This window comes from Mauremys mutica, chromosome 5 (assembly GCF_020497125.1).
Source record: "Mauremys mutica isolate MM-2020 ecotype Southern chromosome 5, ASM2049712v1, whole genome shotgun sequence".
Taxonomy (NCBI): domain Eukaryota; kingdom Metazoa; phylum Chordata; order Testudines; family Geoemydidae; genus Mauremys; species Mauremys mutica.
Window position 1 is genome coordinate 95,754,569 of NC_059076.1, and position 540,220 is coordinate 96,294,788.

Genomic DNA, 540,220 nt, shown 5'->3' on the forward strand with positions numbered 1-540,220 from the left:
TTTGCCCACTCTGAATTGATTCCCGACTGACCGGTAGCACTCAGGTGATGCAAGCTTCCACAGGGCTATCGCCACTCGCTTCTCAACTGTCAGGGCAGGTCTCATCTTGGTATTCCTGTGCTTCAGGGTGGGGGAAAGCAACTCACACAGTTCCATGAAAGTGGCCTTACTCATGCGAAAGTTTCGCAGCCACTGGGAATCATCCTGTATCTGCAACATTATGCAGTCCCACCAGTCTGTGCTTGTTTGCTGGGCCCAGAATCGGCGTGCCACTGTATCAACCTGCCCCACTGCTGCCATGATGTCTGAATTGCCACATCCCATGCTTTCAGGAATGTCTGTGTCCATGTCCTCCTCGCAATCATCCTCGTTCTGGCGTCTCCTAGCCAGGTTCTGCACATACTGCAGGATAATGCGCGAGGTGTTTACAAAGCTCACAACAGCAGTGGTGAGCTGAGTGGGCTCCATGCTTGCCGTGCTATGGCGTCTGCATGGGTAACCCAGGAAAAAAGGCACAGAACGATTGTTTGCCGTTGCTTTCAGAGAGGGAGGGAGGATGGGGAAACTGATGACATGTACCCAAAATCACCCACGATAATGTTTTTGCCCCATCAGGTATTGGGAGCTTAACCCAGAATTCCAGTGGGCACTGTGGGATAGCTACCCACAGTGCACCACTCTGTGAGTCGATGCTAGTCACGGTATTGAGGATGCATTCCACCAACCTACTGCGCTTAGTGGGGACATACATGATCGACTGTAAAAAATTGCTTTCTAAAGATTGATGTTTATAAAATCGACCCAATTTCAAAAACGATAAAATGTTTGGAAAACCTGACTTATGAGGAAAGGTTAAAAAACCCAGATGTTTAATCTTGAGGAAAGAAGATTGAGGGGGGACCTGATAAATCTTCAAGTACATTAAGGGCAATTATAAAGAAGGATGATGATTAATTGTTCTCCAGGTTCACAGAAGGTAGGATAAGAAATAACGGGCTTAATCTGTGGCAAGGGAGATTTTAGGTTAGATATTAGGAAAAACTTGCTAACTATAAGGGTAGTTAAGCACTGGAATAGGTTTCCAAGGAGGTTGTGGAATCCCCATCACTGGAGGTTTTTAGGAAGAGGTTTGACCGGGATTGTCTAGGAATACTTGGTCCTGCCTCAGGGCAGGGTGCTGGACATGATGAGCAATCAAGGTCCCTTCCAGCCCTACATTTCTAATGTTGTGTGTGCCAGGATGTTACAAAACATAGTGTTGTATTAAAAAAAAATGAAGTCTATAGAAAGTAGAGAATGAAGTCTGAGGGGTTTGGAAATGGCAAGTAGCAGTTGCTGTTGTACTTGTACTAGGTTCAGTACATGTTTGTCTGATTTGAACACCACGCATTATTCAGTGGTACCTGTGTTTTGTGCATTTTGGATTTACAAGAAAAGCCATGTTTTATCACTCTGTACCTCAGCTTAACTCAAACATTTTCGAGACATGTCGCTGATAGCACGTAATTTTTCTGTGTTTTGTATGCCTTACTGATAGAATGTTATCACATCCCAAAGCAGTCTTGATACTTACTATGAAAATAGTCTTTAGCAAAACAGCCTGAAAACCCTGTATTGGCTTGTAGTGGGGCGGCTGCCCCACTCCCTGAGAATTTAGGCTGCAGCAGGCCAGTGGGCCTGCGCAGATAAACAACCAATAAGAAAAAGGCTTGGGAGCCAATTGGGGCCCAGATTGGAGACAGCCAATCAGGGCCAGGCTCAGCCATATATAAAGGCTGCCCAGAACAGCAGCAGGCAGTCTATCCCAGGCCTTTGACTGTCTCCAGAGTGGGGAGACTAGCACCAGAGACAGTGTAGTGCTGGGCAGGCCCGCAGCCTGGTGTCTGCCAGGCTGCAGGCCCTGAGGGGAAGGGCGTAGCCGGTGCGAGGGGCCGAAGGGGAAGCGGCCCAGGGATGTGGACAGATGGAGGGAGAGAAGGAGGATAGGATGGCTGCCACTAGAGGGTCCCTGGGTTGGGACCCAGAGTAGTGGGCGGGCCTGTGTCCCCCACCCTTCCCTCCTTGCAGTACACCCTGCCATCGGCCGCGGGGAGCAGCCATCACAGACTATGCCAGATCCCTGACTGGAGGGATTAGACTTTGGGGTGTGTGGTTGGACATGGTGGCTGGGGTGTAGAGAGACTGCTGAACCCCCCCCCCGGAAGGGGATGTGGATGGACTAAGGGGCACTGCCAGAGGGCAGTAGTCCAGAAGAGGATGCCACAAGCTGAAGAGTGACACGGGCTCAGGCGCCAAGCAAGGGTGAGACAACGGGTGGGACACCACCAGGAGAGGGCGCTCCACTGGACTGAGCTAATTCCTGGAGCAACTAGCAGGAGGCGCTGTGATAGTGAGTCCCAACCTTGTCACAGCTAAAGTCTGTAATTTTGGGTGAAAGGAAGCACTATATGTTGATTTTCATTTCTCATTGCTAAGGCAATGCAAGCTTTCACTGTTTAAAAAAATCATCTGGAGTTATTTTAGGCTGGGGGGCTGGCTACAGAGTTCATATTTATGATCAGAAGTGATATTTTGATTTGGGCTGTATTTATCGATATCAATTTGCACAAAATGTCAGGTTTTACTGGATTGCATCCTTTTTTTTTAGTCTTGTGTGTGTTTTGCTGTAAAAACGACAATAAACTCAGCAAAGCTCTTCTGTTGCAATAGTAACTAGTCCAGGCCATCCACAGTTAGGATTTTTACTTTCAGAGACTCCATTACATGTCGGGTTGCCAACTTTCTAACTGCACAAACCAAACACCCTAGCTCCACCCCTTCCCCGAGGCCCTGTGCCCCGCTCACTACATTCACCCTCCCTCGGTGGCTCGTTCTCCCCCACCCTCACTCACTTTCACTGGGCTGGGGCAGCGGTTGGGGGTGCAGGCAGGGGCTCAGGGTTGAGGCGGGGCTGGGGGTGTGGGCTCTGGGGTGGGGCCGGGGCTAAGTGGTTTGGGGTGTGGGAGGGAGCTCTGGGTTTGGGGGGGCTCAGGGCTGGGGCTTGAGGTTGGGGCATGGGCTTACCTTGGGTGGCTCCTGATCTGCAGCACAGTGAGGCTAAGGCAGGCTCCCTACCTATCCTGGCACCGCGCTGCGCCCCAGAAATGGCCAGCAGGTCAGGCTCCTACACGGGGAGGGGGAAGGGGACAGGAGGCTCTGTGTGCTGCTCTTGCCCACAGGCACCGCCCCCCAGCTCCCATTGGCTGTGGTTCCCGGCCAATGGGAGTGCAGAGCTGGTGCGATCGGTGGAGACAGCGTGTGGAGGCCCATGGCCCCCCTACCTAGGAGCCAGACCTGCTGGCTGTTTCCGGGGCACAGTGCGGTGTCAGAGCAGGTAGGGACTAGCCTGCCTTAGACCCGCAGCACTGCTGACCAGACTTTTAACAGCCTGGTTGGTGGTGCTGACCGGCGCCGCCAGGGTCCCTTTTTGACCGGGCGTTCCATTTGAAAACTGGACACCTGGCAACCCTAATTACATGTTCTGCTTTTTTGTGGTTGATGGGTAAGATGTAGGTTTGGGGCCTGATATTGTGCTGCACCTCTCAGAAGTCACAACAAAGAAGATGCAGTCCAGGAGGACTGATTGCAAAGGTGACTTTAGGCCACCTCTGTGCTTGGAATTTTGGATGCTCTGGGGTTGCAGTAGCCTCAAGGGCGACTTTGACTTAGTGCTGCCTCCACAGTCCAGAATTGCTCTAGCATAGCAGGCTACAGACACTTCTGCCTCTGATGTGGCCCTTCTCTGCCCGGTAATCTATGGCTGTGTATAACCCATACCTCTCCTGCAGCTGGGGAATTCCTCAGAGGGCCACAGGACAGGAGCCTGTTCTCTGGACTGGAAGAAGGGTCGATCCTTAAGATGAACGTCAAAAAATAATAATGACAAGGCAATCTAAAAAACGAGAACCATACTAAATGACATAATGTCAACTGGTGGTAAAGCCGCCAGATTGAGAATACGAATCCATTCCAGTTCAGTGGAGATCAGCTTTTAGCTGGCTCCTATTAAGGGTCATCTTTGTTAGCCACCCGCTTTTTAACTACCTGTGGTATTTATCTCAATATTTGTTTTGATTAGTATGAATGGCAGGTGACGTAATCTTCATAGTTATGCAGCATTGCTCAGCCTGTGCATCTTGCTTTCCTAAAAACACGATGAAATTTTTCCATCACAAAAGGAAGATTAACATACATTGTCTTCCTGAAGTAGAGCTGTTGTACTAAGCAGCCAAGTAAAACAAGGGGGAAAATATGAAGCAATCCCTAAATAAAGGGAGAGATGAGGCAAAATCTCCCTCAGTTTAGACTATTCCTTTAGTAGAATGGTTAGTAGCTACCTAGAATTAATCCATTTAATATTTTTTTTACTACAAAATTCCAAATTACAAAACGTTGTTTTCGATTCTCTACTTCACTCCTTCATGGAAATAACAGAGTGCCAGGTCAGACCAGATCAGCCATTTGCCTGATAGAATTTCAATGGGATTTGGGCCAGGAGCGGTGGAAGCTCCCTAGAAGTGGGAAGCCACTGGTGCCTGAACCATGGCCCCGCCCCCACACGGCTCTTCCCCCTGAAACTCTTCCCTCTGTCACTCCCACTTTTTACTGGCTGTAAGGGGGAGTGCATAGCTTTTAAAAGTGATGGAACAAGGGCCCTCTGGCCTCCAGTTCCAGCGACCCTAATTTGGGCACCTAGCTCCCTTATGCTCCTTTGAAAATTCTAGCTTTATGGAAAATAATAGTTGGGACTTATGTACCCTTGACTGGTACTTCCTGCAAACATTGTCAAAGGCCAGCGCTAGCATAAGTACTCATTTTTGAATAGTACTTTATGTAAAGTAGATACAGTCTTTACAACAGGTATTTTTCCACGTGTCTTTGAGTCCTGTTTATGCTGGAAAGCTGTAACTTGTCAAGTGCCCAATTTGAGACACTATTACAGCCTTGTTTGACAAGTGGTGTTCTACCAGAATGTGGTGGAAAATAAGACAATCTTTTATTTAACTTAAAAAAATCCAGATTAAAAAAAAGTAGGAAAAGATCATGGAAGATGCACAATTTTTTTGGATAAGTAAAGGAATATCACTTATTTCCTTGTTGAAGTTGCTCTTTGAGAACAGATCTCTAATAATAATATGCTGGAGTAGACACTGTAGTTTTCTGAAGTGAACATGGTTAAATTGTTTTTTGTTTTTTTTTTAAACAAGAACTGTTCAATGGCTGAGTATCTTACCTTGGAAATGTAGCATTATGGCTACTGCAGTCCTGGAGAGTTAACAAAATGAAGGGAAGAAAATAAATCTAGGGATGAGATGATCAGTGCATACATTAGTGGATATAGTAAAGCCAATAAACTACATTGAAAATAATGAATGTGATAGGAAAGACCATCCTTGACCATTTGTCTATAGAATTAACATCTGTCAGATCTGGGATTTTGACTCTGAGCTGTGATGCCCTTCTCCGTAAGTTCCCCTTTTTATGAACCATATGCCTGTCCAAAGTGCTTCTGCTGTAGAGTTCTCTGCTTGAGATGGGTCTTCTATACTGGATGCTGGCACTGTCATATGAATACATGGTGGCTCTTGGGTCACTGATACCTGTGAACACTTCTGAGCCGCTGATCTCATTTCGTAATTCCAGAGTCGTAAGAAGAATGTTTCCATGGGCATCAACCTGTGGCAAGAAAGGAATATAGTTTAGATAATTTATCTAATTAGTTATCATTGCATCAGCATATTTTTTTCCTCTTGCAAATTTGCAAATCTCACTTGATTTTACAAATGAGGAAGCTGCTTTAGGAGCAGCGACAATATCAGAAAGGGTAGAACATCAATACAATTAAAGAGAATAAGTATTACCTGAAGATATTGTTACTGTTCCCCATCTGCCTGATGCTAAAGATGAAATGACTTGTTCAGTGGTTAAATAAATTTTATCATGAGACAGTATCTTGCTTTGGGGATTGCTTCATTCAATTATAGGGCACAGTTGCTCCCCTTACTAAAATTCTGCTAGTTTTACCTTTAAGGCTCAATCTTTGTTATAAAAATGTGACATCCACTTAACATAGGGTGTCAGGTTACCCTGGCATTGTCATGCATTTATGCTGAAAATACAATTTTTCTGTCTCTTTGTTTGCTTTACAGTTTCAGGGCTGTGTGCTCATTTCTAAAACTTACTGTTGCTATGTTCATGATAGTGGGCTTCCTTCCCAGGAAAAATGTCCCAGGCTATGGATGCATCTCATCAACCAGCCCCAGCAGAATGCATATTAATCATCTTTTGTAGTGATAGAAATAAGTATTAATTTATATTGTCCTGCATAGATTTAAAGTCTGGGTATTAAAATACATAGGCTGCCAATGTATGGGTCAGGTGAGCTGTCTGTGTGAATTAGCGTGAACAAACTTCAGTTTTGTTTTACAAATGTACTAATATGTTCAATGGATGTTTAATGTGGATGCATTTCAACCTGTTGCTGAATTAGTTGTTTCAACTGTATTTTCACTTATTTGATATTCATTATTTATGCTGTTATGATTGGTCACCAACAGTACATAGCATTGTTGCTGCTCCCAGATTAGGTGACCAGAAATTTACAAACAGAGTGAGAACTTCTGGAACAAATAACAAATACTACAGCTGTATATGCACCTCAGAACACTTGTTCATGTTGGTAACATAGTCCTTTGCAAGCCACCTTCCAACCTGGTTGTGAATGAAAAGCAAATAAAATGGAGTGCAGCTGGGCCAAATTGAATAGTTGATTTTATACTCACTAAAATAGTCACAAATGACACCCTCCCACACTCTTCACCCTTCTCAAGTTTGCATGTACTCCTGGGTGGTAAAACTTCTGTTGGTGTAGGAATGCTTTTGGCCTCTCCAGGATAATGTCCTAATTTTGGAAAGTCTCAGGAATATAAATATCTGAGAAATCTCCTGTAATAGTTCATATTAGACAAGGATTCATTCTAGGATTGCCAACTTTGTAATATTTAAAAACCAGACACTCCAACAGGAGTGCCAGAACCTCCCATGCCCCGCACCTTCTCCCTGAGGACAAGACTCCACTCCTGCCCCACCCCTTCCCCCCAAGGTCCTGCCCCCTGTTTGCTCCTCTTTCCCGCTCCTTCCATTGCTTACTGCCTTTCCCCTCTCCCCACTCCCTGAGTGGGTCGGGAGGGACTTGCCTGCAGAGCTGGGGCTGGGAGCTGCAGCTGCTCAGTGCAGGTAGGAGGCGGCCTTGGCTGAGTAGGGGTTGGCAAGGGTGATGACTCAGCCCCTCCCTGCTTCTCCTGCCTGCAGTAACCAGACTTTGGGTGTCCAGTCAGTAGATCTGACTGGACACCAGCAGGTCCCCTTTTCAACCAGACTTTTCGGTTAAAAAACGAACACCTGGCCACCCTAATTCATTCAGGAAATACACATCAGACATACGATTTTTGAAATCTCTTCTTTCAGCTTTGAGATCAAAGCTATTCTCTTCCCACTGATTGACCAGGGACCCAACCTACATTGTTTCCTTGGAACACTCAGAAACACATTTCTTCAATTCCTACAGGTCACTCCAATATTCCTAAAGATTAGGGCAGAGGCTCCCAAATTGGTCAGTGGACTATTGGTGATCTGTGGCGCAACATCTGGTGGTCTGCAGAGAACTGGCTAGTCACTTAGGGCCTGGCCTTCAGTGGGAGTCTTATAATTGATGCCAGTAGGTAACGGTCCACAGTGTTGGGTTTGCTTATTTCCAGTCATTAAAAGATAACAAAATACATTAAATATATCCTTAATATTATTTTTCCATGATAGCAATTGCTGTAGTTGCTGCAGAAGTATCATGTAGTTGTGAATCAGTGCACAGTCTGTGGAGTAGTTAAAGTCAAGGAAAGGTATCCCCAAGAAAATCTATTTTTTTTAAGGTGTGGGCCTCACAATAGAAAGGTCAGTGAACCTCTATTAGGAACTTCAAACACCTCTTATGAAATACCAGTTGCACAAAGAGGCTATCAATCAGTTCTTGCATTGTTTCTAAATAATGGATGCTGTTCTCACAGTTTTTCTTTTGGATCCTCGTCCTAGACTTTTCTAACATGTTAAAATATAATTTTAAAGTTTACATTCAATAGCTGATCCTGTTGCATGTAGCTATAGATTATGATTTTATCACTATTTGAAGAATATTTCCAAAGTGAAACTCTTTCCCAGTGTCATGCTAAGTTATTTGTTCATGCTGTAATCACCTCAAGGCAAGACTTTTCCCTAGCTGGAGTGCAGTATTTGATAAATCCACAGGAGTGCAATTATGGCTGAATGACTACTTTCTAGCTTTAAATTATTAAGGCACATCATCCCCATCCATCCTCTTCTTCTTCTGCATTGACTTCCCATCATGTTTCATAGTCATCTTAAAATACTTGACTTTTAAAAGACTCAAGGACTCGAGATACTCATATAATAGAAGTTTAGGGACCTCGAGAGCTCCTTGTACTGAGACAGGACCAAGTAAACCAAGATCATCCCTGACAGGTGTTTTTTCAACCCATTCTTAAACACCTCCAGTGGGAGGATTCCACAACCTTCCCTGGTAGCCTATTCTGGTATTTAAGTACCCAGTATAGTTAGACCATAGATATCTAACCTAAATCTCCCTTGTTGCAGATTAAGCCCATTACTACTTGTCCTACCCAACTTTAAGCCATAAAGTTGCCATAAAGAATTGGAAGTTTTGGATTCTGTTTTTCATCATGGAATTTCTTGAAGGAGGAAAGAGATGCAAATATCAGAGAAGGAAGAATCCACCAAAAGTGAAAAGTGGTTATGTCTGGACTTAAGGAAATGTCATCCAGAAATTACTTATTTCAAGAAATCCATTATAAATATAAGAGTAAAAAATTAGAGTATGGATGGCTCAGGCAGGAATTCTATGCATTTAGTAGTTTAAAAAAGAAGTGATTTTTAAACTATTACAATTAGGAGCCAATTTTGGAGTTGTGAAGAGAGACCATATGATCTGGGGGAGAGGGAAGAGGAGGGAAAGGGTGATAACATTCTACTAGTCCACAATGCTGTTAGTTTGCCTCAATTATTTTAAACGTCTTTTCAAAGGTGGTATCTAATTTTCTTTGTATAATTTTTTTCCAACTGAGAAGTTATATTTTTGCCTGTTCTTCAAAAACCAATAAGAGGCTCTAGTTGCCATTAACAATTATTTATCAACATAAATAAAGATGAAACCCAGCAGCAATCTCCATGATATTCTTTAAAGAAGAAATGGTGAGAAAAATGCCATTTCCTCCCCTCCATAAAAATGATGGGCTTTTCCCCGAAGGGCAACATGTTCTGGCTGTATCAGATCAAGTTAAGGAGTGAACTGCAAGTTCAGGACACAGTTACATAGAGAATGATCTGCCACTAGCTCCCTCTGTTTTTACTAGAGGAGCCTTCTGCTTCAGAGTCACCACTAACTGCAGTAGTATGACATGGAGAGTGAAGCAGTCTCTCAGACAGGTTCTAGGACATGTAGGGCTTAATTCCTGTAAGGCAAAACCAACACTTAAACTCCACCCAGAAATCCACAAAAAGCTAGTCCAGATCATAAAGCAGGAGTGGTATGTGGCTGCAGGTATATCACCTGCTTAACAATCAGGCTGTCTTATCCTACTCCAACTTCTGCTTCTGAGTGGGTTTCAGAAATAGGCCCTAGTTGAGCACATTGCAGAAATCTAGTCCTCGCGTGACACAGTAGCAAGGTCTATTTGAAATATCATAAGTTGTAACTTCCTGGTCAGAGGCAAATGATGAAAGGCTGTCTTAATGGCTGATCATCCAACCATAAGTGGAAATCTAATCAGAATCCCAAGTTGTGAAGACAATGATAAGTAGTGGATAACCACCCTCAATAAAAGGGGACGGTACAACCTTTACCATATCTTCCACTTCCTTCCACTAGCCCTCTGTCACTTCTGTTTAATCTGGATTGAGCATCATCTAGCTGTTTGTCATCCATGTCCCAGTCTCAACCAGACACTGAGGAAAGCGATCTGCATCATTTGAATGAGAAGATACAGCTGAATGTCATCTGCAAACTGATGACACTAAAACCTATGCAAGGTACTTTCAGTCAAAAAGGAAGATAAAGTCCCTGTCCCAAGGAGCTAATAGTCTGACTGAGAACTAGACACAAGAAAACCTTTGGAGGGAGGAAAAATATGAATGTATATTAAACCGGGAAATAAAGCCTCACAGGGCATGTATCTCATGGCTGTTTGTTACTGTATAATCCTATATGTAAATTAAGGGTTTCTGAGTTGTGTAATATAGAATCAGTTGCAACAGTAGTGTAAGCATCATTAAGTTACGCTATTATAGCTTCTCCTTATAAAGACAAATAACTCGTAAGTGCTTACAATTTAAATTGATTCATATGGGTGCTTCCTTGTAAACTAATATACGCTCACAGTATATTTGCAAGCCAAGTGCCATATGAATTGGTGCTTTAATTTAAGTGTTATGATCTTGTTACATTTTTAAATGAGTTTTTAAATCATTTTAAGCTTGCTGATTTGAATAAATCAGCAAAACAATTCACCATTTTAGAATTATAGGTTTACAATTCATAGCAAAATGTTTATGATGATTTCTAAGAAAAATATCCAAAAGAGAAGCAAATAAGTTTATATATCATATCATTCAATGAAAGATTATATATATATATCTTTGATTGAATGATATGGAACTAGGTCATCAGAGGATTTGACCCTTGTGTCTTTAATAGTCATTTCAGGGTGTACTAAACTTCAGATCAAAATACCGTTTAAAAAAAAAATCAGAAGTATAGCAGACGTTTAATTCCTGAGGTATAACAAGAATCTTGAAAAAATAGGCAACCGCCAAAAGAAATCTCCTCCAAAAAAGGCTTGTTTGCAGAACTGTCACCCCTGACTACAGAGAGACAAGGTAGGTAGGTGAGGCAATCTTTTACTTAAAAGTATCTTAACTCAGACACTCTGCTTCCATCCCCAGACCTGAAGAAGAGTTCTGTGTAGCTCAAAAGCTTGTACCTTCCACCAACAGAAGTTGGTCCAATAAAAGATATTACCTCAGCCAACTTGTCTCACATATCCTGGTACCAACATGGCTACGACGACACTGCAGATAATCCCTGACTACATTAATTTTAGATGGAAATATTTGTTATAAATTTCAAATTAAAACTATGTAGATTTAGTGTTTCGTTAAAAAAATAAAAAAATCTTACCACCACCAAGACCTAACACCGGACAACGCTTGGTTGTGCCTGGGGTAATGTGTGGTCCCAAGAGCAGCCTAGGAAGCAGATTCTGACTTGGTCACAATCTGCCTTTCAATTTTGGAGAACACATCCCAGCCCTATACCTAGTGCAGACTACATCCTCTGGTGCACAGGCACATTTGTGCTGGCCAGAATACTAGAGGTTGTGGGGATGCAACCAAAGCTCTGTCCACTCCACGTTTCTACCTGCCCACTCTTTCACCCACCTGTAAGAGAGAGTGAGTACACCCCACCCCCTTACTCTCCTGAATGGATATGCAGGATGTACCATGAACATTTCTTTATAGTGAAAACATTGCTTTTTGTCTTGGCTGAATTTACAATTTCTTTAGTCTGCTCTGTTTTTCACTTTAAGAAAGCTTCAGTGAAGCTGCTTGAGACCTAAATCACGATAGACCGCATATGCATGAATCTTCATTAGTAATCCCTTGGGGGTGACTGCTCAGTAAAGATTAAAGAAACTCAAGCTAGTACATTTATCTAGAGGATTACGAATGCTGTATCATGCTTCGTGACTTTTAAGCAACACTGAAAGACAATGCAAAATAGTTTTGGCTGCAAGTAATACACATATGCAAAATATATTGCTGATGGCTTGTAAAGGGTACCCGGACATCTATAGGAACAACCCAATATGGTTCTCTCATTGCAATTTATTGTCAGAGGACTAGCTTCAGAAACTTCATTTCATGTAAATGATTGAAGGACGTAATACATTTTTCTTTGAGTTCTGAGACAAAAGTTTAGGACCATAATATGCAGTTAGGCACAAAAATAGTTCACATTATAGTCAGTGTGTAAAGGTGTTGCAATCTGCCCCTACACTGTGATAAAAGACCCGTGGCATGGCCACAGCTGGCCTGGGTCAGCTGACTCAGGCTTGCAGCGTTTGGGCTGCGGGGCTATAATATTGCTGTGTAGACATTTGGGCTCTGGGACTCTCCCCCCGCATGGGGATCTCAGAGCCCAGGCTCCAGTCCAAGCCCAGAGGTCTACAGAGCAATTTTATAGACCTGCAGCCCAAGTCAGCTGATCCAGGCCAGCCATGGGTCTTCTGTTGCAGTGTAGACAGAGAATGGTGATGAGAATATGAGCTGAGCTTCAAAGGGAGACATCCTTTTGAAGTTTTTTTTTAACAGTTATTCATCTGCAAATAGAAACATACACTTTTGTGTATGGGGACCCTACAAGTGTGTTACACCTTTGGCTGTTATAACTAGCTCTCCATGAAAAGACAATAAGAGGACAGGGAGATATAAGGATTTAAAAATATTTTATCATCAAAAATAGAACCAAGAACATGAGAGCTTATCTGTAATGAATAAAAAAATTTCCTTCATGTATAAAAATGTTAAAATAAAAAAATAAAAATGGCACATTGATGTAGGACTATGGTGGTCCTGGAGTCCTCCTCTGTCAGGTTGTGGAAGCAAAAACATCATGTGTGGAACATTACATGGTCATTATCTGCATCCAGTTTGTCTTCCAGGTGCTGGTTCAATTTCATAATCAGTTCATTGCATGTCTGTCAGCATATCTAATAGCATAGTATCTACTGAAGGAAGAAACTCATCCTCCTTACCCAGGGCACATCTCAGGTAGAAATAAGTAGCACTATTAACCTGGAGAAAAGGAGAAGAACTACTGTTACGTGTACATCACAGTTGTTTACAGTGGTAACGTATATGGATATATGACATGGGTCAATATGGTAGAGGAAGCCACACCTTGTGATTTTTACATACTTACTGCTGCTCTTCTCTCACCCTCTGAAAGCAGCTTCCTGTATTTTGGTACTGACCATTAGGGCACCACTGAAATATGAAAGATACGAGGAAATTCTGTAGATTAGAGATCAGATGAGGTACTCCAGCTCCACCAGTCCCATTAGCTTCCAACCTGCAGCTCTGATCATGTATTCTTCCTATGTAAAACTGAAAGATAAAGCCCACCTTAGAACATCAATATTTTCCATACTGCAAGCCAAAAGGATACTTATGGGATCATGCATGCAGTATGTCTACAGTCACCAATGCAACAACAAAATCATTAATTGACAGAACTCCTTAACAATTAATTTAAATGTTTATGTGTCACAGGCATATGTTGAGTATGTGCAAAAGGCAATTCAATTAAGCAATTGTCTGATACAGATGTTCTTAATTTCTGTAATATTTCTGCAAGTTACAATCAAAGTGAAAGTTTTAAACTGGCTTTGGTGAACCTCAGCAAGATGTAACCTGTCTCCCCAAATCTGTAGGAAAAAATGTAACTTACCTCCATTCCATGGACCACCTACAGAGTCATCTGCTCATGTACCAGGGTCCACACAGCCAAGGCTGATGCTGGAGAAGAGGTGCTTCTCTATTTTCTTCATGGATCCTTACTATCCACCTTCCACCTGGATCAGAATAGCTTTGGGGTGTTTGAGCAGAGGTGTGAGTATTTGAAACTGGCCTCTATTAACTTGTTTTCCCCCTCATCTCATCTGAAAGCAGCATAGGTATGAACAGCATCTCCAGCGAACAATCCATAAAGGGATGGCTTATGCCCTTAACAGTGTAGGGGTAACACTTTGTGGAGTACCTGTAGGGTGTCAGGGTCCTGAACTGTATTTCCATGTAGCATAATAGGTCACTCTGTATGATTTTGGACAACAGATAAATGTAGGTAGGTATTTTTATCTGGCCATGTAGTACAGTGAGGATGATGAGTTCATTGGCACTGAGAGCAATGTGGCACCATATTTTAGTTGAAGACAGGCACTATAGTTTAGTTGCAGTAATTCCCTTATTATATATTAAGTTCTTTGGAAAAAATTTGTTAATGCTTTCATTTATGGGTGCCTTGCCCTATTAGAAATAAAAATATATGAAATATTAGCTTGAATCAATTACCTGGACTTTATTCATCTCTGGTTTGCCCTTCTCATCAGTAGCCTTCTCAGCTGCCTTTTTTTGACGGTGAGGGCCTTTCCCAAAGAATATGTAGTTTACAAAGGCATATTCCAGCAAGGCCAGAAATACAAACACAAAGCATCCCATTAGGTAAATATCTATTGCCTTTACATAGGGAATCTTTGGCAGTGTCTCCCTGAGATGAGTGCTGATTGTGGTCATGGTCAACACAGTTGTGATTCCTGTGAAGTTAAAAAAAATGTTGATAAGGCAACTCTGACACGTTGTTCGTCACTTTGAAGGCATAAAAGCTGCATCATTGCTCAAACACATTGCCATTGAGTTTATGACATAGTTGGCTTAATTATTTAATGAGAGATTCCTAACCATTAAGGGAATGCATTTGTCATCTAGCAAAAAAAATATTACCGGGAATCAAGACAGTATGTTCTATGTAACATGCTAGGTTTATGTACATAAACTGGTAGTGAAGGGAGCCAGTGAGGTGGAAAGTGGAAAATTTGAAACAGCAGGTGCCTTAAGTGACATATTAAATTGCATGCTCTGCAGGCATTTGGGCCAACCCCCTTGCCTTTTCCATAGCAGGAGGGACAATCAGTTACCTGAACACTCTATTCTTCTCCAGTTGCCTGTCTCATTAGTAGCCTACCCTGCTTATTTTTTTTTAAATATACTTAAGACCCTTTCCAAAGAATATGTGGTTTACAAAGGCACATTCCAGTGCTGACTGATGTAGTCACTACAGAACAGGGATGTTATGGAGAAGACACTTCCTCTTGTCAGGTGAGGGAACACTGCTAACTTGATTCTTAAAGTAGCCATTCTGCCTGATCCCTATAGTGGAATTAAATTTACCAGTGTTCTTGGAGTCAGAGTAAGTATCCTAGCCAGAGGAAAGGTATTAGGACTAATATTGACTGAGGATAAGAGAGTTGAGGGGATAAATGGAGGCTCCAGAACAGAATCATGGGCATTGGTGTAGGGAAGTTGGTGGTGCCATCATAATAGGCCTCTTCACTATTTTTCAAAGGGATTACTTCATTCTATGAGGTGAAACTTTTCCAGCTCATGGCTTTGTAATCTATTAACCACAATGTGATTAATTTTTGATGTTGGTCTATGAGAATGAAACCATTTTCTATTCTATTATAATCACAGGCCATTAATATATCTAAAGAATAGCTCTAGACTCATTCAGTCATAAGGAGCTCCAATTAAATGAGACTGGGGACAACATGATTTACTGCAGTTAGCCTTTGAAAAGATTATAGGCTTAAACCACAGACAGTCCTTATAAACGATGCTAACAGGCTGAGGCCCTCCTTTCAGATTGCTCAGGTAAAATTGTAGCACGTAGCATAGTATCACAATATGAACTGGCATCAGGTCAAATTTTCAGTTACTGTAAATCAACATAGTCCCATTGACTGTGGGGCCATGATGAGTTACACAACTCAGTACTCAAGCCACTTTAATAGCTTTGAAAATAAATTACCTAGGGCAACTCTTGCAGCAGAGGCATCATAGTTGATCCAAAAAGATACCCACGATAGAATTGTGATCAACGTGGAAGGCATGTAGGTTTGCAAAATGAAGTAACCAATATTTCGTTTAAGCCGAAAACTAAGTGATAATCGAGGATATGCCCCTGAAAGAAGGATGAAAGTGACGTTATGAAAACTTCAGCCATTGATACTTCTGTGTCAGGTGCACTTTTTGAGCTAGTCAGTGCTTACCTGTTGTAAATTCCACTTTTTTTGATACCATCTTGTAATCAACAATTGAGAACTGTGGGAGCTCAATATTATTAACTCCTGTTACTGCAGATTCCCCTCCATTCCAGTAAAACTCAATATCATCAGTGGTGTATCCATCTAAAACAAAGAAACACAATTTGACTATTGTTGGTTTGGGTGTTTTTTGGTCAGCTGGTTTTCCAAGCCACACTTTTTAATGAGGAAGGAGCCATCATCTATTTATTCTCAGTTTGAAGTGCTTGTTTTAAAAAATGTAGCTACTTGAATCATGAGTTCAATGTGCTGTTACATGAATTCCAAGTTACACACAAGTCGTTGTTTTCTTTTTAGTAATTGGCAATATCTAAGAGAATGGATATGCAGAAGATTATAAATAAAAATACAGAAATAAGATGAAAAATTATAGGAGAAGCTGATAGTATTGCTTGTAATTAAGGTTGCCCAACACTTCCCACTAGACCCTGTTTTCAGTACTTACAATTTTGCCAAACTTTAATTGTTCAGGTTAACATTTTGTTGCTGGGTGTTTGCCTCAGGCAAAATTTTTTTGGAGAGCTTCATCAAAAATGGTGTAGCCACTTCTGAGAATAGTTTGGGAAATAGTTTAGTCCCCTTGTGCATTATAATGTAGTCTTTACATGATCACTATATTTAACATAGGACCCATGCCTCATTTAAGGCACTTGATGAACCTGCTCTGGGAATGAATCAGGGTTGTGCAGTGAAGGAGGCTGTCTGTAGGACACCTGCCTTTGTTGTGGAGGTTGGAAGGTGTGTGGTGAATGAGGCTGGGTATTACAGGAGGCAAGAAAAGGCAGCCTCATGGTTAAGGCAGGGGAATGTGGGAGAATCCCTGCCTCTGGCACAGGGGTTTTGTGTGATGCCAGTCAAGTCTCTTAAAGCAAACCTTTTACAGGTGACCACTAACTGTGTCCTTATTTTTTTGAGTACCCAACTTGAAACATCTTGTCTGATCTGTGGAAGTGCTGAGCTCTCACATGTACAGCTGACATGAATGGGAGCTGTACTTAGAACACACAAAGTGCTGTATAAGCTAAGTACTCTGAAAAAACAAGCCGTAGGTGTCTTAAATTAGGATCTCACGATTAGTGGACACCTTTCTAACTTTAATCTCTGTGCCTCAGTTCCTCATCTGTAAAATGGAGATGATACCCTCCACCTTATGGGGAGTCATGAAAATTAATTGTTTGTGAAGCACTCAAATACTACAGTGATGAGTGCAATAGAAAAGCCTAGGAGGAAATGAAAAGCTCTGTCTTCAGAGCAGGGTTTGAATAGTGTGCAGGTAAATAAGGCCTAAGGCTACACACTGAACAATGAGGAAGAAACACGACCAATAGCACTTTTTTGTGATATATATTATATAATTGCTAGAGCCAGGGCAATTTTTTGGGCCAAAACCTTTTTTGCTTGGAGCAGGGATATGAACCTAGGTATTTCACATCCCTAGTGTGAGGTAATAGTCTGGTGATCTCTGCCAATTGAGCTACTGGAGTAACTGATGGCAATAATAAGTTGTCTACCTCTATGTGGACCAGCATTAAAAAATGATAAACACAAATTTTGCCAGCGGATTTCACAGGTACTTGATCGTGGAGAGACAGTGAGATTTGGGAATCCTGGGTTTCATTGCAGGCTCTGGAGGGGAATGTGCTCTAGTGGTCACACTCTTTTGCCCCCTATGTGACCTCTTGTACCAATTCTCGCTCTTCCCCAACCCTGGCTCCTCATCCCAGTCTCATTTTCCTCGTCCTGCCAATCAGTCTCCACTCCTCAGGCTTCTCATTCTGGCCCCCATCTGTGTGTCCAGAAAGCACCAGTCTCAATTCTCTGGTCTCATTGTTCCAATACCAGTGTCGTTCTCCTTGCCCGTGGCCAACCCCAGTTCCTTCCTCCTGGCTTCTCTTCCAATTTACTTCTCTCATCATCCTGGTCTCTGGTTAACCTCCCTTTCTGCATCCCTACTGGCTCCTCAACCCCAATCTCTGCTACCTGACTCCTTGTCTCAGTCGTAGTTCTCCCTTTGCACCTCAGCTATTTATCAGAGCTGTCTCCCCCTCTCTCCTCAACTTCTTCCATCCCCCTCCACTGCTTCTTAATTCCATGTTCTTTGCCCAGCCAGTCCCAGGCTCTCCCCTCACCCCAACTCTGTTCCCAGTTTTCCTCTCCTCCCTCCCCCACCCCAGCCTCTATTCTGAGGCTCCCTTGTACCACTCTAATCCCCCTGCATTTGGAACAGGCAACTTCCTCCTTCATGCTGCCTGGGCCTGCAAGATGGTGGTGGTGGAGTGTCATTGCACACGTTGGAGAGAGAGGCTCCCTGCTCTCAGTTCTGGTATCCTAACATGGACCTGGCACAGCTTGCAGCAGCCCAGTGGACAGTGTCTTTGGGGAATCTAGCTGCTAAAATCTAAGAAGTCTCCCTTGAACTGGTACAAATTGAGATTTTTCAAAGGCTTATAACAGGGGTTGGCAACCTCTGGCACACTGCTCGCTAGGGTAAGCACCCTGGTGGGCCGGGACAGTTTATCTGCTGCGTCGGCAGGTTCGGCTGATCGCGGCTCCCACTGGCCGCGGTTCGCCGTCCCAGGCCAATGGGGGAGGCAGGAAGCCGCAGCCAGCACATCCCTTGGCCATGCCGCTTCCCACCGCCCCCGTTGGCCTGGGACGGCAAACTGCGGCCAGTGAGAGCTGCGGTCGGCCGAACTCACCGACGCGGCAGGTAAACAAACTGGCCCAGCCCGCCAGGGTGCTTACCCTGGCGAGCCATGTGGCAGAGGTTGCCAACCACTGGCTTATAACGTGGACACATTTGGGTGAATTTCCATGGGGACAGAAAAAGGCACATCCCTGACACAAAGGCCACCCCCTGCCAAACTTCAATTCCCTTTTTCAAAGAAGTTGCCAGAATTTTTTGACATGGGCAAAAGGTGTTTACCCTCATCTCATTCTTGCAAACAGCCAAATTGTGTTAGCTGAAGTTTTCCAAAGATTTTCAGCCTGAAGCAGACATACAGCATGGAAAATTTCAGCCCAACTGTTTAAAGTTTTTTGCAAAGTTATAAGAAACTGAAAACAGGGTCTTTGAATGGGAAACATCAGGCAACCGTAATAGGGAGTGATATTGGCTCTGCCTATAATACAGTAATTGGACAGGGACTTTATTATTTGTTTGTATAGGATCATAACTCAGAGTCCTTATTCTGATTGGGGCCTCTTTTTATATCAGTATTAAATATGTGATGTATGTGAGCAATACATGTTTCAATGCGATGAGGTTCACCTTGTGTTATTGCCTTACATTATGGTATATATGCATTTCAATAGATGTGTCAATGGCACTGCTGTCATGAATAAGGGCTTGTCTGCACTTACTGGGAGATCGACATGTGGCAATTGATGCATCAACGGTTGTTTTAGCGGGTCTAATGAAGACCCTCTAAATCAACCGCAGATCGCTCTCTCGTCAGTGTACTGCACCTAAACGAGAAGCGCAAGGGGAGTCGACGAGAGAGAGTGTCTCCAGTCAACATAGCATAGTGTGGACCCCGTGGTAAGTAGATCTAAGTACGTCGACTTCAGCTACATTATTCACATAGCTGAAGTTGTGTAACTTAGATCAATCTCCCCCTGTAGTGTAGACAAGACCTACAGATTACTCACATTAGCAGGGTTTTGAAGAATCAGCCCAATATTTGATAAGAGGTTTGTGGTTTGGAAAGAACAAGACATTCAAAAAGAGAAACTGAGCTAGCACAGATAATCATTGCATTGCCCTGCTAAAGTGGATGTGCCTTTTAATTCATGGTGAAGAGCGTTAGTAACATAAAATAAGAAATATACAGTGTGGAGCAGCTACTATTTCTGGCTAGCAAATAATAAACAACTCTCATTTCTGGCAGTGTCATGTTCTAACCTTCCCAAGCCCAGAATAGCCATAAAAATGATAGAAAATTGGTACTAGTGTGGGCTAAACATGGCTCTAAAATATGCTGATTGTTCACTGAACTTCTATACTGTACACATTCCTTCAGCAGCTGTTCTTCTCGATGGTGTGATTTCTCTTGCCCATATGCCTGTCACTATTTATAATGGTGGAATTTTTTTGTAATAGAAAAAGTAGTATTCATAATCCAGACAATATTTATGCTGCTTCCCAAACAAAATCTAATGAAATCCTTAATTTATTTTAAAAAAAGTCAAAAACTGGGAATCTGAAGTCCCAAGTAATGGTTTTTAGTCATAATTACACTGTGTCTGTGTCTGTGTGTGAGATTGAGATCAGTAATATTTAACTATATTACGCATTCAGCTTAATTGAATCCTATTTATTCAATTACGTTCTGCTCCCTAAGATCAGAATATGCAACTCTGAACACAAATCTTCTTCATCCCAGTCCAGGTGTATTCTTCCAAATAGGGAAAAACAAAAACTGACTTTACTTGAGCCAATACATGAACACAAAGTATTTTAAAATGCATTTAAAGAATGTTAAACACAGGACTTGCAAGTATTTAACAAACTTAGAAATCTTATTCCATCATCATCATCATCATCATCATCATCTCTATCTCTTCTCTTTGATTAGCTGAGCATTACCAGATGAAATAGAGCACAAGGGGGCACTCAAGATCTGCTAAAGTTAGTTGCATCCATGCAGTCCCTGAAGGTTTGGGATCTAGTTTCATTTATCCTTCACACTTAATCAAACATTTCATTCCATGTGTGAATTTAGGATCACTCACCCTTACAAAGTTTGTATCATAGAGGATTACTCATGCGAGCTAATTTTGCACAATAGCAGTTAGCATACATTAGCAAAAAGCAGGATTTCAGGATGAAAATGTAAGTTTAATATGTGAAATTGTAACTAATCATAAGGCTACATGTAGAAGATTAATTTGGTGTTTAATAAATTTCCTAGATGCTGTCAGAGAATGTGGCCTGTTTTTACACTGACACCTGTAACAGGCTAGCCCATATTAATCATTCAACAGATTCACCTAGTTTTAACACTTTTTGTCCATGTAAAGAATGAAAAGGGTTTTAGGCTGTTTAGAAAAAGTGTGCTCCTACAGAAACAAAGGCCTGGTCTACACTAGGCGTTTAAATCGGTTTTAGGAGCATAAAACCGATTTAACGCCAAAACCGTCCACACTAGGAGGCACCTTATATCGATTTTAATGGCTCTTTAAACCGGTTTCTGTACTCCTCCCTAACGAGAGGAGTAACGCTAGTATCGGTATTAACATATCGGAGTAGGGTTAGTGTGGACGCTGATCGACGGTATTGGCCTCCGGGAGCTATCCCACAGTGCACCAGTGACCGCTCTGGACCGCAATCTGAACTCGGATGCAGTGGTCAGGTAAACAGGAAAAGCCCCGCGAACTTTTGAATATTTCCTGTTTGCCCAGCGTGGAGCTCCGATCAGCACGGGTGGCGATGCAGTCCGAAATCAAAATAAAAAAAAGAGCTCCCGCATGGACCATGCGGATGTGATTGCTGTAAGGGCAGGCAAATCCGTTCTATCCGTTCTATCAGTGCTCCGTTACAGAAGATGAAATTCAGAATCCTTTTTTAAAAATCTCCAGACAGACGCCATAGCAGGGACTCAGCGCACTGCAGCGTGACAAGCGTAACGGAAAGCCAAAGAATCAAATGGATGCGCATGGACTGGAGGACTGAAGCTATCCCACAGTTCCTGCAGCCTCCTAAAATTATTTGCATTCTTGGCTGAGCTCCAAATGCTTCTAGGGTCAAACACAGTGCCCGCGGGTCAGGGCATAGCTTGGCAATCTACTCACCCACCCCCCCACCCACCCCCAGAAGCGAAAGGTAAAACAATCCTCTGACTCTTTTACATGTCACCCTATCTTTACTGAATGCTGCAGATAGACGCGATAGTGCAGCACTCAACACCAACATCCTTGCTCCCCCCCCCGCCATGGGCGGCTGATGGTACAAAAGGATGGAAATCCATCTTCATCATCAGCATAAGCTGATCGTGCAAAAAGATGGAAATCCATTCTCATCATCAGCCTCAGCTGATGGTACAAAAGGACTGGTAACCGTCCTCGTCATCAGCCTATTGGCCCTAATTTTTTCTGGTGGATGGATGGTGCAATATGGCTGGTAACCATCCTCATCATAGCAACAGGGGGCTGAGCTCCATCAGCCCCCACCCTTCATGTGTAAAGAAAAGATTCAGTTGCCCCTGGACTAGCAGTGGGATGCTGGGCTTCTCTCCTACACACTGCTTAATGTCCTGTCTGGACTATCATAGCAGCTGGAGGCTGCCTTCCACTCATTTCTCACTAACAAGTCAGTGTGTCTTATTCCTGCATTCTTTATTAATTCATCACACAAGTGGGGGGACAATGCTACGGTAGCCAAGAAAGGCTGGGGGAAGAACGGAATCAACAGGTAGGGTTGTTACAGGAGCACCCCCTGTGAATAGCATACAGATAATAATTTCTGCCGGCTCTGACACAGAGCAGGTGGTTCTCTAACACACTTGCCTATATTAGGCAGCACTGATTCTATTTTTAGATACCAAAAAGGAGGGATTGACTCAGGGAGTCATTCCCAATTTTTGCTTTTGCGCCCCTGGCTGATTGGCCAGGGGCACTTATGACAGCAGCCAATGGTACAGGCTAGTAACCACTTTTGGCTTTTGTGCCCCTGGCTGATTGACCAGGGGCACTAGCAGCAAATGGTACAAAAGGACTGGTAGCCATGATCATCCTCAGTTCCAATTTATGGAAGGGTTTGGATGGTGCAATATGGCTAGTAACCATCTCTGCTGTCATGCAAAAGCAAAAGCATGCTTCTGTGTAGCGCTGCTGAATCGCCTCTGTGAGCGGCATCTAGTACACATACGGTGAGAGTCACAAACGGCAAAAAAAGCTCCATGATTGCCATGCTATGGCATCTGCCAGGGCAATCCAGGGGAAAAAGGCGCGAAATGCTTGTCTGCCGTTGCTTTCCCAGCGGAAGGAGTGACTGACGACATTTACCCAGAACCACCCGCGACAATGATTTTTGCCCCATCAGGCACTGGGATCTCAACCCGGAAGTTCCAAGGGGCGGGGGAGGCTGCGGGAACTATGGGATAGCTAGGGAATAGCTACCCACAGTGCAACGCTCCAGAAATCGACGCTAGCCTCGGACCATGGACGCACACCACCGATTTAATGTGTTTAGTGTGGCCGCGCGCACTCGATTTTATAAAATCTGTTTTACAAAACCGGTTTATGCAAATTCGGAATAGTCCCGTAGTGTAGACGTACCCAAACAGATATACTGAAGCCTCCTGCCTTGTTTAAGAGTTAATTTGCTGGAGGAAAAAATCTTTTTCCAGCTCCAATATCTCTGTAGAAATAGCAGAATTGATATTCTGACTTCAATATTTTCAATTCAGCTATGTAGACAAAAGAAAAGCGATTGTATAGGTACAATACAATACTGCATCTTTGTATTGTCAGCAATTGTCAATGCAACACAGCACTGTCAATCCAGCTGCTTTACATTTCCTTAGATCAACATCTGAGAAGTTATTTAGCATGGATATAGACACAAGTTCCATATGTCTAAAAAGTAAGAGTACTTAAATAGGTTGTGAAAGAAGTAAGGTACAAATCTTACTATTCCAAGAACAATTGCTATAGAAGGAGTTTTACTATCAACATGAGAAAGCAAATGAGCGATGTGTTAGAGATTACTCCATTTCCTGATATAATTGGGCTCTTTTTCCTTCTCTGCCACTTATGTGTCATGACCCCTTACAGGATAAAATAATGCAAAGTCTACATTTACCTCTCAGATCCATTCCTATTTTATCTTAGTAACGCTCAACTGAGACACTCTGCCCCAAGGTGGTGGTGGGGTGCTCACAATCTAAATAGACAAGTCGGATAACAGAAGTATTTAATATCCCTGTTTTACAGATGGGGGAACTGAGGCACAAACAGATTCATAGAACTTAAGATCAGAAGGGACCATTATGATCATCTAGTCTGACCTCCCGCAAGATGCAGGCCACAAAAGCTGACCCACCCACTCCTGAAATAATTCTCTCCCTTGACTCAGCTGTTGAAGTCCCCAAATCCGGATTTAAAGACTTCAAGTAGCAGATAATCCTCCAGCAAGCGACCACTGCCCCATGCTGCGGAGGAAGGCGAAAAACCTCCAGGGCCACTGCCAATCTACCCTGGAGGAAAATTCCTTCCCGACTCCAAATATGGCAATCAGCTGAACCCCGAGCATGCGGGCAAGACTCTCCAGCCAGACACTCAGGAAAAAGACTTTCAATATCCCAACATTGACCCTCGGTACTAATTACCAGTGGTGGCACGTTATTGACCTATTGACTAAATCACGTTATCCTAGCAAACCATTCCCTCCATAAACTTATCAAGCTTAATCTTAAAGCCAGAGAGGTCCTTCACCCCCACTGTTTCCCTCGGTAGGCTGTTCCAGAATTTCACTCCCCTGATGGTTAGAAACCTTCGTCTAATTTCAAGCCTAAACTTCCCGACTGCCAATTTATATCCATTTGTTCTCGAGTCCACATTAGTACTGAGCTGAAATAATTCCTCTCCCTCCCTGGTATTTAGTGATTAACCTGTGGTTGCTTTGTTGCAGAGCAAAGAACTTATCCAGATCTCCTGAGGCCTTTCAGATGCCTTAACCATCAGACCATCAGTGCTTCCTGTCAGTGCTCTATTGCTTGGAATTCCAGCAGACTCTCTCATTCTGATCTTTGCTGCCAGTTACATTTTTACAGTATTTCCTTATTTTACCTAGTTACCACCATCATGACTCCATTCTGCCATTAATACATCTCAAAACACTTGCCACTGGGAGAAAATGGCTCATACACTGATACAATGAACAGCACTGCCGCTCCCCAAAACATGACCAAGAAATCAAAGATCTAATAGATTCAGTTTGGAAAGCAAAGCCCAAAGCTGTTTTTAAACTGGTATTACCCCACATAGCCTGCTCAGAGATTTGTTTTAGGACTGGCCTATTTATCTACGAATGTATGGAGCGTATGTGCTTTTTTCATTAAGAAGTTTGGACAAGTTGATAGTAAGGAAGACTTCCTGTAATATCTAATGACAGATGGTGGTTTGGAATTGAGGACTTAAGTCAGAACTTGGGACAGCATTGCCTCAAACAGATGCTGATGGAGGGCACTTGGCAGATGCCCAGAATCTGACAAGGAAAAAAACATTGTATTTTTTGAACAATAATCCATCAAACAAATACCATGTGTGATGTTCCAGCTGGGGGCATTCCATTCTGTAGCTGTCTATTAAAAACACACAGTAACTGTTACTACCGCATGTTGTCTAAGGTCACCCATACAGCATGCCAATCTAGGCTTAATATCTGTTCGCTACCTAGCACAGTGGGGATCTGGTCAAAGTCTCTAAGGGAGAGATCCACAAAGGAATTTAAGTGCCTGACTGAAACTTTAGGTGCCTAAATTCCATCTGACCAGTTGTTGTTTGTTGTTGGGTCCTTCCCCCCTGATAACTTTTACCCCAGAGGTTAGAAGACTTGCTCAGGGTATGGGAGACCTGGGTTCAATTCCCCCCTTCTGCCTGATGTGGAGAAGGGAGTTGAACTTGGGGTTGCCCCGCTACTAGGAGAGTGCCATAATCACATGGCTATAGAGTATTCTGGAGGCTGGTTGCTCTCAGTCTCTCTTGTTGAAGCTGTTCCATTGTGCATAAATTAAGTGAACTGTAATGGGGAGACTGGAACCTGGGTTTCCCACCTCTCAGGTGCTCTAACCACTGGGCTATAGAGTCATTCTCACGCTTGCTTTTGCCTAATGCAAATATAATTATTTATAGACAGTGGAACAGCTTCAACAGGGCAGACAGAGAGAGACCTGCCCCAACATACCCCATAGCCCAGTGTTTTGGACACACTCTCAGGAGGGGAGAGACCCAAGTTCAAATTCCTTCTCCATACTGGCGTTGGGGAGAGGGATACTCCATACTGGCGTTGGGGAGAACCTGGGTCCAGGGCTGGCTCCAGGCACCAGCTGACCAAGCACGTGCTTGGGGCGGCACTGGAGGGTTTTTTTGTTTGTTTGTTTTTGTTTCAGCTGGGCGGTGCTCAGGGGAAGGGGGCTGTGGGTTTGGGCGGTGCGGCGCTTGGGGGAGCGGGGGCTTTGGCGGCGCTCGGGGAGGGGTTCGGCGCCGCTCGCGGGCAGGGGCTGTTATGGCGGGGTGGCGCTTTTTTTTTTTTTTTTTTTGCTTGGGGTGGCAAAAAAGTTAGTGCTGGCCCTGCCTGAGTCTCCACATCCAGATGAGTGCTCTAACTACTGGGCTAAAGTAATAAGGAGTGCACCCCCTCCTGTTACTTTTGCAAGAAAGGGTTTAGGCATATGATTCCAGGAGAGGGTTCACAGCTGTGAAACCTGAGCAGAAGGTGGCTTCTCCCTCTGGCCTAGAGTTAGATGCCTAAGTCTCTTTGAAGGGCAGGATTTATGAACCACCCCTCTTTTCGGCATTTCTCCTTGACTATTTCTAGGCACCTCCCTGCTCAGTATGTTGGCTTTTGTGGATCCCATTCTTAGGTGCCTAACTTAGGCACCCAACTGCAGGACTGTGGATTCCACTAGGTGTCAGAGTGCCTAAAAGTTACTCAGCATTGCAATTCTAAGTCCCCTTTATCAATCTAGTTCTAGGTGGTGGTGTAATCATAATAATTGAGCTATAGATAGAAACTTTACATAGCAGAAGATTTACACTACATTCTTGGTACAATTTGTATGAATCTCCAAAGTAACACTTGTGGCATTCCATGAAAATACTGGGTCTGATACATCCCTCCATTACTCTGGATTTATGCCAGTGACTTCAATGGAATGCCACCAGCGTAAAACAGACAGATGTAAGGGAGAGGACAGCCAGGACCTACATACTGCTATTTTTTAATCTGCTAAGGTATTCAAGTATGGGGGATGCCCACATTGATCACTATAGGACACCTTGATGATCTTAATTACTTCCTTGCCATTCTTTCCCCCTTAAATTTCTCCCTGTTCAACAGTACATAACTTCTCTACTGGCTCCTTTTTCCTTTGCAATGATGCATTCAAACATCAAATATTGTTCTTGCTGCAATTTCCTATTTCCAAGAATGCAATCATATATGTACAGGAGTGTTATACAGTATCATGATATGACCCATTGCTAACTAGATTGTTGTCAGTTTTATCTTTGGCCTTTGTAAACCACATTTTCACTATTGCTCTGTCTAAGCTGACTTTTAACCAGTTCTCCAGAGCTCTTATTTCCTCAATTTTTGTGTGTGTAATTCACTTAAGTTTAAGTTCTATTTCTAAAATCCTGTTGGTTCTCAAATTCTGCTTATCAATGAAGAGACTTGATTTTAATTATCATCATAATCCAGCAGGTGAAAGATGCCTGAAATCTCAAGTTCATTTAAATGTGGGAAGAGGAGAATCTTTCTGCAAATATTGTCCATTATTTAACTTCCATTTCAAAGACATTTTGATGGTTACTCTCCCAAAATTAACAGCAGTGATATTGACAGCTTTCTTTGGGTCTTTATTTTTAAACAAATCAGGCATGCATTTTTGCCTCTCTTTAGTAGAAAAACTTACCATTCTGTCTTGCACAAACTGGATACTGTGTATGTAACTGAAGTAATTGTATATGCAATATTTGTGCACAGATGCACACTTGACATTTAAAAATTAGCCCTTATATGTGCAATCTTCATCCACTAGTTCCTACAAATTTGAGCCAGCTGCTCAGCTGGTAATTTGGTATAGCTCCAGTGATTTCAATATGTACTTCCGTGGAGCGACACAAATTTATACCAGACAAAGTTCTAGCCCTTTGACTCTATCCTTTGTTTCAAAATCTTCCTTTCTCTGTATGTTATACAGCCAATAGAAATAATTGCTTTCCCCCAGCATTGGCCCCCTTAGTTCATCTTTTATTCCCCATTTTGGACTGCCATACTCCCCTAGTGTTTGTAATGTGTGGTTATGTCATTGCTGGACCATAATCCTGGAAGTTTTTCCAACTTCAAATGCTTTAGAAATTTAAAAACAAAACTAAACCAAACCTATTTGTAAGCACATTAGGTCAACATTGGCTACAGATGTCCAGCTGATTAGCATTCATTTAATGTAGTCCATTCAATATTGCATGGTACATAGTTTTGTCTACTCATATTGTAAACACATCTTGCCTTTGAGCATTCATTTCTTCTGACTGCTTAAGATCTACTTCTAAGCACACCCATTTTGTTCCCAGGCAGATTCCTCCAAATTTAGATGTGACTATTTTTATTCTTCATGATGCAGACATTGGGAATACAGGTCCACCTGTGCTGTGTTCTATGGTATTTAGGGCCAAAACTGGGTTCCATTTAAGTCAACAGAGTTTTGATTTCAGTGAGACCAGGATTAATTGGTGATTGATCCAATATATGAACCAATGCACAACACTGAATGTTTACTCATGTCATAATATAAAATATGTCTGCCTAACCTATTTTCATGTAGTGTTAGTGTTACCATGATCATGATAGAGAAGACAGTTTTATTTTAATCCTAATACGGATTTGACTAAAAGGTTACCCTTTAGGTTGATACTTTTCCTATGTCCTACTAACCCAAGGGTGACCTATAATAAAGAACTAATAAAAATAACATGAAAACTTCAGTGTTGATGCAATGACCACACATTCTAATATATATCTATTTGACCTCTGTTTTCAAATGCTTTTTTTCATCTAGTTGATCTTTGTGACCACAGTTAAAGATTAATCAAGCACTTTTACAATTACTAGAAGCAAAGAAAAGCCTGTTCAGAGCACCAGACCTGAAAATTAGGGAAGATCAGATCCTGATTAAAATCCAGATCCAAATCACATCTACTGTTATAATAGGATAAATCAAAATTCAGTTCTGACCTCAGTTCCATGGGGGAGACCTTGTGTAGATGAGCCAGCCCCATTTTAAACACCTTTTTCATCTAGCCCAGTTCAGAGCTGGGCTAATGATTACAGTGGATGAAATGCTGGTGGCCCATCTACGGTAGGTTCTCAACTTTGCTAACTGTGGGGAGCAGAGTTGGTGCTAGCAATGGTGGGGAAAATTTTGCAAAATTATAGTAGAGAAAAATTAAAAGTCCTATTCTCCATTGCAGTGGTTTAGAGGAAATGTGTCCAAATACCAGCAAAATGAGGCTGAGTGTTTAAAGGTGAGGGGTGGAAGTTCTGGGTACACTCCGCTGCTCATGTTACCAGTGGTCTTTCTGCATGAACAATGTGCATATGACATTGCACATCTGACTTATTTTTTTAAAGGGATGTGGTCAAATGTAAAGGGGAGAACTGGGGAGCAGGAAGTTGAGGCGTCATGATTTCTTTAGAACACAACATACTATCTAGTAACTCAACCTAAAGGAAAATTTCACACTGAAAAGTCAAAATGAGAAGCCAATGAAAGGAGAGGGTTATAATGGAAAGTTTTAGGCCTTACTAGCCTAATAGGTGTCACTACTGTACAGCCTATAATAGTGATTACAATTAGAGAGATAGATGGTGTTCAGAGCAGTGTTAACTTTCAAACATTGGCTTCTATGCCCATTGAAGTCAGGAGCAGAGTGTGGCCATACATTGGGAGAGAGCGGGGTACTACTGGTATCATGTCCACCAAGCTGGTCAAGCTACTGTGGCCATCTTGGCTGTCAACATGGGATTGAACTGGGGGCCTTCAGAGCTAAAAGCATGAGCTGCTACAGCTTGAGCTAAAGTTCCTTAGCGGCGGGCTGTAATAATTCATATTTTCTGTGGGTCAGAAAGATGGGATCCTTGCTTACCAGTGGGTTACACTACCAGATATCAGAGTAGTGGGTGGACTGTAAGGCCAACAGAAGGGCAGGCATTCCACACAAAGAAGCTCCAACAGCTGCAGGACTTGGGCCAGATTTCCTTACTGATCCTTAAACTCTGCACAAATTCTACCCTATGCCCCTAGCCTGACTAACATGAAACCTGCCTATGTGGAAGCATGTGACATGTTTGAATTAATATCCCTGTTGCATGGGGTTTTCAATGGAATGTGAGATCCTTTGGCACTAAAACTTGAATTCAAGTCCAGAAAGTGATCCTGAGTGGCTGGGCATGGAAGTAAGGGGATCTTTTGAATAACATTGAATTTTCTTAGGGAGAGTTCTCTGCAGATAACAATAGGATTTAGGGGAAGTCTTGTCCTTTTGGTAGTAGAGAAGGTCATATCTATTTTTAAGACAGGAGTATGAGGGAACTAGATGGGTTGAGATATATTTGGGGTTGGACTTGGCTCTCACAACCTGAACCGAATCAATAGACATATGAATCTTTAAATTCATCTTGGGTTTTGATTATCTAGATTTTAAGCAGCTGTTCACACCTTGGCAGAAAACCAGTAAATGCATAAACTGTGCTAAAGGCCATAAAATACCACAACGATTGTATTAACTCAAAACAGTGCATGCCTGGTCTTCCAAAATGTGAAATGACAAGGTTCAGAGCTTATTTTGACTGCCTCTAACTAAAGAGATTTAATATTTCCCTTTTCAACTGAAAAGTTGCCAAGAGCTATTGCAACATAGCAGTAATCTTGAGTCCTGGTGACATCATTGTGTAGGGCTTCTTTTCCATCTTTGTGGATGTGAATGTTAGAACTTGTATAATGTGAGAATGCTTGAGGCACTTAGGTATTTCTGGCAAAACTCTATAGCTCACAACGATTTAATAGTTGGCTATCATTTTGGTACCTAATGAGCAGTGGAACTACAACAATTAAAACACCCTTAGAATGCCATCTGGAGATAATGCAGTCTGAAAAATATTGGGCAGGATTTTGATCTCAGGTGCATATGTATATCTCCAAATGAATTCAATGGGAATCCTTTAAGCTAATTTAAGAGTAGAATCTGGACCAGATTCTCAAGATTCACAAAAGGACTTGTGCAATGAGTTAGAATACATTTCCAATTAGTCTTTAATCCCTTGTGCAGGGGAACAATATATCTCTTGTTCAAGTCCATACCTCCCTCCCTCCACCAGAACTTCAGTTCTGAGTAACAGGCTGCGTTTTTCCTCTCAACCTAGCATTAGCCTTATGACATAACATAACATCTTAATTCTTGGGCCTGACTGAGCTGGTATGGAAAGGTTTCTGTGCCAGCTTTTGTTGCTGCTGGGGCCATCAAGAGACAGTTCAGGCCAGTGTAAGTTAGAGCAGTCCTGAGGCTACTCTAATTTATGCTAGTGAGTGGTAATGGGTCCCAAGGGGCCGTTAGCCAACCAGGGAACACTGGAACATTGCAGCAAAATGGCCAGACCTCTTCCCTGGGATGCATTCCCAGCATGCTCCCTATGCTGTGATTACAGCAACTATGCCGCCCAGAGAAATCCTCAACTATCTGGTTAGGACAGATTAACAGTCCCTTGCACTGCTAGAGCAGCGCATAGAGACTGCATTGGGGGCAAGAGTCTGTCTCAGTCTCCAGTGCTTTCCTGCTGAACCCCCTAGCTTTGTAGCAAATTACTTATGCAAATGAAAGGTAGACACAATGGTTATTACAATTATTTCTTCTATCAGTTTCTATCAGCACCTAAGGGTGAGCTAGGCACCTTCAGAAACAGAAAACTTGATTGCTGCTCCAACAAGCATACAAAGTAAATTAGACATGATGTTACAAAAGTGGAGAGAGGAGACTCATAGACTTAAAGGCCAGAAAGAATCATCATGATCATCTAGTCTGACCTCCTGCACATTGCCCACCCACTCCTGTCATAGACCCCCTAACTTCTGGCTGAGTTATTGAAGTCCTCAAATCATTGTTTAAAGACTTCAAGTTATAGAGAATTCACCATTTACACTAATTTAAACTTGCAAGTGACCTGCACCTCTTTCTGCAGAGGAAGGAGAAAACCCCCTGGGTCTCTGCCAATCTGACCGGGGGAAAATTCCTTCTTGACTCCAAATATGGTGATCAGTTAAACCCTGAGCATGCGGGCAAAACCCACCAGCCAGACACCTGAGAAAGAATTCTCTGTAGTAACTCAGAGTCCTCCCCCTCTAGTGTTCCTTTGAGGGGGTCAACAAGCATGTGGACAAGGGGGATCCAGTGGATATAGTGCACTTAGATTTTCAGAAGGCCTTTGACAAGGTCCCTCGCCAAAGGCTCTTAAGCAAAATGGGATAAGAGGGAAGATCCTCTCTTGGTAACTGGTTAAAAGATAGGAAACAAAGGATAGGAATAAATGGTCAGTTTTCAGAATGGAGAGAGGTAAATAGTGGTGTCCCCCAGGGGTCTGTACTGGGACCAATCCTAGTCAACATACTCATAAATGATCTGGAAAAAGGGGTAAACTGTGAGGTGGCAAAATTTGCAGATGATACAAAACTACTCAAGATAGTTATGTCCCAGGCAGACTGTGAAGAGCTACAAAAGGATCTCATGAAACTGGGTGACTGGGCAACAAAATGACAGATGAAATTCAGTGTTGATAAATGCAAAGTAATGCATATCGTCTGTGTTCGGTTTTCTGAAATTAGAAAGTTGGCAACCCCAAACCCCGCCCTCTTCTGTGGCCTCGGCCAGGCTGCGAGTTGAAGCGGGGTCATAGTAAGAGTTGGCCAGTGAGCCCAGGCCACAGTGGGGAGCCCTGGACTCTTGACCTTCCCTAGGTGCAGGGCTGGGGTACCTGACAGCAGCCCCCAGCCTGTGTTCCCAAGCCCGGGGTGCACTGCCCAGGGCAAGTGAAGGGTCTGGGATTCCACACAGCAGCCTGGACTCCCTGGGCAGCTCTTACTACTGCCTGCCTCCTGGCCTAGCTGGAGGAGAGGAGGAGCAGGGTCTGGGGCCTTGTGGCAAGGGGGTCTAAGGCCTACCTCACATCCCACCCCCACTGGGAAGAGGCTGGCACCACCCCTGAACTTCAGTGAATCTGGGACACCTGCTGTCCCGGAGTCATTCAGTCCAGGACTGGGACTTGAACTCTGCATTTCAGGACTGTCCTGCCCAATTCAGGATGGGTGTTCACCCTATTAGATGTGATTGGTGCGTCAGGCACTTAAGTACTAAATTTCTTGTGTCTGCTGACAAGCAGGTCCCCCTATATAGGAAGGCTTGAATTTAAGACAGTTTTTCGGCTCTAATAAGAAAACCTTTTACTCTGAAGCACAGGTTCCTACCACCCATGTAGTTCAAATGCAATCCTATTCCAGATCAATGCAATCTTGTCTCAAGTGGGGAGCTGTGATAAATCTGTTCAAATCTCATTCTGTCACAACACTGTGCGCCAACAGAAAAGATAATGAAAGTTTAGGTATGAACATGGTTCTTCTTTCCTGACAACAAACCACCTATAGAGGCTAGTGGACTATCTCATTGATTCACTCTAATATTACTTGAAATTGATTGCTGTTTCATTCAAGCATTACATGTATTTAGTGTTATGGTTGTCTCTCTTTTGTACAGAAATAGACATAGAAACAATGGAGAATAACAGACTGTTTTCTCAACGGGGGATGCCTTTTCTCATGCTGTAGCTGGCTTAATAAAACACTACTCTCCATTCCTCCCACCCCTTTCTAATGAGGTTTGGGGAATAGTTTTCATTGGGTCTGCTCAATCCTACCACATTGATTATGGTTACAAAAGGAAAGCTCCTGACGTGGTTAAAACATAATTCAGTGTTATGTAGAAGAGTCTAAACCATATTTTAATTTCATTCTTGAACTATGCTGCAGCCTTAAATTTGTCACAGCTTTTTAAGGTCTGAAGGGACCATTCTGATCATCAATTCAGACCTTCTGCATAACACAGACTATAGAACCTTACCCCAAATTTTCTGCATCAAGTCCATAATTCTGCAGAGTAGACACACAGTTTACTCCTGTCTGACTTGCAATAGCGAGCCACGTTTCAGCCATGTTGCTGAAATATAGTAGGACATACAAATGAAGCAGAGCCCTTTCCCCACCCTTTATTTTGCTGAGTGCAGGTGTAACACCAACAGACCCTGGTCGTTGGCAAGTGGGATCGAACCTGTGACCTCAGTGTATGAGCCTCTACTGTATGAGCTAAAAGCCAACTGGCTGTTAGCTAAAGCTGTAGAGCAGACTCCTTAATCTCTCTCTCTCTGCCAGCCAGCCAGGACAGAACATCACACCCAGGAGGTGTGTGTGTTACACAGGCTGGCAGAAATGTGGTCCTTAAGCTCCTGCCATGACCGAAAACCCCAAAGAGTGGAAAAAGTAGGGCATTGGTATATCCGCTTTAGTCCTGTCCTCCCTTATGCACTGGCTAGCAGAGCTAGGTCATCATATATGTTGGCAGTGCAGCATGCTAAAGGTGAACTGCAGCAGTTGGGGCTGCTGTGTGCACTGCCTAAGTGCTCTGGTAAGTCACTACTGAGTATATGTTACAAGTCGCTCTCTATGCCAGTCCACAGAGGATATGAGTTGTTGCTGTCCCAAGTAGGGAACACTGACTTTATGCTCATGCTGGAGCAGCTCATGGTTTTAGCTCTGGAGGTCCCTGATTTAATCTCTTGTGTCAGCCAAGATGGTGGCTGTCACTCTCTGAGGCATGATGACATCTCAGAGCAGCTTTCTCCCTTTAAAAACTCAGGATTTAGTGAACAAATTGAGTATAGATCATATAATTCTGGGTACAGAAACATGCATAAATTAATCATCTTTTCTGTGCCTAAACAGGCACATTTCTCTGTTTGGTAGCTGTGCAGATTATGGACTAATGGAAATAGTGGCCTGCACAGATACAAGTAAGAAAATTAAAAAAAAACTGACTTTGAAAAGCTTTATAAAAATACCAAAATAATCTGCTGGCTAATTCTATTTCTCTTCCTCTGCTCTGCTGGAGGCATGATACTACAGTCAACTTCTGTTCCTATCCAGTGCGGCTGTTTTAACAGTTTTCCATAACATATTGCATTTACTAAATAGTAAATAATGAGAGTGTGAATTCTCAGCCTTTATATAGCAATTTACATCTTCGGAGCATTGTAATTAGCTAATTCTCCCAACCTCTCTGTGAGACTGAATGACTCACTGGCCCTGTTTATATTGACACCCTGTGATATATTTGTCTCTTCTATAGATAGTTTAGGAATACGTTATTTGTTGTGCAGCCTAATTCCTATGGGGCTTCTAAATTGGAGGGAAGATCACTGCTGAAATGGCATGAAAGTAATTCACGTACCTCCAGTTTCCCTAGGTAGGGCTAGATTGTGGGGTTAAAGTACAGGTCTGCATTGGGGCTGGTGCAAAGCTGCATTGCCCCAGTGAATGCACTAGGAAGCATTGAACCGGGGGAAGGGGAACCAAATGCCTCCCAGAACTCCTGGGCACACAGGGAACCCTTAGGAGGGTGAAGCATTTGTCCTGTTTTGCTCCCAGCTAGTTCAGCTGACCAGTGGGCTGAGATGACATGAGGGATGGCCAGTCTCTTTACTCCCTCCCTTTGGGGTGTCTGTACTCAGGAAACCATGAGCTGCAGCTGTAGCTATTTCACATAGGGAAGGGAGGGAAAGGATTGCTCCAGCATCCTCCCCGCTGGTGCACTCCCACGTGCAGCGCCCAGTCACAATCTGACCCACAATTAATATGTAAATTATTAATCCAGGTGTAAGACAAAACTAACCCAATGTGGAGGTGACAGGATGCAGTGTGAGATGCTTCTGTGAACATAAGTCTAAAACATCCATCTTCTCTTAGCAGTCAGCTGAGTTCTGCAAAATCAGTGTTGTTTAAGGAGCTATCCAGCAGCACTAATTTCCCTGATCATGGGACTAGATGAGCATGTTAAAAAAAAATCATGAATCATTCAAAGTTCAATTTCCTTCTCTTTGTTGGCATTTAACATCTGTGAATAGCATGTGTGAGGATCAGATGCTATTTTTAGTGCCAATCTGAAATAGTGATCTGATACCCTGCCATTAGTAAAGCAGTCTAAGGCTTTTGTTTGCAATCGTTAGCTCATACAAATGCAGTTATATAAATATATAGTATGTGAACTCCCCCAAACCTTGTTTCATCTACGAGTGAATTTAGATCAGTGTAGTTGTTGCTCCTGGGGAAAAAAAATCCCTCTAAATTGAGACTATAGTTCTCTAAAGACATAGCATTTAGACGTTAAACATGTTTATCTTGCATCCCTCATCATGTTCTTTACATTTTTAATTGTCATGCAAGTTTCCTGTTTAATTTTGGATGCTGCAGGATAATTTAGATTATCAGTCAGGTAAATAGCAGTGCACAGGTTGTCCTAAACTTCTCTTAATATTTCATCCTGTTTCCAAAATGACTTTTACTATATCTCCTGTTTGGTCAGTCTAAGGGGGGCGGGGGTTTGAGACCTAGTGCCCAGTGGTGGCCCAACACTTAGAGAGCATGCTAAAATGGGTGAATAAAGAACACAAGGCAGATTATCAGCTGGTGTAAATTAAGTGAGCTCCTCTGATTTTTAAATGGGGCTATGCCAGTTTACATCATCTGAGGAGCTGGACCATTAAGTTTATTTGAATTACATGCTACTGAGTGCTGTACACTTAGTGGTTCATTCTAGCGCTGAGTGGGGATATTGCTATCTGCATTTCTTTCATTTAGTTACCTGGTTTTCATGTCTATCCTACACGTGTGGAGGGTACACTGATATATCAATAGCATCAGGGATGATGATAACTCTCAGGATGGTGGGGCTGGGTGAGAGATACTTAAAAAGTTAAGTATCAGATGGGTAATGGTGTTAGTTTGGATCTGTAAAAGCAGCAAAGAGTCCTGTGGCACCTTATAGACTAACAGACGTATTGGAGCATGCATCCGACGAAGTGGGTATTCACCCACGAAAGCTCATGCTCCAATACGTCTGTTAGTCTATAAGGTGCCACAGGACTCTTTGCTGCTTAAAAAGTTAAGGGATTTTCAAAAGCAGTCAGCATTAGGCTAACTCTGCTCCCTAGGGTGACCAGATGTCCCGATTTTATAGGGACCATCCCGATTTTTGAGTCTTTTTCTTATATAGGTTCTTATTACCCCCCACCCCCGTCCCGATTTTTCACACTTGCTATCTGGTCACCCTACTGCTCCCACTGAAGTCAATGGGAGCTTTAGTAGCAAAAGAAGAAAGATAATGACAATCGGGAGCTTGTCATCCCAAAGTGGGCCGTGATGGCTATTCAGTGAGGATTTCCATGCTCCATGTTGCCCCTGAACTCTGTCCCAAATGTATTAATTCTTGCAACTGTAGAACAGAGTGTAAAATTGAGAAGAAACACTTTCCAGTTGTCTGGAATGGGTGGCTTGATAAATCATGTAGTGTGAGATTTCTACATGGTGGTGAATGCCACAGTTCATTGGTACTCAGGCTATTTCAACTTGCTTAATGCAGTTTGAAGTTTGATTTCCCAACAACCCTCAGATTCAATAATCAAATTCTTCTCTGACTTCCCATGTAATCCCATTGGGACTGTTTAGTGATTTTTCTTAACACTGGAATAAGATTATGAAAAGGATAAATCTTTGTTCTAAGATTTTAAAAAGTGACATTATTAGCCCCTGATTTTGAAAAGTGAGGGAGGCCAGCAGTTCCCAGTGAAGTTGATATGAGCAATTGAGTGCTCAGCACTTTTGAAAATCAGGCTTCTTATTTAATTGCCAAAATTAAAACATGGATTATGGAGCCAAATTTTTGGCATAATTTTTTTAAATTTTTTTGATCATATAGCTGTATTTTCTGTAGCACTGCCTATTATTCTGAGTTCTTAAAATTTATTTAGAGACGCTATATCCATTATTCTAAAAGGTTAGTATATCTGAGACAGTACACCAAGGAGAAACTATTATAATGTTAGACATTTCTGAGGGAGATTTTCAAAGGCAAAAAACAGCACTGTGGTATCTGAACGCATTGGCTTTCAGAGGGAGTTACGTCTTGCAGTGTAATTTGTGCCTTTTGAAAATCACTCCCTTAATTTTTAGTAGAGCTGGTCTACCTACTGATTGAAAACAATGTATTCAGCAATTTTGCAAAACAGATCAGTTTTTAAAGATTTTGTCAATTTGAAACTGCTTAGCAAATATTATAAACACACTGAAACTCTGAGTTCAGTAGAATATTTGACATTCTTTAGTTAAGGTTTGTCAATGGTTGCTTAAGTAACATGGTATTGTCTGTTTCCTGATTAGATTTGAATTAATCTTTATCACCTGATTCTAATATTTTTGTTTCTTGATTACACAGATCTCAGCTACATAACTGAATGCTCGTGACAGTTGTATGAAGGCTCTCAAACAGTAAATAATGAAGTATGAACAGACCAAATTACAAACTGGTTTCTAATTCCCTAGACTCTTTACAAACAAGATTTTATATTTGTTGATCAGCTCTAGTCATTAATGCTAATGACTGGGCTTGATTATTCAAGTGCTTCTCTAGCAAAGAGGACTGGGGAGCTCATTTAATTACTATTACTATGTATCCTATATATTTATATTAACTCACAGTGCTAGTAGTTATTGCAGATAAGGTGACCCTTTATTGAGAGTCCAGGGATGAATTGTTCTCCAAATGTACTGACTGCAGGGCTTTTTAATCACAAACCAGGAGATGAGCCCAGCAGCAAGTAGCATTACGGCATTTTGTGCCAGAAAGATGGTGAGCTGGGACTGCAAAGTCTGAAGTAGCAGAGCTACCAACCATTATGTGCAGCTTTGCGGCTTATGAAAGAAGTTTCCAGTTACAGTACTGTATTACAACACTTCCTGGGAGTTTCACAAAAAAGCAGAAATAAATACTAGTTACAGTAAGAGGTTAACACACTGCTACACTTAATTTACAAAAGTTATAATGTGACAACTGGAATTATTTCATAGAAACTGCTGCAACGTCCTATTTGAGATATTCTGCTTCGTAAGTTTTTAATCAGATATATTGAGCTAATGTGCTCTATGTTGCCAATGGATTCCATTTTGACTTTAATAACATTGCAAGTATACAAGCACCATTCCATAAATTTCGCCATAGAGTTTTTTGTGATTCTCCTATCTGTAGAGAAATATTAAGATACGAGGAAGAAGAATTTAATCTTACAGAGCTTGAAACTATGCCCATTGAAGACAATGGCAAAGCTCCCATGGGCTTTAATGATATAGGATCCAGGACCTCATTTTTATAGTGTCTTTCATCGGAGGTTCTAAAAGTGCTTTGCAAATGTTAATATTAGTGTTACTTTTTAGATGAATAAATTGAGGTGAGGTGACTTTCCCAAGATAAGATACTATGGTGAGCAGGTGACGGAGAAGGCAATAGCTCTGACTCAGGGCTCTGATCTAACCATTACACAGCACTCCCTCCTTTAGGCAAGAGACCTTCACAGAAATTTGATAGTCTTGGATCAGCAAAATAATGTGAATTAAATGTGGCTCACTTATGCAATTTATTTCATTTAATGCATTTATATAGTTTCTATACACAAACCAGACTGATAAGAATATAGTAGGGCTCTGAATTCTGTTCTAGACCAACTATAAACTTTACTTAACCAACAAATTATTTTCAATTCAAAGATGCAGTGTGGCCAACCCTCTCCCTCCCACAACTTACAACTTTCAATTTCTAGTGTGCAGTTTTGTTCATCCAGAGGGTATCTGCGTAGATCCATCATGCAAGCAGCTGTAGTTGTAATCCTATAAGAAGGAAAAAGATGGCTTCATGAAAAAAGTCCCTGGATATGGTATCTGTGACAAAATATTTTACTGTTTTAATGAGCAGCTTCTTTTACAGCCGCTAGCCACATCACCAGGCTCTGTGTCTTACAATTAAATATTTGCTATTCTGTATGTCTGGTAACCATATGTTCCATAAAGAGAATCTATTGAATATTAAAATACATTAGCAAAATTCCTACTGAGAAAGAACTGCAGCTCAACACATAAGAGAAGCTCTGATGCTTTAGTGAAAATTCTACTTGGGTGTCTCATTTTAAGATTGGCAGTCAAGGTCTCTTCAAATTTATATTATAAACATTTTTCTTTATAACCTATGTATTGAGTGCTGCCTAAAATGAAAACTTTCTGATCTATCTTTACTTACTGTTATTGTACATTTATATTTAACACTTCTATAACAATTTTCATCCAAGCTTTAAATATTAGTGAAGGAAGAGTTTTAAATAATAGATGGTGAACTAGCATATGCTTTCATAAATCAATCCATCATTTATCAGTGATAAATAGACTAGACCTCCCCAAAATAGAGCTATGCTATCAAAAAATGATGCACTGTAACATAAAGATAACATGTTCTCCTCCAAACAACTGTTCTCTGTGATAATAGCCACAATATGGGCTACATTCTCCTTCTTACTAATTAAAGCAGTCCTAGAGAAGCGATTGTGGCATTGAAAATGAGACTAGACATAACACCAGTGATTCTACTGGAAGGAACAATCCTGCATATATGGGGATGTGTACTGGATGATTTAGGAGGCCTTTACCATTTTTCACTTTTATGGTTCGGTAGTTCAGAAAGGATGAATTCTTATCTCTAAGCTGGAGAAATGTTTCTAAGCGCTACCAAGCAGGAAATTGGCACAGAACTGAAATGGGAAAATAGCAAAAGGTAGCAGTGAAATGAGGGACCACTATATTTTTATGATTGTAGGGGAACCAGCTCCCTTCCTGGACTTTGGTTAGATCCCAGTTCTGCAGAGAACTTCAGCAGGTGCTTAATTTTCAGCACATGAAGCCAATGGGAGTGTTGTCAATGGGAGGCAGGATTAATCACTGGGCTTAACCAGGAAATTGGGGTTCAAATCTTAAACTTGCTCATAGACTTCCTGTCTAGCCTTGGGTAAGTCAGTTGGTGTTTTTGAAAATGTTACCCCATGTGAATTAGTAGCCTAAGTCCTATTGACTTTCAATGAGACTTAAGCTCTTAAATGCCTAAATCACTTTTGAAAATGAGATTTAGGTACTTGTGAAAATTTTACCTTTAATATCTCAATGGTCAGTTCCAATCTGTAAAATGGGGATAATACCTAACATGGGTATTGTGAGAATAAGATTAATTAATAATTTTAAAGCACTCAAATATGGTGGTGATGAATGCCATAGACATACCTAGGAAGACATACAGAAATTTATTACTGGTGTGCTGAAAGTTAAGCAACAATCTAAGTACTGTCCAGAACTGGGGCAATAATCTGCTACAACTAAAAATATGCTGCATACTTTCGTGTCACAGTGTGTTTAAAGTTTCTTAGTTATAAAAATTATATATATACACACATGGTTTTAAACTCTATACTTAAGGACTAATTAAAGATAGCATTGTTATCTGGGTCATATCACAATACATTGGAATATTTCAGATTATCTGTTTCAGGTACAATGCAAACATATACTCTGAACAAACTGCATTCTTCCTGGAAGGCTGGTTTTGAGAGCCACATGATTTTGCATATTAAACTGAATTGCTTCTCTTAATAGGGCTGTGTTTGTTGTGAACGTCAAGGACTTCAATGAAGATATGAGCTAGTTTGTATCGTCCTTGTGGCAGAGAAACCTTCTGCCAAAGGACTTATTGAGAATGCACAGTAAGAAAGGCATTTATTCTTTCCTGCTTAATTCTATACACAACAGCATATATTAGTGTTAGTCCAGTTAAATGCTTTTTTATGAAGATTCCAAACAGCATTTTTTTTGTTCCCAGTTAATCAGCCTTAACTTAGCTCATTTGCAGTAGATTGATTCAGAAAGATTGCAAAACCCATAGACATCAGTACAAAATTTCCTGGATGGTGCAGTGATCATAGCACTATAGTTGCCAGCTTGCTTTCTTATGATTATAAGTTAGGATTTTCAAAAGCATCTAAGTGACAAGGGGAGCAAATGTCCTGTGACTGATGATGGGCCTTGTGCTCACTTTTGAAAATTCCATCCTATACATAGTCATAATTTTTTTATACCAGTTCACTTCATAGTTTCAAGGATTTTATGTTGCTGCAAATAATCCACTGTAAAAATGAAATCATGGTGGTTGGTCAATTTATTCTATAAACCTTAGTTTCAAATGTTCCACTGAGCAACTTTTTTATTCAATTACTCTGTAAAGCAGAATTAACTCTTTTGGGCAGGGGCCATCTTTTCATTTTATGCATGTACAGTCCCTAACACAGTGGGACCCAATCCCTAATGGAGGCTTCTAAGCACTACTGCAATACAAATAAAGAAATAGCAATGTCCTGCAGTTTCTGTGGTAAAACACTATATTATTACTGTATTTGGAATTTGAGTGGAGTTTGCAAGAGAGTGCTTAATAGGTAGCTTTCCTCTGCTGCATAAACCAAATTCTTGGTTTCAGTGGTAGCTTATGGTAGTGAATCTCACAAGTTATCTCCAGTGCATATCTCCTTATGTAGGATTTAAATTTGGTGCCCTTAATTTTCATTACATATCCTCTTGCTCTCGTAATTTGAGAGAGGGTAAATAGCAGCATTGGACTTACTTTCTCTACACCATTCATTCTGTAACCTCTATCATGCCTCAAGACATGGTATCATACATACCATTTGGTGTATTTGGGGGAAAGGGTTGATGAGCAGCCCAAAGGGGGGAGGGATAGCTCAATGGTTTGAGCATTGGCCTGCTAAACCCAGGGATGTGAATTCAATCCTTGAGGGGGCCACTTAGGGATCAGGGGCAAAAATTGGTCCTGCTAGTGAAGGCAGGGGGCTGGACTCAATGACCTTTCAAGGTCCCTTCCAGTTGTAGGAGATAGGTATATCTCCTATTATTATTATTATATTTTTTATTATTTAAAGCACAGTTAAATTGGTTTTCTGCTCTCTACTCCTTTTGCCTCTTGTTTTCTTTCCTCCTTTCTGCTATAACAGCAGCACTGAATGCTAATGAGACAATCCTTGATGCAATACCAGGCAGTCATTTTCAGGTAATTAGTTGCATACTGAACACAATGTAAATGGGCTCATTATTATGCATTTCTACTGAGTCTGAATGATTCATGAACCACTTTAAGAAGCTGAAAAACAGTTAGTGAATTAGAGGGAAAAAGAAACAAAATAAAAAATTGCAAGAAAATTATCAGTCTTGGCTGAGCTCCCCCTTGTGGCTGCTCACCCGACAGCTGTGTTTGGACCCGTGTGCTGGATCTGTGTGTTTCTACACTCCCCTGGTTCTGGGTAGGCTCCAGCCTCTGGCCTCTCAGACATACCTTCTGGGCACAGACCGTGTCTGGTGTCACTTCTAAGGAATGGGCTCCAGGACTAGTGTGACCCTCCAATACACCGTCACCAGAGCTCCACCCCCATGGGTACTCTGATTTATATTTCAGTGATTCCCAAATTTTAACAGCCTGCGAACCCCTTTCACTAGCACGTCAAGTCTCGCGAACCCCCTCTTAAAAAAGGAATACATCCAGGGATTTTCTCCTTTACCTGAGTATAAATTATAAAAGCAGTGATCTTGGAAATATACCATTTGTTTTTATGACATGCTTATTACACACTGTTTATCATTACAGTATTTTTATTACATTATGAAAACGGCAACACTCTTCCAAGATCTCACTTTTGTAGCTTGTATCACTTTGAATAAGCCTGTTATAAGACAAGGCTCCTATATTTCATCAAGGAGTATTAGATGTGAAACAGCATGAAGGTATTTAAAAAGCCAACTCAAAAGAGTTCCTCCTACACAAGCATTCAGGTCTTGAGCAGTCCAGGCAAACAGCACACGTTACAACAAAGCTTAAACTTGTTCTTCATCATAATTTTAAAAACAATACTAGCTGCCTATTTAATTTAAAAAACAGCAAAAAATATTCACCTCCCTTTCCATTTCTTATAATGAGTCTTGAAGTTTAAATCTCCTCAGTGTGATAGATATGCTTGCTTTGATCTGCTTAGCTCTTGGAAGTCCTGGGGCTCCGTGCTGCTGGCCCCGTGCTGCCCGGGGTCCCTAGGGACAGCTCTGTCTGCCATTCGGGAATTTTTTCCTGAGAACCCCCTGTAACATTTCACGAACCCCCAGGGGTTCACAAACCCCAGTTGGGAACCACTGTTATATTTTAACCCTTCCGGGAACGTGACAGTTGAAGTAAGACACACACTATGCAGAGGAATTTCTAAATCAATAATTCATTACTCATAGACAAAGCACAGGAGACACACAGATATAGGAAAAATCAGAAATGCCAGTATGCAATTCCCTTCCTCAGAGTCCTCACCATTCTTGAACATTCTATGGGTTTTGGTCAGTGCCCTCAGGGGTCCCAGGTCCTCTCTTCTGGATCTCACTTCTCTGGCTCAGTCTTCTGTTCCTGATCATGAAGCCCCCTCTGATTCCTGCAACAAGCTCCCCTCAGCTTGTTTGGATCCAGCAGTCAAAATGTTTCCCAGCTCAGAGAGATGTCCCAGAGACTGTTAAGTGTCAGTTTGGAGGGCTTGTATGTATACACATGGACTTGTTTCAATGGGTTGTTTCTTTTTTTTGCTAGGAATTTTCCACTGCTTCAGCTTCTGGCAGGCAACCTGGGTGGAATTGGTTTTCTTGTAGGCTGCAGCGGTCCCATTGCTCAAAGGTGCTCCCATTTGAATGGAAAGCTATTCAGGTTAATGACTTTCAATTGTTCCTGCTCAGAGACATCCGTGATACCAGCCCTGGCATGAAATGGCTAATTCAGTATACACTGAGGCATTCAATGATACAGAAATTTTTGTATCCTTTTCATCCTTTTTCAGATTTCATCCTTGCAGTGGGCATCTAGTTGAGTTAGTAGGCCAGAAAATATACTCTGAGCTTTGTGGGTTTTAGTTTTATTGTCAACTCAAATTGGGCCCAATACTTAGGTTTCTTAAAACAAGTTTTTATCAAATCTAAGACCAATATAAATATAGCTGATTTTCTCTTAACTCCAAAGGAAACAGCTGCTAGCATTACAGACAAGTTTGAATTGTCTTATAAATAGCTAATATGTGGGAACTGCTATGATACAGAGTTTGTGATGACTTGTGAAAAATGTAGTTTTGGACTGATACTGGCCCCGTTGACTTCAGTGGAAGAAAGATCAGATACTGCATGTGAGATTCTGTGCACAACCATTCTTGGGAGATTGTGTGTTCTAATGGCACTGGACTGGGAGTCTGGAGACCTGGGTTCCAGTGACCTGCTGCATGACTTTGATCAAGTGACTTCGCCTATCTGTGCCTGTTTCCGATTCTGTTCCCTCACCCCTCTTGTCTGTGTTGACGACAAACTCTTCAGGGAAGGGACCGTCTCTTACATGTTTTGTACAATGCCTAGCATACTGGGATCTCAGCTGAAGACTCTAGGTATTACCATAATACAGAATTTCTCTGCATGAAGCAACATGTATTGTGATACAGTTTTAATTGATTTTTCCATAGAATTTCCTAAATTGTCTCCGGGGAGATTGTACTACTTAATAGACTGTATTAGAATTATGTAATTTTTGTATTTCTCAGTCAGACAAAAGAAAAGGACAAGCTGCAAGAATTTTGTAGGCAGGAAGATTATCCCTAAAAACCTCATTGAACAGGCATCTCTCATGACGATACTGAATTGTGGCAAGGTGCTGTGAACATTTACACATGTGACCAGTCCTGTTATCTTCAATGGAACTAGTCGTGTGTGTAAAAGTTGGATTGGTTTCCCCTTCCACCCTTTGCCTGCTGTTTCTATTTAGATGGCAAGTTCTGGGACTCTCTCTTACTATGGGTATGTCTACACTGCAATTAAAAACCCGCAGCTGGCCTGTGCCAGCTGGCTTGGGCTGCAGGACTGTTTAATTGCAGTATAGACTACCAGTGTTAAAATAAACACAGAGGCAGGAGCATGAAGTGTAGCTATTGCTTAATACTTGGTCAGAGTATTTCACCACAACAGCATTGCCAAAAAGCTGTTGTCTATTCTTCAGAGTTCTCTATAGAGGGGAAAAAAGCAATATTTAACCTAGCATGAAAGATTAAATATAGAGAGGACCCAAAGCTAAATGATACAAATCCTGTCATGAAAAGTCTTGTCCCACTTGGAGAAGAAGTAATAAAATTTTAATGTGTTCTGGCTGCCTCTTTCAGCCAGCATAGTATAAATTATAAATGTGAACAACAGTATGAACTGGGGAAGACTAGCGTTTTTGTTTTTTAAGTCTCTTGTGCATACTGTAAAAACTCAGCCTGAACTGCAGTTTGAAAGTGAACTTTTACACCAGAGGGAAAAGTTCCTCTTCCTGATCTTGTATCAGTTGTACACATTAACTTTGGAGTAACTCCATCACAGTGCTGTGAGATCAGAATCTGGCCCAGGATTCATCTCTGAAAATAGCTGCTCAATTTTTCTGTTTAAAATGTAAGTCTAAGACAACCTGTTTTATGCTTGGGTTTCGGGACGACAACTTGTTGCAAAATTATTACAAGAAACATAGAATTTTAGAATCCTAGGACTGGAAGGGACCTCAAGAGGTCATCTAGTCCAGTCCCCTGCACTCATGGCAGGACTAAGTATTATCTAAACCATTCCTGACAGGTGCTTGTCTAACCTGCTCTTAAAAAATCTCCAGTGATGGAAATTCCTCAACCTCCCTAGGCAATTTATTCCAATGCTTAACCACCCTGAGAGTTAGGAAGTTTTTCCTATTGTCCAACCTAAATCTCCCTTGCTGCAATTTAAGCCCATTGCTGCGTCTCCTATCCTCAGAGGTTAAAAAGAACAATTTTTCTTCCCCCTCCCAACCTTGTAACAACCTTTTATGTACTTGAAAACTATTATCATGTCCCCTCTCAGTCTTCTCTTCTCCAGACTAAACAAAACCAGTTTTTTCAATCTTCCCTCATAGGTCATGTTTTCTAGATCTTTAATCATTTTTGTTGCTCTTCTCTGGACTTTCTCCAATTTGTCCACATTTTTCCTGAAATATGGTTCCCAGAACTGGACACAATACTTCAGTTGAGGCCTAAATCAGTGTGGAGTAGAGCGGAAGAATTACTTCTTGTGTCTTGCTTACAACACACCTGCTAATGCATCCCAGAATGATGTTCACTTTTTTTTGCAAGTGTTACACTGTTGACTCATATTTAGCTTGTGGTCCACTATGACCTCCAGATCCCTTTCTGTAATACTCCTTCCTAGGCAGTCATTTCCTATTTTGTATGTGTGCAACTGATTGTTCCTTCCTAAATGGAGTACTTTGCATAAGAGAAAATGATGCATGTGGTTTACAGTATAAAACCAACATCCTTTACCTATACATGCCTCATGTAAGGCTTTAATTCCAGAGAATCTAGTGACATCATACATTACAAAAGCAAAGCCTGAGCACTTTGTTCATGGCCACCAGAAACCCAGGATTGATAATAGGCTCTGATCCTGAAAACATGACTCTGCTGAACTTCATGCACTGTGAGTATTCCGATTTACTTCTATGTGCTGCACATATGCTTGGAGTTAATTGAAGTTTGCTGGATCAAACATTATTTTAATATATGGTTACAAAATCAACTTCCCTCAGTATCTATCTGGTCACATTATATGAAAAGTACAGTTATAAATAGCTTATAAAGGATTAATACATGAATAATGGATGTTATAAGCATGATACAGAATTTTCAGACTAAGTGATTTAGGATGCTGTCTCATTGACAGTTGGGAAAATGTGATGTAGGTTCCCAAGTCACTTAAGCGCTTTTGAAAGTTTTGTGTAGTGTGTTATAGATGGTTATAAATGCATCAGTAGAAGTTCTTATAAGCCACTGTTACATAAAACCTGTTGGGTTCTGTAACTATCTATCACCATAGTTTTACTATTTATTAAAATGTCTGTTAATCATTTATTATCCTCTTATAAACTCTTTAGAAATAGAACTTTAATATAAAGTGTAACCTCTAATCCAGGGGTTCCCAAACTGGATCTGTGAGCTTGATGTTCAATCCATTCACTTCACAACAATTTTTTAAGAAGGTGGGACATGAACCAGTAAAGTTTAGGAGCCAATGCCTAATCCCATTTCTTGTATCCTAAGCCACCCTTCATGTGCCTTTTGCTTCCTCCCCATTCCCCTCTGGGTTTCCAGTCCTTATATTTCTCACCTGCACTGCCAGACAACTTTATTAAAAAAATATATATTTTCAAGATGTGGAATATCCATGAACCCAAAGTCACTTGTCAAAAACTTGTGAAAACTGTTTTAATTATTTTTAAGTAACGTTGCTGTCCCGAATGAGTCATTGGTGCCATAATGAACAAAGTCAAAATAACCAGCAGTCACTCAGGTAGGTTTTGAGCAAGTATTTGCTGAGTAGGGCTGTATGAATGACTGAACATTTAGTTTTGGTGCATGTCCAAAAAATATATTTATTCCAGGTTAACATGAATGAAAATGTTTTAAAATTTTTGGCAAATTGAAATGCCGATAAAAGCTCTTTGGGTTGAATGAAATGTTTTTATTGACACAAAAATAAATGTTTCAATTTCAAGGGTTTTAAAAACATTTTAACTGTTTTTAAATGAAATGGATGGAAATTCCAAAATGCAACTTCTTTTTGAAACAGTGGAACATTTTCTTCTGGAACGTTTGATTTTTTTTTTCCGAACCAAAACAATTAACTGAAATCAATATGAATTTGTTTACTCTTTTGGCTGACCCAAACCTGCAATTTTGACGAAAAAAGGTTTTGCACAAAAAATTTCCACTCTATTGTTGAGCAATTTGCTCAGTAATGACTAAGCAAGTAAATACAGACCACCATCTGCTGCACAAGCCAATAGAAGAGTGGTGGGCATATAGGGAATGTGTGCTGAGATGCCATTCAAAGTAGAAACTTCATTTCTAATGGGAAAAAAGTTTCTTGGTGGCCAGGAGGAGGAGGTTAATACTGAGAAAATCAGAAAAAAGAACCTCTTAAAAAAAGTAGTAAAATATAGTTGTATCCTGTACTGATGTAATAGAGCTCAAACTGAATCCTGAGGGATTCATTTTGAGTTTCTTATCAGTTCTCATACACCCAATAATGTTCATAGGAGGAATACATTTCTTGTCAAATGTAAATAGGGACATGAAAAGTTAATATACAATGAGTCAAGTCAATCAGCTGAACTGGCTTGAAATAAGAAAATTGTTTATAAAAGTCATTGCTGCATCTGACCCTGTTACCATGTTTATACATGCACATTCTCCTCAGAGAAGTCTATTAACTGCTTTATGGAATCAAGTGCCTAAAAGTAAAGCACAATCTAAGAGAAGCTGGAGGATGGGAGGGGTGATGGCCAGACATCCTAATTTTGTAAGTCCCGTCCAACCCCAAACCAAGATTCATTAGAAAATATGCAGCATTTAAAGTTTTTTTTTAAAGTAAACTCAGAGGCTCAGAAAACACTTAGTACAAAATTTCAGATGTTCCTTAGCATGCAACAGAAGTTGTAGCTATTTACCATGCTTTATCCCCAAATCCGATCCGCAAGCTCACTGACGCTACAGTTAAATGATCCCACTGAAAGGTCCAGTCATGCAAGCTCTTAACCACCTGAGTGGTCCCACTGAAGTCCATAGACCTGTTCTTGGGAGCGAGGGCTAGCTGTGTCAGTAAAGCTTTGCAGGGTCAGGGCCCATAGTCTGTACAGTGAAGCATGACAGATAGATAAATGTACCATGTCTGTCTTATTACTTCAACGATACTTGTCAATTAATCCCTGCATAAACTACAATAATGAGATCATATATAGGATGAGATGTGGACCTTCCCATGTGCCAAGATCAGAAAAATTCACAACTCATTCATAGTTAATCTTATACATCATAGATAAAGAAAATACTGGCAAGGGTAATGCAAGAGTAGAAAGGTAATGGTGTAGACGCCTAAGCAGGAGCATTTAGGAGCACCCTTGAAATTTTGTACTAAGTGTCTTCTGAGCCCCTGCTAACCCATTGCAACACCACTCTCTGGGGCGCTGTAACTAATTGGAAGGAATGTTACTGCACTTCATTTCACTTTGAATTGTTACTCTAAAATTGTGTCCTCCAAATATATCTTTCAGGGGTTAAGTATAAACCGGTACAAGACATGTTACACCCCAAATTAAAACACGGACATATCTTTATCTGGACAGAAAGGGAATTGAATTCAAGTAGAAATTTTCACTCCAGCCCCCCACTAAAGATTTATTTTCATGTTTATTTGAGAGCTGTATTTAGGAAAGTCAATAACCCTGCAACTGGTGCATAATTTCATTGGAGTTTGAATAATTTTTATTGATTGCATTGGGCCCATAGTGAAGTGTTAAAATCAAAGTCCACTGAAGTCAGGAAAGACTCCCGTTGATTTCAGGGGGCTTTGGCCCAGGCCATATGAGTTAAATAAAACAGCTGTAACCCAGGGGCTAGTCAAGCCCTCCACAAATACAAACGACAGTACTTATTAGTACTTTTGTTATATTTGACATAATGCAAGAGCTGGCAACATGTTTCATCATGAGTCTTGCCATATTTGTTTTTTTTCTTAAATCCCCAGTTCCCAGAGACAGACGATTAGGTGACAATCTCAGTTTTCATTTTAAAAAGAGGTACATTTATAGTCCTCATGGTTGTGGAGAAAAGCTTGAAAATGTGATCTAAGAGCACCCTAAAGGCGACAAAGAACATGATTGTGATCTCTTTGGGACAGGGGCCATCTTTTTATTCTGTGTCTGTACAATGACTAGCACAGTGGGGTACTGGTCAAGGACTGCTGCTCCTAGGTGCTTCTGCAATACAAATAATATATATTAGCAAAATATCATTTGCTAGGGACTGACTGAGTTTTGAATGCTTGGGTTTGGCAATAATACAGAGTGGATCAGATTTTTCAGTTAGGCTTGCATAACTGGAGACCTATTTGGGCACCAAACTTATATTTGCAGAGACCCAGTCTGCACACACACTTTGGGTATCTGCACACGTGCATGGCCACTTAGTGTGAATGGGTGTTTGTCTGTAAAACAAGAGTTCAATTTTGTGTTTCTGAGTTTGAAAATGTGGCCCTATGTATACTCTGCAGTCCATACTTTCCTTGGAGAATAGGAGAAAAGAAGGAATAAGCAATGGCCATATCTTTAATCCTCTTCCACTTTTTCATTTGTTTTATTTAAATCCTAGCACAGTCACTCCTTGTGAGAGCAAAGCTGCATATCTGGAACTATAATAATTAGGTAAAATATTTGTATAATTGCAGCTATCAGTTGCATAACTATTCTTTTCTTTTTAATCAAAAAACATAAATAATCTTGAGGTAATCTGCAATTTTTTGTTTAAGTGTCTTACATCTGTAAGGGGGCAAATATCTTGTTTCTCAATCCTGCACAGTTTGTGTCTAAAATGGATCCTAATCCAGAAAATTTCTGCCTTTTCCGATAGATGATTGTTTCCTGGACATTCCAGAATATGTTTTGGGTGCTAATCCTGAATTTGGATGGGCGTACAAATGCTTTCATAATTTTCCTTTTGAGGAACATAATTTTGTTTATGGGGATCCTGGATCCCCTCTTGGCATATATCAAAAGTCTGCATTAGAGAAGACCGTTATTTTCTTAGTACACTATTTTTCTTTCTTTTTTTTTCAATCTACCATACGTGTCTGGTCTTTGTTTTGAAGGACTGTGTGCTAGAAAAAGTCACTGCTGTTCTTAGGATTAGAAATGATTAGAGGCCCTTTCAAAGTCAAGACTTTGAACTTTTGCTAGATCTCCAGGGATTTGGTCTATCAAACTCTGAGTTTTGATATTGTATGGCTATGTCTACACTTGCAGAGTTTTTGGGCTGTCTGTTTCAGAGGTGATAGTGAACAACGCTTTTCTTTCACTGGGTTTGTGAACTCACTTACTTCCACAGGCATGAGAGTGTTTTTACATTTGCAGCACTTCCATCGCCAATGAGAGCAGCTTACTGAGAGCAGCTATCCCACAGTGCAGCTCTCTCCATTTTGACGACGGGTCTTGTGGTAAGTGGGGTGCGGTGATTGTTGGGCATCTTGGTCCCCTGGTCAGATGATAAGTGAGGACTTGCCAAGAAAACAGAAAGGGGAGTTTCAAAGTTCTGAGTTTCACCGCAAAAAGTCATTGACAAGTGTAGACGCTCTCACGGTTTTTGTGCAAAAAAGGGACTTTTTCCACTTTAAATGGCAAGTGTAGACATGCCCTGAGTCTAAACATTGGTCCATTAGTTGCATGCTAGTGATCTGCAGGAAAGTGCTGAATGAGAACTACCAATGGCAAACTGAAATTGTCTAACTTACAAATAAATCATTACCGGTAAGTTCTTCTTTTTAAACTTTACAAAAGCCACTCATTAGCAAGTCATCTACAGGTGTGTGCTTGGACAACGAGGGTCAGCAATGGGCTAGGCAATTGAGGTAAAGGTTAGATTTTGTTCCTCCTCTTTGGCCTTACCAGGCCCTCTTCAGCTTTACTTAGAGTTGGGTGAAATTTTTTGACCAAAACTTTTTTTCCAGCAAAAAATGCAGATTGAGTGCCATTGGGAACATTTTGTGAATTCACATTTTTTCCAAATTGTTCATTTTTTGGGAAAAAGCCCCAGATTTCCCCTCCCCCCCATCAAAACATTTTGCTTCAACACTTTTAAAATGAAATGTTTTGGTTCCTTTGATTTAAAACAACTTTTGACTTTAAAGTTTCTTTTAATGTTAAAATAATATTAAAAATGCTCAATCAAAATAAAACATATTTCATTTGACCCAAACCTAGCTAGCTTCTGTCTTTCTGGAATTGCTAGCAAACCAAAAAATGTTGGAATGGTCTTAAGCCATAACATTTGGATTGAGTTCCATATCTCGCATAGTTGGAGGAAGGGAGGAGGTTTGGATCTAGGGTTTTGGCTCAGGACCATATCTACTCTGACTATTACTGGAGATAAACAAGATAGGTGAGGTAATATCTTTTACTGGACCAACTTTCAAGCTTCACAGAGCTCTTCTTCAGGTCGGGGAAAGGAAACCTAAGTGTCTGAGCTGAATACAAACTGGGACAGATTAAACACAAAGGTTTAACATATGTGTTAATAGAGATCTCATTTTTAACTACAGTTAAAATCTATCCTTGATCACCACCTGCTTACTTGCCTGTGGTAGTGATTTCAAATGTGCCCTTTGGGTTTTTACTGTTAATGTTAAAGGGAAATAATAAAAGTAATGAATGTTGTTAATTTGTGTGTATTGTATCTGAGATAAGATTTAGCCTCTCTTTAGCACTTTGTTATATCTTCAAAGTGCATTGCAATCTCTAATTAATACTCATTAGATACTTGCAGGAGTTCCTAATTCTATATTCAGAGGAGCTGAAATTGGTTTTAGAATCTTGATTCCCTCTTACATATAGAATTTAATTAAATAATCTGACACATGAAGCCCAGTCTTGTGGTGATATGAGGATTTGAGGGTAAGTCCTGGAGCCAGTAAATGGAGGCCAGGGATAACAAAACAGATAATAGACCAACCTGCAGTGCCAGCCAGCCACTCCCTGGAAGTGCAGGATATCTTTGAGTTGAGAGGACCTGGGCCAACATCATTAGGAATGAGAAATCTTGGGGAAAACTCATTCTTGGGGAAGGGAGGTGCAGTATTAACAGTTTAAGCCCCCATTGTAACTGCTTGAGCTCTTGGGAGAAAGTGATCATGCCCTGATCGCCTATTTCACTGGAAGGAATCATGGATGGACTTGTTTAGGAACTGCTCGGCTATCATAGGAGACTTCCACTCCTACTTGTGTCTGTGGCTGCAGTGTTACTGGAAAGAGGTTTGAGTTTAACTATGTTAAAAGTCTGCAAATAGGTGTATGCTGGAGACCTTTCTGAGTCCTTACAAAGGGAAAACAAACACCTGCATCATACACTTAAGGAGAGCTCCAATGACTCTGATCATATCTCTTCTCCCCTTGAGGCTTTCAGCCTCCTTCATAAATACCTCATCTTCAATATCAAGCCTTTTGCTAATTCCTGCCACCATCTCTGCCTTTGTCTCCTACTGTATCCTCTTGCTCATCTTACGCTCTATCTTTGTGTACCTAGATACCCCCTTCTCTCCTTGAGTGCACAATTCCATGACCTTCTCCATGATGTCTTAGGCAGTTTCCCCCCTCCTGTGCCTCCTTCTTCAAAACTCACTCCTCTCATCAAACATCCCAGTAGTAATCTGCCCAGGCCTCATCATCTAGCTCATGACAGTCCACATTGGATTTTAAAACCTGCAGCTGAAACAACAAAGCAAAAATAGCTCTCCTAAGAGCCTTTCCCCCTCTCCTCCTCTGTTAAGTTACTCAGCTCGCCTCCATCCCCACACCTTATGTATTGTGGCTGCAAGCCAGCAAAGTGTCCATCTTTTAACCAACACCTGAGCTTTTTGATTCAGGAAGCAGCAGGGTGTGTATGTGACATGGTGGTCAGGGCACTCACTGGGGCATGTGGGACACCAAGGTTCAAGACCATGCTCTGCCTACTTCAAATCAGAATTTTTCATCCCAGATCACTCTGAATCAGGAAGAGCAGGGACTTGAATCTAGGTCTCCCACATCCCAGGGCCCTAATCACTGGGAAATACAGTGCAAGAGAGGCTCTGTTGCTCCCTGTGCTGATGAAAACTCTGTTGATACTGATGTCTCCAAAAACTTTCAGCTTCTACGAAACAGAAAAACTTTATTTTACCACAGATGTTCTGACCAGGTCTAGTGAGAAGTGGTGCCTCTGAACCTTCACTATCCACTCTCCCTTCAGAGGAGTGAAGTTCTAGATCCTCTTCCAAGGGGAGTAATGGGGGCAAAACACCTAACCTATTTCAAGACTGAGTTTGATGGTGTGATGCGGTTGCACACCATGGTGTATGGCCTATTGGCAGCTACTCTTAGCAAAAATCTCCAATGGCTGGAGGTGGGAGGGTTCAGAGTTACTACAGAGAGTTCTTTCCCGGATGTCTGTCTGTCTGTCTGGTGGGTATCATCCACATCCTCAGGGTCCAACTGGTTGCCATATTTGGGGTCACGAAGGAATTTCCCCCCAGGTCAGATTGTCAGAGACCCAGGAGCAGGTTTTGCCACCTTCTGCAGCATGGAGCATGGGTCATCTGCTGGTTTGAACTAGAGTAAATGGTAGATTGTGTGTAACTTGATGTTTTAAAATCAAGATTAGAAGACTTCAGGAACTCAGCCAGAGGCTGTGGGCCTATTGGAGGAGTGGATGTGGCCTGAGATGCGCAGGAGGTCATGGTGATCATGATGGTCCTGGTCTTAAAGTATGAGTCTATGAGAAGAGACTAGAGCTGGGGGGCAGGGGGTGATTGCCAGTTAAGAACATAAGAACTAGTCAATGGCTCCTGCAGGAATCATGCTGCCAGAGAGAAAGGGTCCAGTGGAACCACATTTGAGCCAAGAGCCACTTCAGTTTTCTGCTTTTCTGGTCTGCTCCTGTAGGTTTTTTTCAATGTGGGGAGTGAACCAGTTTTCTAGCAGTCAGAAATGGTTTGAAAAGGGGAGATCCACTATCGCTAAGCCTTTACTGAGTATACAGAATGGTTATTTTAAAAGAGAAGTGAACTGAATGTTCTAAACTCTCATGGTTGGCATGGAAACCTTTTCAATAGTTTTATAATTCAACACAATTTTTTTACTATTTCCCGTTCTGTCAAATATAAGTAGAAGACAGGATTATGGTTTTGAATTACTAACAATAGAATGCCCGATTATTGGTATTAAGCCATTACTGACGGTTGTTTCACTTGTGTTTGTTTCTAATAATTTCCTGAAGAGTGCATATAAAGGCAAGACACTAATTCTTATACTAAAGTCATGGCAATTTTGGAGCATAGAAAAATCATTCCCCAATGGACTTCATTATAGTTATTTTAAAGTCTGTAGATCAAGGTCAAAATGCAGTAGAGTATTAACACATGCAGTTGTGTGATGTTTTAATCCTGTTTGTCTTTTTTTAAAAGTATTTAAGGTCTAGTTGATTTGAAACAAAATGTGGTCCATGATTTGATTTAGTTTTTGGGAAAATGCAGTGATGGGATGGAGCGGATCCTTATAGGCGTGGCTCAGGTGTACCTCATGCTCCTCACTGGTGGTGTCCAGTTGTGAGGAGCATGGGTCTGAACTGTGTGTGGTATTTTCACTTTCCTCTGGATGTGTGATTGGGCTGATTTGTGTAAGCGAGGATGCTGTGTTTAGCAGCCACTGGCTGCTCAGCCTTGAGTAGCTGAGCAATGAATTCCAGAGGAGCCATCTTGAATCAGTGTAGTGTCCTGCTGCCAGAGCCTTTCCTCGCTGCAGTGAAAGGGTCCACCAGGGAGGGAAACAGTGCAGAAAGGGTCCGGCAGCTTCTTGCTGCTGGAGCCTTCCCCTGCTGCAGGGAGCTGCTGGAACCTTTCCTTTGTGGCTTCCCCCTGTCAGAGCCTTTCACTGCCCTGTGTAGCTGTACATCACAGTGTGAACACAGCCTGCTTTTCACTGTGGCGTGTAGCTACAGGTACCTTACATATCACCATAAGTGTAGATGAGTCCTTACTCATGTTGAACAGTACCTTATTCAGCAAGTAGTCTCCCTGATTTCAGTAGGATTAGTCCCGGAATAGGAGACTAATCAACACTGGTAACAGTGGTAGAATTTAGCCCTCAGTGATTGCAGTTTGCATGGTTTCATCTGAACCTTTTCTTTGGCTGTGATTCACAGGAGTTTTTGCCGGGTGTGGGTGGGTGTGTGAGAGAGAAAAAAGAAGAGAAAGATGTCAGAAGGAGCAAAAAGTCCAGGACACAGCTTGGAGAAGCACTGTGAGAATGTGACCCTGAGAAAAAGTATAGAAAGAACTTTTGGGCTCAGTGCTGGCTGAAGGAGGCTTGGGACTTGTGAGTAAAAAACTGTTTTCTCCTGTTTCATTCCTACTGTATTCAGGGAAATAGGACTTTGTAAATAACTTCCCAAATGCATGGAATGTGTGACAACCAGATGAGCTGATGTGTTTGATATTGGAGAGTACGAGGTTGCATTTGAGGTTTTATATTGACAGCAAATTTTGTTGGAATGCTGGAACCCTTGAATGCAGCATGGTGAGGAGATGGTCTTGGAACGGTGGTGAAAGGGTAGATTGGGACAAGAGGCTGGGTGGGAATGGGATGAGGAGTCAAGGGTGATGTTGTATCAACCGGGCAAGGTACTAACAAACTTCAACAGGACTTTATTTTTAAAGTGGAAACCTCTTTACCAAGCTGCTGCTGCACCCTCTGTAACTCTCACTCTGCCTCCTCAACTCCTCCCCCACCTTTCTGTTTCCTGTCCTTTCAGACTCCCAACAGTCAGTGCTCCCACTTCTAATAATTACAAGCAACATCTAAACACCACAGGTGATGGGGTGGGACTGCGACATGGAGTGGGGGTTGGGATGGAGAGACTGAGACAAAGACAGGCTGTAGGTGCCAGGGGAAAAAGGGTCAGGCTTGTCGGGGATGTTCTGCAGGATGAATGATGCAGTCCATCTGTTTCATCTGTGTAATCTCTTTGTTTTCATATTATGCCATCAATTACGCCCGTACCAACCCCATTAACCTCAGTGTACTTGAACAGGAGTAACAGAGGTTAATCTGAAAACAGTAGCGTTACGCAGATGTGTGGACTCAATCCTGCAACGTGTTGCTGAATACTCTGGCCCTGATCCAGCAAAGCTGCTTTCCTTCAAGTACGTAAAGAGTCCCACATCCCATTCAGTGACCAGATGAATCCCCATCTCACCAGCACTGCATGAGTTCTCAGAGATTGAACTGGTATTTTGAATTACCTACATCTCTCGTAGCATACCTGTAATGTACCTGTGTGTACAAGAAGCAAGTACCATCATGTATATAGGAACTCAGCCATGTCCTTTACAACCCAATTATGATAAAAAAATAGACCTTTTGTTTTCAATGGAGCATTGCAAAACGAACTAAGATGAGGTAGTGAATAACCAGAGCAAATTGTCTCTGAAGGAAAAAAATAAATGAGATGGAAATAACGCATTCAATTATTTCTCCTGATTTTTGTGACAGACGGTAATGTTTAGATGATAGAGCTGCTATTTCTCAGAATGTTAAAACACTGAGTTAAGATTTAAGCTCTATTAAGTTCTTATGAACAGCCTCATTTATTTTCCATTAAAAGTTTTCCATCACCCTGAGGAAAATCTTCAGCTAAAACCAACACAGAGGATGTTTACAATGTTTATCTCACTCTGTGTCGTTCCATCTCATCTCTGGTGCTATTTCATGCCTTGCAGAAGTATGAGAGGGGTATTTAAAGGATTTTGCTTGTTTTTCCTCCATGAACAGGATAGTGATGTGAAATGAAAAGCTGCTGCCCAACCATGGAATAGTATTGCCTTCTCGGTTTCAAGATTCAGCAATTCTCCTCCTCCCCCTGATTTTGAAAAGTTGAACCACAAAGAAAGATGTGATCATTTTATATGGGCGTGCTTTCACTAGGACAATGCTTTAACACACACTATTAAGAATTCATTAAAGAAATCGTTGACATCTCTTTCCTCCCTCACTTGTATAGTTATGACCTTCCTACCTGTGTCCTATCTAAATTTAGACTGCAAGCTCTTAAGACAGGGAACATGACCTGCCTTGTTTCTGTGAAGTACCTAACACGCTGTTGGCACTCAAAAATAATACTAGCAGGGACTACAATAATGGTGCATAGCCTTTATAAGGGATTACCTTCTGAACTGTACCTTTTCATCTCTCTCTTTCTGCGGAGAATAGAGTGGCTTATTTAAAAAATGATTAAGATAAGAACTGAATGCGTAATTTGTAGACAGTTATTTACACTGAATGTAGCTCCTTTTTCTGCTTCTGGAACTTCTTTGAGAAGGCCATGATTTCCTCAAATGCACTTGTTCAAAATTGCTTGTAGGGGTTTCCCTCTGTGGATTGATTGTAAGCAGTTCACTATAAATATCCATAAAATGGTACTGAAATCCAAACGGTTGGTTAATTGTCATGGTCACACAAATCACATGGAATGATTTCTTCCTTGATTGGATGTTGAATTCCTATAACCAAAGAGGGTTTGGAATCTTTCTGGGAGTGGTAGCTGATAGCTCGGATTAGGATATTTTAACCTCTTTTATTCTGGATCACACAATAAGTCTTAATTTATTTTCTCTTTGTCACTTTGATGCAGAATAACAGCATGTATGGTTTTGGCTGTGAAGACTGTGGTAAGTTCCTTGCCTGGCACTTTTAATTGTCTTTTTGCCAGGGCTCTGATAAGGAGTTTTGAGTATCCTCACCACCATATTGAATCAGAGGAATCAGTCCCATCCAGCATAAAACATGTCCCTAACTGAGTTACATGAATGATCTCGCAGCCACTCATGAACCAATTGGCTCTGGCCAATTTCCCCCAGCCTTGCACCCCAGAACTGTACCATCCTGCACTGGTCACAAGCCTGGCCAGTGTAAGTATATTACTCAGTTTGCCCCTCCCTCAATGTAGAGATGACGCACAATAACCTTTGTAAGCTCAGCTGAGATTTCCCAAGCACTTCAACCAAAACATGCTGTTTTACATAAAATAGAAAACAGATTTATTAATTAGAGAGAGACAGATTTTAAGTGATTAAAAGTAGCAAGCATAGAGATCAAAGTTGGTTACCTAAGAAATAAAAATAAGTTTGCAGCCTAAGTTCTACAAACTAAACAGGATTTAAATCAAGCTGTGACTCACCCTGAAAGATGGTACAAACAGGTCACAGATTCTCAATACACAGACTGGAAATGCATTCCAGCCCAGGACCACCCTCCCTCAGTTCAAAGTTTTTGTCCTCCAGACGTTTCTTCCAGGTGTTGAGTGGGGGTAGGGGGAATAGGCTAAGTGATGATGTCACTTCCCCTCTTTTATATGTTCTTGCTGGAAAGATATTTTGCTGTGACGAGGGGATCATGCAGTCCCCATTGGTCAAGCAGTCTCCATTGTATACATGCTCCCTCTGAGGAGTCTCTGGGATGGCCCTTGGGAGTATTGATTACCTTTAATGGCCATCAGTGCTGTCTGGCTACTCCATTGTTGTATGTGAAAGGCTGGTTGTGGGTGTTCCCAACATCACAATATATTTCAGTGACACACATAGCAAACTTCATAACTTCACATACAATGATAGCACAGGATATTAATATTCAACAGATCAAGAGTTTTAAAATGATACCTCACAAGGTATACTTTGTACAAAACATATCCTAATTATATGACAGTGGTGAATATGGGGATTTCAGGGTGCTGCTCGGAGGTACAGAGTGTCACAGTTTCATAGATATTTGGTGACAGCAAAGGAATGGTGAGATGTAAAAATCATGGATCTTCCCACTCTGATTCATTGTTAGATCTGTCTCTCCCCCCTCACCTCTTTCCTTCTGCCCCACTGGTTCTCAGTACCAGTCTCCTCCGAGGGTAGACTAGATGACTAATGGCCACTACTTGCTTTAAAATCTGGGTATCTATTGATTTTCCAAGCTCCCCCACCCTGTTGCCCAGGCAGTCCCAGTCTTCCCCACTATCCCAGTCCTAGTTTCCCTTTCTCTCCCTGCCAGCTTCTAGTCCCAGTTGTGTGTTCTCTCCAGGCTCCTTGTCCTAATCCTCTTTCCCCAAGTTATGGCTCATATCCCTGCCCTGCATTCAAATCAAGCAGTTTGCTCTTCCATGTGTAACTTTTCTGCCCCTCTGAGTTGGCAGCAACCAGGGCTGGGTTCAGTATCCAGGGGTTCCGTTTCAATAACGCTAATGCAAAACCGGCTCAAGCCCCCACCCAGTGACCTGGGACAATTACATAGCACCCCCATGGCGCCTCTAGGAGACAATACTTCCTCTCTCGCAAGCACAGAGTCTGAGTGTAGCAAAATCCTTTTAATAAAGGAGGGAAACAATGTGGCATCATATTGGGGAAACACCACACACAGGATTCATAATGTAAACCATGAGCAAAAGATCCACCAAGTAAGTTTTGGCAATGTCCTTTTCCCCTTAGGGTCTTAAGTCCAATCACCCCAAAGTCCAACAACCCAAAAGTCTCTGTCTCTGGTCAGTGCCACCCCAGAGTTCAAAAGTTTATCTGCAGAGTTTTACCCCCCCAGCCTGGGTGGAAATGGGGGGGCACACACAGGGTGTTAAGGGGCACCTTACATGGGCCGGGGCTGACTGCTCCGCCTCTCCGTGGAGTTCTGCTGCAGCCTTCACCACGACCAGCTCCACTCCACCAGCTGTGCTGCTCCAGCCGTCCCCGCAAACCGCTCCACTCCGCTCCCTGTTCCGTGGGCTGCTCCAACGTGTTGCAAACTGCTCCGCTCTGCCAGCCGCTTAGCGATAGATCTTCAGGCTCCCCCACTAGTTAACACAGCACTCAGTGATCTCAGCTCAGCAAGCTTAGCTCTTTTAGTGATTTTAGCTCTTTTAGTGATTTCAGCTTGTAGTAGGGGAGCCCCGGTGCTGGTGCACCATTGGCCCAAACTGAATTCAGCTCAGCAGCTTCTAGATGGACTCCTAATGGAATCAAAATTAGCTCTGCTCTTCAACAGTGGAGAGAGGAGGCTGTGCAATTGGTGTTCCAGGCCCTCAAAAGGGGCCCATACCATCAAGTACACAAACCAGTCCCCAACCTCTCTCAAGTCACTGGGTTTTGGCACCCATGTCCCTTGTCTAGTGAGTGCTACTTAATTGATGGTGCAACTCTCTGTCATAAAGCAATCTCATAGTTCCTCATTCACATAATCAGGGTGACAACACTTTATTCCTCCTGCCCGAATAACAAAGAAATTGGGGATCCCAGAGCTGTCAAAATAACCATCCCAGGCTGCCGTGGTCTATACTAGGTGGGATGGGTGTGCCAATGCAAATACCTGAAATTCCTTTCCACACTCCCCATAATTCACCACCAGATGTCAGGGTAGAGCTCATCCTGACTCTGCTTACATATGTTATGTGGGCACTACCAGGGGAAGCATTGAAAGCACAGGACAGAGTCTCCTGACTTTCAGCTCTGGTGTCCAGCTCCAGCCCACAGCAGCCCAGTTCTGCAATTTCAGGGAAAGTCTGATCAGCTCCTTGAGCCCCCAGGATGGAGCAAACTCAGTGTGGATGGAATCTTTGGAATTTTTAGTTGTGAAGCTCTAGAAAATTGGTCATAAGCATGTGCAGATTAAGATTTTTCCCAAAGATTTATAAATTGGTCAAATTTGGGTGGATTTTCACAGGTATGGCAAAAGGCACAAAAGTTCCCATCTGCCAACTGTGAAGTACCTGTTCCAAAAGATATGTTTTTTAACATGGGAAAAGCCGTGTATTTTCAGTAGCCTCATTTTCAAATGGCGAATCATTTTGTCTTAAATGAAAAAAAATTGGGCTTGAAGCAGACACCCAATAGGGGAAATTTCAGCTCAGGTAGTTAGTTTGGCAAAAGACATAAGAGAATGAAAATAGGTTCTGAATGGGAAGTGTTGGGCAACCTCAGTAATAATGCTACTAGCTTTATAATTCTCTTTATAAGGAACTCTTCTACAGATAGGTGTCAGCATGGCAATATGCACAGTAAATTACAGGAGAAAGCAAGAATAAGCTCTGGTCACTATAGCACTAGAGTCATGAGCTGAGATTTTGTGAAGCTATTTGTGGGATTTAGACTCTTAATTCTCATTAAAAGTAATGGGATTTGGGTGTCTAAATCCCCATGGCAGATCTGAAGATCTCAGCCATGGTGTGTCAGGTTTGAGGCTCTCAGGAGTCAAGTTTGTCAGGAGAGTAGGCAGAGCATTTAATTGCATAAGAACTCATTTCAGACTGAGTTAGCACAGGTTTCTGGAATCATCTTGTTTACTCTGGGCACACTCAATGCTTTAATGCAGAAATTAGCTTATTCACTCCCATACTAGTATTACATCGTCTCATTTGCATAGCCACTCACATACTAACCTGTACTGTGGCCTTTAATATTTCTTTGAGTAAACAATAAATGATCCCCACTGACTTGCATGCAATTTACTGTGCTGAAACCGTGTCTCAGAAGTGTTCATTGTATCAGGTTCATTCACTGGGTTCCAGTAGTGGAAGCCAGGTTGTGGGTCTCAAGCAGGCCTCACTTCTCATGGAGTCCAGGAACCAGTGGTGCAAGCTGCTTATTATCCCTCCTCCTAAGCAGGCCTGCAGCTGGCTTTCAGAGCCCACAAAATAGTAATAATAATATACTGTTAACATTTGAGAACACCCAGATACCACAGTGATGAGCACTACAGAAATGTGTACATATAACATAGTTTAACTAGTGTCAAGGGAACTGGATGAGTCTGAGGCATGGAATAGACAGTTGTTTCTTTTGCTGCACAGGGATTCGCTTATGTAAAGCGAAGGATTCAGTCAATCCAATGGACAACACACCATATGTACCATATTTAATTATTACTGAAACATCTGTGGTATTTATACCTTCATACTGACCCTTTCTTTGCATGCTTCATGAAGGCAGATTCCCAGCAGGGGACTCCCAGGTTACCTTGAGAAATCTTGAGTAATCTTAACTCATAACAGCAGCTAGCATTTGCATAGAAGTTGTGTATTTAAAATGTCCAGGTATTGAGTTAAGCTATGGTACACAGCTAATAGATTTAATAAAAAATAAAAGAAATGAATAAAAGTGTGCCATAAAATCAGTTTAAATGTTGCTTTGCTAATTCCTTTGAGGATTCCAGAGCACTGGATCAAAGCTTCATTTTTTACACTGTCTTCTTATCGTGACACTGGTGACTCTGTTCTTAACATAATTAGTGCAGCCTCATCTTAATGTACAAAAGTTAAAAACCAATTGTACTGAGTCACTGAAATTTAAACTATCCCAAGCAATTTCTGAGATATTACATGAAATCTAGTCCAAACTGGCAGGAGAGCCATATTGGGCCAGATTTTCAAAAGAGCTTGGCTTCTTTGCTAAGTCTAATAACAAATCTGGGTGGTAATATGGCCAGAACAGTACTCTTACTAGGAAATGGACTGAGATAACAAGCTCAGTTCGCATAGGTCACAAAATAGTTTTGTACTGCTTTACTGAGTTAAACATGATTCCTACTCCTCTGTTAATCTGGTTCTTTTGTCTCCTCAGGTAATATTATTATTTTAGTTAGATGCAATTTCACTTCACATATAGTGATATGTATAAATACTATCAGGACATTCGGCCTCTACGGGTGGTGTGATGTGAGATTTAATTGCCAGCTTTCACACGTGTTTAGGAAAGTCTGTGGTGTTAGTATGACTTTGTAAATTAAATGGGACCATTGTAAAGGAGTTAGAAAAACTAGAGTGATTTTATGGTTTTTGAATAATAGAAAGGAATATGAGGATATTTTGGCCTGAAACTAATGAAATCCTGTCTTTAATATATCAGAGAAAATAAATGAAAGTTCATCTGACATTCCACTCTATTATTCCACTCATTATTCTGCTCTAGTGCTGGCTATTGCTCCGGGTAGCAAAAAGTTAAAATAACACTTTGCCTTTCCTCCAGCTATTTATATACTGGAAAAATAGACCAAGTATATGCAAGAAGAGAAGTCAAACTCTGACATTGTCACTCTCAGGCAGTGTTACTGAGGAAGAGTAGCAGTAGGTAAGAGGGATGAACATTGTCCAAGGGTGTCATTTCTGTGCACAGTACTAGTATTACTATGTTCTGTGGTTAAGTACTTATAGATCTTTGCTCACAGATTACACACAGGATGGCAAGCAACTTTTCTAGTGATACAGATAACTACTACACACCTGATAGGGTGTCTTCAGTGCCATGGATCACAGAGCAAGTAACAGCAGCATTGGTTTATTGGCTTTCTTAATTTATTGAAAGTCTGACAAGCCAGCAGCTTCAACGAGTCCCCATTTTTTATTTATTTAGGTTGGCCTGTCAGGATTTATGAAGGCATTTGACTGAACCTATGTCCCCATGTTGCGCCTCTTCAGAGAATCAGTTGTCTTAGCATCCATAAAGCACCATCATTCAGTATTGTGACTGCATCAGAATAGCATTATTCATGCTGTATAGTTCTCAGCTTTGTGGATCCCTTCTGTGATAACCCCTAAGGACTAAAAATATCAGAGCTGGACACAGGCAAAATCCATTCGTCTGTCACAGTCATCTGAATGGTATCTGTTTCTAATGTTATCTATTCATGCAAGAGTTCTGAAGGAACTCAGATATGAACTTGCAGAACTACTAACTGTGGTATGTAATCTGTCATTTTAAATCCGCTTCTGAACCAGGTGATTGGAGGATAGCTAACGTGATACCTATTTTTAAAAAAGGCGCCAGAGGTGATACCAACAATTATAGGCCAGTAAACCTACCTTCAAATTTGAAACTATAGTAAGAAACAGAATTATCAGACACACAGATGAACACAATTTGTAGGGGAAGAGTCAACATGGTTTTTGTAAAGGGAAATCATGTCTCACCAGTCTATTAGAATTCTTTGAAGGGGTCAACAAACATGTGGACAAGGGTGATCCAGTGGATATAGTATACTTGGACTTTCAGAAAGCCTTTGACAAAGTTTCTCACCAAAGGCTCTTAAGCAAAATAAGAAGTCATGGGATAAGAGGGAAGATCCTCTTGTGGATCAGTAGCTAGTTAAAAGATAGGAAACAAAGGCCAGTAGAATAAATGGCCAGTTTATTCTGAAAAATGGAGAGCAGTAAATAGTGGTGTCCCCCCAGGTCTGTACTGGGACCAGTGCTGTTCAACATATTAATAAATGATCTGGACAAAGGGGTCAACACAGTGAGGTGGCAAAATTTGCAGGTGATACAAAGCTACTCAAGATAGTTAAGGTGAAAGCATACTGTGAAGAGTTACAAAGGGATCTCACAAAACTGGGTGACTGGGCAACAAAATGCCTGAAATTCAATGTTGATAAATGCAGAATAATGCATATTGGAAAACTAGACCCCATCATTTTGTATTGGGATTATAATTAGCTGTTACCACTAAGAGAGAGATCTTGGAGTCATTGTGGATAGTTTTCTGAAAACGTTTGCTCATTGTGCAGTGGCAGTCAAAAAATCTAACAGAATATTAGGAACTGTTAGGAAAGGAATAGAGAATGAGGAAAAATAGCATAATGCCTCTGTATAAATCCCTGGTATGCCCACCTCTTGAATATTGTGTGCAGATCTGGACACCCAATCTCAAAACACAGATTAAAATTGGAAAAAATGCATAGAAGGGCAACAAAAGTGATTAGAGGTATGGAACAGATTCAGTATGAGGAGAGATTTAAAAAGCCGGGGACTGCTCAGCTTAGAAAAGAGAGGACTAAGGGAGGAGATGATAGAGGTCTATAAAATCTTGACCAGTGTGGAGAAAGTGAATAAGGACATCTTTTTTACTTCACATAATATAAGAACTAGAGTTCACCAAATGAAATTACAAGCCAGCAGGTTTAAAACAAACAAAATAAAGTACTTCACACAACACACAGTCAACCTGTGGAACTCTTTGCCAGAGGATGTTGTGAAGGCCAAGACTATAACAAGGTTCAAAAAGACGAACTAGATAAGTTCATGGAGGATAGGTCCATCAATGGCTATCAGCTAGGATGGGCAGAGATTTGTTTCCTTATTTCCTCGTGCTGGTATCAACAGAGCCAGATGTGTACCCAGAAACCTCCTGCTGCAAGACAACCCCAAGAAAGAAACCAACAGAACTCCACTGGCCATCACCTACAGTCCTCAGCTAAAACCTCCAATGCATCAACAGTGATCTACAACCCATCCTGGACAACAATGCCTCGCTTTCACAGGCCTTGGGAGGCAGGCCAGTCCTTGCCCATAGACAAGCCACAAACCTTAAGCATATTCTCACCAGCAACCACACACCACACCATAGTAACTCTAACTCAGGATCCAATCCATGCAACAAACCTCGATGCCAACTCTGCCCACATATTTACACCAGCGACACCATCACAGGACCTAACCAGATCAGCCACATCACCAGTTCATTCACCTGCACGTCCACCAATGTAATATACGCCATCATGTGCCAGCAATGCCCCTCTATGTACATCGGCCAAACTGGACAATCCCTACGTAAAAGGACAAATGGACACAATTCAGATATTAGGAATGGTAATCTACAAAAACCCGTAGGAGAAAACTTCAGCCTCCCTGGACTCACAATAGCAGATTTAAAGGTAGCCATCCTGCAGCAAAAAAACTTCAGGACCAGACTCCAAAGAGAAACTGCTGAGCTTCAGTTCATCTGCAAATTTGACACCATCAGCTCAGGATTAAACAAAGACTGTGAATGGCTTGCCAACTACAAAAGCAGTTTCTCCTCCCTTGGTGTTCACACCTCAACTGCTAGAAGAGGGCCTCATCCTCCCTGATTGAACTGACCTCGTTATCTCTAGACTGATTCTTGCCTGCATATTTATACCTGCTTCTGGAAATTTCCACCACATGCGTCTGACGAAGTGGGTATTCACCCACGAAAGCTCATGCCCCAATACGTCTGTTAGTCTATACGGTGCCACAGGAGTCTTTGTCAGTATTTATACAGTTCCTTAAATGTGCTTTAATATAAATGCCTACCAAATATTAAGAGCCTGACAAACTTTTGAGCTACATAGAGTAGTTCTTTGGGTCTGAGCTGAAGAAGAGCTCTGTGTAGCTCAAAAGCTTGTCTCTCTCACCAACAGAAGTTGGTCCAATAAAAGATATTACCTCACCCACCTTGTCTATGTAATATGTTGGGACTGACTCGGCTACAGTTACTCTGCATGCCAAATGTCAATGCATTTCCAAAAAATTCTGCAGGTCTAAAGAATATCAAATCAAGAAAGGCAACCTTAATGCAGATTGGATTAATAGTGAGAGAGAATAATTTCAAATAATTGGATAGACAATTTCTCTAGTAGAGGTGAAATGGATGACTAACCTGGGTCAGATTGCATCTCTAGAAAACAATTTATAAAGTATAGGATGGGGGAGATCTACCTGAAAATATGTGGAAACCCGTTCCAAATTATATTGATGATGAATAAAAACTTAATGTACCTATCCTGTATGAAAATATATAATTCTCTTTTGTAAGATGTCTTCACCATAAAAATAACTTCTGCGCTATAACTTCCATTTTCATCGCATTTTTTTTCTTAGTCTTGTTTTGTATGACTTCATTGTTCTTGGGGTGGATTTAAAATTGTTAACAATTGGGTCATTAAGCAATGAACCACTTCAGTTATAAGGATTATGGACTTGATCCAAAACTTGTTGGAGACCATGACTAATTTCAGTGCACCTTGTATTTGGCCTTATGACTTTTGTTCAGCAAAATACTTAAGGCTTGATTCTACAAGGTGTTCAGCGTTATGGTCTCAGTCCCACAGAGCTCCTAAAGCACATGATTAACTTTAAGCACATGACTAGTCCAGTTGACTTCAGTTAGACCAGTTGATTGCTGGGGGACTAGAGACTAAATGTGTTTACAAGTGTGATTGTAAAGGCTTTTTCAGATTGGGACCTATATGTGATTCTCTCTTAGCACTGTATTCTGTAAAACATTGTATTTAAAATGTATTCTGCCCCAAAGTTTTGCTGCATTGCACTATGTTTTGGTTGGAATGGGACAATAAGATTTTAGTCTGGAAATCACTGATTCCAAAATGGCCTCAAAGAATGACTGGGCCTGGCACTGTTCTGTGATGAAATTTCTTAACACAATGTTAAGACACAAACCACTTCAGGAAAACACACAATGTTGTTGCTTCCTTTGAGGGGGCAGGGAAGTATTTTTGAGGCAAGACTATTAGTAAATCTGGACAAAAAGCCCCCAAACATTCTTTATGAACATTCACAGGAGTTTAAAAGTGAATTTTTATTTCAGCTTTGCTCCTGCCCTCTGTGTTCATTTTCTGTGAAATCTGTAGGATTATTCCTGTGAATAAATATTATTCAATGGGAACAGGCATTGCTGAATTAGGCAATGCCCTATATGAGCCTTTTTTCCCATTTGATTCTGGAAAATCTGAAAGATACTCCATTAACAATTAAAACAAGAACTGGACACTATCATCACCTTTCCACCCTTTTGGACTTGTAAGTTCATAACACCTTTAGCCCTGATATAGATTCCAAACATTTTACTTCAGTCCAGGGCGAGAACCTTTCATACATAGGGACGTTCTTTATCTATCCTGTCTGTATCATGTTCTTCCATTTTGCTTTCCTTACTGTCCTGTATTCTGCTGTACTGTTGTGTAGCCTTTATTGATATGGCTGCCATCATGCTTTCAGCAAAGGCAAGTGGGTGCTGCACACTATCAAATTTTTGGTGTGTGGAGTCCATTACTTTTCTCAGGGAAATGTCTTAAAAGCAGGCCTGCTCCCGATTATGAGGCCACTGTTACGAAGTAAGATGGAGGGACTTGCTGTCATTTACACCAAGGCCTTGTTTATACTTCCAAAGAGGTATAAAAGGATTTTAGTGTAATGAAGTTCACTAAATGAAATTCAGATCCAGACTCTCATACAGTGAAAGTTTTAAAGTCCAGGAGAGTTGTTTTCAGTTTCCTCCTCATGTTTAGATTTATGTTATTTATGATCTACAACTTTACTTTGTAAGCTCCCCATGTCTCTGTCCTGTGTTTGACTCAGAGAATAGCCTTGGAATTGAGAGCACAAGGGAGTGATATTTTGATTTGGAAATGGTAGCCCATGAAGAGTTATTGGTTTTCTCTATTTTGCATTGAGTAGTAAAGATCCACATTATGCTGCACACCCCTATGAGTCTTAAACTAGATTTTAGCCTCAACTTCTGCAGTTAGCGGATATATATTTTTTCATTTGTAATCCCCTGCAGTTATATTTCACTCAAGAGTATTCCCTTCCCTCTTCACCAAATGATGGCATTTAAACTATAAAGCTGCATTTATGAATACATTATGTCCTATTTACCTTACTTTATGAAAAGTTATGTGCAGTGGTAGTGAGGTAACTTTCATGTTCTCAATAGATATTACATACAAAACGGTATTAAAAGAAAATATTAATGTGCAAAGTCAAGGAAATGCCAGAATTAAGGTTGCTTGTGCAGCTACCAGCTCCATCTCTAATGACAAAATAATAAACATGTCAGATGACTCCAGGTAATCATAGTAGGTATATCATAAAGCAACATGTATATTAATTTTGTTACCAGTGCCCACTTATATATTGGAAGAGTAAAATGTTGATGAATGGAGCCATAGAAAGAAGGCAGTGAACTTTGCATAATTTCCAATTGTTTCTGCAGTCATTGTCATGCAATAGCATTAATGCTGTGCCTTTTCCAATCTTTGGTTTAGTTTACTGGGGTACTAAGTGTCCAACATCACATATTTTTAATTAGAGACTAAATGTAATTTAATTTGATTCTGAATCTGTAAAATGAAGAGAACTAGCAGAATTTCCAAAGTGATGGTGAAGGGTCCAGGCACTTTCAATGAACAGTATGAGAACAGATAGAAGTAGTTCATCAAATTAACTTTCTCAAACCTGTTAATCAGAACTTGCCTTAGTATTTTTATGTAAGCATGAGAAACATTATTCCAGGCCCACCTTTCAGCAAATGTAACCAATTGATGTCCACTATAATAAGATTAGGATTTGTTCTAGGATTATGGAAATGATTTGGGGCTCTTCCCCAGGGACAATTCTCAGAAAAAATGTGGGTCTTAGAACAAGTAGGCCCCAGCCATTGGCGTGCTGTGTGCATTCTGCAGAATTTTAACACTTATACAGTAACACTTCCCAACAATTAACTAACTGATCATCACCCGGTGAGGTAAGTGTGCTGCAGGTGGACCAGGTGACAGCTCAGGCCAAAGCCCCTGGTCAATTCACTTGTGTATTAGTATAGATCAAAGTAATTATTAAATGTATAAGAGTGTATTTTGTGTTTAAATGTCATGAAAATGAACAGGATATTAGTTGCATTGTTTTTACTTATCTGTATCCAGTTATGGTCTAATAGCAAACATTTACCTTGTGTATACCCTGAAACTAAATAACCCATCAAACAGGAACAGGTCTTGTGGAATGCAAATGAAGAATAACAGAAAAGTGCTAATGTCAAAGCAAGTGGCCATTGTGTGTGCTGATCAGAGGTCAAAGACTGTAAATGCATTCCTCACTCTCTGTCATCAAATGAAAAGCCAACATGGGAGATCTCTAGAGACAATCTCGGTACCCTAAAAAGATTTTTGGGAAACTGGCAGTTTATTACATTGCTGACAACATTTGGAATCACAAACTATGACTCACTTGTGCATATATTTTACCCGCTTTAACCTCCCAATAACTCATTTTCTTTTCCTAGCTAATAAGCCTTCAGTTAATTTACTATAGAATTGGCTACCAGTGTTGTCTCTAAGATCTAGAGAACCAATTAATCTGGGGTAAGTGACTGGTCTTTTGAGACTGGGAGCAACCTGATTTGATGTGATTTTTGGTATAAGTGACCTTTTTATCACAAAGTCCAGTTTGTCTGAGTGGTAAGATAAACTGAAGAGTCTGAGGGGACTGTCTGTGGCAAGCCTGGTATAGCGATCCAGGAGTTCACGTTTGTTCCTGGATTGTGAAATCTAATTATAGAACACATTACCAGTTTGGGGTGTTTGCCCTGAGGTAGGCACTCACAGTCATCAGCCACTCCAGACATCATGACAGTATGTATGTATCATCTCCATTTTATAGGGAGGGAACAGACAGAAAGGTTAAGGACAATTTTCTAAAGAGGGCACTATTTCTGGGTGCATCCATCTTGGGGTCCTCAATTTTGAAACACCTAAACCGAGACCCAAACAATGAGGCACTCACTCTATTGAACAAGTAGGCTTAACTGGTTTGAGTCAGTGAGAGCACTGGTATTGGAATGCAGGAGTCCCTTGCTGTCAGTAAAACTGCTGCTGTTTGTTTAGATTTGTACACACCGCCACTAAAAAAAGAGCACCTATCTCTTGAGCTAGGTGCTCCTGCACAATTCCAAACATGTACAACTATAAAATAGACCACTCCTATTATCCCCCTTCTATCTTTAGTCAGCATATGAACAACCATACCTCTCAATCTGCAAACCTGCCAATGTGAGAGACAAGCCACTGAAATGAAAAGCACAACACCTGTATTTTGGTGCACATCATGCACTAAGTGACAGACTCTAACTTTTTAAATTAGGAAAACTTGTTTTTCCACACTGTCTGCATTAGGTAAACCAGCTTTGCAATTTGTAACAGGTTAACTGGTGTGTGTATATGGCAGGGGGTAGCCTGGTAAAAATAGTAAGATGAACAGCCTAAAAAATGAGTTTTATAGTTTTTATATATTGCAATGCATAATCAAACGCCAGGTGTTCCATGTTTTGACTAGTTTGGAGGAGGAATCCTTGCCTGGGCTGCTGCGGGGAGGGGCTGGGCTTCTTATGGGGCCCCAGTGCAGGGTTAGGTGCAGACACCCCGTACAATTAAGCTCCCCAATGCAACCTGTGGTACAATTCATATTGCCCCATACACAGATCCAGTTAAGGCTGGCTGCTTTCACTCCATAGACTAATACCAGCTGCCAACCCCTGTGACACTTCCCTAGGGCATCCAGGGATGTGAGGCACCTTGCTATCACTTTCCCTGAGAGTGAGAGCCTGTTCTGTGCCTTCCAGCGGTCAGCTCCCCAGTTAGTGATTAGCACACTCCAACCTCTGATTGTCTCCCTGGAGCATGGTGCACCTGAACCACTGGTTGCTCACTGTGTTCACAGATTCACTGCTTCCAAGGAAGCAGTACACCCCAGCTTACCAGTTACACTTAAGATCACTCTGAGCTTGACACACAGCACTTAGATACGTTTATATTGGAAACACGTAAAAGTTAATTTAGCAAAGTATAGAGATTCCAGTGATAGCAAGTAGAAGTATTGGAAACAAAGGGTTACATATTACATAAAATCATAACAAGCATTCTAGAGAACAGAATTAATAAGACATTGTTCGCCAGTGCTTTCCAGCCAGGCTGTGATATCTTTTTCATGAGACAACACATGTTGTCAGCATGTCTCCTAGGTGAAGAACACAAGGGGTCTCTTGATACCCTTAGCTATATTAGGACAGTCCTTTGTTCTTCTTCATAAATATCCTCGGATGATTGCTTTTTCCTGTGGCTTGCCTCTCTTGTTAATCTTTTGATCAGCATCAGACTCAGTATTCAAATAGACCACCAATGTGAAGCGGGCAATACACAATGACCAGACAGAGAGAAGTGTCTTTTATCCCATGTCTGAAAGGAACCTGTTCAAGGAATGTCACTTCCTGGTGACCTGCTTTCCCTGAAGAACATACTTTTCAGGATAGATGGCTAACTTCTTAAATATTATCCTTATATACATTTCACAATTATTATGATGACCAGCAGGGTACTGCTTCTCAGTAGCGATCTTACATGTCACCCTTTGGTAAACTAATATGTATATACCCGACCCAGGGGATGCCTGTAAAACTCTGTCCCCCTTGTGGTCTCTGCCAGAGGTTCCAGGGTCACAACCACCCAACTAATTACAGTGTTGCCTCCCTCTTCTCCCCCACCCCCACCTTTAGCGTTGCTGCAACCGCTGATCTCCTTTTCCCTTCTCTCCGAGAAGCACAGAGAGGCCAGTGAGCCCTGGGGCTGCCGAAGAGGAGATGACAGACTCTCGATAGGAGAGAGGTGAGGAGGGAGCAAGCTATGTGAGTGAGGGCCCGTGGATGGGAAGGGAAGGCAGAGGGAGGGAACAGAAAAAGCCCAATAGCTCAAGGCTGGATCTGCTTCTTGTTCTCTCTCTTTCCTGTTGTGAATGTGTTGGCCCACCAACTTCATCTTGTTCAACCCTCCCCTCTCTGAATGCTCCTGTTGACACATGGCAGCTGTCCCTCACCAGCCTCACAGGAGTAGGGGAGAAGAGCGGAGAGGGTCCAGAGCTAGCCTACAGGAGAGGCATCTTCTCCTTACCCCACTAGTCAGCCGTTGGCCCCTGTCCTGTAGGACACCACCTATGTCTGGGGTAGCATGCACAGCCTTTAATACCAGTGCAGCTGAGAGCTCTGACACCAACCAGCTGGAACATATTTAAACTCTCCCTCCACAGTTTTCCCACTTCCTTGCAGTTATGGAGAACAAATGCACCTTAGACCCTCATTAGCCTGGACCTCTTGTGATCGGGGCCATGCTGGCTGCTCAGCACACAAATTGGCTCATTTAAAAGCAGCCAGCTGGAACAAAGCTTGCAGCAACTCTAATACCACCTGCAGCAGCCTATATGGCACCCACAACTTGGAATGGGAAACCCCCACCTCCTGAACCATAAACTGGGGGGCAGACCAGTCACCTGATTCATGGGCTCCAAAAGCTAGCACTGTAATAGGGACCGTTAATAACCTGTGAGCTGTAGGAAAAATCAGAGTGGCAAATATTCAGCCCTAGGAACAGCCTTAAAAATATAAATCAATCTTACATTTATAGGTTTGCAAAATAAAGGAAGCCTGACACCAACTTTTATGGCCCTCCCCCCACCCAAACCAGATAATTGTACAACATGAGCATACTAAATGGAAGAATGTAAATCTTTCCTGGTTCAACTATAATTTCTTGTTCCTCCTTGGATGCTGTAGCGCAACATGATTCTTAATTATGTTAAGCTGCTTGCTACCACTATATCTGTTGGCACTGCTATATGGAAGATGAGAGATAGCTAGTTGGCTCATTTTCAAAGCTACTTTATCACCTCATAAAAGAATGCACAGCATGTTGCCCTGTGTTTTTCTACAGAGTGAAGTAAAAGTAGCTTTTTATATATTACTTTTACCTTATTTTTTAAAACTACAGTCTCTTTTGAATAGAATTCTGTAGCACAAAAGGAAATACATAATGCTTGAATATTAGCAATAGCAGACTCCCTACATTGCTACGATGGCCTACCCTCAGCAAAGGCTCAACATCCTCAGTCCCTTAAAGACATTGCAGGGGACGAGGGGTGAAATCCACACAACGCTATGAAGTTCCACTGCACTAAAAGACTTGTGCTGTGGATTATTCGAATTCTTTAATGTTGCTGACAGGTGTGTTACTAAAGTAGAATGAGCCAGTCAGAGACAGTGCTGTTTGAAAATTTGGCTATGAAGTGCAAAGTGGGGAATAACTGGCTAGGCAGAGGTACTGCAGAAAAGGATCTAGGGGTTGTTACGGTGGATTGCAAATTGAATATGAGTCAGAAATTTTGCTGTTGTGAAAAATACAAGCATCATTCTGGAATATATTAATAGGAGTGTCATATGTAAGACACAGGAGCTAATGGTTCCTCTATACTCTGTACTGGTGAGGTCTCAGCTGGAATTTTGTATCCAGTCCTGGGAACTATACTTTAAGAATTGTGTAAACAAACTGGAGAAAGTCCAGAGGAGAGCAACAAAAATAAGAGGTTTAGAAAACCTGACCCATGAGGAAAGGTTGAAAGAAATGGGCATGTTTAGTTTAGAGAAGATCAAATGGGGGATATAACAGATTTCAACTATGTAAAAGGTTGTTCTAAAGAGGATGGTGATCAATTGCCTTTCGTGTCCACCCAGGGTAGGACAAGCAATAATTAGCTTAATTTGCAGCAAGGGAAATTCAGGTTTGATATTAGGAAAAACTTTCTAACTACAAGGACAGTTAAACACTGGAACAGGTTATCCAAGATGTCTATAGAATCCTCGTATTTAAGAATAGCTTAGACAGACAACTGTGAGGCATGGCAAAGGCATACTTCATCCTGCCAGTTCTACGTTTGTAAGATTCTGTGAATATGGTTATAGTATTTGCTGGCAAAACTAGATTCTGTGAATATACCTGTTATATTTGCTGGCAAAACTATTTTCATGTTTTTTAAAAAACAGTACCCACACTCACAAAATAGGGAACTGAGAGTTCAAATACTACCTTGCCTGTACCACTACTCATTTTGGCTAGGTTGTGCTAGTCTGACTTCAGTGGCACTTGTGTGAATAAGTGGATAGCACAATGAGAATTGTTGCACAATCTAAACCTTTGTATGCAAAAATCGATATCTGCAAATTTTGTTGGTGCAGTTAAGGGAGGCCGTTTGAAAACGCGACCGTAATGTACACATTGAAAACTTTTAAATCCATCACAGCGTTACTACTGATTGCTGGAATTCTAAGCAGATCAATAATGTGCACACTACAGACATGTCATATGCACTGTGTGGATAGAAAACTTCTCTGCCAGAACATTTATGCTACATGGCCCCTACATAAATAACAAGCTATAGGATTGTGAACGTTCTGGAGCAGGGACTGTCTTCTTCATTTATGTTGTACAGTGCCTAGCACAACTGTATTGTGCGTTATTACAATACAAATAATAAATTAGAAAAACATGGGATGGCTAAAAGCAAACACTAACAAATTGTGACTGATCTGAGCCAGCCTTTTGCATCTGTCTTAAACTGTGCCCAGTCCAATTGTATCGACGTCAATTGAAAGACTCCCACTGACATCAATGCAAGTTAGATCAGGACCTAAGAAAACAGAAAACACTGCTAGAGTGTGAATATGCAGTTTCAGTAATAATTGCCTTGCACTTGTGAAGTTAAAATGAACTTTTAAACAGAAGCTGACACTTCTGAGGTACGTGCAGTGTGTTAATTCTTAAAATACACTGGACAAAATTCTATTCTCGTTTATCAATTAAAGTTGTCGTTGTAATAGGCAACACTAAAAATATTTGAGGTTCACTTCAGATACATATATCCAAATATATTTCCTCTGAAAATCTTGCAAATTAGAGTAATGATATTGCTGGTACTTCCAGAGGTGAACCAGATGGAAAAACTAGTAATAGTTGGGAGTATTTGCTCCCAGGAAGTACTGAGGGGTGTGTGTGTGTGTGTGTCACTTCATTTGAACCTGATTTGTGTGTGTGTGTGTGTGTGTGTCTCTCTCTCTCTCTCTCACACACACACACACACACACACACACACACACACACACACACACACACATATATATCCCTCTACACAAATCAGGTTCATTTTGGTCAGAGGCTTGAGCCTATTTTCCTTTTGTGATCTGAATTGGTTCACATATCCACAGATTGTAGCATAGTCCAAAACCAAGTACTTCACTGTAAAGAACTGGATCTGGTTATAATGGTGAAAGAATGGAGAACAGCACGTGATGTCAGGTAATAATATTGAAATGTTGCAAAGAGTTCAAGGAAAGGGGTGGGAGGGCTACTGAAAATAGGATCTTTTACATGAAAGCTTTCATTTTGATACTGTGTAGGAAGTTGTATGAAACACCACCACCACAAGTTAACAAAAAACCCTTAAAAGTATAGTTAACTACAGAGTTGCTCTCCTGGGTCCTACAGGAACTTACATATGAGAGTGTGAAAGTAAACGTTTGTGATTTCAGGAATCTGAGCTTTGAAAAATCAAAGGAGAAAATAATTTTAGACATAGGGTCCAAAAGGATTGTTTAATTTTCCCTGAATTGCTGCTTTAAAAAAAAATCCTGAAAAAAGTTAATGTTCACCAGAAAAGGAAAAATACAGAGGCCTGAAATATAAACTGGGTCTGTTACTAACTTATAGCAAGAATATTGGACAATAAAGTACAACATAAGAAATAAGTTAGCAATATTGCTATAAGATATGAACTTAGTAAGACACTAACTGCCGTATTCAATAAAAATGTAAGCATAAATATATCTAGATGTGTGTAAATATTTTATACACATATAAGGTCATAGATATTGCATATGCATAAAAATATTTGGTCAAAACATCTGACATGTTTTCAGTTGAAATCAGTGGGATTAAAATTAAGCACATGCATAGGTCTTTCCAGGATTGTGACTTTAGATGGAGCAGTTATTTAAATACTGTTACCAGCGTGTTACACCTCATTATGGCTAATCATTTTCAGAAGTAGTAGTTGCACAGGGAGATAGATAACAGTAAGTCAGTGAGTTGGAGAGTTCAGAAATATTCAACACTGGACTTGAGTAGCTAAATGCCCGTACATGTCTGTCTTGAACCAACTCTATTATGGCAGTTGAATGTTGTAAAATAATGGCTCAAGGGCCTTCTTGTAGAGTTATGTTAAATAAGAGAAGTACTACTATGTAATAAACACATAGTGAAGCCGTTGAGTCTCAGAAAGATAATCTAATGCCATATTAATGTATTCTGTTTATATTTGTATTTATTCATGGGGAACTGAATTATTAATCTTGCTTTGTTTTTCTTTGCATTTAAACTGTACATTGTATTAATTCCAAACTGCCTACCTCTGAGATGCAGACAAAATGTTATTTAGAACTTTGAGTATTCCAGCTTCCCATTTAAGAAGTGCCAGCAATTTTTCATATCTGAGTCTGAAAATAAATCTTTGAATCTGGACTGAAAATGGAAATAGAAGGCCTTGGGGAAATCAAGCATTAAAATCATGTTATAGATACAGTTTAAAAACCTGTCTGAGAGAACTAATGATTTGTAGGGAATTCAAATCTTGTTTGCAGCATGATTAGGGTTGTCTTGTTCAAGCAATGCCTAGCTGATGTTTCATTTTCAGTAATGAAGTGAAACTTGCAGGTCATTGCATCTCTCTGAGAGGCTTGATGATAGTCTATTTACACTCATGTACTGTACAGCAGCTGCTAAATGCTCACTAATATATTGCAATGCTTGGTTTTTACCCAGGAGACTAACTTTGGAGACTCTGCTGTATTCTCATGAAAGAATCACTTATCTGTTAGCACCTTTCTCTCCAATTCTTTGTTCTTCTTTCCTCTCTTTCATGAGGTATTTACCATATGTCATTCAGTGCATGCCCTTTCATATGAAATCCTCATTCATATGATCTATAAACAATGTAGGATGAATGGCCATAACAGAACTATTATCATCAAGAAAGGTGGCCACTAGGAGTTACTGATATAATTTAATTTTGCTTGTTTTATCTCTTCAAAAAATTATTCCACCTATGAAACATGTTCCTGTAGCCATTCCTCTGTCAGTTTGTCACCTTCACGTGTTGTATCTTGTCTTAAATCTGGTCTGATGTGGGCAGAAGGGTCCTCCTGCATGCCATGACTTGCAGGAATGGGGCTTTAGACTGTAAGCATCTGGGAGCAGGGATTGTCCATAACTATCTGTTTCTGCAGTTTGTTGCCCAGAGCAATGGAAAGCTGAGTTTTATTGGGATCTCTAATAAATGATCAGTTGTTATTATTTAACTAGGTGAGCTCATGACTGATTAGTGTATATGCAGATATAACTATGCGGTGGCCCCCATCTTGGCTGGCACTCTGGTGATTTAACCAGGGACTTCCAGAGCTAAAAGCATGAGCTGCCACAGCTTGGGCTAAAGAGCCAAAAGTACTTAGCTGGGACAGTGACAGACTCATCTCCTCTTTGAATGAGGCACAGAGTGGGACCTGTAACACACTCACCAGTGAGTTCAGCTAATCTGAATATCACTGCTGAAGGTACATAAGTTTCCCATATATTCTGATTTTAAAGGACTGAAATTATGAATAGTTCTTTACACAAAGAGAGGTAGGCAAATCCATTACCTATTTTCAAACAACATTTTAGAAGGTTTTCTTTAAGAAATTCTCTAAGCATAACTCACCTCATAAGCTGATTTTCAGCAGTTAGTTTGACAGAAGGGAATTGCAGACATATGAAGTCTGAAGGCATATGGAAACACATTCTCCACTTGCACTGTTAAACAAATAAAAACCACATTCTTCAAGCTCACAGCCATTTCCTTATGGGTGCGTTGTTCTCTCTTTCACAATTGAAGTACCAGTTTGGCACTAACAGAATACATCTCTCTATATCAGGAAGTCCTAGTATTCCCTGATAGACTTGATATAGTTTTTGTAGTATCCACCCAGCTGTTGGTTTGAAGAGTGTGACAGGAAACTCATGATGGGTCAAAATAATCAATAAACAAATATTAAATATCTGTTTTTCCTGCCAATATACCTTAAGCCTGATTTTGATAAGTGGAAACATGTTACACCTCTACGCCGATATAACAGGGACCCGATATAACATGAATTCGGATATAATGCGGTAAAGCAGCGCTCCAGGGTGTGGGGCTGTGCGCTCCGGCAGATCAAAACAAGTTCGATATAGTGCGGTTTCACCTGGTACTGGTATAACGCAGTAAGATTTTTTGGCTCCAGAGGACAGCGTTATTTCGGAGTAGAGGTGTACTTTGTATATCTGTATAGAGGTATATTTTACTAGTTTTCAAGTTACTGTATTTGGCTATATAGTCAGAGAACCAATGTGATATTTGAGGTTTTGTTTTGCACAGATTAAGCCATTGTTAAGATGTTCAGAAATTGATCCCTTTTTTGGACTGTGAAGCAATTTGTGTTGCTTGTCAATCCTATCTTATCCACATTTTTAAAAAATGTACCAAATGGAGCCAAGATACATTGTGTATTATGTCTTCTTTTTTTTTTTCAGGTTGACTGAATTATGCTTTTCACTCTGTTCTCTTGCCATTATTTCCACAACTATGGGCAAAGTTTGTCGCAAGTAGCCAACTTTCTTCCTGGCAAAGTCCCCTCTCTCTTGGAAACTGTACAAATCCTAGTAAAATAGATTTTGCTGCTATCTCAACATAAGGAATAACATGATCTAGCCCTTTAATTTTAGATTTGCATATTTGAGACTTTAGATTGTATTTAACCATAACTTTAAAAATGTTCCCCCTACAATGGTGGACTATAAAATACATTGTACAGAACTGGTGAACTTCTGGTGTTGCAAGGCAATAAAAAACCAAGTTATATTTGACCAGATGGAATTAATGCTCACATAATTGGATAATCTTTAAATAATATACATTGATCCAAAATTTTGAATGGTATTTTGTTTTTATTTCAAAATTGTTTTAAGATTTCTTCCTTCTCTTCCTGAAATAATTTTCAAAAGTTGGTTATATTCCTTCAGGTAGGGTGACCAGATCACAAGAGTGAAATATCAGGACACATTGGGCGAGCGGGTGGGGGGGGAGACAATGACGATAAACACAGGTGCACAGCCCTGACCAGAGCCATGAGAGGGGGCACACAGCCCTAGGAAGCTGTGAGAGGGGTTGTACAGCCCCTGCTGCAGCCCACACCACAAGCCACATGGCAAGGACTCATGGCCCCAGCTCCAGCCCCCAGTAGAAGCCATGGGGCCAGGGTTCCAGCTCCAGCCCCCAGCTGAAGCTGCAGGACAGGGGCACAGAATCCTGGTTGCAAAGTCAGATCCAGTTGCAGGGCAGGGGAGCAAAGGGTCCCGGTTCTAGCTCTGGCTCCAGCCGCAGTCACAGAGGGGAGGCCCCCAGTCCTGCCTTCAGCTCCAGCTTCAGCCACTGACAGCTGAAGCAAACTACATCACACAGGTCTGGAATCAGTGAGTCTAAATTATAGACTTAGTCATAATACATATTTAAACATACAGATTTATTTGTACACTAAACAAACAACAGGGGTAAAGGGCCGGGTTTTTTATTCAGTCAATAAATCAACTTCCCAATTTGCAGACCTCTCAGATATGCCAGAAGTCTAGTACTTCTTGGATGACTTTGCCATAGTCATGACTTGCTTCTGGGCAATCACAAAGCTGTAGAAGTCCTTGCAACTCATCCAGAAATTCATTTTGACAAGGGTTTCACTCCACACCAAGTCTATGCTGCTTCGATTCCGGACATCAGTCCATGCACCTTTCATGATTGAAAATACACGCTCTGAGTATGCATTGCTTACGGGTATACTGAGCACGTATGACACCAGCTTTGCCATGTTCAGGAATTCAGTGCTACTGTCCTTGTTTCTCAGCACTTGAGACCAGAGTTCCCCAACTGAATAGTTTCCAGGCTCCATCTTGGAGTTGATGTCTTTGATGATACAGTATTCATCATAGAGCTGATCAAGATCCACTGTTTTCTGAAGGTTTACAGCTGTCACGGCCGCAGACAGATCCTTGTATTCGAATACCCTATTAACTTTGATGTTCAAGCACTGGGTATTGAACAAGTAGCCAGTTGTTGAAAAATCAAACCATTTCTCCAAATATAGGATCGACACATCGTAAAATTTCATGAAGTCTTTCTGGAGACATGCAGCAGTGACAGGCAGCATCTCAGTTAATGCACTTTCAACTTTGGAGCCAAAGAATATGTCATTTTTCCGTTGCTGAAGTTTAATTCTCAGAGTATTCATTATGGCATACACTTCACATGCTGTCATACTCTCATTTTCCAAACAGAGCACAGTATCATTGAAGATTTTCAGGACATTCTGGAGGAAAAACAGATGAACCTCAACTTTGCTAGGCCCCTCACCTTGTTCACCATTTTCCCTGTCTGAGAACAGCATCCATAGAAATTTTGGGCACTTCTCACTGCCCAGAGAAACAAAGTAGCACTTAACAGCCTGCCACATATTTACAAGCCTGTTTACAGCTGGGAAAAGACTCAACCAGCGCGTTGGAACATGGCACAGTAAAGTGGCATACTCCATATCCACAAAGTCAAACATATCCTTCAATGCTGCTACTCTCTTAGCGGAACTGCTGAAATGATTGAACATCTTAATCACCAGAGTCTCAATGTCAACTTGTAGGGTATTGCTAGCATGTTTCACGGCGTTGTGCACAACATGGGCAGGGCAGTTTGCTGGCAAGATATTTTCATTTTGTTTTTTTAAATTCTGGTACACGGATTGTCGCTTTCCATAATTCACGTTTGCATTATCAGCACAGTAGGAAGACACTTTGTTTAGGTCTAGTTTGTGTGTCGCAAGTTTTTCAAGTAATGTGGTGCTTATTGCCTCTGCAGTCTCTTCACTTTGCTCATAGAAGTCTAACAGTTTATCTTGGACCCCATGTTCAGGTGTCCAGTATCTCAGTGATAAGGGGAAAGTTTTCACATTGCCCTTGTTAGATGCATCTGTGGCAACTGAGAAATAGGGACCATCTGGTTTGTTGAGGTCTTTTAAAAATTCTGTTGAGAGCGGTGACAGCACATTTTTGATCAATGCCTCCGCTTTAGTCCGGCCACAGCTGACGTGCTTCGCAATCGTTGAATCTGGATACAAGGTAGGCGCCAGTTTAAGTTCACAGTCACATGAGCGATAGGAGTGTTGATGGACTACTGTGTGGTAAACTTGAGTTAGCTCAGTAGCGATAACCTTGTTATTGAAGGATTCATTTGGCTTGCTGAAAAAATGTGAGACCAGGGTATTGCTCTTGTGAGTCTGGGTGTTTTGTCCATGATTTTTTGATTCAGCATGATGCTTAACATCAGACTCACCACCATGGCAAATGCTAAATTCCTTCCTGCATGCTTTACAAAAGGCTTTTGCATCACTCATAGGATTTCCGAATCCAGGTGTAAGTGGCTTCCCATTCTGTCCTGTATCTGCACTGTCTTTTTTGTTTTTTGGTAGTTCGCTCCTCCCTTGCCGTTGCCATTTCAGGTGGGGTTTTCGGCTGAAGACCGTTAGCTAGATAGCTAGCCACTGAAAAGAACTGCATCTGAAGAAAAGAACTGAGCAGTCTCTGTGCTTCTTACGTGTTATTACGTGCTCACTGTAGTTTGTCCTACGGTATGCACTGTGGTTCAGAACTGTAAACTACATATTCCTACTGTAAATTTGTGTTACACCGGAAAACAACCTGAAAAACCAAAATTGCCAGTAGATAACCGATCACAATCGGGTTTAATGGGACATTCCCAATCAACTAATTTTCTATTTCACTACCAAATGTAAAATTTTACCTGAATATCGGGACAAATGGTTGTACATCAAGCAGATGTACACTGCCAGGTGCAATCCCTGCTTGCTAATGTGGGTAAGTGAACTGGGCAGCAGCTTAGCAGTTCTCAGCCCCAGCCTGCCCTGTGTAGAATCAGCATGTGCAGAGGCAGGTGCCTCCTTTCCTTAGCTCTGCCATGAGCAAGGTGGACCGGTCTGCACACACTCTGCTGTGGAGGAGGATGCAGCCTCTGACACTTACCTCAGGGACCTGCCGGCCGTTTCCTGGGAGCCACCTCAAGTAAGCACTGCCGGGACCCACGCCTGCATTCCCTACCCCCGCCTTCAGTTGAGGAGGTGAGCAGCAGGAAAGGCAGGGCCGGCCAGGGGAAATGGGGCATGCATGGCGTGGCCAGAGGCACACTGGTCCGGCTGGCCCTGTGCTACCAGCATGCCCCTTCCTGTTGGGGGTGGGCCCATGCTGCGCCACACAGCTCCCCTGCCCAGTGCCCCCTGGATCCATTATGACTTGCACCCCCTGAACCCACTATGCCCAGAGCTCCCCCACAACAAATGCACAGTGTTGTGCACACCACCACCCTTACTCAGCACCCCCCACCCATAGCCCCACCACAGCTGCCCAGCACCCCACACAGAACACCCCCACTTGCTAGTTTCCCAATACATACAGATTTCCCCTCCCTGTGCCCTTCCCCACAGCCCCACCACCACAACTACACAATGCCCCACACAGATCCCCCCTGCCCAGTGACACACACAGATCTCCCCCACTTCCCAGCACCCCAACAGGCCCCCACTGCCTAGCACCCCAAAACACACAAACCTCCCCCACTGCCCAGCGCCCTCCACACCCTCACAGCCCAGCATCCCCACACACACCTCCTAGACACTCACCATCACACCCTGCCCCCTTCCCTGGCTGCACTCACCAGCCCTGCTGGGAGGTGTCTGGCTCCTAGGGTGAGAGCGGCAAATGGAGTCTGCAGACTCTCCACGTGCTGCACCCGCCACAAGCACGAGCTCCGTGGCTGTGGCTCCCATTGGCCAGGAAAGGCGCCAATGGGAGCTGCTGGAGCCGCGGAGCGGGGCTTGCAGGCACCAGCAGCATGCAGAGCCCCTCCCTCCCCTCGAGGGACCTGCCAAGGAGCAAGGTGAGTCACAGCGGGTGCTTACCTGGAGTGGCTCCCGGGAAGCATCCGGCAGGCAGGTCCCTCTGGCTCCTAGGGTTGCGGGTCAGGTCGGGTCGAGGAGGGAAGGCGGGGCGGGGCGGGGCGGGGGAAGAAAGCGGCGCGGTGGAGCTGCCGCCGATCGCGGTCGCGGCTTTTTATTTTATTTTTTTTCTTTTCCCCCTCTCCTGCGCTTGGGGTGGCAAAACCGTGGAGCTGGCCCTGCTGCTGCCGGCGCCTGCAAGCCCCGCCCCCGCAGCACGCGGCGGAGACCTCCTCGCCTGCCTTGAGCTGCACTGCAGGCTCCTGCCGGGGGGCGCGCCCGCCGGGAGCTGCCCCAGGGAGGTGAGCCAGCGGCGCCAGTGGCAGCTTGCAGACGGTTCTAGCCAGACGGTCCCGATATCGGGACAAAGTGCGTCCCGACCGATGTAAGGTCGGGACGCGGGACAAGTCCCCTAAAATCGGGACTGTCCCGATAATATCGGGACGTCTGGTCACCCTACCTTCAGGTGAACACAATTTATATATGGTATAATACTATTATAGGCTAGGTGAAATGTTGGGTTGAGATTAATGGGTGTGAATGTGCTCTTCAGTTAACATAACTGAAGGTATAAGTTAATTACAAGCTCCCTCTCCCCAAAGACAAAAGGGTGATGTGAACCTGCCCAGGAGTTTTGGACTGTGTGAGTGGACAGGTTTTTGCTGACGATTGTTTATGGGTGAGAGTGTCTGTGTGTGAACAGGCAGGACACAGAGCCTACAAGAGAGAGATTCAGGGCTGGTCTACATTACGGGGGGAGGTCGATCTAAGTTAAGCAACTTCAGCTAAATGAATAATGTAGCTGAAGTCGAGGTACTTAGATCTACTTACCACGGTGTCTTCACTGCAGTGTGTCGATGGGAGACGCTCTCCCATTGATTCCCCTTGTGCTTCTCATTGAGGTGGAGTACTGGAGTTGATGCTAGAGCGATCAGTGGTTGATTTGTCACATCTATACTAGACACAATAAATTGACACCCGCTGGATCAATTGCTGCCCTTCGATCTGGCCAATAGTGTAGAAGGCTAAGCTGCAGCCTGAAAGCATAGTGTGACCCTGGAGAAGCCTAGAGCAAGATTCTGGATCGACTGTGGTGGTTGAAAGAAGCTTGGGCTGTAAGCAAAGAAGTTGTCCCTTGGTTTTTGGTTTCTCCTCCACTGGGAGAAACAGGACTTCTACATTCCTTGTAAATAAGATTGCATCAAAGAAAATACCAGACTCCATCACCAATTTCTACTCCTTCCCGGAATATCCTCAGGGCTCTGAACTTTGACAAGCCACTAGGGTCAAAAGGAGTAAAAATACATTGTTCTAAAGATCTACTGTGAAACACTGGAAAGCAATTAAATGTCTAAGTTATGACTAGCACTGAATTTTTTTCTGTTCCAAAGCAAAATGAAAACAAAAAATGTCAAAATACTTTGACTTGTTTTTCCCCCTGTGCTTGCTTTAAGAACTTCCTGCAGTACTGTACTTAGAATTTAGAATATATGGTATACCTTGTTCTCTGTCAGAAAACAAATTCCTCACATGTATAACATCTAATGTTAGGGGCAATAAGTAAAGTCTTTCTTACCTTCTATTACTAACATTATTTACAAGCATGATGCCTGTGACTGTCTGCTGTTCTTGCAAATCAGTGTCACTGGCATCTAAATACCCTTTGGTCTCTTGGCCTATTCTTTGCAAATTAAGAGAAGATGATATTACTAAACTCTAGATGGTGTGAGCTGTGTGTTTACCCCCAGTTGCCTTCCAGAGAGCTCTAGAGTGCTGGCCGTGTAGGAATCTTAGTCTCTGTAAAGGAACTTGGTGATTTAAATTAAACTAAATATACATATTCACAGACATCAAATGAAAGAGGTGAATTTACACTTGAAGACAATTACTTAGGGTGAGTGGAGGGTACTTGTGAAATGTAACTCCTAGTAGTAGAAATTTTATTAGTTCCTTAGGAGAAGAACTGAAAACCGTTCAAGTCCAAGTACTGCTGCTTCTTAATGTACTCTAATCCATCCAGGTCTTTATTATGACACTTATCACTGAAGTATCTGAACATCTCTCAAAAAGTTAAAAAAAAAAGCCTGTGGATTAATTTTTCCTCCTTACTTCTCTTGAGACATTAGGACAGAGTGTTTTTCTGCTCAGCCCCCTTTCTTCTCCTACCCCCATTGATACTCTTTATCATGTAAGATGCTTTTAAAGGCTTAAAATTTTGCTTTTAAATTAATTTAGTTGAAAAGAAAGGTGCCAATGGACAGATCAGGTGCCTGAAGTCCTCTATGTCCAGAAGAGGTACATCATGAATATCCTTGTATTGCCCTGCTTCCATGATGACCTGGACTGACTGCTTCAGGGAGTCAGAAAGTTGTTGGATTTCCGTGTCCATTCAGTCCTTAGCCTTTCTAATGAAATTACCAACAATAGTGCTAGCTGGGACCAATTGTGCTAGTGGTCTTGGGAAATGTGGATACTTTTCTGTTAGTAACTGGAATGAGAGCATCTACTTGGGACAGTTCTCAGTTCCTTATCTGCAGTACTATCTCCTAGCCAGTTATTTCCCATTTTGTAGTTGTGCAGTTGAATTTTTCCTTCCTAAATTAAGTACTTTGCACTTGTATCTATTGAAATTCATCTTGTTGATTTCAGACCAATTCTCTAATTTGTCAAGCTCATTTTGAGTTCTAATCCCCCCCCCCCAAAGTGCTTACAGTCCCTCCCAGCTTGGAATCATTTGCCAATTCTATAAGCACATTCTCCACTTCATTATCCAAGTCATTAATGAAAATATTGAACAGTATTGGACCCAGAACTGGCCCTATAGTCATCTTTAGGCACATAAATACCTCAGTAAATCTGGCCCGCCATTGTTAAAGATCCTTGGATGGTGTAAATTGGAGTGTCATGAAAGTCCGTTTACAGCAGCCAATAATCTGGCCTCTTGCGAGTTTAAAGAAAGCTCCGGAAAATCAATGTTTGAAAACTTTTTTGTTAAAGTATATAGAAGTGTTTTTTGTGACTATGTTCTTCCCGTATTTCTCCACTTCTAAGTTTGTCTTTTTGATGTTCAAGCTTCATGTGTCTCTCCTTTCCCTGCCCCACTCAACACACTGGGAACCACCCCCTGACAATCATTTTCAGAATAAGATGATTACATGGTGCCTTTCACTTGGAACATTCTTATGGTTTCAATAGTGGTCCCTGGCTTTTACATTGTCAACAGCAGGATGTTGTCTGTCAGCTCTGCAGCTCCAGCAGAAGCCTCTTTGTGGCTGGTGCCAAAGGAGTGTTTCAATGAGAGGAAGGCCTCCTTCAGGACTTCACAGGTGAAAGATCCAGGCTTGTCAAAAGGAGGCTGCATCTTCCACCTTGTATAGCAGTGCAGTTTATTTGCATAAGCAAGGCCTGATACTTTTATATAGACACTTTACTGAGATGAAGAATAAAAGAACAATCAAAACAGCTTTTTTCTCTGAACAGATGCTGTTTGATACTTTATGTTCAGCATTTGTTGTATTATGTTCAGTGCTGGGGACAGAAATATAAATAATCAAAAGGAAGTGAATTTGTAGCTGCTGTTGAGTATGTTAACATTTAAAGTATGATGATGTTGTCTACACCATTATCAAATAATACAGTCTCTTGAAAATAATTGGAAAAAGTAAGACATTAACATTTTATCTCTGTGAAAGGACATCAGTGTGTTACTGTTTCTCTATATGCACCACTACATTTCCATGTACAGTTTTTTGTACATACATTCACTGATCTGTTGCATGCAATGTTGGTGTAGGCTGTGTTGGTTCCAGAATATTTAGAGACAAGGTGTTGAGGAAATATAATTTATTGGACCATTTTATGTTGGTGAAAGAGAGAAGCTTTTTAGCTTACACAGAGCTCTTCTTCAGGTTTGGGACAGGTACACAATGTCGCAGTTAAATACAAGGGTGGAACATATAAGGAATTAACACAAGTTGCAAGAGACCATTCAAGATGACGTGGACACAGGACAAAGGAGAGTTAGTGGGTTACAGACTGTTGTAATGAGCCATAAATCCAGTGTCTTTATTAAGTCCATGATTGTTGGTGTCTAGCAGAGCTATGAATTAAAGCACTCAGGCTAGTCTTTTGAAGGTATTGTACAGGTTTCCTTTGAGGACGAGGACTAAGAGGTCAGATATGAAATGATGGTTTTATAAAAAGTGTTCACCAATAGTTGATATGGTGTTCTTGTCTTTTATTGCTTTTCTGTGAGTCCATTTGATAGAATGGTGATTCTCATTTTACCCACATAGTTGATACTGGGGCATTTAATGGATGAGGTCTGCCGTGTGTTGTAGGAGGCACATGTAGGACCCCTGGATCGTGAAAGGTGTGTTGTGGGAGGTGCTGATCATCATAGCCATGGAGATATTTCTGTTCTGTTTAAACAAATCCCCAGGATCATCAAGCTCATCATCAGAAGCAAGCGCTTCACTGACCAGGACACACCAACTCAAAGCTGCACCAAACTCTGCCCTAACAACCAATGCAATACCCGCAGATGTATCCCCACTGCTATGGTGTTCAACACCCCCCCCCCAACACACTTTTCAAAATCCGTGGGTCCTTCTCATGTCTATCCTAACGTGGTATACCTCATCAGTGCACTAAATGCCCCAATAACTATAATGGGTGAAACCAGTCATTCACTACACTCTTGAATGAACTCTCACAGAAAAGTAAGACAAAAACACCCTTTCACTCAGGGTGTAGCCTAGGAGGAATAGGACATAATGCCACTTCTGTGCCATATGGAAGCTGGGATGCTGTGGGCACTGAAACAGTTGCTGGCATAATTTAGAGCAGCCTGCAGGGCTTCTCCAAAGCTGCCTATGCAGCCCAGAATCCCTATAGCAGCACAACTCCTTTCTCCAGCCCTGTCCCAATGCCAGGGCACGTACCTGAGCCCTATGCCACTTTGCACCAGGAGAATCCTCATCTAGCCAGCTATGGCACCTTTTTACTGATGGAACAAAGAGTGGGGAGCAAAAACAGGCCAGAATCTGGTCCAATCTGCCTACTAGCATAGAAGATGTAATTAGATATAGAGCAGTATGTTAATAAAAACACTTATGGACCTTGCTAGTTACAAGTTAAAATAAAAGCTGTGTGGTAAATAATTCACACCTGAATACATCTAGGTTTCCAAGAAAATATTTACAAATAATTGAAAATGTCCTGTGACGTGTCCACAGGATGGATGAACTATCCTTGTATGCTTTAACAACTCTCATACCTCCTTACTTACTGATTTTTGAGTGGATCTTATCCACGTCTCCCAAACCCAGTTCTTTTGACTTGGTGAAGTCCATTAACTACCTCCTCTCTCAGTGCTTGCAAGATACTGATGACTCCAGTTGATATGCATGCTTGTAGTTCACTAAGAACATATTCCGGTGGGGATGAGCAAATGGGTCAGGAAATCCACGTTAAATGATAAAGCCAAACACACATGAAAAAATCCATCACTGGAGAGCATGGAATAGTGCATATTGGGATTAGCTAATTTTTGTACTTTTTCACCTACCTCCTGATTTTAGATCATTGCACACTTACTAAGCAATACTCAGCTCTAAAACTCATTCCAGTCAATTCATTGTTTGAGTAACACAGTAATGCCAGACTCCTTAGCAGCACCAACATGCTCAGAAGAGCCAAAAGATGTGGAGGCATTAAGCTTTCTCATCAGTCATAGTTAAATACATAAATGGTAGTGGTGTTGTGTTGTGGAAAATACCTGGAGGCTAAGTATGGTTCCTATGCTGTAGGTAGATATTTTAGTTACTTCAACCTATAGCCCCAGTGAACTTGAGTAAAGCTTTCAGAATAAGCCAAAATAAAGGAAAATATGTTGGTGATACAGCATGACTTATGGCTACTACAGTGTTGTGTACAATTATTCCAAAAAGACATGAAATATAAAGTAAAATACTACATACCGTAGGCCATAAAGGACTGTTCCATCAGGATGTAGTCGAATCATTCGATTTTTCACTGTAACCCCATGAACATATGACTTCTTGTCATTTTGGAAGTATGTGTCTGGCACCCAGAGCTGGTCAGCTACTCTATTGTCCAAAGTTAGGTTCAAAGGTATTCCAGAGTAAGACAGCCTTTTGTCCCTCCAGGACTGCTGGAAATACATTGTGAGCGTGTAGTCCTGGAAGCAAAAAGAAAAGATATTTTAGTAGTTGTGTATTTTGCACAATAGTTAATGTATCCATAAGTATTGAACTTAAATTATCAACACTAAAATTAAGTATTGAATACATTTGTATTAATATTAACAGCACACTTGAAAGTTTAAGGATCACTGAAACTTTGTAGCAAACGTAGATCTCTATTCAGTAACCACATCTGTGGCTCTTGAACTGTATATGTTAATGTTGAGCTTCCTTCTGATTACAGCTGGTGAACTGAAATATCCTTGCAGTTGCTGGAAATGGCAATAGGCCTCAGTATCTCCTCCCACATCTAATAGAGTAGTGGTTTCAACCAGGGGTACATGGCGGTAGGCAGAGGTCTTCCAAGGGGTACATCAACTCATCTAGATATTTGTCTAGTTTTACAACAGGCTACATAAAAAGCACTAGCAAAGTCAGCATAAACTAAAATTTCATACAGACAATGACTTGTTTATACTGCTCTATATACCAGGGATTGACAACCTTTGGCACGTGGCTTGCCAGGGTAAGCACCCTGGTGGGCAGGCCGGTTTGTTTACCTGCCGTGTCCACAGGTTCAACCGATCATGGCTCCCACTGGCCGCGGTTCGCTGCTCCAGGCCAATGAGGGCGGTGGCCAGCACATCCCTTGTCCCGCGCTGCTTCCCGCCACCCCCATTGGCCTGAAGCGTCGAACCGCGGCCAGTGGGAGCTGTGATTGGCTGAACCTGCCAATGTGGCAGGTAAACAAACTGGCCCGGCCCACCAGGGTGCTTACTCTGGCGAGCCACGTGCCAAAGGTTGCCGATCCCTGGTATATACTATACACTGAAATGTAAGTACAATATTTATATCTCGACTGATTTATTTTATAATTACATGGTAAAAATGAGAAAGTAAGCAATTTTTCAATAATAGTGTGCTGAGACACTTTTTTGTATTTTTGTGTCTGATTTTATAAGCAAGTAGTTTTGAAGTGAGGTTAACTTGGGGGTATGCAAGACAAATCAGACTCCTGAAAGGGGTACAGTAGTCTGGAAAGGTTGAAAGCCACTGAAATAGAATACTTGGCACTCATGCATTAGGGAGTAACATTAAGGGACTCCTGTCCATAAATCATGTGTTACATGTTTCTTGAGATTTATCCTCAACCTGAAGAGAGCTGCTTTTGCCTGATCTCAGCCAATAGCCAAGCCGGGCACTTGCAGAGCTCTTGTTGATGTGTTCTCTCATCTTCCACATTCCACTCTACAACAATCCAAGAGGGTATGCTGTCCCTACACCCTTTAGTAGATAGTAAATATTTAATCTCAAAGCACAAGATCAGGTACTTTTCCAACAGTGTTTATTAAGGCCATCAATCCCAATTCACCATTTATAGTCATGTAGGATTCACTTTGGTCCTGAGACTTTTCCGGGCCTGGAAACTAAGGGCTTGTCTATGCTTAAAATGCTACAGAGGCACACCTGTAGTGCTTCAGTGTAGATGCTACCTATGCCGATGGGAGGGATTCTCCCATTGGTGCAAGAAATCCACCTCCATGAGGGGCAGTAGCTAGGTCGATGGAAGAATTCTTCCGTTGACTTAGCACTGTCTACACAGGGATTTAGGTTGGCTTAACTATGGATTTTTCTTGTGGAGATCAGGCCAGAGCATCTGTGTGAAGTGAATTCTTATCTTTTATTTACTATCAGATTGTGGCCCAGGGGAGACTGCATTTACATAGGCTTTTGGTCTTCTACTCAGCTTGATGTGGAAAGAAAATTGTTTCAAAAAGCTTCTGAACACCATCTGATTTCCCCCCACCTCGGAATCTGCTGATTTTTAAGTGTAGTCAGTTTTTTAAAGTGGAAAGCCCCAAGAATTGTGTACTTAATGGAGCTCTTAAAAGATAACTATAGCTGCAGCATGTGGACTGTTAAAGTTTCCCTCCCCCCCATTCCAAGTGCCTGGTGATTTTTCTCACTGCCATAACTGTGTAACAAAATTATAGAGACTGTGCCAAACAGATTGCGAGAGGAGAATTTTCTCTACTCTGAGAGAAGGCCTTATGCCTGTCAGACTACCAAATCCGAACTTGGACTGTAAATTTTTGAAGAAATGAAAGGCACCATAAACTCTTCAATGTGGTGTTTGCACTCTTTATCTACAAGGACCTCTTAATGCACAGTTATGAAGAGTATTAAAAGTATATGGCCAACTTGCAAATCATTTTTCTGTCTGAAAATGTTGTGCCTGCTAGAGCTACAAATGACAAGATGACTACAACTGAGAGAAGTTAATGAAAACATTTTTCTTTTCCATTGTACTCTTGACAGCAATTTGTATAGTCAGTCTCTGTTTTGTTGGCAGTCAAGTTGCATGTCTTGTCTCTTGCACCGGCATAACAGCATCACACTTGTGCACCATTCTGTGTGGAGATCAGATTCCCAAGGCCATTCAAGAGTGGTGCTTACAAATAACAAAATGACAGGTTTCAGAGTAGCAGCCGTGTTAGTCTATATCTGCAAAAAGAACAGGAGTACTTGTGGTACCTTAGAGACTAACAAATTTATTTCAGCATAAGCTTTCATGGGCTACAGCTCACTTCTTCAGATGCATAGAATGGAACACACAGACAGGAGATATTTATACATACAGAGAACATGAAAAGGTGGAAGTATGCATACCAACTGGAAGAGTCCAATCAATTGAGATGAGCTATCGTTAGCAGGAGAAAAAAAACCTTTGAAATGATAATTGAGATGACCCACAGAAGATGTGAGGAGAACTTAACATAGGGAAGTAGAATCAATTAGTGTAATGACCCAGCCATTCCCAGTCTGTTTAAACCTAAGTTAATTGTATCTAATTTGCATATTAATTCAAGTTCAGCAGTCTCTCTTTGGAGTCTGTTTTTGAAGTTTTTTTGTTGCAGAATTGCCACCTTCAAGTCTGTCACTGAGTGGTTAGAGAGGTTGAAGTGTTCTCCCACTGGTTTTTGAATGTTATGATTCCTGATGTCAGATTTGTGTGAATAAATGTCTCTCCATGATATTTCTTGTATGAGAAATTCAAAAATTAAAATATTAATTCAATGAATTTCTGCAGCATTGATCTTTCATGTCTTGAACCATTTCTCTTGTAGAATGTAGAACTATTTATTTAGCAGGCTAAAATGATGTTGAATTTCATAATAATTGCAAGATCCTGTCAGATTGCGCTGAAATTATGGCATTCCAGTTCTTATTTATAGTATTCTGGTAGACTCCACAATGTGCTAGGTAATGTCCATGCACACAGGAAGAGTCCCTGCCTCAAAGACTTTGCTGTATTGGCATCTCTGAATGATGATAGTTAATGGATACTGATTTCCTATGGGCCTATAGCTCCCACCATCCCTCATGTGAACCAAAAAGGTACTGTATATTTGACTGTTAGCTTATTTATGGTCTCCATTATGGAGTAATGGTCTCAAGTTGCAGAGGGGGAGGTTTAGGTTGGATATTAGGAAAAACTTTTTCACTAGTAGGGTGGTGAAGAACTGGAATGGGTTACTTAGGGAGGTAGTGGAATCTCCTTCCTTAGAGGTTTTTAAGGTCAGGCTTGACAAAGCCCTGGCTGGGATGACTTAGTTGGGTTTGGTCCTGCTTTGAGCAGGGGGTTGGACTAGATGACCTCCTGAGGTCCCTTCCAACCCTGAGATTCTATGATTATTGGCCAAAGTTCCCAAAAAAGTATTGCTGCAAAGTAATGCTAAAAGAGAGACAATACAGAATTACTAATATATATATTTGCGCTATAAGCAATATCTAAGTTCATGACAAACTTTCATAGCTTACTTTTAAAGTAGAAAACAGTGCTTGTGATTGGCAAATGAAATTATAATGGGAACCACATGAAAAGGCATATATAATGGAAATCTGCAAAGGAACATGATTCACTTTATAGGTATATACCCTCAATATGACATTAACATATGATTGGGTAATATATAAAATGTAACCAACCGCAAAAAGCAAAATTTCATGATTGGTTGAAAAGTGTTACTTGGAATCTAGTATGGTCTCTGTTGTTGAATAGGCCAAAATTGTTGTGATCTTTTGTACTTTGGAAATTTGGCATGTATTGCGACATAATGGAATATGTAACTATCTAGATGATTGACCTCAAGAGCGAAATCTGATGGTGATTGGTGGTGATAACAGTATAGCTCACTGCAAATTTATAGAATGAAGTAAACACATAGGGTATTAAAAACCTATGAAATGATTACCAACTTGGACCTAAGAAATGCTGCAACCTGGATTCCCAGGAAGGGTGACTAGAGATTTTTCCTTTTTGCGTTTGTGCTGATTAATCCTAGATGTCTAAACTTTGATTAATAAAAAGCAATTGAGCATAACCATTTGATGTCTCCTTAATTAATGAACTGAACAGAACCCATTACGAAGTGTGTATCCATATTTGCTAACAAAGTTTAATTAATCAAGTTACAAAAAGATAACAGTGCTTGGTATGTGTTCTTGTCACTAGAAAATGGGCCAATATAAAAGCAGAAAGGGATAGGACCAGATGGGCAAATACAAGTATTTTAAATTTTTAGGATAAACACGTAACTCACATTTTGTGGCTTGAGAGCCATGGACATTTTCCCCTTCTGGTAAATCAGGTTTCTGCAAACTCTCTGTAGCAGTCTGGACCAATAGGTTTTTTTGTTTTGTATCATTTCACAAAGGTTAATCTCCAGATTTCCTTTGAAAGCAAACTTCCCAATGAGGATGGGATCAAATGAGTTATTCTGTAGCTCTTAAAACTTTACACTATTTGGATAAGACAACAAATGATTCAAACAAGGATATTGACAAATATTGACATATTAACAGGCTGTGTCACTGACAGGTTCCAGATTAGGAAATGGAGACTTTGAAGAATTCCAGTTTATGGTACAGAACATCTCTTCCTCCTCTTCTTCACCAGTCAGGAATCTGGACTCATAAGCTCTAAGTAGCAATGCCCACTGGAACCTATTTTTTAGGTAATTAAGTAATGTTACTTAATTACCCTTTTATGGGTGGGGGCAGGGAGTTGATTAGGTTTTTTTGTGGTGGTAATGTTTGGCTTACGGTATTGATAGGCTCAGGTTACAGAGAAGAGAATTATGCCAGGTATGTATACCTGTCTCCTGTCATCTATAATATGACTAGAATGCATTGCATCAAGCAATGAATATTAGGTGCTAGGAGGAAACTTTTTCCTGGTGGCAGGTTATCCCATAACAACCTACTGACTGATCTATTTTTGCACCTTCCTCTGTAATATATGGCCCTGGCCACTGTAGATGACAGGATAAAAATATAAAAATGGCTATACTAGGTCAGACCAATGGTCCATCCAGCCTAGTATCCTGTCTTCTGACAATGGCCAATGCTAGGTGCTTCAGAGGAAATGAACAGAACAGGCAATTACCAAGTGATCCATTCCCTGTTGTCCGTTCCCAGCATCTGACAGTCAGAGGCTTAGCCATCTTGGCTAATAGCCATTGATAGACCTATTCTCGATGAATGTATCTAATTATTTTTAACCCACTTATACTTTTGACCTCCACAACATCCCCTGGCAATGAGATCCACAGGTTTACTGGGTGTTGTGTGAAGAAGTATTTCCTTATATTTTAAATCTGCTGCCTATTAATTTCATTAGATGACCCCCGGTACTTCTGTTATGTGAAGGGGTAAATAACACTTCTTTAGTCACCTCTTCTACACCATTCATGATTTTGTAGACCTCTATCATATCCCCACCGCTTTGTTCTGTTTAGAAAAGAGATAACTTTCCAGTCTTTTTCATCTCTCCTCATATGGAAGCTGTTCCATACCCCTAATCTTTTTCCCCTTTTGCCCTTCTCTGTAATTTTTCCAGTTCTAATATATGTTTTTTGAGATGAGGCGACCAGAACAGCACACAGTATGCAAGGTGTGGCTGTACCATGGATTTTTATATAGTGGCATTATGATATTTTCTGTCTTATTATCTATCCCTTTCCTAATGAGTCACAACATTCTTTAATTGCCAGGATTGCCTCTTTTTTTAAAAAAAATGGTGTCATGTCAACTATCCTCCAGACATCTGGTACAGAGTCTGATTTAAGCAAGAGGTTACATACCACAATACTGAAATTTCATATTTGAGTTCCTTCAGAACACTTGGGTGAATACCATCTGGTCCTGTTAACTTATTATTGTTTAGTTTTATTGTTTTGTTTGAAAGCCTCCTCTATTGACACGTCAAACTGGGGCAGTTCCTCAGATTTGTCACCTAAAAAGCATGGCTCAGGTGTGGGAATCTCCCTCACATCCTCTGCACTGAAGACTGATGCAAAGAATTTATTTAGCTTCTCAGCAATGGCCTTTTCTATTCCATACTGGAATAGGCGGGCCATTAGTCTAATCAAATATCACAGTTCCTTTATTTCCTGAGTGGTTAGAACCACACTGAGCAGTGTGCACAATTTGGAGATTCATTTCAAACTCAAACCTTAGTCCAGATTCATAGAAAGGTTCACTAAGAATGACAATGCTTTTGAAGGACACTGACCCCAGTTCTGAATAAAGCCGGGTCAGCTTATGATTTTTCAGTGAAATCCATACTTTTGCATGGTTTCAACACCAAACCTGCTTTAAATAAATGGGATAGTGGTGGAAATGACAGAGATCTCTCATTGACTTGGTTCTCAGATGGCATTTGAGCAAAATGCACTAGTAAATGTCATTCCAGAATCCTGATGCTACAGTAAATTGAAGACAATCCTGTAGTAAAATGCAAATTACTTTCACTTTTAGATCAGTAGCAGTTTCTTAAAATGTGGGGCCACTTGGTTAATAGTTTGAAAGAAACATATATTTTATATATTTCTGCTCAAGTAACAGTCCCTGTACAGACATCAGTGATCAAGAACATAGGTAAGTAGGGCAATTTCTGGATGATTTCAGTTATATTAAAATAACACCGGCACAGATATAATCCTGGTTCTCTTATATGTTTCATGTAATTTAAGTCAATCTGCTCATTTTCCTCAAATCAGCTTTTTGAAAATAAGGAAAAAAGGTTATTTTTAGTGCAAATAAACCCAAACACACATTAAAATTAATTTGGCATCATTTTATGAAATGTCATACTTCTTGGATGAGCAAATAAGCTACAATTTTAACTAGTTTTGAATGCCATGTGTGGTAGAACACAGCAGAGCAGAATTTTTGTATATCCAAAATGCAAAACAGGATTGCAGCATTTTGTGGCATATGGCAGGAATAGCAGTTACAAATGGGATAAGAAAGCCCCTCTTTGGTTTAAAAAAAAATTAGTCAAGTGAAAACCAAGGATATGTATGTGATAAATTGCTTGAAACCCTTCTTGTATGGATCCTAACCTCTAGGTGACTATGTAAGCCATGTCAGAAACAGAGCAGCTGACAGGGACAAATCTTTTGGGCTGCTCATTATTATTCATTATTTGCATTACTGTAGCTCCTAGGAGCCCTAGGCATGGACCAGGACTCCATTGTGCTAAGCATTGTACAAAGACAGAACAGAAATATTTCTCTGCTCCAAAGATTGTTTGTCAAGGGCAGAGAAAATAAATGTTGCAGTAATTGAGTCTCAAGATGAGAGCTTGGATGAGAGTGTTTGAGTGGTCCCTCAGCACAAACTTCATCAACTTCCCATGAGCTGATGATTGTCCTGGTTAAAAGTTGCTCTGTGAACATTTAGTGAATAAGAGAACCTATTCTGTTGGGCAGCTAGAACAAAATGCCTTGAACCAACAAACTTTTTCTAAATCTGTCTCTAGGCACAGAGCTAACTATTGGCTGAACACTGATTGATTATGAGTTCAGAGAATGAAGATATGGAAATCTTCCACAGCCAGATCTGCACAGCAACATACTTCTGTGCACATGTGGACATTCAATAACTTTGTTTGGAGAGCATCTCAATATTAGAATTTGGCCCTGGCTTCAAATACTGGTTTTGATTAAACAAAAAATGGTGTGGTCTTTTAATAGCACAAAAATCATGAGTGCACATTATATACATTAGAGAGACAAGGTGTGTGTGGTAATATCTTTTATTGCACCATCTTCTGTTGGTGAAGACACAAGTTTTCAAGCTTTTTCAGGTCTGGGAAAGGTACACAGTGTTACAGCTAAATACAAGGTGGAACAGATTGTTTAGCATAAGTAGTTAACACACATTCTAAGATCATTCAAAGTGACATGTCCCATTAACTGCAGTCATAGGACAGAAAATGGGGGGTTGTGGGTTACAGATTGTTGTAATAAGCCATACATTTAGTGTGCTTATTAAGACCATGCTTTTTAGTGTCTAGCAAAGTTATGGATTTAAGCGTCCAGGCTTGTCTTTTGAAGGTGTTGTACCTGTTTCCTTTGAGGATGAGATCTCACCTGTCAGATATGGAGTGATTGCTTTCTGAAAAGTGTTCACTCGTAGGTGATATGATGTTTTTGTCTTATTTTTTTTCTGTGGGAATTCATTCAAGAGTGTAGTGATTGTCTGGTTTCACCCACATAGGTCATTTAGAGCACTGGATGAAGTACGCCACATATTGTGATAGGCATGTGTAGAATCCATGGTATTGATCACTATAGCAGTGGAGATATGTCTGCAAATTTTGCATTTATTGTTATGGCAGGGTCTGGTGCTCCTTTGAGTTGATTGGTCCTGGTCTGTGGGGAGCTTGCGTCTGATGATGAGCTTGGAGAGTTTGGGGGTTGTTTGAAGGCCAGAAGAGGGGGTTCAGGAAAGGTTCTTTCAGAATGTGGTCCCCCTCAAGTATTGATTGCAATTGTTTAATGATACCCCATATGGGTTTCAGTATGGGGTAGTAACTGACGATTAGGGATATGTGGTCAGAGTTTTCCCCCACACCCTGTATTGAAGCAGGTTCTCTTGGGGTATTTGGGTGACCCATTCCATGATGTGATCTACTTCTCTGGTGGAGTTTCCTTGTTTGGTGAAGGTGGTTTTAAGTATGTTAAGGTGTGTATTCCACATGTTCTCCTCTGTGGTATCTGAGTGCCTAGCTATAGATAACAGATTGTTTTGTTGGGATGGTTACTGGATCTGTGAGGTAAATATGATGATCTGTGGGTTTCTTGTATACAGTTGTCTGTAAAGTTCCATTGTTGAAGCTGATCATGGTTTCCAGAAATTTTATGCTAGTGCAGGAGTGTTCTAGAGCGAGAGTGATGAATGGGTGGTGGTGGTTGAAGCTGTAGTGGAAATCTGAAAGAGTTTAGGTCCTCCGTCCATAGGATGAAAATATCATCAATGTATCTCAGGTATATAATTTGGTTTTGTGATGCATTTGTCCAGAAATTCTTCCTCAAGGTGGCCCAGGAAGAGGTTGGCATATTGGGGAGCCATCTTAGTACCCATGGCTCTTCCTGTGGTTTGAACAAAGTGTTTTGTCATTGAATGTAAAATTGTTATGGGTGAGGATGAAATGGATCATTTGGCAATGTATTTGGGGTGGATATCTAAGGGTTGTCCATTGTATTGTAGATATTTGAGGCAGGCAGCGATGCTGTCATTGTGATGGATGTTGGTGTATAGGGAATTGACATCCATGGTGGCAAGGATGGTGTTCTGGTTATTAAGGTTGCAGAGTAGCTAGAGGACATCAGTTGTGTCTTGGAGGAAGCTGGCTGTTGCTGTGGTGAGTGGTTTGAAGATGGTTTCTGTAAATCCTCATATTTCTTCAGTAAGAGTGCCATGGCCAGATATGATGTGTCTGCCTGGGTTCTCTTATTTGTATATCTTGGGAAGCATGTAGAAGGTCCCTGGGATGGGGATTCATGGGGGATGAGGTTGTAGAGTTTCTCTTGGAGTTGTTTGGGGAAGGATTTGGTGATATCCTTAAATTCTTGGGTGAATTGTGGTGTGGTATCTTCTTTGAGTTCTTTATAGTAGATAGTATTGGGGAGTTGTCAGTTGGCCTAGTTGATGTAATCATCACAGTTGAGAACTATGATGGTATGCTCTTTGTCTGCTGTTTTTATCACTATCTGGTGGTTGGATTTCAGGGACGATATAGCTGTCCTCTCAGTGGTGGAGAGATGTGGTGGATGTGATGTTTGTTAAGGATTTCACAGTCACTTTTCTTCCTGAAGCAACAAATATAATGATCAAATGTGTGGTTTCGTCCATTGTGGGGTATCCAGTCAGATTATTCTTTTTTCTTATGACTCTCAGTGGAGACGTGGTAGTTGTGGGTGGTGTCGTCATTATTTTGGAAATAATTCTTTGAGGTGGAGTCAGTGAAATAATTCTTCCAGTTCTTCACATGTTAATATGCGATCTGGTTCTGTGGTGGGGCAGAAGTTCAGTCTTTTGGAGAGTACAGATCATTTAGCTCTGCTTAGGGGGAGTCTTGATAAATGGATGATTTGGTCTTGTGTACTGTCCATGTGTTGCGTACATGGTTTCTCCTAGAGGTCATGGTCGGTGGGTTGTGGAGCTGTGTTGGTTCCACTTTTTGTTTTTGTTTTGGATGGCTATCATCAGGCTTTTTGATAGCTGTTTTGGGTTTCTTTCCAGTTCACCAGGTAGTTTTCCTGTTTTCCCCTTCCAGTGTGTGGGAGTATGTGATGTTTTCTTGTTTGAGGTGGTCCCTTCTGGAGTATGTGAAGTGCAGGAGGTGATTTCTCAGTTTTTTGGAAGTCCTTCTGCTGAGCTATTCAGCATATTTGGAGTTCTATGTAGTGATCAGAGGATTAGAGATGGTGAGTCCTTTGGGAATGAAGTTTTGTTTCTTGCATTTGCTTGGGAAGTAGATGCCACTGTTATGTTGTGCTTCCTTTTTCTTTGTGCTGTGGAGGTTTCATTTCAGAAAGCCAAATTTGATGTCTTCCATTGCTGTTTGCAGTACATAAGAACATAAGAACGGCCATATCGGGTCAGACCAAAGGTCCATCTAGCCCAGTATCCTATCTTCCGACAATGGCCAGTACCAGGTGCCCCAGAGGGAATGAACAGAACAGGTAATCATCAAGTGATCCATCCCCTGTCACCCATTCCCAGTTTCTGACAGTGTTGGTATAGCTGTGTTGATTCCAGGATATTAGAGAGACACGGTGGGTAAGATAATATCTTTTATTGGACCAACTGCTGCTGGTGAAAAAGCTAAGCTTTTGAGCTACACAGAGCTCATCTTCAGGTCTGGGAAACTTAGTATGTCACAGCTAAATACAATGTGAAATAGATTGTTTATCCTAAGTAGTTAACATGTTTTCTAAGGGGCCATTCAAGGTCAGTGTCCCATTAACACCTCTGCAGTCATAGGACAAAAAAGGGGTTAGTGGGTTACAGATTGTTGTAATAAGCCATAAATCCAGTGTCTTTATTAAGCTTATGATTTTTAGCGTCTAGCTAAGTTATGAATGTAAGCTCCCAAACTCATCTTTTGAAGATGTTGTGCAGGTTTCCTTTGAGAATGAGGACTGACAGGTTAGATATGGAGTGATCATTTTGTAAAAACTGTCCATCCAATTTATCAAGACCTGACTGAACCTGAAGTATCTGTACTCTCCAAGAGACTGAGCTTCTGCCCAACCATAAAACCTGGTACCCTACTAGCATGTGGAGAGCTAAAATAATTGGTTTCACTGATGCTGCCTCAAATAACTTATTCCTGTATTTTAGTTGTTTCATAGTGTATGATTGATGTGTAACTTATATGTAATTTAAGACTAACACTTCTGATAGATCCATAGCAGCTCACTGAAGTTAATATATTTGTGTGTATTACATTGTTAAAATACTACTACTTTGTGATCATAGACTTTAAGGTCAGAAGGGACCATCATGACCATCTAGTCTGACCTCCTGCACATTGCAGGCCACAGAACCTCACCCACCCATTCCTGTAGTAAACTCCTAATCTCTGGCTGAGTTACTGAAGTCCTCAAATCATGGTTTAAAGACTTCAAGGTATAGAGAATCCTCCATTTACACTAGTTAAACCTGCAAGTGACCTGTACCCGATGCTGCAGAAGACGGCAACCCCCCGTCCAGGGTCTCTCTCAATCTGACACAGAGGAAAATTCTTTCCTGACCCCAAATATGGTGATCAGTTAGACTCTGAGCATGTGGGCAAGATCCAGCAGTCAGACATCTGGGAAAGAATTCTCTGTAGTAACTCAGAGCCCTCCTGATTTGATCATATGTTTTCAGTAGAAATCTGAAATTTTCTAATGCGGACACTCTTGTAATTTCTACTATGTGGTGTTTTGTCACAGTATGTCAACTCCTCTCATGTCATTCCACCATGACAGAACAGAATAATTTGTAGAAAATACCACAAAAGAATCTGGCCTGCTAGGCCATATGGTTACATAAATGAGGACATGAAACCCTCACCAGCTCAGTATAGACAGTAGTAGAATAAGTGACTAAAGTAATGACTGTAATATTTCCAGACTGGCACATGCTGATATTCGACAGATTTTATAGACACACGTATCTGTTTAAAAGAAAAATTTGGAATAATTTTGTTTTCAACATCCAGCAATTTGGTCTAAATGACCTTTGATCCCTTCTGCTTTGCTCTTAAGCCCTGGTCTACACTAGGACTTTAATTCGAATTTATCAGCGTTAATTCGAACTAACCGCTCAACCGTCCACACCAGGAAGCCATTTAATTCGAACTAGAGGGCTCTTTAGTTCGAATTTGGTACTCCACCCCGGCAGGTGGAGTAACGCTAAATTCGCACTTGCTAGCTCGAATTAGGCTTGGTGTGGATGCTAATCGAACTTAGCAGCTCCGGGAGCTATCCCACAGTTCACCACTCTGTTGACGCTCTGGACAGCATTCCGAGCTTGGATTCTCTGGCCAGCCACACAGGAAATGACCCGCGAAAATTTGAATTCATTTTCCTGTCTGGGCGGTTTGAATCTGACGTTCTGGTTGCACATCGGGGCGAGCTCCGCAGCACCTGCAACGATGCAGAGCTCTCCAGCAGAGGAGTCCGGGCAATCCCAGAATAGAAAGAGGTCCCCAGCATGGACTGACCGGGAAGTCCAGGATCTGATCGCTGTGTGGGGCGAGGAGTCTGTGCTCTCGGAGCTGCGCTCCAACAAGCGGAACGCGAAGACCTTCGAGAAGGTCTCTAAAGCCATGAAAGACAAAGGATACAGCCGGGATGCGATGCAGTGCCGCGTGAAAGTGAAGGACCTAAGACAAGGGTATCAAAAAGTCAGAGCGGCAAACGGACGCTCCGGAGCCCAGCCCCAGACATGCCGCTTCTACGAGGCACTGCATGCCATTCTAGGTGGGTCTGCCACCAGTGCCCCACCAGTGACGGTGGACTCCGAGGACGGAATAGTGTACCGGGACAGTTCCCCCTCCCTGTTCGCCGATGGGGAAGATGAGGAAGGGTCTGTTGAGGACGGCGCAGGCGACATCGAACCCACTCCCGCTTTCCCTGATAGCCAGGATCTCTTCATCACCCTCACAGAGATCCCCTACCAACTGTCCCCGCCCGTTAACCCGGACTCGGAATCAGGGGAAGGATCAGGCGGTAAGTGCTACAAACAGGGATACATTTATTTTTTTAAGAAACAGGGATATATATAAAAAATAGAAATACTATATAACAATTTTTAAATATGAAACTAGACAAACAGCAGGTCTACACAAACAGCAATGGAGCAATAGTCCTCTGGGGATAGTTCAAAAAAGCTCTCAGAGAGCAGCTGGAAAAGCCTCAGCAAGAGGTTTCTTGGGAGAGGTGCTTTATTGGGTGCTCCGTTGAAGCACACTCTTCCGCGCCAGACCATCCTCAGGTACAGGGGGACCATCGCCTCGACGAGCATGGCAGCGTATGGTCCTGGTCTGTGCAGGGCTTCTGTTAGCATCCGCTCTCTCTGTGTGCGCCTGACACGCCTCAGGGTGATGTCGTTGTGGAAGTGCTGCATCTAATTAGTGGAATTAGTGTACTGTTACTATTGTGCATGGTAGACTTTTACTTTGCATAAGAATGACCCTCGCTTAACAGCCACGTGTTGCAGGCCACAGAGGAAACGCATACAGGGGTCTTTCCCGTTCACTGGCGGGAGGTGCCGCATAACGCTCATCTTTTCTGCTTTGCACATTGCCTCCAGCAGGAGAGCACAGCTAAGCAGTAACTGATAAGCACTCTGTACTGTAAGGCTTACCAGGACTTTGTGCAAGAGGGATGCAGCTGTCTCTCCTCGCTTGTGCACTATCCAGTGCAATCGCGCCGCCAATGAGAGCGTATTCCGAAATCTCGGACTAGTTCCGAGATCTCCTGAGACTTGGTTCCCTGTTTGGTCTTCTTAACTGAAACTGACTAGACTGTGTTTACTGTTGGAAAACATGTATTTGTTCAAGGAAATCACCTACTTTTTCGCATCACACAGCTTCGGGTCCTTCCCGGACTGCCCCGCCATCCCCCTCGCAGAGGCTGGCTCAGATTAGACGCCGAAAGAAAAAGACAAGGGACGACATGTTCCAGGAACTGATGGCCAGCTCCAGAGCGGAGGCGGCAGAGCAGAGACAGTCGAGGGAGAGCCTGTGTCAGCAGCATCGCACACACATGGAACGGGAGGATAGGTGGCGGCAGGAAGACCAGCAGGCGACTCAAACGCTGCTTGGTCTAATGAGGGAGCAAACGGACACGCTCCGGCGCCTTGTAGATGTTCTGCAAGACCGCAGTCAGGAGGAGAGAGCCCCCCTGCAGTGCATCTGCAACCGCCCTCCAACGCCAAGAAGTCCTGTCCCCCCCTCACCCAAAGTGACAAGACGGAGGGGCGGTAGGGGCCGTGAGAACTGTCCCTGCATCGCAGCACACCGATAATGTTCGAGACAACTGTCGCGCTGTAAATTTGTACAAGCTCTTTCCTTAAAGCATCAACCAGTCCCAACTCCAAGTTTAAACCCCCCACTGTGTACTACATTATTAAAAGCGGTTTTGTGTTACTGACTGTTTCCGTCATGTTTCTGGTGTCAGAAGACTTTCTGTTGTTCTGTAGGGGGGGGGGGGGGGTTGTAATTTCACTGCATAGCCCACAGTGCCATGCTACAGACTTGGCTGCAGGGTCAACTGCAGGGCACACACAGACTGCAGTCACTAGGCACCAGGGACAGTCTGTGTGGTGTATGCTGCCCCGGGTCTTTCCTTGATGTGTATGCTTGTGCAGGGTCCTGGTGCCTGACATCCCAGAATGTAAAGGCAGGCTTCCCTTCACATGCACTTGGACCGTAGTCACGATCCTCCCCGGTGCCCTGAGCCCCAAAAAGAGACCTCATCCAGGGGCAGATACTCACCCTTCCCCCACACCCCTCACCCCTTCCAACGCCCAAACCCACAGCCGTCATGTTAACCCCTATCCAAAGACGGCACCCTCGCCCCTTCCTGCAAACCCACCCATCAGTGCACACCTTAACCAGCACAGAGTGCTTCCATGTTTCAACGAAGAAAGAGAAATGCAAAGTCAACGAAAGATTTATTATTAATTACTAAAACATGTCCTTAGTTTTAAAACGTCCTTCGGAACTGGGGGAAACTTGGTTTATGATCAGGCTCTCTTAAAATCAAGTGGACAGTCACAGGTTACCCTGCTCTGCGAGGAAACTCGCTTTCAAAGCCTCCCTGATGCATATCGCTTCCCGCTGGGATATTCTCTCAGCACGGGTGTCTGGCTGATCGTAAACAGCAGCCAGGCGATTTGCCTCAACCTCCCAAGCGGCCAAAAAGGTCTCGCCCTTGCTCTCACAGAGATTGTGGAGCACACAGCAAGCAGCAATCACTACGGGGATATTCTTTTCGCTGATGTCCGAGTGAGTCAGTAAGGTCCGCCATCTCCCCTTGAGACGTCCGAAAGCACACTCCACCACCATTCTGCACTTGCTCAGCCGGTAGTTGAAGAGTTCCTTGTCTCTGTCCAAGGCGCCTGTATAGGGCTTCATGAGCCAGGGCATTAGCGGGTAGGCCGGGTCCCCGAGGATCACTGTAGGCATCTGCACATCCCCAACCATTATTTTGTGGTCCGGGAAGAAAGTGCCTGCCTGGAGGCGTCTAAACAGACCAGAGTTCCTGAACACACGCGCGTCATGAACCTTGCCCGCCCACCCGACGTTGATGTTGGTAAAACGTCCCCTATGGTCCACCACAGCTTGCAGCACCATTGAAAAGTAGCCCTTTCGGTTAATGTACTCGCTGGCCTGGTGGGCTGGTGCCAGGATAGGGATGTGAGTCCCATCTATAGCCCCACCGCAGTTTGGGAATCCCATCGCGGCGAAGCCATCTATGATGACCTGGACATTTCCGAGAGTCACTACCTTTGAGAACAGTTGCTCAACGATTGCGTGGGCTACTTGAATGACAGCAATCCCCACGGTAGATTTGCCCAGGCCAAAGTGGTTCGCTACTGACCGGTAGCTGTCTGGCGTGGCAAGTTTCCAGAGGGCTATGGCCACTCGCTTCTGCACACTCAGGGCTGCTCGCATCCTTGTGTCCTGGCGCTTCAGGGCAGGGGACAGCAAGTCACACAGTTCAAGGAAAGTGCCCTTACGCATCCTGAAGTTTCGCAGCCACTCTGTGTCATCCCAGACCTGCAGCACTATGCGGTCCCACCAGTCTGTGCTTGTTTCCCGGGCCCAGAATCGCCGTTCCACACCATGAACTTGACCCATTGCCACCATGATCTCCACTGCCCGGCGTACCCTGCTTTCTGAGAGGTCTGCGCCACTCTCCTCACCGTGCTGCCGGAGCCTCCTCGCCCGGTTTCTCAGCATCTGACTGTGGAAGAGGTGGACGATAACGTGCGAGGAGTTGACAACGGCCATAAGTGCAGCGATGATCGCAGCGGGCTCCATGCTCGCAGTGCTGTGGCGTCCGCGCTGTAACCGACCAGACAAGGGCGCGAACAGATTTCCCGCCGGCGCTTTCAAGGAAGACAGGGAGGGCGGGATTGACGGTTCAATGACGACACATTTTTTCCCCCAGCATGCATTGGGGGGAAATCCCACAATTCCAATGGGCAGCGGGGAGTGCGGGAACTGTGGGATAGCTTCCCACAGTGCACCGCTTCCAAAGTCGAAGCTGGCCCCGTGAATGTGGACTCAGAAGTTCGAATTTGTGTATTTAGTATGGATACACAAATTCGACTTCATAAGGTCGAATCCACAAATTCGACTTAAGTAGATTCGAAATAGTCCTGTAGTGTAGACAAGCCCTAAGACTTAAATGTATTCTTTATTACAACAGTAATTGTTCCATGAATTGCAGGAGTTGCTTAATGCATTCATGACAAATCTTTAAATAGTAACTGAAAACCAAAGCATCTTCACAAAGTCTTACCAGCTGAAACACGAGGCTGTGAAGGCAATTCTTAGTAAAAGTTGGTAAATGCAAAAATGTGCTTGCAAATCTTTCTTGGTGAAAATGATGTTACCTGTTACAGTTCTAGCTGAGTCCAAAAATGGCTATAATTGCACAATTGACTGGTAAAAATGCAGTGGGTAGGCATCTCGTCATTAAAAATATGTACCATTTTAATTTGGTAAATGTATCATTTGTCCAGTTTCACTTTCACTTGCCCTTGTATCAGGAAGAATTAGTAAGGTAGATCATCAAGGTTCTGGTGAAGTCACCAATGTGCTGCTTCGGTGTGCAAATGAGACTTAAAGCTACCTTAATCAGACTGCTGAGAATTCCTTCACCAGGGCCACCCAGAGGATTCAGCAGGCCTGGGGCAAAGCAATTTCGGGGTCCCCTTCCATAAAAAAAAGTTGCAATACTATAGAATGCTATATTCTCACAGGGGCCCCTGCAGGGTCCGGGGCCTGGGGAAAAATGCCCCACTTGCCCCCCCCCCCCCCCGGGCAGCCCTGTCCTTCACTGTGGGGGAACACTTGCTGACATTAACAAATATTTATTCAGGAATCAAGCACAGGGTTAAAACAAACCCCCAAACTCTTGAGTTCTCATATTGCAATAAATCAGGGTTTCTCAAACTGGGGTCTGTGGACCTGTGGGGGGTCTGTGAGTGCACTCCAGGGGGTCCGCGAGTCATGTCTGGGGCTGCTGGCCCCGCTGATAAACTCCTCCCCCTCCCTCCCAGTGCCTCCTGCATGCCGGGGAACAGCTGTTCAGCAGTGGATAGGAGGTGCTGGGAGGGAGGGGGAGGAATGGGGACAGGGTGTGCTCAAGGGAGGGGGCAGAAAGAGGTGAGGAAAAGGAGGGGCAAGAGTGGAGTGGGGATGGGAAGAGTTGGGGCAGGAGTGGGGCCTTGGGGGAAGGGGTGGAGAGGGGGCAGGGCTTGGGGGTCCGCAAAATTTTTTAAATTAAAATGGGGGTCCTCGGGTTGCTAAAGTTTGAGAACTGCTGCAATAACTAAATAAGAGGCAGCAGCCATCATGTTAATTGAATATTGGAGTTCTATTATACCAAGATTGTACTGTGCTATAAAATAAATATAATACATGTAGGACATCAATAAAATACTTTTGATAGATCAGAGTACCTCATGTGCATATGTACACGTGAGGAATGCATACAAAAACTGCCTTGAATTTAAATATCCTACAGAAACATCCAATAATTAAATATCTGGAGGTACTGCAGAAAATGAGATGCAATGCAACTCAAATATATGTATAACTTAATCAGTGCAAACGTAATTGAAATGACAATTTAAGATGAAATATAGAGTGATGCGAATACTAATATTGATAGAAATGGGGCTAAATACTGTGATACACCAACATATGTAAATCCTGCTGTGATTGCAAGCTATGATTAATTGGAAAAAAGATTATTTTTCAAATGTATTGGACACAAAACAGGGTGGGAAGGGTAAGGTTTTGAGAGGATGTGTTAATAGCTGGAAGTGCAATTTTGAAAATGGCATATTAACTCATAAGTTACTGGCTTGCCTGGATGTCAAAAAAAGTGTTAGTTCCAAGCTGGCAACAGAATCACATTGATTCTTACCACTGATCTATCTAGGAACTCCTGGGGAATATCCGAAAGTATATAAATAATGTACTATAAATAATGTATATTAAGAATGGGTTGTTGCCTAGAATTAAATCCTGTACTTCCCAGCAACCCCCAGCTATTTCCCCATAAATAGTTGGGCTTGATGCAGGGTATTAGGCAGGACTATGAGAAAGTAATGTTCTCACTCTCAGCACACGATGGAGCAAAAGTAACAGACCTACTCCAAGGCCTTTACTGTCATACGTTATAGCACAGTCTGGCTGCTGAGAGCGTCTTCCTTGTGAGTATGCTGCAGTCTCTGTATTTCAGGAACACAGAGTGAGACCGGGATATAATGCTGAAACCACAACTCATTTAGATATGTAACAAGATGGTTCCTACAGACTATGCAGTGAAGTGTCCCCAGTGATGCACCAATACTTGCATAATCATAGAAAAAAAGTCCTTTCTGTTGATGTATTCTGTGGTAAGGTGATCTGATGCCAAGATAGGGATGTGCCACTGCACCACAGTTCAGGAATGCCACTGCTGCAAGTCCATCCATTATGTCCTGGACATTGCCAAGAGCCACAGTTCTGCATAGCAGAAAACAATTAATGGCCCCGCATGCTTGCATGACAATAGCCGCTTGCAGTGGATTTTCCAATTCCAAAATGATTTCCCACTGTCTGGCAGCAATTCAGTATTGTAAGTTTCCACAATGTGATCACCACTCACTGCTCCACTGCTCATGCAGCTCTCATTCTGGTGTTCCTGCGCTGGAGGGTTGGGATGAGTTTGGCACACAGATCTAGGAATGTGGCCTTGTGCATCTGAAAATTTTGCAGCTACTGCTCATCATCCTAAGCCTGCTTTACAGTGTGATCCCACCCATCAGTGCTCATTTCTAGGGCCCAGAAATAGCACTCTACCATTTATCACAGCAATCTGACCTTCAGGAAATTGTCATGTTCCTTGCTGGTCTTCCTGTGCCTCTGCAAATACCGGAGGATTGTATGCCCTGTGCTTTCAATGCTCATGACAATAGTGCAGATCTCTGCGGGCTCCACATTTGTCAGAGATGGTGGACAGTGACAAGTCCCATGTGGGTGTGTAGGATTTTCGAAATAGGCATGAAAATTATGGAATGGATATGTCATTAGGGGGTGGAGAAAATCGTATGATAGGAATTTAACCATACAGTCTCAGTCACCCCTGTGGGACTGATTTCTGCCCCACCATGCACTGCCAAACCTTCTCAAAAGTCAGTGTGCTGGATGGTGGTGAATTGCACACTGGAATACCTACCCATGATGCACTGCATAGTGCTCCGAAACACAAGTGATGAGTATGCACAGCACTGATACAAGGAGCCAAGTATGCACTTACATAAGCAATATGCTAACTGTGACGGCTTTACGCTGACATAACTTGTGTTGGCAAAAATGTGTAGTGTAGACATGCCTTAGAAATGGGTCTGAACCATGAACCATAGTAGAGAATGGAGGCCTAAATTACAACTCCCATAAGGTAATGTGCTGATAGGGAAATTTAAAGTTTTTTGTTGAACTAATTTGAAACAAAACAGTTCAAAGAATGAAATATTCTGATCTGGATCAAATTGACTCAACATGAAATATTTCATTTTGATTTTCCTGACAGAAAATTGAAAAATGTCCATAGAATGAAATTTATCACACAGAAAATTTTGATTTTATGGAAACTGCATTTTTCTTCATGGAAAACCATTCTGACAGAAAATTCCTGACCATCTCTACAAATGAGAAACGGTCTTCTTTCATAGAAATCTTAGAATACTATTTTTTAAATTTTATTTAATCTGTGTAGTAATTCTGGTGGTTAGTAAAGTGTTCTGCATTTAACAGAAACCTGGCTCCATTTTCTAAGCAACATTGACAGTCTTTATTCAAAATTACCACTCAGAAGAAAAATTGCTGATTACTTATTCTCCAGAGAAATTAATCATAAACATTGTTGGCACTTACAACTTCACAATTAAATTAAGCGCACAGCATGGAGTCATGTCTTTAAAAAAAGAAAAAAAGGGGGGGTGTAAAAATCTGGCAGGAGTTACAAAGGCTGTAAAGATGCTCTTTATTGCTCTAAACACAGTCAGAAATAAAATAAGACTCATTATAAATATATAAGGATGTGGCAAATGAAAGACCTAATCATTTCTATATTGGGACCCAATGTTGCTCCCTTAGCAGTCAATGGAATTGAGTGCAATGGAAACAGGATGTCACCCCATTGTCTCGAATTGTTATTAACAAAATAAAAATTCAGGCCTGTTAACAGAATACTATGTACTTGGCTACATTTTGCATAATGTTTTAGCACATCAATATATCTAGACTGCTTATAGTTTTATATTTTCATAGTTTATAATAGCAGTAACACTCCCTGGATTAAGCATTTCTTGGAATTTGGTGGGTTATGGTCTGACTTAATCTTTTCCAGCTAGTCTCCAAGGGTGTGGAGAGACTTCCATTGGGCTTTGGATCAGGCTCTAACTGCCAGGGATTACTTTCCTTGCTCTTTGTTATTGCTTAACTGTTTGAGCTGTCCTACAAAGTGGATTAAAGTCTGAACATCCTATTTGTTTGTTTGCACTGGGAGATCAAGGAGTACCATTTCTGCTAAAATGAAACTTCTGCTCATGTGGAATTTTTTGATTGGGAAGTGGCTTCAGTAAATTAATAGGAAAATAAGATCCCAACACACTGGCTTGTGAATATTAATATCCTGTTGTGTTTTTAATAATATTCTCCTTGAAGCCTTCTTTAAACAATGCATTTTCTTTTACAAGCACACTTGAAATTACTATAGCCAGAGCCATCCCTAGGGTAGGGCGAATTGGGGTGACTACTCCGGGCCCCATGTTTTGACATCATGGTGTCAGATACAATACTTTGCACACACCCATCAGAGTGTGCATGTGTGTTGCTCAGGGGGCTGGCGGATCCCGGGGGACTGGTGGCAATCTGTGGGGGGACCCTGGCGGTGGTTCTTGGGTTTGCCCCACAGTGCTGGAGGTGGCAGTGATTGCCCCTGCGTGGGCCTTGTGGATGGTTGCCCCAGAGATGGGGGTCTGTGGCAGTGGTGGGATCAGAGGCAGGAGGCGGTGCTGGGTAAGTGCAGGGCAGGCGGCAGGGAGTGCATCTGTGGGGGCGTCCCACAGGCCGAGACCTCCCAGCCCCATCTCGTGGAGGTTCCTGGCCCTGCCTGCTGGTAGCAAGGTCGCGGGAAGGCCCCGGTTCTGGGAGCCTGTGAGAGACCCGTTCACGGCTGGTTATTTCTGTGTGGGGCAGGGAGCTGGTCCAGCCCGCCGGGTCTTGGCCCATGAGTTCCCCGCGGGGGTGCAGAGTGGCTCGGACACTGGTTCCCAGCTAAAGGGTCCATGCACAGCTCATTTCTGGGGCAGGGTTGCTCCATGAGGAGTTTTTTTTAATTATATGAACTTCATTATAATTATACATAAGAACTACAATATAATTAATTATACAGCTGGGCGCTATCAATATTTAACCTGCAGCTGCACTTGAAGTTCACTGCAACCAGATTTCACCTGTATAAAAATTTTTAAGGGGGGGCCCATACAGGCTGATTTGTCCCAGGCCCTGCACCCCCCCTAGGGAATGCCGACTATAGCATTTCCAGCTTCACTTAACTTTCATACTATATAGTCACTGTATGGGCAGATAGGAGTAAATAATGTGGTAGTGGGGGGTGTTATGCAAATGAGATGATGTAATGTTTGAATAAAGGAACAGAACTCCAAGCCCCGCCCCCTGCCCTTTTATGGAGTTGCGTCTCCATCCTTCCTCGACTACAGCAGCAGCCCTGCTGGAGGACGGGGCTAGGGATGGTACAGAGGCTGGAGTAGCTGCCGGCATTCTGCTCCTTTCCCTGCTGCCCCTCCCAACGGGGAAAGGACCAGAACACCCAGCCCTGCCCCCCAGCTCTCTCCTCTGGTGGGGCTGCTGCTGTGTCTTTCCAGTACGCTGTACTAGCTATAAATATCAGAGGGGTAGCCGTGTTAGTCTGGTTCTGCTATAAATAGCTTCCTGGTACGGTGTACCAGAGCATAACAGCTTACTTGCACTGCTGACTAGTGTATGCAGAAGCTTGAGAGGCATGGAAGTGAGATGAGTGCCTGTGTAGTTGAAAAATGCTGGTCTTTAAAACTCTGGACACAAATGGAGAAAATGAATATGGCACCTAGTGTGTGGGTATTGTAAGGTGCTTAAGGGAAGCCATATTGCAGTGTGTGCCTGGGGAAACAAATACATTGAAGTATAAAAATGTGTATGATATGAGTACATCCTGTTGGTCCTGAGTTGTGTTTATAAATGAAATACTCTTACACAGGGCAAAATATTAAACAATACTCTTCATATTTTGGATCTGCGTGGGACACCTGGGACTAAACAAAGACCAAAGCAGAGATTGAAGTAAATTGATCCAGACCTAGATATATGTGTTAGAACAAATGTAAGCATAAATCAGAGAGACACATTTCCTGTAAAATGTTGTGATTTGAGAAGTCTCGGAGGGTGTCTTCGGGCCTGTAGTATTAGCATTGGTGATCCAAACTTGGGACTCAGCACCTAGGTTAGTCTAACCTGGATGTGAGCAGCCACCCTGCAGAGTCATACCCAAGTTACTGTCCTCACTGGTGCTGTTCATCTCTCTGTGTTAGGACTTTTGGGGGCACAGCCCATAGACTCATAGGACTGGAAAGGACCTCGAGTGGTCATCTAGTCCAGTGCCCTGCACTCATGGCGCGACTAAGTATTATCTAGACCATTCCTGAGAGGTATTTGTCTAACCTACTCTTAAAAATCTCCAGTGATGGAGATTCCACAACCTCCTTAGGCAATTTATTCCAGTGCTTAACCACCCTGACAGTTAGGTTTCCTAATGTCCAACCTAAACCTCCCTTGCTGCAATTTAAGCCCATTGCTTCTCATTCTATCCTCAGAGTTTAAGCAGAACAATTCTTCCCCCTCTTCCTTGTAGCAACTTTTTATGTACTTGAGAACTGTCATCAGGTCTTCTATTTTCCAGACTAAATAAGCCCAATTTTTTCAATCTTCCCTCATAGGTCATGTTTTCTAGACCTGTAATAATTTTTGTTGCTCTTCTCTGTACTTTCTCTAATTTGTCCTAATCTTTCCTGAAATGTGGCACCCAGAACTGGACACAATACTCCAGATGAGGCCTAATCAGAACGGAGTAGAGCGGAAGAATTCTCGTGTCTTACTTATAACACTCCTGCTAATACATCCCAGAATGATGTTTGCTTTTTTTGCAACAGTGTTACATTGTTGACTCATATTTAGCTTGTGGTCCACTCTGACCCCCAGATCCCTTTCTGTAGTATTCCTTCCTAGGCTGTCATTTCCCATTTTGTATGCGTGCTACTAATTGTTCCTTCCTAAATGGAATACTTTGCATTTGTCCTTATTGAATTTCATCCTATTTAGTTCAGACCATTTCTCCAGTTTGTCCAGATCACTTTGTATTTTAATCCTATCCTCCAAAGCACTTGCAACCCCTCCCAGCTTGGTATCGTCCACAAACTTTATAATGTACTCTCTATGCCATTATCTAAATCATTGACGATATTGAACAGAACCTGACCCAGAACTGATCCCTGCGGGACCCCACTCGATATGCCCTGCCAGCATGACTGTGAACCACTGATAACTACTCTCTGGGAACAATTTTCCAACCAGTTTTGCACACACCTTATAGTACCTCCATCTAGGTGGCATTTCTGTAGTTTGTTTATGAGAAGGTCATGCGAGACAGTATCAAAAGCTTTACTAAAGTCAAGATATACCAGGTTCCTCCTAACCACAAGGCTTGTTACCCTGTCAAAGAAAGCTATCAGGTTGTTTTGACACAATTTGTTCTTGACAAATCCATGCTGACTGTTACTTATCACCTTATTATCTTCTAGATGTTTGCAAATTGATTGCTTAATTATTTGCTCCATTATCTTTCCCAGTACAGAAGTTAATCTGACTGGTCTGTAATTCTCCAGGTTGTCCTTATTTCCCTTTTTATAGATGGACACTATATTTGCCCTTTTCCAGTCATCGGGAATCTCTCCCGTCTTCCATGACTTTTCAAAGATAATTGCTAATGACTCAGATATCTCCTCAGTCAGCTCCCTGAGTATTCTAGGATGCCTTTCATCAGGCCCTGCTGACTTGAAGATATCTAACTTGTCTAAGTAATTTTTAACTTGTTCTTTTCCTATTTTAGCTTCTGATCCTACCTCATTTTCACTGACATTCACTACGTTAGACGTCCAATCGCCACCAACCTTCTTGGTGAAAACCAAAATGAAGTCATTAAGCACCTCTGCCATTTCCACATTTTCTGTTATTATTTCCACCCCCTCATTGAGTAACGGGCCTACCTTGTCCTTGTTCTTCCTCTTGCTTCTAATTTATTTGTAGAATGTTTCCTTGTTACCCTGTATGTCTCTAGCTAGTTTGATCTTATTTTGTGCCTTGGCCTTTCTATTTTTCTCCCTACATACTTGTGTTTTTTGTTTATATTCATCCTTTGTAATTTGACCTAGTTTCCACTTTTTGTAGGACACTTTTTTGATTTTTTAGATCATTGAGGATTTCCTGGTTAAGACAGGGTGCTCTCTTGCCATACTTCCTATCTTTCCTACGCAGTGGGATAGTTTGCTCTTGTGCCCTTAATAATTTCTCTTTGAAAAACTGCCAACTGTCTTCAATTGTTTTTCCCCTTAGATTTGCTTCCCATGGGATCTTACCTACCAACTCCCAGAGTTTGGTAAGGTCTGTCTTCTTGAAATCCTTCGTCTTTATTTTGCTGTTCTCCCTCCTACCATTCCTTAGAATCATGAACTCTACCATTTCCTGATCACTTTCACCTAAGCTGCCTTCTATTTTGTGATTCTTTGTGCTGCAGTAAGATGAACTACTCTGATTCTTTCCCAGTGAATTATGGGAGAACTTGTCTGTCATTCTGGGCACTTGTCGGGGGGGGTGGTGGTTGTGGGAAGGCACTGGAGGACTATCTGCACTCAAATCATTTAGCCTGCATCCTGACTGTATAGTGGCCAGGTTGAACCTGGGTGAAAGCAGAACCTGGGCTCTAACCCACACCCCCAGCCAGGTGAGCCAGCCTGGGTTGAAAGCACCATTTAACTAAAGGGAGATGTTTTTGTATGTGTGGGAGGAGGGTTAGAGGTGGTGCCCAAGTAAAAGCCTGGACTAACATTACAGAGAAGACAGCAGTTATAAATCAGTATTATCTATTTTTTGCCAGTTTATTTTTTTACAAAGATTAGGGGTTGTTTTATTTTTACAAATGGTAGTGCTGATTTAAATAGAGTCAACTGGGAAAAAATCAGATTATATTTCACTTCTGACTTTTAGTTCGGTTCTTAATTTTACCCACTGTTTTCTTCTGGGTTTGAAACAGGCTCATGGAGGTCAAAGTGATTTGCCTAGAGACATGCAATGTGTTAGAGGCTTTTCCTGGAATAAAAACAGCAGTCCACTTGGCTGCCACTTCTTTACTCTCGACTACACAAACACCTTATTTAATTGTTGCCCTGTGTTTAACCATTGTTTCAATTTGTTAGTTTTGTTCTGATCCCTTTTGAACTTTCTGATGATTTTTTGTTGTTGCTGATGTATTATATATGAATCAGACTGTGTTAGATGCTGCTGGTGATGATGAATGTGGTCATGTTGCTATAGAGATTTCTTGTTTATATGTTATTGGCATCCTGGGTGTCTCTCATAATGCTAAGCTGTAAATCATCAGAATGGAGGCTTCTTTTCTATGTAGACATAGGAAGAGTCATAACATCTTGTTCTGTACTAATCTGAAAGTGGGGGAGAAAGGGGCATTATCAAATTAATCTTTACATAATGTCGTTCATACTTTAGATCCCAAAGCACTTTGCGATAGTGGGACAGATACTGCTAGTGCAGCTATGTTCATAACTTCTAAGATATCAACCATTATTTATTGAGAGGGGGTTATACTGTCCAGGATTCCAAGGCTATCCCTAGTTTTTTTTAGGAATATTTATATATCTTTAATTTCAATCTCTTCAGCCACAAGTGGCCAGAAGGAACCCAAGTTTAATATCTCAGCGGAGGGATGGCACCTCCAGCAGGACCCAGTCTCACATTCCTTATGGAGGCAAAACTCCCATTGACTTTATCAAGAGTTTAGACAGTTTTGTTTGTATGAAGAATGTAGGATTCGGCTGTTTGTAATAAAACTGAGTATGCATGCAACTGTGATGGACTTAAAAACTACAATCCTACAGTATTAAAAAAAACCCACAAAAACAAAAATAAACCACTGGGCCAAAACATTACAGCTTGCAGTAGAGTTGCTGCAGAGCCCAATCCTGCAGTCTGTGCTCAGGACTGGATTAACACTCCTGTGGTCCTGGGTCTATTAGATTTTGTGGGGGCCCTGTATACAAGTCTTTTTCCTAATTTAAAACAAAATTATCACAATTATGGCATCGAGGCTATCAATGCTATACTAAACTTGGCTTTTAATTAACATAAAGCCGTTCTGTGGTTACATTTCAGTCTTAAAACATGTAGAATATAGCTAAGGTAATTCAAAATAGCCTACTCCTTACCTTAGATCAGCTGTTATATTTGTTTCTTTCTGGGAGGGAGTTTGGGTGCAGGAGGGGGCTCCAGACTGGCGTTGAGTGTTGGGGTGCAGGGTGCGGGCTCTGGGAGGGAGTTTGGTGTAGGAGGGGATTCTGACCTGAGGCTGAAGGGGGGTGCAGGAGGGCTGTGGGGTCCGGGAGGGAGTTTGGGTGCAGGAGGGGATTTCTGACATGGGGCAGGGCATTGGGGTACAGGCGGGGGTGCAACGTGCAGTCTCCAGCCAGGAGGCACTTACCACAGATGGCTCCTGGACAAAGGCGCAGTAGGGGTCAGGCAGGCTGCCTGCCTGCCTGCTGTAGCCCCTCGCTGCTCCCAGAAGTGGCCAGCTGCTGGCACATCTCTGCACGCCCTTGGGGGAAGGGGGACAGCGTGTCTCCGTGTGCTGTCCGCGCCGGCAAGCGCCATCCCCGCAGCTTCCAGAAACTGTGATTTTTAGAGAGATTTCAATGCTTTATCAAGCTCTTGGTGTAGAGTGTGGAGCAGCAGTTAAACTCGACTTGTTGCTGAACAGTATGTCCCCTTATTAAAATAATCCTCCAGCGACATCTATAACCCAGCATTTTTTAAAGAATCATGTTTGAATGATTCAGCCTTGGGGTTGCCATGGCAATTCATTTTAATTGCTTAAGAGGTAGTGGCCTCATGATGTCACCACTGAACTATAACAATTCCAGAAGGATTTTGAAGTCACTTTGTATTAAAATCTTCTGGAAGTTAAATGTGGCTGTTTTCATTTTTCACAGTTTCAGGGGGGCTTGAGCTATTTTCTTTTTCAGTCTCATTTTGTAAAGACTCTATAAATAGTCATTTTGTATCCAGTCTGTTTCTATCAGAGTACAAAAGACACTTCCACAAAGAGCTTCCTCTTGCGACTTCCCACAAGCAGTGCAATTTAAATATTAATCTTCTTACATAATGATACATAATGAGTTTACATGCCTGATGCAGATTTTCTATTGAAAATTTGCTTTAGGCATCCACAAGAGAACCAATTTTCCTTGAGGATGCATGATTCATGTATAAAGTGTATCACTGGCTTTGGCAAAATGCAAGCTATTTTTAGAGCATTGAAAATAAGAAATTGTTTTATTTTTAACTTTGAAATAGCATAACTTAATTGGGTAACTAACTGGAATTGGTCTATTTAATATGATTAATCTGATTAAAACATGAGAATCCGGTGTCGTTGCCAGTATCACAGAATTCCACATTTCAAAGTATTTTTCAAGATATCTGGGCATTTTAAGAAGGGTAAAAACAAACAAGAACAACAACAAAGAAATCACCAGTCAGTTTGAAATCCATGTGACTTATGCTCTCTATTCAAACCATGGCATGAAAAGATATTATGTCTCTTTTGTGTAGTTCCAGGGTACATGGTGTTTTGTCATGGAACAGGGGTTCATATGCTCAGGTATTTTAATGGTAGGATAAATGTATAAAATAAACAGTAGCCAGACTAACAGTTGAGCTAGTGTCTCCAGGTCACTAGCTGAAAACAGGTGACTTCTGTAGGTGGATGAACTTTGATCTACTACAGCACCTTTCCTGTGCATACACATTAGCTCATTTGCATACAGTGGGTCAAATTGTGACCTTCAGCTACAGGACGGTGAGAGAGGGTACTCTGGAAAGGACTGGTCTTTGGGAGACTCAGTCCCTTCCAGATCTTCCAGGAAGGTGGGGGGAGTGTGTCTACTGAGCTATCCATTAGGATCATGTAGTATGCTCCCCCGGTAATTGTCTTGCCTCTTCCCTGTGGTATTACATTGATAACTGAATCAGGTTTGGAGATAACTTATGTATTTGACTAACTGTTAATATAATATAATAATATAATATATAATCAGGGATCGGCAACCTTTCAGAAGTGGTGTGCCAAGTCTTCATTTATTCACTCTAATTTAAGGTTTCGCGTGCCAGTAATACATTTTAACGTTTTTAGAAGGTCTCTTTTTCTATATAACTAAACTATTGTTGTATGTAAAGTAAATAAGATTTTTAAAATGTTTAAGAAGTTTCATTTAAAATTAAATTAAAATGCAGAGCCCCCTGGACCGGTGGCCAGGACCTGGGTAGTGTGAGTGCCACTGAAAATCAGCTCACGTGCCGCCTTTGGCACACATGCCATAGGTTGCCTGTAATATCCTATCATATCATATATCCTATCGTGACGCTGAGTCAGTGAGGGTTAAGCAACTAAAAGGCTAAAGTAACCCTTTAGAACATATTAGAGTAGTCTTGAAATCGTAATTGGGACAAAATACAACATGGTTTTACAAAAGGTAGATCATGCCAAACCAACCTGATCTCCTTCTTTGATTTTTTTAGACAAAGGAAATGCAATGGATTTAATTTACCTCAATTTCAGTCAGGCATTTGATATGATTCCACATGGGGATTTATTAGCTAAATTGGAAAAGATGGGGATCAATATGAAAATTGAAAGATGGATAAGGAACTGATTAAAGGGGACACTACAACAGGTCATACTGAAAGGTGAATTGTCAGGCTGGAGGGAGGTTACTAATGGAGTTCCTCAGGGATCGGTTTTGGACCAATCTTATTTAATCTTTTTATTACTGACCTTGGCACAAAAACTGGGAATGTGCTAATAAAGTTTGTGGATGACACAAAGCTGGGAGGTATTGCCAATACAGAGACGGACTGGGATATCCTACAAGAAGATCTGGATGACCTTGTAAACTGGAAAAGCAGCAAAGAATCCTGTGGCACCTTATAGACTAACAGACGTTTTGGAGCATGAGCTTTCATGGGTGAATACCCACTTCGTCAGATGCATGTAGGGAAATTTCCACTACATGCATCCGACGAAGTGGGTATTCACCCACAAAAGCTCATGCTCCAAAACGTCTGTTAGTCTATAAGGTGCCACAGGATTCTTTGCTGCTTTTACAGATCCAGACTAACACGGCTACCCCTCTGATACTTGTAAACTGGAGTAATAGTAATAGGATGAAATTTAATAGTGAAAAGTGCAAGGTCATGCATTTAGGGATTTATAACAAGAACTATTGTTAAAAGCTGGGGAGGCATCAGTTGGAAGTAACAGAGGAGGAGCAGGACCTCGGAGTATTGGTTGATCACAGGATGACTATGAGCCGCCAATGTGATATGGCTGTGAAAAAAGCTAATGCGGTCTTGGGAAGCATCAGGCGAGGTATTTCCAGTAGAGATAAGGAGGTATTAATACCATTATACAAGGCACTGGTGAGACCTCATCTGGAATACTGTGTGCAATTCTGGTCTCCCATGTTTAAGAAGGATGAATTCAAACTGGAACAGGTTCAGAGAAGGGCTACTAGGATGATCCGAGGAATGGAAAATCTGTCATATGAAAGGAGACTCAAAGAGCTTGGCTTGTTTAGCCTAACCAAAAGAAAGTTGAGGGAGGATATGATTGCTCTCTATAAATATATCGGAGGAATAAATACCAGGGAGGGAGAGGAATTATTTAAGCTTAGTACCAATGTGGACACAAGAACAAATGGATATAAACTGAACACTAGGAAGTTTAGACTTGAAATTAGACGAAGGTTTCTAACCATTAGAGGAGTGAAGTTCTGGAACAGCCTTCCAAGGGGAGTAGTGGGGGCAAAAGACATATCTGGCTTCAAGACTAAGCTTGATAAGTTTATGGAGGGGATGGTATAATGGGATAGCCTAATTTTGGCAATTAATTGATCTTTGACTACTAGCGGTAAATGGCTTGTGATGGGATGTTAGATGGGGTAGGATCTGAGTTACTACAGAGAATTCTTTCCTGGCTGGTGAATCTTGATCATAATGGTCCCTTTGGACCTTAAAGTCTGTGATTCTTGTATACAGTTATCAAAGCCTTGTTAGACGGACCAGAGTGTTTGAAATGCAAATTTGTATTGTCGGAGAATTAGAAGGAAATACTAATCGTATTTGTCTGAGTTTACCTATATCTGGTAGAAGCTTCTCAATGTGATCTCATTAACTGGTAGATGATAAACTTCTCTTCCTGTCTGTTACTATGTTCTATTGATTCAGAGATCAAAAGGGAATATTAACATTTAGATGAAACTTGGGTGTAATAATATCATTGTCTATATTTCTTGTTGAAGTTTGTAGTAAACTATGAATGCTTGAATGGATAATTACCTTATGCTGATGAATGCAACTAATTACCTGTGTATATCTAGGAGATATGAAAGAGGATTGCTTCAAAGTAACAACGTATGTTACCTATTCTTCATCCAAGGATACCTGCTGTGTTCATCTGCTGTCAAGAGGCTATCATAGCCTACCAGAGATCTATGAAAGAACTCTAGGGTCTGATCCTCTCCTCTCTGATCTGCTTAAACTTTATCAGGGGAAGTTCGAGCTGCAAGACTGAGTTCTCCAAGTACCCTGGATTGCCCTGGCAAATTTTATGAAAGGATTTGAACAAAGTGTATACATGGACTGCCTATTGGACTATAACCTATGGAATTGATTCTGAAAGAACTTTCCTAAAAATCAGCATCTCTACTATGAAACTGATCTGAGAACTTTACTCATATCTGTATGTATAATGATATTTAACCATAATAACTCTTTCTTTTCTCTTTTTTAATAAATCCTAGTTTAGTTGATAAAAATTGGCTGTAAGTGTGTGTATTTGGGTAAGATCTGAAATATTCAATGACCTGGTGGGTAATGTGTCCGGTCTCTTGGGACTGGAATTTTAAGTAATCCTCACCATATTTGACTTAGCTGTCTGGGTGGGAGCCCAGAGATGGATTGCTTAAGGGAAACTGTATTTTTGGGCTTCTTGGTAACCAGTAGGGCATGGGTAAATCTAATTATAGAAAGGACCACCAGTTTTGGGGAACATCTGCCCCATTCTTTGCAATTTGTCCTGATTGAGCATTCTTGGTGTGGCCTCTCTCCGAGCACCATGGTCACTATACTATACTATACTATACTATACTATACTATACTATACTATACTATACTATAAATGCAGTGTTGATGCTGCTGTGATATAGGCTGGCTATATTTACCATCTCAGGCCATGACTGTACTACAAACAACTGCTGGCATAGTTATGTCAGTCAGGGGTGTGAAGAGGTGTGGTTCCTGACTGATGTAGCTGTGCTGGCAGATTGCCCCAGTGTATACCCAGCTATATCTGCAAAACTGCATGTTTACCTATATAGCTTATTTCGCTTGGAGGTGTGTTGCAGCGCAGGCGTGCATGGACAGAGCTCGACCATCAATATGATTGAAAGCAAAGTCATTTTATTTCTCTCCAGCATACATCTTTATACACTTAAAGCAAGCAATCAAGCAATTGCTAATTGGTTAATAAAATACACACAGGCAGCAGCTGTAACTTCATTGGGTAACATCATTCTAGACAGCTTTTTAATTTATTATCCTATTACTGCCTCCCAGCAGATAAGAACGAGCCTCATCCTTGAGACTTGCATGTCAGTTTCCCACACTCTTATGCAAAACAATCCGACAGAGGTGGGCTTCGGTGAGGGGTTGGGGAGGCTGGAATAAACTATACCAGCAAAAGTGTAATTTTACCGGTATGAAACTGCATCCACACTAGGTGTGCTTGGCTGGTGTAGTATACCACTATAGCTAAAAGTGCTCCTCGTGTAAACTTGGCCTCAGTTTCTGTGGTTGGTTTGAGCATGAGAGTCAAGCCAGGCTGTCTGGCACTGCCCAGTGTCCTGAAGGATATGAGGCAACTTTAATCCTCCTGTTCATCTGCAACCCTTCTAACACACTCCTCCTTCCTGTTGGGGATATTTTGTGCCTCAAGGAGTGCCAAGGGAGAGCAGTCACTACAGCTGGAGAATGTAATCTCTGCAATTGTGGCATGCCTTTGTGAGATGGGATGGGTATTAAAGGGGGGGGGGGGAGATTGCTTGCAATCTCTTTCTCCCTTGCACAGCCATGAAATGGCCAGTTACAATTAGGCCCATTCTCATGGTGAAATGCCATCTCTGCTCTAGATACATTTTAGCAGCTCTTTCTGTTCAAAGATTGCCTTTTGTAATTGCTCTAAAATCTGCATGCTTTTTTGTATTGTCTTGACATTTTCTGTGCCCAGTGCGGGTCCTGGGTAATGTTAGTGGCCCAAAAGTTGGGGCATTTGAGCAAAGGGTTTCTGAGATACAGCCTCATTGTTTTATCCTCTCAAAGAGCATCACTTTTACAAAATCAACTGGTTCTCATCACATTCTTTTGCACGCAACTGGAGCTCTAACTATAGCTCTGATTGTCCTCAACTGATCTCAGTCACTCAACATTTATCTCAGCTTGTGTACGGCACCTGCTGCCCCTTTGGGAAACATTATTTTAAAAATTATTGAGCTTAGAGTTTGGTTCTCAAGAATGGCACTTGCTAAAACTCACAAGCCAATAGAGATTGAGCATATGGACTAAGGCTAAGGGAAGAGGGTTTTCAGGTAGCCTATGTTCACAATAATCAGGTGGCTCAAGGGAACATGCTGTGGTCATTGAATCTAAGCTGCACCAATGTACTGTGAATGCAAACACTACCCTGGGTAGAAAGGTGAGAATGATCTATAAGTATGTTACTAGGATCTGCCGCTGTTACGGAGGGTTTATGCTTTTGTGAAATGTGCCCTGGTGATTTAGAAAGGGTTCAACTATTTTTTCCTCCTCCCTGAAAGATAATAAATTACACATGCTCTGTCCCCTATCTCTGGCACTGGCCTGTACAGAGCTTCAGGGAGAGTGTAGAGAACAGGGCAATTAAGGAATGATCCACTCCTGTCTTCCATTCCTAGTTTTTGGTTGTCAGTGGTTTAGGGTTGCCCCAAGCATGGGGTTGCATCCTTGGCCATCTTGATTAATATCCATTGATGGACCTTTCCTCCATGAACTTATTTAGTTCTCTGTTTGAACCCAGTTATACTTTTGGTTGTCAGTGGTTTAGGGTTGCCCCAAGCATGGGGTTGCATCCTTGGCCATCTTGATTAATATCCATTGATGGACCTTTCCTCCATGAACTTATTTAGTTCTCTGTTTGAACCCAGTTATACTTTTGGTTTTCACACCATCCATAGCAATGAGTTCCACAGGTTTATTGTGCATGGTGTGAAAAAGTACTTCTTGTTTGTATTAAACCTGTTGCTTATTAATGTCTTCAGATGTCCCCTGGGTTTTGTATTGTGAGAAAGGGTAAATAACACTTCTCTATTCACTTTCTCCACGCCATTCATTATTTTATCGTCCCCTATCATATTGCCCTCCTCCCCACCCGTAGTCATCTCTTGTTAAGCTGAACAGCCCTAATCTTTTTAGTCTCTCCTTGTGTGGAAGCCATTCCATATCCTTGATCATCTCTTTTGTCTTTCTCTGAACATTTCTCAGTTCCACTGTATCCTTTTTGAGATGGGGTGACCAGAACTGGACACACAATTCAAAGTGTGGGTGCACCATGAATATGTATAGTGGCATTATTATATTTTCTGTCTTATCTCCTATCCCTTTCCTAATGGTTTCCACCGTACCAGTAGCCTTTTTGGCCATTGTTGAACATTGAGTGGAAGTTTTCAGAGAACTATCCAGGGCCGCCCAGGGGATTCAGGGGGCCTGGGGCAAAGCAATTTCAGGGGCCCCTGCCATAAAAAAAAGTTGCAATACTATAGAATACTATATTCTCGTGGGGGCCCTTGCGAGGCCCGGGGCCTGGGGCAAATTGCCCCACTTGCTCCCCCCTCTGGGCAGCCCTGGATCTATCCACAGTGACTTCTTGGGTGGTAATAGTCACTGAGAACCCATCAGTGTATATGTATAGTTTTCCAATGTGCATTACTTTGCCCTTATCAATGTTAAATTTCATCTGCCCTTTTGTTGCCCCATCAGTCAATTTTGTGAGATCCCTCCAGCAGTGCAAGTAAGCTGGTCCGGTCTGGTATGCCATGCCAGCAAGCTATTTATAGCCAATACGGTGTACTGGAAAGACACCGTACCGCCCCCAGCCCCTCCACAGAGCTGCCTCTCAGGAGAACAGGGGTGGGGGACCTGGGAGCGGTGCGGCAGCCAGAGGAGCTGCCAGTGCTCTGCTCCTTTCCCTGCACACAGCTGCCCCTCGCAGAGGGGAAAGGAGCAGAACCCCCAGCCCTGTCCTCCGGCAGGACTGCCGCTGTACGGAGCAGGAGGATAAGCAGCTCCATGGAAGCGTAGGGAGCGGGGCTGGGAGTTCTTCTGCTCCTTTCCTCACTGGGAGGGGCAGCAATGCATGGGGAAAAGGGCAGAATGCGGGTAGCTCCTCTGGTTGCCTTACAGCTCCCAGTCTCCCCTGCCCCCAGGTAACGTGGGAAGGGGAGGAGAAGAGCAGGGGGCCCCAGGCTGGGGTTGTAATCATGTGGTTGGGGGTCATGTGGGTAAGTCATCCCTCCCGTTAGTTGGTGTGCCCCCCACCCTCATACCGGGAAGAAAATAATTTTACTTGCACCACTGGATCCCTCTTAACTCCTCACAGTCTGCTTTGAACTTAACTATCTTGAATAATTTTGTATCATCTGCAACTGTTCACCCTGTTTTCTACATTATTAAAGAATATGTTGAACAACACAGGTCCCAGTATAGGTCCTTGGGGGACCTCACTGTTCACCTCACCACACTGTGAAAACTGACCATTTATTCCTGTCCTTTGTTTCCCATCTTTCAGCCAGTTACTGATCCATGACAGGACCTTCCCTCTTATGCCATGGCTACTTAGTTTTCTTAAGATCCTTTGGTGTGGGACCTTGTCAAAGGCTTTCTGAAAGTCCAAGTACACTGTATTGACTGGGCCACCCTTATTCACATGCTTGTTGAAACCTTCAGAGAATTCTACTAGATTGGCGAGACATGAGGAGTTGAGAATGGGGATGCTTGGGGTATGGCATAGGCTCCTGGGCACTGACATTGGGAAGTGGGGGAGGATGAGAACATCCATTGAGTTTACATGTCTCAAAGCTATTGTTTCCAGCTGTATTCATTGCTGTGTTCTCATGCAGTGCAGAACATCTGATTGAGATGAATGGGCCAATTCGCACCTCTCTGAGCTTCTTACGCTGCAGAGGGATGCATAGAGCCCCTTCCCCATACACTAGGCCCAGATCTGGGACAGAGACTTTGCATCTCCATTTTCCTGCCTCCTCACAGCCCCCAGTTCCCCATGGTCCTCCCAAGCTTACCAGGGGCATGGAATGGCAAGGAGGAGGGTGGAGCTTGTGTGTGTGTGTTGTGCTAAAAGTAGTGGGGATGTGTGTGAGGGGACTTAGAGGAATGGACAGTGGTGTGTCTTGGAGCAATGGGCATGACAGAGGGAATGTTGGAGCAGCGATGGGAAGTCTGAACAGTTGGAGAGAATATGGGGATCAGACTATTGAGGGGGAGTTTGGGAACATTGCAGGGAAGAGTGGGTAGAAAGGAGGGGTTGGAGCTATGCAGTGGAAGATGTTGGGGGCTTTAGTTCTGTCCCCCATCACCTCCAGATCCATCAATCAATCAATGATAGGTATTTATATGGTCCCGATCACTGTAGTATCTGAGTGGCTCACCCTGTGGGTTACACACTGATGCCTGTCTCTCCGTAGGGATGGGGGCTGAATGGGGAGAACTAAGCTGTGCTGGACAGGCAGAGGGAAGGGAGATGATGCAGAGGCAGTGAGGAGACCAACATGCAGCTAGTGCATTCTGTAGCCAGGGTAATCATTGCCAAGTAGCTAAAGGCAGTGGAGGGGGAGATCTGGGCTTTGGTAAATGGGGGTGCTTGATGTTATTTAAAAAAAAAAAACAAGGAAATTAAATGCACCAAAAACGACATACATGCAGAGTTAAGGCTGCACAATGCTGCTGTGTGCCTTTCCAGAATGTGGAGTGTAGTGAAACATAAACCTCTGACAACCAGGAAATGAAGAGATACGGTACGCGCCAATGCAATCTTAACTCTGCCCATCATGTCCATAACACACACAGTAATTTTCTGCCCTTGCAAAAAATGCAAAACAATCAGGGAATAGGGCTCAGTGTAGGACAGAGTCCAACACCTTCTCTTTTGCCTTAGCAAACTTCTGTTTAGGTGAGCTCTACGCCTGCCCTACAGTCAAACACTAGGCCTACTCCACAGAAACAACCTTACATTGGCTACATTTTACAAACCTTTTGCTCTTTCCCACAGGATCCCATCTAACACTATACTTTCACTTACCCTTCATTAAACCCACAGACCACTCTCGTATCCCACCTCACTGCTGACAGTCCCCATGGTAAGAAACCCATGTGCACTGCTAGTGACACAACCCATTTAAGCACTGAAGTGAGGCATGCTGGATTTTTTTCCTTCATTCACAGACACTGGATGGGGCACACAGGGAGAGGGACTCAGACCCACTCAGAGGGCAGGCCCCTTAACCCCCGAATCTCCTCATACCACAACCATGGCTTTATCAAGCTGCTCCTGCTAATCCTGCCACCATTCCATACAGCTAGCTGTATTCTCCACTTATGTCAGTGCAAATCAGGAGTAACTCCATTGAAGTCTGGTATAAAACTGATGTAAGTGAGAGGAGAATCAGGCCCGAAGTCCTTATGTATATACATGTTTTGTGGGGAGGAGTACAACATACATGATAAGCAGCAATAGCAGTTAATCTACAATTTCTTGCTCACTGAGAGGAGATTGGGTCTGACACCAGCCCACAGAGAGTGACCGGCTATAGCCACCTCACACATGTGAGTCATTCCATTTGCATACTCAGATCAAACTACTATTATGTCATCCAAGTAGGCATATTAAAAAAGTGGAGAAGCATGTGTAGTAGATGAAAAGGGTTGTGTTGGTGTAATGGAAAAAACAGCCAAAAAAAATCACTTATCCATTAATAATATCTAGCACTTGCATAGTGTGTGTCACCCCTAGATCTCAAAGTGCTTTACAAAAATTAGTAGTGGTATTGTATCACATTTTCCAATGGTGAAACTGAGGCAGAGAGGGGTTAGCTGACGTGTTGAGCATCATAGACCGAGTCATGGCCACAGCTGGCTATAGAACCTAGCTCTCCAGACTCCCAGTCTGGTGCCCTACCTGCAGCATCATACTATCTTTAATAATTAATATTTTCCCAATATTATAATATCCAATACTCAGAGCAGTGAGCACACTTTGCAGCTAGTAGTTTGTCTAGGTTAATTTGCCCTCATTTATTTTCACAGTAGCAGGGCAAAGAAGTAGGTAAGAGTAAAATTAGAGTTAGAATTTTAATTAACAAAAGGAAGGAAATTTAGACTTAAGGCTGATATTTATGCCTTAACTCACTTAATACTGCAAGACCACACTACAGAATGATGAGGCACTGCTGAGACCCATCTTACAACACTGTGCCATTTATAGAGGACAGATTGGCAGCCTTTCCAGTAGATATTTTTATTCGTTTTCTTGTTTTGGTTATCAACAAAGTCTGTCATAGAGTTTTCAGTCGAAATACATGTAGCAATGCCTGAGGTACTCTCTCAGATACAGAGTTTCACCCTACCTCATTCCAGCCTAAAAGCACAGTGGCACGGAGGGAAAGTTACAGTTAAAACATCTCCCAGTGACCCATTACCTGAAGATCAGTGACATGGAAGACATGGATTTAGGAAACCTTCCTATGGAGTATTGACATTATACAGGCTAAAGGCACTATACAGAACTATCGCATCAGTGGCTACCCAAGAATCCTGAGTCCATGAATCGTTGTCCAGTCAATGTTTGCCTGAGGAGTCTTTAATCCTGGGATCAGTGCATGTGTTCTAACTCGGACTGCTAAAAATCTTTATGATTTTTTGGATGAAAAATACTTGCTGCCCATGAACATTTGTTACTTTGGAAAATGAAATCACATATAGGGATTTAAATTCAGTGTGTTCACAGGCATAACAAACTTTTCAGACTGCTTCTGCATTTTGACTCTCTCAGGTAGGAGAATTCCAATAAAAATGATTGTTTCAATTTGGTCTTCTCAGGATGCCTCCTTTCTGAGTGTAGGACCCCTCTCTTGCTCTACAGCAGGGGGAGTCAATTATTTTTTGTCAAGGTCTAAATTTCTTGGTCAAGCTATAATCAAGGTCCAGCCTCCAGAGAAATATTTTTCACACCACAATAACAGTAACGATAAATAAAAAGATTTTGTGGTCCATTCAAAAGTGTTTGGCAGTCAGGATTCGGCCCGTAGTCCACCTATTGACTACCCCTGCTCTGCAGTGCCCTCACAGTTGGCCAGAAAAGGTAATGTGACAAACTATTTGAAAAGTAGATCTTTGCCACTTCCTTCAGGAAGTTGTAACACTCTCCCAGAAAACCAGCTATGGATTGTGGTGATGTTGGGTCAGCATATTTAGAACCCCACCAAAGGCCTAGGAGTAGGGTGACCAGGTGTCTGGTTTTTTTACTGGAACACCTGGTCGAAAAGGGAACCTGGCAGCTTTGGTCAGCACCGCCAACGGGTTCGTTAAAAGTCCGGTTGGCGATGCTGCAAGTCTAAGGCAGGCTAGTCCCTACCTGTCCTGGGGGTGGGGCACCATGCTGCATCCCGGAAGTGGCCAGCAGGTCCGGGTCCTAGGCAGGGTGGGGTGTGTGTATGTGACAGGGCTCCACATGCTGCCCCTGCCCTAAGCACTGGCTCCACACTCCCATTGCCCGGGAACCGGCCAATGGGAGATGGAGGGGGGGCGGTGCCTGAGGGTGAGAATAGCATAGCCATGTCGAATTTAGCGCTACTCCCCTCGTCGGGGAGGAGTACAGAATTCGAACTAAAGAGCCCTCTAGGTCGAACTAATTAGCTTCCTGGTGTGGACGGGTGCACGGTTAAGTCAAATTAATGCTGCTAAATTCAACATAAACTCCTAGTGTAGACCAGGCCTTAGTGTGGACGGGTGTGGCGTTAAATCGGTTTAATGCTCCTAAAACCGGTTTAAACACGTAGTGTAGACCAGGCCTCATTGGAGTCACTGAAACTACTTGCAGAAGTAAGGATTTCACGGATGAGCCCCCATGATTTTGTAACTTGACAGTATCTCTTTAAGTATTAATGTGAACAAAGCATTAAAATAGTCTAACATTTGTTTTGAATTTGTTGTGCAATTAAAAATTAATCGTATTATTTAGTAGGACTTGTTTTAGGAGGCACTTTCATATTTTCAGTCATAACAGTCTGTTGCATGTGCTGTGTTTTACTATAAACATTCTAGCTACAGCTGGGTGAATTTAGAATTGCCTGTTCTAAAGCTGTAGGCTAACATAGTTTTCTATGGTAGATTTGCATGCTGTAGATAAAACCCCCAAAACTCTCGCACTTTATTAATTATTATCATTAGATTAGTGCTGAAGCTTAATAAGAGACAACTCCTCTCTAAAGACCGTACAATTTAAATAGACAGACAAAGGGTTGGGGAAGGGATATAACACACCCATGTGGCAAACAATATGATGGTCTGTGAACGTCATGTTAGAGCTCCCTTTTTTGATATGTTTATGACCATGTTGAATAGGACTGGTCCCAGGGGTCTGTTCTGGGATCTGTCCTATTCAACATGTTTATAAATGATCTCGAAAAAGGGGTAAACAGTAAGGTGGCAAAATTTGCAGATGATACAAAACTACTCAAAATAGTTAAGTCCAAAGCAGACTGCAAAGAGCTACAAAAGGATCTCTCAAAACTGGGTGACTGAGCAACAAAATGGCAGATGAAGTTTAATGTTGATAAATGCAAAGTAATGCACATTGGAAAGCATAATCCCAACTACTGTATACATATAAAATGATGGGGTCTAAATTAGCTGTTACCACTCAAGAAAGAGAACTTGGAGTCATGGTGGATAATTATCTGAAAACATCCACTCAATGTGCAGCAGCAGTCAAAAAAGCGAACAGAATGCTGAGAATAATTAATAAAGGGATAGATAATAGGACAGAAAATATAATGTTGTCGCTATATAAATTCATGGTATGCCCACATCTTGAATACCGTGTACAGATGTGGTCACCCCATTTCAAAAAAGATGTATGGGAATTGGAAAAGGTTCAGAAAATGGCAACAAAAATGATTAGGGGTATGGAACGGCTTCCGTATGAGGAGAGATTAATAAAACTGGGGCTTTTCAGCTAGGAAAAGAGATGGCTAAGGGGAGATATGATTGATGTCTATAAAATCATGACTGGTGTAGAGAAAGTAGATAAGGAAGTGTTATTTACTACTTCTCATAACACAAGAACTAGGGGTCACCAAATGAAATTAATAGGCAGCCGGTTTAAAACAAATAAAAGGAAGTATTTCATCACACAACGCACAGTCAACCTGTGGAACTCCTTGCCAGAGGATGTTGTGAAGGCCAAGACCATAACAGGGTTCAAAAAAGAACTAGGTAAATTCATGGATGATTGGTCCATCAACGGCTATTAGCCAGGATGGGCAGGAATGGTGTTCCTAGCGTCTGTTTGCCAGAAGCTGGGACTGAGTGACAGGGGATGGATCACTTGATGATTACCTGTTCTGTTCATTCCCTCTGGGGCACCTGGTGCTGGCCACTGTCGGAAGACAGGATACTGGGCTAGATAGACCCCATTGGTCTGACCCAGTAGGGACATTCTTATGTTTGTTTCTTTTTAAAAATGTTTTGGGTAGGATTTTGTTGAGAGAGGCTTTGCTAAACAAAGACAAAGGAGGGAATGTTGAAGAGCAAAAATGGGAAGGAATGGCCATTTTGGAAGAGGGCAATTCTTCCTGGAATTCTCTGTAGAAAAGCATTATTTATCAGCATTTGTTGACTGGTCAACTTCATTCATTTAAAACTATGAGTTATGAAATTGTTATTGTATCATTTATTTTCTGTACAATGTTATGTTATAGGGTGCTCTAAACCACATAATGTTGTTTCAGCTTTATAAACTGAGTGTTGCTTTTATCCCCATCAGAAACAGCTGCAGAACTTGGTATTATTCCATCAATACTTACAAGTTAAAAAATGTGAAAAATGCAGTCAATTCTTTTTTTTTTATTTATTTAGATCATGTTGCTCCCAGGCTACAGCCCCTGAAGGTCTTCCTGCCAGTACCTGCATTACTATAAAGACAGACTGCTCAGTGCCTCTGGTCCTTCTGGTACTGCTGTATTGTAATAACTCAAAATCAGTACATTGTGTGAGAGTCATTTCAAAGTTCATTAAGACAGAACCATGGGCATCCAAATACCCACCACTTCAGTAAGCTCAGAGAAATCTTACAGATAGATATTCCTCCCTCTGCATATGAGCTATTGGTTTTTAAAATCAGGTTATGAAGACTATAGTATCTAGAACTGAGACTGTTACTTAAAAAAGTAGTAAAAGAGACTAATCCTTAAACAAAACAAAACAAAACAAACAAAAAAAAAGCCTAACAATTGTGTAGGGTTACTACGGAAATATATTGCAGGGCTGTGTAGTTTCACAAGTACAGGTATATGTAGCAGCACTGTTATGCTGACAAATGATCTCCTTGTAAACTGCATGACACCAAATATTTACCAGGTGATTTTTGCCCATGACTTTGACTTATTCTCCATCACAAACAATAGTATACAGCCTTTATTTAAAGCAAAGTGTCTGTGTATTGGCACTCAGATGTAAGCCACTCAGCAAGCTGTTTCTTCATTTCTTTGAAAGAGTTTAGAGACAACTCCTTACCTGAGGAGGTTGTGAAGGCTAGGACTATAACAATGTTTAAAAGGGAACTGGATAAATTCATGGTGGCTAAGTCCATAAATGGCTATTAGCTAGGATGGGTAAGGATGGTGTCCCTAGCCTCTGTTCGTCTGAGGATGGAGATGGATGGCAGGAGAGAGATCACTTGATAATTGCCTGTTAGGTTCACTCCCTCTGGGGCACCTGGCATTGGCCACTCTCGGTAGACAGATACTGGGCTAGATGGACCTTTGGTCTGACCTGGTACGGCCGTTCTTATGTTCTTAATGTGATCTGTAACAAATCTCTTTTCTGAGGGGGAAACTGGTCATGGTCGTTTTTGGTCATGGGGAAACTGCCTATCTCATAAACTTTGCTGTGCATAGAAAAATTGTCCTGGGGAATGTCTGCAGGGGTAGCTGTATCCTGCAGGGGCAGATGTAGCCTCCTAAACTAATGAGTGCATTCAAGAATGGTCCACAGTGACTACGCCAGCATAACTGGATACTGTCCAAGATTAAAGAAAAATCTGAAGGAAAATGAAATTTTAGTAAATTGAATTAAATCAAAGGAAAATAGAATAACAGCATATCTAGTAGGCCACAGCGAAGGTAGGGTAGGTTAAATCTTATAGCTACAGCCCTGGTGAATTGGAGGTTACAGTCCTAGCATTCTGTGTGTGTCTTTCTCTCTCCAGCTATCATGGGCTCTGCCTATATCCCAACATCCCATTGCCTGAGGTCATAACTGCCAGTGAGATTCTATTCCAATCCCCTCCTCTAAGGGTCTGTCGCTTATACTCTCAGTTCCTTTGAAGTTTAGATATGAATGCTATTACCTGGTGACTGCTAATCCGGCATAGATGATGCAATGGACTTTGAAGCCACAATGTGCCAATTGTATAATTGTAATTATTTAGTAATAAAGAGGATTCCACTTTCATGAGCAAAGACTTTCATCTCTTGCTTATGTAATATATGTTACTTATAACACCAGGAACTTTTACCATACCACGTGATTATGATGACTGTAATGCAGGTCTATTTTTGTAATGAAGAATAAAAGGGGGTGGGGGCCAGAGAGGGTCCAGGCTGTGGGGCTGAGGTGTTGATGGGAGGACAGAGAAGGCCCAGGTTGGTCTCCCCAAGGTATTTCCTCCTAGCATGTCACTGTAATTTCACATTAGTTAATGGACACTTAAAGAAGCGATGAAATTTTTACTGTGCCGTCAGGTAGAGACATAAACTATCACAATTAAGTTTTTCTTACAGAACTAAGTCTCTGCTGTGTTGCTATAACTGTATACACACACTGCACAAGAGGCTGATTATACCAAACTCTTGTACAGTGCGTGATACAGTTGTAGCAACACAGCGGCGAGTTAGTTCAGTGTAAGAAAACTTAAATCCGATTATTACAACAGTTAGAAACCCAGGAAAGAAGGAACCCCTGCCTACCCCCTTGTGAGCCTTATACCCCCTTCCCTTCCCCTCCCCAGGAGCCTCAGCTCTCAACCCCTACTGTGTCCCTTCCCAGGAGCCTCTCCCTGCCCCAACCCTGTTCTTTACCTTACCTGGTTTCTTCGGGGAAGAGGGTTAAGGGTTGTCCCTTCTCTGCTCCACATCTAGCCCTGCTTCCCTCCCACCTTCTGGGATCCCTGAGAGGGAGTTGCCATTGCAACCTGGAACGGGCAGGAGCTCACAGGCCGGCATCCCTGCCCCAGCAGTGGTGGCACAGGCTCCCCCTCTCCCCACACTGCAGCTCTCTGGCAGGCCAGACAAGCAGAACAGTCTGGCTTGTCTCCATTACACCTCCATTTCTGTCAGTCCCTGGTGCTGAGACAAGCAGCCATGGGTTCAGGCAAGGGGGCCAGCAGGCACAGTGGGACCCGGGTGCCAGTCAGGCTCCCTCCCAAGAGGAGCACTCCCTGCCTCATCCCACTCCTTACTCCTCCCTTCTGGCTTGAGGCTTCTCGCTGGTCCCCAGCCCTGGAGCCGCTAGGGATTCCAGCAAGTGGCGTGGGACCCAGGTGGCAGCCACACTCCCAGCCATGTGAGATCCATATCTGGACCTGATTTTTGTGGATGCAATTGCAGTTTGTGATGCACATTGTCCTTGCTGGACCTCTCTGTGGAAGTGTTTTTAGCCTGTCACAATTAAGCTGCAGAGCTTCTGGCTCAGCATACTTCTCACTTCTGTACATTCCAACTGGGGGAATAAGCCATGGAGCTGCTCTATTAGCCACTTCTGCTAGCAACTGCCTGGTTTATACAGTGGAATAGCCCTTGATAACATTGGCTAGATGCTGGATTGCATTTTGGGAGCACTTGCTGATGCGACACAAAAGGGCAGGCCTAAGGGGAGTTCATTGGTGACATACTGGACAGCCATGATGAATTCCACAATTAGTGCATATTCTCGCTCAGATGCAGGACAGATAGCATGGTATAATGGGACCAGATTGTCATGCAGGCCTAGAAAAACTAGTGGTGGCTCCAGAGCTTCCATGCGAGGCAACAGACCTTCTTGGAGTCGTGTGAAGAGCCCACCTTGACCCTCCAGCACAAACACTCAACTGAGGGAGGCCATACCAGCACTGAAATGGGTTGCAATTGCTATCTGGAAGCTGGCTACCCCAGACTGTTACAGGTCTGTGTGGCAGTAAGCACAGTAGTGTACCCATGGGTGGTGGGCATAAGAAATGTACCTGAAATAACAGCTGGCTTATAGGGCTAGGGGAAATCAATGGCACACATCCACCCGTAGCTTGCCCACCAGAAGGAGCTAGTGAATGTCAGCCAAAAGGTCACTGCTCCCTTGTTCAGCAGACCGTGGCTCGACCACAGAGACAGGTCAATGAATGCCAAGTACTGGCAAGGTATATGATGCCAGGGTTCTTAGGAGATCTGGTGTTTACCTGCTGGGAGAAGCAGGGACATTATTTCCTCCTAATGACATTGTTACTAATAGGGTGTCAGACCCCACCAACCCACTCCGGCCATGGCTCAAGAAACCATCTGCTAACCTCAGAGGACCTGGTAAGAGAAGGTTCAATTACATGCTGAGCTGTTGCAGGATGGTGATGTGTGGTGCACATTTGGCAGGCTGAAGGCAAGATGCCTACAGAAACATTTGGAGGCCAATGTGACCAATATCATCTGTGTGATTGTGGCCTGCTGCATCCTATACAATGCCTGCAAGGCTAAAGGCAAATATTTTCACATGGAGTGATCTCAAGACACTGCTGGTTTGCAGGCCTGGTACATGAAACCTGAAAGAACCCTCATCATCACTGGGCCTGTGTTCAGGCAGGCAAAGGAAATGAGGGTACAGAAGCCATCCCTGAGCTTTGAAAAGCAAGATGATGTGAGATGTGATGCTGTGATAGGGGGCCTGTAATGGTTTGAACAGTTCATAGACTTTTTTCCTTCTTTAATATACATCTGTCAGTATGCTATAGGTGTTCTGTGACTATACATATATATGTTCTGTTATATGGTTTATACATTTGAGAGACTTTTATAACTTTATTAAAATGTAAATACACTTCTTCCTGGCTCTTACTCCCTTCCTTCTGCAAAGAGCAACCAGTTGTACAACCAAACAACTTTAATAACACAACCAACCAATCCAGGGGAAAAAAACACGTAGTAATGGTATTAAAGGCATGCCAACTGCCTGTTCACAAATAAAAAATAACAAATATGTTATGTGCAGGTAAGTGTAAGTGCAAAAACACCCCTGTAAACCAGTGCAAAAAATCTGAACACTTATGAGGCCATTCTCAGTTGTTCCTCTTGTTCTCCTTCTCCCTGACAGAATGTCTTGCCCATACTACACATGGCTGCACAAGAGGTATGGGTTGTACAGGGGTGGCATGCACAGGGTATGCCTGTCCTCGCCATTTCGTGGAGGTGTCCATTGCCCACTCAACCCCTGAATTTTCCAATGCTGCACTGACTTCAGGATGTGGGTTCAAAAAAGAACTAGATAAATTCATGGAGGATAGGGCCATCAGTGGCTATTAGTCAGGATGGGCAGGGATGGTGTCCCTAGCCTCTGTTTGCCAGAAACTGGGAATGGGCAAAAGGGGATGGATCACTTGATGATTACCTGTTCTGTTCATTCCCTCTGGGGCACCTGGCATTGGCCACTGTCGGAAGACAGAATACTGGTCTAGATGGATCTTTGGTCTGAGCCAGTAGGGCCATTCTTATGTGGTACCATGGAGGAGTGTTTAGGAACACTTGTGCTGGCTCAGGCACTGGGGCAGGAGCTGTTGGATGTAGTTGCGGTAGCTGCTGGAGCAGGCAGCTGCATCCTGTGGGACACCAGAGCCATACTCCACCAGACCCATACTCCTTGAGCATGCAATCCTGCTCTCTAGTCATCCACTTTTCCAGAGGGAACTCGTCCAGCTGTCGCTCCTCCAACTGCATGACCAGTTCATCCTTTGCCCTGTTGTATGCCAAGGACGCTTCACTCTGGTGTTGCATTTTGCCAAACAGCTAATCCCTGCTCTCTTGTTTTTTTCTGCACTTCTGGATAGTCCTGACGCCCATAATGCTTGCTGGGAGGGATGGCCCATCTGACGTGGAAATATCTGCCGAGGCAATGAAAGACAGAGTGCGCATACGTGTGCGTGTGTGTGACGTTTTTGTCATGGGAAGAAAATGAAAATTCCCTCACTTTGCCACAGTTTGCAACTTTTATCATTTTGGAAGGCTTATATTATTCCTCTGTGAATTCTTCAGCTGCTAACATTGGAAGCCTGCAGAGACATATTATGGTAAGAACAATAAATTAATTTAATTTAGAAAAATTAAAAAAGATGTTGAGCCTGGCTGAGGGAGGATGGAGTGAATTCCTGAGAAGGGCATTGTTACCAGGATTGGTGCAAACTTTGTTTCAGACCAGGGAAGTCCAGGAGGATATAAATCTTGGAACTACCAGAATTGAAGAAGGAAGTCATTTTTTCAGGCCAGAGGGAGGGATTCTATCTGTCTATACAAAGGAGATATTTTGGTGTCTGAACAATGTCAGCAAGCGGAGAGGTTTAGTAAGTTACCTGGGTGGCCCAGGAAAGTTTGTCTTTCCCAGGAATCTGGGAATTCTGGCTGCATGAAAAATTTTCAAGCATCACCTACTAGGAGTGGAAGAAGATTCTGATGAAAATTAACAGGCTCCTGGGCAAGGATGCAGAGGACAGCCAGCAATGGAGCACCCAACTCCCTCTCCCCTGCCACAGCCTGGAAAGCATCTCATGAACAGACAGAGCAAGACGAAAAAGCAATAAGGGCCAGAAAGGAAGGACTTTACCACTTTCTGCACCCTTGTGGATTTATAATCCATGCTGTATGCAGCAATGACTAGTTAGCCAAGGTAAATCGACATCATTACATCGGTAGGACTGAAGTTACCAAAGGGCTGCATTGCAAAGATATGCACTCATGCCTGCCAGGCCTGTAAGCCTTTGATTGTTTTGCAAGCAATAATTCCAAAGGTAGCTTGAAAGAGTAACTAGTTGTGTGTTTAATTTTTTTACCCTTCCACTTGGCATCCATCTTGGATTGCACATGGAAGGGGATGAGGAGGAAGGGCATAGGGAAGAGGAAAGCAGACTGTAGAAATGTCATGGCTTCTGCCTCAGCTGATGCTAAACCCAACCCATTGGATGCATTAGTCTCCATAATAATTTTATCGGTAATAACCCAGAAAGTCCTTCCTCTTGAAAATAAATTTTCCAATATGACAACAAACATGGCAGGCAGCACTTACCGAGCTGCAGATCTGTCCCCTGGCCCTGCTCTGCTTCCCTCTCCAGGTTGTTACCTGAGTCCATCCATGAATATGTCCTCGAAAAATGGGCCAAAGATATCTGCTAGTGTGCGCTAGTCCACAGCCTCCAGCATCCAGGAATTGTGCCTCCTGTTCCACAGGTCTGAAAATAAAAGTCCCTGCTTCCAGGATGTCATGGGAGATGATGAGTGCTGTGCTTGGCGTGGTAGCAAGCATCTGATTTAGTTCCTCATAAAGGGGCATGTAGAGGGCATGCTGCCAGACCTGCCATTTGCATCCTTGGCCTTGTGGTACAGCTGCTTCAGGTATCAATCTGCTCTCTGCTCTGCACACCAGTCTGGCGATGCTCGCCTTAACCATTCTCTTCAAGTTGGTCTAGTAGAGGCGGATATTTCTGGAGCTAAAATCATGGTCCTGTTTATTTACACCAGAGGTCAACAATAACTCTGGCATGCTCGAGCTAGCCAGCTAGTAGTATGAGGGATGGGCATCTGTGCAAAATGGCTGGACAAAGCTGAACTAAAGTAAGCAAATGGAGTAGGCCGTGGAAAATGAAAGGTTAAACATCAAGCAAGGACTCAATAGGTAGCTTCTGGTGCATTGCACTCAAGGGGGAAATGAGCAGGTAGAAGGGCCAGAAGATGCATGTACAGGGAATTGTGGGAATGGCAGTGGAGGACCATGTAGACTTGAGGCCAAGTACCCATCCCTTTGCTACCTCCACACTACATGGTGGGTGGTTGGGTCACAGATCAACACATGCTCTGACCCATAACCAGATGAACACACCAGCTTGGGTTTAACTCATGTGTGTAAGGGCTTTGAATGTGGTTATGGGCAAAAATGTGTGGCACGTCACACAGAAAGCCTCCAGTTTAGACATCCTTAATAAGAGCTGTGTCTTAACCACTTTGTGAAAGCTGGCAAATATCTCATGTGCTGCAGGGGACACACATGTATTATAGCCACCAGCTAAAACAGGAAATTGTTACTATGGGAAATCCACCAAAGAGCCACAAGGCTCCTTGAGCAATGCAAATCAGTGTACTAGCATGCAAAGGAGAAATCCATAAAAGCAGGTGGTGCAGGCCTTTGAAAACGGATGCTCATTTCTGGCAAACAACAAAGACGTCTGACAAATGCATTAATTCATACTAGGTGGTAGTGTCAGCCTCTAGGCAAGTTCCCCAATTTCACAAGGAATCTCTTACATTTCACAGCTGCTGAAATCTGAATTTGGCTTTTTATACCACATTAGATCAGTGTTTTAAGGCAACCTGTACAAACCAGCCTTAAAGAATACTGAGTACTGCATGTTAAGCCTGGTCTACACTAGGCGTTTAAATCGGTTTTAGGAGCGTAAAACCGATTTAACGCCAAAACCGTCCACACTAGGAGGCACCTTATATCGATTTTAATGGCTCTTTAAACCGGTTTCTGTACTCCTCCCTAACGAGAGGAGTAACGCTAGTATCGGTATTAACATATCGGATTAGGGTTAGTGTGGACGCTGATCGACGGTATTGGCCTCCGGGAGCTATCCCACAGTGCACCAGTGACCGCTCTGGACCGCAATCTGAACTCGGATGCAGTGGTCAGGTAAACAGGAAAAGCCCCGCGAACTTTTGAATATTTCCTGTTTGCCCAGCGTGGATCTCCGATCAGCACGGGTGGCGATGCAGTCCGAAATCAAAATAAAAAAAAGAGCTCCCGCATGGACCATGCGGATGTGATCGCTGTAAGGGCAGGCAAATCCGTTCTATCCGTTCTATCAGCGCTCCGTTACAGAAGATGAAATTCAGAATCCTTTTTTAAAAATCTCCAGACAGACGCCATAGCAGGGACTCAGCGCACTGCAGCGTGACAAGCGTAACGGAAAGCCAAAGAATCAAATGGATGCGCATGGACTGGAGGACTGAAGCTATCCCACAGTTCCTGCAGCCTCCTAAAATTATTTGCATTCTTGGCTGAGCTCCAAATGCTTCTAGGGTCAAACACAGTGCCCGCGGGTCAGGGCATAGCTTGGCAATCTACTCACCCACCCCCCACACCACACCAGAAGCGAAAGGTAAAACAATCCTCTGACTCTTTTACATGTCACCCTATCTTTACTGAATGCTGCAGATAGACGCGATAGTGCAGCACTCAACACCAACATCCTTGCTCCCCCCCCCGCGATGGGCGGCTGATGGTACAAAAGGATGGAAATCCATCCTCATCATCAGCATAAGCTGATCGTACAAAATGATGGAAATCCATCCTCATCATCAGCCTCAGCTGATGGTACAAAAGGACTGGTAACCGTCCTCGTCATCAGCCTATTGGCCCTAATTTTTTCTGGTGGATGGATGGTGCAATATGGCTGGTAACCATCCTCATCATAGCAACAGGGGGCTGAGCTCCATCAGCCCCCACCCTTCATGTGTAAAGAAAAGATTCAGTTGCCCCTGGACTAGCAGTGGGATGCTGGGCTTCTCTCCTACACACTGCTTAATGTCCTGTCTGGACTATCATAGCAGCTGGAGGCTGCCTTCCACTCATTTCTCACTAACAAGTCAGTGTGTCTTATTCCTGCATTCTTTATTAATTCATCACACAAGTGGGGGGACAATGCTACGGTAGCCAAGAAAGGCTGGGGGAAGAACGGAATCAACAGGTGGGGTTGTTACAGGAGCACCCCCTGTGAATAGCATACAGATAATAATTTCTGCGGGCTCTGACACAGAGCAGGTGGTTCTCTAGCACACTTGCCTATATTAGGCAGCACTGATTCTATTTTTAGATACCAAAAAGGAGGGATTGACTCAGGGAGTCATTCCCAATTTTTGCTTTTGCGCCCCTGGCTGATTCGGCCAGGGGCACTTATGACAGCAGCCAATGGTACAAAACGATGGAAGGTGCAATATGGCTAGTAACCACTCTTGGCTTTTGCGCCCCTGGCTGATTGACCAGGGGCACTAGCAGCAAATGGTACAAAAGGACTGGTAGCCATGATCATCCTCAGTTCCAATTTATGGAAGGGTTTGGATGGTGCAATATGGCTAGTAACCATCTCTGCTGTCATGCAAAAGCAAAAGCATGCTTCTGTGTAGCGCTGCTGAATCGCCTCTGTGAGCGGCATCTAGTACACATACGGTGAGAGTCACAAACGGCAAAAAAAGCTCCATGATTGCCATGCTATGGCATCTGCCAGGGCAATCCAGGGGAAAAAGGCGCGAAATGCTTGTCTGCCGTTGCTTTCCCAGACGAAGGAGTGACTGACGACATTTACCCAGAACCACCCGCGACAATGATTTTTGCCCCATCAGGCACTGGGATCTCAACCTGAAAGTTCCAAGGGGCGGGGGAGGCTGCGGGAACTATGGGATAGCTAGGGAATAGCTACCCACAGTGCAACGCTCCAGAAATCGACGCTAGCCACGGACCATGGACGCACACCACCGATTTAATGTGCTTAGTATGGCCGCGCTCCACCCGATTTTATAAATTCTGTTTTACAAAACCGGTTTATGCAAATTCGGAATAATCCCGTAGTGTAGACGTACCCTTAGCTTTCTGCTTTGCCACTACAAATACCATCCAAACTGCTTAGTAAGTGACAGGACTGGGCAGCCTCTCTGAGATATTGTTACAGAATCCAAATCTAAACCTTGTAATTACTAGCACTAGCCTTCTGACAACTGTTGTGCATTTTCCCTCTGAAACATTCCCCTCATAATTTTTAATGTAGATTATTCATAGATAAAAATCGACGCCAATTCTGAGCACTTTTGAAAATCTCACTTTGTGTGACCTCAATGTCTAATCAAAACTATTATCCCATCCCAACTATATATCCAGATCAGTGTTAGTGGCCAACATTATTCAGTGAGTTATCTTTTCAGTAATGAATACACTAGAGAAAATTATAATCTGCTTATGCACAATTTATGAAGAGAAAGAGGCAGCAGGCATTACTGAATATTTTGTTCACTGTAAATTATATGTTTAGCTATAACAATAACACTATGGCTGATAATGAACTGTAAAGCAAAAATGAAAGCTGTTAAACTTAGAACTATATTGTCAGTGTCCTCACTAAATAGGCTGTAAGGAGACTTGGCAAAAAAAATACATTTTTGGTAACCTTTTCAAAATTCCTTCCTGACCCCCCCCCTTTGTATATGGAAGATGTCACTGTATAGCAGTGGTTCTCAACCCTTCCAGACTATTGTATCCCTTTCAGGAGTCTGATTTGTCTTGTGTACCCCAAGTTTCATCTCACTTAAAAACTCCCCAGCCGCCTAGCTCTGAAGGCAGTGCCACTGTCAGCAGCAGTGGAGAAGTAAGGGTGGCAATACCATACTGTGCCATCCTTCTGTGTTGCTGCTGATGGCGGCGCTGCCTTCAGAGCTGGGTGGCTGGAGATCAGTGGCTGCTGGCCAGAGCATTCATGTTGTTTGCAGCACGGGAGGACTATTTTTTAATCCTGCTTCTGCCCCGTGATACCCACTCCCACCCGTTCCCACATTGTTTGTTGAATTTTTATCCCTTTCCTGCTGTTATGGCAGTGAGTCTTGTGGTATCCCAGTCCTGCTGCTGGGCTCTAGAGCCTGTTGTAAAACGAGGCAAATAAAATGAGTTGACAAACCCCCTGGAAGACCTCTGTGTATCCACAGGGATACACTTACCCCTGGTTGAGAACCACCGTTGTATAGTATATAATTTAACAGAACTCTTGTGATCCATGCAGTCCATGGTGTTTGCAAAATCACACCATAATGTATTCTGACATCTTGAATAAACCAGGAAGTAGGAGGTGAAAAAATGTACAAAAAGTCCTCTCTCAAACTCATGTCATCTCAGTTTTATTGTTTGTGAGACCACAGTAAAAACTCAAAGCACCCAAGTTCTGTGCTGAATTTCCCAACAGCCTGGTTTGTGGGGGGAGTTGGCCTACATTTCTAGGCTAAACTCATTTTTCATTAGTTTGCTTTCAGTGTGCTTTGTAAGTCATTATCATTCCTTCATAGCAATGACTTTCATTTTAGTGAAGTGTACTTATAAATAGACTAGACAGCTTTCACACAGGGCCAAGGATCTGCTATTGTTCTATGGAAGGGAAAAACCCTCCAAATAACCCTGTAGTAGATAGGTGTGTTTTACAAAGGCAGCACTCAATAGGCTTTGTTTTTGGGTCAAAACAGTATGCTCTGTTGACTAAAAGGGCCCCAGATGGGGTATTGCTCTTCATTGCAACATCAATCATTTTTTTTCTCAGTTGGTCCAACAGTTCTCTCCTCGTTTTTAATGTTGCATCATAAAAATAATCCCCATATAAAAATGTATTAGAGCATGAAGAATACCTAAAATCTGCTTATTGTAGATAATTTTGTCACGAAGGCTAGCAGGGTTGTACAAACAAAAAGAAATGGTTCTTGGGGTTTTACGCCTTTTTGAGCCTAACATTTGAATTCTTTGAGTTCCTTACTCTCTCCTTTCAGTTACTTTCAGCCTCCCTTCCCAGCTCACGACTCAGTCAAATTTTGTTCGCTCTCAGCCTTTTATTACGTATGCTAGTCTAAACATGCTTATTTGTCAGAGAGATTACTGTTTTCTAGGCAAGAAAGCTGATCATTGAGCCTATGGCTTTTTCAAGTTCCTTCATAATGATTTGTCTTGTGACAGGTATCAGGGAAGAAAAAAGGAAATCAGAGAGAAAAAAGATAGTAGGAGCTATTTTAGGGCCTGAACCAAGATACAGCACCACAGAACAAAAGCAAACTGTGTGTGAGTCACGAATTGTATGGTGTAAGCACAGGCCACAAGGACGGTTCCTTATCCCCAGTGAAGCTGAACTCTCTTACTAAAGTTTGGCAAAAATGATTTTTTGGCTTGCTGGCAATTGGAAAAAAAATATTTTCAAGTCAAACAACACATTTGATTTGACCCAAAACAAAATCTTTTGATTTTTGGGTTTTTAAACCTTTTTTAAAAAAAGAAGGAAATTTTGAAACAAAAAGTCATTCTATATCCATACATTGAAATATTCTGTTTTGAAAATGTCACAATGAAATGTTACAGGGTTTGGGGGATTTTTTTTCTTTTTTTCAAACTAAAACAGTTTTGGAAAATTTGATACATTTGTGAAATGTTTCAGCTGATCTGAATCCGCATTTTTCTCTCCCCTCCTCCCCCACACATGTTGGTCAAAAATGTCACCCGGCTTTAACCCTTATTCACCTGACACATTGGTCTTGCATCTGTGCTTAGAGAATTTCAGTGTCCTGAAAGCATTTGTACTGGCCTGCCAAAGAATTTCTTTGGCCTGCCAAATCACAAAACATTGGCCCTTTAAAGCATGAGTGTTATAACATTTATTAATGTATTTTTATTGTTATTGAATGTTAGTTTTGTAAAATTTCAGTATCTTAAAAAAGGAAGCGAGCTGAGTTATTAGATTTGACTGGACATTAATTGAAGCTGGTTAAAAAGTTAAACATTTTGATTTTTTTTCAACAAAAAGGGACACAATTTTTCATCAGATTTTTCATGAGAAATGTTTCCCTTCTTTTGACCAGCACTAGATAATATTTATTCCATTGCTGTGATTTCCCTCTCCAAGCAAAGTCTAAGAAGCTGTATGAGTCCTTTGTGGCTGCTATTGAGGTAATCAGCAATGCCTGCTTCCACCTTTGAGAGAAACTAGAGCAGCCCAATGAAATTCAGTGGATTTGATAACATAAGAACAGCCAACGGGTCAGACCATAGGTTCATCTAGCCCAGTATCCTGTCTTCCGACAGTGGTCAATGCCAGGTGCCCCAGAGGTAATCTAAATAGGTAATCATCAAGTGATCCATCCCCTTTTGCCCATTCCCAGCTTCTGGCAAACAGAGGCTAGGGACACCATCCCTGCCCATCCTGGCTAATAGCCCTTGATGGATCTTTCCTCCATGAACTTATCTAGTTCTTTTTTGAACCGTGTTATAGTCTTGGCCTTCACAACATCCTCTGGCAAGGAATTTCAGAGATTGACTGTTCGTTGTGTGAAAAAATACTTCCTTTTGTTTGTTTTAAACCTGTTGCCTATTAATTTCATTTGATGACCCCTAGTTTTTGTGTTATGAGAAGGAGTAAATAACACTTCCTATTTACTTTCCACACTGTCAAGATTTTATAGACCTCTATTGTATCCCCCTTTAGCAGTCTCTTTTCCAAGCTGAAAAGTCCCAGTCTTATTAATCTCTCCTCATAAAAAGCCGTTCCATACCCCTAATCATTTTTGTTGCCCTTTTCTGAATCCTCCCATTCAATATATCTCTTCTGAGATGGGCGACCACATTTGCACTCAGTGTTCCAGGTGTGGGCGTACCATGGATTTAAATGGAGGCGATATGATATTTTCTGTCTTCTAATGATTCCCAATATTCTGTTCACCTTTTTGACTACCGCTGCATATTGAGTGGATGTTTTCAGAGAACTATCCACAATGACTCCAAAATCTCTTTCTTGAGTGGTAACAGCTAATTTAGACCCCATCATTTGATAGGCATAGTTGGGATTATGTTTTCCAATATGCTTTACTTTGCATTTCTCAATATTGCCATTATGTTGCCCAGTCACCCAGTTTTGTGAGATCCTTTTGTAGCTCTTCGCAGTCTGCTTGTGACTTAATCCTCTGTGCTCCTGGCCTGGTGTTGGCATTTTCTCCACTTAGTGGACTGTAGTACCTTCTTGAGAGTGTGGAAATACAAAATGCTCATATCATCATCAGCCTATGATTTAAACCAAATACTTAGGTGACGCTTATACTTTAAAATCAGGTGATTCGGATTGCCATCTTTTTCTTTTCCCCTCCATCCTCACCCCCACAAACACTTTATCTTTAGCATGATTTTAATAGCCAGTATTCTCACAAGCACATAGATTAAGTTCCAATATTAATGATGTAATTCTAAGCGGAATTTTGGGAACCGGAAAAGCTGCTTCTCTCCACATGACCTATTGCCACATTGAATGTAGCTCAGGCTGGCGCCTCCTGGAAATAAATGAAAGGGGGCTGCTGGCAGGAACTTCTTGGTGAGGGGTCCTGAGTTTTGGGATTTGTATTCCCCTGCCCCTTGGTCCACCAGGGCCAAGATTTGTTAACTTTCTGGGCACAATGCAAAGGGCATCATTTCTTGGGCTATTGAGGGGGCAGTGGGCTTACGGCAGGAGTGTATATTCTTAGGTAGTCCTTGGTCAAAACACATGTAAAAGAACAGGCTTCTGCAACGTAGGGATGGGAGCGTATATCTGTATTTAATGAACTGCAATAAATAAATAACGAAAGCAGCAGATTTGAGCTGTGCAGCTTTTGCAGTCACATGGAGGATGTGTGAGTCACTGTTTTCATGCTTGCTGGGCCCCCATATGGCACTGGGCTAGCCCTGCTTAAACATTTACTTTGCTATAATTCAGAGCTTTCCACAAGTTTTAATTTTTCTTTTTGATGAAAGCTGTTTGCTCCTAAATTTATGGTTTTGATTTATTTATGTACAACTGAAATCTTATTTAAATAACAGTATCATTTAAAAAAAATTAAATGGACACCTAAATGTTGATCTGTGTCTCTACCTTCTCTTGCCACATTTTTGTCTGCTCCATTGAATCCTTCTTTATCATTCCCAGCAGACTGCAGTTAATAAACACTTGCTTCAGATGTCCAGCTCAACAACATGTTTTCCAGCTGGCATATCTGAGTTTACACCTAGCTAGTTTTTTGGCAAGTTGCTTAATTTCCTGTCTTTACTGGGTGTGCTGGATGCTGTATAAATGTCATGGGGGTTGTTGTTTCACCCAGGAGGACTCTAAGCATGTTGCTCTTGGTTCACCTTTGATCCTTAAGAAATGTTTAGTTGTGCTGGGTTTGAAATGACTTCTGATACTGAGTTGAGGAAGAAATAAGTCTTTGCAGTATCTTAACTTATACTTTAAAAATATCTCAGTAGCTGGCTGTTGTTTTAGTAGTTATATATGTATAAAGTCTTGAGTCTTACAGTCACAATATAATTTGATCAACAGGCTGTATAATTTAACTTTCAAAGTGGCCAATCTATGAGTTTACCTAGCGCTATTAGCTTGCATACAGTTAACCTCACCCTGTGGTTTTGTAGGACAAATTACTTCCCATACTGTGTGGACAATGAGTTCTATGCTTCATTTTCCTCTGGCTTACATGTATATTTACCAACACAATAAATAAGGGCCTGATTCTGCCACTCTTGCTCACAATGAATAGATTATTCCACAAACAGTCCACTGAAACCCTACATCAGTGGTGCTACTCATGGAGTAAGGCTGAACTCCAGGTGTGTAAGGTTGGCAGAGCTGTAACAAAAAGGAGATACTCCATTTGTGAGTCAGCTGTGCCTTTAAGGAGCAACCACGCCTTGGGGTGGGATGAAGCTACACTGCCTCCAGTGGGGCAGCAGGCAGGTAAAATGCCTTCTGAAGAGCTTTCCAGTGCCCAGGAGAACCACACCTTAGAATCATAGAATATTAGGGTTGGAAGAGACCTTAGGAGGTCATCTAGTCCAACCCCCTGCTCAAAGCAGGACCAACCCCAACTAAATCATCCCAGCCAGGGCTTTGTCAAGCTGGGCCTTAAAAACCTCTAAGGATGGAGATTCCACTACCTTCCTAGGTAACCCATTCCAGTGCTTCACCACCCTTCTAGTGAAATAGTTTTTCCTAATATGCAACCTAGACCTCCCGCACTTCAACTTGAGACTATTGCTTCTTGTTCTGTCATCTGCCACCACTGAGAACAGCCTAGCTCCATCCTCTTTGTAACCTCCCTCTGGGTAGTTGAAGGCATCTATCAAATCCCCGCTTATTCTTCTCTTCTATAGACTAAATAAGCCCAGTTCCCTGAGCCTCTTCTCATAAGTTATGTGCCTCAGCCCCCTAATAATTTTTGTTGCCCTTCACTAGACTTTCTCCAATTTGTCCACAGCCTTTTCGTAGTGGCGGGCCCAAAACTGAATGCAATACTGCAGATATGGCCTCATCAGTGCTGAATAGAGGGGAATAATCACTTCCCTCGATCTGCTGGCAATGCTCATACTAATGCAGCCCAATATGCCATTAGCCATCTTAGCAACAAGGGCACACTGCTGACTCATATCCAGCTTCTTGTTCACAGTAATCCCCAGGTCCTTTTCTGCAGAACTGCTGCTTAGCCAGTTGGTCCACAGCCTGTAGAAGTGCATAGGATTCTTCCATCCTAAGTGCAGGACTCTGAACTTGTCCTTGTTGAACCTCATCAGATTTCTTCTGGCCCAATCCTCCAATTTGTCTAGGTCACTCTGGACCCTATCCCTGCCCTCCAGTGTTTCTACCTCTCTCCCCAGCGTAGTGTCATCCATGAACTTGCTGAGGGTGCAATCCATCCTATCATGCAGATCATTAATGAAGCTATTGAACAAAACCGACCCCTGGGGCACTCCGCTTGATACTGGCTGCCCCTAGACATTGAGCCGTTGATCACGAGCCGTTGACCCCGACAATCTAGCTAGCTTTCTATCCACCTTATAGTCCATTCACCCAATCCATACTTCTTTAACTTGCTGGCAAGAATACTATGGGAGATTGTATCGAAAGCTTTGCTAAAGTCTGCTGCACTTCTTTATGGGGTTCACCATTCTCTCTGTTGAACACCAGTTAGGTGCTCCAGGGGCCTGTGTGGAGAGACGGGTGAAGCCTGCCTTCTCCCCACACTCCTATCCCTTTCTGGCACTTTGCACCTCCAGGGCAGAAAAAGGGCTGGAGTGAGAACAGAGTCTGCAATTGTGCCTGGCCCTTCCACCTGTCATGCAGGACAGCATGAAAGGTTTTCTGTGCCTTCCTGCCACAGTGCACACCTGCTCCAGTGACAGGCACAATCTGGTCCTTCATGAGGAGCTAAAAGAGGAGGAAACATAACAAATGCAAGTGTGAGCGGCTACAGTTCATCTAGTAGTAAACTATTCTTTATTAACATATGTTTGCTAGAAGGAAAATTAGAGATTCACTGCACTCACAACTCACCAGAAATAGTTTAGGAACCTCATTAAAGTACTTTCGAGTGGGTGGAATTTAAGACACCCTTCTTTTACCTGTGGACGAAAGAAATTGAAACAAGGCACCAGAACTAGATGCACTGTCATCTAGCCTCAGTTTTAAAGTCATTTACAAATTACCACCAAAGGTTCCAAGGAGCGTTTACTGACTCAGCAGACGTTTCATCTAACTAAGGCCAAACCCTGTAGCCTCACACTGGCAAAACTCCTGTTGACTTCAGTGGGTGTTTGGACTGCAGCAGAAATAGATGCTCAAGCCATAAAAATGTAGGCGTTAAGGAACTAAAAAATTGCTTAAATCCCTCCCACCCAAAAAATCCCCCCAAAATGAGATTAATAAACCTCAGAAAACAGCAGCCCTAAGCATATTTGTATTTGCACAGCAGCTTCCATACAAACTGCTTCTCAGGATTAAAATAAAACAGTATGTGAAGCTCCGATACTTGGATTGTAAACTCCTTTCAGGCAGGGACTGTTTTTGTTTTGTTTGTTCAGCATCTAGCACAATGGGGTCCTGCTCCATGCCTGGGGCTCATAGGCACTGTGGTAATACAATAAATAAATAATAATAACCCTGTATCAAAATGGGCTAATATGAACACCTCTGACCATGTAGAGTCTCAAGGAAGTTCATGGGGTCCATGCTTCTGGATTCTCATGCTGGATCATGAATTTAATAAAAAATGGGGGGAGTGAAATAAGTCTGAAAAGAGAGATTCTTAAATGAGATTTAGGAAGAATGGGAAAAGGCAGAGGCACATGGGAGGGATCTTCCAGATGGCAGAAAAATAGGTTCATGTGTAGTAGAGAGAGAATGTGAGAGGAGACCAAGAAGGCTGATTATAGGTGAGGATGACAGGGGAGTCACATCTTACGCGGGGGTTAGGTTCTAAAGGCAGGCGTAAGGTGAAAATCGCGTATAGTCAAAATTACCCTTGAAAATCCCTTAAATCGCCCATAAAGTACAGTATATTGTACATGGTTTTGTGTACACAACCCTGTACAGTAATATTGTATGTATAAATGTATAATGTATACAGTATTGTAAGCATATAATGGAGTACATACTGTATGCAAAATATAATTTTACAGTATTTTTAATTACATAAAAGAGAGAGAGAGATGGAAGAATGAAAGAATAAAAAAGAAAACAGTAAACCTAACCACTCCATTCATCTTGTATATTCTTGCTAGTCTATGATGATGATGATAATGGTGATACGATGACTATGACAATGGTGATGCGATAACGATGAATGATGATGATGATTAGTACAGCGCCTGTATGATGAACGATGAGGCAATGAAGATGGGTGCTGTACACATTCTGATGATTTGTCTTCCTCTTCCCCTGACAACATAATTGGGGGGGGTCGTCAGGGCTTGATGTTGATCCAGGAGATGGAGGTGATGGAGAGCGAGTCGTAGACGAAGTGGTTGGCTCTGGTTCAGCTCGAGAAGTTGATTGCTGCTGGTTGTTTTTTCTTGAAAAACATGATGATCAGCAACTGTCGCTGTTGTCTCTTGAGCTGCTCAAACATTTCTTGATACGGTCTCAAATCGTCCGTAATACTACGTGTGATTTTGAGGCTTCATTCCATAGAGGGATCATATTCAGAAATTAAATCATTCAAGTGTTTTGCTGCTTGGAACACTTCAGCAAATTTGCCTTTTTGGGCATGGGGATTTGCAACCCTGTAGAGCAAGCCTGGCTTTATTAAATGACCAGACGCATTGCCACAAAACAATACAGTCACATGGTCTTTAGCTGCTTTGAAGCCAGGGGCTTGTCTTTCTGATTTCAAAGTGTAAGTGCGGTTGGGCATTTTTTCCAGAAGAGCCCAGTCTTGTCAGCATTAAAAACTTGTTCTGGAAGATAGCCCTTTTCTTCTATGATTTTCTTTAATTGTTCGGGGTAGGCTTTTGCTGCCCCTTCATTGGCAGATGCATCTTTACCAGTAGTCTGCACATTTTCAAGGTTGAAGCGGTTCCTAAAACTGTTAAGCCAACCTTGGCTGGTTTTGAATTCCTTCTCATCAGAAGGTTGTCCCTCTTCGGTGGGAGGTTTGAACAGCACATAGAGGCTAAGAGCCTTTTCTCGCAATGTGTTGCTATCGATAGGCACATGTTTACGGTTCATGTCTTCCAGCCATAAGTTTATGCCTTTTCATTCTTCACTAAAATCTTATCATGCACCTGGCTCATCACCTTAGCAGATATTGGAGCACTTGATGCCACGGCTTGATGAATTTCTCTCTCTCTCTAATCTTGATGGCACGGATGCTAGATTCATTTTGGCCATATTTACACGCCATATTGGAGACCAACATACCGTCTCTCAATAAGTCCAACACAGTTTTTCCTCCAGCATTGGAACAGATCGCTGTTTCTTCAGTTGAGCACCAGATGAGGTAGTTGGCTTGTGTTTAGGGGCCATGTTGTACGAAAAATACGTATCTTTAAACACTAGAATCACACTCAGCGCAGCGAGATGCTCACACTATGAGAGGCACGCAGGAACTGAGACCAACTGAGGGAACAGCAGATTCACATCTCCCATCTCATACTCACTCTGGGTCATACACTTATTGAGTGGAATGGTGGGCAGAATCGCCCGCACTACTGTATTCAAATTATTTTTCTTTTTTTTTTTGCCGAGCGCGTATAGTTGAATTCGTGTAAGTTAAATGCGCATATGATGTGACTCCACTGTACAGAGAAAGAGTCCACATGGCAGGTTGCAGGAATCCCTCTGAGGGCTTTACAAACAAGGAGGGCATTTCTGAATATGCTTATGACATATTTTGTTTAATAAGAATCAGAAAATGCAAAAACCAAGGCTCAGAAAAATAGCCAATAAATATGGCATAATTGAACAATATTTTAATAACAAATATTTCCTAAGAGTTAGTATTGACTGTGTGTGACATTCTTCTTTAATAGTAGATGTGGCTTGTGCCAGAATCCCAAACTGAAACACCCCTTCACCCATTTCCAAACTTTGAAAAAGTTAAGATTTAACTGACTTCAGTGGGAGCAGTTGAGATGTTAGCACTTTTGAAAATCAGGTCACTTATTTTGGGACCTAAACACAGACGTAGAATCCTAACTTTAAGCTCTGGGGTTTAAACATCCTGGTCCCCCCTTTTCATTCAAAGTACATTTCTGTATGTATCTAAAATATCTTTTGTGTCCTGTAGTTAATGTTATAGCTTGGGCCAGAGACTATATTTTTCAGTATATGTGAGTTCAGTGCCTCTTCAATCCCTTATTGGGGCATCTAGGTGCTACCTCAATACAAATAAATAAATAATAACTAATTTATTTTTTATGGTGCTCATCACCATGATAGCAGAGCCCCTCACAGACATTAGCATCGGATTTATCCTCACAACACAAGGGAAGTTGCCTTAGAAACAGTGGTTGCCATATCAACCTGATGATGATGATCCTATGGCATCCTAAAGTAGTTTTATGAAAGGGCATTAATGGATTTTATTCTTTCTCTTTAATTCTTAGAAATATTCTATATGACATTACATTTAACCCTCCCTATTTAGTTTGTAAATACTTGTCACTTAACAACGTAAACATTCTTTAAAATCTTTATTGTAATTGTGTTTGCTATAGAAATGAGAGATGAAGAGGAGCTGTCAGAATCAGAGACAATGGGCCAGATCCTGCAACTCTTATGCATGAGAATAGTCTATTAAAAAAGGATTGCTCTTGTGAGTAAGGGCTGCAGGATTGACCTTAGTGTTAGCAAACTCTGTATATGCTTCCCCAGACATCCCTTCTACTGCCTGGCCACTTTGGCTTGTATGCCATTGCCATTGTAATCCTGGACCTTTCCTGAGCAGACACTGAGAACTGTGAGTGCGTAACAGAGAAGTTGAGAGAACAATAAGTAAACCTGTAAAACCTAGGAAAGACAAAGAGCAGAACTGGACACCACTATGCTGGTCTTAATTACTGTGGGTCTGGTTCAAAGCCCTCTGAAGTTGATGGAAATGACTTCAAAAGACTTTGGATCAGGAACTGTGAGCTAAGTCATACCCCTGAGAGCCCTCCAAACTAAGGAGGGCTCAGTGACCTCCCATGGCAGTACCCTTCCTCCCAGACTGTATGAAAAGCAGTCTACATGGCTCTGAGGAGCTACATTGGGGAAGTGGTTGGGCTATGAACTAGACAGAGCATAGCCAGGTGAGACACGCATTTTCTCTAGTGTTGGCTCCATAGAGTTTAGTGTGGAAATGCAATACACCTGTTCTAATGCAGAACCTCAAGAGTACCCTAGTAATGTTAAAGCAGAGTACATTTCCAGATGTATGGAACTTGTGACAGTCAGATGTTCTGATTTCCTGCTTTGAGACCGCATGAGGTTGTTGGCTTTTTATTAGAATGGGAGTTTCATGAAGTTGGGGTACATGGTGCTTTTGGGTATCTGTTGGAGATGGAAGTGAATGCCTTATGAAATGTTGGAGTGTGTTATTGGCAGTGTTGAAGGCAATGGGAAGATGGCAAGGAATGCTGGAGGATTTTCCCTTCACTTCTTATTTTCCTCCTTTTGGGAGGTGGGGCATGTCCTCTAGCAACCTTAACTTGCCAAACAAAGGACGTTTTTTTGTGCTAATATGTGGTAAGAGAAATGATGGAAATGCTCATTAGGAACTAGGAACTTTTACCCAAATTTAAATTTGAATCCAAGGATGAAATCCTGGCCCCTTTGAAGTCCATGTCAAAACTCCCTCTGATGCTAATAGAGTCAGGATTTCACCCCAAGCCTCTAAAGGAAAAAAACAAACAAAAAGCAAACCTCAGGGACAACTCACAGTGCCACCCTCTCCTACCTATTATTTGAAGCACTCTACTGAAATATTCATAGAACAAAGAATCATAGCTGGGTTGAGTTCATTTTTATGCTCTTTTTTGTCAGGTTTTAGCTCTAAGCAGTAGAGCTCAGTTTTAAACCTTATAGCAGAGTTAACAAAACAGGATAACATATAATTTCATTTACACATATCCATTATGTGCACCAGGGTAGGAAATAATCTACTGTCATAAATGCAGATTCCATTTAATTGAAATGTCTAGTTAAAAATCAAATAAAATGGAGGAAATAACTGTTTGATAAAAGTGGTTATTACTTACAGTGTCCACAAAGGGCATTACATGCATCATGGTGGCATAAGTGCCACTTCAGGATGCATCATTACTGCTTGCCAACAGTTTCTGACCCCAGTTCAGAGAAGCACTTGAGCCCCACTGACTTTAGTGGGACTTAAACTTGTGTTAAAAGTTAAGCACATGCATAAGGATTGTCCTTGAATTGAGATCTATAACAATAATACTCCTTCAAATCCCCCCTTAAGATCCACTTTACAGGTTGAGGGACAGTTAGGCATAGGAGATGTGTATTTATTTAACAACAAAAAATAGAACAAAAACCCCTATGTATATAAAACTGGACATATTTTGTTTGTATTCACAACTTGATATGTTGCTCGTCTCCTTAAAGGGTAAGCTCCATGGGGCAGGGCCTTCCTGTGAATGTGGACATTGCCTCATATTTTATGGGTGCTACAAAAATACAAATAAATGGCAGTAAAAATAATAATCCACTACACTTACAGCACCTTCTGTCTGAAGATCTCAACGAGTTGTACAAATATTAATGAATTCCAATACCTCAGTGATGGTGGTATTTTCCTTGTTTTACACATGACCTAACTGAAAGCACAGAGCAATTAATAGTACATCAACACTGGAAAAAAAAAAGCCCAATCCTGTGACAGCAAGTCTCTGAGCCCAGGTCAACTGACCAGGCTTGTTGGGCTTGTGCTCTGGGCTCCAGCCCTAGCGGGAAGGTCTACACTGCTATTTTTAGCCCTGTAGCCTGAATCAGTTGACCTGGGCTCTGAGACTCACCACCACAGTGTTTTTTTCCCTTTATGGTCACACGAAGAGATCTGTGGCAGAGCCTGGGCTATAGACTAAGTCCTCCAGGAAGTGTTGAGATGCTGGACTTCCTGTACGCACTTCATGCAGTCTTTGGTTTCTGGTGACACGCTTCTTGGGGTGAACAGTGTATTCTTGAGTAGTCGGGAGTTTTGTTACCTCATTGCTGTCCACAGTTCCTGTTTATAATGAAAGGTTTATCTTGACTCTGGTCTGCCCATCAGTGAGATATTGCAAAACCTGGAGCCCCTGATATCCGGTCCTGTACACTGTCCACAAGATTATCCTTCCTCTCTTTCATGGGCAATGGAAATGTAATGGTAGACAGTTCCTCTGTAGCAAAATGGATTTATTACCTACTACTTAGGGCATAAGTGAGCATTCTATCTGACACACTGAACTGAAGAAAGTTCTTTCTTGTAATACTGTGGCTAATGGACTGTGTTTTTGAGAAAAGGTGCAGATGAAATTGAATGTGCCTGTATCAAGAAAAGAACTTTAACTGGATGAAATTCATATCTGTAATGGGATAAATAATAATAACCCAATCTTGTTTTCTATAGAAATTGCACATCCATTGCTTAGGTTGTGATTTCCATCCATTTTCAGTGTATTGGGAAATACAACTGACATTTTGTTGGTTCCTAATCTCATGTAGTCAACGATTCGTGAGGCCAGGTATGAATCAAATAGTCTCTTATTCTATAGTGGTAGCAATTTCAGCAACTAACTAACTAAAGCTGAGTTATCTTGGTAATTTTTCACCTAGGCTGAGAAGGTCCATAGGCTGCGTGCACACAGCTAATTGACTCATTGGGCTCTTGATATTATTTCACAAACATAATCAATCGAGCTGCTATGATTTCCTTTTCATGGTATTCCATGTATACCAGTGTGGCCAAACTTATCAACCCTCTGAAGACCCATCAATCTTCAGAATTTTGAGAGTTGAGGTGCACCTGCCAGGGCTTGGAGCTTCAGTAGGATTCACAAAACTGAACACCCCTGCCCCACCCCTTCTCTGAAGCCCTGTCCCTGACCTGCCCCTTCTCTGAGGCCCTACCCCTGCTCACTCCATCCCCCCTCCCTCCATTGCTTGTTCTCCCCCACCCTCACTCACTTTCACCGAGCTGGGGCAGGGGGTTGGGGTGCAGAAGGGGTGTGAGGGCTCTGGTTGGGGGTGCGGGCTCTGCGGTGGGGCCAGAAATGAGGGGTTCAGAATGCAGGAGAGGGCTCTGGACTGGGGCAGAGGGTTGGGTTGTGTGTGGGGGGTGAGGGTTCTGGCTGGGGGTGCAGGCTCTGGGGTAGGGCTGGGGATGAGGGATTTGGAGTGTGGCAGGGGACTCAGCTGGGGCAAAGGGTTGGGGTGTGGTGGGGGTACAGGTTCTAGGATGGGGGTGGGGATGAGGGATTTGGGGTGCAGGAGTGGGCTCTGGGCTGGAGCACAGGTTTGGGGTGTGAGGGGTTTGTGAGTGCTCCGGCTAGGGGTGTGGGTTGGGGGGGCAGGGCTGGGGTGTTGGGGGGCATGCAAAGTGATGGCTCTGGGAGGGAATTTGGGTGCAGGAGAGGACTCCGGGCTGGGGCAGGGGGTTGTGGTGTGGGAGGGGATTCAGGGTGTGGGGTTCTGGCAGCACTTACCACGGCTCCCAGTAAGCAGCTGCCAGGTCTCTGCGGCCCCTAGGCACATGGGCAGCCAAGGAGGCTCCACGTGCTGCCCTCCCACCAGCAGGCACCGCCCCCGCAGCTCTCATTGGTTGCCGTTCCCAGCCAATGGGAGTTGCAGAGCCAACACTCAAGGTGGGAGCAGTGCACAGAGCCTCCCTGGCTGCCCATTCACCTAGGGGCTGCAGGGACCTGGTGGCCGCTTCTGGGAGCCATGTGTAGCCAGGGCAGGCAGGGAGACCTGCCTTAGCCCCGGGCCCCTCTGCGCTGCCAACTGGACATTTAATGGCCCAGTCAGCGGTGCCGACTGGAGCTCCCAGGGTCCCTTTTCAACTGGGTGTTCCGGTCAAAAACCAGGCACCTGGCAACCCTAGGCTTCAGCCCTGTGGGAGGCACCTGATAGGGCTTGGGGCTTCAGCCCTGCTCCTACTGAAGCCCTGAGCCCCAGCAGGTGATCCCCAAGGGGCTGAAGCCCTGAGAACCTCCCTCCCTGCTGGGCAGAAGCCCCTAACCTACCACCGCATTACAAGGCAGAGGTCCTGAGGCCCCCACCCCCAATCTGGTAGGTGGAGAAAGGTGGGGTGCGTGGAAGGGCTCCACCCACTGCATTTTAATGGCAAAAGAGCCTCCTGTGGCTTGTGAGCCACAGTTTGGCCACCTCTGATTTATACATTCCTTTTTCATTATTGAGTGAAGACTATGCATATGTTTATTTTTGGATAAAATTTTCCCCATTTAGATAATAGAATGATCAACATTTTTCAGTCAAACCAATTTTTTTAAACCAGAAAATGTTTTTTTGCAAAGCAGAAGTTTTTGCTAAATATGTCCATTTCCAACAACATAAAATGTTCGGGGTTTTGATTTCTCAATGAAAACTTAAAAAATTTCCAGAAACCTATAGCAGATATGTGAATATATATTTTTCACTTTCATCACATTTTTGGGGTGGGGGAGGGTAATCCTGACTGGCTCTATTAACTTACCTCCTTGGCCCCTTTGACATGGCCTCTACGCTGCTGGGGGAGTCGGGGAGAAGCACAGATGTACCCTGTACCTGGGGAATTTTTTTCTGGGGGTCTGCAGCCAGATTACTGCCCCTTCGCACCACTGCAGTGGAATAAAGGGGCCATAATCCAGTTAATGAGGCTGGCCCATACTTTTTCCACCTTAACTACTGAATGGGTCCATGGGTCCATGAGTCATGATCTTGATTTTATAATATTCAAAAAGCTCCTGCTTAATGTTTCCTCTTATTTTCAAATCTGAATCTCCTTTTTCTAAAGTGAGGATTAGCTGAAAGACAATACCTTGCATATTGAAATAGGTCTCAATCCAGTGCCCATAAAGTCAATGGTGGTCATTTAATTGACTTCTAATAACTTTCTATCAGCCCCATATGAGCAATTTCTCTTTCCCTTGAATTCCATTCTGAGTGTATATTGATTGAGTCAGATGAGAATTTATGCTCACTTGGAATGTTTGGTAATATGTGTTACCTTCTGGCAATATGAGATACTGAAAATATTTAATATTTATTTTTGAATGCAGCAACTGAATTCTTACAGTGCTTTCTGCTATTTGTCAGTGTAGCACAAACTTAATATCATCAAAAAGTTATCTGTTTCCTTGAGACTGATTCTTCCCCATTCTGTGCTTGAGCTCACTTATTATGGGAAAAGGAGAAATGCTAAGGAGTAAGGCTGGTGGCATTCGCACAGGTGAATACTAATACCCAAAGAAAATGTGTTATCTGTGGAAAAAAATCAATGAACCCACCAACCTTTATAGAATTACTTTTCAAGTGCTTGTGGAAATTTGTCTGGAGGGACTCTGAAATGCAGTGGCAGCCGTGCAGAAGTATAAAAGATTGATGGCATGTGGTGAATGTAAAATTAGGCAAGCAAGACATATTCCAAATGGAGTCATTTAAACTGGGAAAGGGAGGGATAGTGATCTTGGATCACATCAAATGAAATCACTGGTTTCCAGGTTATGGAAAACAAGCCAAGGATTTGGCATCAGCCTTCAGGAAATTCCATTAGCCTCTCTCTGTTTCCTCCATCATTCTTAAGTGCCAAATGCTAATTAAAATTTATTTCCTTCTAAAGTGAAACTCCAAAGCCCTTTTAGCTGCCCTAAAATGCCAAGAGATTTTAAAAGGTATGGAGCATTGGCAGCAGTGTGTAACACACTCCAGTGTTCTTGGCTGTTCCACTTATTTATTTGCTTTACTCACTGTAATCACCTCTTCAGTCCTTTCAAAACCTTGTCCTAAAAGAACTGGTCGGACCTGATATAGAATTCAGGAAATATATATATTGGTAAGATGTCAGCATTATCTCATTAATTGTGAAATAGGTAGATAATACTGATTTGGGCCATGAGTGAGTCATCGTCTCCTTTTTCTCCATGGCTAGCATTTTCAGAAGTGTTACTTTTGTGTGCCTCAGTTTCTGGGTACTCCTCTTGAGACATCTTGTGCCTGATATCAAGAGGTGCTCAAGGACCCAAATCTCACATCCAGTTGGAGCGATGGGTCCTAAGCACCTCTGAAAAATCACATATGATGTCTCTTCTATTCTACATTGTTTTCATATTGCACTCATCACATCTGAGCTCCTTTTAATAGTTCATTAAGCAATGTGACTACACATCTATCATGTTTTGTTTGTTCTCTCATCCTCTCCACAGAGCAAGAAGCATGTGTGAGGGAGTGTCTCGTTTTGCTGGGTTTTTCGTTGTTGTGGTGATTTTTTAATATGCATACCTATTGCTATGTGTTTATGCTAGAGAATGAAAGATCAGAGAAATGCACCTTGCACTTGGAGCAGGAGGTGATGAGTCTGTGATGGTCCCTAGTTCCAACAGTGCAGCTAAACGAAAGAACTTTACAATATTCATGCAAAAGCAGTGATGGTTGTCAGATTGTCTTCGGTACTCTTACTTGCTTCTCCCTGACACTAATATCTCTGTGCCTTAGTTTATTCACTGTAAAAGGTGGATAATAATAGCCTTATTTATCTCATTAGGGGTCTTGGAGTCTTAATTAATTAATCTCCTAGTAAAGAGCTATAATTGTTACAGTCTTCATGTATAAAATGTCACAGCAATACTTAAAAAAGCATATAAATAGTATCTCACCTCTTGATGGGAGGAGAGTGGGATTTATGTTTGTGGTGCCCATTGTACAAGGTTCCCTTAACTCTCTTGTAAATTGTTAGTACTAATTAATGCTTGGTCTGGAGAAATCAGTAGGGCAGCTGTTTTATTGAGAATTTCACACAAATCATTTTAAGCAAGTGTATTAAAACTAAAATATAAATCTATCCATCTATCTGTCCCCAAATAGTATCATTCTGTCATTAGCATTAATATGAAGGATGGGAATCCAAGTATTGGAACCAGGCAGCTAATCTATAATCTAAATAAAATCTATGTGCTGAATCCATTGGAAAACAATAGTTTTGGGACTTGGCAACATCATGTTTTTGAAGAGTACCCTTTCGGAAGATCTTCTTTGTTTTAAAACCCAGGTAAGGGCTATTTGACATCGCCTGAGGAACTGAGTCCACATGACTCAATAACTTTAATCAGGGGTTCTAGTAGATTTCCACTCAGAACTTTTTCACAGATTTGAAATCCCAAGAGATTTCTAGCTTGCTTAGAAAGGAAATGGCCTTTTGATTCTTTAAATTAGTTAAAAAATGTAAAGATGACTCACAAACCCATTGTCATCAGTTATTTAAGACCCTTCCTGCTACCTCCCCCACAAAATGACGATACAGATTTAGCACTGGCAAAGAAATATGCAGTTCCTTGATATACAGTCAAAAAGGGAACCTAATTTTAGTAAGAAGGTTTTAGATACTTTTAATAATACATTACAAATGAAATTATTTTGTTTAAATTAATGAGTGCTCGTTTAGAGCTAAGTGCTCCAGAAGGCTCTGAACAAATCAGATCTGACATAGTTCCATGGCACAGAGAGAAGTAAGGTGCAAAGAAGCGATGAAGGGAGTCACTTGGGCCCATGGGTTACAGCACACAGCTTCAGGGTGGTTGCCACTGCAGGTTCATGGTGAAAAGATTTGCAGAGAAAGGCTGGCCAGGAAAATAATAGAGGGGTGGCAATTAATGGTATAGCTACACTGAAATCAGGGTGTGTGTTTGCAGCATGTGCAGACATACTGAAGCTAGCTTTAATCTAGTTAGCTCAAATAACAATAGTAGTGAAGCTGCAGCAGTATGGACTTGGGCATGGTCTTCAGTGAGGGCTATACAAGTTCACCCAAGACCTGGGAATGTATTCAGGTGGCTAGCCTGAGTTGAAATCCATTCCGCCATGGCTTCATTGCTATTGGGCCTGAGCTAACTAGAGTAAAGCTATCTTGGATATGTTTACATGTGCTGCAATCACACCTCCCGAATGCAGTGTAGACACACCAAAAGTATATGTGAATCCAGTGGCTCTTTGCAGCAACAGAGGGGTTGCACTGATAGTCTGTGTCCTGCCCCTAGGCTGGGGTTAGGATAAATTACTTTACCCTGGGAGTGCATTCACCATTTATCAAAAGTTTGCAATTTGAGGGTCTGGCTACTTCTGGATGCTCAGATAGCCACAAATGGTTTTCCATCTCTCCCTGATGAAAAGACTATGGTATTTCCTTTGGATGCCAATCTTTCTAGAGTTATCCTTTATCAATTTAGGACTAGACTACTAACAAAGTGTAGATGGGATCATATACTGAGACTGTCTGGAAGCTAAAATCAGGGCTGAATGTCTCTTGACCTAAGGAGTGCTTCACCCAGAGAACACATCATGCCAGTATTTTGTAGTCTGTACTAGCTGCCAGTTAGCATCCCTGCTAGAGTTTAAAGTGTGGGTCATAGCTTATAAAATTCTGAATGTTTTGGGACCTGGTTATCGGAGGGAACTGTCTTCCCCCTTCTGACTCTACTGCAGTCACAAGCAGTGGGAATGTTCAAACTAACAGCACTCTAGCTTAAAGGGGAGAGGATTGAGCAGAAACCTCTTGCAGGCTCTAGCAGATGTAGAGCTGGCATAGCCAGCTCCCATACCTACCTCCCTGCGGCACACAGCAGCTTGGGAATGGGGAGGGGCAAGCAGGTGAAGTGGCTGGAGCATGACCAGCTCCGCAAATCCCCAGCTGGGTGGTGGCTCTAGGAAAACCTACCATGGAGAACTTATGGTATCTGCACCAAACATGGAAACATAGTTTCCCAGCATAAATTCTCTGGAGAGCTGGCAAATAGGGAGAACAACATTCATAACCATGTGTTTGAATGTTTAAATAAATTATCTTCAACCATGTGTTTTTATGTTTGTTTTCTGTAACATTCCAGCTTACTGGCACAAATGGTCACTGGAACTGGGAATATTAAATGGGTTTTGCAGAATATTTGCAGAAATTCATAATCATAAACGCTCACAAAATAAACCTGATTCTAAGAGTAATGCTCATCCCATCAGCAAACAGAAATGTACCATGTGACCAGTCCCAAGCATTCCACTGCAAACATCATATGCTCGAAACAATACTTGCAGCAAACAGTTTGAAGGGACTCTATAAGTTGAAGGTATGCATGCATAAAATATTCATCAGACAATTTTGAACAATAGTTGGTGGAAATTGTCACCTGTCTGCAGATAAATCACCAGAAAGAAAACAGAAGGATGGAATTGTTCTCTGTGATAGCTCAGCCAGCTCCAGTTCTCTGTTTTGAGCATCAGTGCAGAACAAATACAGATTTTCTTTTGATTTGGACATGACTTGTCTGGCTTAAGAGGAACCTGGATTTGACCTTGTATCAATAAACATGAAAATCTGAATAAAACTAAGACAAAGGTGTCAGCTAAATTTGGTTTGTGATCACCGAAAAAATTCCCCCTCTTGTCCAGTGAAGACCTATGGGGTGGACAGCAACAGAGCAAGCGCTCTCATCCTCCTTTCCAATATGCCTCAGTCTTGCAGATAGCACTTCTGTGGTTCACGGAGAGCTACTGTGACAATCTCCCTACCCATTCCATCCTTGGTGTTTAAAGTCTATTAAGAATGAACTAACTGTGTCAGTGGTTTTTATTATATGGACTGTTGAATACTAGGAATCAGATACTCCCGTCTTACTTCACAGAGGTCTACAGGCAACCATTGGATAGTAATGACTTTTGGTTACTACTGACCTGAAGCAGATTTGAACCAGTGACCTAGAGATAAATAATTCCAAATGGTATTCACCAAACCCAGCCCATATGCTGACAGAGTGAACTTGCTCCCAGAGTTTCTACTGACTTTGCTGTTACATGTTCTAATGTATTACTCTGAAATAGGTTTTAAAAAAATCAGACCAGTAGAAACCTTTAAAGTAAGAGTGCCAAACCATACTATATATGGAGACCCACAAAGTAAGAGAGCAAGATTGATGGGTAAAGATTTTTATTAATAATGCAAGGTTATGAGTGTTCAATGAAATTAAAATGACATTGAAATAAGTCCAGTGAAGAATAAATTCAATACCAAGTCAGATAAAATGTATCAAAATCATATTCCGGCATCAGCAGTTGTGTTAGTATGGAAAAGCCTTGACTAGACTGTGTTGCAAAATGAAATATACTTTAATACACAGCATTCACCCAATAGTGAAAAAGCAGGAAATTAGGAGAGGCTTGGTATGGGATTTGGTGTGTATGCAATTTGTTTTCAAAATAAAAATAATGGAATTGCCAGAGTAAGATGTACAATTGTATTAAATAGAAATCTCTGGTTGTGTGCAGATTATCTGAATACCCACATCACCAAATCTGTTACAACTGAAACTAGCACAGCAGTGGCACCTGATGAAAGAGACTTAATAATGCGATAAAAAAGAACAGCATGTCAGCAGCGAGAATCCGAGTAAATCTACAACTGTGATGGATAATAGGACATGACTAAGAAATAATTCTTTACATTTAGATAAAATAAAAGCCAGGGGTAAGTAGAAAATTAATTCAGAACTCCTGAGAAATGTAGCGACTCTGTTTTCTTTGAACTTTTCCATCTGTTATAATATCCCTGAAAAAGCTTAAGGTGAAAATCTGTGAACAATTTTATTTATTCAGCTTGAGTAGAATTTGTCTTTGTAGGTTAGAAGAAACAGAAATTCAAACCACAATAGGATATGACAAAGGTATTAATCTATCACACCATATGCCAAAAGCATTTTGAAATTACTGAATTTGCTTGATATGGAGAATATGAGGTTAATCTGTAATAATTTGATGAATATGTAACCTAGCTTTTATGGTAGTCAATGTATGGCAGTGTTGAGCTGTGGGAATGTAAGGGTTCAGGGTAAAGGCAGGCTGTTGGAAAAACAAGCAGGGAGGCAACACAATAAATCCCAGATGAAGAACAGCACAGCAAAACCTTGAAAGACAGTAAGTGAGCTCTCAGCTGTGAAGAGATGACTTCCAGGCTCCAAAACAAATGCCCAATTACTTTGCTAAGATGATGAGAGCAAAAGGACCTTAAACAGTTAAAAAGACCCCCTGGGGAAAGGAGGTGGAGATGAGCTGTCAGCAGCTGCTTCAGGGGAGATGCTGAAGGAGAGCAGAGTCTATAGCAAGGCAGTCTTTCTCCCAGCCCAGAGCTGGGGGCATCTGGGTTTATTGGAATTTAGAAGTATTTGTAAGAGAGGGTTAAGGTTGAGGTAGGATCAGATGCATGTAGGCTTGTGTTGTTTTAACCCTTCCACCTGCTTGCTGTGTATCTTTGGGTGAATATACAACACGTTTGTTTTGAAGAAGATGTTTGGAATCACTTTAGTCAGCTGCTGGTCAGAGGCTCCAGGAGGGATGAGGCACCAGGCCCAAATACAGTTGGGCCTGGTGAGTTGATATGGTTGGAAACAGGGGCCGGCACCTTGGGATTCAGTGTAAGAGTGGTAGAACTGGCAAGGTTCCACCCAGAGAAAGGGGAACGTCATGAACCCTGTCTCCTAAGAGGTGTGCTTGTGAGGGATGCTGAAGAGGTCTAAGGTACAGCTCATCCTGTAATCGTGATGGCCCAGTTAGTGAAACATTGGCATTGTATCTGGGTGATCCAGTCTCAAATGGGGTGAGTGGCAAGTTTCCACTCTGGGAGAAGTGCAGGTAAAGGCTTGTCACTTGGAAAGAGGACTGGGGAAGAGATCCTATTTGCATTTCACTCCTGAACCACGATACTAGGTATAAGGGGAAAAAGGTGTAATGGAACTTGCATTCCTATCCAGATATCTATTGGTTTTACAGAGTCTTGTATGTAGATTGCCTAGTTTCAGTGCTAGAGAATATGAACAGAGTATTGTGCAATACATCCAGAATAGAATAAAATAGCAATGTTGTTGTTACATAACTTGGAAGAAAGAGCCCAGTTATAGCCATATTTTCAAGAACATTTGGTCACAGGCAAGTAGTTAACAAGAATCAAGCTGGAGATATGTCTTAGCTAGGGCTGACCTGAAATTGCCACAGGTAAAGAGTATTAATTAGAAAAGCACATCCTAGTGCCAGGCAGGTAGGGGATTATTCACACCAGTTGAAATAGGAGAATAACCGGAACGGCATTTTTGTATCCATTTGCAAAGGATCCCCCCTAAGGAGAATGCACTTGTTAGGAGCTAACTGCATAATATTCCTGCCAGGGTGTGGGGTGGCAAGGGAGAAAGCAAGAGAAGCTGAGTCATTTTTTCTCCCCCATCCCTTGCTTCCTGGGGCAGAGTGCCAGCACAAATTTAGTGATTGCTCTTCTGTCAGTACCTAATTTCCATGCCTGTTGCTTGTGCTCCTAGGAATCCCAAAGGAGGTGGAATGGGTAAAGTCACAGCCCCACCTTCCTTCCTGACAAAGAGCTGGGTCAGCGTGTGGGGAATGCCTGCAGCAATGCACCTTGGTTAACAGGTGGAACAGATGAACCTGCTGAGGGTGCTCCCTATGTGCCCCCTCTCAGAGGCTTTGTGCCCAGCTCAAGAGAAAGGCCTGTGGGAACTGCTGGTGGTGTGCCATCCCTCCTTCACCTCCACAGTGGGTGACAAAGTCTAGCCCTAGGAATTCTAATTTAGGAGAGACACACAAGTCTAGGATGTATTGTTTGCTCCACTTATTAAAAGAACCCAACCAAACCAATCACCCCAAGAAGCCACCATCACCAACAATGCTCCTCTTAGCATTGCTATGTGTAGAGACTCTGTCAGGCCCCTAATAACCCTCCACCTTTGTGCAGGATGATGGAGAATGGGCAGAGCTGTGGCCCTCAATGTATAGCCACAGGACCTGAGATGGTAAAAAGAGGCCTCTGGTAGGGGCCAGTAGCTCATTATTCCCCCCCTGGAGCAAGGGGAGGAGGGGACCAAGGAGGGAATGGTGATTCTGAGTCACAGTTCTTTCCTTGGGCTGCTCCTGGGATGGCATAGACCCTTCATATGAGCTGGGAGCAACGTCTTATTTTAGCTCAAAGTGTTAGAATCTCAGATGTTTATTTCACAGGTAGAAGAAAACACAAGTGGAAGTACAGTAAAATAAATGTTTGTTCTACTATCTTTTAACAGACATATACTGCACTCAGCACAATGACAGCCCAATTCTGAGTGGAGATCCTGGGTGCTAATGGCATATAAATAATCATGATGATAATAATAATAATAATGATTAAAGATCTTAGTGCTCAACGATTCACCTCTCTCTAATCTTTGTATACTAGTTAAATTCATTCTGATGGAACTCAAATAGTAGAGTGTTGCAAGTATGGGCTTTTAAAATTCCTTTTCTTCCAAACATCTCTCAAAGAATTTGGAAACTCCAGTGATATATGTAAGTTTTTCCTAATGTCACATGCTGATAGATCTACTGCAGCATAATATAACATAAATAAATAAATTATTATAAATATTATATGCAAAGAAGCCCACTCTGACTCTTGCACAGTTGAATTCCTAATTGGTCTGTCTTCCCTCTACAGTTGGCGGACGGAGTATGGCAGCTCCTACTGCAATATGTATTAATCAGTAGGTTTCTTTTTAATTTGATGTGTGTAACACACTGGGCTTTCCCCCTTTGATTCTAGCACAGTACAAGCAGTTCACTAGGCAATGTTTTCCCTGTCTCTTCTCAAAGCTGCCAGACATCAGAGTTTTAAGTACTTTGCTATAAAAAAAACAACACCGCAGTGTTTTTAAATTAGAATACAACAGTGGTTTAATACAATAGTAAAAAAGCAGAAGCCTGATCCATGAACCCTTTTTTTGTGAGTAAAAGCACTGAGCTGAGGTTAGTATGAATCAAGAGATTGTTATTCTTTACTTGTGAATCTTCATGAACAACTGCAGGGTATTTGTGAAAGTGATTGCAAATCTCAAAATTTCATAAATTGATTTCAATGGGAGCTAAAATCCCACTAGGTACCTTGGTTTGACCTATATGGAACCAGAAATATGTAGATGGCTAGAAATATGTAGATGGCTCTGTAGAAGATACAAATAGACAGTCCCAGCCCCAAGGAGCTTATTATCTTAGATGAAGACTGAGTTTTGTGGGGAATTAAGGCTTAAAAACTGCAGTAACACAGTAGTGAACTGGGCCTTTAGTATTCCTACATTCTAGACTCAGATACGTCACCTCAGAAAGACTGAATAAAGGGTTGGAGTCTCTATTTTCTGAAATTCAGCAAGTCTAACTATCTAGAGTGAACGATTAAGTCAGTTAATTTAGTCTCTCTTCCTATTCACAAATTATCAGTGAATGGTCTTGGATTTTCATTAATCGGTTTGTTATTGGAAATATGTTTGGATACTGTGTTCATTGAACAGTTTCAGCCTAAGGGATATTCATGAATTTTCTGCTATTTGTGATAAGTGGCTGCTCACCTAAGTCCTTCTACTCCTATTTCTACTCCTTCAATGAGTGACTGAAACTGTTAACTTGTATAATGGATGCTTTTATAATGGGAGTCTTGGATTTTGAGGTCACACTTCTGGCTTCCTTACTGGCTCCCCAGCCCTTCTCCTCTGCAAGTAAAATTCACTAGAAACTCCATGAGAAGAACCTTGCTGCATTTCTTGGGCCCTCTGTCCCCTTTCATGAGTTTCCAATGTTGGAGAGGGTAAGATTGTGACACTTCCCAGGGGCACCAAGGGTTGCAAGGCACCTCGCTACCACCTGCTCTTCGTGTGAGGAAGCCTTGTCTGGCTTGCTGTGGGCCAACTCCACTGCCCATGGACAACACTAGCACTCTGATTGAGGCCTTGCTGATACTGTACAGTTCAGCGATTGACATGCTCCAACCCCTGAGCTCTCTAAGCATCTCCCTGGAGTGTCCAGCCCCTGTTCTACTGGATACTCACAGTATTCATAGATTTGCTGCCAGCTCACCAGTTCCACCTCAGATCACTGCTCTGCTTAACACACAGCATTTAGATATGTTTACAGTGAAATCAAGTATATGTTTATTTAAAGAAAGCATAGAGATTCAAGTAATAGCAAGCAGAGGTATTGGAAACAAATGGCTACATATAAAATAAAATCATAACATGCATTCTAGAGCCTAGTCTTAACAAGATACTCTCATGTTATGTAGAGTATTGCTTCCCCCACAGTCCTTGCAGTGCTTTACAGCCATGCCAAGACAAACAGACTGTCAGCTGCCTCCCAGATGAAGGATTCTCTGTGTTTCCTTGCAACTCAAGATACACCAGACCAATCATCTGTCTTTATTCATAAACAGGGCATCCCCTGCTGTTCTTTTTATCCTTTAAATTTTCTCTCTTGTAGATTTTTCCGTCCTGCCCTACTCAGTGTGCGGCATACAGTGCACACTTGGCCAGACAGGGAGATAGGTGTCTGTTACCTCCTGCCCGAAAGGAACATTTCAGAGGTATGTCACCAGCTGTTGACCTGCCTCAACTCCAAGACCTTAAGAACATATAAGGTATAGATACATACATTTTGCAATTACTCTGTTGACCAGTGGGCTACTAGCTCTCAGTACAGACCTCACATGCCACCCTTCGGTGAACTATTATGCATATTTCTGGGCCAGGGATCCCTGCAAAACCTGTGCCAGTTGGCACTAAGGGGTCCCAGAGTCACAAAGATGTAACCCCATCATGATATGCGGGGGGAAATCTGTCTTTAGCAAATTTTCTTATCAGGACATTTCCTTATTATCTTTAGCCAATGCTGTCAGATTTCTTTCTCCAATAGGAAAATAATTACTGATATGATTGGAAAAATATTATTAATGTCATACCATGGGCTGCCCATTGACTAGGCAATTGAAAATAAACTGATAACTTTTATATCACATAAAATAATATAGCTGTAAGACACAATCAGTTTCATGCAATGGAAAATGGTTAATAAACTAGTCTTCCTTCCCAATGCAAGAGCCCAGAATTTCACGACTTTGGTGCCTTTGTAATTTCTACACAGATTTTAGAGCAGGGGTTTTAAGTAGCTCAAGATTTCACCCATTTTAAACCTATTTTTACATATGTTTATATTTTTCTACTTTGGCTGTCAAAATTGACTTTGCATTCAGGTGCATGAGTTTTTACCAGGTGGGCAGTGGGTAAACATCCTAAACGCTGCAGTTCTGAAGGCAATGAGACATAAGGTTTGCTGCTCTTATCTTTTCCTGCTACTTTTTACTCCACATCTTTCTTTGTATCTAGAGCATCAGCAGAGCCAAAGTGTATAATAATATCTGATTCCATCATCAGTACAATGCATTATGAGGCCCATCAGAAAATATAGGTCACATTGTATTTTTTGCATCTATTTATTTACATATTGAATAACAAAAGTATGCAATAATTGAAGGCATCCTGACATTATTTGAAATATCGCAGTAATAAAAATAGCCCAGCCAAAATAACCCAGAAAGACCAACCTTCATAATTAGGTCCTGCCAAATTCACAGTCCATTATGACCAATTTCACGGCTATAGGATTTGAAAACTGGTAAATTTCACATTTTCAGATGTTCAAATCTGAAATTTCACGGTGTTGTAACCGTGGAGGGATTGTGCAGGAGTCACAAACCTGTTGTGTGTGGGGGCGGTCACGGGATTGCCACCCTCACTTCTGTGCTGCCTTCAGAGCTGGACTCTGAGGGCAGCAACTATGGAGTTTCCTGCAGTCTCAAGAGGTTCCTGGAAGTGGAGGTGGATCTGAGCTCCCCCCGAGAGTGGCTGTGCAGGGAATAGACAAGTCCTATCCCTCCCCAGCCTGAGCTAGGAGCCCTCGGCTGGGGTGCTCCTACCAACAGTGGAAGATTGGACCCACCTTCACAAGCCTCCTCCAGCTACAGGAACCTCTGGGGCTGCTGCCCAGTCCCAGAGTGTCCTGCAGCAGGGGGAGGCACTTGGAGGTGGGTCTAAACTCCCCCTGAGGGCAGCTGTGCAGGGGATGGACAAGTCCTGTCTCTCCTCAGCCCAGCCTGGGTGGGGTGCTCCTAGCAGCAGAGGGAGATCAGATTTCACAGGGAAGGACTTATTTCACAGTCTGTGACATGTTTTTTGTGGCTGCGAAATTGGTATGGTTCTATTCCTCCCTTCTCCCTGCTCGCTTGTTTGTTTTATCCAATTGTTATATCAAATGCCTCTTATGGAAAATGCCCTGCCAGCAGCAGAAGTTGTTTAATTGATCACTAGCTGATTTTCAATTACAATTTAATAGTGATTACATTTCCTGTGTGAACACTCAACCATAACAGGGTCCATTCTTCTAGTAAAATATAGAGTAGGAAACATCTATAAACTTCCATCGATTCAGCTCAGTATTATAGGGACTTATCTACCTATACTTAGATTTGGTATTAAACATTTCCTAGAAACATATAATCCCATGATAATTTCTCTTAATATTTAAAAGGAATTGTATTAATGAAATACACTATGTTAAAATAAGATTGAGTCTAGCGGAAACCCATAAACTTAAGCAAGGGAATTTGTATTTAAGATTTAAAATCTAGTCTGACATGTTTCCTGTAACTTTTATTATTTGTAAGGAAGTGCAATACTTCCCACTAGTTCCATCACAAGACCTGGGTGAAATATTTTGGCAAAAAATGCAGATTTGCTACACTGAAATGTTTCATGAATTTGTGTCAATTTCACCAAATTGTTTTGGGGGAAACAAACAAACACCAATTCCAAAAATGTTAAAACTCCTCATTTTAACTTTTTTTTAATGAAATGTTTCAATTTTGGGGGTCAAAATAGCTTTTCATTTTGAAATTTCTTTTTTGTTTTTTTTAATTTTAATAATAAAATTAATAGAGCTTGGAATTGAAATGAAATGTTTTGTTTCAGGTTGGAAGAAATGTTTTTTTCAACCCAAGGAAATTTTTTTTTCTATATTGATTGCCCGAAAGTTTAAAAAATGTGATTTCTAGATGATTTTTAAAATGGTTTTTCCAGAACTGTTAGTGAACCAAAAATCTGTCATTCACAAAGCTCCTACCCAGTACCTCCTGAGTGCTTTGGAGAAATCAGAGTTGACTTGGACGTGACTTAGGAAACTAAAGGCAGTGCCCTGCAGACCAGTTATAGGCTACATCTTTACTATCTATTTATTCAGACCAATTATGTGACTAGCATTAGAGCTGTTCAAAAGAAGGACTTTTTCTTTTAATGGGAAGCTGATATTTCACAATTACTTTCCTTTCCAAATTGGGATGAAAAGTTGAAATATTGAAATTGTTTGTGAAACAAGAAGAATCCTAAGAGTTTGGAATCAGAAAAGTCAAAATGGAAAATTTCACTGTTTCTGAATGAAATTAAATGAAAATATCAGCAAAACCACATTTGCCAATGGGAAAATTCTTCAGTTGAAAATGTACAACCAGCTCTACTCAGCATTGTACAATATACAATAATGACAGTCTCTATCTCAAACAGCTGATAATCTCGTTAAGTGCATAGAAGATGAGAGACATTTGGAAATCCAAAGTGCAAATACTTTAGTGTTCCTATAGGCATCAGGGTATCCTCAAACTCTTACCATATTCTTAGGGTCATTTGGGGATAACATCAGGTATTAGCTACTGAGAACAATCTAATAAGGAAAAGTTATTTACTTATTCCCATAATACAAGAACTAGGGGTCACCAAATGAAATTAATAGGCAGCAGGTTTAAAACAAATAAAAGGAAGTTCTTCACGCAGCGCACAGTCAACTTGTGGAACTCCTTACCTGAGGAGGTTGTGAAGGCTAGGACTATAACAATGTTTAAAAGGGGACTGGATAAATTCATGGTGGCTAAGTCCATAAATGGCTATTAGCTAGGATGGGTAAGAATGGTGTCCCTAGCCTCTGTTCGTCAGAGGATGGAGATGGATGGCAGGAGAGAGATCACTTGATCATTGCCTGTTAGGTTCACTCCCTCTGGGGCACCTGGCATTGGCCACTGTCGGTAGACAGATACTGGGCTAGATGGACCTTTGGTCTGACCCGGTACGGCCGTTCTTATGTTATGTACTGGGACAAGATAATTTGTCTGCTAAGTGAAAACCAGACCTTGTAATATTCCCATACAACAGTGACAGGGTCCACAGACGTAGATACCTACTGACCAGTCTGAAAGATTTTATGTATGTTTATGGGTTTTAAAGGATTAAGTGAACCAGCTATACAATTTAAAGCCATATATATATATATTTTAATGAATGGAGTGCTTCATAGGAGATGAGCAGCCTCAGAGCTAATGATTTACAGTGGTATAACTTATTTAATAAGTAACTAAACATTTACTATACACTAGTTTTTACCATTGATTTCAGTGAGAACAAATTTAGGCCAACACTGAGAGCTTCTGAAAATCCATGATGCCTGATGGCACAGTTTATGTTTACATTAAAGTGGAGGCCTTTACAGACTAGTTTTCAGAGGAAGTTGTAGACTGTTTATCCTGGACAAGGTAAATTGAGAGAGACCCAATGATTTGATCACAGTGTGAGATCATCTGGGGAAACTGATATAATATTCAGAGTGGAGGATTATTAAATTAGAAATACACCAGCTGGTATGGGGAATTATACCAGGACAGAGGGGAAAAAGCTTTAGAAGCAATTCAGACATATTGGTCAGCTAGAAGCCAAAGAAACTTACAGGAAACATGTTCAGAATTTTAAAAGGGGAGAGAATTACAGGAGATTCTTGGCCCAGTCTTGCTTCCACTGAATCAGTGCTCAAAATGCTCACAGCCTTCAAAGGAAGCAGGCTCATATGCTATGGAATGTCTCTCATAGTGAAACATTATCTTGTGTACATTCCTCTAGGGGTTGATTGTCTAATAGAAGTCTTTTTGTAACTTCTTTCAGCACATATAAGAAGCACTGCATTGTTTTGTAATAATTCAGTGAGTCTGGCTTTCAGTTTTTTCAGAATCCACATTTGGCAATTCTGAAGATTTATCAGTAGATGTGCATTGGCATCACTTGGTTAACCAAGAGTCACCTAGTGTTTACATAGAGAGCCCAGCTAAGGTGCTGCAGAATTATAATTACTGTCCACTATAATTTTATTATATATGTTTCCATTCCTGTATTGTACAAGTTAATATTTTTGTTATACAATTTGTATTATTTCTGGCTTTACTATGTGAACATTGCCACAGGTCTCTTGATGGCCAACATCCTCAATGCTGCAAACTTCATCCACATAAAGCTTGAATGGTCGGACTTTATATGGCTGAACTGAATTTAATCCTAAATGCACAAAGAAAACAGTCTCATTTCTGAATTCAGCAGTATCACATGCCCCTAAGCCTTGGCACTCTTGTGGCTTAATTACACATATAAAATATACAGATTAACTGTGACAATATATACTGAGTGGTAAATAGTGGAAAACATACCATCTTGCATGGCTTACTAGAAGTGAATGTAAATGTAGAATATTCTCCATCACTGGAAATTTTTAAATCAAGCTAGGAGGTTTTTCTAGAAGATCTGCTCTAGGAATTATTCTGGGGGATTTCTCTACCCTGTGTCATACAGAAGATCAGACTAGATCTTCCGGCATTGGAATCTATGAGTGCATATTGTACAAACACATCAAACAACAGTGTGGGACCATTTCCTCCCTTTGTGTGTTCAAGAACTTACTGTGTTGCTAACCAGTATTGTCATAAGATACAATTAAATATTAGCATTTTGTAAATAAACAGAAAACAAATTGATCATGTATTGCAGTAAGCAAAGGAGGACATGTTCCGTTTTTGCACTCTCTGTACATCTGCATTTAGAGTCACCCATGTGGAATACAAGACTGAAAAGTAATTAGTAATATTATATACCTATATCTATATATCTATATATATAGATATTCCTTTGGTGCTAAATATTAATGGGTTACGTTTTAAAAGCTAGGCATATACAACTTTAAGTGTACCTTTGCTCACTCCTGACATGCACGTGCAAATTAGAGGGCGTCACCTTAGCTGCTGTAAGTTATCAGTGCCATTGCAGTCAATGGCTCTATGGAAATTTACACCAGCTGAGGCTCTGTCTCCAGTTTGTTTCTGGAGGGACTTAGTCATTTGGGCCCCCGATTAGCCATGTATGTGTATACATACGTGCAAGAGACATAGTACACTGCAACAAATAAAAGGTGTATCCTTCTGTACATCAGTTGTTCTCAAGTTCCCACAGAGAGCAGGGCAGCTGTATATTTCCTTTTAGTCTGGGCTGTGTTCAGTTTGCCCAGTCTCAGTCAATGGGAGCAGGCCAGGCCCTGGCCCTACGATTAAGATGCTGGTGGTTGTGGGTTCCGGTCCAGCTCAATCTCACTCTGAAAGGTTGCCTCCAATTCCCCCAGCTGTCAAGTAGTACCTGATACATAGGGTTAGAACAGTCAAAGGTGGTTGGCTGTGATGCTGGCCACATCACTCCCTTGTGTATCATTGGTTATGAAAACTGATGAGCCTTAAACCACATCAGTCTATGAGCCATCTGAAGCTCAGTGCAGACATTGAATTTCGAAATTTCTATTAGTTGTATTAGAAACAGCACCTGAGATTTTTTTCAGACCAAATAGGGTGCCACCTCCCAAGATCTCTGAATAGTGAATTTGGACAGTCCTTTGTGGCAGTAGTGCTGGATTTTTTTTCTCAGTGCAGTTGGCTGTGGCTTCTACCCCACAATTGTATCTATATAGGTCTGTTTGATAGCACACTGCCTGTTAAGTGTTGAGGATGAAGTAAATCCCGTTCCATGTAAGTCTTAAGAACTGAAGCTCGGCACAAGGGAAATGCACAGGTAAAAAGATGACAAATCATCTCTGAAAATCAGGGGGTGAGAACAGAGCCACTCTGCAGCCATTTTGGGCTGCAAGTTCCTCAGTGCTTTTTGCACCACCTCCTACAGTAGAGGGATGGCTAGTAAAAACATGTGTTTGTGGGTTCACCAGCTCCACTCCTGCATTCTTGACTCACCCTGAACACTTCCTCTGCAGCAATGTGGAAGAAGCCACGTGGAGGTGGCCTCTGTGCCACATAGGACATATGCACCCCCAGTCATAGTCTCTGGCTGTCCACACTAGAATTTCTAGCTATCAGATCTATCTAGATACTTACCCAGATACTTATATCATGTCTATTACTTCAGTATCTGAGTTTCCACTTCAGGCAAAGACAGGATATCTATCTTTCCAATTGATCTGTCTAGACAATGATCAATATCTAAGAACCTGACATGCCATAAAGTACATATTAATGTGTTTTCTCTGACCGTGATGCAGACTGGTGGAGATCTGTCTAAACAGAGACATGTGTGTTTGTGTTTTGTGGGACCTTACTCTTATTTTTAAGTTTTTCAAGAAACTTGTTTAAACTAAAACACCTTACAATACTGACACTAAAAAGATTTTAAAAATCAAAGGTATTTTGCAATATTCCAGCAGTCAGTGACAGGCTCAGCACACTGGGAGGGCAGTTGCCATCCAAAGGAAGCAGTAGACGGCGGCCATGCCCTCTTGCCAACTACTGGTATAAAGGATACAGACACTGGAGGGGTGGAGGCAATTAAGAAGGCAGAAACAGAGGGAGGTGTAGAGAGGGAGATATAGGTTAGGAGGGCTTTTTAGGTTGAAGGCAAAAAGGATAGAGTAGGGCAGAGGGGAGTTTGGGGTTGAGATCTATGTGAATGTTGTTTTCCCTGTACACTCCATTCAGGAAACACAACTCAGTGAAGTCCAAGTCAGCTTAATTGTGCCTTTGCGGAATGGTGCCCATTTTAAATGATCAAATCAGTGACAACTCCCTTGGTGCACAAGTAACAATTATGATTTCTAATCACTAGATCTTAATGCGGATGGTGCAGGTACTTCCTTAGGAAGTACATTGTTGACATTACTACAGAAGAGAGAAATCCCCAAAGGTCACTTGCAGATTTCCCTCCTTGTGTAAAGTAACCTTCCAAAGTTGATGTTGTCTATTTTAATTCTACTCAGATGAACATGTTTTACACCCAAAAACAGAAAGAGGGAGTTAGTCATACTTTACTGGTATGCACAAGGAGGCATGAAATTAGCCACAACACGCAAAGCATCTTCAGAAGAAAAACATTAATTTTCTGTGCTCTTACTTATCAAGGGAACACTCACCCTTACTCTTGTAAGCACAGATACATGTGTATCCTTTCCTTCTTTTCCAGACAATTACGATGTAACTGGGGAAGGGCTCCAAAAATGCTGTCTACAATATACTCTCTTGGGTCTAAATATGGGGGAGAGGGGAGGAAATGGTATGTGTAAAAATTAAAGTTGAAAATTTAGAGGCTGAGTTAAAGCCCCTTTAATCATGTGGCTGTGGCAGATGTAGTAGATGTTATGGACACATGGGTTATTCAAAGACTATTGTATCAACTGAGTGTTATGTGTATCTTTATGCGTTGGCTAGTGATTGTGTTCCTGGCTCAGTTGGTGAGCTAAATATATTTCTTATACTTGGGAGTAATTAATAAAAATACCTAATGCAGGTATCAAGTCTGGAGATGTTTCACCTCCTGGGGAAGTAACATATCCTGGTTTGACCTGGCTGAAGAGGCTGGCAAACAAAGAACTGTAAACTCTATATATCTATCTCACCTTGATTAGGGAAAAAGGTCACAGACTCTCCAAGAACTGAAAGACCAGAGCCTATGACCAAACACAGGCCCTGAGGTACTTAGGAACCTGCCAGGGTCTCCATGCTGTAGATGGTAAGTTGGACATACCTATACATGGTTTATTTGTTTTCAAGATATGTTTTTTCTATACCGCCTTTGTTCTGAAAATTTAGTACTTTGCTTTATGAGGGCTGGTTGGTCACTGAATAACCCTCTAATTGTTCATGAGACTGCAGTCAGATTTGCTGAGATAATCACAGTGAATTGCCAGAGTCTGCAGCCTGAGGCCCAGGTCTAGAGGGAGAGAGTCGGAGGACTGCCCCCAGAAAGGTGATGACTAGAAACCTGAGACCTAAGTAGGTTATCCTTGGGGAGGCCATGAAGGGATCATGTTACCTCAGGGCTGGTCTACACTGGCGGCGGGTGGGCAGGGAATTGATCTAAGATACGCAACTTCAGCTATGCTATTTGCGTAGCTGAAGTCGAAGTATCTTAGTTCGACTTACATGGCTATCCTCACGGCGGCAAGTCAACTGCCACGGCTCCTCCGTCGATGCTGCTTACTCCTCCTGCTGAGGTGGAGTATGGGCGTTGATTTGCGGATCAATTTATCACGTCTAGACGAGATGCGATAAATCGATCCTCGATAGATTGATTACTACCCGCTGATCCGGTGGGTAATATAGACGTACCCTCAGGAACTGTGCAGTTACCTCAGGAACTGTGCCAAATATTTTAGTCCCAAATGTAATTGCATGACACAGTAAGGATTACATCTCATAGCTCCATTGCCATAAACACTTTTAAAACAGTCCTTAAGCTCCATAGTAGATCCCTTAGGTTTAATTGTAAATTTTAACCATGAGAAAAAAAGTTCCTAAACTTTTCTCCCTCTGTCTTTCTCTCCTATAGCAACATTTCCTGTCTTTCTAAATTGTTTTATATTAAAATTTGGTGACTTATATGTTGTCTGTATTTATGCAAGAGAAATGGAATAGGTCTATTGACTCTAATTACAGATGCTTATTCTTCTGGAAAGGACACCGATAATTTAAAATAACACTTCTGCTTGAAATATCTTTAATTTACGGTGATCTGTACTTGAAACAATAGCAGGTAAAGAGAGTAGAGAAAAAAAGTCAATATTTTAGTTTGCATAGTTTTGTGCATTTGACAGTAACCTGAATCTAATCAGCTTCACCGTTTCCCCCATGCAGTCATTTGGGTTCTGATTCTGCCAGCTGCTCTATATTTGGTAGCACGTCAATGAGCCTTGTCATTTCCCCATCATGTCAGAGTTGGTTTTTCACACAGCAACAGGAAAAAACTTTTGTAAAGATAAGAAAATGTGATTGTAAACCCACAGTGATTGGCAGGGGAATGCAAGGACAGTATTTGAAAGTACTTTAAACTCTTCCTTTGAAGCTGAGCATGTTTCAAACTGACTGTCCCTCTAAAGACATCCCATTTTAAAGATAAGCCAACCTTGTCTTTCCTTCAGCCCTCTTCCCCTTGCTGCTAGTGCTGCTGTAGTTGTCTTTCAGCAATAGACTTCCTGCTGAATGCTGCCCCCCAGCAGGGAGTCTCTCTGCTGAAGGCTCCCTGCAGGGCCACCCAGGGGGATGGGCAAGTGGGGCAATTTGCCCCGGGCCCTGCGAGCCCTGGCTTGGTGGTGGTCCGGGTCTTCGGCAGCGGGGGGGGCCTTCAGTGCTGCCAAAGACGTGGAGTGACTGAAGGGCCCCCCGCCGCCGAAGACCCAGACCGCTGGATGAGTACAAGTGCCGCAGCTCCCCTACTTTGCTCCAGGCCCCCTGAATCCTCTGGGAAGCCTTGGCTCCCTGCAGGAGTGGAGGGCACAATGGGTATGTCTACGCTGCAATTAGACACCCGTGACTGGCCTGTGCTCTGGGAACCTCCCACCTCACAGGGTCCCAGAGCCCAGGCTCCAGCCCAGGCCTGGAAGTCTACACTCCAATTAAACATTCCCACAGCCCGAGCCCTGTGAGCCTGACTCAGCTGGCATAGTTTTTAATTGCAGTGTAGACACTCCCTCTGGCTCCCAGCCCTGATTGAAGCAGCAACATCAGATGCAAACCCATAGATAAGACACAGATTAATTTTAAGCCTAGGTTAATAGTTTCTTAAATCCCTCCCTCCAGCCCCCTAAACGGGCATATTGCTTATTTTTTTCCCCCAAATACTCATGTTTTCCCCAGGAACTCTTCCTGGCTCCCCAAGGGACCATGGCTCACAGTTTGGGAAGCACTGTTCTAGCATTATGTGACAAGTTTACATAGGAGGCTGAATCAGTAGAACACTTGAGTGGGTTCAGGGTTCTCTTGCAACCTCAAACATTATCCCAGTTTCACAAACGGGTAGGGAATATGGGCTGAAAATGTTTGCACGGACCCAGTGACAGATTTTACACTCAGCAAAGTTAGCAAATGCTTAATGGGCCCCACCTGGTCTGGGCCACCTGTCTCCTTCTCCTATCTGCCAGTGGCAGAGGAACAGAAAGAACCCCCCCCCCCACCTGCCATCACATGTCCCATATTTAAATAAACTCTCACTTCCCTCAGCCCCTCCCACCCCCTTGTCCCACCCTCTACACTCCGAGTGCCCCCCCTCCAACTCCCTGCGGTGCCATCTGCTCCCTCTGGCCTGGGCCCTGCATCAGAGCTGCTACCATAAGAGCCATTGTCACTACTCCCACCAAAGCCAGAACTGCTGTCGTGGGAGCCAGAGCCATGAGTTGCCACAGCTGCCGCCGGAGCAAGAGTCAGAGTTTTTAGGAAAAAGAACAGGAGTACTTGTGGCACCTTAAAGACTAACAAATTTATTTTAGCACGAGCTTTCGTGAGCTACAGCTCACTTCTTCGGATGCATAGAATGGAACACACAGACAGGAGATATTTATAAATATATTTATATCTCCTGTCTGTGTGTTCCATTCTATGCATCCGAAGAAGTGAGCTGTAGCTCACGAAAGCTCATGCTAAAATAAATTTGTTAGTCTTTAAGGTGCCACAAGTACTCCTGTTCTTTTTACGGATACAGACTAACACGGCTGCTACTCTGAAACCAGTTTTTAGGAAGAGGATTATGCCGGTTCCTGTTGCCTGAATTTGAATTTGAAATGGGAGGGGAGGAAGGGCCTCCAACCCAAATGGAGGCTCTACCATTTGCAGTCCCACTAATCAGAGTTCATGGCAGAGCCACCATTTTGGAGGTCCCCTCCCTGGGCACATTCAAATGTGGGCAGTGAGGACCAACACGTTTCTCTTCCTAGAGGTTCCAGCAGGCCACAAGCAATGGCCTCAGCTTGCACTGGGCATATGTTGTATGGCTGAGCAGCTCTAAGCCTCCAGGGCCCCTCCAAGTGCATGGGCCCTTGAGCAGCTGCAATAACTATTGCTGTGCCACTGTCCTCTGCCCCGACTCAATTCTGCTCCCCCTCACAAGGAACTGAGTCAGTCACCATGGCAAAGGGCCCCCTTACTGCCTCAGGGATGCTGCATCCCTGGGATGGATTCATGTGTTGAATGTTGCCCTAGGCCCTCAGCTCCCATTTTTATAGGGGTCCCACACCCACCTGTCCTAAAATGCCTTGGCAAAATCCCACCGCATTTGAGCATGCACAGCAATGGCTGGTAGTAGTAGAAGTTTCCTAATAAACTCCGCAGGGGTCACTGGGTATTCTCCAGTGCTGAAGGGGCTATTGTTGGGAAATATAATTTGTTTTCATACCCTCCATATCCTCCTCTTGCTGTGAGACCCTAGGGTGACCAGATGTCCTGATAAAATCAGGACCGTCCCGATATTTAGCTGGTTGTCCCGCGTCCCGACTGATCTTCGGTCAGGCTGCAATTTGTCCCGATATTTCGCTCCGCTGGCAGCACTCGGCTTTTTTTTTTCCTCTGCTGGTGGACCCTGCCCCCCATGTGTCCCAATATTTTCTCCCTCTCATCTGGTCACCCTATGAGACCCTGAGAAAGATGTGTCTGCTTGCCCTGGCATCTCCCCACCAACAGTACTCTCCCCAGCTTGCTCCACTCTAGTTCTGCCTATCTCTGCTAGATTCTGCACAGAAAAATCAACATTTTTTATAAAGATTACCTCACAACTGAAGGATAAAGTAAGCAGCACAATAATACACTTTAATTAGGCCTATACTTTCAACTTATTCTCATACTGGAAAATATCTGAAAATGAAAGCCATCAGTACAAATCCTGGTTTTAGAAAATGAAAAGAAAAAGATTTTGTTATTGCAAACTGCCTCCAAAGAGCCTAAGCAGCAGAAACTGTCATTTTGTAAACTTCCCGATCAACTCCTACAGTCACGAACTGCCTCTCAATTCAGCAAGCGTGAATCTGTCATTGTGTCAAGGCTTAAGTCAGGAAAATGATTTGTGCAGTACCCATATAGTACTGATGATATTTCCAGAGAAACTGCTTGAAACAAGCACAGTGGAAGAGCCTACAAACCAACAAAGCCAAAGATCCGGTACATGATCTTAAAACCAAAAAAACCCCAAATGCCCTGTAGGTGAACTTGAAAAGGAGCAAAACTAAAGACCCTGTAGTTGAGCAGGTCAGAAATGAAACAGGTCAAAAGCAGTCTTCCTGCTGAAATAGGTTTGACGTTCCCATTTGATGTCACTTTCAAGATTCAGTTTTATCAGCTGAGCAATTGCATATGCTTGTGCAGAGTTGTCCTTGCCAGCCCATTCTCCTACAAATCACCATTTTTAAATCTTGATTTCACAGAATGAAAAATGCACCTCATGAAGATTTGCTTGTCAAGTGGCTTAGCATATCTTTCAGCTTATGAATACTGTCACATCTGTTGATTGTTCAGGGATACAGGAACTTGAAAATCAACATGGTTAACAGAGATGGGAAGAATACACTAAAGTCAATGTCTTGTCATGGAAGGAGCAAACAACATGTGCAGCACATGGGGAAGCTCTCCAATTTTTAAAGGGTCACAGGATCAATGCCTGTTTTGATAAACAAGCATCTGAAAATAGTAAGAAATGGCAAGATGTACAAAAAATATTGCTTGATAGTCAAAATTTTAGCTAGTTTAACTAGTCCCCTTCCATAGTCACTATGATGTGTTAGAGAGCAACAGTTGTGGTTAGCTACTTGTCAGACATAACACAACTTTTGCCTATCATTCCAGTGGCACCATGAGAATCAAATACTTGAGCAAGACAGTTACTAATAAATGTATGTCTTTCAGCACCAGAAACCAGGAGGTGCATACTTAATAGCTGTCTAGAAGCTAGGTGGGTTTTTTTACTATCATTGCAGATGCAACCATGGATATTAGCCATGTTGATCAAACGGGCAATTTGCTTTGCTTTGTTAATATTGATTGTGTTGAAGGAAAAGTAGATATAAAAGAGCATTTTGTAAGCTTTGTGGCAATAAAGTTAACTATGTTTTATTCTGCAAGTATGTGTTAGACCCCAAATACATGTCTGGACAGAGATAGGATGGGACAGGTGTTATGGCCAGTGTTTGTGAAGGATTGCAAGCAAAAATGAGAGAATATCTTTCAGGCCAAAGGAGACAACATGTATGTACCATACATCCATTGCCCAGCACATCAAATTAACTTAGTTTTGATGCATGCTGCTGAAGATAAGGCCAGTCCAGACCTGAAGATTTTTTTCACAGCTTTGCAGGAAATATATAAATATTTTGCACACTCTCACTGTCCAGGGGAAAAACTAATGATTAAGACTAAAAATAATCTTATCTTCAAACTTCAAGAGAGTACAGTTTTGCAAACTTGATGGTAAATTCAGGCCCCTGAAGCAGTTGACAGGATTGATGCAGCAGATGAAATTGAACAGGTTTCTGAAGAATGAAGGAGACCTTCACATCTAAAGGCACTCTGCAAGGCTAGATGGGCAGCTTAAATGAAAGCCACTGAGGCAATGTTAGTAAATGTTCAGAGTACAATTGAATGTTTAGAAGATGAAACTGTCGCTGAGCACAGAAAGAGTGGGGACATAGGTTGCTTTTTGCTCAACCATTTTTTGATGGCTTGGATGTTCTATCTCAATCTGTTATGGTGGCATAGGATCTCAGTTATAGCTGCAGGGGCGGCTCCAGGCACCAGCACGCCAAGCACGTGCCTGGGGCGGCAAGCCACGGGGGGCGCTCTGCTGGTCGCCGCAAGGGCGGCAGGCAGGTTGCCTTTGGCGGCATGCCTGCAGAGGGTCCGCTGGTCCCACGGCTTCAGCAGACCTCCCGCAGGTGTGCCGCCAAATCCATGGGACTGGGGACCTCCCACAGGCAAGCCGCTGAAGGCAGCCTGCCTGCCGTGCTTGGGGCGGCAAAATACCTAGAGCCGCCCCTGTATAGCTGCAACCTCTGGAATCTTTCAGTCAAAGACAAATGACCTGTTCCAAGTCCTCTGGAGATTTGAGAGCACAGTGGGTGAGCTCAGAAAACTCAGATCTGAAGAAAAGTATGGGGGAATAGTAAAAGAGTCTCACAACAAGTGCAAAGCAATAAGTTTTGAAAATGCAGACTATCTAAGCTACAGGAGACGTGTACCCCTCATAGATGATGAATTTGCATACACTTTTGTGTTAGAAGCAACAGATAACCATTGAAGAAAATATTTCAAAGTCTTAGACAACATAATCAAAGAACTAACATCTTGATGTGAGGAATTTCAAGAGGTACCTACTCTATTTAGTTTCTTCCATCCCAGGTGACTCCAAAATATAAATAGAGAAGAGTCAAAAGCAGTAGTTCTTAAACTCATGGGAAATACTCATATTTTTCTTTAGGCTTGGTTCATGAGACTGTCTTTCAAGATGTACTATTTCACAAAGGACACAGAGGTGTTCATTTTGTCTCTTGGAGTCCAGAGCTAGCTTGATGATGTTTTATCAGAAATGGAAATATTGTGTCGACTTTTTCTCGCCAAACGAGTTGGAGTGGCTGGTGCTGAATGTACAATGAGCACATTAAGATGTGTCAAAAACTACATGCATTCAACACATTATCACAGGCATGGTAGCAAGGTTGGAGCTGGGTAGCATCATAGAACAATTTGCCAAGGAAAGTGTCACTGTTGTGTGATGGTCCGGTAACCAGAAATACACAAGCCAACACAATTTTGGGTGAGATTCCACTTTTGGTTAGGCCCATGATTTTTGTTCTATGTTTAAACCCGCCCCCCCCCCCCAAAAAACCTGTTTTATCTTTAAAAAAGCCTCAGGTGACATGATCAATGGGCCCCATACTGCATGTTTGCTGACCATGCTCTGACCCTTAAATCTGCCTCTGCACAGAACAGCATGTTATCCTTTGGAAAAATGTTCCCATTTGTGCCCTAGATGCTGGAGGAGGAGCATTTGAATAGTCAATTTTCATATGTATTGCACTGCTTTGTGAGCGTCTCCTGAGCAGCGGGCGAAAGGCTGCCCCCTACAGCTCCTGATTATATTAACAAAGAGAAGCGGGATCAGTAATTAATGTGAGGGGAGCAGACCAACAGTAGAACTACTAAACTTAGGCAATTGATATTTCTCATGGGTCTTTCTGATAGTCACTAGGTTTGAATTAGCTCTTGGACGTGCCAGCTTTAGTTTTCCATTGGTGGCTACACAGGAGGTGAGTCAGTGGAGCATCATACCATTTGTAAGCAGGGTCTGAATGAATGCTTCCCTGAAAGCTAGCTGGGAGGGGGAGAGACTCTGGGTGTGGTTATGTAAATATAGTTTGCTCCTGCTTTGCTTAGATATTCAGCAGATGGAGCGGTGTTTTGCTCATAGTAATCAACTTGGCTGGTGTTGGGTTACAAATCACGTTAGTACTGAATGCAGGGGTAGTGAAATGCTCTTACCAATGTTGTGATTATTGTGGGAATGCAGCAAAGCAGGACTGTGCTTAACCTGTTCCAAATGGAGGGGGCGCCCTTAGTGACTGACTGATGTGAATGCATGTCTAAGTGAGGGGAGAGATTATTAAAGATTGTAACACTGGTGCAATGCATCTGGTGGTGGATTGTCCACCAAAGGTGGCTCTGCTGGCAAATGTGTAAAACCCTGACTTCACTGTGGGGTTTGTGGATGGCTATAGCAGGCTCCAAACTAGCAGGCACTGGCAAAGGAGGATATTTTTGCAGGGTAAGTGGGGAATGTACTAATTCAACTAATCCCGGCAGATGAAATCTTCCCTGTCCTGGTGGAATCCCTAGGGAGGAGGACAGTGCAAACACCTGCAGAGAGGGAGAGTAAATGAGTCTCAACTTATGGAGTTTCCTCTGCATTCTTTTTTTTCAACTATGTGTTCTTGTCCCTCCTTTGGGAAATGCCAGGGTTATAATCCTTATAACATAGATCTTGGGGGATGCCCCTTGTGTCCATTCTGAAGACTTCCCTCTCCTCCACCCACCCCAGGCTCCTGTCTGCCCTTGTATGTAATGGTTTCTGCAGCCATGATTCCAGGGTGTGCTAGTGAAGGAGTTTACACAACACCAAGAGGAAGCAGCACAGATTAATGCAGCCCGGAGGTTTGGGTGGGGAGAAATCAGAGGACCCTAAATCCCTCTCATTTCATGATTTACCTTGTCAATAAACCTACCTGGAACTAGAGCGGTACCTGAACCAAACCATGGATCTAATACTTCCAACCTTTGGGGAAATTCCAGTCTAGGCCTGGATCTAAATTTGCCAATCTTTATTTGGGACTGCATAAAAGTTTGGTAGTTTAATCCAGGAACGCTTCCTGACGTATATTGTTATCCAAATATGGCCAACAATTCATTGCAAAAAATAAACAATTCTTGCTCTGAAGCCTGAACTATGAGAGAAGTTTTTGGGCCTGATTCTCTACTGCCTGTCCCCTTGTGTAGTTACTTACACTTGCACAAAATATGGGCAAATGACTACCTCTCTTACATCCACATGGCACAGGTGTAAATGACTAGACAAAGTGAAAGGCAGGGGGAAATTAGGACCTTACTTTGTGTGCATGACTCTGTGTGACAAAAATTATACAAGTTTATAACACTGGAAGGAGAATTAGCTTTTGCGGCCAGGCTCCCTTCTTCATCCACACTCCTCAGTGGGATGTCCCACCCACCAGAACCATGACATAGGGAATTAAAGTATGGTTGGAAGGTTTTCCACAAGGGCACAACCACCTGCATTGACATAGAGTTTTAAGACAGATGTACGTTTACAGTAGAACTTGCTTTACTACACCTATAAATCTGAGTACTTGGAGATAGGATAATTATGGAATTATACTGTTATCTAACTGGAATACGACTGTAAATACCGGTGTTCTTAGCTAGTTTCAGATTTCCAACAAACAATGAATACTCACTGTATGTAATTTCCCCTCTTAAAAATCTGACTATTCTTCCACTCAGTTCTGAATTCACCATTCCCTTGGACTAAATATATATTTTAAATAATGCAAAGTGGATGCAAAATACTACCATTCTGATTTGGTGCAAATGACTCAAGAGAGTGCAAGGAGTGGAGACCTGGGCATTAAATTTAGTCTGTTTAGAATGAGATGCTGTAGAATATTTGCATCTATTTTCAAAGATGCAATAAACAGCATGGCTGCACTAGTTAGTGTCATTAACTGTTTGAATTAGTAGAATTACTGCTGGCAGGCTTTGGTAATAAATTAGAGCAATTCTAATCTATTCCATTAGAGTAATTCTTGGCAGTGTGAATATAGTGAAGAGTCACAGCTATTCAACCGAAGGAAACTTGGAATATGAATCCTCAGCCCATAATGGCCTTTTCTTTGCTTTTCTTTTCTTTTCATTTCTTTTCTTTTCTGTCAGGTCTGTATGATTATTTTTAGTTAGAAAGCCATAAAATTGCTGTTCAGCTGTTCAGGGTTTTTTGCTGGTTTTCAATATGGAAGTTGCTTGGTTCATATGTTATTTTAAAATCACATAGGAGTTTGGTCATCGACTTCCAACAAGAACAAAACAGGGCCCCAAATTTGAAAAACTCTACTTTATTCAGTACTACACTGCAGACTCTATAAAACCGCAGAGTTTTCTGGCCAATGTATAGCACAAATACTATGCAAACCATCAAAATGCTCTAAGGAAGCCAATATTATGCCAATATAGTTATTGCATATGATTCTGATTTAACTTATGCTGGTTTAACTCCATTGACTTCAGTGGAGTTACTCCTGATATACACAGAAGAATTAGGTCCTATTGGTCTGTTCAGCCCGGGCTAGATTCTCTCTCTTGCACAAGATATACTCAGTGTAGGAGAGTGGGGGGCTTTCAGGATGGTCTAAAACCCAACAGAACCCATAAATAGTATATTGTCCCATGAAAAATTAAATAGTAGCATCTGCTCAAACGTCTTGTTTTTGGATACAGCATTTCATGCATCTGGCATGAAAAAAAACCACAAAAAATAGTAATCTCACCTTCTCAACAGACATTCCCTGGGAAACATTGAGTATATCGGATAAATAAGAGCAATCCAAACAGGGCCCTCTTATTTCTTCAAATATGTCTCAGCAATAAAAAGGAGATCTGATAGTTCACCTTGCTGGCATCTCCAAATGAGTGCAATTGAAGAACTGTAGTTGCCACAGCTTGGTACTCATGCAGCTGCAGTCATGGTTGTGCACAGTGACGAGCTGCCAAAGTCTTAAGAACCAGTTCCCTACCGGTTCTTTGGCGGCACTTCAGCGGCGGGTCCTTGACTCACTCCGCATCTTTGGCGGCATGTCGGTGGCCAGCCCTTCAGAGTGGTCGAAGACCTGGAGTGAGTGAAGGACCCGCCACCGAAGACACGGTAGGGAACCACCTGGTGAGTACAAGCTCCCTGTCCCTCCCCATCCGACCCTCACCTGACCCCCACCAACATCCTGCCCCCGACTGTCCCCCTCAGAACCCTCAACCCATCAACTCCCCACCCCTGTTCCTTGTCCCCTGACTCCCCCCTCCCAGAACCCCCCACCCTAACTGCCCCCCAAGACCCACGAACCTCTGGCCCCTCCAACCACTCCCTGCCCCTTATCCAACCCCTCCTCCCAGCCCCCTTACCATGCTGCTCAGGGCAGTGTATTTGGATGTCACGTGGCCCACTAGAGCTCGCAGCCCCCCGCCCTTACCACACCGCTCAAAGTGGCAGGAGCTGCAGAGCTGCTCAGGAGTGGTCCAGAGCACTGGCGCTGGGCTCTGCAAGAGGGGAGGAAGGCGGAGGAGGGGCCGGGGGAGCCTCCCCAGCCAGGAGCTCAGGTGAGCCAGATGTGGCCCGTGGGCCAGTGTAACAACACAAAACCTCCCTTTCCCAATTGCCCACCCCTTTAACAACTGGTTCTAAACCGGCTTCTAAATTTAACAACTGGTTCGTGCGAACCGGTGTGAACTGGCTCCAGCTCACCACTGGTTGTGCATAATATGTTCCTTCTATTTCCTTCCCAACAACTAACATCATAGTCTCACCAACACAGACAAACTCAGCTTCGTAGTAGACTTTGCACAAGTCGTAGAGGCACCGTCCTCATTCTGACTGATTACAAGGGAATATAGAGAAAAGAGGGCCACTGCGGAGCTGAAGAGGAGCAAGGGAGCTTACCTTGAAAGCCTGAACAAAGTTAATTGAACTGTAGGGAGCCCTAGATCCCCAACTCACGCCCCCAGTTCCTTCACAGAACCAACCAAAAAGTGAACTAGGTAGAGTGCCAGGGGAGATGACCTAATAGAAAAAATCTAGAGGATGTAACACAGTGCCCAAAACCTAGCTACCATACCAATGGATTGTGCTCTTCATCTGCTACATTAAGGATGAAATGCTGGTCCCATTCAAGTCCACAGCAACACCCCGATTGAATAAAGGGGGCAGAATTTCACCCTAGGTCACCAAGGCACTAGGTATCCAGTGAGACCCATACTGAATAAAAGATGAGCGTGAAAAGTGATGTGAGCAAGAACAGATGCAGCTGACAAGCTCTTTTGTAGCAGGGTTGGGGAAAGCACTTGGTGAAGCAAAAATCTCATTTTTCCATGATGTCCTTTCATGAATTTCCTGGCCCCACTAATAAATGATGAACACAACACTTCTTCCCTTCTTTCTCTATCCTCCCACAACCTCAGGGGCATAGGGCATCCACCAGTTTTTGTCATTCATTTAGTCTTTTGCTGGTCTGCTCTGCTCAGACTTCTGAGTGTCATGTTGATGGATTTGGTTTCTTTCTCTATAGTTCTGCAAAATGTTTCTCTAGGTCGCCCTCTTTTTCTCCTTTCAGGTGGTGTCTGTGTTATCACTTTCTATGGAAGTTGTTTTGATGGCATCCTTTAAGGTGGTCTAACATATTTCCATCATCTTATCACATTTGATGCTTTTGATTGGTTTGCTTTACTTAGAATTTTTGATGTTGCAAGAAACTCTTTCCATTGGACTCTGAAGATCTTCTGCAGGCATTTACTTTAGAATGAGTTGATCTGCTTATCAATTTCCATGATTCTGCTGGTGTTAAAATATTTTTTATTTTTGAGTCAGTGGCAATCAAGTTACTTTTCCAGATCTTTTAAAGTTTATGAAAGTAGTGTGCTGCTTTTGATATTTGTTGTTTGACATCTAGCATGCTGTCACCATCATTGCACATCACTCTCCCTAGATAGGTAAAATGATGTATTTCTTTTAGAGTTTCTTCATCTAATGGCTACTTTTCGGACACTAACAGTCATATATTTCCGTCTGCCCCATGTTGATGAATAGAACAACTTGTTTTGCTGTATCTGCCAAAAACTGAGTGTTGTCTTTTCTTCCATTAAGCAATGTATGAAGTAAGCAGGACAATATCATAAGCAAAAATAAAATCAGTCAATTGTGCTTTATCATTTGTCTATAATATTCCTTGGTTGCCTTCTGCAATTACTTTCCTCGTGTCCTAGTCAATATCAGTGCAAACACTAGTGGGGAATCAATATACCCTTTCCTTTCTCCAGTTGTCACTGCAAAGTATTGGCTGATGATGTCACACTTATGTCACTAGATGCTTGCCAAGGAGGTGACCTTACAATCTTGCATAAGACAATAAAACTAACAGGAAACTTTATTAGTACTGGTGGCCATATTAAAGATGCAACTGCAAAGACTCTTAGTATAGAAGAAGAGCAAAGAAAAAGATGGGCAGAGTATTTTCTGGCTCTTTTAAATAGACCAAGTATAAGCCAACTACTAGAAATACGTGATGAGACCTATACTAGAACTTGATATTGATTTAGGAGGTATTACAATGGAACACAGCACGTGGCAAAATTGAAAAAAATCTCATTTTCTGCAAACATTTGAACAAAAATGTTTTTTCCCCCCCCAGAAATTAGTGACTTGAATTAAGTGTCTCAGAAGGAGCATTGAAAGAAGCTCTCCAGAGATCTGAAAAAGTTGGAAGCAAGTGTTCCTTTTGCCTGGGAGCACACATGCATATGCACACACACGTTACACAGAGCATTAAATCACACGACATGATGTGTCTGTACCAATTTTATTAGGCTAGCCTAGTTTTAAAAAGAAATCATTGGTGCTTCCTATATAATCTCATCACTAAATTGTAGTCTTGTGTTTTAGCAATAAATCCATTGGATATTATCATAGCTGCTAACACAGATAAGCTCAGAGAACACAGAGCAAGTAAAGAAACTGAATGTGCTTTAGCAAACAGAGATGTTAGAGCCAGACAAAGATAATTGTAATGTTGTGTTCTTCCCCAGATTAGTTTTCTCTAGTGCATTTTCTGTAACTGAATATTTTTAAAATAGTCTAATTAAAAGTGGAGCTATTGAGACGATCCATATATTTTAAGTTTAGTACATGATTTAAACTAATTTACTGAATAGACTTTTTATATATTTACCCCATTCTGCTATCACTGTACTTCATTGCTACAATGGCACGTTAACACATTGTATTGCAGTAGCACCTACAGGCCCACCAAGACAGGGACTCCATTGTGCTAGGCACCAAACAAACACTGCACGTGAAACAGACCCAGGCCTGCTGAGCTTACAAACTACATAGACATGACAGACAGAAGGTGCTAGAAAAGAATTATCATCATCCCCATTTTAGTGATGAGAATTAAAAGAGACTGAGAGGAAGCCTGTGGCACAACTGTGAATTGAAACCAGATCTCCAATGCCTTAGCCACAAAGCCATCCTTCCTTTCTAATAGATGGTAATGAAAGGGACCCATAATCTGGGGAAGCTTTTCTTAACCAACTCAGCTGCAAATTAAATTCCATGAACTCGCACACACTATTTTCTTGTGAGGTTGTTTTATCTGTGTATCTATGTATCTCCCAAATTTAAACAGAAATAATCATCTCTCCCTTTCTTCCTATCTGTAGGAGAAATAGCTTGATTAGCTTATAAGGTAGGTGAGTGAAGAATGCATATAGGGCAATGAATTTTGCATTTAATTCTGAACATGGTTAAGTCTATGGTCAATCTTATCTCTGGTTGAAGTCATTTCCGTAGTATAGCTTTTGCTCCCGTAAGAATTTTGTCTACCACACTCAGGAGCCTTCACCTATTGGTCAATAGTTCCATTGTTCTAGTGGAATATAGCTGTCATGGAAGGTCAGGAACAGAATCAGCAGTTCCTGGAGCTTGTCCTGGAGCTTCCCCCAACTTGAGCTGGTCATCCCTGGACAACAAGAGAGGGGATGCCAGTTAGAGAAGGTAACAGGAGTGTTGTGTATTTGGTTGTCATGGTTTTTGTTGCTATGGCAACTGAGTTAGATTATTATGGGTTAGCTCAGCCAGCTTCAGCAGGCTGAGTGAGTTCTCTGAGTCTGTAAATAAAATGGTGGTTTTGTTAGCTGTCTGCTGTCTGGCCTCAAGTGATTTCTTCCTAAACCGGCTGCCCCCAAGGATATAACAAGGAGAGTCTCAGGAAGAAAAGAACCTGGACATGAGATTGTGGAAGGGCCTTTTGCTTTGGGCCTGAAGAACAGCTGTCACCACAGTCACATAAAGAGCAGGTTTAAAACCCCAAGGATGGTGCTTAGATCATTGTTATATTATGGCATTATCTCAAATTTGTTCCAGAATGGAAACTCACTAGTTTTCATCATGAAACACCATGAATGTTGGCAGGAATTATGAGTTATGCTATTTTGACCACAGTTGCTCATTTGTATGGTTTTTTTTTAAATCCTTGATAGTCATATCAATACTGATGGGAAAAATATCTAGTTCTACACAGGTCTATTTATTATCAATCTCTTTGACTATACTGTTCAATTTACAACATGATGAGGAAAGGAAAAAATATTGAACTACAAGAGTCTGAAGCATCCCTGAGAGCCTGGCTGTTTCTTTACTTTGTCTGGATTAGAATACTGTGATCCTTTCTATTCATAATCTAGGTGGTACATTTGTGTTGAATCAACTGAGTCTATTTGTGGCACTACATAGCAGTACTGTGCCATTTTGAGCCAAAATGGTGCAGAGGAAAAGGAGAAACAACGGGAAGTGAAAATCTGAACGATAGGTCACTCTAGTGTTCTGACTCTGATAGGGTTTGTTTAAGACCCTTTGACCTGGATATAACTTCTAATTATTCACACAGAAATAGTTTTTCAAACATACTCTAAATCAAATCAACTGATTATGATGATTTTGTTTACAAATGGAATAGATCAAATTCTGTTCTCTGTTACACCTGTTCAACATTTGTTGCACGCTTCTGGGTGGATAATATAGTAAAGAAAGGTCTGGGAGCATACTGTACTAATGAGACCTCTTCATACATCAATTCTGTGAATCAGTGGAGTTACACAAGGGAAGAATTTAGACATGTGTGTTTTAGCTGATTGATGGGTTGTATGAACCTAGTTCACACTTATCCTGTATCTTGTGTAGCCATTACCTGAATGAAAAATGGGTTAAAAAGGCTACTATTCTGATTTGTTAACCTTTAACACCCACTTTGCTTTCACTTTGCACTGGTGCAAGACAAGGATGAATGGGACCTGTATTCAAATCCACATAGTGTATATACAACAAATCTTAGCTTGATGTTATATTCAAACGTGGTTAAATACAAACAATACCTCTGCAATGTGTTAATTTCTCTCTCTCTCTCTCTCTCAATAACCCCACAAAAACTAATCCGCCCCTCACATCCATGTCAACTGGGAATAGCCCTCTTGTCATCACTGCAGCTACACAAATAAGTAAAATAAGTGTGAGCGGAGAATCAGATTCTCAATAGCTGAAGCTGAGAGAAATGGTGACTCCCCATGAAAATCTAGTCTGGTTTAAAGCTTGAAACAGCAGAAAACACATTTTCCAATCAAGTTGCTTTCTTTATGAGCAGATCTGGTTGAAAATTTTCTAGTGGAACATTGTTCCATTAGAAAATGCTGAAACTGCATAGAATGAACTGCAACTGACACATTTCATGGGGTTGTGTGAATTTTGACAAAATTTAATTTAGAAAGAATTGGGGAGGGAGAAGCATTTTGGTAATATCAAAATGTTCTGTTTCAACATTTTCAGAATGGAATAATTTGATTTTTCATTTCAAAACTACTTTGTTTAGAAAAATTATTTTGTTATAAAAATGTAAGTCAGAATTGAAATGACATGTATCCATTAATGCTAAACATTTTTCTTTAAAATTTTGTTTCATAGAAAATTTCAAAGTTCTTTGCTTTTGTTCCGATTCTGAACAAAATCAAATTTTATAACTGTGGAAATTTTAAAACTGTGGAAATGTTAAAATGGAAATTCCGGTTCCCGCACAGCTCTACTGGTGAGCACAGTGCTGTTTGTATTAATTATACTGTGGTACTTTTACTTTGCAGCATAGCATGAACAAAATCAATCACATCTGATAACAAATTAATTTTCTGGGACAGGATGCGTGAAGATGACATGTCAGGGAACAGCTTTAGTGTTATCATCCCACAAAATGAATCAACAAATCCCTATTACCAAAGGAGGTGATGCTTGTAAAGAGATAATACACTTTGAACCTAAATTCTGCTTTAAGATACCCTGTTCACATAAATCTTATGTTTACATCTGCATGTCAATGGCTCATGCAAACAGAGTAAACTTGAATTTCCTTATTTCTTTTCCTGACCATCACCACATATTGCTTACCCCCCAAGTTATACACATTAAGCTATGATTATCCAGCAAAATTTGGAATCAGCTCCTAGATAAGATCTGCTTGGTTCAGGATTTCAGCTCATACATCAACATTAAAAAGACACAGACTGGTTTTACAAAAAAGTACAAGTGCATGACTTTAACCTACTTAGAACAGATCCAGTGTATAACCTTGCCCTTGAGTATTCATGACATTAAATGCTATTCCACTATTATCAAAGGACCTAATCTCTCAGCGGAAAGACTGAACCCAAGCTATACTTATTTGGCTCTTTTGTTAAGATAATTTGCCGGTTTTGTTTTGATCATGTAGTGACATATTGACAGACAGATTCCATGCAAACTCTTATTTGAGATATCTATGTTTTAGGGATAGTGATGAGACAAAAATATTTTTTGTTCTGTGACTAAATGTAACAGGACATTTAAATTAAATCTGTCTTTCATGATGATTCCCAGTGATAAACATTGTCTCATGGTCTCTAACTTGCAGGGTTTACAAGGGCTGGGAGATAGGATAAAGACTCCAAGCTCAGCCTTTGTGGAAGGTACACTGATTTGAACAGCAACTCCTTGGGCTAGGGCAGGAGTGGCATTGATAAAGTTCTCTTGGAAGGCCTATCTTCTCCATTTTCATAAGCATATGGACCACAATTCAACTTCCTGTGCAGCTGGTGGGCTATATAAAGTATGAAAAAACAAAAAGGAGGGAAATGAGGGAAGCTCAATGCCTTAATGAAGGATGTGGAGGATCTCTTAAAATTCTTTTATTCATGTGCAACAAACACACCTTTACCAAGCAAGCCCAACTCCTGCCTCCACCATTTAGTGCGGGCACACCTAATATACACTGACTGCACCTGGAGCATATGCAGATGATTCCCATTGGCCAGCTCCAGGGGAACAGAGACACTTCCCACACCCCTTTTTGTCCTTTAATAGTGTGAGATGGGATTCCGTGGGTGAGAGTGAATGGGTTGTAAAAGGAGATGAAGAGCTTGTCCATTTCACCAACTGGGGGGTTGACAGAGTAAAGGTAGGTGTATTAATGGGGCATAGTGGGGCATTGCTAAAAGAGAGAGCAGGGTTAAGGTTTCATGGGCAATGTTAACTGTGCATTTTTCCTGGTCTTCAGAAGTATGAGTTTTCCTCAACTCAGCGTTCTGCAAGGGGACAATGTACCACCAAGCAACCTTCACTCTGCAATAACAGGGTTTTTTTGCCATTTAATTGTGTTATGGTAATGCCTGTTGGCACCAGCCCTATTGTGCTATGCACCGTAGGAACATGTAACAAAAAGACACTCCCTGCCCCAAGGAGATTACAGTCTAATTATAAGAAGATAAGACAACAAGTGGATGAGGGGAGCAAGTGGTAACAAATATAGGACTTTGAATTCAGTGTATGGGGTTAACATGGCTATTTCTAAAACTTATCAATTGTTTGGAAGGTGGTTTTTTTTTTTAAGCATTGTCTCCAGAGGCCATACTATCCAGTGTTCATTGTGTTCTGTTCTGGGGTGTTCAGATATTTAACTTGCAGCTGTACATTCTTGGTGAAATATTTTGCATTCACTGTCCCACATGCAGTAATAATGTCACTTTGCAAATTGAGCTCTCACTATGGCTTGGTCTACACTACGAGTTTAGGTCGAATTTAGCAGCATGAGATCGATTTTACATTGCACTGGTTCACACGACGCAGCCATTTCTGTCGTCTTAAAGGGCTCATAAAATCAATTTCGGGACTCCTACCTGAGGGGATTAGCGCTGAAATCGACCTTGCTGGGTCAATTTTGGGGTAGTGTGGACGCAATTTGACGGTATTGGCCTCCGGGAGCTATCCCAGAGTGCTCCATTGTGACCACTCTGGACAGCACTCTCAACTCCAATGCACTGGCCAGGTAGACAGGAAAAGCCCCGCGAACTTTTGAATTTCATTTCCTATTTGCCCAGCATGGAGAGCTGATCAGCACAGGTGACCATGGAGTCCCAGAATCGCAAAAGAGCTCCAGCATGAACCAAACGGGAAGTACTGTATCTGATCGCTGTATGGGGAGATGAATCCGTGCTATCCAAACTCCGTTCCAAAAGGCAAAATGCCGGAATATTTGAAAAAATCTCAAAGGGCATGAAGGACAGAGGCCATAACAGGGACCCGCAGCAGTGCCGCGTGAAACTTAAGGAGCTGAGGCAAGCCTACCAAAAAAACAGAGCTGCAAACGGCTGCTCTGGGGCAGAGCCCCAGACATGCTGCTTCTATTATAACTTGCATGCCATTCTAGGGGGTGCCCCTACAACTACCCCACCCCTGTGCTTTGACTCTGTCAATGGACTCTCATGCAACGGGGATGCGGATTTAGGGAACGAGGAAGAGGAGGAGGATGTTGAAGTTAGCGCACAGCAAGGAAGCGGAGAAAATGTTTTCCCTGACAGCCAGAAACTGTTTATCACCCTGGAGCCAGTACCCTCCCAACCCACCCAAGGCAGGCTCACGGACCTTGAAGGCAGCGAAGGCACCTCTGGTGAGTGTACCTTTGTAAATATTGTACATGGTTTAAAAGCAAATGTGTTTAATGATTAATTTGCCCTGAAGACTTGGGATGCATTCACGGCCAGTACAGCTACTGGAAAAGTCTGTTAACGTGTATGGGGATGGAGTGGAAATCCTCCAGGGACATCTCAGTGAAGCTCTCCTGGAGGTACTCCCAAAGCAAAAGGTTTCTGGGGAGGGCAGCCTTATTCCGTCCTCCATTACCACAGCAGGCCAGTAGCGTGTAGTCTGAAATCATTGCATAACAAAGCATGGCAGCGTATGGCCCCAGTGTTTTCTGGCATTCAAACAACATCTGTTCTTTATCCTCAGGAGACTGATATAATTCATGGTCACCTGGTTGAAATAGGGGAATTTTATTAAGGGGTCATGCTGTTTACAGTGCTCATAAGTGCTGCGGTGATCTGAGTGGGCTCCATGCTTGCCATGCTATGGCCTCTGTGCGGAAAAAAGGCACAAAATGATTCTCAGCCATTGCTCTCAGTGAGGGAGGGGCGACTGACGACTGTATCTATCCCACAGTCCCCGCAGTCTCCACCAACCATTGAAATTCTAGGTTGAGCTCCCAATGCCTGATGGGTCAAAAACATTGTCGCGGGTGGTTCTGGGTGTTCATCAGCTCCCGTGAAAGCAATGGGAAAAAATCATTTCTCGCCTGTTTTCACTGTCACCATATGTCTCCTGGGTGCTGCTGGCAGACAAGGTACTGCAGAGCTACACAGCAGCATCCCCTTGTCTTGGCTTTGGACAGCGGACAGGACAGTTGAGTGGTAGCCATCTGGAGGCTTCTGCCTCAGGCTGCTCTCCCAGTTGGCAGCACCGCGCGGTTGCACTTACCCCAGCCCACCCCTTGCTCCCATGGCTCATGAAGCCTGGACAGTAGTACGGAGCAGTCCAACTATAGGCTGAGCAAGTGCAGAATGGTGGTTCACTCTACTTCCCTGTAAGCCAGCCGCCCTCCCCTCCCCCCTTTGATCTCTGCTTGCAGAGGCAATAAAGTCATTGTTGTTTCAAATTCATGCATTCTTTATTAATTCGTCACACAAATGGGGGGATAATTGCCAAGGCAGACCAGTAGGGGTGAGGGAGGAGGGAAGCAACGGGTGGGGTTGTTGTAGGGGCACCCCCTAGAATTGCATGCAGCTAATCATTTCTGCAGGATGTCTGGGGCTCTGACCTGGTGCGGCCGTTTGCCTCTCTGGTTCTTTAGTAGGCTTGCCTGATATTCCAGGCAGGACTGAATCTCCATTAGAAAAACTTAAAGAAGAGAATGACCTGGGGAGTCATTCCCATTTTTGTCCAGGCGCCCCCGACTGACCTCACTGAGGCCAGCCAGGAGCACCCACGGGACGACGATGATGGCTACCAGTCACTCTGTACCGTCTGCCGTCCACAAGACAAGGCAATGGGATGCTGCTGTGTAGCACTGCAGCACTCACTGAGGCCGGCCAGGAGCACCCATGACAGGAGCAGACAGTACAGTATGACTGGTAACCATCTTTGCCAATTTGCAAAGCAGCAGACGGTACAGTATGACTGGTAACTGTCTTTGCCAACTTGCAAAGCAGCAGACGGTACAGTATGACTGGTAACCGTCTTTGCCAACTTGCAAAGGCAAGGAGCTGCTGCTGTGTAGCACTGCAGTACCACATCTGCCAGCAGCACCCAGGAGACGTACGGTGACAGTGAGCTGAGCGGGCTCCATGCTTGCCATGGTATGTCATCTGCCCGGGTAACCCAGGAAAAAAGGCGAGAAACGATTTTTTGCCATTGCTTTCCCGGGGTGGGTGGGTGGGGGGAAGGGGGCTGACGACATGTACCCAGAACCACCCGCAACAATGTTTTTGCCCCATCAGGCATTGGGAGCACAACCCAGAATTCCAATGGGGGCAGAGACTGCGGGAACTGTGGGATAGCTACCCACAGTGCAACGCTCCGAAAGTTGATGCAAGCCTTGGTACTGTGGGCGCACACCACTGACTTAATCCGCTTAGTGGGGACACACACAAATGACAGTATCAAATTGATTTCTAAAAAATCGACTTCTATTAAATCGAACTAATTTCGTAGCGTAGACATACCCTGAAACTGGGTTGTCTAAAGGCTGTGAAAGAACTGAGAAATTGCCTAAGTCCCATACCAAGCCAGTAGATCAACCCCTGCTAAAAAGGGAAACATATGCTAATTTGATATAGGTAATTCGCCTGTATAGGAACATCTCTCCTCCTGTAACTCTGAGACATGCTGGAGATGAGAGAGTGCTTTTTATTTATTAGTTGGGAGCTGTATTATGCTCTGCTGATTGGGCTTAAAGCTTATTCCCTTTTTGTCTTCTCTGCATCCACTGCCATTTTAAAATGTCATAATTTTCTCCCCGGGGCTAGATAAAACTCTTGAATGTCATCCAAAATGTCTCACTGAGTGCACGCCAACTTTAGCAAACCCATAACTAACATCCAGCTGGATCTCTTCTTACACCCTGCCAGAGTTCTTCCTTCTCCTTTGCCATGCAGGTGTTCAATTCTCCCTCCTGTGCTAATGAGCCAGCCACCTGGCCAATTTTAATATCAGGTCAGTTCAAAATATGAAGCTAAAAGTTTTGCTTCATACTGCAGGGCTTGCTACTGCCAATGCAAGATACTACAGAGCGATGTATCTCAACAGTTCCCTAGGTACCCAGTCTTTCCCCAGATATTGTTCTTGGGGGCAGATGTAGGCCTTCAATAGAAATCAGAAAGGGAAAAGGTATTAATATTAATTCTTTTACAAGCCAGCACTTTTGTGGGGAATTTTCACAAGATAAGGAAAACTCCTGGCCTCCTGTTAAAGATGGTTCCCATTGCCAAGGACATCAGCATCAGTCCTCAGTCCACCAGATGGTGAAAACAGCATGCACAGCGCTGGTAAAGAGCAGCTGCACAGCCAGCTGTGTTCCCAGTACCAGTTGCTAATTTGCAATCAGTCTTCAGAATCTCAGGTCAAAACATGGACAGCAGCCTCTCCCCAGAAGATAACACTAAGTAAGATTGGGATCCTGATACTATCTCTGCTATGAAGTTGTCAGACTTAGGAAAGTTTAATTTTCACATCACACCCAAATCCAGGTTCACCCAGCACTGTGTAAAGCATGGAGGCAGAGATTTTCCTCAAAATCTTGAAGTGAAAAAAATATATTTCTTCATTATTTTTTGAATTTCCTCAGTAAACATTTTCCTTCCTACAGTCACTTTCCTGTCTATAACCAGCTCCTTCCCACAAATGCCATCTATTAAGCCACTGATTTATTCGAAACAAGTATTTATTTTAAAAAATGATCAAATATTAATCTGAAGATGATGCAGACATGAATTATTTAGACAAGTTTATTCCATAGGCAATGCCTTCATTTCCTTTACAAGACTTGGTCCAATGGTTCACACAGTTTGTATTCTGAAATCCTACCAGGAGGGTAGCTAGAGATGATGGAGGCTGGAAGGACCAACCACCAAGTACAAGATGAGCAGGAACATCATTTTTTATGGGGCCTGAGGGTCAGCCTCTTTTTTGATTTGCCCCCCACCCACCTGGCTTTTTAGTATATAATATAATATATATATATATTATATACTATATACTGACACCATTTTTGCCCCCTCCCCAACCAGAATTTTTCTGAAATGATGCTCCTGTTGCACAGGAAATAGTCTGAAGCCCCAGTTCTACAAACTGCTCTGTGTGGGTGGAACCCAGTGCTCACATGGAAACCCATCAACATCAGTCGGGTTCTGCACAGGCAGCCCATGCAGAGCAGTTGTCAGGATCAGGACCTACCTCTTCTCACCATATTTAAAACAAAAGAACATATGAGGCCAAATTCTTCTCTCAGTTTTGACTCAGTGTGGCATCTCTAGATATACATGAGTGGGACCACATAAACCCATTTACCTGCAAATATACACAGGATATGCAATCTGATCTTTCTGATCAGGCTTATGGATTGTTTTCCTGGGAGTGGGAGGGAGGCTTATGGATGTAGATGGGTGTTTGTGCTAAAGCAAGGCAGGGGATCTCCAGCCCTATTGGTTACTTTTCTTCTTTCTATTCAAATGTTTAAAATAATGGACAGTTCAGCATGATTTTATTGGAAGGGATGAAAAAATTGAGTGTTACATACTGAACTGAAAATACAGTGAATCAGCCACGCTCAGTGGGATGTGAATATTAAGGAGAATCTTTAATGGTTGATTTCGAAGCCAGATCTTCTGTGAACAGTTCAACGAGAATTCAAATGCAGATAAAGAAACATGGGTTTGTAGGAAAAACAAAGAACTGGTCCTTGTTCTCTCAAACATACACTCTCCTCCATTACATCCATATGGGTTGCAGACAGCTTGGTTTTTCTTACAGCTATTTTATATTTCCCTGCTACTACATCTATCCATCCATCCTAAGATACCATTTAAATGTTGATTTAAGAGGCTATCACTCCTTCTGACAGTAATCTGACACCTCATTCTCTCTGCTCTCCATATAAGCAACTCCCACTGAAGCCCAGATAATCAGACCATCTACCTAGCCATCATTTTTATATCATGTCCACGACTGTGGTATCAGAGTGCCCTATAAGCTTTAAAAGACATGGTAACAATCTCTCTCCATATTGCTTAAGAACATAAGAACAGCCGGATTGGGTCAGACCAAATGTCCTTCTAGCCACCCAGTATCCTGTCTTCCGACAGTGCCAGGTGCTTCAGAGGGAATGAACAGACGAGGTAATCATCAAGTGATCCTTGCTCCAAAGGTATGAGTCATTGGCTGGAGTTCATTATATTAGTATTGAGTATCAGAGGGGTAGCCATGTAAGTCTGGATCTGTAAAAGCAGCAAAGAATCCTGTGGCACCTTATAGACTAATAGACGTTTTGGAGCATGAGCTTTTGTGGGTGAATACCCACTTTGTCGGATGCAAGATGAAGTGAGTATTCACCCACGAAAGCTCATGCTCCAAAACGTCTGTTAGTCTATAAGGTGCCACAGGATTCTTTGCTGCTATATTACTATTTTCATTTTTAAATAAAAAATAAGGATAAGCTCACAATATGAGTTTTGCATGTCGTTCTGAACATGGTGAGATCTGTGGGTGGTAACTCTTTTCTTTCAGGTGAGTTTTTTTTTAGTCTCCTATGATCACGTCACCCTTGGTGGTCAACACTTTTATTGTCACAGTAGAACAAAACTTACATGGGAGGTCACAGTCACAAAGGGAGAGGCGGTATTTTAGAGATCTTGGGCCAGTCCCATGAAGAGCTTGAAAAGCAACACAGAGACTTGAGATTTGACTTTGCATTCAGTGGAAAGCACCACCCATCAGAACTCAAGCCACCAATCAAAGTGGTTGTATATGATGGTATTTTGAAAGGAGGGCAGATTGGGGAGCAATAAAGGATGTGCTCATGGTTGAAGCACTGTTTGGAGACCTGGGTTCAATTTCCAGTACTTCTACAGATTTTCTGTGCCTCAATTCTTCATCTGTTAAAAGTGGATATTATTATTTCCCTACCTCATAGGGATATCCAGGGGATAAATTCATTATCATTTTTATACACTCCGCTAGTCCAGTGATGGGGCCACATAAATTCCTAAATATACAGTGAGTGCATGTTTGCCTGCATTGGGTTGTAGGGTGGTTGTCTGCCTGCACTCGAAGAAAGAATGTCCCGAATGGCCTGTACTCGTAGTGGAACACCATGACCCAGCCAGTCTGTTCCTGCAGCTGTACCACAGTATTCCTACAGCACTGACAGGAATTCATTTCTGACTTACCGTGTGAGAAATCCCAAGACAGCACAAGATGTTCCATGGTAATTACACTTTATTCAGTGGGATTACTGAGTGACATATTGTTGTGAGATATCAAGAGGCAACTGTGAAGTTAACTTGAATCGCCACACTTGTCTCTTTGTCCACTGCATTATGTTTACAGCTAAACACAATATGAATGTGTAGATAAAAGGAAGTTGCTAGATAGTTCACAGTATCATGCATGGTCTGTTGGTATTAGCCTTTAAAACAAGCATACTTGCTCTTTCACTCTTTTCTCTTCAGAAACTTGTGTATTCATAATTTATTTAGTTTATATATTGGTTTTAATATTTAAGGCTATACTGTTTTCAGGACCGATTCACAGGCGAATGCAGTACTGATACACATTTGAGATATGATTCAAATATGCCATAGTATAAAACATGTTATTTCTTTCTATTTGTTCTTTAAATCTAAAATTTCTGATGCCAGTAAATGCAGAGAGTATTTCTGGTCAGTACCTGAACAAGCAAGGGAACAAATATGATGTGGCTATTCTGTACAAGGTCTAAAACATTTTATCAAAGATCTGGTCATATTTGCACAAATTATAGAACATTATACTGGTAGCAGCAAGGACAGAAAGTCTTGCTAATAATTAACATTTGGACTGATTTGTATCCCTCCATGGTCTCTCTGTCTTTGGCTTCCAGACAGTTCCTATCACCATGGTTATGTAGAGCTGCAAAATATTAAAGAGAACAAAAGACTGGAGCAAAAGATGTTTTCCTCCTTCTCTTCCTGAAGGGCAGAGGAGCTTGACTTTGTGTGTGAGAAGGATTCTTATTATTTATTTATTTTAAGCACTTTAGTGCATAGTGTCACACTATGTCCTTCCTCCTCCCTGATGTGGGGCTTTTAAGAACATGGATTTTCATAAATACAGTGGTCTGTGTCCTGACCTGCTACTCATGCTACTATGTCTTGCAAGGCCCACTCAGCTGAGTTATAGCTTACTCTGTGAACAACAGTGTTGAAGTCTAGCCCCAAGGGAGTTGGCTCTTCAGTAATTTCAGTTGTACAGCTGGGCAGATCAGCGGACCTGATCCTGGGAGGTGCTGAGTACCCTCAACTGCCGTTGACTTTCAGCACTTGCAGAATAGGGCATATAGGCCCAGATCTTCAAAGGGTATTGATTTCACTGGGAGTTAGACATCTTCTGAAGATCTGGGCCTAGTGTCCTGTGTGAGTTGCATCTGCCTTGCTTCACATATTACCTTTTAAATACAAAGAACTTCACTTTATTTGCCCAGTGCAGCTCAGCTATATTGGTATAGAGGTGCCTCTAAACTTACAGTTACCCGAGCAGTTCCAGAATACAAATTAGAGCAAGCTAAGGGCTGCTCTATGTTGCATAGCTGATAGCTGGGGATTGACGGGATGTAGTGGCTCTTCAGCCAAACTTCCTTTTTCTTGACCATATCTCCTGCCTTGGAGCAACAGGAGATATTATGCCAGCCCTATGCCATCTGGGAATTTTCCCATGCTGAGGGACTCCTTGGGTAGCTGATTACATTGGGGTCTGTAGCTGCCTTACAGAGAAGGACCAGTACTAAGCAGCCTGAGTAAGGATGAGAATCTGGCTCATGATGTATAAAAACTTATCATAACCAGAGAAGAATTGTTATAGCCATAAACAGAGAAGTATAGAAACATTCAAACTAGTGACTCCTTTAAGTCATCTAGACATTCCCCTGGAGTCCAGTGCAGGACTTTCCCTACTGTACATTTTCTATTATTTTCTCCAGGCTAGTTTAAAATGTCCCAAGAGATCGGATTGGGAGACAACTGCACACCCTAATACATCTCAGTGTCAGGATGTTTCCTCCCTCTTTGACATTTAACGTAAAGGTTAAAATTAGGAAAAATATTACCCCTCATTATACCCTTACATACCATTCTAAAATAATTACATCCCCCAGTATTTACACCTTTCAGATAAATATAGCTGGTTGTTATGTCCCTCCATTTGGTACCATTTTAGACTAAAGAAATTCAGTTTACTCAGACTTTGTCATAAATCACATTCTTAAACCCCTGTGCCATTTTGGTTGCCTATCCTTGAAACTTTTCTATCTTTATATCTATTTTAAAGTGAGTGAAGCAGAATTCTGCATATTATTCCAGATGTCAGCCAATGTAAAGAGATACTATAAGCTGTTGTATGCAGACTTACCAATGCATTCTACAAACCACTTTGACACATTGGGTCTGATTCTCCTCTCATTTACACTATTATACATCAGGAGTCATTCCACTGAAGTCAATGTCCAGGTGAAACCAGTGTAAGTGAGAGAAGAATTAGGCCCACTATATCTTGCAAGGCCCACTATCTGTTCTATATATAAACATCCCAGAATAGAGCTTTTTCATATTCTTTGGATGTGACATGAATTCATATTATCATCCCCAAACCCCTCTCTCTTTCCCCATGACTACTTCTTATACAACACATCTCTAATTCACACTTATGCTGTGGGTTCTAGTTCCCCAGCTGTATTATCATGCATTTCCTTATACCAAAGCACTCTCACTTGAGTCCAGGCAGTCACCTAAGTCATCAGGCAACACCTGTTTTTAACTTGCTGCATTCACTAAACCTCCTAGCTGTGTTTCATCCAGAGGGCGAGTGCAGTGCTCGGGAAGTGCTGGGACACAATATAGAAAATATCACAAGAAGCCATTCTGGCTCCAAGAAAAAGTACTGGAATAACATTCTGGACTGTTCTGGCATGACTCAAGCATTGGTGTCATCCTATAGATTGGTCAGTGTTGAAGTAAGCTTCACTTAGGTCATTAATTAATATATTGACTAGTCCTGGTCTAACCCTGAGAGACCCCACATAACATATCCTCCAATCCTACGCTATGCTGAACATCTCCGGCCAGGTGCTGCATGCCTCCAGTTCCCCCTGAAGTCATTGAGGGCACTCAGTGTCTTGCGGGATACTGTCCATAAAGAGCAGCTGAACCACACTGAGCTAAGGGTAGGACAGTAAGTAATTTATACAAAATTCCTCAAAGAACAGAGCTAAGACCAGCCAGGGTCATATCACATAAGATGTTCTACAGGCATAAATCATTCCTGTGAGATTTCCAGTCACTCTTATTAAGGCAATATTTAAACCAATGTCTTTGAGATAAGAAAAGGGGTTAAACTCTTTAGCCACTCAGTCTACATTTTATTGCTGATGTAAATGAAATATGTTCTCCCTGAAGATACAATACATTTTACAGTATGTACCTTAAGGTAGATGGCTTTTTCTACGTTGCTGTCTATGTTGAAAACGTAGCCTGATGCATATTCATTTTCAAGCAAACATGAGTACAAAGTATGTAATAAAAAGTTAAGGAATCTCACACTTTATAAAGTGAGCAATTCAGTTCCCTTTCTTGGCGTAGGACTTTGCACTGTGTTTATAGCAGCAGGCAGTCATCACATGAAATTTGTTTTTCAGACCATTGAACATGTCATTCAATATCTTCTTCTTCCGACAGATCAGATATGCATGATGGGATGGGGGCTGGGAGGCAGGGGTTCTCCAGGTGGCTGGCTCATTAGCACAGGAGGGAGAATGGAACACCTGCATGGCAAAGGAGAAGGAAGAACTCTGGCAGTTCTCTGGTCGGATTCCAGGCAGGCTCTAGGTGAAAGCTATATGGTAAAGTAGAAAGAGACAGTGTAGTTTTAGGGACTACATGGTTTTGCTTAGTCTAATAAAATTCCTTGCTCAGCATTTGAAGGAAGTGACTCTGTGAGTCTTTACCATTGTGATATGATAACAGTTCAATGTCAGTTTGAGATCTGCCTGTACATGAAGTAATTTGATGGCTCATCCATGCTGCATGCCTCTGCCATAACTTAGTCACTACTGGGAGTGACAGTTTGTACTGAAGTTAGTCTTTATAGATTGCTGCAGAAAAGGATAAATTGAAAACCTCTCATCATAAGGCTCACTGTGTATAAGGCTGTGTCTGATAAAATACCACTGCATTGTGAGTGCATGGTTCCTCACTTCACTAGGAGCCTGTTGAACATTTAACCAGCGAAGGAGTGACAAGCTGAAACCTTCTACTTCAGAGGAGATCCCAGCATGTTATTGATCAGTTGTAGCTTCCTCTTTTTTTTTCCTGCTCAATCCTGACACAGTGGATAAAATAACCAGAGACTTTACAGATGTCTGCTAATATGTTTTCAGTGTTAAAGTTCCCTCAGAGGAATCTAGTGATGTTGCTACATTGCCTGTGAAGCATGGTGTATGTGTGAAGTAGAGCAGGTTGGAAAATTTTTGTCAAAACAGCTTTCCATTGCAAAATGCCGCTTTGAGAAAATTGATTTTTTTTTTCACAAAATCATGTAGATTTTGATGCAATTTTCCATAAAAATATTGAAATGGAAAATGATTCCAGGATAACACAAAGAAATTGAAAACAGCTGCTCATCTAATTAGTACGCTTAGTGCTTTATCTTATTTTCTAGCTCAAAGGGTCAAACTGTTTAACAACAACACAAACAGGAGACATTTTGATCTAGAAATTAAGATAAGGCATTTCCATTAGTACTATACACAGCTGCCTTTAATGATTTTAAAAACAGAACAACATGGAATAATAGAATACTTATCTTGATGTCATATTATGCACTAGTGGTGACATGCCATAACAATGTAAAAGTAATATAAAAATGAAAAAATGAAACTTCAATTTAAAAAAAATACAATATAGAATGTTTTTAGACTTTTCATTTCATGGAAAGTTTCAAAAAATATTTTTGTTTCGTACTGGAATGAAAATGTTCAAATTCCCCAGCTGTCTAGTATGAAGCCACTAGCTCTGAAATGCATGTTTGCACCACTGCCTGGTGCGTGAACATTAGTGCTAAAAATATTCAGAGTAAATTGTTTGCAAAAGTGTGGGCCAAAGAAACTCCTCCACTTTTAGGGTGTAAAAAGTGGATATGTTCTAGCTGATGATCCCATGGATGAGCAGGGGGAGGGACTGTGAGTAGGGTCCCATATTATCCTCTCACACTGATGTAAATCGGGAGTAACTCCACTGATGTCAGTTGTGTTACAGAATTGTAAAACTGATGTAAGGCAGAGGGCTTATCCTGCAAGTTGCTGAGCACCCGGGCCCTGATCCAGCAAAACAACAGAGTATGAGGAAAGCAGATGAAATTCACATGCTTAGTGTTAAACACATATTCAAGTGCTTTCCTGGATTTGGGCCAAAGAGTTCAGCATCTTGCAGGAGCAGCCCATAGTTAATAAAACCCTAATTCAGTTCCATTGTATACATCTGTGATCATATGTCTGCAGGTGACTAGAATTCATTTTTCTTCTGATGCTGTTAAGAGTCTCATCAATTTGAAATCCAGGGAAAACAAATCACTATTACTTTAATATGATTAAGATGCTGAACAATATTTAGACACTCTGTGTATCTATTTCAGTGATATCAACTTTGTTGGCACTTGAGTGCTTTCTATTCTAACAGAGACAATTAAAAAAGACACTACCGAGAGCCTTCAATCTCAGCCCAACGGATTGCTGCATTTTAATGGAGAACATTTATTCCAACCTGTAATTACATTTGGCAGTCTGAAATCATTCATCCTTTGTTTTGAAGCCAGGCTCTCTCTCTCTAACATTTTATTTTAAAAAACCTTCCCAATCATCGCCATGCCCTGTTACAAGGTGAATATACATATGCTATTGGATGTTTATGCAGAATCACAACACTGTATTTCTAGAAGCTGCATTTGTGTCTTCACCTTTCCTTTGTTCATAACACAACAGAAGCCGTCAAAGCTTTGCTAAAACGGAGATGGAGAAAACTGACATTACTTAGGCCAAGCAAACTTTTAAACCCTTTCAAGGTTGAGGGGATGAAATTTGACCTACCTTTCTACCCTAGTCCATGTAATTCTTTACACGGGACTACTGCTTGAAAAATTGTGGAACAAACTGCATTAGTTGGCCATATGCCACCATAACATACAGTAGCTGACATTAAGGAATACCTTGTGGCTATATTTTAAGCTTTAAAAGCTTTGGGGTGAAGAAGGCTGTTTAAAATGCCTTTTTGAGCACTGGCCACATAAGAGGAGGAATTTAAAATGGGAGAAATTTTACAAGGTTTAAAGTGCCTGTGTGAGCTCCAGAAGTCTTTTTTTATAAAAAGAAAAATGATCCTTATTGAGCTTTAAAAGCATCCGCAAGGTGTCTCTCTATTGGCTGCCATCTTGGACTCTCTTATCCGGTAAGAGCTACATTTCATACTTTGCTGTCACTTTGAAAGTGCATCATACTGTGGGGTCCCACAAGATTTAACATCCTGCAATTGTCTCTAGTGCCACATTAGCAGCATACCTCAGCGGGAGCCTCTTGAAAATCTTTGGTTTTGATTTAGCAAAGTGAACTCAGTGTACACTAAGGAGAGTGCATCTGAGAGGGATGTGTGTGTGTTGGGGGAACTTTTTGGGTTCTATAGTGTGAAGCAGAGCTGGTCAAAACATGGTCAGTATGTTTCACAAAAAAAATGAGATGTTTAAAGTCTTCTGATATTATTGGTATTGGAGTTTTAGTTTTAGTTTTCCTCCTTTCTCTTGCTTGTTAAATGACAAAATGGAAAGAGATTGGGGAGTGTGGGAGGAAAAGGGCAGAGAAAGTAGAAAAAAATAAATTTGACCCCAATCCCCCAAATTTTGGGGCTTGACAACTGAGAACATTTGAAAAAAAAAAACCCTGAAAATTTATTCTAGAAAAAGGACAATTTTTGTTGAAAATTTTTTTTGAATGACAAATTTTGACGCGCTCTAATATTAAGGGATCTGGAAGTGTCTTGATTTTAGGGGTCCTGGATAGTCTCAGAAGGATAGTGTCACTGAATCAGTCAGTTATGTGTGCAGTAACAGAGGACAAGTACTGTTCGAACCAGCAGACGTTTTTCAGCGGGCATGCCCATGTGTACAAATGCTGGAGGAGGTGGGCAGGATGGGGAGTGCCAGGGACAAGTTGTTACTACTCTGGAGATGATCCTCTAACTGTAATTGCAAATCAAACACATTCTCACTGCTCTTCCACCCCCCTGCTGCCATCAAAGTCAAAGGGAAAATTCCTGTTAACATTAAGAGAGCCAGGATTTCACACAATATTTTATATGCACTTGAATCTCTGGTTACATCTGTGGTGGTAGTAGCTATAGCCACCAAGAATTACACCTGAATGAAGAAATGTGCTAGCAGCATGACCCAGAAATTGTGCCTGAATTGGCACACTTCTTAAGGTTGCCAGACCCAGGCAGATGGTCCCTTGGCATCAGATTTTTGCCTCTGTGGCACAGCAATAGCAACAAGATTCCCGTTCCATTTGTCCAACTTCAGGTTCAAGAAAAAAAAGGGGGGGTGAACAATGAGGAGGAGGTGGCCCACAGGAAAAAAAAATCTACTCACTCCAGTCATTTTCTTTTCCATTCGCATTATCACAAGGATTTGTGTATCTTATACTATTTGGCAACATTCTCAGCACATTATTTATACAAAAAGGAGGCTTTACCATTTTATATTCTTCCTTCAGCAATGTACTCTGTGATGTTATAATATTTGGCTGAAGCCCAAGAGTGTCAGGAAGCTCTGGGACTAGGGGTTAATGTAAAGGGACTAGAAGCAGCTGGAAGCCAAAAGCCTAAACTGAAACCAAACGCGAAATCAAGGGTAGGTTGGTGAGTGTGGCTAGAGAGCCAAACAGTTACTCTGAGCTTCAGGGTGGGAGCTCTGAGGTAACAGAGTTTTATTTGCTTCACACCTTATTGAAAGGGTGTTTATGACTTTTATTTGCTTTGAACCCTGAAGCCAGGGAATTTGCTTCTGTTTGCGTGGCTCAGAATTTGGAATAGTTTGCTTTAACCCTGAAGCCAGAGAGCTTTGGAACAAAGTGTTTGTCTACATGGGGAAACTTACTGACCTAGCCATTCTAGTGTAATTATATCAGCTTAGCTATATCGGTAAATTTCCCTGTGTAGACAAGCCTTCCGTTTATTCAAGCTCTGAAAAAAAATTGATTAAGTCCCCTTTCAGGGGCATACAGAAGGACCTTTGTTTGAGTATTGCTTTATTCATTTTGCCTGGGTCCGTTTCACTGAAGGATCATTTACCCATTTAGATAAATGAAAAATAAGCTAAAAAGCTTTCCAGTAACAGTGACTCAGTGGTTTAACCTCAAGCTGCCTACTTAAGAATGCATTCTGTGCCTCACTCTTAATATAATTCTCCATTTTTGAATGGACAGTGATAAAAGGATTTGACCTTTATGAATTATTGCTTAATTTCTTTTTCTGTATTTGCTAGAAAAATTAAAATCAGGTGCTGAACATTCTCATTAGTATTCATTTCAAATATTCTTGCATGTCCTTCATCCCTTTCAACACAGAGTTGATATATAATATAAATGTGCCTCTTTCTACATCTTCTGCACTAGAGCTTGGGGAGCTTTTCATTGTGAATGGTTTATTGGATGAATTTTGTCTCCTTTTCAGTTCCAAACAATTTTTGATCTTTATGAATTTGTTCATGCAAGCACATTTCAACCTGTGATATGCTCATAAGCGGTTTGCTACCTGCAATTACTATTACCACCATTCTGTGTCTGCTCACGGTATTGTTTCTGTTCCTTCTTTGGATGAGTAATAGATTAGGGAATTTTTAGATAACATTAAACCTCTCTCTTTCTGGGAACTTTGCATTATGCTGAGTCAGCACTCCTATAAAAATTAAGCTAGTGTAGTATTATAGGCCAAATTAGAGCTGAGATTAACTTTCTTGACTTGCATTCACTCGTAGAAATTGTGTGTTTATTCTGAGCACAAAAGGCATGATCAGATTGTTGTTCCTGTTATTTCCTTGTAGGGCAGAGTCCTGGCTAAGGTCTTTTGCATGACCCTTGTTGAGTAAGTTTCAGTCATTTAGAGTATGTTTACACAGCAATGTAACAGCCTTGGCGGGCCTGGGTCAGCTGATTCAGGCTTGTGGGGCTGTAAAATTGCTGTGTAGACATTTGAGCTCGGGCTGGAGCCTCAGCTCTGGGACCCTGTGAAGGGGGCAGGTCCCAGAGCCCAGACTCCAGCCCAAACCCGAATGTCTACACAGCAGTTCTTAGCCCCATGAGCCCAAGTCAGCTGACCTGGGCCAGCCACCATGCTACGGGTCTCTTATTCCGGTGTAGTTGTATGTCTTCACTGCAGCATTTACAACCTCACTGCTAGAGAAACATGGGCCAAGCACACAGTCTGATCAGCCACTCTGAGACCTGGCAAACTTATACCAGTGTCAGGCTGATTAGGGCATTTCTTTTAGCCTCTCTGGGCATGGGCTCACAGTAGTGTTGCAAAAGATGCAATCTAGGACAGCTAAATCACATTCTTATTAAACAGAAGCAAAAAGAAAAATAGGAAAGAGAAGAAATAAAATGGGGAAGGAAAATGACAGTAGAAACCAAAGACTCTCATCCCAGAGGTGGTCAGGATTTAGCTGGCGCCGGTGGAGGTGGCAATACCATTTGGTCCCTCTCTCTGGCCTGGCCATCTCTCAGGATCAGGGTGATGAAGGCCCAGTGGTATCATGGTGGAATCTGGGGTTGCTAGAGATGGTTGAGGTGGCAGCCAGGATGGTAAAGCTTGCTCCTTTCAGTCCACCTGGTTCCCAGCCAGCAGCTAATTTGATCCTCCTACTGAAATATTTTTTAAGGACTCCAAAAGGGAATGATAGGTGGAATAGCCCATTCTCCTATTATTCTGCTCACCAATTAGGTCTCATTTATGACATACCAAGTCTGGTCCATTGATTTTCAATCTCACACTTCTCTAATTTACTAGACATGATCTCACCACAGTCATTGGGTTGTATCAGTAGGCCTCTTTGTTTGGATGAACCCAGTCTTTTGTCTCCTTTTTGTACCTCTCCCATAAGTATTTATTATTATAGGTGATTGGATCATTTTATTAACTTTTATCAGTTTTCCCTCAGTTGAGCTCACAATTGGGGCAGGCCTTCTAGACCCAAATTATTAAAACAGGCTCCATGCAATCCTGGAGCAGCTATAACCGGGGGGTGAGAATAGAGCAGTATTCTTTCCCGTCCCAGGAACCCTGCACATGGCACCAATAGCCCATTCCCCTCCCATTCAGGGAAAACACATGGGCCAGCCCATCTCTTCATCCCCCTCTCCCACCCACAGACAAACAAACAGTCTTCTTTTGCTGCCTTTTGCTCCTCTAGCTCAAGTTGTAGCAGTCTGTGTTAGTGTTGAAGATTTGACTTCAAAACGGGATTTGTGAGGGGAGAGGGTTTGTGACCGTTGCACTGCATAGAATTTATTTTTAACTTTAAAAACCAATCCAAAGGAAATTACTCCCCAAAACCCCTACATGAAAAGAGCGTTATTTAAGTTGTCAAGCCAAGCACTGGAAAGTTCAGAAAAATCAGATATATAGTTCTCCATGCAACCTTAATTCAGCCCCCTTATGAGTCTGCGGTATGATGTAATCTTTAATTACGTGATCACATACTATTTGTTTTTCCACAGAACTCCTGCCCTCATTCAGTATGCAAGTTGGATACATAGTCTGGAGGCAGAGTCAAGTTGCATAGGCAGCCATAAATCTGGCATGTCCTAACTTTCTAGTGCTTGACTTTGCTTCTTACATAACTAATTTAACATGTGTTTTGTGTATAATAAAAGTACAAAGGATTTCTGTTTAATAAATTTTTATACAATTCTCCCAGCTGTTCTGCAGAAGATCATTTGTTATCTCACACATTAGTCCAGTGATTCTCAGACTGTGGCTCGGGACCCCAAAGTGGCTCGTGGCCCTGTTTTAATGGGGTCACCAGGGCTGGTGTTAGACTTGCTGGGGCCTGGGGCTGAAGCCAAGGCCCAAGCCCCACTGTCCTTGGGATTTGGCTTTGGCACCCTGCCCAGGGCGGCGAGGCTTGGGCTTCAGTTTTAGACCCCCACATGGGGAAGTGAGCCTTGGGCTGGCTCAGGCTTCAGTCCCCCAAACTGAGGTCGTGTACTAATTTTTGTTCTCAGAAGGGGACCGCGATGCAATGAAGTTTGAGAACCACTGTATTAGTCTCTCTTAGTTTTTCAGACTGCTCCTGGATGCTACCAAGTACTCTCACCCCATAGCACTTCCTTGGTTTTGATGCATTTGGTCTCACATTCCTCCCCAATGGTGATTCCATCTAGTTACTCAATTTACTATTCCCTGTTTCCACCCTTTGCCTAATATGAAAGTCAATTTCAAATCTGAATTGTCTTAATCTTTATAAGTGCGTATCAGAATTTCTCCATTCACTAAGGGCTTTGTGACCCAACCCTATGGGGCTGCATAGTAGAGACTAAGACCCATACACAGCTATTTTGCCATTTGAGCTGAGCAATTTTTTTAGGCAAATACTAAATTACCTCCCCCCCCCAATGCATTTTTCAGGGTGTCAGGGTTGAATCTCCACTCTGTCACTCTGAGTGCAGAAGGTGGAGGCCTGCAAGGATTCTACAAATTAATACACTGGCCACTCCAGGCTTGTATTACACTCCCGAGGATACAGCTTTTCTCTGATCGTGGCTTGGTAAACGTTGCCATCCCACACAAATGCAAACAAAAACAAACAAAAACAAAAAATTAACCCTTTGAACCCAGGAAGGAGCACTTGGGAATTCCTCGAGCCCTTTCACCCACTCTGGGGAAGAACTGAGAAAGAAAAAGGAAATTAGCTGTGGCTACCAGCTCATCAAACATGCACAAACCTCTTAGGACACCAAAAATACAATCCTGTTCTTAAAAAGAGGTAAAATTTATTAAAAACAACAAGAAAGGAAATACATTTGTTACTTAGGCATTTTGCTAGATCATAAAAGAAACAGTTGCAAAAATTAAGCATCAAGATAACTTTCTTGAGGTTCAGCTTAAAGGTTACAAGCAAAACAAAAACATCTGGGGTTAGCACAGAGGAGATCCACAAGCCAAAATAAACCTGATCGCATCTATTTAAACATGCCCTGTCCAGTAATTTCTTCTAGGTATGGAAGATGAATTTTCATACCTGGTTCAAGCATTACACAGCATTCCTGCTGCTCCGTCTCTCCAGAGAACAAACCAAGGGAAAGTTTCTTTCCCATTTTAAGAAATTTTAGCCCTCCCATTGGCTCTTTTGGTCAGGTGCTCACTTTTTTTTTTTTTAAAAAACCTGTGGGCTTGTTAACCTTTTACAGGTAAAGCAAGTAGAGAACAGCTACTAAGAGGAATTTTATAGCTAACTGGCTGGGTGTCCATAAATGGGAGCTACCCCACCACTTTATTTATCACACAGGGCATCAGAACTATTTGTGGATTTGGGTCAAATTTGGCCGAAAAAAGACCTGGATTTTTTTTAAATTTGTGAAGTGTTTTGATATTTTGATTTGAAATGATGTTTGATTTAGAAATATAGTACTTTTTTTTTTCTTTTAGAAAATGGTGAAAAACACCCCAAACCAAAACACACACAAAATAATAAAATTGGAAGGGGTTCAACTAAATGTTTAATTTGACTCCAAACCAAAATTTTGTGTGTTGGCTTTTGTTTTAATGAGCAAAAACTTAAACAGATCAGTTTTTGTTTGACCTGAACTGACATTTTCTTAAGGACTTTTTTGTTCTGCCCCAAACCAAAAAATTCATTTGCTCAGTTCTAGTTGCCATTTCCCTCATTATGGCTGCAAGCCTGGGAGTGGGTGGAGGGGTAGAGCAGGGTCTGTGTGCCTCTTCTTCGCCTCACATGTCCCTTGAGCAGGTAGGCACAAAGGTGTGGGAATAGGCTGAGCCTCAGCTACACTCTCCATAACATGTCTACCAGCAGGGCTGAGCTGACACAAGATGGGGAATAATCTACATTCAGTAAAGGGCTGCAATAAATTATTCTCCTTTGGGAACAAGGGGAACCAGGGGGTCTCTGAATCACTCTTTCTGTGCTACTCAGCCTAATGGCTCAGTCTAGGTCTAAATTCCTTCTGTTCCCCATCTATCTATACACCCCTTTTGTGTACACTCCCTTGTTCTAAAGGAATGTATAGCATGATATACTCTTTTACTCTCCGTCACAGAGCCTTCATCTCTTCCTTCCCCTACCAATATTCACTAAACAGGATGCTTTTTGGGTGACCTGCTTCTTTTGTAGGCCCTGAGGCAAAATAATTAGGTTAGTTTGGTGATTACACCTTCCCTGGCTGTAATAAATCATTTGAATGAGACTCATAACTATAAAAGATAGATACAGTATAAGTATCATGAGGTTGTATGTTCATGCTGGTGCACTTTCAATGAAATAAGAGATAAATGTGCATGAGAGTTCTCTATTTTTTTAAAAGCTTGACTACAGGATAAAACTGAGATATTTGCTGAGGTAACTAATGAGAATTTTCACATCAGAACTTCAAGCTTCTTTTTTGCTACCAGTTAATCATTATTGCTGTTTATGATTTGTTACGCATGCTTGGTGATATCTGTGATAGATGTAGTTGTCTGTCCCATGCAGCTTACAGTTAGAGCTGGTTGAAATGGTTTGTTTTGGGGGGCGGGGTTAATGGAGGAGAAGAGAATGAAATTTTGAAAAGCCAATAAAAATATGAAGAGTTTTTGCAAAATTTTTACTATTTTTTAACCAGATCTACTTACAATCTAACTAATGATCATAGTAGTTACTTATTTGATAGTATTAGAGATACTGGACTGGTAATATTATAAACACATCCAAAATAGCAAATCAAAACTAGTCTCTATTACTTCAATTGTGTTTCCTCCCCAAATAGTTTACAGAATAATTGTATTTTTTTTGTTTTGTTTTGTTTTTAACTTGCTGAGACTTCAAGTTCTTAGTGACGAAGTGCTAGCTTGGAACTCAGGAGACTCAGATTCGGTTCCTTGCTCTGTCAGGCCACCTATTCTACAGACAGGTCAGCCTGATGCACTAGGGTAAACACCCACGCCACAGGTGAAAGTTTGAGTTATACAAGGGAACAAGACATGTAAAGAGTAATACCTCATGGTCCTGGGACTCTTCTCCCCTGCTAGGACCACAGTATCTATAATAGTTACCACAGCCATAGTGCTGTACTAATTACTACTGTGTGGTCCCAGACCTTGTTGTTGTTTTTTAAATAAGTAACAGTGTAGTTGTTGAGAGAAGTATTTTTGCCATCCAAAATTCTGCCTGGGAAGACTAGAAGTTGGCTCAAGTTCCTAGTCTCTGGATAAGATAGTATCTCCTTTGCTGGAAATGAGAATCCTGACTCCTTTAATCAGTGATATTGTTGAAAGGGGAGCGATGTGGTGGAATCTTCAACCCAATGGGCCTTATCTCTGTGCTAACAGCATCAGCTCCATACTGAAATTTTCAACTGGGACACTTCCATTTCAGATGTTCAACTTTAGAGTGCTATTATTAGCAGTAAAGGTCCGGAAAGAAATGGCCCCTTCATAGATTTTAAGGCTGAAAGAGACCATTATGATCATCTAGCCTGATTTCCTGTATAACATAGGCTCAAAGAATTTCACCATGTTAATCCTGTATCGAGAGTTCCTTCTTCTTCAAAAGATGGGCTTCTTCAACAGATTTAGTCATATCTGCTTAATTTTCTGGCAAAGATTTTTATTCCACTTCTCTCTGCTAAGCTGCTGTACCACTGTGAATTAAATTCTTCTTGAAGAAGCTTTAGTGACTGTGATAAAAGAGCCAACAAGAACTCCATTGGAAGTTTGGAATGCAGGCCGAGTTTGCATGACTGGCAGTTATGAAAAGCATCTTTTTAGTTTGTAAACTGAGCACATTTGCTATGGAGTCACTGAAAGATAAAAATCATGGGACCTCACAATGCCATCTTTACTGCCACTTTTCAGGACAGAGTCAAACATTAAAAAATCACTCCTGTCAATCAGCCCTGGAGGGACTCATCTTGTAAGGTATCAGGGAATGTGAGTTGTGTGGTCAGTACATCTGTCAAGTGATTCTCGATGATTCACTAAAAATATACAGCAATGAGACAGGACGGAGTCTATAACTCTACCTCTGGGCAGGGGCACCTGGCATTGGCCACTCTCGGAAGACAGAATACTGGGCTAGATGGACTTTTTGTCTGATCCAGTATGCCTGTTTTTATGTTCTTATGACCAGGCCCAGTCTTTCAGCTCTCTTCACATGGAAGCTGTTCCATACCTCAAGTCATTTTTGTTTCCCTTCTCTGTAGTTTTCCCAATTCTAATACATCTTTTTGAGATGGGGCAACCAGATTTGCATATAGTATTCAAGGTGTGGGCGTAGCATAGATTTATATAATAGCATTATGATAGTTTCCTTATTATCTGTCCCTTTCCTAATGGTTCCTAGCATTCTGTAAGGTAGTGGCTAGTATTCCAGTGAGGAATTCTTGCCAACTGAAAAGACCAGTCCAGTTTTATGCCCTAGGAACCCACTTATTAGATAAGGTTAGCCCCAATGGCTTGAGGTTAGTCATTCCGTGGCTTAGGTTAGACACACAAGGTCCCTTAAGCGTATACTTAATAACATAAGACCCCTGAAAGCATCCTCCTTCATTCTGATGGCACAGTTTCCTTCATGGGTGCTGCCAGACTTAAACAGTGCTACTCGTGTGCTTAGGTGCTTTGCTAGATCAGGACCATGTACCAGTATAGAAGTTCTAGCATGAGAGTATTTGCAGTGTGGTAGATCAGGAACTGAACCCTACAAACTATGGAAACAGGTTTTTATTTGGTTGTTGTATAAGCAAGTCTGTGACTGTTTTTATATCATACGTGAGTTTTCAGATCTTTACAAGCACATGCAACTAAGATTTTTGCTACTCTTGTAATGCTTTGACCCCTGTGCCACTGAATGGAGACTGTTGGGGAAAGCTTTTGGAGGTAACATTTTAACTCATTTATTGCATGTGAATGATTCTTTCTGAGGCCCACTTCTTAGGCCTGGTCTACACTAGGACTTTAAGTCGAATTTAGCAGCATTAATTCGAATTAACCGCTCAACCGTCCACACCAGGAAGCCATTTAATTCGAACTAGAGGGCTCTTTAGTTCGAATTTGGTACTCCACCCCGACAGGTGGAGTAGCGCTAAATTCGACATGGCTAGCTCGAATTAGGCTAGGTGTGGATGCTAATCGAACTTAGTAGCTCCGGGAGCTATCCCACACTGCACCACTGTGTTGACGCTCTGGACAGCAGTCCGAGCTTGGATGCTCTGACCAGCCACACAGGAAACGACCCGGGAAAATTTGAATTCCTTTTCCTGTCTGGGCACTTTGAATCTGACGTCCTGGTTGGACATCGGGGTGAGCTCCGCAGCACCTGCAACGATGCAGAGCTCTCCAGCAGAGGAGTCCGGGCAATCCAAGAATAGAAAGAGGTCCCCAGCATGGACTGACCGGGAAGTCATGGATCTGATCGCTGTGTGGGGCGAGGAGTCTGTGCTCTCGGAGCTGTGCTCCAACAAGCGGAATGCAAAGACCTTCGAGAAGGTCTCAAAGCCATGATAGACAAAGGATACAGCCGGGATGCGATGCAGTGCCGCGTGAAAGTCAAGGACCTGAGACAAGGTTACCAAAAAGTCAGAGCGGCAAACGGACGCTCCGGAGCACAGCCCCAGACATGCCGCTTCTACGAGGCACTGCATGCCATTCTCGGTGGGTCTGCCACCACTGCCCCACCAGTGACCGTGGACTCTGAGGATGGCATAGTGTACCTGGACAGTTCCTCGGCGATGTTCGCCGATGGGGAAGATGAGGAAGGGTTTGTGGAGGACGGCGCAGGCGACAGCGAACACAATACCGCTTGCCCTGACAGCCAGGATCTCTTCATCACCCTCACAGAGATCCCCTACCAACCGTCCCCGCCCGTTAACCCGGACTCAGAATCAGGGGAAGGATCAGGCGGTAAGTGCTATAAACATGGAAACATTTATTTTTTAAAAAACAGATATAGAAAAAATAGAAATCCTATATAAAAAATTTTAAATGTCAAACTATATAAATAGTAGGTCCACACATATAGGGATTGAACAATAATCCTCTTGGGACAGTTCAACAAAGCTCTCAGAGAGCTGCTCGAAAAGCCTCCGCAGGAGGTTCCTGGGGAGAGGTGCCTTATTGGGTGCTCCGTGGAAGCACACTCTTCCGTGCCAGGACATCCTAATGCAGAGAGGAATCATCGCCTCCACCAGCATTGCTGCATATGGTCCTGGTCTGTGCAGGGCTTCCCTTAGCATCCGCTCTCTCTGACTCCGAGTGACCCGCCTCAGGGTGATGTCGTTCTGGACAGGCTGCATCTAAGTAGGGCAATTAGTGTATTGTTACTATTGTTAATGGTTTAAAATTAGATTGCATAACAACGACCCTCGCTTAACAGCCATGTACTGGAGGCCACAGAGAACAAGCATACATTGATCTTTCCCGTGCACTGGCGGGAGGGGCTGGAAAAGGCTCAGCCTTTCTGCTTTCCAGATTGCCTTTAGCAGGAGAGCACAGCTATCCACTAACTGATAAGCATTATCTACTTTAAGGCTTACCAGGACTGTCTGCAAGACGGATTCAGCTGTCTCTCCCCGCTTGTCCTCTCTCCTGTGCAATGGCGTCGCCAATGAGAGCGTATTCCGAAATCTCGAACTTGTCCTGAGATCTCGTGGAACTTGGTGCCCTGTATGGTCTTGTTCAGAGAAACTGACTAGACTGTGTTCACTGTTCGCAAACATGTATCTGTTCAAGGAAATCACTTACTGTTTCCCATCACACAGCTTCTGCTCTTTCCCGGACTGCCCCGGCATCCCCCTCGCAGAGGCTGGCTCAGATTAGGCGGCGAAAGAAAAAGACTCGGGATGAGATGTTCGCGGAACTGATGGCCTGCTCCAGAGCCGAGGCGGCCCAGCAGAGCCAGTGGAGGGAGACCCTCTCTCAGCAGCAGCGCTCACACAGCGAACGGGAGGACAGGTGGCGGCAGGAAGACCAGCAGGCGACTCAAACGCTGCTTGGGCTAATGAGGGAGCAAACGGACACGCTCCGGCGCCTTGTTGATGTTCTGCAGGACCGCAGGCAGGAGGAGAGAGCCCCCCTGCACTGTATCTGCAACCACCCTCCAACGCCAAGAAGTCCTGTCCCCCCCTCACCGAAAATTACAAGACGGAGGGGCGGTAGGGGCCGTGAGAACTGTCACTGCACCACAGCTGAGCGCTAATGTACCACACACCTCTGACGCTATAACTGTGTAGAAGCGCTTCCCTTACAGGATCACCCAGTCCCAAATCCAAGTTTTATCACCCCACTATGTAGTAGATTAATAAAAGCTGTTTGCTGTTGTTCACTCTTTCCGTCACGTCTTTCGTGTCAGAAGACTGTGTATGTAGGGGGGGGCAGGGGATTTATAATTGCACGGGATAGCCTACATTAGCAGGGTACAGACTATCGGGGGCAGGATCAACTGCAGGGCACACACAGACTGCAGTCAGTAGTCACCAGTGTCACTCTGTGTGGTGTATGCTGCCCCGGGTCATTCTGTGATGTGTACGCTTGTCCACGGTCCTAGCGCCTGCCACCCCCTAATGTTAAGGCATGCTGCCCTTACCATGCACTTCCACCGTAGGCGCGATCCTCTCCGCTGCCCTGAGCCCCAACAAGAGCCCTCATCCACGGACAGATACTCACCCTTCCCCCACACCCCTCACCCCTTCCTACGCCCAAACCCACAGCCCAGAGCCTGCATCCAAATCCCTATCCAAAGACGGCACCACTCGCCCCTTCCTGCAAACCCACCCCTACATGCACAACCACTTGAAACCGTCCCCCACCCCAGAGACCTATGTAGGAGCAGGAGGCTGTCCGTCCTGTATTGTACAAGCGGTCTGTACATCAGTGCACACCGTACCCAGCACAGTATGCGTCCATATTTCAAACCCTGAACAGAAATGCAAAGTAAAAGAAAGATTTATTAACAATAACTGTTCCGTTTAATTTGTTTTAAAACGTGTTTTGGAAGTGGGGGAAACTTGGAGAACGGGGTATGTAACCGCAGATCTCACTCAACACATAGAGACACAGGCCCAGGATCAGCTTCTCTTAAAATCAAGTGGAGAGTCATAGGTTACCCTGCTCTCCGAGGAAACTTGCTTTCAAAGCCTCCCGGATACACAGCGCTTCCCGCTGGGATATTCTTTCGGCACGGGTGTCTGGCTGAGCGTAAATAGCAGCCAGGCGATTTGTCTCAACCTCCCATCCGGCCAAAAAGGTCTCGCCCTTGCTCTCACAGACATTGTGGAGCACACAGCAAGCAGCAATAACTACGGGGATATTCTTTTCGCTGATGTCCGAGCAAGTCAGTAAGCTCCACCACCTCCCCTTAAGACGTCCGAAAGCACACTCCACCACCATTCTGCACTTGCTCAGCCGGTAGTTGAAGAGTTCCTTCTCACTGTCCAAGGCGCCTGTATAGGGCTTCATGAGCCAGGGCATTAGCGGGTAGGCTGGGTCCTCGAGGATCACTGTAGGCATCTGCACATCCCCAACCGTTATTTTGTGGTCCGGGAAGAAAGTTCCTGCCTGGAGGCGTCTAAACAGACCAGAGTTCCTGAACACACGCGCGTCATGAACCTTGCCTGCCCACCCGACGAAGATGTTGGTAAAACGTCCCCTATGGTCCACCAGTGCTTGCAGCACCATTGAAAAGTAGCCCTTTCGGTTAATATACTGGCTGGCCTGGTGGGCTGGTGCCAGGATAGGGATGTGAGTCCCATCTATAGCCCCACCGCAGTTTGGGAATCCCATCGCGGCGAAGCCATCTATGACGACCTGGACGTTTCCCAGAGTCACTACCTTTGAGAGCAGTTGCTCAACGATTGCGTGGGCTACTTGAATCACAGCAACCCCCACGGTAGATTTGCCCATGCCAAAGTGGTTCGCTACTGACCGGTAGCTGTCTGGCGTTGCAAGTTTCCAGAGGGCTATGGCCACTCGCTTCTGCACACTCAGGGCTGCTCGCATCCGTGTGTCCTGGCGCTTCAGGGCAGGGGCCAGCAAGTCACAGAGTTCAAGGAAAGTGCCCTTACGCATCCTGAAGTTTCGCAGCCACTGTGATTCATCCCAGACCTGCAGGACTATGCGGTCCCACCAGTCCGTGCTTGTTTCCCGGGCCCAGAATCGCCATTCCACACCATGAACTTGACCCATTGCCACCATGATCTCCACTGCGCGGCGTACCCTGCTTTCTGAGAGGTCTGCGCCACTCTCCTCACCGCACTGCCGGAGCCTCCTCGCCCGATTTCTCAGCAGCTGACTGTGGAAGAGGTGGACGATAAGGTGCGAGGAGTTGACAACGGCCATAAGTGCAGCGATGATCGCAGCGGGCTCCATGCTCGCAGTGCTGTGGCGTCCGCGCTGTAACCGACCAGAAAAGTGCGCGAACAGATTTCCCGCCAGCGCTTTCATGGAGGGAGGGCGTGATTGACGGTTCGATGACGACAGTTACCCAAAACCACCCTCGACACATTTTTTCCCCCAGCAGGCATTGGGAGCTCTACCCAGCATTCCAATGGGCAGCGGGTACTGCGGGAACTGTGGGATAGCTTCCCACAGTGCACCGCTTCGAAAGTCGATGCCGGCCCTGTTAATGTGGACTCGGAAATTCGAATTAGTGTATTTACTGTGGATACACAAATTCGACTTAAGTAGATTCGAAATAGTCTTGTAGTGTAGACAAGGCCTTAGTGACCATCTTCTGGTAGATATGGATATACACTCTTCATTTGTTTGCCCTGAAGCTTGAACACAGCTACCATGCATCATACTACCCAGACGTATTCTTTGGCATCTTCTATAGGCTGCCTGTTTTGTTAACTTGGGTCAAGGTATTGCAGTAAACCAGACAAATCATGTCACAGAAACTTAATAAATTTTGTCATAGCATGGTTCCTAATGAACTCATTTCATATTCATGTAAAGGTCTAATATACTTTCATAAGAATTCTGTCATGGTGGAAAATTAGTCAAACATCATTAACTGAGACAAAGCAAAAGGGTCACCTTGTAGTTTTGAAAGGAAACACTTTGTAAATTTCAATTACTATAACAAAGATGCAAAAATAAACCTATTAACCCTGTCTCATGGTACATTAGGGAAGGAGGGAGTGTGTACAATGACTAGAACAGGGGAATGAGGCCAGTACTACTGGTCCCACTTTGGCGTCTGCCATTGATTTGCTGATTAATATAAGGCAAGTCATATATTCTCCTGGAGCCGGAGTCTACCAACCTGTAAAATGAGTATAACACAACAAACCTACGTCCCAAACAGGGAGGTCCTGAGAATGAATGCTTGGATTAAACCTTTACGTGAAAGTCACTGTAAAAGCTCAGTGCAGTAGCATTAGTAATAAACTACTAAACACAATAACTATAAAACAATGCAGTCCAAAGAAGCTGAGTAGACATAAAATAAATAATTGGGGGAAAATACCAGCAGGGTGGATTACAAGGGTGGGTGAGTTTCAATACCCAAATGGGTGAGATGTTTCACAATAGAAGGGTATATTTTTAAAAGGCTCCATCATTGGGCTAGCTGCACAAACAGTCTATTATTCCTGATGGTATTCATAGAGTTCACAGCAGTCCTTTTTCTAGAGTCTAAGCTAAAGTTGCAGCAAGTCTGGGGACAGGATTCACGCAGATACAGAAACCAGGCTGTTAGCCCCACAGTGATGGTAAGTCCATCAAGGGCAAATTCAGCACAGTGCCAGCTGCCCAAACATGGCTCCACTAAGGGTCAGATTGTCAGAGGAACTCCATTCCAATTTAAGTGCCAAAATAAACATCTAGGTTGAAAATCTGGCCTCGCTGGTGGGTGCTGAGCGCTTCAAAATCTGGCCCTCTGGTTTTGAAAATATGGTTCCATGTGGAGAAAGTCAGCCAGCTGACATGCTGCTTCAGTGCATTTCCTGGGGAAACTCCTTCAACAGGGAACATGTGGAATCCAGACAAAAAAAAATGCCTCTTGCACTGGCAGAGTGCTTTCACCTGGCGAGGAGGAGGGCTGGCAGTGCTGCCACCTGTCCTTCTAGGTCAATGAATGGCTCCAGCAGCACAGGTGCCCAGTAGGTAGCAGAAGGTGTAACTTGCATCCTCTTGTGCCTTTTGTGATTCTGGCCCAGAAACTCTGAGAGCAGTGTCAGCTCCTTTTAAATAAAACTAAACTAAAATACACAAACACACACACACCACTAATGTGTTTAATAGAAAATGAATGGTGCCTAGTAAAACAAAAGGAGAGGTTCAGTTCAAGAGCCAAGGTGATGTAGTAGCCAGCCTATCATGGCTGTGATTCACAGACCCAGGATCACATTCTTCTACTGGGCAGGCCATATTTCACTTAAGCAGAGCTATAGACTCCTTAATTACTGTAATAACAATGGTGGACCAAATTCATTCCTTTTGTCCCAGTAGGAGCTCTGTAGCTGATTCTGTAGTCAGTGGTGGTACACATTAAGGGCCCAGTCCGACAATCCTTACACATGCAAACTAGTCCCATTGAAGTCAATCAGTGAGGACTACTCACATGAATAAGGGTTGCAGGCCTTACTTTCATATTCTTCATGTGAGACTGTCTGAGCCACATTACCCTAAATGGGGGAAGAGTTAATGTGCCTTGAGGGATTGTGTTATGATACGCTGTTAATAGCATCATTAACAAAATACAATTGTTCTGTACATCTTACTTCACACTTTATAGTCTCATCTCCGTGTCCTGTGTTCAAAATGATTGTTGTCTTTCAGCAATGGAGCAATTTCCCCATCATAAAGATCTCTTGGAATATAATGGAGACCAAAGTTTGCAAATAAGTTTTCATTGTTTTCATAGCACAGTGATTGCAAGCATGTTTAAGCAGATGGCAAGAAAATTAACAGGCAGCAACATTTTTCATTCTGAACAAATAAAGGAGCTGAATTTCACAGACACTGAGTATTTGCAGCTCCCACCGAAACTAATGGGAGTGGTTCGTGCTTGGGACCAGATAATGGGAGTTAAGTGCTGTAGACTAGTGGACTCACCCCTGCGGCACCTCCTGCTGGTGACTCCTGGGAATTAGCTCAGTTCCAGCTCCGGAGCACCCTCTGCAGGCCAGTGATCCACCTGTCCTCTGGCCCCCGTGTCCCTCCCTGGACCCGGTGCCCTTTTACATGGGCTGCTGCCCCCTGGCAGTAACCCCTTTCTCTCAGTCTTAGGGTCTCCCCTCCCTGGGGAACCCCCACCCACTATCCCCACCTTGCCTCAGTATATGGCTACTGCCAGTCATTGTCTAGCCCCCATGCCCTGGGGCAGACTGCAGTATCAGCCTACTCATCATTGACAAGGTTGGGTTTGGACCTGCTGCCTTGGCCTACCCCGAGCTGCCCTCTGCAACCCCCAGTACCTGTTAGCCCCATGCTAGGCCACAGCCTAGGGTTTTCCAGGCTGGAGCTCCCCAGCCTTTCCCCAGCCCTGCTTCACTCAAGTACCCTGTGTCCAGCTCCCTGCAGCCAGGCCCATCTCACTCTACAACTAGAGAGAGACTTCTGTCTACTTCTGGCTTCTCTGCCCTTATAGGGCCAACTGAGTCTGTTTGGGGCGTCGCCCCAGCTGCAGCCACTTCCCCCAATCAGCCCAGCCTAAAAGCTGCTTTCTCCAGCCACAGCTCCCTCCCAAGGCTGTTTTTACCCCTTCAGGGCAGGAGCAGGGGTCCACCCCACTACAAGTGCCTAAATACTTTTGAAGATCTGGACCTCAGTGCCTTTAAAAACGAGGGTGAAACTATATACATTTTACTCTCAATATTTAAGGACATTTTCAAAATAGTTTTGACTGTTCTGCTTGTGGTCCAGATTGTGACAGGCTTGTACTTGGGCACACAGAGGGGGAGGAGGCTGTGGTTTTAATTGCTTTGGCAACACTTGTATAACTTGTCATGCCAATAACATCTCATGGAGCTTGGGAGAAAAAAAAGTGCAGAACCAGACACAGTTGCAGACTTGCACTGGAAAGAGCACAGAGACTGCTCTCTCAGTGCAGCCCCAAGGTGCCCAGCGCTAGAAAGGAAGTGAGGCAGGAAGGAGGTGGGTGCAGGGCCCTGCAGCATAAGTGGAGGAGACTGCACCAATCTAAAGCACAGTGTAGTCTCCACAATGACACCAGAGGCTTAACCCTTCCCTGAACACCTCCTGTGGCAGTGAGGCTACAAACAGTCTGTTACTGAGGGTGGTGGCTAAATATCACCATTTGGCTCCATTTAGATTAGAAATGTGTATTACAAAGTCATATATTGATATATATTACATGGGCTTTCCTCCACTTCAGTGGCCTTTGGATCAGGGCTGTAGCCTAGGTTTAGATTCCAGCAGTAATACTACTCTTAGGCTATAATTAAATTCCCCAGTGAAAAAGCTACCTGAGGCGTAACAATTCCTAACAGGGAAACGTCATTGCTGCTGCTTTGTAAACAGATAAACCAACAACAACAACAACAAATGCTGGTTCTTATTATGCTAGAAATGTTTTTTAATAGCTTTTAAAGTAGGTGTATATAAATAAGTAATTTAGCAAGGGGAAGCAGCAGCAGAGGGAATGGAAAGGGGGCATGGGGTCAGAAGTTAGCTAATGAGGCTGAAGCATTTTGAAAATGTGAAGAGGGCCACCTTGTTGGCCTTGGAAATGTAATGAAAACGAAAGGTTTGAAGCATTTGTCAGTATATCAGTTAGTATTTCCTACGCGTAAATAGAAAGAGGAAGTGAAGGTTTGGATCAGGTTGTAAAAACTTGGTACCTAAAGCAAGGTACCTAAGTGGCTTGATTTGCAGAAGTGCTGAGTCCCAGGCTAGCACTGTAACCATTGCACCATCCGTACGTTAATTTAAGTTTATTTCACTATAGTAAACCAGCTTGCAAAGTACATCTCTGTGATGGTAAAGCAAGACAGAAATAGGAAAGTAGGAAAGCCAACGTTTGAGTGAAAGGTTTCTAGTCTTGTCAGTTTTTTCATAGATTATGAATCTATGATCCATAGACTCCAAGGCCAGAGGGAACAATTGTGATCATCTGGTCTGACCTCCTGTATAACACAGACATAGAACTTCCCCATATCTTTTAGAAAAAACATCGAGTCTTGATTTAAAAATTGTCAGTGATGGAGAATCCACCAGGACACGTGGTAAATTGTTCCAATGGTTAATTAGCCTCACTGTTAAGCAATTACACCTTATTTCCAGTCTGAATTTGTCTAGCTTCAGCTTTCAGTCATTGGATCATATTATACCTTTCTCTGCTAGCTTAAAGAGACCATTATCAGAATGGTTGTGTCAGTGCAACTCCCCCAATTTTTTTTATCTGCAGACTTTGTTGTGCTGGTGTGGGAAGGGAGTGGAGCTGGGGGAGGGCAGACACATTATGGATCATGCTCTATGCAGCCCCAAGTGGAAATACTGCTGGGAAATACAACATAATTAACCCTGCACAGCAGCACTGTGTGCCTCCTGTGGCATGGCCCCCAAAGTCCCATTTGAGGATCCAGCATGCTCTGCACCTCGCAGAATAAGGCCTTTAGTACCATTAGTGTTGGCATTAATTTCACTTTGCTCGTGCACCCTTGAAAAGGATGTCAGCATAAAGTCATGGCAGGGGTAGACACATCATCTAAGGCAACCATTATATTAGAAGGGATGGTTTGCTCAGTGACTAGTTTGCGGAGTCTGACCCTGCTCCCAGGGAATGGTTTGCGGGTGAGGATAGGGTTTGTCCCCCTTGCTTAGCCTTGACATATGCAAGTTTTATGTGGTCTTTCCTCCACCCCATCTGCACAGTCACTAACATTTTCTCTTTGAAAGGAAAGTTCAGCAGGAACTCTGCAAGTTAGAATTAGCAAAGTCCGTCCATTGTGTTTTCCCTTTTCCCACCTACTGTTTATTATTACTTAACATTTGAATTAAGATATAGCTTTTATGTCCCATTCATAGCCCCATTGTGCTGGGCACAACACATATAGTGAAAACAGTCCCTGCCCCAAAGAACTTACAATGTTAACTGTGACACTAAAATAAATATAACTATATTTATTTAACAACAGAAAATTAAGATATACAGTTGAGTAGTAAAAATAAATCTGAAGAGAAAAAATACTGTCTTTTTAAGCATTCCAGTGATAAATATTAGACTGTATTAATATTAGGAAAAGGGAAATTAATTTGAGACTGATAAATGTCTTAGTACTTTGTGAAATTTCAATAAACTGACAGTGGGTATCAAAACAAAGCACAGCTATCCATTTCCTCTTAGTTGCATAGATGTTCCTCTTCAGATGGGACAAAAGTACCTTAGATTTTCATTTGAGACTGCCCCCCCCCAAATGCCCTTGAAGTATATTAATGAGAAATGATTTTGATGGGATTAAAAGTTCTAACTGATTTTCATTTTCTGTAGTAACGGAAGAGAATGTGAAACCAGCCCAGCACTAGATATTTTGTGCTTTACTTTTGCATTCATACCTATTATAATTCAGTCATCTCAGCAATGAAATTAACACAATCAAGTACAATGTAGCACACATCTTTGTCTGAAGTTACATTTTATTTGACCCTCAACCAGTTTTCATTTTTCTAATTTTGCTAATTAGCTGTGGAGCTTCCCTCACGTATATACATTTTTTTCTTTTTCCCAATGAAAAAAAGCATTTTCCAGTATTAGTTTTTTTCTTTGATTTTATGTTGAGAAGTTTTTAGTTTGTGAAGGTGATATTCTTTCTTTATAATAGCCTTTATCTCTACCTTCTAAATCAATTGACAGAGAAATTCAGTCTGTCCATCTGTCAAAAATATGTACCAGGAATCTTTAATATTTCTGAATATTTCTAGTATTTCAAATATATATAGTTGACTTGGGGTGAAAACGCTAAGAGTAAAACAGAAACCTTATATATTACATATATTTAAATGCAGTGAGCAATTTCAAAATTCTGATTTAAGTATATTCAAATTATAGAAATATTCTAAATGACTTTTCTTCTTAGCAGCCCTGAATTCCTTTACACAGACATTTGCTATTAATCCTGCTACTCCAAAGTATGTGATCCAATCTGCAATATCAAACTGTTTGCTTTTAGCAGGCAATTCGTGATGGAAGCCGTTCAACCTCTCCCCCCCCCACCCCCATTGCTGTTAAAATCCTCGCCGACATATTTGCTTGTGGAGTGATAAAGTAGTTCACATCACAGCCAAGATTTGTCAGTCATTCAGTAATTACAATCCACCTGTCCCAGGCAAGAGGACTCTGGAATACTAGAGGGAAATCAACAGGCTGCTGCTCTGTCTCAAGCAGTACCAATTCTGCCAGCCCTGACCCTCAGCAGCATTGTTACTTACGCAGAACATGGTGCTTAGCAGACAGCCTAGCAGCAGCTACTGTTGCTTTGACTATTTCCTCCACAAATCACAAGAAGAGATTAAAATACTGTATAAACAGACTACACTTTGCCCTCTAACTTCCTAATACAACGATCTCGCCCCTTCCCACAGGTGCCTCTGGGTTCCAAAAGCAAATGGGAGGTTCAGCCAGAGCAGATTTCTGCTCCTGCAGTCTGAATATGTAGCTCTACATAGAGCAAGTTGCATAGAGACACGCAAAATGCACCATCCCTTCCCCGCTCCCCCTTGAACACTGTTAGCAACCTTTGCCAAGGCAAAGGATCTCCGTCTCCTGACCAGTCAACAGTCAGGGAAGCGTGGTTGCCCCTAGACCCCGCCCCCCAGACTCCACAGATGCAGTATTGTCATTTTGTCAAATATGCCTTTTTTTAAATCCCCGACTCCCGGCCCCAGGGCTCTGGGGGCGGAGAGAGCGAGGAAGCGTGGAGCTGTCCTTGGTGCTGAAAGGCAGTAAGGCGCAACGACCGGCAGATGGCGCCGTGCCGTGTTTTAAAAGGACATGCAAGGAGACGGTCCAGTACTGTGCAAATTCGTCCCAAACAGGTTTCCCCAGCGCAGCTATCAACAGCTTGTCTCCAAAGAGCACTCATCGTGTTTAACTCTCCGCTCATTGTCCCTTGCTCTGGCACGAAAGAAAAAGCTGCACAGATACGAGTCTGAGACCCCGCCCCCCACAACTGAACTCTAAGGGGCAGGCACAAAATGTAACAATTTCAGAGCGCTGGTTTAATGCAGAGCGTGTACTCACCATGTTGACCTCTGAGACCATGTCTATATTGGCAATGTCTATCCTCATCCCGACGTCAACAGGAGCACCTTCAATCGGAAACAGGGGGTTTTCTTATGCACATCATAGACATTTAAAAGCACCATCCCTGTGCCTGGCTGTGGATTGGCAGATATAAACGTGTGTGTGTTTGCACGTGTGAGTTGGGTACATCAGGAGGTGTGTGCACGCATGTGAGTATGTGTGTTTGTGTGCGTACTTGGTCATAAATTGGCCCACAACCATTTACAAAGACTAATTTGCATTTCAACTGACGTTTCCCTCTGATAGAGGAAATGCAACACGGTTGTGCTACACGTTGAAAAAGACTGACAAATTACCTCCAAAGTCTGGCCTCAAGCGAATGTCGTATCCATGGAGCAATCTGTCCACTGTCTCTTTCACGTATGACATGTTGCTAGGCTCATTAACGCTGAAGGGAAGAAGGACGGATTGGATTGAGAATCAACGCTAAAACTGCAGGCGGACAGAAAAAAACAAATGCACGTACACCTCGAAAAATAATTAGATCAACGATTCGCACAGGCACTAACACAACCGGGAGAGAGCACACCAGAGAATAACGCTCACCTTTGCGCACAGCAGACCATGGCTATCATCACCGGGAACGAGAGAATCCCAAAATACTCTCGACTGTGAACTGTCCACATTCCTAACTCTGTCTGCAGAATTGGCTTTTCTGCGAAGATCCAAGGAATGCAACTTAGTCCAAGGCAGAGCAATACCGGTAATTCCCAACAGACCAACGCATGCGCGGACCTCGCTTGATCTCCAGACACCTTTTGCCTTGAAAACAATTTGCGTAAAACAGTCAACAGATCCAAATCTCTCAAAGTTACTGATCTCTTCAGCCAGGCTTCTCAGAGCAGACCAGGAAAGCACCTGCGGTGGCAGCAAGGTTTTCTCCCCCACACAAGCTGAGCCCAGCGTGGTGGGCTCAGACAGAACCAGGCGCTGCTTTGGCATCTAGTGTGGACAGTCTCCGATTGCACATTGCAGCTGGAGGCTGTCGATCTGGACGGAGCTTAGAGCACAGGGAATGGTTCGGGACATAGCCGGCCGTGGAAAGTGTTCAGAGAAACGGTAACCAGGTCTGTCCCAGATGTGGGGGGTGGGGTGGAATAAGAGAAGCAGCAAGCCAACAAGCTGTTCTCCGATTATGTTTTGTGGCTGGAGCAAAAGCCTCTATTGTGACTGACATGGACAACAGAAGCTCCACAAACGAGAGAGCCACTCGGCTTCCCACACTTACAGCCGTAACATAAGTGACAAGTACCCGCTTCCCCCCTACCCCCGCCAGCCCCGGCAGGCATTAGCAAAAGCTTGTGCAACACCTGATCGCTACACTACCTCTCTTCCTCGCAGCCCTCCACATACAGTGATAGCCTACACCCTGCATTGGGGTTGTTCCTTTGTTGTATTTTAGCACAATGAATAGCTTACGCGGCTCTCGAGGGCTGGCAGACACACCTGGGGAGGAATCCTATGTGTGCACCATGGAGAGACACAACACCGCAACAGGCGTGCTGCTGTGGCACAGCTGGACACAATGCGTGCACGCATTCACTGCATAGAGTCACACCACCAACTCTCACCTCTCCCAGCGGCTTTGACGTGAGAACGCCGAGGGGAAGCGGGGTGGGTGTAAGAGGCACTTCAAAGCATCAGTCTGTTATTTTCCTCCCGGACATTTCCTGAATGTTGATGAAGAGGACTGTGACGGCTACAATCCGCCCCCTTTCACCACAGCATAAAGGTGCTTGAGGGATCTGTGATCCCAGTCTGCGTACCTACATGTTTGTTTATTTCCCCATCCGAATGTGACGTGCAGAAATCATTGTAATAGGGCAACAAGTAGCCTCGGAGTTTCCCATAACGCCCGCCCTCTGCTGATTCCGGTGTTTGATACCCAAGGCAGAAACTCCAAGGATCCTGAGCACCAGTGCACATGACTATGCATACTTAAAGCAAGTGCTCAGTCGGGACGGCTTGTGAGAGCGCTGGGGAGTTCTGAGCAGCTCAAACGCTGGGCAAAACGTCCCTTCAAGGGGGCCTGTCACAGTGGAGGGGGAGTCAAAGGACAAGGATGGCATTATACTAAACATCTGCAAACTCATACAAGAGTGGGAGGAAAAAACCTTTGCCAAAACCAGGTACTGCAGCAAGGTCCTCTAAAAAATTCATTTAAACTAGGGTTGGTTTTTTTTTGCTCCATCCTAAAAGATAAAACTATTTTTTCAAGTAATAGTCCCACATCAAGCACCCTGCACCTGAGCATTCATAGACTTTGGAGAAGTTCAGATCACAATCCAAACCAAACAAATGCCCCCTATTCCTGTAATGGGCTGAACCAAAATCCTGGATCCACACTATGTACTAGGGGACAATTGGCACATGATTTCAATTTAGGGGTACAGACCCATCTCTGCCTAAAAGTAGTAGTAGTTTTTTTCTGATGTGCTGTGGCTCAGTTATTTCATAATTGATGTGGATGATGGATTGTCTGAGTCAGCTGATGGTTTTCATGGTCACCCAGGGGTGCTGGAACAATTTTTATAGTGGGGGTGCTGATGATAGAAACCATGTATTTGGTGTTTGTTATTCAAGCCAGAGGGTGCAGTAGCATCCTCTCTCATCCCAACATCTAGTTCCAGCAGCACTGTGGCCTTCATGACATCCACAGCACTATTGTATATGGTAGTTGGCTCAATCTATAAAACTGGGTATACTCATGATCTGATATGTGGGCTGCAGTTGGAGCTATCATGGATTGATCATTTACAGCCTGTAGTTTGTGGGAGGGACACACTTTTCCTGTTTTGGTAAGGGACATGCTTCGTTGATCTTCCCTTCCAGGCTAATGGCACCTGATTGGCTTCCAGAGGCTTCTGAAGAAGCATGCTGTCCTTACAACAAATCACTCTATTGAAGGGTTAGCAGACTTCATAATGATCTTTTGTTCACAGTCATCTAAAGGGTGGAGAAGTGCTAAGGGGAGAAGAATTTTATTTAAGGAGAATCCATGCTCTAGCTAGATTTTCACATATTTCTTCACATTAATTGCAATTTTTTAACTTCTTCAATATCTGATTACAAAGTTGTTTTAGTGCTAAGTGGAACCTGTACGGTGGGAAACAGGTAACTCATCTCTCCCAGAGACTGCACTGAATCCATCTCTTGTACTTGGTACCACTGATCATGAAGTATTGTTGACTCACCTATAAACCCTACCATGAGTGAATGGACTTGACCTTTGGTGATTCCATTCCCTTCTTGCAGAGTGTTCCAAAGGGGGTGATTTTGGTAACTGATGTGCATCCTCATGTGGGGATCCAGCTTGTCACTCCTTTTGTGTGTATGTGTGTATGTGTGTATGTGTGTATGTGTGTATTATTGGCCTGTGACAATTTGAGATATCTCTCTATGTACAGCGTATGAATTCTGGCTGATTTAATGAAATTGCTGTATCATTGAATGCCTCAGTGTATGTGGAATACACCATCTTCCACCTGAGAAGCATTAAACTTTGATAGCTCCCATTGAAATGAGAGCACCTTAGGACAAGGGGATGGCCATATCCTGGGTGAAACCACTTTTCTTCAACTTCTCTGTGGGAGGCTGGGATTTGGAAAGTAGAATATCCCCAAACAAGAGAACAGAGATATTAGGTGTTAATGCTGGGTCTTAAAAACCAGAGCCGGAGACATGGGGGTGGGTGGTGTGAGGGACTCACAACAAAGAAAGTTTGGACAAGAGAGAGGAATAGAAATACATGAATTTTTTTTAAGCAAAGGGGTTCTTTTTAACTGCTGGACCAGTCGAAGAAGAAGAAGAAAACTGGCTGCAGAGGCGAGGGAGGGAGAGAGAGCAAGTGTGAGAGAGAGTGACCATGATTTGGAGAAACCATTTGCAAGACACGGAAATCCTAGACTTTTTAGATGACTCTGACCTAAGCCCAAGAATGCTCAATAGTGGAGAGGAAACTGAGGCAGGGAAATGTGTAGAGGTGTTTTTTTTAGCTGGTCTAAGTCCTTATATTTTTTTTGCTAGCTAAAGTAAAGAGTGATTGGTTTTGGAACCCTTTGCAAAGTCTGTGTGTCTATTTGATTTCACTATCACATGTTCATGAAGAACTGTAAACCCAGAGTGCTGACAGGGTGCGAGCTCTGCTAAAGGGTGTGCTACTGGAGAGTCAGGGGTTGGGGGGTCAGCACTGTTCTGGGGCCCTAGGACAGAGTGGGCCATGGGGTCCCATTTCTGTGAAGGGATAGCACACTGCCTGTGCCTAGGAAGCATGCCAGAGAAGCCAAGGAAAGAGACAGAGCTGCAGCCTACTCAGGCCAAAAGAAGCCTAACACCTGGGTTCAGTGATTGAGGTGCAAACACAGAGCCTGGTGAGCATCCAGCTGGAGGGAGCTTCACCAGGGATGTGATTGGGCCACTGGAAGGATTAATAAGGAAACAATATGCTTATATTTATGACTCTCCGTTCAATGTCTGTTTCTTCTGACCCTGCTAAAGTATCTGAATGATTTATTCAGTATATGGCAGAGTCTGGGACGTGAATGAAGGCTGACTATTTGAGGCTCACTCTTGACAAAATGGAAGTAATACTGGTGGGTTGAGAAAAGCAACTGGAAGATATGGACATCTCTGCCCCTTTGATAGAAGGTATGTGCCATTTGTCTCACAGTATTGTTAGATTCCCCGCTGCCGTTATATGATCAAGTAATAAAGAGTGACTTTTACCATCTTCTTTTGGCCAGAGCTTGTGAGACGGGGGCTTTGCTACATTGACTCTCACGCTATTGCCACCAGAGCTGACTGAAGAATTAAAACTGAAATGTCTCAAAAATGTTGAAGATTTTGAAGTTTCCATTTCAAAGGGTTCAAAAGAGACCCACGTTACCTTTCTGCTATACTTTCAAAATCAAAATTTTTCATCAACAATGTTGTTGAAGTTCTTAGTGAAAATTCACATTTATCAAAACATGCAGGTTTTGGGAAATAAAAACTTTCAGTAGTGGTGTTGGTAACATTTTTAAATTTGAAAAAAAAATGATTAACTGTTCTGAAGACTTTTGGGTTTGTGACAAAAGATTTTTGTGATTTATTTTTTACTTTTGAGTAAAAGGTTGTTTTTGCTCAATCCCCTCCCTCTTTTCATTTGAAAAACCACAACCAGCTCTAATGGCAACCTTAAGACTAGACTGCTACATTGCACATGAACCACACCCTGAGTCCATTTGGAAATGGAAGCTGGAGCAGAATGCAGCAGAGCACTTGCTAAATGAGGTTTCTCACTGTGAACATGTTATACCAGTATTTTGTGATCTACACTGATGCTTCCAGTTTGTGTATGTAGTTTAAATGGATTTTATTTTAACTGATGAAGTCTGCATCTCTGCTGGTAATTTGAAGGAAATCTCCCATCATTGCTAGCAATGGTGGGAATGCTAGTTTAAACCAGCTACAGAGGGGATTAGTACCATGTTAGATAACCCTACTTAGAGTTGGACTAGATGACATGGGGTAGATTTTCCTAAATTGCAAGTGTAGACATGGCCTAGGTGGCTTTATCTTTTCTTGTCTGAGGGACCATCTCTCTCCCTGTGCCATATAACCACTGCTTCAATCAGAAGAGGTACTTGAGCAGGAGCTCCCTTGATGTAAGAAAGGGGAGCTGCTGGCAGGATGTTCTCTATGAGGAGCTGTAGAGAACTGGCAAGTATTTGTTAATATTTTTTATAAATATCATATGTGCCTCAGTCTGTCTGTGTGATATTATCCTGGAGTTAAATCAATGTGTGTGTGTGTGGGCAGAGGGAGCAAGGAGAAAATTAAACAATGGTAAAGATAATGCTCCTAGAGTAAACAATGCCGGGAACTCTCAGTTGGAGAATGTGCTCTCTCCAGCTCCATCCAGGTTGGTCAGGTTTCTATTTCCCAGGCTGAACCTAGGATCAAAGGCTATATTAAAACCTTAGCGGTGCTAGCCTAGGGAGGAGGAAAGTTAGGTATGGGCTGTCAACATGCTGACAGAGAGACTGAAAAGGAGCATCCCAGAAGGTGTGGGCAGGACAGTCTGCTTCTCCCTGCGAGCGGTGAAGTTAGCTGGGTTGAGGGATACTTCCAAAAGCTGGCAAGCACAGCTTAAGGTGTAAGACCCATGCATATAGGCAGCTTATTGTTTAATCCTTTGCTCTGTGTGTTTTGTACCTTTGGGGGATAAATAAATAATGCTTTGTTTTAAAGACTGGTTTTGGGACTATCAGATTTTGTGTGCTTTCACAGTATGTGATGTGTACCCCGTGTCTAGAATGAATGAGATACTGGACAAGCTGGGGGATGCACAGTTTACTTTACAAAAGGTTATTGGCAGGTACCTTTGGATTCTGACGATAGATCTAAATCTGCATTTATCACCTCTTGACTTTGTGGTTTTACCCTTTGTGCTCAAGCAGGCTCCAACTACCTTTCAGCATGTATGAGCTACTGAAAGTGACAGAGGGGCTGTCTTTGCATATGTTGATGATATTTATATTTTAGTCAGTCCTGGGAGGAGCTTGTGACTCAGGTTGGAAAAGTGCTCAAATGCATTCAAGATGTAGGATTGACTGTAAAGGAGGAGAAGCGTAACGGGGAATAGCCTAGGTGACTTATCTGGGCCAGTAAAGTGGGAAGTGGCCAGATTATGCCAGAACTGGCAAAGATGGAGGCTATAAAAGATTGGGCTGCCCCTGGACACCAAAACAGGCCCAATCCTTTATCAGGATGGCTGGGTATTACAGGAGCTTTGTACCCCACTTTAGCTCTCTAGATTTACTCATCCCTGAACTGTAAAAATAGGTAAACCAGACAAAGCGGTCTGGACCGAACAGTATCAAAAGGCCTTCTGAAGGAAGCCACGAGCGAAGACCTGGTTCTGGTAAACCCAGACTTTGACAATTCTTTTATGGTTTTCACAGATGCCTCAGACAGAAGGTTAAGTGCTGTGCTAATGCAGATTGATGCTAATAAGGGAGAGAGTCACCATGTTGTGTATCTGAACAAGAAATGTCTGTACCAGGAATAAAACTATGCCACTATTGGAAAGGAATGCCTTACTATAGTGTGGGGACTTGAAAAGTCAAACCCAGATCTGTTCAGGTGAAATTTTACTGTGTACACTGACCAGGTGTGTCTCAGCTGGCTGCATCAAATGAAAGGATCTAAGGCCAAGCTGTTAAGATGCAGTTCACCCTGACTTCGTGATATGAGGCTTTAGTTTTGAAATTCACCCCCTCTTGGTCTAAAATAGCCTAAATCTCTGACCTTATTGGTATCTGTTGACAATGAAACATATGTATTGACAGAATCCCACATCATGTAGTCAGGTCAATGATTTTTCATCACCAGGAGATGGTACTGAGGTTCTGTGAACTGTAATTGAATCCATCCTTATGGTCATGGGTCATCATCATTTCCAGGGATGGAGCCATCTACCATTTCTAATATTAAGTATGTCAAATGACTTCTACAACTACAAGGCCTTGTAGCATTCTGCTTTCAATGTCAACTCCCTGTAGCAGACAGAGGATTAATGCTGCTTCTGCTGCTGCTATGGAAAGCATTACTAGTGACAGAGGATACTGCAAATCTGACCTTGTCAATTCATTTACTTTGATAAAATTACTTGATCATCTACAGGAAATGAGCAAATAATTCTCAATAAATTGTTTACTCAGGGCTAGCTGCATCTCCGACCCTTGTCGTGTCTCTGAGCCCACACCTTCAGGTGTCAGACCTGGTGCCTTTATCTATCTTGGGGTGGAATGTCACAATTCCAGCACTACTAGAACAGGCTGTGAGCTATAGTCAACTGTGTATCAACCAGTCTAACTCAGCAGGTCTCAGTTTGGACACCTGTGGTTCTTCCCACCAGGAGTCTGTGACCAGTGGTGTACATAGTTACTAGACAAACTTCTAGAAACAAAAGTATTATTTATTTTAGCAGTAGGAACACAGCATTTTTAGACTATATATCTGTATACCACATTAATAGATATTATGTACATGGTATTAGTATAATATACATTGTGTAAATATAAGTATTGGGAAATTATGTTAACTGACTATATTATGCTGTCCCCATAATTCTGTTCTCTCATGTCAACTATCCCACAACACTTTGCAAAGCTGAAGTCAGCTTTGGTATTTGAAAATAGTAGGGCTGTCAAGCGATTAAAAATAATTAATCGTGATTAATTGTGCTGTTAATAGAATACCATTTATTTAAATATTTTTGGATGTTTTCTACATTTTCAAATATATTGATTTCAGTTACAACACAGAAAACAAAGTGTACAGTGCTCACTGTATATTTATTTTTTATTACAAATATTTTCACTGTAAAACAGAAACAAAAGAAATAGTATTTTCAATTAACCTAATACAAGTACTGTAGTGTAACCTCTTTGCTATGAAAGTTAAATTTACAAATGTAGAATTATGTACAAAAAACTGTACAAAAATAACTGCACTTGTAAGTTGCACTTTCATGAAAAAGAGATTGCACTACAGTACTCATATGAGGTGAATTGAAAAATTCTACTTTTTTTCAGAGGGGTAGCTGTGTTAGTCTGTATCAGCAAAAACAATGAGGAGTCCTTGTGGCACCTTAGAGATTAACAAATTTATTTAGGCATAAGCTTTTGTGGTCTAAAACCCACTTCATCAGATGCATGGAATAGAAAATAAGTAGGGAGGTATAAATACCTAGCATGTGAAAAGATGGGAGTTACCTTACCAAGTGGGGGGTCAGTGCTAACGAGCCAATTCAATTAAGGTGGAAGTGGGCTATTCTCAACAGTTGAGAAGAAGAGAGGAAAAATCACTTTTGTAGTGCTAATGAGTTCAATGTAATAAAGGTGGCCCATTTCAAACAGTTGACAAGAAGGTGTGAGTATCAGCAGGGGGAAATTAGTTTTTGTAGTGACCCAGCCATGCCCAGTCTTTATTCAGGCCTAATTTAATAGTGTCCAGTTTGCAGTTTCTCATTGGAGTCTGTTTTTGAAATTTTTGTTGTTGAAGAATTGACATTTTTAAGTCTGTTATTGAGTGTCTAGGGAGATTGAAGTGTTCTCCTACGGGTTTTTGACTATTATAATTCTTGATGTCATAATTCTTTTCAAAACTAATAGAAAAAGGGATCTGAGCATAGTTGAAGCAAATTAATTAAAAACATTGAAAGAATATTTGCTGGATATGTATTGCGTTATTTACCAGCTTTAGAAATCTGAGCTTTGATGATAAATTTGTGTAATGCTCTGCTTCTTTGAATAATTTGTCACCGGAGCTATCTCACTCAAAAGTACTAATTATTTGTTTTTAGCATATAAACTAGGCATTAATATGCAAAAACATAACATATTTTGAGTTACTATTGCTCAGGCAAAGTAACTGATCTTGCATTCAGGAGAGGATTTTTTTAACCTTATATGGGTTTATGCTATTAATTACCCTGACCTACTCCAAGAAATTTTACACTGACTAATCAGGGCTCGTAGAACAATCTGTTATTTCACTGATGCCTTTCTAAATATTTCCCTGCTCAGTAACTCAGCAGAGGTAACATTTATCCTTCTCAAATTCAGCCCCCTCATTTGTGCTCTGTATAGTGCTGTGTGCAGTGACCTCAGAATATGTAATTGATGTTTCTGAGGCTCCAACAGTGTTGTATGAACTTATTTAGCAGAAAAGCCAGATTTATTTATTTATATATTTTGTGGAAGTAGGCCACAGTGTTTGAAAAATACAGCTATATTGAAATGTATAGTATGTCATATAAACGCTAATGCCAATTTCAGCGACCTTAGCTGTTTCACTAATGAAATTTGGAGTACTTGTGGCACCTTAAAGACTAAAAAATTTATTTTAGCATAGAGTGGCCACTATGGATGTGGAAGCCCTCTACACTAACATTCCACACGAATATGGACTACAAGCCATCAGGAACAGTATCACCGATAATATCACGGCTAACCTGGTGGCTGAACTTTGTGACTTTGTCATCACCCACAACTATTTCACATTTGGGGACAATATATATCTTCAAGTCAGTGGCACTGCTATGGGTACCCGCATGGCCCCTCAGTATGCCAACATCTTTATGGCTGACTTAGAACAACGCTTCCTTAACTCTCGTTCCCTAACACCCCTACTCTACTTGCGCTACATTGATGACATCTTCATCATCTGGACTCATGGAAAAGAAGCCCTCGAGGAATTCCACCGAGATTTTAACAATTTCCATCCCACCATCAACCTCAGCCTAGACCAATCCACACAAGCGGTCCATTACCTAGACACTACTGTGCTAATAAACGATGGTCACATAAATACCACCCTATACCGGAAACCCACTGACCGCTATACTTACTTACATGCCTCCAGCTTCCATCCCGGACACACCACACGATCCATTGTCTACAGCCAAGCTCTAAGATACAACCGTATTTGCTCCAATCCCTCAGACAGAGATAAACACCTACAAGATCTCTATCAAGCATTCTTAAACCTACAATACCCACCTGCTGAAGTGAAAAAACAGATTGACAGAGCCAGAAGAGTACCCAGAAGCCACCTACTACAGGACAGGCCTAAAAAAGAAAATAACAGAACACCACTAGCCATCACCTACAGCCCCCAACTAAAACCTCTCCAGCGCATCATCAAAGATTTACAACCTATCCTTGAAGATGATCCCTCACTCTCACAGATCTTGGGAGACAGGCCAGTCCTCGCTTATAGACAGCCTCCCAACCTGAAGCAAATACTCACCAGCAACCGCACACCATACAACATAAACACTAACCCAGGAACCTATCCTTGCAATAAAGCCTGATGCCAGCTCTGTCCACATATCCATTCACGTGACACCATCACAGGACCTAATCACATCAGACACACCATCAGGGGCTCGTACACCTGCACATCTACCAACGTGATATATGCCATCATGTGCCAGCAATGCCCCTCTGCCATGTACATTGGCCAAACCGGACAGTCTCTACGCAAAAGAATAAATGGACACAAATCTGACATCAGGAATCATAACATTCAAAAACCAGTGGGAGAACACTTCAACCTCTCTAACCACTCAGTGACAGACTTGAAGGTGGCAATTTTGCAACAAAAAAACTTCAAAAACAGACTCCAAAGAGAAACTGCTGAACTTGAATTAATATGCAAACTAGATACTATTAACTGTGGTCTAAACAAAGACTGGGAATGGTTGGGTCATTACACCAATTGAATCTATTTCCCTATGTTAAGTTCTCCTCACACCTTCTATGGCCCATCTTAATTATCACTTCAAAACGTTTTTTTTCCTCCTGCTAACGATAGCTCATCTCAATTGATTAGACTCTGCCTGTTGGTATGCATACTTCCACCTTTTCATGTTCTCTGTATGTATAAATATCTCCTGTCTGTGTGTTCCATTCTATGCATCCGAAGAAGTGAGCTTTAGCTCACGAAAGCTCATGCTAAAATAAATTTGTTAGTCTTTAAGGTGCCACAAGTACTCCTGTTTTTTTTTGCGGATACAGACTAACACGGCTGCTACTCTGAAACTAATGAAATTTGTTACTCTTGGAGAAATAGGAGAGCATCAGTATTACAGAGGTTAGAACAGGATCCTTTCATTGTCATGACTACCTCTGACACCCAGAGCACTGGTTGTTTATGAGAATGAATGACAATTTGGGAGAACATTAAAACAAATTACTCCTACCTGCTTTCTGTAATATCTATAATAACTCTTGCTATCTCTGTTCCAGGAAAATTCTGTTTTAAATATACTTTTTTAGACTTTTACATTGAACTCTTCTTTCTTTTGCTCATGTTTCTTTTTCTTTATTACTTTCTGTAATATTTCATCTTCTGGTAATTAATTTTTTTAATCTGACAGTCCTTCAGCTTTGCTGTTTTGAAAGAGTTTTGAAAATACGCTAATCAAGTTGAGCGTATTTCAACACTATTCAAGTGACTTTTGGGAATGTATGTAATTTGTGCTGATTGAGTATAACACTTTTTGAAAAAATCCTTCCTACCGAGGGCTAATAGAGTGTTTATACTCATTGCTGTGTCATAGACTGACATTGCTCCTCTGAAGGGTTTAAAAAGGGATCTTCCTTGGAGTGGTTATAAGGTCTGCTGCACGGTAGGCTCTTGATAGACTCCTTATTTACCAGGCTGCTTTGGAGGACTGTGTCTTGCTTGATGATCATTTCAAATTTGTCAAAGAGCACTTGGAAATCACACTTGGACCATCACAGATGGTCAACCTGCTTATCCCACCAGAATGTATCTCCACACAAGCAACTTCAGTAATTATTCTTATTCCTCAGGGTCCAGTGTTAAAATTCCCTACTTAGAATGCTAAGTAAGAGCTGAATCAAATATTTGCTAGAAAGGAATTTATTTAACATATAGTCCAGTGTCTGGGAGGAGGGGGCTGTGCCCTTTCAGTAGCCATATTATGGTGACCACTGTGGTTGAAGAATGATGCAAAAAGTTGAGGATATGGATGCCCAGCAGTGGAATCAAATGCAGGGTCATGTATCCTTCAAGCCTCTTGTGGTGGACAAGTGGAAATTAGGTAGGAAGAATACATGACCACATAGCAAACTGTCCATTCCCTACCACACTGACCCCTGTTGGCTGTAAGAAAATGAAAGCTATCATAGTGATGTCGCAACCCTATGCTCAGTTATGGTTTTTGTATGGCCAATTGTCGGTCTACGGCCATCTTGTTCTGGTGGAAGGACAAGGTAACCTCCATTTTGGGTCAGGTTCTTGTTCCTGAGAAAAGGGAGAGAGCGGGAATCTGACCTTGCCCAGCAACACCGTGGTGCCATGTGCAACCCTAAGGTGCGGTGTGCAACATTATAGTGCCGTGTGCCTTTTCCCGCTCTTTTTGCCTAGTCACCTAGGGGTCAGGCTAGTGTCGTGTGCATAACCCTAGTGTGCCAGGCACAGCTCCTGTTTGCGTAGAGGGCAACAGCTCGGAGCCTGGAGGGCATAGGAGCCAGGGACAATCAGACGCTGACACGAGTAAGGGCCTTCAAATAAAACTATGTCTCCCACCAAAATCTGCAGGAGTGTCCGCATGTTAGCTGAAAGGCCTGATCACCCTTTCAGCCAGAAGGGTCTCCTCCGGATTTAGCCGGCTCGTGTCGTTTCTTGGATTACCCCCACCCCCAACTTGCCATGTACTCGGTGTCTGTACTGCTGGTCAGCTGCACCTGGAGTGTGGTATATGCATTGTAATTTCTGTAAATACTCTGTTTGCTTAACCTCTTCCCTTTTTCCCTCCCTTACTTAGTGCAATGTTGCATGTGTACAGTATATAAGAGTATTAATTATTGTTCTGGTTAATTGTTGTATCTTGCAATATTTGGTTAATTTGTGTACAGTTTACTCAGTTTTGTGTATTTGTTCTGGATTTTAGTGAGCAGTTGATCACAGGTTGTTTAGTTTCTTGTTGTCAGATGTAAATAGACTGCTTCAAGTTGTATATATTGCTGTTCTGATGATATTTTTGATTGGTGATTTGTTTTTCTCTTAATTAGAGTTGTGTAAATGTTCTTGTTCTAATAGTATTGTTAGTTGGTAAGAGTCCTCCTCCCCAGCCCAAGTTGCAACTTTCCCCCCTCAATAAACGGCCACGTGGTTTTCAATTTCAATCTGTCATGTTTTAATTTTCCTCTCTCACTCGAATAAACTCAATCGAACCTGTATTGGTCTCGGACAAGTGACAGTCAGGAAAGGCATGTGCTAAGTCTACTGCCTTGCATCTCATCTTCAGCCATTACCAAATCCTCAGTTAAATGAATGCAGTTCTGGAAAAGAATGACAATGATACCCTTCATCACAAGCCTTTCCCTACAATGCCCTCACCTAACTGAGCTGCCTTGTTCCTAAGAATAATACCCTGCTACCCTCACTGAACGTACCATAGGCCATCAGTTAATTGAGTATTTCCCACAAACAGAAGACAACTTTCATTACTGGAAATATGGAGAGACGTAATGTGGAAACATTCTCTCCAGACTCTTAATCAGGACTATGGAACAACCAAGGGAGACTTCCTCCAGTGAATGCATCCCAGGTTCTACACTTAGCCCAGTGCATCCTAAGACAGGACTTTGGCAGCTTAGTCAGTAGTGTGTGATTATTCAGTGAGTGCAGACATGTCTGATAAAGCTCCTTATTTGTCACTTTACTATCAAGGATCTCCATAGTAACCTGGGAATGATGGAACTGCTTGTCTGTGCAAATTTAGTAGCATCACCCTCCCCACACCACTAACCCCTACTGTTCAAAACCCCTGACCTAAGGATATGTCCAGTGCATGCTGGGACTTGGGGTCTCCAATGACACAAATATAGGGGGAGATTTTCAAAGACACAAAAGGTAGTTAGGTGCTCAACTCCCATTTATACTTTAGAAAATCTCTCCATTGGTTTCTTGTAAAGCTGTGTCCATTGGTTTAACAGGCAGGTGTGTGTTTTGTGTAATTTGAGGCTTTGTCTCTATAAGTACATTCACCACTGCTCCATTGCCAGTATCTACTTGTCCATCCTATTTGTGGGCATGAATTGTTTGTATTTGCTGGGGCCTGGGTTCTCCAGCCGCACACACACAGTGCATCTTGATCATTAATTGTCCAACTGAGCAGCTTGCATAAGGTATACACAGGAAAAACCATTCAGTAATTGGAAGTTTGGGATTTGTATGGTGCTTTGAACAGTTGTCCCACAGTAGAAGCAGGGTGGAACCATGCCGTCTCAGCAGAAGTATTAGGTGGGATTTTGTTCCATCCCAGTGTGAATACTGAGGGCAGGATCTGATCTCACAGAGCAAACTTCCATCCTTTCTGGAAGCCTGGAAAGGCAAACCAATAACAGCAGGACTTGTCTATGCTGTTAACTAGTGAAATGCTCAATTGCTTTATGGTAAATTTTGAGAACATTTAAACATTGTTTTCTTTACAGCAAATTGTTTTCTCCAGAGATCTAACATACAGTAACACTTTCCAAGCCATTACTGTGGTAGCATCTGCATTCCATCCTGTTCTTCCATTTCAGCAATAACTATTCTTTTGCCAGTCATCAGTGTCACTTTTAGCAGCTATTTGTTAACTAGACCTATTTGTGGGCACAAGGGTCCCCTAAAATGTCTAAACTTGGTACAGGGCTAAGTTTTATAGCAAGTATATTATTATCCAGGCAGTATTGTCTACCCGGTCTCCCAGTGATCAGACATCTCTAAAATATATATACTAAACTCCTAGAAATGATGTAGCATCCCCAGCATTGTCTGAGCTAGTGATTTTTTGGCCAAGATATTCAAAATAGCAGTAGACTCCTAACTCATATTTAGGCACCTGAATAAGTAGTCTGCTTTGCAAAAGTGTTGAGCCTTGCAGTTCCCATTGGAGGCAATAAGTCTGATACAAAGCCCCCTAAGGTCAATGGTAATCTTTCCATTAACTTAAATTAGTTTTGGGTTAGGCCTAATGAAAACTGCTGAGTACTTAGTGCTTTTAAAAATCAGGCCATTTATTTAGGTGCCTAAATTTGGATCTAGGACTGTAACATTAGGCTTCCAAGTTCTAAAATCATTGCCTTTTGTTTTCAAAATCTGTAAAAGGAAATCTAACTTCTGTTGCTGCTTTGATTTTTGAATTGCATAGGTCTTTGCCTTGTACTAGAGATGGCTTTTATTACATTCCTATCAATCTCTTTCCATTGGACCATCATCCATGTTAATTTTTAATTACTTTTTCAGCCTTCTGTTCCACTCTGTTTAACATGTATAGGGTCTATTAGACATAAATCTTGGAAACAAAATGGCTTACTGGATTTTTTTTTAAATATATGTATGGTTTTGTTTTTAAATGAGTGTCATAAATTAGTCTACCACAAAATTGAAGCACAGAATGATGTAAGAAAATTAATGAACGTGAATTTTAAAAAGTGATATGTCACTGAGGTACTGGGATAAGCCAAAATAGGGACACATTATTAAACAAGTGTGATGAGTCAGTGGCACCTGGAATTAGTATTTCCCAGATCAAAATGTTCCTATCTCTGTCCAAGAGATATTAATTTTCAATTTTACATCAATATTTTATTTCTCTATCACCTTTTAGGTATCATGCAAGGTTCCCTTTTAAATATTAGGGACCATATTCACTACCTCAGGCCTCTCGGTGGAACCCAGAATGCATGATCCCTGTTACAGGAAGTCCACCAGGAGCACCGATGCAGCACTACAAGCTGCTTTCATCCCCTCTTCCACTGGAAGGCATACACTGGGCTGGCCACCATAGCCCATAAAATCAATGGTGCTAGGCAGGGAGGAGGTGGGGTCAGGACACCTGAGAGACTGGCTATTTCAGATGGCTCCCAAACAGATTCAACCCATGTCCACCTAGACAGCTTCTGCTATCAGGGCTTATGATGGGGAGATCTGCCCCTTAAGGATAGTGGTGGCTAGGAGTCAGCTCATCTCTGTCACATAGTGTAGCTCATTGAAGATTTTGGGTGGTCTTATGTACAGAGATGGAGGAGATATTGAGAGAGGGGAAATAGTCCCAGGAATAAGTGGTGTTTGGGATGAATGATGTTACTGTCTCTTTAAGGGCCTGTGAGGGACCAGAAGCCTTGCAGAGTGGGCGAGGCAAGGCACCCCACTCTCCCAGCCATTTGGGATGAGCTCCAGGAAGGGGACCAGCATATATACTCCCTCCTCCCTCATAACAAGGCAGGCACCAGCAGGAGAATACTGACCTGCTGAATGCTTCAAAGTGGAGAGCTAATTGGGGAAAAGGGTCCAGCTGAAGGAGAAGCTGATTAGACTTTACAGCTGGCCTCAGCCCCAGCTCAGAGGGGGAGAGTTGAGGGAACTATTGTTTGAAGGAGGGATATCCTGACAGCCACAAGGCAAGAGTATGAGAGACTGCCTGAAACACAACCCCAGCCCCTGAAGGAGGGCAGGGGGAGACTCCTGACTGAAGGATCGAGATACCAACTGCCTTAAGGTGAGAGATAGAGGGACTGTTAGAAATACATCCCAGCTGCTGGCAGAGGGGCTGGAAATGGTTTTGAGGAAGCACCTCCATAACTAGCTAAGAAGAAGCCACGAGGAACCACAACTCCAAGATGGGGACAGTGCACTCAGCAGACCTGGTAAAGACACTGACAAGCAGGGCAAAGGTAGGAGTGGCAAAAGGACCAAAGGAACAGTTTGTAGCTGCCTAAAACAAGGTCCTTGGGATGGATCCCAGAGGAGAGGGTGGGCCTGGGTTACCCTAACTCTTCCATAGACCAAGAGGGGAAGTACAGGTGTCAGGAGTGAAAGAAGCTGAGACCTATCAGTCCCAGATGGAGGCTGAGGGCTGGGCTTAGAAGTCACTAGACTTTGTGTTTCTTTTCCTTTTTTTTCTTTTTTTTCTTTTAAATTTTTTGTTAACCCTGGAAGGGGAGTGGACTGAGAAGTTACCTGGCTGCAGGGCTAGGCCACAGAAGGGACAGACCGTTGTGGAACCAGCAAGAGTGAAAGAACCCCTGCAACCCTGTGTCCTGACATAAGGGGTGCTCTGGTGGTGAGTGTGTGCTGTAATAGGGCTCATATGGAATCCTGAGTTTAGTTTTGGCCCAAGAGGAGTCCAATTTCACTTGCAACCTGTGAATAACCAGAAAAATATTGGACTTCACCACATGGCCTACATATATTTTTTTTAAATCAAGATTGCCAAGTACTTTGAATTGTCTTTCAGCCATGAATATGTGAACTCCATGTAAGTTGAGGGAAACTTGTGTCCCATAGAAGGAGTGCTCCTGATTTTAACCAGCTAACTGAGTAACTGAACTTCTAGAGGACAGTGATCAGATGCAGGAGAGAGGAGGAAGAATTGTCCAATAGAAATTTGGAAATGTATATATTTGGGTGCAAAAAATTCTCTTGCTAATTTTCATAATGAAAATGAACTTTGCAGATAATTTTGGTAAAATTCAGTTTGCCCAGATCAGAATTATATTAGGTGCTCTTGAGTTTCCACTGTCTGCTATATTATTGCCAATTATGGGGAAAAGAGTAATATCATATCATTCAGTCAAACCCCAGAGAAAACTAAGTTTATCAAAATAAAAGATCAAGAGGTGACTTGATTATAGTGTGTAAGTATCTTCACAATGGAGAGAATGCCAGATTCTCAAGGGCTCTTTAATTTAGCGGAGAGAAGCACAACAAGAACCAAATGGAAGTTAAAGACAGACCAATTCAAATTAGGGTGCACACAGTTTTAACAGTGAGGGTGAATCATAGAATCATAGAATATCAGGGTTGGAAAGGACCTCAGGAGGTCATCTAGTTCAACCCCCTGCTCAAAGCAGGACCAATCCCCAACTAAATAATCCCAGCCAGAGCTTTGTCAAGCCTGACCTTAAAAACCTCTAAGGATGGAGATTCCACCACCTCCCTAGGTAACCCATTCCAGTACTTCACCACTCTCTGAGTGAAAAAGTTTTTCCTAATATCCAACCTAAACCTCCCCCACTGCAACTTGAGACCATTACTCCTTGTTCTGTCATCAGGTACCACTGAGAACAGTCTAGATTCATCCTCTTTGGAACCCCCTTTCAGGTAGTTGAAAGCAGCTGTCAAATCCCCCCCTCATTCTTCTCTTCTGCAGACTAAACAATCCCAATTCCCTCAGCCTCTCCTCATAAGTCATGTGCTCCAGCCCCCTAATCATTTTTGTTGCCCTCCGCTGGACTCTCTCCAATTTATCCACATCCTTCTTGTAGCGTGGGGCCCAAAACTGGACACAGTACTCCAGATGAGGCCTCACCAGTGCTGAATAGAGGGGAATGATCACATCCCTCGATCTGCTGGAAATGCCCCTACTTATACAGCCCAAAATGCTGTTAGCCTTCTTGGCAACAAGGGCACACTGTTGACTCATATCCAGCTTCTCGTCCACTGTAACCCCTTGGTCCTTTTCTGCAGAACTGCTTCCTAGCCATTCGGTCCCTAGTCTGTAACAGTGAATGGGATTCTTCCGTCCTAAGTGCAGGATTCTGCACTTGTCCTTGTTGAACCTCATCAGGTTTCTTTTGTCCCAGTCCTCTAATTTGTCTAGGTCCTTCTGTATCCTATCCCTACCCTCCAGTGTATCCACCCCGCCTCCAAGTTTAGTGTCATCTGCAAACTTGCCGAGAGTGCAGTCCACGTCATCCTCCAGATCATTAATGAAGATATTGAACAAAACCGGCCCCAGGACCGATCCTTGGGGCACTCCACTTGAAACCGGCTGCCAACTAGACATGGAGCGGTTGATCACTACCCGTTGAGCCCGACGATCTAGCCAGCTTTCTATCCACCTTATAGTCCATTCATCCAGCCCATACTTCTTTAACTTGCTGGCAAGAATACTGTGGGAGACCGTATCAAAAGCTTTGCTAAAGTCAAGGAATAACACATCCACTGCTTTCCCCTCATCCACAGAGCCAGTTATCTCCTCATAGAAGGCAATTAGGTTAGTCAGGCATGACTTGCCCTTGGTGAATCCATGCTGACTGTTCCTGATCACTTTCCTCTCCTCTAAGTGCTTCAGAATTGATTCCTTGAGGACCTGCTCATGATTTTTCCAGGGACTGAGGTCAGGCTGACTGGCCTGTAGTTCCCCTGATCCTCCTTCTTCCCTTTTTTAAAGATGGGCACTACAATAGCCTTTTTCCAGTCATCCGGGACCTCCCCTGTTCACCATGAGTTTTCAAAGATAATGGCCAATGGCTCTGCAATCACATCCGCCAACTCCTTTAGCACCCTTGGAAGCAGCACATCCAGCCCCATGGACTTGTGCTCGTCCAGTTTTTCTAAATAGTCCCGAACCACTTCTTTCTCCACAGAGGGCTGGTCACCTCACCTTCTCCCCATACTGTGCTGCCCAGTGCATTAACACTGGAAAAAACTGCCAAGGGAAGCAGTAGATTTTCCATCTCTTGCTGTCTTCAAATCCAGACTGGATGCCTTTCTCGAAATATGCTTTAGTCAAACACAAGATATTGGGCTCAGTACAGAGATACTGCATGAAATTCTATGGCCTGTACTTGACAGGAAGTCAGACCTAGATAATCTAATGATCCCTTCTGGCTTTAACAATCTATGTAAGTCCAAGGGAACGCACAGCTGTGGAAAAGTATTTAAAAAAAAGTCTTTAAAACAATTTCTGCATATTATGTAGATACTAGTGAAGAGCATAGTGAGTGATGGAGGAACTGCAGGATTGGGGGTGAAAATCTTCAGTATAAGTCAAGCATGTTCAAAAGCAATTAAAGCACTCTTGTTCTAAAGTTTTTGTGTCCATATTTGGAGGCGTATTGTATATGTACCAGATGCAACAAAAATTATAAAAACTAACAGCTTGATTCATAAAATTGTCCTAGGTCAATTATGTATTCATTTTTCATCTTCATTTTGCAGAACTTTCTGGGAAACCTTTTTTAGCAGAGGCTGTTTTCCAGTTTATTAAAGATCTTTTCCCCAGTACACACTTTCAGCTCTAAATCAAGAGCTTGTATAGCTCAAAATAAAAAGGATAATATTCTGCTCAAACAGCACCTGCTCTTTAAAAGAAGTGCGGAGTCCTCCAGACAGTGTTAAAATGCTCCCACTTCCTGCTAGCTAATGCGTGCAGTATGGAGAACCACAATGTTAGTCCCTTACAATACAGGGGAAAGTTATTGTGGAGGTGATCATTACAGATGGTGAAGAAAACAACGGTTTTGCATTTGAGAGAATATAGCCTCAGTTAGGGCTGGTTGACATCTTTCTTTTTTTCTCTCTCAACAGTGAAAATGTGCATGACAAATCCTTGTCGTTGTCATTTTTCTGGTTTTCACAACACATTTTGTGTGCCTCTTATTCCCTCAAACTTGTGTCAAAAATGGTATTGAAGTGGTTATTGACATTTGATCACCTGGTTTTTGGACCAAGAATTTCAATAACTATTTTGATAGTGTAGTCAGTAATGTTTTCAATATTTTTTTTAAACTTAATGAGTCTATTTTGAATACTTTGGAAAGATTTGTGTTATTTTCATTCCAAAAAATTTCAAACAGGTGTTTGAATAAAGAGGTGGGCAACAGATTAAGCTCTGTTTCATTGCTCACCAGTTGACATTATTGCCACTTCATGCATGAGCACGCACCTTTCTATGAAAATGCTTCATGGCCACAGCTAAGCCAGGAAGAGTTGTGTTTAAATGTCTAAAGAGTTCTGATTTTTCACATGCAATTATCACGGTTGCTGTGGTGTTGAGTTTTCTGTATTGGGACCTCAATGCTCCCCATCCTCCTCCTGGCACAGGTGTGACGCTTTCCATTTCCTCTCAAATGGAGCATGGTTACGTTGGCCACATGCACACATTCCCAAGTTGCATTCAGCTCTTTCTCCTTTTGCCCTCTTTAAAATGATCTACTAAATGGGGACCAATGGGAAAGCACTGGCAAAAGTATTTGAAATGTAGGCTGTGCTAGCACAAACAACTTGATATTTCAGCTATTGTATACATTTATACAATGTGCAGAACACTTTATTGATGCATAATTATTTGGGACCCAAGGTTATCAAACAAACTTATACAAAGTAGTCCCCACATCCTTCACAAGGAAAATATATATATTTCCTACGTTAGTCCAAGGGATAGTTGTAGCTATACTGGGTTAGTGGGAACCCCAGTAGTTAAAGTATTCATCTGGGTGGCAGGAGACTGAGTTCAAATCCCTGTTCCAAACAAGGCAGAATAGGATTTGAACCCATGTCTTCCACCTCCCAGATGAATACTTTAACCACTGGGGTTTAGAATACTGGGTAGGAGGTACTACCACCAATGGGTTCATGCCTGTGGATCCTGAGCAGAGATAGGTGCCTAGCTCCCTTTGGGGCTGCGGCACAGTGAGGCTAAGGCCTGAATGCACAAAAAGAGTTGGGTATTATGATGATGAGCATCACAATGCCTGACTTTAGGTTCTTAGAAAATCACTGCAAATCCCAAAGCCTGAGTTAGGCACCTATGTTCCTATACAATGCATGGGGAGAGACGGGAATCTTAGAGTGTGATTCATAAAAGCCAGCACACGAGTCAGGGAGCCGCCTATGATAGCACAAACCCCCATCATCAGCCATTCCCATTGGCTAAGCCGTGCCCCATCTCAGCATAGACAACTGAGTCTGGGCTGCAGGGAGGCACCTATCTCTGCTTGGAAGTCTGAGCTTCAAACCCTCTCTTGGCACTAGACGTCTACACCACTTTAGCAAGAAGCCAGGGGTAATATGTGCGCCCTCACTCATAACTTTTAGCCCAGTGCTTGGGGTACTCATCTTAGATGTGGGAGGTCAAGTCCCTCCTCTGCCTGATTGGGAGAGGAAATTTAAAGAGTGGCCTTCCACCTCTTGGGTGAGCGTTCTAACCATTCGGCTACAGGATGTTCTGGTGCAGCGCTCCCTCAGTCTCTGCTATTAAAGCTGTTGCACTCTGGATGAATAATGAATCATTGGAGCAGAGGAACTAGCTCATGGATTTCCCATGTGAGTGCTCTAACCACCAGGCTAGAGCCATTCACATGCTTGCATGCTCTCTCTTTAAGAGTTATTTGCCCTCTTCATCTCTTCTCTCCCTGCCTCCCCAAAGCTGTTTTGTGTGAACTCATCTGAGAGGCCTGATGTGGTAGATGGTCTCTGAGCGTGCCTAGCAGAGAAGGCCCTGCACCCGACTTAGGTGGCTGAACACCTATCTTCCCCTAACTTGTGAATTGCTCTGGGTCTTAGGCATTTGGATGCCTAGAGTGAGGAAGCAGTTCAGATGCCCAGAGGCAGAAATATAGGCACCTAGTGAACGTTCACGGTAAAACCTTAGGTACTGCAAGCATGTCAACACAGCAAAGAAAAACCCATGGCTGGCCCATGCCATCCAACTCAGGCTTGTCGCTCCATACCATTGCTGCATAGACTTCCCAGCTTGAGCTGGACCCTGAGCTCTGAGACCCTCCCACCCCATAGGGTCCTAGAGCCTGGGCTCCTGCCCAAGGCCAGAAGTGCACACAGCAATGAAACAGCCCTGCAGCCTGAGTCCCACAAGCCCGAGTTGTCTAGTACAGGCCAGCTATGGGTTTTTCTTTCCTGTGTATACATACCCCATGTGAGTTTAGGCATTTACAGGGTTCAGTGGGAGTTTTGTGCTTTGCAGTGGTTCCAACAGTGGGACTTAGGCCTAAATGTACAAAAGGAATTAGGTGCTTAAGTGATTTGTCTAGGGTCATACAGGAAGTCTGTGGTAGAGCAAGGACTCAAACTCAAGACTTCCATGTCCTAGCTAGTGGCCTAGTCACTGGACCATTTTTCCTCTTGCTGTACCCCTGCTGAAGAGCTAGATGCTGGTGGGAACTCAAGTAGTAGCAGGTTCTGCTGACATGGCAGTAAAATGATGGAAACAGCTGGAACCTTGTCTGCACCAGGGTTCTGGCTGAGGATGCAACCAGTGAGCTATTGGTAGCACAGTGGTGGTAGCATTGGTTAGAAACTTTAGGTAAAATTCCCTTGTGAAGCCAAGGCCATAGAGGTTTTGCCATGGGCAGCAGGACTCTGTGTTGTGACAGGGTCAGGCCAGATGGTTACAAGAGAGTGGTCAAAGGTAGATACATTAGCTCCAGGTTATGCAGGTCCCTTTTCCCTGGGTAAGATAACAGGGACTATTCCAGAACACTCAGGAACTTTCTAGAACTAATTATGGCAGGCAGGCTAATTAGGACACCTGTAGCCAATTGGGAAGTTACTAGAATTAATTAAGGCTAATCAGGACACCTGGTATAAAAAGGATCTCACTCCAGTTAGTGAGGTGAGTGTAAGGAGCTGCGAGTGAGAAGACATGCTGCTGGAGGACTGAGGAGTACAAGTGTTAACAGACATCAGGAGGAAGGTCCTGTGGTGAGGACAAAGAAGGTGTTGGGAGGAGGCCATGGGGAAGTAGCCCAGGGAATTGTAGCTGTTGTGTAGCTGTTCCAGAAGGCATGCTAGACAGCTGCAGTCCACAGGGCCCTGGGCTGGAACCTGGGGTAGCGGTTCCCCCCCAAAATCTCCCAACTCCTGATCCAACACAGGAAGATCTCTGAGGCTAGCAAAATCCTCCAAGAAGCACAGGACCCACCAAGGTAGAGGAGGAACTTTATCACAGTGTATATTCTCCTCTCAAATCTTAGTGAGAGTGGCATTTGTCTTTGAAAGGCAATGTGACTTTCTCACCATATCCCAGCACAATGTCCCAACATAGTTCAAGCTTTTTCTTGTAAGTGCTTGGCTCCAGCTTTCATCGATCAGATCTGGAATATCTGAGGTTTCTTCCCTGCCCCTTCTCTCCCATTATGCTAGGGTCCCAGAAATGCTCTAAGAGTATCACCATCTTGCTCATTTTGTTCAACCCAAGCTGCTTGCCTCATGAACTCCTTTGTCACCATTTGAGTCAGTGGTTTTTTGAGTGGGATTCCTATGCCTAGAACCATCTCCCCAGCCCAATCCTCTTTCATGCTTTTTCCTATGCATTCTAGGTCTTCTATCAGGAAAGAAAATGCTCAAACCACTGAGCTATCCCTCCCCAATACTATTCTTTGTCGACAATAAACCTGGCTGGGTGCCTTCATACCTTAACGGATCTTGTGGTCATTGGGCGGTTCACTTGAGGTCTGCTGGGCCAGTTACCTGTGCAGAGCTGGGATGGCATACAGAGGGAATACAAGAAGCCAAACATCTAAAACACTGTTGTGCAGGTTTCCTTTGAGGATGAGTACTGAGAGGTCAGATGTAGAATGATCATTATGTGAAAAGTGTTCATCCACAGGTGACAGGGTGTTTTTGTCTTATCATTTTCCTGTGTGAGTTCATTTGAGAGCATCGTGATGGTCTAGTTTCACCTTCTTAGTTATTGGGGGCATTTATTGCACTGGAGGAGGTATACCACTTTGTGATAGGCATATGTAGGAGCCATGGATCTTGAAAGGTGTGTTGAGCGGGGTGTTGATCATTGTAGCAGTGGAGATATGTCTGCAGGTTTTGCATCAGTTGTTCTGGCAGGGTCTGGTGCTACTTTGAGTTGGTGTGTCCTGATCTGTGGGGAGCTTGCTTCTGATGAGCTTGGAGAGGTTGGGGGGGCTGTTTGAAGGCCAGAAGTAGGGGTTCAGGAAAGATTTATTTCAAGTATGAGTTGAGTATGGGTTTTAATTGTTGAATGATACCCCATATGCATTCCAGTGTGGGGTGGTTGATCACAAATAGGAGTGTAGGGTGAGAGGAGTTTTTATTTCTGTATTTAAGCAGGTTCTCCTGGTGTATTTTGGTGGCCTGTTCCATGATACAATCTACTTTTGTAATGGAGTGTCCTTATTTGGTGAAGGTGGTTTTAAGTGTGTTAAGATGTATATCTCAGACTTTCTCCTTGGGGCATATTCTGTGATATCTCAGTGTCTGGCTGTAGATATCAGATTTCTTGGAGTGTTTGGAGTGGTTACTGGATCTATGAAGGTAGGTTTGGTGATCCATGGGTTGCTTGTATATATGGTTGTCTGCAGAGTTCCATTGTTGAAGCTGATTGGGATGCCCAGCAAGTTGTTGCTAGTGTGGGAGTGTTCTAGAAAGCGCGTAATGGATGGATAGTGGTTGTTGAAGAGTTGTTGAAGTTGTGGTGGAAATCTCTAAGGGAGTTTAAGCTGCCTGTCCAGAGGATGAAAATATCATTGATGTATCTCAGGTATAACATTGGTTTTGTGGTGCATTTGTCCAGAGATTCTTCCTCAACCTGGGCAATAAAGAGGTTGGCATACTGGGGAGCCATCTTAGTACCAATGGCTGTCCCGTGGTTTGGACAATGTGGTGTTGAATGTAAAATCGTTATGGGTGAGAATGAAATGGATGAGTTTGGCAATGTGTTTGGGATGGATATCTGAAGGTTGTCCACTGTCTTGCAAATATCTGAGGCAGGCAGCTATGCTGTCATTGTGATGCATCTTGGTGTATAGGGAATTGACATCCATGGTAGAAAGGATGGTGTTCTGAGGGAAGTTTTTAATGTTGTGGAGGAAGTCAGTTGTGTCTTGCAGGAAGCTGGCCCTTTGTGTGGTGAGTGGTTTGAGGATGGTTTTTATGAGTCTTGCTGTTAGGATCAACATTTTAAAATTGGTGAGTCCATACTCTCCACTCCATTATCCAAGTCTTTAATGACTTGGATAAGGAAGTGGAGAGTATACTTATAAAATTTGTGAATTATACCAAGATGGGAATGTTTGTAAATACTTTGGAGGACAGGATTAGAATTCAAAACTACCTTAACAAATTGGAGAACATAAGAATGGCATATTGCATCAGACTAATGGTCCATCTGGCCCAGTATCCTGTCTTCAAACAGTGGCCAATGCCAGGTGCCTCAGAGGGAATGAACAGAACAGGCAGTCATTGAGTGATCCATCACCTGTTGTCCACTCCAAGCTTCTAGCAAAAGAGGCTATGGACACTCAGAGCATGGAGTGCATCTCACCATTTTAGCTAATAGCCATTGATGGACCTATCCTCCATGAACTTATCTAGTCCTTTTTTGAACCCTCTTATAGTTTTAGCCTTCACAACATCTCCTCCTGGCAATGAGTTTCACAGGTTGACTGTGCATTGTGTGAAGAAACACTTTATTTGTTTGCTTTAAACCTGCTGCCTATTAATTGATTTGGGTGATCCCTGGCTCTTGTGTTATGTAAAGGGGTAAATAACATTTCCCTATTCACCTTCCCCACACCATTCATGATTGTATAGACCTCTATCATATCCCCTCTTAGTCATCTCTTTTCCAAGCTGAAAAGTCCAAGTCTTTTTTTATTTCTCCTCATATGGAAGCTATTCCATACCCCTAATCATTTTTGTTGCCCTTTTCTGTACCTTTTCCAATTCTAATAGATCTTTCTTGAGACAGGGCATCCAGATCTGCATGCAATGTTCAAGATGCATACCATGGATTTATATAGAAGCATTATTATATTATCTCCCTTTCCTAATGGTTCCTAACATTCTGTTAGCTTTTTTGACTGCCACTGCACATTGAGTGGATGTTTTCAGAGAACTAGCCATGATGACTCCAAGATCTTTCTTGAGTGGTATCAGCTAATTTAGACCCCATCATTTTGTATGTGTAGTTGGGATTATGTTTTCCAATGTGCATTACTTTTCATTTATCAACACTGAATTTCATCAGCCATTTTGTTGCCCAGTCACCCAGTTTAGTGGGATCCCTTTGTAACTCTTCAGTTTGCTTTGGCCTTTGCATTTGATACAAAGTTACTCAAGATAGCTAATTTTTCTACTTCACAGTTTACCCCTTTTTCTGGATCATTTATGAATATGTTGAAAAACACTGGTCCTAGTAGAGCTCTGGGGGCACCATTATTTACCTCTCTCCACTGTGAAAATTGACCATTTGTTCCTACCCCTTTGTTTCCTATCTTTTAACCAGTTACTGATCCTTGAGAGGACCTCCCCTCTTATCTCACCTTCTTACTTAGCTTAAGAACCTTTGAGGGACCTTGTCAAAGACTTTCTGAAAATCTAAGTACACTATATCTACTGGATCATCATTGTCTGCATGCTTGTTGACCCTCTCAATGAACTCTAATACATTGGTGAGACATGATTTCCCTTTACAAAAGCAGTGTTGACTCTTCCCCAACAAATCGTTCATATATGTCTGATGATTCTGTTCTTTATTATAGTTTCAACCAATTTGCCTAGTACTGAAATTAGACTTACTGACCTGTAATTGCCAGGATTGCCTCTTGAGCCTTTTTAAAAAACTGGTGTCACATTAGCAATGCTCGAGTCATCTGGTACAGAAGCTGATTTAAATGACAGGTTAAATACCACAGTTAGTAATTCTGCAATATCAGATCTGAGTTCCTTCAGACTCTTGGGTGAATACTGTCTGGTTCTGGTGACTTATTAGTGTTTAATTTTATCCATTGGTTCTAATGACACCTCAGTCTGGGACAGTTCCTCAGATTAGTCACCTAAAAATAATGGCTCAGGTTGGGGAAATCTCTCTCACATCCTCTGTAGTGAAGACTGATGCAAATATTCATTTTGTTTCTCTGTAATGGGCTTGAATTATCCTTTAGCACTTCTATCGTCCAGTGACCCAATTGATTGTTTAGCAGGCTTCCTGCTTCTGATGTTGTCATAAACAGATAGTTAAGGGTTAATGCCTCTTTTACCTGTAAAGGGTTAAAAAGTTCACCTAGCCTAGCTGACACCTGACCAGAGGAACCAATGGGGGAACAAGATGTTTCAAAAGGAAGGAGGGAAGTTTTCCTTTGTTTAGAGTTTCCGTTTCAGCCGGAGTGAAAAAGATCAAGGAACTAGCCTCTTATCAAAGTAGTAAGTTTTAGAAAGGGATAAATAGGTTTGTTTATTTTCTTTGTAACTTGTCTTGGTACCATTAAGGGAATTATCAAAATTTGCCCAGGGGAACATCCTCTGTGTTTTGAATCTGTCTGTGAGAGTAGCTGATATGCTAATCTCTCCCACAGGGTTTTCTTTTACCTTTCTTTTCTTTAATTAAAAGCCTTTTTTCTTAATACCTGATTGATTTTTTTCCTTGTTTTTAGATCCAAGGGGGTTGGATCTGGATCCACCAGGGAGTTGGTGAAGAGTCTCTCAAGGCTATCCAGGGAAGAAAATTAGTGCTTGGGAGTGGTGGCAGCGATACCAGATCTAAGCTGGTAATTAAGCTTAGAAGTGTCCATGCAGGTCCCCACATCTGTACCCTAAAGTTCAGAGTGGGGAAGGAACCTTGACAGATGTACTGAAATGTGTGTGTGAGGGTTGGGGGGAAGTTTGGTTTTGGTTTTTTTGCTGTTAGTATTTGAATCTTTGGCTAGTTATTCTTCAAATTCTTTTTTGGCCTGCCTAATTATACTTGAATTATCTGAAATCAAGAAGATGAAATTCAGTGAAGACAAGCGAAGAGTACTTCAGCTGGGAAGGAAAAATGGGAGAATAACTGGCTAGGTGGTAGTACTGCTGGAAAGGATCTGGGGGTTATAATGGATCACAAATTGAATATAAGTCAACAATGTGATGCAGTTGTGAAATAGGCTAATATCATTCTTGGGTGTATTAACAGGAGTGTTGTATGTAAGATACAGGAGGTACACCTCTACCTTGATATACACCTGGGTAACACCCACTAGACAAGATGCTTTCACTCTAGATAGTGGGTAGGAAAGAATCTATTCAGGGCAATGGGCCATTAGGAAAAAACAATACGCCTTAGGGGAAGCTTATCGCCTTCCTGCGAACACTCCAAACAGCCTATGAGTAATGGCTGCTATGACTCTACAAGGACATGTGATCAGACCACATGATGATGGAATCCATCTTGGGACGTCTGTATTTTTCCACAGACTGGTCTGGGAACCAAGCTTTGGAACAAGAATTCACACCAAATGCAAAAGCTATATAAGGGAGGGAGAGACATAATCTGGTATTCTTCACTATCCACACAAGAAGACTCCTGGAAACACCTGAGGAACAAAGATTGAACTGGGGGAAGTCCTGGACCCAGGCTAAAGGGATTTCTAACCTGTGTATGAAACACCTGGGGATTCCACACTGTAAGCTAGTGCAGCTTGCCCTTAAGAATCTGCATCCTGCTTGTATCATCTCTTAGGGTGAGAATCTGCTAATTCATATCCAATCTATTTAGTATATCAAGCTTAGTTTGCCGTTTTTATTTGCTAAGTAATCTGCTTTGATCTGTTTGCTATCACGTATAATCATTTAAAATCTATCTTTTGTAGTTAATAAACTTGTTTTTGTTTTTTCTAAACCAGTGAGTTGGAGTGAAGTGTGTTGGAATCTTAACACAAGGGGCAACGGTTGTTGCATATTCCTCTCCACACTGAGGGAGGGGGCAAACTTTATGGCTTACGCTCTACAGGACCTGTGCAGCACAAGATGGTATAATTTTGGGTTTATATTTCGGGGGGGGGGTGCGTGCCTGGGGAGCTGGGAGTTGCCTTAGCTATATCCTTCCTATGCAGGGGCTGTCAGAGAGCCTGCATGTAACTGTGGTTGGGTGTCTCTACCTCAGGGGTCGGCAACCTCTGGCACGTGACTCGCCAGGGTAAGCACCCTGGTGGCCCGGGCCAGTTTGTTTACCTGCTGCGTCGGCAGGTTCGGCTGATCGCGGCTCCCACTGGCCGGGGTTAACCGTCCCAGGCCAATGGGGGTGGCAGAAAGCAGCTCAGGCGAGGGATGTGCTGGCCAAGGCTTCCCGCCACCCCCATTGGCCTGGGACAGTGAACTGTGGCCAGTGGGAGCCGCGATCAGCTGAACCTGCCGACGCGGCAGGTAAACAAACTGGCCTGGCCTGCCAGGGTGCTTACCCTCCTGAGCCGCATACCAGAGGTTGCTGACCCCTGCTCTACCTGTATGTATGCTGGTGAAAGTGAAGGCTGGAGGGCTTTGCAGCTTGTCACAGCAGTACAGTGTGACAGGAAGCCCAGGCTGGGGGGTCAGAGGGCTCAGTGGTACCCCAGTTCCACGTGGCACCCTGGGGGGAACCTGTCACAGTTGTATTACTTGATGAACTAACACCAAACGGTCATTCATTTTGTTGTTCCTCCATCTGTTCACCCTTTCAATATTTTCTCAGCCTGATATCTTTACAGTCAGTGCCCCTAAGGTATGTCTACATTGGAGCTGGAGGTGCATTTTCCAGCTTGGATAGATATACCTGCAGTAGCTCTGATCAAGCTAGCGCACTGAAAATAGAGGTGCTGCTGCCGCAGCTGAGTGGGCTAGATGCCCCAAGTATGATCCTGTCCTACCTCTCTGCCCCCTGCCTCCTTTCCCCCCACTCCCAGCAGCCTTTAAGACAAGATTGTTCCTCTGCCACTTTTTTCTGGCCACTATTGCTATCGTTCCATTTTTCTTTTGGCAATGACATTACAAGTACCTTTCCCTTCCTTTTAGAGATGTGTGTAATGCCACTCCAAACAGCAACCACCAGGCGCTAATGAAGAGCAGACTGGCTTGTGTATTGTCTGAGAATGTGGCATGTTTAGTCTTTGCCACTGGGATTACATGAATTCAGTTCTAAAAGCTAAACTGCTCAGTTCTTTATTGTTCATTGGGCCACTACAAAAGTCTAACTTATAGAGTCTGTTTGCATTGCAGATTCTTCAAATGTTTTTTTCTTTAGAAAAAAAGATGAAGTATTTTTACATCTAGTGTCAAAGCATTCATGGCATTATTAAATGAGTCTATTGTCCTTTAGAACAATGATGGTATAATTCAAAAGAAGATTTGGTTTTAGTATATTTGATCGACAATATCCATTTATATGCAGGTAGATTTCTATGTGTCTTTTTAATAATTAAAATCACAACACATCTACCTACTTTACTCTTCAAGACCAGTAAACATTTATAAATATTAAAATAAGGAATCTAAATTATTCAGCACAGCTGTTACACTTGCTGCTTTGCTAAACTTTACAGATTTGAATCCCCAATAGCCAGGAAATGTAGATGTAATGGGTCTGATTATCAGTTCGGACAGCTCTGCTTGGGACTGGAGAGAGGAAAGGGTGGTTTTAACATACTTTTATGTCTCCCCACATTTCAACCAGCTTCAGACCACAAGGAATATGCAGCAGCTGTGAATAACCAGACTGCAGTGGCAGTGAGGCTATTTCCCTTTCCTGTTGGCTGCAGCCCACCATATCATGTGGATCAAAGTGGAAGGGATGGCATAGAAGAATTTATTTACATCAAGACCAGCTCCATTGGCTTTATGGACCTTTAAGGCCATCAGGGCATTGTAACAGAATTACTGTGCTACCTGGGTGAGGGGGTGTTTCTTGTCATGGCACACCCAGAGATACAGCCCCGTAAGGATATGGCTTCTCCCAGATGGAAAAGGCCCTAGTCTCAGGCTGAAAGGGAAAGTATTCTGATACCAGCAGGAGGGGAGCTGCCTTTGTACCCTCTTCCAATAATATAGATGTAGTTCTGTTGCTCACTGAATATGTGCCTCCATTGTTCCAGAGACAGTGCCTGGCTGTGCTAACCCACCACTAGCAAACAGAGAATTCATATTATAGCAGCATAAATGGACCATAAACAGTATGGCCAGTCCCAACTGTTCAAGAATCATGAGTAAGCCCTTATTAAAATAGTGAGTTTTAATAATAATAATAAGTAATTCTTTTGATTTGCCTTCTGGTTTTTATGTCTGCAGGAGGCACTCAGGTCATAGTTTCAGGCTCTTCTCTGCAACAACAAGGGATAGAAACTTTCTTTTTTGCATGTTTTAATGAAAGTTGAGATTCTCATGTAATCATTTGCTTCCAGGAGCTGAGGCTTTAAGGAAAAAAATCAACTGTTGTGAGACTTGCAGTAAAACTAAAAGAGTGGGCAGTACTCCATAATGCAACAATTGGGTCTAAGGTTTCCATTGTACTCCCAGGGCTCTACTCATTATGCGCTGTGTATGTCCAAAGAGCATCTCAATCCCTACAGCTGGATGTCCTTTCTGTACCGCTGTTCTATCATCCCCTCTGGGAGCCAGGGCCAGTGGCAGAGTAGAAAAGCAGGGGCGGGGCTGGAAGTTCTACCAGAATGCATAGGTGTGCAAGAAGAATAAGGGTAATTCTCAGTCCATCTGCACTCACTTTCAGATTCACTAAGGCAGCCGTAGTATGGGCTTGTCCCTGAAGAATTGTCGCTGTCTTGAAGCTGTCAGCCATCTACCCCATCCTACCGCAGTGTGAAAAGCTGCAGAGGGATTGTTACTGTTGCTCTGGGCAACAGAAATTTATGATACGTTTCGCATTATAACTGAGCAGCCCTTAAAGGGCAATATGGTATATTGAGCAGTTGTTCCCCTGATTCCTCATCCTAACTGTGTCCCCCTCAACTCAGGCTAAATGAAACTGATATGCCTCTGTGACAGGGTCTACCTTATACTGAGACAGTATCCTCAAATGACCAGATTATTCTGCAAGATTTTCCAGGGAAGCCCAAGGGCAGGAGATGTGACTTCCAATCCCCCTCTGCCATTGAGGACAAAAATGTGAGCTGCCCCTGCATGGGTGCACAGGGAACTGTAAAAATAGAGACCGAGTACCAGAGCAATCCGTGTGCACAGGAACTGTGCTATCCTTGCTCCTTCCATGGAGCAAATTGCCCAAATGGAGGGGGTAGGTGGTGGGTGAAAGGGGCGGGGAATGGGCCTAATGCTAGCAAAACTTCCCTGTAAAAATTAACTTAAAGGTTTAAGTTAATGTAAGAAGAAAAGACTTAGATGGAGGAGAGACAACATTGGAAACTGGGGGGATGGAGACTAGGAATGGAGGTCCACAAGTCTTTGAGTTTGAGAATTTTTTTTTTTTTTGGCCAAAAATTGGCAATCCCTAGCAGTGACCACTGTCATAAGTCTTGTTCCAGCTGCAGTTGTGGCTTTAGCAGAGCTTGTATGCAAATCTCACAGTTCTCCTTCTTAAACATCCACATTTTCACTGCTGGCAAGAACCACAGAAACGCAATTAAAGTCAGCAGCAATGGAGTTGTTTTGCATTTGCACTAAAAGGGATTCCCCATCACTGCTACAGGATGCTGAAGAAGTGTGTGTTAAAATAAGTGATACTACAAAACACTCTTGTTAATATCACACCTCAGAGTAAAATATATTGGGCTGACTTCATTCCTGGTGTAAGTGCCGTGAATTAGTAGGAATTCTGAGTGAGGGCAAACCTCGGGCCATTGAATACATCTTTACACAGATTTTTGCTCTGCCTTAGGAGGAAGGATGAGCTTGTAGTTAAAGATCTAGAGAGGAACTCAGAAGATCTGGGTTAAATTCCTGGTGCTGATGCAAATATCCTGCATAACCCTGGTCAAATCACTCAAATTTTCTGTTTTCATCTGTAAAATGGGGATAATACTTCCTTTCTCTCACTCTTGATCTGTCTTGTCTGTCTACTGTGTGAGCTCTTCATGGCAGGAACTGTCTCTTACTCTTTATATGTACTCCCCCATGCACAATGAGGCCCTGATTTCAGTTTCTTATAATGTGTAATAATTAATTTAATTTACAATGTCTATTACATATTAAGCAACATGCAAAATACGGTATAGAGAAAAAACGCTGAAGGGAAGCTTCTTGCATTTCACCCTTTGAAACTGCCAGAAAGCAGACTAAGAATTTGCACAACCTTAAAGAGGACCTGCCTAGATGGAGTCTTATGAAAGATAAACAGCAGCATGTGCTAAATAGATTTCAAGCACAGCTTTAATTGTTTTTCAAAGGAGTAAGAAAGGGCACCTTCCGTGGAGCAAATTCTGAAGTACAGTCAGGAAGATTTCAAGTGGAGAGCAGTTTTAAAGATAATCAGGTGCCATTTCAACGGTTGTAGAATTTGTAGCAAGTAATGAATAAATTACTCTGGCAGGCTCAGCAGTACAATAGTATTTGAGTCAATTACAATATCTGCTCCATATACTCCAGCACAATGAAATTCAGAATCCTCATTAAGATTTATATGCACTCTAGTTTCCAAATACAAACAACTCTACAGTACACTGGATCAGAAGAACAAGTTGATGTTCATAGTAAACACTTTCAGTGTGACTGAGAAAAAGGAAGGGGGGAGGGGAAGACACCTTGCAACCCAATAGCCTCTGATTGAGTAGTAACATTTCAAAAGGGATCTCCCTGTAACTGGTGCATAATCCCTTGGACTTAATATAATGGAAATGATTTAGGTCATCACAGCTGGTGTCATCATTATGGGGAAAAAAAACCAAAACCAACCAACCACAAAATAACCAGCCCTTGAATGTGCAAGCTATCTGCTCTCTCTGTGTGGCATCTCCAGGTTTCTATCCAAGGGTAATTAGCTCTATTGCATCCATTTTGGGTGTGCACTGTTTTTAACACTGCAGCTACAATCCTCTCCCCCTCCCCTTATTTTATACCACGATCTACGTGGGAATAAAGTCTCCTTTCAAACCTCCTACACCCAGGAAATACATGCGCCAGGCTTTCATTTCTTTGTGGCTGGTGGGTTTGTTTCTCCCCCACCCCTTCCTAAGAAAGAAAAGACAGTCAAGACAAATGAAGACTTCATCACCATGATCATCACCAGGACAGCTGGGGAGGGAGCCACCAGGGGAAGAGAGGGGGACGTCTCACAGCAAGTCTGCGTCATTCTGGGAGACAGGGTTTCAAAGAAGTGAAAGTATTTGTCACCAGCAGGCAACAAGGTATAATAATGCCCCAAAAGGGAATGGGGGGGTGTTTTCAGGTGGGGGTGGAAGTGCTGGGAAAAGGGGGGTGCCCTCAGACTATTCTTGGTAATTAATGGGCTTCTTGCTAAAGTGACATTTTCTCTCGCCAATTACTGGCTGTGCCCCTCCCCTCTCCAGTATAAAATTAACACTTGGCAGTGGCGCGAGGCTTTAACCCTTTAACACCCCACCCCAGAGCCGTGGTGTGAAGGGACTAGAGAGAAAGGGAGGGAGAAGACCCCCCCCCCCGTTTCTGCCTTGTAGTTGCCACGTTTGATCCTCCCTCTCCTCTGGCGCTTGCAATGGAGCCGGGCAAACAAACAGGCGAACCGCAGCGCCTGGCTCCATGTGATCGAGTCGAACCCCCTCTTGCGAGGGACTAGCAGGGGGCGGGACGAAGGGGCGGAGGGAGGAGCAGGTGGGGAGCGGGAGCCTGTTGCCCCCTCGAGAGTTGGAGGCTCGGGCAGCCTCGCCCAGCCGCCTGGATGTGCAAAGCGCCCGGCGACACGGCAGCCACGAGATGTAGCTTGGCAGGGAAAGCAGCGGCGCGAGCAAACAGGTCCCCCCTCCCCCCCCCGCCACACTTGTTCCTTGTGCCTGTCCCTGCCCGGGTGCTCCGGGGCGGGCTGCCCCCCCCCCTCCCCGCAGCGGCTGGGGTCTCTCCTCCGGACAAGGCACTGAGTGACGGGGGACGCGGCCAGGCTTGAAGAATGGCATGCAAAGATGGTTTCTGCCAAGGAGCTAGTGATCGCGATGTCCTCGGGTCTCTCCATCACCCTCCTGCACTTCCTGTGCCTGGCGACCTGGTGAGTACCCCCGAGCCAGCGGATCCAGGCCACCTTGCATCGCCGCCTCCTGCCCTTTGATTGATTCCCGGCGCGGCTGGCTTTGGACCTTGCTTCTGACCCGGGGCAGGGGAAGGGGGGTGGTGGTGAAGACAACCCATCCTGACCACTGGCCGATCCTAGTCCCCCGTTCGCATCAACAATGATAATGGCTTGTCTGTTCCCCTTGCAGCGTCACCGAGCCCCCGGGACAGATCAAAAAGGAGGAGAAATTATGGCCGGAGAATTTTACAAGCATCCTGAACAGTCTCCTGGATGGTTATGACAACAGGCTGCGTCCTGGATTTGGGGGTATGGTTACTGTGCACGGTCCCTCCTGTCTGTCAGTCTGCCTGTGTGTCTGTCTGTGGGGAGAACTAGGTATGCTTTGTGCGTTTAAAAAAGAAACAAAAAAAGTAATGATCCTGATTGTTATTGACCAATGATAATGTGAAAATACCCCTCCTGCTCCTCCTGCCCAAAAATATTGTCCGTCAGAGCCCGAGGAGAAGCTAAATCAGTGGGAGCAAGGAGAGCAAAAAAGCTGGATCTACTTGGATCCTGCCAAATCCTGCTGATTTTTGAGTCCCAAATCTGGACTCTGGAGCAGAAGTGTCATAGATGCCCAAGTCCAGCATGTGGGTCCTGACAAATTTAGGCAGCAATAGCCCAAATTCCACTGCATAGAACCAGTTTAGCTATACTGAGTGTGCCAAAAATTTCAGCATAACAACGCTCAAAGATTCAGATATGTCACCTGAACACTGCTGGATCCTGCTAATTTTTAGCCCCCATCTCCCAAGTTCCACTGCTTAACACAGAATGGGTTTAGCTGCTCCTACTGCTCTACAAATATTTTGAGCCGAACATATATTGGCACAATGGGGGTGCAAAAATATGTATCTAACTCCTGAATCCAGCTGGATTTTGGCAATTTTGGGCCCCAAGATGCTATATGTACAATCTAAATAGAAACCAGCATAGCTACTCCTACTTCACTGACAAATCTGGACCCTGATGCATCTGCTCAAATAGTACTGGGAAAAAAAATACGAATTAGGTATCAGACCCTGACAATTTTTAACTGAAATACCTCAATTTTTGCCTTTTCTTTAGAACAATATTTAGCTGGCTCCATGTATTGAATCTGGGTTTTTGTGGCACAATTGTTCCAGGAAGTATCTGGGGCCAGGGTTTTTTTTCTGGTGCTATAGGAGAAGCTAGACAGTGTGTTCTCTCTTTTGATGGTACAATTTGGGAGCTAGGGACCAAAAACCATCATGATCCAGGTAAATCCAGCTTTTACTTTTTCCTGGAATGAGGGTATTAAAATGTAGGCTTGGGGAAAAGAAAAATGACACAGAATCTCTGGTGATGCACCAGGTTGACAAAGACAGTCATGGGGCTACTACTCATCAGGTTTGAAAGAGGGCTTTATGTAGGCTTGTTCTGTGAAATACTTTGCTCCTGTCCTGACATACCTTCTTCATACACTTGATACATCTACACCAAGTTAAAACACTCCATACACATACCAAATAATATGCACACATACATGACTCTACCATACAAGAAAAACACACACAGCACCATAAATCAATGATTGTTTATTTTAGATGTCTTTTACCTTATGGAGTGGGCTTTCTATTAGCTAGGCTTAGGACGTTAGGTGTAAATAAAGTTAATCTTGTTAAAGTACCGGTGAGGATAATTTACGCAGATGGTCTTTTGCAGTTTGACTCTCCTAAAGACAGATTACTCTTCTGCAGGTTTCTTTCAGAGGGATGTGCTGTGAAAAAGACTTCGTCATTCTTTTTTGAACACACAGTTATTAAGCATGTAAAAATATGCTTTAATTGAAGTATTTGAATGTCTAAAATGAGTGCAGAATGCTGAATCTGTAACCCAATATACAGTTTATGGAGATTTTATATTTGCAGCTTATTGTCTAAATACAGAATAATTAAAAACATGTTATTGGCTTTTTAAAAATTCTAGCAGGAAGCAAAAGAGAATTGTATCCTCCTTCTCACCTTCCAACTACAAATGTAAACAAATAGTTGAGGTTTTGCAGGTGAAAGAAAAACCCAGAGTTGAGATTGAAAAATGTATTTTTGGTGAATATTTTAAAATATGGGGACTAGACGGCTTGTTGTTTCTTCCAGTGGCTAACTTTAAAACTCAAAGGTGAGTGGTTTAATGTTATAAAGTTTATAAGTAATACATGAAAAATACACTTTAATTTTTTAAGAAGGTGTCTTTAGTTGCAAAAGTTACCTTCACCTGAACTGGCAAGAGTCGCTTTTAGCATAAAGTAATGCATATAAATGTTGAGGTTTGAGTCTTTGACAGAACTCAGAGTAATAGCAAATGATTAATCATTAAAATATTTACTTCCTCAATCATGTTTTTTCTTGTATTCTGGTCTTTGCTGATAAATATTTATGGTAAATGTGATTCATATTTTAAAAGTGGGTCATTCACCAATGAATGCATAGTAAACAAGTGTCACAGAGGACAGCAATATTCACAGGGGAAAAGTACAGTATGTTTCAGTAATGTCAAAGTTATGTCACATGCTGACAAACAACATTATATTCAGTGCTGAAGCTTATTTACCACCCACAGCTCTTGCAGCTCCAAACAAGGCCCAAGAACTTATTTCCCTGGCATTATTATGACTTTAGTTTTATACACCCAAACTCAATGGAGTTATTTCTGATTTACACTAGTGTAAGTGAGATTAGAATCAGACTCAGGAAACTAGCCATAGTTTTTGAATGTTTCTGGCATATGCCAGCTTTGCTACAATAACAATTTGTGAAAAATTCTACATGCACAGGCAAAATGGGAAATATTTTTTTTTGGCGGGGGGCGGGGAGGGGAATGATTTCCTAAAAACGGGATAGCTCCAGCTCCTATAAAACTGAATGGAAAATACTTTAATAGGAATTGGATCAAGCTTAATATGGATCCAAATTCTCAAAATTAGCATTAATTAGCACAGTTGTTGGCAGTAACAGAAGCGAGGGTGAATGAGCTTAGAGACAAACTACCATCTTACTTGTGGGACTACTTCTAAGTGTATGGGATTGAACCTCATGTAAAACTGGGGGTGGGGAAGCTATTGCCTATTCTGTATCAGTTCTGTGGATAAATGGAGGAATCAGGTCTCCCATGCAAGTCAGGCTGGTGCCATTCATTAACGATCAACTAACTTAATAAAACAAATACAAACCCAAAAACATGCCTGGTTACTGTGCATTGTGAGTTTGACAGTTATTGCATACAAAAATAGACATTTTCATGAAAAAGGCCATGATATCTATGAAATGATTTCTAAATTTTAGAAGGCTGTTTTCAGAATAGTAGTAGTACAGATTTTGGGAGAGTGGAATAACCTGATGAATAGCAGCATAAAACTAAATCGATAGCATGGCTTTAATTTTTCCAAAACTTAAAAGGGCAATTTTGTAGAAGAAAGCTGTGAAGTATAATCAGGAAGATTTCTAGTGTGCAGCTGTTTTGAAGATAATCAGGTGGTGTTTCAGGAGTGGGAAAATATGTAGAGACTAATGAATAAAATATTGCTCTATGAGGTTTGGAAGTATACTATAGTAGAATTCAAGTCAATTACACTATCTGCAATATATGTATTCCATTACACTGCGCTCATTATTCTCATTACAATTTACAATGTACCCTACTTTCCAAATCAAAACAACATTACAATGCACTGGATCAGAAGAGCATGGAGTTTACAGTAAATACCTGTGATGTAGTTACAAAAAGAAAGTTATGATTTTGCATATATCATCCTCATCTGTTGCAAAATTGCAAAAGCATTACCAAAAATGGTAATCCTGCCACAAAATTTTCAGAAGCAAAAATCAGATGGAGCACCAGTTCTAGCCACAATGTGAATTTGCAGCTTGTTTGTTTCCTTTATTTTATCATAATAGAAAAGGAAAAAAGAAATCTTCTATAAACAACTATAATACCTGTATTTTCTTTGTATGTTCACATTTGACTGGTGATCTTATACTAAATTAATATAATTGAAAGTGATTTTTAAAGGTATATTATTTACCTGAGTAAATATATAGTGCCTGAATCTGGTCTCATGCATACTGGTTTAATGCAACTCCATGGACTTTCATGGAGTTACTCCTGATTTACACCAATGCAAGTGATATCCCAATTAGGGTCATACTTTCATGTGTGTGTGTATACATAAACACATGCTTTTTGGTGTGTTTGTTTTCTTAATGGATTGTATGGTCCCTTAGAACTTGCAAGGTTTCTCAGGTAAACATGGTAAGCCTGCTCCTGTTCCTACTGAAGTACGAAGAATGCTGGCTGTTGCATTTAATGGGAACAGGATCAGCACAAGTCTGTATTTTTGTACATTTGCTGAGTCTGAAAGCACTACTATTGAGAAAGTAAACTCAAATGGCTCTTTCTTTAGGGTAAGGCCCATGTATAGCATTTTATCTTTGGCATAACCTCTATGATAAGTTAATGGGAGTTGTGTGCATAGATGTAGGCAAGTAGGTATTATGACTCTAGGGAGTTGATTGTGCCTTGAAGGCACACATCCCAGCACAAGTGGTAGTGCAGAGCTGGAAGTCCTGGTGGCAACCCATGGAGTGGCAATAATTCCTGGAGCATGGGGGAGTCTAGCTGGTACCCCACCCTCTTTGAGGTTGCAGCACCTTCCCACATTAGGCCAGATCCATTGGCTCTTTAGGAGGTGGACTGGGGTCATGATCCCTTTTGCCATTCACTTTGGAGAGGCTATTGCTGATGGAGTTGTTCGCTTGGAGCAGTCAATGAGTTTAGGGCAGGGAAATGGACTGCCACTATACCCAATCTCAGTGAGGACATACAAAGGGCAGAGAAGTTTCCTGGAAACCTTAAATCCCTACCTGCACTATGCACCCAGATAGGATTGGCACAGCTGAGCTCTGCACTCAGACACTCTTTTAACCATGAATGGCATGGAGAAGGCAAATGGGGCCCTCCTGTTTACCCACTCTCATAATGCAGGAGCAAAGGCATATTCAATGAAGCTGAAAGGCAGAAAATTCAAAATGAATAAAAGGAAATCTTTTTATATGAAATATACAACTAGCCTGTGGAAGCCATTGCGACCAGATAGCATTGAGTCTGAGAGCTTAGTACAATTCAGAAAAATAGACCTTTATAATGAGAATGAGATTATGTTCAGTGACAGAAGATATAATTAAAACATGAAAATTGATATAATGGATGCATCAGGGCATAAGCCAACCACTGTGACTGACTGGAGTTAGGAAGAAACTGTAGGCAAGTTATTCCTTAATTGTCCATTAGAGGTATTGGTGTGGTTGGTTTGTTTTTTTTGTGAACCTTCTTCTGAAGCATCTGGTACTAGAGAAAACCAGAGACCAGGATACTGGACTTGATGGACCAATGGTCTGATCTGGTGAGGGAAGTCATATATTCTTACAAAGTAAACTTTTGATCTGCTAGACATGGTAGGAAATTTCATGGTTCATATAAATGCCCAGCCTGTGTTTAATCACATATTATGCAATCTTTAGCTGATGTTGCAAATTGACTCTGACTAAACCTTAATGGGCTAGTTTTGCTTTCAGCTGTCACCGGACTACACTGGTAATTCAGTCTCAATCTATTGATTATTGACCCAGGGCTTTAGGACAACACCTATGCCACAGACAGACACTGACTGCGACTATTTCAAAGTGAGGATTTCTTTAAGGAGAGTTACATCACTAAAAGTATTATACGTCCCTTTTTTAAAATTAGTGGTGAAGCTATATAATTAACCTCTATGTGAAATTATCATGTAAAAGAAGCATGGGATCCAGTTTGGACATGATTAATATTTTTCCTTAAAAATCACTGATATTTCATGGACTAATGAAATACATATTAGATTTAAAAACAAATTTTGTTAAAAATTATAGATGTGATTAATTCCACCACCCCTTAATTTAACATGTAGTTCTAGTCTGAAAAGTAATGATGCAAAAGTAGCCTCTGTTTATTCAACAGATCCACTCCTGTGTGTATCAGTGTTGTATTTGCATACATGACTAGCAAAACTATGTATGTATTGTTTTTTTTCCCCTGTTAGCCCTGATGTAACCGACAGAGCTGATGCAGCTAAGAGGGAATAAGATGGATTCTACTCCTTTTTGTTCGTAATCTACAGAATTGTTTACTAATTTCTAATGAGCTACACATGTGTAAGCTAGCGGAAGATAATGGGTTTACACAGGTGTCACTGAGAACATAATCTGAATGCACTGGGGCTGTACAGGTGTCACTCAGGGCATCATTTGGTCTGCACGGTCTTTATTACTAGTGATAATGTCTGAAAATGAAACAACCAGCTTGAATGTCAGAATCTAGACTGAGTTTGACAAGCTGGCAGTTAGAGAACCCCCGCTCCCAAAATCCCCTCTACCTTGTTTATATTTGTAAACTGTGCCTACTTGATCTGGAAATAATTGAGACAGTAAACATGGAATCCCATAATGCCACTCTACACAGTCACTTTCACAGTTGTACTGCACTTGAATTATAGACATTTATATAAGCATTTTTACTCAGTTTTTAATTGATTAATAACTTTTGAGGATCAGGAGGATTTGCCTGTTTCCCCATTGGTGAAAGTGTGCATGGATTCTTTGTGGAGCTGAACAGCTCCACTCCAAGCATTACCCAGAAGGATTCTTACAAAGGTCCTTCCACCCATCCTGAGGACACTCACTAGCCTCTCAGTGCTCAGCATCCGAGCATCACTTCCAGAGAGTTTGGACTCGCTACCAGTCCAGAGAGACCAGTACATCATTTTGTTAATGGTTTAAGGCTACTTTTGAAAATCTGTAGAGCTCCTATTGTGAGCAAGAAATACTTGAGTGAGGAAGGGCTTGTGGGGTCAGGCCTTTAATTTAGACTTGTCATCCAGTAAGCCAGAAAATAACCACAAAATACACTGGAAAAACAGAAAGGTAATTTAGTCTGTTTCTAGAGGATAGAAAAATATTTACAATTATTAGCCTTCATTAAAACTTCATGCATAGCTTCAAGGTTACATCATATGGCCTAATGTACTTATTAAAAATCATCAGTGGGCTAGTAATGGGAACTGTGCCATGAAGCTGATTGGATTTCCAGGCAATTGTCCAGTCTTCCTCAGCTGGTTAGATTGGATGAGTCAGGAGATTATTAGCAGGATATGGGACTGTTTACCTGTAGTTGGCTGATCTGAATCTGGCCCAGGCTGGTAGTGACTGATGTCATTACCATCTGTCTGCTGTTCAGTGACTTATGTAAAATTAGCTGGTGATATTTGTCCAGTTCTCAGTAGACACCTGTCTACATCATGAAATTGGCACCAGTTACCATCCTTGTTGGCAGTTTCAGCAGAGAGACTAACTGTTGAACAGGCAAAGAGACTGAGCTATCTCCTTATTCCTGGAGAGGGTCAGGGTTCAGTCACATGGGCAGGTGAAGAGGCATTGGTATTTGAGAACTGATGATGCCTATGTGTTGTGTCTCTGTCTGTTTGAACAGGCTGTGGGGGGTGCATTGCCCAGTGCTGTCTATCTTGGATCTTCCGTGACCACTAAACATTCACTTTAAAAAAATGTCCTATTCAGTTACCATGACTTCACAATTTAAAACCAAAATGTTGGCCCCATTCAGGTCTCCTTCTGCTATTCTTACCGATTGCTCTTTTGGTTTTATTTGAACTATATTGGTTGATTGCTTCCCAATCCCAAACATATGTTATTTTCCTCTATTGTCTAGCCAGAAGTTACCTAAAAAGAGAAAGTACCAAGTCATCCACAAACTGCTTTTGCTGTACCCGTTGATTTTAGCCATACCTCTGGGGACAGTCCTAAAACAGATAATATATCCAGGTGCCCAAAGGACTGTTCTCATAATAATGGTATTAACAATGCTTAGCACCTAAATTGCACTTCACACATAGAAGTCTCTACACAAAGCTTAACCCCTAATTAATTTCCTAATTTGTCTGTTAGAAATTTCTCTAATGGTGAAATTTGCCAAGGTCCATACAAGGCTTTCTGCACCATGTAAGCTCCACATTGTTCCTGCAGTTACCCTAGAGTTGTCCACTAAGGATAGGCCAAGGGTGGCACAGGGGAGGAGATAATGGATCAAAACTTACAAGGCTCCACTAGCCCAGAACCTCTTCATAGGGGGCATTGGGAGGCCTGTGGCTACAATTCAGCCCGTAGGCTGGAATAGCAGTCATGGGAACCCTATGCTATTATCCTGTGGCCTGTCCATAGTTTTAGGGGCTGGAATCTGTCCCTTTCAGTAACCCATTAACTTCCCTGCACACACCCAATTAATTCTAGCTTTTTGCCTGGGTTGATTTTAATCCTGCATGAGCAGATCTAGAAGCATTTTATCTTGCAGGCTGTGATTCAGGCTTGAGAGTGCCCATAGCAGTGCGTAGGACTCCCTATTAAAAAAATACTCACTACAAGTGTATTGTAAATAGTTTCTTAATGTTTCTGAGGATTTGTTGATGTGCAGAAACATTCACATGGTCCAGTGAAGAGCAATTTTTACTGATCAAATTCAGTGTTAATAGGCTTCTGTACAATCCTCTGCTTAAGGTAATTTAATATATAAATGTCCACTCTATCAATAACAGCAGGTTAGGCTTTTATAACAAGTCATTCTGATTACATAGTTAATAATCTCAAGCTAAGTAGTACAGTGCTTTCATACTGGAGTGTCATTTAGTTTCAAGTCAAAGTGAGTTTGACTATATACCAGCTCCTAGTACACACTTTCAAACCACCAAACAGTTTAGCATGATTGGTAGCCTGTGGCCAGAGAACAGGAAAAGCAGAATGTTGGCCGGTCAGGATGAGTGGTAGAACTCTAGCTGAAAGTTTGAACATTGCTTGCATTCTTTATGTCTAATTCTGTAAGCTGCTGCCATTAATATTTCACTTTTTACTTTCGTAAGCATGACATTCCCCTAAAAACATTTAAAATTAAATGATTTTATTTACATTGACATGGTTTATGGGTTGTAATGCCTTAAAATGTAAGGAATTAATTTCAGTTTCTCACTGACATTAGATGAGACAACACAATTGAAGTCATTGAGCAGTCCCTTGATTTTAGGGGTGTGTGTGAGTGAGAGAGAGAGAGAGAGAGTTCTCCTCTGTGAGCTCCTATTTCCTTCTTTATTCTCCCTTAGACACATTCACACCAAATAAAGGGGCCTTTAACTCAGGAGCTCATTAAACCTATTCCAAGAGTTGACTAGAAGTAGTTGCTAGGAAGTCATATGTTCCTTTACCACAGCTTCAGATCACATTTACTTTTGCAGTAGAGCTAATCAAACATTTTCCAATGTATCATTTTCCCACCGGAAAATGCCATTTTGTCAAGATGGAAACTTCCCGTGGGAACATGTCCATTTTGACGAAACTTCGGTTTGTTTGTTTTTTTTGGGGGGGGGGGAGGGAAGAAAGTGCTTTGTTAAGATTGAAATGTTTCATTTTGATATTTTTTTGGAACTGATTTTCTGTTTCAAAAAACTATTTGTTCAGAAATTTATATTTATAAAAAAAAATCTCAAAATCGAAATGAAATATTTCAATTGACCTGAAAATAACTTTTTATTTTGTTTTTGGAAATTTAGGAACTTTTTTTTTTTGAGATGTTGGAAATTCTGCTTGTCACACAGCTCTACTCTGCAGTGCTTCTAGCCTCCACCTATCTGTGATTTGAGGGTGTAACTAGTTACTCAAACACTGGTCCCATGAGGTACTGTCATTAGACCTCTGTGTTGCCTAATTTGAGATTTTAAATTAGTTTCCTGGCCTTAGTTTTGCATCTTCTGTTTGCAAAGAGTGATTTCAGTTAATACACTCTGTAAACTTGTCATCCATGATGTTGCAGCAATTTAGCAGATTAAAATAATCAGTCTGTGTCTGCAAGAGGCCCCCATTCCAATGGATGTTTGTGCCATTGGTGATTTTGATGCAGTTATAAAATTATAGCAATCTGTGAAATTAAAATGGGAAAATACACTTTGAAAAGAAAGAGAATGTAAAAAAGTTTGAGAAATGTTAAACTCAGTTTCTTAGAGCTAACAGATGAAGTAGCTGATTAAGGTGGTTATGTAATCTAAAATATAGTACTAATATTCGGATATCCTTGAGTAATAGAGATTACTGCTAGCATTTTCTCCTAACTTTTCCTTAAGACATAATGTGCAGGCTGTTCAATGGAATAATTTTACAAACTTTTAATTTGCTTTTGGTTTGTAGTTGACAATGTATGTGCTTGGCTGAAGAGAGAAATAGTTCACTTGTTTGCAAGTTGTCTACTTTCTTCTTTCCTTTCATTTCTGCATTTTGATTTAAAATGACATCTGTGCGCACAACAGTTTTACAAGAAGCAGACATTCTTTGCCTTTGAAACAAAATCTTCAAGTTTTCACTTGCTTCTTATTGGATTGTAAGAACTATCAAAAAGCCTGAGTTAATATAGACTCAAATAATGTCTTTTCTTTAGAAACATGAATCTCAGGAGACTGAAAACTGTGGATCCTTTCGCCTCTAGATTACCAGTTCAAATATGTCCCAAAGTTGTTGCTATCTAATGGCTGTTTAATAGCATATATGACATGAGTTGATGGTCCAAGTTAAATTGCTATTGGACTAGTGCCCACATCACAAAACACCCAGTTAGTACTATTTAGCACCCTTATGGCTGTCTCAGTAGGGACAGATTCAATTCACATTAAACTCTACGGAAGTCTTTCCATTTACTTTAATGGGAGTTGGATCAGGCCCTTATTAGTTGTTGTATCCTTATTGATCTTCTGAAGGTGGTTTCTCTATAGGATGGCTGTGGTGTTTATATGTTGCTTGTAATTACTAGAACTGGGAGCACTGACGGTTGGGAGTCTGAAAGGACAGGAAACAGGAAGGAGGGGTGAGGAGTTGAGGAAGCAGAGTGAGAGCTACAGAGGGTGCAGAAGCAGCTAGGTAAAGAGGTTTCCACTTTAAAAATAAAGTCATGTTGAAGTTTGTTAGTACCTTGCCCAGTTGATACAACAATGACAAAGAACAATGATGGATGTAGGTGGTGAATCTTTGCAGTGAACTGTTATTTCCCATGCTGTATCCAATCTACTGACAAACATAGGACATAAGTATTCAGTGCAACTTTCATGACCATCCTGTTAATATCAGCAGAAGTTGCAAGAATGGGTCAAAGGTAGCATACTGCTTACAATACTTATATTCCCATTAATTTAGTAGATTTATGCATGTTACTAGTAAATAACTTGGTCTCGGTAATAAGGTTTTGCTGAATAAGGCCCCTAATAGTTTAAAATACTAATTTACTTAAGTCTTTCCATTGTGGCACCTGTTTTCTTATCCACTGAGTCAAAGTATATTTTCTGAGTGGGAATTTGCATTGTAAACATAGATGATTTACTTTCCCGCAAGTGAAGGTAATTCTTTGATAATTAACACTGTGCAACCATTGTAAATTACAGTAGGCTTAGTTCTGAGAACATGCTGTCTATGTGTTTTCCTCTCATTAGTCCAAAGAATCTTCAGAGTGACAACTGCATAAAATGTGGCATACGTGCTGATATCATTTTTGAGACATGTTAACCTGCAAAATTAAATATTTCTTGCTCACTTCCTTTTTATATGTTAGGTCCTGTTACTGAAGTCAAAACAGATATATATGTCACCAGTTTTGGACCTGTTTCCGATGTAGAAATGGTATGTACTTCTGGAATTAAAATACCATTTTCTGGTGCTGAGAAACCATTAACCGCAGAAAGGAGTGAATGCTTAATTCATATGACTTTGTACTGTACTGTCAATCATGCAAAGTAGGAAAGATTACCAGCAGCTTAATTTGTAGGCTATAATTAGATAGAGCCGGCCTGATTCTGATCTCACTCAGACTGTTTTTAGAATGGTAGAAAGAATTGACATCAATTACTTTACAACAGATTTATACTGTGTCAGAGCCAACTCGGGCCCAGTGGGGTATCTGAGAGCACTGTACGGAGAGCAGATGATTTCTCTGATGAGGTCACAGAAATGCCTTTCCCCTCCGGAGCTAGCCTTTCTCTGCCTCTCTGGCTTATTAGTATTTATTACTAATGGGTAAATAATGACATTATTCCCCAAATATTTGTTGACATTTTCTCTTCAAATGAATTTGTCGTCCATCTTCATGCCCCTCTTGGCATCACTTTCACTAAACATTCAAGTGAAAGAGTTTTACCAGAAAAAGTGTTTGCAAAAAGTGAATGTCAAGGTGACATGCATGAGTAGTCACAGAAGACAAATGTTAAATGCACACACATTTGTGCCTGAAAGGCTTCCACACTCATTCAAGGCCTGATCCAGAATAAGTCCCATTGACTTCTATGGTGCAAGTCCCAGCCCTTAATAAGGGGAAAAGAAAAACTGTTGTGTGACTTCTGTGGTTAGGCACCACAGCTCAAATTATATAGATATATTGCTAAGCTTTGGAGTAAAGTTTAGACAAGATATTCTTCAAGGGCCTTACGGCTTCTGAATAGCACCTTGCTCATTAAGTGGTTGCACTTGTGCATTAGGGTGCTATTCAGCATGAGTAAGGATATTAGGATCTGCCCCAAGTAAATCTGAGTAATGAATACATTTGAGATAATTAAGTAACACCACAGAAAAGACTGTATTTGTCAACTAAATTATTAATTGTGAATTATTAGCTCAGCTTATTTAATTATACAGCACTATGGGTGTGCTTGGCACTTTACAGGCAACTAAAACTGGCAAATCTCTGCCCCAAGGCGCTAACGATTAAAGGCTCAATTCTACAACTATTACTCACATTGAGTACTTTTTACAGATGCAAGCAGCCTTATAGAGCTCAATGACATAACATTAGATATAATGCAGAATTGCATAGCCATAAACTGAATTAGGCATGATATAGCAAGGGGTGAGAATGAACACAAGGTGGAAGGGGAAGGAGACAAAACAGGACAAAAGCAGTGAAAGATCATGAGATATGCATATTGTTACATACTCCTTCTATACACGAAACAAGTTCCCCAAGCCAAGCCACCACTATCATACAATAAAATTAGGAGCCCAGTCCTATAAATCCTTGCTCATCTGATAGTCATTAATCACATGAGCAGTTCCAGTGATTGTGAGGAGGCCCAATGATTGATTACCTGTGTGAGGAAGGGTTTGCAGGATCAAGTCTCTAATGAGGCCGTTTTACGTTTCATACACTTCTTGGAAAATTCCCAGAAAGAAATTAGATCACAATAATTTTAAGATGTTTTAGCACAAAACTGCAGCTACATAACAGCTAGAGGGGATAGTGTCCTTCACTGGTAAACCAATATTATGTGAGTAAGACGGTGTGCAGGTGCTTTGATATCCCAAGATAAAAAGTACCACGTAAACATTCCTTCCTTCATGCATTCATTAATGTGTGTGTGTTCTTGTTACATATTCATGGCCCTAATCGTGCAAATATTTGTGCACACACTTTATTTTAAGCATGTGAGTAGTCCCATGTTAGTCAATAAATGTTTGCAGGAGCAGGGTTTATTATAGACACTTTTTTTGTAGATGTGACAAAAGAAATATTGATCCCTTTTCAGTAAACCATCTGCTTTTGTCAGCTGAAATTAGATGTATATTTCCTTCTTTGATTTTGGTGAACTTGGGAGAAATAAGAAATCATGTGTCCTTATATTTTTAATCTGTCCAGCTGTAAAAAAATAAAAAAAAAAAATCCATGAATTTTTTTACAGTCCATTGACACTTGTTATCACATTAGTCATTTTGTTTCCAGTTATATGCTAGAGTACAAGCTAATTTGTCTGCTTCCTGCAATTTTATTAGATTATAGTAATTACTCCTGAATGATTAAATATGTATAGCAATTTATTTATATGACTAATGTGGGAAATTAAGGTATTAAGAAAAGCACAATTCGCTTTAATTGGTAGAAATATATTTTGTAGTTGACTTAACAACATTTACTTAGCCACTCATGTGTTTGCCCCTAAGGGATTTTTACAGGAAACATACACATAAAAGTGTAACATTTGTTTTTTCTACAATATACTACAGGAATACACAATGGATGTCTTCTTTCGTCAGACATGGGTGGACAAAAGATTAAAATATGATGGTCCCATTGAAATTTTAAGACTTAATAACATGATGGTTTCGAAAGTGTGGACACCTGACACTTTTTTCAGGAATGGGAAAAAATCCGTCTCGCATAATATGACAGCTCCAAATAAACTCTTTAGAATAATGAGAAATGGCACCATCTTATACACAATGAGGTATTCAGTTTATTTGTTTGGCTTCTTTCAATTACTGTAGAAAAAAGTTATGCTGCCTAGACAAAATCCAAACCAAAGCATATTCAATTTGTTTCATTATAGGCTTACCATAAGTGCAGAATGTCCCATGAGATTAGTGGATTTTCCAATGGATGGTCATGCTTGTCCTCTCAAATTTGGGAGTTGTAAGTTACAATTATGAATTTCTTGTAGCTGTAGTTTTAAAGAATAAAAATTCTTTGTATCATAACTGAGGTTTTTGAATACTAGGCTTGAGCCACACGCTTTATGCATAGAAAAATCCCATTGACTTCCATATGAGTTTTGTTTATATAGGGGCTGCAGAATCAAGCCCATAGTGCTATCAAGGCAGCAAATTGACAAAGGGGCACAGATTCAGATATTAAGTTAAACTCCACCTCTCTGACTGCAAGGATGTTTCAGGGCCTGATCTAACATTCACAGAAGTCCACGGAAAGATTCCCAGGGACTCCAGCAGGCTTTGGCTCAGACCCTTAGTGTCTGATACAGAAAGGAAAGCTTTAGAAATCCAATAGCAGATATCTGTAAGATCTCCTAATTCTTTTTATATTCTCTAATGGTAACATATTGGGCCAGATTCTGTATTGCCTCCATCTTGCATAGGGCACAAGAGTGGGGAGGAGCCAGTCATGGCTCTCTGTTTCTCTGTTGTGCCCCCAGAGCAGTTTTGAGCGGCCTGGGGACCACCTAAGGATTGCTAGAGCACATTACAATCTATCTATTTCCCTGGTCTAACCCCTGGCATGTCCCTGTGCTGCAGTCAGATGTGGACAGTGTGCCTGCAGAGAGCTGTTTGCAGCTCCCTGTTCCCTGAGCCACACTGTTCCCGTGGAAGTTTAGAGCAGTAGAGCAAGTACTCAGGAGCTGGGTCCTAGGACCCAACTGGCAGGGGGTGGGTCTAAGTTTGCATCCCTTTAGTTATGTCTACACAGCCCACACAAGTTCATGGTGGTTCCATATGTATTACATTGATTTTCAATGGGCTTTGTATCAGGACCTTAATATGGAGTGATAAGACATTTTCTGTTTATTCATGCTAACAATATATTGTTTTAGATGCATATCCAAAGAGTGAAATGATTTACACCTGGACAAAAGGACCTGAGCAATCCGTGGAAGTTCCTGAAGAGTCTTCCAGTTTAGTTCAGTATGACCTGCTTGGGCATACTGTGTCCACTGAAACTGTTAAATCTATTACAGGTAAGAATCTTGTCAATGTGAATGAATTTGAGATGCAGAATTAACAATGTAATTTTGTTCTAGCCTTTTCTATAAGGTATGCCATAGCTTTTACTGGCATATTATGTATATGCATATACACACTTAAATCAGAACTCAGGTTTTTGTTCTTCATATTACCACTTGCAGATTCACTACAGTGGAGTTCAAAGTCCCTTCAGAAAGCAAGTATGAAGTCACTAGTCAGAAAGGCTAGATGAATGCATGTAACGATTGCCTAAAATGTAATTTGTAGAGTCAGGAGCCATGTAACTAAGGCTGTTAGAGGCAGGGTCAGTTCCAGGCACCAGCATTCCAAGCTGGTGCTTGGGGCGGCAATCTGCAAGGGGCGGCAGTCCCTGTTGTTCTGCCCCCAAGCAGCGCGCGGAATTGCCGCTGCGGGTGGCGGGGGCAGTCCATGCACCCTTAGGGCGGCAGGCGCCTTTCCGCGGTGGCAGCAATTCAGTGGCAGCTTCTGAATTAGCTGTTTAGCTGTCCGCGAAGGCTTCAGCTAAACATAGAAGCTGCAGCCAAATTGCCGCCGCTGCGGAAACGCGCCTGCCGCCCTAAGGGCGCATGGACTGCCCCTGCTGTCCGCGCCGGCAATTCCGCTCGCTGCTTGGGGCGGCGAAAACTGTAGAGCCGGTCCTGGTTAGAGGCTTTGAAGTCCAGCTATAAAAGTACTTTCTCGATGCTCTGTGTGTATTATATGGGGAAATACTTGCTTTTGTTTGGCAATGCAAAAATTCAGAATAGAAATACAACATGCAGAATATGTTGTTAAAGTAATAAATTAGAACTCTGTTCAGATTAGCTTAGTGGTAATCACAACTGAGCCTATGCTGCTATTTGTGCTACTAACATTTCTACTAAGGCAAGTGACAGTAACAAGGTAGCCCCCGTAAGTGAAATCTCACTGGTTAGCTGTTTTATTAAATTTATTTTTAAAATATTATGTATTGTTGGTTTGTTACAAAATTACATTACTAAATCCTTGATGTTTGGTACTGTAAAATGAAATCCTGTGGCAGGATAAGACAAAATTAAACAACAGATTGAGGAAATGTATTTGACAGATTTCTCTATTTTTTATTTCAAGATAAAACTATTTTCTTAATATCTCTGGATATTATTAGCATGAGATGTTGTTGATTATCCATAAGATAAGAAGACAAACCAGATCACTTCCCTGCCACTCGCCCCCACTTCCCCCAAAACAAACAAACAAACAAAACCACAAAACACCAGTTTCTGGAGACCTCTTGCAGTCTAAGCTTGTTATATTAGTTTGTCTTCAGAACACTAGAGATGCATGGAGTAAAATCCTGTCCCTGTAGAAGTCAATGGGATTTTTGCCATTCACTTCAAGGGGCCAGGATTTCACCTGTGGTGAAGACTGGATTTCAAAGCCATTTATTCTGTACTAGATTGTTTGTGTTACTTTCCCTGTAATTAAATTCTGTATTCAAATTTAGGCTTTTTGACGGGGCCAGCTGTGATATCATTAATTAATACTGTAGTTTCTAGCAGAAGACTCTGAATTTTCATGACTCCGTGTTTTTGTGTGTGTGTGTGTGTGTCTATATGGGTGGTGACTGGTGGAGCCACTCTACCACTACAATGGAAATCCTTGGGTTTTTTTGGAGGGGAATTTCCATTGAATGGAATGAGAAGATTGTGCATAGTCCTATTTTGGGAAGAAAGTGGCACAGGAGCCTTCGCTGATCTCCTCTGCAGGATCTAGGACAGTCTTGGGACCTAATCTTGCAAACTTTTTTCTCTTGTGAGTAGTCATGACTCACTGAAATAACCTAATTGATTTCAAATAAGTAAGAGTTCATGCCCCCTGAGGAGGCCTGCTCCAAACTGGACTGTCCCTGCTCTTCTTGGCCTGGCCTGGTCTCGTTTGTGGTCTCCATTCCCTATCGTAGATGCATAGATTCCAATGCCAGAAGGGTCCATTGTGATCATCTAGTCTGACCTCCTGTATAATGCAGGCCATAGAGCTTCCCCAAAATAATTTCTATCAAACTGGGGGTTGGAAGCCTAGAAACACTGGCATTGCCATACTGGATCAAATCAGGTCCATCTGGTTCAGCATCCTGTTTTTGACAGTGGTCAATACCAGATGCTTCAGAAATAGGTACATGAAATCCCAGAATGGACAACGTAGACTAACCCGCCCATGATGGAATATTTTTCCTAACTCCTGTCAGTCAGTGGTTGGTTTATGCCCTAGAGGATGAGAGTTTATAATCTATATCTATCTATTTATATATACAATTATCCTATCAAATATAACTGTGAATGTTTGAAGGCTCAGTTTACCCTTCCTTTCCCATTCATTGTTTTATACACCTCTGTCATAGTGATAAAAGTACAAACAACAGTGTCATTCTAAAGCTAAAGTTAAAATAATTCCTGCTGTACTGCTATTTACATGACTTTCTGAGACTGGTTTTTAAACATTATTGTAAATCTCTTTCTCTCCAGTCATTTTGTTTTCCAAATCCCCATAGTTCTGAAGTACACCATGTTAGGTGAGAGTGGGTCTGATCCAAATGGGAAGATTCCCATTGACTTCAATGGCAGGATAAGACCCACCGTTTGCATTTCATTCTGAATATTTCTCACACTTTTAATAATGATGGCCACCTCATGTAGTGGTTGTCAGACTAAATTAACTGATACCAGTAAAGAATTTTAAAGGCATTATGTAAGTACAGAGTATTTATTTATTCATTCACTGTTTAATTATGACAGCAGTACTAGAATGGAAACACCTTCTGAAATGATTACAAGTTTCCATATAAACTAATAGGTATCATAAGGTAGTACCTAGATATTATAGTATGGTGTCTATGTACAGTGAAATGGATATTGCAGATGCCACAGCTGGATAGATGGTAAATAGATGCCTTGTATGCCTTGAGAGTGTTTTCTTCTTGAGATGGCAAAAGAACTCTTAAATAGCACTTAAACCATAAAAGGCAATCCAACATTACCTATTAATTTATAGTCTTTTATATTATGTCTCCAGAATGGCATTGTAAGGTCATATTACTTTTCATTTTGTTTGATATCATACTTCCTTTCCTTCTTGTTTCCCAAGCAACACATCTTTCAGTGCTTGTGTTGCTAAACTCTGAAGATAATATTTTCATATCTAATTCTGGTTGGCTGTCAGAAACATGGTTATTGTGCAAAATTGCATACAGGGTCAGAAGCATATTTGCCTTTTGCTTTATTTTATAGGTGAATATGTTGTTATGACAGTTTACTTCCACCTCAGACGGAAAATGGGTTATTTTATGATTCAGACATATATCCCATGCATTATGACTGTGATCCTCTCGCAAGTGTCATTTTGGATAAATAAGGAATCTGTTCCAGCTAGAACCGTATTTGGTAATTATAATCTCTTTCTTCTTCTTTTTTCCCATTTAATTATGCTTCCTCCTCTAAATCATTTTTACTAGAATAATCCTCATTATGGGACAGAATATGCATACTTTCTCTAAAGCAGTGCTGCTAACATGAGAAAATAAATTAAGTTTAAAGGCAGATTGGCCTTCATTTACTATCTGCCTAATTATAAATATTAGGAATATGTAACTTGGATCACTGGACTGTGGAGGGAAACTTGGAATATTTAACTTGGAGGGGAATATGGTTGATTGTAGCAGGGTTAAATTTATTGGGACCAATCCCTTTACCATTGAAGCAAATGGGAAAACCCCCATATCCAAATCAGGCCCTCAGCCTGCAGAAGGGACAGTTTTACCCTCAGGTGTATGTTCCTGGCTCTTCTTAGAGTAACTCCAACTGAAGTGTCATTGAACTAATTTTTCTGGAATTGCGTATTTGTGTGCACATATCTCGGGCACAAGTCTCACTAACATCAGTGGAGTTTTGTCTGAGTAAGGAATTTAGGTTTAGGTCATGTACTTGCAGTGAAACTGTCTCTTTTCTCCTGCTGCCTCCATGAAAATGAACCGAAAGAGCAACTAGGCAAACGATCAGAAAATATTAAAGTGACACACGTTAAAATACAATTTGAAAAGAGATGCTACAATGAACACTGAAAACGAAACCAACAAATGTGTGGAAGACAAAATGTATGAAACCAAGCTGGTTCCTAACAAAGGAATGGAAAAAACAAGCATGGTTAAAGCAATCTTGTAAAGTGACTCTATAACGTATTGTATTTTGAAGTGAGATTAATCAGCTGGAGAGTATTCAGCCAAAATTTGTATTATATATAGATTTAAAAGAATAATAATACTACAAGTTAATACTTCTAAGTGACAGCTCAACCAACACGCAAGCAAAGACTGTCCAGCATCAAAAAAAAGACCTGGATAACAACCAGTAATGAAAAAAAACCACACCAAATCGAATGACAACCTTAAATTAGACAGGGAAGGTATACAAGAGGTGGGTCAATTCACATACATTGGCAGTAACGTGCAAGGCAATGGGGATGTCCAGATGGAATTGTCTGGGGGCCTGGCTGGACATCGCTGGTGACGTAGCATCCCTTCCCCCAATACAGAAACCAACAACTATGTTATTTTGATAGAAGTGTCGCTTAGGTACTTATCTAGGGTGGATATGGTATTGTAAAGTGATAGCCAAGTATGCTAATGCAAGATTTTTGTACCCATGTCTAAACAACATTTTGCACAAGTGAAAAGGCCACAAAAATGTACTTAAGTTGTCAAGACAAGTCTGAAAGAAAAATTGCCAATAAAATGGGATTTCAACAATTTATTTTATAAGACAGAAACAAATCTTAGTCATATGAAAGGTTTCTTTGACACGTTATTGAGGCTCATTACTTAAAGAATGTTGGCCTCATGTTTTGTATTGATAAATACATAAGTTATTTATTGACACAAAAGTTTTAAACATTCATTATAATAGAAGCCAGGTATACTATTGAACACCATGGTGTTAATAAAACACTAATAGCCAATGGACACCCTCTCAGTGATGGGCAATATGACATTATATATGTGGGTCTATCCTTTGTCAATATATTTGCCATATGCAACATGTCTATCTGAGCCATCTATAGTCTCAGACTCATCTGAATCATAGAATATCAGGGTTGGAAGGGACCTCAGGAGGTCATCTACTCCAATCCCCTGCTCAAAGCAGGACCAATCCCTAACTAAATCATCCCAGCCAGGGCTTTGTCAAGCCTGACCTTAAAAACCTCCAAGGAAGGAGATTCTACCACCTCCCTAGGTAACCCATTCCAGTGCTTCACTACCCTTCTAGTGAAAAAGTTTTTCCTAATATCCAACCTAAACCTCCCCCACTGCAACTTGAGACCATTACTCCTTGTTCTGTCATCTGCTGCTACTGAGAACAGTCTAGATCCATCCTCTTTGGAACCCCCTTTCAGGTAGTTGAAAGCAGCAATCAAATCCCCCCTCATTCTTCTCTTCTGCAGACTAAACACTCCCAGTTCCCTCAGCCTCTCCTCATAAGTCATGTGCTCCAGCCCCCTAATCATTTTTGTTGCCCTCCACTGGACTCTTTCCAATTTTTCCACATCTTTCTTGTAGTGTGGGGCCCAAAACTGTACACAGTACTCCAGATGAGGCCTCACCAATGTCAAATAGAGGGGAATGATCACGTCCCTCGATCAGCTGGCAATGCCCCTACTTATACAGCCCAAAATGCTGTTAGTTTTCTTGGCAACCAGGGCACGCTGTCAACTCATATTCAGCCTCTCATCCACTGTAGCCCCTAGGTCCTTTTCTGCAGAACTGCTGCCTAGCCATTCGGTCCCTAGTTTGTAGCAGTGCATGGGATTCTTCTGTCCTAACTGTAGGACTCTGCACTTGTCCTTGTTGAACCTCATCAAATTTCTTTTGGCCCAATCCTCTAATTTGTCTAGGTCCCTCTATCCCACCCCTACCCTCCAGCAATCTACCACTCCTCCCAGTTTAATGTCATCTGCAAACTTGCTCAGGGTGCAGTCCACACCATCCTCCAGATCATTAATGAAGATACTGAACAAAACTGGCCCCAGGACCGACCCTTGGGCACTCCACTTGATACCAGCTGCCAACTAGACATGGAGCCATTGATCACTACCTGTTGAGCCTGATGATCTAGCCAGCTTTCTATCTGGATCCACACTGGCAACTTTCTCACCATAAGTAAGCCTGTGTGCACTCCATGCTCTGTCTTGAGCAACTGTAGTTTTTTACATCCCATATAATGAATTCCAGGAGTGCTTCGGTGTCTGTGTCATTAGTGTTGGTTAAATGTGTCCACCCTTGTCATGTTGCCAGTAATTTCCAATTGGGGAAGGGATGTCAGGCTGAGCTTCCATGTCATGGTTCTAGATAAGGGTCTGGTAATTTGCATGCTTGGTATGTTGCAGAAGACTACTATAAATTTGGGGAAGGCCTTGTTCCAGGCCTGATTGCAACAGAAAAGCTTATATCGTACACTATTTACATCCACTGAGTTAGCTGTTGGGTCATAGAGAAGGATTACTAGAAGTTCTACTGATTTCAGTTGTGCAGGAATATACACTATTATATATACATTATATACACTATAATGCCAAAATTAGTAAGGCTTCTAATTTTTTTTTTCCTGACAAGCTTCCATGGTTTTAGTCTACCAACTTCTGCCAGACTGCTGGTTGAATTACACCCAGTCAGCATATGTACTGCTGGCAACATTCTGCATAGTTGTTGGCCAAATTGAGCTGCTATTGTGTGGGTTGGTATAAACCTGGATTTATCTTTCATACCAGTATGAACCGAAGGTCTTGAGCTATTTACTTTTGAATAAAATGTACACAGAGAACTGCAACGTCAGTGTCTAGAGATCACACCACTACATAAGGGTATTCTTGTGAAACGTGCAACATGAGGTTGAGGTTGAGCCTGAGTATCTGTTTTTTCATGCAATGAGAACAGATATTTTTGATCCACAACTCCATCTGAAGTGACCATGCAAGCAACGAGGCCATCCTGGAATCTACCTGCAATAACCATTTTCTGAGCTGGGATGAGTAAAGTTTCTGCCATATCACACCATGAGTCTGACAAAAATATTACCAGATGTGCTTTATTCTTGGGATTTCCAATGAACTGCTCCACTGCTTTAGGATGGGTGTTTTGGAATCATGGATTTTGACTTCATTCCTTTGTGAGGATTGCTTTTGTGCACTCAAAAGCTTTACTTGAATCTTTGACATCATATTGTATTTGATCAACATATACTCTTTTGCGGCTCTCAAAGCTCTGTAGAGGCTGGTGTACTATTCTGAAATTCAATTCAGCAAGTTCTGCAAAGCTAGTTGCACCTCCTTGTGTGACCATTTGTATAACAGCTATATTTTCCAAGCTGAGGGCATGTTGGATACATTGACTCTGTTTCTTTTTCTAATTCAGGCAATTACTCATTCTTTGCCGTTTTTGTTCAGGGTACCATCAGAATGTGCTAGAGCATATGGAACTGTGGCAAACACATGTGTGAAAACTTCCTTCAGATTAATCTCTATTGTTTGTGCAGCTACTACAGGGTGGCTAACAACTCCCTGTCTGCAATCACTACTAACTTCAGATTTGATCTTTTTCTTAGTGATGCAAATGTCTTGATTGTTGAGCTTGTGCAGTGATTCAAAGAATCCAGTGATATTTGAATTTAATCTGTCTTCTACAAACTGTTTCATTGCTTTGATTCCTGTATCATTCTTAGTAACAAGCTGGGTGGCAACCTCTGCGCAATGCAGCAATGCAGTTGCAATGTTGGTGAGTCTGTTAAGTCAGCATTCAAATCAAATAGCTTTGTCATGGAGCTGGTGATGATGTGAACAACCTTATCTACATCTCCTTCATCATGTTGCATGTCCTCCTTGTGTTTTCCTTCTGAAACATATGAGTCTGCCTTATCACACATTACTTTCATGGAAGCTGTGATAGCTGAGTGCTTATGAGCAGCGATGAACCATCTAGCCAAGGCTCCTGGTTTCAAAATAAAACCCCATATACTCGCATCTACTTTACTCTCACAGTTTACTCTTTGTTTGAGTGCCATGTCTGTCCATACTTTGCTGAATTTATTGCTAGACTGAGCCACAGCATGATTTCCATGCACAGACTGCTCATGAACTTTGATGTTCCAAAATTGCAGACTTTGTGCAATACATCCTGTGCATTCTTGAAGGCATCACGGAGCCGGGAAAGTGTTGCTGCCACATTTTGACATTCTTGGAGCTTGCTGTTGGTGACGTCTACATCACAGTCGCTCTCATTGTCTTGTACCCACTTACAAAATGTTATCCACTGCAGTCTGGACAAAGCCTCTACATCAAGGTTGTGGGCTCTTACTCCACGGTGGTATGATTTGCCGTTAAGTACGTTGCTTGCTGTCTTGCTACCATACACCTGCGATTCTGTGAGATTGTCTTCAAGGCCACTGTCTTCATACTTCTTTCCAATTACAGTAAGAAATGTCTGCTGTGTGGAATCTACCCTTCTTAAGATTGTTTTCTGAAATTCCTTTGGGCTCCTCCACTGGCTCTCTCTTTGGCCTTACAATATATAGCCCCGTCAAATATTGGGACACTGTAATCTTGGCCAAGAGTCCTGGACATCTTGCTGACATTCTTCATTACAGTAAAAACTGTACTCAGTTCAGCAGGTGGTGCTGGCAGCATCGGGCAGTAGCCAATAGATGTGATGGTTGGTGTGGCAGAAGAAATCATCACATTAAAAGCTGTCCATCCTGGTATTTGCTGAGCATTCACCTTTTCAAATTTGCCTCAGATAGTTTGGTTGGGAAGCATCTTAGAATTATCCATTGTAGATCAAAGCTGATGGCTTGTTGGAATGTCTCAACATCAGTATATCAATTACTGTTTACTTCCCCCACAAGATTAGGTCATTACCCATGAGGATTGCACTCCAGTATGTCTTGGAACATTGCAGGAGCTTCAGGTGATTGTCTTTACGGTGCTGTTTTTTTGTTTGAGCCTGAGCTGCCACTGTGCAAAAGCTGCCTTCTGGAATAGAAGGGGTCTGATAGACTACCATATCGAGCTCAAATTAAAACACCCTTTGCCTATGTTTTATAATTGTAAAACATGATGTTGAAATAAGCTAATTTTTTTTAGAAATTACGTGGTATAAGCAAATCATAAATTACACATATAGACAAAACAAGCAGAGAACATATTTAAATAAATTTTACCATAATGAAATCAATATAGGATAAAATTAGTATGTAATTATACACATGTTAAGAGAGAGTCATTACGTTGACTGTTTCAAGAAATTTGTGAAGGCAATTTGACACAACTTCATAAAAAAAATCCCTAATTCTCAGTCACCACTGCATATACCACATCTCCCCCGCCCTAAAAATCACATGTGAGGGTTAATCCCCACATTAAAATGCATTAAACTCGTGTGTGTGTGTGTGTGGTTGCTATGAATTTCAAATACAGGCAGCATTTTCCATGTGGGCCCCCCAACTAAAAATAATGTCATGAATTGGCTAGATAACACAGCTGCAGTAACAATCTTAAACAAGATTTAGCCATTGAAAATCTACAACTTAAAGACCAAACTATGAATCATCAACTGAAATATTATGATTTGAAAGCTAGAAATCCACCAGAGATATAGACAGATGTCCAAATGCTTCAGGAAAATACTAAGTATGAAACTGAATTAATTTAAAACAAATGCTGAGATTCCTCAGAGTTCTGCAACTCCTTATTTCCAAAGTTATCCAGAAAAGAAGATGAAAATATCTAGGACACGTGTTAAGAATAATCCAAAACATCTGCCATGGTAGGTGTGCAATTGGGCAGCTGGAGGAACATCTGACAGGAGTCAATTGAAAGAATCCCTCTGTCAACCATTACTCTGAGAGGGAAAATGTGTAGATTTAACAACATAGAGGACGTGAAAAGAGCAGCCCAGGATAGACAGGGATGGTGGAGCCTAAGTTCATGGCCTAAGCAGCATCTCATGGATGATGTTGGAAGGATTTAGATTCACAAGTTTTACAGTCAAAGGCTACGTTTTATCACTTAAAATAAAGCAGCGCCTATTTGTTTTAGCACAGCAGTCTAAAAATTCTCTAAGTATACACTCTCCATTTTAGCTGCAAATAAAGGAACAAATGATGGCAGCCAGTCCAAAAAGCTAACAGAATGTTAGGAACCATTCGGCAAGGCATAGACAGAAAATATAATGCCACTATATAAATCCATGATATGCCCACAGCTAGAATATTGTATGCAGTTCTGGTCACCTCATCTCAAAAAAAGATATCTTAGAATTGGAACAAGTACAGAGAAGGGAAACAAATTGATTAGGGTTATGGAACAGCTTCCATATGAAGAGAGATTAAAAAAGACTGGGACTGTGCATCTTGGAAAAGAGATGATTAAGGAAGGAAGATATGATAGAGGTCTATAAAATCATGAATGTTGTGGAGAAAGTTAATACAGAAGTGTTGTTTACCCCTATACATAATACAAGAACCAGAGGTCACCCAGTGAAATTAACAGGCGGAGGTTTAAAACAAACATAAGGAAGTACTTCTTACAGATACACAGTGAACCTGTGGAACCTGTTGCCAGGGAATGTTGTAAAGGGCAAAAGTATAACTGGGTTAAAAAAAAAGAATTAGATAATTGGCCTCAGTGAGTTCTGAGCTTGCATTAATGCTAGTTACCATGGGGGGGGGGGCGCGGGACAAAGCTCACAGTTTTTAGGGGCCAGTTCTATAGATCTATAGAGTTGAGTTCTGCAAGCCCGCCCACAGAAATTATGCTGCCTTGTATGGCTCACATCCTATACTAGCCAAACCTATTGTAATACTGATAAGTAACAGAAACATGCACAGTAGTAAGTCAGATTTGTGTTGTTATTGTATAAGTTTGGTGCCAAAATCTTACAATAAACTATGTACAAAAGATCTGATTTTTACATATTGAGTTTGGGATTCTATAGACGAGGTGGAGTTTTGGAGAGCTGCTGCCTGGTGGATATGGGAGATCAGTGTCCCTTAGGAAAGGGGGAGAAATAATCTGCATAGTTTTAGGGGGGTTACGTTTTTGCTTAATATGATGATTCTTTTTTAAAAAAATGCTTATATGTGCATCTGCTTGGAAATGCACAGGTGTGTTTAGGGGTCATGTCTGCTAGCATTTTAATAGAACATAATTTGCAGTCTGGAAAGTTAGCCTATGACACACATAAACATAAGGAGCAGTTAGGGGCTGGGATATTTTTGAAATATCTTAAAAGCTTATAATACAGAAAATTGCATCTGATACTTTGAAAACATTCTGGGGAAGAACTTCTGCCCCATCAACACCATTTTATTTTATTTATTTTATTATGTTTTCCCCCTTCTCAGCATCACTAAGCTCTCCCAATTGTAGATTGGCTGCTTAGTTCAGAACTTACCCATTGTGCCACTGACGTCCTCGGGTAATTTAATAGCTACTAGCTTTTCAATCTCTCCCCCCAAATAGGAGAGGTATGATTCTGGGAAATAATTGACAAATCACTCCAGCATTAAGTGGTGTCTTCTTGAGGAGGACTCTGACCAATGCATGTTTAAGAAAGGTCAGCACCTTCTGCTGCTAACCAACACATTAATAATGCCATCAGTAAAGACATATCAGCTAAACTACTGGGTCTTGGAAAACAGAGTCATCTTCTTTAGAAACAACGTTTTCCATAGGAATTTCTTTATTAGCTAAATTACTTTAATTAGCCTGAGACAATCCCATCACCCACATCAGTATGTCCACCATCACCTTTATGAGGAAGACTCCTGCAAGCTCACAATGAACTGTATTTATCTTGTTGGGTTTGACTTGGAGTTAACTTCCCTCCCTTTCCATGAACCTGCTATTTTTCTTTTTACTCTCGTGCAACAGGGCAACCTTTCTAGGTTCCTTATTCAACCTGTTATACAACCTGCATTGGTGGCCTCCTTGTGTTCTCCAAAGACCCTATATAGTTTTATCTGGATGAAGCATTTATGTATTAGATTCCCATACTGCTAGTGTCACAGATTTACTTTTCAAAAGAAATGGGGCCAACCAACATGAGCTCAGGAATTTCAATATCCATTAAAATCTTTATCTTCAAATAGAATCATTCATTTTACACGGTGAGAAATTCTTAATGTATGAACCACACACCAAGCCAAATTTGGTACAGATTTTTGTTTTCATAAGTAGAGTAAAGAGTAATCACGGAGTTTTCTTTTGGATTATCCTGTTAAAACTTAAGCAGCATATTCATAGTACAATAAGTATATCTTGTGTTGGAAGAAAGGGAATTTTTTTGAGGCATGAACAGTGCTTGCAGTACTTTACATAACATAAGAAAGCAAGTTTACAACTTAGTTTTATACTATATGTGTTTACTTCATTGTAATACCTGAAATGCAGTTTTTGAGTTCAGCTGAGACCTTCATGCATGCAGATTTTAATTAAAAGTGTTCTCTTTCAGATGAAAATATCTGAGTTTCATCTCCATACTTCTAGCAGAAAGATAAGGTTGTGGGTGCCTTGTTAAATAACAAAGTTGCCAGCCTGACAATGCTCCAATTTTTTTGAGCACCAAAATAAATTGTTTTCTTTTAATCTTAATGGTGCTATTTCTACTTGGATTATCAGTAGAATAGGGGAAAAACACACGTTTGATGGAGATGCTGAAGATAATTTGATATTTTTCTTCTTTAGCCTGAGTACAGTACTGTATATTACAATATAATGCTTCTAAAAGGAAATATCTACCGAATACTAACCCACAGCATGAAATTATATAACATACAATTCCTATATAAAAATATATGTAGAAAAAATGCTGATAAGTGGAAGCACAAAAGTTTTATTGCTGTGAGTTTCAAATTACCTACACAATTCACACATGGGGCTTTTCACGTGGCTATGCATTCCCTCTAAGGAGCATTAACACTTTTTTGGTATTTATACAGTATAAACTGCATATATATATATAGAATTCATTGTGGTGATTGGTAGTATGTTGTCAGAAGCCAGGGTTTAATGCATTATTCATGAGTGGCAAGCCCTTGTATTAAGTATAAAATGCATAAATCTCCATATGAGGTAATTGTCTTCCTCCTCCTGTCAGATAAATTCCTTTTCTGCATAATGAAGCACAATCATATTTTTATGTTTACCTTTAGGGTCCACCTATTTTGCCCCTAATTTCCTCTTAGAAGTTCCATGTTGAGGAAACTCATCAATGTGGATGATAACAGCTGCAAACAAATCAAAACACCTCAGCCCATAAAGGACCTCATTTTGCAGTCTTTACTCAGGCAAGTCTCCTATTGGCTTCAAGTGGAGTTTTGCCAGAATAAAAACTGGAAGATCAGGTCCAATCACTGTTTCCGTTCACCCACAGACCTTGAGAGCAAGACACAGGCCTCTCTTTTCATGAGGGATTGAGAGATCTTGTTCTTCACACATTTTACTAGCATGGGAGTATTAGTCTCAACTTGGGATCTGAATTGAGATCCTCTAATGGCATTAGAGTTACGTTATCCCTGGACTGCAAGGTCAAGCTCAGTACAGCAGTGTTTTCTCACAAATTGTTGTTGCCTATTTTGCTTTAAAACTATAAGGATCACTAGTGCTATTTTAAAAAATTTGAATATTCCTTTCTCCTCATTATTCATTGGCAAGATGATTTAAGTGGCATATTCAGTTAAATGATGATTATCTTGAGATCTGCAATTTAATTGCATTTTTTGATGTTATTAGGTTTTGCAATCCCAGATGGAAAACTACTAGATGGTTTTGATTTTTCTTTTTTTTATTTGCATTCTGATCTACATGGATAGAGCAATTAATTTTGCTTTGTTTCTTTGCTTTGAAGGAATAACGACAGTTTTGACAATGACAACATTGAGCATCAGTGCAAGGCATTCATTGCCAAAAGTATCCTATGCCACTGCCATGGACTGGTTCATAGCTGTCTGCTTTGCCTTTGTGTTCTCTGCTCTTATTGAGTTTGCTGCTGTCAACTATTTTACTAACGTTCAAATGGAAAAGGCCAAAAGGAAGACAGTGAAATCCCTCCTTGAATTTCCAGTCATGCCGGTGAAGCGAGAACAGTGCACAGAAGAGGCACTCATGGTATTTTATTTATTTATCTGTTGTTTGTTATACTGTTTTTAGGACTATATACACTTGTTTATGAGTCCAGTGCATGACAAATAGTTGACAATGTATTTATAGGGTCATGTAAGAGAACATTGTAAGGGATAAATCCTGGTCCTATTGAGGGCTTTTTCCCATTGTCATAAATGGGACCAGGACTTGGTTCTCTTAGGATCTTTCCATACTGTCCATTTTGATTAACGAATTATACCTTCCAGATAGAGGTCCTAATCTTGGTGAAATAGAGTGAAGACAAAAGTAGAATATTTAACAACACATGTAGCTTATATTTATCCATCTGAGAAGAGTGGGCCAGACTGCATCCTCCTCATGGGAGGGAGCTAAGCTAGAAGGTTCTCCTCGTGGGGTTTCCTCCCAAGTCATTCTATTGTGTCACTTTCACTCCACCTCCCTGTTGCCCAGGCTGTGTGTCCAGTCCACAAAATCTACAGATCCCAGGGCACCAGAGAAGACTGGGATAATCTACATGGAGGCTTGATGCCTTTCTACTGTCTGTGTTTTAACCTTCCCTTCACTCTCTTGTCTTCACTGGAGCCACATTATCTGGGCCTCCCCTGGCTGTGGCTGGCAACAGCACTCTCAGAGTCTGAGACTATTACTTTTCCATGGAAATCTCTGCAAGACTAATGAGGGTGACAATGCACCTTATCCTCAACCTAGATCCCAGCCTGCTCACTCCTTTCTACTGTCACCCCCTGCACAGTGTCCCAAGCCACCAGGGTGCCCTCTGAAGACTCCCAGGGGTAACCACAGAGGCAACTATATCCATATCCATGTAAGAGGCAGGCCTACCACTCTCTGTATGCAGATCTGGGATTCATAGTTAATTAGGATTTCAAAGAAGGAAAGAAAACGTGTATCATCATCCAGAGTCAGGATCCAATGTAGTGGTGGTGATGGTCTGGCTGCAAGCAGTAATTTTAAAATCAGTTAGAAAGATTAAAAAAATAGCATTCGGCAATAAGAAAGTTTTCCTCTACACTAAACATGGAATTCAAATGTAATTTTGAGGCTTTGCTATTGCCATTTATAATTTTTTTAAATCTTCCTTCCATTGCTGAGTGATTGGACTGTGTCAGCAAAAATCAGTAGGTTGAGTCCATCAATAATTAGATCTTTCTTCTTGCAGACTGTTTTTTAATAGTCTCTTTTTGCCCCCTCTCCTGAATTTATTAATTAAGCAGTTAAAGTTTTGGTTTGAGCCTGTTGGGAAGGACTTCTCTGGGATTCTGTAACCCTTTTATATCTTCATTTATTTATTTTAATTTATCAAAGAATTCTGATCCCCTTGCTCATGCTGAGTAGCACATTACTCCCCAGGGAACAGTCCCATTTAAATCAGTGGAGTAAGGTACTACTCAGAATAAGCAAGGGTGGCACAATCTGTCCGACAATCAGTGTTCCTTTATGTGCAGATCTCATAGCACTGAACCTTCATTTTCTATGAAATCAGTAAGTTGTTTAGGACTCTTATCACATGAGATTTGTCAGATCCTGTTATTTCAGTCATGCGTTTGGTTTTCAAGGAGCTGATTATAATGTCTTTTTGCACAGGCACCCCACCTAGCTACTGCCAAACCTTGTCCATGGATTGCTTTTTAGCTATCGTAGTGTCCTAAATGAGATCTAGGTGGTTTGTGTGATTCTTATCTTGATATCCACACTGGCTAATTAAAAGTCTGTCCTGCAACTCCCGTTGAAGTCAATGGACGCTTGAGTTGTATCAGACCCTAAGAGTATGCCTATACTGCAAAAATGCCAATGGCAGAAAGTTTCAGAACCCACGTCAGTTTCAAAGCCTTAGCGGGAATGTCTACATGACTATTTCTAGCCTCATCATGTGAGCTTGAGGCAGTTGACCTGGGCTCTGAGACTTGCTGCAGCGGGTTTTTTGTGTGTGTGTGTCGTGTAGATGTATCTTCTGAGTCCAGAAGCTAGATCCTCAGCTCTATTCGACTTCAAGCCAACTTTGTGATTCCCCCAGACCCTGGGGAAGTGGGGTCTGATTCTGAGCAGATGAAAACAGCTGGAGCAGGGGCCAAGGTCCCAGGGGAAGAAAATGTAAAGGAAAAAGGAATTCAAGAAAGCTGCTGAAAAGGGCCTGGGGATTATATGGTAAATTCTCAGAATGGAGAGGGGTAACTAGTGGTGTTCCCCAAGGGTCAGTCCTAGGACCAATCCTATTCAATTTATTCATAAATGATCTAGAGAAAGGGGTAAACAGTGAGGTGGCAAAGTTTGCAGATGATACTAAACTGCTCAAGATAGTTAAGACCAAAGCAGATTGTGAAGAACTTCAAAAAGATCTCACAAAACTAAGTGATTGGGCAACAAAATGGCAAATGAAATTTAATGTGGATAAATGTAAAGTAATGCACATTGGAAAAAATAACCCCAGCTATACATACAATATGATGGGGGCTAATTTAGCTACAACGAGTCAGGAAAAAGATCTTGGAGTCATCGTGGATAGTTCTCTGAAGATGTCCACGCAGTGTGCAGAGGCGGTCAAAAAAGCAAACAGGATGTTAGGAATCATTAAAAAGGGGATAGAAAATAAGACTGAGAATATATTATTGCCCTTATATAAATCCCTGGTACGCCCACATCTCGAATACTGTGTACAGATGTGGTCTCCTCACCTCAAAAAAGATATACTGGCACTAGAAAAGGTTCAGAAAAGGGCTACTAAAATGATTAGGGGTTTGGAGAGGGTCCCATACGAGGAAAGATTAAAGAGGCTAGGACTCTTCAGCTTGGAAAAGAGAAGACTAAGGGGGGATATGATAGAGGTATATAAAATCATGAGTGATGTTGAGAAAGTGGATAAGGAAAAGTTATTTACTTATTCCCATAATACAAGAACTAGGGGTCACCCAATGAAATTAATAGGCAGCAGGTTTAAAACAAATAAAAGGAAGTTCTTCTTCACGCAGCGCACAGTCAACTTGTGGAACTCCTTACCTGAGGAGGTTGTGAAGGCTAGGACTATAACAGCATTTAAAAGAGAACTGGATAAATTCATGGAGGTTAAGTCTATTAATGGCTATTAGCCAGGATGGGTAAGGAATGGTGTCCCTAGCCTCTGTTCGTCAGAGGATGGAGATAGATGGCAGTAGAGAGATCACTTGATCATTGCCTGTTAGGTTCACTCCCTCTGGGGCACCTGGCATTGGCCACTGTCGGTAGACAGATACTGGGGTAGATGGACCTTTGGTCTGACCCGGTACGGCCATTCTTATGTTCTTATGTTCTTATAGCAGAACACTGATTGAATAAGAGCCAACTATGTGATGCATTTGCAAAAAAGGCTAATATTCCAGGGTTTATTAACAGGAGTGTCTTATCTGAGACATGGGAGGAAATTTTCTTTCTCTACTTGGCCCTGGTGAGGCCTCAACTGGATTAGTGTGTCTAGTTTTTGGCACCACAATTTAAGAAAGATGTGGACAAATTGGAGAGAGTCCAGAGGAGAGCAGCAATAATGATCAAAGGTTTAGAAAACCTGACCTATGAGGAAAGGGTAAAAAACTGAGTTTGTTTAGTCTTGAGAAGAGAAGATTGTGGGAGGACCTGGTAACACTCTTCAAATACGTTCAGGGCTTTTTATAAAGAGGACAGTGATCAATTGTTCTCCGTGTCCACTGTAGCAAGGAAGATTTAGATATTAGTTAGGAAAATATTTCTCTCCTGCTGTCCACTCACTTCCATTTTCCTTCCCGTTCTTTGCTCTCTCATCACCGTCCTCCCATAGCTATTCCATAGTAGCACCCCTTGTGGATACTCTGAACATGGAATAAGTATGTGCACATGTAGAATTATTGCAGAGTACCTATTGAGTTTTTAATTCACACCCTAACTTAGTTCATCAGGGCCGGCTCCAGAAACCAGCTGAGCAAGCTGGTGCTTGGGGCGGCAGATTCTATGGGGCGGCATTCCGCCCAATCCTAGGGCGGCACGGCAGGTTTTTGTTTTGGTTCCCTAATCCGGCCGCCCTGTATATAATAATAATAGGATTTGATAAAATTAAGATTATTTATAATTAGAAATAGTTTTTCAAGTATGTATGTCATCCATGAGACCAACAATAATTTTAAAATGTGTTTTTCATGTAAAGTCAACGTATATATTACTCAGACCAATATACTGTGTTTTTTTTAAAGAGATATTTAGATTTTTAATCAAAAGCCCATTCTCCAAATATCTGATATCTTTCTAAGAAAAAACTGTTTCATTGGAAAGAAATGCATTCTGGTCTATTTGGAGGTTTCAATTTGCATTATGCATTATGCAAATCTATACCAAAGGTAGCATAGCTTTGACTACAACATACTTTGAGAAAAATATTGGTTGTATGATGTGACTAGTTGTTCTTTTGTGTAATTACATTTACTTCACTATGTTTACATCATGAATCGGACTGACCTAATATATTTTAAATTAAATTACATTTTGTCTAAAGAAAACAGTAAGTTTTTTTCAGAGCATAGTTAGACAATCTGATGCATTTTAACTCAGACCAATATATTCCAATGCTCTCATTACTCAATCAGTCTAACACAACTTTCTGACATCAGTGGATTTATTTCCATACTTGGGCCTCAGTTCTGCAATTGATTCTGCTCTTGTGTAACAAATTACAGGATTGGTATCTTGGAATCCAATTTTGACATCTTTACATAGGCAAACCTCTTTCCTCCCTCCTGTCAGCCATGGTCTTTCAGAGACTCTTGGAGACGTTCGATGGAACTCAACGGGCGTTGGATCAGGCCCTTGAGCCTCCACTGTGATGCACTGGTGTTGCTGCAAGCATTGCACCATAACTTAAATTAAAGAGCTTAGTGGTACACAGGATACATCACATGGGATGTTTGACTGAAAGGGAGTGTTCTTGCATTATTCATACTGAGATGCAAATATTTATTCTCTTTTTGCTGTTTCTTCTTCTGGAGATTGGTTTTAATTCTGGTATTTGGCCATACTGTAAATATCCAAGTATTTATATCATTAAGACACAAGCAGTTTCTGTTTTCCATTGTCAGTCAAGGTTATAATAATAACTTTTCTGATCAGGCCTGTAAAGACTCTCATTTTTTTGATACCTCTGTAGGCTAATTTAAATTTGATAACTTTATTGTATTACATTTACTATGGCTTTTTCTGCTCCTGTAAGAAATGTAATTTGTGTGTCACAAACAAAAACTGCCTTGGTTTGTGTTTTTTTTTTATTTGTCTCCAGTTTGTCCCCATTAAAAGATTGTCAATATTTTGTTAGTGTGTATATCTATAGAAGTCAGTTTTGCCTAGTATTGTTCTGTAGCTGGTAGAAAGTGCTGATAACATAGCAAAAGAGTAATCAGTTCACATGAGCAGGAAAATCATGTCATATTAGTAGGTCAAATTCTATTCTCTGATGTGCAGCTCCTGTTGAAATCAATGAGGATTGTGTGGATGAACTGAAAGGGTAGAATTTGGCCTGTGACTATTTTTATATTAGAAATTGCTTTGTTACTACAATAATTTAACATACAGTAGCGGGTCAACATGAAGTCAATATTTATTCAGAAACATGATGACTGGGCCTTTTGAAGAAAAATTATTTTTCTTTCCATAGACTCATAGACTTTAAGGTCAGAAGGTACCATTATGATCATCTAGTCTGACCTCCTGCACAACGCAGGCCACATAATCTCTCCCATCCACTTCTATAACAAACCCCTAACCTATGTCTGAGTTATTGAAGTCCTCAAATTATGGTTTGAAGACCTCAAGCTGCAGAGAATCCTCCAGCAAGTGACCCCTGCCCCATGCTGCAGAGGAAGGCAAAAAGCCTCCAGGGCCTCTGCCAATCTGCCCTGGAGGAAAATTCCTTCCCGACCCCAAATATGGCGATCAGCTAAACCCTGAGCATGTGGGCAAGACTCACCAGCCAGCACTCAGGAAAGAATTCTCTGTAGTAACTCAGATCCCAACCCATCTAACATCCCATCACAGACCACTTTTTCTTTCCCCTCTCTTATGATTTCCATCTTAGGGAGTAGCAATTGCTTCTGAAGGGAAATAAGGGCCATGCCTTATTGCTTTTAAGGGCTTTGTTCAAAGTGTATACTCAGTTATGTGTTGCTTACTTTCTTTCATATGCAATTTCTGAACAAAGAGACATGTCTTCCCTACACAGTGTTCTTACTCCAAGTTCAGCTCCCTTCTGTTGCTCTTGTCAGCTCCTTGTCCTCTCCCAGGCCTTCAGTTCACTCAGTTCATTATTTCCATGCCCACTCCGCCCCTCTGGCTACCCTGCCTTCTGACTGGGACACTTACTGCTGTGGTGGTTGATGTCACCTCCTCCCCACCACGTCAGCTTCCTTTACTGCTGTCTCGTAGACAGGAAATCGGTCACCTATATCTGCCCAGATAATACTCCTCTTCCCTGGGCTTATGGGTAGTGGGATTTTTTGTGTGTGTGTGCCCAGTCTGTAAGGCGATAGGATATGGCAACCCAGGATGCAAGGAATCTGCACTTCTCCTAGTCCGCTTCTGCCTGCATTATTCCTGAGAAAAGTGCAGCAGAGCTTAGAGCTACCCTCCTCTGACCCAAACCAATGGGTGAGGACAGGTAGCACCTATCACAGCCTGCCCTCCCTCAAGTGTAACCCTGGGGTGGTGGGGCGGGCAGCAGGTTAGCACCTTCTTGCACCAGAAAGAGTGGATCTGGACCTGTATGTTTTGATCTTTGTTTAGGAAAAGCAGAAATATTGTTGTATGTCATTAGGGTTGCCAACTGTGGTTGGCTGTATTACTGGAGGTTTCATCACATGATATAATCTTTAGTTAAAGATTAATCTTTAATCCTAGAGACTCCAGGACAAACCTGGAGGGTTGGCAACCCCAGTGCTGGAGGAAGCTGATTGATTTATGGTTTGTCAGAATCATGGCTCTATTTTTATGTTTCTGTGCTAGTTTCACTTCCATTTAAAGACATACTGACTTTTTGTGTTAAATTTCATCACATTTTGGGTCATTTCAAAAAGTTCCATTTTAAAAAGCAAATCTCTTCAGCACTATTAGTAAGATCTTTATCCTTCTCGGTGTATCTCTGGGATGTCTGGTTCAAAAAGTAGGTCAGTTTAAACAAACCCTTTCCTACCATTCTGAGCACTTAAAATTAAATCAAATATTTTTAAAGCTTAAAGTTACAAATAGATGTAATTCATACTGACATGGCTCCCCTTCGTTTATCCTTACTAACCCAGCTAAAGTATTGTTGGCTTATTGGGTGTCTGTTTAAAAATCTTATAATTTTTGGTCATTTATTATCCAAACCTAGCACATGCCAGATATTCTCTCATCATTGTTGTTTGAGGGTTAAATTGTGACCACACTGAGCCAATAGGAGTTTTGCCATTAGCTTTAATGGGGTAGGATTTCCCCCTGTGACTTCAGGCACAGTGCTGAGCAAGGAGAGATGCATAAGCTGCACTCCACAGTTCCTCCCCCTGCTTCCTCTTTGCTCTAATAGCGGCAGTACATTAGCTCCTGCTGTCCCCACTTCAGCTATTCTAGCCAGTGAGTAGAGGGGTGGAGCTTCCCCTGAAGAGGGAGTAAAGTGGCAAGTGGCTTCACTTGCTCCAACATGACCAGATCTAATGTTCAGGTAGCCCATGGATGGGCACATGCTCTCTTACCCCCTTGCATGGACATGCAGTCACTCACATTCTGGCCCTAGCTGTTTAGTCACACAAGTGTTTAAACAACGCTCGAAAATGGAACAGTGATTCAGTTTTAAAATGTAATAGTAGTGTTTCATTTCTATCTCCATGGTCTTAGGTATTTAAAAACAAAAAGTAGTGGTGTTTAGCAGTTAAATCCAGCCAGGAACCAAATGAGAGACACTGGCCTTTAAAAATGTCAGGTGGTCATGTAAAAGGAGGGGCATGATCAAATAAAGCAAAGGAGGAAGCTTTCAGTGCTCGGTGAATAATTTCTTTGACATGTCAACAATTTTTCTATCGCTTTAGGTTCATTAGCATCTCTGCTGTCGGTAATTTAGAGTAATAATGAGAGAGCAGTTCTGTGTGGGATGAAAGCAGATGTGGGTCTAGAGTGAGTGGCATATCTCATACTAAACCCTATTTGAAAGGTATGGTTGTGATGACTAGCTGACTAACTCTGTAGTGATTCAGTGTGCATGCTGAGCATTTGGATACCCGAGGATAAAGTCCAGCTTCTATTTAAATATCACTGTTAGCCTGCTAAGGCCCTGAGAAGCCCTTTACATACTGTGAGTAGTCCCATTGACTTCAGTAGAGTTAAGCATATGTATAAGTCTTTACAGGATGGGGCCTACCTGCCAACATTGCAAGTAGTTTAAATGGGCTTCTTAGTATTTCACATTAGCAATATCATTCTGAAAGGTATAAAGCAAAGAGTTCTATTAACTTAGATGGTCCCTCTCCAGAAACCTTGGATTGACGAAACCTTTGATACGGTTAGGATGTGGAACATTTTCAGAGGCAGCCGCAGAAAAGTGAAAGCTTTCGTTCTTTGGAAGGTGTGCAGAGTAGTTCTTGGGAGATGGAAATCAAGATATTAGATTTAGGAGGTCAGGTTCTGATCCCATGGGTGTAAATAAATAAAAAAAATCCATTGAATTACAGATCTGGGACTGTCCATAGATAATCAGGTTGTAATGATGGCAATGTGACAAAATTGTTTGACTTTAAAGTTGTCACCACAGGACTTCTGTCACAGCAGCTTTCTTGTAAATAAACAGGATGTCCTTCTGGAGTGCTTCCCACCTGCAAAGCCTGCTAGAAAGTGTAGCAGTTTGCTAATTCTTGTAACTTTCTAATACTATAAAGAACTGCCAGAATTGCAAGCTAGGCACTGTGAGACTCTTCTCTGTCATTACTCATTTTAAGCTCCAAAGGCCTGAGTCAACTTCCGTTGAGTTAATTGGATTTTGGATCAGGCATTTACTTTGCAAATTAAAGCATAAATAGATAATGTTGTTCTTGTAGGCCTCTGTTCAGGAAAGCACTTAATTAAGCACATGCTTAATAAATGAAAGCACATGCTTAAGTGGATTACTAACTAGGGGTGGATTTAAGCATGTGCTTAAGTGCATTCCTCAGTCAGGGAGGATTGAACAGATCCACTGAAAAGTAAATACTCTTCAGTTTCACCATTGAAATAAATAATGGTGGTTGTTTTAATATTGGATTCAAGAACCCAGTTAAGATTTGTATCAAACCAGTTTATCAGATCTTTTTTTCTTCTAGTTTTTAATGAAAGTAAATATTGAAAAAACCAAATATTGTAGTATCTTGGAACATTTTAAAAACACAAAAGGAGACTAAGCCCCTGGCTGGCTGGAGTATGAATTTCAGATAGTTCTGAATAAATACTATGCTTTCTAAAGAACAAACAAGGAAAAGGCTACATTTTTTTAAAGTTGTCATTTCAATAGTCATCATTTATATGAATGTGTATTTATCCACAAAAAAGATCAACTTGCCTATTTCCTGTAAAGATTTTTATGATAAACCTGTGAGTTAAATTTGAATTCTTATTTGTACTGTGGCTTCAATTTTTTTTCTTGCTTTGAAAATTGTTATGGGAAAAACTGAGCAGTGAGGTTTATGGTACAGGTGAGCCCAAGCACCACCAAACTTTAGGATGAGTTTTCTATGCTAATTGGGACATTTTAGCTGATTTCATTTGTACTCTGAGGGGATGAAGGGTGAGGAAATAAAGCTGTTAGAAGCTTGGAGAAATCCCTCAGGCAGATTAGTATGTTTTCAAAGGCATTTTCACCAAGCCACTGTAGCAAATTTAAGGAGAATTTAAGGTCACTGGAGAATTGAAAAGTGGAGAAAACACTTTTTTAAAGTCCTTCTCATTTCCAATCAACTCTTTCCTCTCTTCCTTTGAATACACTGTAGGGAACAATTCTGCAATGGGGGATAAACAAATAGACCTAATTGATCATTTCCATATTCAGTTCTATTTCCTGATTCTCATAAGCTGGCCTTATCTAAATTGCATGGGGTTTTTTGCATTTTTATTTTAAATCTTGAGCCTAAATATTGCACAGCTGGAGGGGGTGATATGACACAGTTTAATATCTGGCATTACGGAGAGGATTATAAAGAGTAGCTTTCAATAACTATTATTTCTGTTCACATAATTCTAAATTCTATTGATTTCCAAAATATGAAATAGCTTTTGTGCACTATGGTATTCTTCTCTCTTTGTAATGGAATTCATTGTCCTTTGTGCAGGTGTAGATTTTACTAGGACTAGGCAAAACAAAATCTATAATGCATTTCTTCAGTAAATATTGATCCCGTGGCTCTAGAATGTCAACTTAAGAGAGATTTCTATTCCAAGTGTATATGTTTTGCTGTGACATGGCAACATGGTGAATAAGGGCCAGAAAGGATTTTTGATTTTCTTACAGTACATAACCAACATTAAATATCTGGGGGAGGGGCAGAAGTGAACAATGCATACTAAAGATAGGAAGACCACTGTTGTTTACACTGATGAGAAGATGTTATCTCCACGGCAAATCTCAAATTTCATGCAGTTTGGCAAGCTGTCCCGTCCTCCTGAAGTAACTGGAAATCACCGTTTCTCTAGGAAACAGCAGACAGGATAAGAAAAGAGCTCTTGGATTAGAGTACAATCGAAAACGGTTTCTAAACTGGGATAAAAGCAGGCATTTGAGGTGGCTAAACAGTGCTGTACTTATTGACAGAATCTTTGCCTAAATCTTCCAAATTTATATTGAAATCCAGACAGGTGACCACCCTTACCTTCACAATTTCCTCTTAGAGAGGATTTTTAAAATTAGCCATATTTGCACTTTATTTACATGTGCTTTGCTGTGGTTGCATATGTAAATTAAGGAATTGTGGCACTAGTGGCTAAGAAGCATCATCTGAAAACAAAATTACTCAATTTGTTCATGGAAGAACCACTATTATGCTGGCAAAGTTGCATGTAGTTGAAGTCACATAAAATGCATGCCTAATTTTGAAAAATCCACACTTTGACTGTGTGACATCAAATTACTCCCTGTTCTTCTTGTACATTAAGTTAACCTGCATGTGGATTGTAAATTACTGAAATCTTAGTGATACTTCTATGGATGAAGACAGACACTAACTCTGGGCCTGCCAAATTATGGAGAGGGCACATGCACATGAATTTAACATTTGCTTTTCTCCACATAACTGTAAACCCCTCTCTAGTCTATATTATGGCTATATCCTTCCCCTTTAAAACAGCCACACAATAAGCCTATTGTTTTGAATTGATGGTACAGTATCTCTGACCTAAACGGAGACCCTACTGCTATAGAATCTAGTGTCATAAAGGGACTATTAAAGCTCTGAAAGAACATGCCTCCGTAGCAGTGGAAGCTTCCTTGTAGTGCACAGTTGCTGCAAAAGCAGTCCTGGGACCTTCCATGAGGTTGCTCTGAATATGTCTGGAGTAGGATGTGGTGGAGAAAGCACTGCTAAAGTGTTGTCTCAGCAGCTGCAGGAGCCACAGCAGTACTTCAGCATCCGGGTCCAGGACTGCTGAAGTGCTGCTGTGGCACAGTGGCTTACTCAATTCAAAATAGTTCTGAAGCTGATTTGCAAATATGTGACCATAAACTATCACATCCCTGCTTATCAACAGTTGGTGATAGTCTTGAGACTAATGGCTAGAGACCTACAAAGAGGATTTATGCACTACTACTACCGATAGTTCTTTAGCTGAACTAATAGTAGATTTCCTTTTTTGGATTCAGATCCCAATAGGGCATGTTCCTCATACAAACTGTGAAAGCAATTTTAAATGAAAGCGAATGCTTTAAAACTGCTATGTAGAACACTAGTGTGCTGCAAGAGGACTCTCAAAACGCTTCGTTGAGAGCTAGAAAGGGGCTTGGCAAGGAACTTTGCATAATGCTGCACCAGCATATGACTTTCTTACAGCTTGCACAATTTTCAATATTTTGCATCACAGACATATTCAGTGGGGTTTGCATAATTTGATGCACTATAAATACTTTTATCATTGCTTCAGCATTCCCATACTAATACTGCATTTCCTGTGACTTGTCTAAAGCATCTATCCTGCAATATTTTAAAAGTATTTGCTTGCTTGTTTTATGGATTACTTGACCGGGTCTGATCACGGGGGATGTAAAATGGGTGTGTTGATTTGTTTTAAAACAATGTGACTGTTTGTCATTTCAGTGTGTATATTAATATGTTGTTGATCCAGTTGTAAATCTCAGCTCAGCTACTATGCACTGTTTCAGTTCATGCTTCACTGAGGTGCAAAATTGGCTTGCTTATCATAAACTGGTAAAACATGGGGGGAAAAAATAAACAATCTAGTACCTGATTTTTTTGGCTCAAGTCAAGGATTATGTAGGCTCAGAGGAAGTTTCAAAATGTTTTAGATGAACAGCTGTTAGAGTGTGCCAACCTTGTTAAATATTGAAGAGTTTTTTGATTGACTCTCATTTGAACATCATTCTAGTGTGATAGCAAGCAACAATAACCAGCGGTTTTAGCCTTACTTTATGGACACAGGGAATGATCTGTGAGTTGATTTTGTGAGTGATTTATTACTCTGTTTTGGTGGTGTGATGTATTTTCTCATATAAGGTGACCAACATAACCTTTCTGCAGAAACCTCCCATAAGATTTAATGATAAATCTATCCAATCTATGTTGAACTATGCTAACAGCATACTTCATTGTGTTTTCTATGGTCAGTTGCATGTGCTTCCACTTGGAAAGAGAAGGGCACAGCATTAATTACAATATTTATGCATGTTTGCAAGGAAGTTTGCCTAGTTACCCTACCTTCATGCCAAGTCAAATGGATTGAATTTCTGCACTAAGATTTTTTTAAAGGGTTGTGTTTGAAAATTCTTGAGATTTAGGAGAGCCAGCTTGAAATCATTTGTCCATTGCAATCAATCTCCTTGAAGAAAAAAAACCCCTATAAAACAACATTCAGAATGTTTTGACTATTTAATATCAAGGGAAGAACTTTAAATTGTTTGACTACAATAAGGATTTCAAAAGTCAATAGTATGCTGCAGCTGGTATTACTGCTTGAAATGTAAGAGTTTCTATCTTCGCTAAAGAAATATCAGCTGGCCAAAATATTGGCTGACTGCCAAAATGGTTAGCACTGATAAGGAAAATAAACCTATTTTGAAGTGAATAGATTATTAGAGGATCTTATTTCAAGAACAGTTCACTTTAATTCATCTATTTAGTATTCAATAGATGCTAATATTAAGAGACACTCCTTTCATATTCACATTATTACTCTAGGAAGAAACAAATGAGAATAAAAAACTTTGAGAAGGTGTGCTAGAAATAGCCAATTGGTTTTTATAACAAATTTTCTCTTGCACCCAGCATCTCATTTGAGATGCCTCATCTTGTCATAACCAGAATATATTTTGCTCTGAGAAATGAAATCATAAATATATCATTCCATGGGTCTCTTTTTTTTCTAGATCATATCCCAGCATAGTCTTTTTGATTATTTATTATTGGTGTAACTCCAGCAATCAGTGCCAGGTGCTTTACAAGCAGTTAAGAAGATTGCTGCTCTGAACAGTTTATAATATAAATGGCCATATCCTGCTCACCTTGATATCAGTAGCAAAACTTCCATTGGTTTCATTGATGATGGATAGGCCCCTCAGTAAATTAGCTCTAGTTTAACCTGAAAAAGACAAACTTATTTGTTATGTAAATCAGTTAGAGGACCAGGCATCCGAAGAAGTGAGCTTTAGCTCACGAAAGCTCATGCTAAAATAAATTTGTTAGTCTTTAAGGTGCCACAAGTACTCCTGTTTTTTTTGTGTGACCTGTGTTATCATTAGGGTGTGGCATGTTGTCCTTTTTATGGACAATCTCCTGTTGCTGCCAGCTAATAGAGTTACTCATTTGAGTGGTAGAGGTTTGTGCAGGGAGTCATTATGAAGTCATTACACCCTCACATGCTCATCTGCCTTTAACAGACAGAATTCACACTAGCATAGTGTTTGCCATCACCCCCTTTAGGGGCTGCTTTATTAACAGCAGGAGGCTGTTATTCTCTAATGGAATTACTCTGTTAGAGCAAGTGGTAGCAATCTGCTTTGTGATGCTAAAGGCCATAGGTTTGAAGCCTACTGATAACAGGGAGGGAGTTATTATATCTCTGCCATCAGGTCAAACTATTTGTCCAACTTTCAAAAAAGAAATTTGCAGTCTTGTGGTATGGTGAGCCAAGAGGCTGTTACCACTCTTCTCTCACAGGATTTACAACAGTCATCCACATTTTTCTCACCTTCAAACTAGATTACAGCAATGTACTTTACTTTGGGGTGTCCTTGAAGTTCATTTTGAAGCACCAGCTGATGCAGAATCCAGGTGCCTGCCTCCTAAGTGGGGGCCACTGCTGAGAATGCATAATGCCTGTGTTCAAGTCTGCACTAAATTCCACGGTGTTAGTGATGATCTTTGAGATCTGGAGCAGACTGAAACTTGGCTGTCTGAAAATCCACATCTTGCACTGTAGCCCCTCATAGCAGTTACACCCAAATTGGAGGCTGTTGCTGCTGGTTTCTGGGACTGACCACACCAGAGCCAGCAGCAGAGCTTCTTCCTCAATTGAAGAGACCCTGGGATCAGAGCAAAATACAAAAATGGAGATGATCAAAACTGTCTAAGGGATTTGCACATGCTATTCCCATTAAAATTAATGTGAATTAGGCATGCGGATCCTTTGGGATTTGTAAAATCTCACTGAAAATATTCTTATTGGATAAGATTCACAGCTGGCAGAGCCAAGACTGCAGGTTCCTGGCAGCAGAGTCTTCTTAGAATGTGATGCAGTATAGCAACCCCTACCTAGCTGGTGAGTACACCCAAAGAGTGGGCGGGTCTGCTCAGAGCAGGGATGGGGTGCCTGTTTCATTGGCAATAAGTGATGTGGCAGGCAGGTGGCATTGCAGGAATGAGATCTTTATTAAGCATGCTATCTGAGACTAGTGTTACATGCTCCAACTCTACTGTCCGAGGGGTAGCATCCGGGATGTAGCCTGCATTCCTGAGTGCCTGCTGCCACACTGCACTAGGTTCTTCCTGAAACCTGACCTTATTCCTGTGTTCAGTTCGACTCATCCTTCTCACTGTGTCAGCCAGCCAGGCAGCAGAGTCAGTTTCCTAGCAACACACTGGATGCAGCTGATTCTGGCAGGGGCTGCCTGATTGACTGCGCTTCCTGATTGATGGAGTGGCAAAGCTAAGCTATTACTTGACTCATCAGCATCCAGAGCTTGCTGGCTGATCAATGTGTTCCAAGTCTGCTGATGTGCTTGGTCCTGTTTCCTGTGCATACTCTTGTGCCCACTTCAGTTCCTGCCCTTCAGCTTTCCTTGACACCCCCTGGCTCTGCTTCCCCCACCACTTCTCTGGCTCACTCATTGGCTTTGGCTTTTGGCTTCTGATCTCTGGTTCTCACCCTTGCCTTTGCTCTCCACTGTGCCCATAGCCCTGACTCTGGCCCATCTCAGTTCCACTCTAACCTCCAGGCCAGGCCACTATCCTGGCTCTGACCATTAGGTGTGACCGTCCACATTTGGATCATGATCCTGACAGTTTGTGCAGCCCAAGAGACAAAGACCGATGATCAGGTTTGACCTCCATTACTCTGAGGGAATTAATGAACACCTTGCAGATGCTGGAGACTCAGATCATGGCTCTGCAGGTGCCGGTCATGCTGCCCAGGTCCCTAGGAAACCAAAGATTCTGCCGCTGGCCCAATTTCCCAGTGACAATGGGAAATTTTGCAGCTTCCTGAATCAATGTTGGCTCCTGTTTATGCTACAACTCCTATCATTTCCCATTGACTAGGCTCTAGTGGAGCTCATTATCAGACTATTAACTTGTCTAGCCACTGCATCACAGTTATGATTGCCCCACTGACCTGCAGCCCAGAGCTGGCTGACAGTCCCTTCAGTCATATTTACTACTTCTCAGAACTAGAACTCCAAATGCTCCAGGAATACCTCAGTGAAAATTTAGAGGAGGACTTTGTTCATCCTTCTACCAAGGGGCCCCCGATCTTTTTTTGTGGCAAAAAAAGATGGCTCCTAGTGCCCTGTGTTGACTACCAGGTTCTGAAGAGAGTGACAGTTTGAAATGGATACCTGTTGCCACTTATTAATGAACTTTTTGAAAGACTTGGCTTGTCCAGAGTTTTTTCTAAACTGGACTTTCATGGAGGCTACAGTCTGGCTTGTATCAAGGAATGCCACAAGTGGAAGACTTTGCAGTTGTGTGCTTGATATGGGCATTTTGAGTAATTAGTTATGCCATTTGGGCTACGTAATGCTCTGGCTACATTTTCAGCATTTCATGAATCACATTTTCGAGGACATGCTGGACTGATTTGTTATTTATTTAGATTGTAGTCTTGTCTTCTCCATAAACCAGAAGCTACATGATCAATCCGTTCACCTTGTCCTTGATAGACTTCACCAGAATTGCCTTTCTGCCAAATCAGAGGAATGCAAATTCGACAAGGACTCTATCGAGTTCCTTAGTTATATCATATCCCCCCTGAGGGCCAAACAGTGACCCACAGAAAGTGGGTGGAACATTCCAAAAGATGTAAAGGAGGCTCAGTGGTTTCTTGGATTTGCCAATTTTTATCAGTGCTTCAGTAAAGGATTCTCCGGGCTAATAGCACTGATAACTGCACTCCTTCAAAAATGGGTTTGTTTTGTCTGGTGAAGGTACATTTGCCTTTGATCAGCTAAAGAAAATGTTCACATTAGCTACTCAGGGTCTTGTGTATCCAGACCCTGCCAGACCTTTTACCATGGAAGCAGATGCCTGGAACTTTGCTGTTGTGACTGTATTTTTGCAAAATGCAGATCCTTGTAACCAACTCCATCCTTGTGCATACTGTTCATGTAAGCTCTAATTCCTGCTGAAAAAAAAAAGGTATCTGAGACAAGGAGCTGCTTGCAATTAAAACAGCATTCAAAGAATGGAGACATCTTTTGTAGGAGGCTCAGTTCCCAGTCCAGGTCCTCACCAATCACAAGAACTTAGAATATCTTTGACCATAATTTTAATCAATGGCAGATCTGTTGGTCACATTTCTTTGCCATTTTATTGTTACCTACCACCCTGAATCCATTTGAGATTGAGGAGCATTCCAATGCCAGCTACCCGAATCCCTGAAACTCCACTTGTTTTTTCAGTTGTTCCTCTTGAAGCCGTACACAGAACATCCCTTCCCTGTCCACTCTGCTCCACCACCCCCTTCCTGTGGAGGTTCAGGGTCAGGAAGAATGTGAAATCAGAGAAATCCTGGATTCTAAGTGAATCCAAGGTTGACTTTACCACCTGGTGGACTGGAAGAAAGGTTTTGGGAACCAGATGGGAATATTCATGCTCCAGGCCTTGTACCCACTTTTCACCAGAAAAACCCAGGAAAACTAAGGCCTAAGCCCCTAAAAGGTACCCTCAAGGTGGGGGAGGGGGTACCATCAGGGAGCCAGCTGCAGCAGTGTCAGTCTCCTAGCAACACAGTGGGCACAGCTGATCCTGGAAGGGGTGGTGTAATTGATTGGTGGAGGAGCAGCGCTAAGCTACTACTTAACCCAGGAGCAGGTAGAGCTTGTGGTCTGCTCAATGCGTTGCATGCCTGCAGCTGCACTTGGTCCTGCTTCCTGTGCCTGCTCCTATCCAGCCTGCTCTTGTGCCTACTTCAGTTCCTGCCCTTCTCCATCCTTGACACCCCAGGCTCTGAGTTCTGGTGCTGCTTCCTGATGGCTCCAGCTCACGTATTGGCTCTGGCTTGGTCCCTGGCCCTGACTTCCAGCTTTGCTTCCTGACCTGTCTCCCGCTCACTCATTGGCTCTGATTTTCAGCTTCTGATCCCTGGTTCCCAACCTTGATTCTGCTCTTGACCATGTCCCGGATGTCCCATGGTCCTGATTCTTGACTCCAGCTTGGCTTAGCTCTGCTCTGATCTCCAGGCCTGGCCACCTCCATGGCTGCGATGATTAGGCACGACTATCGATGTCCCAATCCTGATGCCTGGTAATCATTCAGAGAATCTCCTGGGTAGACTTTGCTGGAGATCTCTGTATGGATCCTCAGCGGGAGCTTAAAGCTGCCCTTCTGTGGTGGAGGTTGGCTGTACTACTCCCTGCTTTAACCCTTGGGATGAATCCTTAGTTGGATAATCACTGTACCTTCTAGGTTGCCTCAAAGCCATTTAATTTTTGCTTTTTCTCCAGTAGTTCTTATGCCTCCAAAATCCAAGACTTTAAATGTTACCCATTGCCAGTAGGTTTGTGTAATTTGGCTATTCAAATACTTTGCTGCTGTGGCAATAGGTGCTCAAAACAAAAATGAATAAAAATGTTTCCTTGTGCTGTTAGTATTGTCATTATGATATTGTCCCCTCTCTTTCACCAAGGGCATACACCACAATTCCTAGACCTGCACAGTTTTGGGAAACATTTAATGTAGAAGTGGAATGCTATATTAGGTCTATATTGTGGTTGGCATTGTAGTGCCTGATCTAACTCCCATTCACCTCCGCGGAATTGGACTGGGCCTTTAAGCAGTTCCATTGTTGCTTTTCCTGGTGCTGTTAGAAGGCTCTTGAAAGGATATCAAACTGATAGGAGGTTGGATGAAATCAGTGCCTTTCTGGATGCAATGTAATATGACTCGTCTTTGTTTATATTATAGTTCAAAGGCCAGAATCTAAACTTAGTTTCACTGGTGGAAAATCCGGTGCAGGCCCCTTTATCGATAACAGATTTACACTAGTGTAACTGAGAACAGAATTTGGCCCCATATCTCCAAATATGCTTTCTAATTTCCATGCATTGGGCATTTTATGGTGCCAGCAGGTGATGTCCAAAATTCACCAGAATCCCACACGCTATTCTGGTTTATTGTACAATATTATATAGTGACAATATAAAATGAAGTGTAATCTGTATGGTGTCTTCAGAAATATAAATTTTAGTGTGAACAACAGAGTGTCTCTCTCTCTATATATGTGTGTGTTCTTCTTTTTCCTGCAATATTAAGAAAAAAGTTTAATACAGTCTAAATACATGGTTAGCCCATTTTCACTGGCTAAGACAATTTCAAAACAGGGCTTCATGGTGATTAAAGAATTAGATTGCTGCTGCTCTTATTTGCCTGTTTAGGGAAGTAGCCACCCCTTCCTCCCCCCTCTACCCTCCACCCCAACACTCCTGCTTATATTGCAATTCCAGGTGCAATGGGGAAAACTGGGACTACTCCCTGCCGCCAGGATCAACTGGATGGGGAGGGAATGGATAGGAGTAGGAAGTAGGAGGAACCCTGGATGCACCTTCTCTTATTCACAAGCAGCAGCTGATGGGGCACAAAGGTGGGGTAGGGGGTGGGACAGAATTAAGCTGGTCCATGATAACAAATGACAGGGCAAGTGGGGGCCTGGGGATGAATTGTGACTCTGAGTCATAATTCATTCTTTGCTCTTGGGGCCATGCAGCTATTTTACAATCTAGCCCATATTGATTGGAGACTTGCTATTCATAAGGGGCAAAATTCTCTCCTTCCACATAAAACTCAAGTACCTGAATTCTCTGCAGGTAAAGTGCAGAAGGGGGCGGGGAGGGGATTAAATCCAAAACTCCCAACTTGGGACCAGTGTGCAACTGTTTCTCTTGTCCCCACTCCACAACTCCTATCCCAGCCTATCGGCTGGAATATTGGCTGCACCCCTCTGTGTGCGCGATATGTGGGACTAATGGATTCATATAAATGCTGATCAAACCCGCCCACATCGTAGCTTTCCATGCTAATCTGTGCAGGGCTGCCATGGAGACACTATCTGTGGCACATGGAGGAGAATGCAGGCACCCTTATACAGCTGCTTCACCCCAGTTCTCTCCCCATACAGAGATTAAATAGTAAAAAGGGCTTTCGGCTGGCCCTCTGCACTGCAGGTGGATGTCACCCAAGTAGAGCCAAAACGTATGTACTATAGCTCTGTACGTAAGAGATTAATACCAACACCCATTTTAAGAACTCCAGTGCTATCTTTTCTGCAAAACAGCACTGTTGGTTTGGGCAGTGCCCGTTAGTGGATCACATCAGTTTAAGCTTTGCAAGCCTTCAGTTGATGTGTGATTCTCAGTCTGGTATACAGTCAGCTTACAGCGACGTCACAGCAAATGCACATTCCAACTCGTACTGAATGTATAGTTTTATTTTAGTTTTTATTAAGATATCTTAAAATCTGCTGGGGGTCGTAAGCAACCCTCTTGCAGGGGTATGCAAACTGCACATCCATGCATGCGGCAATACATTTTGAATAGTGACTTATAGCCTTTCTATTTCAAATGGAATCATTAGTGTTTCTTTCAGGAAGTATCATTTCCCCTGCTTTTTACAGAGTAATTCAGCCCTTCACTTATTCAAGCTGCAGCACCATAAATAAATAAACAAACAAGGCAGTTAGCAGCCAGCAATGGAAAAGGGAGATATTTAAAACCTAAGAGAGATTCTGAAATAAATATATTGCAACTGAACTGGCATATGCTGTCAGTGGCCAGTTACTTTGATGTCAGTTTCTTGAGGATGTACATGAAACTGCAGGACCTGTGTTTTACCTTTTAGATTAGAACATGTAAATATAAACTTTTGAGGATAGCAGGTACAGGTGTGTGCATGAAATATACTCTAAAACTAGAACATTTTGCAACCAGAAAATGTCATGGTTGCAAAACTGATAGGTAAATAAAAGCATCACAACTGTATATTTGACATTTTGTCAAAGTGCTGTACTAAGGAACCGCTAAGTCATGTGCTAAAAATATTTCCATCTGTTTGCTTTTTTGGTTACATTATATGCATTATGAAAAATACAGTTCTACAATATATCAGCTCATGGTCTTGGTGCTAAAGGGAGAATTATTATATTTTTATGACCCTGAGATTTAGCCATTTCTTTTGTTGATGTTTTGAAGGTTACTGTTGAGCTTTTGTTGTCAGGACTAAAGCAGAGTGCATCATTTGAAACATATATAGTCAATGAATTTAGGGTTTTTTTCTGTTCATGGAAGATTTTCATGCAGAACACAGTTTCTTCAAATGTATTGCTTATTGGAATTTATTTGAGGAATATCTTTTTAAAAACTTGACCCTATAAACTGATCACTGATGCTACAAGTTTGAGATGTATTGTTTGTGTGATTGGTCAGATCAGTCACATGGCACTGTTTGTGTCTCTGTCTTAGATAGTTTGTTCCAGTGGTTAATCACGTTCTCTGTTAAAAAAAAATAAATTGTGCCTGATTTCTAATTTGAATTTGTCTAGCTTTAACTTCCAGCCATTGACTCTTGTTCTGTCTTTCTCTGCTAGAATAAACAGTCCTTAAGTATCTGGAATTTTCTATCTGTGATGGTACTTCTACACGGTAACCTCTGACTTCTAATAGGAACTGTGCTCCATTGTATATATTTTTTTATTTCAAGATTTCTTTTTTAGATTTGAAAATTGTGTTTCCTTTTCATTCAGAAAGTCCCTAACATCTAGAAATAACAATGCCTTTTTAGGGGTTGTATGTATTTGTCATAGCTAGAAATGTAGATTCAATTTTAGATGGAACAATGTCTCCCCTAACTTAGATTGCTCTGAACTTGCTGTTTTATTTAGAGCCACCTCTAAATGTTCAAAATTGTCCAGCAGTGATAGCAGATCTTTTCAGCACATTGTGTTTTTCTTTCATTAATGATTATGGGTCATATTATGAAATCTTCTAAGTTCTTCTTTGTTGTCCTTACCCATGTTTTGGAAGAATTTGTTGGTTCAGTACTCTTCATACAAATAAGACCAGTTTATTCATCAGTTCAACTACAATGTGAGTCTGGAGAATCAGTTATTGCTGGCAGTTATGGAAAAATGTTTCCCTCATTTCAGGAACATCACTTGACTGTGTATCATTAATTCCTCCAAGCCACATAAAGCACATTTGCTATGGTAGGTAATCTGTTGACCAAGGGATAGATTCACAAAGGGACTTAATGACTTTTAGGCATCCAGGAAAGCATGGGATTCACAAAGGCTGCGGTAGGCATCTGGGCTCCTTCTAGAATGAATGGGGAGAGAGAGGCACCTAAGGATGGAATTTGCTGAAGCCAGCATGCTGAGCAGGGAGCTGCCGAGAAGAGGGGTGTGCCCTAAGCCTCACCGCTCTCAAGGAGTTAGGAGCTTTTGCTTGGGAGGAAAAGGAGGCACCACCATCCGCTTTTAGCCCAGTGGTTAGAGCGCTCACTTGGGATGTGGGAGACCCAGATTCAGTTTTTCCCTTCTGCTCGACGAGAAGAAAGGATTGGAACAGGGATCTCCCACCTCTCAGGTGTGAGTGCCCTACCCACTGGGCAAAGGGATCTTCTGGTGTGGGGTTCCCTCAGTCTCTCCTGTTGAAGCTGTTACCCTTTGGATAAATAATGAGGGAGTGATGGGAGCAGGGGGACTGATTCTTTCACCCCCTAGTGAGGGACCTACCCACCAGCCTACAGAGTCATTCTTCCTCTCTCTCTGGCCCAGTGGCTCTTTATTTATCCAAAGTGCTACAGCTCCAACAGGAGAGATTGAGGGATACCCCCCACACACACACACATCAGACTATCCCATAGGTCAGTGGTTAAGGCCCTTGCCTGAGAGGTAGGAGTTGCTAGTTCAATTCCTCTGCCCTGGCAGAGGGGGAGGTTGAACCTGGGTTTCCCACATCCCCTGTGAATGGTCTAACCACTAAGCTAAAAGTTATATAGTCATAACTACAGGCCCCAATCGAGTAGCTGAGCTCACATGCAGGATTAGGCCTTTCAGGGAAACACCTATTTTCCTTGCTTTGAGTATCACCCTGGGCTTAGACTTCCAGATGCCTAGAGTGAGTGTGCATGCCCAGAAGCAGAAATATAGGTGTCCAGGGAACTTTTACAGCAGAAATTTAGGCACTGGGTGTGTTTAGGCACCTATAGGCTTAGGTGGCAGCTGAGTGGGAATTCGGTGAATGTCAGTCATGCCTAAATGTTGGATATAGGCACCGCAAGTAGCAGTTGGGTGCCAAAGTCCCTATATGAATCTGGCAGAATCATGCAGAACACCACAATAAAGCTGCTGATGTGGCATTTGCAACAGCTTTCAGTTTTTATGTGATTGCTATTTAAATGTATTAAATAGCTAAGATTGGTACCGTGTCTTGAGGATGGAACATTGAAATGGCAGTCTGTTTTCAAGGTATTGTTATCACTTTACCAAATATAACTCTCCTGAATTCCTCATATACTTGTTTGTTTTGGAGAGAGACATACGTGTGTGTGTTTAGTCAGATGGATAGGAGTTATCAAGAGTGCTGCCATCTTTAGTGAGGTCTGCTGCAGTCTGTCCATTAGTGATGATGGTAAATAGCCACATGACTTTGGAATTCTAGCCTGTTTGCTCCTAGACCTGTTTATTTCCACTTCTAAGTCACATTTTAATGTCTTATCTTTTATGTTAGTTGGATATTAGTTGAAGGAAAGGAATGCTAATATATTATCTATAGTGGGTTTTGATGGTTTTTTTAAATCATAGTACAGAGATGAAATGACATGTAATCATTTGGTAGAGGGATACGTACTTGTGTTTCACTTGGTGTAATATTTCAATATTAGATCTTTTCAGTATTTCAATATGTATATTGATTAAAACAAGAAACTGGGGTGAACATCTATTTTTCTCTTTTCAACAAAATAAAAATGTCTAATTGAGTATAAAGTAGTGAATAACGTTCTGCTGCCAAGATGAAATGCATGCTGTGAAAGGGTATATGGAATACATAGAGAGAAGTTTCCACCCACTTGGCCTTTTAATAGCAGTTATTCTAAATCTGCACAGTTTTTTGCTTCATAACACAATTTGAGTCTGAAAATACTGCATGTGGAGTGCAGTCACTGCCTTTGAAAAGTCAGCATTTGCCAGCAATTACCACACAGTGGCATCTAGGAGAGTACAGTATGTCAGTATTCTTGGGCCACAATGTGTCAACTTGGAAAATAGGGGCCAGATTCCCTGGTAAACTCCAGCTGCTTCGAGTTGCACCAGTGAAGAGTGACCAGATGTCCTGATTTTATAGGGACAGTCCCGATATTTGGGTCTTTCTTATGTAGGCTCCTATTACCCCCCACCCCCGTCCCAATTTTTCACACTTGCTGTCTGGTCACCCTATACCAGTGATACAAAGCAGGTAAACCAAGTTTACCAAAAGCTAGATTTAGAGCTGTTTTACATCACCAAAGCTGTAAGACCATACCAGTGAATCTGAGCCCAGAATTAAAAATATGAATGTTGCTGTCATAGGGGGCTTGGAGGGCAAGGGGGCCTAGTGGTTAGTGCACCTGACTTCTGGCCCCTTGCCCCTCTGTCAGGGCAGTAGCGATATCTGTTGCTGACCTTAGGTCAGTAATCTTCAGCTTTCTACCAGCATCTGGGCTTCAGCCCTTAAAGGGATGTGGTATGAGGACCTGGGCCATCCCTCTCCACTGGGTCCCAATCCAGGGCCCTGTGGAAAGCAACTCTGGTGAGGTCCTCCCTGCAGTAAGTCCAAGTTCACTTCCCTGGGTTATTTCCTACCAGGAGGCCCTTCAGTTTGGGGCTTGGCCCCTGTAGTGCAGTCCGTCTCTCAACAACAAAAAAAGTCCAAGGGCCCTAGAGGTTCTCAGAGCGGGTGGTGGTTGAAGAAGGCACTGTCTGGGGGGGCTTTATCTGCTGGGTGGTCCCCTCTCAGGGTCAACTTTCTGTCTAGCTTCCTGGAGAAGCATTCCTCTCTCCTGCAGCCTGTCCACCACTCCTTGCCTGGGCTTCCGAGTTCCTATTTAACTGGCTCTTCCAGATGGAGCGTGCTCAGCAAGCCTGGAGGGGTAGGGCTACTTGGTTCCAGTATTGTCTTTTGAACACCTTCGAGCCCTGTGTGGGGTTTGTATACCCCATTACACACCCTCCCACTCAGCCACCAAGTTGTGATGTCACAGGGCTGATCCATGTCTCCTCTGGCTCATAGAAGAAATTGCCATTTTTGTTTTCCCTGCGTGTGCAGTGGGACATGTGGCAGCTATATGGCTGCAGCGAGAGATACCACTGTATGATGCACAGATTGTGGTCTTTTATGGAGTTCAGGAGAGATGCATGGTCTACTACTAGGTGGAAGGGCTGCCCCCATAAGTAATATCACAGGACAGAAACAGCCGATTTTCTCAGTGACTGAGCCAGGGCCTCTTTCTCAGTGACTGAGCATGCCACCTCTCAGGGGAACATCTTTCTACTGAGAAAGAGGATGGGATGCTCTTCTACACTGAATTCGTGAGACAGCAGTGCCCTGAGCATTTGCACAATAAACGGTTTTGTGAACTTTGGGTGGAATAGCACCGGTTCCTGGCTCAACTGGTCTTTCAATGCTTTGAATGCCTCATCAGTTTTTCATCCAACAGATTTATTGGGGTACTGAATCCTTTACCACGTCCATCAAAGGGTCAGTAGTGGTAGCAAAGGTGGGGGTACTGTCAGATTCAGCCCCAGCAGTCCCAATAAACAGCGAACGTGCTTCTTGTTGGAGGGGATGGAGCAATCCGGTAAGGCTTGGACTTTGTCCACCAGAGATAGTAATTGTCCCCCTCTCATTATATACCCCAGGTAAGTGACTTCTTTGGCAGCCAGGTGGCACTTGATTGGGTTGGCCATAAACACTGCCTCCATAAGAGCTTATAGTTTGCAATAATGTGCCTTATATGGTCAGCCCACTCTTCACCATATATGAAAATACTGTTAATGTAGGTGGCTGTTTATGCCCCATGTGGCAGCAGCACTTGAAAAGTGGCAGTGGCCCCAGGGATCCCAAAGGGCATGGTCTTAAATTGATACCACCAAATTGGATGGAGAAGGCAGTTGTCTCTTTAGACTCGGGCGTCAAGGGTATCTGCCAATACCCTTTCATTAGGTCAAGAGTGGATTATATAGTCTGCTGCTTCCAGGCTACAAAGTCCATCTCCTGTTTTCTTAGGTCTGTTTTCTGAGGTCTTTTGGAGATTTTCTGCCTCCACAAGGGATGTGACACCCTCTGACAACTTCTTCCAAAACCACCAGTCACACCCCAAGATGACCAGATAGGCCAGGTCTTTGTACCATCTTGGTGTGGTTTTGCACAATCAGTATAATCTCTCTCATTGCGTATGGCTATATATTTCCGTGGATGAACTGGAGGTAGATCATACCTCTGTGCTTCCCTCCTGGCCCCACCAGCCGTTCCCTGACCAGGGTTTGGCTTCAGCCAAACCCTGATCAGTCCTTGAATGGTCACTCTGTCCACTTGGACTAACATTTTCCTTGGGCCCCTTTTCTGAGCCTGGCTGTCTGTGGTCCAGGCCTGCTCATAATTACAATCCATGAATAGGCGGTCTTGCCAAAAATTGCTTTGTTGCCCACAGGCAAAGCAAACCCCTGTGGTTGAAGGCAATCCCATCACTGCTTCTCCCAGTGGAAATGGCCTCTGCGGGCAAGGTCACTCCATTGGGTCCAAATCCCTCCTAACAGACTAAAGTTGGAGACTTCTGGGCTCTTTTGAGACCTTTGAGACCTTACCCCCTGTAGTTGGGCATCCCAGTTCCCAGGGAACCTTTGGCTGGATTTGGAGGTCAGTAATATGTATGCCCCGGGGTCATGCCAGACTGACTTTGGGTATTTTTGCTTTGGACCTGAGGGATCTGAGAGAGTTCTCCGCCAGGGCAATGACCTCTGTGAGAATTTCAGGATGTTGCCTTATAATCCATGCACACACCCCTGTAGAGAGGATCTGTGTGTACTGTTCCATGCCTACCTTCTATGCTACCTAAACCCCTGTGCAGCCCCCTGGCACCACTAGCAATGTTCTCTTAGACTCCGAGCAATGGCCCAGGGCTGAGCCCCAAGCAAGAATTCCTCCTGGCAGGAACCACTGGTGGTAGGTTTTGGGAGAGATGTTCAGGCACCCAGAATTACTGCCTTGACTTGGGTGTTATTCTGGGTGGCCACCATATCGAAGACCCAGTATGCAGCCTGGACCAGGCCTGACAAGTGGAGGGCCAATAGGTTGGTCCAGCTTTCCACTGGCCATGTAGTCATGGCAGCGACTCTCTTGAATGTGATGAGGAATGCTTCTGGGCCATCTGTGTGTCCCATCTTTGTCAGTTTCACCAGGATGGATGGCATTAGGGTGGTACCTCCCCCTCCCCTGGTGAGACTTTCTGCTGCCCCCAGTGGCTGTATGAGTGTAATCATCTGCTTGATGAGCTGCTGCTGTGTCCCCATTTCTTTAATCAGCTGCTGTTGCTGGGCAGAGAGTGCTGGAGCCATTAGCTCTGCTGCTGCTGTTGCTGGGCTATCTGTTAATGGTTTTCCAGGGACCACTTCAGCAACTTCTCAAAATCTATGTGTGCCTTCCATCTCCCCCTCTTTTCTGGCCAACTTTCAGGTCTGGGACACTGTGCTCCCCACATTCTCTTCCATGTGTGATGGGGGCTCAGAGGCTGTGGTGGACTAGTGATTAGAACACCAGACTTCTGCCCCAGGCTTCCCTGTCAGAACAGTAGCAATATCTGTTCCTGACCTTAAGCCAGGAATCTTCAGCTTTCCTCCTACATCTGGACCTTGGCCCTTAAGGGATGTGGTAGTGGGACCCGAGCCCTCTCTCTCCACTGGGTCTCAGCACAGGGCAGCAACAGCAGCAGAATCCTCCCTGTAGTAAGTCCAGGTTCACTTCCTTGGGCTACTTCCTGCCAACAGGGCTCTTCCGTTTGGGGCATGGCCCCTATAGGCCAAACAGTCAGTCTCTCAACCAAAAAAAAAAAAAAAGTCCAAAAGAGCAGGGCCCTGGGGATGGTGGATGGAGAAGGCACTGTCTGGAGGCCTTACCTGCTCTGTGGTCCTCTCTCAGGCTCAACCTTCTGTCTAGCTTCCTGGAGAAGCATTCCTCTCTCCTGCAGCCTGTCCACCATCCTTTGCCTGGGCTTCTGAGCTCCCATTTAACCTGCTCCTCCAGTTAGCACATGCTTAGCAAGCCCAGAGGGGTGGAGCTACTTGGGCCAAGTATTGTCTTTTAACTTCTTGAGGCTCAGTATGGGCTTTTTATTCCCAATTACAGCCCCAAAAGAGAAAAACAAACAAGCCAAGGATCCTTAGATTAACGGTATCAAGTTTAAATTGATGTCACTTGATGGTGATAGTTTCGGATTTGGCCATGTTAATATTATAGCCACTACGAGATTTCTTGTTCGGTGGGTTTTTTTTGCGCATGATTAAATTCATGTTCATGAGCAGATGGTAGCTTGATCCTGAAGTTCAAAGATATGATATGAATGAGTATTAGCATGACAGGGCTTGTTTAAAAAGTTCCCATCACTTCTATTTATGTCTATTTTAAAAATGACTAATATTATTTCTTGTAACTTTGCAGACTACAGATGCCAATTCAAATGTGAGGAAAAGAACAAATGCCATGGCACAGTCAGAAGCCGATGTTGGGAACCGAACTGACACAGCAAACAGTTCCATCCAACCTTCTGTGGTAACTCAGGGGTCTTCTGACATTACACCCCAGTCTCTTTCAGCATCAAGTCCAAACCCGTTCAGTCGCCTCAATGTATCAGAAACATTGTCATCTGCAAGAGCTACTCCTCCAGCTCCTCCCTCCACCCCAATTTTAACTGGATGCATAACACAGCATGCCACAGCTGGATCCCCATCCATTCATCATTTACTTGGATCTAGACTGGAGCAGATTCAGACCACAGCTAATACGGTGGGAGCATCTGTAAAGCCGTCTGCTATCTCTCCGTCTCCTGCTCCCCCTGCTTCCAGCTCTGGCACCAGTAAGATAGACAAATATGCACGCATTCTATTTCCTGTCACATTTGGAGCATTTAACATGGTCTACTGGGTAGTGTATCTATCCAAGGATACCATGGAAAAATCAGAAAGTCTAATGTAGTTTTGCTGCAATATAGTAGTTTCCTTAATTATTATAACACATTTGTTGCAGGGTTCCTTCTTTTAAAACTTTTTTTTAAGAGACCATTTATTCTTATTTTACAAGGCTCTGTGCTAGGTTCCCACTGCAAAGAACAAGTTTATTGGGACAATTAACTAACTCATCATTGAGTAAAGGGTAAGAAAATTGGCTTATCTCTCCCAAATGGGAACACAGAACTTGCCATGGAGCGCAGGGAAGGGAAGAACAGTGATGAGAAGTAAGTAGAATGCAGACACACACATTTATGCAGTGTAATGTGCACTGACTTTTAGTAGTATACCATAATGATTTTTACAAATCACCACTGCCTAGACCCAGCAATGCATTTTCCACTATGACTTGCAGTGACTGTTTGGGGGATATTTTTAAATGCTGCCAGACAGGGACTTTTCCCTGCTAGATTAAAGTTGATGAAAGAAATGATGAGTGGTGACAGAAGAAAATAGAGGGAGTCCTACTGGTGGGGGTTGGGGGAGGGGGAGATAGAATGGAGGGGGTGAGGGGAGTGCTGTAGAAAAAAAGTTAGGCAAAGGAGTTGGAGAATTCCATATATTTTTACTAAGCAGTATTTTGTGCCGCTGCGTAGAAAATTCTCTCAGTATTAAAGGATGAGTGAATCTTGCGGAGTCTGAGATTTTATGAACCTCTCGAACTAGTTCTTTTGGGTTTGCAAAACCTACATAATAGCCTGATCCTTCTTTCACTTACATCAGGTTTAACTTGAGTGTAGTTACTCCCAATTTACAACTGTGTAAGACAGAGAAGAAACAGGCCCATGATGTTTAGGTTTTGATTAGAATTCTTCCTTCTCTGGTGCCTTTCCTCTGTTTTGTTTTTCACTCTGTCTACTCTCCTCCTTTTTTCACCATTATTTTCACTGGATGTTTCCCTTTTGCACTGTTTCTTGTAGCCTCTCCTAACCAGAATGCAAACCCAATAGTGGTTGAGTTCAAGTTAAATGTTCAAGTGGCTTTAAAATGGCAAAATGAGTTTGCCATCCTTTCTATGGTTACGGGTACAGTACAGCTGTAAGGAAGGGAAATCAGTTCCTTTGGGAAGTAGTCATGTCACATAAATAACTAGGAAAGTATTCCTCTTGGGGTAAGGTGCTTTTCCTCTCGCCCCATCCTGTCTTAAAAATGCTCAATAGCAGTAAAGTGCTCTCCTGAATGGGTGGAGTTAAGATGTGCTTCCAGGTAAGTATTTGGATTTCTTGGATGAAATGAACTGTTTAAATCTACCAGAGGTCTTGTTTATCAATTTCCTTTCTGCCATACTGGGTAGACGATATGCTGATTAAAAAAGAATTGCCTGCACAAACTGCACCTGGGTAGCTAAATGAACTTCTCTGCAATTGACTATCAAAAATAATAGGCCAGATTCTCAGCTATGCTCTGGCATATCTGGGGATATGCTTGGGTGGATTAGTCCTCAGATGGAATAGAGTGATATAACTGACTCCTAAGCCACTCCTTCAGGAGTCCTTGGCATAGGGGATATGTTAGGGGCAGAAGAGGTATTGCCAGCACTTTACTGCGCTCTGGCAATGACCAGCAGACAGATGGACCTTTGGGGGCCAGAGCCAGCTTGAGTAGATTAGAATGTTCAAGAGGCTGCCCTAAACTATTCTGGGATCAGAGTCAGTGTAAAAATGCCCCAGAATGAGGAAACTACAATTGGAATCTTTGCAGCCCTTCTTCCCACCTCTATCTCATGGACACAGGCTTTAGCTGAGAATCTGACTGTGTAGTTTAAAAGACTTTAGAGACCATGAGAGGTAAGAACATAAGTGCTGCCAGACTGGGTCAGACCATGGTCCATCTTACCCAATATCTTGTCTCCAACTGGGGCCCATTCCAGAGCTTCATCGGGGATTATGGAATGATTCAACCTTGTCTTCCACCCCCAGCTTTTGGTTGTTTAGGGTCACCCCAAGAATGGTATATAATACCGCATGTAGTATGGGTTTCGGTTCATCAGGTCATATTACATTAGACTGCACAGAAATTGACTTATGTGAATTTATTATCATGTAACATAAAAATTTTCTTTCATTTTTTGTTTCACTGGCTTTGCCAAGCAGCCAGATGCCGTCATTTACATTTTGCTTCTTTACATCTTGCCCCCAAAAGGCCTAATGCGATTTTTTACAGTATAAGTGTAAGATTGCTACACTTCTTAGAATACGACAGCAGCTGCCACTGCACAAAATTACAAATGCAGCATGTGCACTAATTAGCTGTCTGAAGCTGTTCTGAATCCTTGAGTGTATTTCTGGGCATGGTAGCTTTTGCTCCCTAATTTAGTCACCGTATCATAATCACCCTATCGCCCACGTGCACAAGCCATAATCGATTTATCTGGTTAAACTAAGAGATCACAAAAAACTAACAAATACTAAAATATTTCTAGCATAATGAACAATGTAATTTCGGTTTGTTTGGAAACTGCAGCATTTGCTTTGAAAGTTACTAAAAATGAGCTTCACTTTCCAGTCTGATGAGGAGAGGAATTATCTTCATTTCTCATGCATGGCTTTAAACAAGTCACTAGAAACAGCTGTCTTCCTTTTCCTTCCACCTCCCTATGTTGGATGTATAATCAGTACATTGTTCAGTGGGATCATATGTTGGATCAGGCTGGTTGACCAAGATGATATGAATATGAATCTTGGATTCCCTGCCAATTCCTACTCTGGTTTGAGAAAACCTGCAACACAATCATAGAAAATTAACAAACTTACAAACATTCAGTTCCAACCTTCTGGCAAAGAGAATGTTTTGGAGGAGAATGTTTAGGAGTTTCTCAGAAAAGTGGGTTTTGGGGGCTTTTTTTTTTTTTTAAATCTCTCAGGGTACTACTTAAGCACCTGCCAACATCTGCATGGTTGCATTCAAAATGAGATATGACAATCTCATCATGAGGTTAGGAATAATTTATAATGCTGCACTACGTTTTTGTGTTAGGGCATTTGAAGAAATTACCATAACTAGCTTTCCAAATTACATAAGGACAATGTAAAGGGAAAGTTGTTAATAGATTTTTTTTTGTTACTTTTTAATCTCATAGTAGAGAACTCAGAAACAGCATAGAGGCTGCAGTGTAATCAGCATTAGCATGTTATGAACCGTCTGTAGTTCAGAGGCACACAAATAACTCAAAAAGAAACATACCAAAAATATACTAGAAATCTTTGGCCATAGGTTCAAAACTGGCAGCTTAAATTGTATGCCCCCAAATTGCTTATAATTTCAGCGACCAGTTAAACAATGCCCTCTTCTGCTTTTTTTAAAAGTAATACTACAATGATTTAAAAACAATCAACCAATCTGATTTATAAAGTCCAGTTTATAAATAGTAAATAAAGTGGTGTTAGAAAGTCTTTAAAAAAATCAGAATATTAGAAATCTAGGGCTGGTCTACACTACAGAGTTAGATCAACTTAACTACATTGCTCAGGGCTGTGAAAGAATTGTTCTGTTGCATCTCTTGGAGAGGTTGCAGCTGTGCCGCTGTTGCCTTTCTAGTGTTGATGTGCTCCTGGTCAAATCTTTACTAAGTGCTACCTGCTAAGAGACTGTCCACAGACATTCATAAGGTGGGTGAGGTAATATTTTTTATTGGACCAACTTCTTGAAAGAGACAAGCTTTTGAGCTACACCTTGCTCTTCTTCAGGTCTGGGAAAGGTATTCAGTATAACAGCTAAATACAAGGTGGAACAGATTGTTTAGCATAAGTAGTTAACACACATTGGAAGGGACCATTCAAAGTGAAGTTTCCTGTTAACACCCTTTGCAGTCATGGGATTAAAAAGGAGGGTGAGTGGGTTACAGATTGTTGTAATAAGCCATAAATCCAGTGTCTTTATTAAGACCACTATTATTAGTGTTTAACAAATTTATGAATGTAAGCGCCCAGGCTTGTCTTTTGAAGGTGTTGTGCAGGTTTCCTTTGAGGATGAGGACTGAGAAGTCAGATATGGAATGATCATTTTGTGAAAAGTGTTTGCCCAAGGGCTACAACACTGCATAGACATTGAGGTTAATAGCAAAACTCCAATTCATGTCAGTGATGCAGGTCCAGACCCCTAAAAGTGGGCACCAGGCCAAAAGGCCAGTAGAATCTCAGTCCACAATGCTCATCCACAGTGATCACACTTCATCATGTAGTCATCTGTAGTCATCTGTTGTCATTGGACCCTGTGGTGGCCATTATTACCAGGTTTCACTGCAATACTGAATTGAGAATAACATAGCAGTAAAATATTAAAATAAGGTATACAATAGCTGAAGATGTAAGCCTAGCCCCCAGTCCTTCACTGTGATTCATGTGGGTGGACTGCAGCATCCTTGGATCACAAACAAGAATGGGGCCATTATCTCTTACTCCTCCTCTTACATATGCTCTTTGTATATTAACATCCTTTGAGGGTGTCAGCAAGCATATGGACAAAGGTGATCTAGTTGATATAGTGTAGTTGGACTTTCAGAAAGTCTTTGCCAAGGCCCCACACCAAAGACTCTTAAGCAGAGTAAGCAGTCCTAGGATAAGAGGGAAGGTTCTCCCATGGATCAGTAGCTGATTAAATGATAGGAAACAAAGGGTAGGAATTTATGGTCAGTTTTCACAATGGAAAAGGTAAATAGTGGGGTCTCCAAGGATCTGTATTGGGACCAGTGCTGTTCAACATTCATAAATGATCTGGAAAAGGGGGTAAACAGTGAGGTGGCAAAGTTTGCAGATGATCAAAATTTCTCAATATAGTTAAGTCCAAAGCTGACTAAGAAGAGTTACAAAGGGATCTCACAAAACTGGGTGACTGGGCAACAAAATGGCAGATGAAATTCAATGCTGATAAAGGCAAAATAATGTATATTGGAAAAAGACTGGGACTGTTTAGTTTAGAAAAGAGATGACTAAGGGAGGAATAGGTTAGAGGTCTCTAAAATCATGATTGGTGTGGAGAAAGTGAATAAGGAAGTGTTATTTACCCCTTCACATAGCACAAGAACCAGGGGTCACTCAGTGAAATTACCAGGCAGCAGGTTTAAAACAAAGATAAAGAAGTACTTCTTCACACAATGAAGAGTCAATCTGTGAACGTTGTAAAGGCCAAAAGTATAACTGAGTTTAAAAAAGAATTAGATAAGTTGGTGGAAGATAGGTCTATCAATGGCTCTTAGCCAAGGTGGTTAGGGATGCAACCCCATGCTCTGGGTGTCTCTAAGCCTATAACTGCCAGAAGCTGGACTGGAGGACAAGGGAATGGGTCACTCCATAATTGTCCTGTTCTGTTGTTCCCTCTGAAGCATCTGGCACTGGCCACTGTCAGAAGACAGGATACTAGACTAGATGGACCATTGTTCTGACCCAGTGAGGACACTTTGTTCTTAACTAACATGATTGTAAATGTTAATGTAGACAAGGAAGAATCTTAATTAATGGGGATTAAAAACCAAGTAGCAATTGTAGTGCAGCCAAACCTAAATAAAGGCTAATGCCTTGGAACACCTTGTAATAATACAGAACAAGCAATGGCAATTATAATCAAGACTTTCATAGTATTTCTAAACTCTTAAATTATGTGTCAATAACTTATTCAGATCATTTGGGAAGAGAAGGGTTAAGACTTACCTTCACTTTATAATCTTGTTACAAATAAGTTAACAATGCAAGAAGTGGGACAGCACCTACTCACTGAAGTAGAAAGAACTTAATGCAAAATGTGTATTAACAAGTGACAGTTAAACAGACCAAATGAACGTACATGTCAGAGGTTTCTTAAAAAATGCTAAAAACTATGCAAAGGTAAAGCAATTAAATGACAATAGCATGACTCCTCCCTCAAAAACACATCTTACTTATGCAGAGTCAGATGCTTCTTTTACTTACACTGGTTTTGCACTGGTGTAACTACACTGAAATCAGCGTAAGTCACATCTGATTACATTGGTGTAAGAACTTGATCCAGAGCCAACATAGGTCAATGGGAATTTTTCCATTGACTTCAATGGGCTTTAGATCAGGCCTTAAGTAAGAGAAGAATCAGGCACATAGCCTCCATCTTTTGGAAAATCTGACAGACCTTAGTGGTTAGTATTTGCATTTGTAACTCTTCTTTCAAAATGAAAACAGAACTTTCTTAGCTTATGCTTTTTTAAATTTATTTTTAAAAAACAAATGCAGTTTCAAACTTTTCTGTGTAATGCAGACTTTTGGAAAGCAAACCTCTTCTTCACAGTCCATTTTCATACTTAGCTAAAGTGAAGTACTGAGCACCTTGATTAAAAGCTCCCTGCAGTGCTTAAATGTAGAGAATGGGAAAATGCAATTCTTTTCAAAATAAGTGATGCCTTTAAAACATGGTTGGCTTTCACTGTTGAATTAACAGATGTGATGGATATACCTTTTAAAATCTTTGTTGTTCTTTTTGTTTTGCTTTGTAATGTATAATTTAATGTACTGAGAGATTTATCTTGGACTTTCTAATATTTTGTATATTATTTCATTAGAAAAGATTCCAAAGCAAATCAGTCAACTAAAAAGTCAGCCTCACTGTAATTTGCTCAGATTTTTAAATTAAAATTCTATTCTAATTTCTTGTACAACAGAGAAAGCCATACAACTTCTTAAAAAATGAAAGAAAGAAAGAAAGAAAGAAAGGCAGCTGGAATCCAGATTCTGTGAACTAAGCATTAGCAAAGTGTCCAAATCTAGTCAAGAATTACTGAAAGATTTCTCCAAAGGGCAGCGTAAGTCCAGTATTTAAAAATGTTAACATAATCACAGACTCAATGTAGTACATCAGTATACCGTTGAACATCGAAAAAATGTTCAAATATTATATTTACTGATTTGTAAAAGAGACATTATGAAGGTGTACTTAAAAGCAAGCAAACCTAAATTTGAAAGGGTTTCTGCATTGATGAAAAGAACAATATAAAAGCTCAGTATAAATTATTATTATTGCCTTTGTATTTTTATTTTCAAAATCAAAGAGAAAGATGCCTAGATAAGAGAAATAATATATTGTACTATTACAATTAACCTTTGACTAATACATAGCTTGAGTTTGATTTTTGGCTGCTGCTGCTAATCTACTTCAGCATGTTTGCTCTGCATTTTAATAAAGGATATATTCATATTGTCTGTTGGAGTGAATACCCCAACTCACAGTGTTATTCTATTAAAAACAGACAAAGATTATCAGAGAGTATTTATTTTTGTAAAATCAATATTATTTACCACCATGTTTTTGCCATTAAAAAAAGAGATTGACTGGAGATTGATAGAAGAAGCATAAATCTACATGAAATACCCAGTTGGGGTTCTGAGCACAATACTTTCGAAACCGCTATGTTAAATTGAACACTGCCTGGCCTTGACGCTAATGATGATGGCTCATCTTCCTGTTATGTGAGGATGTAATGGGGGAGTGCTCAGAAGTCAGGAATGTTTACTTTTTACCTGCATTTCATCTGAAGTGCTTTCAAAGCATGAGATAGTTTGGCTGAACCTCATCACTACAAATTAATGTCAGAGTCTGCTTTGCCGTTGCAAGCTTGAAAAGCTTCCTTTATGTTAGAATTCATCTGATCATCAAAGGAACCATGAGTAATATATGTTCAAGAGGAAAAAAATGATTTATGTGCTTCATTGTTAACTTAGGTGACAGACATTGGTTGAGATTTAAAATATTTCAGATAACCATGCAGGTAACCACGGTTATTCTGGAATTTACATGAAAAAATGCAGTTTTGTTAAATAGTAATTACATACATGCCTTCGCAGATCATATGCCACTTATACTTTTCATGGAGCTCAGGTAAACTCTTGACCTTGCAAATTTCAGCCATGCCTGGTAGGGATGGGGGTGGTATACATGACAGAGTAGCGATAGGTTTGTTGTGGGTCCCTGAGTCACCCTGTCAGCAGCCTTGCTCAGGGATAGTGGGAGGAAAATGCTCCTAACTGGACCTCAGAGGTGCTACAAAAAGCATCATCATATAGCTCTTCCCTCCACTGTTCTTGTCACATGCCTCAGAATGCCACATGGGAGACCAAAGGCCACATCCACTTAGTGCACAAATGTCTGCATTAGCCACTCCCTCAGTCTGACACACAAGGGAACTAGGCTGCAATCCTGCTCAGCTGTTGCGTGGGTGTGCTCGGGGTGGGATGTACTCTCTGCTCCCTCCAACACATGCAGTGTGAATAAGGCAGGTTTTGCGCCCCCAAAAAGTAAAGTATAATTGTATAAAAATGTATTGACTGGAACAGTGGCTATAGCGGACTGAAACCAGAAGGGAAGAGCTCAGCACACAAGTCAAGGACAAGAGGGAGCAGTGAGGGAGTGTCACCTACCTAAGCCAGGATAAGAAAAGAGAGCTTGCTCTTTACTTTTAGTAGAGGATGGGGAGCTGTAGTACCCCTGCCCCTCTTTACTGTAACTCCTGGCATGTTGGTTTCCCACTGTTGCATCTCCATTTACTTCACTGGATTCTTTACTGTCAATCTGAGAAAAATCAAGCCTAGATTTTGTATCTAGGAAAAGGATTTTAAAATAAAACTTGAGGGTTGGTAAGTTTGAAAACCTTTTAATATAATCTACTGGCAAAGTTCACCTAGATAGCTTTTTCCGGTAAAATTAGTGGCAAGACACCCAGAGGTTGTACTGGCTCTGGTGTTTCCTTTTGATTGGTGTGATGATTCTGTGCACTTAAAACAACTAAAGGACCAAAAATCATATGCCAGGAGCCCAGGACTCATGAAAGTGCGTAAATCAACCATGCTGTGTGTGAGTGAGTGGGAGAATGTGGTTAAGGAAACAATATTCAGTTTCTGGCTCCCAAAGAGTTATTTTAAGAAATGTTATTTTGTGAGACCTTTGGGCAGGAGACAGCCTACAAACAAATATTTTTTTATGAAATATAAGAAAAACAAATATGGAAAATATCTTGGCAAGTGCCCTTTTTAAAACATTGTTTTCTGTTAATTGAATATACCCTTTCTAGCTCGTAATAGGAGGTCAGGAAGGATTAGGAGGTAGGATAAAAGACAATTATTTAAACATTATTGTTCTGCTTAATTTTGAAGCATTTCTCAGCATAAAACAAAGAGTGGCTTTTTAAAGTTTCCTAGTGCTCCAGACTCTGATAATTCCTTAAACAATGAAAGTTGGTGCCTTGATCATTTAACGTACTCATTATATTAAAAAGGGTAAATTCAGAGGTTTTTTTATTCTGATTTAACTTTTAAAATTAAAGCTCAAAGATCCAAAAATTAACAAAAGCTTCAGCTACAGCAACAGCTGAGGCCAGATTTTCTGAAATGCTCAGCATTCCCCATTAATTCTGGCGATGTCATTTAGGTGCCTACTTCTGAAAATCTGGTTGTCACAGGATAGGGTCAAACTGTGGCTTCCTCTCTGTTGGTGCACAGGGGTGGGGTTGAGGGTGCAGAAAAAGTTCCTTCCCCACCATAGGAGGTAGGCAGAATGCTCCCTCTAGCTCTGCTTGAGCACAAAGGGGGTTGGGTTAGCACAACCAGCAGCTCTGAACACCCAAAAGAAGGCTTGACTGTGTGAATTGGGTGACCAGGCTCCTGTCTCCACCCTGCACATCTGCTGTCCAGAGGCCAGCACTGGAGGGAATGCAAAAATAAGCTAAATTTAAGAAAAAAAGTGGTAGTGTGCTGAATGCTGCTCCTCAGCATGCTCCATGAGGAACTACACGAGTTCTCTGGAATCTGCACTGTGCAGGAAAAAAGCCTCCAGCTATCACCACACTTCACTCAAGTATTTGTGTTCAGTGTTGCACACAAGTAGTTAGCGGGTTTACTCACGTGCAGTATTTGCTTTCAAGGAGTGTGTCCATCGAAGCCACTTCACCTCTGTAGCCTAGTGCTTAGCCTGTGCTTTTAACATTTTAAAACTTTTTCTTCTTGATGCTTCCCATTTGCTTTGTTTTGTTGTTTATTTGTTAAATGAAACATCAAGGGGAAATGTTTTCTGATTTCAATTTAACAACAAACTGATATGTGAATTGTAAAGTCCTAGTGCAAATCATAGATAAGGGGAAGGTAGAGAAAACGTCTAGGAAGACTGGTTAAAAACCTGTTTTAAAATAAAAAGTAAACAAGTTAATTGTCCTTTGGCTGGATGGTGTTTAGTTAGTTAGTTCTTAACCAATTTATAGTTTTTCAAAGTATTTTGTCCATGACAGAGAAGCTAATTTTGTCTTAAAGAAATTTTCATCTTAGCGCTCCTCTGTGCATATTGGGAATAAGATCCAGTGAATGTCTCTGTTACTCTATTTTATATCTCATAGTGTAAGATGGTTGGTATCAATCAGAATAGGAAACGTTTAGCACTGTGATGTTATTCAGTGGCAGTTTCTTATATAGTTGAAAATAAATATTTTGAATACATCTTTTCTTTCTGAGCCTGTAAAGAGAGAGAGGAGGAGGAAAGAGAGGATATATATATATATAGAGAGAGAGAGAGAGAGAGAGAGAGAGAGAGAGAGAGAGAGAGAGAGATTTCTCTTCTCTGCATACTGCATGTATAAATATATATAAATACATACATCCAGGCTATGTAAAATAACAGAAAAGAAGAATATATCTAAGTTACAACCTGTCATTTACTATTAGTATATAACTTAGAAAATATTTTCCCTTTGCTTAAAAAATTATCCCTCCCTCCCCCAATACAAGTCCAGGGAAGTGCTGGTGGGGGTAGATTCTCACCCAAATATGTGGAACTTTAGGGCCTGCTTCAGCAGTTCATTTAAGCACATGTCTAAAGTGTAACATGCTTAAATGCTTTGCTGAATTAGAGATATAGTCAGGCATGACAGCCCCTTACAGTATGCTGACTCCACAGTAGGACAGCTCATCTTGGGGACCAGTAAGTCTTTTGCTTAAGGGGGGCAGAGGGAATCCACTTCTGCTTTACAGTGAGGAACTGCTCAATAACTGTTAGGAAAAAAATGGGAAACATTTTCCTGAAAACAAAACAAATATACAAAACATCCTGCCACTTTTGCAAAAATTATGACCATCTCTAATCCTGCCCTCAAGAGATCCTGGTGGTTAGTTCCCAGTGGCAAAAAGTCTAAGCAGAGGGGATATTGCAGTGGTACAAGACTCCCTCAATATCCCCTCAGATGGGGGAAATGCAACCACCTTGAGCATTTCCAAGAGTAGGCAGCATTGACCAGAAAGGGCAGCTGGGGATGCACTGATTCAGCACATAACTGCCAACTTCTGTTGGCAGGAATCACAGTCAGAGATTAAAGTTGCCACCCTAATGGAAACTATGAGGGATAAGAGACAGCAGTACTGCCAGCTGCACTTCAGTAGCTGAATGTACCTCTGGGAGCAGCAGACTGGGCTGACAAAGGGAGGTGCAACATTACAGTGGAGCAAGAAGATGGGTTCCTAAAGTTAGGCATCTAATAGCCCAGTGAAATGAGGGTGCTGTTATGAGAGTTAAGCACCTAGAGCTTCCCATAAAGTCAATCAGAGTTCAGGGCACCAAGCACTGGGGACACAAGTTAGTAGCAGGGCTGGACTGAAAACTCAGGAGTTCCCACTCCCAGCCTTGAGCTCAATCCACTATATCATGTTACCTCTCCCAAGCTGTCAATTAACTCCACTGATGAAGAACTATATGGAATACCTGTTGTAAACCTATACATTTTATTTGGCTCATTGACATCAATATTTTCTCTATGGAAATGTCAGGAATAAGACTCTCTTGTGCATATTTAGTAATGAACGTAAAAACAAATGTGCCCTTAAAGGTGTGTGTATGTCTATGGTGCGGGCCAGATTCACTGGTATTGCTTTGAGCTGCTCTGATGACATACAGTGGCAAAAACATACAATGGTTTATAACTTTGTTGCATCACTGGAGAAGTGCAAAGCAGCTGAAATGTACCAGTAACACTGGCCATTACATATTCACACACATTCTATGTGTGTGGTGACGATAGCCATATGATAAATGATGGAGCCATGTGATAAGTTGCACAGACATGTGACAGGTTGCATTTATCATGCACCCTTGAGCACTCATCTGTCCTCTGCCCACTAATCCATCTCCTGCAGGTTAATTCTAACATTTCAACCTCTGAGCAACTGCCAGCTTTTAAAAAAATCAACCAACCTGCCACAAAGATGTTTCTTTCCCCAAACTATAGAACTTCCTACCCCTCCCACTCTCAAATGACACTGATCAGAGATGCAGGCTAGGCAATATTCATTTCCATACCAGTGACTGATTTAAAGTTTGACACATTATGGCTATATGGAGCTAGAAACCAATGGAAAAGGCATATTCCCAGCCTTCCAATTGGACACAAAGCAGGTGCTTCTCACTCAGTGACATTTTTAAGTACAGAAAAGCTATTTTAGATAATATTTGATGGTGTTTTATTAGTTTTAACTTTTTCATTGCCTGTGAAGCCCTGTTCATGGTAAGTAAGGCACTTAACTTTACAGGTAGAAGGATACAAGAAGTAGTCCCAACACAATTTTTTAAAATGCCCTAAAATACTTATTTTTTTAATAAACTGTGGCAAACAAAAAGAGCACAATAATGTGGTGTGGTAGAAATGTGTCATTAGCACTCATGTGGGAATGACCTGAATAACTTCTCCCTCATGAATTTAAAACTAGTGAGTCAGGCAACCAGCCCAGACTCCTGTTGATAAAGCCTTTATACCATGCCACATTATCATGTGTTCCATATTAATACTGCAATATGGGAGGAGTGAGTCGGGGGAGCATCAAACCTAGATAGTCACCATGAAGTCTCATTATTATATTGGGTGATTTTAAATGTTAAGTTATGCCTAGTTTTCTGGAGGTGAAAGCTGTTGGGTTCTTTTATAATATTATTCATGCACATTTTTGTTGGAATGAAACAATGTGTCTGAAGGACTGGAAGAGTCAGAGGTTAATTTAGTTATTAGGCTAATTTGCATATGTTCCGTGCTGGTCACCTGATTATAATAATACAATCTAAGGTGGTTCAATAACTGTAAACTTGTTTTGCTATTGTGCAGCTTAGTTGTTACCTGCCTGTATTATGGACATCTGTGTATTTGGAAAATAAATCCGTCTCATAAGAAAGATTGTGCAAACTTTTCCTATTATATACCAATGTATATTGCTGATGTCAAATAAAATACTCTTGTGAGAGTTCTTAAATGCTGGTCCTCTGTGGTCTGGAGCAGTAGAAGTGCTGCTATAATCTTTGATATGGATCCCCTTGCAGTTAGTGTGAAAACTTCAAGCTCAGTGATTCATCCATCTGATGCTGCATGTGAACATATAGGGGAATGGTCTTCATCAGCGATGTGATGGATACTAATCTATTGTATAATACATTAAACTGGCACACTGTCCTACTGGCATAATATTATTATTAAGATGCTGCTCAATACATTAATCCGCTAAAAGCTAAATAAATTAGCCTGCATCTCTGCCAGTAACAGAAACAAGTAATTCATGCACTTGCAGCACTCATGTTATTCTGAGATATTTCTTCCTGTAAATGCGACCTCAAGTTCTCATTTTCTGTTCTAAGTACGTAAATTCCAACTGTGAATGGTGTTCTTCCTTATTACCTTACTATCCTATTGTGTTGGGATGCTGTGTTCTGCTAGGACCTGATCCAACCCCCATGAAACAAAAGATTTTCAACAGAGTTAGAGCTCAGGAGGCTGCATTTCAGTGGTGAATGTACATATACAGAGATATTTACAGTCAAATCCTGTCAATATGACCAAACGCCTGTGCAGTGCAGGCATTAGTCCATACTCAGTTATGCTGCTAGGTGTGGTCAGTAACAGAAATCTTCTTTTTGCAGACTTGGATGAAAAACATCAGGCCACCTGAATATGGTTCAAGATGTGTGTTACTGCTGCAGCCACACGTGCTTAATAGCTTTGGGACCCCTGTGTCCCTTTCCCTCTTTGGTCATAGTTTACCTGGCTGCATTGAGTAAATGTATATGCTACAGTGCTCTTGTGTTCTGTGGCAAGAAACTCTTGCTCACATCATGCACAACATTGCTTGCCTCCTATGCATACTATAACCTCCTTATGCACTGGGTTTCAAATCCTGAATGTCTTACTCAAGCAAGCAACGCCATTGACTTCAATGGGACAGCCTATAGGACTAGTCCAGCATCCACTTAAGTCAATGGAAAGCGCCCCATTGACTTCAGTAGATACTGGATCAGGCCCTTTGTGAGTAAGAAAAGTAAGAGTTGGCTCCTGTGTAGGTACAGGTGAGATTTAACACAGGTTGCAAAATCCTTTTGGGATTAAACATGCTATGTGCTATCAGAGTAGGATGCTTACAATGATTTATTATCACTTACCATGATTATTACTGCTTGTGATCGGGTGTCCACCCCACACTGACATGTAAGGGGTTAAGAGAATCCTAGAGAGGTGGTGTGGGGAAGCGACCAATAGGGTGGAAGTTGTAAGGAGCAGCCAATCTGGGCCTAGGAAGCCCATATAAGAAGAGCTGCAGGGCAGAACAGGGTCAGTGGTTGCTGAGTGTTTGAAGAGAAAAGACTGTGTTGCTAATAGACACAACCCTCTAGTACCTTGGACAGAGCAGTGCGGGCAGGGACCTGGGGAGTAGAGAAGGAGCTTTGGCTAGGCAGTGGCTGTGGGGAAGTGGCCCAGGGAAATGCAGCAGTAGTTGAGGCAAAGGAACACAGTAGGTGCGTGTGGTTCAGAGGCCTGGTCTACACTAGGCAGTGGGGTGTCAATGTAAGATATGCAAATTCAGCTACGGGAATACCGTAGCTGAAGTCGACGTATCTTATTCCGACTTACCTCCCGTCCTCACAGTGTGGGATCGACGGCCGCGGCTCCCCCGTCGACTCCGCTACTGCCACTCACTCTGGTGGAGTTCCGGAGTCGACGGGGAGCACGTTCGGGGATCGATATATTGTGTCTAGACGAGATGCAATATATCGATCCCCGATAAATCAATCACTACCCGCCGATACGGCGGGTAGTTTGGATGTACCCAGAGAGTCCCTGGGCTGGGACCTGGAGTAGTGGGTGGGCCTGAGTTCTGCCCTCCAATTTGCCACCAGGGAAGTGGTTGGACTATTGGGCTGCAAGACGCACACGCACGCACGCACACACACACACACACACAAAATGACATGGCCGGAGGGCCAAGCCACGAACAGGATGTTTCAGTTCCTGAGGCTGGGAGAGGGGCTGCAGATGGACAACAGACAGAGATTGAGGACATGCAGAACATGGATGGTAGTGTCGGCCTTGAGCTAATCTACAGAGCAACGAGGAGGAGATGCCAGCCTGGTGGTGAGTGATGCACTCTGTGACACAGCTATGCTGGATATTAGACAAAAATGCTTTTCATGGGCCTCTCTCTACACTGCTGAATATTAGCTAACTGTTACTTCCTTGGCTTGACACACACTCAAAGTTTCTTGTTGATTGACTGGGGCTATGTTACCTTGCTACATAACTTTCTAAACATAAAAAAAGTATCATAACTCCCTCTCCTGGGAGGTATTTTGATGTCCTGAAAATCATTCAAAATGGTCCTAAAATGGAAGGATGAATTTATTTGTGGGTGGGGGGGAAGCTACCACAACACTTTTTATTATCTGTGTCAAAAGAGGCTCTCACAATCCATACCTTATTATTGTTGTTTTAACAGCATACCAGCATTTGGTATTGTTGTCAATGGCTGTTACCACTAAACTGGGACTCCCTTCTTCAGCCGGAATTGAAATCTGAGATGGGTGGGTAGAGACTAAAAGAGCTATAGAGTTATTGCTGAAGTTTACCCTCTCTTCCTTACCCTTCCCCCGCCATTTCCATTTCAGCTGGAGATGTCTCAAAGGGAAATAGAAAAGACTATAGCCTTGTGTGCACTGGTCTCTTTCAAGAAAGCTCCCACTCTTGCAGCAACTCTGGTGGTAACCCTGGTGGCAGCTAGTGTAGACAGACTGCAAACATTTCCATTGCTGTTGCCTAACGCTGTACAGCACCACTGGGGAGTAAGGATACACTGCTCACCAAGGGAAAATAGCACAACACACCCTGCTGAGAATACTTATGAGAAAGTGACAGCCTGTCTTTGCAATGCTTTAGTGTATGATACAGCACCCTGCACAACAATTTCAGGGAGGGCTTTGTTCTTCCTGATCAATGAACCATTCTGCAACACTTTTTTTTCTACAATGAAACCATTTCTGATTGTCACAAATAAGTTAGCACTTAAATTGCCAAATATCCTGCAGTCTGCAAGGTTCTGAGTTTAACTTTTCTTAATTAATTTTAATTTATATATTTTTAAAAAATACTGAATATATACAATTAGTCCTACACATAAGGCCATCAATAATATAGCTGTAACAAACCACATTTCAGTGGGGAAAAATATATATATTATAATTTTGCCAACCACACATTCTAAGTTGCCACTAATGAAACATTACATTTATTCTGTAGCTGTAATGGGATACACAGGCTCCCACATTAACCCCTTCTGGGTCAATGAGAGCCTATGGGATCAATCAGCTCCACCTTGTTACACCTGTCAGAGGTGTCAAGCCTGCAGGGAGGAGTTAAGAGGAAAAAGTCCATTTTAGCAGTGGCTGTCTGGGAGAGGGTGTGGACTTCTTGAGCTAGCTCTGTGATGGAAGTCTCAGCTGGGGGCAGAGCCTAACTAGAGAGGCTTAAATGCCAAAGTCTCCTTGGGGCAGGTAGGCCTTGTGTGGGACCTTTTGTTTCTTGTGTTCTCCATAATTAGTTTGCTTCTCCTTTTTTGAAATCTACAGAAGAGACTGAGAAAGGCCTGGCTGTGGGGAAGGTAGGTAGCAGCCCAGGGAGACAGCAGAGGGTATAAATAAAAGAGACCATATATTTCATAAAGGATCTTGTGGCTAGAATCCAGAGTAGATGGTTGGTTTGAGTTCCTCAACTGCTCCACCTAAGGTGGTGATGTGAAGACCCTGAAGCTTAGGGCAGAAAGGCCTACAAAGCCTGAAGTTGGGCCAAAGATCTGCTATGATGCTGCTAGACTATTGGTGTGTGTGGACTCTGTTTACCCCAGAAGGGGTAGGACTAAAAGTGTTCTGACTGAAGGACTGGGTCACAGGAAGAGGCAGACTACCACTGGGGGGGGGAGGGAGTTGGTACCAAAGGAGAAATGGCTTCTATGTCACACCCAACTGTGGGGTGCGGGGGCATGCTAGCATATAGTAAATAGACTTGCAACCTTGATGATAATCCCATTCTTGGTTTTATGTATGACATGGAGCTTGCCTGGCTAAAATGACAATTTTGCTCTGCTTTTACTAATATCTTATTTAAGGTACCTGATTTAGGAAGGCACTAAGCACATAAAGTACTGGAATAGTTCCACTGAAGTAAGTGAGACTACTTCTGTGCTTACTTTGCTGAATCCCTAATCCCTGGCCTTGTGTTTCCTGAGCAACACTGGGAAAGACTAAAACTTGAAGTCTTTAATAAATAACTTTTTAAATTTCTTTGATAAAATTTCAATTTTAAATCTCCAAGAAAGTTGTCATCTAATTCCTCTCCCATCAACATCCCTGTATCAAAATAGCATGTGGAGGAGATAACTGTAAAGCTCTTTATGAAGATAGTGTAGGATCATATTTTTCACTCAAACTCTCCAAACAACTTTGGCAAAGACATTTAGGGGAATCTCTTGCTCCCCTCCAGTCCCACTTTCAAGCCTGTTACAAGCAAGCTATTAGCTATAGACTTATTTCCCAGAATTTGCAAATGTGATATAATATGGTGTTTCACCAATGTATGCAATGGTATTTTTGGACTATTTAACACTAGGTTGAATTGGATTAGTTCCTTAATAGATTTTTGTCTTCATCTGTTCTGTAGAAGTTTCAGTTGTCTGGATCTTGAGAAATGTCTTCAATTTATGATCCATTTTCTTAATAAGCTGATATCAAGTGTTTTCCTCTAGAGATGCTAAAGAAGCCAAATCAATAGACAGACTGGAGCTGTGTGAGTGATAGACTTGCACTGCCAAATTTGCAATCTATTAATTGATCTAGCTGCTTCTGATGTTTTGACTTCTCGGTTGATTTATTTTACTTTGTCCCCATAAGAGAAAATTGTCAAGAAGCCAAAACAAAAAGGAACTAGATAATCACAAATTTTATTAATTTAGAAAAAAAATGGAAAAATCACAACTTTTAAACTCTTAACAAATGTTAACCCCACTTTTTATTACTAATCCTAAAGAGCAGCTTATAACAACAAGGAAAAGAGAACTTCACATATTTTTCACTTGAAAAGGCAAAAATATTTACTTTAGTAGCCCCATTCCACATATTATCAAAGTCTTGACCCTGCAAATATTCATGCATGTGTTTATCTTATGTGAACATTCCCACTGATGCAACCCAGAAAAGCATTGTGAGTCTTGCACATTTTTGTTCTTCAAACTTTCTCCTACATCTTTAGCCACTGACCAAGTATTGGAGGAAACTGTTGCATTTGAAACTACCAGAAATTCTTATGTGAAGGGGAAATTGGTGGAGATGACTCACTGAGTCAAACTAAGTGTAAGTAAAGATTTGCATGGTGGAGGCCTTGCACAACAATTTGAGCCATAGATAGAAAGTCCTACCTTCACAGGAAAAGAATCTGAATATAAGTTTCATTCAGGTTTTAAACTAGGGTCATAATGGTGACAAAAACTTGCATAATATCTATCCATGAGAGTCAATCTTCTGTTTGCAGGATAGCTGGGAATAGAGGCAGAGCCTTATTAGCAGCAGTCACTGGCACAGAGAGAGCAGTAGCGGCCAACTCCTTACATGGATCATCCCAGAGCCTGTCACAGTTACAGTCCTGTAACATGTGAACATGAGGGTGGGGTTATAGTGTACAGTCTTGATGGGCATTGGTCCAGTCCCAGGGGGATTGTGCTTTTCCCAGAGACATACTGAAACCCTGAGCCCACCACGGAGTGCGTCACTCCCTACTCCACAGGGTGGCTAAATGCCACAGAGAATCCCTCTTCTGTTCCCTCACCCCATGGATGATATCGGGGGGTGGAGGGGTGCTGGGAGAGGGAGGAGAGCCAGGAATGGAGGCAAGCTCTTCAGCAGCCCATTTTATGGTGGTTTATTTAAATTCATTTTTCTTTTTCATACATTGTTCTGCTGCAGTAACAGCCTTTTTTTTACACATTGCAGGAGACTTTGGATTTTTTTTTCTCCAAGTCCCTCAGGGTTTTCTTTTCCTTTGTGGACACTTCTTATTGCAGCTGTCAGAAAGTTCAGACAAAGTTGTGGCTGTGACTTTGCTGATCATTCCCAGGATAATCCCATTCTTTAAACACAGCATTGAGTATTTATCATTCACTTCAGTTATTCACTGTGGTCCCCACCCTGACTGTAAAGCACAGCCTGGTCTTGGGGGCAATGGAGACCAGCACTGTCCCATGTGGAATATTCCGGTGCAGAAAGGCAGGACTCCTTAGCATACTGGAGCAGAACACTAGCCAACTTTTCTGGGGCATGTGTAGGAGACAGGGGTGCAGCTGTGATTCCACACCACTCTCCCCCCTACCTTTAGGGTGCTGTGCTCTCCCAGAGGAGTTAGGAAGGGATTAGTCTGTGTGCCCCCAGAATACAAGGACTGTGCCTCTGACCAGTCTTTATTTGGGTGTAATCTGTTAGTACCCAAGAACAGCCATGCCATTTTTACTCCAATTTATTAAAAAAAAAAAGTCACTTTTGTGCAGAGGTCAAACCTGACAACATTTTTGCCCACAAGTTAACTATTGTGGGAATGACCAAATGTAGCAGATAAGCATGGGAACTGGTATGTAATGTATGGTTTAGTATATATCATATTATGACTGCCTGGCAGTTATTAGAGTTCTGTTCACTCATGCCATATCCCACAATACCCTGCAGTAGTACAACTCACCCTTTGGCATAAACAGAGGAAAATCAAGATACATTCATTCTATGTCTTAGTACAAGCTAAGGTAGTACCTTCATGGACCAGTATCTGGAATACTAGTACAGACGCTCCCCGACATATGCAAGCGTTCCGTTCCGGAATGCCCTGCGTAACTCGAATTTTGCATAAGTAGGAAATATATCTCTGACCATTACGCAAAAAACAAACAAACAAAAAAACACCCAACCCTCCTATTTCTAGCTTACGGAACTTTTTCTGTAAGCTTGGATTTGCATACGTTGGGTGTATGTAACTTGGGGAGCATCCGTATCCAAAACAAAGATAAGGAAGGTAAAGAACAACAAGTTAAGGAACTTAACTAACTGATAGGATTTTACTGATGTGTAAAAAGTTTTTTTGTAACTTGTTGTCACTTTGCAAGCATGCCTTCTGTGTAAGGAGAAGGTAACAAAGTTTCAATAGATGGCTTTCCAAAAACTAGTATTTTAATCAAACCTTTTTCCTGTACTATACTATGTCAGGGTGTCACTGTGCTTTAGTGGGTCACCACTGAGGATGCCAGATTAGGACAAACTGAGAAATAGGGCAGACTGACCCCAAACTGGCGGTTATTCTATCATGAACTATACCAAGCTGGTAACAAAAATAAACTTCTGTTTCTTCACCCTGGTTAAGAAGTCAAAAATGCAGTTTCCTTAGGCATACCAGCACTTATTTCAACACCCAGACTCTAGACTTTGGGTGGTTATTGGAAACCAATTTAATCAAATAGGGTCCTTCCGATCTCAAAAGATCAGCCACGTAGCCAGGTCAATATATAACTATGATCTAACCCAATAATCATGCTCTTGCTAATCCTTTAGTGGCTAAAATCTAAAGGTTTATTTTTCATAGAAAAGTAGGTTAAAAAAATTGTGTGTGTATATACAATCATTGCCGAGTTTATCAGGTTTGAAGTAGTGATAGAATAATCTACTAGTTTACAAGAGTCTCTCTGGAAATTACCCAAACAGCATGGGGGTCATCAGTCCTTGTTTAGAGCTTCCTTGTTAGAAATCCAGTCCAGAGAAGTGAAGCAGGAAATGAAGATAAAATTGAGAAGTTTCCAGGGTCTTTTATACCCTGTCCCATGGGGTTGGAATTTTACTGTCCCAAACAAAGCCCCCAGCACAGCCTGTGGACAAGTACAGGCACAAGATGGAGTCCAGGGTTCCATGAGCAAGTCGCATGCCCTACTATGGGTGGCTGACTCACAGGAGCAAGCCATGGGCCACTTGGAGGCTGAGAGATCTACAGGAAGACTTGCTGGGTGAGAAGAGTTCCTTCTATGGCCCATTGTGAGTTAATTATCTTTAATGGGCCATCAACACAAAGCTGTCTGACTTCAATTTAGATTGTACCTGGTGGGTGTTACCCCAGGAACAAACACATTTTGGGATACAGATCTGTAACCAATATCCATAACTTCAGATACAAAAATGACACGTATATAAACAGGACAATCATACTTGGAAAATCATGACTTTTCCGTTGACACCTTACATGATATACTTTGTATATGTTTTATTGTAATTGTCCAGCAGTGGCAATATTAATAATATAAATGGTCATATCTCAACTCATACATTATCATCACTAGGGTTCTTAGTGAGGAGCTGACTTAGTAACCTGTCACTCAAAACCCAACCAACATAGGTTAATTGGGATCAAACTGGAAGACCAATTAACAGGTAGAGCCAAAACTGAAGGGCTAATTAGAAGAAGGCAACCCCAGCATCTGCAAACAGATGAATAGGAAGGAAGCTCTGGAAAAAGGTGTTCAGAGCTGGCTGCTTGTACAGCTCTTTCCCCCTGAGATGTAAGAGGGGAGCTGATTGGGATGTGTATGTATGTAAACAGTACTACAGGACTGAGAGAAGACTATGGTAAAGCCTGGTGGTGGTGAAGATATCCTGACTGTGGTCTGTGGCAAGACACTCTCAAGGGACCACCCTGTGACATACACTATCATTGACATTCAGCAATAATCCTGACTGATATTGATTATTTGGTCTCTTGAATATATTTCATAACAAACCAAAGTGTGGTCAAGCAATTGACTATACTATTTATTAACAAACATAGCAATCACTGCCACAGCTGCTCTAACCTGAAGCCTTTGATATTGTGTAAAAGTGACCACAATTCAGCAACCCAACTATCCTGTGCTTTTATATGGTGACTGCTACTGTGGTCTCTAAGGGAAGAAGCAGCAAAGAATCCTGTGGCACCTTATAGACTAACAGACATTTTGCAGCATGAGCTTTCATGGGTGAATACCCACTAGAGTCCAACAAATTTTCAACCGCTGTCAACTCCCACTGTGGCCTGAAGAGAAAAGGAAGAATAAAGAGACACCAAGAGGTGTCCTGAAGTTGACCTGTTTGGATGCAAACTTGAGGCCACTGATATTTGTAGTCATGTCTTAGAAAGAGATTGTGAGCTGGAGATGTATCAGTAAATATGGAAGGAGACCTGGGTCCTTAGAGACAGAAAACGTTAAACATGTTATAGCAGCTTAAGCCTTGGCTTTAATGTAATTGCATCAACATGAGGCAGTTTAGCAGAATTTGTGACAACTTTGTCTTTTTAACAATTAATGCTCACAGCTCTAATCCATCTGATTTTGGCAGCCTAAACATCTTCCATTAAAGTCCCTGAGGAATCTAAATTTATGCCTCTGGGCATGCACAGAGCTGTCTCAGTTGCTGGCTATCAGGACTATCTGATGCCTAAGCCCCAGTGGGACCCTCAAAGTGGGTGTTGCCCTGTCTCTTACTTGAGCAGCTCAGAATCCATACAACAGCTGGGAAGGAGGAAAAGGCAGCCTACCTTATAATTGTTAGGCTAGTGGTTAGAGCACTCACCAAGGATGTGGGAGGCTCCAGTTCAATCTCCCCTTGTCCCCCATGAGAGAGGATTTAAACAGGTGTTTCCCACCTCTCAATATTCATCAAAGTCACATTGTCCTAGAAATTTGGCTAGGACACCAATGGCTGCACACCATGCCAATTTTCCTGTTAATTGAGTAAATACACATTTCATATACTAGGAAGGGTATGTAGTTTTTCATATGTGAGGAAGGATCTATTTTTCAATGAGTGGCTCCCAAATGGCTGTTTGCATGCAGTGTACTAGAGAGCTAGAAGATTAGTTAAGTTTTATATATATTCATTGCTTATTTCTGATGTCTAGTAGCTTTCGTATAGCTATATAGATTTAACATTTTTAGTGAATGTATTAGTACCCAGCACTTAAACTAATCTGTGACTAATACAAATTATACTACGTTGTGACTCCAGTTGTTGTTTGGAAACATCTGGAGATTAGGAAGCCATAGCAGGAGTGAGTTCTACCACTAAAAGAAAAGCACATCTATGATAGGATGGGAAAAACTCTATTCTAGGCTGGGACAAGAACAGGTTAGTGGGCTGGCTTCAGTCAGCAATACCTGCCAGCCACATCAAGGTGGGAAGAATTAGAGTTCAGAGAAAAGCTGCCTTGACAAGAAGATCTTGGCCATCAGGCAGAGATGGATGTGGAATGAGAAACACTGAACTAGGAGTCCTTGGAAATGCCAAACTGGGGGGACGGGGTGGAGGGAAAGGCTTAGACTGGATTTTTATCTGTCACATTTATTGGTTTATTTATAAAGTAAAACCTTGCGAGGGAGGGTTAACTCCTACATATATAGGATAACTGAACTGTACTAGGGCTTGTCTTTAAAACATGAAAATTAATATGTAATAAGGTAGGGTGTGAATTTAAAGCAGATTAATTATTCCTGATTAACTGCATGTGTGGGTGGGGGCTTGTAACAGGATGGACTTCTGCTTTAAGGGCCAGAAGTCTTTGGATCAGCCAGCAATATTAAATTAGATCTGCCCTGCTAAATCCAGCAACCCACACTGGTGTAAGAGGGGGGGAAAAAAACTAAGCAGTTGAGGGCTGTCATTTAAGGAGAACAGACTGCTCCTGTGTGAGGCAAGGTATCTGGCTTGGCCTAAGGATTATAAGAATACTATGGCTTGCTGGAGCCCTTGAGAGGGAGATAGACCTGGTCTGTATTGTTAGGGTGACTGGGGCCTAGGAGGTGACAGGCAGTAAAATAGACTGTTCCTGGGGCCTGCCTGAAAGGAAGGAGACTGAAGGCTGAAGAATCTTATGTTTTGATGCTGTTCTTGGACTAAGGGACTTTTGTTACCCTGGAAGAGGTGAGAACAAAAAATGTGACCTGACTGGAGAGCCAAGATCGTGAGAGCCATGAGGAAGAATGAAGTAGAGAGTCTGCAAGGCCACATTTTGCCATGATGGGTGCTCCAGCACAGTGAGTTGTGTACAGTGCTCTTATTCTGGAACAATATTACTTTATTCCCATTTAGCTTAATCCATTCTGGAACAGTTAATCCGGAATAGCTATTCCAGCATATTTCCCTGTGTAAACAAGCCCTTAGAGCTGGTATGAAGCCACCTGTTCACAATGGCTCATTTATGATTAACTCACTAGTCTATCATAGTGATGAGTGAGCCTTGAAATGCTGGAGGGTGTGTTAATTCTACCCTATTCAGATAAGCACCTAAACATATGTAAGGTTATTTAGACCCAGAAATTCTCTCCAGCACTCCCTGCTATATTGTCTCCCCCTAAATTCCATCTAATCTGAGACACCTTTTTCCCAGATACATATGCATGAAACCCTATCAGCCTTGTTAGCAGGATTGACTCTTGTAAATCTTCTGTCTCCAGTAGAGTATCTAGAGCCCTCTGCCAAGATGGCTACAGCATGGTAGGCAGTATACATACACACAGTATAAAACAATCTCTGCCTTGAATATTTGACAATCTAATTTGATTGATTAAAAAGGGTGGGAGAAAGGAAGCATCATTATTCACCATTTAACAGAAGACAAAATGAGGCACAAAGACTTGACTGAGGTCCTTCAGGAAGTCTGTGGCAGTTAAGGACAGCCATTCTTATACTGCAAAAAAGGATTTTCATAAATGTATTCAGATATAAACCTCAATTCAATTTCAAAAGTATGCAAAACCCTTTCAATTTCCTGTGAATATTCATAGAGGCATTTCGAGTGTTCTCAAGAAAGATCATGGAAAGCTAGTCTTGAAAACAATAATGTGAATCTATTCACGTACAGGCTTTGACTGGAAATTGAGTTAATCACCCTAGGTACATGTTCAAGGGCCCACCCTGCTCCTTTTACTATGAATGAGTCATCCGATCACAGATCAGGAAAAATGCCTTGTGACATAAATGACTCACTAGAGTACAAATACTGGGCAAAAGTTGCAGTGAATAGTTTGTGAACACTCCTTTGGAGGAAATGTGTTTGCATAAAACAAATAAATAAATAAAAATCTGACTTTTTTGTGAATAATTCACATACAAAGCAAATTCATTGAGGAAAATTTCTATTTCCATTATCACAGAAGCATTTTTCCTAGTGTGCTAAATTGAGCAAATCAACCAAATAACTTTTAAATCATGTTTAATTCACTGTCATGGATGTTCCCCGTGAGTATTGGTTATGCCCTTACAAAATGGGTTGCCTTAATGTTTTTTTACTACCAGTGGTCTATTTGCTTTCAGTATTCAGTAGGCACGTTACTGTAACATATCTCTAAATTTAGATTGTTTCAAAAGCAGTTAATTCAGGTTAAAAATAACTTTGTGTGACTTAAACAGAGAATTGTTAATTGTGCGGTTTAAAAAAATTGACTTTTATGGAAACAAAATACAAGAGTAGCACTGCACAAAAGTCTTGAGGAAATAAGAGCTAGACAAAAAATATAGGGCCGCATCCTCTGCTTCACTCAGAGTGGGAGCCGTCAAAGAGCTGGCTACAGCTTCCTGATGTACTGCCCAATCTCCCAGCTGAACATAGCTTGTTGCAGCAGTGCCTCCTATTTGCCCACTGCACTAAGGGCTGCAGGGTAGGCAGCAGAGGAGCCAGCTCCGCACCCTCTGGGGCCCCTTCATTTTGCCTGTTTCTCTTTTATAGTCTCTCCTTTTTATCATCTCCCTGAAAAGCAGTACCACCTTTCCTCTCGTTCTCTCTTATTAACTCCACCGTCTGCTCTTTAACCCATGGCTCTCTTGTGCTACATTTTCTTTCTCACCTCTTCAGTGGTGCTGGAATGCTGCTGCACCCCCTGGCTTGAATTTGTAATAACAAACACCAAATATATGGCTTCCATCATCAGCACCCCTACTAAAACATTGCCCCTTTTTCTGTTTTGTCCCCTTTGTTCCCCTTTTCCCTCATGGCTGTCCATCTCACTTTATCAATCACCACAACACCCCATAATAGGTAGATAACTAATTAACTCAGCTGGGGTTATCCCTCTGCCAGCACCCTCAGGACTGTGCAGGGGAGAGAATTTATGGGGGCATGAGGGCCCATGGGTTCCTGCCCCTCATCCAGCATGTAAGCATAGGGACAGAGACAGCTGGAAGGAGTCCCCCTGAAACTCAGCTGAGAGCAGCAGAGACCAGTAGCTGTGGTATGGAGTTGCAAGCTTTGATGTCATCAGATTCCAACATTTTTACAGTTTTTATTCTGGACTAGGCTTGACGCCTGGCTGGGATTTGACTGCCCTGGCAGTTTTATGGATTTGCCAGTTGCCAGAAAAATAATTTAATCTTCTGGGTATCTTTTTTTTTTTACGTGGGTCAAAATATGTGAATTATTAGCACAATATACTGGGATATCTAATGGTAAATGTTTGTGTCCAGCTAAAGATGCAGCTATATTCCCACTCCTGCACTTTACATGATAAAACCTGCTGAAAATACAGCAGTTGGCTGCCCACCAACATGCAAGCACACTGCATGTATCTGAGAGAGGGGTTGAGTCATGCAAGAGTGAGGAGACGTGCTAGGTTATCAAGCTTACCTCTGTGTTATTTCTCTAGATATAATAAGTGGCTTTTTGGGGGGTTGTGGAGTTGTCTGGGGGTTGGTTGCCTTGCTGGGGGGAGGGGAAGCAGATATTTTTGCATTTCAAAGGTGGTAACCCTACTCTGGACACTCTTGTCTGCTGATTCTATTCTAAATAGGGTCTTCTACCACAGTTCTTCACCATAGTATCTGAACACCTTCCAGTAGTGCATTAAACAGCATGATTATGCATGTGCCATATGGCTGGGGTCTCATCCTCTCCTGGGAGGGAATTGTGTGCAATGCAGTATCTTGTTTTGGCAGGATTTTCTCAGAATGCCTGTTGCTATGTGTTTGCACTGGAGAAGGAAAGGTCAAAGAAATGCACCTTGCACATGGAGCAGAAGGTGGGTGAGGTTTGTGATGGTCCTTAGTTCTTGGGGCGGGGGGGGGATTCATTGCACAGTCTCGGAGCAACCCCTGAGAAAACTCCCACACAGCAATCAGTGGTGTGCCTGAACTGATAAATTGTTAGTGAGTTGCTGTTCCAGGGCAGAATAATCCCTTGCCATTTAAGAGTCTCTGGTGTCCAACAACAACTTTTCATTAGATTATATAGTGGTTTTTGTTAGCCATGTATATGTTTGGAAAGACGTTTTCATATAGGGTGGAAGAATGTGATGTCCAATCTCTTTAAATGTTTGGGCACTTTACACTGGGGATGGAAAAGTGCAAAGTCTCACTTTTGTGTTGGCTTCACTTCTGCTGCCAAAACAACAATAAAGCTACCACAGCAGGCAGCTGTGCTTTGAATCAGCTTCCCCTGTGTCACTATCTTTCTTTGTTCAGTCCAAATATAACAAGGTCCATTGTGCATGAGGAATCAAGTTGTTGACCATGTCTTTATCATGAAGCCTTAGGTGATCTTCTAGATACCCTGAGTCCAAGCCAAGGAGCACCTTGGCGCCAAGGACTGAGACCTTGAATGGATTGGCTGGCTGTTACCACTGTCTCCCAACCCTTCCTCGTAGTCTCTTTATTTCAGCCTTTCTCCACATGCCCTCTGTACCCTCCTGCTTTCCCTTCTCTCATACCCCTGCTCTACCTTCCTTGTCTCTTTATAACTAAATCCCCTCTCAACAAAGTCCTATCCACACAATTCTATTCAATGGGACTTAAGCATAGGCTGCATAATGCATAGGCATAAGTACTTCTCTGGAGCAAGGATGCTTTCCTTAATCAGGACCTAAATTCTATTTATATTGGCTTGTTCATTTATGAAGAGTTGTCAACAAAATATATAAATCTGAGAATTGTGGGGTGTTTTTTTTAGTTCATGGACATTTCATGAAATTAAAAATTCTACACTTCTGGAGGAAAAAATGATTTGTTCAGTTAGCTGAACAATTTGTAATAACCTATTTGATTAATGTGGCCACTTTTAATCACTAGACTAGATATTTACTTAGTCTTTTAAATGTAGATCTGTAGGAATGCAAAGTAAATGTAAAAATGATATTCAACTTTTAAAATAACTATTTTTCAGTAGCAACAAAATTGTCACCATAAGCAAATACAAAGACTAACATGATCTTGCAAAATACACCATGAATCCCAGTACTTCTCAAGTGTATCTGCTTTGAACACAGAGTCCCAGATTTCAGTAAGAGGGCTAGTTTCATCAATCAATCACTGATTATCACCTTACAACTGGGAAATTCCCTCACTGATAAATGCTTCATCAGAGTCTGCTTTAGTTACCACAGATCCTAAGCCTCTCCCTCAGGTATTCGTGTGTGAGAAGTGAAGATTCTGCAACAAAAAAACCAGCTTTTAAAGTGTTTAACCACTTTCCTTCCCCCAGCTCAATTATTTTCATTGGCTTATGTATGTCAGAGGGCTGATTTGCATAGCATGCTAGCTCACTCCCAAATTCCACTGCTTTGTGTTCTGCTTTCTTTAATGATCCTGTGGTGGTGGTCTTCACTGTGGATTTGATTATAGAATGAAAGGGGCTGGGTGAGAGTCTGTGAGCAAGGACCCTTTGGGTATGTTTACACTGCTATTAGACACCCAAGGCTGGCCCATGCCAGCTGATTCGGGTTCCTGGGACTTGGGCTAAGGATTGTTTAATTGCAGTGTAGATTTCTGGGCTTGGGCTGCAGTCTGGGCTCTAGGAACCTGCAAGGTGGGAAGGTCCCACAGCTCAGGCTGCAACCCAAGCCCAGAAGTCGACACTGAAATGAAACAGTCCCACAGCCTGAGCCCTGGGAGCCTGAGTCAGCTGGCATGAGCCAGCCATGGGTTTTTATCTGCAGTGTCTTCAGTTCCCTGCCTTTCCTATATACAGCAGAGAAGGTATGGCAGTCACAAGGAGAAGAGCCATTTTAGCTGGCTCAAATTAAGTAATCCTATGTATTAATTTGTATGGTGTCTTGGGGGATTATGAATCCCCCACCTTTCTCTGATGCCTGGAAGTGATTTGGGGAGGGGGAGCAGAAGGAGAAAGACTCAATCCCTTTTCATAGGGCAGGATTTTCGAAAGTACTCACCATTGGCCTCTTTCAACTTCCACTGAAGTCAAAGGGAGTTTTACCATCTACTTCAGTGGCGCAGTTAGGCCAAAACTGGGTACTTTTTGAAAATTCCACACACAATCCCCTAGAATATCTGTTGTGAAAATATCACTCTTACTAGCAGTGAATGCCTCACCATTTCAGGCTCTCACAGCCATATCCCCAAGATTAAAATCACTATTGATTTCAGTGGGAGTTTCACAAATAGAATAATGGCAAGGTATGAATCCTATATAATATTTACATCTTCCTTTAGAGGGATAGTGTTGGCCTCTTCCCTTAAGATAGATAGATCCAATGCAGCAGCAACTTAATTTTAAAAGCTTTGGATTTATTTTTAAAATAACTGCTTAACCAGCAGCCCACTAATTAGAGCCTCTCGTACCATTATACATTCTTGGTGTTTATACTCTTCAAATACTTGTAGGCTGTGCTGGCCCTCCCCTTTAGCCATCTTAGCCAGGCTACAAATAGGTAGGGGTTTTTTCCTTTTAGTGGGAGATTTTCAAAGGCACAAATGTCATTTAGGTAGTCAATTCCTATTGAAAGTCAATGGGAATTAGGCACCTAGCTGCTCTTTGCATCTTTGAATTTCTCATTTATTTTCAAGAAATAGTAAATAAGTTGTTTATAGCAAGTAATTTTTTTTACCTAGGTAGGAAAGAGGATTTTGCAATGGAAGAAAGTGGAAGGAATTTTCCCTTTAGGATACTAGGGATCTGCCCTTGCATGGAATGTACAAACACGACTAGTGCAAAGGACGACAGTTGCAGTAGTTGACCAAGGACACCTTCTGGCAAGAGGCAGTGGCTACCCCTAAATGGGCAGGGAAGAGACGGGGCTACAATTCTGCTCCCCTAATTGGTACTGACCATCATGACTGAGCAGCAGAGGAGGGAAAGCATACTCCTCTGAGGACACTGATTCTTCTTTTCCATATGTTTGCTGGGTATGTTTGTGCTCTTGATGTTAAGGTGACCAGACAGCAAGTGTGAAAAATCGGGATGGGGATAGGAGCCTCTATAAGAAAAAGACCCAAAAATCTTGATTGTCCCTATAAAATCAAGACATCTGGGCACTCTACTTGAGATCCTGTCTGATTCCTCTCTCCCTTCCATTAAATGTGTTGGCAGCTGACATTCATTAACTAGTATTTTATATTGGTATCTGAAATTTTAGAGCGGCTCAACTATTACACTGAACTTGGCTGAGTCTGTTTTTGTATGGGTGAGGTCAGCGTTAGTCATTGTTTTTGAGTATTCAAATGGCCACCAGCTACTTATGAAAAGTTTCATACATTACAAAGGCTTAGCACCATTCAAAAATATATCCTGGAAGTGCATTATTTGCTTTTCATCTGTTCAAAACATTTTCTCCTATTCTCAGGAAATAGAAATACTATCCTGGGACTTCAGTTACTGGCCATGCACCATTAACAGGGAATAATTTTAGTGAACATTCTGAATAAGCTAGTCAAAAATTTGTTTGCATAAACTGCTTGGTGAATACTTACAAATAATCAATGTTATCAAAAATCAGGCTCAGTCTGTAAATTAGTGAAGAATATGAAAAAGGGCTAACGTTTCCAGGACCTATTAATTGCAATCAGTAATTCAACCAGCAGCGTAAGACAAATATTTTTCCTTTTGTAACACTCATACTTCTGGCTAAAAGCACAATTAAAACATGTTAATAACTGTCACCTAAGGTTAGTCTCCAGATTTAATATTCTGGCTCTTGTTTTGTAGCTTACAGTTGACAGCATCCACCAACAGTATTTATTTCTGCTGTCTTCTGAACAGCAAAGCTGAGATTATTCTTGCAATAGTAATCAAGATGTTCAGGTTTTTTGGCTGTAAAGAGTCATTCAACTGTATTTGAAAAATAAAATTGAAATTCTCCAACAGATAATAAAGTACATTCATGCTCCCTTTCAGTTCTGTCTGCTCAAATGAGCTGAGCTGCATTAATACAAGCAGAAGATAGTTTGCCTGCTACTAGTTGAAAATACAAATTCAATTGCCTGAAACCATGTGTTAGGTTTGTATAATTTCACTCCTATTATAGGACCTTGAGCTCTTAGTGCATTCCTCTGTCAGTCCTACTGCAATATAAAAGGAACCATGAAAAGATCCTGAGGGGGAATATCTTCTTTGACTTCAGGGATGTAACTGCTACGGTCATCAGTTTTTTGTTTGTTTGTTTTATGGTGAAAGATTTTAGGATTCAGTGCTGCTCCCAGTCTTATGTATCATTTGGAGAGGGGAAAGCAGTGGTATCAGCTGCCTAGTTAGCATTGCTGTGCATTTGTGATGCTTTTCTTAGCTGGAACATCATAGCCCTTAGGGATGTGATTTATCAGTAGGTGCTTCGGCAGTGCCTTCAGCTTCTAGTGCTATGGAGCACCATGTATGGATCCTGTCTGTTGCATTGTTGCTGAGATACAGTGGAGGTTGATGGTGGAAAGAGCGTCCCTGTGTTGCCTTTCTCCCATTGCACATCTGCTACATTTTTTTAAGATTTTGGCACCTACTAAATACACAGCATGCCTATAGAGCTAATACAATAGGCAGCAAAAACATATACATTCAAAAGGGGGAAATCTGTGTCAAGCAGGCACCTTTCTTGAGCACTCAATAGGTACATATCTGAAAACATGAGCTCTTTACTATTTGATAGTGGAAAAGTTCAATTTTGACCATAAAAAGCTTAATCAAAAACTAAAACTTGCACAGTCTGTTTTGTTTTCAGTAAACATAGTTTTATTGGTTTAACACATCCTCTTATTTTTTTCAAAAACCAAAATCTTTTGTGGGGTTCTATTTGTCTAGTCAAAACTGTGAATTTTAATGGGAAACCTCTGCAAAGCAAATACAATGAATTTTCAGGAAAAATAATTTGGCATTTTTTTGACTACGCTGATAAAAACACAAAGACCAGTGCTTGCTGTTTGGGTTGGAAGGTGCATGCTGTATCTCAGTTAAGTTTGATGATCACTGGTGCTCAGGGAAGGATATAAAGAAGTTTCTCAAACCTATGTATGTGTAGATGTTAGGAACTAGGGAGGATAATTATCAGAGCGTAAGAAAAGGAAGCAGCCTGAATCCAGCACAAAGTCTAATTCCATACTACTGAATGTGTGCATATATTTCCAGGATATTCATGACCTAGACGAGGGCGCAACAAGAATCTTCCATATCCAGGGTGACAAAGCACAATGTAAGAGAGCATAATATAACGATTGCTTATGTGATTACAGCCACATGAAGAGCTTCAGACCAACAAACTTCTCCCCTCCAATAAATATAAGTATGGATATGACTGGCACTTACCTTGGGATACATTAAAATTGTTTTGTTTATAAACCCAGTCTGATTTGCACACTCCCAGTACTCTGTGCATAGTGTATGGTCCGGCCAGGTGCTGCCCACTCTGCTCCAGGCAACCACTTAAGTGTGTGTGTGTGAGAGAGAGATCTTAACGAAGCACGTGCTTGGCTGGATAGGGGTTAAGAGTGCTCAGCAAACTGTAGGACAGGGCCTATATAAGCAACACAAACTACATGTCAGTTGCCAGAGTTCATAAGAGTGTGTCTTGCATTTTTTTACGGCAACAGTGTTTGTCTCAGTGATTAAGTTTCTAGTACCTGTGTGTTTTGTTTTTTTTTAACACCCATCTAAATATTGGGTGATTGAAGAGGAAGCATCCTTTCATAGATACTGTTATGCATCCCACTTGTACAACATGTCAGCATGAACTATCTGCATCTTGTTTATGCTGAAAGGACTTGTTATGGGGGAATAAAGAGCTTGAAGCATTCTTCACACCAGTTACAAAACTGCATTATGTGAGAACTGAATACAAGAGAGGAAGAAAAAAAACTGAGCATCAGGCAACAATAACAAGAGGATATTTAAATATTGGAACAGCTGAAGCTGCTTGACATGAACTTGGAATTAATATTCAGGTAAAGTATTTAAATGTTTAATACTAGCTGAGTTCCCAGAAAATACTTCATTGCAAGGAAATTAATATTACAGAAACAGAGTATCCTGGTAGGTTCAGTTTAAAGAAATTGTTAATGTAAATTATTGTGGACAAATGGCAAAATTATTAGGGCGAAGAAGAAGGGGGGGAAGTAGAAATCATGAAGATGAAAATGATGAGAAAATATAAAGCAAAGGGTCTCAAACATTGTAAAACCTCATTTATAGAGCTAGCATTTCCCAGTCTGACTAATAAACATAAGTTACTATTATTACAACACACAGTTAAGAGTGTGTGAGTATCTTCATTAGAAAGCCTTTTATTTACAGTCATTTTTAAATTTGACAATTGAGTTTATTTTTCTCCAGGATGAAACTTGGCAAACAGTCTTAGCTCAGCTAGAAATACATTTGACAAATTTTGAGCGGGGGAATTGTTCTGTCTCCACCCCCTGCACACACACACACACACACACACACACTCCCACATTTAAATTGTGCAGTATGCAAGGAAAAATGAAAACAGCAATTTACAGAAGTAAGGGAAGAAATCACTTTAGGAAACTCATTTCTTGCTTCTATAACAGGATACTTATGAAAATATTGGACTTGGAGATGTGAAAGAAAAAATTGAAGGCCAAACCTTCCTCTCAAAATGCCTCTGCTTCAGCACTGCTATGTTCAGAAATTACAAATAATCCTTTGCACTTGTATAGCATCATTAATCTGAAAATCTCCAAGCACTCCAAAACATTTAATTAATGGTCACAACACCTTTTGTGAGGCATGACAATACTACTGAAGGAGTGATGGAGGCACAGTTAGGGTAAGTGAATTGTTCAAGGTCACACAGCACGTTTTCAGATAGTGTAAGCCACTAAACTCTTAAATGTGCTGCTATCTTCAATACACTCTCCTTCTCCTCACTTTTCACCAGAAGGGGCTGAACAGCCTTGTGTGTGACTCAGAGATGCAGGCCTGCTCGGCTTTGTAAATAATTTCAAAATGTATCTTGGTGTTGGATGGGGTAGAAGGGCTTCTGGCTCAAGTTACCTGCTCATGGTATGGGTGGCAGGTGGTGTTGTAAGTGAGTTTCTTGAGTGACAGAGGCCTTGGCTTCTCAGCTCAAACAACACTGTGGGGAGAAAGTTTTGGCCCAGCGGTCCTATCACATCTCCATGGTTGACGCAGATATCAGTCTGGGGTTAAGACCTTTAGACTTTCTTCCTTGAGAAGAATTTTCCCCCCATGCGTTATGATGCCAGTGGATGCCTCCGGTTTCATTCCTGAGCTCCCATTGCAGTGTGAACTGAGTCACACTCACTAATAGGAAAAGGAAAGGTTTGGGAGGCTGCAGAAGGAAAAAGTAGGATAGGAGCACTCACTTGAAGGTCAAAGGGGACTTTCTTCCATAGACAATGACTTCTGGGTACTGGCTGTGCAGCATGGGTGTCTCAGGCTGTATCTACACTGCACCACAATTTGGGTTATAGGTGTGTGAATAGCAGTGCACACCAAAGTGCTGCACTGCAACTGCCTCATGTGGTTTCTGTAGGCACAGGCTAAAAGGTTCCTAGTTAGCATTAATGTAGCCCTGTTTGGAAAGGACTATGTTAACATGAACTAGAAACCTTTCAGTCTCCAGTGCTCACAGCGTCCACATGTAGAGTTACAGGACAGCTCTTTGGTACACACTGCAATTTACACCCTCTTAATCTGAAGTGTGGGGTAGTGTAGACAAATCCTTAGGCTCCACATGCTACAGAGAAAAGAGGCAGTTTTAGCTTGAATAGAAACCTGTTTACTTTAAAGGTTGCCAAGAGCTGCTAGATAAGGAGATTGGTCCTTCATCACAGTGCTACTGCAGGTGATCCATGCCCTACATTCCCCAGCATCTCCATAGCTAATTAATGGGGATTAAAGTCGTACTGTAGGTGCATTCTGAAACCACTTCAGGGTACTACTGAAATGTGGGTGGAGATTTTGAACCCAAGTTGTATGAAATCTGCTGCATTCTTCTTTCTTCTCCCTTGTGGAGCCATTTTGGAAGAGCTATTCAATTCAGTTCATCCCAATCCTGAGACACAGCTCCACAGTCACACTTAGGAAGATTGATTGTTCTGGCAGAGTCCAACCAAAATGGCCAATTTACTCAGACTGAAACTTGTGATGCATTGAAAATGGTTAAAATTATAAGCATCATTTAAAATGGTCAGGGAGTTTCCTGGCTCCTGTTTTCAGGCTAAGAGGCCCTGTAAGAAAGTGTGTGATCTAGGTCTGTCTTCAGTTAATCTGCAAAGAGTCACCCTAGAACAAGCTGTAGTGAATTGTACCTCTCTGCCTTAAGGAACAGCTTGTGTGCACGCTCTCTCTGTTTTTGGTTCTTGTGTGTTAGGGTTCTGGATGCAAGACAACACTACTTTATTTCTTAGAAAACTTCCAGCAAGAGTATTTTGTTTTAATCTAACTTCTCTTTCTGGGCCAGAATGTACAGTAGGTGTTGTGGGTATTCACGACATGCAGCTGGAATTCTCAATCACCATTTCTAAAAAGGGGCTGTGTAAAACTGGGTAGTGACTAACAAGTACTCCTAGAGAAGTGGTGATGGGTCCAAGGTTTTTGGAAATAAATTCTCTCATATGGGATTTACATAAGATTATCTAGTCCTGAGATGTTACAAATCAGCACTGAGGTATATTGGCAAAATTCTGTTTTTCCCCCTTCCCCCACCTTTCAGGAATGCACTTAAATATATGCTTAAAATTGAGTACTTGCTTAAATCCCATTGTCTTCAAGTGCTGTCCTTGAATTAAATACTATATGCAGAAAATTACTTTAGTCCTGCGCTTTTATGACTAGCATTTTGAATTCATATAGGAACACATGCACGTATGTAGAGAGAGAGAGCCATATCGGGTGAAAAGCTCTTTTTGGTTGTATCTATTTGCTTTCCTTTTTGTGAACTTTTGGTTTTGGTTGGTTGTTTCTCCTAAGGACTTAAATATTTATTGTTAGGGCTCATGCTCTGGGGATTTTAATATGACCTGATCTGTGTGACTGTCACAGCTGCCATGCATATTTTCTTTTTTGTAATTCCATTGCAACTGTGTCTATATTTATACCTATCTAGAATAGCTCTAACCTTTCTCGTGCTGGGAAAGTATTTTCCTTAAAAGACAATCACTTTTTTTTTATGTCAAAAAGGTTTATATTTCACTAAGGGCCCTTTTTATTTTATTTTTTAAATATCTACAGGTGATGCAGCACATTGTTCCCTCATTCAAGGAGTATGTGTAATTAATGAGGTGTGATGTGTGACAGCAATGGCTTGTCAGCCCAGGAAACTAAAAAATCATCAACTTTTCTCCAAAAACTGTAATTAAAAACTCCCTTTTCTCTCTGCTTCTCAACCCTGCTCTTCATCCTCCCACGTATATATTTTTTTAAACATAAACTGTATTCTGGGCAGAGGGGAAGATCTTGACACAGTTGATGCATGATGACAAAGAAATACAAGCTCCAAATAGATTTACTGAAGCTGTGCATTGTATTTAGAGACTAAGATGAATGGCATGAATATTTTGGAAACAACCCTCCCTCCCCCACCCAAAGAATAAGGAAATCTACAAAAAGTACTTATGACCCACTTACATCTCTTAGAAGCTAATGTTATGGCTTGTTTCAGCCTTAGCACTGGGTGCAAGGCACAGGAGGGCTAGGGGGCCAAGCATGACAGCATTCTGTGGGAAATGTTTAACTTAAATGCTTGGTGCTGTAGATTGTTTTGTTTTCCTGTAGCACTAGCTGCTTGTGTGCTGCTACTTAAAGTGAGAACTTCCAGGATCCACAGGGAGAGAATCCTGATCTTTTTACACTAACAACTTCTTGACACACTGCTAAGCACGAACAGCTACAAGCCTTTCCATCCTCTTTGACTGCTAGCATAAACTCCCTGTTCATGAAAAGCCCAGACAGGATCCATGTTATGTGCATGTTAACATATGCTGTGGGGTACATATGCTTAGTTTGTTCCTGTGCTCTTCAGAACCTACACACCTCCACCCAGCAGGTGGCAAACTCTAGTTGGCCCAATTAAAATAGTTGTATACTTTTAAGGCCAAAAGGGACCATTAGCTCTGGTGTGATGGCTTATAAAACAGACCGTAGAACTTCACACAGTATTGAATCCAATATTTTGTGTTTGATTAAAGTATACCTTCCAGAAAGGCTTGATTTGAAGACTCCAAGCAATGGAGAACCCACTATTTTCCTTGGTAGCTTTTGTTCCAGTGGTTAATCACCTTCACTATTAAAAATCTGGGCCTTAAGTCAGGGCCGCCCAGAGGATTCCAGGGGCCCGGGGTCTTTGGCGGCGGGGGGCCCTTCCGTTCCGGGACCCGCCGCCGAAGTGCCCCGAAGACCCGCGGCGGGGGTCCCCCCGCCGCCGAATTACCGCCGAAGCGGGACCCGCCGCCAAAGTGCAGCCAGGTCTTCGGCGGTAATTCGGCGGCGGGGGAACCCCCGCTGCGGGTCTTCGGGGCACTTCGGCGGCGGGTCTCGGAACGGAAGGGCCCCCCGCCGCCGAATTGCTGCCGAAGACCGAGCTAAACTTCGGCGGCGGGTCCCGCTCCGTCGGCGGCGGTAATTCGCCAGCGGGGGGTCCTTCCGCCCCGGAGCGGAAGGGCCCCCCGCCGGCGAAGACCGGGAGCGAAGAAGCTCCTGCGCCTGGCCCCGCAAGAGTTTTCCGGGCCCCCCGGAGCGAGTGAGGGACCCCGCTCCAGGGGCCCCGAAAAACTCTCGTGGGGGCCCCTGTGGGGCTCGGGGCCTGGGGCAAATTGTCCCTCTTGCCCCCCCCCTCTGGGCGGCCCTGCCTTAAGTTTCTAATCTGAATTTGCCTGTTGTCCACTTCCAGGAACGGATTTCTTACTCTGCCTTTTTTCCACTAAAGAGTCTTTCAGTACCTTGTGTTGTCTCCCTGTGAAGGTACCTACAATGTAAAAAATCCTATTCAATTTATTCATAAATGATCTGGAGAAAGGGGTAAACAGTGAGGTGGCAAAGTTTGCAGATGATACTAAACTGCTCAAGATAGTTAAGACCAAAGCAGATTGTGAAGAACTTCAAAAAGATCTCACAAAACTAAGTGATTGGGCAACAAAATGGCAAATGAAATTTAATGTGGATAAATGTAAAGTAATTCACGTTGGAAGAAATAACCCCAACTATACATACAATATGATGGGGGCTAATTTAGCTACGAGTCAGGAAAAAGATCTTGGAGCCACCGTGGACAGTTCTCTGAAGATGTCCACGCAGTGTGCAGAGGCGGTCAAAAAAGCAAACAGGATGTTAGGAATCATTAAAAAGGGGATAGAGAATAAGACTGAGAATATATTATTGCCCTTATAAATCCATGGTACGCCTACATCTCAAATACTGTGTACAGATGTGGTCTCCTCACCTCAAAAAAGATATTCTAGCACTAGAAAAGGTTCAGAAAAGGGCGACTAAAATGATTAGGGGTTTGGCGAGGGTCCCATATGAGGAAAGATTAAACAGGCTAGGACTCTTCAGCTTGGAAAAGAAGAGACTAAGGGGGGATATGATAGAGGTATATAAAATCATGAGTGATGTGGAGAAAGTGGATAAGGAAAAGTGATTTACTTATTCCCATAATACAAGAACTAGGGGTCACCAAATGAAATTAATAGGCAGCAGGTTTAAAACAAATAAAAGGAAGTTCTTCACGCAGCGCACAGTCAACTTGTGGAACTCCTTACCTGAGGAGGTTGTGAAGGCTAGGACTATAACAATGTTTAAAAGGGAACTGGATAAATTCATGGTGGCTAAGTCCATAAATGGCTATTAGCCAGGATGGGTAAAGAATGGTATCCCTAGCCTCTGTTCGTCAGAGGATGGAGATGGATGGCAGGAGAGAGATCACTTGATCATTGCCTGTTAGGTTCACTCCCTCTAGGGCATCTGGCATAGGCCACTGTCGGTAGACAGATACTGGACTAGATGGACCTTTGGTCTGACCCGGTACAGCCGTTCTTATGTTCTTATGTAACTGTCACCTTTCAATCTTCTGTTTTGATTAGCTAAACAGACTGAGCTGCTTAAAAGGGAAAGGCTTAAGGAATTTTTTTTCCAGTCCTTAAATAATTTTTTGTGGTTCTCTTCTGCAGCCTCTCTAGTTTTTCAACTTTTTTTAAAAAATGGACATCCAAACTGTGTACAGCATTCTAGTACCTGTCTCATCACCACCATATGCAAAGGTTTACTATTAAAGCAGGCTCATCCTTACCTCTTTCACCCCACTTTTCATTTGTGCAATTCTTTCTCTTGGTACTACGTAGCCAGCATTAGTGTATATCAAAGTGAAGGGGATTATTTTCCAAGCAGTGGAACCATCACAAATGATTGCAGAAGCCTTCTTTCCCAGTTTTCATTAATGCATGATATGACATTCTGGGGTGCAATCCAGACCAGTTAGTTACTGTCACCCTTGCCCTGCAACCTAGGGGGCCTCGTGATGCTTTGCTGCTGAAGCCCCCAATCTGGGCTCCTTACAGCCAAATAATATTTGGTCATACATGAAGAAACAGATTAGCTGGTAGCGTATAGATTAGCTGATACTCAAATAGGGCCTGATGCAAAGCCTGCTGAACTCTGAGGGCTTGGCTACACTTGCAAGTTGCAGCGCTGGTAGAGGCTTTCCAGCGCTGCAATTAGTAACCGTCCACACCTGCAAGGCACATCCAGCGCTGCAACTCCCTGGCTGCAGCGCTGGCTGTACACCTGGCCAGGTTGGGGTGTAGCGATTGCAGCGCTGGTGATCCAGCGCTGCTCATCAAGTGTGGACACACACCAGCGCTTTTATTGGCCTCCAGGGAATAAGGAGATATCCCAGAATGCTTTTAACTAAATTACTCCCTTTGTTTTGTTATGCAGCCTCTCTTTGTTTTGTTGTGAACCTCCGGAGGAGCTCCGTTTCGCTCCGTTTCTACCGGAGCTGCTTATCAGCTCCTGTTTGCTGTGATCAATCTGTGAACAATCAAATGAGATCCTCCTCCCTGTTGTGAACGAGCTCTGTGGAGCATCTCCATTGCCGCTGCTGCTATCTAAAAAACAAACAAAGCTCCTGTTTGCTGTGATCATCTGTACCTGGCTGTAAACAATCAAATGAGAGGCAGGCAGGGAAACAGCGGGGAGTCGTGTTGCCTGCATGCTGTTTGCAATTAAGAGTTAAGACTAAGGGGTCGGAAAAATGTTCTGATTTTTCAAGTCAGGAAGCTAACACACAGTGTTGGCTCCAAAAATCCACTCTCTCTTTCCCCCCGCTCCCTGTCACACTAGACCCCACTCCACCCCCCTCTTTTGAAAAGCACGTTGCGGCCACTTGAATGCTGGGATAGCTGCCCATAATGCATCACTCCCAACAGCGCTGGAAATGCTGCAAATGTGGCCACACACCAGCGCTGGTAGCTGTGAGTGTGGCCACACACCAGCGCTGCTCCTACACAGCTGGATGACCAGCGCTGCAAACTACCAGTGCTGCAAACTGTAAGTGTAGCCAAGCCCTGAGGAAGACTCCTAATGGACTTTGGATCAAGGCCATAATAAACAAGGGGTAGAAATGAGGTAAGTAGTTGACACTGAATCCTTGACACAATTAGAAGCAACTTGGAAATCTTTAAGTCAAAAGTAAAAATATAATGATGAAAAAATGAAAAATAATAAATAGGAAATAGAGGACAGAATGATACCGGCTTACTCATGTACAAATGCTGATCCAGGAGACTAAAATTAAGAGTGAAAAATTGGACTAAAACACCTACCAGGAACAAGAACCAAAAATACCTTGATATCAGAGATAGTTATACTCTTCTCTTAAGGCAATAAGAGGAGAGAAAGGAAAAGTGCAGTTTCTGCCAGAGTGAAGAGTGGTGTGTGGTGGGGGTTTTTTGTTTGTTTTTTTTCTTTTTTCAAAACAAAAACACTGGAAATGAAAGAAGCAAGGCAGAGAGATTATTGAACGGAACAAGAAGCAACCAGGGCAGTTTCATGATGGACTGATCGAAAACTCACATGTATATGTCCTTTCAACTATAAACATAAAATGAGGGCGACTGTCAATCAAGAATGCAAAGGGTATATTAATATTGGCATAGAAAAGATAAGATCAACAATGAAGCAGAATGAGTTAAATCTAATTATAGATATTAAAATGATAAAGCCTTTAATAACTAGACAAGATGGTGAGATAGAAGTGAGGAGAAAGCAGGTTCATGAATTTTCAAGAAAGATGGCGAAACTAATAATGAGATCCTGAGCTCTTTTATACATTAAAAAAAATGCATTGAGGAAAGAGAGAACCATTAGGAAGTCTTGCTATATAAAAGCAGCACTTGATTAAAAGCATGTCAGGGAATACTCAAAACCATGTAAAACAGAAGTGAACTGCCCCTTTATCTTTTTCCCCTCCACAAGAAAAGTGTGTCCAGGGATGGGGCAAGATACCTTTTTTTTTTTTTTTTTTTTGGAAAAGTTTAAAGAAAGCAACACTTCCCCTAGTAATTTGTAACTCACTTCTGTGTGTGCGTCTCACTTAACTGTGTCTCTAAGTGAGAGACAGTAACACAAAGTAATACTTCAGGTAAAATTGTCAAAAGCTCTGAAGTCCCTTTTTTTAGAAGTGACTTCTGCTCCTAGATTGGTAGGAGAGGGAAGACTTCCCCTTCCTCCCCCCATTTTTTTACTCCACATCCTAACTCCAGTGGAAAGGGGTATGTGTGTGTGGGGAGGGGGCAGGTGTGATGGTTGGGAGAGGGGGATGTAAAAAGACCAACTGGGATTTTTCCTAACAGAGTGACACAATATGATGACAAAATCCCTTCATTTTTTTAAACTTTTTTTTTTTGTTCAGGGGAGGGAGAACCAGTTTTGACCTGTTGTAATCCCAAGTACAAATTAATTTCTGAGGTTACCAGCTTTGCTGCTTTTCAGAAAGCCAGGTTTTCTATTTTATTTAATGATTTATTCTGCATCCAAAACTCCAGTTTTAAGACAATGAAATAAAGGACGTACTAACTCAAAGTTCACTGTCGTGCTGTTATAACTCTAAATGCCCTGAGTCAGCATCTACATTACTTTCAATTTCTCACATTCAATATAGCATGATTCTCAAATTTCATGTTATATGTTATAAATTGTATAGATAAATCTCTTAAACGCTTCTTTACTTTTATTCCACATCTCCTTGGGGCTTAACAAAATCATTTTATTAGAAACCTACATTAAAATCAAACTCCATATTTTAGTTTTTATATATTTGTGGCTCAGTGAAAGGAAAGCTTGAACCTCTGATGTGAATCATCAAGAAATAAAAAGGGAATATAAAGCTCTGTAAACCAAAATTCTTTCAGGACAGAATTCTGATAACTTACCTCTAAGTAGCAGAATGTGTCAATTTATACAAAGTACAATAATGAAAATGTTTTCCATAGTTCAGAAAGGGCCTGGTCCAGAGTCCACTGAAGTCAATGGAAATATTTCATTGGGATTGATTGTGCTGGGATCTAAATCAGGCTCTTAATGTCGTTCAATTATTTTCTATAATGTTGAGGGCTCTGAATGTCTGATTTGTGAGGTAGACGGGGTAGGTGAGCAATATCTTTCACTGGGCCAACTTTTGTTGGTGGAAGGTACGAGTCTTAGAATTATACAGAGTTATTTGTCAAGTCTGAGTAATTTTACATTTGAGGTGTGTGTGTGTGTTTTTCAGAACATTTCCTTCCAGCTCCTACATTTCTAGGTGAATCTGAGCTCCTGCTGAAATGAAGCACATGTTTGTGTGATGGCGATCCTTGAAGCTTTAGGATTTTTCATGGCATACGGTATACTTTAATAGTAGCACAAGACTCTTCTTCATATGGAGATGATACAGCAGAATCTGTTAGTGCACCTGAATCCCTGCATCTTTAAGAACAATGAGGGAATGAAATGCATCTTCATCCTAGTTCTACATGCCATTCACAGATGTGATAACAAACAGTCAGCAATGGCAGGTCTGGCATTTCAGCCTCCCAATAAAACAGTCGCTATTTTAACAGGTAGACCCACACTACCTTAACTCTATATGTGTTTATTTAATGTACAGTGCATGACCACCTAAATATCTGAGCTAGAGCTAACACTGAAAATATGAAAAAAGTCATGCTGCCGAATATCTCTAATCTATATAGACATTGATGGCTCATTAAATTAGACCAATACTGAAATGACAATCAAATAATAAGAGAGATTTGCTCAGTGAGATTGGTTCAGTAAAGGATACTATGTCTGTTGGTGAACTATCACCAGCTTTCAGGCTTCAGAGATGAATTTAGAAGTAGAATTAGGTTGCTGCTTAGAGATTGTTATATTGCATAATGTGTGCAGAAACTGAATTGTAAATCCCAGGTATCTTAAATGTTGCAAAAGTAGAGGCTTTGTGATAATACAGTGGAATTATTCAGGGAATGATTTTCCTAGTGGTATTTATTATTTTTTTAATAATTACAATAGCAAGGGCCTTCAATAATCTGGTGGTGTAAAGTTGGAAGTAGTTTCCAATAATTTGGGGATAACCTATGGAAAAATGAGGTCTAGTGAAATGGAAAATGAGATGGAGGACCTTTCAAGTATAAAGTCACTTAGGGCTTGGCTACACTTGAAAGTTGCAGCGCTGGTGGAGGCTTTCCAGTGCTGCAATTAGTAACTGTCCATACCTGCAAGGCACATCCAGCGCTGCAACTCCCTGGCTGCTGCGCTGGCTGAACACCTGGTCTGCTTGGGGTGTAGCGAGTGCAGCGCTGGTGATCCAGCGCTGCTCATCAAGTGTGGACACACACCAGCGCTGTTATTGGCCTCCAGGGTATTAGCAGATATCCCAGAATGCTTTTAACTAAATTACTCTCTTTGTTTTGTTATGCAGCCTCTCTTTGTTTTGTTGTGAACTCGGAGCTCCGGTGCTCCAGGAGCTGCTTATCAAACACCTCCTGTTTGCTGTGATCAATCTGTACCTGACTGTGAACAATCACAAATGAGATAACCCCTGTGAATGAGGCAGGCAGGGAGTGAGTGTTTGCTTGACAGAAACAGCGGGGGCAGAGGGGAGAGAGGGAGTCCGTTGGATGCAGGCTGTTTGCAGTTAAGAGTTAAGGGTAAGGGATCGGGAACATTTTCTGATTTTGCAAGGCAGGAAGCTAAACACACAGTGTTGGCTCCAAAAATCCACTCTCTCTCTCTCGCCCGCTCCCTGTCACACTACAGCCCCACCCCACCCCCCTCTTTTGAAAAGCACGTTGCTGCCACTTGAACGCTGGGATAGCTGCCCATAATGCATCACTCCCAACAGCGCTGCAAATGTGGCCACACACCAGCGCTGGTGGCTGTGAGTGTGGCCACACACCAGCGCTGTTCCTACACAGCTGGATGACCAGCGCTGTAAACTCCCAGCGCTGCAACTCTCAAGTGTAGCCAAGCCCTTAGAGTTAAAATGTATTATGGAAAAAGTAAAAAGTCGGACAACATTAAGCAGAGTTAACTTAGTAAAATTTGTTTAGAATTGTAACAATCTCCTACCAATGTCAAACTTAGGGGTAAATTTGTACTAATAATATGACATGGCTAAATACTAGGACTACCGTGCAATTAAACAAATTAACTGCTTGATTAAACGATAATAGAATGCCATTTATTTAAATATTTTGGATGTTTTCTACATTTTCAAACATTAATTTTAATTACAACACAGAACACAAAGTGTACACTTCTTACTTTATATTTATTTTTATTACAAATATTTGTGCTATAAAAAAACAAGAAATAGTATTTTTAAATTCACCTCATACAAGTACTGTAATACAATCTATTATGAAAGCTGAACTCACAAATGTTGAATTATGTACAAAAGTTAACTACATTCAAAGATAAAACAATGTGAAACTTTAGAGCCTGTTAAGTCCACTCAGTCCTACTTCTTGTTCAACCAATCACTAAGATAAACAAGTTTGTTTACATTTGCAGGAGGTAATACTGCCTGCTTCTTGTTTATAATGTCACCTGAAAGTGAGAACAGGTGTTCACATGGCACTGTTGTAGCTGGTGTTGCAAGATATTTACGTTCCAGATGGATTAAGGATTCATATGTCCCTTCATGCTTCAACTACCATTCCAAAGGACATGTGTCCATGCTGATGATGGGTTCTGCTCAATAACCATCCAAAGCAATGTGGACTGACGCGTGTTCACTTTCATCATCTGAGTCAGATACCACCAGCTGAAGGTTGATTTTTCTCTTTTGGTGGTTCGGGTTCTGTAGTTTCTACATCACAGTGTTGCTCTTTTACAGCTTCTGAAAACATGCTCCACACCTCATCCCTCTCAGATTTTGGAAGGCATTTCAGATTCTTAAACCTTGGATTGAGTGTTGTAACCCTTTTTAAATCTCATATTGGTACCTTCTTTGACAAAATACAAATCTTTAGTGAAAGTGTTCTTAAAACGAACAACATATGCTGGGTCATCATCCAAGACTGCTATAACATGAAATATATGGCAGAATATGGATAAAACAGAGCAGGAGACCTACACTTCTCCCCCAAGGAGTTCAGTCACAAATTTCATTAATGCATTATTTTTTAACGAGTGTCATCAGCATTGAAGCATGCTGGAATGGTGGCCAAAGCATGAAGGGGCATATGAATATGTGTTTAGCATATCTGGCATGTAAATATCTTGCAATGCTGGCTATAAAAGTGCCATGTGAACACTTGTTGTCACTTTCAGGTGACACTGTAAATAAGAAGCCGGCAGCATTATCACCTGTAAATGTAAACAAACTTGTTTGTCTTAGTGATTGATTAAACAAGAAGTAGGACTGAGTGGACTTGTAGGCTCTAAAGTTGTACATTGTTTTGTATTTGAGTGCAGTTATGTAACAAATCTACATTTGTAAGTTGGACTTTCATGATAAAGAGATTGTATTATATTATGTGAATTTCTTATCATTTTTACCGTGCAAATATTTGTAATAAAATATAAAAGTGAGCACTGTACACTTTGTATTCTGTGGTGTAATTGAAATCAATAGATTTGAAAATGTAGAAAAAAATCCAAAAATATTTAATAAACTTCAATTGGTATTCTACTGTTTAACAGTGCGATTAAAACTGCAATTAATTTTTTGAGTTAATTGCGTGAGTTAACTGCAAGTAATTGACAGCCCTAATAAATACATAGTGGAGTAGCTTTCCTGGCAGCCATACATGAGCAGCACCAATGGTAAGCACTGGGCATTTATTACACGCTTTTCTAAAGCGTCCTTCCCTCTATTAGCTGGTGCTGCTCCACCTAGATGCTGGAGGCAAATTTTAGTATGTGTCCAACTGGTTCTCTTTTTAAAAAAAAAAAAAAAAAGGAGAACTTTGCTGGTTTGTTATAACTTGTTTTGTTCAAAGCTTTACAGTAATTATCTGTATTGTGATCGGCAGCTGGAGGCTCCAGCCCTGTTGTTCAAGGCAAGGTACAAACATATGACAAATTATCTCTGGCCTAAAGAGGTTCCAGCCTATTGGTTCATTTTTCCTCCTCTACTTTCTTTCCATTGTTTAGCTTGTGTCTTTTCCAGCTGTCTTTTAATTATCTGCTATTGTGAAATAATTATCTGCTATTGTGTAACTAATATGGGGCCTCTATTTGTAGCACCCTGTTGCAGCAGAATGAGGAGTTACACCACCTGACTCCATTGTCCTTTTGCTGCCACACTTAGTTCTGTGTTCATTGAGTTTGTCATCCATTCCTCTGGACGGGTTGTTAATAGTCTCTGTCCCCTTCAAGATAATGGGGAGTTGAAAGTTCCCTGACAGTGGCGGCTGGACAGCCCTAGGTCGCCTGGGTTTAGAGCCGCCTTCTCCAAAGTTTTTTGGCTGGAGTAGGTAGGGGAATCTGAGGTAACCCACTTCACTGGGTTCCAGCTCAGGGTCCTTCATGTCTTACAATTTCAACATATTTCCTTACAACTCTTTTTTGTAAATGCAGATACACTGCAGGTTGCTTGCTTTTTAAGGATAAGCATAATTATTTTCTGGTTGCCAGGCAGGGCTTCACAATGCACCCAATAGGCTGTTGTACAAATAGGTTTTTATTATATCTGGTTTGTACCCGCATGGCCCAATTCTACAACAATTTTACATTGTTTGCAGTCAAGGAGATTGTGGGTGCATGTTCTGAATGTCAATTTGAGAACTACTTTAAGGACCAGTGATATCCTGGTCAGGGAGCTAGTAATAACTCATCCTTTACAAATCTGTAACAATGTTGGCACCACAAAGGCCCTCATCCTACAAACACACACCTTTGCTCAGATCAGTACTCTCATTACCATCACGAGGTATGTTTACACAGCAAAGAAAAACCTGTGGCTGGCCTGTGTCAGCTGACTCGGGCTTGGTCTGTGGGGCTGTTCTGTTGCTGTGTACGCTCCTTGGCTCAGGCTGCATCTCGAGCTCTGGGACCCTCCTACTCCACAGGGTTTTTGAGCCCAGGCTTCAGCTGGAAGTCTAAACAGCAATGAAACAGCCTCACAGCACGACCCCCTCACATGCCCGAGTCAGCTAAAAAGGGTCAGCCAGGGGTATCTAGTTGCTGTGTTGACATACCCACTGAGACTACTCATGTCCTTAAAATTAAGCACATGGTTACTGTGTGCAAGACCAAAGTTTGTAATCTCTCAAAATTACCTGTAGTCAATTGACTTATTAATACGTGTTTCATTATAAAATATTATGTTAAAACATTACAGTTTATTGTTTTCTGCTAGTTTAACAGCACTCAGGACAACCCAATTCTTAACATAATGTATCTTCTAAGGTATGAATGATTTCCAATTACAAATAATTTTTATCAAGATCTTATTTATTCTTACATTGTAAGAGTGAATGACTAAATGCAAGATACTTTCTAGATGTTGGAAAATTAGAGTTCTGTAAATCCATGAAAGGAAATTCTTCATGAGACCTGTAGCAGTGTATCGTCATGTTCATATCAAGAATGATTTTTTCTAGAAGCAAAGTGGTAGTTAAGAATACTTAATGTTTTTGTTGGAATAATTTATAAATGTACACAATAGCATGATTTAAAATAATTTGACTTGGGATATCTGGACCTCTCTCCTATAGTTTCTTGTACTTTGAAAGCTTAGATCATGGTCATGTCTATTACAGTGCCAGAGGTTTGCTTTGCAGAAACACCCCCCACCCCTATATTCATATTTTGCTCTGGCATCTACAGCATTTGGGAAGAGCATCTGTCTGCAACAGCTAATCTAATTAAATTCAGAGATGTGAGGTGATGGAGGTGATGTACAGTATGGCCAATCTGCTCACAATACAAAACATGTCATGTATAGCCTTCATAATTTGGAGAGCCTCCATCAACAAATCTGCCCACTGGGTTTAAAATAAATATCTAATTACATTAAATTCAAGTATTTTAGTTCCAATTCGCATAGACTTTCAAAGTATCTGAAGAGAGATTAGAGGGCTATGATCAAAATCGTGACCTGCCAAAGTATTAAAGTCATATGATTTCCTGAGTCAGATTTTTCTTAATGTTAAAAAATTAAATATTAAATAAATGTTTGAACCAATTATGAAAACCCGTGTGTTCTCATGAATGAGTCACAGCAATATTTTTCTTGGTGTAGCACTAATTAGCCTCGGAGCAATGAAGTATTACAGATGCTAGAGAGCAGAAAGAGAGATATTTTACTTTATGATTATGCTGTAGAGATTCAAAATCTATCCTGTGAGGCCCTAATCCTGCAATTTGTTCCATACAGGTAGGCCACTTGCCTGTCCCCTAAGGTCAGTGGGGCTCAGGGTTTGCACAGAATGAATTGCAGAGTTGAGGCTTACTCTGACCATCTTATGCTCTCATCATTTCACAAGGTCTCAAGGTAGCAAGCATGGTGAATATTGTACTGAAGGATATATGGCATGGTGGGATTAACTGTCTGTCTGAATTAGTTAATACAAATATGCATTTGGTATAATAATGAAAATAGTCAAGACAATTTGCAGATAGAGATTAGCTTCACATTTATGGATTCACATTGTTATTTAGTAGGGGGCTGCACACTTCACACCTTGTATAGGCTGAGTTTATTGCACACACCAGGGGCTCCTTGCATCCTTCCATTTGCCTGACCCCACAAGCTCCCTGTGTATCACCCTCCCATCCCCTTCTATTTCAGGGGCCCTCTGCCAGGGGTTCTGTGTGCTTCTCCTACCATACTAGCAGCTTTGTGTGCATCCCCCAGGCTCTGAATTCCCCCCAGGGCAGGGTCTGTATGCGTCCTCTCCCATTCCAGGGTCCCCCAGCCTTTCATCCCACTGTGCCTGGGCTTCTGTGTGCTCCATTCCACCCTCACCCCTGCCATTATTCTTTCTCTGGCAGATAACTCATTTAGGGTGTTACCATGTTAAATTCCAGTGAGAGGAAGTGCAGAAATAAGATGGAATAGTTATGCCGGATGGTATTAATGGATACTATAACTAGATGCTTGTTCTATAGACAATTGCAGAGGTGCTTGAAGCTGTGCTAAGCAGATGGCATGGGCTCAATTTGCCCCCCGCCCCCATTTTTCCCTTTCAGTTATCCAATTATCCCCCAAATCAATATGATCCTGAAGACTGCTGCCTAGAATACTCTCTGAAATAGTGGAATTGCTCAGATGCAATTGGATGCTGTGTTCATAAGTTAACACATTACATAAAAACAAACAGAGAAATGCCATCAAGTAGACTATAAGGCCTTTGCAAACGTGGGCAGTGAGTATTTGGATGACCACTAGGCAGTTGTCAAATTATCACTAAAGCCTTACATGTACGTATGCAAGTGAACAATTTAACATGTGTGAGTAGTCCTGAATGTGAAAAACTATTCATACAGACAAGTGTTTGCAGGATTAGGGCCTTAGTGCTTATTTACTCCACTTTACTAAATATGAATGACAATTATCTAAAGAATGTTGAGGAAAAAGCAGGGAAAAAATGAATGAAACTTTTCCATGTAAAATATCCTTTTTGCATCCAGCTCTAGTCATCAGTCATTTCCCTGCTTTTGAAAAGTTTGTCACCAATCAGGGAGAGGAAAAGATAATACCATGTTACATAGTCTTTATTTGTGATATATGGTTGATTACCTATCAAACAGTCAAAGTAAAGAATTTGCCAATAACCTATATGATGAGAATTATGTTGAAACTACTTAAGGAATATTTATGAACAATTATGTATGTTCACAAATTCTTTTCAAACCCATCTTTATTTCTGTGAACAGAAATAGTGAATAATTCGAGTAGCTCCATTTTAGTGTGTAGTGTTCAGGGGCAGAATTTCTGATATGTCAATAATAAATTACAGATGGAGGAAACTGGTTTAGTAAAAAAATCATCCCCAGACTTTCATTCGCCCAAGCCAACTTTGCCTTCAAATAATGTTGTTTGTAAAACAATGAACATGCATTAAATTCAGCTGCAAAGCTGATTTACGATGTAATGCGTGTTCCTGGAGATGTATTCAAAAGGAGAAATTTGGGTTGGCTTTCTAAGTTCCTGCATTTGGCATTTTGCAAGTTCGCAATTACTCATCTGTTTTTCTTAACACATTTCAAATTTTGAAAATGTCTTGAGCCTTGGAAGTGAAATCTCTTTTTGAAAGTCACAAAGCTCTGTCAGTGAGCAACCTCAGAATTCATTTATAGGTTAGACAATCAGGCACCATGGCACTTGCCTTTGGACATAGAGCATTTGTTATTAGGATCCATGGTGGAGTTTCTGCTTTCCCTGCTGCTGGCCATTGCATCTATCTTCCTGACATGTCAATTACTTTCTGTCATGGAGGGTGGGGTAGGGAGAGGATTTTCAGCAATACTTCAGTACAAAATAAGGGAATGTATTGTGATCTAATTTTTCATAAGGAGCCTAACATGCTAGAGTGAACATAATCAAAAGACAGAACAGGGGAAAAAAAACATATCCATGTAGCAGAGCTCCACTGTGGCACTAGCAATGCACACACTCAGCTGCTCTACTGGAGTTATTACTGCATGGCAGGAGTGGCACTGTTGAAGAATATGTGAGGATTCCTCCTGTACATATGTGTACACACACTCACATTTTCCAAGCATTGTTAAAGCTGGACATAATTTCAAGGTATTTCAATTCAGGACATAAAATAAAAATCTGACTCTTTTTCAAAAATGTGTGATGAACAAAAACAAGAGATTGTTTTTTCTTAGTCTGATCTATCACTTTTGTATGTTATGACTAACCCAAGAATTTCTGTAACAGACCAAGAATGGTAAGAATTTATCTAGGTGACCTTTGTTTCCCTGTAACCTGGAGATAAAGATGGGGGCTTGTTATCGTATATGTTGCATCATTAAATATAGTTCGGTGAAATGTAGGAACTAGTATTCAAACATTTCACAAATTCTCAACTGCATTTTGATTCAGCAGAAATCACATCCTCTTTTTTTTCCTCTTCTGCATACACATTTTTGTTCTCACTAGTGTTTAGGGAAGAGTGTGTACTCATTCACACCAATTTTCTTGTGCTACACAAACATGTATGATCATGCATATATGCACTCAGGGTGTTCAGCTGGCCATTCTCAGAGCCTAGACTTGATTCGCCAATACCTGGTACTTTATTTACACACGTGCAAAGTAGGCATAAAGTGCTCCCATTCTGATTTTTTCATGTCTGTTGTACTCAGTTTGCAGAGGTGTGCCTGAATAAACAAAGTGCAAAGCAGTTGAGAACCTGGGCCATAATCTTTGTGGCTTTGGAAGTGAGGGTCGAATTAATGTAGTTAATCAAATGGGTTTACAAGGGTTTGTGAATACACCTTACACCATAACCACACCCCTGGCTCATGAGGAGTTAAATGAGACAGACAAGGATCTAGCCAGACTCTTTGCAATTGAGACTGTATATGTACATACATAAGGCCAGATGCTCAGCTGGTGTAGCTTGATTGCAGACCTTGGTGTGAGTGTGATGAGAAAATTACATATAAAGTCTGTTGTAACCACAGATGAAATTGCTTTCAATGGATTATTTCTCCCTTTGAGTCAGGAAGGAATCCAAGTAATGTGAGTTTTATATACATGAACTAAAATATAATATGGTGGATAGGTACTCCCAAGGAGCCATGGGGTCTACCAGACTACAGTTCACCTTCCTGTTGCTATAGATGGGCATATTGGTTGTCAGATGCAATTAGCATGAAGAGACCCCACACCCAAGATTTTAGACCCTCAGGGACCACAAGGGAAACCACTACTTCTTGCAGTGCTCCCATCTCCCTTCACCCACTTACGTTTATAAAAAGGAGAATGGAATATAGTTTGGCCCACATTGTATACAAATCACTATTTTGTTTAGTTAATGCTTCATGTAATTCTTAAGCCAAATACACCTCCACCCCTGATATAACGCTGTCCTCAGGAGCCAAAAAAATCTTACCGCGTTATAGGTGAAACCGTGTTATATCGAACTTGCTTTGATCCACGGGAGTGCGCAGCCCCACCCCCTGGAGCGCTGCTTTACCGCATTATATCCGAATTTATGTTGTATCAGGTCGTGTTATATCGGGGTAGAGGTGTATTAATTTACAGTGGATTTCCAAACGTCTCTAATTGTCGTAGCCGTGCGATTGTGAGTGAACGATACAATTCTTACAGAAGTGCTGCTTTTAAAACAAAGCAGTGGGTCATCCAAGGGTCTGACATCACAGCAGTTGAGAATGAGGTTTGAAACAAGCATCATGTGTCTGAATTTGAAAATTATTAGGTTTGCTCTCCGCTTAGAAGAGAGTGTGTGTGCGGGGGTGGGGGGAGTGAAGAAAATGAATACAATAGATATGACTCCTCCTTGTGCCAGACTAGTTTAAGGGGGTTGTTCTTATATCTCTAATGTGACTTTCCTGAAGTTAGTTAAACAAAACTCCATTTCCCCAACCCCTTCCCCAGGGATTTAAGATGTAAACAAAAGGGGTTTCAACTTCTAGTTAGATTTCCATAGTTTGAAAGTCACCAAAGAGTTTGAGAGGTCCACGAATTCTCAAACTACTCCAAATTTTATCCATTTATGTTCTAAATGGATTTTTTGCCTCTCAGAGGCAGGTGCTTGTTCTCCCAGCTCAACATGCTGTGCAGTTGCTGAGTCACTTTCAAGTTTAAATGTATATTTCACAGCTGAATCAGGGGCTGTACAAATGAAACACTCAACTTAAAGACAGCCTGGTCACCCGCAAAGCACTGGTAAGCCAGGCAGTTGATGGATGCAGTGTTTTTCCTTGAAGTATGGTTGCCCTCTTCAAAGGGAAACTGCCACATCCATTCCATCATCTAGGTGTTGTACTCATCAGTGCTTCAGAGATGGTTTGGTTGATTTGAAGTTTAACTTCTACTTAATAAATGAAAATTGGAGCTGTTTTAAATGGTCCCAGTTTAGGTTTTTAAGTAAAACACAAAAGTAGCCAGGACACTTTTGAAGCACTGTGAGTGCAGCAGCTGCTGAGCTTCAGAGACAGACAACATCTCTCTGAGATGGCTGGATTCCTGGTCTCCTAGGAGCTTCTGAAGGGGAACACCTACCTCACCAGGTTTCCAAAGAGACACATTAACTGTCTCTTCCCACCTGGCTCACTACCCCTCCAGAAGAAGATATTTTTCAGTTGAACTTTCACATAAAAAGATGAAATTTCAATAGTTTCTACTGGGCTTGACAGAGTTCCCAATTAAAAGTGTACACAGAGTCTAATGGCTTCTCCAGCACTGCTGAGTCCAGTGACTGAGCAGGAGGAGACAGGATGGATAAGTGGGGGAAGAATAATGCCTTTTCTACTAATCCCTATATGCTCTTTAAAATAATGTATTGGGGTGTGAGGGGGGAACAGTTGTTCTTACTTTCCCCATCTCATGTACATAATGAGAGAAATCACATTTAGAGGACCACATTTTCAAAAATCTGATTTTGTGACAGTTTAGATGTTTCTGTCTGACTGTGCTACAATTCTATTGAGATATGCCACTTCTGTCATCTGCACTTGCAGTTACTTGTACCCAGAACTGACAGAAGGTGTAAAGGTAGAGGCTGAGTTAGTCCCTTTGAAATTTTGGCCTTTTATCTCAATAAGATAACTTGGCCATGAGGCTTTAAATAAAGAAACGTGGCATTATTAAAAAGGCCTAATGGGCCCTTCAAAACATATTTAATTAGTGTCCAGTGCCATTGATTATGATATTGCTCTAGAACTCTAGAAATAATGAGAGACCTCTAATTAGTTATCATTGTTATTAATCTCATATGTACAGGTTTTTGTTTAATTTTCTTTGTGTTTCTTCCTTAGACACTAACAGATCATATAATGGGACCCAGTATAGAGAGAGCTGCTCATAAATGGGATTCCCTCCTAAAATGGTTAAAACCCACAAGAACTTGTAATGCACTACTTTCCCTAACTCATCTATCAAATTAGGGCTTAATCCTGCATCTATTGAAGTATTGACATCAATGGAAGTATTACCTGTAATAGGCAATAATAATAATTAATAGATAAATGAGCCCAGTTGTATTACTGGGGTACCCAGTAGTAGTGCTACCCCTGTTATTACTATTTTTATATGTTTGTCTAATTCTGGTGAAATTAATTATACTTGGCTATTTCATCACATTTGAAAAAATGTTCTCTTACTCTGTCAATACTCATCAATACCATCTGTCTATAGTATGCAGTATATCTTTAGCCAGTCTACATAATAGAAATGTCAGTTTTCATGGGTCTTAAGACGATGGATGAACTAGCAAACCAGTCTAAGATAATATTTCATCCCTTCCTCCTAATTTTTCATTGTATCAGTTCTTCCTATTTTATGTTTCGTGAAATTTTTTTCCTAAAATAGTTTGTTTTTTTCTTTATTCAGATTCATGAATTATAAATTACAATGCAATACAACACTCCAGGTAATCCATTTCAGGTTGATCATCTCTCTGCTTGAGTGGTTAAAAGCCATTCAGCCTTCTGTCTTATGCCTTTGAACACCACCAACAGTGTGCAATAACCATTCAGGAAGTGTAGGGTGCAATGCATGAAGGTACTTAGTTGCATAAATCCCATTTTTAGGTACCATTGTGATCCACAAAACTCCAACTTGGCTGCTGCCTAACTGTAAGTACCTAAAATTTTGCCTTTGGGCATGTGCACTGCTACCTCCCTCTAGGCACCCAGGCACAAGGTGCCTCTCTCCTGCCAATCCACAGAGTGATTAAAAAACCAGGAAAGAGGCATTCAGCTGCCAAAGTCATGTGCGGGGCCCAATATGGTAGATATGCTCAGAGGCTGCTTACCAGATCAGGCTCCACAGGCAGGTTCACTCAGAATGAGGGGAGGAGAGAGTAAGGAGGAACTCTCTGATGACCTGTAGCCTAGTGGGTAGGTGTCTCCTCCTGATAAGAAAAACAGTAACAAAATGTGGAAACAGCAGAGGTGCTTAATGACTTCTTTGTTTTGGTTTTCATCAAGCAGGGTGGTGGTGATTGGACATCTAACATAGTGAATACCAGTGAAAATGAGGTAGGATCAGAGGCTAAACTAGGGAAAGAACAAGTTAAAAATTACTTAGACAAGTTAGATGTCTTCAAGTCACCAGGGCCTGATGAAGGACACTCAAGGAGCTGACTGAGGAGGTATCTGAGCCATTCATGATTATCTCTGAAAAGTCATGGAAGACGGGAGAGATTCTAAAAGACTGGAAAAGTGCAAATATAGTGCCGATCTATAAAAGGGGAAATAAGGACAACTCGGGGAATTACAGTCCATTCAGCTTAACTTTTGTACCCAGAAAGATAATGGAGCAAATAATTAAGCAATACATTTGCAAACATCTAGAAGATAATAAGGTGATAGAACAAACTATGTCAAACCAACCTGATAGATTTCTTTGACAGGGTAACAAGCCTTATGGATAGGGGGAAAGCGGTAGATGTGGTATATCTTGACTTTAGTAAAGCTTTTGATACTGTCTTGCATGACCTTCTCATAAACAAACTAGGGAAATACAAACTAGATGGAGCTACTATAAGGTGCGTGCATAACTGTTTGGAAAACCATTCCCAGAGAGTAATCATCAGTGGTTCAAAGTAATACAGGAAGGGCATAATGAGTGGGGTCCTGCAGGGATCAGTTCTGGGTCCAGTTCTGTTAGATAATGGCATAGAGAGTACACTTACAAAGTTTGTGGATGATACCAAGCTGGGATGGGTTACAAAGGCTTTGGAGGATAGGGTTATAATTCAAAATGATCTGGACAAACTGGAGAAATGGTCTGCAGTAAATAGGATGAAATTCAATGAGGACAAAGGCAAAGTACTCCACTTAGGAAGGAACAATCAATTGCACACATACAAAATGGGAAATGACTGCCTAGGAAGGAGTACTGTGGAAAGGTATCTGGGGGTCATAGTGGCCCACCAGCTAAATATGAGTCAACAGTATAACACTGTTGCAAAAAAACAAACAAAAAAAAAAAACCAGCCATCATTCTGGGATGTATTAGCAGGAGTGTTGTAAGCAAGACACGAGAAGTAATTCTTTCACTCTATTCCTCACTGATTAGGCATCAACTCGAGTATTGTGTCCAGTTCTGGGTACCACATTGCAGGAAAGATGTGGAGAAATTGGAAGAAGTCCAGAGAAGAGCAATAAAAATGATTAACGATCTAGAAAACATGACCTATGAGGGAAGATTGAAAAAATTGGTTTTATTTAGTCTGGAGAAGAGAAGACTGAGAAGGGACATGAGAACAGTTTTCAAGTACATAAAAGGTTGTTGCAAGGAGGAGAAAGAAAAATTGTTTTTCTTAATCTCTGAGGATAGGAGACGCAGCAATGGGCTTAAATTGCAGCAAGGGAGGTTTAGGTTGGACATTAGGAAAAACTTCCTAACTGTCAGGCTGGTTAAGCACTGGAATAAATTGCCTAGAGAGGTTGTGGAATCTCCGTCATTGGAGATTCACCTTAGCAAGCAGAGGGGGGACTTGACCTGGGGGTCTTCCACATCCTGGGTGAGTAACCGATCCATTAGGCTAAAGGTTATAAAGGATCCCCTTCTTTTTCTCTTTTCCTCTCTTCCCTCTGTTTTGTGTGAACTCACCTGAAAGGACTAATTCAGTAGGTGGCATCTAAGCATACCTATCAGGCCCCGTATGCAACATAGGTGGCTGAACACCTATCCTCTCCCAGTTCATGAATCACAAGCAGAGATAGGCACCTCCTTGCAGGGAAGGGGAGACTCAGATGACTATCTAGCTCCATGAGAGGGATGGAGGCTTAGCACACACCCTTCTGATCATCCTATTGGCTATCTTAGGCAGCTCCCCACCTAGCATGCTGGTTTGGTGGTTGGTATTCTAAGGCAACTATCTCTCTCCAGCCATTATATATGGTGTCTAGGTGCCTAACTCTGGCTTAGGGGATCTCAGTGCTGTTCCTGTGATTTTTCTAGGTGCCTAAAAGTTAGGTGTTGTGACACTGAGTCTAAATCCTTCGTGTTTGTCATGGCCCATTGGTTTAATTTAAAAAGCTAAACTTTTTCCAATATAAAGTTGCCCTACCATGGGAAATTAGCAATGGTATTCACCATCCCTGAAGCAAGAATTCATAGATTTTTAAGACCAGAGGGGACTATTGTTACTGTCTGGTGAAAAGGCTTTTGTTATAGTCTCATGGACTCTAAGACCAGAAGGGACCACTCTGATCACCTAATCTGACCTCCTGCATATTACAGGCCACAGAACTTCACCCACCCACTCCTATAATAGACCCCTAACCTCTGGCTGAGTTACTGATCAAGATTTAAAAACTTTAAGTTGCAGAGAATCCACCATTTACACTAGTTTAAACCTGCAAGTTGACCCATGCCCCATGCTACAGAGGAAGGCGAAAACCTCCAGTATCTCTCACAATCTGACCTGGGAGAAAATTCCTTCCTGACCCCAAATATGGTGATCAGTTAGACCCTGAGCACATAGGCAAGACCCAGCTGCCAGACACTGGGAAAGAATTCTGTGTAGTAACTCTCAGCCCTCCCCATCTAGTGATCCATCACCGTCTGTCAGAGATATTTGCTGCTAGCAGTCACAGATCGGCTACGTGCCACTGTAGGCGGGGTAATCATACCATCCCCCTCCATAAACTTAACAAGCTCAGTCTTGAAGCCAGTTAAGTTTTTGTCCCCCACTGCTCCCCCTGGGAGGCTGTTCCAGAACTTCACTCCTCCAATGGTTAGAAACCTTCACCTAATTTCAAACATAAACTTCTTGATGGCCAGTTTATGTCCTTGTGCCAACTTTGGCACTTAAAATATCAAGGAGGGGAGGAATTGTTTAAGTTATTATAAAATTTCTGTTCCCCATGTAGGTGCTTATAGAAGAATCATAGAAGATTAGGGTTGGAAGAGACCTCAGGAGGTCATCTAGTCCAATCCCCTGCTCAAGGCAGGACCAACACCAACTAAATCATCCCAGCCAGGGCTTTGTCAAGCTGGGCCTTAGGAGATGGATAAGATTAGGCCTAAAGGATGGAGATTCCACCACCTCCCTAGGTAACCCATTCCAGTGCTTCACCACCCTCCTAGTGAAATAGTGTTTCCTAATATCCAACCTAGACCTCCCCAACTGCAACTGGAGACCATTTCTCCTTGTTCTGTCATCTGCCACCACTGATAACAGCTGAATTCCATCCTCTTTGGAACCCCCTTTCAGATAGTTGAAGGCTGCTTTCAAATCCCCCCCCACTCTTCTCTTTTGCAGACTAAACAAGCCCAGTTCCCTCAGCCTCTCCCCGTAAGTCATGTGCCCCAGGCCCCTGATTGTTTTTGTTGTCCTCCGCTGGACTCTCTCCAATTTGTCCACATCCTTTCTGTAGTGGGGGGCCCAAAACTGAACACAATACTCCAGGTGTAGCCTCACCAGTGCCGAATAGAGGAGAATAATCACTTCCCTCAATTTACTGGCAATGCTCCTACTAATGCAGCCCAATATGCTGTTAGCCTTCTTGGCAACAAGGGCACACTGCTGACTCGTATCCAGCTTCTCATCCACTGTACTCCCTAGGTCCTTTTCTGCAGAACTTCTGATTAGCCAGTCGGTCCCCAGCCTGTAGCGGTGCATGGGATTCTTCCATCCTAAATGCAGGACTCTGCACTTGTCCTTGCTGAAGCTCATCAGATTTATTTTGTCCCAATCCTCCAATTTGTCTAGGTCACTCTGAACCCTATCCCTACCCTCCAGTATATCTACCTCTCCCCCTAGTTTAGTGTCATCTGCAAACTTGCTGAGGGTGCAATCCATCCCATTATCCAGATCATTAATAAAGATGTTGAACAAAACCGGCCAGGGCCGACCCCTGGGGCACTCCGCTTGATACCGGCTGCCAACTAGACATCAAGTCATTGATCACTACCTGTTGAGCCCGACAATCTAGCCAGCTTTCTAGCCACCTTATAGTCCATTCATCCAATCCATACTTTTTAAACTTGCTGGCAAGAATACTGTGGGAGACCGTATCAAAAGCTTTGCTAAAGTCAAGATATATCACGTCCACTGCTTTCCCCATATCCACAGAGCCAGTTATCTCATCATAGAAGGCAGACTGTGGTCAAGTCCTCACTTCATATAGAATTAATATATTGAGGAAAGGAAGACAAATTCATAACTGGGGTGCATCAGTCACTGAAACATGCTTTGGGGTTTGGATGCAAACCTGTCAAGATTTATGTTCAACTAAGATATCTTGAGTTCAGGAACATGCCGCCTCTACCATAACATTCACCCTTAAATTGGGATCTGAGAGATGTTTACTTGGTTATAGGAGCTTATCTACTACATAGAACATCAGCAGACTGGTGGGAAGTGGAGAGCATAATTACACTGCCTGCAGCAGCAGAAGTGGAAAGTGTTCCTTTGGCCCATTGCTACTGTTCACCTAAGCCTGTATCTCGTTCTGGGTTTGAAATGCTTCAGAATGCAGTGCAGGCCATAGTAAAGGCTTGCTGTGCAGCAGTGCAGGGAAGCCCTTTCCTCTTAATCAGAGTGCTTTTTGGGGCACCTCTCCCTCAGAATGAGGAAAACACTCAGCTAAGCAGCAGTAGTGAGAAGACTGTCTTTGAGTCTTACAAGTGTCTCAAGGTTTCATTTGTGTTTCCGTTGGAATTTTCAGCCTTCAAATGAAATAGAGAGAGATCAAGAACTAAACCCACCAGTTCTCATTTGCTGGAGTCACACGAATCACACCAAGTTTTATGGGGCCATATCCCTTTATCTCAGGATACAGCAATGTCCTACACAACTCTAGCTTCATTACTGTTCATGTTGATACCACTATGGTGCCTTGATTTATTTACAGCTTTGTAACTCAGTTACTTATCTTCAGACCTGATCACTTACTGTATATTTACAACAGAGAGAAACAAATTCATTCTGACTCATTTGCCTGCCCCTAATTTTTTAATAATACCTGCAAAAGGCAATGATCCCTTGTCTTTTAATTCAGATATGATTCAGATATGTAAACCGTACCACTCTATTTCTGTTTGCTTGAGTCTTTTAGCCCATAAATCTGTTATGCATTTAGTGAACATTTTTCTTTTAGAGTTTTTGTTGGCTGCATGCAGTTCTATACAAAGCTGAAATCCCAAAGTGTTAAAAATTAATAAGTGCTTTTCTTTTCAAATGGTCTAAGCATTAACATTCCATAAATACTGTAATTTTCCATCTGTGGGGATAAGTATTCAAATATGTCCACTAAGGACATTTTTACTTTATCATGCAGAATGTGAACAAATTTTAATTTAACTGGCATTTATTGCTGGTGAATGGAAGTTAAATGTGACTGTTTGCCTAATGTAGTTTGGTTAAACTTCTCTTCAGTCATACTGATTAATTGCCTTAGCAGCCATGAAGAAATATCTCCAGTACACAAAACTGAGCCAGCATCATCCACTGAGAACCAATCCTTAGGAGAGTCCATCCTGTAACTCAGGAATCTGAAAGTCATTTTACTTGCTTTGAAGTATTGGAGAGCATGTACACCCTCCCCTTCCATTTGGGAGTTTCCTTGTGTACCCATTGTTTCAAGATTGGTCTCATGACCCAAACTTGTTATATGTTGTTGCCCTCAAAAGCAGGCAATAGCAAACCTGAGGAGAAGAGAATTTGGAACACATGCCAGCAATAATAGCTACACCAGAAGCAAAGGTATGGGGCTCTCACATAACCCCAGCACCCATTGCCACTGCTTCAGTCTATAGACTGGAATAGCAGCCAATTCCCTGATATGCCAGCTGGCTTATCTTATTGCCACCCTTATTCAGCCTGATGCTGGGCCAGCAAAGTGATTCCATCTGTAGCACCAGAAGTTATATGGCTGTTCTCACAGCAGCTTCCCTGTTCAGCCAGATCTCAGGGTTTAAATGATGTGAATTCCCTAAAGTGGACCCTCCCTGCCAAGTTGAAGTTCATGTATAATTTTAATTGTATTGTGGTTGTGCCTAGGAATCCTTTCATGGACCAAAACCCTATTGAGCTAGGTGCCACACAAACACAGAACAAATTATTTCAGCACAGTTGCATCAACTTGCCAGGGAGATGTGGTTTGGGTGACCTTCCAGATAGGGCTTGGGACTTCAAATGGTTGAATAATTTCTTCATTGCTTCAATAAGAAGAATTAAACAAGTGATTGACACTTCAGGTATATTTGTCTCCTTTTGCAGACTTCTAATTATCCCAGATATTATAAGTGCAATCGAGAGAAGGTGCAATCCTTCATCTTTTATGTCTGTCTTGGTCAGTTCCAGCAAATATCTTCTTTTTGTAGAAGAGGTGTTTTCACTGCTGTGTCTTCTACATCTCTGCTTTTGTTTCCTAGCAGCGAGGAATGCATTAGCATTCCCACATACATCTATCTTGGAAGATTCCCACCTCATAACTATGTCCCTGCATGCAGGAACATAATCAGCAACATCCTCATCTCACTGTTCCAAACAGGTGGCCCCAGTACTGTTATCATCAGATGTGGGACGGAAAAGATGGAGTTAACTGAATATTCTTTTGGTCCACTTAGCACTCTTGGTGCAGTGTTATTTTCTCTTCCTTTTATTCTCCAATAACCTTCTCTAATATAGTACCTTATGGGAAGCAGGAGAACAGATAATGGCTTTCTTTAACTACATCAGTATCATTCAGTAGATTAACTAAAATAAGTAATGTTGTTGGCTTATTCTTTGACTAAGTTTCTTCCCTTTTCCTGTGCATTGCTATATAATTCCAACTTGGCTGTACTGATCTTTTAATATGTTTGCTTTATTTATTAATTAAATTTGGCAATGAATGTAGTTGCTCATAAAAGTATGGCTCTAATAGTAATATGGCCCTGCTGAAAGTACCTCCATTTTGACCTTCAATACTTTTTGCTATTCCATTCCTGAGATTCAGTTCAGCAAAGGCTGATCATCTGGATGAACTCTGCTAAACTGAGTAATGGTTTTGTGATGAGGATTAGTCCGAGACTATGTTCTCCAGTGGTACTTTGTATTTCTTCTAGAGTCAGAAGTAATGATGCAATAGCTTTTCTGTGACCCTAAGAGCCCCTGTATTTACACCCCACACACTGTTGTAATAATCTATGTACAAAATATGCCTTGGGAGGTATTTGAAAACTAATAACTCACTGTTCATGTGAAGTATGTATTAAGAGTTTGGGATATATACTAGAATTATGACTAAAATGTGATTAAACTAAGCATGTCAGGGGAAGTTCATTAAAAAGGTCTGCCTTAGACACTGGAATGTATTTGCTTCTCTGACCAGGCTGCTCATCAGGCAGAGACAATGAAGGCACAGTCACATATCAGGTAAACAAAGCTATCAAACTAACAAGCTAGAGAGGAGATATTGTGGCATCTACACACAGCAGAAGAGAGAAGCTTGGTCTGAATTTTATTTTTCAAAACATATTGCAAGGGTTTACTGGTCTAGGGGCTGAACCTCAAGTGATAAGCAATTGAATCAACCAACTATATAAAATATTAGTGTATAGAATGAGGTCTTTTCTGAAAGCTAATGACATGCTTGTGATTAATATTATGAATTATATATATTAGCACTACTTCAGGAAATATGGATACTTTAAAGCATAATATCATTAAGTCTGCAGTGAAACCAGGAGAAACAGGTTCCCTCCCAGACAAGAGAGAAGGCAGCTCTTTACTTGTCTGCAATGAGATTAAGCAGGGTATGACCAAAAACAATGGAAGCCCCACTTATATAGAAATCTTTTGGGGGATGAGAAGCCCACAGGAAGGGAAGAACAGTAGGAGAGGTCATCTTGCCTCTTGAAACAAGATCAATGAATTTTGGAAGATATAAACAAGGTCAGAGGCCATCTGTGGCATCCACCAATAGACAGACACAAGGGCCTAGAGCTCTTGCAAACTGAGAAAGATGAGGGAGTGGAGTGAGGTTGAAGTCTCTGGAAACTGAATATAGGCGGGAAACATGCTTAGGCAAAAATCTTTCATCTAGGAAGAGAAGGGAAACCAGCCTTTTGTACTTCTGTGGAAGGTCCTGACTGCAGGGAAGTCACCCATGGCTGGGAAGAAAGAAGATGGGTGAGAGAAACCATCTTGAACAAAGCCAATTCCTTTCTAGATTAAGTTTTAGACTTTTATGCATGTTTTCACTTTGTTTTACTTGCCACTCTTTCTATCTTCAAACAATAATGAATTAACCCTCGACCTCTCTAATGTAACCCTTGGATGCTTACCTGCCTCATAGAGGAACCACTGCCTTGTTATAAATGGTCCCTGGGCTCATATCTAATCTAGCCCATGTGCCTCCCCTTGGAAACCTTCAGGAAACAGATGATATCTAACCAACACAAGGGTAGCTGCCAAACTAGTAACACCCAAGAAGCAGAGTGAGATTTATAAACTGCAGAATGACATCCCAGAAGGTGGCACACCTATTAAGAAAAGGGGAGGAGGATAGAGAATTTGGGAAGTTAAATAATAAATACAGAAAAATGAACTAGATATAGTAAAAAACCATCATCATCATCCCTCCTACTTAATGTAGTCTGAGTCAATGGCACAGCCCATAAGGGTGGGATCCACAAAAGTCCTTAGGTGCCTAGAGCCAGATTTAGGCACCTAAGTCTCAGGTTCAGATGTCCAAGTCCCAGTTTTAGGCTTCACTACAACTCACAAAATGCCCACCAAACCGTGTAGGAGCCTAAATTCACTGTTTTCCTGTGGCACCAGGTGTCTTTTGTGGTGATGCTGTGGTACCCCTAGCACCTATCTGTGGCCTCCATACAGCCCTCCTGCTGGGGGGTGGGGGGGATAACTGATATCAGGCCTTCGGTGTGCTCAGAGCGTGTCTATAGGATTGGGCCCCAGCGGCAGGATAGGTATTCTCAAATTAGGCAGGGGAACCTGTTTGAGGCTTCTCAGGCTTAGGCTTAAATGAGGAGTCTGGGATGCTCATTACCTCATCATCAGGGCTTAGCTTTGAAAATGCGGACTGGCAGAAACATAGGCACCTAGGGGATGTAGGTGTCTATGGGATTAGGTGGCAGCGGAGCAGCAGCAGCTTGAAAATGTCAGCAGTGCCTAAATGGTGGTCTTAGGCACCTAAAGAGGCAGATAGGAACTGAAATGCTTTGAGGATCTGGGCCTCTGGTATAGGGCAAACAGCACAGTCTGCATCTCCCTCTAGCTATTTCTGTTTCCTAACTATTTTCAAAATCATCTTTATCGTCATAACACACACTGTGTAGCCTTTGACACTGTGTTATTATATGCCCTATGCTGTCACAAGGGCAAAAGTCCTCCTTATGAAATGAGTGTGAACTCTAAGCATATCATTGTTTGAATGCATCCTGCAAGAAGCTTCACTGTCATGTTCACATGGTTTCCTCACCTTAGGAACATCTTCCTTGTGCTTTTAAATTTTTTGAAGCAGAGCATAGAGATGAAGAAGGCTTGACAACATGTCAGCAACATATTTTGCTATTTTCCATTTATTGTGCAATTTACTTCACTCTGGAAAACCTTTGACAAATTTGTATCAGGAAGATTAGTCTAAACAATCTATTCTCTTCAAAAGAAGAAAGTTTAGCTGCCTGTATCTTCCTGTTTGAAAACCAAAGACTATTCCCACAGAGTAGGCCTATATGAGAGGCGGGATCAACAGTGAGTTGGTGCATGAAACCATGTCTGCAGATCTGGATTCAAATCTAATACCAGTCACAAGAAGAGTTGAATGAAGTGCTTTGGCTAAGAAACACACTCAAGCCAACTCTGACCTAAAACTTAAAAATTGAAATATGCTGACTACGTAAACCTTTCTCCTAGGGAGGAAGTAGGCTTAAAATGGCATATAAAGGCTTTGTCTGAATCCTCTGCGCTGGGGTGAATTAAATCTTTTGTAAGATCTGACAAACTTTGTTTCCATTGTTTTAGGTCTCTCTCATCCTTGTTTGCTTCCCAATACACTTCAGTTCCTGATTTCAACTAGAATGCAAAGTGATGGAACTTCTTAGCCTATGCACGACATGGCTCAGGTGGCATGTGAGCAGGATTCTTCATTGAATTTGGTCCACTAGTTGGATCATTAGCTTTCCCAGCCCGGGCTCTGATGGGGAGTACAACATGAACACTGATCCATGCCCCCCAGTGATGGAACTAAAACTGTGTCATAGTTCAGACCTGACAGGTGTTGTGTGTCCTCTTGCCCTGCAACCCTGATTGCCTTATAATGGTTTGCTGCTGTAGCTTCCAGCCTGGGATGTTTGCAGTCAGCCTGCAAGCATGCAGGTCACACCCTGAGTGTCTGTCTGACCCCAGCAGCCTATCCACAGCCCCACTCTGTCTTCCGCCAGGCGTGGTTACAACCAGCAAGGTGACCCTAACACTCCTAGTCTTGAATTTTCCCAAAACCATATGCCCTGCAATGTTCAACCCTCTTCTTGACAGTTCATAGAAATAAGGTTTGTTTGAAGATGCTTGAAGATCTCTGGACGGAAGGGTCTAGCTATTTCCACATTATTCTTATTGTCTATATAAATGATACACCCCTTTGATTACATGTGCATTTTTGTTGGCTCGTTATTGTATCTAAGTCAAAATTTTACATTTTTGGATGTGTTCTGCTGATGTCTTCTGAGATAATTAAATGTCTCCTCTTCTGTTGCTGCCTAGATTTGTGAATAGGTCAGGTTGGTTAGTGTTATATGAGCTCCTGACTAACTTTCTTACCTGAGCCAATATTCCTCTCTCAGGGCACAGAGTGCGAACATCACTATATCAGATACAAGCAGAAGAAAGAGAGGAGTTATGAATGGGAGTGGATATAAATGCAGACAGGATAGTAACAGCAAAGATTACTCTGACCAATATTTTCTATTCCAGAGAACAACCCATCCCTAGCTGGCCCCCAAAATCCATAGCCTTAAATGTGAATAATCTTCTGGTAATGATGGAACTCCATACTGTGTTCATAGGCATGATCCCCACTCCCTTACACCATATATAGGCTCAGCTCCACAAAGGTAGCTAGACACCTAGAAACCAATAGCAGTTAGGCATTTAAATGCTTTTGTTCTGGGCCATAGTTACTTACACCTGTGCAAAGAATGTAAAATGCTCCCCAAACAGAATTACAGCTATGATGGGTTGTATACCCCTACACTGGTGCTGAAAGGGTTAAAGAGAACTGGAGAGCTCAGTTAAGATACCTGCTGGCAATGTTAGGGCATGTCAGGCTCAATTAAGGAGGAGATCCAGTTGAGATTTTGCTGGGTGGCTAATATAAAGGAAGGGTTTCAGGGCAGAAAGGAAGGGAGGGGAATGCAGGGGGAGAATAGGTTTGAGGGAATTCTGGCAATAGGCTAGGAGAGATGCTGAAAAACCACAAGGGTGGAGTGACCCCCTGTAATGAACTTTGCTAAAAGGGCAGGAACCCAATCTCCAGGGAGAAATTTCTGGGAAGTGTTGCTCCTTACATGAACTAGAAAGGACTCTGCAGAGACTAGAAAGGGGCTGGGGAAAAGGGCCTAGAGGGAGCAGCAAGAGGATGGAAGGAGAAGACCTTGGTTGCTCACTGCAGGGTCCCTGGGCTGGAAAACAATAGAGAGGGAACCTAAATTCCCCTACTGGCCACGAGAGAATGTGGTGGGAAGCCCTCTGATACAAGGGTAAGGGCTAATAGAAGCTCTGCAACAAGGGCTATAAGGACCAGTGGGCCTAGAGACAGGCCAAAGACCTGACATAAAGTGGTAATCTAACTACTTGTTGGCATGATTTTGTCACCCTGGAAGGGGATGGGAGTGGGGGGGCGGGAAACTATGAAAGCTGAGTCACAAGAAGTGGACCACTGGAAGACTGGCGCAGATATCAGCAGGAGGAACCAAAGGAGGAAAGCCTGATATCCCACACCTAGCCACAAGGGAGTGCTCCCATCAGTGAGTCACTCTTCAGCATTGGCATCCACTTTGCACAGATGTAAATGACAGCAAAAGCTGTAGGGCATTGGAGAATTAAACAAGTATTCTGCAAACCCAGTAATTGACATTAAACTTTCAATAAACAGAGGCTTTTATCAAATACCATTTGTTCATACGCTACATAAGAACCTGTGGCAGGAGGAGATGGTTATACACTGTACATCACATTTAGAAAATCTGTATTGAATGACAAATTATTTGTAAATTTTTATCTAACAATGGAAAAAACTGATCATCTGCATACCATTTTTTACAGTTCTTGGACCCTTAATTTAAAACCAAACCATAACAGCCATGAACTTTCTAAACTGATGTATAGAGTTTATAGAGGAGTATATTTGCTGTTTGTTAATAATAATTTGCAGAATGGCTTGTTCCTAACACAGAAAAAATCATTACCCCTCTTTACATGCAGGGCCTAGCAAGTTCACTGCATTACCATAGTTTATGCTTCAGATTCTTGTATAATTGAAATGCAGAGAAACAGGTACAGCAATAAAGTAATTTTAGATTTTGCTATGGAAACAAATGCATTTCTAATGCACTAGTAGGAAATAATAAACCCAATAGGACAGTGCCACCTACTCTTGCCAGCATGTGCTCTAGCAACATTGTTCTGTACAGAGCCTAATTCTAATAATTTCAGATAATTCTGAGCAATAATCAGTAGGAAGTTGGGAAGAAGGGATAGTATATTAAAGACAGTAACTTTTTCTGGAATTAAAGGTGCAAAATTTTCTTAACATATTTCATATTGGTACTTTTCCAAAGGTCTGGTGTACTTTGTCAAATGCACCTGTAACACAATAAGATCTGAATTACCATATGTTTGGCAAACAGACAGAGTTGGAAAAAAATATAAAAAGCTCAGTTAACAAGAAAAGCTGATCTCTGAGACACTGGTTCTATGCTGAGTGGAATCCAGCCTTAAGATTCATCTTGTTCCTCCAACTCTCCTAATACTTATTGACCCACTGCTACTGCTGTATAATAAATGGGCCTTTAATTTACAAAGAAAAAAAACTGTTACAAAACAGTTATGGTTTCTTAACAGGAACAGCTCCCCACATGTGACCCTTAAAAACAAGAAAATACTTATTAAGGTATCTTTCTTTAATATACCTTAATCCCTACCCAAATACACATGGCAGATCACTTTCACTGACACTCTGCCTCATTCCTCACAGTTGCTCTATAATGTAAAACCTTAACTCTGTTCTCACCAATAACAATGCACATATCTGGTAGGCATACATTTAGAGGTGAACTGTATAATGTGGTGGTTTCTCACAAGGACGTTTGACCTCATAGTTGGGTCAGAGGAGGAGCCACTTTCTGTCCGGTCCTGAGGTTGTGGTCCATATGTCTGCTTCAGAGTGAAGACAGAGGTTCAGTGAGGCCTGGTGACTTTCTGTAGCTATAGTTAAGCCAATCCTGGATGGATTTTCATGGGGGTTAGAAAAAAGGGTACTCTTGTCTCAAAGACTAACTTATGCCAAATGTCAAGTCCCTGCTCCAAATGTTGAGGATGCTCAAGATCCTCAAAGAAAGATCAGAAGACTTGGCTAAAATTGCTAAGCCTACTTCTTCTTAACTTAATTCTCAAACAAGGAAACTGTTATTGCTGGAACTTAAAAGTTCAACCAGATACACAGACCAAGCATGGAAATGTCGGCCTTAACGGTTAATCTGGCAAATTTATAAACAATTGGGGGGGGCAAGATATAATAAACTTAATAGTAGGAGTTGCTACTAATATCTGCTATAATAAACACTGGAATATTAGATTATACAAAGAATATCTGTATATGGTGGCTTCGGACATTAAATGGTATATTCCCTCTTGGCTATGTTTTTAACTTGTGGTGCAAAAACTTTGATCTACAAATCTCAAAATGAGACTTGTTATATATACATTATCATTGCATGTATGTGTTTTGATATTTGACCACTGATATCGTGAAGGCCAAATGTATAGAAAAAGCACTCTCCTCCCCAGCCCAAGAGATGAAGAGCATTCCGTTTTTGAAAAAATGGGTATAAAATAGAGTTAGCTCGGAGTTCAACAGAGACCTCCACAAGAAGCCTGCAAGCTTTTCACTCACTGATGCAGCCTGATTTCAACTGTTTCAGTAACTATTTCTGTAACTTTTATGCCTCAGGTTCACACTGCAGATTAAAAAACCAGTGAAAGAGTGTGCCTGTAAACTCCTCCCACCATAAGAATTTTCTGCCACTTGTTACGCTATACTAAATGTATTTGAAAGTATTTCTCCTATTTGCTCTGTGTAATCCAAACTAACGCATTCTGGAGAAATACACTGTGGGCCCAAACTGGCAGTTGTTGCACACTGCATTTCCCTGGTCAGGCCGTTTGTATAAGAGCACAAAAACATCATGGTCCTTGAGGCTAAACTATGCTCCTGCATGGATCAGAAAAGGATGCATGTAATCAAGGAGTTATGGACTGACCACTTGGAAGTGATGGTTATATCTGGAGGGTAGATTTGATAGAGAATAGACTGGTTGCTCTTGTAAGAATGAATGGGTCAATTTTATGAATTTGCCAAGGTGCCAGTTAAATTTTAAAGCTGAAATATAACCGTCTGGATTTGCCAATTTAATAAGTGTTTTATAGCACTGGCTGAATGGAATTAATAAAAATGGGTCATCCTAATTTACAGTCCAGGGAGCTTTAGCTTACTAATTTTAATGAAGGGTTCTTTTTACACTGGGTTCTGCTTTTACCTTGGGTAGTAATTCCCAAATCAAGACACTTTAGCTTTTGAATAACTATCAACAAGTTTATCAGTTCACCAAGAATCACAGTTATAAAACTAATAGTTTTTATAGCTTGTTAGGATATAAAATATTCTAGGGAAGTACTAAATACAACATGCTGTGTTCCAAGCAACTGACATGAACAGCATTGAGGTCAAGCATTATATCATAGAAAAGTGGTTTTCAAAGTTTGGGTCACAACTGAGTATACTGGGTCGCGGAATGCAAGGGACTGGGTCACCTTGCTCAGCACCCAGGGACCCGGGCGGCTGGCCAGTAAAAACTAGTAGTCCCTACCTGTTCTGACACTGTGTTGCACCCTGGAAGCAGGCAGCAGCAGGCCCAGCTCATAGGCTAGGGGGCCATGGGGCTCCGCACACTGCCTCTGCCCCGAGCACTGGCTCTACACTCTCATGGGCTGGTTCCTGGCCAATGGGAGCAGGGTGGGCAGTACCTGCAGGCAGAGCTGCTGGCTGCTTCCAGGGCACAGCATGGTGTGTGGTGCCAGGACAGGCGGGAAGCCTGCCTCTGAACCTTGGCTGTAACACTGACTGGGAGCTGCTGGAGGTAAGCCCACACCCCAACCCCCTGCCCCAGCTCTGAGCCACCCCCCCAAACCTGGAGTCCCTTCCTGCACCTCAATCCCCTCATCCCCAGCTCCACCCCAAAGCCTGCACCCCCAGTCCAGAGACCTGACCCCCTCCTGCACCCCAACCCTCTGCCCTGGCCCAGAGCCCCCTCCCATACCCAGGGCCGCCCAGAGGGGGGGGGCAAGAGGGGCAATTTGCCCCAGGCCCCGGGCCTCACAGGGGCCCCCACGAGAGTTTTTTGGGGCCCCTGGAGCGGGTCCTTCACTCGCTCCAGGGGACCCGGAAAACTCTCGCGGGGCCGGGCCCAGGAGCTTCTTCTGCTCCCGGTCTTCGCCGGCGGGGGGTCCTTCCGCTCCGGGGCGGAGGGACCCGCGCCGGCGAATTACCGCTGAAGCTGGACCCGCCGCCGAAGTTCAGCTCGGTCTTCAGTGGTAGTTCGGCGGCGGGGGGCCCTTCCATTCCGGGACCCGCCGCCGAAGAGCCCCGAAGACCCGCGGCGGGAGCCCCCCGCCGCCGAATTGCCACCGAAGACCGGGCTGAACTTCGGCGGCGCGTCCCGCTTCGGCGGTAATTCGGCGGCGGGGTGGGGGCCCGCCGTGGGTCTTCGGGGCACTTCGGTGGCGGGTCCCGGAACGGAAGGCCCCCTGCCGCCGAAGACCCCAGGCCCCTGGAATCCTCTGGGTGGCCCTGCCCATACCCAAACCCCTCATTCCTGGCCTCACCCCACAGCCTACAGCCCTCAACCCTGCACCCCAACCCTATCCCCCAGCCTTGAGCCCCTCCCATGCCCCACATCTCATCCCCAGATCCATTGGGTTACAGGCATCAACAATTTTCTTCAATTGGGTCACCAGAAAAAAAGTTTGAAAACCACGGTCATAGAATGATACAAAACACCAAAATTTCTTATGACACTTGCTTACAATCATTTATTTAGTATGTCTAATAGTTATCACACTTCCAGTAATTCTTCAAGGAGTAAGGATGTAATTTTCTCTTAAGGCAATCTTAGGCCTGGTCTACACTAGGACTTTAATTCGAATTTAGCAGCGTTAATTCGAATTTGGTACTCCACCCCGGCAGGTGGAGTAACGCTAAATTCGACATGGCTAGCTCGAATTAGGCTAGGTGTGGATGCAAATCGAACTTAGTAGCTCCGGGAGCTATCCCACAGTGCACCACTCTGTTGACGCTCTGGACAGAGTCCGAGCTTGGATTCTCTGACCAGCCACACAGGAAATGACCCGGGAAAATTTGAATTCATTTTCCTGTCTGGGCACTTTGAATCTGACATCCTGGCTGGACATCAGGGCGAGCTCCGCAGCACCTGCTACGATGCAGAGCTCTCCAGCAGAGGAGTTCATGTTATCTGTGAATAGAAAGAGGGACCCAGCATAGACTGACTGGGAACTCTTCGATCTGATCGGTGTGTGGGGTGAGGAGTCTGTGCTTTCGGAGCTGCGCTCCAAAACAGGGAATGCGAAGACCTACGAGAAGGTCTCCAAAGCCATGAGAGACAGAGGATACAGGCGGGATGCAACGCAGCGCCGCATGAAAATCAAGGACCCCAGACAAGGCTACCAAAAAATCAAAGCGGCAAACGGACGCTACGGAGCCTGCATGTTAACTTTTATTCTTAATATAACAGGAATCTTAACTGTGTGAAAAGGAGGTCTCTCTAGATATGGGGATAGAACAGAAATCATCCTTGGAGATCTCCACGAAGCTCTCCTTGCGTTAATCGAAAAGCATCAGCAGGAGGTTCCTGGGGAGAGCTGCCTTATTGGGTGCTCCGTGGTAGCACAGTTTTCCGCGCAAGGCTTTCATGAGGAACTCAGGGAGCACTGCCTCCCCGAGCACGGCTGCATCGGGCCCTGGTTCGTGCTAGCTTTCACGCAGCATGCGCTCTCTATCTCCTTCAGTGACCCTCTTCAGGGTGATCTCGCTTGGAGACTCCTGCATCTAATTAGGGTAATTACTGTAATTTTACGCCTGGTCCAAAGTATTTTTAAGAAATCTACGGACAGATGGCATAGCACAGACTCAGCACGCAGCTGCGTGACGAGCGTAACGGAAAGCCAAAGAATATAATGGACGCTCATGGAGGGAGGGGGGAATGAGGACGCAAGGTATCCCACAGTTCCTGCTGTCTCCGAAAAGTATTTGCATTCTTGGATGAGCTCCAAATGCTTCTAGGGTCAAACACAGTGTCTGCGGTGGATCAGGGCATAGTTCGGCAATTTGCGCACACACCCCACCCACCACCAGAAGTGAAAACAATCCTCTGTTGACTCTTTTACATGTCACCCTATCTTTACTGAATGCTGCAGATAGACGCGATGGTGCAGCACTCAACACCAACATCCTTGCTCCCCCCACGCTATGGATGGCTGATGGTACAAAAAGATGGAAATCCATCCTCATCATCAGCCTATTGGCACATGGGGCAGTGCAAAAGGGCTGGTAACCATGCCGACTAGTATCAGTAAGGTCAGTCAAGGGCGCCTGTCCCTAATTTTTGATGGCTGATGGTACAATATGGCTGGTAACCGTCCTCATCATTGCAACAGGGGGCTGAGCTCCATCAGCCCCCACCCTTCATTGTAAATAAAAGATTCAATTGCCCCTGGACTAGCAGAGGGATGATGGGCTCCTTCATCCACACTCCTTAATGTCCTGCCTGGACTATCATTGCAGCTGGAGGCTTCCTTCCAGTCATTTCTCACAAACAAGTCACTGTGTCTTATTCCTGCATTCTTTTTTACTTCATCACACAAGTGGGGGGACAATGGTATGGTAGCCCAGGAAGGCTGGGGTAAGAACGGAATGAACAGGTGGTGTTGTTGCAGGAGCACCCCCTGTGAATAGCATACAGCTCATAATTTATGCAGGATCGGACACAGAGCAGCTGTGCTCTCTGGTTCTATGATACAGTGGTTCTCTAGTACACTTGCCCATAATCTAGGCAGGACTGATTCTATTTTTAGATACCAAAAAGGAGGGATTGACTCAGGGAGTCATTCCCAATTTTTGCTTTGGCGCCCCTGGCTGCTCGGCCAGGGGCACTTATGACAGCCCCAAATGGGGCAGTGCAAAAGGACAGGTAACCATGCCCATCTTATTACCATCTTATTACCAATTTATGGTATGGTTGATGGTACAATATGGCTGGTAACCATCTCTGCTGTCATGCAAAAGCAAAAGCATGCTGCTGTGTAGCGCTGCTGGCCCGCCTCTGTCAGCGGCATCTAGTACACATACGGTGACATACACAAAAGGCAAAACAGTGTCCATGGTTGCCACGCTATGGCGTATGCCAGGGCAATTCTGGGAAAACGGGCTTGAAATGATTGTCTGCCGTTGCTTTCCCGGAGGAAGGAATGACTGGCGACATTTACCCAGAATCCACCGCGAAAATGATTTCTGCCCCAGCAGGCACAGGGGTCTCAACCCAGAATTCACAGAGACAGCTTAGACTCAGTTAATTGTTCGCAAAAATGTATCTTTGCAAGGAATTCACTCCCTGTTTCCCATCTCACAGCTTCCACTGTCTCCAGACCTGCCACAGCATCCCCCTCGCAGAGGCTGGCGAAGATTAGGCGGCAAAAGAAAAAGACAAGGGACAAGATGTTTGAGGAACGTATGGGCTGCTACCTAGCAGAGGCGGACCAGCAGAGCCAGTGGAGGGAGACCGTCTCTCTGTGCCAGCGCTCACACAGCGAACGGGAGGAGAGGTGGCGTGAGGAAGACAAGCAGGCGACTGAAACAATGCTTGGACTAGTGAGGGAGCAAACGGACACGCTCAGGCGCCTTGTGGATGTTCTGCAGGACTGCAGGAGGACAGAGCCCCCCTGCAGTGTATCTGCAACCGCCCTCCCCCGCAAAGTCCCATACCCCCCTCACCGAAAATAATCAGGAGGAGGGGCGGCCGGGGACGTGAATACTGTCACTGCACCACAGCACAGTGCTCAAGTACCCAAAAGCTCTCATACCGTACATTTGCCGAAGTCCTTCACTTCCAGACTCACAGTAGTCCCAATCCCAGTCCCATCCCCTAACTGTCTACTTAATTAATAAAAATGATTTGCTGTTAATTACTGTTTCCGTTATGTTTTTTCAAAGAAGACTGTGTTTGAATGGGGGGCGTGGGGAAGGGGGTGGTTAATTGCATAGGACAGTCACCTTTCCCAGGGTACAGACATGGGGGCAGGATCAGCAGCGGGTCACACACACGGTGCAGTCAGTAGGCAACCTGGTCGGTTTTTGGAGGTGGTTTCCAGGATCTGTGTGGGTGGGGGAGATGTGACTTTGCAGCGGGGGAGGGCGGTTACAGATCTTATACAGCGGTCCTTGTCCTGGACCGCTGAGTCACACAGCTGAGGAATCTGTATCCGTCCTCCTCCACCACAAGGTCACATATCCGCCCGCACACAGAATTCCATAAAGAGGGATGGCAGGCTCCGTTGAAAGAAGCCTTCCGGCACTGCGGACCGCTCTAGGAGCAGGAGCCTGTCATTCCTTGAGTTTAGAGGCGGTCTTTACATCACCGCACACCCTACCCAGCACAGCCTGCGTCCCAGTTTCAACCCTTTCACGAAAAGTCATGAATAAAGAAACCTTTGTTAAGTAATAATGGGACATGTATTTTATTTTTACACGTGTGCTGGAAGTGGGGGTAACGGGGTATGTAACCGAAGAGGAGAGTCAACAGTCAGTGGGTAAAGAAACAGGGGCAGGTTCAGCTTCTCTGTAAAGAAACTGAACAGTCACAGGTCACGCTGCTCGCTGCTCGCTGGTATTTGAAGAGTTCCTTGTCACTGTCCCAGGCGCCTGTATAGGGCTTCATGAGCAAGTGCATTAGCGGGCAGGCTGGGTCCCCGAGGATGACTATAGGCATCTGCACATCCACAACAGTTATTTCGTGGTCCGGGAAGAAACTACCTTCCTGCAGGCGTCTGAGCAGCCCACAGTTCCTGAAAACACACGCATCATGAACCTTGCCCGGCCACCCGACGTTGATGTTTGTAAAACGTCCTATGGTCCAGTGCTTGCAGCACCATTGAAAAGTAGCCCAATTTCTCAGCAGCTGACTGTGGAAGACGTGGACGATAAAGTGCGAGGAGGAGAAAACGGCGATGATCGCAGCGGGCTCCGTGCTTGCAGTGCTGTGGTGTCCGCGCTGTCACTGACCAGAAAAGTGCACGAACAGATTGCCCGCAGGCGCTTTCACGGAGGGAGGGAGGGAGATTGTGATTGACGGTTCAATGATGACACTTACCCAAACCCACCCTCGACACATTTCTCCCCCCAGCAGGCATTGGGGGCTCTAGTATTTAGTATGGATACACAAATTCGACTTCATAAGGTCGAATCCACAAATTCGAACTAAGTTGATTCAAAATAGTCTTGTAGTGTAGACAAGGCCTTAGGAACCTATTTCTAGTGTTTGGTTTAAAACATTAAAAGCAATTGCTTAAAATTGTTTGAGACTTGGACTTACAAAAGAGAACAACATTTAGCATTACAGTATGATCGTGAACCACATATACGGCAGCTTCTTTAGGTATGAACGGTCTTTATTCAGTCAATTGCATTGATTCTGTGGTTCCCGCCACTTTTTGCAGGTGCCAACAATGAATAAAACCAAACTTAGACAGCCACATATTTTCTTGTTTAACTATCTGTCCGCTCCCCCTAGTGGCTGGTCTATTATACACATTATAGCATTCCCCTGCATTTTAAGTATTTACTGCACAACTTACAAAACTATCAATAATAATTAGAAGTGCATTGCAAATAATAAATTAACAAACAGGCAGTCAGTCACTATTGCACTCTAATCTTTCATATACATAGGTGAACATTTCTCACATGTGGAACACCTCAATTCAACCACTGCAAAAGGTAATTCTGCCATCACGGCTGCATTTTCAGAAACCACTTTTGGTTCAAACCTGTCATTCTGCAATGTGGGAACTTGAACAGTCTGTCCACGAGGTCTATCTATAGTAGCTGATCTTGGGCCAGGCTGCGCCCCTAAAGAATTACAGAAACTGGTGCTGAACCTAATTGGGCATTCTCCAGTGGCAATTCCATTGTTGCTCTTCTAACATCTCCAGAGTTTACCACAATCCTTGTTCTCAGCTCATCCACATGTTGGCACACAAACCTGCCATCCCCCTCAATTACCATGTACAAGACTAGTTGTGATATATCTTGCATGATAGCTGGTGTCCAGTTGGGATTGGGACAGCATAGATGGTTCTCCAACAGTAAAACTATGGTCTTTAGCATGATTGACATCTTGCCGTTTTTGCCTGATTTTTCCTGTTAAGCATAGATTCATAAGGTCTAACCTTGATCTTAGTTTCCTTCCCATTAACATCTCTGCTGGGGACAGGCTTGTGGTCGACTGCGGTGTTACCTAACAATTAAACAGGTAACAAGATACTTTCATATCTATAATACCTCCAGATATTCTTTTAATACCCTCTTTAAATGACTGAATTGCATGTTCAGCTAACTCACTTGATGATGGAGGGTAAGTGTTAGGAGTGCTAGTGCCAATGTAGGATCCAGGCCGGTATTTTCACCTGAGATAGTATCTTGGGTTTTGCTTGCCGGTTTGATTTTTTTTTTTATACACATACATTCTTACTAATAGGTGTAAACAAAGGACAAAGACACCGTGTATGCTACTTTTGCCTAAGCCAGATGGGTTTGTTAGTAGAATGGGAACAGATAAGAGCAGTTAAAGTGTGACTGGGCATGGTGGGAGTATAATATATGAGCGCACACTCTGACTGCCTCAACTCCTATCTCAAGGCAAGGCCAAGCAACCTGTTTAGGGGGGAAATGGGGGACTGGAAGGAAGGTAAAACACTAAAAGACCAGAGAAATGCCTGCCCTTGACTGTAGCACATCATCACTCCATACCCGTCCCATGGGATACAGAGGGGTGAGATGAACACCCCAGACCCACGACCCCCCAGAATGGAACATGACCATAAGTTGTAAGGGGTGGGACTGTGGGCGTGCATTTCAGATATAATTATGATGATAACCTGACCCTAATTGGAGAAGCAGAGACAGCAGTCGCCTAATTAGCCTGTGGCTGTATAAAAGCCTCAGGGAAAGGAAGCCAGGGGGAAGAGCAGAAAGAAAGGGAAAAGGCAGGGAGTAGACGCAGGGAGGTAGCTCTTAGAACATAAGAATGGCCGTACCGGGTCAGACCAAAGGTCCATCTAACCCAGTATCTGTCTACCGACAATGGCCAATGCCAGGTGCCCCAGAGGGAGTGAACCTAACAGGCAATGATCAAGTGATCTCTCTCCTGCCATCCATCTCCATCCTCTGACGAACAGAGGCTAGGGACACCATTCTTACCCATCCTAGCTAATAGCCATTTATGGACTTAGCCACCATGAATTTATCCAGTCCCCCTTTAAACATTGTTATAGTCCTAGCCTTCACAACCTCCTCAGGTAAGGAGTTCCACAAGTTGACTGTGCGCTGCGTGAAGAAGAACTTCCTTTTATTTGTTTTAAACCTGCTGCCTATTAATTTCATTTGGTGACCCCTAGTTCTTGTATTATGGGAATAAGTAAATAACTGTTCCTTATCCACTTTCTCAACATCACTCATGATTTTATATACCTCTATCATATCCCCCCTTAGTCTTCTCTTTTCCAAGCTGAAGAGTCCTAGCCTCTTTAATCTTTCCTCATATGGGACCCTCTCCAAACCCCTAATCATTTTAGTTGCCCTTTTCTGAACCTTTTCTAGTGCTAGAATATCTTTTTTGAGGTGATGAGACCACATCTGTACACAATATTCGAGATGTGGGCGTACCATGGATTTATATAAGGGCAATAATATATTCTCAGTCTTATTCTCTATCCCCTTTTTAATGATTCCTAACATCCTGTTTGCTTTTTTGACCGCCTCTGCACACTGCGTGGACATCTTCAGAGAACTATCCACTATGACTCCAAGATCTTTTTCCTGACTCGTTGTAGCTAAATTAGCCCCCATCATGTTGTGTATATATAGTTGGGGTTATTTTTTCCAATGTGCATTACTTTACATTTATCCACATTAAATTTTATTTGCCATTTTGTTGCCCAATCACTTAGTTTTGTGAGATCTTTTTGAAGTTCTTCACAATCTGCTTTGGTCTTAACTATCTTGAGAAGTTTAGTATCATCTGCAAACTTTGCCACCTCACTGTTTACCCCTTTCTCCAGATCATTTATGAATAAATTGAATAGGATTGGTCCTAGGACTGACCCTTGGGGAACACCACTAGTTACCCCTCTCCATTCTGAGAATTTACCATTAATTCCTACCCTTTGTTCCCTGTCCTTTAACCAGTTCTCAGTCCATGAAAGGACCTTCCCTTTTATCCCATGACAGCTTAATTTACATAAGAGCCTTTGGTGAGGGACCTTGTCAAAGGCTTTCTGGAAATCTAAGTACACTATGTCCACCAGATCCCCCTTGTCCACATGTTTGTTGACCCCTTCAAAGAACTCTAATAGATTAGTAAGTCACAATTTCCCTTTACAGAAACCATGTTGACTATTGCTCAACAGTTTGTTTTTCTATGTGTCTGACAATTTTATTCTTAACTATTGTTTCAACTAATTTGCCCGGTACCGACGTTAGACTTACCGGTCTGTAATTGCCGGGATCACCCCTAGAGCCCTTTTTAAATATTGGCGTTACATTAGCTATCTTCCAGTCATTGGGTACCGAAGCCGATTTAAAGGACAGGTTACAAACCTTAGTTAATAGTTCCGCAACTTCACATTTGAGTTCTTTCAGAACTCTTGGGTGAATGCCATCTGGTCCCGGTGACTTGTTAATGTTGAGTTTATCAATTAATTCCAAAACCTCCTCTAGTGACACTTCAATCTGTGACAGTTCCTCAGATTTGTCACCTACAAAAGCCAGCTCAGGTTTGGGAATCTCCCTAACATCCTCAGCCTTGAAGACTGAAGCAAAGAATCCATTTAGTTTCTCCGCAATGACTTTATCGTCTTTAAGCGCTCCCTTTGTATTTTGATCGTCAAGGGGCCCCACTGGTTGTTTAGCAGGCTTCCTGCTTCTGATGTACTTAAAAAACATTTTGTTATTACCTTTAGAGGTTTTGGCTAGTCGTTCTTCAAACTCCTCTTTGGCTTTTCTTATTACACTCTTGCACTTAAGTTGGCAGTGTTTGTGATCCTTTCTATTTGCCTCACTAGGATTTGACTTCCACCTTTTAAAGGAAGTCTTTTTATCTCTCACTGCTTCTTTTACATGGTTGTTAAGCCACGGTGGCTCTTTTTTAGTTCTTTTACTGTTTTTCTTAATTTGGGGTATACATTGAAGTTGGGCCTCTATTATGGTGTCTTTAAAAAGGGCCCATGCAACTTGCAGGGATTTCACTTTAGTCACTGTACCTTTTAACTTTTGTCTAACTAACCCCCTCATTTTTGTATAGTTCCCCCTTTTGAAATTAAATGCCACAGTGTTGGGCAGTTGAGGTGTTCTTCCCACCACAGGGATGTTGAATGCTATTGTATTATGGTCACTATTTCCAAGCGGTCCTGCTATAGTTACCTCTTGGACCAGCTCCTGCGCTCCACTCAGGATTAAATCTAGAGTTGCCTCTCCCCTTGTGGGTTCCCGTACCAGCTGCTCCATGAAGCAGTCATTTAAAGTATCGAGAAATTTTATCTCTGCATTTCGTCCTGAAGTGAAATGTTCCCAGTCAATATGGGGATAATTGAAATCCCCCACTATTATTGGGTTCTTAATTTTGATAGCCTCTCTAATTTCCCTTAGCATTTCATCATCACTATTACTGTCCTGGTCAGGTGGTCAATAATAGATCCCTAATGTTATATTTTTACTAGAGCATGAAATTTCTATCCATAGAGATTGTATGGAACATGTGGATTCGCTTAAGATTTTTACTTCATTTGAATCTACACTTTCTTTCACATATAGTGCCACTCCTCTCCCTGCACGACCTGTTCTGTCCTTCCGATATATTTTGTACCCCGGAATGATTGTGTCCCATTGATTGCTCTCAGTCCACCAGGTTTCTGTGATGCCTATTATAGCAATATCCTCCTTTATCACAAGGCACTCTAGTTCACCCATCTTATTATTTAGACTTCTGGCATTTGTGTAAAGCACTCTTCCCTCCCTCCTGCCTTCAGACAGTGAAGGGTCAACTGTACATGGTGAAATGATGGTGTGGGAAAGGCTTTAAATAAACTGCACCGATGGTTACTAACCCCAGGGTCTCAGAGTGACTTTGTGGACCCAGCAGAGGCAGGGACCAAGGAGGCCCTGCTGCGCTCTGCTACAGTTGCATATAATAAGGTGTGAGCTCCTGATCTGCTTTGATCTGGGACCATCCTCTTAGCACAAATTCTCCAACTTCTCTATTAAAGATCTCTAACCAGAACTTTACATGCCTATGATTTTACCTGTAACACTGTCACTGGATGTATTGAGATAGTCTGTTAGTAACACTCTCTCTTCACTTTTTGTCTTTTTCATGCGTCTCCAGTAAAGGTAACTGCCATAAACCATCTGCATTTCCCAACTTCTTACAAACTTTGTATACAAAGGTATGTTCATAGGCTCTTAATGTCACTGCCCATCTCTGGATTCTGGGTGATGTATCATCTGTGGCATAGCTTTCATCTCATTAAACAGTGAGATCAGGGGGTTTTGGTCAGTGTAAACTGTAAACCTCTGACCATATATAAATTTGTGAAACTTCTGCATCTCACTTTTTAAGTAACAGGCATTAGAAGTTGTCATAAACAGACAGTTAAGGGTTAATTCCTCTTTTACCTCTAAAGGGTTAAGAAGCTCACATAACCTAGCTGACACCTGACCAGAAGGACCAATAAGAAGATAAGATACTTTCAAAGAGGGAGGAGGGAAAGTCTTTTGTCTGTTGTGTGTGTGCTTTTGCCGGAGCCAGAGATCCAGAAAATGACCGTCTTACCCTTGTTTAAATTAATGTGTATTAAGATAAGAATGTGGTAGATTTCTTTATTTTTCTCTCCTTTCTTTTGCAAACACAGTGGGAGAATCAAACTGGTTTTTTTTGTAACTTTAAGGTTTTGCCCAGAGGGAAATACTCTGTGTTTTGAATCTGTTGTCTGTGAGATCATCTTGCTTTCTAATCTCACAGAGGTATTCCTTTCACCCTTTTCTTTAATTAAAAGTCTTCTTTTAAGAACTGATTGATTTTTCCTTGTTTTAAGATCCAAGAATTTTGGATCTGGGCTCACCAGGAATTGGTGGGGAGAATTTTCTTGAGTCTACCCAGGAAAAAGGATAAAGAGACTTGGGGGAGGGAAATTAGTCAAATCATGCCAGGAAAGGGGGGATAAGGACTGGGAAAAATTGGGGGAAGGCAGAGTTCCTAAATGACTCATGCTCAAATTTTTTAAAAAACATTTGGTGGTGTCAGTGACTGTTTTGCCTAAGATAGTAAAAATAAGCTTAGGGGTTACTCATGCAGGTCCCCACATCTGTACCCTAAAGTACAGAGTGGGGGGGACACCTTGACAGAAGTGTTGATAAGATTTACAAAAACTTACTTAGGGTAGCTGAATTACTAAGGTAAGCCTTCAGCTTTGAAATATTCCTAGCTGCCCCAGCATCCCACATTGCTTTGACTTTCTATCTCATGGGGTGCAGTCCCTGGGCATCGACTTTATATCCCAATTATATCTCTTCATGTGTCAGGAAGGAACACTTCTTTTTGTTTTAGGCACAGACCTCTTTCCTTTAGCCTGTTTTACAACATTTAGCAGAATTGTTAATGTTCTGTTTCTGTGGTACCTGTAATTAGTATATCACTTGGGGATATTGCCACATGTGGAATTCCCAAAATCAGTCTCTCCATGGTTCTTTGGAAAATAGCAGAGGTGCAGGGCACACCAAAAGGTAACTGATTCTATTTAAAAAGTCCTTTGTGAGTATTTCCTGCAACATACTGCTTGGAATCTTCTTCCAGGATGATCTGTCAGTAGGCAAAGCTCATGTCTAACTATGTGAATAACTGCCCTTTTGCTAAACCTGCAATCAGAGACTCAATTTTTGGAATTTGGGTGCTATGTGAGGCACTATGTACAGTCAATTTATACTTACCACATGCGTATGGAGCCATCCAGCTTCAACACTGCTACTGTTGTTGCAGCTCATTCAGAAAAATTCACAGGTTCAATAATACCTGTAGCCTGGAGTCTTTTTTTTAAACTCAATTTAAACATTTTGTTTCATGGCAAAGGGTACAGGTCTGGGTTTGAAATAACGAGGCGTGACATTTGAAATAACAAGGCATGACACTTTTAAAGTGCACTGTTAATCTTTTAAATACTTCCTAATGTGTAGTTTCCAGAACTAGATAATCTTCTCATTTCAAATGAGGCAATTTTTTTCTTTCCAATCCAATGAAAGGTCAGCCAACCACCCTCTACTGAGCAAGCTAGGGTCAGTGCCTGCGACCAGTAGCAATAGTAGATGTCTTACTTGGCTCTGGTGGCAAACTTTCACATTAGTGGCTGCCAGTATCTTTACTGCTTTTCCAGTGTATGTTTTTAATTTTATCTTGCATTTCTGCAATGGAAGTTGTTCTTTATCTTTCTACAAGGTCTCAGATGTGTCTTAACTCATAATAGTTACACTACCTCCTGTACTGAGCTCAAGTTGTACATTCTTTCATTTATAAACAGCCCCATATGAATGGTACCTACTTTATGAGTATTTGTTTCACTTATACTATAGGAAGTATACCGCTACCCCACTATAACGTGACCTGATATAAGACGAGTTCGCATATAGTGCGGTAGCAGCAGGGCTCCAGCTGCATTTTAAAGGGTCCAGGAGCCCAGGGCCCTTTAAATCACTGCTGGAGTCCTGTTGCTGCTATCCCGGGGCTGTGGCAGCGGGGCTCGCTGGCAATTTAAAGGGCCTGGGGAGCCCCAGGCCCTTTAAATCCCACTGTAGCCCTGCCACCGCTACCCTGATATAACGGCGTTTCACTTATAACGCGATAGGGATTTTTGGCTCCCCACGACTGCGTTATATTGGGGTAGCAGTGTATAAGCTACTTCTCATCTTCTTTTTCACTACTTTCTTCCTCAGGTACATGAAAAGTACCATGACTATGAGTCTGCTTTTTATTGTGGTTTTGTATATCTGCTTTCCTGGTTTTATTGCAACACACCCTTTGAATGTGCCCTGTCAACCAGAAAATGTGACATTGTGACATTTCTCATTTTTAAATCTGCAGTTCATTGGAGTGTTTGCTAGCTTATTGGATCTGTTTCCCAGGTTGCCCTGCAATTTTGTGTTTCCTGTGTGCTATTTTCATCTTCCCAGTTTCCTGTGCGGTTGTGGTTGCAGCTGCCACTGCCTGGGCTAATTTCAGAGTAGTTTCAAACGTTTACTGTCTGAACCACAGTTATCTCCTTTTGCATTTTGTCATGATCAGTGCCACAAACTAATCAGTCTCTTTGCAATTTTGGTGTGACCCTGACAAATGCTATCTTGAGAGAGCTTCCTCAGTTCTGCCACAAATTCCCCTACTGTCTCTTCTGCTTTCCTTGACCAAGAGAGAAACTTAAATCATTCTGTTATTTCACTGAGTGTTGGGTTGAAATGGGTTTTTAACAGATTTACTAGCTCATCAGAAGCTTACTCTCCAGGCTTTTCAGGGGTAAAGAGTTTTTTCTCAGTATACTGTTAGTCTTGGCTCCTACGGTTCTGAATATGATTGCTTTTTTCTTACCTTCTTTAATATCATTAGCAGTGAAAAAACAAGATATTTCACAGTATTCTTCCCAAATTTGGTGTTGCAGATTAAATGTTGAAATAGTCCCATAGGTTGCAGCCATTTCTTATGTGTTGGTAAGGGTTTGTAGGCCTTATGTACAGATGGCATCCCAAACCTATTTCTTTTTCTCTCTCTCTCCTTTTCTTCCTGTTCTTGTAATTTCAGCTCTACCTCATCCCCATATGTTGTAGTGTGAACCACACGTGTGGCAGCTTCTTTAGGTATTAACTGTCTTTTTATTCAGCCAACACCCGTATATGTCTGCAATGGTTCTGCCGGTGCCAACAATGAACAAAATTTAAACCAGGAAATTTCTAGTTTTGGTAATCTGCCCACTTCTCCTATTGGGTTGTTTATGATACACCTTATAACAATTCCGTAGTTAAAATCCAAATTATGGTTCCTTCAAGTCCCACAAGAAAGAGTGCAGACTCAACAAGGTAATGCCTCAGTGTGTTATATGAAAGGAACAGTCTCTGAAGTGAAGTCTCATCACTTTTTTGTCCTGGTAGCTCTGGGAGAGGAAAGTCTGTCCATGGGGCTAGCCAAGTGTCCAGTAGCGCTTCTCAGTTCTGCAGCTTCTTTTGTGGGTTCAGCAAGCTCTGAGGTCCACTATGGTGGACAGTTTATATACCTTGTTTTGGGAGTTGTTGGAGGAGGTTAAGGTTCTTATTTCTATTAGATGCTTGCCGAGTGGGCTCTGTTTCTATTAGATGCTTGCTGAGTGGGCTTTCCCCATTTCTCACCTGCTTTTGTTGATATCCAGTAGATGGGATGGCATACAACACATTTCTTTGATATACAAAAGAAATTGCTTAAAAAGGAGGGAATTCCAGTTACTAGTAGGGGTTAATCGAAATTCAGTTCTTGAAAGGATCAAAGTTCTGCACTGGTTAGAGGCGTACAGCTTTAATATTTTCTTGTGCCATAGAATTCATATCACTTCTACAGTGCAACAATCATTTAGAAAGAAAACAGATAAAATCCTTTATAGTTTCTCTAAATTTTGTGGCTGTGGTTCATAAATTCTGTAATTATATCTAATACCTTTTATCTCTGGTCTTTTGGGATCTACAATAAAACAAGAGATCATTTTGAAGGAACAAGACAGGCTATCTACCTAAAGAAGACAAAATTGGATTTCTTGGGAGTATCAGGAAATTTGATGCCTGGAACCTTTAGTTTTCTGAGCCTCCCAGTCAGCTATTCCTTAAACACTTTTTTTTTTTACTCATGGTCTCTCCTCCCACATCTCTGGGCACCACAGAACACAATTGAAAAGCAAAGTATCACCCTTTCTTTGTCAACCCCTTGGGGTTCCCTAGAGCCAGACAGGGATGGGAGGCTTTATTCACATGAAAATCATGGGAAGCTCTTGTCTGAGTAACAATCGTCTGAATTTGAGCATCCAATTTCTTAGTCTTGTGATTTTTGAGGTATCTTAAACAATGAACCTCTCGTCTTGGAAGGTTGATATTGAGCTCCCGTTGTTCATTAGTCCCTTTATGAGTAACTAGAGTCTGGAAGAGGTGATCACTGCAATCTTGGTTGTCAGGGGGAGGAGAATAGAATGATTGATTGCTTCCTGATGAACGGAAAGGAGAGAAAGCTACAGTAACTTATTACCAATATATTGAAGGCATATTTGACATTTATATATCTTACACTTTATTACTGAAAAGTGTCAATTTCTATGAACTTTTGGCAATCTGTATGTAATTTTCCTTTAAATAGCTAATCTTTGTTAAAACTTGTCTGTTTAATATTTATAGATAGATATGGTAAACTTGAGTTCATTTGGGAAGTGTCAAACATTAGCAAATCTATTACTGTATCCATGGCTTATGCTGTATTGTATCCAATTAATCAGAAATTGACAACAGGCAAAGTGTTTTAATACAAATTATTATTGGTAGCATAGTGCTTCTGTCCTACTTTTTCCTCTGCAGCCTCCCAAACCTTTCCTTTTCTCTATTAGCAGGGTATGACTCAATTCACATTGAAATGTCAGAACATAAGAATGGCCTTACTGTGTCAGACCAAAGGTCCATCTAGCCCAGTATCCTGTCTTCCGATAGTGGCCAATGCCAGGTGCCCCAGAGGGAATGAACAGAGCAGGTAATCATCAAGTGATCCATCCTCAGTTGCCCATTCCCAGGTTCTGGGAAACAGAGACTAGGGACACCATCCCTACCCATCCTGGCTAATAGCCATTGATGGACCTATTCTCCATAAACGTAATAGTTCTTTTTTAACCCTGTTATAGTCTTGATCTTCACCACATTCAGCCTCTTCTGGTGAAAAGCGAGGAGAAGGAGAGTGTATTGAAGATTGAAGGTAGCAGCACATTTCGGAGCTTAGTGGTTTAGACTATGTGAAAATCTGCTCCTAGCTCTGCCACTGACCTACTGTCTGCCTCACAAAGGTCTTGTGACCATTAATTAAATGTTCTATAGTGTTTTGAGAATCTCAGATTAGTGATGCAATGTAAGTGCAAAGGATTTTTATTTGTCATTTCTGAGCATGGAGGTGCTGAAGTGGAGGCATTTTGAGAAGACTTTTCATAAGTCCCTAAGTGAGTTAAGTATGCAAGTCCAGTGAGTGCATAAATAGGGGAATCTCAAGTAGGAGTAAAGAGGTTATTTTCTCTTTGACACTGGTGCAGCTGCTCCTGGAATACTGTGTCCAGTTCTGGTGTCCAATGTTCAAGAAGTATGTTGATAAATTGGAGAGGGTTCAGAGAAGATCAATGAGAGTGATTAAAGGTTTACAAAACATGCCTTATAGTGATAGACTCAGAGAGCTTAATCTATTTAGTTTAAAAATGAGAAGATTAAAGGGTGACTTGATAAATCTTTAAGTAAGGCTAAGATTATGCCATGGAGGTCACAGAAGTCACGGAATCCATGACTTCCAGAGATGACTGTGCCATTTTCTGCTTCGGCCGCGGGGCGGTGAGGCTGGAGCTGTTTGCCGCTGTAGGGTCCCCTGTAGCTGTTTGCATCTGTTCGCAGGTGGTAGGGGTGCTTGGGGGACCCTGGAGCCTCAGCAGCGTTTGGTGCTGAACCCCATTTCTTCCCCATTTTGTCTGTTATTTTTAGTAAAAGTCAGGGACAGGTCATGAGATTCCGTGAATTTTTGTTTAATGCCCGTGACCAGTCTCTGACTTTTACTGAAAATAACTGACAAAATCTTAGCTTTATCTATAAATATTTACATGGGGAACAAATGCATGATGATGAGATCTTCAGTCTGGCAGAGAAAGGTATAACATGATCCAATGGCTGGAAGTTGATGCTAGACAAATTCAGACTGGAAATAAGGTGTAGTTTTTTATAACCGTGAGGGTAATTAGCTATCAGAACAATTGTACAAGGGTTGTGATGGATTTTCACTGACCATTTTAAAATCAAGATTGGATGTTTTCCTAAAAGATACGCTCCAGTTCAAACAGGAATTATTTTGGGAAAGGTCTATGACCTGTAGTTTACCTGTAGATAAGCATAGTGGTGCTTTCTGGCCTTGGAATCTATTAATCTAAATATCACACAAGTGCTCCTAACTCACTCAGGAACTTCTGAAAGTCCCACTTGTCTTTTTTCTTAAACATCTTTTCAATACATTTAAATGAACAAAATATTTCTCATTTCTCGTCAGAGCAACAAGAGAGAAATCAAACGTACTTAACCATAACATACCTTAAGAATTATTAAAGGTGTTAAAATTCATATTAGAATTCTTGTTTTTGTATATGTATATAATCTTCCTAGTCCATCGCCTTCTAAATATTTAATGCTATTAATCTGCCTTTATTTTAATTTGTAGCTGTCCCTTTATTTGTGTGAGTTAATTGTTTTTATTATAAAATATATCAATAACAGTTTAAAACTTGAATAAATGAAATCTAATGCCTTAGAAATGATGGCACCTAAAGAAGAATCAAGGTCTCAGATCTTTTTCAGGTCACGAACACCATTAACTGGTTCCACTGCAATTACTTCACACTCGGGTAACTACAACTAATGAATGATGTCACGTAGCTATTTGGGATGAAATGACCTAAAGATTGACCAATTGATATGATTGAGCATAAATTTGAAAGACAATTTACTGCAATGAACTCTTCTCAGACGAGGTCACATTAGGCTTATAGCAATCAGTCTTCAGAGGTATTGTTCAAAATCCTCTGCTGTTGTAAGTTGCAGTCCATAGAGCTCTACTTACCAAGGCCTAATCTGCACTATAAAGTAAAGTCAACATACGTTGCCTTGTGTCAACCAACTTGTGCATGGTTCTATACTCAAATTTGTCTCCAGCCAATGAAGTGCCCCGTTACAACAACATAGTAAAACCACTACCTCGAACAGCATGGAACCCTGACCGACCTACTGAGGTCAGTGCAGTGTGAGTATAAACACTGTGTGACCTTTGTTGTCCTCCAGCAGCTGTCCAACAATGGTCAATCTGCTGGTGCCCTGCAGACCTACTGTTTTTATAATGAGTGGCATGCCACACTTGGTGGAAACCCCACCAACATCCTGGAGAGCGTTGTGGATACCTTGCAGGAGTTGGAGACAGAAACCTCTGCTGTGAACAATGAGGAGGAGGAAGTTGGGGGGTGGAAGGAGAAATGAAGCATTGGGGTGGGCTCCAGACATGTCATGAGCTAAGACCTGTTTGAAACTCCAGCACAGTCTAGCCAGGTGAGCATGATGAAGGGGAAGGGAACATAGATCAGTTATAGAGAGATCAGCACCTGGTTGAAGACCAGCTGATTGAAGATGAATTTGGACAAACTGAGTTTATGCGAGTGAGAAGAGGGCAATGTTTTGATCTGTACTGTACCATACTAATCTAATCTTATTAATTAGGCTGTAGCCTTGGTCTTAAGACTCCACACTGCATTTAAGCACTTAGAGAGCCAAATGCATCCGTTTCCACCTCTGTCTGACAAGAAGATTGTGCTTGATCCTATTGGACTCATATTTAGATACTGTGATCAACACTTCTTTAAAAAAAATTGCAATTTCCTATAATTAGGAAAGAAGCCTGATGCCCTAAGGACATTCCACTGGTTTAGAATGCACCAGCCCATTTGCTAAGCAACAGAAGTTGCTGGGAATATATAACCCTGACACCATTCTGTGGTTGCTCTCCAGAGTTCTTTTTCCAGTGTCTGGATTTTCAAAACCCTGATGGATTTGGCCCTAGCTAACTCAGAGACTGTTGCTGTCTCCACCACCTCCCAGGCTTATTGGTGTAATACTATGTTCAGATGAGTTACTCTTGCTTTAAACAGGTATAACTGAAAAGAGAATCAGGACCACCATCTCTCACAGATCCAGTAGAGCACCTCCTGATGGCTATCCTGCAGATTACTGTGGGTTGAATCTAAGGTTCAACCACTGGGCCCAGCCACTGCCCCAAACTTGGGGTCTCTAGGCACACTCTTGGAGTAAGGTGCTTGGAGGGGCCACACTGAGAATGCTATACTCAGGGCAAACTGTAAGGAATAGGGCAGACAATGCCCAAAGCTGGTAGTTTATTCTATAATTAGACTCACCAAGTCCATAACAAAACAGCTTCTGTAATACCACACTGGTTATTAAGAAGTCAAATACAGCCCCTTAAGCATTCCAGCTCTTGTTCCCCATCTAGATAGCCAAGTCTAATATAGTGAGTGGTTACTGAAAACCAGATTCACCATATGTTAGGTCCACCAGTCCCAAAGGACTGGGCACTGATCCCCAGGTTAATGTGAGTCTCAGATCTTGCCCAATAATCACACAGATGCTAGTCCTTTAGTGACTAAAAGGCTAAAGTTTTATTAATAAAAAGAAAGAGTTGTTGTGATTAAAAGATCAGTATACATACAGATATGTGTAAAGTCCTTAGGTCGGTTTCATAGCAGAGATGGTGAGGCAGCTGATTTGTAAAGGTTTTTCTGGAATCAATTAAAAAAGGTATAGCCCAATAAGCAGTCCAGGTGTAGAGTCTGTTCAAGTTCTTCCATGAGAATTCCAGAGTAAACCAGGAAACCTCAGTCTTATGGCTTAGACCTTAAGCAGTTTAAGCAGACCTGAGATGGCAGTATGAAGCTCAGGGCTTTTTCTTTATAGTCCTTTAGCAAGCTGATTAAGCCTATGACAGCAGTTGTCACACCAGGAACTTCCACAGATGAAGAAGGGGCAGTGTAGATTGTTGCTTTGAAGCTAATCTTCTAGTTCCCATGCATACACAGGTGAACTAGCTGTATCCATTTACATAAGATAATTACCCATTCAAACTATCAAGGCAGTTCATTATAGCATAGATAATTAAGCTAAAGAAAACATAAATAATATTATCAGTTCCTGTAGTATCTTACATCTTTGATTTTTCACTCAATAGAATACTGGAATGAAGCATAAGACAAGAACATCTACAAGCTAATTAGATCACATTGTTAAACTTCTAACAAGATGCGTGTAAACACAGACAAATACACTTAGTATCTACTCTTGATCTCTATTACTACAAATAAATGGGTTAATGGTTGCTGGTCTAGTACATTGCTCTGAAATTCACACACAGATTGTCTTGACTACATTTTGATGCTTCCTGTTAAGTGGTTATGGGCCACACACAAGTTGACCAGTCTATCAGTGTCACACCTGCACTCCAGCACTGCCTTCTAAGAGCTGGAATCTGCTGTCCAGCTGCCTATCCTTTCTAGACACAGTGCTGATCCTTCAGCCTCCCCCATACTTAAATGTACCCTCTCCCAAAGTGAGAGTTTTCTGGATTACTGTCTGCCTCTCTCAGGAGGCACATAGTAGTTGTGAAACATATAACACATAGACACTTTGCCCAGAGTCTAACACAACTGATCTTACATCATCATATAAAGCAAAAGTAAGAACATATCATGTAGAAAACAGTCAACATCCTAATCAAAATGTCCCTTACTTGTTCATCCTTCCCTGGAGAAACTCTCTGGGCTCAGGAAAGCAGGCAGGACCTGTCATGTATTTTCTTGTACTTGGTAGGCTGCAACTAGCAGATCACGCATCTGAATCACAAAGGGACTGACTACCGTGCTTCCATCTGAGAAAGATGCACCAGAGGTGTTTTCCATAAGATCCTTTAATGCTCTACCTGGCATGGCTGGCTGAGGTTAGCTTGAATAAGGTATGTTACACACAGTGGCATTCAGCCAAAACAGTTCCATTACAGGGAACCCTGACTTATGCAGGTTTCTATATGCTGGGATTCTTCCTTAGCCTCTTGATCTGGAGACAAAATGGCCAAAGATCTGACCGCCTCTCTCTTTATAATTCTTAGTTCCCTTTGCCAAGTGATCCCGTTGATGGCTTAAGCAGGTCATCACAAATCCTTCCTGATGACCTCTGCCCTCAATTCAGACTTGAAAAACTGGCGGCAGCCATCTCTTAATCACTTGGATGGCTGAACCTAAAAGCTTAACAACTCTCTTTTCTTTTGCTATCACTAGCCTTTAGAATTTCAGTCCAACATGGAGTCAAATGGGCAATAGAGAAGGCAAAGGATTGCACATTCAGAATGAAGTTTGCGGTTTGGTAAGGAGACAGAGAGGCATTGTGATTCAGCAATTTTCATAGAACACCTCATATCAATCAGAATTCATAAGAGAGATTCCAAAATTGTCCACCTTCTCTAAATGAAATACATTATGGGTAGGATTTTCAACAACTAACTCTGCTCCCACTGAAGTCAATAGAAATTTTACCGTTGATTTCAATGAACACTTATCAAATTTCCACCCCAGGACTGTATTTTGCAGGTCCAAGTTCCCAGCAAGTCAAGGTGCATCTTGTTTCAGAATCAAGAGAATGGGCTATAGCTGGACTTGAACGGGCATTATTTTCACTTCTTTGTCAGCAAGGCAGTTCTTCCTCCAAATGCCAAAAGCTGCTTTTTAAAATTAAAATGGAATTTAAAATCCACAGCACAGCCCAAGATGTTAGGAAATAGGGATCAGTCACTGATTCACTGATCAAAATAGATGCTGATGATAGTGACTAGTATGCCTGATAAATATGATGAAGTTGATGAGGAGCCAGACAGGGATGAAATCCTGGCTCCTATAGAAGTCAATGGAAGTTCTGCCATTGACTTTGGTAGGGCCAGAATTTCACCAGAGCATTAGTGAGGAACATAGTGGTCATGAGCAATATAGAGCTCCATTACAGATTGTGACAAAGGGCCTACAGAATATTATTGACTGGAAATAATAGACCTTGTGGTGGTACTTTATTAGGGTTCAAGAGTTACTTAACTGGGGATGGACATGCTCCCTTACATATGATTTCTGTATATGGGTGTGGGAAGGAGGAAGACACAACTTGATAGCTGCTAAAAAAGTGCAATATGGAATGGTTGGGTTGTATACCATAGGGCTTCTTCAGAGCAGAAGCCTGATAGCAGAAGACAACCAGGGTATTGATACCCTGGGCACAGATTTTTGAATACTTTGCTGACATTGTAAGACTTCAGAATAAACTTTCCTTTTTGCTTCTTCTGTGAGAACAAGGGTGATAGTATCACATCAGAATAATACAGCCTCTCTTACATACTATAAACTTATTAACTACTCTTAACAATTAAGTCCCAAACTTGTTCATCATCCAGAAAGAACGGGCCCTTACATTTTTTGGGGGGATAATCTAAAATATGGTTCATTTTTGTAGGGGGTTGGTGATGGATATAGAGGCTTCCACTCCTTGATCACTGGATCATAGAATCAAAGAAATCTAGGACTGGAAGGAAACTTGATAGATCATCCAGTCCAGTCCTCTGCATTGCGCCAAGGCTAATATTATCTAGACCATCTCTGACAAGAGTTTTCCTAACCTGTTCTTAAAAACCTCCAATGATGGAGATTCCACAACCTCCCTAAGTAATTTGTTCCAGTGCTTAACCACCCTGAAGTTAAATCTCCCTTGCTGCAATTTACCACCATTACTTCTTGTTCTATTCTCAGTGGATAAGGAGAACCATTTGTCACCCTCCTCTTTATAACCATTTGTCACCCTCCTCTTTTATGTACTTATGTCCCCCCTCAGTCTTCTCTTCTCTGGACTAAACAAACCCAGCTTTTGTCAATCTTTCTTCATCGGTCATGTTTTCTAGACCTTTAATCATCCCTATACGTGCTGAGCAGACTGAGAAATACTTCTCATGTCTTGCTTACCAAACTCCTGCTAATACATCTCAAACTGATGTTTGTTGCTTCTTTTGTTGTGTTGCAATAGTTTTACATTGTAGACTCATTTAGTTTGTGATCCACTGTAATGCCCAGATCTTATTCTTTGGTACTCCTTTCTAAGTGGTCATTTCCTCTTTTGTATTTGTGCTGTTTTCATGCCTTCTATTCCTTAGAATCATGAACTCTATCATTTCTTGATCACTTTCACCCAAGCTGCCTTCCACCTTCACATTCTAGACTGGATCTAGACTGTTCTCAGTGGTAGAAGATGACAGAACAAGGAGTAATGGTCTCAAGTTGCAGAGGGGGAGGTTTAGGTTGGATATTAGGAAAAACTTTTTCACTAGTAGGGTGGTGAAGAACTGGAATGGGTTACCTAGGGAGGTAGTGGAATCTCCTTCCTTAGAGGTTTTTAAGGTCAGGCTTGACAAAGCCCTGGCTGGGATGATTTAGTTGGGTTTGGTCCTGCTTTGAGCAGGGGGTTGGACTAGATGACCTCCTGAGGTCCCTTCCAACCCTGAGATTCTATGATTCTATGATTCTCAAACAGTTACTACCTATTTGTTATAATCAAATCTAGAACAGCATCTCCCCTAGTTGCTTTCACCACCTTCTGTAACAAAAAGTTGTCTCCAATACATTCCAAGAACCTGTTGGATAGTCTGTGCCCTGCTGTATTATTTTCCCAACAGATGTAGCTGAAGTCCCTCATCTCCACCAAGTCCTCTGCTTTGGATGATTTTGTTCGTTGTTTAAAGCAAGCCTGATCCTCCTCCTCTTCCCAGTTCGGTGGTCTATAGCAGACCCCTACCATGACATCACCCTTGTGTTTTACTCCTTTTGTATTTACCCAGAGACTTTCAACAGATCTGCCTCCCACTCCTATCTCAACCTCAGTGTATACAACTTGTATATACAAGGCAACACCTCCTCCCCTTTTTCCCTACCTGTTTTTCCTGAACAAATGGTACCCTTCTATACCAGTGTTCCAGTCATGTGAATTATCCCACCAAGTTTCTGTGATGTCCATTATGTCGTAATTGTGATTATTCACTAGTATTCCTGTTTATTCCCCATATTTTTGGCATTAGTATACAGATGCCTAAGATGTTTATTTGATTTACCCTCTATATCCCCGCTTGTCTCTCCTTTGTCCCTGCTATGGTTTCCCATGTTCCCCCCAGGTTCTGACCCTTTAGCCAGGTCTCCATGTTCTGGACTTTACTGTGAGCTCCTGCTCTCATCAAACCTACTTTTAAAGCCTGCCTCACTGGGTTACCCAGTCTGAATCCAAAGATGGTCTTCTCCTTCCTTAAGAGATGGACCCCATCACTGCTCAGCAGTCCTCCTCAGAAGAGCATCATTTGGTCAAGGAAGTCAAAGCCCTCCTGGCAACACCATCCTTGTTGTCATGTATTCATCTCCAGGATGTGTCTGTCTCTGCCAGGACCCCATCTTTGACTGGAATGATCAATGAGAACTTCCTACATCCCCCACTCCCTCCTCGAGTCCTGTAGTCACTTCTGATCTACTCAGGGTCATATGTCGCAATATCCTTAGTGTCCACATGGATGAGTAATATGGGGTACAAGTCAGAGGGCCAGATGATCCACAGCTATCCTTCCATAATATCTCAGATATGTGCCTCTGGCAGTCATCATTCCTCCCAAGATTCCATGTCAGGTTGGTAGATGGATTTCTCCATCCCCTGTAGAAGGCAGTCATTGATAACCACCACCAGCCTTCGTTTTATCTTGGGAATGGTGGCCATGACCCTAATTGGTTGTCTCTGCCCAATCTCCAAGGGGCAAATAGCACATTCACAGAGCAAATAAGCAAATAATACTTTTTACACTGGTATTTTAAAACCTTGATTCTTGGTTTTCGGGTTTAAATGTTTCATCAAGACAGTATAAACAAGTAGGCTTCTCATTGGTGTCCCTTGAGCCAAATGAAATTCAGAGTCTCTAGTCCTTTGTCTCATCTCTCCTTCAACCTTGCCTTTCAATACTCTTTCAAACAATAATCAGTCAACCCTAGCATTTAAAAAATTGCAGTATTCAGATTGTAATATGGACCTTCATGTTCCTTTTTGCTTGAATGAACTTAAGAGTTTAACATACAATTCAAGAAGTATTTGGTCCTGCCATGAGGGCAGGGGACTGGACTCGATGACCTCTCGAGGTCCCTTCCAGTCCTAGAGTCTGAGTCTATGAATAGTTTTTTACTTTTTTTTTTGCATTCAAATGAATTATTTCACATAATTTCTACATGTTAAATTTATTCACAGTTGATTCCAAAGTTATAACTTTCCTCTGTGTGCTCCCAACAGTACTTAATGCTCCTTTGTAGCTTATCGATTAAATCAGAACACCTCAAATTTTTCATACTTTGCATAAGATCACCTTTTTTTGCAATCAGAAAATCTGTAAGGCTGTATAATGTAACTCAGTTTACTCCTCCCTTTTGCTAGGCTATTTCCTGACCAGTACAGTCCCTATTTCTCAAAGGGTTCATCTGGCCTGTTGGCTCATTATGCCATTACATCCCCTGGTCAGGGAGCCTCTCGTATAATTTAGTCTCCCTTGTTTCTGAAAATGTTTTCATCTGTTTCTTACTCTGCAATATCTCTTCCAAGTCTTTGTAGCTCTATCAAAGGTATCCTGTGTAAAAACTTGACATCTCAGCCTCTATCCACCTTCCTTGTTCTCCCAGAAATGTAGAATAAAGTTGTTTTGACCTACAGCCTCTCAGTCGTGGCTCTCCAAGTTCAATCAGGCATCCTTTCAAAAGCGGAAGTTAAATCCTAGTGAGCAAAATAGAAAGGAGCATAAACACTGGCAAATGAAGTGTAAAAATATAATTAGGAAGGCCAAAAAAAGAATTTGAAGAACAGCTAGCCAAAGACTAAAAAACTAATAGCAAAAATTTTTTTTAAGTACATCAGAAGCAGGAAGCCTGCTAAGCAACCAGTGGGGCCGACTAGATGATAGAGATGCTAAAGAAGCACTCAAGTATGATAAGGCCATTGTGGAGAAACTAAATGAATTCTTTGCATTGGTCTTCACAGCTGAGGATGTGAGGGAGATTCCCAAACCTAAGCCATTCTTTTTAGGAGACAAATCTGAGAAACTTTCCTAGATTGAGGTGACATTAGAGGAGGTTTTGGAACAAATTGATGAACTAAACAGTAATAAGTCACCAGGACTAGATGACATTCACCCAAGACTTCTGAAGCAACTCAAATGTAAAATTGCAGAACTACTAACTGTAGTCTATAACCTATCATTTAAATCAGCTCCAAATGATTGGAGGATAGGTAATGTGATGCCAATTTTTAAAAAGGGCTCCAGAGGTGATTCTAGCAATTAAAGGCTGGTAAGACTGACTTCAGTACCAGGCAAACTATAGTTGAACCTGGTTGAAACTATAGTAAAGAAGAAAATGGTCAGACACATAGCTGAACATAATTTGTTGAGAAAGAGTCAACATGGTATTTGTAAAGGGAAATCACGCCTCACCAATCTACTAGAATTCTTTGAGGTGGTCAACAAGCATGTGGACAAGAGGGATCCAATGTATATAGGGTAATTAGATTTTCAGAAAGCCTTTGACAAGGTCCCTCACCAAAGGCTCTTAAGCAAAGTAAGCTGTCATGGGATAAGAGGGAAGGTCCTCTCATGGAGCCGTAATTGGTTAAAAGATAAGAAACAAAGGGTAGGAATAAATGGTTAGTTTTCAGAATGAAAAGAGGTAAATAGTGTGCCCCCCTGGGGTCTGTACTGGGACCAGTCCTATTCAACATATTCATAAATGATCTGGAAAAAGGGGTAAATAGTGAGGTGGCAAAATTGCAGATGATACAAAACTACTAGATAGTTAAGTCCCAGGCAGATTGTGAAGAGCTACAAGAGGATTTCACAAAACTGGGTGACTGGGCAACAAAATGGCAGATTAAATTCAATGTTGATAAATGCAAAGTAATGCACATTGGAAAACATAATCCCAACTATACATGTAAAATGATGGGGTCTAAATTAGCTGTTACCACTCAAGAAAGATCTTGGAGTCATTGTGGATAGTTCTCTGAAAACATCCACTCAGTCTATAGTGGTAGTCAAAAAAGCGAACAGAATGTTGGGAATCCTTAAGAAAGGGATAGATAATGAGACACAAAATATCATAATGTCTCTAAATCCATGATATGCCTACATCTTGAATACTGCATGCAGATATTGTCGCCCCATCTCAATAAAGATATATTGGACTCGGAAAAGGTTCAGAAAAGGGCAACAAAAATGATTAGGGGTATGGAATGGCTTTCTTAGGAGGAGAGATTAATAAGACTGGGACTTTCCAGCTTGGAAAAGAGATGGCTAAGGGGGGATATGATCGAGGTCCATAAAATCATGACTGGGTGTGGAGAAAGTAAATAAGGATGCATTATTTACTCCTTTCTATAACACAAGAATGAGGGGACACTAAAAGAAATTAAAAGGCAGCTGGTTTAAAACAAACAAAATGAAGTAGTTTTTCACACAATGAATAGTCAGTCTGTGGAATTCTTTGCCAGAGGATGTTGTGAAGGCCAAGACTATAACTGGGTTCAAAAAAGAACTAGATAAATTCATGAAGGATAGATCCATCTATGGCTATTAGCCAGGATGAACAGGGATGGTGTCCCTAGCCTCTGTTTGCCAGAAGTTGGGAATAGGTGACAGGGGATGGATTACTTAATGATTACTTGTTCTGTTCATTTCCCTCTGGAGTACCTGACATTGGTCACTGTCAGAAGACAGGGTACTGGGCTAGGTAGATCTTTTGTCTGACCCTGTATAGCCATTCTTATGTTTCTAGAGGTGAGGATGTGCATGGATACTCCCCCTGAATAGAGCATGTGGGAGAAAATCCATGAAGTAAATCTTGCAGAGTTTTCTAAGTCTTCTTTCCCTTGCATGTGGGTTTTACCATGAGATAGTCTGATTTGGGCCTAATGACCACATTTTCTTTAAAAATAAAACATACACCTATTCTTGAGTTAATATCTTGCTTGCAAAGTTTCAGTGAATTTTCTCATGGCCAAATCCTGAAGTATATGGGAGTTTTGACTGAGTAAAGAATTTAGGATTTGATACCATAAACCTCTACAAAATAATGGAAATCCCAAGCTCATATTTAACTTGGGTAGCATAAGTAACACTGTAATGAATTAAGTCTTATTGGAAGAATTAGAGAAGCATTGGCTGCATAGCATGAAATCAGACAGGGGAGCTAGGAAAGAGGAACTTTCAAATCTGAAAAGAGACATAATAGTGGACCAAAATCTGTTCATAAAGAAACTTAGGAGATGTAGAAATGTGACACGTGCCCTATAATGAACCAAAGCAAAGGAAATGAGGCTGTTCCTTTTAAGGCACCATGGAAGTACTGGAGATTATTTAAACAATAACTTTACAGAAGATTGTTTGTTGTTTGGACTCTTTTGTCTAACCAAACTGAACATGAGAAAAGGAATTTAGAAGGCAAAAAAAATGTTGTAAAAAGGTCAGGGACTATAACACAAAAGACTAAATGCCACAGTCCTCAAAGAGGGAACTGGAAATTAAATGAGACTTGTAAACTTGTAATAACATGGTATTTGCAACTAATCCAACTTCCCTCAAGTCCGTGAGGGTCTATGTCTGGTTTTCTGGTTTAACACCACCTGTGTTTGGAATCTAACTTGGATTCACATATAGTGGATTCTGTGAAATGGGGAAGAATCCCATTAATTGTTAAATATTTATGGTTTGGTTGCACAACCTTCCCTAGCGAGTGCATGCATACTTACACAGAGGCTCTGTTGAAATCAAAGCATTGAGTTAATGCTCACCAACTTAAGAAAAAGCTGTGTAGTCTAGTTCTCATCACATAATTGCATTGGGGTTTAGTTAGGACTAGGCAAAAGTTAGCACTAATTCACTTACGATTCATCCTCTGCTGCTTGCCAGTCTCCTCTGCTCTGGAATCCATCTCTTTTTGGGTTTTTTTGACAGATTATTCTGTAATACTATGATATCTTCCCTCTATTCCACTCACCTTTACTGTATGCCTTCAGCCTTTATAATTGTTTTGTATTTAAAAAAAATACTTCAGTTTGCACATTCAAGCAGGGGCGGCTCTAGGCATTTTGCCACCCCAAGCATGGCAGGCAGGCTGCCTTCAGCGGCTTGCGGGAGGTTCGCCGAAGCCGCGGGACCAGTGGATCCTCCGCAGGCAAGCCACCGAAGGCAGCCTGCCTGCCACCCTCGCGGCGCCGGCAAAGTGCCCCCTGCGTCATGCCGCCCCAAGCACGCGCTTGGCGTGCTGGGGCCTGGAGCCGCCCCTGCATTCAAGTATTGGAGAATAGTTTCCATCCAAGTGACCTTACCCTTCATTACCCCTCATGCCTCTCTCACAGAAGCCCCAAGAACCGTTTTCAGTTTGACATACTATGATCCACAAAAGAAAACTAGATTTGCCTCATAATGTAAAGCCTTTCACTCAACAACTCTGCTGCTAGTATTGTTTGTTTGCAGTAAGAAGCAAGGTTGGCTTAACTGAGTAAGTGAGGTGTTCTGAGCCTTCTTTTTTCTAAAATTGAGAGATGAGAGCAATCTTCAGAAGGGCAAAACAAAATTAATAGCATTCAATGGTAAATTAATATGCTGGGTGCCTGAGAATTATGTATGTTCTTTTGCAATGCCCAGCCTAGAAATCTAATAGGCCAAAAAAGCACAAAAGTTTGAAAAATAACCGCAGAGAAAGAGGTGTAGAACATTTATGATGCATCATGTGCCTCAAGAGGACACATCTTACTGAAGTTAAGGTATTCTAAAAATATGAATAAAAGCAAAAGTGGAGATTGAATGCAATATTAAACAAGAAGTTAAGACCAAAGTACAAGAGGAACACTGAGAAATGATTAGCGCAGTATATTAACTCATGAACAGTGAGTTGGTTAAAAATACCCACTGATATTCTTACTCATTTTAGATTAATTAGGAGGGAAATAATGCCCAGGTGCATAGCTGGAGTAGCTCCACTGACTTACTGGAGGATCTACACCAGTATAGATGAGAGCAGAATTTGGTTAATATCTCTATTGTTAGTCTGTATCATGCATCAGATCCTCATGTAAGATAGAGGGCCATACTAACACATGATCATACGTATTAATAGGCTTATGCATGAGTCTGTAATTGACTACAAATCATTACCAAACGTACTCAGGTTGTTAGATAGCACAGGCACAATACCTATCATAGGGTATATAACATGGAGCATGTTTTGGATCAAAAGAATAGTAGCGGAAATAAGCACAACAGACCTGATTTTGATCTTTCACTGGGAATCAATAAAAAGTGACTCCATCAAAGTCAATGGAAGTGTACTGTTAAATCAGTGGTAAATAGGAGCAGAACCAGGCCCAGTACTCTTAGCCTGTACTCATTAAATCAAGCTTAACGTTAAATCATGTTATACAGAAATCCAGGTTTTGTATGATCTCTGTATAACACTGTTTTTTTAATATAAAAAGAGTCCCAAGACAAGGGATGGAGCCAGAACCTATTCTGACGGCTGTGGGAGAAAAAGGGAGGGATAGCCATGATTAGGAGCACAGGGGGTGGTCTTTAATTCGATCAATTCAGTGTGTTTGGAGATGGATGAAGATTAATACCAAGGCTTAGGTTTTCCAAGCCAATTTGACTATCCCTAATTTCAACATTGAACATTATGATGATATGCATAAATAACCTGGTGCAATCATGAATGTGCTAACTAGTTTCTTGTGACCTCACACTTCTTCAAATGTTAATGTAAAAAATAAGAGGACCCAACAAACAACCAGCAATTTCTTGCTTCATTTATCACAATTCTCTCAATAGCCACAATGCTTGGTTTAATTAAAGTTGTATGTATTGGGACATCAGATTTCTTGCCTCTGGTAAGTGTTTCTAATTGTCAATTTCTTCCTTAATCCAATGCTATCCTTATCAAAGTGCATCCCATTGAACCTGACACCATCTGCTAACCTCTACTGTAAGAAACACCAAGAAAGGGATTTGTCAAGGTTTTTAAAAATTATAATGACTGTAACCCCAGGGACTGACCTAATTAACTTTCTGAGAGCGTATCTCATTAAGATGTTAATTAGCAAATACATCTCTCTCTGCACTCATGATGGTTTCAATACTAGGTAATTTCTATGAGCAAAAGTGATAATTACAGTTGCTTTCTAGTTTCTCTTCTTAAGGAAATCTAAACAGTGGTGCTCATAGAGAGGGATGTGATATACAACTTGTCACAACAAAAGCAGCAGATGCCTTTTAACTGCTATGTTGTTTCTTTCAATTAATTAGTTTGAGGTAGGCCTTTTGCATCACGTAATGAAAGTAAATCTCCAATATGTTAATTTCTTCACTACTAAAATAATCTTTGTTCCTGTCATAGCTCATTATTTGGTACTCTAAACCAAACTAAAATGGACTATAATCTGATATTCTGGTGGAAGAACAAGGATAAACAAAATACAAGTGCATATCAACTAATTGTGCAGTTACGGCAGATGTACAGATATTTGGCAAGTTGCTTCATTTAAATCAACTGTTGGAATAAAATCCAATATACTCTCACACCATAACTGGAGTAAAATTCACAAGATCTCACTTGGTAACTGAAAAATATTGTGTCTCACTACTACAGAATGATAAGTTACACTCTTGTGGCACCTCCCATCTAATGATCTTAAAGCTCTTTACTAGAGATTGTTGAAATTTTTTCATGATATATGTTCATCATTTTCCTATGAGCTCTAGTTTGCACAGACAGCAAAATAAGCCTCCAAACAGCTGTCTGAGGTAGATGCATAGTAGAGAAATACTAGTATATGAATAACCTTATCTTCTGGGATCACTTTAAATAGTTATTGTTCACACTGTAAATAAATTCCTATGTAATGACGCATTACATGAAGGCAAAAAAGTTAAAAATATTATGGCAAAAATATACAGGGAAAAACTATGACTGCTCCAGCATGTTACGGACAAAGAGGACACAAGAAGTCCTTTCCTGTTTCTAGTGCACCTACCAGAGGCTCGGCCATAATTTGCCTTTAGAATACAAGAGATATGTTTGCTGAACAACACTTCCAAGATTGCTAGGCTAAGAGGGAGTGCGTGCAGGTAGGATAAGAGTGAAGCTATTGCCCACACCTCCCTGTACACCACGATAATGGTGCCGGTACTGTAGGACTGCTGACTACAATATTTACGAAGTATAGCAGAGGGGGGTTTCTCACCACACTCTTCCATGCATCCAGGGGGCACCCCAGTCTACCTCATCCTATAGACAACTGAGCCCTTAATGCAATAACTCATAAGGACAACTTAAATTTCTTCAAGTTTAATTCTTATCAGAACAAGTTCACCAATCCCTAAAAATAAAGCCATCGAGTATTCATATTGTTTTTTCTATCTAGTTAATTGATTCTGGTACAGTGTATTTGGCCTATTCAAACACTATCAGGACCAAATTGTCCTTAGTAATTTAATCGTAATAACTGAATTTAAGTACAGCGAATGCATCTTGGTATGTTGTGCTTCCAAGTATCAACAGCAGTAACTTTTTGATATTAATAAAGCTTATATGACTAAATCCTGAGCCCCCAGGTCTCTTCTTCATCTGAAAACGACACTGTGATGAAATATGGAATCTTCAGCCATAATCAGATAGGTTGTTGGAACAGTGTTAATCGACTGGGTCTGCTAGTACAGGGTAAAGGAGTAGCAGACAAGTCACTAATCCCACCTCAGGGTTTTGGCCAAATTAATCCATATTGTGTGTGGACCTTTGGCTAGATCACTGTCATGGCCCTCGCCTTCCTGCAATTTTCCACTTCACAATATGCAGTGGCAAGTCACTGAAGTTATAGTCACTACAGCATATAGGAAGGGGCACTCTTCCTGTCCACGCTCTACCCTACATTTTCAGGTCTGCGTGCCCATGTATGCCTTTGTCCTCTGATTTGGTCCATGTTATAACTCCACATAACTGAGAGCCAATTCAAAATTCCTGTGAAATGCTTTGGAAGTGATTATACATGTATGTGGTGGTTTTTTTTAATCTTCAGAAAACAGTAATTACCTATAAGATCAAACCATAAAGATCAGTTTGAGAGCTGGTTGGGAAATAATTTTTTCCCCTCAAAAAACAAAAGTCAAAACTTCTTCTTTGAAATTTGTTGGGTTTTCAATGAGAACCTGAAATGTTGAGACAAAAATGGGTATTTTTTTGTAATGAGAATGTCTCTTATTGTTGAAAAAGCCATTTGTCATAGAACAATCATTTTGACAGAAATTTTTGTCCCAGCTATAATCAGTTTCAACTAGGGCTTTCAAGTGATTAAAAAAATTAATCACAATTAATTGTGTGATTAATCACATTGTTAAATAAATGGTACTCTCTTTGTTTAAATACTTTGGATGTTTTCTACATTTTCAAGTATATTACAGTCGAACCCATTTATCTCGACCTCGGTTAACTTGCCAACCCTATTAAGTCAACGTTTTAGTAGTGGAACCGCCAAACTCCCTCTTTGTCTTACCGGTTTCTCATCGGTTATGTCGATTCTTTAATCTCGCCGAACCCTAATATCTGGAGCACAGAAGAGCTTTTGCCACTAACCGAGGTCGAGATAAATGGGTTCGACTGTAACTCCGGCGGCGGCCCTGCCCGGCTCCTGCCGCATCCCTCCCCGGCCACGCGACTCCTGCCCTAGCCCCGGCTCCCCAGCCCCGCGGTTCCCCGCGTACTCGCCCGCCCGGCCCCGCTTCCCCGGTCCCCGCTTTGCCGCCCGCCCGTCCGCCCGGCCCCGCTTCGCCGGTCCCCGCTTCGCCGCCCGCCCGCCCGGCCCCGCATACCCGGTCCCCGCTTCGCCTCCCGCCCGTCCGCCCGGCCCCGCTTCGCCGGTCCCCGCTTCGCTGCCCGGCCGCCCGGCCCCGCATACCCGGTCCCCGCCCACCCGCTCGGCCCCGCATACCCGGTCCCCGTTTCGCCGCCCTCCCATCCGCCCGGCCCCGCTTCGCCGGTCCCCGCTTCGCCGCCCGCCCGCGCCCGGCCCCGCATACCCGGTCCCCGCTTCGCCGCCCGCCCGTCCGCCCGGCCCGCTTCACCGGTCCCCCGCCGCCCGCCTGGCCCCGCATACCCGGTCCCCGTTTCGCTGCCCGCCCGTCCGCCCGGCCCCGCGTCGCCGGTACCCGCTTCGCCGCCCGGCCCCGCATCGCCGGTCCCCGCTTCGCCGCCCGCCCGCCCGGCCCCGCATACCAGGTCTCAGCCCTCCCGCTCGGCCGAGCTTACCCCGTACCCGTTTCGCCGCCCGCCCGTCCGTCCGGCCCCGCTTCGCCGCCCGCCCGGCCGCCCGGCCCCGCTTCCCTGGTCCCCGCTTCGCCGGCCGCCCGCCCGCCCGGCCCCGCTTACCCGGTCCCCGCCCGCCCGGCCCCGCATACCCGGTCCCCGCTTCGCCACCCGCCCGTCTGTCCGGCCCCGCTTCGCCGGTCCCCGCTTCGCCGCCCGCCCGCCGGCCCCGCATACCGGTCCCCGTTTCGCCGCCCGCCCGTCCGCCCGGCCCCGCTTCGCCGGTCCCCGCTTCGCCGCCCGCCCGTCCGCCCGGCCCCGCTTCGCCGGTCCCCGCTTCGCCTGCCGCCCGCCCGCCCGGCCCCGCTTACCCGGTCCCCGCTTCGCCTGCCGCCCGCCCGCCCGCCCCGCTTACCCGGTCCCCGCTTCGCCTGCCGCCCGGCCCCGCTTACCGGGTCCCGCTTCGCCTGCCGCCCGGCCCGCTTACCGGGTCCCGCTTCTTTGGCTGCCCGGCTCCGGGTCCCCGTCCACGGCCGCCCGGCCCCACTTCCCCGTCCCGCTTCGCCGGATCCAGCCACGTGCAGGCACCGCGGTAAGGGGGCAGGGAGGGGGTGTTGGAGAGAGGGCAGGGGAGTTCAGGGGTGGGGGGGTGGATAGGGGTTTATCTCGATCATCGGTTATCTGGACTATTTTTGGCAAACCCCTAGGCCGCCGACATATCAGGGTTCAACTGTAATTACAATTACAACTTAGAATACAAAATGTACAGTGCTCACTTAATATTTGCATGGTAAAAAACAAAAGAAATAGTAATTTTCAGTTCACCTAATACAAGTACTGTAGTGCAATCTTTGTCATGAAAGTTGAACTTACAAATGTAGAATTATGTACAAAAAATAACTGCATTCAAAAATAAAAAAATGTAAAACTTTAGAGCCTACAAATCCACTCAGTCCTACTTCTTGTTCAGTCCTACTTCAATCGCTCAGACAAACAAGTTTTTTTACACTTACGGGAACATAATACTGTCCTCTTCTTTTTTACAATGTCACCTGAAAGTGAGAACATGGCATTGTTGTAGCAGGTGTTGCAAGATATTTATGAGCCAGATGTGCTAAAGATTCATATGTCCCTTCATACTTCAACCATCATTTGAGAGAACATGCATCCACGCTGATGATGGGTTCTGTTCAATAATGATTCAAAACGGTATGGACCAACACATTCTTTTTCATCATTTGTGTCAGATGCCACCAGCAAAATGTTGATTTTGTGTGTGTGTGTGGTGGTGGTTCAGGTTCTGTAGTTTCCACATCAGAGTGTTGCTCTTTTAAGACTTCTGAAAGCATGCACCACACTTTGTCCCAATCAGATTTTGGAAGGTACTTCAGATTCGTAAACTGTGGGTCCAGTGCTATAGATATCTTTAGAAATCTCATATTGGTACAAGTGTTCTTGAAATGAACAACATGTGCTAGGTCACCATCTGAGACAGCTATAACATGAAATATATGGCAGAATACAGGTAAAACAAAGCAGAAGACATACAATTCTCTCCCAAGGAGTTCATTCTCAAATTTTATTAATGCATAATTTTTTTAACAAGCGTCATCAGCATGGAAGCATGTCCTCTGGAATGGTGACCAAAGCAGGAAGGGGCATACGAATGTTTAGCATATCTGGCACATAAGTACCTTGCAATGCCTGCTGCAAAAGTGCCATGTGAACGCCTGTTCTCACTTTCGGGTGACCTTGTAATTAAGAAGCGGGCAGCATTATCTCCTGTAAATGTAAACACACCTGTTTGTCTTCGCGATTGGCCGGAAAAAAAGAGTAGGACTGAGTGGACTTGTAAAACTTTAGAGCCTACATTGTTTTGTTTTTGAGTGCAGTTATGTAACAAAAAAAAATCTACACTTGTAAGTTGCACTTTCACGATAAAGAGATTGCACTTCAGTACTTAAATGAGGTGAATTGAAAAATACTATTTTTATCACTTTCACAATGCAAATATTTAGAATCAATAATAATAATATAAAGTGAGCACTGTACACTTTGTATTCTGTGTTGTGATAGAAATCAATATATTTGTAAATGTAGAAAAACATCCAAAAATATTTAATAAATTTCAATTGGTATTCTATTGTGTAGCAGTGTGATTAAAACTGTGATTAATCATGATAATTTTTAAATCACGATTAATTTTTTTTAGTTAATCGCATGAGTTATCTGCGATTAATTGACAGCCCTACTTTCAACATTAGACTTCTTGGCAGAGTGTCAGCTGAGCATACCATAACTGTTTCCTTTTCCCACAAAGTACTGGGTGGCTGCCTAGCATTGTTTTGAATTAACTTTACACGTTAGTGTTAAAGGTGAATAACAGATTTCCAATATCTGGTGTCAAAAACAGGAGGCAGCCATCTGAAATGTATTCAGTTTTTGTTTTAACAAAGGAATAGCTTAGCAATCTAAAATTTAAAACTGAGAAAATAAAATCCATAGAGTCTTGATTTTGTAGATTTTGAATCTAAAGAAGAGTTATGTACAGCCCCTTTCATTCTTCTGCAAAAGCATTTATAACATTCTAACTGAAAATATCCTAATGTGTAATTATCCGGAGAATCAATTGTCATAAGAAAGGAAGGTTGAAAAATATGAGTGATTACTGATGATAAGCACTGGCAATTTTAATAACTCATTTTGCAAAGAATATAAAGTACTGCTAAAAGGGGTAAGTGCGACACATCACATTTGTCTTAAACCTCATGACACTATTAATGGAATAGGTTTGTTATTAGCTTTTAGACAAATGTCATTTTCTCCTAGTTGTCTTATACTCATGGTAATAAAATGAATGGATTAATCAAAGCAGCAGGAGTTCTATTTTTATCCCAAATTGCTCACATATTGTTGTAATGTCTTAGAGCTTTATTGATCAATAATTTGTGTGGTATCATGCTTTCGGTGTGACCTCATTTCCTTCAGCAAAACTGCTCTCCACTGCACTTAGGGCTTGTCTACACTGACACTTTACAGCGCTGCAACATTCTTGCTCGGGGGTGTGAAAACACCCTCCTTGAGTCGCAGCAAGTTACAGCTCCGTAAAGCGCCAGTGTAGACAGTGCACCAACGCTGGGAACTACTCCCCTCGTGGAGGTGGATTATTAGAGTGCTGGGAGAGCTCTCTCCCAGCGCTCTGCCGCGACCACACAAGCCACATTAAAGCGCTGCCGTGGCAGCGTTTTAACGTTGCCAGTGTAGACAAGCCTTTAGTGAGAAGGGTCTCAAAGCTGTGGATAATTAACTTAAAAACATGCATAAGGAGGGGTCACTGTCCTGTTCCACTGGCTTAGGGAAGGTGGCCTCATCATCCAATTGTCCACTGTCAGGGTTAGGGCTGCTATTAGTTGTTAGGTCTGGAATAGCACGCGATCCTAAACTTTTGAAATTGCTCTATAGAGGACCCATCTATAGCCACATATCATTACTGTAAGTACATTGGATTAATACAATTTTGTAGCTTGCTATCATCAAAGCAACTTTTGCCATATGACATCACTAATGTGCCCATCCCCCAATTTTACCTTTTCCTCCTCTCATAAGAATTCCTGTGGTATTCCAGAAAAACATATCATGGATCACCTACATGTCAGGGTCTTGGGAAATCTGCTTTATAGTGAGAGACTAAAGTAGCTCAATCTATTTAGTTTCCTCAAGAAAAGGTGGATTTGACTGGATCATGGTCTATATGTACCTTTATAGGGACTAGATTTCTGATGGAAGATTGTTCTTTGTTTGTTAGATTAAAGGCATAATGAAATCCATTAGTTTGAATCTGTATCTAGACAAATTCAGACTAGAAGGTGAACATTTTCCTCCTGCTGATGATAGCTCATCTCAATTGATTAGATTCTTCCTGTTGGTATGCATACTTCCACCTTTTCATGTTCTCTGTATGTATAAATATCTCTGTCTGTGTGTTCCATTCTATGCATCCGAAGAAGTGAGCTGCAGCTCACGAAAGCTCATGCTTAAATAAATTTGTTAGTCTTTAAGGTGCCACAAGTACTCCTGTTCTTTTTGCGGATACAGACTAACACGGCTGCTACTCTGAAACCTATAATTAAACACTGAAATAATTTACAGAAAACACCATGTCCCTAGGTATCATGTGAACTCTTTAATTTAAAAATTGGGTGTCTTTCTAAAAGATAAATGGCTCAAAAGAAATCAAGGGCTTGATGCAGCAATTACAAGTGAAATTCTATAGCCTGTCTTATGCGGACTACATTATCACAACGGTCCCTTTAGTTTAAAAAATCTCTGAACCTCCCCTGAAATCAGAAGAATTACATCAGGTAATCACTCTGATCTCATGAATTTACTACTCAAAAACTTCATTTTCTAGTGTACATAGCTTGTGTCACTCAGCACGTAAACACATGTTGACGCTGCAATATAATTCAACATAGAACAATTGCTAAACTCTTAAAAAAGTGGAGCAACTGTGTAATATAAAACCATGGCTGTCATAATTGCTCTTTATTTTCATTAAACATTTCGATAATGTAATTTATCTGCTAAGTGTTACTGTCCAGGCAAGAAATTCTGTTAACTAATCTTTTTAGTTCTAGGGTTTAATATAATAAACATGGCCCACAACTTGCATAGATTTAGCAAATGCGTGAATCACACAGCAATTACATTTTAAGTGCCAAATGTATTTACTGTTTTTTTTCTGTAAAAGTAATAAGGGAATATGTTAGTGTTTCCAGCTGCAGTTTTATTACAGTCCACCAGCAGGCTTCAAGAAAAACTGAGGGTGAAATTAACTAGTCAGCGATTAACCTAAGGGTTGGAATGCAGCTAGCTGTGGAGATTCCCCAGCCTCCTTGTTTGCTGACAGGTTCTGACAGTGTTTGAAAGAGCTGAGATGCTGCCATTTCTTGAATTTTGAAGAGTACAAGTGACACACATTACATAGTACAGACATGTTATAAGGACTGAGAAATCCTGTCTGAGATAAGATCAGACAGGAATATGTTTTAAATGTGTGTGCTAAAGTATAGAAAATGTTACAACAAAGCCTTTATATTTGAATGTTTGTAAGAAGAACAAAAGGGGGGAAGTCTGCATAAAGCACATCAGTAGATTTACTGTCTAATAGCTTTTGTTTAAAAGTTATACATAGTATTGCAAACAGCATTTGGAATACTATTTTATACTATTTACAATGTGGTTTTGTATGCATTAAATGTTTCCTTTACTAGGACAAAGAATGATGCTCACTCTTTGAAATTGACTGGTGGTTACTACCATGCATCTATCAGGGTTTTACATACAATAGCTATGAGGTTTAACTCTGTGTAGTGCTTTCTGAAAAGACAGAACTCTGGCCTGTGCTTCAGCAAAGATTTAAGGTGAGGAGCTGGAAGGAGGGGAATGGATTACACAGAATAGTTCCTGAGCATCCCCCACTTACATAGCTTAGGTATAGTTTTGATATTAAAATACTCTCTGGGAGACCTTTTCATAAGCCCCCATCAGAATTAATATATTTTCAAAAATGAAAACATTTAATGTTGGTTGGGAGGGATAATTCAGTGGTTTGAGCATTGGCCTGCTAAACTCAGGGTTGTGAAATCAGTCCTTGAGGGGGCCATTTAGGGATCTGGGGCAAAAATATGCCTGGGGATTGGTCCTGCTTTGAGCGGGGGTTGGACTAGATGACCTTCTGAGATCCCTTCCAACTCTGATATCTGTGCTGTGCTTATCAGAGAATATTAACATTGCCCTGCCTATTTGTGGCTCCTGGCTGTTCATTTTTGGGGAAGTCCTATTGCTCCCAAGGACTAGCTCTGTCTAGAAGCTTCTGCTCTGTGTCCCCTAATCCATGTAGCTGGGAAAAGAAGCAGGGGAGTGAGTGCTGGGTTGAGTGAGGGACTCTGGAAGCCAGCTAGGACAGTGTGGTCTCTGGGGCAGTGAGGTGCTGTAGCATTCTGTGGGAGGAGTGGGTACCGGCAGATGTGGGACTTACGGGAGCCAGGGACTGGGGAGTCTGGTGGGAGTTGCAGAGGTGGGTGCACAGTAGAGCTGGGATCTAGATTTTTGTATTTACTGTTTTATGCATTTAAGGTCAAATTTTCTACATGCCATTGTTATACATGCACATTGATGGTCAGGGAGCTCAGAGACCAGAAGACAGACTCACCACCATAATTTTTTGTTTTAAATAAAACTCATAGTTCTTAGGTTTTGACTCACAATTTTTGAACTCTTACTTACTGAGGTAATATTAGTCATGTTGCTGTCTCAGTACAGTCCATACAGGTTTGATTCAGTGCTGTGGTGTAGAGGTCTAGGGAGAGTATGAAAGGTGTTGTGTTGGAACTGGCATCATACTGTCTAAAAGTATCCACCTCATGAACTTACCTCCAACATAGCCAGAGGCCATCTAGCAGATCACACTAGAAATGCTCCCTGTTCTGGGAGTGGCGGCCAGCAAATCCCTTGTCCCGCGCCGCTTCCCGCAGCCCCCATTGGCCTGGAGCAGTGAACCGCGCCAGTGGGAGCCGCGATCGGCCAAACCTGTGGACCCGGCAGGTAAACAAACCGGCCCAGCCTGTCAGGGTTTCCCTACACAAGCGGCAGCCCCAGTTTGAGCACCACTGGCCTAGATGTAAAATATTTGGAAAATAAGACCCTGTCTAAACAGAAAACTTGTCCTGTTTTAACTACACTGGACTAGTTAAATCAGTACAACTTCCCTAGTTTAGACACAGTTTTAGCACTATAAAAGTTATACTACTATAAATTAGCTTATTCTTCCTCTATGGGAATAAACTACTACTGGTATAAGGCACCTTTTATACAAGTATAACTGTGTCTACACTAGAGGTTGTACTAGTTAAACTATTTCAGTAAAAATCTCACACCTAACTGATATAGTTATACCAGCACAAAAACTGTGTGTGGATCAGGCCTAAGTACTCTGAATGGATATGCTTAGACAACCGTATCTGTATCTGGGCCAAACTGTGCAGCCTTTACTAACTGAGTCCTTACTCATGTGTTTCTAATGCAACCTTCCCAAATGATGATGATATGACATTTTTCTTCTTCTCTGCTCAAGACTATCATCTTCTTTTGGATGCCTGTTGAAACTATCAGCTGTGTCATAACTCACCTTTCAATTCCTCTTTGTGAATATATTTTCATACTTTCGTTGAGTTGCTACTTCTACTGATTTCTGTCTCTGGCTCTAGATAATTCACTACAATCTTTTCAACATTCTTTCAAATGTCAAAGTGTCATCAGGATTTCACTCTCATAGTCAGTGACAGTTGTCTGTGGTTGAATTTGGATGATGTCTTGATGACCCCATATCTTTCCCTTAGATTATTCTGTGCATTGGTGCTATTTCTTCACAGATACACTTTTGACAGGAGTAATTCAATAAGCTGCCACTACCAGATATTATTTTACTATAATACAGAAGTTATGACATTGAAAAGATTACACTATAACTCATGGTAATTCTCTGACAGATTATTCTGTAATAATAAAGCAAATAACTCCCTATATCCACTCTACATTCAATCCAGTTTCTTTTACTTTACTTAATTAAAGAAAATCTAAAGCATAATCCATATTCTTTCCAAGATCTCTTTTTCTGAGTTTATAGTTAAATAACTTCAGTTTCTGTCATAATTAGCCTTTTCTTTGCCTAAGTCACTTTTCAAAATGGAACTTTATTTCTTAAGTCACTTAGGCATCTTTTACCCCAGGCTCCTTTTACCTGTTAGCTTTTGCTTTCTTGTGAAGGGTCAGATTTAAAGTTAATAGGACTGAAATGACACAGAATGTCAATAGGAGTTAGGTGCCCAACTGCCCTTTATGCATCTTCCTCAAATTCTGTAGTCTTGACATCCAAAACACCAGTCCAGTCCCTTGTCCAGGAGAAGTAGGGAGGGACAGCTGGTTTGCTTGAAGTAAGACGTTTTTTATTTCATAGCGTTGTCTAGTTGGTTTTTTCTTTAGTCACGCATCAACCCACAACTAAGAATGCTTTTTTTGAAGTTAACAAAAACCTGAGTTGCATCAGTTACATCAGCTGATTTTGCAACAAGAACTATTCATTTAAATATTAGGCTATATAACTTCCTGTAGTTCAGTAAAGTATTTGTGCATTTTAATCACTAATGACTCTGCTATAGATAGGGCTTCTGATTTTAGGTTTTAACCAATAAACACCCCAGTACAATAAATAAAAAAATCAGTCTTTATCCAAAGAGCACAGGAAAAACACCAGAAATGATTGTTTGTATCTAAGGGCTTGTCTACATGGAGCAGTAATGTAGACCACAGGGCTGCGATTTCTAAATTGCACTGTAGCAGGGCAGTTACCCCGCTCCTGGGAGAAAACATAGGCTGACTGGGGAAGTGGCCACAGCTGGGGTCACACCTAATCAGGCCACAGCAGGCCCTGATATGAAGGGCTAAGGGAGTAGTAAGGGCCTAGCTGCCTGGGAAGAGAGGGTACCTGATGCAGAGCAGCGCTGGGGAAAGGCAAGAGGAACTGGGGAGCTTCAGCCTGGCAACTCCCCAGGCTGAGGCCTTGGGTAAGGCCTGAGCAGGTACTGGGGCTACAGAGGTGTAGCCCAGGGATAGGCAGAGGCAGCAGCAGCTGGTCCAACCCCTTTGCCAATGATGAGTGGCCATTACAGACTGCAGTTTGCCCCAGAGAAGTGGGGCTAGATGATGACTGGCAGTAGCCACTAAGGCAAGGTGGGCATAGGGGGTGGGGCTTCCCCTGGGAGGGGAGACCCAGAGTGTGGGGGTACTGTTGGGGCAGAACCCTGAGGTAAAGGGCATCAGGGTCTGGGAGGGACATAGGGGCCTGAGGCAGGAGGGTCACTGGCCAGCAGGAGGTGCTCTGAGGCTGGAAAGAGCTAATTCCCAGACTGACCAGCAGGAGGTGCCAGGGCAGTGAGTGCTTGACTTGCTACATGCACTAATAAGTTGTGCATTAGTGAGTCAGTGTAGACCTTGCTAGTATGCACTAAGCGTTCCTTAGTGCACTTTAACGTAGTGCTGTTTGAAACAGTACCATGTTAAAGCCCACTAGGGAGCATTTATGAAATTACTCACTATAGTAGTATATATACTGTAATGAGTAAATGTCTATAATATACTGAGACTCTTAACAGCATCCCAGTACAGGGGGCTCTCTGGTATCTGGTGGTGAGTTTCAGCAGGCCTGACCAGTTCAGTGCACCCCAACACACTAATATCATAACCTGTATCTAAAAGGTGTCATGTGAGATATCAATGGAAAGCTAACATCATACTGATCACTAATATTACTACTGGGTGTATCTACAGAGGTCAAATTCAAAATTACAAACATATTAAGAATTATGTTCTTAACGTGTGTCTTCCGGGCTGGGCAGGCAGAAGTTACCCGAACCTAGAAAAAGGAATGTTGTTCTGCCACCTTGATGATACTTCCAGAATACATTGAAAGACAATGGGAATGCATTACCTAAAAGCCATCAAGTTAACAAGGGGTGGAGATAACCACTCAGCATCATGGCAGGGGGAGGAGACTGTAGGAACAGTTAGCAAACACCAGTGGGGGAAGAACCAGTATGGAATTTCCTTCACCAGTGGACTCCATGTCTCCCTCTGCACAGCTTGAATGAACTTTACTTTGGGGAGTTACCTTCAGGATAATCCATTTCAAAGGTTCACTGACCAAAAGAACTTGGGTTTGTTGTCCCTCTGTCTTTCACCTAAGGAGACATAGGATGGACTTTGTGAGAGATCCTGACCAGAGGGCTCAGCCACCTTGCTGGAAGGTACTGTGGTAAAAATTGTGCCTTGAACCAAGACTGTATTGCTGTTAAGTCTTAATCACTAGGGGTACGTCTACACTGCAGTGTAAGCCCAGGGTTAATGGGACTTGAGTCAGCTGACCAATTTTAGAGACCCCAGGGCTTGAGTATATTAATTCTTAGCCCTATGTTAACAATTTTCTAACCCAGATGCAAACCTGGGGCTCTGGCATTCGCATTGGAGTACACCGACGAAAGCCAAACCAACCATGTCCCAGGTTTTCTAGTGCCATCCCAAGGTGAGGCTGCTCTAGCCCTTTGACTGTGATGAACTGTGGGAGACTGTCCACCCTACATGTTACAGGAAGTTTGAACAGTCTGACAAGTGGTCTTTTTAGTCTGTGTGCTCCCATCTACTGGAGCCAGCTACACGGAGGAGGTGCCTTTGAAGAAGTTCTCTTGCTTGCACTTTCCCTTCTGTGTCAGGAAATGGGCAGAGCTTCCATGAGATGCTGGTGGACATTTCAGCAAAGGCACCTGATAGATTCTATGATGGAGGAGGAGGAAGAGTACCCTGGCATGGCAAACTCATATTGGCTGATACTCCTCAGTACACTAGCATAGCTGTAGCTGCCCCTTACAGGGACCGGCACTTCTGGTGCAGGGCCATAAGCATAGACTAGTGGGATCACATCATCATGCAGATTTGGGATGACCAGCAGTGGGTCCAGAACTTTTGCATGAAGAAAGCTACATTTCTGGAGCTTTGTGAGCAGTTTTCCCTAAACCATCGACGTAAAGATGCATGTATGAGGTCATTCTTGATGGTCCAGAAGCAGGCTGTGATAGCGATCTGGAAGCTGGCTACCCCAGACTAGTACAGGTCTGTTGCCAACCAGTTTGGTGTTGAAAAGTGACCTGTGGGTAAAATGGTGGCAGAGGTTTCTGAGGCAACCAGACATGTGGTTTACCTCACGGTGACAGGCATAAAGATACTCCTGAAGTAACTCCCGGATCTGAGAAAATGGGGTTTCCTAACTGTGCTGGGGCTATTGATGGGACTCATGTGCCCATAGCTTGCCCTCCTCAAGGGGCACAAGTACATAAACCACAAAGGGTACTATTCCGTTGTTATGCAGGCCTTTGTGGACCACAGAGCCCGATTTATGAATGTCAACGTGGCCTACACTGGGAAAGTTCATGATGCCAGGATTTTTCACCACTTGGGAGTCTATATTCATGGACAGGCTGGAACAGTATTCCCACCAAACAACATTGTCATAAACAGAGTTACTGTCCCCACCATTATTCTGGGGGACCTCACATACCCTCTTTTGTCTTGGCTTATGAAACTGTACCTTGATTTCCAAGGCCCTGGCAAAAGATAGTTTAATTACACTCTCTCAGTAGGCATAGAATGGTTGTTGAATGTACTTTTGTCAGACTGAAAACCCATTGGAGATGTTTACAGACCTATGTGGATGCCAGTGTCATCAATGTTGTCCGCATTACTGGGGCTTGCTGTGCTTTCCACAGTCTCTGTGAAGCCAGAGTTGAGCATTTCCCCCTGAATGGACCTGAAGGGGCCACTGAATCAATACCTTCAGCCAGAAAATGCAGCTACCACAGCTGGAGCTGGATGCACCCGGGCAACAGAAGTCAGGGATGCTTTGTGTGCCCACATTTGGAATTGCATGGTCCAATGAAAAAGAAGAAATAGTATCTGTTAGAATGTTCTTGGGGGAGGGAGGGACGTGAAGGACTAATTAATGTGGGAGAGGGGTGTTCGGTGCTTGGAAGGGGTGGATGCTTGGTTGCCATGCAATATACTTATGAATGACATGATGAATTATGAATTGGTGGGGAGAAGGGGAATAAATCACAGTATGGGTTCATATAAGTAATTATTGAAGCATAAATTGCTGTACCTAATGGTATAGAGGAATAATGTTTGCTTAGTAATGTATAATTGTGCCAGATCATAATTTTATGATGGGATGCAGTGATATCAATATATGTTCTGGATGACATAAAAGGCTTTATTTGTAAACGTGCTAAAACAGTACAACTGTCACCCATTGCTAGGCAGGCAAGCTGCTATTACTACATCCCAAAACAAGTAACAGAAGAATATTTTCAAAACAAAAAAAGTGCAGGAAACAGTGGAAACATGACACAAACCCCCTACTTTGTTGCATGTCCCCTGGCCCCGTGTTCTCCTTTCCCTTCTTTCTCCATTTTCCATGCACTTGGTGCCAGGGGAGGGAGTGGAGGTATCCACAGGAGAGAGGTTCAAGAAGGAAGGCTTCATGAGATTTAGCTGCCCTGCCCAGCTGCTTATGGGGCCTGGCTGCATGGGCCACTCTGACATGGAGTTGTCTAAATTACCACTGGACTGAGGGTATGTTGCTGGGGGACCAGGCTGTCGTGTGGGAGAGGCAGCGGGAGCTGGTACTCCAGCCATGATATAGATGAGTCATTCAAACAGTTCTCTCTGTTGAGCTCTGTCCTCCTATGTTAGCCTCGATTCCTGTTTCAGGAACTGCACTGCAAGTGCCTGATCCCTTGCTGAGACCCTGTCCTCCAGCTGCACGGCGAGCCTCGGCCTTTCCTCCTGCCTCTCGGCATCCCATTTTTCCCTCTGCTTCTGGTACTGTAATGGCTTGTCAACCCTCTTAAGAACTTCAGCCATAACTGCATCATGGAAATGCTTTATCTTGTAATGCTCCTTGAAGGTACATTGGGTCAGGGGCTGAGTTTTGGATGTACAACAGCCAGTAGGGGTCAAAAGGCCTGAAATAGGACAAGAAACAGAGGGTTACTGTCATCTATTCTAGTCCCCTACACTCATAGCAGGACTAAGTATTAGCTAGACCATCCCTGACAGGTGTTTGTCTAACCTGCTCTTAAAAATATCCAATATCGGAGATTCCACAACCTCCCTAGGCAATTTATTCCAGTGCTTAACCACCTGACATTTAGGAAGTTTTTCCTAATGTCCAACCGAGATCACTCTGGCTGCAATTTAACCCATTGCTTCTTGTCCCATCCTCAGAGTTTAATGACAACAATTTTTCGCCCTCGTCCTTGTAACAACCTTTTATGACTTATAAACTGTTATGCCCCCTCTGTCTTCTCTTCTCCAGGCTAAACAAACCCAATTTGTCCACATCTTTCCTGAAACATGGACACAATTCTCCAGTTGAGGCCATATCAGCGTGGGGTAGAGCAGAACAATTACTTCTCATGTCTTGCTTACAACACTCCTGATGATATATCCCAGAACGATGTTCGCTTTGTTTGCAACCATGTTACACTGCTGACTCATATTTAGCTTGTGATCCACTATGAACCCCAGATCCCTTTCCTCAGTACTTCTTCCTAGGCAGTCATTTCCCATGTGTATGAGCGAAACTGATTGTTCCTTTCTAAATGGAGTAATTTGCACTTGTCCTTACTGAACTTCCTCCTATTTACTTCAGACCATTTCTAGCAGCGTACCTGTGGTATCATCTGTAGTGGCAGTGGAGGCACAGTAGGTATGTACATGGCATGGCTAAGCCATGCCTGCCCAGCCGCTACCCATGCTACCATGGCTATAATGTTGTACTAGCTCGATGAGAGCTAGCATACATATATGTATGCATGCAGGGGAATCACCCTCCTAGCTTGTAGTTTAAAGGTAGCCAAAGGTGGCTCTTCAGGTTCTAGTCCTTTACCATCCAAAGCCACTTCACAACCTATTGTTCTCACAAATCACCCAGCCTGTGCTTGGTGCTTTAAATAAATGATACACAGTAAATGATAAGCCTGTGCCAAGAAGCCTGAGTCTGCAAACTTCAGTCTGCTGAACTCAATGCTTATTACTGCAAGTAGTCCCATTAACTCGAGTGACTGAGGTCAAGGTAGGAGGTCAATGAAGTGCACCATAGGGACCACATTCAGTCGTATTTGCAACATTAGGCCTGAAGGTAACTGTAGCAAGACAAAATGCAGAGAAAAATATGACTTCAACCAAAAAGAAGGGAAGAATAAAGGAAGGAATTCACAAAAAAACATATCCAGCTGCTAGGATATACTCTATGCAACACCCCAGCACTGAGAGACTATACTATTTTAAATAGCATGTTTCCTATGCTGAGCTCTCAATTTAGTGTTTTTCTGGGTCTGTGTCATAGTCTGGCACAGTCTGCATTATCTTAGTTCCTTTTGCCCCAACATAGAGTCAGATAGCGTCTAGCTGCTCCAGGGGTCCATAAGGGCAGAGAAGGGTACAAGATGCTTTTCCTTCTCTTAGGAACAACTGAATGTAGTTGCTGTCCATACATTCCTCTGAGTGCAGTGACTGTCTCCTTCCAGTACATGGTGCAAGACACCCCAAAGAGGACGAGGAGGAGCAGGGAGCATGCAGTGGGCACCTCTGCTTGGGGCTATCCTTCCCACTTTCTCCTTGACCCCTTTTAGGCTTGCTATCACCACTGCCTGGCTGGCCTCACTCACTTCACACTAGCAAACTTCGAAGGGGCAAGGAGAAGGTGGGGCTGAAGCAGGATGGCTCCAAGGAGAAATGCTCACTGCATTCTCTCTCTCTCTGGGTGTAGCAATGGCGACACTCCCCCGTGCACAACAAGGATTCATCTTCACGCTACAACCACCACTGGAGGGCAGTGCCTCACTGAGACAATCCAGAAGAGTACATTTACATGTGTACCCGTCTGCTGGAGTAGGCTGTAAAAGGACAAAACCCCAGAATGACAAAGAACCCAACATTCAGACGAAGTGAAGAAAGTAGCAGTTGGTTATGTCTTGGTAATACCATAGGTTTTGTATTTTGGTGGGATATATGCAAGCCCAAATCCTCTCTTACGATAGGTGCAATGCTTTGTTCCCTGTTGTAACTGAGAGCCGCCAAAGGTTCAGTGGGGCATATGGAATCTCTAGTCATACTCCCTACACTAGCAGGGAGAAGGAAGGTGGAGTAGAAGCTGCAATGCCTCTTCCATGCCACTGAAGAAGCCCCCTACACTCTGGTGATCATCCCATGGCTAGTTGTCCACGTGCCCAGATTCTGCAGAGATGGAGCTGCTTTATCAGGACTGGGCCATAAGCTGTCTCCAAATACCCTGTAGCTTGCCATAATTAGACAGATAGTTTCTTGCAGGCTTCCAAATGGAAGTGACTCATCAGGAAATTATTATACCTTTAATTAAAAATTAATTGATTATTTTATTCAATTTTAATTTTCTTCAGTGTTTTCCTTTTTCCACTGAAAAATTAGAAATAAAATTTGATATGACAACCCATTGACTGTCCATTAGAGGAATTAATCAAGTATATTTAGATGTCTGTACTTTGTTTAAGGGGGGGACGACAAAAAAACATGATTTAGAACACATTTTGCAAGACTGTCTGTATCTAATGTGAGCTATAAGCCATTCTCAAAGGATAATAGCTATCAAGATAAGAGCGATTAGCTGGAGTAGCACCTTCCAACATTTATTTTTGTGACTTAGTGTTTACTGGGTTAGTTGCACATTTTATTCCCCCATTCTTACAGTAGAAATAGTGTCTTATTTTTTTTAAAAAGACAGTTACATATCACAAATCTTGCAATTATTTGGCCTCAGAAACAGATTGACAAATTTAGTAATTTAGTCTATTAGGCTTTGACAGCACACATGTAATGTATTTAACGTTAATTCTGTGTGCCATTCTCTCTTAGGAAGACTTTATTTTTTTAAATTATTTTCCATAATTTGTAAGAAGTCTCTGTAAACAGAAAAATGTAAGAAAAGGTAGAATGGGAAAAAAATTAAAGGAGATTAACTTTTCTGCTATGATAACAAACAACTTGTCAAAAAGTTCACAGCAAGAGGTTTTTGAAAATCATCTTTACAAATACTACTTGGTCTCTATCTGACCCCTGATCAAGTGCCATCTTCATGGCGTAGAAATAAAGTTTCTTTCTAACTCTTTAGGGATTGCCATGCTGAATGAGAACACGGTTAACCCGCCTGTTGCACACATTTGGGTTCCATTAAACATATGATGTAAACTCTGATAATGCAAGATCACATTCTCTCAGCCCCATCCATCTTGCTTGCCATCCTTCTCCAGTTCCCCAGAAATCTCTCCCAGTCTGTGCAGCCTTCTCACAATGTGCCCTCCAGTTGTGTCTAACCCCTTAATCTTTCCCATTCTCATGTTTCCCCACCTCTGAGATTTCCCCTCTAATCCCAAACACACCTTCACCCTTGAAAATGTTGACCCCCAAGGGCACTGGGCCATTGTATACCCCTTTCTCCAAATATTTTGCTCATCTCCCTCTCTGCCCCATTCCATCTGTGCTCTCTTCAGAAATAAGGTGAGAGCTGAGTAGCCTGGCTGGGGAGAAGGGTCTCAGCTACCAATTGCTTTCCTCCCTCTTGCTCCCAGCTGCAGATATTTCCTGTAGTTGAAGCTGGGCACGGTTACAGGACCCACTCCTTATCTTCTCCTTTGCTGCTTCTGTTGTCTGAACCACCCACAGCTCTTTATACCTCTTTCCCTCCCCACCAAATAACCTTTTTAGGGATGGCTTCAGCTGGTTAGAGCTGCCCCTGCTCTCAGGCTGGATAGTGAGAGTATGGGTGCCCCCAGGTGGATAGAGTGAAACCATTTATGCCAGTATAGCTGGTATATCCTACTGGCTAGACATGTAAAGAGAACACTTACAATAACTGCTCAGAAACAGAACAGATGCATTCAGTATTTCAGTCACGTTTGAAGCATAGCTACATTGTTTGATACAAGGGTCAATTTGGGCTATCTCTGTTGATAGCCATGTGAAGTAGGACTTTTTATTATGGTGGCTGCCATCTTGTCACTAGAATCTCAGCTTTTATTTTTAAAAATTAAGTAACTAGCACTTACAATGACAAATCTAATAATCTCCAAAATGTAAACATAATAGAACTAATGCAGTAATGCCTGCCTGAGTCTTCAGAGAGTCTGGAATAATTGCTATGGGAGGTGTGAATCACTCCACTCATCTTGCATGTCATTACATGTAATTTTAGCTCTGAATCCTAGTTGTTATAACCTTAATTATTACCATTTGGTTAATATTAACTATTTCATTGTTGAACAAAACACACAAGAAAGATATTAGAAGATTGGTGTAACCTACAAATGAAGGCCAAGACTTTAACAAAGAACAAAAAATAACTGGATAAGTTCATGGGGGATAGGTCCATCAATGGCCATTAGCCAGGATGGGCAGGAATGCAAACCCATTCTCTGAAGTGTTTCTAGCCTCTGTTTGTCAGAAGCTGGGAATGGGGGACAGGGGATGGATCACTTGATGGTTACCTGTTCTGTTCATTCCCTCTCAAGCACCTAGCATTGGCCACTGTCCAGAAGACAGGATACTGGGCTAGATGGACCATTGGTCTCACCAGTATGGCTGTTCTTATGTTTGTATGTTCTACAATGAGTGAGATCTCATTTTGGTGCCTCAAGTGAGCAGAGCTTGGATAGTGGGTGGAAATTCCAGTACCACTACTTTTTACCCCCAGTTCAAAGTCTTTTTGATAAGGTTATTTTAAAAGTAAAGCTATAATTATAATTGTTTAAGCAAACCTGTCATGAATAATGCTTGCTAGAAATGTGACAAGAATATATAAAACAGAAACTCTTTACATTATTTTCTCAATTTAAAATTGTTCCCAAAGATGTCACAGCCCTATCAAGCTATGGTCATGTGTCTGATGTGGAAATCTTTCATTTAAAAAAAAAAACCTGAAATGTTTCCATGGAGATCAGCCAGAGATAGCCAAATGACGAACTGCTTCCCTCTGCTTTCACTTTGGTTTCTATGGTTTCCAGACAGAGGGGGAAAACGAAGTTGCTGATTTTTGTAAAATGTAAAAGGTTAATGCAAACCAAAAGACGAAGCTGGTGTCACTCTACCAGCAAAAGTAATCTTTGTCTCCTCAGTCAGTGAAGAGATTTGTATAAGGCATGCTGTACAGCCTTATGGCTTTCCTCTCTTAGTCTAGGGGAAAAATCAGTTATTTCCTACAAATCAGTAACACTACTTCAGAATTACAAATAGGAATCTGAGTTTGGAAATACTAATGTTAATTAGTATTAGTAATGGGTAGCTACAATGTTAGCTTCCTGTTGTACTCTGGAATATTGATGTTGCACAAATCTGAGTTCCATTAAAAATGTGGATGTAAAATCTGGTAATACAAGATCAGATTATACTGAGAGTGACAGTGGTGATTTGAACCCAGTTAGAAGAAAAGCAATATTGCAACCCTTATCTATAGGACAAAACTTGGTAGACAGTGAATTTGGGATATAGATTTTTCAATAGTGAGCAGGTGTCATGGCCCACAAGTCTCCAATGTGGGCCCACAGGGGAGCAGCCATACTCCAAACCTCTACCTGACTGCCTGCTGACAGCTGCTTACCTAGGACCCGCAAAGTTCAGCCCCATTTTGAGGCTCTGCCCTTGAGGGCCAATTAGCAGAGTCACAGAGCTGATTGGTCCATTGGCCTTACTTAAGCCAGCAGCAGGAACAGGAAGCTGTGTGAACAACTGGGATCCACCCTGCTGTGCACTGTGGGCCTTGTGCTTCCACGGCTTGACTCCTGGTGTTTGACTTGTGGTTCTTGACCTCCAGTTTGTCTCTTGCCTCTGACTCTCTGGTATTGTGACCCAGTCTGACTCTGACTCCCAACCTGTGGTTCTGATCTCCCAGTATCCTGACCCAGCTGACTCTTAATTCCTCTCTCGTATCTGTGGACCCTGGCTCTGCCCATGACCCACTGTGACAGCATGGCAATTTTGTTCTCCTTGGGTCTTTGCATGGTGACAAGTGAAATGCAATAGTTAAGTCAACACCTCTAAGATACATTCTTTCCTCCCCATCCACACAGCTAAAATTCTTGTCCAGGCTCTCAGCATCTCACTTTTCTACTTCTGCAACATACTCTTCTCTGACATTGAAATATTCCATCTCGTCCCATCTTATCCATTCATAGACTCACACATCCTAAGTCCAGAAGGGACCATTATGATCATATAGTCTGACCTCTTGTATAACACAAACTATATAGGACTTCCCCGAACCAATTTATAGAACAGATTTTACAGAAAAACATTCAATCTTGATTTTAAAATTGTCAGTGATGGAGAATCCACCACAACTCTTGGTAAATTGTTCCAAGGGTTAATTACTCTCACAGTTAAAAATGTATGCCTTATTTCCAGTGTGAATTTGTCTATCTTCAACTTCCAGCCATTGGATCATATACCTTTCTCTACTAGATTGAAGAGCCCATTATTAAATATTTGTTCCCTGTGTAGGTACTTATAGACTGTAATTAAGTCAACACTTAACCTTCTCTTTGTTAGAGCTAAATAGATTGAGCTCCTTGAGTCTGTCACTGTAAGGCATGTTTTCCAGTCCTTTAATTGTTCTTGTGGCTCTTTTCTGAACCATCTCCAATTTATCTTGAATTGTGGGCTCCAGAACTGGACACAGTATTCCAGCAGCAGTTTCACCAGTGCCAAAACCAGAGGTAAAATAATCACTCCAATCCTTCTCGATATATACATTTACATTTAGCTGTATTAAAATACATATTGTTTGATTGCACCCAGTGGAATGAGTGATCCAAATTGCTCTGAATCAATGACCTGTCCTCTTCATTATTTAATACTCCACCAATTTTTGTATCTGCAAACTTTGTCAGTGATTATTTTGTTTAAAAAGTTAAATAGCATAAGGCCAAGAACTGATCGCTGTGGGACCCCACTAAAAACCAGCCTGCTCAGTGACTATTCTCCCTTTATAATTACATTTTGAGACCTATCAGTTAGCCAGTTTTAATATAATTAATCTTTATATTCTACTTTTTAATAAAAATGGTTGCAGCACATTTTGATTAAAAAATTAGAATAATATAAAATTCTAGATAAGTCTATTACATCAACACTATTACTTTTATCATCCAAACATGTAACCTTATCAAAAAAGCAAGTTAGTTTGACAGAATCTGTTTTTTTCATAAACAGATGTTGATTTGCATTAATTACATTATCCTGTGATGGAGTGTACTAACCCTGCACTGGAGAGGTGAGGATTAACAAACTGCTCTGTTTGTTAGGACAAGGTCTAATACAGAATTCCCCCATGTTCCTTCAAAGCCCCGAAGCCGACTTTCTATCTTCTTGTTGGTCCTCCATGTTTCCGCCGCATAGAGCAACACAGAGCGGACGTTCGACCTATAGATCTCTACCTTGGTTTTCATTTGCAGGATGGTTAACCTCCAAATATTCTGAAGTCTATAGAATGCATTTGCTGCAAGACCGATTCTGGTAGATATCTCCTTCTGAATATTGCCATCAGCCGATATGTAACTACCAAGATATTTGAAGTTGTTCACCTCCTCCAATTCTATGTCACATAACACTGTCTTCGTCGAGCTGGCTGTTTTTACTTTCATTATTTTGCTCTTACCGGCATGGATATTAAGTCCTACGCACCTTGCTACTCTACCTACTCTATCAGTCTTCTCTTGGAGGTCCGTCTGAGAGCTCGAAATCAGGACGATATCATCCACAAAGTCACAGTCTTCAATATGACCAGAGGGTCCCCATGCGATCCCTCTTGGCCTATCTTCAGCGGCTTTCCGCATCACCCAATCTATGACCACAAGAAATAGGATGGGCGAAATAACGCACCCTTGTCTAACTCCTGTTCTCACATGGAACCACTCGCTCTGCTGTCCTTCATGGCGAACACAACACTTATTGCCGGCATACATATCTTTGAAGATGTTAATCACTTTCGAAGGGAATCCATATATTTTTAAGATATTCCAGAGAGATGGATGGTGGACGCTATCAAACGCCTTCTCAAAGTCGAGGTAATTAATAAACAGTGGCGAGTTCCATTCAAGAGATTGTTCCATTATCGTACGTTATTCTGCTTGCACATTATAAATGTGATCAAGTTATGATCACTTGCATCTAAGCTGTCGTTAATTCCTAGTTCTGTGATCTAAATACAAGCCTCATATAACAATTTCCTGATGACTTGTTATGTGAATAGTCAGATGTTTCATATAGAAAGGTCACTTAACTAGTTGCTAATAACTGGTTACTAATGTATGAATCCATTTGAGGAACAACAAATAACTAATTAATTCTCCAACTAATATTAATCTGACAATGCTTAAGCAACTTTTTACCAAACTGAAAGATTAAAGGAACCTCTCCAATGATTGAGAAGAGACAATGCCTTCTTTGGTTGTTTAAATTTAAAGGACTTTCTTTAAGAATTATTTATGTTAGACTATTTTGAGAGATGAAAGACCTTTACATAGGAAATATGAGTGTTTGTATTTATTTGAAATGGAATTTCAACTCTTATTAAACCCTGATGGAACTAAAGGGGTAGCTCAGAAAATGGACTAAATGAGGTTTTACTATTTATACTTTGAAGATGCGCTGATAATTTCCTGCCAAGAGACAAAGCCAATTGCAACTCTCTTGTATAAGCATTAGCAGATCACATATTCATGAGATGGAGCTGTTACCAGGATCATCCCATGAAGGTGGTGAGCCAATGAAAGGGTGACAGCAGCTGATATTTAAATCCAGCTATACCCAAAAGAAGTGTCTTCCTCCTCCAGTCAAACTAGGAAAGAAGCAGCCTATCAAGCTCTCAACAGAGCAAGAAAGCAGTAAACACTCTGTTCCTATCCTTCAGCTTGGCAGCACTTTTATTTCAACTCATCCTGTTCATCTCAGTTCAGCAAGAAAAAAGCAGCAGCAACCTTCCAAGCATAGCATTGTTCTGCAAAATGCATCAGTGAGTTGGAGTTTACAAAAGCACTGCCAAGGAATTAGGTTTCCATTTTTATTGTAGTGATTTTAATGGGACATTGAAGTGGTATTATAAGTTAATATCAAACAGCTTCTCCTGTTAAGCACCAGATTGTTTAGACCAGGGATGGGCAAACTATGGCCCGCGGGCCGGATCCGGCCCTTCAGGGCTTTGGATCCGGCCCGCGGGATTACCCCTGGTGGTGCTGCGGGCCCGGCGCTGCTCTCAGAAGCAGCCCACGGGCCGGGAGGCAAAGGGCTCCATGTGCGCACGCAGAGCCCTCTGCCCCCCCCCCCACCCAGGGGCCGCAGCACTTCCTGGAGTGGTGTGGGGACAGGGCAGGCATGCAGGGAGCCTGCCCTGGCCCTGGTGTGCGCCACTGCCACCCCGGAGCCACTTTAGGTAAGCGGCACCGGGCTGGAGCTCAAACCCCTCCTGCCCCCCGCCCCCCAACTTCCTGCCCTAAGCCCTCTGCCTGTACCTCACACCCCTCCTGCACCCAACTCCCTGCCCTGAGCCCCTTTCTGCACTCCTGTGCATTCCAACCACCTGCCCTGAGCTCCCTGCTGCACCCTGCACCCTGTGCACCCCAACTCCCTGCCCTGAGCCCCATCCTGCACTCTGTACCCCTCCTGTACCCCAACCCCCTTCCCTGAGCCCCCTCTTACACTCTGCACCCCTTCTCTGCCTCAATCCCTTGTCCTGAGCCCCTTCCTCCACATCCCGCATTCCACCCGCCCTGCCCCGGCCCTGCATACAATTTCCTCACCCAGATGTGGCCCTCGCCCCAAAAAGTTTGCCCACCCCTGGTTTAGACTATGGATCCTGTAATGGGATATACTGGCTCTTGAAGAGTAAAGGGAGCCAGAAGATCCCTGTCCAGGGAATTGGAATAATCAAAGGTCCAGGAAATGGCCTAGTCCTGGAAGAGAGGAAGTGTTCCCTGGGGAATTATGAGTTGGCTGTGGAGTAACTTGCAGGGCACCCTTCCTTTAAGGGCTTGGGATCAGAAGCCCTTTAGTTTAGGGTGAGGCAGGGCTTCCCTCTTCCAGCCAATTGTGGAGTGAGCTCTGGAGGAGAGTGGTATATAGGCAACCCTCTCCCTCAGAATGCTAAAGGAGAAGGAAGCCAGGGCTAGAGCTTCTGGCAGAAAGGGTTGGGGCTGGTGGCTTTGGATGGAGCAAACTGGGACAATGGAAGAGCTTTGTGTGTGGCAGAAGAACCAGGGCTGAGTGTGAACATTTGTGTTGTTATGGTCCTTATTTTGGGGACTATCTGCACAATACTTGAACTTCTTTGTTGTACACCAGGTGGGGGTTGGGGGGGAGGGAGGGATGCTGTTAGTCATGAGAGAGGCTGTGGAGTGCTTAAGGGGCCCACCAGAAGGGAATAAAAGGGGCAGGGTGCCTGCAAAGTTACCCCTTCACATGAGGGGATGCACAGAGTAGCTACTGTTGTACAGTTTTCCAGGAACTAGCCCTCAGCTAAATCTGGTAAACAGTAAAACAGTGGATTGACATTTTTTTAAACTATCCTTTGAGTGGCTTCTTTTATGTAACTGAATTAAAAAACGTTCTTAAACTTTGTTATCCATGATAAACAAACAGGGTTCATCTATCATTTAAAAAAATCCCTTTCCTATCTACAAACTGTCATACTTTTCTCTGATACACTGAAACAGGACTCGTTACTGATTTTGGTAATTATTTCCCTAGGTGAGTTGTGTCTTATCTGAAGATGCCAGGTAAAACACAATCTCAAAGATATAATCTCTGTTGCAAACTCTCCAGAGAGAATCGTAGAGAAAAGATTAGAATTGAAGTAACAATAGTTTGTGGACTGTCTCAATTTTCTTTTCTCAAAAAGGAAGTAGTCATAGTTAATAACTGACTATTTTGTCTGCCTCTAATGGTGGTGTTCCCTATGGTAGGGAAAGAACCCCATGTGATTAAAATAGTGAGAGTTATATTCCTGAATTGTCTTTGAAAGAGAGAATTACAAAGGTCTGGCTTGCCATTTTTTGTTGCTCTAGTTTGTACATTTTTAGTAATTTTGGAAATAAAATTACTTGGTGTTAACCACTTAACTCCCCTTTCAGCCCCACACTGCCTTCCAGTAACTGTCCCTTTGAACTACAAAGGAAAAATAGATGTATGACACTGTTGCCTCATATTTCCCATAAAGGGAGGAATTTATGGCCATGCAGAGGGGCAAAAATTGTTGCTTACAAGCCCAACAGATCCTTTGGCTCTGTTAGCAAAGGAGAACACAAAATGCAGGCTATCCTTAGGACTGACTTTTCCTTCTATGCTGCTCTTTGTCCCCAGAAGCAAGACGCTTCAGGACCAGGCTGTATTTACATGAACACATGTATTCTGCCTAGATATCCAGCAAACAGAGCTGTGTTGCCAAGTGATCAATTTTGTCTGGTCTTGGTTACAAACTGTTGGGATTTTGTGGTTCCCGATAACCAAATGAGCCAGATGCCAGGCAGAATCAAGGGTCTTCGATACTTCATTCAATTCAATTCCACAAGACTTTATTTAATGTGCACAAAGGGAGAGCCTTTGGTACAAGTCCCAGAGTCCCTCCAACAAGGAGCCCCTCCCCTTGCTATTTTATAGCACATGGCAGTTACATAACATGTTACATAACACACACCTCTAACCAATCATATTTAACCTTTCTATTTATGCATTTGTTCATCACATGCTTATACTTCTTCACTCCACATACTGAGCTCATCCCCCTCCCCTTGGCCTTTTCTAGAATGTTCCTAGGGTGGTGAACCACAGCATGCGTCTTTATGCATAAGTACCTTCTAAATCACATTTTGTTTAAAATGAACGCAAGCATGCCTTTCAAAACATCGCTTCACTGTGGTCCTGTACTCGCAATGCCACACGTCACCTGGGGAAGCACGTTGGCTGCCGCTGGGAGTGATGCGAGGAGCGCCAGGAGCTGGGAGTCCTGGTACCACAGATCAGGTCCGAGGACAACACCGTCATCACCCTGAGTGCGAGGGGCTTGCTGGAGAGGACCCCGAAGACTGCCATCCACTCGCTGTACATGGAAACCCTGAAGTGTAAACCGGACCAGGGTAAAGCCTTCGAGCTGACCAGCAAATGGGACTCCAGCAACCACTTCCTCACTGGGGGCGGCTTCACCCATTTCGCCAACTGGCGGTTCATCCACCGTGCCCAGATCAACTGCATCCTGCTCAATGGAGCCGTCCACCACAGGAACCGAGACAAGCGTTGCAGGAAGTGTGCCTACTCCAACGAGCCCCATGTCCTGTACAGCTGTAAGTCCCACTCCAGAGCCTGGCAGCTGTGCCACAATACCATCCTAAACCGCCATCCCCGGTACTGACAGCGAGCTGTGACCTGACCTCGTCGTCACTGACGAGGCCCAGAGAAAGATCATCCTCGTCAATGTCACAGTCTCCTTTGAGAACAGGACCCCAGCCTTTCGTGAAGGCCATGCTTGTAAGCTGGAAAAGTACGCTCCCCTGGCTGACATCCTGAGAACTAAGGGCTACGAGGTGCAGATGGACGTCCTGATCATCAGAGCCCTGGGCACCTGGGACCCCTGCAATGTGTGTGTGCCACGGACCTCCGGGATTGGTCGACACTATGCACAGCTCATGTGGCGCCTCATGGTCTCAGACACCATCTGATTGTCCAGGGACATCTCCACCGGACACCAACACTACCAGGAAATGTGAGCTGGAGCGACATCGTGCGTTGACTACAAGAAAGGGACCGAGAGACTTTATTCGTTGGACCATATGAACTGGAACCACAAACTCACTGAATGTTAAATCTCACCAAATGAGGGTCAATCCATTCTCTTCATCATATCCACTCATTATACTCCACACCTGAACATAACCATTATATGAACAACATACCCTCATATCTCAATGTCTGTACTTTGACCTGTTAAGCTTTTATCCCCAGTCGGGGATATTGCAGATTATGTATCTTAAACTGAACTTCACACGTACGTTATTCCCTGATAATCAGAAACTTCTATGCTTAAGCTCTGTACCGTTCACTTTTTTTAACATCATTTTAATAAAAAAATTTAAATTTGAATGCGGGAGTAATTAAATGTTATCCTTACTGTATGAGTAAAGGGCAGCAGAACTGTACTTAGCCTGTTTTGATTCACCCTTGCTGAATTGAACTCCCTAAGCAGGGGGTTCAGATGTCAGATCCCAGTGGGGTAGGGGTTGAAAGGGGGGACAAGTGTCTTTGCCTGGTGGTGTGGGCTCTCCTTAAGAGTTATAGGCACCATTTGTTCTGCCCCTCTCTGCTGTTTAAAGACAGAGCTGATTAGACTCAATTGAGTCTTTCATTAGTTAAGTGATCACTAGAACTGAAATCACTGATAATCAGGTCTAAGTGCTAAGCCTTATACCTGCTACCAGACAGTGTTTCTGAGGAAGAGTTTGCCCAGACTGCACTAGAGATGAGGTTCCCTCACTAGCTACTGAAATCACTAAGAGCTGAAATCACTGAGAGCTGGATGGAACCTCAAGAGACCGACTCGCAGAGGCAGGTGGCAGCAGAAGGTGATGGCGCAGGGCCATTGGCAACAGAGCACACAGTGTGGTGGAGTGAATGGTGACATGATGAATGTCAGCAGAGGAGTGAAAGACAGTGCAGCAGTGGCAGTAGGCAGCAACAGAGTGAACAGTGGCAACTGTGAGCCAGCTGCAGTGGAGGCATTGCTCGACGTTTCTTCTCTCATGAACGCAACTTTGAATGCTGGGTCTTCGCTGGCCAAGGACAACTGCTGTGAGGTGGAGTGCAGTAGAGAGAGAGGGGAGTGGAGTGTTAAAGGGGCATTTGTTTGTTGGGATTTATGCAACATGGTGAGAAATGGAGGCAAAGGACACTGCCCAAAGTACTCTGGAGTGGGAGTTTTGCTCATGGTCAGATGTATTTGAATCATAGTTGTAGTGTTTTTCCAAATTAATGTAAGGCTCCTTTCCTCTTTTTATTAAAAGTTTTCTCTGCCACATACAGACTCAATGAGTGGGGAAGTATTGCCTCATAGAGGCGCCTTGGGTGGTGGTTAACTTTCCCAGATTACTGGGTGTGAGCTCAAGCCAGTTCCGTGTTTTATTGGTAAGAGTGACCCCTAGATATTGAACCCTCCCCTTGTTGCTGACTCCATCTAGCAGAATGGTTACACATAGAAACCCCTTAAGATCAGTGTTTTTGACGGATGAAAAGGGAGTGTGGGACACAGCACAAAGGTACCTTAAAATATTACTAGTGATAACGATACTGTAAGAGGGCGGCTTGCCCCAGAGGCTGATAAAGAATGAGCCCTGCCTGAGAGGACTCAGGAGAGTCCAGTATAAAAGGAGCAGGAAGTTGAAGTGAAGGGGGAAGCTTAGGAAACTGCAGCTATGCCTGCAGAGAAGAAGGTTACTGAGTAAGCAGGGGCAGGGACCAGCAGAGAGAGCATGTTACCGTACAAACTCCAGATAGGAAGTAATGAGAAGTGGACAGACCCGCAGGGAGGGAGGGGCTGTGCCTGGCTGAAACTGGGAGGAAAACTGCATTTGTGTTCTATTTTCAAAGACTTTGTATTATTTTGGTCTACTGGGGGAGAGACTGAACTAGGGTTCAGGCCTGGGGGGCGGGAGGCCAGTGTGTAGCCAGAGGACAAAATACATGGGACCCCTTGTGGGGATTGTTTGAATTACCTGTGGAGTTCTTTAGGGGCCCTGAAGAGGGAGAACAGAGGGAGGCTGCTGCAAAGGAAACTCTGGCCACAAGAAGGGTGCTTGGGCGGCAGCTGCCTGTGTTACAAATACTATTAAAATCTTCAATAAATACTTGCATAGTATTTGAATTGACTAGCTGTAGCAGTAATACAATCTCTTCCCTAACAGGCTTTCATGCTAAGAAGGGCATGAGAAACACAGCCAAGCTATGGAAGAGTAGTGCAAGAACGGGAAGGTGAGATGAGGTTACTAGGGAGCAAAGACAGGAAATAAGTATCTTTTGTAGGAGAGAATGAGGGTTCCTTGCAGAGAAGAGGGAGACTGTGCAAGGTATAGGGATTAGCATAATGGAAGATGAGAAGTTTAGTGCCGAGAAAGAGACAAATGGTGCTTAAATGTGGGTGAAGGGATTTAGAGACACCCTTGCCTTACTAGGAAAAAAGGTGTATTTTAAACATGTAATAAAATCCTAATGTAGATAAAGCAAGGTATTATTATAACACATGCTAACAGGTAAAGGTAAATGGTTGGATCCCCTCTAGTGTTACCTCAACCAGTAACACATGTTAAAACTTTTACTGCCTTGTCTATACTAGGTACTCTGATAGGCGTTTGACTGTTGATTTCGACAAGGGTAACTTTTCAGCCTAAGATTTTAATGCATGGTAGTTAACATGGTTAGCTAACATGTTTGAAGTATAAACCTTTTTTTCCCCTTGACTGTAATGTATTGCAGGCTAATGGTAGGGAACTTGAATACTGGGTTAACTAGGCCATCTGTCTGCATTGTAGCAGGGTAGACTGAGTTACCCCTGAATTAGCCCTAACAGACAGATGTGTATATTTCTAGTGAAAGTGATGTCACAGATTCCCTTGACAGCTTGTCATATTCCTAGAAAGCAATTTTCCTACTGAAACACACTACAAAGAGAAATGGATCTGACAAATACTGATTATTTATATTGTAGTGGCACATTAACTAAACTTAGTCCTCTTTATAAAATTCCTATATCTCATTCTAGGTAGCTACCATGTCTTCACTTATTTGTTTCTCTAGATTGAACATGCCCAGTGCTCTTAACTTTTCTTCTTTGGCCACTTGGGGAAGAAACAGGATTAAACTATCAATTATATATCTGTATGGAAGGGCTAGAATCATGCTCTTAAAAAACTAAATACACACAGTACACCAAGGAGCTGAGGCTGTCACTGTTTTGCTGTCAAAGTATTTTATATTAGTTCTTTGTTTACTGTTAGCTTTCCACTTCAAATTAAAGAGATCTTCTTTGTGATTGGCTGTCACCATGCCTCCATGAGTCATAACTGAGAATATCAAATTCAGGACAAACTGCTGAGAAATAGGGCAGATACACCCCACAATTGGTGGTTATTCTCCCTTAAGATATACCAAACCAGCAACAAAAGTAAACTTCTGTTTCACCAAACTGGCTAACAAGAAGTCAGAACACCAGTTTCCTTAGGCATTCCAGTCCGTGTTTCACCACGAAAAACACTAGACTTTAAGATGAGTGGTTCTTTACAAACAGTTTCATCAAATGAAATGTTGTTCTGATCCCAAAGAACCAACCACTTAGCCAGGTCAATATATAACTCAGATTTTACCCAATAATCATGCTGTTGCCAGTCCTTTAGTATCTAAAATCTAAAGATTTATTTATAAAAAGAAAGAAAGGTGAGACTTAAAATTCGTTATAGGAATCAAATGCATACAATAATTGCAAAGTTCTTGGTTCAGGCTTGTAACAGTGATGGAATGAACTGCTGGCTTAAGTCAAGTCTCTGGTTGCTTCTAAATCATTGGAAGGTCCTCAGTCCCTTGGTTGGAATGCTCCTATTAGTCCACAGTCCAGAGGTTTGAGCAGGAAAGAGGCAAAACAAAGGTGTTTCCAGTGCATTTTATAGCTTCTCTCAAGGGAAGAGAATTCCATTGTTCTGACGGTGGAAAAGTACAGGTAAAAGATGGAGTTTGGAGTCACATGGTCAAGTCACATGTCCATGCATGACTTCACTTAGTCTTAGCAGGAAAGTCCATTATCTGTAGATAAGCGTCTCCCATGGTCCATTGTGAGTTAAGTGTTCCTTGATGAGCTATTGTATTTGAATAGTTCCTTCACAATTTCCTGGCTAAACACCTTGTTGTGTTTCCCAGAAGCAAATACATTAGAAATTCAGGTATAGAGCCAATACTCATAAATTCAGATACACAAATGATACATGCATACAAATAGCATAATCATATTCCGCTAATCATAACTTTTCCATAGACATCTTACATGCCACATTTTGTACAAGATTTGTTGCAATTATCTAGCAGTGGTAGCAACAATGATCTACAGGTTATATTTTATTAGATAACGTCACACTGGCACATACATCTGGAAGAGATGAGGACGTCCAGGAATCAGAGTTCCTTCAAAACTCTTCAGCTGAGCCTTCCCCCTATAGCTAAAAACAAAAAGTCCAATCGCTGGTAGATAGAAGAAAGAGTGAAGCATGAGCAAGCTATATCTCTCACATACCCTTTAGAATTCTTGCGCATGTTCTTATGCCTTGGAAATAGGTACTATGTTACACCTAGATAGAGAGATCTAGTGTGAGAGATACTTCTTTGGCTTTGTGTGTTTGGGAAAACATAGCACTAACTACAAGAAGATAGCATTACCAGAACTGAAGCTCTGTACCAACAATGCTCTACTTAAAAATATATATATATTTTAAGCACAGATTTGGATTTTTGTTTCCTCTAGGTCACTTTTAGTTGCTCTTGGCTTTATGACTTTTGGTTTTCTTAGGCAGCAGCACATCCTGGATGTTGGGCAGAACACCCCCTTGAGAGATAGTGACTTTCCCCAGTAGCTTGTTGAGCTCCTCGTCATTACGGATGGCGAGCTGCAGATGGGGGCTGATCCTGGGTTTTTGTTTTTGTTTTTTTTATCTCGAGCAGTGTTGCCAGCTAACTCGAGGACCTCAGCAGTCAGATATTCTAAGATGGCAGCCATATAGACAGGGGCTCCAGCTCCAACTCGCTCAGCATAATTATCATTCTAGAGAAGCCAATGAACATGGCCCACCGGGAACTGCAAGCCAGCCCAAGAAGAACGAGACTTTGCCTTAGCCCTCACTTTGCCACCTTGTTTCCCTCAGCCCAAGGTTGCGACACTTCTTCACCACAGCCACCACTGTTCACAGAAACACAAACAGAAAAAGCATCTGAAAACAGAGTTGAATTCTGCTGTCAGAGATACCTATGCAGCCCCATTGGAGTCAGTAGGGTTGCATGAGAGAAGAAGAGCAGTGACCATGTAATATTTCTATCTTTTTCTAAATAGTGTGTATTTGTTTAAAAAAAACCCTCTCAAATAGTTCAGGATTCCTCTCTCTAACCATCTGCAGATGAGAGAACAAAAGCATAAGTACTCATAGCTTGATACATGACCTTTTCAAATCAGAGAAAAACTAGGAGCTGTTTGTCAAGAATTTAACAGCTGCTGCTCATGAGCCATAGCCTTGATGTATTGGCTTAGCCTTTAGTCAGAGTGGCTATACGTTTTGATATTTCATCAAGTTACAAAAGTGCTTGTTGTCACCAGAACAAATAGAAAAACAGGATTTGAATATGTTCCCTCTGTGAATATAAGAGGGAATAGTTTGACTCAGAGCTGGATCACTAGTAGATTAGAAGGCCAGCTGTGGAAGAGAGAGCATTGCCAGCTGTGGAGTGCATGTAAGAAAGGCTCCCTTCTGTGGGCTTCCTAAGGTGCTATGGACCTAAAGCATGTGTCTAATGCTGTAGACAATGCAGTATAGTTCCTTATTTTTTCTTTATCGTAGGCCTGGTCTACACTAGGGGCGGGGTCGATGAGAGATATACAACTTCAGCTATGGGAATAGCGTAGCTGAAGTCAAAGTATCTTATTCCGATTTACCTCCCATCCTCACGGCGCGGGATTGACGTCCGTGGCTCCCCCTGTCGACTCCGTTACCGCTGCTCGCCCTGGTGGAGTTCCAGAGTCGACGGGCGCACGTTCGGGGATCGATATAGCGAGTCTAGATGATACGCGATATATCAATCCCCAATAAACCGATCGCTACCCTGAGGAACAGTATAATTAAATCTGACCTTGTAGTGTCTATGCACAAGGGGGGAGAGTTAAGGCTGCAAATGCAACCCTGGGTTTCTTAATTTTTCTGCTTAATCATGAAGCCTGAATGTTCTGTGGGTTTGTATGATATGCATATGAGAGACTGTTTTTACTGTTGGTCAGGCCCAACATAGCCAATGGACAGCCAGGTATTTGCTCAGTGGGTTGGTAGCAACTTCAGCCATTGCCTCAGGTTGTTGCATTCAGGGTGAAAGAGTGCTGCACAGCAGCAGCATCTGCTGGCTGACATTATACACTCAATGTCTCCAGCTGCAATCTTGTGCCAATGCTGGCTCATTCTGCCCTCATAGGCTAGCCCTGCTGGTACAGCATGAGGAGGGCAGGATGCAGGCACAGCCCTTCCTCTTCTTCTAGGATCCACCTCCTAAACCCATGGCAGTGCACCTGGTCTGGAGGGGAACTGAGTGAGGTGCCGATAAACCCTCTCTCCTCCTGCCAGTTTTCTCAGCACAACGTCCCCTCTCAAGCCAGCAGTAGTCTGTCTGCTGTAGACTGCCTGCTTCTCTCTGTTCAGCCATGAGATAACCACCCCGCCCCCAACCTAATCAACAATTCCTGTCTGACAACCCAGGTCCAATTCAAGAGAGTCAGTAAAAAACATAGCTCCCATTTAATTCAACCAGGGGGATCAACTTGATGGTGTGTACAAAGGTAAAAGAGAACGATGTAGAACTCTAATCTTAACTGACTCTTTTTTCTCTTTTTACCGGCAACTTTTTTTGTATCTTCAGCTATTAACTCAGCTCTGCAATGTAGCTCCCTCCTACTTCCTATTTTTGCCTTTGGGATGAAGAACAGAGATGGGAAGAGCAGATATGAATGCTGCCAGTCACATTACCTGAAGTACCACTAGAAGGTAACTTGATATCATAGTGATGAATACAGTATAAGAACCCAAATTCAACAAATAGAATAACAAAGGAAATATTTGCAGTGAGAAAAGGCCCTAAACCTAGAAGAAATAGTTTGTAAAATAAGGGCAATAACTGAAGTTGGAAAATATCTAATTGTTTTGTATTGCACAGTTCACTGTTCAGTGACATCTGGTGTGCCCGCTGGCTGCCTTTGGCTATTGTTGCTTCTTTTGACCTGAGTGGTTAGCCAGAATGTGGGAACCTGCAAGTTGTTTGCATTAGGAGGAGAAATTGATGATGGAGGCAGGTATTTCTTTGATTCAATCCTGTTTGTTTACAAAAATATATAAAGTCCTCTATACCTGACTTCAGCAGGAATCAAATGAGAGCGTTTCTGTGCCTCGTTCAGTCAGTACTCGGCCCAAACTGTTTGCTCTCTCTCGGATTCTTCTCAGTGACACGTTCACAGTGTTTGTTGTGTTAGGTCTTGGCTTTCTGTTGTCTCTGTTGGCTTCTGTGGTGTTTCTTGCTGCTTCTTTCACAGTGCTCCAATCCAATCAAACCCCTTCCCTGAGTTTACCAGATCACAGAACATTCTTGGGCTGCATGGCCCAACTCCTACTCCAGCCTTGCACATGACTTTGTTTTGGGCAAAGGCTTCTCTTGTTTCCACTATCTGTTTCATTGCTCTAGCACTCTTCATGAATGAAAGGTGGCTGTTACACGAGGAGCTTCAAAGAGGATATGCATTAGGTTAAACAATAACTTTCCCCTTGGCCTGTATTTCGAACCCTTCTCATATTCACTTTGTCAGTACACATACTAGCTTACTAACTGAGGGTTAATGCTAAATGATGAACCTCAGTTATGGGGACTGGATGTGTGAAGGAAAATGGAGCCTTTCTTCAGATCACTGGTTACTGTCCTACTGATATTTGGTGATTGTGATTGTGAAAATAACTGGTGGTTTTAGGTGAATACCTACAGATTTTAGTCTTCTTAGATTGTAAACTCTTCTGTCTCCCTCTATGTTTATACAGTGCCCAGCACCATAGAATCCCTAATCGTGGGACCTCTGGAAGCTACCGTAATGGATGCCATTAAATAATTAGTCATCTTTTAGGGTGCCAAATGGTGGTTTTATAATCTAGTTATTGACTCTTTTTTGACACTTGTCACTACATTATCTGAGCACCTCACGCATTAATGGTTTCCTCCTTATTACATGTTGTGAGATAGAGAAGCATTATCCCCTTTGTGGTATTCTGGGAAATGTAGTCTAGGAGTGGGTGGCCATTCTATTCTTGATTTTTTTTTCAATCTTTATCAGTGAAGGATTATGGGTAATTCCTTTCTATAAAATGAGCTGAGCTGAACTGCCAGGGTGATCTTTACCACATGAGGCTGAGGCACTGTTGCAAGAGACGTCTGAGAACCTAATTTTCTGGAGAGAATACCACAGGCCTCAGGTCAGGATTGACATACACTTCTCTGATAGAAAAATTCAAGCCTCTGGACTTTGCTGTATTACAGAGAATGCTTACTGAATGGACATCTATGGCAAGCAGCAGTTTCAACTTTCACTGATCACATATAGTCAACTGCAGCACTAGCAAAAATTCAGTAACTTTGAGACAATCAATACAAAAAAAAATCCCATAGCAGCTATTTGAAGGCATGGCTGTTGATCTAAAATTCAGATTCACATGACCTTCCTTACATATCAATGAGGAAAAATCTTCATAGCTGTCATGTGTCTTCCATCCTTGCTTACTCACTCAGTGCCTGTGATTCTTGCAAAATGTGGCATGAAGAGCTGGAAGCAACTTTCCTAGAGGCCTCTCCCAAAAGTCCTATATCCACAGAGCTTGCGGTAGACATAAGCAGACTAAGCAGTTGTTTAGGGTCCCGAGCAGCCCACTGTTGGCGTTTTAGTGTTGTGTAGGGGGGCCCCCAATCAGCTAGCACTGCCTCTGTATATCCATTTGCAAGGTGGCTCTCTACTCCCATGGTGGCACTGGGGGACAATCGCAATGAATTTGGCCCAACCTCCATCACCACAACACTAGGGACTGGAGAAATAGTCAGGATAGGAGGATAAACATTCACTAAAGAGTTCTTTCTTGGGACTTATCCAGTATAGGGAAATGGGTCTGTAAAGCGCACCTACCTTGTCTCTGGCTTTTGGCCTGCTATTCTAACCTTATGAATTCTCACTCCTTTTTCCACTAGGTTTCCTATTCCTCCCCACCCACCCCAACCAAAATGGCTGCTATAGGTCTCGTACAGTTGTAGGTGCCTTGTGATGTGCGTGATGTACAACTGTTCATGGAATGCCATCATGTACACAGTGTGTGGGCAAGGAGAGGAGTAGGGACCAGTGAATCTGGAGTCTACCCTGAGCCTGGATGCAATGCCTCTGCAACAGTATAGGCAGGAGGAAGTAAACAGAGACAAGGCTGCCCTACGTCAGAGCCCCTTCAAGGTGCCAAAGGCTACTGCATAAGAACACAAGAATGGCCATGCTGGGTACACCAACAGTCCATCTAGTCTAGTATCCTGTCTTCTGGCAGTGGCCAGTGCCAGGTTCTTCAGAAGAAATGAAAAGAACAGGGCAATTATTGAGTGGTCCATCCCTTGTCATCCAGTCCCAATTTCTGGCAGTCAGAGGTTCAGGACACCCAGAGCATGGGGTTGTGCCCCTGGTCATCTTGGCTAATAGCCATTGATGGACTTATTCTCCATGAACTTATCTAATTATTTTTTTAATCCAGTTATATTTTTGGCTTCACAACATCCCCGGCAAGAATTTCCACAGGTTGTCTGTGTGTTGGGTGAAGAACTTTCCTTTGTTTGTTTTAAATCTGCTGCCTATTTGTTTCATTGGGTGACCCCTGGTTCTTATGTTAGGTGAAGGGGTAAATTACACTTGCCTGTTCACTTTCTACACACCATTCATGATTTTATAGCCTATCATATCCCCCCCTTTAGTCACTTCATTTCTAAGCTGAACAATCCCAGTCTTTTTAATCTCTCCTCATATGGAAGCTGTTCCATATCCCTAATCATTTTTGTTGCCCTTCTCTGTACCTTTTCCAATTCTAATATCTTTTTTGAGATGGGGTGACTATAACTGCATGTGGGCATACCATGGATTTATATAGTGGCATTATGATATTTTCTGTTGTATTGTCTCTCCCTTTCCTAATGGTTCCTAACATTGTCAGCTTTTTTGACTGCCACTGCATGGTGAGAAGATGTTTTCAGAGAACCATCCATGATGACTTCAAGATCTTTCTTGAGTGGTAACAGCTAATTTAGACCCCATCATTTTATATGTATAGTTGGGATTATTTTTTTCCCAATGTGCATTACTTTGCATTTAGCAACAATGAATTTCATCTGCCATTTTGCTTCCCAGTCTCAGTTTAGTGAGATCCCTTTGTATCTTTTCAGTAAGCTTTGGGCTTAGCTTAGTAATTTTGTATTGTTTGCAAACTTTGCCACCTTGCTGTTCAACCCCTTTTCCAGATCATTTATGAAAATATTTAACATTACAGGTCCCAGTACAGATCCTTGGGGAACCCCGCTGTTCACCTCTGTCCATTTATTCCTACCCTTTGTTTCCTATCTTTTAACCAGTTACTGATCCATGGGAGGACATTTCCTTTTATCCCATGACTCTTTACTTTGCTTAAGAGCCTTTGCTGTGGGACCTTGTCAATAGCTTTCTGAAAATCCAAATACACTATATCCACTGGATCTTACTTGTCCACATGTTTGTTGACCCCCTCAGGGAATTCTAATAGATTGGTGAAGCACGATTTCCCTTTAAAAAAGGCTCGTTGACTCTTCCCCAACACATGTTCATCTATGTGTCTGATTCCGTCTTTGCTATTGTTTCAACCAATTTGCCTGGTACTGAAGTTAGGCTTACTGGCCTGTAACTGCCAGGATCACCTCTGGAGCTTTTTTTTTTAAAAAAAATCAGAGTTACATTATCTATTCTCTAATCTGTGCCTGGCATAGGCATACATGGGTCAATATTCCAGTTCCACTTAAGGGGGCTAAAACCAAAGGCTGGTGGTAAGCTGAGGATGTTGGGGAGGACAACTTGAGATGGATAAACAAGTAGGGGAGGATGCATAGGAAAATAATAACTTCATTGGTGATTCCCAAAGGGATGGGGGTCTGGAAAGGGGCAATGGGTGAGCTTTCTCCTTGTAGCTCCTGAAAGGTCTAAAATGAATAGAGGAATGGCAGTGATGGAACTAAGTCCTAATATGTCTGCAGTGAAGCAGAAATGGAGGCGCTGACACTGGGAGATTTGTGTGCCTCCCGGACTCCCATGATTGCCTCATAGGAGAATATGAGGAAAAGTAGTGAGGGATCCTACCTGTGGTGGTCTTTTGCTTTGTTTTTTTCCTGCACTTTCTTTGTACTTTATTAAATCAGTGTTGATTTCCGGTGCCAACACTTCAGAAAAGATGTTGAGAAATTGGAGTGTTCAGTAATGATCTGCAAAACATGCCTTATAGTGAGACAACAGAAGTCGAATCTATTTAGTTTATTCAAGATAAGGTTAAAACATGACTTGATCAGTCTACAACTACCTATGCAGGGAAGAAAATTCTGATAGTAGATGGCTCTTAAATCTAGCAGATTTAGTTATTCCTACTTTTTCCCCTAAGGGTTTGAATCTGAAGCTAGATAAATTCATATAGAAATAAGGTGAATATTCTTAACAGTGAGGATAATTAACAATTGGAATAACTTACCTAGGTCTGCAGTAGGTCATCCATTACTTGAAGTCTTTGAATCAACATTGTATATCTTTCTAAAAGAGATACACTAGCTCAAATGAAATGATGGGGTTAATGCAGAAATTATTTAGTGAGTTTTATGGCATAAATTATGGAGCAGGTCAGATTAGATTACCCTAGTGGATCCTTCTGGCCTTAAAGATCTATGAAAACTACTGAGAGAGTTGGGTGGGTGGTTGATTGTCTGGGCATAAAAGCAATATCTGTTGTTTGTTTTTTGGGAGCACAGTTTACCATAGTAGCATATTTGCAAAGACTTAGCAATCCATGTTCTAAGACATTAGCTCACACTGATTTATAGGGATTTTAATCCCTAAGAGTATGACAACAACACTGAGTGCTTTGAGGGGAGAATAATCAAGCCCATTATATAATATTTCAAGGCTTGGTTTAAAACTGCTTTTGGCAGTAGCAGACCTCATCAGTCACAGCTGCACCTGTTGCCAAAAAAGTCAGTTACAATAAGCAACAAACACAGCAAAATCTTAAATGCTCTTATGGATATTTAAAACAAACCCATAAAAGCAGTACAAGGTTTAGCAAGATTGAGCAGAAAAAGAATCAATGTCCGTGTCTATGAGTTCAAACTGCCTTCAAGGGTAAGACAAACGAGCCAGTGAGTGTGATTTATGAAGTAAATAACTCATCTCACTGGGATCCCAATTTCAAATTCTGGCTGTTGGCAAATTCTGATAAGTGTATTACCTATACTCAATATCCATGGTAATTAATCTCTCTGTATAATATTCAGCTATTATAATAGGTGATAAAGTTTCACCTGAACAAGATTCATGCTAAAACTATTTTATTTCTATAGTCCCTCTTACCTTTTCTAATTTGATTTTCAACTCAAAGAAAGTTTGAATATTTACCTTTTTGTTTTCACAACACACCCGTGCCAGGCCTTCCATGCTCTCTAATCAGTAGGGTTTGTTTTTTTTTGAGAATACTCTCTCATATATAGACAATACATGAGGTAGAAGTTTTGCAGTAAACGTGTGGCACAACCTGTTCCAGCAATTGCCCCAGAAGAATATACAAGCATATCTACAGGTTAACCCTCCAGTTCATTGTTACTTCTTCAGCACGTACTAATGTGAGATGATATGCAAGATCACACACAACAATCTCAGGCCAGCCAAGAAATATAGCCACTAAATATAGTATTAAATTCTGCCAGCAGATTGCATGTGTATAACTCTGTTTCTTAGATATGAGTGGCAGGTATTTTAGTAATTTCAAATTGAATATGTTTGCCAGAAAGCTGCTGTTGTACTTTTCCATCAGATGTTTGGAAATGTACAAGAGAAATATCCTGTGTATTCTTTCTGATTACACGGATTAACAGTATGTCTCCTTTCCTTTATCTTACAAAGTCACACATCATTGATGTGTGATGTATGGACTAGGAAAACATCACAGAGCTTCCGAGGAACTGTGCTTTGCAACTGACTCTTAAAGCAATGTGTGTGCTGTGCTCTTTGCCATCAGTGTCTTTCCTCAATGAACACTAGCTTTAGCTCATATGAAAGGGCTAGTTCTGTAAACTTAGGACAGTTTGCTCATACTTTTTTTTGGACAAGTTCTTCTCGGAATGACAGCAAGCTTACAAGAGAACATGAGAAAATACTTATTTTCCTAATACTTTCTGGTGATTATATAGTAGACAATCCATACCCAAACCTGAAGCAAATAATCTGCAGTAATTACACACCACAGAAACACTAACCCAGGAACCAATCACTGTAGCAAACCTTGTTACCTATTCTGTCCCCATATCTACAGTAGCGACACCATCAGAGGACTCAACCACATCAGCCACACCATTAAGGGCTGATCCACCTGCACATCTACTAATGTTATATATGCCATCATGTGCCAGAAATGCCCCTCTGCCATGTACATTGGCCAAACTGGACAGTCCCTATGTAAAAGAATAAATGGACACAAATCGGACATCAGGAATGGTAACAAACAAAAGCCAGTAGAACACTTCAATCTTCCTGGACATTCTATAACAGATTTAAAAGTAGCCATACTTGAACAAAAAAACTTCAGAAACAGACTTCAAAGAGAAACAACAGAACTAAAATTCATTTGCAAATTTAACACCATTTATTTGGGCTTGAATAGGGACTGGGAGTGGCTGGCTCATTACAAAAGCAGCTTTGCCTCTCCTGGAATTGACACCTCCTCATCTATTATTGGGAGTGGACTACATCCACCCTGATCGAATTGGCCCCGTTAACACTGGTTCTCCACTTGTGAGGTAACTCTCTTCTCTTCATGTGTCATTATATAATGCCTGCATTTGTAACTTTCACTCCATGCATCTGAAGAAGTGAGGTTTTTTACCCACAAAAGCTTATGCCCAAATAAATCTGTTAGTCTTTAAGGTGCCACCGGACTCCATACCCAAACAGATATTCAGCAGGAAAAAAAAACATATTGTGTCAAGTCCTGGCATCATCACATAGTTTTTACTAAAGCAAACTCCAAATGAAGTTAATGAGTGTCTGCCTGAGCAAAAGATGAGGAAACTGTGACGGGTTGGATCACAGAAACCCTCCTGGGAGCTGCCAACTGATGTGCCAAGACTACCTGTGCTCCTGTTTTCCTTGCCAGCTCAAGACTCCAGCACCCTGTCTTGGTGAGCCAGACACTCCTGTCTGCTCCAACAAAGACCCAGAGTCTGAATTACTTGCCCCAAAGCTGCAGGTTTACTTGAAAACAGCTCACAGAAGTGTGCTTGTCTTTAACACTCAGATGCCCAACTCCCAATGGGGTCTAAACCCAAATAAATCCATTTGACTAAATACAGAAAGTAGGATTTAAGTGGTTCCAAGTAGCAACAGACAGCACAAAGTAAGTCACCAAGCAAAATAAAATAATATATGCAAATCTATGTCTAATCAAACTAAATACAGATAAGGTCCTAACCAGTTCCAGAATGCTCCCTTTTACAGACTAATCTCCTTTTAGCCTGGGTCCAGCAATCACTCACACCCCCTGTAGTTACTGTCCTTTGTTCCAGTTTCCTTCAAGTATCCTGTGGGGTGGAGAGGCTTGTTCTTTAGCCAGCTGAAGACAAAATGGAGTGGTCTCCCAGGGGTTTAAATAGACTTTCTCTTGTGCATGGAGACCCCCTCCTCACCCTGTGTAGAATCCAGTCACAAAATGGAGATTTGGAATCACATGGGCAAGTCACATGCCCATGCATGACTCAGGACTTGCAGGTAGCAGCCATTACCCACATGCTACCTTGAACCTTCTTAGGTAGACTTCTTATGTGAATTGGAGTCTTCCAAGCTCTTTTGTCTGTTAAGTGCTTCCTGATTGAGCACTTAATTTGCACATTCCTTTCCCAAGAAGTGACCAAATGTTCTAACTAAGGCTACTTAGAAATCAAGCAATTATACAGCCAATGTTCATAACTTTGAACACACAAATGGTGCCTGCATACAACTAGGATGAACATAACCAGTAGATCATAACCTTTACATAGATATGTTACATGGCATATGTAGCAAAACCCTATTCCAGTTATATCATACATACATTTATAAGCACCACCCCCCCATAAAGCCTTATGGGGTACACTGTCACAGAAAGACCTCTGGTCATTCAACACTTGTCTCAGGACCCTCTGTGTGCTCCAAGATTGGTCACAGTAATAAGCACTATACCTGGTTTGTAAATTAGTCAATTAAACTGTCAATGAGTCCTAATGCTATGGGGGTAGAATAAACATTAACAATGAATTAAATAAGCCTGCATAGCTAAAAGCAGAGGTAGATGGATTCATTGTGATCTTTCAGTCAAGACAGTTAACATGACAAAGCAATGTTAACAAGGCCAGCAGGCAAAGATTGATAGAACTTCACCTGGACAGGGTGTGTACAAAGGTGGGCTGGTAGCCCCAGTTGTTTCAGTTGTGATGATCTTCCTTCAAAGGAATGGTGGGGGTAAGAAGATGCACAGGTGTAGAAAAAAGTAACATTGTAAAGCTGTAAAAATACAGCTTTTTATCCTGAATGATATGAGAACCACCAGCTGGCCCAGTTCCAGGGAAGTATAATGAAATGCACTTGCCCAAATGTTCATGGAAAGCAAACACCAAAGGCGTGTGAACCTGGCTGAAGCAAATCCATTTTAAAATTTGAACAAATATTTGTGGAAGGGGAAAAAAACCAGTATTGACCCAGCGCTGATCACACATTGAAGTTCCCAAACTTTAGGTCAGCTGAAGCTGGAAAAAAGGCATTTAGGAAACATCTACGGCCTGGGAAAGGAGAGAATCCAGGAGAAGACATGAATCTATTAAGGGCTTGGTGAACATGAATCACCTTCACAGTCAGACAAACAATAGAGAGAGCAGACATAGCCCCAGCAACACCTTCAAATGAACTTGTAATGGAGTCAGGGATTATAAGCAGTCTTCTAAACAATTGTTGCCCCCTTGAGGAATTTGTAAAAGTGCACAGGGCAAATTACAAATTTCTATTAAACCTGGATGCATGCTTATCCCAAAATGGCTAAAAAACATTTACTACCTAATCCAAGAAATTGACTGAAAACAGGGCAAGTTAAGAATGGAGCTTGTCATGCTATAACCAAGACATCAATCCTTTTCATTCATTTTAGTTCTGTCAGGATTAACATATGATAAAAATATTACTGAATACTTTTCTGCTGAAAGTGCTAACTGATGTACTAAATTATGCAACACATCAGATGATGTGATTAAATATTCACATTACCAGCTATTTTTAAAATAAGCCTCCCAACTGTACACAATTCATTTTACCATGTACATTAGGATCAAATATATTTCAATTTTGGTCTACCTGAGAGCAACTGTTTAACTGAATAAACTGTAATTTGACTGTACAGTATTTATATTTCTGTACTTGTAACCAAAGAATAGCTTAGCTAATTATTAAAACTAATGTAGCATCAGATTTCAATACAAGGGCCTAAAACAGTGATACTCAGACTGAGGCTTGAGAGCCGCAAGTGGCTCTTTAATGTGTCTCCTGCGACTCTTTGCAGCACATGATATTAAAACACTGGGTGACTGAATTATTAACCAAAGTTATTAACCAATCAGGATGCTTTTACTATGTTATTAACCAATTAAGTTATCTTATTTTCTGCCAGAATAACATTTACACACACACACTTAATATTTCCCTATCATACTGTATAAGTATGAATATATAGTACCACAGTAAATGAACAATGATTTCACTCTACTATGGCTTTTTTGGGTAATGTTGATGACTAATTTGGTTCCTGAATCACTAAAGTCTGAATATCACTGATTTAAAACATGTTTTGAAAGTTAGGTCATCCCCTCTGCTATATTTTTATATGTGATTTGAGCTGCAAGATTTGCATCCATTGTGCATAGGCAATAGCTGGCTTCTGTGCCCCTTAGCAAAGATGAATTTACACTTTAAACAGACGGGGAAGCAGACCTTCCAGCTATCTCTTGAAGAGGAGACCCACTGTTCGAAGAGGGGATTAGGCTGTTCTACCCCAGCTCACAGATTAATGCTAGGACAGGCCTTTCTTGTCAAACAAAACAAATCACACCACACACCCACAAAACCTAGAGAGGGACAGAGACCCCCTCACCCCCATATAGCCATAAGCCCAGTGGTCAGGGCACCCACCCAGTATGTGACAACTCAGCTTCAAATCCCTGTTCCTGCTTCAGATCAGAGGGGACTTGAATCCCAGTCTCCCACCTCCCATGAAAGTGCCCTAACCTATTGGCTCTACTGGAGTGGGTCTCTCAATCTCTCCTGTTGGTGCTATTCCACTTTGTATAAATAAATATTAATAAATATTAATGGGATCAGGGACTTGAACCTGACTCTCCCATATCCCTGAGTTCTAGTAGAATCTCTCATTTCAATGGGATCAAAGCATCTTATATGTCTTTCCCCCCATCCCTTTAATTCCCCAGGACAAGGTGATATTAAGAGCTTCTGTTTGGCCTCATCTGTTCTGGGTTTCTGATCTAAAACACCTTTCAACCCACCCATCTTGTTGGCTTCCAATCCTTTCAATATAATTTCTCAAAACCAGAGCCTAGTACTTTACCCAGACCCAAAAATATCTACACTTGACAGCATGGAAGCCATCTGGTGGACTTTGCATGAAAAGAACTGCTCACTGGTGTGTCAGGTGTGAGTGCTGGGAAGTGTAACTAGTTCAAAAGACTACACTGAAACGTGCCACACAGGCATGGACTTCTGTCACACTAAATGGTAAGTGGGTTTTCTAGGGAATCCCTGAAGTGAGGTTAAAGCAAATTCTCCAACTCTGTTTATGCCAAAATACAACAACATGCATATCCCCACCCCAAAAGCCCTTTAAAGCTTCACCCAGAGAAGAGGGCCACTGATTGGTGATTACTTGTTACAGAAGTCCAAAGACAAAGGCCCAAAGAGGATAAAGAGCTGTATAAAGAGAGTGCTGAAATGCCCCAAGGTTGTTTCTGTTCATGTCTGGTTTTGTTTCAAGACCATACAATTCAGTAGAGGTATGTGGGAAACTGATACCTACCACAGCCCTCTGTTGAATTTGGGTGTGACGTCTGGTAAGGTTTTAGCATATGTGCAGTTTCATTTATTTATTATTTTTCTCTGTAATGTTTTTGCTCTAAAAATAAAAAGCACTTTGCTTTATGAAGGCTGGTCGGTAACTAGTGTACACTGTTGTAGTCCCTGAAGAAAGGTTAACCACAGTGATTGGACCCCATTCAGAGCTGTTGGAGAAGTCACAATGAGGTGCAGAGGGACTGCAAGCCTAAATCCCCCTCATGAGGGAGACTTGGGTCTTCACCCAAGAGAAATGATGGCTAGGAAGCCTGAAATCTTAAGTGGGTGCCCTTGAGGAAGACCACAAAGGGGGTCTGTCATAAACAGTTAGTTAAGGGTTAAGGTTTTTGTCTACCTGTAAAGGGTTAACAAGCAGTACCTGTGGACACCTGACCAGAGGACCAATGAGGGACAAGATATTTTCAAATCCCTGTGGAGGGAAATTTTTTTTTCCTGTTCTTTGTTTTGGGGAGTCTCTCTTGGGAATTAAGAGAGTCCAGACATCTTAATCAAGTCCTCCCAGGTTTCTGCAATAAATTCTTCTATTCAAGCTAGTGAGTATTAGCAAGGAACTAGTATTCTTATACTTTTATTTCTGTATTTGCAATTCTGTGTTTTGCTATAGAATTACTTTAAGTCTGTACTGTTATTGCTTTTACTGAGAAAGAAAGGAGGGGGAATTCTCTCCAGAGATTGATAAGTTTAGACCCTGTATATTGTTCCATCTTGGTTACAGAGACAGTGACTTTCTTTTATTTTTTAATAAATCTTTTCTGTAAAGGACTTGGTTAATCTTTCTTTGGGTGGATTCTCAGGGAAAGGGGAGGGGGAGGCATCCCTCTGTAGTTAGATCCCGGTATCTCTCCTAGGAAAAGGGAGGGGGGAGGAAGCAGGGGGGAATGGTTTATTTCTCCTGGGTGTAAGAACTCCATAGATTTGGGGCTCTTGGGATCCCCAAGGATTTTGGGGAAGGACTGTGTCCCAATCCACGTACCTGATTGGGTGGTGGCAGCTTTTACCAGATCTAAACTAGGATTTTTAGTTTAGAGGGAAACCAGTGCAGGTCCCCATTTTGGAACCCAACAGCTCTAAGTGGGGGTGAGACCTATGACAGGGTCAAAGATTCAGCTAACCTGAAACTGTTCAAGAACCCTGTTCAGCTGTTCCAGAAGCCTTTATTGATAGTAGGAAAGTCTCTATAAGACAATCATATATGGCTAAGTGGAGGCATTTTTCAATATGCTCTAACCAGAAACTTATTCAGCAAGAGGACTCTTCTCAGCTATTCTGGACCACCTGTTATCCTTGAAACATTCTGGTCTGTCAATCACTTCATTAAGGTGCATGCGGCAGCTTTTTGTGCATTCCACCCTCAGATCAAAGGTCATTCAGTTCTCCCTGCCCCTCTCGACTCTGGTTTCCAGTTTTTAAAGGGATGGTCTCATTTGTTTTCACCATTCAGAGATTCCTTTCCTATCTGAGAGATGAATGTGGTATTAATAACTTTAATGGACCCTCCTTTGAAACCTTTATTATCCTGTTCTATGTATGATCTTTCTATAACAGTGGTTTTCAACCTTTGTTCATTTGCAGATCTCTAAAATATTTCAAATGGTGGTGCAGACCCCTTTGGAAATCTTAGACCGTCTGCAGGCCACAGGTTCAAAACCACTGTTCTATAAAGACAGTATTTTTAGTGGCTATCACTCCAGCTCACAGAGTGAGTGAATTTTGCAAGCTTTGATGGCAGAGCCTCCTTATACATTTTTCCATAAGGACCACACCCAATTTTTTTACCAAATGTTGTTTTGGATTTTCGTTTAAGCCACCCTATTCACTTACCTCGCTCTGTTTTCCTGAGCTTCATGACTCAGTGTACTTATGCCCATGTCATTCTTGCTGGCTAGAACAAAGCCCTTTGAAATGTCTCAGAGCTTTTGTAGTTTTTGGCAGTAAATCTAATGATTGGACAGTATCCACTCAGAGAATATCAATGTGGGTTTCAAATTATATTAAGATCTCTTATTCTTTGAGCATACTCCCCCATCCCTATTCAGTTAAGGTACACTCTACTAGAGCTCAGGCAATATTTGTAGCATATGTTAGAGGGGTTCTGTAACACCATGGTCTTCCTTTATATAAGGGCCAGGAGCCTGGGCCCAGCCAGGCCTGTCCATGGACAAAACAGGTGTTTGGGCCAGGGAGAGGGGATTACCAAATCCATCTGACAAGGGGTCAGCTGATTCCTATAAAGGGCTAAAAGCTCAGTTGAAGGAGAAGTAGCAAGAAACAGACTGGATCCTGTGAAAGCTGTTGTGAAGGGCAAGGCCACCCTGTACCTCCAGAAAATCCAGGTTCAGGGGAAAGGACTAGGTTATTATGTACTAATTATGTTGAACTGTTTAATTGCATTTGAAGACTACATTATGCTTAAAGTAATGGTCTAAAAAGACTCTAGGCATGGCATTAGTCCTTCCTAGGCTGGGGAAACAGACTAGTAGCCTTCTAGGTTTCTATCATGAAACACATCCACTCAGAATAGGATCTGTGTGGACAAAAGCATCCATAAGAAGTCCAGTTACTGTAAAGTAAGTAAGCTTTTGCTATGACTTGTGAGATTGCATCAGCTCCCATGCTTAAATGAAGCTAGAAACTGCCAGAAATTAGGAAACATCATTGTAGTTTTTGTAAAGAGAGGGAGAATAGGTTATCTAAAATGACATGGCCACTGTAGTGGCCATATGGAGAGAATACCCTAACTCCTTTCTGTGAGCAGAATGAATGAATGACTGCTAGAACTGAATCTTAAAACTCTCAGACAGGCTCTCCTACTTCCATTCCCTCACATCTTAAACTATTATGTCTTCTATTCATTCTACCCCTTCATTAACTCAGTCCCTCTATCTTACGTTTGCATTGACTTGCTCTTCCTCCTCATTCACTTCATACCCACCCATTTATAATCACCGCTCATGCTCTCTCTCACTTTTCCACCCCTCCTTTCCTACACATCTTTTCATGATCATATTATCTCTCTGCCTCGGTTTCACTGTTTCTGTGTAAGAAAAAGAGAAATGTGTGAGTGAAAGATAGGGAGAAAGTGTGAATAGATTATACCCTTGCTAAGAAGACTCCAACCTTGCATGCAGTATGGACAATCTGCTTTTTATTCTTTGCATGGCTAAAAGCAGCAATTTATGGCAGACAAGGCTACCACATTCTAGACCTTCAAGCAAAGCAGTGTGCTTGGTGAAGGGATCTGAAACAAACTCTTGCAGTCATTTTAGGAGTGCATTGAAATATAGGAGCCATTACAAATTTGTCCGTACTTGTTCTGAATAATGCTATTGTATGAAACAATGGAACTTGCTCATTTGGGATACAGTGTTCAGTTCTGGTCACCCCAGTTCAATAATGAATGTAAATAGAAAGTGTTCACTTGAAGCTGATGAAAATGATCAGCAACATAAAAGATTTTTGTGTATAAGAAGAGACTGGGGCTGCTTAGTTTAAAAAGGAGATGAGAGAGGTATGCAAAATATTGAATGGTATAGATAAGGTAAAAAGGAACACCTAAATTTACCTTTTCTCATATACAAGAACAAAGGGTCATTCAATTAAATTGAAAGGAAATTAATGTTAGACTAAATAAAGGAAACTATTATTTTACACAGTGCATAATTAACCAGTGAAACTTATTGCCACAAGAAAGAATCATAGAAGATTAAGATTGGAAGAGACCTCAGGAGGTCATCTACTCCAACCCTATGATCAAAGCAGGACCAGCCCCAACTAAACCATCCCAGCCAGGGCTTTGTCAAGCTGGGCCTTAAAAACCTCTAAGGATGGAGATTCCACCACCTCTCTAGGTAACCCATTCCAGTGCTTCACCACCCTCCTAGAGAAATAGTGTTTCCTAATATCCAACCTAGACCTCCCCCACTGCAACGTGAGACCATTGCTTCTTGTTCTGCCACCACTGAAAACAGCCTAGCTCCATTCTCTTTGGGAATCCCCCTTCAGATAGTTGAAGGCTGCTTTCAAATCCCCCCTCACTCTTCTTCAGACTAAATAAGCCCAGTTCCCTCAGCCTCTCCTCATAAGTCATGTACCACAGCCCCCTAATCATTTTAGTTGCCCTCTGCTGGATGCTCTCCAATTTGTCCACATCCTTTCTGTAGTGGGGGGCACAAAACTGAATGCAACACTACAGATGTGGCCTCACCAGTGCTTAGTGGAGGGGAATAATCACTTCCTTTGATCTGCCGGCAATGCTCCTACTAATGCAGTCCAAAATGCCGTTTGCCTTCTTAGCAACAAGGGCGCACTGTTGACTCATATCCAGCTTCTCGTCCATTGTAATCCCCAGGTCCGTTTCTGCAGAACTGCTGCTTAGCCATTTGGTCCCAGCCTGTAGCAGTGCATGAGATTCTTCCCTCCTAAGTGCAAGACTCTGCACTTGTCCTTGTTGAACCTCATCAGATTTCTTTTGGCCCAATCCTCCAATTTGTCTAGGTCACTCTGGGCTCTATCCCTACCCTCCATGTATCTACCTCTCTTTCCTCCCCCCCACCCCCAGCTTAGTGTCATCTGTGAACTTGCTGAGGGCGCAATTAATCCCATCATCCAGGTCATTAATGAAGATATTGAACAAAACCAGCCCCAGGACTGACCGCCAGGGGACTCTGCTTGATACAGGCTGCCAATTAGATATTGAACTGTTGATCACTACCCATTGAGCCCGAAAATCTAGCCAGCTTTCTATCCACCTTATAGTCCATTCATCCAATCCATACTTCTTTAATTTGCTGGTGAGAATACTTTGGAGATGGTATCAAAAGCTTTGCTAAAGTCAAGATATATCACATCCACTGTTTCCCCATATCCACAGAGCCACTTATCTTCATCATAGAAGGCAATCAGGTTGGTCAGGTATGACTTGCATTGGTGAATCTGTTGAATGTTCCTGATCACCTTCCTCTCCTCCAAGTGTTTCAAAATGGATTCCATGAGGACCTGCTCCATGATTTTCCCCAGGGACTGAAGTGAGGCTGATCGGTCTGTAGGCTGATTCTCCTTCTTCCCTTTTTTAAAGATGGGCACTATATTTTCCTTTTTCCAATCATTTGGTAACACTGAGGCTGAAAGGAAAGTCAGAATCCAAAAAGGATTAGGTAGGTAATCAGAATATCTAGTTACATTTGATAGGACAAAAAAATTGCTAGAAGGGATATAAGCCCTTATGCTTTGTCTTGTTGTACAAAATAGGGAGGGGAAAAATCTATAAATTACAAATTTCCTTTTAAAAAACAACCACCACTGTTCATCTTAGTATATGAAACAAACACTTCCTAACGCTGTGCCAAATCCTGCAGTCCTTTACTGAGCAAGAGTGTAATGAATATTTTGTTTGATTAAAGACCACAGAATTTGGGCCAGTTATATTACTTTGTTTCATGCAGTGCAGCACAAGATAAAGTCACAGATACCATATGATAACACATATTCTGACAAACAAATCTTTTTCATGGGTAGTAAATGATACCCCTTACCCATCGTCAATCAGCATACAGTCACAGCCAGTGACTGCTCAAATCACTATGGAATAGTATGACACATCTTTCATTGGCAATTTTCATGTTTTCAGTTTAAAAGAAACTGTTGCTGAGTGAGTAATAGCACAGCTGGCTTGCTGTATTTTGAGCTGTAAATGTAGCCGCAGCACAGCTGTGGTGAAGTAAGTCAAGCAAAAACATTGATTCTTGAGATTAGTCTAGTTTGTGATAAATTGGAAAACCTGCTCCAATGGGTTTAATTAAAGAAGAGCCTACTACCATTGCTATAGCAAAGCAGCAGCATCTTTATAAAATCCTACCTTCAGGAGTTTATGGCACAGCTGTCAAAACTAAACCTGTGACTATGGACATGCAATCAAATTTGGAGGATGTTGCTTAAAGTCACCAACACAAGCAAATTCAGAGTTAGTCTGGAACTGTCCTTCATACATCCTATCCCCCTTTCTGAGTACTGTGTAGCCTGATTTAGGGTGTACTGATAATATTAATTTGGATAATATGGGAATTTAATTTTTATAATATTAATAATTATCATCAATATTAATTAGTATGGGTTTTAGGCTCGCCAGTCTGTTTGATCAGAAGATAAAAGTTCTTGTCCTGAATCAGGCTCCACAGAATTTACAAAGGGCTCTTGGGGGTATGACAGGAAGTTCACACTGAGACAGATATAGCCTTAAAGACTTATTAAAATCAATAATAGTAAGTAAATGGTAAAATACCCAGAGTTACAAAGCTAAAATTGCATTACTGCTATTCAAAAGTTACATATGCTAATATAGTATTATATGCAACAAAGCTTTGGTTAATATACTCTCACCCTTCCTTGATAACCTGGTGGTAAGAGAGACAGAACCAGCCTTGCAGTTCAGGTTTCTCAATTCTTGAGTGAGGGACGCAGTGCTTAGAAGAAATCTAATGCTAAGAGCTATCAAAACTAAATTAGGATTTACTTGACTAACTTAAACTTAAATCAAAACCTAATAAAACTTATGGAAACCAAGCTTAGCCTAGTTCCCTTGAAACTGAAAGTTTAAGAAGAACAAGTACAGCCTACTAATAGTAGCAGTCAACCTCCCCCAAAGGTCAAGTCCAGCCCCCTGCCTTCACTAGCAGGACCAAGTACTGATTTCCCCCCATATCTTTAAGTGGGCCCCTCAAGGACTGAGCTCACAACCACGGGTTTTGCAAGCCAATGCTCAAGCCACTGAGCTATCCCTCCTACTGGGTTAAACTGGAACACAGGCAGGTGCAATTACCTATTGTTCAGTCTGTTAATCTGCACAGGCTATTATGGGTTTCCATGTGCAGGTGCTGCTACGTGAAACACTTGGAACTCGCATTGCATTAATTCAAGGGTTGCGGTGTAAAGCCTAACAGCAATGAATTGAGACATGAAATGAGACTGAAGATATAAGGCCAAACTCTACTCTCAATTACAACTGTATAACCTCGTATTTCTCTGCCCGCTGCATCAGTGTAAGGGGGAAAGTGAGGCCCATACATTGATTTATACATACTTTACAATGGCACCAATCAACAACCTTACACACTGTAGCAATAAAACAGCTAGCTGGCTGCTACAAGAGAAGGAGAAATGCCATTTGGGCAGGGATGGTGATGGACATTGAAATGGGGGAGGGAGACAGCTAGAAGTGGAAGAGGAACATCCTTTTGCTATGGCACACTTGGTTATTCAAACAAACACTCCCTCTGGGCTCTTTTGCCTCTTGGCTTCTCATTAATAATATGTCAAGATACTATATGCTTCTGGGGTCAGGGTCTCAGCAAGGATGGCTTCTATTTTAAGTCAACCCAGGTGTCCTCTTTCTGGCCATCACTTCCCTATCTAGTCCCTTCCTGGTCAGCCATCTTGCTTTTTATCTTGAGGCAGAGAATATTCCACTTTTTCTTTTGTACTCCAGGCCCCTGCCATGACTTTATACAATGTTCACTTAGCCCATTTCCTATCCTTTTGGAGTGATAGGGCAACGGAAGGCAGTTCAACATGAAAGATAAATTCATGGACCCTTGTGCCTCTAATTATCACCATGATTTGCTTTTTGCTAAAGTTCCTTCTTCCTGTTGAGCAACAGTCCTGCCACAATTTGCAGTGCACCATTTGGGTGCCCAAAATACTATCAGTACATTTGAAAATGTTGGCTTCTGCATTTAACGAAAAAACATTCCTAATATTTTTGGAATAACCTTCCTATCCCCACTAGAAACACAACCAGCCAAGAACCCAATTAGCTTTGACTAAATTCCTCCTCTGAAGAGTCTATGGGTCTGATTCTGATCTCACACTAGTTTTACACCAGCTAAAGTCTATGGAGTTATGCTGAATTGTTGCTGACTTACACCAGTATAACTGAGATCAGAAGCTCACTGACTTCAATAGGAACAGGGTTGGGCCCTAAAATATATACTCCCCAATCAAGACTATATTGTGAGCCCCTTACTCATGTGACGAAACCAGTGTCAATGGGACTACTTGTTTGAGGAAGTGCTGATAATTATGACTCAGAAGTTCTTACTCTAGCCCTAAATGTGTATTTTAAATTATTTAACTCTTCTTGTGGCTTGTCTGATGAGCTTCTTGTGCGTGGCTGTGATATGTTAAGGCAACTACTCTTATTATACATCCTTTTTAGATGGTTGGATGATTAGGACTCTAAATCAGCGTGACAAGGATTTAATTAAAGGTGTGTGTAGTCATTCACTATAGTGAAAATTAAAGATGAGTCTAATTTGGCAGCCTTTAAATAAGTTACTGCCCTCAAATACATGTGTGGTGGGTAACTGCCAGCATACCTCTTTTCTACCCTCTGGATAGCAGAGTTCATTACCCACCCACTTTCTAATGTCTGCTTTCGTAACCTAGTCACAAAGAAATACAAGTGTAGACAGAGGTCTTGTCTGAATAATTGGCAGCACAGAAGATGTGAACAATGTATAATTCCTCTGGTAGTTATTCTCGTTAATATCAGATGCTTTCACCATGACTAACATTGCTTTTATGGCGAATGCAGAGAAAAGGGAGTCAGGAGAGCTGTGTTCTTGGCTCTGCTACAGCCTTCCAATGTGAAACCTTGGTCAATTGACCTCTCTGTGCCTCCATTATCTAACTCAGGGGTTAAGCTTAGTTCAATGATGCTTGATGCACATTGAGATACTGAGATGGAAGATGCCCTACCCCTCCCTGCTCCCCGATGTGGCTGGAAGCAGCATGTCCCTTTCTGCCCACACAGTGTTGAAAGGCAACTAACATCTCCAGGATGCTGCTGGCCACCGACATAACATGGCCACCTCTTGTCCCCCGCCTGCAGCACGGGCAGGAAGGAGTTAAGCCCTAAGGATGCATTGTGCACCAGGGCCCAGGGAACCTGACTGCAACCTGACCAGAGAGGTGGCTCAGCAGTGAAGGGTGCCTAGGAGATGGAGCAGCCCAGCACTCCTTGGGCACAGGGACCAGGGCGGTGGGGTGTGTGTGAAGAGGGTGATAAGCCCCTGTCCTGGGGGCTTCCGTGGAGCCTCCAGAGTTGGGTTGTGAACAGGCTGGAAATTGCTTCACTGCCACTACAGAGCTTAGGTGAGGGCTGGAGAGGTGCAGGCCTCAGCTCCTCCTGGCCAGCCCCCTGGGCTGGAGGGTGTTTGGCTGGGCTGGCAGCCTAGGAAAGCCCAAGGCAGTGGGGGAAGGAAGGAGCCTGCTGGCCAGGCTGTTGGTGAGCTGAGTGCTCTAACCAGAGGCTGGTTCTCTGCACAGTGCTGGGGGTGCGACGCACCCTGCCAGGGGGATATGGAGGAGTAACAGAGCTGGGTGGTGGGGGGGGTGTGCAAAGGGCAAAGCAGGGAGAGGACAGTGAGAGGGGGAGCACATAAAGGGCCAATGGATGGACAGCAGAGGTGACATGTAACTGGCCGCTGTCTGGCCCCTGCCCGCACTCATCAGCCATTGCAGCTCACACTGCGCAGCCAGTGCTGGCCAGAAATGGGACAGGGGGCGGGGCCCTCCTGGCCAAGAGCTGGCATGCAGCGGGGGCTGTGCTGATGGACCAGCAGAGGGAGCGACCAACCCCATGTGCTGCATCTTTGCCCTGCCACCAGCCTTGGACACCCACCCTCATTGCTGGCCACTGGACTTCCCCCCACTCACCACCGGTGGGCATGAGGCTGGCAAGCAGGGATCTGACCAGCAGCAGGACCCGCCAGTAGTGATGAGGGGGAGACAGAAAATGCAGGACAGTTTGCCTGTTTATAAGAAAAAGTAGGGACTCCTGCAGGGGGGCTTAAGTATGGGACTGCCCTTTTAAAAACAGGATGTCTGGGTACCCTACTTATCAATGTTCATTAGTGTAGTTGTGCTGGAAACATAACAATTAATGATTACTTTGACAAGGATTATTTTGACGAGGAGAGAATTCCTAAATATTGAAGTAGGAAAGCATCCATCCTTCAGTTCCTATAGACTGATCTAAGAAATGTGTGTGTTGACTAAAATGAGTATAGCAACCTAATGTACTAATACCAAGGGGAGATGACAGACAAAGCATTTGAAAAGTTATAGGATTTATTTTGATATTTACTGTTAAAATAAGGCAGTAATGTGCATTTTCCCCTCTTTTCTTTTGCTGAAAGGAAAAACAGTCATTTGCCAATGTACAGGAAAATCCCCAGACTCTTCCATCTTGTCTTGATACTGTTATCAGCCCCTGTAAGAGTAGAGGAAAAACTGTCTCTAGAAGTTATAAGCCTCTAACTTTTCATTCTTATCTGAGGAAGTCCATATTTCATTTGTTCGTAACTTTAGCCATGACAAACTTCCATAAAATAAATGAGGTTTCCTGCATCACACATGAAATAAGGCCTTACATAGCAAGATAGCCCAAACACTTAAGTCATTGGTTGAAATATTCTAAACAGACTCAGAGATTTAAATGCATCTTCCATTAGATGTAATTCATTTAATTTTCACAATTGTTTTTCTTATGGCATTATTTCACAATGTACGTATATTAAACAGACGAAGGCAGACACTCCTGTAGTTTAAAGTTTTTAAGGAGCACTTGTTTTGGGGGAAAAATGCCAATAGTGCCCCCACTTTTTTCCTCATATAATTTAAACATAGGAATGTGAGGGTCTCACTGCTAACAAAAGCTGCAGATTCTTTGTTCAAATGCTGTTTGTTTTTTAGTTAAATTGACAAAATAGCATTAACCACTAAAATTTAAATAACTTTTTTTCTAGCCTGATATTTTCTGAGAAAAAACAAAGGAAATCGCTGATTTAAATAAGACAACTTCTGCTTTATGCCTGTTGAAAATATTAATAGATGACTACATCAAACTATTTGCAGTATTTTATACGGAAGTGATAAGTTCTGTAGGTCAGTGGTACTCAAAGCCAGTCCGCCGCTTGTTCAGGGAAAGTCCCTGGCGGGCCGGGCCGGTTTGTTTACCTGCCGCATCCGCAGGTTCGGCCGATCGCGGCTCCCACTGGCCATGGTTCGCCGCTCCAGGCCAATGGGGGCTGCAGGAAGCGGCATGGGCCAAGAGATGTGCTGGCCATCCTTTGGCCTGGAGCAGCGAACCGCGGCCAGTGGGAGCCACGATCAGCCGAACCTGCGGATGCGGCAGGTAAACAAACTGGTCTGGCCTGCCAGGGGCTTTCCCTGAACAAGCAGCGGTCTGGCTTTGAGTACCACTGCTGTAGGTAACAAGTTTGCCTTGGAACTAGCAGGTCATGGGTATAAATCCCATTTAACAAAACACAAATGTATTCTCCTTATAAAGCACCTATGTATGATCTCACTATATAAAGTGGTTGAGAGATCAATTGTAGTTTCCTCAGCTTTAAAAATGCTTACAGTTTCCTGGCAGTCACAGTGGAAAAACTAATGTTTTAATGTATAGAGAGCTGAATTACCCACCAAAAAGAATTATCCATAAAAAAATTCAGATTACTTGCTTTTGATCTGTTTGTTATTAGAACTACCCAAACTCACGTTTCACACTTCATATTTACTCCTAAATGGCTAATAGTTTCAATGGTAACACATCCCTACAAAGCTGCTTAAGTATTGTGTTATGGAAAATTCCCCAAGGAGTATAAAACAAAAACATTCAGTCAGTAGAATTCTCTAAACCAATCCCTCTTGGACTTGGATGCATATTTATTGATCGTAATGGGTGAAATTCATCTAATAGCTGAGTAAATGGGCTTTGTGTAGGGACTAGGCAGTGATTGGCACAGAATTCCCTCTCAATGTACAGTCAGGCTGTGGGGTAGCAATACAGTCCAACTATGGCTGTTTTTCAGACTTGTTATGGCTGCTATTCCAGTCACTGTGGAGCATCCTCTGCACAGGAGGCCCTTGTGGTCATTTCCAGGCCCTCTCCCAGTCCCCCCATTCTTAAAGAGATACTGCTATTTCTTAGTATTATAGTATGGTCTTTAATAAAAGACCATTTTTGCATTACACATGGGGAGGTTAATGGAATAGATAAGTAGGATTATTCATTTAATTATTATTCCTTGAGAGATTGAGGTCTCATTCTGCTTAGCCTTACAAATATACAGGAAAAAATTGTCCCTGTCCCCACAAGCTTACAATGAGGTTAATGACATTATTGCAACAGGTGGATGAAACAAACAGATGTATATCTGTTAAAGTGTATTAATTACAACGGCTCCACTGGGAGACTGCCCCACTGAATGGTACTGGACATCATGTGACCAAGAAAAAGAACAAAAGTTTTAATGGGTTTTGCTGGATTACAAGCAGGGGGGCAATTCTGCTCTCAATTACACCAAACATAAAGTGTTTGAACTCTGTTGAATTACTCCAAACTTACCCTGGAATAGTGAGAACAAAGTGTAGCCCACAGAACTTAAGCTCTGAGTGAAAACTTTAAAAGGAAGAACATGAGCTAAGTTTGAAGAGGAGAGAGAAGTATTCTGATCTTCAGTGGAAGAAATGAACTCTGAGACCTGTCCAGACATTCTTGGTGAGAGGTACAGTGTTTGTCCTTGTAAAATCATTGAAATGTAGGGCTAGACGGGAGCTCAAGAGATCATCTAGTCCAGCCCCCTCTGCTGAGGTAGGTTCAAGAAAAACCTACACCATGCCTGATAGATGTGCAGGTATCCTACTACCTCCCCTGCAAGCCTATTCCACTACTTAACTATCCTTATAGCTTAGATCCTACAACTGGTTTAAATCTCCCTCACTGCAGATCAAGCCCATTACTCCTTGCCCTGCCTTCAGTAGACATGGAGAATAATTGATCACCATCCTCTTTATAACAGTCCTTAACATACTTGAGGAGAGACTTGATAAATCTCCAGTCATCTTTTCTCAAGATTAAACAAGCCCAGTTTATTAAATCTTTCCTCACAGGTGAGGTTTTCTAAATCTTTTATCAGTCTCTCCAATTTGTCCACTTGTTTTAAAAAGCAGGGGTGGCAATACCTAGTACTAGACACAGTACTCCAGCTGAGGCATCGCCAGTGCTAAGTAAAGCAGGACACTTACCTCCTATGTCTTTCATACAACCCTCATATTAATACATCTCAGAATGATATTCGCCTGGTTTTGCAACTGCATCACACTGACTTATGTTCAATTTGTGATCCACTATAACCCGCAGATCCTTTTCAACAGTACTACTGCCTATTACACAACAACAAAATGGAGATTTGATTCCGCTCCTAAGTGCAGTACTTTGCACGTGTCTTCATTGATTTGAAGTCAACAAGATGAAATTCAATCTCCAATTTGTCAGTCACTTTGGAGGACAGCATTAGAATTCAAAGTTTTAATGACCCCTCCCAGGCTGGTTTCATCCACAAATGTTATAAACATATTCTCCACTCTATTATCTAAATCACTACTGAAAATATCAAAAATTACCAGACCTAGAATTCCAAGGAGTAGCCCTACAAGATCCTTCCCTGGAAGAAGGGTGAACCCTGAGAGGCATGGAACCTGGAAAGATGGAGAGGTTGTGAGCCCCTGAGACGAGGAATGTAAGAACCACTGGGCCCAGAGTCAGGCGAAGACCTGACACAAGTTCATTGAGCTATTGTTGGCAGCACTTTGTCACCTGGGAGAGTGACCTGGCCAGACTGAGCTCAGTCACAAGAAGAAGCTGACCATGGCAGGGCTGGAGTTGCTGTCAGTAGGGGGTGCCAGACAAGGAGATCCTCCTATGCCACACCCAGCCATGAGTACATGTGCCAGCTGGTGAGTCACTCTTCTACATTTCTTTCCCCTACAAAAACTCATGCACAGATTCCTTCATGTAGTTATTTCATTTTCCTATTGCTGTCAGTGAAAAATGAGATCTGTTCTTTATATCCCCCCTGATAACTAGTGGGAGAACCAAGTTTTCCAAATCTCTTAATCTAACTCAAATTCTGAGTTCCCTGCAATATTTAGACAGAGTTAAAGTTTCAGTGGCAGGCATAACTCTGAAGTTCCTTGCTTTTTCTTTGTTAATAACTGGTCCTTAATACAATTTTAATGTAACTTTTACTTGTGGCTAACTTATTTTCCTGCTACTAGAGACCACCTGTGCTCTCTTTATGACTATCTAAATGTGGCAAAACAGCAAAATCCTTCAATAACAGTGATAAAGAATTTAAAATGCGAATAGGCAGCTTGAATCATTCTCTGCTCTGAATATAGCAGCAGCAGTTTGCTCTTATGCAGCTGGCTTCCATTGTAATTCAGATTACATCTTCACCTAGTCTCCCTCAGATATTAATGTGTCAGTTTAAGTACTTGTACTCTTGTCATAAATTTGATTAAAATAACATCTGGGGATACTTAATTTTAGAGTAGGATCTGGTGGTAATTGATACCTTGAGTGACTGTTTTTTGCTTATAGTGTTGCGTGTGCCCTATAGTAATAAATTGAAGGCCTGAGTTGGCTGGAAAATGGAAATCCCTTCCCACCAAAAACTTTGCATTATCCCAAGCTGAGATGAACTGTCAAATGCAATGATGGGAAGGATTTTCAAACATAATTCTGTTCTGGAACAATCAAAACAATTTTTCAGTTGACCGCCACTCATGAAATTGAGGAATATGTCAGCCTAGTGCTCAACCTCCCCTGCTTCCCCACAACTCTGGCACTGGAGAAGCAAAGAGGCTGCGCACTCAGCCTGACCATCTTCCAGAGCCTGAGGTAGGGGGGAGGCAGAGAAGCAGAGCTCTCCACCTTCACAGTGCTCCAAGAAAGCTTTTGTCAGTTTCACTGTCAAAAGTGAAATCAGAGCCGTCAAGATGAAGAGACATCCTTCTCTCCTTATCCGCGTCTCTCTCTCAAAAAGAAAATTCAAGTTTTGCAAAAAAGGGCATATTTCATCAGAAAATCATTCCAATGAAAAATATTCAATCAGCACTATTGAAAACCATTCTCTAAAACTAAGATACTCTTAACATGGTGAAGAATGAGCATGCACTGAATTACACTGTAATACCAATTTGAGCCAGTAGACACAATCACAAAGCCCCAGAGATGTCAGGCTTTGTCTTCTCTAAGCCTCCAGCTGCTGCTGTTACCTGCTATGCGCTATGGCTCATCTCAGAGATCAGGGCACCAAAGTCAGCTTCCTTGGAGTTGCTGCAGGACCTCTTGTGCAACAACTCATCGAAAATGATCCAACTCTTGCCTACAATAGAAACTCCAACATCAGCAAGAGAGTAAAGAAATTAGTCCATTAGTAAATGAGGAGGATGATTAAACTATGACATGGAAATGTTCCACCCCCTCTGCTCCACATCCAGGCCCAGCTGCAGGAGACAGGGTCCAAGCAGGCTGGAGCTCCACAATCCTCTGCAGACTTCCAGCTCGCTCGGCCTCTGTCCCCGGCGGCCAGGTGGGCCGCTGCTGCCTCCCCAGCTGGGCTCTTTTTCAGGCAGTCGCTGTGTGGAACAGAGAAGCAGCCACCCTGTGAGAAGCGGCTCTGTCCCACCTCCTCTGCTTTCCCCCTACCCCCGGCCCAGCTGCCGGGGAGAGTGACTGAGTGAGCCAGAAATGTTCCGGGGGACGGGGAGGTGCAGCAGGTGAACTATCTCCAGTTCAACAAGTTAATCATTAATATTTGGAGGATTTTCTTGCCATGCTGTATTAGGAGTAGAACATCACCAGACAGACATTTAAATTGTTTTATTTAACTAAAACAACAACATTATATATCCTGAATTTCTTTTCTTCAACAGCAAACATAATATTTAAACAAAACAAGCATATGAATTTTTGAATTTAGTTAAACATTCAAGTTTTTTTAAAAAATCAGGTTTGTTTTTGTTAAAATAGTTTTTAACTAAAATAATTAAATGATTTTTAAAAAAAAATAAAAAATTAAATTGACTATGTCAGCCAGGTCAACATGAGAAACTTAAAATATTGGCTTCTGCAGCTAACTCAGTCATCTTCACCTTCATTTTCCTATTTGTTCATAATCTCAGAAAGAAAAACAAGCTTTCCTGCTTTTTCAGGTCCTAAACGATTTCTCAATTTGGAATGAATTAGTCCAAAGGAAGAAATTATTCTTTCTACACTGGCAGAAGAAGCTACTGATGTTAAAAGTGAGATTATCACTTCAATGGTCTCTGAATCCAAGTGCTTAAGTGACTTTCACCAGTTCACTGGTGTGACTTTCTTTAAAGCATCAGCAAACATATATTTCTTGAATGGTTCACCCATTTTATTTTATTATAGTTTATTATAGTTGGCATTATGGAGGGATGATTGCTGGATGTCCATGTCATGGGCAACTCCTCTCCTTCAGCAGTTAATGTTTGACCCTGGTACTGAGTGTTGAGAATATTTGCAAGAAAATGAGCTGGAGATAGTGCTTGTCCTATTCGTTTTTTTTTAATGCTTGTAATTTAACTCTGTCATTGCATATTTCTCTTTTTAAGATCTCACTCAGTTCCTTCCAAATTTCAACAGAGTCAGCAATAAAACAGCTATTTCCCAGCATTTTGTTCAAGGCTACAGAAATAGGCTTCAGGGTACTCAGCATGTGTTCAACATTTCTCTTAAGCCCAATGTTGAGAACTTTGGCTGCGACAGTGCCATCTATTTTTTCACTACTTTGTTCAAACTGTCATGAGATTAGGCCAGTTCTTGATATAGTGCTCAAAAACAGTCCACTACTGAGTTCCATCACTCGTCTTGTGGGAGAGTTAGCTTGGTTCCTCCCACTCTTTTCAGAGCAGCTGCTGCAAAGTGGTTGTTATGGATGTATTTTGCAGTTTCAACAACATTTAGCCTTTATTTCTGGAACACTGAAGTCTTTGGCTAGGAGGTGCATCAAATGAGCACTGAAACCATATGTTATTTGCTTGGGACTCTCTTCTAAATTTCTTCTCATCTTGGATACATTTGCAGCATTGTCTGTGACCAAGCTGCGAACTAGACATTTGATTTCTTTTTTCAGTTTGTTTATATTGCTTTTATAGCTACTTCTTGTAAGTATTCTGCTGTGTGTGCATTTCCTGATGTATCAGTGATTTCTGTAAGGAAGACATTCCCTTCTTCTGTTGTCACACAAGCACATACAGAGGGATCATTGTGGACATTGCTCCACCCATCAAGACTCAGGTTAACAATTTCACTCTCTCGACCTTTTGCACACTGCTCAATTTCTCTTTCATACATGTTATCCAGCAGTTTGCCTGTGACACCTGCTTTGTTGGGTGGACTGTATCCTGGTCTTAGTGACTGAACAATGTTAATGAAGTGTGGGTTCTCAATCATACAGAAAGGAGAGTTTGTTGCATAAACAAACCGGGCAATTTTTTCATCCTTTATCTCTTTTTGTAATCCGCTGGTTCTTATCACAAATTTATCTATGATTGTTTCTGGATGATGGAGATTTTTTTTTATTTTTGCTATAGGTGATATACTGTGGCTATGTGACATACATGATGTGACTGAAACACTATCATTGACAGATAACTCTGAAACTATAGAAAATGATGGTGATCTTGAAGGTGGATAGTCTTCAGAATCCTGTATGTTGAGGATGGATTCTCCTAAACAAAATAAGTCAATGAAGTTATTTAATTATTATTATCATTCTGCTCATTTAGTATTACTCATTGCATTCATGGACACTCAGTACTACTTTAAAGGTGAAATTGTAAAAGGAAGATCTGCCTATTTCAGCTATTTATTTTTTATCACAACTGCATCTAAAATGATAATTCCATAGAGTAACAACTATGTTTGAGCAAAAAATATGAGAATTCAAGAATAATCCAGAAGGAAGACAGGCAGTCCTTAAGAAAGAAGTATGAAATAAAAAAGTTTACCAACCTGAAGATCCTGCATGTTCAGACCTGTTCCTTTCATCATCTTCAACACAGTTCCCTCCTGAGAAGGAACATTTCTCATGGTGATTTTTTCATTCGGGCAGCCAGGCCTTGCATTTCTTTGGTGCACTGTTTGCATTTTGCACGCATGCCTGTCTTACCCACAGGAACTTCATTAAAATATTCCCAAACTGGGTCTCTTTTGGCCTGCTGCCAATATAGTTTTTCCCTTCTAGTGAGAGAATGGTATGATAGATCTCAAATCAATGAAGGCTACACTCAGAAAGACCTCAAGACTTCTGGAATATGCTGCTCAAACAGTTTCACTTTTGTTTCCACTGCCTGTCCTCCTTTCTCACATTTATCTCCAGACTTCTCCTTGTCCAGATCTATTCCACCTCCAACAATCTTCTAGTCATTGAACTTTTTGAACCTGCACTATTAGAGAGAGGTAAGGGATTGACTCTGTGTACACAAATTTGCAGAGGGATGATAGGGTTGAGGTCTGTTATTTCTCACCTCTCTTATTTATTTATTTATTTAAAAACATTTTTGCTGTTAACGAGCATGTTATCTCTGGAGACACAAATCCACAGTTTGAGAACTGCAAAACTAAGCATCTCTGATGGTATCTTCTAGACTGAGCACTGAGTCCCATTGGGTAGATAGAAAGATTAATTTAGATACCATAATCTATACAGAAGCCCCTGGAACACCATAAGATTGGATCCCTAATCCATGAACTATTGGAACTCCTTTACAAAAGTTTTCTTAAACATTACATGAATATATCATCCCATACTATAGAATTTATAATCCCTATTCCATGATGAGATATCTTTGAGCTATAATGTATCTTAATTAAAACTATTTTTAGTTTTTTCCGCAAAGCATTTTATCAAAAAAATCCAATTTAAATTTAAAAAATCAGATTTTTTTAAATCATTGTTGTGGTTTTTGTTTTGTTTTGTTTTTTAATCCACCCCACTCTTTGATTAGGGATGTTAGCCCTGATATAAATTTGGAACTAGCCTTCAGTCACTTACTCCTGGAGATTAATGTTGTTAAGTATTACCAGGTAATTTTTCATCTTGCAGCAACAACTCACCATGCTTTGTGGCATCTGGTATATTGAGGATGCAGTCATTTTATATTTTTTCCAATTTTTTAAGCACTGCTCCTCCTACTTCCTGTATTGGTTCATAGTACCTTTGTTCTGAAAACCTGAACTTTCTGATTTTTTTTTTCTGTCTTTAGTTGGGCTTTTTTCTAAATTGCTGTCTTGGGATATTTGAATTTCTGGTTTTAAATACTGTCTAAGCCACACTTTAAGTACTTTTCAGACATTAGGGCTAGATTTTAAAAATCTGTAGCTCAGCTGGCTGCACAGTGCACAGAAAAGAAATACCAGCAATTGTTGACAGCCAATATTCAAATACAAGGTGCGAAGCAGAGCAAAGGCATGTGCCACAGATCTCACCCAAGAATTTGGGGGAGGGGTGAAGGTGTGCAAAGGGATGCCTTCTAGCATGAGGTATTCATATGAGACCAATAAATTGCTCCTTACTTGCAGTAGTAGCAGATTGGGGCACTGTACATTGACATTTTGCTTGCTAGAAAACCAAGGGCTGCTCTTAACTTGGAGATGTGGTTTATAGATACTCTGAAGTGAGATTTTTTTCAAAATTTCTTATTGTCCTAACTCTGCTTCCTCAAGTCAATGGCAATTTTGCCATTTCCTCAATGGGAGCAGTTAGCGTTAGCCAAAGTGCTTTTGAAAGTCAGATCTTAATTCCTGCTTGAACATTCAAGGAATTCTCTAAAATTTGGCATCCAGATCTCACTACTCCATTTTTTATCACAAAACTTTCATAAGTTAAAAACTGAAAATTTTGTCTAGCTCTAGTGTATAAAAGAGTTGGAATGAAACCGTTTGACTATTTCACGTATGCTTGTACCCACTTCTGAAGGTGCGAAGTGGGTCACGCTGCGTTATTTATTGGGGTAGGAGCGTTTTGTTTTTACATGCTTTGACTGTTTTGAACCTAATTAGAGTCACAAAGATGGACACGAGGAAAAAGGCTGAGTAGTGTGCTCAGAAGCCCACCTCCTGGGACACTGTGGCATTTAAAACGGTCTTTGATTTCAAGGCTTGTTAATACTGTATCTGTATTCTATTATCCTTTCAGAAACCTATGTATAGTAATGACATATTAGCAATGGCTTACACTAAAACTAATCGTCAATTTATGATGCATAGAATGGTCCCTAGGGATTGGGTGTTCACCAGCCAGGGATTGGCCGAGTGTCCTGCTCTCATGCTACTATCTTTAGCCCTTATCACACATGTTCCCTGTGTCAGACTGCCACCTCTCTATCTCTAGCTAGCCCCCAACAGATCCCCCCCCCCTTTTTTTTTTCTTCCAGCCCATGACTACCCCATTCCAAGGGAATCCTCAACTACCCTGTCAGGGTGGCTTAAAGGTCACTTTGCTCCTGTGCCAGTACTTCAGCAGGGTCCAGGCACTGCCATAGATGTCTGTACTTATAGTTATGTACTAACTGTGCTAAAATAATGACTGCATTAGATTTGACTAGGAATTCAATATTAATTATTGCCCATTTTCCTGAACTGAGGACTAGACAGTGTTTAATTCTCCTGTAATGAATTATGTTATGAAAATGAGAACATAAAATGCTTATAATGAAAGGAAGCATTTATTTTCAAATGGTGTAGGAAGTACAGTTTATAGAATAAATTAATCATCCTACACAAGTGGAACTTAAACTTCAGAATATTGGATTCTTTGGGCAATAAAATGTTAAACTCTGCAGTTTAGGGGGGTGGAAACATAAGTGGCCATACTGAGTCAAACCACTGGTCCATCTAGCCGAGTATCCATCTTTGGACAGGTGACTGGTGCCATAGGCTTCTGAGGGAGTGAACAGAACAGGGCAGTTATTCAAGTGATCTGTTCCCTGTCATCCATTCTCAGCTTCTAGCAGTAAGAGATTTAGAGACCCCTGGAGCACTGGGTTATCCCTGACCATCTTGGCTACAGAGCCGCCTGGGGGGGGCAAGTGGGGCAATTTGTGGTGCTCCGGGTTTTTGGCAGCATTTCGGCAGCGGGGGGGCCCTTCTGTGCTGCCAAAGATGCGGAGCGACTGAAGGGCCCCCCGCCGCTGAAATGCCGCCGAAGACCTGGACTGCTGCTGAGTACAAGCGCTGCAGCTCTCCCACTATGCCCCAGCCCCCCTGAATCCTCTGGGCAGCCCTGCTTGGCTAACAGCCATTGATGGACCATCCTCCATGAACATATTCAATTTTTTTTAAAGCCAGTTATACTTTTGGCCTTCACAATGTCCCAAGGCAACGAGTTTCACAAGATGACTGTTCAGTGAAGAAGGACTTCCTTTTGTTTGTATTTAAACCTGCTGCCTATTAATTTAATTGGGTGACCCTTGGTTGTGATGTGAAGGGGTAAATAACACTTACTTTCTCCACACCATTTATGATTTTATAGACCTCCTATCATATTCTCTCCCGCCCCCTTAGTTGTCTCTTTTCTAAGATGAACAGTCCCAGTCTTTTTAATCTCTCCTTATCTGGAATTTGTTCCATACCCTTACTCATTTTTGTTGCCCTTCTATACATTTTTTCCAATTTTAATATATGTTTTTTGAGATGGTGATCAGAACTACATGCCGTATTCAAGGTGTGGGCTTACCATTGATTTATATAGTGGCATTAGGATATTTACTATCTTATTATCTCTTCCTTTTCATAATGGTTCCTAACATTGTTAGCTTTTTTTTTTAACTGCCCTGTACATTGGGCAGATGTTTTCAGAGAACTATCCAGAGTGACTCTAAGCTCTTTCTTGAGTGGTAACAGCTAATTTAAACCTCATCATTTTGTATCTATAGTTGGGATTATGTTTTCTAACATGCATTACTTTGTGTTTATCAACACTGAATTTCATCTACCATTTTCTTGCTCAGTCACCCAGTTTTAAGATATCCCTTTGTAACTCTTCAGTCAGCTTTGCACTTACAAAATTACTCAAGATTGTTATCATTTGCAAACTTTGCCACCTCACTATTTACCCCCTTTTCCAGATAATTTATGAATGTTGAACAGCATTGTTCTCAGTACAAATCCTTGGGGGATTTACCTTTCTTCACTGTAAAAACTGACCATTTATTTGTACCCTTTTTTTCCTATCTTTTAAAAAGTTATTGATCCATGAGAGGACATTTCCTCTTTTCCTCATTTCCTTCTTCTTACCGAAGGCTCTTAAGCAAAGTAAGGGATCTTTTCAAAGGGTTTCTGAAAGCCCAAGTACACTATATCAACTTGATTTCCCTTGTCCACATGTTTGTTGATTTCCCCTTCAAAGAATTCTAATAGATTGGTGAGGCGTGATTTCTCTTTACAAAAGCTGTTTTGACTCTTCCCCAACATATTGTGTTCATCTATGAGTCTGATAATTCTGTTCTTTGCTATAGTTTCAACCAATTTGCCTGGTACTGAAGTTAGGCTTACCGGCCTGTAATTGCCACAGTTGCTTCTGGAGCTTTTTTAAAAAAATCTTTATTCTGTTAACCCATTAACTGAATTTTGTGGGTAAAATGGGGCACAACAGTAATCCAGACAAGAGACTTCCACTTTCTGATTAAGCAAAATGTATTGAAAACACAAGCAAGCAACTATTACACAGCTATTAACTATTGACAGCACTCTAGCTTATGCAATCCTAGTAGCAAAATTCCACAATGGAGCTTGCCAGGCACCAAAACGAGTCCTCGTGGTCTCCGCCAATGGATCTTGATGGTGGCTTGACAGTCTCAGCAGTCTGGATCTGACATGTTTCCACACAGTCTTTTAAACTCCGATGCATTGTCTTGGCAATCAAACTGTTCGTGCACTCTTCCACATTCTCTAGAACCTTCTCTATCTTGTTTACTACATTATTTCCCCTTTTGCTGGTTCTAACCAGTCTCACCCAGTTTTACCATGATCTTCTGTAACCTAGCTGGCCCTGCACAATTAAATCAGGCAAACCCTGTTTTAATCTACAACAAACTATCCACCAGTCTTCTGGTACAGAAGCTGATTTAGGGAATTGGTTACAGGGGGTCCCCGGTATACATCTCCCGCTTATCCATTATTTCAGATATCTATTGCTTATCAATAAGGGAATGTGTTCCGATTTATGTTGATCCTGATCTGCATATCTGTCGTTAGCACGGATCAGGACCTACATGGATTGAAACATGTTCCCCTATTGTATGGTACTGTACTTGCATCCACCAGCCACGTTCAAGGCTTATTACCTATGGAGGACATTCTCCCAGGGGTGAAAGTAAGGTGGTCACCAGTACTGGCCTGAACAGCTGACTCTGAAGCGCTTTAAAGTGCTGCTTTAATGTTGTTTCCCCTTTTGCTCCCCACCCCGGGCTGGTGATGTGGGGGAGGGTCAAAAGGAGCAGCTGCCCCAGTGCCGGCGATTTAAAAGCAGCGGCTGGAGCCCCAGGCCTTTTAAATGGCTGCTGGAGCCCCAGGCTGACTGGGGGATGCTGACCCCTGTCCCCTTCCACCTGAGGCCCCTTTTGGGGGGCAGGGGGCACGGAGCCAGCCCCCGTACTGGTAAGAGTTCAATTTTACTTTCTCCCCTGCATTCTCCATGCTGATTAAGGAGACGACGGGTGAAGGAAAGCACAACGTAAAGGAGTTTTGGAAGTCCTATAACATCTTGAATGGTGTGAAAAACATTGACGCATCATGGGAAGAGGACACTTCACAATGTATGAACAGCGTTTGGCACCGTGCATGGCCAGATGCTGTCACGGCTTTCTGGGATTTGATGCCATTCTTGCTCTTGAGCAAGAAATTGTCAAGCTGGTGAAGAATGTCAGCTTCGAGGAGGTGGAGGAGGAGGAGGATGTACAGGAGTTGTTGGAATCCCATGCTGAGCAACTGACAAATGAGGAACTGATTGAGCTGGACCAACAATGGATATCCGAAGAAAGCAAGGACAATGATGATGGTGACATAGGGCAGGAAACCTGGAGTCTGATGACAAAGAATCTCTCCTGTTTCTTTGGATTGCTTTGTGATATGATGGAAATCATACAGCCTGGTGATCATTTTCGTGAATGGTCTGCCAAAGTCTCCAGGGCTCTCAATGATGCAGTGTCTTGCTACAGGGAGATCTATCATTTAGAGATTTGTGCAGGAGAGCAGACGTAGATAAAATAATTTTTAAAAAGTTCTGCAAATGAAAAGCCAGCCATGGAAAAGCCAGCCCAAGAAAACCCAGCTACCACCCCTATCTAAGTTTAGCATAATTGACACTGTTTTATACTGTAGTACTATACTGTATTAAAATTTTCTCTTTGAATGGTGTTAGTAGGGTTCTACATTATTTTATTCAATATGTGTAAAATATGTACTGTATAACCTGTCATTGTAAAAAGGTACACTGTTTAGGCAAAAAGAGCATTGTCAGAGTATAGTGAAGTTGTGAATGCATACCCTCCTTATTCCATTATTTCTTATAGGGAAAAATTCCCCAATATATGCCATTTCGGGATCCATTGCCCTTTTCAAGAACCCAACTCCAATGTATAAAAGGGACCCCCTGTAAATACCACAGTCAATAGTTCTCAAATATGAAATTGCAGTTTCTTCAGAACTCTTGGGTGAATATAATCTGGTCTTGGTGATTTATTACTGTTACATTAACCAAATTGTTCCAAAACCTCCTGTGCTGACACCTCAATCTGGACCAGTTCTTCAAATTGTCACATAAAAAGAATAGGAATCTGGCTCATATCTTCAGTGAAGACTGATGCAAAGAGTTCATTTAGCTTCTCTGCAACAGCCTTATCTTCCCTGAGTGCTCCTTTAGCACACTGGTTGTCCAGTGGCCCCACTGATTTTGTGTGTGTGTGGGGGGAAGGGTTGGGGGTTGGGCTTTGCTCTTCGAAATCGTTTTTTGGCCTGCCTAATCATTCTTTTACACTTGCCACAGTTTGTACTTCTTTCTATTTTCCTCAATAGAATTTGACTTCAAACCTCTAAAGGGTGTAATTTTGTCTCTAACAACCTCTTTTACTCTGTTTAGCCACGGTGGTATGTTTTGGACCTTTTATTGATATTATTTGATGAGGTACACACATAATTTGAGTCACTATTGTGTTTTTTAAAAAAGTTTCTATGCAGCTTGCAGGCATTTATCTTGTAATTGTTCCTTTTAAAATTTGCATTTAACTAGTGTCCCCATTTTTGTGTAGTTACATTCTGGTAGCTATTACTGAGCAGTTCAGCTATACTCACCTCTTAGATCAGATCCTATGTACCACTTAGGACTAAATCAAGAATTGCCTCTCGCCTTGTGGGTTCCAGGACTAGCTGTTCCAAGAAGCAGTCATGAATGATATCTAGAAACTTTATCTCTGCAGCCTGTCCTGAGATGACGTGTTCCCAACTAATATGGAGATAGTTGAAATCCCCCATCAATATTGAGTTTTCTATCTTTTCTAGCATCTCTAATCTCAAAGCATTTCACAATCACCATACTGGTCAGGTGGTCAGTAGTATATTCCTACTGCTATGCTCTTATTATTCAAGCATATAATTTCTATCCATAAAGATTCTATGGTAGTTTGATTTATTTAAGATTTTTACTAAATTTGACTCTATGCTTTATTTCACACATTGCCACTCACCCATCAGCACAACCTACCCTGTCATTTGCGTATATTTTTTGTACCCTGGCACTACGGGGTCCTATTGATATCATTATTCCACCAAGCTTCTGTGATGCCTATTATATCAATATCCTCATTTCATACCAGGCACTCAAGTTCACATATCTTAGTATTTAGTCTTCTAGAATTTTTATATAAGCACTTACAGAATTTGTCAATATTTAGTTGTCTGCCTTCAAGTGATGTAATTGAATGGGAATCTTTTTTTTTTGACTGTTTCTCTTCAGCTCCTACCTGTACTTTATTAAATTCTCTCCTCTCCTCTTGTTACTCAGATATAGAGTATCCCCTTTAATAAATCCTTCCCTAAGGGACATGTTTGTTTGAACCATCTGGTCCTCAGCACCTGTCTGCTTTCCCTTAGCCTTTAATTTAAAAACTTCTCTACAGAGAAACAGATGATGACGTTTCCTTATGTTGTCCTGGTAACTTAAACTCTCTATAATTGTCATCTGCCCTTTCAGTGATGAAAATGAAGCAAGAAGTTGTCATAGTGGGTGACATGTTCCTATCCTGATGGCAGAGTCATTGCCTACAGGGTAGTAATAACAAAGACACTTGAAGGATATGGAAATATGTATTTTCAAAGTACTGTATCAACACGTGATCATAATTGTGAAATGATGCACCTGTGTGTTAGAGAGGCGGTCTAGCAAGGTTCCACTCAGGGCCTGCTCCCACTGAAATTGATGGTTTTACCAATGGGTTAAACGAGAAATAGATCAGAGTCTCAATACTAACTTCTTGAATAATCTGGGTAAGACTGAAGTGTCATTTGTATTGGATCTACTGAGAGGTGATATCATTTCAGCTGAAGGAAAGATATCTATTGTAGAATCTATAAATGGATCCAGTAGAAATAATGTTCCATGTTGCAAGCTGATGTCTTTAAAAGAGCCCCAACTGTGGCACACTTACTAACAAACAAAATGGCACCTCCCCAGAGGATTTCTTCATCCCTGAAGTTGCTGCTGTGTCCTCAGAAATCTGGCATTCATAGTCCAAAACAAAAGAGGTAGTAAAGCTCTGTCTGCAGCTCCAGATCCCTCCACAGTCTCTCCTGTCATGAAGGAAACAACTCCTTGTATCCTGCCTCTCTCCTCAGTATATTGTACTGTGGAGGCCTAAAAGTCCAGCAGCTCCTGGGCATAGACTTCCCAGGATTCCTTCTTCCTGAGAGAAGTCTTGCCCTTGTCAACTTGAGCTTTTGAAATGTGAGACATCACCACTGGACAATGAGCCAGCTTAAATATGCAGGCTTTGGAGAGCTCTTTCTCTTACCAGTAGTGTGACTTGTTTGTTGTAGTCCTACACTTTAATACATTCATCTAAAGGTAAAATGGGATACCCATGTGTTCCTCCTCATTGAATTCCTCTTATGAGCAGCCCATAGCTATCTTTTTTTTTCCTCCTTGGTATAGTACCCTAAGTTTTGGCTGTCTTTCCCTTAAGCTAGGTACTATAGATTGCTCCCTGATTATGAATGTTTTTAAAGGTGTATTAAAGAGAACCTAGTATCCAATACACAGAAAACTCTTTAAATTTTAAAGAGAGGATCAACAAACAGACTCTTAGTTTAGTGGAGCATCAAAAATCCTCCAGCATTGAGCAACATGTCAAAGAAAGGGAAAGAGGGACCTCTAGCCACCTGAGAACTTAAAGCATAGGAGTTTCAAAACCAGAAACATAGGTTCCTGTTAAAAGTTGTGTACACAGGCACACAGGAATTGCATGCTCCTCTTTTCTATTTATTTGAAACATAATTGGGTGGGGGAAGAATAGGGAAAGGAGTAACTTACCTTTAAGTCCCTAATGAGATTCAGAGAGCCAATTTCTCACAGTGAGTGGGTCACTATTCTAGTATTCTGCCCTCCATGCATGAATAGATTGTCCATTGGGAAAGTAGAATATTAAAGGTGAGAACTGACATGAGCATATCTGAGGAAATAATTTTTAATTGTTGAATTATTATCCTTTGCAGGGAGGGGGGAAAGTGACTGACTGCATCGTTCCTGAATTCCGACCACAAAATTTTGGCCCTATTGAAGTACATAGGAGTTTTGCCATTTGACTTCAATGAGACCACAATGTCATGTCTAATATTCAACCCATTTTACCACATCTTGTTGGTTTAGGTCTGTGCACAACTAGCATTACCTACAACTTTAAAATCACTTGTTTATGAGCAATTTCTTCTATTCTTCCACTGTAAAATTCTTGTGTTTAAGAAAGAAATCATCTCTCCCTCCCACCCCATCACTAAGTAAAACTCTAGCTAAACCTGTACCTTATGGACACTACCAGACTTGCTTTAAAACGGTCATGTTAGTCCCAGAATATGAGACAAGGTGGGTCTCTCTCAAGGTTACCTGAAAAAGAGCTCTGTGAAGCTTGAAAGCTTGTCTCTTTCACCAACAGAAGTTGGTCCACTAAAAGATTTTACCTAACCCACATTGTCTCTTTAAAATATTCAGAATTTCAGATGCAGAGATCAGATACAACATCCGCCTTTACACGTTCTATCAGGAAAAACACTGCAACTCAGAATAGTTCTCATTGTGACAATGTTACAAAAGAGAGAAGCTCTTTGGAGCAGGGACTATTTCTTTGTTCTGTATTTGCATAGTGCCTAGCACAATGGGGTCCTGTTCCAGGATTGGAGTCCTATTCCTACCATAATAAATGTAATCACTTATAATTGGGCAGCTGGTAACACAACTTCACTGGTCTGGATTGCACCCTAGAATATGAAAATGATACCAGCTGAAAAGCCCACACACACTTCTTTCTAAGGGGCTCTAGAGTGTTTATACGTATCTGCAACCTTCATTCCATCCTCGTACTCTTTATGACAGTTAGTACCTACGTTTTGCCATTCTCACTGCAGACAATACTCAACTGTCATAGCCAATAAATCTAAGTAAGGAAATCTTGGGGATGGGAGGAATTAAAGGTTCCAAAAACTGACTTCAGATTGCATGCCACAATAAATAAATTTTTCAGAGACCACACTACTGTCTTCTTGTTAATTCAAGTATCAGAGGGGTAGCCGTGTTAGTCTGGTTCTGTAGAAGCAGCAAAGAATCCTGTGGCACCTTATAGACTAACAGACGTTTTGCAGCATGAGTTTTCGTGGGTGAATACCCACTTCTTCGGATGCAAGTGGTGGAAATTTCCTGGGGCAGGTATATATAAGCAAGTAAGAAGCAAGCTAGAGATAACGAGGTTAGATCAATCAGGGTGGATGAGGCCCTGTTCTAGCAGTTGAGGTGTGAAAACCAAGGGAGGAGAAACTGGTTCTGTAATTGGCAAGCCATTCACAGTCTTTGTTTAGTCCTGAGCTGATGGTGTCAAATTTGCAGATGAACTGGAGCTCAGCAGTTTCTCTTTGAAGTCTGGTCCTAAAGTTTTTTTGCTGTAGGATGGCCACCTTAAGATCCGCTATTGTGTGGCCAGGGAGGCTGAAGTGTTCTCCTACAGGTATACAGTTACAGTTCTGCGGTGATCTGGAAGCCTACTTTCGCCGTCTCCGACTCAAAGAATTCTTTCAGGACAACACTGAACAGCGCACGGATACACAGTTACCCTCCCACCAACAGCACAAGAAGAAGAACTCCACATGGACTCCTCCTGAGGGTCGAAATGACAGTCTGGACCTATACATCTTCTCTGGAGTATCTGCTGGAAGTGATTTTTTTCCCCTTGTATTTCTCCAAATCATTAGCTTTCCATCTTTTTTTTTTTATTATTTAGTCATCTTTCTAAATGTACAACCACCATTGTAAATGCACCCAAAGATCATGGTGGCTGTATATTTAGGAACCTCTTGAATTCTTCAGAGCAGAACAGAGGTCCATTGTCACTTATCAACTGTAATAGTCAACCAAATTGGCTAACCGAGATGTCCAATGGCCTTGGTAGCTGTAGTAGAAGTCATACTGAAAACTTTTGGCCACTTTGAATGGGTGTCGACTAGAAACACACATATAATTTACTCCGAGCAGAGCCTCACTTCTGCTTCTTGTTCTGGCAACAAACAGTAACAAAGTCACAAAAGCAGATGTTCGTGCTGTGGGATATTTAGTGCGGCTGTTCTTGGAGCTCTCATGTTAGCTGCCCTAGCAGAGAGCACATTATGTTGACTCATTTTGCCCCTTTAAAAAAAATCTCTTTAAACAGGCAGTAATTATCTGGGAAAAGGCAAGTTTGTAATATGTCCTTTTAAGTGATTTATACTATTAATGAATACCTAATTAGTAAGAGGTCATTTAAAAAAATTCTACATCTTTGCAGCGCGCAATCTGAATCAGTTCCACTATGCAATTATAAATTTAATATAAAGTGCTCCATATTATTTTGTAGAAAAACAAAAACTAGTAATCCATTTATTTCCAGCCACTTTCATGGTAAAGGCATGCAGGATGTTAGGGTTTTTATTAGACAGAACCCAAGGAAAGAGAAGACTTCTCAAAAATTCCTGAAGCCCTAGGGGGTTTGGTTTGGATCCATTTCTAATTTCTATATACATTTGGAGATGCTTTTTTCTTTGTTTATATTTTTGCAGTTTGATTCTGAGGGTCTGATCCAAAGTCCTTTAGCAAGACTGCCATAGTTTTCAGTAGGCTTTAGATCAGGTCTGTAACCTCTGAGCAATCTTAATCTTTGCAGGATTTTTGGTGTATGCTTGCTTTTTCCTTCAGGGGAATACATACCTTCTGTCACTCCATTATGTGGGCTTCAGTAGCCTATATTCTCAAGCTAAAGATGTTTTTTTTTTTCCACTTTGGACTTTAGGATCTCTGTAAAAAACACCAAACCTTCATTTAAAAAAAAAATCCCCTACTCTAAAGTTGAGTTTGTAAGAGCCCTTTTTTGGTATGATTCCTCTCACAATGGTCTTTTCTAGGCTTGGATTTAAAGATGTGATATTAGTACAAGTTAACTAATGTACTGACACTTTAAGCCTTATCTACACTAAACTTTTTTTAAAACATTGTTAGTTAGCGTGTTAAAATCACACTTTAAATCCTAGTTTAGACATGGATAATGATATTGAACTTTAATTACTAAGTTGCTCAACAATAGTTATGTCAAAATGATGAGGGGATGAGGAAGGAACTTTTTAGTTGGTTTCTGTCTGAGTGACTGATTTGTTCTAATGCTTTTGGGGTTATGTTATAATATTCATTGTGTTAGGGTACCTAGAACTTTGTATAAGAGTCTTAAATAAATTAGAGACGTTTTGACCTGCCTCCTGTTTGTCACCTAGGATACATATAGCTAAGTCAAGAGTAACCTGTTTTTTCTGTGCTGATATTATGTTGCAAAAGTCTATGGTTTCTAGAGTGTGTTAATGTCTTCCTATTCATAAAATGTATCTACTATTAATTAAAGTCTGATGCAGCACTGTTCTTGAGCATGTGCTTACCTTTAAGCACGAGTCATTCCATTGAATTCACATGCCTTAAAATTAGACACATACATGAATACCTTGATGAGTTACAGCCTAAATCATTATTTTTATATTATAAACAGAAAATAAATCTAATTTTCATTAAACAAAAGAACAATACATCAAACTTCTTAGTAGTAGAAAACTTACATTTACCAGGTACCAAATTGATTTTCAAGATTTATTATTTTTAAGCTTGAATTGTACCATTGACTTATCTTGGTCTGTAGCCGAGGATGTGTAATAAATTGTAAAATGTTCTTATCTGGTTGCTGTGTGTCCTTGGTAAGGGCATATATTTTAGAGAAACATAAATCTTAGTTCTTTTTTTAAAGGCACTTATCATGGGTTGCTTTAAATGGGGAACTTGTATGGGCATTTAAAGTACCCTGCATGCCATGAATCAACCTATTTAAGGGCTGGATTCTGCAAACTGCTGAGCACCTGTAGCTACCAAGAAATCAGTGGGAACTGTGGGTGCTCAATACCTCATAGGATCAGACCCTACATTCTGAACATACATAAGCAATGAAATGAAGAAACAATTCAGGTAGAGCATGCGTTCAAGGGAAGGAACGTAACCTGAGATGTCTGTCAATGTGTTCTGTGCCCTACCTGATGTCTAGCACTGTTTTTTCACATACATTCTGGAGAGGCTGTCCTTGTCCTAGAATGCCTGTGCAGGGCTATGACATAATCTGGCTCCCAGCACTGGGAAGCACAAAGTAGATGGCTGGATAGCACAGCCAACATTCTAGCAGCCTTATAGTGGGGACACTTCAGCGCTGGGGGAGGAGGGAGACATGGAATGGTGACTCATTTCCTATGTGCCAGGATGGCTGTGCCAAGAGCAACACTGGCTACAGGTGTAGCAAGAGGTAACTATCTCAGCGTTCCTTGATACCTACAGAGAACACTGCTTTCCATAATTCTCTCAAGTGGTCTGCCTCTTACCCCTCCCCAGAATGGCTGAAGCTCGTAAGACCCATAGCTGGGCCTTTCAAAATCTGCTATATTTTCATTTTTAATCCTGAGATTGTCGCATCCACATAATTTCACATTCTGTGTATGTGAGTGGAATCTTTTGTGGCAGGCCACGGCTGAGGTCAAAGAAGATTATAGATTTGATTGGAGACTATATATAAAGTTAAAGATTTGGGATTGTAACTAAAAGGGCTCTCTGAGCAGCCCTCACTAAGTTAGGTTCTGCACTTGTAATTCTCCATATACTCTAGAAGGACAGACCCTATAGACAGGGAGAACTACCTGAGGGTAAGCTGTAATCAGGGGCGGCTCGAGGCCCCAGCACGCCAAGCGCGTGCTTGGGGAGGCATGCCACGGGGGGCGCTCTGCCGGTCGCCGGGAGGGCGGCAGGCGGCTCCGGTGGACCTCCCGCAGGCGTGCCTGAGGAGGGTCCGCTAGTCCCACGGCTCCGGTGGACCTCCCACCTGCGGATGCTCCACCGGAGCCGCGGGACCAGCGGACCCTCCGCAGGCATGTCTGCAGGAGGTCCACCAGAGCTGCGGGACCGGCGATCGGCAGAGCGCCCCCCGCGGCGTGCCGCCGTGCTTGGGGCGGCGAAATTGCTAGAGCCGCCCCTGGCTGTAATACAAAGGTTTCAGCATTGTGAGTTGGAATTGCTGTGTTGGTTATGAGCTTAAAATCTAAGGATGGGATTTTAAGCACCTAGGAAATTACAGGTAGAGCACTATCATCCACAAAGCCAAGTTAAGTACCGGGGCTCCCTATACAATGGATGGGGAGAGACAGGAGCCTTTGAATGCTGGTTTTAGTGGATCAAGTTCTAGAGGTGGATCTGCCTAAACTAGCCAATGGGAAATGCTGATAAGAGTGGGTTGTGCTAACCCCCCTCCCCAATGAGCTGGGTGCCTAAATGTAGGCTGCAGGGAGGTACATATCTCTGCTTGAGACCCATGAATGGGCACCCCAAGAATCAGGTGGCTTAGACACCTGCTTCACACTACATAAAACAGACAGAGGAAGTGTTAGTAGTGTCAGCACCCATCTTATAACTTTTAGCCCAGTACTTAGTATGCTTGCCTGGAATTGGGGGCCCAATCCTGCAGACATGATCTGAGCACACCTAAAACCTGTTGGACCTCACAGCAAGAGGGGTGGATGCAGGCCACTGATTTGTGCAGGTGCTGTGCTGTCCCTACACCTAAGGCACAGGGAGAATAGTAGGAGAAGTGTAAGAGTGGAACTGATGGTGGCAGATGGTTTTGGGGGATAGGGAATGGGCTACCTAAACTGCACGGGCCAGCCACGACTGTCTACCTGCAGTGTAGATCTACCCTAATTCTAGGAGAGCAAGAAGCTTATCTCCGGCCTGTCTGCCAGGCTCACCAGGCCAGCTGCTTAGGTGCCGAAGACCCTCTCCTCAGTGTTGCTCTCCTGGCTAGGGTAGGTGGCTCCCTGTTCAGCTAGCTGGGTTCTGAAAATCCCTTTATGAATCACTTAACTATCCCCATGCACTATCTAGAGATCCTAGTCAGCATGGAGCCACCTAACATTGGGCTGAAAATTCCACTAGCTGGCTAGGGGCTGGGTGTCCACATGCTGAGTGAAACAACCCCATTTTAAAATATGGATCTTGAGCCCCTTCTCCAAGCTGCTGAGAACAAAAACATCCATCCAGGACTTTCATTCCCCACCTTGACGCTACCATCACCACCTCCCTCTCTCTGATACACCCAAAACACAGATGCTAAGATCATCTTCCTGGGTCATTCTGACTGTTACCACTGCCCCTTCTCAGAATCAGTCCCCTCTCTCCCATCATATCATTTTCAGTTTGAGTGATCCTTTAGGACTTTAACTGTTTTATTTCTCTGCTACAATTAATAGCACATCTTAAAAGAAACTTGTCAGAAGAACAAAAAGCTAATTATTATTTATTAAACCAATTGTAAATATTAATCTTGAAGTGCTTTGTATAAGCTTTATTTGAATGTATAATATTATAGTAATGATTAATGAATGCAACAGCTAGTCCCAAGAAGCCTCAGAGCAGAACTTTTATAGCCTCTGACATTAAATTAATGCATTTTTTAAATGAGTAATACAAATATTAAGTGAATAGGTCGGTGCTCAGGACCAGATGGGGTTAGTTGGTATAACAGTGTTAATGCTATAAAACAGGAGTGTTATTGAAAAATATTACTGCATACTGCTTGGCCAAAAAAGGAAAATGTACTTATCAGAAATAGCTAAAATATATACTTTAGCCATTACTAAATGTAGGGGGAGATTTTTACAAAGAGGAGTTATGAATGCAATGCCCACTGACCTTCAATGGAAATTGGGCACCTGACTGCATTTTGTACCTTTGAAAATCTCTCCCTTAAAGTGTGTGTGTATTGTTTTACAAATGCCATGTGTCTTCTGAGAGTTAAATTGTAAATAAAGAGACTCACACCTTGAAGTGGAGTTCTGGGAAAGAGGGTGTATTTCATTGTGGGGAAGTTCTGAAGTGACAAATGAAATGCATAGAGACCAATTAGTGGAAAAGGCTAATAATACATGAATTCATGAAAGACTTCAACCTAATCTTACATTAGAGAGAGCTCTTATTCTAACCAGCCAAATTGCATTATTAATAGATTATTCAAAGTGGCTTGCTGAGAGACTCAGCCTGTAGCTGTGACTTTCCCTAGGTGGGCCCTGAAAGCAACATTCTGAAAGGATAGACAGAAGCTGCACACTCTTCCTAAAGACATGTTTGCTGAAGCCAAAAATCCCAGTGTTCCTTTGAATGTCTCCACTGTGCTTCTAAAGCCACTGAACAAATGCTGCAAGGGGTCCTGCACAGAGGCCAAATGTAATCAGTGTGGGAATATTGGACATTGTTTGATCTGCACAAAAGAAAACGTTCTGTGAAATGCCACTGACGTTAAATGAGGTACAATGCTGTACTTATGACTGCAGATTCTGCAGAAGTCAAAGTTGTCTTATTTGACTAGACTTCCTGTTAATATGGTGTGTCAAACTTTTGGCCTGATAGTGAACATAGGTTCCTCAGTATCATAGGTACCAGTTTCTTTGCTAACTATAATTTCATGACTTTCCTTTGTTTAGCTAAGGAATGGATAATAATCCCTTCAGGACAACATTGACCTGTTCCTGGCTATCTACCTGATTATGCTGTGTATAATGTAAATTCTGCAGTCCAATTCTACCCTATGAAATAAGATATTCCTTTACTAGATACTCATTCTGCTGTAACATTTGGGAAAATCTGATCATGTTACCTAGGTTGGTGAAACAGACAGATGTAGCTCTTCTTCCTCTGTTCTACTCTTAGATTCCTCCTTTACATATTTCATCCCTCTCACCTTTTTTCCTCCCTCTTCTATTCTATGAACAGCACACAGGTGTGTGGTATAACTGTACGTCAGAATAGGGTGACCGCTAAAATCGGTTAACCCTTGAACAGCTCCTTGAACAATGGTGGTCTTGTGGCACATATGGCAAGTGGGTTATAGAAGACTCTTGGGGGATCATAGTAAGGAAGTCAGCAACACAATAGATATGCAGACGTATAGGATTTGGTGGTTGCTTTAGCAAGCAGTGTATGTAAACTGCCCCGCTGCAAGGATAGCCCTATGGAGGCTTGTGACTCACATCGTTGAGGCACCACCTTTCCCCTGCTTCCTCATTAGTCCCAGGGGGCTCGGGCGGCTCTAGCCATTTCGCCGCCCCAAGCACGGCGGCATGCTGCGGGGGGTGCTCTGCTGGTCGCCAGTCCTGCGGCTCCGATGGACCTCCTGCAGACGTGCCTGTGGATGCTCCACCGAAGCCACGGGACCAGCGGACCCTCCGGAGGAATGCCTGCGGGAGGTCCACCGGAGCCGCCTGCCGCCCTCCCGGCGACCGGCAGAGCACCCCCGGCGGCATGCCGCCCCAAGCACGCGCTTGGCGTGCTGGGGCCTGGAGCCGCCCCTGCGAGGGGGTTGTAATTTAATCCTGGTCTACATCAACAGTGAATTACTGTCCCTTTTCCATTCCCGTGCTGGTTCAATTGCTTGGGTCAGGGAGTAGGGGGTGAAGTCAAGGCTCAGCCCATTCCTTGCCTATCTGTCTTGAGAGTGAGCAAGCCTGGTGAGTAGCCCACTTCTATGCATTTAGACCCAAGGCCTGGCTAGCTCATACAAAGTGTGATGGTAGTCTAGTGGTTAGGATTCTCCCTGGTGGTCTAGTGGTTAGGATCCGGCGCTCTCACCGCCGCAGCCCGGGTTCATTTCCCGGTCAGGGAATGTGACTTGGGGGTGGGGAGGGATAGCTCAGTGGTTTGAGCATTGGCCCACTAAACCCAGGGTTGTGAGTTCAATCCTTGAGGGGGCCACTTAGGGATCTGGGGCAAAAATTGGTCCTGCTAGTGAAGGCAGGGGGCTGGACTCAAGGTCCTTTCCAGTTCTAGGAGATTGGTATATCTCCAATTATTACCTTTTTTTACCTAAAGGAACAAAGGGTGTTCTTAATCCTTTGCATGAGCACACATAACCCAAGTCACACTATCTGACCCATGGATATCCTATGTATAGAGACTCATGTGGCATAGCAATTCATAGATATTCTTCCTGATCTGGACATTAACATCATGTGTCCTACCAGCTGTATGAGTTCAGCTGGAGACTGAGGACAAACCTGAAGTTCATGCTCAAACCATAGTCTTCAGACAAATCTCCCATTGAAATCAAAAGGAATTTCACCTGCATTAAGACTGAATAAAAACATAAGGCCAGATTCTGATACTCTTACTCAGAGCGAGTAGTATCTTACTCCTTGAGTAGTCCTGTTAATTTCAGTGGCATTAATTTAAGAGTAAGGTATAACTTGCTGTCAGAATCTTGTCCTTAATAGTGAAAAACATTGGTTCTTGTGATCGTTTAGAAATCTGCTCCCTCAGAAATAGAGGCATTGCTACATGAGGGAATTGGAAAAGTATCTGGTTTAATCCATTGCCTCCTGTCTCTCTTCCATTAACCACATAGACTGGGCTACAGAAAGAAGCTGACTTCCACTTAAGTAAGTCGGTGTTTTCAGATGTACTCTGTACCCCATTCATTTTAAAATGGGGTTGGACGGCAGGTGATATGATAGGTTAATCTGACAGGAGCTGTCACCACCAGGGTCAGTGTTAATTCTCTGCAAGGTACAATGAATTTTGGGGGGCACGGCCCAGCCATGTTGAAGCATTCTAATGTACACAAAGATCAGCAGAAAAGCTACAATACTTGTTGTGCCTACTCCTGTGCTCTCTTGAAAGGTGGAAAAGGGGGAACTAAGGACGGATCTGGAGGGTAAGGGACTATCCCAGGTTAGTGGAGTGAGGTTATTCATTTAAAGTGGACACAAGAAAAGAATGACTAATTGAGTATGTGATTTGGGTAGTAAAAAACTTTCACTTGTTTATAACTTCTTTAATTTATCCTTTACTCTTCCATGTTGGCAAAATACATATCCCTAACTAAAGACAATAGACAGTACATGCCAAATTTGAACTTTAATTAATGAATGTCTAGTCTCAAAGGTCTCTAATGTGCTTTAACTAAAAATAACTAAGTGAAACAAGGAATCTTGTCCAAAATATCTTACAGCAGGCTATCAATTTTTACTGTGTCAAAACAAAAATTATAACATCTAAATTTCACTTTTTCATGTTCTAAAAGTTAAAATAACCAAATGTATTTCAATTTTCTTAGAAAAACAAATAATTTCTGTGCTGCAGAGAAGCACAAGAAACATTGGCCCCCACAGTAACTTTGGGGGAAAATTATACAATGAAAACACCACCTAAGCCATAATTATATTATTTGCTTGACTTTCAAATGTATTGACCACCTACCCTCATTGCCGCACATGTGAAGCTGGTATGCATCTAGTGACCGGATGACACTTCTAATATGAATGAGTATTTGAGCAGAATATGGTCATCTTAAGACATAGATTTGCATGCAGAACATAAGAATGGACGTACTGGATCAGACCAATGTATCCTATCTTCAGACAATGTCTGGTGCCAGATGTTTCAGAGGAAATGAACAGAACAGGGCAACTGAGTGATCTGTCCCCTGTTGTCCAGTCCTGGCTTCTGGCAGTCAGAGGTTTAGGGACACCCCGAGCACTGGGTTATGTCCCTGACCATCCTGCCTAATTAGAGACATAGGGTGGGTGAGATGATATCTTTTCTTGGACCACCTTCTGTTGGTGAGAAAGACAAGCTTTTGAGCTCTTCTTCAGGTCTAGGAAACTACTCAGTCACTGCTAAATACAAGATTTGAACAGATTGTTTAGCATAAGTAGTTAACACATTTCAAGGGACCATTCAAGATGAAGTAGCCAATTAACACCCCTCCAGTCATAAGAGGGAAGTGTGGGGTGGGGGCATTGTTAGTGGGTTACAGATTTAACCTCTCAGGCTTTCCTTTGGAAAGTGTTGTGCGGGTATCCTTTGAGGATGAGGACAGATAGGTGAGATATAGAGTGATCACTTTGTAGAAAGTTTTCACTCACAGGTGACATGGCATTTCTTTTATAATTTTGCATGTGTGAGTTCATTAGAGAGCATAGCGATTATCTGCTTTTTCACCCACATAGTTGTTGTTGGGACATTTAATGCACTGGATGAGGTACACAACAAGTTGTTGTGATAAGCATGTGTAGGGTACCTATGGAGCTTGGCCAATGTCCATTCATGGACAGATGAATTTCCCTGTGTGCATAAATAAGAGCCCTCCATCTAATATAGACACAAAACAAATACTTATGCAAGAGTCAACCAAACAAAACCAAATGGGGTATGGATGTGGTTGGATCAAATCTCCTCACTTAGCATTTCACAGATATGCCCGTGAATGGTTTTTTATATAAGAATGGCCATACTGGGTCAGACCTGTTATATCCTTGGGGGCAGCCGGTTTAGGAAGAAATCACTTGAGGCCAGACAGCAGACAGCTAACAAAACCACCATTTTATTTACAGACTCAGAGAACTCACCCAGCCGGCTGAAGCTGGCTGAGCTATCCCCTAATAATCTAACTCAGTTACCATAGGAACCAAAAACCATGACAACCAAATACACAACATATTCCTCCCCCCCAATAAGAACATCCCCTAAATAAAACACACACTAGACTAGAGAAGGAGGGTAGACTGCCTCCATTCCCGGCTAAACCCTGGGGATTATTTTGCCCCATAACCATGGGTTCACCCTAGCTAAAGATCCAGCCGATGAGGAGGCCTTCTGTCTCTAGGTGGATTACGGTGAACTTCTGGTGTTGTTGCATCCGAAAGTACCATGGGCTCAGGGTCCGCAGCACGAACGGGTGAGGAGGTGGTATCAGCTCGTGCTGGGCAAAGGGGCATCTCAGCCGCCGGCAGTAATGGAGGAGGACAGTCAGGAATAGGTGATTCGTGATTCGGTGTCTCACCAGAAGAGGTGAAGTCAGACCCCTCAATTGCAGATGTGTCCTGAGGACTGGCATGACCTGGCAACAGCTGATCTACATGTCGCCGCCAGGTAAGATTCTCTGCAGTCCGGACTATGTAGGAAACAGGTCCTGTTTGAGTGATGACTGTGGCCGGGACCCATTTAGCTCTGGAAGTATAATTCCGAGCCAAAACTGGCTTTCCCAGGCTAAAGGTTCGGTCTTTTGCTCTGGGTGCCCGTCTGATGACTTGATATTGCTGCTGATGTTGCACAGTTTGTCTGGGTTCAGAAGGTTTCAGCAGATCAAAGCAAGTGCGCAGCTGTTGTCCCATCATTAGAAAGGCCGGAGATGCCTGGGTTGTAGCATGAGGTGTGTTTCGGTAGGAAAATAAGAAGGTATCCAGATGCTTTTGAATGGAGTGTTGTCCCCTTGCTGATTTCAAAGCGTTTTTCATTGTCTGCACAAATCTTTCAGCTAATCCATTGGTGGATGGATGATATGGTGCTGACGTGATGTGGTGTATCCCATTTGCCTTCATAAAATTTTGAAACTCCTGAGAGACAAACTACGGTCCGTTGTCGCTCACAAGTTGTTCTGGCAGACCAAAACGACTAAAGAGTCCTCGTAGTTTTTGGATAGTACTCTCTGCAGTAGTGGACTGCATTATAGAGACTTCTGGCCATTTAGAATGGGCATCTATTGCCACCAAGAACATGCTTCCTTCAAGGGGGCCAGCAAAGTCAACATGAATACGTTGCCATGGGTTTTCAGGCCAGTCCCATGGGTGTAGGGGTGCCCACTGGGGTGCATTCCTCACACCCTGACATGACATACAAGCTTTTGCCTTCTCCTCAATAGCACTGTCCAATCCAGGCCACCAAAAATAGCTTCGTGCAATTTCCTTCATGCGCACTATTCCACAGTGACCAGAATGTAGCTGTTCTAACAGCTGTGATCTCAGTGGTGGTGGAATAATGACACATCTCCCCCACAACAAACAACCAGATTGGACCGATAACTCCGTCCTTCTGGACATGTAGGGAACAAGGTCAGATGAGACCGGAGAGGCTTGTTGAGATTTTCCATGCATCACCAGGTCCATAACTTGGGACAATACTGGGTCAACGCGGGTTGCCTTCTTTATCTGAGTAGCAGTGATGGGTGTTTCTCTACCTGTTCAAAGTAGAAGATTTCCTTTTGGGCACTATCTTGATGTTTGACCGGCAAAGGCAACCTTGAGAGGCCATCTGCATTGCCGTGCAGAGTGGATTTCCGATATTTGATTTCATATGTGTGTGCTGAAAGTAACAATGCCCAACGTTGCATACGACTAGCAGCTAATGGGGGAATGCCTGTGTAGGGTCCAAAAATTGACGTCAGAGGTCGATGGTCTGTGAGAAGAGTAAACTTTCACCCAAACAGGTACTGATGAAACTTCCGAATTCCAAAAACAATTCCTAATGCCTCACCTTCGATTTGGGCGTAGTTAGTTTCTGCTTTGCTTAGAGTGCGTGAAGCAAAAGCAATAGGTCTCTCTTCTCCCGAAGGCATAATGTGTGACACGACTGCTCCCACTCCATAAGGGGAGGCATCGCAGGCCAATTGTAGGGGTAAGGATGGATCAAAGTGCGTTAGAACTTCAGAATTTAGCAATGCATCCTTAGCTTTGTTAAATGCAACATCACAGGCTTCAGTCCACTTCCAGGCCTTGTTCTGCCCAAGGAGCTCATGAAGTGGTTTTAGCAGTGTGGCTAACTGTGAGATGAACTTTCCATAGTAGTTCAGTAGTCCTAGAAACGAGCGCAGCTGGCTTACATTTCGAGGTGGGGGAGCCTCCACAATAGCTTTAACTTTTGCAGGGGCCTTATGAAGACCTGCAGAATCAATGATGTGTCCCAAATATTCAACAGAGGGCTTGAAGAATTCACACTTGTCTTTGCGAACTCGTAGGCCATACTCTTCCAGTCTTTGTAGGGTAGCCTCTAAATTCTTTAAGTGATCCTCTTAATTTCTTCCAGTGACCAGGATATCATCCAGATAGCACTGAACTCCTGACAAGCCACACAAGATCTGGTCCATAGCCCTCTGGAACAGGGCGGGAGCAGATGTTATTCCGAAGGGTAGGCGGCAGTATCGATAAAGCCCCTTATGAGTCACAATAGTCAACAGCTCTTGGGACTTTTCATCGACGTGCATCTGTAAATATGCTTGACTCAGATCAATCTTACTGAACTTTTGTCCCCCAACCAGGCCTGCGAAGAGGTCATCGATGCGGGGAAGCGGGTATTGCTCTGCACACAACACTGGGTTGACAGTGACTTTAAAATCACCGCAAATCCGGAGAGAGCCATCTTTCTTCACTATTGGAACGATAGGAGTGGCCCATGAGCTATGGGTAACTGGTATTAGGACTCCATTGGTGACCAGGCGCTCCAGGTCTGCTTCAACTTTTGGCCTGATGGCATATGGCACAGTTCGGGCTTTCAGATATTTTGGTGGACTGTCAGGTTTAATGTTCAATGTCACAGTGATTCCCTTCATACTTCCCAAATCATCTCCAAAAACAGCAGCATGTTTCCTTAGTATAGGGGTTAGACTGGTTTCTTCTTTAGTCATCCGGTGCACTTCTGCCCAGTTCAGTTGAATCTTCCCAAGCCAAGACCTACCCATTAAGGCTGGGTAGTTACCTCTCACCACAAACAGTGGCAATTTAGCCACCTGTCCATTGAGCTCCACCTTAACATCAATAGTGCCCAGCATAGGCACAGCTTCTCCCGTATACGTCTTCAGAACAGTTTTTGTTGCCTTAAGCGGAAGATGCTGTAGCTTTTCTTTATACACAGTCTCGGAGATCAGTGAGACGGCTGCACCGGTGTCCAGTTCCATGCGTATACATTTGCCATCCAATAACGGGGTTACCCAGTATTCATGTGAGCCCACTGCCAAAGACAAAACATGCAGTGGCACTTTCTCTTGCGCTGAGGTGTCACCTTGATCATCCTGGGTCTGCTCTAGGGTATGCAAGGTTCCTCTTTTTGTCGGCCAGACCACAGGCCTCCTTTTCTTTTGTTTACAGGCACACTCAATGTGTCCCTTTTTGCCACAGTGTCGACACACCAGGTCCTTACACCAGCATTCCGATGCCTGGTGACCCGGCTTACCACAGCGGTAACATTCTTGACTCTGCACCGTTTTGCGGGTCAGTTCTTGTGACACTTTTTTCACCCTAGGGGATGCACCGATGTATTGCGCCTCCCTTGTAGCCAGTTCCATGGAGACAGCAATATCAACAGCCTTCTGTAAGGTAAGCTGAGCCTCTGTCAGTAGGCGCTTCCGTATAGCTTCACTGTAGAGGCCACACACTAACCTGTCACGCAGGGCATCATTTAACATCTCTTTAAATTCACAGTGTTCTGCTAGCTTTTTTAAAATGGCTACAAATTGTACAACTGTTTCATCTTCCTTTTGGTCTCTTTTGTGGAACCTATATCTTTCAGCAATTACCAGTGGTTTTGGGGAGAAATGGGACCCCAGGATTTCCACAATGTCACTGTAAGATTTAGTCTCAGGCTTAACAGGGTGTAGTAAGCTGAGTAGCAGGGAGTAGGTTTTAGCCCCTACAACACTTAAGAATATTGGCACCTTCTTTGTTTCTGTAATGTCATTTGCAATACCAAAAAGCTCAAAACGCTCAGTATACACATGCCACTGCTCTATATTCTCATCAAAAGGTTCCAGTGGCCTGGTCAGAGTAGCCATGATTTTAGTTTCACTTTCACAGTCAGTGCAAACAAGCAGTATTTTTATTTGTTTGTTTTGTACCTTGACTTCTACTTCCTTCTGTTACTGGAGCAGCATCAGGATCCCATCCATCGTCGCCACTTGTTATATCCTTAGGGGCAGCCGGTTTAGGAAGAAATCACTTGAGGCCAGACAGCAGACAGCTAACAAAACCACCATTTTATTTACAGACTCAGAGAACTCACCCAGCCGGCTGAAGCTGGCTGAGCTATCCCCTAATAATCTAACTCAGTTACCATAGGAACCAAAAACCATGACAACCAAATACACAACAAGACCAAAGGTCCATCTAGCCCAATATCCTGTCTTCTGACAGTGGTCAATGCCAGATGCCCCAGAGGGAGTGAACAGAACAGGTAATCATCAAGTGCTCCATCCCCTGTTGCTCATTCCCAGCTTCTGGCAAACAGAGGCTATGGACACCATCCCTGCCCATCCTGGCTAATAGCCATTGAGGGACTATCCTCCATGAATTTATCTAGTTCTTTATTTGCACCCTCTGCTCACCTAAATGAATTCCCCTCCTCTACCTCTGCTGCTGACCCCTAACATTTACATTTAAAGGCTGAGTTGAAGCACATATGAAGGGTAAATCATAATATTAATTTGAGAATAGGCTATTCTTTCCAAAATACTATTTAGAAAGATGAAAGGAAAATGTCCAGCTGTCTTTGCTTTTGGTGTTTAAAAATAATTTAATTTCTCCAATCCGTATCACGTGTGTGGTGTCTATACAAAATGCAATGACTTACTTTAAGAAAAGGGCTTCAGTGAACTAGAGGTAGATGATATTCTGTAGAATACCTACAAGGGACATTTTAGTCAATTTCACTAGAACCCAGTAGCAAAGCTGCCCATGAAAGGGAATAACAGTCATTTCTCTTGAAGCCAGAGAGATAAATTCCTGCTGGGTCACTGCGGTTAAATTGACTAAATGATTTTTCATTCTGCTTAAAAGAATGAGAGGCAAAGTGACTTTTAAATATCAAAAGAAGCTTAAAATGAATGCAATTTAGTAATCTAGTTGGTTTCATAGAGGGGCTTTAATACCTGACATTATATATATGTTTTTTCTAGCTGTGTCTTAGTGATATACACACTCTGTAGTTCAAGAGTAGAAAAACAAGTCTACAAGTTTAATGCATTGCATTTTATTTATTAGCTATTCTGTCCCAAAGAAGGTGTTATGAATAAGTCTTTATCTCCCTCCCCCCCCCAATGCTATAATCATGGGCATATAATAAAAATAGTACAGGTTAGTAACAGGACCATATACATAAGGTCACAGAAGTCTGAACACAGCAATTTCTTAATGTGTTTCACTTCTCAGATTGATTTTAAAGACTGATTATTTTAAAACCATTAAACCATGGATGAAATAATAAAACATTACATAAAAATCATATATGCAGAATGCAGGAGCCTTATATTAAATTAACAGGAGCTCGAGCTCATATTTTAAATGCCCAGGGAGACATTGACTTTATATCTTAAAATGAGTTTTTTAGAAAGTCCTAACTGGGAATTAAGTCAGGTTAACAGCTCTTTTAATTACTATGGTGAACTAGTTTTAAGAACTAGGGCTTACTGTGCAATTATTTCTGCAAGGCACAGCTTGTGTTTTCATGCAATAAACTATTCTGTCCTGGTACATGGTGTATTCTGTTTTTTGTTTGTTTTCTAAAATGTCTGGGTATTACACCTAGGAGGGGCACTGGGGAGAGTATGACACAACCCAGCAGCAGCTAGAATTCAAGCAGAATGCCCTTAGTTGGTTTGTTCTCTTTAATTATTTCTAAGCAAATTTAGCAACCATGGAGGATGCTAGATTAGCAGCAAAGGAGAAGGAAGTCTATTTGTGGGCAAAGGATTGGAGGTTAAATTCAGTTAAGCAGCCAGAAATTCAGATACTTCTCTTGAGCTGTCAAAGCTGTTCTACACCTTTTGGGACTGCAAAAAATGGGATGGAAATCAGGAACTAACTCTTACCTTAGATTGGAGTGGTTGTCCTGGAAACACAGGAGTGGCCACAGTCATGATATTTTGGCATTTCTGCTTCTGGTCCAACTCAGGCAATTTGAGAGGCATCTGGAAAAAGGTTAAGTAACTCTTCTAATTGTGAAAGGTTCGGACAAAACACTTGGGGATGGTGGACAAGAGATGAAGGGAGGAAGGGTTTTTTTTGTTTTGTTCTCCTCCTTCCTAAAAAATACATCACAGACAGGAGCATGACACAGGGTAACTGGCCCCTTTAAGAGTGTGGTCCACTGCAGCTGTGACTGATCACCTACTGCACAACTTCCTTAAAGGGAGGGACCTGGGCCTTCTGAAGGGAGAGACAGCAGCAGAGGGAGAGCTACCTATTGATCTGTCCTACACCACAGAGGTAAGAGAAAACTACATAGAGAACTGCTGCAAGGGTTCCTGAAGGAAGCAGTTAGGGAAGCTGCTAGAGGAGCAGCTGAGAGCCCAGAAACACAGGCTCCAAGAAAGGAGGGCTGTGCAACCCCCTGAACCCAAGAGGAGTAACGACAGACCAGGAAGGCTTTATTTTGAGTCTGTGTGGAAAAGACTTTAGTTCAAGTTTATATGGACTTAAAAATGTAGAACTTTAGAAGGGGAATTTTGTCCTAGTGCTTTTGGACTGTGTGGAGTTTTTAAGGGGCCCCAGGAGATGGGGAAACTGAGGCAGGACTCAGCGCCATGCTCTGCCAGCATGGGGTGCTACAGGGCAGTATAAGTTTCTCCAAGGTGTTTTGACTCAACTTTGTGAGACCTACACTAGCGGTGAGAAGGTTGTTTGGGCCTCTATGTCCATCTATTCCTCGTCCTTTCTGCCCAGAGTAAAAGCAAGAGGATCATTTGTGATGCCAATTTTGTTTGCAATGTTTGATATATAGACAAGTTTCCCCAGAATAACATCTAAAGTTAGTCTGTAGTCAGCATGCAGCTATTTCAGAGGGTTATGACAGATTATATTTTTCAGTGTGCTCTGCATATCTCTTCAAATTGATTATAATATTTTGTGGGAGGCAAGTCAGTAAAATCTCCAGACAGGCCTCATGATATAAAATATTCCTCCTTACTGACAAACAGGTTCCTTAATGCAAATCTTTTCATCTTCCCTTTTGTTGTTATAATGAGTTGTATTTGAAAGAGGAAAAAAAGTAGTAGTAATAATGCACAACATGTTAAACCTCAAGTAATCTTGCATTACAATGAAACCTATAAAGTGATCATGATTCATGTAAGAATAATTATTTAAATCTTCACTGTGGTGAATGACACCATTTTGATCATGCAGTACTTGCTATTAGCTGGAATAAAAATATTCTGAAGGACTGCAATGGATAATATTGCTTAAGCAATATCAGGGGATAGCATTAAAGCTTATGGTTCTACAAGGTCTTCAAATACATCAAGGCATAAAATCAAACCTAAATTAAACTATATGTATTTTACTAAGCATATACTGGATTATTTGAACAGGCTTTTAGGTGAGTACACTGTGTGAACTTAGCTGAAACCATTAGCTGAGCATCAAGGGTTAAATCCTATAGGTCTGCATAGACTTATCTAAGGAAAATGACTTAAGTGAGGTCTCTCGGGCTCAAATGTTTAAGGCCCTCAAACTCCTGTTATTTTATGAGAAGTTGAGGTTTGAATGCTGATTGGGCATCTAGGTCTAGATCCACACACTGACATAGGCACCAAACTCCCACTTTAGGTGCCACTGAGATCCTCAAAACCCCTGCCCAGCTGCTCCTGAACTCTGGGACACCTAAATTTTCACTGTAAAAGTCGCCTAAGCCCCAAGGTTCCATTGTTGGGCATGTGCACAACATATCAGTGTAGGCACCTATCACACCTAAGCCCCAGTGGGATTCTCAAACCAGGTGAAACTAGTTGTCCCCACCACCACCTATTCTGCATGCTGTGAGCATGCCTAACTCCACACAAAACAATGTGAGGGGTTGTGGGGGACAGGACAAGGATGCCTTCCTTCTAAGATTTAGCCCAATAGTTAGGGTACTCACTCTGGATGTGGGAGATCCAGATCACTTTACCCCTCTGCCTGATGAGAAGGGATTTGAATATGGGTTCCCCACCTCGCAAGAAAGGGATCTGACCTCTAGGATATTTTGAAGTGGGACTCTCTCAATCTCTCCTGCTGAAGCTGTTCTAATTGATATAAACTAAATATGCATTCGGCCAGAGAGTGAGGGAGTGATTCTGTCATCCAGTGATTAGGGCATCCACCGGGAGATAGGAAGCCCATGTTCAAATCCCTTCTCCTCATCAGGCAGGGGGTGGGGGCAATAGAAATGGAGTTATGTGGTGGTGTTACATCCAGTACTGCATACTGGGAGCTGTAGTCTTAGGGGTCTAATTGTTTTTTAAACTGTCTGGAAGTATAAGTGGGTATGTGACACAGATGAGCCAGGGAAGTTTCTGCAGCTGCTTCTGGAGCTGCAAGGTTGTTGTCTTAATAATAAAAAAAGAAAACCTTGTTGTATTTCACTTTTTCATTGTCTGCCTCTGCTGCTCCACAAATTGGTGACAAGGATGGCTCTCCTGCCCCTGAATCACTTCTACCCTTTCTTTAAAGACTGGGTGAGCCTCCAATTGATTTTAAGGCTTGGATTTAGCACGTCTGAGAGCTATGTCCTTGCCATTAATGACAAAGAACTTTCCAAACCAAGAAAATATGATCTGCTTATTTACTGCCTTGGAGCACGTATATTCTAGACTCTTCCCCTTCTGAATGAAAAATGAGACTGCACTCAATGCATTAAAGATTTTTTTGTACCTAAAGTATATGTGGAAGTGGAATGCTATAAATTCTGCCAGTGTAAAGAAAAAATAGGGAAGTCGACAGATCAGTATATTGCTGCTTTAAGGAAATCGATTGCCAAAAATCACATTGACAATGTGGCAGACAAAATTATTTGAGATCAGCTTGTGGAGAAATTGGTTGTGCCCCATACTAGAGAACCCCTACTACCTGAATCAGACATGACCTTATAGAAACTCATAATCATTGCTAATTATATTTAGTCAGCGATGGTGGAGGTAAAGATAAAGAGTCCAGCTACAGCAACTGCGATCCAAGCCATACAACCATTGAAGACATGGACTACAACAAGGCAGGCAAAGCATTATAGGAGTCCTACAAATTAGAAGTCACAGGCCCAGCGACTTCAAAACACACAAGGGAAAAGTATTTTACCTCTGTGGATTTAAACACACCACAACCTACATAGTATGTCCTGCAAAGGTAGCTCAGTGCAATTACTGCAAACAGACTGGATATTTTTCTAAGGTTTGCTGAAGCAACCAGCCTAATTGACAAGTATGTGCCCTTATTGTGCCTGATGTTACTGTTTTGAGTGTTAACAGAAGCAGTTACACACATGTTGTGGATAAAATAATGTGTATTGTTCATGTTTCTGCTACAGCAGAAGAGAAGCCCCAGGTGGTAGAATTAATGTTGGACATTGGCTCAGCAGTTTCTATGCTACCTGAATCAATCTTACTTGCAGTACTTTGAATGTGTGCCACTTGCCAAAAAGCTTATGCCTACAGTGCTACTTGATTAACTGCATTCCTGTGCTTGGTTGCGTCCCTGTAATTGACTTTTGATACATACTAGCAGAATTCTGTATTGTGCATAGATGTACTCCTATCCTACCTAAACGTGCAGCTAGTCAGTGGGTGCATTGCTTCTATCCCCTCTGGCACCATTAAGCAGTAACTCCAATTCTGCAATTAATGAGGATGGTACGGAGGAGACCCCCCATTCTCAGTTAAGGAGTCTGTATCATACGAGCTTAAAACTAGTACAGAATGGTATTATAGAAGAGATTGAATTATCTGAATGGGTCTCTCTGATAATGATGACAAAGACTGGAGGTATTTGTCTTTGCATAGACTTAAGAGAGCCTAATAAAGCCATTGTGATTGACAGCTATCCATTCCCATCTATAGATGTGTTTATGGAACTTTATGACACAAAGATGTTTTTCTACTCTTGATCTACAGTGTGTGTGCCACCAACTTATGCTACAGGAAGACTGCAGAGATCTGTGTTTTGTGCATGATGGACTACTCTGTTTTAAATGTGTACCATATGGACTGACATCAGCACCCAACGCTTTGCAAAGAATGATGCCTGTGATTCTAAAGAATTGGCTTGGAGTCCAATGTGTTTGGATGATATTACTGAGTTCAGGAAAACCTGAGGAACACACACAACATCTCCACACAGCAAAATGACTTTCTAGATGGTCAGCAAGACCATCTTTCCGCCTATACTCTGTCATATGTGAGAATTAAGAATGTGACTGCTGATTGCTTGACCCACCTGCCCTTACCTTCTCCCGACATGCAGACAGATAATGACTAAAAAGTAGTTCCACTTTTTCATAGCTATTAAACAAGAACAATTCAAATTTGCTTGCTTAGCATGCCTGCTTTAGAAAAAGATTGTAGGAACTGCTGACAATATGGTCACACAATTCCAAATGGTTTGATTCAGCTTTACTCTCTTGATGTGTACAGTACACAACAAACTGTCTCTACAAGATGGGTGCATGACATGAGATACTTTAATGGTTGAGTGCCAGATGAATTGCAGCCAAAATTCATACACCTGGTGCATGACACATCAAGCAATTATCAGAATGAAAATGTCTATAGAACCTGTATTGGTGGCTAGGAATGGATGCTGAAGTTGAAGCAGCTATATAGACATGCATTACTTGGAAGTTGCATCACTACCATCTTGTCCTGTCTGGGCTACCATTACAACCTGTTCCTTTTCCAGAGGTGGCATGGGAAAAACTTGCCACTGACATTATAGGTCCATTTGACAATGTGTCAGGTGACTGTAGATATGCTATCACCCTGAACGCATACTTCAATAAATGGCTGGAAGTGGTGTTTACATCACAGGTAACATCTACTATTATGATCAAGTTCTTCTTGATGCTCTTTAGCAGGGAAGGGTACTGAAAATAATTAGTATTCAATAACAGAACACAGTTTACCTCCCTGGAATTAGACATTTTTCTGGTAGAGAGGGTCATTAGACATAGAAGCTCATCTGTGTATTGCCTTCAGCCCTAAGGTTGAAACTGAATGGCACAACAGAAGTTTGAAAGACAGTCTGAAGGATAACTACATTGGAAAGAAAAGCAGGGACAACCTTCACTACAGTTTTTTACAATTGTATAGAGCTAGGCACCATGCTACAATGCAAAGATCACCTTCGGAATTATTGCATAGCTGAGAGATGTATACTAAATGTAAATATTGCTGGTTTACAGGGACTTACCTCTGATATATCCATGCAGTGATAAACAATGGAACAGATATATCATTGTATAAGATAAACAATGGAACAGAAAAGGCAAAAAATATAAAATGTTGGAGGGTCAAGGAACTGAAATTCAAATGTGAACCAAGAATACAAAAACCTAGAATCTTACAAACAGGAGACACAGGTTCACATCTCCACTGAAAATTGTTGTGGGATGGAAAAAGGACAATATGGTTAAAAGCTATGAGATAGTCAGATATGCACAGCTACTCATCTTGTATCTGCTTACCAAGAGTGAGGCAAAGGTGTTTTAGATCATCTAACTGTTCCTGATGATTTTACTTCCCCACTGATAATACAGGATAATCAACAGTGTATTGGGCCTGACAGACATGCTGTCAGTCAGCCACCTGCATGGACTAGAGACTGTTATGTAATAAAGGAAAAGGGGGTTAAGTCTCTTACAACTAGTGTTCGAATTATAGTTACATTACCATTTCTCTTAAGTAATTAGCAAATAAATAAAAACAAAACTGGTGTTAATACACTAACTTGCTACTATTAATTATTATTGTTCTGAGATGAGGGAACATGTGGTGTTGCTAGATCCAGAATTGCATGCTGAGAGTTGTAGTCTTTGAGTTTAAAAACACTTTCTGCTTCCTGTTACTTGAAGAGGATGCACGATACTACTGGGTTGGGGCTTCTGCTGCGACTGTTTCTGGAGCTGCATGTTGGTTGTCTGAATAAAAAAAAATCTTGTTGGATTTCACTCTTTTGTTCTCTCACTTTTAACCTGTGGAGTAGTGGAAGCAACTGCCGCCACCTCACTGACTTCTTTTGCGTGGATTAAGGCATTTGCTACTGCTAGTCTTTCAAGAACGGCTTAGGCACCTAACTGTAGGACAGAGTTCCTCACTGTGGATTCCAGACTGATACATGCTTCCCTCCAGTCTAGCCTAACACTCAGAGAGGGGTGGAGCTTTAGACACACCTATTTCTTCTACATATGCTATTGGCTAGCTTGGGTGGCTTCCCACCTCATGTACTGGCAATTGAGGATCCCATTCTTAGGTTCCTGTCTCTCCCCCAGGGCCGGCACCAGCTTTTCAAGCAGGTGCTTGGGGCGGCAACTCGCGAGTGGGGCGGCACGTTCAGGGATTCGGCGGCAATTCGGCGGAGGGTCCCTCACTCCCGCTTGGAGCGACGGACCTCCCGCTGAATTGCCGCAGATCACGATCGCGGCTTTTTTTTTTTTTTGGCTGCTTGGGGCAGCAAAACCCCGGGAGCCGGCTCTGCTCTCCCCTGCATTGTATAAAGAGCCTAGACTTCTAACCGAGACTTTGTGAATCCCACTGGCTAGCTAAGCATCTAGAACAGGGGTGGGCAAACTTTTTGGCCCGAGGGCCACAGCTGGGTAGGGAAATTGTATGCAGGGCCATGAACGTAGGGCTGGGTCAGGGGGTTGGGGTGTGGGAGGGAGTGTGGGGTGTGGGAGGGGGTGCGGTGTGCAGGAAGAGGTTCAGGGTAGGGGGTGGGGTGGAGGATGGGTTCGGGGTGTAGGAGGGGGCTCAGGGCAGGAGGTTGGGGTGCAGGAGGGGGCTCAGGGCAGAGGTGCAGGAGGGATTCAGAGTGTGGGCTCTGGGGTGGCAGCGGCGCACACTGAAGCAGGGGCAGGCTCCCTGCCTGCCCTGGCCCTGCGCGGCTGGGAACAGGGAACCGTGGCCAATGGGAGCTTCGGGTATGGAACCCATAGGTGAGGGCAGCGCGCGGAGCCCTCGCCCCACTCCCCCCAGGGGCGGCAGGGACGTGGTGCCGGCCACTTCTGGGAGCGGCCCGGGGCTCGCAGCACCACAGGGGTGGCAATCCCTCAAGCCGGATCCAAAGCTCTGAGTTTGCCCACCCCTGATCTAGAAGTTAGGCAATTCCTAAGTGGTTAAGACCAGATTCACAGGTGGATTTCTGTTTTCAGCACAAGGTACAATTCCTACAATTTCTAACATCTGGAAATTCATAATCCATCCAAATGTTCCCACTAGCCCTCGCCTCATCCCCTTTCCTTTCTTCCCTCCCCTTCCCCACCTGTTTCCCACAGGATGCTGACTTCTTGCACCACTCCCAAACTGCTTTTTAAAATCAGAGGTGAAGGGTGTACGTGTTTTTCAGATGCCTGCCTTATTCCACACCTGAATGAAGAAGTCACTCACTCTGCACATCCTACTCTGATATGGAACTGGTAGGCAGGAGAGCCCTACTTGCAGTAACACAGCCAACTGAGCTATAGGGGTTCCACAAGCTTCAGGGTTTTCTGTCCAAGGTGACTACTTCATATTCAGTGGTGGAATTTTCCCCTCAGAGTAGTACTAAGCATGAGTAAGGGTGTCACAATTTGGCCCAAAGGAAACTGCCTTTAATTAATTTGGGTTCCTGAGGCTGCCTAAGCCTGTCCTTGTTCCTGGGAGGAGTAATTAGGTTTATGCAAATGAAGTTGGAGGCTAGGCTTTTCTCTCACTGAGTGAGGGAAGAATTTTTAAATGGCCAGATCCCTGAAGAAATGTATAAACTTGTGTGACACATGTAGCCCTGCTCCCACACATTTCATGCTGCTTAAAGGGGAAGCATACCCATTCACCTCAAAGCAGCATTGTGAACTGTGTAGTAACAGACATGTAGTATTTGATTAAAATAAACACATTGCTTCAGTACTATGCTGACTGGCAGGCTATACAAGTACATAGTTTAGATATAAAATATAATTTTCAATTTATTTTTGGAAACCTGGATTTTCAGCAGAAACAAAGCTGCACACTACCATTACACATAAGGAAGATGATCATTAATTTTTATATTTTCTTGGTAATGAAAACATAGGGAGTCAACTTTATTTATAAACTAGAACATGTCACTTTCAACAAGCAAAACCTTCATAAGTCAAGCCTCTAATATGGGGCTAGTTATTGGTTGAACTGTAACTGTGTCCCTGGTTCTGTAAACAAATAAACACAGCTAATCCTCTCCCAGAGCTAAATACACTTTCACAGGAGCTCAGCATGACAATCTCCATCACAAAAGCACGCCACCTTTTCAAACACTGGGGTGTTTGCTTTTTATGCATTTTATCGGCATCCAATTGCACTAATAATGAAAACTGGAAGTAACTTCAGTGCCAAATGCTCAGTGATTGTCTACACAGCCCTGGCAAAGCACTCCAGAGGTGTGATTTTGTAAAGCACTCTAATGTGTAACTCTCTAACTGCCCTGTGTAGACCCTGCTGGCATAAACTGAAAGGCACTCTGTTTGGTTAAGCACTGTTCGTTTGAGACCCACTTGTCTATGGGAGTTAGGTACCCAAATCTGGGCAGGCAGAGTCCTTCCCCTGCTTGTGGTATATAAGAGTTTCTCCAAACAAAGAAAAATAGTTCTTACCCTTTCCTTCCCTGAGGACAGACTGAATCAATTTTTTATTTTTATTTTTAAGAGTGTTTAATCTCTTAGGCAGTCTCTGTCATCCCTTTGGAGCTTGGCTTATCTGTGGGCTTTCATGAGGCAGAAATTCAGGTGCCTAATAACTTTTATAGTGAAAATGTAGGCACCAAATGAGCTTAGGTGCCTACAGGGTTGGGCAGCAGCTGAATGGGGCGGGGGGGGGAGCTGTGGGTTACGTGGGCACTTAAATCCCTTTGTGGATCTGGGCTGTAACCATCCCTGACCCAAATAGCTTACAGTCTAAAGACAAGACATAACAGGAGGACACGACCAATGCACAACCGGTAGTAGGAGAGGGGTAGAGAGGGTAACGTGTCTAACAGAATGTGTGCAATTCTTAGCTAGTCAGTAGCAGTGAACACAACTTGCCACCTACCTAGCCATTATGATGCAATTCTTCTGTATGCATTCCAGCAGTGGTGAATTTTTGAGGAGGGATTTGTCTGCCCAAGGGGTCACCTCTGTCCCTGAGCCATACTGCCATGGCTGCGATCAGCAGAGGTGCTCCAGCTGCTGCATCCTCAGTATAAAACAGGATGGAGGGTACTGCAGGGCATTTTCTGTGAGAATGCTCAGACTCTGGAACTTGCTCCCACTTAGTTCAAAATAGGTCGAGTTAGGGACTTTCCATGCATGCTTCAAAATATGGCTCTTTGAGAGTTTTTTTTTTTTAAGGCCTATGGTATGCTTTTTGTGATGAAGGTGAGAGGTTGTTGGGTGCCTGAGTTCCCATGGAACTGATGGCTGCTGCTGGGATGTAATTGAAATTGTAATTACTGTATCACCATGTTAGGGTACTAGCTTTGGGTAGGCATCTCTATTATTTTAAATCCAAATAAATTAAAATACCTATATCAGTATTTTCCAAATCAGAAGAAAACTTGAGCTTCTATTTTCATGTGTTCTTTTGAGAGTCCCATCACTTACCTAAATCTCCAAGTGAATATTACTGAAAATTAGGATGCATCTATTCAACAGATCTCAGAGAAAAGGTAATAGAATTGCTTATTAATATTAAATGCAGTATAAACACTACCTAACTACATCTATAACTACACAATAGAACTCTGCCACTTTTTTTTTTCATGTTTTCTACTGTCCTCTGCTGGATAGAACATATAAGGCCTATTCAAGCACTAGCCAACTCCCTCTTCTGGTTGAGTGAGTACAGCTGCTTCTTAGGTCAATGGAGGATGTTTCTGACATGGGAAGGCTTGAGTGGTAACGCAATGCTGCATGCATACATTTTGTTACCAGTCTGTACACAGTCTGTGTACTGTAAGAGTTATATTTTTCATAGAATGGCCTATATTGCTGGTATTAATTGAATCTCATATGAGACTGGATGAGACTGGTAATGAATTACAAACTATAAGGCCACTAGTGCAAATCCATCCCAGGTCAATGGCACCGAAAAGCTATTATAATCTGATTGCTGCCTGGTCATCTAAACTTTTCCTGATCACAATAAAATAATAAATAAATATAAAAACAAACCCTCCTTATCTAATCAGCACCCGTAGTTGCAGTCCCAGAGGCCATGCACTGAATGCTGAAGATGGCAGCTCCTTTGACGCAAGGTTGTGGCAGATGGCAGGGCTTGCACTTTCTTGGACTGTCCCTGTAGAAACAGTGAGGAATTCAGTTTCCAGAACTGTTGTTTTTTTCTCTTTATCTATACTCAACTCATTTGTAAGAGTTAAAAAGCAGGGGAAATCACTGAACACAATTGCTTTGCTTGAATGAGCACTGGAGGTTAACTAGGTTAAACAAAAAACCTGCCAACAAATGGTATTTTTCAGTGGAATAAAAATTCATCTCTTCTGCTTCTACATAGCTGCATTATTTTGTAAAGCCTGTCTACTAAGAAGTATTTGTGCTTTACATTTTTCTGTCCATGAGATACAGTTCTATACCCAGATGTCTTTGAACTTCTGTTTTTCCCTTTTAGCCTTCAATATCAAAGTCCCTAACTAAATCATTCAGAACATTTTATTTCCTTATTTTGGTCTCCCATTAACCTTTCCCATATCTCAAAGATTTACTACCTATTCTTTGCTTGCCAGTGGCTGGAATATATTTGCCATTTGACCACTGCTAGGGCTGTTGGGAGGAGTTGCGGGGGAGGGGGGGAATTCCCTCTGTCAAAAATTCTGAGGTTTCAACATTTTGGTTTCATTGTGCACTGGGATGAAAATGAGGCCTTTCCAATTTTACTGGCAAAAATATGAGTGAGTGAGAGGGAGACCCTCCACCCCACCCCAACAATAGCCTAGTGGCTTGAGCACTCACTTGGAATGTAAGGAGATGAAAAAATGGCAGCATTTTAAAAATAACATCTTGCATGGCTCTGTAATTGATGATATCCTACTGGGCAAATATAATACATTATACAGCAAATACATTATACAATTAATTAGACTGGTATTTGCCAAATGCTGAGAGCCAATAAATGCAAAGCAGAGAAGCTGTGTGAGACTTTATGACGTGTAGAGGTGAAAGTCTGAATTGTGACCTGACAAAAGACAAACTGAACTTTTTTCTCTGTATTGCTTCATTCTTTTACACCCTATGTCACAGCCTCATCCTGCTGTCGCTGAAGTCAATGGCAAAATGCCCATTGCCTTTTATGGGAACAGATTCTGGCTTTTAGAGATTCAGCACTGGAGATTATCTTGCTCCACCCTTAGGCCAGTTTCTGGCTCCCTGTTTCATCTGCAATGCAAAGAAAGTGGAAAGCCACCATAACCATCTGCTTGGAGATTCCCTTTGGGTGAGGGAATTCCCAGGTAGACTAGATCCAGCATAGCAGTCCCTACATCCGCCTTTCTGATGCCAGTCTAGAGGGCATGTCAGAAGTATATGGGGGGAAAGAGGTACCATCAAAACTCCCAGCTGCAGAACCATCTCTTGGGAGCAGTTGCCAGATTCTACAAGTTAGAACAGCTCTGAAGTTGCTCAAAACAGAGCAAATAACTGCATCAAGAAGAAGCAACCTTCCAGCTAAGCATTGTTTCTTCAGCATTATGTGTGAGATAGAATTTGCAAAACGTGGCCAAGGAACTAGATTTAAATGTGTTTCTTGTAATGATTTTAATAGGATATTGAAATGCTATTGTAAATTAAAATCCTTACAGTTTCTCCTCAAACACAAGATGGTACACGTTATATTCCTGGAAAGCAACTTTGGTAAAATTAAAAATTAAAATAATTTAAATTGAAATAATTTAAAAGCCTCAAAACCGTCCTAAAAGCTAGAACATGTTCACACTTTTTGCTTTCTGGAATATTTATACAGGGCAAAAGTCTAGTATTGCTTAGTATTTTACCTTAAACATGCTTTGTGTGAGTTGCCTAACTGCCTCCCTCTGTCCACAGTCTATACAGGTGTAAAAAATAAATACGTAGATGGAGAAAATTACAAGGCCACCTATTCCCTCTCCTCCATTACAGAACTGGCACTTAGTTTTCCTGAATGGGAGTCATAAATGTTTGTGGTGATCATCTTCACTTCAATAAACTGGCTAGTGTGTGAATGTTGTGTTGCCCTCTAATGGATGAAGTGTTCATTGTTTTATGATTGTCTTGCCAGGAGAAACTAGTCTAGTCTAGTCTAAAAAGCTTATATAAGCCTCATTTCTACTGCTCACTAAAAGTGATTCTCCATTAGCTCACATTGTACAGGCCTGATTGTTTGACAAAAAAGACTGAGAATCCTAATGCTGCATATAGAGTATGAGGTTAGGTCAGGGAGAGCTCAGGAAGAGTAGTCTGGTGATTAGGGCACTTATTTGGGATTTAAGAGATAAGTTCAATTTCCTTCTCTGCCACGCCTTCCTGCTTGACTTCAGGCAAGTCACATAAGCAGTAAAATGAGGATAATACTACTTCCCTACCCACTAGGGGATGGTGAGGAAAAATACATTAGTCTGTGAGAAGCTCAGATACTTCAGCACTAGGGGCCATTAAGTACATAAGGTGGTTGTTGTTTGCATGAAAGAGTCATGAAACTCCATTAACATCCAACTGTTGAATTTAATTCCAGTTACTCTGCAGTGGACTTAAAGGTGATCACCCTTAACTGGAGGAATTATCTAAATCCCTGCAAGTTAGAGGTGAGTGATTTGGTTAGAGGTTAGTGATTTGGAGGGAGGGGATTGACACTAAGGCATAATACAGGCTAGGCAGCATCCGTAGAGAATCTAATAGAGACTGATAGAATTGTATTACATCCTACAGAATCTATTAGCAAATTGTAGAATTTTCACAAGTATTTTCCCACTTCTTGATGCAACCCACATGTAAACCTTAGAGAGGACTCTAGTTTTAAGTGTTTTGATTAAATGAAGATGTTTGGAGGGAAAGTGCATATAACTGTGAAAAGTCTTTATTCCACTTCTGTCTCCAGAGACTCATACCTTCCACATAAGAATAAATTGCCAAGACTCTTGTTTGTGAACACTTCCATGATTTTCTTCCCAAGATAAATGGTTAGGATTAGTTTCCCTCCTCATACATGAGTCATTGGAACATTCACCTTAAGAAATCTTGATATTGGTTTCAACAGAAGTCAGTACTTGTTTCTGCAAAATCATTTAGGGTCAGATTCTGATACACTGGTTCACAATGATTCCACAAGTTGCTCCATTGAGGTAAATAGAATTATTTGTTAAGCAGGGTACTACTTGACATGAAAAAAAGGTATAATAATTGGCTCTTAAAAATAACAAATGATAAAATAAATAATGCACTCAAACCTGCATTTCCATTTAATGAAATATTGACTACAAAATTTCCAGTTCACTATATTTCCTTATTCTTGGGTATGATTGTCATTCCTCACAGTTCTGGGTCAAGACATTCTAAAATGACCAGTTGAGTTCAGAACAGAGTGAGGACCAGCTAACTAAATTGTGTGTAAGTCAATATGGAGTAAAGATAAAAGTTAATACATCAGCCTGACTGAAATGTATTAATATGCTTTTGTTTCAGCCACACATTGGCACATAGGCTAATCGATAGACTAAGGCAGTGTTTCCCAGTAATCTAATCTGGTAAGGCATAGGGCTAAGAGGAGGAAAAGCAATTGTGGAAAGTATTTGCCTTGTACTCAACTGCAAATATACTCCTACAGCTATGAGTAGAATCATAGAATCTCAGGGTTGGAAGAGAGCTCAGGAGGTCATCTAGTCCAATCCCTTGCTCCAAAGCAGGACCAACACCAACTAAATCATCCCAGCCAAGGCTTTGTCAAGCCAGGCCTTAAAAACCTCTAAGGATGGAGATTCCACCACCTCCCTAGGTAACCCATTCCAGTGCTTCACCACTCTCCTAGTGAAATAGTGTTTCCTAATATCCAACCTAGACCTTCCCCACTGCAACTTTTGGCTCAGCTCAGCTGTAGCCCAGCAGAATCACTAGTGGTCAGAAATCTACCAATCAGAGCAACATGAAGTCAGCAAAAGAAAAGGAACCACTAGAGGAGGGCTAAAGGGAGAAAGTATAGGGTCCACCTCTTGGGAGCAGCAGACGACAAAGAAAACAGCTACAACCTATGTAAAACAGAAAAAAAAAGAAAAAGAAAAAAGAAAACCACATAAAAGAAAACCAAGATAAAGATGAAAAAGAAACAAACAAATACAAGAGAGAAAAATAGACAGAGCAATGTAAAGGTGATGGTACCTGTGCCAAGGCATGAGAGGAGGAGACATAACAAGAGTCACCAGTAAATTAATGGCTTGATCTTGCAGTTGTACCATATGCTAACCACTCAGTTGACCAGTGTGACACCACTACAAATGTGTATATCCTAGAACAAACTTTTGTGGTGTGTCTAGATTGGCATTTACAAACAGAGGAAACTAACCTATTAGCTAAGTTAACAATTCTGTGCTAGAAGTTCTCTCGTAGTTTTCTTGATTGTAGCAGTAGCTCTCCCTGTATAATTGAAGTGCCAATATTTAAAAATTTGTACAGAGGAGAGTAACAATGACCATAATAAAAAGTCTCTCTTTTATATTTGTAATACAATTGCTGGCCTTAAATAATTGGTATTTATTGCTAGTAACTCTTGTTTTTATTTGATCTCTGTATTAGGCCCATAGAAATAGTCTGGAAAAATAACTAGTCAAAGATCTTTTTCTACACTGGTAAAAGGCTTAAAAATTAAAACCATGTTTGAAGTATTAGGAATAGCATTTGTAGAAAAAGATGAAATTTTCAACTAGCTCTATGGTAGTCAGAAATATACTGAATTTTTCTACATAAAATTTGACCTTTTACTTAGGAAGCTAGGAGTAAATATGAAACCTGGGTACAAATACTTCCTGCAAAAGGTAATAAACAGCAAGAGTAGTAATGTTGGAATACAGTTGAAGCAGTTGAGTCTTGCCTTAGCAGTTTGAAGGGCACGGCAAAAAAGCAGCTAGAGTGGGGTGAGATAAGCCAAGAAAAGGCACAAATGTTGGGCATGTAGCTCTCTTCCTCGTATTTTCATGTTTTCTTAAGAATGAAAATAAGGCTAAGTTAAAAATAAATCTAGTTCTTCAATTACCAAACAAAGCATGATCTATTCAGGGTAGAAAATCCAAAATAATAAGCAGAACCATTAAGAGTAGTTCAGTCAAGATCAAAGAAAGACTGTATACTAGAAGGAACACAACATGATATAAAAGGGCAACAGCAAGTATGCAAGCAGAGTAGAAAGTCCATGTTTGTTTCCTCAGCTGGCTGAAGCCTGAGCTGTGTTTAAATGACAGACTTTTTCATCTCTCTGAATTTCAATTAGATTGTGCCAATGGACAAGTGGGGAAGAGAATGTTAATGATACAGGATGAGACCCATGGTGGGAATTAGATAAGCAGACAAAACTCAGTAATTGTTTGTTTAGGTTATAGCACATTAAACACTTACTTTGAAAGTGGTGATTAAGAGGTTAAAAAGGCCACTGCAGATATTATTTAGCATTTAAGGGATCTCTTCCTTCCTTACTTATTCTTGCATAGACAAAGCTAATGTTTTTTTTGTGTCTTATCAGTATCTTACCACATTTATGTGTTCACGTTTACTCATGCACTGTCATTAGGGGAGGTCGTGTCTCGTGTATGTTTAATATGCTCAGATCATCCTAACTTATGATTCATCAGTCGTGAAGAAAGAAATTAACTGCGCAGCTCCTCTCTTTCCCACTTTGCATTTTTACAAGGGTTGCACTCTAAACACACCTAATAAGCAGCTATGTCTCTCTTTTCCTTTAGACGTCTGCCAGTTTCATCTCAAATTAGATACATCAACAGAAGAAGGTACCACTTTCGTGCAATCACCCTGTTTGCATTTCATCACCTGAGATAAAACAGAGAC

At 42.1% G+C, this 540,220-nt stretch overlaps 2 protein-coding genes, 1 long non-coding RNA gene, 1 other non-coding gene and 1 pseudogene across 9 annotated transcripts; 3 read left to right on the forward strand and 2 right to left on the reverse strand.

The window, feature by feature from the left end:
* Positions 1–5,367: 5,367 nt before the first annotated feature.
* GABRB1 (gamma-aminobutyric acid type A receptor subunit beta1) lies at positions 5,368–234,075 on the reverse strand. Of its 3 annotated transcripts, XM_045017369.1 has the most exons (11): positions 233,996–234,075; positions 233,746–233,837; positions 233,387–233,454; positions 91,258–91,478; positions 39,738–39,820; positions 16,011–16,148; positions 15,770–15,922; positions 14,260–14,495; positions 12,470–12,472; positions 11,945–11,998; positions 5,368–5,715 (listed from the first exon to the last, which is right to left on the reverse strand). In XM_045017369.1, exons 1-11 carry the CDS (start codon positions 234,073–234,075, stop codon positions 5,368–5,370), a joined length of 1,476 nt encoding a protein of 491 aa, XP_044873304.1. The 3 variants fall into 3 exon arrangements, with proteins under 3 accessions (XP_044873304.1, XP_044873306.1, XP_044873305.1); XM_045017371.1 differs by lacking the exons at positions 11,945–11,998; positions 12,470–12,472; XM_045017370.1 differs by lacking the exons at positions 11,945–11,998; positions 12,470–12,472 and having other exon boundaries at positions 14,254–14,495.
* A 34,657-nt stretch (positions 234,076–268,732) lies between these two features.
* Positions 268,733–329,156, forward strand: GABRA4 (gamma-aminobutyric acid type A receptor subunit alpha4). 3 transcript variants are annotated; one of them, XM_045018791.1, is made up of 9 exons: positions 268,733–268,836; positions 269,878–269,996; positions 281,433–281,500; positions 283,871–284,091; positions 284,194–284,276; positions 285,190–285,333; positions 288,607–288,759; positions 299,268–299,527; positions 328,143–329,156. In XM_045018791.1, the coding sequence occupies exons 3-9, from the start codon at positions 281,498–281,500 to the stop codon at positions 328,674–328,676; spliced, it is 1,398 nt and encodes a 465-aa protein (XP_044874726.1). In that variant the 5' UTR covers positions 268,733–268,836; positions 269,878–269,996; positions 281,433–281,497; the 3' UTR covers positions 328,677–329,156. The 3 variants fall into 3 exon arrangements, with proteins under 3 accessions (XP_044874726.1, XP_044874724.1, XP_044874725.1); XM_045018789.1 differs by lacking the exon at positions 268,733–268,836 and adding an exon at positions 269,272–269,666; XM_045018790.1 differs by lacking the exons at positions 268,733–268,836; positions 269,878–269,996 and adding an exon at positions 280,695–280,747.
* A 16,272-nt stretch (positions 329,157–345,428) lies between these two features.
* On the forward strand, positions 345,429–361,456 carry LOC123370962. Of its 2 annotated transcripts, none has more exons than XR_006579663.1 (4): positions 345,429–345,496; positions 352,950–353,085; positions 355,979–356,061; positions 361,386–361,456. It is a non-coding gene; the product is annotated as an uncharacterized LOC123370962 (long non-coding RNA). The 2 variants fall into 2 exon arrangements; XR_006579662.1 differs by lacking the exon at positions 345,429–345,496 and adding an exon at positions 345,515–345,603.
* A 103,511-nt stretch (positions 361,457–464,967) lies between these two features.
* LOC123371782 lies at positions 464,968–480,531 on the reverse strand (annotated as a pseudogene).
* A 34,472-nt stretch (positions 480,532–515,003) lies between these two features.
* Positions 515,004–515,075, forward strand: TRNAE-CUC. Its single transcript has one exon. It is a non-coding gene; the product is annotated as a tRNA-Glu (tRNA).
* Positions 515,076–540,220: the final 25,145 nt, after the last annotated feature.

Bases quoted from the DNA above. Each gene is read 5' to 3' on its own strand.
- GABRB1 (XM_045017369.1), bottom strand. From the start codon at position 234,075: ATGTGGACAGTTCACAGTCGAGAGTATTTTGGGATTCTCTCGTTCCCG. The intron at 16,149-39,737 runs GTAAGTTGTGGG...TCTTTGTTTTAG, and splicing joins CACACTAGAAATTGAAAGTT to ATGGATACACCACTGATGAT. The intron at 5,716-11,944 runs GCAATATATTTT...TTCTTGCCACAG, and splicing joins GTACCCTTTACAAGCCATCA to GTTGATGCCCATGGAAACAT.
- GABRA4 (XM_045018789.1), top strand. From the start codon at position 269,584: ATGGTTTCTGCCAAGGAGCTAGTGATCGCGATGTCCTCGGGTCTCTCC. The intron at 269,997-281,432 runs GTATGGTTACTG...TTTATATGTTAG, and splicing joins GCTGCGTCCTGGATTTGGGG to GTCCTGTTACTGAAGTCAAA. The intron at 299,528-328,142 runs GTATTTTATTTA...GTAACTTTGCAG, and splicing joins GCACAGAAGAGGCACTCATG to ACTACAGATGCCAATTCAAA.